The sequence below is a fragment of the Mytilus edulis genome, chromosome 10, assembly GCF_963676685.1.
Source record: "Mytilus edulis chromosome 10, xbMytEdul2.2, whole genome shotgun sequence".
Classification (NCBI taxonomy): domain Eukaryota; kingdom Metazoa; phylum Mollusca; class Bivalvia; order Mytilida; family Mytilidae; genus Mytilus; species Mytilus edulis.
Genome location: NC_092353.1, coordinates 30,549,563 through 31,100,823, shown reverse-complemented (window position 1 = coordinate 31,100,823; position 551,261 = coordinate 30,549,563). Strand labels below are relative to the sequence as shown.

At 31.7% G+C, this 551,261-nt stretch overlaps 15 protein-coding genes and 2 long non-coding RNA genes across 61 annotated transcripts; 8 read left to right on the top strand and 9 right to left on the bottom strand.

Annotated features, from left to right (window-relative positions):
* The first annotated feature begins 8,748 nt into the window (after positions 1–8,748).
* Positions 8,749–27,301, top strand: LOC139490883 (myosin-2 heavy chain-like). Of its 2 annotated transcripts, XM_071278004.1 has the most exons (3): positions 8,749–8,957; positions 10,340–10,594; positions 25,981–27,301. In XM_071278004.1, exon 3 carries the CDS (start codon positions 26,018–26,020, stop codon positions 27,110–27,112), a length of 1,095 nt encoding a protein of 364 aa, XP_071134105.1. In that variant the 5' UTR covers positions 8,749–8,957; positions 10,340–10,594; positions 25,981–26,017; the 3' UTR covers positions 27,113–27,301. The 2 variants fall into 2 exon arrangements, with proteins under 2 accessions (XP_071134105.1, XP_071134106.1); XM_071278005.1 differs by lacking the exons at positions 8,749–8,957; positions 10,340–10,594 and adding an exon at positions 20,932–21,064.
* A 7,706-nt stretch (positions 27,302–35,007) lies between these two features.
* Positions 35,008–57,224, bottom strand: LOC139490882 (24-hydroxycholesterol 7-alpha-hydroxylase-like). The gene is made up of 13 exons (XM_071278003.1): positions 57,002–57,224; positions 53,836–53,971; positions 52,899–53,045; positions 50,746–50,840; positions 50,360–50,445; positions 48,863–48,950; positions 48,349–48,444; positions 47,307–47,397; positions 41,873–42,003; positions 41,153–41,248; positions 40,736–40,824; positions 36,030–36,120; positions 35,008–35,259 (listed from the first exon to the last, which is right to left on the bottom strand). The coding sequence occupies exons 1-13, from the start codon at positions 57,194–57,196 to the stop codon at positions 35,188–35,190; spliced, it is 1,413 nt and encodes a 470-aa protein (XP_071134104.1). The 5' UTR covers positions 57,197–57,224; the 3' UTR covers positions 35,008–35,187.
* A 4,834-nt stretch (positions 57,225–62,058) lies between these two features.
* LOC139490881 (protein OSCP1-like) lies at positions 62,059–91,876 on the top strand. Of its 3 annotated transcripts, none has more exons than XM_071278001.1 (11): positions 62,059–62,251; positions 66,208–66,362; positions 67,702–67,869; positions 69,773–69,853; positions 78,304–78,407; positions 82,899–83,027; positions 83,366–83,392; positions 84,143–84,206; positions 84,826–84,953; positions 86,009–86,081; positions 87,668–87,919. In XM_071278001.1, exons 1-11 carry the CDS (start codon positions 62,140–62,142, stop codon positions 87,770–87,772), a joined length of 1,146 nt encoding a protein of 381 aa, XP_071134102.1. In that variant the 5' UTR covers positions 62,059–62,139; the 3' UTR covers positions 87,773–87,919. The 3 variants fall into 3 exon arrangements, 2 of the variants coding, with proteins under 2 accessions (XP_071134102.1, XP_071134103.1); XR_011656430.1 differs by lacking the exon at positions 83,366–83,392 and adding an exon at positions 89,452–91,876 and having other exon boundaries at positions 62,060–62,251; positions 87,668–89,386; XM_071278002.1 differs by lacking the exon at positions 83,366–83,392 and having other exon boundaries at positions 62,060–62,251; positions 87,668–91,876.
* Positions 91,877–99,273: 7,397 nt separating this feature from the next.
* LOC139490880 (enoyl-[acyl-carrier-protein] reductase, mitochondrial-like) lies at positions 99,274–100,586 on the bottom strand. Its single transcript, XM_071278000.1, has one exon. It carries the CDS (start codon positions 100,546–100,548, stop codon positions 99,430–99,432), a length of 1,119 nt encoding a protein of 372 aa, XP_071134101.1. The 5' UTR covers positions 100,549–100,586; the 3' UTR covers positions 99,274–99,429.
* On the top strand, positions 100,557–148,962 carry LOC139490877 (sperm-associated antigen 17-like). Of its 31 annotated transcripts, XM_071277965.1 has the most exons (45): positions 100,637–100,803; positions 102,068–102,208; positions 102,597–102,788; positions 105,895–105,930; positions 106,576–106,747; positions 107,212–107,400; positions 107,910–107,936; positions 111,323–111,507; positions 111,955–112,105; positions 112,590–112,613; positions 113,904–114,100; positions 114,461–114,598; positions 115,115–115,391; positions 115,772–115,984; positions 116,782–116,802; positions 118,882–119,022; positions 120,333–120,521; positions 121,747–121,934; positions 122,347–122,501; positions 122,862–123,037; positions 123,498–123,682; positions 128,348–128,473; positions 128,718–128,829; positions 130,994–131,155; positions 132,058–132,225; positions 132,623–132,753; positions 133,198–133,330; positions 133,643–133,821; positions 134,665–134,800; positions 135,436–135,468; positions 136,483–136,676; positions 136,966–137,107; positions 137,419–138,298; positions 139,021–139,184; positions 139,996–140,201; positions 140,732–140,870; positions 142,184–142,285; positions 143,236–143,382; positions 144,177–144,284; positions 145,653–145,763; positions 145,923–145,954; positions 146,320–146,580; positions 147,051–147,195; positions 147,961–148,101; positions 148,565–148,962. In XM_071277965.1, the coding sequence occupies exons 1-45, from the start codon at positions 100,711–100,713 to the stop codon at positions 148,573–148,575; spliced, it is 7,053 nt and encodes a 2,350-aa protein (XP_071134066.1). In that variant the 5' UTR covers positions 100,637–100,710; the 3' UTR covers positions 148,576–148,962. The 31 variants fall into 31 exon arrangements, with proteins under 31 accessions (XP_071134076.1, XP_071134092.1, XP_071134077.1 ...); XM_071277972.1 differs by lacking the exon at positions 105,895–105,930; XM_071277968.1 differs by lacking the exon at positions 107,910–107,936.
* A 4,465-nt stretch (positions 148,963–153,427) lies between these two features.
* LOC139490876 (transmembrane protein 135-like) lies at positions 153,428–159,019 on the top strand. 2 transcript variants are annotated; one of them, XM_071277963.1, is made up of 4 exons: positions 153,428–153,887; positions 155,805–155,928; positions 156,540–157,018; positions 157,392–159,019. In XM_071277963.1, the coding sequence occupies exons 1-4, from the start codon at positions 153,649–153,651 to the stop codon at positions 157,855–157,857; spliced, it is 1,308 nt and encodes a 435-aa protein (XP_071134064.1). In that variant the 5' UTR covers positions 153,428–153,648; the 3' UTR covers positions 157,858–159,019. The 2 variants fall into 2 exon arrangements, with proteins under 2 accessions (XP_071134064.1, XP_071134065.1); XM_071277964.1 differs by having other exon boundaries at positions 153,768–153,887; positions 155,813–155,928.
* A 7,298-nt stretch (positions 159,020–166,317) lies between these two features.
* Positions 166,318–356,672, bottom strand: LOC139490884 (rho GTPase-activating protein 20-like). 6 transcript variants are annotated; one of them, XM_071278006.1, is made up of 23 exons: positions 356,204–356,672; positions 347,234–347,854; positions 285,023–285,224; positions 282,610–282,712; positions 281,148–281,238; positions 269,114–269,159; positions 262,304–262,373; positions 261,466–261,568; positions 208,188–208,298; positions 202,024–202,134; positions 195,443–195,534; positions 188,493–188,604; positions 187,237–187,301; positions 185,407–185,598; positions 183,253–183,328; positions 182,756–182,833; positions 180,519–180,588; positions 176,769–176,939; positions 173,806–173,972; positions 173,442–173,603; positions 173,029–173,138; positions 170,846–171,180; positions 166,318–170,385 (listed from the first exon to the last, which is right to left on the bottom strand). In XM_071278006.1, exons 2-23 carry the CDS (start codon positions 347,783–347,785, stop codon positions 167,471–167,473), a joined length of 5,934 nt encoding a protein of 1,977 aa, XP_071134107.1. In that variant the 5' UTR covers positions 347,786–347,854; positions 356,204–356,672; the 3' UTR covers positions 166,318–167,470. The 6 variants fall into 6 exon arrangements, with proteins under 6 accessions (XP_071134107.1, XP_071134108.1, XP_071134111.1 ...); XM_071278007.1 differs by having other exon boundaries at positions 282,610–282,709; positions 356,204–356,392; XM_071278010.1 differs by lacking the exons at positions 347,234–347,854; positions 356,204–356,672 and adding an exon at positions 347,158–347,211.
* Positions 356,673–369,905: 13,233 nt separating this feature from the next.
* LOC139490875 (2Fe-2S ferredoxin-like) lies at positions 369,906–378,141 on the bottom strand. Of its 2 annotated transcripts, none has more exons than XM_071277962.1 (4): positions 377,913–378,141; positions 373,404–373,516; positions 372,392–372,524; positions 369,906–371,994 (listed from the first exon to the last, which is right to left on the bottom strand). In XM_071277962.1, exons 1-4 carry the CDS (start codon positions 378,074–378,076, stop codon positions 371,904–371,906), a joined length of 501 nt encoding a protein of 166 aa, XP_071134063.1. In that variant the 5' UTR covers positions 378,077–378,141; the 3' UTR covers positions 369,906–371,903. The 2 variants fall into 2 exon arrangements, with proteins under 2 accessions (XP_071134063.1, XP_071134062.1); XM_071277961.1 differs by lacking the exon at positions 373,404–373,516 and adding an exon at positions 373,565–373,671 and having other exon boundaries at positions 377,913–378,114.
* Positions 378,142–388,055: 9,914 nt separating this feature from the next.
* Positions 388,056–392,468, bottom strand: LOC139490874 (diamine oxidase [copper-containing]-like). The gene is made up of 2 exons (XM_071277960.1): positions 392,120–392,468; positions 388,056–391,297 (listed from the first exon to the last, which is right to left on the bottom strand). Exon 2 carries the CDS (start codon positions 391,273–391,275, stop codon positions 388,711–388,713), a length of 2,565 nt encoding a protein of 854 aa, XP_071134061.1. The 5' UTR covers positions 391,276–391,297; positions 392,120–392,468; the 3' UTR covers positions 388,056–388,710.
* A 3,609-nt stretch (positions 392,469–396,077) lies between these two features.
* On the top strand, positions 396,078–404,458 carry LOC139490873 (radial spoke head protein 3 homolog B-like). 3 transcript variants are annotated; one of them, XM_071277956.1, is made up of 8 exons: positions 396,078–396,170; positions 397,519–397,683; positions 398,443–398,536; positions 398,773–399,060; positions 399,436–399,639; positions 399,924–400,086; positions 400,780–401,021; positions 403,510–404,458. In XM_071277956.1, exons 2-8 carry the CDS (start codon positions 397,568–397,570, stop codon positions 403,612–403,614), a joined length of 1,212 nt encoding a protein of 403 aa, XP_071134057.1. In that variant the 5' UTR covers positions 396,078–396,170; positions 397,519–397,567; the 3' UTR covers positions 403,615–404,458. The 3 variants fall into 3 exon arrangements, with proteins under 3 accessions (XP_071134057.1, XP_071134059.1, XP_071134060.1); XM_071277958.1 differs by having other exon boundaries at positions 396,079–396,170; positions 397,516–397,683; positions 403,510–403,841; XM_071277959.1 differs by having other exon boundaries at positions 396,081–396,129; positions 403,510–403,841.
* A 9,124-nt stretch (positions 404,459–413,582) lies between these two features.
* On the top strand, positions 413,583–421,014 carry LOC139492701 (histone-lysine N-methyltransferase PRDM9-like). Its single transcript, XM_071280852.1, has 3 exons — positions 413,583–413,753; positions 417,953–418,193; positions 420,051–421,014. The coding sequence occupies exons 1-3, from the start codon at positions 413,583–413,585 to the stop codon at positions 420,980–420,982; spliced, it is 1,344 nt and encodes a 447-aa protein (XP_071136953.1). The 3' UTR covers positions 420,983–421,014.
* A 487-nt stretch (positions 421,015–421,501) lies between these two features.
* Positions 421,502–429,491, bottom strand: LOC139490870 (uncharacterized). Of its 2 annotated transcripts, none has more exons than XM_071277953.1 (4): positions 429,425–429,491; positions 423,946–425,670; positions 422,985–423,110; positions 421,502–422,272 (listed from the first exon to the last, which is right to left on the bottom strand). In XM_071277953.1, the coding sequence occupies exons 2-4, from the start codon at positions 425,372–425,374 to the stop codon at positions 421,542–421,544; spliced, it is 2,286 nt and encodes a 761-aa protein (XP_071134054.1). In that variant the 5' UTR covers positions 425,375–425,670; positions 429,425–429,491; the 3' UTR covers positions 421,502–421,541. The 2 variants fall into 2 exon arrangements, with proteins under 2 accessions (XP_071134054.1, XP_071134053.1); XM_071277952.1 differs by having other exon boundaries at positions 429,376–429,486.
* A 15,003-nt stretch (positions 429,492–444,494) lies between these two features.
* LOC139490872 (uncharacterized) lies at positions 444,495–453,853 on the top strand. Its single transcript, XR_011656429.1, has 3 exons — positions 444,495–444,581; positions 450,508–450,538; positions 453,582–453,853. It is a non-coding gene; the product is annotated as an uncharacterized lncRNA (long non-coding RNA).
* On the bottom strand, positions 446,036–479,091 carry LOC139490871 (uncharacterized). Of its 2 annotated transcripts, none has more exons than XM_071277954.1 (2): positions 478,258–479,091; positions 446,036–448,291 (listed from the first exon to the last, which is right to left on the bottom strand). In XM_071277954.1, exons 1-2 carry the CDS (start codon positions 478,716–478,718, stop codon positions 447,133–447,135), a joined length of 1,620 nt encoding a protein of 539 aa, XP_071134055.1. In that variant the 5' UTR covers positions 478,719–479,091; the 3' UTR covers positions 446,036–447,132. The 2 variants fall into 2 exon arrangements, with proteins under 2 accessions (XP_071134055.1, XP_071134056.1); XM_071277955.1 differs by lacking the exon at positions 478,258–479,091 and adding an exon at positions 460,968–461,380.
* Positions 479,092–491,227: 12,136 nt separating this feature from the next.
* Positions 491,228–500,021, top strand: LOC139490869 (ADP-ribose glycohydrolase OARD1-like). The gene is made up of 4 exons (XM_071277951.1): positions 491,228–491,278; positions 493,229–493,274; positions 494,718–494,871; positions 498,894–500,021. Exons 2-4 carry the CDS (start codon positions 493,251–493,253, stop codon positions 499,169–499,171), a joined length of 456 nt encoding a protein of 151 aa, XP_071134052.1. The 5' UTR covers positions 491,228–491,278; positions 493,229–493,250; the 3' UTR covers positions 499,172–500,021.
* Positions 500,022–515,941: 15,920 nt separating this feature from the next.
* Positions 515,942–525,300, bottom strand: LOC139492398 (bombyxin F-1-like). The gene is made up of 4 exons (XM_071280602.1): positions 525,203–525,300; positions 520,653–520,814; positions 519,018–519,202; positions 515,942–517,511 (listed from the first exon to the last, which is right to left on the bottom strand). The coding sequence occupies exons 2-4, from the start codon at positions 520,801–520,803 to the stop codon at positions 517,335–517,337; spliced, it is 513 nt and encodes a 170-aa protein (XP_071136703.1). The 5' UTR covers positions 520,804–520,814; positions 525,203–525,300; the 3' UTR covers positions 515,942–517,334.
* Positions 525,301–531,965: 6,665 nt separating this feature from the next.
* On the bottom strand, positions 531,966–533,638 carry LOC139492397 (uncharacterized). Its single transcript, XR_011656815.1, has 2 exons — positions 533,321–533,638; positions 531,966–532,039 (listed from the first exon to the last, which is right to left on the bottom strand). It is a non-coding gene; the product is annotated as an uncharacterized lncRNA (long non-coding RNA).
* Positions 533,639–551,261: the final 17,623 nt, after the last annotated feature.

The following is a 551,261-nucleotide window of genomic DNA, read 5'->3' as shown; positions in this document are numbered from 1 at the left end:
TCCTGGAGTGTCCAATTTTATCAAATACTAGAATTACATACTATCAACCAATCAAGACATATGTTACTCAACATATAACAGCTGAAGTCTGGCACAGTGTCTTTCAATCTAAATCAAATATCATCAGGCTAATTATAGACTGTAGGCATTTCTCACAAACGCTAAGAGACGACAAGATAATGAATATGATAGAAACCAAAACAAGGGAGATGTGTTATAAACTGTATATCAAACGCTTAAAGTTGCTTGAGGCAATGGATGGTTGACGGTCTGAAACAAACAGTTTTTATTCCGTATAAGTTGTGTTTTAACGTTTATAAAAGACACTCGGATTTTATGTGTAAATAGAAAGAGTTTTCTTTTACTGTGTATTATACTGGTGGATATTAACTTTTAAAATATATATAACATACATATATTTTAATGTGTAAATAGTACTTTTACTTGGAGATAATCCTTGGTGTTCCTTATAAAGGAAGCTTATACGGAGAGAAGAAGAAGAAGTATTAGCCGCCTTTAAGTAGGAGCACCTCCAAATGGAGTATATACCCTTAATGCCTTATTAAAAAAATTTAAACACATTATAAATATGTACAGCACATGCATATAAAAGAAAGAAAGTTTTGTTTTTTTACATGGCATATATACAGGGACTTTGGTGTTGTTTTTAAAACTATCTTATCATCAGCATACAAGATCTTGCAAAATCACTGGGATATGGTAACCAAATAGATGTCATACTTTTAGATTTTTCCAAAGCTTTTGATAAAGTCCCCCATCAAAGATTAGCCCAGAAATTAGAATTTTATGGTATTAGAAATCAAAACTTAAATTGGATAAATGACTTTTTAGCTGACAGGCAACAGCAAGTACTATTAAATGGTGTTAAATCTTCAAAATTAGCTGTTGACTCTGGTGTGCCTCAGGGAACAGTTTTAGGCCCAACATTATTTTTACTCTTTATTAATTACCTACCCGAACATGTAACTTGCAAGGCAAGACTTTTTGCAGATGACTGTGTATTGTATAGAAATGTAAATAATAGTTCTGATGCACAATTACTTCAAAAAGATTTATCTAGTTTAGTAAAATGGGAAGAGGACTGGCAAATGAATTTTAATCCTGAGAAGTGTTATGTAATTCATATTTCTAAAAAAAAGTAAACCTTCCTCTTTTGATTATATATTGCACAATCATGTTTTATAAGCAGTAAAAGACAATAAATATTTAGGCGTAACTATAAGCCATGATCTTGATTGGGGAACACATATAAACAATATTACTTGTAAGGCAAATAAAACCTTAGGTTTTCTTCGTAGGAACCTGAAAAACTGCACACGTAAGGTTAAAAACCTCACGTACACATCACTTGTCCGTCCAGTCGTTGAATACTCTTCCCCTGTCTGGGATCCGTACAAAAAACAACACATCACTCAGGTTGAGCAGGTACAGCGTAAGGCAGCCAGGTTTGTCTTCAATGATTATAAAGACAGATCACCTGGTGCAGTTTCAAACTTAATTAAATCTTTGGAATGGGAAAATTTAGAAATAAGAAGGAAAAAAGCTAGATTAACTATGCTGTATAAAATAAATTGGGGGTTAGTTGAAGTTCCTAAGGACAATTTAACAATATCTGATAGACGTACTAGGGGGAAATATAAATGTAGGCAAATATCTACAAATAAAGATTTCTATAAATTTTCATTCTATCCTCGCACTATTTCGGACTGGAACTCACTACCTGAAGCAATAGGTATGTCTGACACCCTGGAATCCTTCAAAAGTGGCATATCCACTCTAACACTTGAAGGATCCACAACAACTTATTAAACTACTAAGCCACTGTACATAATGTATATATGTTATTCTTAACTATTTTTCTTTATCATTACATATTATTTTTAAATTAAGTCCATATGTACATAGCACACAAGTTCCGGGAATTTTTACACTCCTACCTAGGTGTCTACTCCCGTATTCGGAAGAAGAAGAAGAAGAAGAAGAAGAAGAAGTAGAAGAAGAAGAAGAAGAAGAAGAAGAAGAAGAAGAAGAAGAAAAAAGAAGAAGAAGAAGAAGAAGAAGAAGAAGAAGAAGAAGAAGAAGAAGAAGAAGATATCATCTCATGTATATGCTTTATACACGTCTAGAATAAAAGTAAACCAGTTTTTGTTAAGAGATAATAAAAACAAGTAAAATATGATCAGATGTGATAAAAACGGGTTTTAATCCGCTATAATATGTTAAGTGAGCCACGTTAAGTAGCAATTTCATAATAATGTAAAGTACATAATGGATTTGGTAAATCTTACATTTATATAGAACTTATAAGAGTAAATTAGTACACTTTGAAATAATAAAAACTAGAGGCTCTAAAGAGCATGTGTCGTTCACCTAAGATTATGTGAGTATTTAAGAAAGGAAGCAGATGGATTCATGACAAAATTGTGTTTTGGTGATGGTGATGTGTTTTTACATCTTACTTTACTGAACATTCATGCAATTTACAATTATCTCTATTCATAATGAACTTGGCCCAGTAGTTTCCGTGGAAAATGTTAGTAAAAATTTACAAATTTTATGAAAATTGTTAAAAATTGTTAAAAATTGACTATAAAAGACAATAACTCCTTAGGGGGTCAATTGACCATTTCGGTCATGTTGATTTATTTGTAAATCTTACTTTGCTGAACATTAGAATGAAATTCAAAACAGTGTGGCTGTGACCATTGATTGACACATTAAATTCATCCATTGACTGGGACAATTTACGTGAACGTTTGTCTGTAACGACCACTGTTCACGCCGTACCTACGATAGACATGGTTTCTTAACGCCTTTAATTATAAAATAATTCGAAAAATTAATCAGGAATAACCTTTATGTTTTGATTTATATAATTGATATAAATCAAAACATCGTGTTATTTCTGATTAATTTTTCGAATTACTTTATTAAGGTGTTGAGAACCTTTGGTGACCCCATAGTTTAAGTGTCTTTAAAAAGTACATAGTGAGCAGTGGTCGTTACATACAAACGTTCACCTAAATTTTCCCAGTCAATGGATGAGTTTAATGTGTCAATCAATGACCACAGCCACACTGTTTTGAATTTCATTCTATTGCTGTTTACAGTTTATCTCTATCTATAATAATATTCAAGATAATAACCAAAAACATCAAAATTTCCTTAAAATTACTAATTCAGGGGCAGCAACCCAACAACAGGTTGTCCGATTCATCTGAAAATTACAGGGCAGATAGATCTTGACCTGATAAACAATTTTACCCCCATGTCAGGATTGCATTAAATGCTTTGGTTTTTGAGTTATAAGCCAAAAACTGCATTCTTTCCCCTATGTTCTATTTTTAGCCGTAGCGGCCATCTTGATTGGATGGCGGGGTCACCGGACACATTTTTTAAACTAGATACCCCAAAGATGATTGTTGCCAAGTTTGGAGTAATTAAGCCCAGTAGTTTCAGAGGAGAAGATTTTTGTAAAAGATTACTAAGATTTACGTAAAATGATGGTTAAAAATGGACTATAAAGGACAATAACTCCTAAAGGGGTCAACTGACCATTTCGGTCATGTTGACTTATTTGTAAATCTTACTTTGCTGAACATTATTGCTGTTTACAGTTTATCTCTATCTATAATAATATTCAAGATAACCAAAAAACAGTGAAATTTCCTTAAAATTACCAATTTAGGGACAGCAACCAAACAACGGAATGTCCGATTCATCTGAAAATTTCAGGGCAGATAGATCTTGACCTGATAAACAATTTTACTTCCTGTCAGATTTTCTCTAAATGCTTTGGTTTTTGAGTTATAAGCCAAAAACTGCATTTTACCCCTATGTTCTATTTTTAGCCATGGTGGCCATCTTGGTAGGTTGGCGAGGTCACCGGACACATTTTTTAAACTAGATACCCCAATGATGATTGTGGCCAAGTTTGGTTAAATTTGGCCCAGTAGTTTCAGAGGAGAAGATTTTTGTAAAAGCTAACGACGGACGACGGACGACAAGTGATGAGAAAATCTCACTTGGCCCTTTGGGCCAGGTGAGCTAAAATAGAAATCTTTTAAAATAAGGTGGTTTTGGATGTTACCTGTGAAGATTCTTTTATTTCTTTCCTTTTACATATTTAGATTTTATATTCACTTTACTTGATTATTGCATTAATTATAAAATAATTTGGCATCAGTAGTGAGTTTTAAATGAGATTAAAATAGATTTAAAAATATAGAAATATATGTACTTAATTTTGTTTCTTTTTCTTTTCTTTGTTTGCACATTATGTACATTTATATATGTTATGCTTTGTATACTTTATATTTCATATTTCAGACTCGCAAATCTTACAAAACCTTTAAACAGACTTATTAAGAAGGGATATAGTTACGATACTGTTGTCAGATCATTAAAGATTGCATATTTTGGCTTTAATATTGATTCACTGATAGAGTCTTTGCATCGGAACTAAACACATTTATTTAAAAAAAAAACCCAGTTGTTGGCATGACACGGGTTATGTTCTTCTCATATATTTTATGATAGTATATGATACTAAACCCCTAACGGGAGGGATTGTGCCTGATATTCATATGATGACATAATCTTTCAATCAGTTTAATTGAGGTCTGGAGCTGGCATGTCAGTTAACTGCTAGTAGTCTGTTGTTCTTTATGTATTATTGTCATTTTGTTTATTTTCTTTTGTTGCATCTTCTGACATCGGACTCGGACTTCTCTTGAACTGAATTTTGATGTGCGTATTGTTATGCGTTTAATTTTCTACATTGGCTAGATGTATAGGGGAAGGGTTGATATCTCATAAACATGTTTAACCCCGCCGCAATTTTGCGCCTGTCCCAAGTCAGGACTTAATTTTAGTTTCTTGTGTATAATTCGGCGTTTAGTACGATGTCCATAATCCATTATCACTGAACTAGTATACATATTTTTTAAGGGGCCAGCTGAAGGATGCCTCCGGGTGCGGGATTTTCTCGCTACATTGAAGACCCATTGGTGGCCTTCGGCTGTTGTCTGCTCTATGGTCGGATTGTTGTCGCTTTGACACATTCCCCATTTCCCTTCTCAATTTTAATCTAGATCTGTACGTTGAATTATCATTGGAATTTCTAACAAACTTAAACTTGATAAATGTAAGAATGAGCCTGTAAGCATATTTATTAAAATAAGGCCCCTGATATAGAAAAATATGCCGTTTATAATAAAAAAAAACGTGTGGACTAGAGCAGAAGCAACAACAGGGACTCGGTTAGCAGATTAAAATTTAATTATCAATGTTCAGTTTTCAAATCTTTTACTATCTTATCGGGCAGTTTCAGTATTCGGATATGAATAGTAAACTGCACATTGCTAGGAAAACAAAGAAATATTTATTCCAACGTTTACGTTTATAATAATGAAATACAAATATACAGGGAATACGAAAAAAGAATTGAAAAACATTGATAAACAAACTTCTAATCTAATCCCTGTGACCAATACCTGCGTCGCTGCATGTAATTGATTCGTTGAAAGACGTAACGCACGTTATTGCGTCAATACTGTGTATTCAACAAGTCCATACTAATAAACAGCTTTTCTATAAAATCATAACAGTTAAGATATATAAAACTTATATCCATAGACTAGACAGGTAAATACTATTTCGAAAAAAAGTGAAAATTGTTTTATCATACTTTACTATAGTCTAAAATAAGGACAACATATTGACAAAACGTCAAAAATATGCGTGTCAGACGTAACAGACTATACGCATAATAACTTTAGAAGGGGTGTTTGTGTTCTTCAAAACAGTGTTATATCCACGAAAATTCGAATGAATGATATGCTTTATATATAAAGTATTACAATATTACTGAATATGCGTTCCTGTAACGATCAACGCTATTTTTTGTTAAAAACAAATAGTGGTCATTATGGTCAGATTTTGGAAAATGTTAAGATATCAAAATTAATAGGTTTTAAAATATAAGATAATATGATATTTCGTTTGTGTAAATTATGTTCACAAAAGTACATACATAGACCTTGTCAGAATCGAATTTTTGTAGCACTCACACTTCATATAAAAATGCAACGGCGTCTGGCAAATGTCTTGCAAGATGTCCAATGTCGGATTTTGCCGCTTTTTACAAATAAATTGGCATTTGCGACGCTATTCATTGAAAAATTAGACTAGTTGCATGCTACATAGTGCTTTTCCGTAATTGTGCTTTAACTTTGCAAAACAGCTACATGGTTATTAATAATTTGCGTAGTCAAAACGACTTCGTTTTCAAAGAAATGAAATGTCTTGCAAGTTTGTCCACTGGACGATTTTCATACGTTTTCAACGTTGTCTATTCGGGGTACGCTATTTATGGTGGATCATCTTGTATATTTCCTCAGACAGAATTTTCTTGATGGTCAGATACTATCAATAAGACCACAAAGTATTAAAAAAAAAATCCGATGACTGGGGTTGTTCGTTTAGATGAGGTTCTTAAGTTGTGAAAAAGTTAGTATCATGAGAGGATAAAAAAATCCTCTTTTTCAAAAAGCGTAAAACTTCGATTTTTTTTTATTTCTCTGCAATAAGATTCATATGTATATAACTTGAAAGTAAAAATGAAATTGGGCCTAAAGCGTGCCAGTGGCTATATACACCTCTCCACATCATACAGAGCTTGTGAATATATGAGATGAATTATAATTAACCTTTTATTTCTGACAATCGTTTCATTTCTTAATCTGATTGTACCGCTATTAGTAAATTGAATTTTATAAGCAAGACCCGTTTAACTTGTAATTCCCGACAAACTTTTTATAGTAAAGCAAAATATATATCTTCCTCCTTTTCGGAACTAAATGGGGAAACAATGCATTTTATTACGTTTTATGTCAATTGGTCTCTGGTAGAGAGTTGTCTTATTGGCACTCATCATACCGAATATATCTCATAGTCTCATTTCATATAGATTTATGCATTACCCAAATACGATATATTTTGTTGTTTTTTGCTTACGTTACTTTCAGTGGGAAATATTTCATGCATATTCAGTACAACTAATCATTAAGAAGTATCCATATTGATATGCAAAACAAAAATTACAAGCGAAATAAAAAAAACTCATCCCAAATAATCATTAATCGCCGTAAAACGTAAGAAATTGACGTTACCATTTGAGACGCAATATCGAACCCATAGCTTTCACAATGAATAACAACCCGTTTGAAGATAAACTTGAAAATGTCACCATCCAGACCTCAGTTTCGATCAGAGTGCCCTTCAGAAACTTGGGTAAGAGTTTATATACAGATGGGTCAGACCCAAATGCCACAACAAACGGAGGGGCTGGTATATAGTATCAAGTACCTCAATGAAGATCAACAATCAGAGGCAATATCAATTAGCAGGCCTACATTGTTCAAACTACAAAGCTGAAGAAGAAGCTATACCCATGCTGCAAACTCCATCAAAAACGAAATTGATAACACAACTCAAGTAGTATTCCTGACTGATGCCCTCTCTGTGCTTCAAGCTTTGAAGAACGACAAGCTACCTCAACCCCAACAAGCTTCATACAACACCAAAAGTCTGACAACAGTACTTCAGTGGATCCATGCACACTGCGGAGTATTGGGTAATGAACAAGCAGATAAACTAGCAAAGTATGATGCTGAACAACAACAGGAAGAAAATCCAGTCTGCTACACAGAGATGAAGACTATCATCAAATCTTTGTTCAACACTTCACAGCAACAAGGCAGTTACCATCAGCTAACAAGATCTGAACTATCCACCATCTTTAGACTGAGGACTGGACACAACAGACCCCACCAACATCTACAACATGAAGTGGCTACATGGCAGATGTAAGTATTGCTTACCTACTACAACTCCATTCTCAAGTCGAGACCAAACATCAAATCATTCCAAGATTACTTTGACGAAAGCTTTATTTTCGGATAGACGGTCGGCGTCGAATTCTCGAAGACATGAATTCACGTCAATTGATGTGACGGGAACCTGTATCGACTTCGATGATAAAAAAAAATAACACAAAAGACCTCTACGGTGACCTATAGTTGCTTAAATCCCATGCTATATCATTTGTACCCTGCTTTGTAGCTGTCTCATTGAAAATCATAGTTACATCTCCTGATTTTATACTGAAAAAATCAATAAACACTAAGATTATCGAACATCTACCACTTCAATCTAATTAAAAACCGATCTCTTGGACGTGACATATCAGAAAACGACAGCGATGAGAGATTGGGTTTTATTTAGATTGACGATTTTACTGACAACGGACATGCATTTTACTTATTTATTTACTGTACAATCATTGGTTTAGATGATATTATTTTCTAGTGCAGTACAGTGCCACTGAAAAAAATAATAACAGGAATTATCATTCTATTAGGACGAAACAATATCCATTTATACCCAAACTTTAGTACATGTTTTTTTTAAATACGGATGTTGTTAAGGGCATCGTACTTTTTTCTTCTCTTTTAATCAGTATATTTTTGCGCTTTCTTTCTAAACGTTCTCTAACCTTTTAACTAGAAGTTCAACGGAAACGTTTACTTTATTTTATTTCAAAATCAAATCCATCATATGCTTTTGTTATACAATACACGTAGGATGAACTGATTGCGTGATGTGATATTGTATTTTGTAGTATAGATTTCCTCTTGTACTGAGTGTGCCGAATAAGATATCTGCGTTTCAATTCCCAAAAGTATATCAGAATACATGTACGAAATTCAATGATGACGAAAAGAAAATGCGAGGTGTGCATTAGAATATAAATAGTGTGAACGCGTTGTCACGATGATAAAACTACTAGTAGCTGAAAATGATAAGTTCAATAGATTTAGCTATCTGCAACAATTATCAGTGGAACCGAGAATAGATAACGCAGATTTATACAGGTACTAGTATAGTTTAATCTTTTATTAAAGAATGATGTAGATTTGCACGAATTATACTATAAAGGAATATAATAACATATAAGTTTACCAAACACGCATTTCTGGATAACCATTATCAGGTTTGTTTGAAATCAAAACTACAGGAAGTAAAAATGAGCAAATATCTCGCTGGCAGCATTAAAGAGTCGGAAAAGAAAATAAATGAAATCCATCATTTACAATATACCTCAATTATTAATTTTGTTTTAAGATTCATTATTTATTGGTGTTTGATATCGCTTTTAATACTATTGATTATATATATAGTGGCGGTCGGTTTGTTTTTTATTGGTGAAGAAAGCCGGAAAGCCAGGAGAAAAACCATCCGAACTTCCAGTCGGCCACCGATACCCCGAAAATGACAAACTATTTGAAGTGACAACAAAATTAATAAAAAGGAAGGCAAAATGTCATAAATATTTGGAATTTGGGGATATTTAATTCAAAACCCATGAAATATCTATATTCTTGGATATGTTTTTCTATTAAAGATAGGCTTTTTAAATTAAAATAAGGTTAAGAATGGCAGCACTACTATATCTTTTATACTACCCATTCACTTCGTTTTGTTGCAAATCACTGATTACATTGTTGTAGACCTTCAGGGTGACGGCTGTGTCACTGTTGGTCTTCTTTCGATCGACAGGAAAACTGATGGGGATCGGTTTGCGGGTTGTGAGGGAAGTATGAGTACGTTAAATCCGATTCCTCGGATGACGGGAGTGCCACGCTTTCTGCATGTCTAGAACCCTTGCGCCAACTGTTTGAGAAATTTGAAATACCTGCCCTACTCAATATATTCTCATTCTCCGATTGTATGCCAAATTGCCCTTCCGTTATCCCTACCCGCCCTCTATTGCAGAAAATACCTAATTTATTTTTGGTAACGCCTTGTCCCCTGAACATGCAGGAAATTTTTGCCACTGGAGGCTTAGCAATCATCAATCAATCTACATCTTATTGATTCGATAATGATTCAAAGAGGAGTGACATGCTTCGTGAAATTATTGCTTTTTATTGGTGGGGAAATCGTGGAATTTTATTGCAGACAATGATATAAACGTTTTTCTTAGGCATGTAATGAAAATGAATACCGCTACATATTTTTCGCGAATGTTTTGGTCAATTAAACCTTATTATAGTGTAGTTGCTGCTTGGATAATATGAATTATGCGAGTTATAAATGCATTTAAGGTGATGTTGTAACACAACACTTTTCAAGACATACAGATCATAAACAATATATTCAGTATGATTACATACAGTGTCATTTAATTTATCCTTCTACACTTTAAAAAGACAATTGAAAGAGTATATAAATGTAATTTGTATTTACTTAACAGAGCGAACCTCTTAGAAGATTAAAGGTAAATCATCGATACAATGTTTCTAAAACAGATGATCTTGATATGTTACCCCGTAACAATAGCCCCCACCAGAGATCCAACATGGCTATATGTGCATTTCAGTTTCTTATCTTGATAGGATATAAGCTAGCTGTGTAAAAACATGTCATGTTGACAGTCCAACTGACAAAACAGGATTATTCTTGATAAATATTTAGAAGAAGCTGTCATTCAAATCTTCTGTGGAAAATGGTAAGTTTATTTTCTCTCAATTTATTTGAATTATCCTATAAATAAATGAAATAATTATGTTGGATGGAAATGAACGAGATGCCGTCCCAGCAGCACCAAGTTATCTCTATATAATAAACATAAGTGCGCTAAGAATAAAACAAGAATGTGTCCATAGTGCACGGATGCCCCACTCGCACTATCATTTTCTATGTTCAGTAGACCGTGAAATTGGGGTCAAAACTTTAATTTTGAATTAAAATTAGAAATCTCATATCATAGGAAACATGTGTACTAAGTTTCAAGTTGATTGGACTTTAACTTAATCAAAAACTACCTTGACCAAAAACTTTAACCTGAACTTCACACTATCATTTTCTATGTTCAGTGGACCATAAAATTGGGGTCAAAACTATAATTTGGCATTAAAATTAGAAAGATCATATCATGGGGAACATGTGTACTAAGTTTCAAGTTGATTGGACTTCAACTTCTTTAAAAACTACCTTGACCAAAAACTTTAACCTGAAGCGAACGGACGCACGGACGCACAGACGGACGAACGGAGGCACAGACCAGAAAACATAATGCCCCTCTACTATCGTAGGTGGGGCATAAAAAAAACAACATCTAAAACAAAGATTTTATAGTCCGAAAAATTAATAAAACTTGGTAAAGAAAATCCCTATAGTCATTATGTTATTTTGTCTCTAGTGGAAAGTTGACCAAAGACAAATTCACATCACATCTTTTATATATCAAGACGGTTGGGAGATATATTAAAACCTCTTTCTCAATTATTAATATAAATTCTATCATCCTCTGAAACTGACATTATCAAGATGCTTGATTTCTTGATCGACAACATATTTGTTTCGTTTGAAGGACGTGTTAAAAAAAAACCCACACTATCGGCATTTCCATGGGAACCAACTGTGCCCCTCTTGTCGACTTGTTCCTTTATTCTTTTAAGGCTGACTTCATGCAAGAACTAGAAACCAAAGAAGTTAGTATTATCATTTGAATTAATTTCCGCTTTATATATATAGATGATGCCCTCCCACAAAATTTAGTGACTATGTTGAACGCATCTATCCCATCAGACTAGAGATAAAGGATACAACAGATACAGCTAAGTCTGCCTCATATCTTGACTTACATCTATATATAGAAATTGACAATTAGAGTCGGTCGAAAACAAAACTTTACGACAAAAGAGATGATTTGAGCTTCCCAAATGTGAACTTTTCATTTCTATGTAGCAACATTCCAGCAGCGCCTGCAAACGGACTACATATCTCACAATTGAATCGATATTCCCGGACTTGTATTCCTATCATTATTTCCTTGATAGAGGGTTGCTGCTCGCAAGGAAACATTGTGCAGTTGAAATCATCCCTTCGTAAGTTTTACGGACGTCTTCACGGGTTGGTTGACCGTTATGGATTTTCCGTTTCACAGATGATATCGGATATGTTTCTGATGTGGTAATTACAATCCCGTTCCCTTTTCACGAATGTGAACTACCAAATAAGACTATTTACCGGGTTTGTAATACCATAAACAACACGAAGGGTGCCACATGTCGATCAGGATCTGCCACCCTTCCGGAACACCTGAGATCACCCCCAGACTTTGGTGGGGTTCGTGTTGCTTAGTCTTTATTTTTCTATGTTGTGTTTTGTGTACTATTGTTCGTCTTTTTGTCTTTACTTTTGTAGCCATGGCTTTGTCAGTTAATTTTTGATTTATGAGTTTGGATGTCCCTCTGGGATCTTTCGCCAATCTTTTTGAAGGCAGCAAGTCCCAGCATGTATGATTTATTTAGTTTTGATCCAATCTTGTTTTATAATATAGTTTTTCAAACATACATTTTTTTCTTAAAAAATCCTGCACTAAGTCAAGGATATGGCAATTGTTATCAAATAGTCAGTTTCTATGTATGCTGGCGTTTGTTTTTGTTGCGGTTCAGTGTTTCTGGTGTTCCATTGTTTTTCTCTTAAAGTTGATGTCAGGTTCCCATCGGTTTTAATTTGTAACCCGGGTTTGTTTTCACTTTATCGATTTACGACTATTGAACAGCGGTATACTACTGTTTTACTGCCTTTATTTTCACCAACGAAAATAGAATTTTTACATTGTCTTATCGGGGCCTTTTATAGCTGACTATGCGCATTGGGTATGGGCTTTGCTCATTGTTGAAGGCCGTACGGTGACCTATAGGTGTTAATGTCTGTGTCATTTTGGTTTTTTGTAGATAGTTGTCTCATTGGCAATCATACCACATCTTCTTTTTTATATGATACACAATCAAATTAACGATGCTATCACAAACAAATATATGTTTATTGATTCAAATCATTGTTAGAAAATTAGGAAACTTAAATCGGTTCTTCATTCCTTAAACAATGTATGACGAATTTTGTCTTTTTTGTTATTTGAATTTGTGCTTTATAGTATCGATTTGATGAGTAAACTCCTCTCTTACTGGTTTTAACAGTTTGTTCTATTGTTGTGTTTTAAACAACTTCATATGTTAGCCGTAGAGTGGCGGTCACAAACATGTTTAACATCGCCATATTCTTAATATGGGTTCTGATCTGTCCCAAGTCCACAAGAGGGACGAAAGATACCAGAGGGACAGTCAAACTCATAAATCGAAAAAAAAACTGACAACGCCATGGCTAAAAATGAAAAAGACAAACAGACAAACAATAGTACACATGACACAACATAGAAAACTAAAGAGTCAACAACACGAACCCCACTATAAACTAGGGGTGATCTCAGGTGATCCGGAAGGGTAAGCAGATCCTGCTCCACATGTGGCACCCGTCGTGTTGCTTATGTGATAACAAATCCGGTAAATAGTATACTTCGGTAGGTCACATTCATGAAAGGGAAGGGAATTGTAGTTACAACGTCAGGAACATATCCGATGTCATTTGTGAAATGGTTATTCCATAACGGTCAAGCGACTCGTGATGGCGTCCGTAAAATTTACGAAGTGATGATTTCAACTTCCCCATTTGGAACTCTTGGTTTAATAGCTTCCTTGTGAGCAGCAACCCTCTATCAAGAAAATCATGATATGAAATGCAAGCACGGGAATATCGTATCAATTGGGAGATATATACACCGTATGCAGGTGCTGCTGGAATGTTGCTACTTAGAAATAGAAAGTTCACAATTAGAAAGCTGAAATCATCTCTTTTGTCGTAAAGTTTTGTTTTCAACCGACCCTCATTGTCAATTTCTAGATGTGAGTCAAGATATGAGGCCGACTTAACTGTATCTGGTGTATCCTTTATCTCTAGTTCGATGGGATAGATGCGTGAAACATAGTCACCAAATTTTGTATTATTTAGTGAAAGAACATCATTTATATAGCGGAGAGTTAAAGGATATTGCTAACTCCTTATATTTCATCCTAAGAAGTTCCTGTATGAAGTCAGCCTCATAATAATAAAGAAACAAGTCGGCAAGAAGAGGGGCACAATTTGTTCCCATTGGAATGCCGACAGTCTGTAGAAAAACTCGTTCTCCGAACGTAACAAATATGTTGTCAATCAAGAAATCAAGCATCTTGATAATGTCAGTTTCAGAGAATTTTTTGTTTGAATAAGATCCTTTACAAGGTAGGATGTATCCCTCCCTAAGACAAGATACTTGTATCTACGTTGGCCATTCTTTTTTATGAAACAAAGCAATACCAAATCTTTCAATTTGTCTTTTAGTTTTGAATGTGGAATACTATACATTTCTTTCCCGTGTCTGAGGGAGATATGAAGATTTGTTCACCCAAGAATATTCATATATCACGAGGGCTCTGCCAGAGGGAATGATATGATTTTCGAGGTTGAACAAATCTTCATATCTCCCGATGCCAAGGGAAATGAATGTTTTATTCCACTGCCTATGTTTTGTTTACTTTTTGAATATCAAATATTAGTTTGAATACATTGTTTTTTCTTATCCGCTTGTTTTTATTACTAAACACGACATACCGTCATTGATAAACAGTACGGATAAAAAGTTAATTATTCGCCTTTTTTTTTATAAACGTCTGAATAAATCTGTACAAGAAAATTATATTTGCTATGTCTATTTAGAAAATAAGAAGTTTAAGACGTTATGTACAGCGCGCAACGTCGCATGATTTAGTACCGACATTTCAGAGGGGGATATTATGGAACGCCATGACTGCCTTATATTAATGATCAGCATTATATGCAGTGCTCACACCATTATATTAAGTGCTCACAACATTATATTAAGTGCTCACAACATTATATTAAGTGCTCACACCATTATATGCAGTGCTCACACCATTATATTAAGTGCTCACAACATTATATTAAGTGCTCACACCATTATATGCAGTGCTCACACCATTATATTAAGTGCTCACAACATTATATTAAGTGCTCACAACATTATATGCAGTGCTCACACCATTATATTAAGTGCTCACAACATTATATTAAGGGCTCACAACATTATATTAAGTGCTCACACCATTATATGCAGTGCTCACATCATTATATTAAGTGCTCACAACATTATATTAAGTGCTCACAACATTATATTATGTGCTCACAACATTATATTAAGTGCTCCCAACATTATATGCAGTGGTCAAAGCATTATATGAAGTGGTCAAAACATTATATGCAGTGGTCACAACATTATATGAAGTGATCACAACATTATATGAAGTGATCACAACATTATATGAAGTGCTCACAACATTATACGTTTTTTGTTGTATGATGAGATTGTTGTATGATGAGATTGATGTATGATGAGATCATTCGGTAAACATCGTTTTTTAGCAGAAATTACCGAATCCATAATTTGTAAATTACGGTAATGCCCAGCAAACAAATTTAAACAGTTATTAAAGTCATGTGATCATAAGGCAGTATACAATATTTAAAACTGATTGAAATAAGTAAGGAAAAGATGAAACTAAGAAGTGAATGATTAAAGTAGTTCTGTTCGTCGTAAGAAATACGGATGGCAAAATGTAAGTGAAATAATAAAAAGCTTATTTAATGAAATATCGAAGGGAAATTTGTATGACATATTCCTCGAGCTCATTTGCTACTGAAGAACTTTAGCAAGGGGCCACTTTATAGTCCGTACTCAGTTTAAAAAAAGCTTAATTACATTTTAAATAAAACAGTCAGCTTTCTATAACACATAAGCGTTATATTACGCTAGCTTATATATATGTCATGATTGAGTCATTTTTGGCATCCATTTTCAGAATTTGTTATTTCACATGAATAAGTATCTAACAGATATGGAAAATGCAGTTTAAAGCATTTCATTGTAGGTGTTTAACATAACTTTAGGCAGCAACCATTTATTTTTTTTTTGGGGGGGGGGGGCTATTGATTTTTATTTTTTTTCGCGACAAGTCGAAAATATCTTTTTTAATTCAATTTTAGCATTACATATATTGGCAGCTAGGGGTGAATCAACCAAATGTTTTTTCTCAGAATCAAAAACAAGTTATTTTTTTCTCCAAAAACTGGAAACACACTTTTTTTCAAAAAAATCCATAAATTTTACCCTTTCAAGACCCAGTTTTACATTATTTTCATTTAAAGTTATCATCTCTTATGAAAACTGAGTTTGTGGGGATGAAAAACGTTTACTACGTTTGTTCGTCATTTTGCACGGTTAATATATATTAAAAAAGTGGTATGCTTGATAATGAAACAACTTTCCACAAGAGACAAAATGACATCACAGAAATTAACAACTAAACGGCCACAGTACGGCCTTCAACAATGAGCAAAGCCCATACTGCATAGTCATGCAGCTATAGAAGGCCCCGAAATGATAAACGTAAAATATTCCTAATTTATGTACATACAAACGATCGAAAAACTAACATGTATATAACACATTAACAAACGACAACCACTGAAATAAAGGCACCTCCTGACTTGGGACAGCCACATATACAGAATGTGCGGCGGGTTTTAACATGTTAGCGGGATACCAACCCTCCGTCTAACCTGGGACAGTGGCGTAACAGAACAACATAAGAACGAACTATGAAAATCAGTTGTAAAAGGCTTAACTCATCAGATGGGTACAAATATAAATCCATCTACCAGAAAATAGAGTAGACGTGGGCGGGTACTTCTATATCCCAACAACAAAAAGACACTATAAGTACTGATCTGAGAGTACTCGCAATTACTGACAGCTAGTTCAAAGCCACTAACAACTAATAAAAAAACATGCATCTAAGTTTTGCATTTAGGTAAAGATTGAAACAAACTGTGAGTAAAATAGAATGATTTACTATTATTGGATAGTAACGATTGTCCATGAAAAAGGAGTCATTTTCAATTTTCTTAAACTTTGTACTTGTTTGGATATATAAATATTTTGATATGAGCGTCACTGGTGAGTCTTATGTAGACGAAACAAGCATTTGGCGTACTAAATTATAATCCTGGTACCTTTGATAACTACTTGACCTAAATTAATTCTGGTTAAGGTAAATTAAGATACAAAATATAATCAACTACAAGTCATAGAAGAATAATATCTTTTAGATCGCACTTCTTTGATAACAATGGACCTCGAAAAAAGATTCAAATTTGTGTTTAGGTCCAGATGATAGCAACAACACAAAAAAGAGCAATGCTATTTGTTGCTGAGCACTTCTTTGATTTTATTTAAAGTCCACACAATTTGTTTTGTAACGGAAGCACAAAAAAAGATACTCATTATTATGTCAATATATAATTGTAATATAATTATATTAATGGAGAACTTTTAGCATTGTTTTACTGTGAATTCTTCTCGTTGTTGTGATTGGCGTTCTAATTCTTCTCACATACAAGCTTGTCTATAGTCTGAGGATTTCTGTTATTTTTGCTACCAATTTTTTTCCATATCCCATGTTAGGATCAATCTCAAAGGTTGAAAATTTCATATCTGAATATTTTTTTCGTTATCTGGAAAGTTACTTTTGACGGCGGATCTTGATTGTTTCTGTGGGGCTTCTTTCTCATGGATAGGGATCACTCACGGGGGAAAAAATGGAAAATTGTCGAAACTAATTTGACTTTTATGTATAGCATAAAATCGAGAATGGAAATGGGGAATGTATCAAAGAGACCACAACCCGACTCCATAGAAAAAACAACGGCAGAAGGTCACCAACAGTTCTTCAATGTAAAGAGAAATTCCCGAACCCGGAGGCGTCCTTCAGCTGGCCCATAAACGAATATATATTAGTTCAGTGATAATGAACGCCATACTAATTTCCAAATTGTACACAAGAAACTAAAATTATAATAATATAAGAAAAACAAAGACCAGAGGCTCCTGACTTGGGACAGGCGCAAAAATGCGGCGTAGTCCGAATTATATTCTTAAAAGAATTTAAATTCACAAACTAGTTATTTTGCACCAAACATTAATAACTGTTTAAATTTGTTTGCTGGGAATTACCGTAATTTACAAATTATGGATTCGGTAATTTCCGCAAAAAACGATGTTTACCGAATGATCTCATCATACATCAATCTCATCATACAACAATCTCATCATACAACAAAAAACGTATAATGTTGTGAGCACTTCATATAATGGTGTGAGCACTTAATATAATGTTGTGAGCCCTTAATATAATGTTGTGAGCACTTAATATAATGGTGTGAGCACTGCATATAATGTTGTGAGCACTTAATATAATGTTGTGAGCACTTAATATAATGGTGTGAGCACTGCATATAATGTTGTGAGCACTTAATATAATGTTGTGAGCACTTAATATAATGGTGTGAGCACTTAATATAATGGTATGAGCACTGCATATAATGTTGTGAGCACTTAATATAATGTTGTGAGCCCTTAATATAATGTTGTGAGCACTTAATATAATGGTGTGAGCACTGCATATAATGTTGTGAGCACTTAATATAATGTTGTGAGCACTTAATATAATGGTGTGAGCACTGCATATAATGGTGTGAGCACTTAATATAATGTTGTGAGCACTTAATATAATGGTGTGAGCACTGCATATAATGGTGTGAGCACTTAATATAATGTTGTGAGCACTTAATATAATGCTGTGAGCACTTAATATAATGGTGTGAGCACTGCATATAATGCTGACCATTAACATAAGGCAGTCATGGCGTTCCATAGGATATGATACTGAGCGAGGAATATGAAGATTTGTTCAACGATACGTGGGACAGTCTCAACCAATCAAATACTGTTTAAACTATCAATATGTATAAACAGTGGAATAAAATGGAATGTGTAATTCAATAGTATTCGTTGGCCGTTTGAGTTTTGTCATATTGTTTAGGCCGTTGATTTTTGTCATAATTAATTGTCCCACATTTTGTCATAATTAATTGTCCCACATTTTGTCATACCAATTTCTTATGAATTCTGATTTTTTTTAAATGCAGTTCGTTGTCATCTATAATCTGTTACGGTCCTTTGGTCTGTGTGGATAGTCATCTCAATGACAACCAAACATGTATAATTTTGAAATATATTTGTCCAACCTTGTCATATCGAAAACCTCTTTCGTTCCTTATACATGTTTTTTTTTTATCATTTAAGAAAAATACTTTTTCATAAAGCTCAGAGGGGCAAATATTATAAATTGAGATGTCATATATATTACTAAGCGTCCAGTGGTGAATATGTCATTCATATCCAGAACAGTAAAATATTGCTCACAAACACTTTTAACCGATTTCCTTTAACCATTTCAAATAAAGTTGTTAAGCATTTGTTTGTACAGATATTTTAGTTTATTTATTTAAATCATTGTTGATATCTTTTATATTTTATCATTAAGTATTTTAAGAATTAAAGGTACATTGAAACTAACGATATTTTGAAAAAGTAAGCTATTCCTGAAGAAAAAAATATTACGATACCATACATTTTTATCTAAACCAATTGTTTAAAACAGAGAGATTTACAATGTCTGAGAAGATTATTATAACTTATTTTCAAATTTAATGTTCCTTAAACGGTAAAAATATCTTCAAAACTTTACTCGACATTTACAAATAAATTTATTATTCTGAAGCAATTGTATTATCGAGGACTGTTACTCCATGCACCAGCAGCGATACCGATTTAGTGGTGGTAAACAATTGTATTATCGAGGACTGATATACTCCACCAGCAGCGATACCGATTTAGTGGTGGTAAAAACATATAAAATGATATTCGCGTAGGTCATACATACAGTCCTTTATATGAACCACGTACTATACGCTAGACGTATGTTTCGTCTACATAAGACCCTTAGGTGACACTATAAATAAAACAGGCAAACTCAATATAACGACATTAAAGAAAATGAAAAGTTTCTTTTAAAAAAAAATGTGCTTAATTTTGCTTACACTATATCTATGTCCAGTGTGTGTGTAATACTAATAAAATATGTTTCTGGAAAAGTCCACGTACCTACCTACCCGCCGTCGAGACCCGCGGTAGCCCGCTATCAGGTCGACCACGTACCTTTACCCGTGGTAGCCCGCTTTCAGGTCGACCACGTACCTTTCACCTACCATTAGTACGCTGGTAATCAAAACATTTGAAAGCAAACATAAAATGTTTTGCCTTATACAAAAATAATTTCAAATATAAGAACTCAAATGGGTGTTTCGAGCAACCGAGAGGACATTTAAATTAAAATGTTTTCGCTCATGTAACTATTAGTAACAGTATTTGCACATCATTTTTAACAGAATTGTTTTATCAAGATATTCAAACGAAAAACTATATAATTGATATGACCTTCATACACTACAATAGAATTTATAACCAGCCCTCGGATATCTCGAATCTAATTCAATATTAAGTAAACTTTTCGAGTATCTTGTTCCTTTATTGCCGTGCTTAATAGTAAAACTATATATATATTTTTTTTATGAGTGTTCTTCTCGACATAGCGATGTTGGCTGAAGAAAACGACCCTTTTTGGTTAAAACATAAAAAAGATGTGCAAGTTTTTCACGGGGCGTTGCATGAGATTGCACGCGACCAACATTTGGTTAGATATGGGTATAAATTTTGATTTATAAATGATATGCATTTAGTAACGCTTCAACAGTGTGATTATTTTTCTAAATATTGACCTTTGTATTTTACAAGAAACGTATCAGCTATCTATTTAATTATAATTAATACAAATCCGTACCAAGGAATTAAAATTTGATATCATCGCTGAATACGAAACAATGTAAAGGTTATTACAATGGGTCTATCGAATTGTTTCGATCAAACCTCAGCGTGCTTCAACGCGATATCAAAATCCTGTAATTTGATTCTCTACTGTTTAACTACTTGTAACTTGTCAAATATATTCTTAAGTTCCCAGTAGGGTATGTTATTCATGTAAAATTAGAACAAACTTAAACAGTGGACATATATAACTACACCGGTTGCATGCATACAGGAATATCTATAGAGCTTAAGGTACGATGTCTTTTTATTTTTATTTTCGATCATTTTCACTTAATATTTATTTTTTAGGGGGTTGATGTTCATTCTGCATTTTAGTTGCACTGTGTTTACCTTGCAAGATGCACAGGAATATCAAATTGAATTTTGAAAATTCCTTCGTTGTCGTAAAAAAAGCAACGACATCAAAAATAATACTTTCTCTGTGTAGCCTAATTTTAAAGTATCATCAACTTCAATTGGTTTAGATACAAGAAGATGTGGTATGAGTGCCAATGAGACATCTCCCCATCTATTTGTTTAGAATCATGATCAATCATAGATCACAACTTGAATAATGCACGAAGGACAAAGACTCTAGGTTTGTGAATCGCAAAATCATTAAAAGCGCAAATGACGTTATTATTTATGGAGGAAGCCGGTGTTATATAGCCATTCTTCCCCCATGCCAGTTTTTCCCCCGGGGGAAAGACTGGCATGAGCCAATGTTTCCCCCGGGGGAATTTTGGATCATTGTCATTCTTCCCCTGCGGAAAGTTGACAATACGTATACATATAGTAACTTTTCCCCCATGCCAATCTTTCCCCCCATAATATAGATTTCACTATATTTATACGCAAGTCTGGAAATTAAACCGAACAGTGTTACTAATTAATTAATTAAAATATTAATTTTATTATATATACATTTTTGTTTATTTACATTTACACAAGTCTGTCTACAGGTTTATCAGTCTGTCTATGTGTCAACTAGTCTGTCTTTCTGTGTACTAGTTTTTCTATGTATCCCCTAGTCTTTTTTTCATTTTTAACTGTCTGTCTATATATATGTTCAGACGTCTGTGTACATATTCACCAGCCTGTTTACATGTTTACCATTAATTAATGTCCACAAGTACGACTAGACTACATTTTCACTGGCTTTGGAACTTTTCAGTATAAACAGCGAATACTTTTTACTTTTATTTCGGTGCTTTGTGTCTACTGATTTTATGTAAGTGATTATTGTGCAGCGTACCAACATTTTAGTGAAGTCAATTGCAACTAATATTTTACAGTTTATTCTTGCGGTGTTCTGTCTTATGTTGGGTTGGGGAGGGTTTAGTTTAAGGCCGCCACATTCTTTATGTGCCATTCTAAAGCCAGGAACAGTGGTTGTTGTTTCATCTCGGTCATGTTTTTTTCGTAAGTTATTTTGTTATAAATAACTCCGTAGATTTGTTTGATTTTTTTTCATATTTTTATGTTCGGGGCATTTTATAGCCGACTAAATGAGGGTTTCTCGTAAGTGCTGGATGGTGTACCCTATGCACCTGTAGGACATGTGGGATTTTTTTTGTAGATCTTGTAAAGCTATAATATGGGTAGTTCCTGTACTTCCATGTCTCCCGTGCTGGTTGGTTAGAAGGGGTTTTCATATCTCCTTTAGGTTGGATGAAGTTTCATCCGTATCGGACTTCTTCTCATGATGAAAGCTTTAAGTCGACGAGTATTCCTCTCTATCCGTGCTTTCGAATTCGGCGAGTTCTTTTACTTAATTATACTTTGCATGATTTATCATGTAGAGTCATTTCATCATATTACTTTGTAGACATCATAGCCCGTCTGTCCAAGCCTAGGATTGACTAGAATTTGTTAAAGAAATTGTATTCATTTAGTCACTGATACCGAGGGTTCACGAGAGAATAGATGTGATCATCACATCAGAATATGCTTCGTCTGTATAAATATAACATGTTTATATCTATAAATACATTTCAAATGTATATTCATACGATGAAGCTTTAGTAACTATAAACTTATAAGAGGAAAATTACTATTCTTTTTTTTCATAAAAAATCTTACCGTGACGTCGCCGACGTTATATTACAAGGCGGAAAAACTAGCTTCTCACGCTACAGCGGGGGAAAAATTGGCCTGATCCTGGTTTTCCCCCATAACGCTGAGGGGGAAAAGTGGGATCATGCCAATTTTTCCGGGGGGAAATATTGGATCGATCCAGTCTTTCCCCCCGGAAAATTTGGCATGGGGGAAGAATGGCTATAGGACACCGGAATGGTAAAAGAGAACCACCGTCCATCGGCAGGAAAACTGGCAATCATTATAGTCAATTAAGATTGGATCAGAACGCAGGGCTCGAACTGGTAAAATCAGTCACGGTTGACAGGATAGTGGTACAGTAGTTGAATTTTAAAATTGGGAATGGAAATGGGGAATGTGTCAAAGAGACAACCACTCGACCAAAGAGAAGAAAACAGCAGAAGGCCACCAATGGGTCTTCAATGACATCAAGAAATCCCGCACCCGGAGGCTTTTTTTTTTTTTACTTTTTTTTCTTTCCTGACAAGTTGAACTACTACGACCACTCGACCATCGAGGTCCCCAAGGACATTTAAGATAAATAAATGACTGTTTAAGGGAATTAGCTTATCTTTGAAACACTGAATAACAGACCAATAAAAATAAAATTAATTGATGGCGTTGAACACAAAAAAAAAACACAATCAATTACCTATTGGTCATGTAGCTCCGGAAGTATTTTTTAAAACATTCTTTGGTTTTCGTCATTCCTGCATAATGCAAATAAATTTTAAAAAGAGCTCTGGACGCATTAAATTTTTAGAGTTATTTTTTCATTTTATTTCAATTTAAAAAATGACACAAACATCTTCCCAATCTTTGCTATTATTTCCTTCCATCATCACGAAAGGACTTTCGGTCACAGTTCTTTTGTAGAGAATTCCACTCTATGCAGCATCAACTTATTTTTAACTAATGTTATAACCATGCTTAGACAGAACATAAGGTGCCTGATTCGTTCCACGGCAAATTTTTCTTTGGATTCTAATTGGTTGACAAATGTTTTATTGCGCTCCAATTAATGTGTTTTCTGGCAGTCAAAAACGGTCAAATCAAAAACAGCTTGTAGAAACTCGTTCAATATTATAGTACAAATGCATTATTTTTTTATTGTCAAATCACAGATACTTGTCTCAGAAAAAAAATCCTATATACGGAAAAGATTTTTTTTTTCTGAGACTAGTGCCTGTGTATCAAATGATAAATTTAGAACCAATGATGTCAATTCTGGTTTGAATATGATTTCAATCAGCATTCTAAATTTTGGCACCTCGATAAATCAGCGTGCGACCGCTGGTTGCAATTTGGCCGCTCCGGTTCCAGGGTAGAATTCTTGAACAAGTCAAAATATGAAAAAAAAACAAGAGGATGTCAAATAGACAGCAAACCGGATTTTCCTGCAAGAAAATGATCATTTGGAAATCTGAACCCCCCAAACAGGATCAAGTAATGAAAATAAATTAACTTTTGTCGTTTACGGAAATGAAAAGGTAAAACTGATCTATTTATTACAAGTGATATAATATTGGAATTTGAGAAGGTATATAAGTGCACACAAACACATTTGTTCAGCTGGGATGGGTAAGACTAAGAAGTCATGTAGTCAATGATTAAAGAAATATGTTAATGAGATTATAACCTTATTTGATATAAAACCAGAGAATCTTGTGGTAACTCCGATAAATTTCCAGAAACAAACTTTCAAACGGCAACTCAACAACGATAAAAGCAAAATTTGAATTTGAAAAGAGTTCGTCAAAGCGTTATCTAGACATAAGTGATTGCACGGACAACGCTATAAATAAGTCTCGCTTTTGAAAGGTCTACAATTCAACAACGATAAAAACTTAAAATCGGGAAAAATCGGGCATGCCCTTCATGTATTCACATGAAACAACATATCTTAATTTGAACAGATTTCGTCAAAGCGATTTGATGTTACTGGACGGACACTGTTTGGCAGTCGCCCGCCTCAGCCGTTCGCCCACCGTACATTCCCAAATCAATAACCGATTTTACCTTTGAAAATTAAATGCAAAGACGTTTTGGAAATCACATCTTAAACATGACACTAATCATGTACTATATATAATGCCAATGTAAGGACATTTTTTTTAAGAGCGATTTAAATGCTTTGTGGTAGATGCTATCGGCATTCATCAAGTTGTGTTTAAACCAATGACAATATATCACCATTATCTATATAATAAGTATAGATTTATATTGCCAGGGTGGAATCCGAGGATTGTGATTTGTTTCTTCATGTGTTTTGTTTAAGTATAGATTGCATGATAAGATAGGAGAGATAACAAGATCTTACATCTATCAAATCTCATTGTCCAGATCATTAAAAAATATCTATCCCAATAACAGTCCGATTTATATAAACCTAACGATGTATAAATAATAAATGTATTTGAAAATTCATTTGGACATTTTTTTTAAAGAAATAAACTTGAGAATTTAAGATTACTTAGTTTGTAATTTGGATAAGTTCGTTAGAGGTAAGTATTTTTGACACGTTTTCTTCCTCATTCTGAGTTTGTATAGCCTTTAGTTTATCGATATGTTTTACGTAAACAATCTTCCCTTAGTACAGCATACAAAAAAATAAAAACAACGCAAACGGCTTCAGGCTAATGCTGACTAGTCACGATCAATGACTGGTACAGTCAAAACCAAAATGGATCGTTCGACTGTAAAAAAACATTAATTTAAACTAAAGTTATCGAGATAAAAACATTTCGATGTCATTTTTCGAGAAAATTATGACCATGACAATCATTTTATCATTTACTGTAATTCAAGATATTGAAATGTTTAATATTCAACCAAGTTGTTAATTTTTACAAAACTTTTATACAACATATCTTCAGCGTTGTGTCTTACTCCTTAGGCGCGCTAAACTTCATATCTTCAGACATTGAATGCGCCACTAACCCAAAATGTAAAATAGAACTTTGTTTGTTCTAGTCCAACTTGTAAAACCTGTAAAATCAGGAGAATATAATATTTTGAAAAATTACTATTTAAAAAACATATTGATTCAATTAAATGTTTTCCTCTTGCAGGCTTTCAACGAAGATAATTCTCGGGGAAGACATCGAGATGAACAGTGAGCTTGTCAAACTGAACAAAACCGCTAAAAAGAGAAGTCAAATAGAGCAGCTTCTTATGGTAGATCATAGTGATATCTATTTTGAAAATGAAAAACTTGGAGATAGACTAAATCGTTATTTGCACGCACTTCGCAAAGATCATCTCAAAAATGTTATTCTAAGAGACACTGAAATAAAACAATTAAATAGGGAACTCGAGACTTTATCAGCTATTTTAAGGACTTCGGAAATAGGTAGAAAAATACGGGAGAGAGCTGAGGCTGATGAAGAGGAGGAAGCTAAACTAAACAAATATCAAGCTGAACCGACTGAATCTGAGCGAGTCAGTATTTTAAAACGACGTTTAAGGGCACTGACGCCTGATCTCTCTGACTTCAAATCTTATGAAGAGCGACATAACAAAGTAAGAATAAAAAGTAGCTTAGAAATTTTTCAAGAAGAACCACGTATTCCGAAGACGAGAACTCCGTCACCAGATAGCGAAAAGGAAAACGAAAAAAGAACAACTATCCAACCTCATCCTCCGCACACAGTCCGATCTCACTCAGACTTATCAGGATTAAACCGACATCGAAAATTAAAGGAACGAATTGATACATCAGACTTCCCAGAAGAGTGGTTCACTACAGTTGTTCCTGCGTCTGACGCCGTGATTGCACGTGTCCGCCGTCATAAATCAGCTCCGCTTCACCAACAGTTGAAAATGTTAAGAGCGAAAAAGAAACCGGAGGAAACGAACGAGGAAGAAGAGTCTGAAATTAAAGAAGACGAAGACACAAATGAAGAAGTTCAAGGACTTAAAGTCATATGTGATACACCGGTTAGGCCGGTTGTCATGTCGTTAAGGCAACTGAAGGAAATTGCAAATATAGACAACCTTGCTGAAAAAGTGCCAAATAAGTTTGAAGATTTAAAGATAAAGCGTCTAGAGAGAGCAAAAGTTCATTTTGACAAATTGGAATCACGGTGTAGGAGATTTGTTCAAGATATAATGAGACAAAATGAAAAAGATATGGAGGATCTTAAAAAGCCGGTTCCTCCAAAATCTCCTAAAAGGAAACCATCAATATTGCCACCATCTTGATTATTACAGTATAAACTGTTTCATGTGTTCGAATTTTTGGTGGTGGGATTTAAAATTTATGGTCTGTTAAGTACCGTAGATATGGTAACTAATGGACTGATTCGTTTAAAAAATACCCATAATATTTCATTTTGATCAGAATGTTGTTTTTATACTTCTCATACAAAATAATCAAATAATTTTCAATCAGTCACTTCTTTTTGAGAATGTTGAAACGGCCTTTTGTCAAGTTTCAAAACGACAATCTCGCGTTTAATAACCCTTGCAACAACTCTCTGATGGCTATGAAAGTAATGAGTTTTTGATCCTTTCCAACATGTCCTGTCTTTTCTGTGGCATCACAAACATCCCAAAATTCTTCCCGTTGAACATTCCATTTGTAGTAACGATTTTGTAGTCCCAGGAATATACATGACATATTTTCCTACGGACGTTTAGCATTGCCACTTGCCTACTATTCGCCTCGTTATTCCAAAATATTTAGCCCGCACTAAACAGCTGTCACATCATAGAGGTATGAAGAATTTTTTCGAGCTGTTTGTACTTTAAAAAAATGCTTTTTTACCCCTGTTTCATTGCTTTGTACTTACGATCAACGTTTACGGAACACAAGTCCGCCACATTCACTTTTGTGGCAAAAGTATCTCATTGATTACTTATGCTGAGTTCACACGTAATTCGAATTCGATTCGCATTAACTAATTTGAATTAGTTTAATACGCATTCGAAACGTTTTACGTCCTAACGTCAATTCTAATTCGAATTGCAATTCGCTTTACTGTCCAATAAAATTAACGGTACCAATTTTCTTGCACCAGATGCGCATTACGACAATACATGTCTCTTCAGTGATGCTCGTGGCCAAAATATTTGAAATCCAAAGCTTATATAAAAGATGAAGAGCTATAATCCAAAAGGTCCAGAAAGTATAGCCAAATCCGTGAAAGGAATCAGAGCTTTGCATGAGGGAGATACATTCCCTAATTTATAATGATTTCTATCATTTTGTAACAGTAAATTTTAATAACACAAAATATCCGTATTTTCATGCCAGTACCGAAGTACTGGCTACTGGGGTGGTGATACCCTCGGGGACTAATAGTCCACCAGCAGAGGCATCGACCCAGTGGTAGTAATAAAATTAACGGTACCAATTTTCTTGCACTAGAAGCGCATTTCGACAATACATGTCTCTTCAGTGATGCTCGTGGCCAAAATATTTGAAATCCAAAACTTATATAAAAGATGAAGAGCTATAATCCAAAAGGTCCAAAAAGTATAGCCAAATCCGTGAAAGGAATCAGAGCTTTGCATGAGGGAGATACATTCCCTAGTTTATAATGATTTCTATCATTTTGTAACAGTAAATTTTAATAACACAAAATATCCGTATTTTCATGCCAGTACCGAAGTACTGGCTACTGGGGTGGTGATACCCTCTGGGACTAATAGTCCACCAACAGAGGCATCGACCAAACGACGTTTGAAACTTTTAATTCGAATTAACAAAAGCGTATTTCTTATGCGAACTGGATAATTTGAATTAGCCAATTCGAATCAATTCGAATTAAAAAAAAAATAGAGTGTGTGAACGCAATTAGCGTCGATTCGAATTCAATTCGAATTGACTGCTCGTGTGAACGAGGCATAAGGCTAAATATTTTCTTTTGTTCAGTACTTTCTGTGGTGCAAAGTAAACTAAACCTATGGATGAAAATTGCCAGATTTACTTCATATGCACAGTTTTTTTCAGGGGTATGAGTAAATATCATATGATTCACATCAACGACTAGTAGTATAGTACTTGAACAACTCCAGCGCATCCCCCAAAAAAAAATTTGATCCCCAAAAAATTACCCTCATTTCAAGTAAAAGAGCCCTAAATTTTCATAAAAAAAGCAAAAAACACCCAAAAAACACCAAATTTTCTTACTCCCCAAAAAAAACGTTATTAAAAACACCCAAAAAACAACAAAAAAAATAAAAAAAACAAAAATTAAAAAAAACCGGGAGAACAGGCAGAGAAAAAATTCTGTGGGATTTAAGAGAAACTACGACTCAAGGTCGAATCTACTTCACAGTCATGATTGGTTCAGTCTTTTGAGGTGTGTAACGAAATATCAAACGATTTCTTCGGCCAAAATCACTTATTTAGTTCAGTATTTAGAGGTGTTATGTAAACCCTAAATGAATGAATAAGGCCAAATGTGATATGCAAATATCCCATAAAAGACCATGGCCAAAACTACTTTGTTTGCACCTGTCTCTTCAGAGGTGTAACGTAATTTTCCCATGAATGACATCTTTTGGTTCTATCTTTTTAAAGATAAAAGATAAATATCAAATGAATGACCTATGCCAAATCTACTTCATTAAGTCGAGTCTTATCAGAGGTAAAACATAAATATCCAATGAACTACCAAAAGGTAGAATTTACTTCATTTTGTTCAGTCTTTTCAGATATTTAATGTAATCATCCTATGATAGCTTAAGGAAGAATCTACTTCATTTGGTTCAGTCTCTTCGGGGTTCACGTTAATTTATATATATATAAAGGCAACAGTAGTATACCGCTGTTCGAAATTCATATATCGATAGAGAGAAAAAATCCGAGTTACAAACTAAAACTGAGGGAAACGCATCAAATATAAGAGAACTACGACACAACAGAAACCCAACATTAAAATGTAACTATAACGTATTCATCAAATGAAAGCCTTATGTAAATAAAGGCAACAGTAAAATTGAGAATGGAAATGGGGAATGTGTCAAAGAGACAACAACCCGACCAAATAAAAAACAACAGCAGAGGGTCACCAACAGGTCTTCAATGTAGCGAGAAATTCCCGCACCCGGAGGCGTCCTTCAGCTGGCCCATAAACAAATATATACTAGTCAGTATACCGCTGTTCAAAAATTATAAATCGATCAAGAGAAAACCAATCTAGGCTAGAAACTAAAAAGGAAACACACCAACTATAAGAGGAAAACAACGGACCAATAAAATCAAACGCCAACATGCATAGAAATGGACTATTTGATAAATAAAGAACAGTAGTGTACCGGTGTTCAAAAGTCGAGGAAACAAATCCGGGTTACAATCCTAAAACAGACGGAAAAATATCAACTATAAGAGGAAAACATTGAAGAGCAACAAAAACAAACGCCAACTGCCATATCCCTGACTTGGTATAGGTTATTTTAAACAAGAGTGCAAATGCTTAAATGTCGTTCCTGCTTTACTAACCATTGATTTTATGTTAAGTATATAAGAAAAAGGGTAAACTAAAATTGTGATAGAAACTCAGGTCAGATAATTGCTGTTAGACAGACAAATAACTCAGGTCAGATAATTGCTGTCAGACAGACAAATACACCATACAATTTTTTAGACACAAAATATATTTGACATATTACCTATGATAATTGAAAAACACACCAAAACAAAAACTTATCATTTGCCAATGAAAATGAGGTCAAGGTCAGATGATACCTGCTAGCCAGAAATATTCACCTTTAAACCATTCCATTCATCGCATATAGTTGAACTATTGCATAAAGTACTTGCAAAACTGACCAAAACACAAAACAATTACATTAATCAATGAACCATGAAAATGAGATCAAGGTCAGATGAAACATGAAAGACTAACATGTACCAATGACAATCATTCCATACACAACATATAGTTGACTAGCTGCTTAAAAAAAGCAGTCGCTGGACCATACAAAATAAGGTCAAGGTCATATGACAGACGAAAACTTCGTAACACAAGGTATCAGTATACAAGATAAAGCCATCCAGATCTTCTGCCTTCTGAAGTATAAATCTTTCAACAAATATTTTACGCTGTCGGATAGTAAAACCTATATCTCGTCTTCTGCAAATTTCGTCGCAGGTGAGACAAAAATAGTGAGCTGATGGCCAACCAAACCTCCCGCTTATATGGTAATATTAAGAGATACCGTTTAAGTGATAGGAATACAATACAATCAAACGCAAGAATACTCAGCATAGAGAAAAACACAAAATTAATAAGTAATATAACAGTACTTAACAAACATGTAAACCGCAAAATAACAACGGACAATTTCCAATGAATTAACGGCAGGACAGGACACCACAAACTACGCGTCACAGCAATGAATCAACATCACCCAAATGTGACGTATAATTTATAAAATCTTGGCGGTTTGGTAATCTCTTCAGAGGTGAAACGTAAATATCGAATGAAAGCCTAAGATCATATCTTCTTCATTTGGTTCAATCTCGTCATGGATATACAGTTATCATTCAATGAAAGCATAAGATAAAATTTGGTTCAGTCTCTTCCGAGTTGCAATTTAAATTCCCCATGAATGACCAAGGAAAAATCTACCTCATTGGTTGAACATTTTCAACCATGTAACGTAAATATCACATGGAAAGACATAGAACGTAAATATCCAAAGAATTGTCATGGCCAAAACTACTTCAGTAGGCTAAGTCTTTTAGAGATGTAACATATATCAAATGAAAGCTCAAGGCAAATTCTACTTCATTTGGTCAGTCTCTTAACATGTGCAACATAAATTTCCAATGATTAACCAAGACAAAATCTACCTTTTTGGTTGAATATTTCAGAGATGTAAATGTAAATATCACGTGGACAACTTAGGTAAAATCTTCTTCATCTTTCGGGAGATAAAACGTAACTATCCAATGAAAGCCTAATGTAAAATCTCCTCGATTTGGTTCAATCTCTTCAGAGATGCAACTTAATTATCCAATAAATGAGGTTGAAAAATCTACCTCATTGGTTGAATATTTTCAACCATGTAACGTAAATATCACATGGAATGACATAGAACGTAAATATCAAAAGAATTGTCATGGCCAAAACTACTTCAGTAGGCTGAGTCTTTTAGAGATGTAACATATATCAAATGAAAGCTCAAGGCAAAATCTACTTCATTTGGTCAGTCTCTTAACATGTGCAACATAAATTTCCAATGATTAACCAAGACAAAATCTACCCTTTTGGTTGAATATTTCAGAGATATAAATGTAAATATCACGTGGACAACTTAGGTAAAATCTTCTTCATCTTTCGGGAGATAAAACGTAACTATCCAATGAAAGCCTAATGTAAAATCTCCTCCATTTGGTTCAATCTCTTCAGAGATGCAACTTAATTAGGTTAAGATTTTTCAGACGTGACGTCAATACATGGTATACGATTACAGTCGGAAATTCCACATTTGGTCCAGAATTGCCAGAGGCATTACCTTTTCAGAGTTATTACCTTTCAGATATGCAAGTTAACTTCCATGGATGGCTATGTCTAAAGTTACCTCACAGATTCAGAGGTGCAAAAGTCCTGAATGACTGACCAAACTTACTTTATTGGTTCAACATTTTCAGGCGTGTGACCTACCCCCTGGATGACTATAAATGCCAAATCTACTTCATTCACATTGGTTCAATATTTTCAGAGAAGTCATGTAAATATCCCATGAATGACCAGGGAAATATCTCCTACACAGATTTAGTATTTTCAGAGGTGAAATGTAAATATCTCATGAGTGACACTCGCCAAAACTTCACTGATTCGGTTTTTTCATGGATGTAACATAAATATTCCATGGAAGTAATGGGTTATTAAAGTCAAATTTACTTCAACAGTTCAGTATAGGATTGCAAAGTAAAAGTCCACTGGACTACTGGGGCCTAAATTAACTAATTTGTTTCATTTTTTTCAGGGTTTAATAAAACATCTAATCTTATGATCTCCACTCTTCTGAAACTAGATGTTTTAGGAGTAGATCCACCAAATAATAGTATGTCACATCCGGTTGCAAACAAAAAAGGGTTGAAATAAATCATTCCCTTGGAGTACTGGGTCATAAACATATGTCTTGGGTGTTTCGAAGCACCATTATATTTTTTATTTGGTGTTTCCATAGAATATTTTTGGAAACTTGAGGTTACATGGTTACTAAAGCGTGTACATAGGAAAAAAGATGACATTTGATTGGTTAACTTCCAGTACTGGTTAATTTTTTTATATGCAATGAAATGGTATATGATATTTGGTCTATGGTACTGGATAGGATAAAAGTTTACTCATACCAAGTATTAAAACATTTTTTTGAAAAGTGCGACTAAAAGGAGGACATCAATGGTGGTATTACACCTAGAACCAAGTCGTAATAAAGTAGTAAAAGAGTATGGAGACATTTGTTGCAGGGTTTACAACCTTTAACTAGAACTACTGTTGTGCACCAATCCATCCTCGTCTTCAAAGGTTGTGAACAGATTACCAATATCTGCCACGACACCAAAAGGACAAAAATTAGGACATCCACTGATGATTTTTTTTTAATAGCTACAATAGTACAATACCAGTAGCTGTAGTTTTAACAAAATTTCTCGAACAGCAATCCACATTTTCATACAACAAAAGACATCAGAATTGAACAATGGCTTATGTACTTTACGAAGTATAATACATGTATATCTTTTTTAGACATATTAGATTGAAATTACAAAACAAAACATTGTTCTTTTGATTTCTGTTTTATGATTTACATCAGTGAGACTTATACCTTGCTTCTAGAAAATTATGTCTCATTACTCTTATAAACTATCATGAAAAAGATTTCATTATGTTTTACAATATAAAACAAAAATTTACTTTTCTCACACTGATTCAATCGCTATTATTGACTTCCTTATATTGCACATTAAAATTGCTTTGCCTAATAATCAATTTAAACAATTCCAACTAAGCTATGTCAAAAAAGCACCGAGGGCGTCTTATTTCAAAATTGTATTTAATAGCACAGATTTGCTCCTGCTCCCCTCTCCCCTCTATGGATTTCACAAACCCTTTTTGGATCCATAGGGGGTGGTCAGTGAATGTATAATCAGTACAGGTTTTCTTTCTGTCAAGTTTGTTTTGTATAAAAATAAACAAGGCAGTACAATAACAGTAACAGATGAAGTCACTATTAATAGTAGAATTGACATCATGAACCCAATAAAAAATCTGCTGACTTCATACAGATCCATAGGAACCCACCATTTAACTATGTTAAACCAATCATAACGACATTAATTTACCCCAGGTCTGATAATATTATTGATAACTAAGGTATTCAATATAAGGTTAAGAAAAATATAAAACAACACTTTTAATAATTTATTGCGTTCGAAGCGCTTTTCTGGATTTACCTTCATCAGGAACGCTCAAAGCCAAACATTTGAAATCAGAAGATGTATAAGTACCGAAAATCGTTGAAGAGCTATATGTTAAAAATACCTAAAATAAATAGCCAAATTCATCTAAAGCCAACTTTGCCTGAGGGAGTTGAAACCTTAGTTTCATGATAATTTCAAAATTTATAAACGGACAATTTTAGTAAAGTTTGTTTAAGCCAGGAAGGTAACTAAACTTAGTATACTTCTCTTGAATTTTATTGAGTCTCTTTTGGTTAACAACTTAGTTTTTTCTGATAATTGAATTCATCCGAGGTGTTGATGAGTAGACATTTTTAGACAAAGGACAAGGTCCATTTAGGGCTTTATGAATTGGCCCTGTTATTAATCCAAAAATGAAACATTTCCTGATGTCCTCATTTATCACATTTTGAAGGATCAAGAGAACCATTTAGCAATAAAAAATGGTTCCATATTTTGGATTTGTCTGATTATCGTACTTATCTGTGGTTTTGATGTATGAAAAAAAATAAGTCACTAGCAATAATAAATTAATGATGGAAAGAAGGTCTAATAGACTGAAGGACAGAACAAAAAAAACATTATACTCTCTGCGACTTGATTGCACGGAATATAATAATGCCTCTTAACACATTGAATAAAGATGAAAACTATATTTATGAATCATTAAATAAAAACATGAGTATTTTTATTAATATCATTCATTGCATCATTTATAACAATTCTAATAAAAAATGTTATTTCACTATAATATTTTCACTGCTAAATTTCAAATATCTCCACAAAATTACAATAGCTCCTATTACTAATTTCCCCTGAGTAATTTATTTTAATCTAATAATGACTATAGCTCCTATTTCCTTAATCTATATTCCACAGGACAGGGCTCTGCTGGTTGTTGTGTTCCAACTAAATGTTTCTTGCTCTGAAATGATATATAAAAAAATAATTAACAGAGTTAGATGAGCTTTATATTTATAATACACTGCTTTGATATTGATCAAGGAAAATACTATTAAATTGAAATATTTTTCAATTCATTTATCAACAAAAAATATTTTGTTTTGTTTCAACAGATGCCCACCTTGTAGGTATACCGCAAATTCATAATTTTTTTCCCATTTATAAAGGGACATAACTCAAGAACAGTCAAAGTGATACCACCAAAATCAAATTGATCTGTGTTTGGTGGTAATTAGCATTGCATGTACATTTTATAATGTTTGGTAGTGGCAAACTTAAGTAAGGGAACAATTTCAGGACATACAGATTGACAAGGTTAAAACATAATGCCCCATTCTCCTAGAATCTTGGGTATAACATAAAAAATGATTATATATATTTTCTTTCTGGTTTTGTTTTTATAAGGAAGGTACCCCATCTGAATCAGTCCCTGTATTTCTAAACTGTATACTATTAACTCAGGGTAAACTCTTTATCACACAAAATATCTTTCGGAAGTCCTTAATTTGACTGAAAGAGACTATGTAGATATTACACATAAATCAATCCTTTTTTTCATTAATTAACTTATTCCAAAGTTTCACTAAAGCTTAACATTGGCATAAATATAAACAATCAGGAAATTGCTTGAAAAAATATAAAATAAGGCAACTGACTGTTTATATACTATGCACTGTCTCCTTACTGCAGGGTGATTTTATTTATTAATGTATTATTTTACTTAGAACTTACAGGTTCTGGAATTGAATTAATAAGGAGTTTACAATCAAACATCTGTAAAAACATAGCAACATACATCTGAATTTCTAAAATAGCATACCACCTAAAATAGAACAGAAAAACATAAATATAGATAGCACACAACCTAAATTACTTAAAAGGAAATTCCGTAATTTTTTACTTATCATCTAATTATGTTCATCTTAACATAAAAAACACATTTGCAAAGTTTTAAATTTATATTCCTTCTAATAACGGAGAAAATCAAGTATTTGTAACTTTTTTGGTTGACCTTCTTGAGTGGGTTGTGACGTTTTAGCCCGATGTGTTGAATTCTGGGAAAAAATAAAATCTGTTAAACTCTTATAGCTTATCGACAATTTACGTAAATAAAAGTGCACAGATGACGGATGGTCGTAGTTATTAACCACAATATAAGAATGAACGAAAATAAATATGCGTGTACTGTTTTGTATTGATTGAAAAAAACTTCATATATGAAATTATTGAAAAAAACTTCATATATGAAATTATCTAAATGTAAATATTTTCGAATTAATTTCATAAATTTTTGTTGAGATTTCTTCATAAAATATCTTTTGAACATTTTTACTGATATTGAACTGAAAATATTTTGTTTTATTTACCGTTTTTATTTTGATAACAATTTCAATGCAAATTATGTGTGAGCAGAGACTCTGAGTGTGTTTATTATTTTGTAATGTCGTATATTTCTCGGTTTGAGGTCAATTCGTTTACCTTGGAGCAATATAGCCACAGGTGTGAGTTCAAGCATACACTGGTATAAATGTTGTTATTTGGAAAGGATAAATAGAAAGAGTACGCCATATTTAATATACTAAGATTAAATACACAATGAGAATAAAGATACAATGATTAAATTAAGTAAATTGATTGAAAATAAAATTCAGATTCTTAATTCCGAAAGTGTATAAAACTAAAATGACACAATTTTTGATTACTTACTTTGCGGCAAATGGCGTAAAGATTCAAATATGAAGTAAAAAATTGTACTTTTAATCTTTAATTAAAAATAAATGTTATATTTCCCAATTTGATAGGGAGATATCATTGTACATCTGTTTAATATACTTTACCGGAATTTCTTAACTTGTATTTTAATCTGGTGATGTTTAAATGCTAACAATCGTAGTTTTAAAGTTTTTGATTGAAAAAAAATACAACATACAACACACATGATTTTTTTAAGTTCTTTTTAACATTTCATTCTTACATAATTGAATTCATTTGACAATCATTTACACGAATTATTTCTGAAAAGAATACCAGTTATCGTTTATTTCATTAATGGATATACATATATACAATATAAATCTAAGCTAATACATGATTTTGTTTGAGGATTTTTTAACAAGTTTTTTTTTTCTATGATAATATTTTTGCAATGGTGAACAGGATAGCCGCCATTAATCCAAATTAGTAATACAATAGGTGTAATAAAATGCATATCTTAGGTATGTTTAACTTCTATTGACGATTTTAGAATAGTTCATCCCTACATCGTTGTTCTTGCCTCAAACAATCTTTACTAGTATACAAGTAAGTTTCCTGACGTATAAGCGCCATTGAGGATGAGCTCCAGAGAAAGCAGAGTAGTAGCGTTTCGTTAGTTTGTTTGTTTGGAAAAAAGAGGATGTGCAACCACTTGTACAGATAAACGGCGGAATCACCATACAAGCTTTTATAGTCAACACTATCAGAAAGAGTTCCCATTGTTGGACCGAAAATATGAAGGCTTCAAAGAATAAACAAGTGACATGTCTGCCTCTGAACAGTTAGTAAACGGACTTAACAATGATCTATAAGACATCAACCGCTTGTTCTTGATATTTTAAACTGCATGCATATATACGTTTAAGAGAGTGACAATTTCTTGTGTCTGACGAAAACTAAATGCCTGCATAGTTATATCTTGCTATACCTATATATTGGTTTGGTAGGTGATCACTCAAAATCGTTATTTAAAAATCCTGTTTGTGAGATGAAGATTCACTTCAACACCGAATTTCGTCTATATAATTCACAAGTGTATACCACGGTGAAGCTCCGACGGTACATTACTCCCATTTTGTTTGGGTGTACACCATCGATGTTTACAGCAATATTAAAGAATAAGATGATGATGGTAGAAAGAACTATGAGCGTCATGTGGCAAATATTACATGTATATTGGACCATGAGTTGTCAATCTGTATGAAAATATTTGCAATACAACCATATGGAGAAGGAATGTTTACATGCTATACTCTAGCTCGGTAAACGGACAGAATGTCACAGGACATAAAGTCACAAATTTGTGTCATTATACTTGAAAAATGAAGATTTATTTAATTATGCAAAAGATATATTTCTTGGCACCATAAACTCATGATAAAGCCATTTAAGTGTCAAGTCACTTTGTTTTTTTAACAGTTATTTGATCATCTTTGATATTTTTTTGATATACTTTGTTTACAAAGTTGGTTTATATACAATAGTTCAAGAAAAATACAAAAATATTTTTGTAGAAATAAGCAGTTTTTATTCTAAGAAAATAATCTGAAAAAATGAATTGTGACTTTTTGTCCTGTGACTTTCTGTCCTACATTCTCTAGCTCGTACTAGTATTACAGGGTTCTTGTGTCGTTTAACTCAGACACACATCTTTTTACCAACGATGTTTAAAAAAAAGACAGAACCAATTTTAATGTCATCTTTCCCTATTTTTGAATATAACTATAAGTCTGTTAATATTAACTGGCAAGAATACCCCTAAAGGGGACAAGCAGTTTATTCTTTCTGTTATTGAATACCAAGAAAGAAAATAAATCCCGAAATTAATTTTAAACTTTGATTTTCCTGGAAAATATTCACATCCCTTGGGAATAATTAGTGTCCGCCCAGTGGCATATATATAACATGCATGTCGGAAAAGGAAATTTGGCATAAAGTGCTTTCAGAACCATGTTCACATTATTATTTACATTATACCCAACAATTGTGATGATGACGAATTTCTTCCTTTGTTCGAGAACAATCTTATTGAAATATAAATCTGTGATTTTACTAATTCCATTACTCCGATAAACCAAAACAAGTTGATATCAACCTGTATTTAATTCAAATTGGTTCTCTTTTTCTTCGTCTTCTTTTGGTATACAATAGTCCATCGACATCCGATGATAACATACTGTTGGCATACGTATAGACTAGTCTATTTACAAAACTTTTACCCCAAATTAAAGAAAATGTATGTTACGTATAAACGAGTGGTCGACAAGTGCGTACTTTTTTGTTAAATCAATATTTCTGGTATGTTTCAAAATGTCCTTCACTATCAATGACTATTGACAACGAGTTTAATTTTACTTACATTTCCCCAAATTTACCCTTGGAAAAAATGTGTAAATAGATCTTTATTTTACCAAATCTTTTTTGGGGAATTACTTAGATTTTAATAAATAATATTCTTAACACCAGACAAGCTAATGACTAGTATATCACTATCGGACACGCAAGACAGGGATGTATATTATACACCTGATAGTTCAAAATGCAAATTCTTTTATGGTTGACAGTAGGGTATTGGTTTTGCTCATTATTGAAGGCTGTATGATGACTTATATAGTTGCTTAAATTCATGTCATGTGAACTCTGTTGGATATTTGTCTTATTGGTTACCCTACTAGGTCAAGGAGTATAAAGGGGAGAAATCTCTCATAAAGTTGAGGACAGGGCAAATCAGTATTTATTTTACTTTTCAGTTAAAATTGAAAAAAAAATATAATACAATATCATTTGCTTTTAAAATTCCCTAAGTGAAAGATATCTTTTAGCAACAGTTTACCTACATAAGTTATGTGTTTTCAATTACTATTCATTGACATACATCTAGATCTATTTCATTCATGATAAAAAATCAAAGAGCAGAATGCTCTGAGGGATACGATTGAGTTTCAAATTAATCAATGAAGCGGGGAATCCAGAGAAACCACTCAATCTGATACCCCTTGAAATCAAGAAAACTATACGCATGCGCATTAATACATAAACAAACCAGCGACTTGCGATTTGGAACAAAAACGTTTATTAAATGATATGATGAATGGTTCTCCATTTCTTTATGAGAGTACAGTATCAAATATCAGTTTCATAACAGTAAAATATAGAAAAACTCCACTTCAGTTCTTATATGACAGAAATAGAATTATCGGAATTCAGAGAACTCTCGCATTTATCAAAACTGGGGATTTCCCTCTGACGTGTTTCTAAATAGACAATCATAAGAATCTGAGATGTTGCTGAATGTTTAGAATAAAACGGTTGACGTGAGGGAATGCAGCCCTGAGTCAACGGTAAAAGTCTACAGATTGCTTAAAAGCAATCGTATCCGACAAAAATTGCCTACCCATTTTTCCCTCCTTTGAAGCAAGTGTTTTCTGCTTACACACAAACCAAAGCTACAAATATATAACAACAGGTAGAGCATGTTCTGCTTGTCACTTGCTATAAATTTGAAAAAACAGCAATAAAAGCAGCATGTTTTTACTTTGGGTTGCCTACATGTAGGGATTTTGTCATGAATTGACACACTTTCCTCTCATTCTGACACTAACAGTATAAGAGTAAATCATAGCTACAAATTGTTTACCTTCAAAAACAAAAATGTTGTACATACACTGTTATGTGTTACCTACCTCCCTGGACATTGATATCTGCCCCCACCAAAGGCTACAAATCCATCTAAAAATACATTCTTATCTATGTCTGCTTCCTTCCATCTTTCCTAGAAAATGAAAATGATTTTTTTGTTTAAAAATAGATAAAAAAATATTTCGTCAGATTAAATTGATCGATTGATTGATCTATGATTAACACCAAATGGCATTTTGAGAATACTTATTCTTTCATAAACTAATCCTCATCTCTTTAGTTTGTGACAAATTTGTCAAATATTACATATGATTGAAATTTTGATAATTGAAATTGACAGGTTTCAAATCGTTTTTGTTTGTAAATATGTATTTTTTTCACATTAAATATATGCTATGCACACATTTTCACTACAATGCTGATAAGTCATGATGGCATAATTTCAATAGCTTTATACTCACTGGTTTGTACATCGAGGGATCTGGGAAATATTTTTCATTTCTATGTGCCCAAAATGGAGATAACATTAACATGTCTCCCTCTGGGATCTCCATATCCTACAAGGTAAAAGTAAGTAATGGTAATATTAGAAGTGGCATATCAATATATATCATGCTTTACAAAATAGTAATATTCAAGAGTTTTCAGCTGCACATAAGGTAATGACATTTATAAGGAAGTTAACTTGCAAACATGTTTTCTTTGTAAGCTTGATTATTCTGTCATGGTTTTAATGTCAAAATAACAATATTGTACTATGTATATTTTTATATTGTAACATGCAGAAATCAAAAGTGCAAAATAGTAAAAACAAGTGTGCAATATAGAAAGATTTTAATATAGAGATTACAAAGTGTACAATATAGAGATTACAAGGATTACAAAGTGTACAATATAGAGATTACAAAGTGTACAATATAGAGATTACAAAGTGTACAATACAGAGATCATAAAGTGTTCAATATAGAGATTATAAATTGCAATAAAGAGATTACAAAGTGTACAATGTTAATTTTACAAAGTGTACAAAATAAAGTAGTTATCAAAGGTACCAGGATTACAAAATAAAGAATACAAAGTGTACAAAATTAATATTACAAAGTGTACAGCATAGTGATTACAAAGCTGTGTCTCCATTTCTAGTACCAGATAATATTATCAACAGATCATGTATTACTCACCCTTATCGTAAAGGATTTTATAACCCTTCTTGTGATGATACCAGTAGGTCTCAGTCTAATGGACTCTAATACACACCATTTTAGATATTGTAATTTTTTCAGACCTTCTTCTGTTATAGTTGGACACTGACCTAAAGAGATGAATATAAAAATGCCATGATTATATAAATCTGTAATCCTTTAAATATCAATATCTAACTTAATTATCTTTTTCACACTATTGTATACAGGAGCAATTCTTTGGGGTTTCATTTTTCATTCAATATGAAGTTGTGATTTAAGTTAATCAACTGAAAATAAATTTTGGTAAATCACTAAGTAAAATGTACATTTAAAAAGAAATTTATCACTTATAATTTAACAATATGTCAATATTGAATGATTGTTCTCACCATGTAAAAAGATTTTTTTTGTTTAGCAATTTCAACAGTTTCATAAACTCAGTCACATGAAAGGCCCAATATTTCTGTTGTTCTTTTGGATAAGAGAGATGGGGAGGGGCAAGTGTGAATACAATGCAAACCGAGTTCTATTTCTTCTCTTAATCAATATGAACTGCCTGATGTACAGTTTAAGGTAGCAATACACAGTTAGAAGTTTAGTTTCGCATTATGGCCCCTGTGAATTTTTTAAATATGAAAGTTTTTGTACAATAAAATTGATTTTTAGATAATTGAAGAATAATATAGCCTTCTTAGTGGGTTTATATGAACATTAAGATTGTTTTTAACATGTTTTATAGGCCATTTATATGATTGACAGTCCGTATTTTCCTATCCGTACCGTTCATAGGTCCATACATTATTGTAGTGTTTATCAACAAAGATTTTGCGCTCGATCTTTTCAATTCAATTTTATGGAAAAACGAGCAGATAAGCATATGATTTTTTTGGGACCACTTGATAGATATAAACCTATGGATTCAGGAAAGGTATTACTGTAATTGATTGAAATTTTCCTTTAGACCAAATTTTGGAGACTTTTGTGACATGTTCACCCCCCTTTTTTGCCATATTTTGATCTAAGAAATGCAGATTGTTGCCATGGTTACACCCAAGAGGGATTATATTTCACCCTTATGACCATTAGAAATCAAATCTATGGAAGATTCTCTTTCTATAAGTATATACATGCATAACACACATATAAAGCCTTCTTTGTTAGACAGGAGGGGAAAGAGGGTGTTTAAAAATTATGAGTGTCAATTTTAAGTTTTTTTCCTAACTGTGTATTGCTACCTTAAGGTTGAAATACCTGGGAGCATTAACACACCACTAGAAATTATAAATCTAAGCATTTATATAAAACTAATTTGTATTCTCTTCTTTCAAGGTACTAAACATTTAAAGAATTTAAGATTTCTAGCCAATGTAGTGTTTTCTCCATCAATCTAACTATTCAGAACCATACAAATTTTGTAATTACATGTATAATATTAAGTATAAACTATTTACGAAGAAGCCAGGATCGAAGATGACTTATTGAATACTCAGGATGTATGAGGAAGGTGCTAGTCTAGCGTAGTAAAACTTCTATTAGTGAAAGGTGATCAATGAAGCTAATTGCATAACTGATGGTTCATTCTTAAAGGGAAACTTCGCAAAAAAATTAAAAATTGATATTATGTTCATTCTGTATAAAAATGTTCAAATTCATAGATATTAAAGTTTTATTCCGCTACATAAGCGATCACCATCGATTTTAAATTTAGAGTATCAATTCTCCGAGATCCGCCATCTTGTCTTCTTTCCCGATGAATAAAAACGATATGTCTATAAACCACAAAGAAACAAAACTACAGTAACCGATGTAGTCGATATCTTGTCAATCGTACGGTTGTTTAATACGACTAACTAACTTGATACGGAAAATATTCTTACTTTTTTTAAATTACCATGGTCTGTTGTTTTTAAACTGTTGATATTGGAATTAGGTGAAAAGTCAAAGGTGAAATCATAAATAAGTGTTCCGTGAAAATTGTTTTCGAAAATCTAATTTGTTCATAATTCTTTAAAGTAATAAACTTTTTTCAAATATATTTTGATCTTCCCTTATCTGATCACCAGCATGGCTAAAGGTATTACTTCCAAAGGTATTGTGAGGGGTGTGAGGTGACACGTCCAGGTATTCAAGCGATTTCCTGTCGGGCTTGCAAGTTCATGCATCGTTTCACTTCTGCAGGTATTGATCAGTGTACACGGCTGATAACTTATAACTTATAACTTTCCATTTTGAACTATCAGATGTATAATATACAACTCTGTCTTACTTGTCATTACTAAACTCAAACGCTTGTTTATAAATAACATTTCTGGTGTAAAGAATATAATTCATAATATATAAATAATACCCAAAAAATAAGATTTGATGAAATTAAAATCTATTTAAATATTTTTTCCAAGGGTGAATTTGGGAAAATGTAATATATAGTCATTGTCAATAGTGAAGGACAGATTGGAACAGACCAGAAATATTGATTTAAAAAAATGTACGCACTTGCCGACGATTCGTTTATACGACTGGATATAAAGTTACGGAACTATAGCGCAATTTAAAATATATACGTGTATACATTGAACATAAGAAAAAAACATATATTTTGAATAAATAGGGGTAAAAGTGTTGTAAATAGACTAGCCAACGTATGCCAACAGTATGTAATCATCGAATGTCGATAGACTACAGTTGTATATCAAAAGAAGAAGAGAACCAATTTGATTTAAATACAGGTCGATGTATAACTTTTGCTTTGGTTCATTGAAGCTGTGGACCTAGGAAAATCACAGATTTATATTTCAATAAGATTGTTCTCAAACAAAGGAAGGAATTCGTCATCACAATTGTTATATATGCCACTGGACGAACACTAATTATCCCCAGGGGATGTGAATATTTTGCTGGGAAACTTTTGAGTATCAAAGTTTCAAATTAATTTCGGGATTTATTTTCTTTCTTGGTATTCAATAACCGAAAAAAGAATAAATTACTTGTTCGCTAAATAGGGATATTCTTGTCAGATAAAAGAATTTTAGTTATATTTAAAAAATAGGGAAATATGACATTAAATTGGTTCTGTCTTTTGTTAAACATCGTTAAAACGATGTGTGTCTAAGGTGAACGCCACAAGAACCCTGTAATACTAGTACGAGAGTATAGCATGTAAACATTCCTTCTCAATAATATGGTTGTATTGGAAAACTTTTCATACAGATTGACAACTCATTGTCCGATATGCATGTAATATTTGCCACATGACGCCCATAGTTCTTTCTACCATCTTCACCTTATTCCTTGATATTGCTGTAAACATCGATGGTTCACACCCAAACAAAATGGGAGTAATGAACCTTCAGAGCTTCTCCGTGTTATACACTTGTGAAATATATAGACGAAATTTCTGTATTGAAATGAATCTACATCTCACAAACAGGATTTTCAAATAACGATTTTGAGTAATCACCTTACAAACCAATATAAACGTATGGCAAGATATAACCATGAAGGAATTTAGTTTTTGTCAGAACTCATCACTATATCATAAACGTATACGTATATATATGCATACAGTTTCAAATATCAAGAACAAGCGTTCGATGTCGATAGTCTGTTCTCTAACTGTTCAGAGTTAGACATGTCACTTGTTCATTCTTGGAAGCCTTCATATTCCCCGTCTAACGATGGGAACTCTTTCTGATTGTGTTGACTATAAATGCTTGTATGGTAATTCTGTCGTTTATCTGTACAAGCGGTTGCATTTCCTCTCCTTTCCCAACAAACAAACGAACGAAACGCAACTAGTCTGATTTCTCTGGAGCTCATCCTCAATGGCTCTTATACGTCAGGAAACTTACATGTAAACTAATAATGATTGTTTCATGAACAACGATGTATGAACGAACTATTATAAATTCGTCAATATCTGTAATGCATGACTAAAGTATAACTTTTATTACAACTACTGTATTACTTATTTGGATTAATGACGGCTATCATGTTCAACATTGCACAACTATTATCATAGAATTTAAAAAAAAAATCCTCAAAAATCCTCAAAAGATATAATGCCTTAGCTTAGATAATTAGTATTCTTTTCACAAAAAGTTCGTGTAAATGATTGTCAAATGAATTTAATTATGTAAGAATAAAATGTTAAAAAGAAACTAAAAAAAAATTATGCATGTTGTATGTTGTATTTTTTTGTCAATTAAAAACTTTAAAATTGCAATAGTTTTATTAGCATTTAAACACAGCCAGATTTGAATACAAGTTAAGAAATTCCGGTAAAGTCAATGATATCAAACAGATGTACAATGGTATATCAAATTGGGTAATATTGCATTTAGTTTTTATTAAAGATTAAAACTACTATTTTTTGCTTCATATTTGAATCTTTACGCCAATTGCCGCTAAGAAAGTAATCAAAAATTGTTTCCTTTTATTTTTATACACTTTCGGAATTACGAATCTGAATTTTATTTTCAATTAATTTACACAATTTAATTATTGTATCTTTATTCTCATCGTGTATTTAATCTTAGTGTATTAACATCATGACAGCATATACTCTAATCCTTTCTATTTATCCTTTCCAAATAACAACATTTATACCTGTGTACGCTTGAACTCACACCTGCGGCTAAATAGCTACAAGGTAAACGAATTGACCTCAAGCCGAGAAATATACAGTGACCTTTACAAAATAATATACACACTCTGCTCACACATTAGTTGCATTGAAATGATTATCAAAACAATAACGGTAAATAGAACTGAAATATTTTCAGTTCAATATCAGTAAAAATGTTCAATAAATATTTTATGAAAAAAATCTCAACAATAATTAATTAAATTTATTCAAAAACATTTACTAGAGATAATTTTATAGGAGTTTAATTCAATCAATACAAAACGGTATATATATGCATATTCACTTTCGTTCATTCTTATATTGTGGTTTATAACTTCGACCATTCGTCAGCTGTGCGCTTTTAATTACGTATATTGTCGATAAGCTTTAAGAGTTAAACAGATTTTATTTTTTCCCAGAATTCAATAAATCGGGCTAATACGTCACGACCCACTCGAGAATTCAACCAAAAAAGTTACAAATACTTGATTTTCTCCGTTATTAGAAGGAATATAAATTTAAAACTTTGCAAATGTGTTTTTTATGTTAAGATGAACATAATTAGATGATAAGTAAAAAATCGCGGAATTTCCCTTTAAATCATTTATTAGTCTCAATTACTTGCTACTGTTAAATGTCTAGCCTATTTAGGTGCTAAAATGCAAGCCACACATTTTTAAAAAGTGATTGAAATGCATTATAAGTGATTATAAGCAGATAGAAAAGCCTGCAAGTATCAAAAGAAACTCAAATGTGCTTGTAACAAAAGACTTTGATAGAACATTATGAATTTGTTCCTTGTCCTACCATTTTGTCCAAATACATTAGTCAATTCTGTTTTCACTTTTTGTAGTACTTTTTCATCATGCAAAATAAATGCTAGTGTCCAAAATGTTATCTGTTAAAATATGTGAAAAATATATATGATGATGGCGATCTTGATAGATCTGCTGGTGTTTGAATTGTAGTAAATCTATTGGTAAAATGTTACTGTGAAAGTATGTTAAATTGTGGAAACCAGATTTTGTGACTTGTGAAAAAAAGAATAAAATCTACAAAAATACTGAACTCCTAGGAAAATTTAAAACCGAAAGTCCCTAATCAAATGATGAAACACATCAAATGAATGGACAACAACTGTCATATTCCTGACTTGGTACAGGCATCATCAAATGTAGAAAATGGTGGATTGAACCTGGTTTTATAGCGCTAAACCTCTCACTTGTAAGACAGTCACATCAAATTTCGTTATTTTTATAACGAATTTCGCTACTTCAAGGATGATTTTTAAATTCATACTAAAACACTGCACATTAGAAATGCATTGAGTATATAGATTTCACTGGGTAGTATTTTTTGTTTTAATAAATTTCCTGCATGAAAACTGGTAACAAAAGAATAAATCTTCTTTCATAGTGAAATTTAAGGTATACAATAAATACTTGACTAGTATTAATTTGATTCTGTAAGGCCAATAAGTTGACAAAGCAAATAAATTTTAAGATTAAAATAAGTTACTTACAATATTAGAAATTATAATATGTTATGGGTATATTCTATGTGCAGAAACAAAAAAATAAATGCATTTCATAAAAGTATAGTTGTAACCTAAAATAAATAAATAAATAGTGCTATTTTTGCTAGCAACATTTCATATATGTATGAATAAACCAGATAATTTTAAATGAAAAGAAGACACCACTGTAATCTAGAACAAATCTACAAATACATTATTTACTGGGTTTATTTTTGTGGTTCTCTGTGAGAATTGGCTTATTTAAGTTTCAAATCAAACCCATAAATTAAAGATACATAGACACAATGTGTTTTGGCAGCATGTCATACTTACTGGTATAGCATTGGCCAGAGATGCCCATAATAACAACAGGCTATAGTTAGGTTTATACTGGTCCTGGACTAAGTTTAACAGAGAATGTAGCAAAGTCTGAAAAATAGATCAGGATACTGAACAGAAAGTCATTTGAATAAATGGACAAAAAAATATATTTTTCGATGAAAATTTCTAAGAATGATGCAAGAACAGAAACCCTGTTTGTGTGTGATGTTGTAGTGAACACCTTACCTAATCACAATTTTTATAGACTAGGGACAATTTAGAGCTTGACATATCATAAACTGTAAACCGACTTATTTTCATTGATACTTTATATGGCTTTTCACCATTTGTAGCCCATTTTGTCATATTTTTCTACTGGCATAAGTCTGTAAATTAGTTGGTTTACAGTAGTCACTTTTCTTTTGTTGTAGATTAATGTTGAAATCCAGATGTCATTTGGTTATTGTGTCGTTGGGTTGCTGTCTTGGTGACATGTAAATAAGATATCTTTCTATTAATACTTTACCTCATCATCATCTGACTTCTTATTTATTGTCTTTGGAACAACTTTACTGAACAGGTCTATCAAATACTTCTTAGCTGATGACCAATCTCTGAAAAATTGATTTGCTGCATAAATTATCAATAATATATAAGTGCATAACTCATGATAAAGCTCAGAGTTCACGAAAAGTGTCAGTCCTCAGGTTTTACCACCAAAATTTTGCATAGGACTGACACAATTTCAGTATTTTTCAATAGATTAATAGTGAGGACAAGCAGATTTTCTTCAAGGACCACCAGGGGAAAAAAAGATTTTGCGAACTCTGAAAGCTCCTGAAATATATATATTTTTCAAGGCTTTTAAAAAAGCAGAGAGAACTGCAACGCTTGCCAAGCCTGTTCTACCTATATCTATGTAGGAACAATACAATATATATCCAAGGCCTGGCAATGTACAGTTCTTCCTTTCAAATTGTAATTTTCATTAGAAAGTAAAATGAAATGGACACCAATAAATTTTTTAATTAAAAAAATAATTTTTTTAATTTCCTGTATATAGGTTCAACTACTTACTTTTAAAAATTTACAAACAATTGAAACTTATTAAACCTCATTGTTAACATTGATTTAAGAAATAACAAGAATGTGTCCCCAGTACACGGATGCCTCATCCGCACTATCATTTTCTATGTTCAGTGGACCGTGAAAATGGGAAAAAATCTCTAATTTGGCATTAAAATTAGAAAGATCATATCATAGGGAACATGTATAATAAGTTTCAAGTTGATTGGACTTCAACTTCATCAAAAACTACCTCTACCAAAAACTTTAACCTGAAGCGGGACAGACAGATGGACGAACAAACGGACGAAAGAACGAATGGACGCACAGAACAGAAAACATAATGCCCATAGATAAGGCTTAATAAATGGAGCATAAAAACAATATTGCCATCAGCATTTTTATTTTCCGCAATGTATTTATTAATATTGGGAACATGTTTTTATGTTTACAAAAATATTTAAATTATTTTAGCATAACAATAAGTCACCTTAACAAAGTTAAGAGTTTAAAGTTCTTTGTATGATAGCACGGACTGGTAATTCGCGGTAAAAGTTAACATTGAAAATACATTTTCATAGCTTGACCATTAGAAGCTCAGTCTTAGTGCAGTGAAGTCCCCCCTCCCCCCTTGTGTACATGTTTTGTATAAGTTTTTAATATTGTAAACGCATTATATTTTTTCTGCAGATGTTAAAAAGAACATTATGAAAGTATGTTTTTGTGATATGAAAGCTTCTATTTCATTATTTTTCATTGTAGATATGTTTGTAAGACTTGTATGCTGCAGCGGTCTTAGTGTGCTGGCAAAGTGATTTGAGGACAGTTGAATTATTTGATAATAAACTTTGCTGCACTCGTCTAGGCGAGCTGTTCCCATGGATATGTGTTTGAGTTTTTGTTCATAAATACTTTATTTGCGTTTGAGGGCACGAAGTTAAACACATATCATACTTACTTCAGAAAAACAGATGGAATTCTGGCTCCATATTCAAACTGTTCATCAAACATAACAAACATTTCTTCTAGTTTCTCAAATTCTTTCTAGAAAATAGTGAAAATCAAATTTATGATCAAATTAGTGATGTTAAACTCAACAGATTACAATGGAATTATTCTTATATGATTTGTAAATATTTGAATGTTAAGGGAACACAGCTTAATCCATGAAAATTATAAGCTAGCTGTGTGTGCTCCAAAACTAGAGGTATCGACATGGAGAAGAAGAAGTTTGCAAGTAATCAATTATTTGCAAGAAAGTATTGCACGCTTTAATTTCTATTTATAATCTGAGATTTATAACTTTTTTAATTTATGTTAATCACAACTATAAGCAATAAATACCTCAGAATTAACTGGTAAAACATTTTTACCAAATAGGTTATTGATAACTGCAGCATACATAGACTTCCTCACCAAGTGATGCAAGTCTCCCTTACCTGTAAGATTAAACATAACCAGTATTGAAAACTACACGTGTTGTGGATTAATTAAATTTCATCAGTACCAATTTTCATGGATTAGGGAAAAATTGAACTTAACATCTCATTATTAGGAAATTGTGTGCTACTTAACTAAGTAAACTTTCTTATCACATTAGAAATGCATTAATATAGAGTAGAGTTCATACTTAATAGATATAGGAAGATGTGGTATGAGTGCCAATGAGCCCACTGATAATCTTCACTACAAAGGTATCCTTATTAGTGAATGGAATCCATTTTAATGTACCAATTATTGTCACTTGGATTGTGATTAAATAGTTGACACAACATAGGTTTCTGACACAGAATGAATGTGGTCTAAGAACTTAAACTTAAAAACTTAAAAATTTTAAATTGGACATTTACCTATTATGGTCCAATATCCAAAATCTAAATACATGGTTAGATTCAGCATATCAAAGAACCCCAAGAATTCAATTTTTGATGAAATCAAATAAAGTTCAATTTTGGACCCTTTAGACCTCAATGTGGACCAATTTGATAACCGGGCCCAAATATAAAAAATCTAAATACATGGTTAGATTCAGCATATATCAAAGAACCTCATATATTCAATTTTTGTTGATATCAAACAAAGTTTAATTTTGGACCACGATTTGGACCAACTTGAAAACTGGCCCCATAAGCAAAAATCTTAATACATGTTTAGATTCAGCATATCAAAGAACCCCAAGGATTCAATTTTTGTTGAAATCAAACAAAGTTTAATTTTGGACCCCCATTTAGACCAACTTGAAAACTGGGCCCATAATAAAAAATATAAGTACATGTTTAGAATCAGCATATCAAAGAACCCCAAGAATTCAATTTTTGTTAAAATCAAACTAAGTTTAAGTTTGGACCCTTTGGACCTTAATGTAGACCAATTTGAAAACAGGACCAAAAATTAAGTATCTACAAACACAGTTAGATTTGGCATATCAAAGAACCCCAATTATTCAATTTTTGATGAAATCAAACAAAGTTTAATCTTGGACCCTTTGGGCCCCTAATTCCTAAACTCTTGGGACCAAAACTCCCAAAATCAATCCCAATCTTCCTTTTATGGTCATAAACCTTGTGTTTAAATTACATAGATTTCTATTTACTTATACTAAAGTTATGGTACGAAAACCAAGAAAAATGCTGATTTGGGCCCCTTTTTGGCCCCTTATTCCTAAACTGTTGGGACCAAAACTCCCAAAATCAATCCCAACCTTCCTTTTGTGTTCATAAACCTTGTGTTTAAATTTCATAGATTTCTATTTACTTATACTGAAGTTATTGTGCGAAAAACCAAGAAAAATGCTTATTTGGGCCCTTTTTTGGCCCCTTATTCCTAAACTGTTGGGACCAAAACTTCCAAAATCAACCCCAACCTTCCTTTTGTGGTCATAAACCTTGTATTTAAATTTCATAGATTTCTATTTACTTTAACTAAAGTTATAGTGCGAAAACCAATGGGTCTTCGGACGACGATGACGTCGACAACGTCATACCAATATACGACCGCAAAATTTTTTTTTGCTGTCGTATAATAAGTAGGGTTGGTAGGTCGGCAAGTTTTTTTTGTTTTTTGTAGATTTTTACTTTGGATTATCAAAAAGATTCCAGTATTATACACGCCCCTACCGGAAGTTTGCCATTTTCACATGTGTTTGGTTGTAAAATAATCAGTCATGTTAGGTTTTTAGTTGATTTCGTTGCATTCTGTTATGTATTGTTGCATTTTAGCCATAACAGATACATCTGATGGAAATTCAGATGACAGAAATCTATGAATTTAATTATTGAATTCACAATCCTCAAGATTTGATCGTTTGAAAATTTATTTTTCAGAAATGAAAAAAAAAGTTCTAGGGTCGGTAGGGTATTAACTGGAACCATACATATTTTTTTTATTTGGCCTAATTGAAATTAAGACTAATATCTCCACAAAGTGTTTTTAATTAAAAATAAATGTTTAAATATAGGTAACATATTGTGACTTTCAAGTTAATGACAACCGATTACCTTGCTTTCCAAGCTGTGTTAACTGGTCCCTGAATTCATCACATAGTTTGTCAGAAAAGTAAATTAACCTGGATGAAGCAAGACTTCCTTTAACCATGTCATGAATCTTTGTGTGGTACTTGAAAAATGATGTTTTACTAACAGATGCTGAAATTTATAAAAAAATCATTATCTTTAAATACATCTGCAATATATAATCAGGAAAATCACACGTTTTCTCCAGTCTGATCATTATTTACACTATGTATCCAGAAATTCACATGAACAGGATGGAATTTTTTTTTATCAATTTAAGACCATTGTAGTTCAAATTAGACTAAATAAGTCAGCAGAAATAGGATTAATTTTTGTAGTCTCAGTTTTTTTTTGCAAGCAAGTTCTAGTTGTTCAGTGTCTTAAAAGTTTCCTACTTTAGTATTTCATTGCATTCAATGTTAAATTCACCAAGTTCTGACATTCATAGCCATTTTATCTTAAGTTTCCATAAAGTGACAATTAATTCCTATCAAAGCAATAACTTATATGGAAGTATGCTGGAAAATTCAAGACCTTTTTTTTGTATATAAGGGCACATTGAATCTTGAAAATCAGGAAGTAGAAAAACTAGGTTCTACTTAATTGTTTTATAATAATAACTAGACATGAACTATATGGTCTTGTATTCTTATTAGTTTGCTCACTTTTTGTCTTACCTTGATTTTATATGGAGATATTCTCAATTTTGTCACTTTTCTACCTAAATTGCCAAATGCAAAACCTAATGGTGGGCATTTAAGGCATGAACAATATCGCAGATAGGGTAAACCTAAACACAAGTTGATTAATTGGCCTTACTATATACAATTGTTTATACTTCACTTCAGGTGGCCTATATTTTTGTGTTAAAATTTGGATTTCTATATGACTCTGTGCTATTGCTTCTGCAAGTTATACATACCAACATTTAACACAGGGTCTTGAACAGCCTTCTGAAAGTCAACAAATGGTGATTGAAAGAAATGTTGGAAATCTTCTGCATCAGTAATAAAAGTCAGACGTTCCCCTGCTACATACAGAGTGAAGATTCTCCCAAGCTGCAACAAATACAGATTTTAAATTTTTTAAAAACACTATTGAATGTATGCAGTTGTCTTTATATGTTTTTATTATTTGTGTAATAAATTGCTACATGTTCATTGTGTCCTTTTCTGCAAAAGAAGCAGATTGGCAAATTTTGATTATGATCATTTTATCATGGTTTGATCAAAATAGGCTAGAAAAATTTCAACCTTGTTTTATTTCTGTTCTTTATATACTTTTAAAACATAATTATATTGGAACAAGGATTACTATACAAATCCTTGATTGGAACAAGCATTCTGTAAGTATTGCATGGAAATATATAGTCCTTTATTGGTTGAAAATTCAATGTAATGGAATGAAATTCTAACTTGATCTATAACTTGTCAAATCTTTAAAAAAAATTGTTATTCCCCTTGGAACAGAAATCTAGTAATTAATAAGTATTTCATAAAAAAAATAATTCTAGGGAAAGGGCTTTAACTGAACAAGGAGAAAAGCTAAAATTAAGAAAATTGACCTTGACCTGTAACTTCCCATGATAAAACAATACACCAAATATCAAATCAATATCTTCAAGCATGAAGAAAATGTCGTCCAAATAATTATGATGTCTGGCAAGGCTATTTTAATTTTTTTCTGGGATGCCGTAGGAAGGCGTCCCAGAAAAAAAATTTGCCTTGCCAGACTTCATAATTATTTGGACTAGAAAAAGTCTGGAAAAATGATTTGCCAGATTGACGGATGGACAGACAGACGAACAGAGTGCAAACCTAAAGGCCCCTTTGGTAGGGAACTAATAATGAATTCTTTATCAAACTGCATGTCAATGGTATTTCTTTTTAGTTTCACAGATGCACCATTTTTATAATAGCCACTAGTGTGATGCCCAAGACTAGTAAAATTTATTCAGATTAACAACTAGTCCAAATAATTACATGAACTATGACGTCTTGAAAGGCTATTTTTTTTTTTCTGGGACACTTTTATGTTCTAGGAAGCTGTCCTAGATATTAAATTAAATAGCCTTTCAAGACATCGTAATTATTTGGACTGATTATCAACATGATCAAGTATTTGCAATTCTGTTGAAAGATATACCTTTGATAAGTTCCAAACTAACTTGGTTGAATGTGATATATAAGGGGACGACCATTTGATATTCTGGGGGAGGGGGGGCGGGCAGGAGGATTTGTTTTTGATCAGTTATTTATTTTTGTAAGCTAAGAGGATAGATTATCTATTTTCTGCACTATTGAAGCAAGATTTTTCATTTTTATTAAACCAAGGGACTGATTATTTATTTTCACAACTCAGTACATATATTTATACTATTCGAAAACATACAAATTTAACTATTTGCTTTTTATAAAGATTCATGTATAGTCATGCACCAAGTCATAATGTACCATTTAATCAGAATTAATCATCATCCTCTGTAGAAAGGAATCTTCTATATGCCCAACTGCATATACAAGTATTGCATATATACACAGTTTTAAAGTTTGGTTGTAACTAAGCTCTTTTAATAGTTGTGGCAAACATGTTTAACCAAGCGTTGCAAGGCAAATTTTTTTTGAAGGGTTTAGGAACCGCTAAAGGCCCAAGAAGCTATAGAACTAATGATGCAAAATCATGCTTTCTGGGTATTCCCCAGACTCTTAATCTGAAAATGCAAGTTCTGTTTTAATAATATTTTGACAATATTCTGATCTCAAAGCAAATTGTATAGCTTCAGTGTAAGACTTCTAAGTAATTTCAGTGTAAGTTTCTATGACAACATCAAAAGACTAATATGCATGATGAAGCAAAAATGTAATTCACATAGTTAAGTCTGTGGCTTCTGGTTTTTTTTTTAAACTCATGATCAAGTTAACCCTTACCATGCGGTGACCTTCATATGACGGGCGTACCCAATTAACCGTTATTTGGCTCCAATGGCGTTCCATACTTTTAGAAGTCCACTTTATGATACTTATTTTAAAAGTTATGGATGTTCCGTCAGTCTGAGGCTATCCATATTCACGTTTCTCATGTATAAGTAGCATTTCGAGCACAAATACGGACTTGGAAAATTGAAATTGGCTAAAACTCGGTTTTCTGGAGGGGTGGGCTTCACACCTGTATCTTACACAGGAAGTTCAGAGGCATAAAACTTGCAAAAATAGTGCAAACCCACGGCCATATAACTACTGATCGTTATTATTATTGAAATACGCATAGGAAACAACTACTTCCGGTTTTGGGTCCATTTGGAGTCAAAAATCGGCAAAAATCGTGAAATTCAGTATTTTTGGTCCAAATGACCTTCTGTAGACTGCTGAACCAAGATCAGATTCACTCCGACCTAACAACTGCTGGGGTCAATTCGTTAACTAGGGTCCACTCTACATGCAGGCTACAGCTGGATACCTTTACCAGCATCCCTGGGTCTTCTTGGTCAAGAGAAAGAACGAAAAATAGGCAAAATTGACGCTTTTTGCACCTGATGACCCACTTTCGGGCAAAGGCACTCACGGTGAACACAATTTGATATGGATACAAGGGTTTGGTTTTGAAATTTCCTACATGAGGCAAATGCCTCAATGTAGTTACGGCCCTGTATTAATAAAAGTGAGGTAAATGTTCCTGAGACAATATATCTCAAGTTAAATGAAACCAATTTTCAAACATTTCAAGTTATTTAAATAATAATTATACTTTTATTATTAAAAGATTTGGGAAGTATTTCCCGATTTTTTTGTGGAAAAAAGATGAATTAACGAAGAATTTGGTGCCATCTCAAACTTTCGATTAGACCTGCTGAGTTTTTTATTTTCAATACATTGCAAGTCAGGTAATTTATTTTCAAACTACCACAGAACAAACCATTTATTTTTTTTATTATCAAGGCGGCGTTATTTATTTTCAAAATCCTCCTGCCCCCCACCCCCCATCCCACCCTCAGAATATCAAATGGTCGTCCCCTAAGTGATAGCTGGTTTTTTTTTTAGATTTAAGTGAAAGCTGGTCTTTTTAAAAATGTTTCGTATTTAGGAATATACCTCCTTCTTTTGGGCTATGAAATCAAGAGGATTTTTCCCGAATTCAAATGCACATCCCAACCATGGAAACCAGCCTTTATAAGCTGGTGGCAGAGATTTTGATTTTGAGCGGCTGACATGGTATAAATAGTATAAGATAGGCATGATCGTTGACAAAATAAGTCCAACAGTCAGACCATTCAGCTCCATAACCATTTTCACTCTTAAAGAATAGGACAACTCTAGAGAAGTTCCAAATGTCATAAAGATAAACAATTGTGAAGTGTTGATTTTATTTTCAACTATTCGAGTTCACCTGAACACGAAAGTACAAAATTCCATTATAATTTTCAAGGTTTTGGGCAAATAAATTAACTTGTAAAATTACTGTTCAAGTTCGTTTTGTTTTTGTCGTTTGATGACGTTTGCCACATACTACTTTTTATTTTCCCCTATTATATGTGAAGACAGGTACCCATTGTCCCCTTTGAATGAACTGAGAAGATTGGCAAGTATCGAAATATGTCTTGCTTCAGATCAGTTTATAATAAATTGGTTTTATCATTCTCTATCTCTCTGTTAGATTCTTTTCTCCCATCCAGTCATTTTTAGACGTGGGTTCCAACCCATGGCAAAAAAGGAGGTTCTTGAAACATTTGTACCTATTCAAAAGCATTGATCATAAAAAAGAAAGGGTTCCACAGACACACAACCCCCTTTTGGATCCGCTGCTCATCACGATAAACGTACAGAAACCGGATGTATCAATACTACGAAACGGTTGACGACAGCCATACAAATGTGAAAAGTCAGGAATATGCCGCTGTTGTTTCAGTTCGTTTGTGTTTAATGTGTTTGAGTTGTTTTTGATGTGAACTGGAAGTCTCATCATTAAAGGACCCCACTGGGCATCCTCCCTTTTCGTGGTAAAAATTTGATATTTGGAATGACTAAAGCATGACTGTAGCCCTCCATAAAGGTCAATCAGCCTCCCCTTTTAAGAAAAGTTTTGGATCCGCCTCTGCAAATTATGTATAATGCCAATTTTGAGCCATTTCTAGTTTAGTGTACTCAGTATCTGTCAAATTCATGAGTATATTGAATAATTATATATACGCATTTGAAAGGGCCGTCTTTCCGCTAATTTTTCTTTTAAAACTCTATTTTGTGTTGAAGAATATTTGGATCTTAAAGATTTTTAGATTAAAGCAATCAATCTGTAAGATTAGAATTAGCGCTCATTCATATACGTTTATGAATTTTTTTTTTTTTTTTTAGAAAAATGATGATTTAAAGCTGAGACTACTATAACACATATATATATATATATATATAGGACTCTAAAGTGCGATGGTACTCTAAAGTGCGATGGTCACGCTAAAGTGCGATGGTCTACGCTAAAGTACGATGTTGTCTCACGCTAAAGTGCGATGGTTGTTTGTTTGCTAAAGTACGATGATATATCACGCTAAAGTGCGATGGACCAATATGATAAGATCGACGGTTTAAAACATTTAAATACATGGATTTAAAAAAAAAAAAAAAATAGTCTATTTGCAAAAGCTAGAATGCTAAGGTATAACAAATGTGATAGGCTTTATGATTTATCGGTAAGCTTATATAGTGATAGTTTCTAAATTTATAAGACCGACCACATTGTCTGAATACATTAAGTAACATTTATTTGTACAAGGTGTTTAGCTTTATTCTTAAATGCGAGGAAAAGCGATATTCGTCGAGCTTTCTCTTTTCCGTAAAAAAGACATGTTATATTTTCCTGCACTGTACAAACTATGTTTTAGCCGACAATTTATAATTTACGCTGAAAAACATGAACCTTTATTTTCCTGACGTTACTTTTCAATAAAATCGAGAATATTTTAACGGGGACCGCAATGTAAACGGAATTGTAAACAATAATTTCAGTGCATCCGTTCGCTGCCAATAGAAGCAGGATCTACGATACCTATGCGTATACTATTTTCAACCTATTTAGCATCTATAAAGTAAAATGGTCGACTGCAGGACACAAGTCCTTCTTCCAGCATCCGAAATAAATCAACACAGTTGCTTCAGCCGACGAAGCACGGTTAGGTCTGAAATTAAATCATGGACATTTGGTTTAAAAGTTGTGAATCAAATGTTCTTAATTTATGTTCCGGCATATACATTTTTGGTTTGTATAAACGACTGTTAACGTCATAATCCAGGTACAGTTCTTTCGTCTATACTTTCGCGGACCATCGCACTTTAGCGTATGGAGGAATCGTGCTTTAGCGTAGACCATGGCACTTTAGCGTGACCATCGTACTTTAGCGTCCCCATCGCACTTTAGAGTCCTACATATATAAACGCCTAAAAAGTGTACATAACAACACCAATGATATAAAAAGGAACTATAAATGTAATTATTTATAAATATTTCGGATAACAGATATCCTTCGTCAGTCAGATTCTGATGTTAAATGAATCATCTTTAAGTCTTCTTAATAGATTAAACTTTTACTAAATCTTGAAATTTATACAATAAAAAAGGCAAACCGAACATCAGTTAAGACGCTTGCACCATTCTAAAAATTTGTTGAATATGACATAGGTTATATGACTAATTACATCAGAGAGTTCACATATATGCTTTAAATAATGACCACCCTACAGAGAAAATATCAGAATTTATTGACTTTCATCTCCGACCACACGTAGAAAATTTACCATCATATATACAAGACACAACACATTATCTTAAAAAAATGGAATCTTTGAACCCTCTCCCACCTGAAACGATCCTTGTCTCGCTTGATGTTACCTCCCTCTATACTAATATCCCCCATGATGATGGTATTGAAGCCTGTAGGGAAGTCTGGAACTCTCGTAACACCTTACATCCACCAACTGAATGTCTCATCCAGCTTCTAACTTTGGTTTTAAAATGCAATAACTTCACATTCAATGGTGAACACTTTCTCCAAGTTAATGGAACAGCAATGGGAACAAAGATGGCCCCGTCTTATGCCAATATTTTTATGGGGAAATTAGAACAGAGAATTCTCAATTCTTTTCTTTATCAACCCCTCTCTTGGTTCCGATTTATTGACGATATTGACATGAAGTGGGATAATACTGAACAAGAACTAGATTTGTTTATTCAACATGCCAACGATGCCCATCCCTCAATAAAATTCACATATGAAATCTCTGACTCTAAGATCACATTTCTTGACACTACAACGCAAGTGAGGGATGGAAACATATTTACAGATCTGTATTGCAAGCCCACAGACAAACACCAATATCTGTCTCCTTCAAGTTGTCACCCTAAACATTGCACCAAGAGCATTCCCTACAGCCAGGCCATACGAATAAAAAGGATTTGCTCCACCAACGATGTTGCCAAAAAACGACTACAAGAACTTCGCGGTCACCCAAAACATCGAGGCTACAAAAGGAAAGACATTGATAAAGGTTTTTCTCGTGCTAGCAACATCAGCCGAGATGAACTTTTACAATATAAAGTCAAAAAGGTCAACAGGAGGGTGCCTTTTGTGTTGACTTACAATCCAAAATTTGACAACTTGTCTCACCTTATCCGCGAAAGTTGGAAAGATATCGAAAAACATCCTAAACTATCCAAGATCTTTCCCGAGCCACCTGTACTGGCTTTCCGCAGGCCAAAAGCCTTAAAGACTTGCTGGTGAGAGCTGAGTTATCCTCTCAAGCAGGCTCTTCGTCAGTGGGCTCTTGTAAGGGTTGTGGAAACAAACGATGTCTGACTTGCAAACAAATACTGGATACCCAGACTTTTAACAGTCACTCCACTGGTACAGAATACACCATATTTTGCAATGTTAATTGCAAGACTACAAATGTTGTGTATCTCCTACAGTGTAAATGTGGTAAACAGTATGTAGGCGAGTCAGAACAGCCGTTTCACAAACGAATGAACGGTCATCGTAGCGACTACCAATGCAAGCCAGACCTCCCTCTTAGTCGACATTTGAGATCCCCTGGCCACACTAAGGCATATCTCAATCGACTGACCATTACTATCATTGACCACAACTCTGCTTGGTCTAGGGAGGATAGACTTACTCGGGAAAGATTTTGGATTAGAAAATTAACAACTTTGGCACCAAATGGGATAAATGAAAAGATGTAGTTCGACACCATGCAGTGCTTCACATCTGGGTTATATTACTTATTATTACAGTCTCCGTTTCTATTTCTTTACCTTACTCATCTCTAAAATAAATCTGTTGAATATAACAATTTAAATTGCTTAATTTTTTGAGGGATGTATAAGTACCAAGCCACGTCCAACTATTTTACTTTAGTCAAAATTTGTTATTATATTTTAACGGCCGTTTGTTTTAAACATCGCAGACTCTAATGTAACTACACTACAGTTGTCAAATCTGAAATATTTAGAAATTTAGACCGTTCAGTGCTGTTTATTTGGAATTCTTATTGACGCAATCTTTCTTGTAACATCATAATATCGACACCGTTAAAGCTTTAAAATTGTGCTAGTTCACTTCGCACATTATTATTTTTATTTAAAGCATATATGTGAACTCTCTGATGTAATTAGTCATATAACCTATGTCATATTCAACAAATTTTTAGAATGGTGCAAGCGTCTTAACTGATGTTCGGTTTGCCTTTTTTATTGTATAAATTTCAAGATTTAGTAAAAGTTTAATCTATTAAGAAGACTTAAAGATGATTCATTTAACATCAGAATCTGACTGACGAAGGATATCTGTTATCCGAAATATTTATAAATAATTACATTTATAGTTCCTTTTTATATCATTGGTGTTGTTATGTACACTTTTAGGCGTTTATATAATTTATTTTATTGTGTACATGTATCGTTACTTGTAACGATCCAGCTCCCACGTGGGGAAAATCGTTGACTATTATTCAGACGTTTGATATATATATATGATACAGTATTCTCAGTTTAAAGTAAAATGTATCTAAACTATACTTCTTTGGTGAAGTGTTCATTTCTAAGTAACGCGGAAATCCTGTCCGAGCTTACGGTGTTGTTTTGACTTTTAGTCATTGTAAACTTCCGAACGTCTTGACAATAACCTTGACCTTCTAATAAACGAGCACTGACAGATTCGATCTGGTTCTTGACACTATCCAGAAAAATGTCGTGTAAAACATTACCATTATTGTTCATAAATCTGGGAGGAGAAATGATTTACATCCTCGACCAGCGTCTTAGAGCACAAAATATAGCTGACGAGAAAGCGAAGAAAGGTAAGACGCTTTAAAGTTTAAGTTTTTAACACACTTTGTCTGGTGCACTGTCACAATTTTGTCCAGTCCGACATTACTCTGGCGTCCAACGGCTCTTTTGCCAGTCAAGCTGTTTCTGTGGGACATCAGAGCTCGTCCCATTTAGAAAAAAAAAAAGATATTTGCCCACCCAAAATAGATGCGCTGCTTCGTCGCTTCTGGTGCCGACTGGCGGCCTTGGAATTAAATAAATCGGGCATCAATCTGTTCATTTTTTCATTTATCTCTTCATTTATAGAAGTTTTACCTACCTGCCACCCTTTATTTTCTCATATTTAGACATATTTCACAGTGACCCATCGATTCAGACATTTTTCTTTTATTTTCAAATGGACTTCAAGTTATGAGGGATTTTGCAACCTCGAGACTCAAATATGCAAATGATTATACTTTTATCATCTCCTTTATAGGAGATCGATATTTAACATTTAGTAAGTAACCACAAATTTTCACCTCCTTTACAGGAGATCGCTATTAAGCATTTAGTGCCAACCACGATAACAATCGAAAGCTCTCTGAGATTTAAATTAGATTACTTGCATCGTAAATGAACGAAGTGTTAGAATATGGTCATTGCCATAAATCATCACTTGTTTTCTTGTGGTCACGTGATAATTTGAAATCAAAATCAAAATGCAGAATTCGATGGGTGTCTGTGAAAACTGGTAAAATATGGAAAAATAAAGTTTGGCAGGTAGGTGAAACTTACATAAATGAAGAGATAAATGAAAAATGAACAGATTGAACCCCGATTTATATAATTCCAAGGCCAGTCGGCACTAGAAGCGACGAAGCAGCGCATCTATTTTGGGTGGGCAAATATCCACTTTTTGATATGGGACGAGCTCTGACGTCCCACGGACTGAATTTTGTCAAGACCCAATAGTGGGAGAGGGGGTCTGTACGTGCACCTAAGTCATGGCATAATAATTAACTTGTTGATTGTGCCTATTATCAGGCAGAAGCAGAAGTAGATAAAGTCATTGAAGGCAATATTTATGCTAAAAAAGGTGTCCAGTTTATCATGTTTATTGCTATTTGTTTAAATTTAAAAAAAAGAATAGTACCATAGATGTTTAACAGTAATTGTTGTGTACATTAAGAAATTATCAACTGCACATTGACAAGATGTTAATAAAAAAAATGTATCTCCTGTTCGGTTCGGAACAACCTTTCAAATCCATGAATCAGGGGTACATTTCCAGTGATAAAAAATAGATTTATGTAAAACCCACATCTGAGTTCAAAAGAGCACATATTCATTATAATAAGAGGCAGGTATAACCTGTGAATGGGGACGAAGTCTGTATGCATTATTTTTTTTTAATTCAAACATATTGATAAAAGAAACGGAAATATTGTAACGTTCCCGATTTTGGTTCTGTTGTTAGGGATTTAGCTAGCTGTGACGTTCTTTAAGTTATGACGTCATATTCAATGTAATCAAAAGAAATGCTTTCATCAGGTAATGTTTTTTTCATATCAAACAATTATTAAAAAAAACAAATTTGTATTGATCACGCGAGTTCCAATCTTATATTTTACTAGACTGATAAATATATATTTTATTCAAAGTCTCATGCAAACAAGACCAGAAAAGGAAGTAGATTTCTGCGCGAATGCGGGGAAAACCGGAACAGGAAGTAGATCTGAAGAAAAAAAAGTTAACGATTTTGAGTCATTAGAAGAATGAAAAATTCAGGAAATATTCCCGATTTTTTTTTTTTTTTTTTTTTTGATTTTTCTACCATAATTGGGTAAAAAACACTGCAACAAATCATTGAGGGGCGTGTTGGTGGTTTGTTTCAAGGAAAAATTAAAATTATGTCCATATCTAATGTACATGAACCTTGTTTGAGTGGTAGTCCAAATTTCCCTGAATACAATAGGTGCATACATGTAGAAGGTATTGCAAAATATGACTTTTTCGAGTGCACCTATTGTGTTTATTGTTAATCTGTTCTTGTCCTGAAAATGCATGTTATATTTGTCAAAAGATGAAAGTGAAACATAAAGATCCTAGATTTCAGTGTTGGCGTGGTGTCAACATTAATGTAGAGTCTGTGGTTAAAGTTTATTTTAGACATCAATAACTTTGTCAAACCTTCATGGAATTAAGGAAATTGGACAGAAGCTTATATATGATTAAAAGACAGTATCAAGATCTAGAGCAAAATTTTAAAAATATTTATTTTTTATTTTTCCATTCACATCAATTACTTTGTCAAATCTTTGTCAAACCTTCATCATGTTCATAGAATTTTATGAAGCTTTGGCAGAAGTTTCTTTTTTATGATTAAGAGATAAATCATAATCATATCTATTAAGATTAAGTCTTTGTTTTTTAGTCATTGATAATTTTGTTAACCTTTATGATTTTTGGGAAAGGACATGGTACACTTATGGCACAAAATGGCCTTATATATCAACTTCATCATAAATCATCAAAAAGTCACAATTTGGTTTGTAAATGGGTCTATTTCAAAAGTCAAAATGCTAAATTAATACATCAATTCTTTTCACAAAAGTACATTTTTTCCCCCAAAGTAAGCCATTTTGGACTTTTTGTCAAAATATGTTAATTTTCTGCAATTTTCAGACCTAAAAGCTTAAGAAACACCTTGGCCGCCACCTACAATCCAAAATGTGTTGTAACCAAAAGATTTCAATTTTGATATAGAATTCATCAACATAAACACTTTTTGGATCGTGGATGGAGGCCAAGGTTACACATGTAATTATGATAAAATCGTCTACTATATTTGGTATATGGAATGATTTTAAGGTGTACATGTCTAGTTGGCAGGTGTCTTCTGACCTTAACCTCATTTTCATGGTTCAGTGGTCAAAGTTAAGTTTTGGAGTTTTGGTCTTTTTTTCTAATACTATATGCCATATATAGGTCAACTATATTCAGTGTGTGGAAATATTTTATGATCTTTATGTCAGTCGCACAGGTTTTTTTTACCTTGACCTCATTTTCATGGTTCATTGAACAGTGTTAAGTTTTTGTGTTTTGGTCTCAGGCCATTCATTAGGAGGCGGTACCCGGTACTTTTACCCTCCTATACTATTGACAAGTACCACCTAAATGTAGGAATTTTTATATAAGATATTCATGGAATAAATTGAAAAGTACCACCTAGAAACATGGAAAGTACCAGTCAACATGAAAGATAATGAAACCCCTGTGGTCTGTTTTTCTTAAACTATAAGCAACAGGTCAACTATATTTGTTGTATGGAAGAATTGTTAGCTGTACATGTCTGCCTGCCAGGCATGGTTCTTCTGCCCTTACCTCATTTTGATGGTTCATTGGTCAATGTTTAGTTTTCTTGATTAATGTTAAGTTTACGTGACAGTGTAATAAAACTTTACATTTAGGACTATCAACATAATATCAATGATTAGTAAAGAAGGTGAGACATTTCAGCGTGTATACTCTTGTTATGCACCATTTATAGGCATTATCGTTTGTTTATGTAATATATACGTGTTTCTCGTTTCTCGTTTTGTTTATATAGATTAGACCGTTGGTTTTCCCGTTTGAATGGTTTTACACTAGTAAATTTGGGGCCCTTTATAGCTTGTTGTTCGGTGTGAGCCAAGGCTCCGTGTTGAAGGCCGTACTTTAACCTATAATGGTTTACTTTTTAAATTGTTATTTGTATGGAGAGATGTCTCATTGGCACTCACACCACATCTTCCTATATATATTATGTTTTCTGGTCTGAGCGTCCGTTATTATTTTATGTTTTTTTCCCTCAGCTTATTATATTTTAGAATGTTGCTTGGTTTATTATTGATGTTGTTATGCTTATGCCCTTTTGGGCCCATAATTGGAATAAAAATACCTTCTTTTTCTTCTTATAGCACTAGAGTTACCTACATGTAAAAAATCAATTATATTTTTTCAGTTCTGCACGATATTATTGCAACAATGTTTCACAAAAGATTTATGGATGAATTATTTAAGCCTCAGCCTTTATATTCCAAGAAAGCTATGAGAACAGTATTTGACAGACTAGCCCATGCTTCTATTATGAGACTTAATGCTGCCAGTATGGACAAGGTCAGTTTGAAATATAAACCTACAAATTATTTTTAACACTTAATATGCTTGCATGTAGATTGTCATATACTGTAAATTAAGAAATTATTGGGACGTTTTTATTAATGGGAATTATACGACTAGGTAAGTAACACAATAATAAGAACTCCCATTCTGATACAGTGTATCTTATACATATTTCTGTAATTAGATTTTCCCAACATCACAATTATTAATCTCACATTTTTGTCACTTCTTCAAAAATTGCAATAATAAATGCATGCAATGATTTCTGAATTTACAATATATAAGTTACTACAAGTCCCATTTTAAGAAACGGTACATTGTATTCAATATACATGTAGTTGCAATTGTGTAATAAACTTGTTATATTTATAGATTATCGATGATCATTTCAACGAGATTGATTTTCTCGCTTGGGCAGAACAATATAGATTTAGTTTTGCAATTTACAACAATATATACTCCCATGTAACCTTAAAAAGCTGGTTTGACAACTTTTGCTGAAATGAATTCAATTTATCTTTTTCAATAAAGTAACAAAGCATATACATTGTAGTAGGACCAATTTATCGCTATTTTACCTATGACGACGTTGTCAATTTCATGTCAATTTCGTTAGCAACGCCACATGCCTCCTTAGTTTCTAGCAAGAATTTTCCATCTCAAGCGAGTAGCATGATATGAAAATTATCACAAAAAAAGATCAAAGAAAAAATGCACAAAATAGCGATAATAATTATTACATGTCAGAAAACTAAATTAAACTAGACTTATAAGAAGGGAAGTTGAATACAATGTAATATCTTTTACAGAATGTTTTCTTAAGGTATTGCTTGATGTAGCTGTTAAGTGCTGATAAGAAATGAAGCCAAAATCAATGAATCAATCTACTAATGTAGTATAGGACATTAGGTGTATTTTGACATCATGGCCTGAAAATGATATTTCCAGATGTGTGCTGAAATTAGCAATTGTTAATATTTAAATGCAAAATTACAATTAATTTATAGTAATTTTCATTTGTATGAAGAAATTCATGTGATTTTATGTTATAATCACGTAGCATTATATACAATTAATAGTTACTAAGCTTGCAGTTTAGAAACAAGTCTTTAATTTCTGAAAGCAGAGAACAATATAGAATTTAGTTTTGCAATTTACAACAATTTTATAACTTTTTACTTATACTCCCATGTAACCTTAAAAAGCTGGTTTGACATCTTTTGCTGAAATGAATTCAATTTATCTTTTTCAATAAAGTAACAAAGCATATACATTGTAGTAGGACCAAATATTTTTTTACTTCAACTAATTCCAACATTGAATTTGTTTCCAGCTTTATGATTTAATGACAATGGCCTTTAAATACCAAGTATCCATGTGCCTTAAACCTAGAGATATAATATTAGTTACATTGAATCATCTGGATGCCATGAGAAATTTTGTTGGGGATGCTGCAGAAATTAGACAACAGTTAGACCATGTATATAGGTTATTAATGGAAGTAAGTATCCTTTTCCTAGAGAGTTATCTTTCCTTGAGACCATTTCCATGAAACTTATCATTTCCACATCAAATGAAACTGTATATCAATATATTGTGATGGCGACAAGTTTCCTAAAGAATTAATACCAAACCAATGACAACATTTTTTTATTTTTTTATGCCTGAGTTAGTATTTGTAAAGTATTGATAAGTAAAACTGAAAAAAATCTTTTAATAGTTAGCTACTGAAATGTTGAATTGTTAGCAACAGTACTTGCAGTAAAAAGGGATAGATTATAAGATATTTAGCAATATGAATAATAAAAATATGAATAAGAACATCTAAAAATGAATCTTTCTTCATCAATAATTAAGCTTATAGTTTGGTATGTTGGCCATTTTTGTCGAGCCTGCAACTTTTGTTGCAGAAAGCTCGACATAGGGATAGTGATCCGGCGGCGGCGTTAGCTAACTTCTTAAAAGGTTTATATTTTAGAAGGTGAAAGACCTGGATGCTTCATACTTTGTATATAAATGCCTCATGTTACGAAGTTTCCGTCAGTCACATGTCCAATAACCTTGACCTCCTTTTCATGGTTCAGTGACCAAAATTTTTGTAATGTTGAATTCTCTCTTATTATAAGTAATAGGATAACTATATTTGGTATGTGCGTACCTTGCAAGGTCCTCATGCCCGTCAGACAGTTTTCACTTGACCTCGACCTCATTTCATGGATCAGTGAACAAGGTTGAGTTTTGGTGGTCAAGTCCATATCTCAGATACTATAAGTAATAGGGCTAGTATATTTGGTGTATGGAAGGACTGGAAGGTGTATATGTCCAACTGGCAGGTGTCATCTGACCTTGACCTCATTTTCATGGTTCAGTGATTATACATTAGTTAAGTTTTTGTGTTTTGGTCTGTTTTTCTCATACTTTATGCAATAGGTGTACTATATTTGTTGTATCGAATGGTTGTAAGGTGTACATGTCTAGTGGACAGATGTCATCTGACCTTGACCTCATTTTCATGGTTCAGTGGTCAAAGTTAAGTTTTTAAGTTTTGGTCTTTTTATCTAATATTATATGCCAAAGGTCAACTATATTTGGTGTATGGAAATATATTATGATCTATATGTCAGTCCCCCAGGTTTTATTTGACCATGACCTCAATTGCACGGTTCATTGCACAGTGTTAAGTTTTTGTGTTTTGGTCTATTTTCTTAAACTATAAGTAATAGGTCAACTATATTTGTTGTATGGAAGCTTTGTTAGCTGTACATGTCTGCCTGGCATGGTTAATCTGACATTGACCTCATTTTCATGGTTCATTGGTCTTTGTTTAGCTATCTTGGTTAATGTTAAGTTTATGTGACAGTTGTAATCAAGCTTTATACTTAGGACTATCAACATAATATAAAGAAGGCGAGACATTTCAGTGTGTGCACTCTTGTTAATAATTCTGTGTTATTTAAAATGTTTAAATATAAAGACAAGAAGGGGTGGTAGGATTGCAAATGAGACAACATTCCACAAGAGGTCATCTTATGGCCTTCAACAATGAGCAAAACTCATACCTCATAGTCAGCTATAAAAGGCCATGAAATGACAAATGTAAAACAATTCAAACATGAAAACTAATGGCCAGAATTATGTTAAAAAAATGAATGAAAAACATAAAATTGAGAATGGAAATGGGGAATGTGTCAAAGAGACAACCGGACCAAAGAGCAGACAACAGAAGAAGGCCACCAATGGGTCTTCAATGTAGCGAGAAACTACAGCACCTTCATGCATGCTTCAGTTGGCCCCTAAACAAAAATGTAAACTAATTCAGTGATAATGGACATCATACTTAAACTCCGAAATATACAAAGCAGTCTTTTTTAACTGTGTGTTACATTGTGTCCTCTATATTTCAGAGTTTTGCATCATTAACTATGGGAGAATATCAATTGATTAGGCAGACATTACTTAATTTTTTCCAAGATATGCATATACGTGTAAGTACTTTATCTTGATTACAGTGTTCTGTGGATTCATTTATTTTCGTGGGTATCAAATTTCGTGGATTGAGGGAAACTTGCATGTTCGTTTATATTTTTATTTTGTGATTTTTGCCATTCTACGCATACACAGCCTATAGAAAATTTGTAATTCCTTGAACATTTTAATTCGTTGATCACTTGTACCAAGGAAACCCACGAAAATTGGTATCCAACGAATAATAATGAATCTACAGTATTAAAGTACTTTTAACTAATTACTCTACATTTTTGCTGATAGTTTCTTTACTAAGTTATGATCAGTGTCATTTGACTAATGTTGTTATTCAACAGTCTCCCATTCATGCTCACAAATTAATTAATAATTCAATAATTACGTTGTTTGAAATATTTTCTATGATTAAATGTCCCTAGAGATGTGCTACTTTGGATTTCTGATAATATTTGTATAGCAGAATTCTACCTTGAATTGATCATTAAATCATTGAAATTCAGGTAATATTCCAGAAATTTACCGGATTGATTCAATATCGAGATAACACATTGGACAAGAAAACAATTAACAATTCCTTAGCAAAAAAACAACTAAAAAAAAATAATGTTTGAAAAGAGTACATCTTAAATTGATGATGTGTACAAATGGACAATTGTAGCTATTATAATGGTAATGATTGATTTTTCCCAAAGGTACACTTGTCTTCAATTTAAATTTGTTTACTGTCTACAATTGAAAATCAATGCTGAATTGTTAAGATGATTTGTATAAAATGCTATTAAATTTCTTTTGTTGGAATGATTTTATTGTCAGATAAAAGCAAATAAATTTAGTATGATTGTCAATAAGACAACTATCCATAAATACCATATGAAAAGACCTTCAACAATTAGGAAACCCATACAGAATAGGAAAATTGTCACAGCAGAAATCTTTCATGTGTAATTCAATTTTTATATGACCACAATTTTTTTTCGTATAATGTATTGGTAACTTGTCGTTGTCCGAAGACAGTTGGTTTCCGGACATTAACTTTGATATAAGTAAAAGAAATCCAAATTTTAATTACAATCCTAATTCAGACCTGTATCAAGTGCTAATATTGTGTCCCAACTGTTCAGGGTTGGACCTCTGCGGTTTGTCCAGCTGCACTCATCGAAGCATTATTTCTATTTTATTCAAATCTTTACAGACTATTTAAAAAAATAGTTATACATGTTGAAATGAAACATTGCTTAGGTGAAGCAGGTTGTTGGAAAGTTTTAAAACTGGTATTAAGTAAAATTGTTGAACTAAGTTTTTGGCAGTCAACATTTATGTATAACTTCTTGGTTTTAATTTTTTTCTGCGTTTATCTGATAAATGAATTTGATTTATTTTTTTGCAGATAACTTTTAGATATTGTCTAAATTTTCAAATTAATCAGATATCAATAATTCTGTCAAACCTTTTCAATTTTATAACATTTTGACTGACAGAGGAACTTTTTTGGGTTACATGGTGTTTAACTTTTTCTAAAAATCAGTTTTCAAAACAAGATATGCAGTAGCTTTTTTTATACCCCCGCTTTGAAAAAGGGGGGGTGTACTGTTTTACCTCTGTCCGTCCATCCATCCGTCCGTCAGTCCGTCCATCCCATGAATATTTTTCGTCACATTTTTCTCAGGAACTACAGTACAAGGATTTCTGAAATTTAGTTTCAGGGTTTATATAAGTCTGCTATACTGTGTGATGCGTTTTCAGATTCATCACTCGACAATTTCCTGTTTACCGAACACTTGTATGATTTTACACATGAAAGCCAAGTTGAAAATTTTCTTCACATATTTCTCAGGAACTACAATACAAGGATTTCTGAAATTTGGTTTCAGGGTTTATATAAGTCAGCTATACCGTGTGATGCATTTCCAGATTCATCACTCGACAACTTCCTGTTTACCGAACACTTGTATGATTTTACACTATTAAAATTATCCAACTGCGGCGGGGGTATCATCAGTGAGCAGTAGCTCGCAGTTTCACTTGTTTTATTTATATTCAACCAGTTTGTTAAGAATGCCTATCTCCAGACATGATAAATCATTTAGATGTATTTATAATTACTTTAACTTTACATGGTGATAAAAAAACTTTCTCCAGACTTGATTATTTATTTAGATGTATTTAAAATCAATTTAACTGTAGATGGTGACAAAAATACCTTTCTCCAGACTTGATAAATCATTTAGATGTAATTAAAATCACTTTAACTTTACATGGTGATTAAAAAAAGAACTTCTCCAGACTTGATAAATTATTTAGATGTATTTAAAATCACTTAACTATACATGGTGATAAAAATATATTTCCTTCTTAAGTTGAACTCTGATGGAATAGAACAGGTACTTGGATGTGTCATATTAATTATGAATGAATCTATATCTCAATTGTTACAATTTATGATATTATTTTTTTTATATATTATATACATTTCAAAAACCCTCCCAATTGTGACTAAGTTGCTTGTTTACATTAAATTGTTGTTAAAAGGTCTTTGGTGCATTACCTCTAAGATATTGATGTAGTATAGGAAAGTTTGTGTATATATACTTGAAGTTGTATTTAGTAAATGTATAAGGAGAATGGTTAGGAATATGGATTTATTGAAGAATAGAATGGATTGCAAATTTATGATACATGGGTTCCATAGAAAGATATTAGAATGGAACTGTAGGAGTTGCATCAATTTATAGAAAAGACTGGATTGGGAAGGGTCCATATATTTACTGAGGAAAGGAACTGGGGTTTAAAGATTTATAGAATGTAAATGAACTGAGTACTTCGGTGTCCTTAAATTTTTAGAAATGAGATGAGCTTTGAGCTTTATATTTTCCAATATTTATATAAATACAGTTGTTTAGGACCTCTACATATACTTTTCATACAATCAGGTCTTTACTTTTTTACCTGTGATATAAAATATTTTTAATAACTATACTTGTCTTTTCTATTCCTTCCATTGCTCCATGTCCTTCTCTCTATTAATGAAACAAGCAATTTTGTCTCATTATATATGGCCTACCGTATATATCTCACTTTTTCCTAATTATATGGCCATATATATGTATTCCACTCTCATTTAACTATGTGATTCAAATGTTGAACAATCAGTTCAAAGTTAAGATGTTACCGTTAAAAAAAGAATTAAGATCTGGTATTGAAATAGCTGCGGAACTGTAGCTCTTAGGTACTTTTATTTATTTTTGACTATTTGGGGACCAAAGAGACAAAAAATATCATAAGAACCTAAGAGCTACAGTTCCGCAGCTAGTATTGAAATAATTACCATGCATAGATTTTTTCTTATATACTATAGCTGGGAATTTTTCCATTTGATTTATATTTTCCAGGCATGTATTCCTTATTTGCACTTATGCATGAAAAGAAATGTCAAAAAGCCATTGGTAATATAGGGTTATTGCATGAATATTGGAGAATATTGTCCCAAGTAGAATTTTATATTGCACCAGCTTGCGAGTGCAATATATGGTGTACAAGGGACAATATTCCCCAATATTCATGCAATAACCCTTTTATTGTATAGCAATATAATATTAGAAATTAAAGATTGGTTTAAACTAAGATTTTGTCGTTGATGACGTCATGAATTTTGAAGATTTATTGCACTAGTGCAATATTGTAATTTATTGCACGCTTACATTTTGGTTACTTTCTGTGGGAAATATTATATTGCTATGCAATAATATACACACTTGTATATAATAAAATAATAACTGTTGTTCTGCTCAATTTTACACGATGACAAATTTCTTTTATTCATGGATGCCCTTCCAATAAAAAGGTAAAAGACTGATCTTTAAATAGGATTTTTCATTCATGGTTTGTTATTTAGACAGGTATGAGTCATTGAAAAATCATTGCTATTAGTTCAACCAAGAAATTTGCAAAACTCAATACTTGAAGTCTTCACAGATCCAATGTATATATAGTTTTATTGTTATTTCTTTTAGTATTGGTTTCTGGGATTAAATTTGATGCTTTCACACAAAATGAAGATTAAAATGCTATCTCAAGGTCTCAACCCACTAGTCACGATTGCTAGAGTTATTTTTATGCCTAATCAGTGTCAATAATAATTGAAGGAGAAACTTTGTTTCAACGATTATTAATTTCATAGGTGTTGTTTTACAGGAAACTGATGAAATGATGTTATTAATATCAGACATTGATTTCATACAGGAAAGTACATCACCAATATTACTATCACCTGACTTGTCAATTCTTCTTTGATCCAGGAAACATGAAAGTCTATTGATTCATTGTAGAGATAATATAAATTTCAAAATGACACAATAGAAAAGAATAACTTCCATTTGATTAAGAAACAAGTTTCAAACTCAGCACATTATTTCATGACTCGATCCATACTGTTGTTAAAACGCAAGTTATAAATTTCAAAACAAGATGGCACACTAGTCCACAGTCTCACAACAATAAGGTGTACTTATGTTACTATTAAGTAATATCTATTTAAAGATCTGACAAAAGCTGCAGACTGTTGGTCCAGAAGATACAATCAAAGATATTTTTTTTGATTTCTGCAACATTAATAAGTGATTTTAAGCCTTTTATTGCACTAACTGAATGATGACTCTCTGTATAACTTTATATAGAAACTTCTTCCCAGTCTTTCAGATACAAAACTATTTTATTCCAACCTTGTAAATGTATTTTATTTTCAGTGTTAGCTGTTCATATTCGTATCAGTAATTGCCAAAATTTCACATAAAAATTATCTGAATATAATCAAATTTTAATTCTTCTGCTGTCAGATTTTCAGAAATTGAATTTAGTCTACTATGAAAGCCTAAATTGATAATTCATATTGGTATTGACAAATCTATAATTCAGTATTATTCAAACTGTAAACAATTATAGTAATTTATTATATATGTACTATTTTTGTCGAGCCTTCAACTTTAGTCGAAAAAGTGAGGCTAAGCGATCCTACATTCCGTTGGCGGCAGCGGGGGCGGCGTCCACAAATATTCACTCTGTGGTTAAAGTTTTTGAAATTTTAAAAACTTCTTAAACTATGCTTGATTTCTACCAAACTTGGACAGAAGCTTGTTTATGATCATAAGATAGTATCCAGAAGTAAATTTTGTAAAAATAAAATTCCATTTTTTCTGTATTTTACTTATAAGTGGACTTAGTTTTTCTGCTGGGAAACATAACATTCACTCTGTGGTTAAAGTTTTTAAAATTTTAATAACTTTCTTAAACTATCCTGGGTTTATACCAAACTTGGACAGATCATAAGATAGTATACAGAAGTAAATTTTGTAAAAAAAACCAAATCCATTATTTCCGTATTTTACTTTTAAATGGACTTAGTTTTTCTGCCAGGAAACAACACTTTCACTCTGGTTAAAGTTTTTAAAATTTTAATAACTTTCTTATACTATTTATACCCCCGCTTTAAAAAAGGGGGGTATACTGTTTTATTTGGATTTGTACCAAACTTAGACAGAAGCTTATTTATGATCAAAAGCTAGTATCCAGAGGAATATTTTTATTGATTTTTTTCACATTTGTTGAGCCTGTAATTAACAGCAAAAGTAGACGAGACACTGGGTTCCGCGGAACCCTTACGAATTTATATTATTAAAAGTAATGCAATATTAAAAAAAGGTCCTCTGTCTTACTATTAATTTCAGAGAGGATATTGGAGGGTAGGAATGCTCTTTACTGTGAGGCGGAAATTAACGTGATTTGCCGAAGGGCCAAGTGAGCTTTTCTCATCACTTGCCGTCCGTCGTCGTCCGTCGTCGTTAACTTTTACAAAAATCTTCTCCTCTGAAACTACTGGGCCAAATTTAACCGAACTTGGCCACAATCATCATTGGGGTATCTAGTTTAATAAATGTGTCGGGTGATCCGGCCAACCAACCAAGATGGCCGCCATGGCTAAAAATAGAACATAGGGGTAAAATGTACATTTTGGCTTATAACTCTGAAAACAAAGCATTTAGAGCAAATCTGACGAGGGGTAAAATTGTTTATCAAGTCAAGATCTATTTGACCTGAAATTTTCAGATGAATCAGACAACCTGTTGTTGGGTTGCTGCCCCTGAATTGGTAATTTTAAGGAAATTTTGCTGTTTTTTGTTATTATCTTAAATATTATTATAGATAGAGATAATCTGTCATCAGCAATAATGTTCAGCAAAATAAGATCTAAAAATAAGTCAACATGACCAAAATGGTCAGTTGACCCCTTAAGGAGTTATTGCCTTTTATAGTCATTTTTTACCAATTTTTCGTAAATTTTTGTAATCTTCTACAAAAATCTTCTCCTCTGAAACTACTGGGCCAAATTTAATCAAACTTAGCCACAATCATTATTAGGGTATTTAGTTTTAAAAATTTGTGCGATGACCCAGCCAACCAACCAAGATGGCCGCCATGGCTGAAAATAGAACATAGGGGTAAAATGTAGATTTTGGCTTATAACTCTGAAACCAAAGCATTTAGAACGGTTAAATTGTTGATCAAGTCAATATCTATCTGCCCTGAAATTTTCAGATGAATTGGACAACTGATTGTTGGTTTGCTGCCCCCCAATTTTAATGAAATTTTGCCATTTTTATGTTTTTACAAAATATTTTCCTCTGTAACAAAAGGGCAAAGTTTATTATAGATAGAGGAAATTATAAGTAGCAAGAATGTTCAGTAAAGTAAGATCTACAAACACATCACCATCACCAAAACATAATTTTGTCATGAATCCATCTGTGTAATTTGTTAAATATGCACATAGACCAAGGTGAGCGATACAGGCTCTTTAGAGCCTCTAGTTTTTATTGTCTCAAAGACTATGTACATTTTATTTTCATGCACCAAAAATTACAGTTAACATCATTTGGCTAGAATTTTCACTGAATGTATCCCAATTATGAATACATATTGGTACATGACACCATGGTTGAATGTTATCTCTAGTTCCAAGGCTAACTACATGAATCCTTGTATTGTGTTCATGGTAATAAACAAATGTTTTGTTACATATTGGATCAATTCAATGTTTTGTATAACACACAAATATTCTTCAAACGCAGTCCTTGTTGGTAGTTAGTTTTAAAATTATTTTTTTTTATAAACAGAACCAAAGGATGAACCACACGTTTTATAACATGTAAATGATTGTGGAGGTTTGAGAGAAACTTTCTTCATACTAGGTTAATTACTTAATGAATAAAAACTTGAAGGACACTTAATGAATTATCAATTGTTTCGTAATTGAAAATTCAAACTTGACTTGTATGTAATAGAATTTTAAAATTGACAAATGAAAATATCACATACTACCAAATTAGATAAAATGCTTATCTTAATGGCCTTAAATCTGTGCCACTTAAAGTACTTCTGTATATATGTTCAGATAGGATTATAGGATTTATTTCCATTTGATAGATTTAAATATTTAAAGGAAATGTATTGATCTATTTTAAATCTATTCAGAAAGTATATCAAATTCAAATTTCCATTGATTTTTGTCTGTGATATAGCACATGATTTTTTAAAGAATAAAGTATAATATTCATTCGGTGCAAAATAATTGGACGGTGGATAACACAAAAGATGATGAATCTTAAAGGAAACTAAAGTTATATTTTAAAAAATGATGCATAAAAAACCTGTTGAAGTGTAATTCTAGCTTTTGTGGCAGATATACATGAATATATGCAAAGATACAGAGACCATATTGACAAGGTTGCTTGTAGGAGGTGAATTATAGTATTCAAGTTTGCTCATCTCCAATCCATATAGAAATATAACTCAATCCATGTCTAAAAATGACTAAACTGTTCTCCTCTTGGCTGGCTCAACTCTGTTACTACAATTCTACATTATCTGTGATAGGATCTCTGCTAAATATATAAATTTGTTTCAGCACTAGGTTTCTAAAGGAATAAGAATGTTGAACATTTCAAGAAAATTTGACAGCAAGGAATAGAATAATTTTAAAAGATTGACCTTTTTCAATGTTTATATGTAAATAAAGTCTCAATTGACAGTTGTGAACTCTACTGGAGCACTGTGCTGGAATTCCCCTTTATTTTGGCATAATCTGCAATACACTTTTCTACTCCCAAACAATGATAAAAAATAAGTTAGCGAATATAGGAAAAATAGTCAATTTACTAGCATTCAGGTTTCATAAGGAAGATATAGACTAGTATTCAAATTTGCATCTGAAAATAATAACAGCTTTTTAGTTATTTTTTGTTTGTTTTCTAGGGAGAAGTGGATGGGTAGTAATTTCTCGACTTACATACAATCATTTTTACTCTGGAGTTTGTCACATAGACAAGTCTTTCCATAACACCACATTAGTCATTACCATGCAGTAGGAACATGATGGTGAAAATGATTATTTTTATTTTAGGTATCAATATTTCTTAAAGACAAAGTACAAAATAGTAATGGTAGATTTGTTTTACCGACTGCAGGAAGTTTACCTCATGGAACAGAAAATCCTGGTCTCATACGGTTTGTACAATTATGCCGTTTTCCTAAGTCTGATCAAATTTCAAAATATAATACTAATAAAACCAAAACAGGACAACTTTTTTTGCAAAAAAAAAACCCAAATAAAATCATGCTAGTATAGTTATTTGATTATTCGAATTATGCATTGAAATAATATTAACTATGGAACACATTATTACCATAAACAAATTGGTTGAGGCCAGTCTTAATATCCACATCAAATGGAGGTATAACTACTCATCAATTGACTGTGAAATGTCATTATAGTGGGGCGGCTTAGTACCGAAATTTGACAAAATCATGCAAATGGTGATACAAGTAAGGGATTTGGCATAGACGTTCATTAGGAAGTACTTTATCATATTAGAGGGGTAGCCAACATGTTTTCGATTTTTTTCACGGCGGCCATCTTGAATTCAAAATTGACATCATTTTGCTCGATCGTGGAGATTGAAAAACTGTTCTTACCATTTTCAACGCTATATAGGTCATGAAAACTATTTGAAATACAATAAAATGATATGAAAATATGTCAAACAGACAACAATTGTAAAAAAAAATCATCACTTCCGGTTTGGGTCGAAAAAGTTCGTACACTCGAGTGAAATAATAGTGGTATAGATATACGATCAAAATTTCCGTTTGATATATCGGTAATTATGTTAGACATGCTGGAGGAATGATTAGTGTAATAATCTACAATATTTTCCAATGTATTCCGTTTTAACAGCTACATGAACACAATGTTGTACAGGTCAAGCCAGCTTTGTAACACTTACAATTACCAGAACAAGTTTTCTTGCAGCCATATTTGTGTAACTCCTGGCAAGATGCAGCAATTGCTGCTAATTGTTTCCAATTAGAAATCCACATTCCATCTGCGTTCTCCTTAACCCATTCCCAATCACCAGGACTAGGTAGATGTTGATCATGTGTGACTGCCTGTCCCCATACATGGCCACCTCGGTATGTAGCTAGTTTGGTATGATCAAGCAGTGCAGCTCTAGTGGGTCGAATGGTGTCATACTGTCTTTGCTTGCGTGCAAATAGTTCAAGTCTGGATTCGTTGATGTCAAATGTTGTTGTAGTTCTGTCGTACATAACCACAACAAATGCCTCTATCAACTCCATATCAGCGTCACTGACCAATACAGGTTTCTTACTTAATCGTTCAAAAACCTCGGTTACATCATTAAATATTTCCCGTCATGGCATCTCAATATGTAATCCACCGAACGTAACAACGAATTTGTTTTCATCGTATTCATTTGGCCATTTCCATTGAATTTGCTTTGCCAAAACAAATAGCGGTTGGTCTGCTGTAATCACTGGAGTTTGACCAGGATTAAGAAACGACACAACATCCCTGAGCTTATCCATCGAATGTTTTATGGTAGCAACTGAGTGAGCCTGTTCTTGAAATAATGGCATTAAGCAGTATAAGACTCATTTCAACAGTTGGTCCGCGTCTCTGAAGAATGAAATGATGACCATGAAATATTTTCGGACGTTATATCTTCACTTGTTAACCTCACCGTATTTAACCACTCATACTCATTTTGCAAACTCATGAATAGATAATTGTGGTTAAATATATTAGTAATATAGGCAGGCAGCATGAGAGGTTCTGGTTTGGTTGTAAGATATGCAGGTTTTATATTCATATAAGCAGCAGGGAGTTCAGATACCTTTTTAGATTTTGGTTTATGTGTAGGTAATATTAACTCATCCCTTCTAACACCGATATTATCTTTAATTGGATGTTGAAAAATAGAGATTCCGGTCTCATGAAAAGATGATTTTGATGTTGTTGAGCTTGGGTTGTGATCTATGTTGTCGACTGCAGCTGTGGTAAACAGCTGCCCTTTAAGAAAGGCGGGCATACCACACCTTCATTTAAATAACGTTCAACAACAGCTTCACCTAGTTGAGTTGAAATTCCCGTACCCGATCGTAAGAGATACATAACCCATGTTGAAATAATGTATCTATAAGGTGTCATTTCCTGGTTTTTGCAAAGCGTAACAGTCCATGGTGTCATTATAATCACAGGCAAACTCTATAGCTGGTCCTATATCTTTTTCAAACATCAAAAGTACACCTCTGCCCTTTATGTGTGCTTCCAATCCTGGCATCTTTTGCAATAGCTTGTCCTTCAGTCGAGTAGAATGTACCTGTGCAGAAGAAGAACCAAGTTGTGCCAATCTTTCCTCGCACAGGTTTGCCAGGTCTGCTAATCGAAACACAACATACTCTTCAGAGTTTCTTTGAGTTTCAAAAAATGTATGTGACCAGCTCAGCTAATGCAGTTTCTTTCATTTTGTTTCCTCCTGTGTGCAATTGCTTTCGATCTCTGTTTGTCTCTTTGATCTCTCTTTGTTATATGGATACAGCTGCGAGACAAGACGGATGATACTTCATCTCTTGTGCTATAACATCACCACTACTCAGCTTTGCCAACAGTGGTTTATCCCGAAGAGCTGTTGCACAATCCACTAGTCGTTCGTTTAGTTTCATTGTCATTGCCTCTCTTAAGACAGATAAAGGTCACTCTTTATCACAAATGAAACTTTTATGCACATTTTCAACTGGATTTTGTTGTTGATCTTTAATAGAACGAGGAGTACGCCTAAAAAGTTGAAGAGACGTACCATCACTATAACTTCCGGATGGTATCGGTGACATATTGCATTTCTGGCCTCTCTCAAGTTTAGTATTATTGAACTTTATCCTACACAAATTATGGTACTTGGCATTTTCTTTTTTCTTTGTACTTTCAATACCCTCTCCGTAGTTTAATCGCAAAATATTAAGAGGGATAGGGAGGGCATTTAATTCATTAATTGATGTATTAACAACAGTATTATTATAAACTGCATGTGTTAGTAATAGGGATAGAATTCCTTCAAATCAATATCCGATCAGAATTGCAAATAAAACTTCGTAACTAAAATTATGAACGGTGGATAGATAAAGGCAACAGTAGTATACCGCTGTTCAAAACTCATAAATCCATGGACAAAAAAACAAAATCGGGGTAACAAACTAAAACTGAGGAAAACGCATTAAATATAAGAGGAGAACAACAACACAACATTAAAATGTAAAACACACACAGAGAAACGAACTAAGCATTAGACAAAATCCTATGCGAATAACTGAAATATAACATCAAAACCAAATACATGAATTTGGGATAGACAAGTACCGCGACACGTCTTATAACAATGAGAACACACACTCTCAAAAAGGTTAACTAGAATAAAATTACTCCCTCTATCGGTCCATAACCTATTGAACCTAATGTAGCAATCGAAGATTATTCGTAGATTTGTGGAATATAACGACTGACATTATTTGGGTTGTAAAACAGTCATATTCGGGATATTCATAAAACCAGGAGTGGGTTATCGACCGGTATTTGACCGAAAGTGATACTTTATCTTATATAACAATGATTTACTTCATTTTGTAACATTTTGGATACAATACAAGCAAAACGGGCCATACATATGATGTCTGTTCCCTGTGAAGACGTCATTTCGAAAATCCAAGATGGCCGCCATGATCGGATGATTTTTTTTCGTGGCTACCCCCCTAATATGATTACATACACCTAATGGCATGTTCTTACAAAGTTTCATGCTTGTATCACCATTTGCATGATTTGTGTGGTAAGCTGCTTAACTATTAGTATGCTAAGAATTGTAAAGGAGCAAAATTGATTTGGAAGGTCAAAAGTCGAATTCTTATCTCAGAACATTGTAAATAAAAGAGTGATCAGTATAGATTATCAGGTTTTCAACGCATTGATATCATAAAATATCAGCCGCGAGCCACAATGTGAAACTTTTTGGTGAGTGAGCGCAGCGAACAAGCTAAAAAGTTGCACATTATGTCGAGCGGCTGATATTTTACGATATCTATACAAAGAATACCCATTTATCTGTTTATCGTTCTATTACTGGTCTTTTCCCTCTTCCTAAGTCAGTTTTACACTTGACGAAAGTAAGCTTCATAACGTCTCCTCTCGCTTTGTGATGCGCTGATAACTTCTCCTCTCACATTGTGACGTCACTGATAATGCCTGGTCTGGTTTTGAATCCTTGATACGAGAATTGCGGAGCGACAGAGCAGGGTGATATAGGAATAGGGACAGACAATAAATTCAAATACATCAGTTTTTACTATGGATTCATTATGATATATTAGAAATCCCTTCAATTTGCCTTTTCAGAATCTAAAGGACTAAGAGTAATCTCATTGTTGGTACACCAAAATGAAAATAATTTTACGTCATTAGTTGAATTTTCATTGCTTATCACATTTGAGCCAATCCTACCATTTTGGTGTACAATTTTTAAAATATTTCCCGGAATAGCTTAGATTCTTAAACGTGGAATTATAATGAATTAAACTAACATATAAAATTAAAAAAAAAAGGTGTCCTGAGTTCACAGTTTTAAACTTGCTTAATTTGTTCTTTTTCAGTTATTATAATGAAAATGGTAATGAAATTAAAACAATACAGTTCACCCCTGGAGGATCATATACAGGGTCACAAGGTGAAGGGTCGTTTGACATGAAAGGCAGTAGAGTTACAAAATTAGGAACAAATATGTAAGTTAAAGTTGTCATGTAAGTTCGATTAAAATATACTACAAAGCTTCAAGTATAATGTATGACATGCTATTCATTTGTTTTGCCAAAGAAACAATGAAACACTATAGTCTACTTGAGCAAAAAAAATTTAACTGCAAGAATTAAAATTGAAAAAGTGTTCATCTATACGATATATAGTTATAATGGGCAAGGAAAGAGTTCTTCTGTTTCATGCACAACTTTTTTTAGGTAAAAACAGTAAATCTCAATATGAAGTTTATGTTAATTCAAGCAAATGTGCTTGAAATGTTTACAACAGAAATCTCCATTTATTAAATATAATTAATATATTCAAGGATGAGAGGTGCTTTTGATTTTAGTGAGTAAGTGTTTCAGAAAAGATACCTGATTTCTGGTTTTATTATTTATTTTATGATTATTTCAGTTCATTTTATAAGTCAACATAACAAAGCATATAGTTTGTTTCTCCAATTCTTACACATCTGGAAAAAAAATCTGTTTTATTTTGTACATTTTTTCCTCCATTGTATATTGAGCAAAGAATGTCCCTTTAATGGAAGCTTTATCCCTGTATACTGCACAGAATAGAAGCCAAATGCTTGATGACATCAGTTTTGCCAACATTTTATTGTTAAAGCAGTATATATTAATTTGATTCCATTGGAATTGCTGTCAGAATTGTTAAGAAATGTATACAAAAGGTAACCAGGTTTGGGGAAACAAACAATATTCTAATGTTGGCCACATATTGAGTTTAATTTGTTGTATTAAAATTTTTGTTTGCTGAGTTAAAATTTACAATGTTGAAAATTGTTATAACTGTTGAAACATGTTGTATGATCTTCTTTGTACTAATAGTATATATATGATCTCTCTATGTTGAAAACCAATCATTTTATACTGAATATTTGATTACTTGAATTAAGGAATGAAAAAGCCAACAAGGTTGAACAAGCGGATAACATTTAAAATACAATCCATGTCAGAAGCAATGTAAGGAAAAAAACTGATTTCAGATTATATAATAATTATTTAATGAAGTTAAAAAAAAAGTAGCAAAGAAACAAACAATTGGTATTTTGTTTTTAACCGCGCTATATTTAATTATTTAGGTATTCTGTATCACGAACAGTAGAAACGACAGGGTCAACAAGAACAACCACAAGTTCAGATATAGTGAGTAGTGTTAGAAATTACAACTGACATAGCTAAATTGCTAATTTTTTCCTATCGATTCTATTACTTTAGTTTGCCTCAACCAAATTATGAAACTGATACACAATGTTTATTACCACAAAACTTTCTATTTTGGTGGCATCACTTTTACTGTTCTAGAGTTATGTGGCTTATGCCCCTTTATAAATGGAAAAATTGCTGAATTTTTCGTTTCCATTCTTTAACTTTAGTTTGCCTCAAAACAAAATATTATGAAACATATACACAATGCTTATTACCACAAAACACATATCAAGTATGATTTTTTGTTTCGTCACTTTTACCGTTATGCCCCTCTACAAATGGAAATATTGCTGAAATTTTAGTTTCCATTCTCTAACTAAAGTTTGCCTCAACTAAATGTTGATACATATACCCAATGCTTATTACCACAGAACTCAGATCAAGTACAAATTTGGGTAGTGTTATTTTTACAGTTCTTGAGTTATGTCCCTTTATATTATTATATGCAAGTGGGACATCATCTGTTCCCCATTTATTTGTTTTCTGTATAGAATAGCTTTACATTTAAAAATATATATATATAATCCAGTAATAATTTAACTTTATTTTTTTGTAGGAATCCAGTACACCTGATCCTTTAGCCAAAGCACAATTATATTTATTATCACAACTTATAGGAAGTAAAACAGCTAGTACTAAATCAGAGATCAGATTGAATTTATTTAAAAATGACAAAGAAGAAGAGTAAGATTTAAATTGAACTGACTGAAATGAAATTTAGACAATGTTATATCATAATGTGTACTGTGGATTCATTTATTTTTCATGGGTACCAATTTTTGTGGATTGAGGAAAATTTGCATTTTTGTGGATATTTTATTTCATGGTTTTCCCAAAGTCTGTATACAATTATACATAAAAGTCTAGTGTTACATTGAAATAAGTGTGTTGATACTTGATCAGAACAAACATCTTCTTCCTTTGACCTTACTCAGTAGTTTTGCGACATTGCTTACTTGGATATGTGAAGATCATTGATTCAATTTTTGACTGAGTCAACCTAAGAATTTAAAATTGGTATTTGGTTCTTAACTACCAAGCATTTAGGAATAAGAGCAAGGATGAGGATAACTGATTCATCATTTGTAATGCATTCTCATTTTTGATATCCAAATGGACGATTATTTTTTTTATTATCTATGAAACAAGAAAATTTGAAATTGTTTGTGAATATCTCTTTAACTTGCTGACTTCCACATTAGAAAGTTCCATTTAATCTACGAAATGATACACTTTACGGAACTATGACTAAAAAGAGAAATGAACCTGTTGTAATGGGTTTTAAACACAGGTTTCGCACCAAAAAATTATTTGCACAAAATTTCAAGGTCAGTTATCGATTTGTCTATTGTTAGATGCGTAGACATACAGATTATTTTTGAAACAACACAACATTGTTATCAATTCTGTTAGTGTTTAATGCATTTCATTTTATAAAAAAGAATATTTTTATAAATCTTTCAGGGATAATGTATTTGGTAGGGTCAGCGGGAGTAAAAAAAGCATGAAATGTCAATTTATTTTTATTCTGCAAATCGGAAAAGTAGATGTTGGCAGATTTGCCAACAATTTAAAAAACCCTTGTCTCAAAGCCAAAAGTGTATATATAAAGACAAATGTGAAAAAAACATATATAGTTTTAGAAACTGTGGAAAGAGTTTGTCCAAATTTTCCATAAATTTTATGGTAAATTTTATCATATTTGAAAGTTTTAAAATATTTGTATTATTTATTTCCAGACAAGCTGAAGCAGCCTTAATGAAGCCTATAGAATTAGCTGAATCTAAAGTTGTCAAAATAGATGCTTCCAAGGTATTAATCAGAAATAGAGTGTTCAGTATAATAGGGATATTATTTACAGTATACCTCACAGGCTCATTTGATGGAATAGGGCTGTGGTTGTTGTGTTGTCTAAGTAATTTGTCATGATCTCATATATCATTCAAGTATACACAACTGTAATAGGGGTCAAGCTTGGCTTTAATCATTTTCAAAATTGAGTAACTAAACATAATCTTAGTGACAAACTTTTAAGTTTCTCACCAATTGTTGGAAGTTTATCTTGGAACTCCACTTTAATCCACAATGAAATATAAATGCATAGAAATCAAAGCTCAAATATCAAGCCAGAAATTACTTGGTTATGCATTTTTTTGCAATAAGGAATGCTTAAATGTCTAATATCATCACATATCATAAGTTTTTTGCACAAATTTACTAGGTTTTGATAAACAATTATATTTTTAGTAGAAAAGGTTTTGTGGGATATTTTGACTTGCTTTCATATATTTAAAGACTTTTATTTTTGCTTTAACTAATCATCTCTGAAGTCACAAGTTACTAAAGATGTGGTAAATAGTTGTTCTTACACTCAATGATATAGATGTGTTGCACTTTCACAATATCTGTGTATACAGAATTTGTTTTGATGAAGTTTTTTTCTGTTTGATTTTTATTTATTTCATATTCTTGTTCCTCTTATCACAGAGCATGATATATAAGCATGTATCTGCTTAAATAACTAGTCTGACTTTTGCATTTGTAAACTGTTGACTAATGGGAAAAAAATCTTTTGAAATATTATACTTCATGCACATTTAATTCATAAATACCATGTATGAAAATTGCATTAATATCATTACAGTTTGATGACTTTTTCGATGTCCTGTTCCCTAGGTCATGGTCCAGCAACTTTCAATAGACAATTTTCAATGTTATTTTTTCTGCATCAGCCAATTTGATAGGAACTTTCTTTTGATAGATTTATGATATTTTCTGCAAAGTCATAAGACATAGTCCAGTGACTTACATTAAATTATCAGTTTCCAATGTTATGTTTTTACCTTAAGCTAGTTTGATAGTACCAACTTATTGTAGACAATGCTATATTTTATAAAATTGCATTACTATCAATATATCTCAGTTTTACAACAATTTGACGATCATTTTGACGATTTGCCTTCTATGTCATGGTCCAGTAACTTTGAGTTAATTAGCGATGTTGCTGTATATCGGATAATCAGATTGTCTTTTTTAAATTTTCTGCTCACAGGCAAGTCATATTTCTGTGTCAACAGTTTCTTTTGTATAAGAAGTACTATTCCATGTATCATTTTCAGCATTTGACATCAACTTCCAAGTTCACTGTCAAATCACTAACTATGTCCTTTTCTTAAATCTAGGAGGAAATTTTGTCAACTTCATAGTTAAAATTAAGCCATAAAACTAATATTGGTTCTTAGGAATATATAGATGAGATGAAAAGTTGTAAAATGATTTTTTCAATTCTTTTCTGGTAAAGGTAATTATGGTCCTTATTCACTGTAGATTTTGACATTTTTGCTAGATCCAAACTTTTAGTTGGTTCATATTTAATGCAATATTTTTTTACATTTCAGAAACAAAAGAATGACGAATTAAGTAGAATTATGGGAGAATTAGCAGTAAATGAAGGATCCTCTAATGACAATGATGATTTATTAGATTTGATGGATAAAGCCTAGCTGATGTTTGTATTATGGAATATTTTGAATGTGAGAGAGAGATGGTATGAATGTAGAGTTAATGAATGGCAATGATTTGAGAGATCAAGAGACAAATCATTACTGATACAGCCCAATATGTTTTTGATCTATAAGAAATTGTCATGAATGTAAATGTGTGATTTCTTAAGCTATGTTAATGTTAATTTTGTGTCAAATTTATAAGAGATTGTTTGACCTGAAGGATATATGAAAAACTACATAGACCTGATGGACCAAAGCTTGTAGCTTGGATTACATATCAAATATATATATACATGAAATGTTTACGGTATGTATTTAAAATACTGTGGGTTCATATTAATATGTGGAATACCAATTTTTGAGGGATTTTATAAATAAAGATGACCAATGAATTCGATAGCATAATATCACTATTTGGATTCAGAATATTTAGAATCCTTCCTAAATTGATTTTCCTGTTTGAAAAATTATGACTCTGGAAAAATAATACCAAAATGGCATCTTTTGTTACAGGTAAGAACCACCTTATATATAAAACAGTTTTATAATTGTTTTGATGATTTTCTGTCATTTCAAGTTATAAAAGATATTTGGAAAAAACAATATGCTAAGTGGTGCCTTAAAGAGTTATTGAGTCATACATAGAGTTGATTTCTAAGTTGTTTATGAGAAATGACACTTGAAGATTTAAGCAAAAGTTCTTGATATATATGAAGTTATGTTATTTGTTTGAATAATTTATTAAAAAGAGTTTTCAAAGACAGTGCTATAACTTGTGCCACTCTCCAGTATTTTTCAAATGTTATGAGATATATGATACAGAGTAAAACATGTAAAAATGGAATCTTACTTTTGAGTGTTTAGAATTTTATGTTACAAGTAGATTGAATAACCAGAAGAATTTATTTTTATCTCACGTGGCCCAAAGGGCCAATTGAGCTTTTCTCATCACTTGGTGTCCGGCGTAGTCTGTCATCGTCGTCCGTCATCGTTAACTTTTATAAAAATCTTCTCCTCTGAAACTACTAAGCCAAATTTAACCAAACTTGGCCACAATCATCATTGGGGTATCTAGATAAAAAAAATGTGTCCAGTGACCTGGCCATCCAACCAAGATGGCCGCCATGGCTAAAAATAGAACATAGGGTTAAAATGCAGTTATTGGCTTATAATTCAAAAATCAAAGCATTTAGAGCAAATCTGACAGGGTAAAATTGTTTATCAGGTCAAGATCTATCTGCCCTGAAATTTTCAGATGAATCGGACAACCCGTTGTTGGGTTGCTGCCCCTGAATTGGTAATTTTAAGGAAATTTTGCTGTTTTTGGTTATTATCTTGAATATTATTATAGATAGAGATAAACTGTAAACAGCAATAATGTACAGCAAAGTAAGACCTAAAAATAAGTCAACATGACCAAATGGTCAATTGACCCCCTAAGGAGTTATTGCCCTTTATAGTCAATTTTTAACAATTTTCACTAACATTTTCCACTGAAACTACTGGGCCAAGTTCATTATAGATGTAAGATCTGCAAACACATCACCATCACCAAAACACAATTTTGTCATGAATCCATCTGTGTCCTTTGTTTAATTCACATAGACCAAGGTGAGCAACACAGGCTCTTTAGAGCGAATCCATCTGTGTCCTTTGTTTAATTCACATAGACCAAGGTCAGCAACACAGGCTCTTTAGAGCCTCTAGTTGTTTTGTTTTAAGTGATTTCAATCTGAAGAAAGTTCAGATTACTCAGGTTTCAGTTTGATCTGGTTTCACTGTACTTTTGTTACTGTTAAGGAAATTGTTATGCATGATATCATAACTTAAATTATTATGATAAATGGCAATTTTATTACAAACAACTAAATGGCAGCAATTAAGGTGAGACATATCCAACATGAAATTTCCCAACGAGAAACTATTTGTCATGACACCAATCAAGATGCCATCATGCTTATACAGTTTTTAATATAATGCTTAATTATGTTGGACTTTGAATTATAATGCGTTAAACTGTTCATACAAGAAATGTTTTTGTAATTTGGGAACGGTAAAGAAACTGGAACAATTATTTTCAGATTTCATTGAATTTTTTTTTTCTTATGAACACAGTAGAATCAGGTGGCTTAAAAAATTCTTGATTGTGCTAGAGAAACGTCTCTTTATTTTTCAACCTTGTTTTTAAGAACCTTTTTTTTAATGTAATTTTATTTATTTAAAGAAGAAGAGAAACCACGGACTAAACATAAAAATGAATAAATCATGAAATGAAATATTGTTTGTGCAGACTTGTGTGTTATTTAAAAGTATCTCTGTTTGTTTGTATGTAAGTTCCAAGAATCCGTCCTTGTATTTTTGTGATTGTTCAAGCATATCATTATATACATCACTATTTTTTATATGTATTTTTCAAATGTGATGAGCCTTTGATATGTTTATAATTATTTTTTTATTTGTTAGATGTTTTGTTCTTTTGAAGGAAAAGAAATTTATTTAATACATTGTTCATAGGATACAAGTTAAAACACTGATTTAAAAACACAGCTGAACTATCATCTAAATAACTACTACTTTATACTAAGTTATGGGAAGTATTTGGCTTAACACAATAAACAATAAACAAAAATTACATTTATTCAAAGATTCAAGTACAATTTATTTGCACAAACAGTGAAACTAATGGCTTTTCATATTTTCAACATCAATCAATATTATTTCAACTGTGTGTGGGTCTAAAGCAGCAGTCACATGACTTTATTTTTTTTGTTTGTTAATTAGATGACAATGTTCCATGTCATATCATTATTACAATAAAGGAGATTGACTTCTTCTTTAAATCCAAAGTTTTTCTGATTGTCAGCTTTTTATTGTGTGTTGATATAATCTATTATTATTCAGGTTTTAACTAATGGTAGTTAGAAAAAAAACCTTTGAAAATTATTTTTGTACGTATCATAGTATCATAAACATTTTTTCTATTTGCTTGTTTTATAAAAAATAGTATGAATCTCAGTTCATTTAACATATTTTATGGAGTTGTTTGGTTACATTCATGAAATATTACTGACTTGACAAGTTGCAAGAAAATAAGCTGAATTGTTTTTGTTTTTGATCTTTTGCTTTGGTATGTCTGTATATTAATTTTTGTCTTTTATTTTATGACATTTTTCAACAGATAATGCTACTTTTATGTATACGTTCTTGTGCCAAACTTTTATAATGCTCTTTTTAGCTTTATACAATTAAGTGTGTCTACCGGTAAATCAAACTACCAGTATTCAGTAACACAATTTAACAACTCTGGTGTGTGTTATAAACTTTAATGTACATGTAATAAGCTTTTGTAAGAAATCATCATTTAGTGGGACACGGATGTTAGATTGCATTGCTTAGACTCCCAAAATTTTATTTTGGTAGGAAAATTTTGGTATGTGGTATTTAAATGTGATATTTGTAAATTATTTGTTAATTAATAGATGATAATGAAAATGTGTTCTCAAAACATTATCTGTGCAATTAAACTACAACAGAGTATAGAATAGGTTTCTTAAGTAGTTGGATATAACCGTGGATTCATTTATTTTTGTGGATAGAGGAAAACTTACATCTTCGTTGGTTTATATTTCATGGTTTTGCCAATCTCTGAATACAAGAAAAATTTTGTAATTCATTGAACATTTGAATTTGGGGTTCATCTCCACCCACGAAACCCACAAAAATTGGTATCCAATAAATAACAATGAATCTACAGTACTTGTGTCCATGGAAAATCTATGAGGTCTGATACTGATGTCTAATTTAAACTGTACTCTATAGCTATGTGATATAGGTACATCATAATTTATGATTAGAAAAGATGGTTAAGCCAGATAATTGAATATGAAAATTTCAATCTGACATGTTTCTTCCATATAGTAGAAATTTTAAGTGCTCTGTATAGTTCAAAATTTTCTCTATCTTGTTCTATTACTTGTAGAAAATAAATGTGATCAAGATACATGTCATGACACTAGTTTGTTATACATATATATTTGGGTCATGTTTGAAAAAGAACAGTTGATTGATCTGGAGTATTTTTAATAAAATAAACTACATAAATGTGTGCTTGTTTTTTAATTGTACATGTTGTATACAAAAGGATTATAGACATTCATCTTCCAGATTTGTAATATCTGTAGAAATGTAAGGGGACAATAACTCTGGAATAAACAGTTAACACTGCATGTATTCGATAATATATATCAGAATTTCGTGTGTGTTTAAGTCTAGACGCCATCTAATTAACTTTCGAGATGACCTCTGGAGACTGCTGATTGTAATATAACCTGATATGAACATAAACATAGATATAAATACATAGCGACCTGGTGCAATTGGATTTTTCTAGATTCGTTTGATTTTATGTTATAGGACATAGTTTAAATAATTAATTGTATTTTTACCTGTATACGGTAAGAATGATTTTTTTTTGTAGATCGAATCAGTCAAAGAATTTGTTCACCTTTGTTTCACTTTCAATGTTGACATTCTTTTCCTTTAATGGGGTGACCACGATTAATCAGGAGTAATCTATCGTAAGCTATTAGGTTAAATTAAAGGTCACATAAATTTGGATTCAATGAGGTCGAGTTATTCACTTGCAAGTGAATAATTCATCAGCAATGTTTCTTTGCCCATTTTGACAAAATTGAACGGAATTGATGAAAAATCGAATTATAAGTTTCATCATTTCACTTATCATGCTTATATTAATGATTGAACCAAACAAAATCATATTCCATTTTTTTCAGAGTGACAACTCTACAACAGATTTATCCATCAAATCTTCAAAAACCTTATTCAGTTGATATTCACTCTAAAAACTACAGCTAACACTAGGGTCATCTCTTGAAGTCTAGCTATGGTTTTACGAGGTTTTTTTAATACCACCTAATGGTTTCAAATGTGAACTCTTTACAAGAGACTATAAGACAGAAATTAACAACTATAGGTCATGGTACAACCTCCAACAATGAGCTAAACCCAAACTGCATAGCTATAAAAGGCACTGAGAAAATATTGCTTCCATATAATAACAGACTTTTTAATGTCACATATTGATAACACTCATATCATAGGTTAGAATGGATCTACCCTGTACAATGCCTCCAATTTGACTCCATTGAAACGAGATGTGTCAATGGAAATATATCAGAAAAATTATCAAATATTGATTTAACAACATGTCTTAGTGTTACTGTACCTCCTGGACGTGAGATGAGATTATGACAATTTAGTCACACCATATGTTCATGAAACCTTTTCAGTAATATAAAAATAAGGAGATGCAGTATGATTGCCACTGAGACAACTCTCCACAAAGAGACCAAATGACACACAAATAAACAACTATAGATCACTGTAAGGCCTTCTAATTCCATAACAAATAGTTGGCTATAAAAGGCTCAGAAATGACATAAAACAATCTAAACAAAAAACTACCAGCATGATTTATGTATAGAATAATGAATATAAAACAAATATGATATACAGCATCAAAAGACAACCACTGGATTACAGGCTTCTGACTTAGGACATGCACATACAGAATGCAGCAGGGTTAAAATAAATTGAATTGGTAAAATACATGTAGCTGTAGTTAATAAATTCTGATCTCTGGAAATGTTTGTTGTTCAAGACAAATGGCTCCATGCTTTTATTTGTTTCATTGTGTTGCTTTGTTGCATTCAAATTGCCATATACCTTATTATCTACCATTATTTATAAGCATGAACAATTCCTGCAGATCTTGAGCTTCTTTTTGGAACATTAGTGTTTGATGATGACTTTCAATCCCTTTTCCCTGAATGAGACCTACGGAATTAGACATATCATTCAGTTAGTACATGTTGTTGCATTAGCAACACACAGATGCAACATGTGGAGCAGATCAGCTTACCATTCAGGAGCACCTCAGATCACGCCAAGTTTTTAATGGTGTTTGTGTTGCTCAGTCTTAAGTTTTCTATGTTGTGTTTTGTGTACTGTTACTCTTTTTCCTTTTTAGCATTGGCTTTGTCAGTCTTTTTGACTTCTGAGTTTGAATTTCCATTTGTTATCTTTTCCCTCTTAAGTGTAAAGACAGGTGGTGTTTGCATTTATACCAATTCACTGAATTTAAATGGAATTACAGCTGCTGTGAGAATAAAAGAAATGTTTTCAGATCTGAGAATGATTATCACTACTTACATTACATTGATTATAAAATACAGATTGAGTTTGCATTTTTGTTCCAGTTGACAAAATATTCAAAAAAATTTGCCTATAAACATAATTTTTTTTTATGAAATCAGCCATCCAGATTAATTGGTATACATGGTATCTTGAAGATTATTTTGGTCAATAAAGTGTATTCGGTTTAGTTCTGGTATTGTAGTAATTCATATTTTCTTTCCATTTTTCCAAAGAGAATGGATCGCTACTGAAATTATGAATGCAAGTTTTTATTATTGTAAACCTAAAACTCACGGTGGGTATGGTTGTCCTGCGAGAGAATGTTCTGTGCTGGTGATTCGGTCCTGACGGGTGCTGGTGATCAATGAAAAAATGTAAACAAAGACGAAAATGATGATTTTTGACGTTTTCACTCATAAAAAATTGAAAAAAACAGTTGAGATTTTTCAATTTTGTTTCTTATGGGTTCATATGTAAAGCATTAAAAAGTTGACCCTCTAAATTGTTTCAGTAAGCGTAACACAAAAATGCTCATTTTCAGAAAATCTCGAACTGAAAAAATAAAACAAAAATGCTCATAGAGTCCGCTTTCTATACCGCAATCCACACGACAAAACTATTTTGTGAAAAAACATTGCAATTTATTAAAATTTAGCATTTTTTCAATTTATTCATGTCCTGATACTGTGCTGGTGGGTCCTGTCATTGTGCTGGTGGGTCCTGATACGGTGCTGGTGATTTTGGATAAGAAGTTGCTCATATTTGAAACAAATGTTACAAAATCAATAAAATTGGGCAGATAATTATTGTCAATAGGATCTATGACTCCTATTTTAGCTCTTGTGCATCCATTTGGCTGTTTAATATGTGTTTTCAAATGATCGTTACTTATATTACACAATTACATAACAGGGCAACCTCTTTCGTCCAATATCAGATAACAATATATACTATCTGAAATAAAAATAGTTTTATTATGATATTAAATGCCCCTTACATTGATGCTTCAACAATGATCAAAGCCCATGCTGCATAGACATGTTTGTTAGCGCTCCGCATACCCCTCCCCACTTACTCAACCCCCCCCCCCCCCCCTTCCCATTTCCTCCTTCATTGTTACAGTGGTGTAGAAACACAACAATTTATCACAACAATAATAACACAAAGACACACATTATTGAACAACAAATGCTCACAGGTACTGAAAGTTAGTTCAAAGCCGCATTTTCAACTAATAGATAAAACATGTTCTCATATGCAAAAATCACAATCGTGTCGATTAAAAAAGTCTCAAAACTTAAGTTCCCATTTTAATGTTTGATTAAGCAGAACTTTAATTAAAAGTGTGCAGTGAATCTTGTGCTCACAAAAGTTATTGTCATAATTATGTTTACATAAGACTTATAAAGGAATTAAGAAAGTACCAAGAAATATTTTACAGTTCAATTTAATGATCATGAATGGAAGGAACTGGTACGGAAGTTTACATAGGACAAAAAGAAATTGATAGTATTTCTTGGCGAAAGACTTAAACGCTTCTTTGCATTATATAGTAAAACTCTTCTTTAAAAGCATGCAAAAAATAACTGTGATTGACTTGCTTGCTATGTTTGCTCCAAGGATATTTTCAAACAATAGGTAGGCGGAGTTTCAATACATACTGGGATTTGATTGGACAAATACAAACTGACAGGAATTGAAGTTAATGTTTATTGTCCAAACAAATTCTAGTATATAGTAAACATACTACTTACCTGTCGTTTACAACCATCCAAACAATCATAGCAAGCAATTTAAACAAGGTTTGCTTTGCATGTATTTATAGAAGAGCTGTAAATTCTAAAAAAAAAAAATCTTGTTGTCGTAGATGGTTAAATCCTCAACAAAATATCATTAACTTTGTTGGAACGAATAAAGGTTTTAAATCAAATTTTCGTGGACTTTTTAGCTTCCACCCTGACGAGGCATGTTAGCTGTTCGTATGCTGTTGCACCTGACGCACCGAAACTTTCACATTTCCTTCTTCTTTTCTGAAATATTTTACCCAGCTCATACTTGACAGGATTGTTATTCTAGTAAAAGGTGTAACCAATGAATTGAACACAAGTTAAAAATTCCACAATACTATATAATTCATTTTATGTGTCAATTTGTTCGAAAAAAATCGAAAAGAAGAGAGTTTATTAATGACATGGTTATCTGTCGCTATCTAGATATATGTTTCATAGGCGGATCCAGGGGCCCGGCCCCCCCCCCCCTTTCGTGGGAAAAATTTGGTTGATTATATATGGGAATCATTGAAGTATGACTGGAGCGCCCCCCCCCCCTTAGGTCAGTCAGCGGTCCCCCCCTTAGGAAAAGTTCTGGATCCGCCACTGTGCTTAGCATTTATTTCAGATGACATGGACTCCTCACCCAGTGCTGCCTTTCATATCTTTATCCGTATACAATTATTTTAAAATAGATAACCAAAGGCTGCAACTCGTATTTTTGTATTTGAATGATTCGTTGTAACGAGAATATTTGTGGTGAATGGAAACTTTGAGGGTCAAAATCTTAAATTGCTTATAAATGTTGCTGGACCCAGTTTCGTTATCTGATCTGAATTTTCTAAAATGTGCAAGGTAGATAGACATTTTGATTTTTTTTTACTCGGTAAGTTTGCCCCTATCGCTTGAACTTTTGCAATATTACAGCCAATTTCAATGAGTGTGTAGACAAAGGGATTACTTTGGTTATCTTGCTTGCTGAACAGAAAAGTCATTGTAAGTTATGTAAACTACCCTACTTTAAGAGTAGACTAGTCCGACAAATGACACATCTTTCTGTCTGTAGGACCAGGCTACTTCGAAAGGAGGGTACTTTACCTTACCTAAAAATGACCTCACGGTTTAGCTAACAAGCTATTTTGGAATTTTGAAATGAAAAAGCTAAGAAATCTTAGTTTTGTTAGAGTGTACTAGGTTTTCGAAAAAAAATACCTGATAACCCTTCAGACAAAAAAAAAATGTTGAAAATATCTTACAGATACAGCAAGTGATTCTTAATAGCTATAAGATACATTTTTGTCGAGCCTTCGACTTTAGTCGAAAAATCGAGACTAAGCGATCCTACATTCCGTCGTCGTTGGCGTCGTCGTCGTCGTCGTCGTCGGCGGCGTCCACAAATATTCACTCTGTGGTTAAAGTTTTTGAAATTTTAATAACTTTCTTAAACTATACTGAATTTCTACCAAACTTGGACAGAAGCTTGTTTATGATCATAAGAAAGTATCCAGAAGTAAATTTTGTAAAAATAAAAATTCCATTTTTTCCGTATTTTACTTATAAATGGACTTAGTTTTTCTGCGAGGAAACATTACATTCACTCTGTGATTAAAGTTTTAAAAATTTTAATAACTTTCATAAACTATCCTTGATTTGTACCAAACTTGGACAGAAGCTTGTTTATGATCATAAGATAGTATCAAGAAGAATATTTTGTAAAAATAAATTTCCACTTTTCCGTATTTTACTTATAAATGAACTTAGTTTTTCTGCGAGGAAACATTACATTCACTCTGTGGTTAAAGTTTTTGAAATTTTAATAACTTTCTTAAACTCAATCTTATTAAAATAAGTTCTCATCACTTGCTCCTCGATTTTTTATATGTCGCCGTGTGAGTTAAAGTTTTTAAAATTTTTATAATGTTCTTAAACTATCCTGGATTTCTACCAAACTTAGACAGAAGCTTGTTTCTGATCATAAGATATTATTCAGAAGTAAATTTTGTAAAAAAAAAAATTCACTTTTTCCGTATTTTACTTACCAATGGACTTTTTTCTTCCAGTTAACATTAAATACAGTCTGCAGTTAAAGTTTATAAAACATTTATTACATTCATAAACTATCCTGGATTTTTTTACCAAACTTGGAAGCTTCTTTCAATCAAAAGACAGTATCGAGAGGGAAATTTTTATTGATGTTTTTCCTCATTTTGTTGAGTCTGCGATTAACAGCAAAAGTAGGCGAGACACTGGGTTCCGCGGAACCCTTACGAATTTTTCTTTTAAAATACAACTTTTAAATCTTACGGGAAACTATTCCAACCTTAAAACTTTCACTGTAATCTCGCTTTAACTTATCCCCCACCCCACCCCCCGAAAAAAAACCCAAAACAAGCAAACCCGCAATACTATTGTCTTTCTTATAGTCAGCACTCAATTGTTCACAAACAAATGTGTTTAAAGCTGCTAAAGACATATGATTCAAACGCTCAGTAAGTCCTTTGTTCTATATTTTTGCTCTCCATTTTTATGCAAAACCTTTTACATTTTTATTTTATCGGTTATTGTTGAAGGTCGTACGATGACGTATGGTTGTTAACACATACTTTCTTTGGTATCTTACGGAAATTTTTCCATTGACAACAAACATACCACATCATCTGCATTATATAAGTATTGTATAAATTACAACGTATTTTGGTAATCTTGCAAAATGATCGTAATCCCGAAAAGGGACAAGAAGGGTTCCATCAACAGGCCAATAAATAAAATTACAGTTAATTTTAAAAAAAAATTAAAAAAAAATAGGTGTATTTTTTCTCTCATAATAACAGTAAACAGATTCACAACAATGTCAATTTCAAGAAAGCAGACAACAGTTAATTAGTCAATAACAATGCAGCATCAATGATCTTGAATATATGCTTCTTTTAACTAAAATATAAAGGCACAGAACCAGGACATTGGAGCACAGTACCAGGACCGTTTTTCTTATCACCAGCACAGCGTCAGGACAATTCCGTTTAACGAACTTGTACGACTTTTGCAATATAATATTGTTGTAATATACTTTGCATAGTACTTATGACGCATCAGAGAAAAATTAAGCAACAAAACAGTCGTTTTATTGCCGTTCTGATACAATGTAAACAAACCCACCAGCACAGAATCAGGACCCACCAGCACCTGACAGGACCAAATCACCAGCACAGTACGTTCTCTCGCAGGACAACCATACCCACCGTGAAAACTGTCACATTTTAGCTTCAACAAAAACATTGCAATAATTCTAAATTTTCAGATTATTATAACACAGATTTGTTTATACATGTTATCATTAGCTTTTTTATTCTTCAAGTGTGGTTGACATGTTTCTTTAGAGTGATTAAGTTGTTTTATCATGTAAACCTGAATAAGACTTAAAAGAATACATTGTTCATTACTGCAGACAGTGCATGAGTACATGTATATGCTTAAAATACCAAAGAGAATAGATGGATGGATAGCTACAAGAACTATTACACAGTACATTTTAATAGTCGTACAAAAATGTTGCAAAGTTTTAAATGCATGAAATAGATACAATATATTAAAACCAAAAGCTAAGCAATCCAAATTAAAGATACCATTGTGTTTTCCTTGTTTATATTGAATATTTATAAGCGATGATAATCACTCCTGCATTACAAGAACTTTTTTCTGGTTTTGAAAACCTTCTAATGATTTATCAACTGCCACTTGATAGTTTGTAAAGGGTATCAATTCGCTAGGAGAAGGTATAAGTTTACAATCTCTTATTAAATTGCATAGGTTTTTATACATATCTTTCTTCTCATTACTATCTCTGTGTTCAAAATTCCATTGTGTATTCCAATATCCCACTATTTTCACTTCTTTAAAAATCAATGCACCAGTTGGAATTGTCAGTGGTTTCTTAGACATTCCACCATAAGTAACTATAGTACCTTTTTCTTTTAGAAATCGTACAAGTTCAGTAGCACTTTTTCCACCAACACAATTTAAAGCAAGCTTTGGCTTTTGGTTATAGGAGTTGATAAGTTCTTTCATTTCTGGTGTACGAACAAACTCCTCTGTTACAACGTGAGTTGCTCCAAGTTGATTCAAATGGCTCTTTAGACTTTCCAAATCTGGCCTGTCTCGAATTATATTTATTGTTTCAATACCCCATTCTTTAGCTAGCTGTATAACACACTGACCAACAGCACTATTTGCTCCATTCTGAATAACTAAATCACCAGCTTCTAGCATTACATAATCTTTGAGCATACGGTAAGCAGTGCACGGATTAACCATTATGGTTGCTGCACTCAACAAAGGTATATCATTGTCAATTTTGAGCAACATATTTTCCTTTGTCACCGCATGCTGTCTCCATGTGCCCCATGCAGCTTCAGCAGGAATCACCCAGTCACCAGGTTTCATGTTTTTCACCTTTTTTCCTATCTCAACAACTTCTCCTACACCTTCATTACCAACAATAGCAGGGAGTTTTGGTCTGATATGGTATGTCCCTTCAATCATGTTAATATCAGACGGATTTATTGGTGCCATCAACATTTTAACCAAGACTTCATCATCAGAGGGATGATGTACTAAGATTTTTTCTAATGATAAAACTTTTCTAGGATCACCAAAGTCCTTTAGCATAACTGCTTCAGTTTCTTTACTTGTTCCAATATTCCGTAAAGAGATTGTCTTCCCAAAAAAAGAATTCTTTAATTGGTGTTTCTTTAATACATTTGTAATCCTTTGAAAAATCCGACCTGACATTTTTTCAGATAACTTCCAAAATATGGATAAATCGAGAGAATAACGAATGAACGGAAAGAAAGGTAACCGGAAGTATGAGTTGCGCATAAGCAGATTCTTAGCAACCTCCAAACAGATATGGCGGAAAGCATCTTTATTTTCTGATTTTCAAAATAAAACAGAATGTCTAAGGCTGGGAAGAGAGTTAAAAGTGGAGGAGGTCAAGGAGGTCCAGCTAAATGGGAAGCAGGATTACTTGCAGCTGTTTTTGAAGAGGTTTATCTATATTTAAAACCGAAGGGTCGCTTCTTTATCAGTGTTTATAACGTTAAATTGACATATAAATATAAGGGCTTAAAATATATACATAGAGAAACATAGAGTCACTGTCATCTTTGCATACATTGCTCATCCATAATCTTATCCAACAATGAAACATGAAAAATAACACATTTAAAAGATAATGTTGAACTGTTAGATGCACTTAACTTGCACCACTGTCCCAGCTTAGGGAAGGGCTGAATACTCACAAAATTGTTTAACCACGCCACATTCTTCATGTGCCTGTCCCAAGTTAGGAGTCTGTAGGTCAGTATTTGTTGTTTGTTGATTCTATTAGGCAACTTCACGGTTAGTTTACACAGCTGGTTTACATATTGAATAGGGGGCAGATGATCATGTTTTTAAAAGCGGTAGGAATATAAGACGGGATATTCCAAATTCCACATTCTGGCACCGTACCAGGAAGAAGAAGAAGAAATGCAAAATGTAGTATGATAGTACGGGAAATCCAATGCATGTTTCCAAGTATCTGCTCTGTTTTAATGATGTTCCTGTATTTTTCAGACATTTTTACCTCCATTATGAAAATATGCCCCCTATTCAATATGACCAAACTAATACACCTTATCACCATTCCCGCTTTACCTGAGAATCTGTACCGCTTGAACTTTTGACATCATACAACAATCACTTTTTCATTGTGGCATCAGATATTTTCTATTATGACGTCAAAATTTTACGGGAAAACTGTTTGATGTCCAGTAATGGCGGACAAATAGCGATAAGATGTATTGTGAAGGGGTCTATTGAAAAGAAGTGATGATGCCCCTAAACCCACGAATGATGTTCACTAAAACCACAGTTTTTGACGGAAATGCATGGAACTCAAAAGTTGTCTATTGTTTCATATTTTTTAAGTTGGGGCTTTAATAGCCAATACGGTATTGGTTTTTCTCATTGTCGAAGGCTGTGTTATATCCTATAATTGCTTTCATCATTCAGATACATCCACTACATCTGAACTTGTGTTGATATATATATGTGTAGTTGTCTCATTTGCAATCATACCAATACCAAAGTCCATATCTTCTTATTTTTACATAATGTGCATCACATTAACTGGATAAAATAACTAACAAATCTTCAGTGAAATATTTTATCAGTTACTTTCCTGGATTTTTTGGAGCTACTTAAAGCATTTATACTTTGAGTTCTATAGTATGCCTTGATAACCATTTTCTCATCTACTACATTTTAGGATAACTGGAAGCCAAATGTAACATTTGTAGTAGGAAACAAAGTAGAGGATTATTCCTGGATTAAAATTTTAGGAGAAACAGTAGCAGCTGGTTCCAGGAAATTGTTCAGTGTTCTCTCCAGAGAAACATTGGAAAATGAGGTAAGGATACATGTATTGTACATACTGTAAATTCAGAAATTATTGCGTGCATTTATTATTGTGATTTTTGTCATTTGAGACTAAAAAATGTGATTTTAAATTTTGCGATATTGAGAGAAACCCTTCGTAATTCATATAAAAAATTTCAAAATGCGAGTTTAAATTATTGTTATTATAACTCTGTCCCATTTTGTGCAATAATAAAAACATAGCAATGATTTCTAAGTTAACAAGTAACTGATAGACATTTTAAACACTTCAGTCTTGCCTCATGTAAATCCAATCAACATCAATTTCTTTCATCTTTTTTTGTTAATTACAAAGAATAGTTATGGCAAATAGTTTTGTTACATTTGATTTAAAAGTTGTATTTTTTTATCCTACCTAGGTAAGAGAACTTGGCAATCCAAAAGGAAAGAAACCAAAAGAAGTACCTCAGCATTATGAAGTAACAGAATCTATAAAGACTATACTTGATAACAATGAAGAAATCCCATTACCACTACTGGCCAAACTTCTCAAGTTTAAGTTATTGTGGATAAAAAGCAATGATCTTAAGAGGCGTGAACAAGAAAGGAAGGTGAGAGGAGAACCAAAGTTTTTAATACATTTTTAATGCAAAACAATGCAGTATCTAGACAAATTTATATGAAAATTTAGCCATATTTGTCTAAATACTACATAAAATTCTGATAACAAATCAGTTATATATATGCAGGGCTCACGCTACCAAGCGACTTGGGCAAAGAAGTCGCCTCCCGACCGTCACTTCGCTTTCCCCGACCCCCAAAAGCGAAAACAAGTCGCCCTGTTCCTGATGAAAGTCGCTTTCAGTCGCTTCCGTCATCGGACATTTTCAATTTTTACCAAGTTGATGAAACATCAATTTTTTAATGATAATTAAAGAAATTCAGACATAAACTATTCATTATCTTTAGAAAAGAGGTTGAAGCATTGTCTTCGCAGTGTGTATCAGGTTATTTGATAAAAATATAACTTTTTATCACTTCATGCATTTTCGCAAGTTCCAGTGCTTGTTACTCGAAAACGTACATCAACCTAAATTTCGGCGGCAAAATAAGTTTGTTACTTCATTTAAACGTGATAAAAGTTGCCTCCAGTAAATGTTTAATCCATTTATTGCATTAAAACCGTCATGTTCCTTTCCAAATAACTTGTCAAACATCGTTTATTTTTGTAAATTTTCTTGCATTCGTCCGCCATTGACCGATTTCTAAACTACGGATCTGAACCGGACCAGCTATGACCGAAATCCGTACTTTTACAATAATTACTACGGACGCACGGATGGAACAGCTGACAGAAGAATATTGATCCCAAAGGGAAAAATTACGCATCCCACACGCATTAAGAGACTTTTGGTTACATCTAATTGATTGGTGTATATAATTCCCTATATTTTTTATGAATGTTTCAAACTATTGATTAAAGTTGCTTAACTCTGAGACTATTATACTAATATCAATATATTATGGCCCAGCTTAATAACTTTTATATTTTTTTTATGAGAAACACTGAATTTCATACACAAGATAATTTTTAATTAAATTGTAATTGATATGATTTCTTTACATTTTTTAAAATAAATTTTTTTTTTTTAGTGCTAGATATTTAGTTGGTAGTTTCTCACAAGAACCTTAGTAAAACTTAAACAACTTTTAATTTCAAATGTTACTTTAATTGTAATTTTTTACTCATATGAATTGAACAACATAAAAAGAACATTATTTACATATGGCCCTTTATACTATTGTAAAATCCAAACATTGTAGCGCACCCGCGCGAATGAGCACTTCTCTTTCAAATCTCACCACTTCTCCCTACAATTCTGAAGTAGTGTGAGCCCTGATATGATTAAAACAGAAGCTAGTAAATGATATTAACATGATGTAGGTACAAAATGTAATACCCCAAACACTATAAAAACATGAAAGATTATTTAAGATATGTATGATCTAAGATGATAGGCAAATATCCATACATTATGCCAAGCTATATATTAATCTAACTGTAGGCAAGTTGTGGGCAAAGTTTGCCGGAATATTTTTTTCTCACACTGAGAGATATTTATTTTCATCATTCTCATTCAAGTGTTTAGCAAATTTCTTGCAACTGGTCAACTTTGTCAAAATTATCATAAAAGATTTTTTTTAATTTAAATACATGTTGAAATATCTGTTTCAAAAGAAACATTAACTTTGCTTATTCTATGTGAAACATTGTCATCTTTCATTCATGGCTCCACCTCCAGGTGGATTTTATAGATGAAGATGGACCTAAATCAAAGAAAAAGGTGAGATTGTTAGAATCTGTGTCATGGTAGGATTGACCCTTGAGTTATATTTTAGATTACATTATTTTTTAGGTACCAAAGAAAATTAGTTTCTCTTATTTCTGGAGGTTGTGGTTTTTTAACTTCTTACTGTTAATGATTGTGTTTTAAGTGCATGGACCGAAGTAGTACTTATACAATTTTTTATATTCAGTTGATATTTGAAATTGAACTTTTATGTGAATCTATTCTCAGTAGAAAATCTGTTGATTTTTTTTGTGTGACATAGAACTATGTAGACATTTTTTATAGTAAATGTGTAGAACAACCTATCACTTTTTGGTTACAATGTATTTGAGGACCTGATACTATTGATATTGACAGTAACAGGAATTACCAATAGTAATGGACATTAATAAAATTGAGAATGGAAATGGACAATGTGTCAAAGAGACAACAACCGGACCCCTAAACAAAAATGTATACTAGTTCAGTGATAATGGACGTCATACAGTACTAAACTCAGAAATATACACAAGAAACTAAAATAAGAAATCATACAAGACTAACAAAGGCCTGAGGCTCCTAAAGTGTTATCTTTTAAATTACCATTATTACAAGAGGGTGGTAAAGGGCTATTTTCGTGCAATGTTTTTGGCCTTTTTTTTCCCCGTATATTCGTGTTTTGATGTTTTATTTCTCGTGTCTGGCTCGATTTACGTGCTTCATGTTTCCCCTTATTTATTTTACGTGTTTCGTATCTGTGCTCTAAATATCTCGTGCATGTCCCGAATTTGATTAAAAGTTTGTGTGTTATAATACCTTCTGAAATTTGTGTAATCTAATAATAATTGATGTATGTATGTTGTTACCATTCTACTTTTGCAGTATGTATTGTATCAATGAAGTTCACCAAATTACTAATAATAATATATTTTTTTTCAAATAAGAAGCAAGTAACGGAAGCTTAAAGTTGGCCGCAAGGTCTCCATATCAGGCCATTAATAAAGGCTACATGATCTCTAAGAATGACTGAGTAACAACTTCTGGTACTTTTTTCCTTCATATTTACGATTTTATTACTCGTGCTTCATTTTTTCCGATTTTTATTTTTCGTGCGACGTGTTAGCGATTTTTATTTCACGTGTGTCTGTGTTAAGAACCCCCCTTTACCACCCTCTTACAAGGAGAAAGTGGTAAGTTATAAATGTTCATTCAGGTAAATCAAACTTGGACACAACAAAACAGAGAGACAGGGATTTTTGTTTCAACTTTAACTCAAGCTATTCCACTATTTTTAAATGTATTTATATTGAACATGTAGGCCTAGAGGAAGTTCATTGTATCAAATGCGTAGGAATACTAACTTACTTTATTATTATTATTAACAAAGGCAGAAATACTGAGAAAGCAAGAGTTAAACCTAGATGTAAGATGTTTGAAATGAATTTGGGGATGTGAAGGTTATACATCTGTTTAGACAGCTACTCTAAAACACATATATATCAACATTCACTTTGATCAACAAAACATAAAAAATATAAATTATAGGTGCATGGTTCAGGTTGCACTAAAGCCACAGATACATTTTTCAGTGGTGTTGTTATGCAACTTTTGTTGGTGCATTTATCAAGCTGCATTGCACTAGGTTTCTAGCTTTAATAAAAAAAATGGTGTACATGAAAAGTCAGTTTAATCATCTGGTACTGGTAGAAGTAATTTGTGTGTGTTTCTTGTTTGTAGAGTATATTTTACCTCAGGAAAGCACAAATTTTAAAATGCAGATCTTCAAAAATCAAAACTTATTTCTAGATTTTTCTTAAAATGATCTTGAAATAGAAGTTTTAATCAAATTAATGTTTGTTTTATCTTCATTTTATGGATTTGCATTGTCTTGTTACAATAGTTCCTAAATCAAAATGCACTTACTTAATAGAACTACTTATAAGACATTTCTCATAAACAAAGATATTACCAATAGACATTTTTATAGCAAAAGAATAATTGTGATACATTCAGGCTGCTAATAATAGACAATAGTTTCAATGGCATATAATTTGATTCCAATCTCCAGGCTGCCAATGATAAAGGAAAAGAAAAGAAAGGGTCAGCTAAAGGAAAAGATAAACCAAAGTCTGCAGGGAAAGGAGCAAAAGGAGGGAAAAAGACCCCAGAACCACCTTCAGCTAAAGAAGGGTCTAAACTGAGAAAAAGAGGAGAAGAGGATGATACAGGGAAATATATTGGTAATACATTGTACTACAAAGCTGCAGGAATAAATATCTTTTGATAGCATCAAAACATACCTTAAGAAAACACACTGCTATTGCAATTTGATAAAACTGTATAAATATTTATTTCCTAAGTAACTAATAAGGTAATACAATGTGAAATGACTACATTATTGCACAGTTACGACACATGTATGTCCTGGACAGTCTGCTACAGGTTCCACAACTTACAAGCTGTAAATCTTAAAGGAACATTATTTTGTCACTTTGCACATCTTTTACTATAATAAAGCTCATAAAAGACTTTGTTTTAAAATAAGGGTTCGATCTGAGCAATAATAATTATGTCATTAAACAAAATTAGTGAAGAATTGAAATGCAGACTAAAATTTGTACACTTAAAGTTATTATGGAGATGTAGACAGATTAAAAACTTACATACACTGCTTTGTTTAAAATAAATCTTGTTTCTTTTGCAGATGATGAACCTGATGACGGTGCCAACCATTATATCTTGGTATGTGGATACAACAACCCTCACTTGTTTAAAGAGATGGCAGAACTTGGTATCAATGTAGACTCCGTCATCAGGATAGGTTCACAGGACTATGAAAGATTTGAAAAGAAAGATGACGAACCAGCTATTGAAAAAGATGAAAAAACACTAGGTATGTTGTTCAATGGTGAACTTGAGATCTTTTAAATTTTGTTTCAATCATCTTAACTGTCAATGCTAACTGTCCATCTGATTTTGAGGTTTGGTTCTTTCAGATCAGTAACAGCTGAGTAGTTTTTATTGACCGTTATAGAACAATCCTCTTTTTATTCAAATTTTTTATTTTCAGTTTTGTCAATTGAACCAACCCCCTGAAGTGTTACTAGTATGATAAGGTGTCTTTAGGGTGGATGTTGTTTGATAACATTAAATGACAACCAGAATAGACCAGTATTGCAAGGAAATAGAGGTTCTTCACATTTCCCAGCCTACACATTTTGAGGACATCACCAGTGTCTAAATACATTAATGCATTTTCTTTTTAGAGTTTCCTTAATTATAGCTATCAACTTCTTTATAAGAATGTAGTTGATTAATTGGTTGTAAACATTATTAAAGGTTTCATACTCATCTCATTTTTTGTACACAACCATTTTGTGCAGTCATGAATGCATTTTTCAGGAAGAGGCAGGAGCAGACAACTGTTGGGTAGGTAGAGACGACACATTTTGTTCAGTTTTTTTTCAGGCATGGTTATGAAGATTTCATTATTCCATTATGGTTCATCCACTGTCTAGCATGTTTATATCATCTTATTTTCTCCTATCAATATTTCATCTTCATGAAACTGTTCCAACTCAAATGTACTCTATCATTTATTCATACCTTTCGTTGTCTTTTGTTCCCCCCGAAGATTCGTTGAAATAAGTATTCTGATTGAATTATATATATATATATAAGTACGTCTGAGTCGCAAATTTACAGATCTAACATTGTTGGGTTGATGTTTAGACGAGTTGTATATATATATATATATGAAGAGGAAATAAAACTCATTTTAACAAAAAATCTAAACATGGCAAACTTATTTTATTTCTATAACTATTTTGGTTTAGTCAAGCTAGATATTGGAGATGTTTGATGTGCATTTGTTCAAATATTGTTAAAGGTTTTATTTAAGTACATTATGTACAATTGTTTTAAATATGGTGACAAGTTATGCACAGGGAACATGTTTTATCAATGCACATTATAAAAAACAAGTTAATCACAACATTTAAAAGGAATTAGGGATACATGCCTTAGTAATTAAAAAAAACTGTTCTGTTGAGAAAAAATAAGGGCCAAAATATGTATATCTATTTCTGTCTTGGTTTAAAAAAAAATAAGGATGAAGTGATTTTATTTCTTATTATATTTTTTAAATAAAATATGGGGAAATGGTCTAGACTTTAACTGTGCTAACTAAAAATTTCCTTAATTTAGTTGGTAGGTACATGTAGGTAGATTGGAAATATTATTTAAGTTTTTATACGACCGCAAAATTTGAAAAAAATTTCGTCGTATATTGCTATCACGTTGGCGTCGTCGTCGTTCGAATACTTTTAGTTTTCGCACTCTAACTTTAGTAAAAGTGAATGGAAATCTATGAAATTTTATCACAAGGTTTATGACCACAAAAGGAAGGTTGGTATTGATTTTGGGAGTTTTGGTTCCAGCATTTTAGGAATTAGGGGCCAAAAAGGGCCCAAATAAGCATTTTCTTGGTTTTCGCACTATAACTTTAGTTTAAGTGAATAGAAATCTATGAAATTTTGACACAAGGTTTATGACCACAAAAGAACGGTTGGGATTGATTTTGGGAGTTTTGGTTTGAACAGTTTAGGAATTAGGGGCCAAAAAAGGGCCCAAATAAGCATTATTCTTGGTTTTCGCACAATAACTTTAGTTTAAGTGAATAGAAATCAATGAAATTTAAACACAATGTTAATGACTACAAAAGGAAGGTTGGTATTGATTTTGGGAGTTTAGGTCCCAACAGTTTAGGAATTAGGGGCCAAAAAGGGACCCAAATAAGCATTTTTCTTGGTTTTCGCACCATAACGTTAGTATAAGTAAATAGAAATCTATGAAATTTAAACACAAGGTTTATGACCATAAAAGGAAGGTTGGTATTGATTTTGGGAGTTTTGGTCCCAACATAATAAGGGGCCCAAAGGGTCCAAAATTAAACTTTGTTTGATTTCATCAAAATTGAATAATTGGGGTTCTTTGATATGCCGAATCTAACTGTCATGACTGTGTATGTAGATTCTTAACTTTTGGTCCCGTTTTCAAATTGGTCTACATTAAGGTCCAAATTGTCCAAAATTAAACTTAGTTTGATTTTGACAAAAAATGAATCAGTTAAGTTCTTTGATATGCTGAATCTAAAAATGTACTTAGATTCTTGATTATTGGCCAAGTTTTCAAGTTGGTCCAAATCGGGGTCCAAAATTAAACTTTGTTTGATTTCATCAAAAATTGAATAAATGGGGTTCTTTGATATACCAAATCTAACTGTGTATGTAGATTCTTCATTTTTGGTCCTGTTTTCAAATTGGTCTACACTAAAGTCCAAAGGGTCCAAAATTAAACTTAGTCTGATTTTAACAAAAATTGAAATCTTGGGGTTCTTTGATATGCTGAATCCAAAAATGTACTTAGATTTTTTATTATGGGCCCAGTTTTCAAGTTGGTCCAAATCAGGATCTAAAATTATTATAGTAAGTATTGTGCAATAGCAAGTCTTTTCAATTGCGCAATGGCAAGAAATATCTAATTGCACAATATTGTGAAATAGCAAATTTTTTTTAATTAGAGTTATCTTTCTTTGTCCAGAATAGTAAGCAAGAAATATCTAATTGCAAAATATTGTGCAATAGCAAGATTTTTTTTTAATTGGAGTTATCTTTCTTTGTCCAGAATCAACTTAAATCTTTGTTATATACAATATACAATGTATATTCACTTTTTACTACCAACTGATAAATTAGAATAATCTTTACCATTCAGTGATAACAAGCAGTTTTTTTACATCTTAATATTTTATGATGTATTTAAATGAGTAGTTATTGTTGCAAACTCCATTAGAAATTTTAATTGAGATTTGTTTGGAATAAGGGAAAGGGGGATGTGATTAAAAAAATTGTTCAATTTTTCTCATTTGAAATTTCATAAATAAAAAAGAAAATTTCTTCAAACATTTTTTTGAGAGGATTAATATTCAACAGCATAGTGAATTGCACTAAGAGAAAACAAAAATTTTAAGTTCATTAGAACACATTCATTCTGTGTCAGAAACCTATGCTGTGTCAACTATTTAATCACAATCCAAATTTAGAGCTGAATCCAGCTTGAATGTTGTGTCCATACTTGCCCCAACCGTTCAGGGTTCAACCTCTGCGGTCGTATAAAGCTACGCCCTGCGGAGCATCTGGTTATTTTTTAGGGCCTTATGAAAAATAAAATGTCACATTGAATTATTTGAAAGCTGTAGGGACGAACAAACTAATTAAGTAATTGCCATTTGTTGACGTATCGCATATATTTATTTTTTGTTTATCATTTTGTACTTAAATGATGCTGTTAGTTTTTTTCTTTTTGAATTTTTGCTCATTGTTGAAGGCTCTATGGTAACCTATAGTTGTAATCTTCTACATCATTTGGTCTCCGGTTGAATTTTTTTTGTATACTAATAAAGAGGAAACATGAAACTTATGTTATGTATGAATTAAAATATACAACTATATTTATGTATACTCTTTTTTAGTGCTATAGTTATTTCTCTTAATTGTTATTTTTATTTTTCAATGACATCAAAAGCAATACACACCATACCTTAGGGTCTGGATTGGGTTTATACAATAGATAATAATGGGCTAGAAAACAGAATAAAGATGAATAGGCAAAAAAAAGAATAAAAAGTAAAGAAAAACCACCTCAAATAGATATATGAAACCTGTTATCCAATCTGGCTTACTTGTTATCAACCACCTTCTATTTTCATATCAGGCACTGAAATTTAAATAACTAATTATTTTTTTCAACTGTAGCTCTTGAAGAAGAGGAAAGAAAACAGAAGAAGAAATTTAAGAAGGAGTTGAAAACTTTCTGGAAAGATGTTATACTACTTTTACAGAAACCTCCAGATGATTCCAAACTTCATGATATTTCAAGAATGGAATATGAAGTCAAGTCTCTGATCATCCCAGAAAACTTGGAAGATCCAGAACAAAAGGTATGTATACTCTAGTTAATGAGAAGTTTTACAACAAAGATTTAAAAACTTGGCACATTTGCCAACAGATATAGGATAATAGAACAGAAATAGACTGATAGAAAGAAGCATACAAAACTTTTAAAAAATCAATATCTTAGATACTGTGATACCATCAGAGAACAACAATGTGGTTTTACTACTTCAAGGGATCACAGTTACTTTTAGATTGCTCTATATAATTCATTTTTACTTTTCTATCGCTGGCATGTAACAATGTTGCTGTATGATATACTTTGTTCATGATTGGTGTTGCTTTTGCTAATTGTACTAACTTTTATTTCATGAATTCTTTATTTAAAATTGCAGTATTGAGATATTTTTATTCTATTTTTAGGCTTTATTTAGTTCAGCTGTGTTTGAAGATATTGCCTGTATGATTTATGACTTGAGTGTTTCTATTTTTAGGCTTTATTTGGATCAGCTGTGTTTGAAGATATTGCCTGTATGATTTATGACTTGATTGATTCTAGGAGGCAGTACAAAAATTATTTACAGAATCTGAAATTAATTCATGTTCCAGTATTTGGACAGCCATCACCTCCCTCACCTGGTGCAGGTAATTACTTTGACTTGACTGTTGCTCTCCATCTTTTGCAACTTGTTCAAACTTCTGATCAAATTGCAATTTGTTTTATAAAACCAAACTGGTCATAAATTTGAACAAACCGCTGAAGAAATCCACAGTCAAGTTGTGAAAGTGCTAGATGATAATACAAAGCATATACTTACAATCCTATAAGACTTTAGCTATTAACTGAATGTTTATACTAAATTTCTGCACGAAATGAACAAAATATTCTATCAGTAACTTAACTGCATTATAAGATTTAACAGTTGATACTTGTATTGGTGTTTACGTTGCCCTTTTCCATATATTCCAATAGAAATACATAAAGTTTAATTTTGGAGTGAAATGTATCCCGGTTAAAATAACAGTTCATATTTTTTCCAGTGGATTCACTTTTGTTCTATTTTACACTAATATATATGATTTTAAAAATTAAATTCAAATGTTTTGATTAAATACCTATGTATTATAGGAATTTCTTTAAACAGTGTGGATGGTAAAGGATCTAGAATAGTTACCAGTTTATTGTTATTATTGTTTATTGTTTGTTACTTGTGCTTATTGTTTTTATTAGCCTTAACTTCATGGTGTGTAAAGTCTTGCAAAGCATTTTAGGACCAAAAAAAAAACACAAATATATATTATTTATATGTGTATTGATAAATTACCTCAGTAGATTTATATGTAGATCAACACAGTCGAAACTGATTTAATTACAAAGACTTTAATAGATTATCAAACAAACATATTGTGCTTCAGGAAAATGCATGACAATTAGGAAGGCTAATTTTTGTTTTTATTAGATAGAAAAATACTAAGTATATGGTAATTATGCAAGTACAAAAAAGTTCCTTGTTACCTTCAATATTTTTTCTCAACAATAACTTCAATGCATATGTATGCAGCATTCTTTTGATATACCAAATATTTATAATTCCTTGAATTAAAGTGTTTCTGATATGACGGAATATGCACTATGATTTCTTAAAGTTGCAGTCATTCATTGAATAAATATATCTTGTAAGAAAATTGAAGGCCACACCAATTTGATTTCTTGATCTTTGGACTATACAGGAACACACATCCATGTTTGCCAATGAACTCCATGTTAAAATGTGCTTAACTTCATAACACACAAAGCATCCCAACCTTTCTCTACCATGAATATTATCATTTAATTGATGTTGTTAAAATTTATAGTTATTTTCTGAGATATATCAAAATGTCAGTGATGGTCATGAAGTAGCTAAGCATTTTATAGTATTTCTTGGCTATACAACTGTTTACACATTCAAAAAGGTGTGACTTTTGTTTCTAAGTCCGTATTTAGATAAAATACAAACACTATTTCTTTTTTATTCTAACCATTTAGAGATCATAATGACATTTTTTATAATTTTAAAAGTTTCTCTCATTCCCATATTTTGTATCATTCCTTGTTCCTGAAGTTTTCTGTATTTTAACATAGTTTGTGTTTGCCCATTTCAAAATTATCTGAAGTTTGTCAAATTTTTTCGAGTTACAATTATCATCTCCAATTTTTCGATAACATTCTAGGCGATTAGACAATTATAATGCACCGTAACAACAGGCTACATTTGAGAAAAATGACTGAAAAGATTTTTACCTATTTCTTCCGTCGCCATGTTGGGATCGTCGTAATTCCAGTTACGATTATCAGTTTAACACCAGTGAATGTTCAAAGTCTGCAGTAATAAATACAAACAAATATTTTTGACTTAATTGTAAACTAGTAAAGATTCATGTGATGATATTATTTCTTCAGATGATGGGAAACCAGTTTCTGGTGCTCCAACACCAGCTGCTGACAAAGACAAAGGTGCCCCACCTCCTGCAACATCAGTTGTTCCTGACCAAGATTTTGTCACTCAAACTGATATGAGATATTACAATGATCTGATGAACTGTGTACCACAGGAATCTGTCAGTGTACCTTTAGTCATGCATAGCATGCTAGAACAGGTAACAAATGTTGTTTTCCTTTTGTACAAATGTCCTTAAAGTCATAATTCATTTTAGTATTTTTATGATAAATTTACTGTCAATGAAACTTTTTAATCAATCAAAACATTGAGATTTCTTAACTTCAGCAGTATCAGATGGCCTTAGTTTAATATGGTACAATTTTATGAATTTTTGAACATCACTATTTTATAAAAATGAAAAATGAGCCTAGCGTACACAGCTATAAACATGAAACAAATGAGCTGTGGATAAAGTTGTTTTCAAGATCTTTTGAAAACATCAGAATTTGTAATATGTATGTTAAAACTTTTTATTTATATTCTTATGTAATAACATTTGTTCTTTTCTGAAATTAAGATTGTGGCGACAGAAGAAAGTAAAGAGCCTCCTAGTGAACAAGTGCCACCAAGACGTAAAGATGGACTCAACTCAGAACTTGCCAAATATATCAGTGGAATGGCATTCAAACTTGCCCTTACTGAGGAGGAACATAATGTGAGTTGTCTCCCCTTAACTCTGAAAAACTTACTCAAAAGGAATAACGTACTATCTGTTTAAGTAAATAGAAAGAGATAGTGAACTATTTGCAGAAATAAAAATACCATTTACTTCAGATTTTTATTTTTTATTTTTGCATAATAGATTCTTTGAAACCTTGTATTAAATAATGAGGGAGATGATTTCTTATTATACTGTGTATTATGTAATCGTTTTTTCAACCTATAAAAATTCAAATATATAGAGAGTATCTGAATGTTCACTTTTTTCCTTTCTATTTTAGATTCTAACTCTTGAAATAAATAGAAAGATATTGGTCTATTTAGCTTAACAAAAAAAACCATGATATTGTTTTATTCAGCGTTTTTTTTTTAATAATTTTTTCATATTGAAACCATGTCTAAGATAGTGAGGTAGATCATGTCCTTAAAACATAAGGTATTTTTTTTTAAACCTGAGAAATATAAATTTATAGAGAGTATCTTAATGTTCACCTTTTCCTTTCTATTTCAGATTCTCTCTGATGTTTTTGATCTCCCAGACCGACCACCAGAGAAGCCATCAGGACCACTTTTGATGAATGCTAATGACAAAATATCACAAAATTGTCAGAATTTAAAAACAATATATGGCTTTAACCCAGAACAAGTCGAAAAAGAGATGTTAGAACGTCTTCCATTCTCAGCTATGCTGGACTTACCACGTCCTACATCTGAAGTGGCTAAAGAAAGAGCTGCTAGACTGCAGGAATTGGTACACTTCTGTGCCACAGGTGGACTGTCCCAGTCAGGTAACAAGCTCATGTCTAACACATCAAGAAATTGAAGTGGTAATGGTTATCTGACTTATTATAATCATTACCATAGAAAAGTCATGTATATTCAGTATTTGCCTATAACCTACACAGTCTTGGTACCCATTGGAATTCTTAAAACGAACTTTTTTCATTCACTTAGAGAACTCATATTTAGTTTTTTTAACAGAAATTGAAAATCACATGTATCACTTTGTTCAGGGATTCTGTAGCAATTATTCTTTAAAATTGCAGAAATACAGTGTATTCATATCAGGAAATTTGGGTTTGATGCACAATCTATAAAGCATAAAACTAGTAAAATCACATTTTATAGAATGATGATAAGTACATGTAATGATTATTCTTCTTTTCAGAAATTGATAGAGCTTTCAAACAGTTTGTCTTTGAGTGTATGGATTGGTCAACTACCGATCCTAATGGATTCATTATGACAAAAGAAGGTGAAGGAGTGGTGCACACTGTGATCCCATGGGATGACCCTTATCCTTTCTTTAAAGGAATGATCCCACATCACTTAAAGTCTGCACTGAGAGATCCCATGTCAACACCATCCGAGGAGCGATCAGGTAATTAAGGCTTCTATTTCAATGGTGTGATTTGGTTGAAGTTTTGTTCCACTATTAACACTTTGTGTGGGGTTTCATTTCAGCTTACGGTAAGGGTCATTTCATGTAAATCTATAACAAAGGTTAACATGATGATGGTAAAAAATCTTTCACTGGTAAAACATTTTTTGAATGTACAGAAATTGCCATCAACATAGTAGTATATTTAGAACGAAGAAACTTTGTTTCATGGTGTCCAAAATGTTTAGGATTTATGAATAAAAGTATTGATCATTTTAGTTTTTAGCAATATTGAAATATTGCATGGGAAATGTATTCCTATAAATCATTTGTTTCTTTGTTAGTTTGATATTAGATAATTTACAATAGGCAATGAATGATAGATGAAATTTTACAACTTGAGCATGAAAAAAACACATAATTGCATGCAAACTTGTATTATTGGATATTACTACTATAACAAGATTAAAAACCCACCGTCAATAAAATAGACTTACAAATATATCATGTATAAATGGTTGCTGTGTTGTTAATATGGATTACAGTTTTAATTTTTGCTTTATTTAATGTGTTTGCAATAAATGTTGTACACATTTGAATGTGTAAAGCACACACTATATATACATTAAAAATAAAGTATTGTGTGTTGATATTTGATTTAAGCACAATTTCAGTATATTTGTTCTAGCAATTCTCTTACGACTCCCTGTTTGCTAACTGGTAATGGTATCACTAGAGTGTTTTAATGGTTAAATGCATATCACACAAGTGTTTCAATTGTTGCTTTATTTGTACAGTGCGAATTGATCCTGTACCGAGTAAGTCGTTCACCATATTGTACTAGCATAATTTCTATCATAGACAGTCAACTAAAATTACTCCTACCTTCTGCCATTGTAACTACTTTTATAGATTTGTTTTCGTGATTAAATAACAGAAACATGTACTGTATTGTATAATATAAAATGTAAGGTTACCCTTTTAAAAACTTTCCAAAGATTTTAGTTTTCATCTATAAAAAGTAAATACTGTAATTTAAGCTGGCTTAAAAAAAAAATGAAATGTTAAGAAAATGGTATGATTACAATAATGTTTACATGGTAATCATACAATAATGTTTTGACAATATGTTTCAAACTATTAAGACAATAAAAAAGAAAACATATAAAACAGGAATTTGAAATGTATATACATTTGTACTGGTATAAATTTTGAAGATTTTGATCAGATTCTTTAAGAAATGATTGTTGGCAACCATTACTTTATTTAAGATTTTTACATTGGTAATTTTTAGATATAAAATGGTTATCCATTTTAAAATTTAGAGTAGACATACTACTGTTGAGACATTGTTTTAAATTCTTTTACTACAAGTACTTGTAAAAAAACAAAAAATATGATAAATTTGCCAATGAATCCAAATTTTCTTTTTCTGTCAAACTAAAGACCTACAACAATTGTATTCCCCATTTTCAGTTGACCTTGAATCCAGTCATTTGTAAATAGATATAAGTCATTGAGATTTTCATAAATGTTTGATTTCATATAGAAGTAGTTTAAATTGATTTATAATAGAATAAAATGAACCTAATTTTTTAAGGATAAATGATATCTAACCAAGTGGACAGAAATATTTGGACGTAACATTATTAAAACTATCAAGACTTCATGGTTTTAGTTGACTGTCATGCTTATCACAAAATAACATATCTCATTGGACCATTTTCATGGCTTTTTTTAAGATTATTAGAAAATAACTAAATACACATTTTTAAAGGCACTTTTTGCAATTTCTCTTCACATTTCTTTATTAAAAATATCAGTTTTCAATATTGAAGAAAATTCAATGTTTTTTTTTTTTCAGAAACAAGATTATTAATTTTATTTAGTTAAATACCAAGATGATCTTTTTGGTAGTTTTGTACAAGTGAAAAAAAAAAATAACATTGTTTTGTTAATAAAATGTTACCAGCAAACTGATATTTAATAAGTTGGGAATTAACAACTTAATTTTCAAATTATATTTTGACAATCTATTTAAAAAGCATCAAAATCAAACCAATAATAATACATTGTACCATGAAATAGATCCTTCAATCAAATGCATGATAAATATATTTATAATTTATTACAGTGGTCTTTCTAACTCTCTACCTTTTCCTGTGCACACCAAGCTTTTTTCTTATTACATTGGCTTACATTTATATAATTTTGTAAGCTTTTATTTTATTTTTATTTATTTTTTTCACATGTTAGACTTTTTTTAAATTACAATTCTTTAATTTTATTTTTAATTATTCATTAGAACAATTAGCAGATTTATATGATCCATAAATTGGTTTGTGTTTGTTGAATTCACATTAGATATTTTTTTTACCTGCAATAATAATATAGACAAATTTTATTTTTTTTAATTTTAATTTATTGCTTCAGTTATATGTAATGTCAATGACATGGATCAGTTATTTTATCAGATGACATTTTCAGAAAGCTTGATGCTTATGACCAAAAGGAGAAAAACAAAGATTTCAAAATTACAGGATTTAAAACCCAAGTCTCACATTTTTATGAATTTGAACCAAAACTGATACTCTTACTGAAATAGAACAGTAGGAGAAAGACAGCTTATGCATAGAATGATATACACCCATTTTATTTAGCTCATATAAAGTTCCTCAAATGAGGGAATTTTCTTTATGTATCAAACCTTTTAAGGTGTGTTCATCGGTTTATGTACCTTTTTTAAAGACTAGAGGTAGTTTTCTGTACAATCTGCGCATTTAATGCAGTTCTAATAATCCAGTGTTGCACAGATTAAATTACTTGATGATTGGGTTACCATTGCAGAAGTGAAGAATATTGTAGATTACTGATTATTATTGATATTTTTTACACAGGAATAGATTCTGATTTAATTGATTACTCCATATCTGGCACGTCTTCTGATGTTACACCTATTGTGTCGCCAGTACCACCACCTCCTCACCAGCATGCAGATACCAAAAAACGACCTTCAAGGTCAAAGAAGAAACCTAAACGTAAATGCATCGTGATTTGCTTAATGTAACATTAGTCCCTACTGGCATGTTACATGTAGTCTCTTGCTTTTATTTTATACATGTAGTACAAAAATGTATCGTGTGTTTTGCTATTTTTTAGTATTTTCAGGATTATGAGAAGACAATATCATACAATGCAGATTCTGTTTCTATATCAACAGATTGTATTCATTCTTACTGCTGCTTTTATAGTTATGAATGACATTAGATAGATTATATTTTACAGTTTTTCTGTTTTAGCATAGGTTTCTAGATGCTATATTTGAATTTAACGATATAAAAATGAATTGATTAATAGTCTAAATGCTAGAAAAGTACTAATTTACTGTATCCTATTAGTGCTACATAAAATGATAAGTTACTACAATTTCCTGACAATGATAATAATATTTTTTTCAAAATTAACTTCTTTATGATTCCAATATTCCTAACATAAAGGAAAATAATTTTGACAAACAATGATTCCGAACTTTACGTTTTGAGTTTTTCCTCAGTCAGAGTTTGATATTTTTGTTATTTTACTTTTAATTGACAACAACCAGTTTTACTTTTTACTGACAACAACCAGTTTGACTAAATGCTAATGTCAGATTGATATCTTGTTAAAAAAGGACAATTAGTTATTCCTATTTGAACCAAATTTATTATAGTTCTAGTAGAGATATTATTTAGCCTGATCCATTTGTATTTAGGCTCCCAAAGTCACCCTGTATAGTCCAGTGTAGATTTTTAAGGCTTCTGTTTGGATTTAAAGTCTTTCAATAAATTAGTTTATAAATGCTTTAAATAAATATATCAGTTCACATATACCTTTTGAAATATAATTTTTTACCAATAAATGTCTTTTTTTTCTCTGTTTTTAAGCTAATTTTATACTAGTTATTGATCATAAATGATATTAACAGTTTAAAGAGGAAATTTTCAGTTGTTATATACAAATTTTTATATTCTTGAATTTAGAAATATTTGCCCAAGATTTTTTTTAATTTTAAAAGAACTGTATTTTTTAAAATAGTGAGGTGGTTTACTTAAAACTATTTTAGGAATGTATATAGTGTTGTTTAATGAAACTGCTTTATGGTTCAATTAGATATGAATAAGCTATCTGCAAAGAATTGATCCTTCAAAAGGCATTGAATTAGCATGAAATAATAAAACTTTAGCACATAGATAATTTAATCTTTCAGAAGACAACATGTTGCATAAGAATATACTTTTATTTACACAGAAAAAAAGGAATTGATTGATTGTTGAAATAGTTTGTAAGTTAAATTTGAACAATTTTGTAGGAGCCGCCTCCCCTACACCATTAGAGGAGATGGGATTGGTCCACAGAAAGAGTGATGTAGCCATACAGAATGATAGATCACGTCCTGGGTCATCTGATAGTGGCAGTCTAGCAAGTAGTAAGAAGGGAATTCTTAGACCATCATCAAGGTCCAGTACTCCAGAAAAGAGGAGGTCCAGGAGTAATTCAGGTGAGTGATCAACCCTGATAACGTTGGAATAGGAATTTGTAGATAGATATAGGAAGATGTGGTATGAATGCCAATGAGACAACTCTCAATCAAAGTCACAATTTGTAAAAGTTAACAATTATAGATCAGAGTACGGTCTTCAACACAGATCACCAAACAGCAAGCTATAAATGTTCCCAAAAATGACTAGTGTTAAGGTGGTACCTAACACTACAGGGAGATAACTCTGTAAAGTCAGCTAAACGTTTTAATTACATTGTGTTGTAAACGGAATGTTAAGCTTCTCAATGATCAAAATTGGTGTTTGTCAAACTGCTATATAACCAGTGTAATTTTTCTGACAAAACGGTTGGTTCAAAATTTTTGAAATTTTTATATTTTTGTTAGAGGGTCAAAGTAAATACATTGTCCAAATTTTATGAAAATTAAACGAGCCAAATTAATTTTAGTGAAAGTGTTGGGTACCACCTTAAGGCCTTTATAAAAAAATTTAAACACATGATAGTAAGGGATGGACTTTTCAATCCCTTCTTATTGAAAATACAATTGACAGGAGTAGATCTAGTAGTAATTTAGTAAATAGAAATAGTAGCATGGGACTTTCTGTGTCATCTTAAAGGTCCTATTCACCAGAAAAGTGAATAATGTACTCTGATAACAGGCAACTGACATTTAAATGGAAGTTGAGTCAAAATTCTTTAACAATCCTGGATATCTCAGCTTTCTAGAGAGAAATAAATTGATAAGCTGTATATGTCCTAGTAAAGGTAGATGGAAAGGAAATCATAAAGTAAAAAAGTTGAATATTTAAGCTTGCTTCAGTAACTAAGTTGACAAAAATGAATACATGCATGTACAATCAATGAATGTGCAAATTCAGAAATTATTGTGTTAATTTATTATTGCCATTTTGTAATTTTAGATCTAAAAATGCTATTTTATTTTTTTTGCGATTTTGAGAAAAATCTTATAAAAAAAATAAAAAATGGGAGTTTTAAACAATTGCTATTATAACTATGTCACATTTTTCCTAATAATAAAAGAAATCACAATAATTTCTGAATTTACAGTAGTCAAATATTACCATTTTTTATAATTTTTATGTTTGTCATATCTAGATCTGTTTTGTAATTAATTTGCCTTTCTGTTTTGTAGTTGTTCACTTTGTTTTATATTTTTCATGTCTACAGCTGTTTTGTGATTAATGTGTCTTTCTGTTTTATAGTTGTTCACTTTGAGAAAGATGACACTGGTAAACCAGTCAGACATGTAGAAATGGAAACAGAGGAAGTCATTGAACCTGAACCATATAAAAGTCCAGAAGAAAGTATGCATGAAATTGTTGATGCACAGAAACGTAAACTGGATCAGTGGTGTTTTGCTGAACATTACGAGAAACCAACTCTACTTCAGGTTAGAGGTCATAAAGTCAAATCTGATAATAAACTCTCTGAAAAAGTTAATTTAGGTTTTATAGTAAAAAGTAAAATTTATAATTTCACTTTTTTTTTTATCATTTTGCAAGCAACTGGTACATGTTTTAGGGATTAAAAAATTTCCGCATTTTAAATTTAAAACAAAATTAAAGTTTCATTCTGTTATTAACTCACTTTGAGCAAATAAAATCTAATAGATAAAAAGGATGCACATTATGTTTTGTAATGGTTGCCTTTTATAGCTGACTTTACAGTATTGATTTTGTTCATTGTGGAAGTCCATGCAGTGAGGTAAATCTACAATATTTGGACTTTTGTTTTATAGTTGTCACAATCATAACACAACTCCTGAAGTTATACTTATTGTTTAATTTTTTTGTTATATCTAGATCCTAAAAGAAGCCATTTACTATTTACCATTTGTGGACACCTACTATAACAAGAGAGACCACTCCATGATGGTTGTTCTACACAATCCACACTCCTTTGAACTTCAGAACCATGTGGACTGGCATACAGAACTCCACAGCAATCTAGGATTAAGGTTGGCATTGGGTTTTAACATGCAATTTTTTACATTATCAAACAATGTACATTAATAATTTATTTGATTAAGTGTTGCTTTTATTTTTACAATCCATTGTAGACATTGATGAATTTAAATCATCACAAATGATGTTAAGTTGGTACCCAACACCTGCACTATAATTAACCATTTGCTCTTTTAATTTTTATAAAATTTTGTCAAAATATTTACTTTGTCCCTTGGACAAAAATATAAAAAAAAATAAAAACTTGAACCACAGACTTTATTGAAACATTTTCATTGCACATACCAGTATAGCAGAGTGACTAACCCAAATTTTGATCATTGAGAAACTTAATATTTCCGATTATTTTCTAGAAATTACAAGGAATATGTAGAGGAATCAATAGCCGACTGGACCAAGGAAGAGGAGGCTAAGTACCAGGCTGGACTTCTGTCGCAGGAACTGGATAAAATGAGGAACGATGAAGAGGAAGCAGCCAAGGCAGAAGCTAAAGCTACAAAAAGAGGGAAATCACCAGGGAAATCACCCAGTAAGTTGAAACATGGTAGCACTGCAATTTACGTTTAAGTACAAAAAGTGTATAAACCAAATTTTATAAATAAATAATTCAAGAACTATGACAATATTAGAAGATGTAGGGCACAAATATAAAAGACAGCAACCCAACAACACAAAAAAAGCTCATCTAGAGATCAACAACCAGCTTTCAACAATATATACATGCCTATACAACATGTCAAGCTCTAAACAGCCGCAATTCTAGACAAGTAGGTAGATATATTTAACAGAACATTCAACAAAGAACTGTCATAAATTACAATTTTCTTAAAGGACCAAAAAGTTAAGATAAACTCAAAGACAACCCCTTAGGTCCTAACAAGGTTTCTGGTGATGGATGATTTATCTGCTAATGTTGTTTAAAATGTATTTGATATAAAAATGAAAAACGCTTTTCATAAAACTTCATTATTGACCTTTTTATATAATAGGTAGGTCCAAGAGTCCAAAATCCAGATCAAGCAGCCAAGAAAGGTCTTCATCTGCCAATAGTAATATCTTTGTAAGAAATAATTCATTGAAAGCGTGGAAAGAGGAGCAGGACAGAATTAAGGCAGAGGAAGATGACAAAGAGAGAGCAAAGAGTGCTAAAAGATCAAAATCTCCTGGCAAAAAGGTCAGTATCTAAATCTCCTGGCAAAAAGGTCAGTATCTAAATCTCCTGGCAAAAAGGTCAGTATCTAAATCTCCTGGCAAAAAGGTCAGTAACTAAATCTCCTGGCAAAAAGGTCAGTATCTAAAAATCTCCCCACAAAAAGGTCAGTAACTAAATCTCCTGTCAAAAAGGTCAGTATCTAAATCTCCTGGCAAAAAGGTCAGTATCCAAATCTCCTGGCAAAAAGGTCAGTATCTAAATCTGGCAAAAAGGTCAGTATCTAAATCACCTGGCAAAAAGGTCAATAACTAAATCTGGCAAAAAGGTCAGTATCAAGGGTCCGGAAACGGTCATATATGCCAGTCTTGACCTAAACTGAAAGTAGTTTGTCCTAAATGAGTATTTTTTTACAGAAATAATTTCGGTCATTCAATGTCATTTCGTTGAGATCGAGTTTCTAACATTGTCTAAATCGCCATTTTGAACTTATTTTTTGTTGTTATCCTTTTCCTGTAATAAAACTGCCACTCCAGTAAAGTGTTATAATCCTGAGGGCCCTCCTAATAACTATAGTAATGCCTCGGGGAAATATTGGCTAATGATCGCTAATCTCTTTACCTGTGTTTTTAATTAATTTTTTTTATTGATCACGAGCTCAGAACTATAAATAGTTTAAAGAAATTAAAAGTTCATAACAACTGTCTGCATTATTTAATTACTTTCTCAGCTTAGACAATTGTCAATTCTGATTTAAAATTAAATTAAAATTAAATTAATTTACGTAGAACAAAATATTGTTTCACTACAAACACACGTGCTTTGTTTACTAATACGCATGCTTGAAATTCTCTTCCGCAAATTAGACACTAAATCGTAAATTAAAAATGTATTCATGCTAAATTAAACAAGTCCAACTATTATAATTAATATTCAAACACTACTAAAGGTAAAACAGTTAAAAAGCCGACGATTTCCTGTGAATTTGATAAACAAAACTAATCCCGGAAATGAGTCCGGAATTGGTCGTTTTACTATTGTCGTAAAACATCCGGTTATAATATTTAATTTTGTCTTCAAAATCGAAAGAAACGTAAGCGAAGTTTGAGAAGTTTATCGTTTTGAGTCATTAAAATCATTTCATTTTTAAACTGGTGCCTTTCTTTTATTGCTCAAGATCGATTTTAAGGAACATGGTAGGGAAATTTCTGAAGTAAATGCGATGCAACAGTTAAACAAGTTCGTTGATGATACGCGTATGACTGTACATGTATGAGTATACACACAATCTTTGTTTAAAAGGGCACCAACTTTTAAGTTATCCCCAAATGACCGAAATTAGGTGAAAAAATTTCCGGATCCTTGGTCAGTATCTAAAAATCTCCTGGCAAAAAGGTCAGTAACTAAATCTCCTGGCAAAAAGGTCAGTATCTAAATCTCCTGGCAAAAAGGTCAGTATCTAAATCTCCTGGCAAAAACGTCAGTAACTAAATCTCCTGGCAAAAAGGGCAGTATCTAAAATTCTCCTGGCAAAAAGGTCAGTAACTAAATCTCCTGGCAAAAAGGTCAGTATCTAAATCTCCTGGCAAAAAGGTCAGTATCTTATTAGTTATATATAGTTTAATGTTTTAAATATCATTATAAAAAGAAATAAAAACATTTCATTTTGAAGTATTTTTAGTGGAAGAAGACGTCAAGTCTTCTGAAGACTTAAGGGGCTGACCATTGGCATTGAGTCTCCGTATGCCGCATTCATTTCGTGTATTACAATTTCAAAACAACTTAAGATTCCTGACACCGATTTTTACACATGATTAGGCATCTGAATCATTTAATTTGTAAATTATGATTGTAAAACAATCACTATCGTAAATATGACCCTTTTATTTATGTAAATTATTAGATTTCATCTAATCCACATGAACGTTATTTGTTTACTTGTAACAGGATGTTTTAACTGTAGATATTTGTATTACGCATGCGTGAATTTGGTATCGGGACAACTCGCCCTGTTTACAAGTTCGCCCTTGAAGTTACGAATTTGCAATCCTGCAGACAAGAAGATTTTGTTTTTATATAAATAAAAAGGATATATAAAGTGTTGTCTTTATTCATGGTTTTCCTTTGTCATGTGAATTAGATGCCCTTCGTAACATACATGTGAACCTCCGGACGGGAGCACAAAACTCCCGTTTTCAGGGGTCTCCTCCCGTTCTCCCGTTTAGGAGAAAAAACTGCCGTGTATGAAATATTTCATGAATGAATATTTTCAGACGCCATATTTGACCATTTCTTACTACTGTACGGGTGTAATTGACACCTGTGTTAAATTTTACCTGAACATCAAAGAAGATGTATAATTATATGGCTTCACTTGACAGCTTGGGTGTCAAACATACTGGTAATCAACGATGTTTACCTCCGGCTAACTGCCGTTGTGTTATCAAAACGATGTGTATTGGGAATATTGAAATACTTTTTTGTTACTTCCCTTTGTTTTATCCTGTTTTCAGTTATTTTGCTTTTAAAAATGTAAATTGTAAAAAGACTATAAATGATTAATATTTTAATCAAATAATCATAAAAAGATGTTGATTAAATGAATTTAAATGATTTTGGACAAATAAAAAAATTAAAATTTATAAATTATTTTAGCAATCTAGACCTCCTTTCAAGGATTAAATTGAAGTTTATATCATAAATTTGTTTATTAATGATTTGAAGCCAACATATAATATGTGCAACTAGACTAATAAAAGGTCTAGTAGTTAGATTAATTCCTTGTAAAATCTTCAAATTTAAATTTGTAAATGTTAGTATATATTAGATTTTATTGTGTAAGCTAAGAAATAGCAAGACATTTTACACTGTTTTTAAGTCTTTTTAAGCTTTCTACAAATATGACTTTCATAATGCTTAAAAGCCATGCAGTACTAGTGTTAGTGTATGTTATTTTTTTAATTAATTTACGATGTTGCAAATATACATGTGGAGCTTATTTCTTTCTTATTTGTCTATACATTTACAAATGATAAGGAGATGGAGACATGAACAAAAATATATACAGATAAGATATATAAATATAATGATTCATTTGCAAGCAGTGAACAATCATTTGTCAAAAACAAAACAAAACAAAACAAGAAACAGATTCTTCTTATTATTTTATTTTATTCAAATAGAGAGGCAATAAGGGAACTATAAACATTACAATTTGATGGAAATTTGAAGAAAAAACACAATTTCTACATCATTTGGTTACATTTACGACAAAATTTATGTCGATAAAAAAACATGATGTTTTGACCATTCAGTACTTAATAGATGCATAGTTCTTGGGGAAAAGTTTCATCAAATAATATGAATATAAATGACTTTTTTTGTGCTCATTTTTTACAGTGGGTTGTGATGATCTTCCAGTTAGGTTACCCTCATTTGGAGTGTTGTTCCCAACCTGTTAAAGGTCCATCTTTGTGCATAATGCAAAATTGGAAATTTCAACAAACATCTAATATTCTTAATCTGGAAAATAAACCCTGGTCTGCTAGCTTCATGTATATTTTTTCTACCGATTTAATATATAACTAGAATCATGCAAACAGACTTAAGGAAAAGGCATGTAAGTTCATCATACAAATATGACACTTTTTCTAGACAATCCAGATCTTGCAAAATACGTCGCTAAAAATTGTAACCTTTAAAATTGTTGTTGTGCAGTAAAAACCCATATGGGAACTTTCAAAAGTTGGCGGGTATGTAACAAGTCTTACTATTTTTATGCTCCATTTATGGGCAATATGTTTTCTAGTCTGTCCGTCCGTCCTGCTTCTGGTTATAAAGTTTATGGTCCAGGTAGTTTTTGATGAAGTTGAAATCCAATCAACTTGAAACTTAGTACACATGTGTTCCTCTTGATATGATCTTCTTAATTTTACTGCCAAATTAAAGATTTTACCTAATTTTCATAGTCAACTGAACATAGAAAATGATTGTACGGATGGGAAATCCATGTACTTATGACCTTTTCTTGTTTGAAGAAAAAAAATACATTTTAACGATAATGGAACAAAGCAGTCTGGGTAAGTGGGGCTGCTTCTATGGTAATTCAAGTTACCTTTTATTCACCTTCTTCCACCTCAGAGCTATCAGCTCTTTGATTTAATTTTTTCACAGTTTATGTGATTCAAAGAGGCACTAGCTAGCTTCTGTCAAAATCATCATTTCATGTGTATTTTAGTCTATACTCATATATATATATATATATAATTAACCATTGAGGTGACCCTACAAAGACTGGATATATAAACCAATATAAACATAGATATTAATAGATACAAACTCATGCAATTAGAGTTATTTTAGGTCAATAAGCGTTTTTACCTTTATGAGAATAAGTTTTTGTAGATCCATTCAGTCAACCAAATGGTTAACCCTTGTTTCACTTTCTTTTCCTTTTACTAGCTGAACACACCTAGTTCATGGTCCTCTTTATATCTCGTAGCTTGTGCCCCTTTAAAGGAGATTTATAAAGAACTTTTATTTCTGTATACTTATTTTTTTTTGTCAACAGATATAACATTTTGTAGAATAAGGAAATGCACAACAACTTTTACCCCCCAAAAATAATCATTTGTTAGTGAATTTAAAGTGAATTATTTCATAGTTATACCTATTTATTGCATATTTTAGGGGGACGACAAAGACAAAAAGAGACCAGGATCCAGAGGAAGTGCCAAATCTAAAGGTTCCCAGGACAAACAGGAACCAGTAGAGTTTGTGCAGCCATCTACACCAGTGCAAGAGGAATTCTGGCCTGTAAGTGTTAAATACCATACATTATTTTTACAGCAAGAGGTTTAATGTTTCCAGAAGTTAGACAGGAATTAATCAATACATCTTTAATAGATCTTAAATTTGTAAGACCAAAACAACTTTTCTGCTCATAATCCTTATACATTTGTAGATATTAAAAAGGTATAATAAACTTTTATTTTGTTAAAAGATTAGTCTAATGTGTTTTTGGATATAACATAAGCATTGATATTTTTCTTCATTTAAGTTTACTGGTTATGATGTTGGTAACAAATTGATACATGTATCTGGTATTACAACAACTCTGTTTCCATCTGATGGAGGACAAATCAGAACAGAAAGAACAGATTTTGTACAAGGTTTGTATCTTCCATATAACAGTTCCCTAATTATCTTTGAATCCAGATTTTAGATCAGTGTTCTCCCCAGGCCGTTTTAGCATCGCGGTACCGCGACGCTATATTTTTTCACCGTGATGCTATAATAATTCCCGCGACGCTATAATTATTCCCGCGACGCTATAATTATTTTGAAGATGCTATTTTACTTGTCCTCAATTTTGAACTTTCATCTATTATCGATTATGACCATAGAAATTACATCACCTTTAATTGTAATCCCTTTAAGTCGGACACTAAAAGCAATTAAGAGATTAAATAGCTAGGTGTTAATTGCCCTCAGGGTGATAACTGTTTGGATGCGAATATCCCAAGCTGACACTTGTGACATGACTAATACCACGTGTCTGCAATCACCAATTTCAACATGGAAAAATGCAATCACAAAACAATTCGAAATCTACGTTTTGTATGACGAAATTTCAAAGATTGAAACGATTTTTTTTTTTAAAGGTCGTTTATTTGTGCATCTCTCCAAAAATTACTTTCTTTCTCTTCCGGTAATACGAGAGCGAGAATTTTGGTTTAGAGCTAAACTAAGTTTAATACTTCTTTAACAAGTTATCATAATTGACTTAAGTTTATGTTTAATCCATTTAATGCATTAAAAGCGTCTTATTCATGCTCAATCTTTTGTCAAACAATGTTTATTCTCGGACTCATTTTCGTAAATTTTTCAACGGCCGCCATTGCACATTTTTGTGCAAACTGCGTAACGGAACCGGACCAGATATGACAAAAATCCGCATTTTCACGATAATGACAACGGATGGACAGTAGATCCCAGTAGACAGAAAAAATATACCAAGAGAGAAAACTACGCATTAAAAGACTATTTGTTAGATAACTTTGTTATCAAAAAAGTTTTTAAATTGATTTTTTTTTTTGCTACTTTTGCTACTTTATCTTTACTTGATATAATATAAAAAATAGTTAATTTTGTGTACTAGATATTTAGTTTTGTATATAAACAGGTTGATCTATAATGAACCATTCATTCATTTGACTTATTGTTGGGTAACTGAAACCACATATTTATTTTTATTTGGCACAAGAGGAAAAAAATAATTCTGTAACTATAAATGAACAAAGAAAACATAAACTGAAACAACTGTTTTTGTGGTTATAGTTTAATTGTATTCTCAGTTATGAATTGAACAATCTAAACTAAAACATATAAAGGAAATAGAGTATCAACGCGACGCGACAAACGACATTAAAAAAAATACAGTTATTTTTTTTACGCATAATGTGATGCTATCCAAAATTTCTGGGGAGAACACTGTAGATATGTTAAAGGGGCACTAGATGTCAAATTCATGTTTACCGATTTTAATCAAATTCTCATATTTGATTTATGACAATGTAAAACATTTATCCAAACTATTAAAACTATAAAATAAACAATAAACAGGGCACTGGCATGAAAATACCTTTCTTTTGTGTGTAATTTAGTCAAGACGCCATCTAATTAACTACAAGTTGACCTCTAAAGTCATCTGATGACCATATAAGCAATGTAAACATAAATATAGATATAAATAGGTTAAGCAAACTAGTGCTGTTGGATTTTTCTAGGTCGATTTAACTTTATATTATACATGAAAAATAAATGTTTATCATTGTTTTTACCTTATAAGAATGATTTTTTTTTGTGGATCAAACCAGTCAATCAAATGATTTACATTTGTTTCAGTTTCAATGTTGACATATACAATTCACGTGTTATCCATATCAAGCTTAGGGGTTAAATTGAAGTTCAAATGAATACAGATTCAATGGGGTCGAATTAAACACTTGCAAGTGAATAATTCATAATCAATGTTTTTTAGCTTATTTTGACAAAATTGAACCATAAATGGCACCTAAAAGCGAAAATTATTTTACTGTTTGCATTTCATTAATGATTGAGCAAAAAAAAAAATATATTAGATTTTTTATATATATCTGGTAGCTAGTGCCCCTTTAAGGATACTTTCATTTTTAAAGAAAATAAAAGTTAATCAATAGTGTTTGTTTTAGATTATATTTTGGCGTTCTTTATTTATATAACTTTGACCTTTTTTTTAACCTAAAACACTGATTGAAAACAATTGAGTGACAGTGTTTTGAATTATTTTTTCAGGAACATCTTGTGTGAAAGCAACAGTATTAAAAGATGGACACATTTTCTCTGTTCACATCCTCGACCCAAAAGAAAACTCTAATGGAAGTGAGGATGAAGATGATACTGATTCAAAGAAAGATGAAAAAGAAAAATCAGAATATGAAAAATCTGAAAAAGATGGTGAGATTTATCATTTAACTTTTTTAGCAAACAGTATTCAAACAAGAATTTTGCTACATCATGTTGTAAGATTCTCATCAATATTGGTCGAACTCAGCTTCTTTTGTATTTGGTATGGACTAAAAATAAAATTTAGTATCATTCACAAACATACTTATATTATAAATAAACTATTTGAAGGATTTCCAACATTTAAATAATGTTACAACAATATATGAATATATGAATAACAGAATTTTTTCTCTAAAAATAATGCACTTGAATTTTATAGATAACTAGCTTATTTGTGACAATATATTTTTGAACAATTACGATTTCATTTTAAATTTCAAAAAGAAACATTTGCAGTTAAATTCTAATGATTTGATCAAACCATTTACTTTTGTATTACTGTCAACTAACTTATTTTCACGGATACTTTATTTAGTGTTTTATTCTTTCTAGTACATTTAGCTGCTATTTAATTTTGCATTTTTTCTTATTAACTTGATGTACTATTGTTAAGGAAAGATCTTAGTTTTACATAATTGTTATTTTTCTACTTGCAAAAGTCATGAAAATAAATCCCCCCAAAAAATAAGTTGGTTTACAGTACAACAGAAAAAAAGGACATTAACAAAAATGTATGCTTCTTCCGGAGGCAGATTGTGAGCTTAAATGAACGGTGACCCCATTTTTTTTTATTTCATTTTTCTTTTAAGTATATGATAAAGTTCATTTATAAAAAAATATAGCGAAATCCTATATTAGAAAAAATATTTGATTTATACCCAGGAGTACTGTAATTGTTTTGGTTATTTCCCTTGATTTTTTTGTAATATTAATAATGACAATAAATTGGAATATACAAAATTATTTCATATGTGTGCATTCATTGATCAATAATATATTTTTTACTGCAGATAAATCTGTTAAAGATACAGAGAGTGTTGGTGTTAAGACAAACATGTCTGTTAAATCAGAAGATAAAAAGACAGCAGTGAGTGCATTTGGTTCTATAACAGCACAGCTGATGGATGGCATGACCATGTCACTAAGTCAGTTTGGAGAAAGTGGAACTTGTGAAGAAGGTATGTAATGATAAGTTTTATATTGTAAAGATAATTAGTAAAATAATTGATTGCTTTTGAAATTATACAAATAAATTTGAAAATGAAATGTCATATAGTGGTATATATGACAACTATTCACTGAAGTCCTTATAATTATGAACTGGATTTATGTAGCTATAGGTTGCTTTACCAACTTCAACAATGAGAAAAACCCATAGCATAAAGCCATAAAGTACAGTAAAGGAATATGTTACACATTTGTTGGTTTGTGTTTAATGTATGTATACGTATCTGTGTGTGTGCAGTCTAATCTTATATCATTTCATAATTATATAACATATTACATTATTAACTGATATTATCAACAAAAGTCTTTGACTTCAAGTTATTATTAATGAACATTATTTTATTACAGCTAAAAAGTATGAGCCAAAAGATTATGTAGCCCCACCAACTACACCCAGTCCTGCCCCACCCCCATCACCAGCAAAGAGTAAGAAGGGAGATAAGAAAGGATCAACACCTGAACCACCACCTCAGGTTCCAGTAAGTCACCTAGAAATAGAATTATCCTTTTGCTGTATTCAAATAAACAATAAATGAATTAATATAATAATCCAATAAAAAGAGTGCTGTCCTGCTGTCATTTATTTTTTTGACTTGTTTGTGACAAATACACCAAAGCTAGTCATGGATTTTACTTATATATTGTTAATTTAGATATAGAAAAGATTTTTTTGTAATTTTGATGCAAAGCAGGTGAGACATGGCTCTGTGTCAACACTTTCTGTCTCAATATTTCATAAATTAGATCTAGTGCATCTTTTTACAAGGAAAACACTTTTTTTCAAAATGAACAAGTGATCAAAAGACTCCTAATTTGGAATTAAATTTTACATGACATTTTCAAAATTGTATCGACTTTAAATGGTTTTACCAAAATTTTACCAAAATCCTTCGCAAATTATTGATAACTTGTTGTTTTTGTAGGCACCAGATGAGGGAGAAAAGATTGACGAAGAGAAAAAAGATGAAGAAAAACCAATTGTACAACCCTTCCAACAGTTGTATGTTACATGCCCTGATGGTCTGAATGTTAAATATATATTGGAAAGTTCTGTAGGTTAGTAGTTCTCAGGAGTTAAAAATAGATAAGTCAATATTGTTGAATATTTACTGGAAAAAAGAAGCAAAAACACATAATTTACTATAATGTAATTGAAATCCTTTCTTTTGACAAAATATTTTTTACATTTTCTTTGGTGTTTGTCAAAACTGAAAAAAATATTTTTTATATTGAATAATCACATTGAATATTTAAATAACGCTGTTTACGTTCTACAAAATCACAAAATCTTCATATCCAAATCATTTACTTTCATTTACTAAAATCTTCCTTGGTTTTGTAGACTATAATGATTATCTATTTCACCAGGAATGAAACCGATGACTGAGGATGACAGAAGGTTACTGGTAAAACAGAGTTATCCATTTAAGACACGATGTGAGCAGGAGTGTGAGGCTCCAAGGAAGAAATATATCCAGTCTGAAGTGTCTAGAATTATTACATCCGAGGGCACGGTCATTAAAAACATGGTGGATGGTAATGTCGAAGTGAGTAGAAATCAAAAGTTTCATGAAAAATAATTACCGGGTATATTTAGATTCTACCACTGCATCAAGTGTAATAGGATATTTATCCACTCGAGACAGTTAAATATTTAAGATTTAAAGTAACTACTGAGAGAGGATAAATATCGTATTACACAAGATTTGGTGGTGGAATCAGTTTCTCTTATGATATATATAAATAATATGCAGGTAAACTTATCCCTTCTTTTCAAATAATCTGCAAAAAGATGTGTGCTTTCTATGTGGCGTCATCAGACATGGTTTGCCTTTTTCCATGCATGCCGTCACAATAGAAAATTAAGAGGATTGCAAGAAAATTCAACCTCATAATTGAATTTTAACCACTGAAGAACTGAGATCAAATGAACAACATGTTGATTAAATAAAAATAATCAACATGTCAAGAAAAAGTTAAATCGTGTAAGAATTAGAGAAATTTAGGTAAATAATCATGATGAAGCTCAATGGAAGTAGCAATTTGCATTCAAGGCTAAATGTATAAATAAAACTTTCAAATACGGGATGGTTGCCATATTTAGATGTAAATATATTTTTAATTAAAACCTGGACTATTTTGTACTAAGTACATGTTAAATATGCCTGCAACAAAACTTTGTAAATAACATATATAATTTTAACAGTTGCGTTGTGAAAAAAAATGTATTTGGTTGGCTTAACATTCAAAAAATCTTTGCTACAAAATTTAAATATTTACTGTAGGTACAGCCTTCAAATCACACAACAGTTTGTTATGAATATTAATGGATGGAATTATAGCTTGATTAGTCTCTTAAGCTGAAATTAAATTTCCTTTTATCATTTCAGGTCTTGTATGCTGATGGTACTATTAGTGTCCACACAGGTCACTGGCCTCTTCCTGTCCGTAGTCCAAGTCCTACTCCAAGGCGCGCTGGAAGTGCCATGAGCCAGCCAGAGAGAGCTGAAACACCAACAAAGAAAAGTTTGTATTGGTCTTAACAAATTATGATACTAACCATAAAGGCTGACTGTTTATTTATTTTGCTATAATGTGGAGAGATTTTACATTGTTGTTATATTTATTCCTAAGATGAAACTAATTTTCATCATTCACAAGCAGTCAGGCTTTATGAAATGTATGATTTTTTTTTTGCTGATTTATTATTAAAATTAAAATTAACAGTGTTTATAATTTTTGAATAAGAAGACACAAAAGCACTGTGCATGTATGCATTAAAAAGCTGTGGATTTTTTTAACAAATTTATTCACAGAAGTTTGTTTGCCTTAAAGAGATATGGTTTTAATTGTTAAAATCAGCTTTTAATAATACATATTAACTTAATTTTAATTTTTGTGTATTTTGCTTAAAATATAATTTATTTTGTCAATAAAACAGATTTCTGTGTATTAGCTATGAACTGAATGAATGTGTACTTGCTACATTTTGATATGCAGATATTAGAATTTTAGATTCATAGTTTGTCAAAAAATGCAACCAGTTCACTTACACTGAATCAAATCAGTACTTACAATAACATTCAGTTTATTGATATTCACTAGTTTTCACATCATAGTTTTGACTTTTGAAATGCAAAAAATAATCTTTTTCAAAACAGCGTCAGGTGAAATAGAAAGTATCCCTGGCAGTGGTATGTATAACAACAAATGCATGTATTTTGAGTTATTCCCCCTTTGTTTACTTCCTTAATCTTTTATTTATAATGACTGAATTGAAATGTGTGCTTCATTTTGTTAAATTTATTTTGTTGTTGCTTATCAGCTTGAGTACTTAATAATAAAATATACTTTTTTTAAGGAAACAGATGTTTTTTTATATAAATGTAATTTGTGTGGTACAAGCAAGTGTAAATAATTTGTCCTTATGTTTTTTTTAAATTGAAAAATATAGGGAATCTTTGTTTTACATCTAATGTAACCATTTGAGAAACGGTTATGTCAGAATATATTTTGAAACTTTATTGTATTGCCTTGGTATTTTTGTTTTACAATGAACTTGCTCTGTTTTTTTAAAAGTCAGTTCATTTCACCTTAGTATAAGAATTTTCATTCATGCGATCAATATATTCTGACATTAAAGTTTATCGATTTTAAATAAACTTGATTAATTTTCCCATCCTTCCCATGTTTTTAAATCCATCCTAAACTGTGAACTAACTATTTTCAAATTTTCTATTAATTACAGGTTAAGTATTGAGATCTGGTATTGGTCATGGAATGAAATCATAATATTTTACCTCAGTTATGTTATATGTTTATAGATATATGAAGTTAGAACAAGCAACTGAAGCTTGCTACATAGACTTCAATAATTAATGGAAATGCATAAATAAACTTGTTTAAAGTTGGTTGCCAAAGATCGTAAATACAAGGTGCTATGTCTGCCCAACACCAAATGTTAAAACAATAAGGCTACTATCATTATGAAGGTATAAAAAATAGGACAAAAAGAACAATGCTTTTGAAAGCAACAATTGGATATTGCTTATCATCTTTAGATGTATATATTGCCAATCAAAATTACACAAAACCTTAACTTGTATGCAAATTAATTGCAATCTAAAAATGAAGGTTTAAAATTATTGTCTATTTATTTAACTCTTTAAGAATTCTATAAGACAAATCATATTTGTATATTTTTGCAGCAGCAGGAAAACCAGCTAAGGGAGGTAAACCTGTCCCGGAGAAAGCTGAAGAGGAACCACCAGAACAGGAGAAGAAAGGTGTGTGGACCACAACATATCCTAGTGGAGAGAAAATACAATATAAAGAAAATGTGGAGACGGAAGACTTAAAACCTGTCATGATCTGTGTGGCAACGGATCCAGAAACTAATCAAGTTAGTATCAATTATTGTACGATTGATTGCAAATGAAAAGAAAATCTACTCTGTTTGAACAAAACAAATTTAATTATAGTTAACTACAGAATTGTTTGTTATATGTTTTATACAGTTTTATACTTATTTGGTTATTTTCATGTAAAAATGCTGTGATTTTTTTTTATTTGATTCCAGTCATTTCTTATTGTGATGTTTTAGTGAAACAGATGTAAAATTCATGGCTGATGCTAGTAAAAATTTTAACAGGAGTAAATCAAGTATTTTATTTTTTCTCCCTTGTTTGTAGACCATGGCAACAAGAGATGATCATGTGATGACAATTAGTTATCCAGATGGCACCACTATAGTGGAGCATGCTGATGGTACCCGTATTACAACATATTACAGAGAAAATCAGATAACTCGCAGTGGAGAGGAATCTTATGAAGGTAAAAACATAACATTTGTTGATACCTTGAGTTAGTTAAAGATCATTTGCATGTCAACTTTTGGCTTATGGGTCTATTATATTCTTTTCAAAATGTATAAAACAATACTCTTAATAAAAATAAGATATGGATTGATTACCAATAAGACAAATCTCCACCAGAGACTAAAGGACTTAGAAGTTAACAACTATAGTTCACTGCATGGCCTTTAACAATGAGCAAAACCTATACTGTTTAGTCAGCTATTCATTATTTCTTGAATTAAGTAACTCTTGTAAGATGATGCTGATTTTATGTTTCTCTATACACAGGTGAAGAAAAGGAAATAGAAGTCCAGACCATTAAGTTTGTAAAGGTTGAGTGTCCAGCCTATGCCACAGTAGAATTTAACAGTGTCACCAGTGAAAATCTGACCATATTTGGTAATGGTACAACAATCAATGTGTTTCCAGATGGCTATTACATGCTTCATCATTACGACAGCGGTCGGTTAGAAGTAGATACTGAGGGAACTGTAACTTATTACCCTCGACCAAACAAAATCACAGAACAAATGTTACCAGAGAGAGATTTACAATATGTGTTACGTCATAATGCAGACATTGTTATTGAAAGTGTTGACCTTGAAGGTAATGTGTTTAATGTCAAATCTAATGGGGACTATGCTGTAATGACTGCCAATGAAGATGACTTGTCAGATACCAGTCAGGATGAAAGTCGAGCAGACAAGAGAATGGCTTCTTTTAAAGAACATGCTCCTCGCTTTTTCATATGTCACGCTGACGGAAGTGGCACTGAACTGATGCGATACCAGGACGTGGCAGAATATATAAACAATGCTGAACAAAGTCAAGCCACAGCTGTTTTACGTGATGATTTACCAGATTATCCTGGAGTTCAAGGAATTACAATTCTAAAACCATACGTGGGTGGTCTGTCAGATGTCTGGTTTAAAAAGTATGACCAGGAATCTATTATTCCTCAAGGTATTAGGAGCAGAGATCTTACAACACTTCCTCCTAAAGAATTCAAAACTCCTGGACCTAAATATGGAACAACTCTTGGTCAAGGATTAAATGTTGGAACTGTAACTAAACAAGCAGCTAGGATACCAATTCTTAAATGTCCCAACAAGTTAGAACTTAGACAAATAATACAGTATAAACCTGTGTCTAACCAGCTTAGAGATCAGTAAGTAGTTAAATAACACAGTATAGCACAGCTTACAGAGGCTGAGATCAGTTTGTAATAAAAACAAATTATAGCCCAAATATTGCACATGGTGAAATTTAGAATTAACTATGAGTCATAAATAGTGAGGAACTCATTAATACATGTATAGAGCATTAGTTTAATAGAACATCTGATAAACATATGTCTCAGTATTTTCTTATATTTTGAGTCAGTTTGTAGCAAAGGCTCACACTCAAATTTTTCAAGAAAATTCATGTGGAATTGCTTTATACAAAAATAAAACGATGTAATATGATTGCCACTGAGACAGCTCTCCACAAGAGACCAAATGACACAGAAATTAATAACTATAGGTCACTGTACAGCCTTCAACAATTATAAAAAAAAAAAACATTCACCAATTCTCAACTAAAATACAAAAATACAAAAATATCCATAAAAATATACTGAAGTTAGTTACTGAGGATTTATTATTATATATATCTCTCTGACTTTGTAGGTAAAGGTAGACCATCAATTCAAATTTTCGAAAAAGTTTAAATTTTCTATAGTCTTATATGCAGGATTTTGCATATCCACAAAAATCCAATTTTCACTCAATCATGAGAACTGTTACTCTCTTAAATAAATTACGACAGTAATGAGGAAATTTTCAATTTCAATTATGAAAGCTGCAGTTTTTTGATAATTTAAACTAATTTGAATGTCTTGAATTACAGATTACAGGCTGGATTAAAGGATTATGCTGAGTATGTTATTAATAGAAACAAAACATCAGAATTCATGCAGCCAGTAGATCCTCGAACTGATGAGGAGAAAATCCACGCTGCTGATTTACAGGAAATGGGTCTCCACTCGGCCACCAATCCACAATTTCCACCAGGTAAATTGAATTTTTGAAAGAATAAACAAAATATTCTCTTAAGCTTATGAAATAGAATGTTAACAAAGTATGAAAGGGTTATAGTTAGCAAAAGGTCCAGGTATTCAATTTATATTTATCTCTGGTGGGTTGTAAGCTTACTGGTAATTTATTCAACAACCAAGATAAATGCTCAATTCTGATTTATGTAAGTCACATAAATAGATTAGGTTTGGAATTCACCACTTCTTCAAAACCTGCGCAAAAAGTGGTATTTGAAACCAACTGAAAAGTATAGATTATCTGGTTTTCTACAAATTGATATCATAAAATATCAGCCATAATGTGAATCTTTTAAGCGAGTGAAAGCAGGGAATGAGAAGCTGATATTTCAAATATCTAGATTATAGTTCTGTTACTGGTCTTTTCCCCCTTTACATTTGCTTGATAACATCTCCTGATAATGCCTGTTGTCGTCTCAAAGCTGTGATACGAGAATTACAGAGTGACTAAGCAGGGTGATATAGGGAAGGACACTAAGCAGTACTATTGATTGGCAAAATTTCATATGATAGACTGCTCACCCTTCTTTTTAAACAGATATAGTTGGAATTTAGAATAACTTAAATCAAGGATTTGTAGAGTTAAAGCATATTAAAAATCAGAATAAATTAAAATTACAGTATAAACGGCTGTAAATTCACTAGCACTTGAAACTGAACATAATCACAAAAGCTATTTCTACAACTCTATTTACATTTATACCAATTTGTTTTAAGAATTATTAATCAGATTTAGTTTATCTATGTAATATGTTTTTTGTTTGTTGCAGAGGTTGTTAAAGATATATATGAAAAAGCAATGACTCCTCCTGCTCCGAGTCCTCCACCAACACCAACCCCAAAAAGGACAAAGGCAGATTGGGAGAGAGACCAAAGAGAACTGGCAGAGGAGCAAGAAGGGAGAAATGCTCTCAGAAATAAGAAAATACCAGTCTATTTTGACAGTGAATTTGGAAAGGCTTTCTTATTGTCACAGGTAACATCTTGTTTTCTCCAGGCATCCAGCTTTTTCCACCTATAAAACTGACCACTATGAAACAGCCCAAAAACAACAACAATCAATCAATCAATCTTGTACCTAAAAAAAATGTTTTGTGACCATCACAATTAAAATCACGTTCTTTATAGAATTCCGATGGAAATATATGTACTTGGATTTAAACTCTCTTAGGTTTAAGACAAATTGTTAGTTTATGACATTTTGAATTATGACATCTTATTTCAATTTTTATTGTGTGTGGACCTAATTTTCCAGTATGATTTGTTACAGATATAGTTCAAGGCCACTTGTATCAAGTCTGTATAATTTCCTAGCTAGGAAGGCCAAGTGAATTTCTGAATATCTTTTCCTATAATAAATTATTACTTACCTCTATTTTAATATTTAAAGTAAAAGTTATGTAGTACAATGTGTTTTAATTGGATTGTTATTCCAGACCATGTAAGAGTGCATTTGACCAAATCCTTCCATTTTATGATTCATATTATATATACTCTTTATTTCAGGCTAAAGATGTTGATGAGATTTTACAACAACTGTCAGAAGATCCAAGGAAAGATGGAACCCAGGCTGTCAGGGGAAACTCCTTTAGTCATAGTAATAAAGACCAAGTCAGCCCAGCTACCAGTGCTCATCCTGCTAGATGTAAGTACTTAGTAAACTCTTCTAGTCATAATAATAAAGACCAAGTCAGTCCAGCTACCAGTGCTCATCCTACTAGGTGTAATTGGGGCAATATGCGCAATAGATTCTCCATAGGCGGTAATGTTAACGTTTTCTTCTGTTGCTCAGGCCATATCGTAAACTTGGATATGTATGATAGCTCGTTTTGAAGCTGAGACACTTGGACATATGTGGTGCGATTTTCGGGGTGGCAAGTGTGATTCGTTTTCCCGTCAAGTGCCCAACCCCGAAAGATAGTGAAAAATGTCACTCTCCACAGGAAATAATCCCAAAATTCTGACCATAATAATCATTAAAAAATATGTCCTTTGTAATTTTTTGATCAGGTTTATTTTTGTATACTTTTTTTCACATCACATCAGCTCTATAAAACACCAGTCCTAGTTCTTTTTTGTCAATTTTTAAAATCACAGCTCCCACATATGCATGGCGGACTAATTTTTTAATGAGAGTAAAAAATCAGTGTTCCTCATCTCAAGGTCCTTTAGGGGTATTGTCCCAATTACTTAAACTCCTCTAGTCATATTAATAAAGACCAAGTCAGCCCAGCTACCAGTGCTCATCCTGCTAGATGTAAGTACTTAGTAAACTCCTCTAGTCATAGTAATAAAGACCAAGTCAGCCCAGCTACCAGTGCTCATCCTGCTAGATGTAAGTACTTAGTAAACTCCTCTAGTCATAGTAATAAAGACCAAGTCAGCCCAGCTACCAGTGCTCATCCTACTAGGTGTAAGTACTTAAACTCCTCTAGTCATAGTAATAAAGACCAAGTCAGCCCAGCTACCAGTGCTCATCCTGTTAGATGTAAGTTTCATCTGCATCCTATGGAAATATTTCATGGATACTGAAGAGGTTTAATTAGTATTAACCTTTGTGGCTTGTGAAGACGTCATTTATTATTATATTGAAATTGAATTAATCAAGATGATATCAAACAATCTTCAATTCTCACACATTTCTGCGAATATTGAAAAATTTGGAGATGATTGTCATTTCTTTATAAATTGTCCTATTTTCATTATAAGTAGAATTTATTTGTACTGATTATCCTTCATAAGGAGTTAATGTAAGAACTGCCAAAGATATATGTTTTGTAAAACATCTGTTAAAAAGAAAGGCAATTAGGGTTTATAATTCTTTATTTCACAGAAAATTCACATGCAAATATATTTATACCTTAGCAGTTAGCACTCTGTGTGTCATTTTTTTATACGTCTATTAAGGTATAGGTTGCATTGGTGTTTGTTGCACACAAATATTATTTTGGTTTTTAGCACTAGAAGCTGTGAAGTCAGGTCAGAGTGATCGATCAAGTGCATCCCCAGGAGAGACTCTCACACATAAACCAGGTCCTGGTACCCCAATGTCATATTCAGGTACATTCTTTATACCGTATAGTTTATTTTAGATGCATTTTCACTTTAAAGGTTCACGTTTTAGCAAAATATAACAGCTTAATACATTTTGTTGCTCAGTTTTCTTTAAATGCTTTATTTTATTATTATATAATCTATATATATAGCTTATTCTTTTGTCTTTTTAAAAATACCAAATTGAAAATTTTATAAATGCAGTATATACATATTATTGTATAGCAATATAATATTTCCCACTGAAAGTAACCAAAAGTTAGCGTGCAATAAATTCTAATATTGCACTAGTGCAATAAATCTTCAAAATTCATGACGTCATGAACGACAAAACCTTAGTTTAAACCAATTTTTACTTTTAAATATTATATTGCTATACAATAAATGGGTTATTGCATGAATATTGGGGAATATTGTCCCTCGTAGAACATATATTGCACTCGCAAGCTCGTGCAATATAAAGTTCTACTTGGGACAATATTCCCCAATATTCATGCAATAACCCTATATTATTGCATAGCAATATAATATTTCACACAGAAAGTAACCAAAAGTTAACGTGCAATAAATTCTAATATTGCACTAGTGCAATAAATCATCAAAATTCATGACGTCATCAACAACAAAATCTTAATTTAAACCAATTTTTACTTTCAAATATTATATTGCTATACAATATAAGGGTTATTGCATGAATATTGAGAAATATTGTCCCTCGTAGAACATATATTGCACTCGCAAGCTCGTGCAATATAAAATTCTACTCGGGACAATATTCCCCAATATTCATGCAATAACCCTATATTATTATGAATGACAACTACAGAGTATTTCTACAGAAAAAAAAATGTATACCGGTAACTGCTCAAAAATTTAAAACCATTCCAATTTCAACTTTACCTGAAAATTCTGTTAAACAGAATATCCCTGTAAAATGTTCAAACATGACTTTGTAGTTTACCCAGAGACAGTGCCCTCTAGAGGAGGAATACGCCCAGGTAACCCAACCCCTGCACATGCAGCAGGTCAAGGGTCACCAGCACCAATCAGACCAGACAATCCAACACCAGTTCATGCAGGAAAAACTTTGGGTGGTCGCCCAAGTAAGTCAAGAAAATAATAAGTTTCCCATTTATTGAATAAGAACCTAATTCCTGAGTTAAACTTCACAGTAAAAATATATAAAAGCTTTTGCCACTGCACATTGCACTATAATTTCACTTGGTACAGGAATAGATTTTCACACATATATATCTATATATATTATAGTAGTCTTGAGAATTCTTTCCTATTGATTGTCAATATTGTTAGTATGCATTTTGATAGATTTATTACTTTTAGTGCTGTTGATTCCTTATTAATCGTTGGATACCAATGTTTGTGGTTTTCGTGGGTACTGACGAACCAAGAATCCAAATGTTCAACTCATTACACATTTTCTACAGGATGTGTATGCAGAGATTAGTAAAACCATGAAATCAAATACCCCCGAAAATGCAAGTTTTCCTCAATCCGCAAAAATTGATACCCACTGATATAAATAAATCCATGTAGTATATATAATCTAAAAGAGGAGCTAAAGGTACGGGAGGGACATTTAAACTCATAAATCAAAAATAAACACACCTCTGTGGCAAAAGATGAAAAAGACCAAAAGACAAACAGTATACAAAACACAACATAGAAAAGTAAAGTCTGAGCAACATGAACCCCACCAAAAACTCAGGGGCTCCTGAAGGGTGGATTGATTCTGCTCCACATGTGACACCCATCTCAGATTCCACAAACTGAATACAGCACAAAACATTAACTCTTGATTTATAGATGAATAAAATAAACTTATTAATTTCAATTTGATGAACTACTTTGTCAATTGTTACCATTTTGTATATTACAGCAAACCCAACCCCAAAGCAGGCAGGTGGATTAGATTCACCTTCAGATCTACCATCCCAAGTTGACTTCCCTGCAGTAATAATGGAACATCCCACACTTGAAGAGGGCTGTAAGTGTAACATCCATGTTTATTGAATAATACACTTTGACTTAAAAACAGACAAGTCATTGTATGTTTAGTTTTACAAGTATACTTGAACATTCAACAATTTTGATGTGAGAAATGTATTTTGGATATGTTAGCTAGTGTAGAGTAGATGTTTTTATTCTCCAATCCTTAATAGTAGTTGGGCTATATATTTTGTGGTATGTTGGTTCAAAATCCTGTTCATTTGTCTGGCCTGTATCAGGTTAAAAAAATTTGGTGAAGTTAAATTACCATAAAGTTGAAGTCGCATCAACTTGAAACATAGTACACATGTTTATTATGATGTAAACTTTTAAAACTTATGCCAAATTATGGTTTTGACACAAAATTCACAGTTCACTTAAAAAGGAAAATGAAAGTGCAAGCAAACATGATGTCCTTTTGACATCTTTTTCATTTATTATTCACCAACTTTATCTGCCATAAAATTAAAGAAAGCATTTTTTTTATGCCCCATTTATAGGCATTATGTTTTCTGGTCTGTGTGTCCGTTCTTTTGTTCGTCCATCCGTCCGTTCGTTCGTCCGTCTGTTTCTCCCACTTCAGGTTAAAGTTTTTGGTCGAGGTAGTTTTTGATAAAGTTGAAGTCCAATCAACTTGAAACTTAGTACACATGTTTCTTATGATATACTCTGTCTAATTTTTAAAATTAGAGATTTCCCCCCATTTTCACAGTCCATTGAACATAGAAAATGATAGTGCGAATGGGGCATCCATTTACTATGGACACATTCTTGTTTTTTATACTTTTACAAAATCAAAGCATTAAACACTTTGTCACAGACTAAAATATTTGTTATGCAAATGCCATAAAGTCAACAATCTCAAAGTTCAGTTCAGTGGTAGTAATGTCAAGCAACTTGAAATTGGTATATTTTTGTTAAATATTTACTCATCCTTTGTCTGGTTTGAACTCTAAATACTGTTGATTAAGGTCCTCCAGAAAAGTATTTCAAACTTTAAGGAAATTGGTATGTTTCCCATTGGTTTAATAGTACATTTACTTTCTTTACCTTGTATTTCTGAAGAGTATATTATACTATGGGATCACTATTATTCGTGGGATACCAATGTTCAAGAATTTCATGGGTATGTGTCAACCACAAATTTAAATGTTCAATGCAGAGCATATTTTCTTGTGCTATAGAAAAAAACAACACACATATTTAAGTATCCAATTTTTCCTTCAGCCACAAAAAATGTTATCCACAAAGTTATATGAATCCCCAGTAGATGATTTATTTGGTAGCACACTTTAAAATAAAAATGGTTCCTTGTGAGATTTATATACTTTTTAATTAGAACCAACATGTATAACCTACATTACAGATACTCAAGATGAGATTGGAAATGGAGAGAGAGAGGCATATATGATTAGAAGTCTCAAAATGGATGTGACAGGAAAACCTCGTAGAAATCCTGTACCAGTACCTCCTAAAGGTGGAAAACCAGGGGCTATTCCTAATAATAAGGTAGGATTTAATCTCTTAAAGGTGAAAAACCAGGGGCTATCCCTAATAATAAGGTAGGATTTAATCTCTTAAAGGTGAAAAACCAAGGGCTATTCCTAATAATAAGGTAGGATTTAATCTCTTAAAGGTGGAAAACCAGGGGCTATCCCTAATAATAAGGTAGGATTTAATCTCTTAAAGGTGAAAAACCAGGGGCTATCCCTAATAATAAGGTAGGATTTAATCTCTTAAAGGTGAAAAACCAGGGGCTATTCCTAATTATAAGGTTAGATTCAACCTCCTAAAAATGGAAATGAGGGGGAGGGGCTCTCCTTAATAAAAGATAAAATTCTAGACACTATGCTCTTAACATTATTTCAAATAATGTAATATTTACATGAAAAGACTTTTTTGCATCATTTTATTTATTTTGACCTGTGTTTTAATAACTTTAATCAATGACAGCTAGCCTTATTTTTTATGAAGGCTTCCAGTATTCTATGCTCCTATATTAAAGTACTAATTATAACAAATTGTTTTTACAGTTTCAGATGGTAGAGGACCCTGTGAAAAGGAAAGTGAAGAATTCTTTAACAGTAGGGTCTTCTGTAAGAGGACAGATGGAGTTAAATCAGATGAAAGGACTAATTCTGTTACCACAGGAAGTTGACTTTGGGGTTCTTAAGGAAGGAAATACATACAGTTATACTATTCATTTGAAAAATACTGGTGTAGACTCTGGTCGATTTAAATTAAAACAACCACCACCGTCAACAGGCCTCAGAGTGGTCTACAAGCCAGGCCCAGTGAGTTTTCATATGTACCAAAGCTAGCTATACTTTTGTTAACATGATATAAGATACTGAAATATAGCCAAAATATATTCAGTTAATTTGTTTTATATATATTTGCATCTTTTAAAAATATGAATATTCTCAAATTTTCATTCTGAAAAAAAAGTACTAAGTTATGATATTGTGGAAAATTGTATATTACTTCAATTCAGTAGATAATAAGATATACTATAATGTTTTATGTGTAAATGTTAATCGAACAATCCAAGCTTGGAGGGTGCAGTGATCTAGAGGTATAGGGTATCACATCTATATTCATAAAAGGAAATGGGGGGAATACACCAATGAGTAAGCAACTTAAATAACATCCAAAATACTGAAAGGTCAAAGAACTAAAAACAAGAATCAGATGTTGTTAAAATTCGAAAAGCTGTGAAAGGCTAAAAATGATGTCAGCTGTTAATAATTTATATTTTCTACAGATTGCAGCGGGAATGAAAACAGAACTGAACCTAGAGATTTATGCCATAGCTGTTGGTGTGGAAGGAGAGTCTGGGGTCGGGTCAATAAGTCATGAACTTGAGATCGTCACAGAAACAGATGTTTTATTTCTACCTATATCAGCAAATATCCTTTTGAAATAGTGATACATATATGTACCACTTTACAGTGTACAAACTGTATCACATTTGTCCAGGCTTCATCTTTTTACTATTTCATTAGTATTAAATTTCTTCATATATGTTTTTGAATTTTTTTAGTTAGGTTTGAACAATAAAGCTTCCAACATGAAGAAAAATTTAACACAGATTTCTTTCTTACTCAATGTAAACAAATATGCAAAAGATTATATTGTAGAGGCCTTTATAGTTTTTACTGAACAATACATGTTGTGCTCTTTGTTGAAGGCTTTGATTTGACCTGAAGTTGTTCACATCCATGTTCTATGTTCTATTATTGAAAGTTGTCTAACTGACAATAATAGCTGATTATTTTTGCGGCTTTCTTGAGAAGATAATTAACAGGATTAAAGATTGTCGCAAAAATCTAAAACTTGGATCTTTCCTTGAAAGGGGTAAACACGAAATAAAGTTTCCAACAAAATATGTTCGTTTACAGTATATGTTATAGATTCCTGAGAAAAAAGGCAACTTTTAAGAGTAAATGTTGTAGTTTCTACCCGAGTAAATTGAGATTTCAAACAGAATATTGACATTACTTTATTGGACAGTTTAGTTAATGTCAGCTATTTAAAAATGTATACTGAAAATATAAATGTTTTTTTTATTAGAAATGTAAAAGCCTTTATTTACTGGTTTTGTTTAGAATTTTAATAAAAACCAATAAATGCCTCTAGATTTTTGTGATATGATTCTCCTTAACCCATATTACCTATTTTAACTGCATATGAATTTGAGAACAGAGAGCCAAACAGTCCTAAGGGAGGTAAATCTCCAGGAACAAAACTGGTTTCCCTAAAACCACCTGCATCATCTGGTATTATACGTCCCAGAAGGGATCAACTAATTTCAGGTACCGTTACATAAAATTTAGTGATTATGATAATCTCAAGGCAAAAGAATTTACAAAAAAGTTGTGTATCAGTTTAAACTTTTATTTATGGAAATAGCAAAATATCAACAATTTTCTTCCAATTAGCAATTGTCTTGTGAACACAAAAGATGATAAGGATAAGAAAGTATGCAGGACCAAGTTATTTCAACTCAGACCATCTGTTCACCAGTCTAATTTTTTTTTAAAGCAAAACCTTCAAAAGTATGGGTAGTACCAAAGGTTAAATTAGAATTGTGAGGACATGATGGCTATTTTGTACAGTGCATTCTATGTTACCGGCTATTAAAGAAAGAATAATATTGTTATACAATCTTTATTTATATCCTTAATAATTGAAATATACAGTGTTGTTTTGAACCTTCTAGTATACATTTTTTTCTGCCTGAAGTAAAAGTATATATTATATTTTTTGTTATTTTAGGTACTATCTAGACAACAATCAAAGTTATCCAAATTCCGTCCAGTGTTTGTGATTTTAACAGTAATATTCCATCCTGCCTCTAAAGATCAGAATTTTATATGTAACTTAATTTATGACTGTATGATATCATGGATCTAATGCCTCTCTTCATTTTATCAAGAAAAACTGTTTTTTTGTTGATTTTTAATGATACTGAAGAGAAAAGTTGACTACTATGTGCTGTGATAGAAACTTTTATATTTTATAAACAATTTATTTACATGAAATGTTATTTATTGAGATAAGAATTTGAGTAAATTTCCACTTTTTTTGCTTGTGAATAGAGTTATGAGTAAGAGCATTTCATGAATGGAAATTTATATCATATTTGTGATATATTTAATAAATGTATTATGTCACTTTTGATTTGTCTTTGATTGACTTTAATAATTTTAATGGATCATTGATCAATATTTAGGTTTTATTTGTAAAGGCTGTATTTCAAGAACTATAATTAATAGGTGTATAGAATCATTGGGAATTGAATAAAAGATTTGGAGTATATATGTCAATGAAGCAACAATGATCCTCCTCCTTTCCCCCCTAAAACAACAGACTTCTAGAGGTTAATGGCCTTCAACAATGAAAAAAGGGTGTCTATATAAAAATAAGGAGATGAGGTATGATTGCTGATGAGACAACAATCCACTTTAGATGTAAGCGATTGTACGTCACCCGATGTCCTTCAACAGTAGGAAAAACCTATACCTCATAGGCTGCTATAAAATGCCTCAACTTGAAAAATGTGAAACAATCCTGACTTAAGACAAACACAAAAGTAATGTTTCATGGTTATACATATATACAATATGTCATACTTTTAACCACACCTAGTTTAGTAAGTTGTTAATTTTTAACAAATACTATCAGAGATTGAGATCTGTTGTTAACAACAAATTCTCCAAAGGAAAAAAGAGCCACAGAATAGATTTCAGGTTGTTGTCTCTTTTGCACATTCCCCATTTCCATTCTCAATTTTATTCAACTTGGGACAGGTACATTAACATGTGTTGTTGGGTTAAATTAGTTTTTGTCTTGCCTGAGTTGAAAGCCACAGAAAGCTAGACATAGGGATGCTATTAAATCAGGTGGTTTTGAAGTTAAGCATTAGATAACGGCTTAAAATTTCAAAAGGTAGAAGACCTTGATGTATCATACCTTGTAAATAAGACCCCCCATGTTACAAAGTTTCTGTTCCTGTTTCATTTAATTGACTAATGATCAAGGTTAGTTTTCTCATGCATGTCTCCATCTGATACTAAAGATGGATAATTTAATTAACCAATCATGGTGCCAAAACTTTGAGCTATACAATCAAATGAATTACAAAATAAAGCATAATAAACAATAGGTCTTCTGTATTTTGTGTATGGAATGATGGTAATGTGTACATGTCTGTCTGGCAAGTTTGATATGACCTTGACATCATTTTCATGTTTCATTAGTCAATGTTGAGTTACCTTGGTTTTGCTTATTTCTCAAATCAAATTTATATCCAAAGCATACAATAGGTTATCCAGTATTTCTGGTGCTATCATTTTAATATTTTAATTTTGGATGTAACATGACTTCTGATTGGCTGACTGCGTTGTCTTTCAGCTCATAGACATAATTTTGTCATGTGACTATGACGCCATCAATGTTTTTCATGATTTTTTCTGGCTTGAAATGGAATTAAGAATTAAACAAGAAGTAATTGTAACAGGATGATGTTACGAAGTCTCCCAAACAAAGCTCCCATAACTCGCCATTCATATGGTCCCATGTTCATTTGATTTGATTTTTGTCCCATACAAGAATGTATATGGCTTACGGGTGGAAATCTCCACCATTTACAAGTATTCAAACAGGAGGGGGTGGTAGTGACCCCCAGGGAATTTACCTACATTTCATTTGATTTGTTTTATTGTCCCATACAAGAATATATATGGTTTAGGGGTGGGGATGTTGATTGTTTACAAGTTTTCAAACAAGAAGGGGTGGGGTGAGCCCCTCGGGACTTCCCTTTTATATCATTTCATTTGTTTTATTGTCCCCTACAAGAATGTATATGGTTTAGGGGTGGGGATCTGGACCGTTTACAAGATAATAGCAAATTCTCAAATTGATCAGGGTGGGGGCAACCCCCTGGAACTTCCCTTTAATTACATTTGATTAGCCTTAGTGTCCCATACAAGAATATATATGGTTTAGGGGTGGGGATGTTGACCGTTTACAAGTTTTCAAACAAGAGGGGGTGGGGTGACCCCCTCGGAACTTCGCTTTTATTTCATTTCATTTGTTTTACTGTCCCCTACAAGAATATAGATTTAGGGATGGGGATCTGGACCGTTTACAAGATAATAGTACATTCTCAAATAGAACGGGGTGGGGGTGACCCCCAGGAACTTCCATTTAATTTCATTTGATTAGTTTTATTGTCCCATAGCAGAATATATATGGTTTAGGGGTGGGGATCTGAACCGTTTAAAAGATAAAAACTAGAGGGGGTGGGGTGACCCCCTTGGGATTTTGCTTTTATTTCATTTCATTTGTTTTATTGTCCCCTGAAAGAATATATATGGTTTATGGTTGGGATCTTGAACGTTTACAAGATAATAGCACATTCTCAAATTGAACGGGGTGGGGATGACCCCCGGGGACTTCTCTTTAATTTCATTTGATTTGTTTTATCGTCCCATTCAAGAATATATATGGTTTAGGGGTGGGGATCTGGATTGTTACAAGATAAAAGCATATTCTCAAATTGAAGGGAGTGGGGATGACCCACCAGGGACTCCCCCTATATTTCATGTAATTTGTTTTATTGTCCTATAATCATTTCTGAAGACTGCATGTATCTATCACTTACAGTTTTCAAGTTATATTCATTTGAAAATTTTAGAAAATAAAATCCCATAGGGTTCTATAGTACACCCCTCCCTTCTTTCTGCCCCCCCCCCCCCCCCCCCCCCCAAATACCTCTTAATAGACCCCAATGCACAAACGAAAGTTTGATGGCTCACCTAGACACATTAGTCTAGCATTCTATGAAACCCTAAGTTAATCTGACGAGGGGTTTTGGAGAGACGCTGCGGACAAGTTCATTTTAATGTGGCGGACGAAAAAGAAAAAGATAAAGATAAAGAAAAAGCAAAAAAAGAATAAGAAAAATAAGAAAAACTGAGCAAAAACAATAAGTCTCCAAACTTTGTTTGGGAGACTTAATTATAAGGAATTACTAAAAAAAATTCTGTCTATTCGAATAAACATAAAAAATCTAGTGCACACCTGCAAGATGAACTACTGAACTTGAACCTTACTATAGGTGTTCACTTGACAGAATACACAGAATTTGAACCTTGCCATAGGTGTAATTTTGACAGAAAACACAGAACTTTCATCTTACCATAGATGTACTACTGATAGAATCCACATAACTTGAAACTTACCATAAGTGCACTACCGACAGAACATACAGAACTTTAACCTTACCATAGATGTACACTGACAGAATACACAGAATTTGAACCTTACCATATGTGCACTTCTGAGGGAATACAAAGAACTTGCACCTTTCCAAAGATGTACTACTGACAGAATACATAGAATCTGAACCTAACCACAGGTGTACTACTGACAGAAAACACAAAACCTGAACCTTACTATAGGTGCACACATGACAAAATACACAAAACATGAACCTTACTATATATCTAATAATGAAAAAATACACAAAACATGAACCCTACCATAGATGTTCTACTGATATATTACCAAGAACTTAAACCTTACCATAACAGTACTACTGACAGAATACACAGAACTTGAACCTTACCATAGATGTACAACTGACAGAAAACACAGAACTTGAACCTTACCACAGCAATACTACTGACAGAATACACAGAACTTGAACCTTACCACAGATGTACAACTGACAGAAAACACACAGAACTTGAAACTTACCATAGCAGTACTACTGACAGAATGCACAGAACTTGAACCTTACCATAGCAATACTACTGACAGAATACACAGAACCTGAACCTTACCACAGATGTACAACTGACATAAAATACACAGAACTTGAAACTTACCATAGCAGTACTACTGACAGAATACACAGAACTTGAACCTTACCATAGCAATACTACTGACAGAATACACAGAACTTGAACCTTACCACAGCAGTACTACTGACAGAATACACAGAACCTGAACCTTACCACAGTAGTACTACTGACAGAATACACAGAACCTGAACCTTACCATAGCAATACTACTGACAGAATACACAGAACTTGAACCTTACCACAGCAATACTACTGACAGAATACACAGAACCTGAACCTTACCACAGATGTACAACTGACATAAAATACACAGAACTTGAAACTTACCATAGCAGTACTACTGACAGAATACACAGAACTTGAACCTTACCATAGCAATACTACTGACAGAATACACAGAACCTGAACCTTACCACAGATGTACAACTGACATAAAATACACAGAACTTGAAACTTACCATAGCAGTACTACTGACAGAATACACAGAACTTGAACCTTACCATAGCAATACTACTGACAGAATACACAGAACCTGAACCTAACCATAGCAGTACTACTGACAGAATACACAGAACTTGAACATTACCATAGATGTTCTACTGATAGAGTACACCGAATGTTAACCTTAACATAAATGTACTTCTGCCATAAATGATAGTAAGCTAATGTAAACACCTAGTTATTGTACTCTTCCAGTAAACTATGTAAGTATGTACTATTTTTATGATAACAGAAACTCTGTAGGCATCTACATTTACGAAGACATGTAAAATGTATCCACGTCATCGTGTCCGGGTCTAACATGGGATCTAACCGGTTTCAGTGTCTGTCCCTCAGGGGTTAAAATAATCATGTATATATCATGATTTGTATAGATCTATATTTTATGGATAATATTTTCACGTGATAAGCGTTATCAGGGATTTCTGTTTGACGATAGATAAAAAGTATGACCATTTTAATCATTTATTTACAAACTAACAACAAAAATGGACGGCGATGAACCTCAAGAAACCAGACAACAGAAAAAGGCACGTCAACTGACGACACAAATCGTCAAACGAAAAATGGACGGCGATGAACCTCAAGAAACCAGACAACAGAAAAAGGCACGTCAACTGACGACACAAATCGTCAAACGATTCTGTAAAGGTTTTGGTAGTGGAGTTGTTCTTTATGCTGGTGTCAAAGTTGTGTCGGCATTATTACGGAATCCTTTTAGGGAGAGGTTAGTAAAAATAGCATATAGTTCCGCTTGCTAAAATGGTCCATATATAGTTATTCAGGTAACCAGGCAACTGTTTTGCTCTTCTAGCCTTTACTCTTTTTTTTTAATTGCATTCCAAATAACATACTAGTATGCTCTTCATCTTTGTCAGAGATATATGAATACTATATATGTCTCAGTCTTTGTCAACTAACTTTCGTATATATTTATTAGTTCATTTTTGTCACGCACCTGCATGAAATATTTGCCATTGAATGTTAATCAACTAAGCAAGCAACCATTCATCAGAGCAGAGGATAAACGTCAATTTAACGTTACTAAAAGCGAGTTAAGGGCCAACACATTGTCCTTTCGATATACATATAGTATAGACATATTTTATTAATTAAATTCAAGTTAAATAATGTACACAATTTGTCATTTATATATTTATAATACTATTGAATAATTAATAGGATCTGGAAACAAGCTGTTAACTTATAGCTGGGAACAGGATATCAATATATATGTTCTTGCTTATATTAATCTGTTTTCTAACTTACATGTTATATTAATCCGTTTCCGTTTTCGATACATAAATAGAAGATAGCGTACAGTATTTCAATCACCAACTCGGTTGCTTAGAGTCTACACTAAATCAGAATACAACTGAGACTTGAAAAGACATGTCATCACCACAAATTTAAAAAACAAAAAAGCACAACCAACGTCTCTATAGGTTCCTGGTTTGGGACTGGCACTTCTATATCATTGAGGCGTTCGACTAGTTTGCCAGTATTTATAAACGTCTCATTTCAAAGTTATCGACAACATCGATACAAAAACGCTTACTAGTATGCTAGTATCTTAGTATAATTCGCATGAGGGAGAGAGTTGAAACGCCGATATTCCCCCGATTAAGGGAAGAAATGGTATCAAGGCCTCGGCTTGTCAATTGAGGAGGGATTATTTTAAGAAGTAAGGCGATGGGTAATCTTGATGTGCCGACCACTCACCAAAAAAAAAACCTAGATTTACGTTAAAAAACAAGACAGTGAATACTAAATAAAAAGTATCAAAGTAATTGATCATTTTATATAAAATAGTTAGTTATGTATACATGTTATATCGCTATTTTAGAATTATTTGTTTACTGGTAACAACCATAAGAACTTTAGAACCTCGTTGATGTTATTCCTTAGTGTAGGAATTCATCTACTACAAACATTGTAAAAACAACCGCTTAAAGGGGTACTAGCTGTCAAAGTCGTATTTACCGAATTGACCCAAATTCTCATAATTGATTTATAACCATGTAAAACATTTACTCAAATTATAAAAGGTCTAAAATAAACAATTTACAAGGTATGAGCTCGATTAAATGTAGCTTCGTTTTGTGTGTATTTTAGTCTGGACGGCATCTAATTAACTATCGAGTTGACCTTGATTTGTACCGTAAACAAATGGTATAGAAATAATACCAATAGTGATCTTCCATGTTTGAATATAATTTTCCATGTTTGAATATAATATTTTAAAGAGATTTGACATAGACAAACTTTCCAAATGCTGAAAATGTAACGATGTAACTAAAAGTCTGTAGTACTATTTCAAGAACAAATCAAGTACTATAAAATACAGGTTCCTAAATATTACCATAATTTTGGAGTAACAAAATATTACTGAATTTTAAAAGTAGAATTCCTGTACTACAGAAATAGCACCTATGCAAAAGTAGTTGTGTATACAGTACTTAGAAATATAATAAACAGATTATGCACCTATAAAACGTCCTTAAGCAATTATGCGTTGTTTACTATTCATTGTCGTACAAGAGTATGTGTCTGAGGTTTTATTTTATAAAACATCCTAAAGCAATTATACATTGTTTACTATCCATTGTCGTACAAGAGTATGTGTCTAAGGTTTTATTTTCAGAATTCCAGGAGTTCTAAAAGAGATAGCATCAACTGATTGTCTTCGTCTTGCTGGATTCTTTGGACTGTATCCAAGTGTGTATGAACTTGTCAGAGAGGTGCTACAAAATATTCGTGACAAAAAGGTAATAGTTTCGACTGAACTTGAAATAATTTAAAACAAGAATGTGTCCATAGTACACGGATGCCCCACTCGCACTATCATTTTACATGTTCACTGGACCGTGAAATTGGGGTCAATACTTTAATTTGGCATTAAAATTAGAAAGATCATATCATAGGGAACATGTGTACTAAGTTTCAAATTGATTGGACTTCAACTTCATCAAAAACTACCTCGACCAAAAACTTTAACCTGAAGCGGGACGAACGAACGGACGAACGGACGAACGGAGGCACAGACCAGAAAACATAATGCCCCTCTACTATCGTAGGTGGGGCATAAAAAACATTATTGAAACTAGTCAAAACGATCTATGATGTGCAAGTATAGCTGGTGTTTAAATAATTTTGAGTACTCCCTTTCAAAGTTATCGGAGTTTTAGTTAAATTAAAAGTACAGAAACATCTATTGTAGTTTCTAAATACATTGTCTCTCTGTGTTGAAGACCCATTGATGGCCTTCGGTTGTTGTCCGCTCTTTGGTCGGGTTATTGTCTCTTTGACACATTCCCCTTTTCCATACTCAGTTTTATTAGATAGAGGTTTATATTTATCATATATATTTTACTTCCAGGATGGTTGGAACAACTGTATAGCAGGAGGTTTAGCAGGATTAACCATTATCATAGAGGATCCTACCAGACGACAAGTTGTAACCTTGTTTGCCATTGCACGAGCATTTGGCGCCTTGATATCTACACTCGTTGTTCGCGGCAAAATTCCACACATTGAATACAGTGAAACGCTGCTTTTCTGTCTATGCTGTGGATTCCTCGTGTATGCAGTGGCTTTAAATCCAAGACTTTTATTTACAGGGTATTACTACTCAGTTTTGAAATGGTCTCGGGACTATACGGACCAGAAATTGAACACTCTTTTCCGCAACCCAGGAGAAAAATTTCTGACATGCAGTGAGGTTGGACTACACAAAGACTCTTGTACAAAGCATGCCATAAAAGATTTCTTTCACAGCATTCCAGCATTTGCAAAATTATATTTCCCCATCCACTTAACGCCAGTGGTGATATTTAGAAGAAAACTGTTACTGGAAAGGTATATTAGGTTTCCTTAGTTTTTAATATTTTAAGCTACCAAAAGTAAGAAATTGTCTCACCATTATTTTGTCAGACGGTTTGCCGAGTTGTTCTACGAAGCTACCTAAATTAATCTTCATTTACGTATCAAGCGTATCTGACAAACCTATAAAGGGTTTACAGTGTAGATGATCTGAGAACAACATACTTTTTTGTTTTATATATACGAAAGCTGTTATTTAATATGAACTTATATCATTTCAAAGAAATGCTACCTACGTTCGTTAATAAACATTGCACTTTCAATTTAAGTAAAATCCTCATTTAGTTATGATATAGTACACTTGGTGAATGGCTTGACGTATTTTCATTACTTTTCTTTATCATTTCAGACCAAAAAGAGTGTTGAAGTCTTTGTTGAAGAATACGGTGTTCTCGACTGCTTTCCTAGCAGCTATGGTGATGCTGGCAAAGTATGTTATATGTCTTATACGAAACTTCCATCAGCGACCGCCACCATTACAGACCCACGTGCCTGTTGTTGCTGGTCTGGTCTGTGGACTAAGTGTACTACTTGAGAGAGCCAATAGAAGGAAAGAGCTATCACTGTTTCTGATTCCCCATACGTTGTATGCTTTATATCAGTGGGGTGTGCAAAGGAAACTCATAAAACATGTACGTTACAGTTCCGTTGCACTTTTCAGTTTGTCCATGATTTCCGTTATGCATGCGTACGAGCGAGAGCAAGACTCTCTGTCGATGCTTTTTAATGGACTTCTTAAATATTTCGTTGGTGAAAGGAACAATCTTATAGAAAGGCCGAAAAGAACAAGAAAATTCAGTGAAATGTTTGGTTAATTTTGCATGTCGATATCTTAACTTAAGAAAAATTAGAAAGTAACACCGATATGTCTTGAAAATAGAATTTAACAAATTAGTAACTATAGTTATGCCACTAACTAAATTAGGAAGTGGATCTAAGAGAATAGTGAAATGTGATAGAGCTGATTTTTTTGTATTTTACATTTTGCATTAATTAAGAGTTTATGCTATTCTAATGTATAGATATACATAAATTAATCATCGGAAAGTGATGATTCTATCCATTCTATCCAACATATTAGATGTTGGGTAGAATGAGCTAGGCAGCACTCTCGAAACACATATAATTACCATATTGGTATTGAACGTCTCTGTTGACTGCTGTTTTGAATATAATTTAAAAAAAAAATCACAATTAATATTTTATTGAGAGTCAGACAACCGGATAACTTTTAATCAAATGTGACCGAAGTAGTATACTTACATGACTTCATAAGAAGAAAATATTTGCCAACAGACTCATCTCCTATTTTCAACTGACCACTTTACTAGCTTTCTATTTGAAAGACAAGACAATTTTTAAAGGTATGATAACGAATGACAAGGTATTATATCATGTTTTTATTTTTTGTCTGTTAAATTACCATATTCCGTCTATATTAGAATGAACAGGCACACTAGACCATACTATTTTGCATACTAAACTCGCCTTGGATTGCTTGTCAACAGCAATTGTTCGATTTTCATTTTTCTCTCTTCTCAAACTTCAAAAGTTTTACGAGTAGGAATTATAAACAAATGATCCCACATTTGGTAGCGTTGGCATGGGTAGGGATATTGAGAAACATAGATGTATACTGATGTAGCAGGCAGTGGCCTTAACTTGGTGTCATCAGAGACATATAATACATGTCTCTGGTATCATGTACCGAGTCTTGTTTTTTATCAAATTATCAGAGTTACTTTTCTTTGAGTGTTAAAATTACTTTGTGGTTGTCTAAATCGTTAAGCTGGGATATTTCACTTTTTCCGGCGTTTCAAATATATAATATGTATCATAATATTGATGTATTAACAAAAGTGAGTTTTCAGTGACAGTAAAATGGAGATCGATAATTGTTTACTGTTTATATTAAATGAAACGAGAATTATCATGTGCAATATTTTACGTCTAAATAAAAATACTCAGAGCTTCCAATCATTTCGTTGTATTTTCATATTTCCTAACTTATGTACTTTTGAGTTTCTTTATTTTCACATATACTGCCCGCACCTATATCCTCTTGGATGTAATATCGAATTTCCTGTGTTAACAGCAGCTAAACGACACACATAACCAACATACATTTTGGGGTATATAAATCTTCTGTGAATTCATTATTATTCCTTGGATACCAATTTTCGTGGGTTTCGTGTGTACATATGAACCACAAATTCAAATGTTCAACGAATAGCATATTTTTAATAGGCTTTGTATACAGAGATTGGCAAAACCACGAATTCAAATATCCACGAATATGCAAGTATTCAGCAATCCACGAAAAATGATACCCACGTAAATAAATGAATCCACCGTAATACCAATAAAAGCATCATTAGTGAAGCCAGTATTATATATTTTTGTTAACTTAACTACATGTATTCTTTCTATAATATTTTGAGTGGATGTCTAAATATAGGTATCACTTTTGTCAATGTCAAGGCTGTCTTGTGTATCAAAGTAATATCAATAAGTCAACAGTTTATGTTCTCTTGATCATATTAAATTCCCAATACACAAAATAGTCATAACTGCATAAAGATATAAGAAGATGTGGTATGAGTGCCAATGAGACAAATCTCCATCCAAGTCACAATTTAAAGTCTGTTTCCTTCAATAAAGATAAAAGTATTTGTTATGGTGAGTTTGATATAATTTATGGGGGAAATATGCTATTAAAAAATGCCTAGTGTATACAAGGAAGTTCAAACCAGGCTTTTTGTGGGAAATTACTCTGACAAATAAAACCATGAAATATGCGAAAAAAGCAATCAGACGAACCAAATACTTTCAAGTTGGTATTTTTGGCTTCTTCTCCACCTAGCGTGGAGCATTAATGTGTCCAAGAATGTTCGAGTTTTTGGTATCACTCTGAATCACCACGAAATTTGAGGCCGGAAAATCACTTTGAAAAACTTGTATCACTGACAAATAAACAATGCATGACATTAGTGATCATTAGTGGTAAAGGCAATCTAACAATACAAAGATTTTCAAGTTTGCATGTTTTGCTACTTCTTGACCTAGCGTGTTGCTTTTAGTTGTCCAATGTGTTCAATTTGTAGGGAAAGAACTCTGACAAACCACGTTTGTGGGGACATTTATTTGATAAACCATGACAATCACTATAACAAATTAAAACATGAAATTTATGGGAAAAGCTTTCCGACAAACCAAAGACTTTCAAGTTTGTATGTTTTTGCTACTTCTCCTGCTTATCTAGCGTGCAGCATTTCATGAGGAGTAAGGACTTTGATTCAGGTTACTGTGACCAGGAAGGTGACATGTAGTTTAGTTGTGAACTGTTACAACATTAGCAAAAATCCCACGTACTTGTTGTATGTTAATCTAGGGCCGATATGCCATTACCATTTTATCTATATGAATATGCATGTAATACTTGCCGATGTACATTTAAGTCACATGTTTTCACATAAGGCCTGATCGAATAATCACATTCACATCTTTGAACAGGTTTGGTCCTTAGAAAAGTTCTGGTCAACAACATCAAAACTTTAAAATTTTGGGCAAATGCAACCTTCATTTCTGATCATTTGCATGCTTTCCTACGCAGGGTGGACCCACTCACAGTCTAAACTCTTTCCTATGCACGATGGGCCCACTTGCAGGTTTTCACGTACATAAGATGGGCCCACAGATAGGTTTCCATACGCACGATGGACAAATTTACAGGCTTTCCTGAGCACGATAATCCCACTTGGAGACTTCCCTACACAGATGTATACCCACTATATCACGGCCGACACTCGGCTAACCGAGAGATTGGTCGGTTAATCTATATTGAGTATGCGGCTATATCGGCAGTGGGTCTGTTAATCGGGTTGGCTATACGTCTGTTAAGAGTAAAACGCACAATTTAATGTTAAACTCGATCAAATATACAGATTTTTGGCATATTATAAGAATTAAATCAAAAAAAGAAAAGTGTCTGACAAAATGATATCTATCAAAGAACATTTTCCACCTTTAAAAACATTTCATAGTCTGCGCAGTTTTCAGTAAAAGTAAAAGGCGTCGCGCAAGTATGTAGTATTTATGATTACACGCATAGCAATTTTTTAATAAAAGGCGAAACAAACAATTTTAGATATCATTTAAAAGACACAAAATACTACTTTGGTTCTTAAATATAAATTGACATTAGTAAATATTTCATAATTGTAATATAACGTGAGTAATACCACGTTTTAGTGAAAATTATGTGAATAAAGTCTGTTAATGGGTTGGACAATTGAAATTGTGTCAGTTAAGAGTTATTTAGCCACGAAAATAGTTGTGCTACCTTTATATTTTCCCATTGAAAATGTTAAAAATGAGATGTTCTTGAGTAAAAAAAAAAATATTGTAAGGGTTCCGCGGAACCCAGTGTCTCGCCTACTTTTGTTGTAAATCGCAGGCTCAACAAAAATGAAGAAAAAAATCAATAAAATTATTCCTCTTGATACTATCTAATGATTGTAAGAAGCTTCTGTCCAAGTTTAGTAAAAATTTAGGATAGTGAATGAATCTAATAAATGTTTTGAAAACTTTAACTGCAGACTGTATGTAATGTAAACTGGAAGAAAATCTAAGTCCATTTAAAAGTAAAATACAGAATAAATGGAGTTATCTTTTTACAATATTTACTTCTGGATACTATCTTATGATCATAAATAAGCTTCTGTCCAAGTTTGGTACAAACCCAGGATAGTTTAAGAAAGTTATTAAATTTTTAAAAACTTTAACCACAGAGTGAATGTAATGTTTCCCCGCAGAAAAACTAAGTCCATTCAAAAGTAAAATACGGAAAAAAATGAATTTACTTAATTACAAAATTTACTTCTCGATACTATCTTATGATCATAAACAAACTTCTGTCCATGTTTGGTACAAACTAAGGATAGTTTAAGAAAGTTATTAAAACTTTTAAAACTTTAACCACAGAGTGAATGTAATGTTTCCCCGCAGAACAAACTAAGTCCATGATTTATAAGTAAAATACGGAAAAAATGGCATTTTATTTTTACAAAATTTACTTCTGGATACTATCTTAATATGATCATAAACAGGCTTCTGTCCAAGGTTGTTAGAAATCCAGTATAGTTCAAGAAAGTTATTAAAATTTCAAAAACTTTAACTACAGAGTGAATATTTGTGGACGCCGCCGACGACGACGACACCGACGACGACGACACCGACGACGACGGAATGTAGGATCGCTTAGTCTCGCTTTTTCGACTAAAGTCGAAGGCTCGACAAAAAATAATAATACGATGCAACACTATCCTTCCAGTAAAAGCATTTTTATTTTGACTTTCTTTGCATTTTACTCAAGAGTGTGTCACTTCAATATAGCGTGATCTGGGTTGGTCGCTGGAATATGCATGAATTTATTATTAACGATTTCAATCAGCCTTAATTTTTGTGTCTGCTCAAAGTAGCATGTTCTCAAATCCGATTGAACGTGTCTTTCTAATACAACACAGGGTACATATATAACGTGTTGTCGTTTTCATATGCACATGACATTTGTCACTGGACGTTTAGGTGGTACCCAACACTACAGGGAGATAACTCTGTAAAGTCAGTGATACGTTTTAATTACGTTGTGTTGTAAAGGGAATAATAAGCTTCTCGAAGATCAAAATTGGTGTTTGTCAAACTGCTATATATAATAACCAGTTAATTTGTTAATTTTTCTGACAAAACGGTTGGTTCAAATTTTTTGAAATTTTTATATTTCTGTTAAAGGTTCAAATTAAATACTTTGTCAAAATTTTATCCAAATTAAACGAACCACATTGATTTTAGTGAAAGTGTTCGGTACCACCTTAATCCTAATTCCTCAGCATCATCCAATTGTTTTTTTTTTCTTGTATTACTTAATCATCTGTTGTTTACAAATCATTCTAAAGAAGTAAATGGAAAGGAGCGAATGCAGCTACATTTGGTTGTATTAAAATTTAATTCATTTTATTCCGTTTAGTTCCTTTTCTACATATGTGCAGAGGAGAACTGCAGGTGTCCACATGTAAACGTCAAGCATTTGTCACCAATATGAGTACATCGCAATCCGTTACTGTTTCAACACCCAGGGGGTTTCATGTCTTTATTCTTAAACAATTTGTTTTCTTCTTTTTTTAGCAATGCATCACTCTCTACTGTCCTTATCTTTTATTTTGTATTCTGTATCTCCATCCAGATTCTCGTATATACCATGAGGGTACGGATTGGGGGGGGGGGGGGGGATGTTGTTTATTTCTATATTCTTTAAATGGTTATGTTACTTTTCTCTACATTTTATTTATCTTACCCATTATTCTTTCTCTATTCTTTATATTTAGGCATCCCAATATACTGATGTTTAGTTACATTACGACGTTAATCTCTGATTTATATACTGGTTACCAATGTAGATGACAAATTGGTGTCATTCATGACAATTAAACAGAATGCGACCATTCTCGGATAAAATCAATTTTACTTTAATTTAACACTTTTTGAAACCATTTTTATCAATTTTCAATATCCATTGCCTACATTGTTATTGTTCGTGTGTTTTGTTCCGTATATTTTACATTCCATTGCTCATGTTTTGTTTCCGTATATATTTTATGTTCCATTGCTCAAGTGTTGTTTCCGTATATTTTAGCCGCTCGTCTTGAGCCTACCAAATGAACACACCATAAAGTAATAAAATTATACTTTTATTGTCATTCATAACTCTTAACAGACTAATTAACAGACCGGGTTTTATACATCCGACCCATTAACAGACCAGGTTTTTAATAAAGATTGATTTATGTCACCAAAATACAGATTTTTGTGTAGATTTTTCACAAAATGATATCAATTTGGTTAACACTCATAATGCCTGTCTTTTTTCGATGTTCAAAATAGTGCATGCAAGTAAATTCAACCCAAGTGTCATTTTGTGTACATTTTATGTGTGTAAAATGTGTATAAATTTACTGATGAGTTATTTGCCTTTTCATTTTATAGATCGTACATAGAAGCTAGAAAAATAATAATTACACCACTGGATTCAGTACATTGAATAGTTTTGTCAGACATAAATATTTTTTATGATAAACATATATTTAAAAGGTTATACAATGAAACATTCTGAGTTTTCAATGATTTTCTCGATAACACCTTATTAACAGACTTTAGCCAACCCGATTAACAGACCCACTGCCGATATAGCCGCATACTCAATATAGATTAACCGACCAATCTCTCGGTTAGCCGAGTGTCGGCCGTGTATATATATGTATACAGTTTTAACACTGCTTTGACTGGATCCTCTACATCTTCGTATCATACACATTACTCGAAATTATTGAACTTCCTAGAATTTATGACATTTCTTTATTGGTTAGTGCACCTTTTTTCACAGCCACTTTGGTTGGTTGGTAAAAAGGACATTGCTTGGGTTTTTTTTTGGTAACTATATTGTTTTTCCATATTTTTTTTTATGTGTGTTCTTGTGTGTGTAATGATATTTATTGTTTCTCAACTGACCGAGGAAATATGGGTTGTGTTGGTAGTCATTTGTTATGTGTTCCAGCAAGGTCTGTGGAGATTTAATTACGTCAATGTCATTATTTTGGTCAATTCAGGATTTGGTGCTGATGTCAGATTTTACATGTGTTGAATCATGGATATTTAAAAATTATAATATGGTATGGACTCATATTTGCTATTCTAGAAAGCACGTTGACCTCTAGATCACTGATCAGTGATTTGTTGGTGCTGTCTAATGGGTTTACCATTCTTTTATTTAGAAAACACATGTCCCATTTTCGGTCAGGTTTTTAGTCTTATCGGAACAAAATGATCTCATTTGTTCCTTCAATAACAACACATGCGAATGTTGATGCTCCTTAGTGCTTAAGTTGTTCTACAGAAGACTACAAGTTCGTTGAACATCAAAACACAGCAATATTCCTATCAAATCACATGGCTAAAATAGGAAAGAGGTATAATTGACAATAAGACAGCTACCCAATAGCAACGAAAAATAGCAACTACAGATCACCCTTTGACCCTTAATTAATAAATAAAAGTGTATGGTAACCTATAAAAGGCCTGGAGATAACAAAATATAAAACAATTCAAAACAGAATGCAATCAGACTTATTTTTATGAAAATAACAAACTAAAAACAACTTTGGCAGATATAAACCAACCACTTCTAGACTATAGTCTCTTGCCTTTGGAAAAGAACACAAGTAATGTGGTAGGGTTAAACATGTTTTGTAAGTGTAAAAATCAGCTGAAATGACAAAAAAATACCATTCTAAGAATTAGTATTACTGAAAGCTACTTCAATGAATAAATAGACCATGTTTTATCAGTACACCTGTCAGATGTAGTGTAAAGGCATCATAACGAAGTTTGGGAAAGCATGAACTTTTGCAGTTCCAAAATACAAGTCGCAACTGGTTGCAGGACCATTTTTACCGACACTGTGAGCAAGAACTAGTGGAGATAAGATTATCATATCTTTAATTGTGTTATTGAAACAAGTTGAAATGTGAGCTATTGCTTGCTAATGATACCTCCTAAATTTATTTAGTTTCTGAGTGATGGATGTGGAAGCTCATCACATAGAACAGAATGCTTACATGAAACCAGACACCAAATGTCAGGAACCTCTAATTCCTAGCTCATGATTAAAGTTCAGCACACTATATAGAATGCTTACATGAAACTGGAAGCTCTTGTTCATAGTTCCAGAAAAAAGTGCATGCTCGCATCATCGTGAAATGCAGATTTCTGGATGTTCTGATTTGTATTACATAAGAAAAATGTGACAACCATGTCATGGGAAAAACAAATGTAAACCACTATACTTCTTCCTTTGAGCAAGAGAATAATTATAGGTAATCCTTTAACCATGCCCGAAGGTATCATACTACTAAATATAATTTTCCATCGTTAGTCGATTGCTTTACTTCATACTGACAATCTTTCAAGTTATTAAATAGTTTTTTGTGCTTGCTGTTTTTTCTGTTAAAATAACCCTACAGTCTGGTTTCTTTTTTTTCTTTGTCCTTCTGTGGTTGACTTTTTGTTGTTTTATATTTGATTTATTGTATATGAATGTTGTAACTTTCCAACTTTTTGATGGGTTTTATGCTGTTATTCTGATCTATCTATATGTAAGAATTGTCACCGCTGTCTATTCAAATAAAAACAGTTGTAATCACAACAGACATAAAAACATCAAATCTTTTCATATTATTTTTTATTTTGATCAAGTTATGGTTTTCATGATGACATTTTGATACAAAATGTTCAGTGTATCAAAAGTAACAAATAAAATCTACACTTTACAGTAACAAATATCATCACATATAAAACCATTGCATCGTTTATATAATTGCATAGTAAATCATAGAAAATAGAATACATTTTCCATTATTTGCTTAATAGGTAACATATAAAAATACTATTGAAGTTCGATAAAAAATTTCCTTTGTATAAATTATATAGTAAGGACATTAATAATACGGGTATATAAAAATGTTGCTATTCAGAAAAATCTCCATGACAACTTTGAAATTTCTTAGTCAGTGCATGTTTTGTGATAAAAATATAAATAAATAATAGCACTTTCACAATTTAATATAAACATGCCATAATTTTTTCTTTATACTGTCTGTGTATAAAATTGTAATAAATCGTTATTTGTCCACCTTATATACTTGGCACTTGGAATATAAGAAATGCTACAAATTATACTACTTTTAAAATATGGCATCCCTTTCTCAATTACTACCAAATACAATTTGGGCAAGATTTGATTAATTTATTCACCTATTTACAATACACGTCAAAATCCCATCTGGGAGAAAAGATGTGAAGACTTTACAAGATTTCGACTTAAAAATGTACAAAACTACAAACAGAGCACTGTACACATTGATACTGTACAGTATACCACATTTTGACAGATATACATATATACAAATTACAAATGTACAATTTGAGTATTATTCTGTATTTATACATAAAATAGATATACAAATATTTTAGAGTATATCAACCATTTATATGAGGTAAAATCTGAGGTATTGCCATTAACCTTCTTAGTATGTTAACAATTACTGCATTACTTCCCTTTAATTTAACCCCCTGCCAAAGAAAAAACTTTTTTCTATTGTCTGAAACTTGTATTTAAAAAAAAAATCCTTAAGAACTTGTGATTTTTCAAGCATCTCTTTGATATATTTAGTTTTTAAAAATTTCCACTATTAATATGTTTTTTGTTTAACAAATTGAACTCCATCATACAAAACAAGTATACCGAGAAGAACATACAAAATTGTTTATGAATATTAATGGCATGATAGAACATAACAATTACATATATCACAGGCATTACACAAACGTCACTTCCGTATCAAGGTATGTCCACGATTCCTGATCTGATGAATTGTTAGTAGAATTTCTACGAAGTCCTGAGCTACGACTAGAAGTATCAGAATCATCACTGAAACTGTCATGGGCTTGTGGCCCACCTAAACGTCTATGTGACAGAGATGATTTAGTCTGTGGAATGTTTGCACTATTGTCTGTATTAGAACTACTACAACTACTATTACTCGAGGAACTCATTCGAGCATTGTCACGACGAAATGGAGGAGGAGGTTGGTAAGGAGGAGGCGGAGGTCGTGATTCACTTGAACTACTCACTGATGACTGTCCGGAACTGTTTGAGTTTACAAACACAGAACGCAAGTTTTTAACACTCCACGGTAAATCTGCAGAAGAGTCTCTCTTTGGTGTAGTTACGGGTTCTCTTTTTGATTTCCATTGAATTGAATTTTTAGATTCAACTTTAGTTGTCACATTAGCACCTGCAATTTTACTAGGAGATTGTTCCTGACTTTTACTACTTTCTCTAGCACCAGTGAAAAATCGTGGTTTAGCAGAGTCTCTTATCACACTTGTTTCTTTTTGTTCTACATCTCTAGAGTATAGATTTGAACGGTCCTGAGATCGTGAGAAGTCTCTAGATTTATATGAGTACCTTGTCTCCACTGATGATTCCCTACTTTGAATTTGTTCAGTTGAGCTTCGTTGTTGAGTTTGAGCACTACGGTTTTGAGCAAAATTGTCTGAAGCTTTTGGAAAATAGTGACGACTAACTACAGGACTTGAATCTGATCTATCACGTCGATACGGTGGAATTTGTTGACTCTCTGTGACAGTATCTGAGGAGCTATTGGATACACTAGAAGATGAGTAGTTCAACTGAGCATTTGGTGAGGAATTGCGACTAACCTCATGTATTCTCCTGTCAGTAGCTAGAGGAGACTTTTCACGTGTAGGACTCCTCCTGCTTAGTGTTCCAGCTTTATCTGATGAGTCACTTGCACTACGATGTAATGCAACAGGGGATAAAAGGCTACTATCCGGAATCAATGATTTTTTGGCTGAAGAAGTATCTAGTGAACTACTTTTGATTTGCTCATAAGCTTTCATAGATTCTTCCCAAATTTTCTTTGGGTCTTTCTTCATCAATGTAGTTTCCTCTTCTTTTCCCTCAGAGGAATCACTTTCACCCTCCTCCTGTTCTATTATTACCTCCTCTTTTCTTGAAATTTCCTTGCGGTCAATATTTTGAACACTTGGGCTATTTAAATGCTCCTCCATATATTTGCGTAGGGATTCTTCATACAATTGCTTTGCAAGTAAACTTGCTTCCTTTTGTTTCTGGCTATCTTGTTCAGAAATCTCTAATGGAATTCCATGTTTGAGCATAAAAGTTCTCTGACAAGCCTCATCATAAGATGGAGGCCTATCTGGTCGATTTGGTGAGTTTGATAAAGTTCTATTGATATCACTATCACTGTCACTTTTCACAAGAGGGTATGGAGGTGTGCTTAACTTTCCAATATTAAGTTCTGAATGATGAAATTCATGTTCCCTCTTTTGATCACTTCCTGAGCTATCGGTGCTATTTCTACGTACTTGTGAAATTATGGCACTGTCATGACTTGCACGCATTGGTGTATTGTCACGTTTTTGCTGTTTCTGGTGTAATTTCAATACTACACCAGGTGGCGGTGATGTTCCTAGTCCATATTTAGTGAAAGCCTTTAAAGGCAAATTCTGTCGAACATCATTTGCAGAAGCACTAGAACCATATTTTGTTTGTAAAATCGGGGACAAATGATCGTTTTCTTTGTGTTCATTAAATTCATAAGTAGAAAGCTCAAATCTTGGTTTGATAATGTCTTCAGCTTCCTTGTAACTATGTGACCCAGATCCTTTAGTCGGATTGGAAAGTTCTAAAGGAAATGATCTCCTCACTGAAACACTTTCCTTAGAGTTTGAATTGAACACTTTACGGGAATTTTTCGGTGAGATAGGTGGCGATATCAGAGAGTTCACATATTTTTTAGAGGGACTTGTCCTCCTAGCACTAGAATACTGACTGTTTAATGAATTATCATCCTGACTCTGTCGTAATCGATCACTACTTGAGCTACATTCTGAATAATGTGAATCACTTTCATGTGACATTTGTCCTTGTATAAATGAAGAACAAGATAATGAATGGGGAATTCCACTATCAAAAGAACTTCCACATGACAGTCTAGATGTAGGTGACATAGGAGGATTACTTTCAGTAACTGAAGCTTGTCGTGTCAATTTCCCATTTCCTCCTTGTGGAGAGCGTTGAGTTTGAATTTCAATCTCTGATACATAGCGTAAGTTATTATTGCTTGATTCCCTATTATTTTCATCTAGAAATAAATGAGCACCACTTGATGATTTGATTAATGTTCCGTAGTCTGATTGACGTAAAAATTCATATGGAGTTACCCGTTGATTATCGTGATCTTCTAACGACTGTAAAGACTCTGCTGAGGCTCGTTTGTATTTTTGATAGCCTTCGGCACTATAACTTTGATGCATTGTATTTTTAACACCTTTGGTCACTTGGTCCTTTTCAATTGAGTATTCACGCTTTTTATGTTTCCTGGGAGGAGGTTTAGGATTTTCATAAGTTTCATAGCTACGACTCACATTTTCAGAATGTTTTGATTTGTCAGAATCACGATCCATATATTGCGATATACTCCTATTATAATTTTTTCTGTCTGTTAAATTCTCCATGCTACCATCATCATCGTATAACTGAGCGTCACTTAAAGTAAGTCCTGAATCTCTGCTTAGATTTGAAGGTGATAAATGACTTTTGACAAGATTTGGACTTGAATCAAATTCTCCATATAGATCATGTTCTAGGCTATCCATAGAAGAATTATCCGGACGCATTCCACCTGTGGACAAAAAGAATAATGTTATTGAAATTTATTACGATACAGCAAAATACTCTAAAGCATTCAATTATCAATAATAATTTTTCTTACATATAAATACATTGCACAGCTTTCATTGTTGTTTTTTTTTATAATTTCACATTAGTTTTGTTGTTGACTATCTTCAAGTGTTAAAGTTCAGCTGCTTTAAACTAAATTACCCTAATCATTTTAAATCAGGAGTTATTTCTTTAATTCAAGGCTACATTGCAGGTCTTTCTTTTAGTAGAACTGTCTCATTGTATTGACTTATCTCCCTTGACAGTAATCTTTTTGTTCTGTTTAAGACTAAACTATGTTGTATAGCTTTTTTCGAACTGTATTATTAATTTTATGTCTTTTTTTGTGAAATTTCTTTTACTGTGATCTTATAAATAATATATCATTTGCAAAGTCTTTAAATAAAAGATAAATATCTTACTTCCAGAATCTTGTGTACTAAGATAGCTGTGTACGCTATCTGAATCGGTACTTGAGTCTTGTCTGATTTTCTGTTCATCCCCGAACAGACTTAGCGTTTCCAAGCCAAAAATGGAACCACAATTATCAATCAGGTACATTATTGCCTTATGTGGTGATTGTGTGGCCATTGGGTCTTTGATTTGCTCCTTAGACCATAGTATACTAGGTGTGATACACACAGCTAAATTATACGAGGTCATCATGTTTTCACTGTGTTTTTCCTGAACATGGTGTAAAACACAGATTAAATGTCGTAGAAGGTCAAAGTGTGAAGGTGGTAACTTGAACAGCAATCTGAAAATACAATTAAAATAGAGTTACTTCCCTTGATGCATAAAAAGCATAGTCTATTCATATTCAAAGTTACTTCATGAGCTTTACCAAGGATTTGTATAGTAAAATTCTTGGTTTAACTAATTTTTCATAAATTAAACAGTCTTTTTTCAGTTTTCAAAACTTTTAATTAAAATTGTTGTGTAGAGATTTTTTACTTTGATTACCTTAGTCTTTCTTTTTAAATTCTATTTTATATGGTTGTAAAATTGCTTATCCATTTTATTACAGAATAAAATGTCTTTGAGATTATATTTTTTGACTTTGTTGTTTTTTACACACCTTTGCTATAATTACGTGTAATTATTTGATAATTACAATCCTCCTTTTGAGATCAAGTAACATTTATAGATCCTGTTGATCAAATCTTTTGTCACTTTGTTTACATAAAAGAACAGATTTTTATGATAACAAAAAATATCCATTTGTCAAAAGTAATAGCTGAGGGCAAACTTTTAAAAAGCAAAAAAACATTTTTCATCTTATTTTGTTTATGAGAGTTTTAATGTAAAGTTTATTTAAAATCTTGTAATGTACTGTAATGTTACCTATATAATTATCTTTAATTTTCTACTATACCCGAAGTAAAAGGGAGGATTTAAAAACTTGTATTATTTGATAATTTTGGTATTTATCTTCTTTTGAACGTCATTTTAAAACTATTGCCTTTTAAACTTACTTAAATCAAATGGCAACAATAAAATTAAGTTTGTTAGGTATGAAATTTGTCATATTAACTTTAAAGTTTTCAAACATTTCTACATAAATGACACTTTTTGAAATACAATAAGGGTGTAGCTTTTAACATTGGTGACATTTGGAAGGTCTCAGCATTATTCTGTGTATTTATTATGAATCTTATAAAAAGAACACTTCTTCAAATTCAGATTTAACAAAAGCAAATTGACAATATCAAAATACAGTTAATTTGCATATGATTATTCATTTACCATGACCTTTTATAACAATAATATAAAGATGTATCAACTTCATGATTTTTTTGTTTTTGAAATGTATGACAAATTGTCGCACATGGTTAAAAGTTGGTTGTTTTTTTTTATCAAAAAATGAAAGTCAAATTTTTTTCTATACTATTACAATATTGCAAATCTGACTTTTAAATTAAAGCTGAACAATTTATTTATGACTATTCATATGCTCTAAGGATTGTGGTTTTGATTATTTATTATGTTACTCCTACAAACTAAGGTTAGCGGAAGTAGCTAGGTCCTCCAGGCGGTCGTCAATGATATTGATCAGTATACCCTTATCCAATGATCCATGTTTAGCGTAATTAAATTAAAACCAAATTTTGAAATTCACTCCCTTTAATTACCTAATTTAAACCTAGTGACCTGCTGAACAGGTATGGGTAAGGTCAGTTGGGTCAAATGATTTTATCGACATTGACAAATGTCAACAACTTGACATACCTGAAATTGACACCCCATTTTAACACCAATTTTCGTGTTTACTTTTTGTAAAAATGTACAATTTTTAACATTAAATGAAGCAGAATAAATTTAATAATTGCTAACGCTATGTAAAATTACAACAACTAGATTTTTAATATAATTGAAGGTCACTGGTAGTAATGTTTTTAATATACATTTTGCATGTCCAATCTCATTTTGAAACGTTTTATAACGGGGGAAAGTTTCCCCATAAGTTTCAATCTTTACAAAACTTAAAAGAATTTTATACCAATTTCCAAAATATCAATTTATTTATAAGCCAAATTATTTCCATTTTTTTCAACTGTCCCTCCCCCTTTTTACCAATTTTGTGTTTAAGTACTGCTGTACTTACTGTTTAACTTTGTTCATTTTTGCCGAGGAGTCATCCTGCTCACTAAGGGCTACCCATTCATTATAATGGTCTTCCAATAACAGACAACGAGGTAGATTCCTTAAATAATCCTGAAAAAAAATATACATTCATCAATTCAATACTCTCTTCATTGATAATTGTAAGATGACCATCCGATTATTAAAGTTTAAAATACAAGTGATTCCCTTATCAACCTTATACTTGTTTTTTTTTAATGAAAAGCTCTTATTTACAAAGTTGTAAATTAAGTTTTCATATGTGCATTCAATATTTTTAGATTTTTTAAAAATAAATTCTTCTTTCGAAACAGTTCCCTTTCTAGATGATTCTATTGACATTTTTTAAATATTTACACTGAACTCCTTATTTTTATAATATTTAACTGACTATACCTTGAGTACTGCACCAACAACTAGAGTTTGTATATTGTCATCCAGACATTCTTCTCCTTCGTCCAGTTTGTCGTGGATTTCCTTACATTTTACAGAGTTTGCTGATTTCCTTAATATTCCTTTTGTGTATGGACCATCACGGTACATTATCCTGAGCAGGCACTAAAAATTACAATCAGAAAATATAAAATACTGACAATCATTTTTTGAGAATTTCTTCTTTGTTTTTTTTTAACCTTCTGCAAATAATACATTTCTTTGTTTTGAATCAATTTCTGTAATGGATTGAGATAAATTTTCTTAAGTTTTTCTTTTTCTCTTCCCGTAAAAAATTCTTTAATATAATCCGGTAAGTTTTCCTTACCATAACAGCTTTAGGTAGACCTCCATCTATGACCAAGTCATCTATAGGTCTTCCAAACAGTTTTCCAGTAGGAGAAGAATTATTATTTTTGTCATCTTTACCACGACGAAAAATACTAAATGGTGAACGTCTTGGTTTCTTCATACTCTTTCCTGAGGAGTTTTCATCTGAAAACATATATATAGGATAATTAGTTTAGAACAATTTTACCCAAAAAATATAATTTAAACAATGTTAAAATCACAAATTAAACATAACTTTATCATACTCTGTAACACTATGTATCAATAGCAACTTACCCAATTTCCTGAAATCCAAGTCACCCAAACTTTTGCTTTTATGAAGTAACTTTGATCTCATCTTTTTTAACGAAAAAAGTTACTCTCTCGAAAAGTTTAAATTCCAAAACACAAAAATTTAAATCATCCAAACTCTATTGACGAAACGCAGGAAACAATTTCCTGCCTTTTGCACCACAACACATCATACACAAAATGAGTAAACGGGGTAGGTAAAATGTCCGTGAATCATATTTATGTATTGGTCCTTGTAAGGGGTGATTAATTGTGTTTGGTTTGTACGGTTTACCGATATCAATCAATCTAAGGAAGTCAATTTTTACCTTTAAGGTATATATACACCTACGTAACTACAGGTAAATTTGACGACCCTTTTGATGTTTAGTTTCTATGAAGAGGTATCAACTATAATTTGTGTAAATAAGTCAATTACATCATTATTATAGTAACTTTACCCCCATGTGACTGACATTGTCAAAGTCATGAATGAAACTCTTACCATGGCAAATCCATTCACAGAAAAATAAGTGTTAATTACGTCCAAGTAAAAAAACTTACAATTTGTTTGAACACTTTTGTTAGGATAGTTTTGTCAATATCTTATAATTAGATCAAAATCACGAAATCTTTTAAAAAAATAATTAATTTGCATGTTTAAAACCCTAAGCTACATATATTTATACATGATGGTTAATATGCATGTACATGTACCTTGATCAAGTTCTATTTTTATGTTAGCATGACAAAACAGATTTTGACATCTATGCACAATAAATATTACATATTATAACATGCTTTGGACATGCAACTTGTCACAAATGTATTTGACAAATCACCTTTCATTCAATTTGCTGTCAATCTTTATGCATTGTCATAAATAAATCAAGAAATTTTTTGTGGAAAATATAATAAATTTTACTTGTTTTCAATAGAACTGCATGTACTTTTAATATTAATCATTATGAATATTTGAGTGGCAAAATTTTAATTTTGTACATAAAACTTTTGATCTCAATAGGGAGTACAAACATTCACAGAATTAACGTCATACTGTGTTTTTGTTGCGCTATATGAATATATTTGCATATTAATTTCCTTTGATATTTTAATTGATAGCAATTACAATTGACATTAATTACTTCATTCCAGGTATATTATAAAGGTGTAAAGAATACATGTACTAATTAGTTGAAAGTTGTTTATCAATAACAGAATTTACTTTCTAATTCCTTTCACTGAATGTCATCCTGGCTTTTTATTTAAATAATCCTTTATCTATCCATTGTGTGTAAATCTTTTAAGATTTTAAGGAGATTAACAGCTTCAAAGGTCTAAATTTTTAGGATTAGAACATATCAGTCCATAGTACAATTATTCTGTTATTTTCTTATTCAAGGGTCATTTGTAATTGTAGGTGTTATAAGCTAGATGAATCCATTCATATGAAATTGTAACCATGTACTGGCATCAGTAATGATGTCTAAATCTTAATGCCAAGACAAAATACAAAATTGCCAGACCACAAAAAACATAAAAAAATATACATGTAGCTCTTCATACTTACTTCATAATTTGACACATTTTTATTATTGGAAAGGTTATTATCAAAAAGTGCAATGAAAGCAAAAATACCATCTGATGCCATTTTCATTAAAAATTGTAAAAAACGGCTTTAAGAATTTAATTTATGTAAATAAGATTTCTGAAACTATAAAAATACTAATTGATATCCCTTAGACACTTATTCCAAAAAGCCTTCAAATATGATGACAATATCTTGGATACTTTTATTATAAGTCAAATTTTGTTGGTTGTTAACTAGCATATTTTTGCTGTTTATATACCTGCTTTATCATGCTTAAGACAAGAGGCTTTAACAATGATCTTTCACATAATATGATAAAGAGATTTTAGATTATCTTTGAGTAAATATTTCCAATTTTACATAAATATATATATTGTTTGTTTTTCTGTTAAAATCAAAGAACTAAATACTTATCTTGTTATCGCTATTTAATTTTTGACTTATCTAGACAAATTCAATACAATGTGATTTAGTCTAAACATAGAAAAGACAAAGATTTAAGCATGTTATGTAAATTTACGTCAGTGCTAAAAGATAGATCACATTTCTCACTTTCTATAGACTTTCTATATGGAAAATTCTTCTTTTAAAATTTACCGAGGCATTAAATTGGAAAAATTAATCAAAGATAATAAAATCGGCAACTCAAACAAAAGAAGTAGAAAGGCAAATCGTAGCACTACCCAACACTGTGAAGGACGGTGATTAAAGTCAAAGATTAAAAGATATTTTTGTCGAAATTTACTTCATGACTTTGTAGAAATTAAGTCGTTAAGGTGTTAATTAAGACAATAGGATTACAATATAAATTATAAAATGACCATTTAATTTTTGACAATTTTACACACCTGACTGGCATTTTTATAATATTTAACCAAGTTAGATTGTTATCTTTGAATACTGGTTGTGGAATATTATGTTGAATTTTACTACGATTGATACAATGTTTTAATTAAAGGCACATTTAAATATTTATTGGCACAATTAAGTAAACAGTATTTAAAAAAATATTAACCCAAATATGGCAGCAACTCTACCACATCCCTTCATACATGTATGTGAAAGTTAAAATTATCTACCTAAATTTGTCTTTTTTGTGGATTTCCTGTGCTTTAGAATATATTCAACATTGCTTCCCGCAGAATTCAGGTCAAGAATTTCTCCGTTTGATGGCAGGGAAACGTCTCCGTTCTTTGACTGGTAACTATCTCTCAACTGACTCATTTTAATACTGTATGGTAATTCATGACCTACAAATAAATAAGACAATAAATGAAAAAAAACCAATTTTGATTTCTCTCCTAATTGAAAAATCTCTACAATAGCACATGTTATTAAACTTCTTAATCAAAAACAAGTTTTTTTTTCTTTTTCTATAAAATTTTATTCTAATTATTAATGCATTAGTGTATGAATTATCATTTCTGAAAATTTAAACCTATACATGTATGACATGAGATGACCACAGGCTAAATGGCAGACATTTTACTTACCTTCATTCAAGAAAAGTAACATATTGTCATTTGAAATGAAATCCAAAGAATTGTCACAAGTGAAAATTAGCATGTCATTAAAACTTCACAAAAATCCATTTTCCTGCAGGTAGCTTTTTAATTTGAAACTTTCACTGTTGATTAAATTCTCTTATCAATATGATATATTTCCCAGTAAATAGATACTTGTGATGTTTACACACAATTTAACCCAACTACCTACTTTACAACCAAAAATTGTCAACCTGTGTTGACCTGAAATTTACATGTAGGTGGAGCAAAAAGTATTTCAACCAATCAAAAGACAGAAATACCTGTCGCTCAAATCCAACTATTCAGGTAACAAACAAGTGATTATGTATTACACAATTTTGTGAACCTATTATGTTTTTATCAAAATATTTTCACCCTTAGAATTTTTGGACATTTCAAATAATAATAGGTTACTCCTTTTGTTTTGTTAGAAAAGAATGTTGTTGAAATGCCCACATAAGGTCAACTAAAGTTTCAATTAAACTACAAACTGTTTGTCAACATATTGTGAATTTCGGTATTCTGTTACAAAATTATTATTTTATTTTGCATAAAACATATTCAATTTCAGGTTATTTAGTACTAATTGGCTTCACATCAGAATTTCTTCCTACAACTCATTTGCATAAATTATATTAAGGAGTATTTTTTCATTCTTTAAAAAGTAGACCACAATTGTTCGAATATCATTAATTAAGATCCATAAATAAACTAAAATTAATGTTTTAAGATATAATGAGAACCCATTTGATGGAATACACCTGGTTTGATAACCTAAACCAAATATGTACAAACCTTCCTGAAATAGTTGAGGTTGGTTCTGATGGCCACAGGGTCCAATTTTGTTTGTAAACAATTAGTTCATATGTAACATAAACTTGCTCAGAAGGATTTTCTAATTTTTAGCTTTCATTTGGAAAGGACCCAAGTTGCATATGAGTTATAATTTCAAATAAAATAGGAATAGATAGACCATAAACAGAAATTATTCAAAGACTACTTATATTCTTTAAAATTTAAGATATATGCCTCATGAACAAAATTCTTGAAATCATACCAATATTTTATGAGGGAATAAACTAAAATCCTTTAAGGACATATACATGGTTTAGCATAAATTCCTTTTAAATAACAGATATTATCTGCTACATCAACAAAATGTTGTTTTCATATTTATGATGAATGCCATTTAATTCTTATTTACAAATTTCTTAACTAAAAAAAATACCTTGCCACTTTATATTTTCAATCCGCAATAAATAACAAAGTCAAGCCCTAAACTGTCATTATCCAAATATTAAATAGTAAATTTCAGCCATTTATCAAGGTGATTTCAAATAAATGCGACCTATTTCACAGGTATATTTGATTTATACAGATGATTTCATACCTTTTGTACAGCAATCAGGTAAAAGGACAGGTATCTAATTAATTTCACTCATACCAAAATACTGAGTAACCATCTTACTTTAATGAAACCACAGATTAGGCTCTAAAATCATTTACAATTCACAACAAAGATAAAATTCTCTTTCTAAGTTGTCTAGGACTAAGATGGACATTAGCCTTCGTCTGTTATTGGTTTATAAAGATAAATAATCGGAAAGGAGTGCTCAAACAAACAAAAGTTTTTTTGTAAATGTTTTTTTTTCAATGAACAAAAATTTGATTGACAAAATATTTTGCAATATCCCCTAAGTGATCAAACACATTATGTTCTGTTGCACTTTCACTATAAGTTGTGTAAATATTGAAAAATCTTTAAAAATTATTTCATGTTATTCTTATGCTTAAGTTTTATTCATATTGTGCACTGAAAAATCCATGTTCTTCAATACTATCTCATATATATATGTTTAAAGTATTGTCTTTCAATTGTCCGATTGCCAAAAAAGTATGAATATATAAAGACGACACTTAATCCTAAAACACTTCTATATGCTTGTAGCTAAAACTTTTGGACCTTTAACAATACAATGATACTATCATAACAACAACACTTTGTGAATGACAGGACATCAAACCATAGACAACGCTTTTGAAAATTACAGGACATCAAACCATAGACAACGCTTTTGAAAATTACAGGACATCAAACCATAGACAACGCTTTTGAAAATTACAGGACATCAAACCTAGAAATTGTTTATAGTTACAAATAGAAAGACTACTGACAGGCACAAAATTTGAAACTTTTAATTTCCTGACATTTGTAAACATGTCGAGTGTCCAGTTCTTCATTTCTCAAGCACCTGATCAAACTTTCACTCTATTTACAATGTATAGTTTATTTCAAGAAGATACACATAATTCAAGGTATAACAATTTCAATTCTTCAACTGACCATCAAATTTATCCGCATGAACAAGCTTTGTTATGTTAAAATGAACGGTAGAGTTTTACTACAATGTATCAAATATTGCTGACAGATTTTCTTTTATTTACGTTTATTATCCAAAATAAAATGGAATCCTTGAAATGACAATAAAGCCTAAGAAGTGAAGGACATGTGTCAACTACTTCAATGTGACCAAATACACATTCATTTTTAAGAATAAAGCATTGGACAATGAAGTATGAATAAACATGATTGACAGACATTAAATAAATCAAAGAGTCAATGTTGATTATCACTGATACAGTATTGATACAACTTTCTAGCCATTGATACATCTTAAATTGTCTCCCTTACGAAAAAAGAACACACTCTGAGAATTAAAGATGAAGTTACAGAGTACTTATCTGTAACTTTGCTTTAACTTGCATTTCAAGGTAAAAAAAAAGTTAACAGAGCATGTGCCCTTTTCTGATGAAACTTTTTAAAACCTTTCAAACATTTTTAGAACTTATAATTCCAGAATGGAGTGTGAGTAAAGGCTTTCCACTTTTGAGATCGCTTATCATAACAAAAGTTCAAAAGGAAAGGAAATGATTACTGGATAATGCTTGCTTTGAACAAACAAATATGTATCCTGTCAAATACTTGGAAAAGATGTTTTTATTGAAAAAATTACGAAGGTACTATAATAAAATACTGGGTTTCCAAAAATAAAAGTTTGTCATTTTTGGTGGGGATGTATTTCAATCCTGTGGTAATTTTTTGTAACATATCAAAGCTAAATTATTTGTAATCACACCTTGAACCCTTAAAACAGAAAGTACTGGTTTCAGCAAGAGGAAATAACGTTGTCAATGGTTAAAAGTGAAAGTATTATATTTTATATTGACATAAAATATACCTACCATATAACCCAACCTTAAACAATATTATACCCCCATGAAGATAGGGACTGTCTTACTCACCAATAAGTGGATAGGGACTGTCTTCTTTACCATATCTCACCCACATCTGGTAATCCTTGGGATCGGAATCCTGTGGGGAGCAAAAACAACATGTTAAACATAGTCCGTCTGGTTCTCCGTTCACTACATATTTACCTCGTCTATGCATCACTGACCCATAAATACACACAGGAATGGTGAAATTTGAGGATTTGTAAGATATACACAATAGTTCGTATTCAGAAGAAATTGTGTAATTCGATGTAATGAAAGATATCAACATTGAATATGATAAAACGTCACATACTTTCTTTTCTGAAAATAATGACATAGGATTGTGTTCAGCGGCCAAAAATAGATTGGTGTTTTTTTACTCCTGATGACACAAAAACAAACAGATAGTAACTTCCAATTATTCTAAAAAAAAGTTCCTGTTCACAATTTTTTTACAGAAATTTCACTGCGATTAATATTTCCTTTTATCCTAGTTTCCTTATGATATAACACACAAGTTTTCTTATATCCGTCTACAGGTGTGCATTCTTAACTTGAGTCACAAAGACAAACTAACTGCATTATAGCCTCAACACAATTTGCCCAAGAGTTGTAAACATTAAAAAATATATCCAAATTTTGGCAAAGGTTGTAAATTTGATTTCTCTTTATAACTGATAACAGTATTTTTAATTACGATAAACGATAGGGCAAATTATAAATCTGACGACGAGATAAATAGTTTATCACTCTGAGATGATACTTGTACATATAACCATGATGTAATCGAATTCATTATCCCGTAATTGGTCATCAACGTCCAGATTAGAAGGTTGTGTACCTGTACCACATTGATAACAGTTTCTGCACAAATAATCAAATTTGACTTTTATCTTACGATGTCTGAAGTCACAAAGTATAAACTGTCCTTAATTCAGGTGTTACTGATTGACTGTGTCTTTGTCATATAGATTAAGTGGAGAAGTACAAAGTTCTTAGCTGTCTTAACTTGACATATACTAGTCAGATTCATACTCATAAAAATAAATGTAGAAAATATATGAGGTCAACATCGTATTTCTCAGGTACTTCTTACAAATAACACCACAATGTTGGTTATAAATTTTTCACCAGTGAAGAAAGTTTTTTTGTGCATTGTATTATGAAGTGTCAGAAGTTATTCTAAAATATCTTAAAATATACAGGACACTTTGCTAAATGCTGAAGAAAGAAAAAAGGAAATAGGACCTTATTTAAGTGTACAAGTGTACACTTTTCATATAATTTGATTTTAGCATTCATCATTTACATCATAATGAAAAAGTATGAAATAGTTGCCACTGGACATTGTACAAACAACAACCAATCAATCATTATTTACATGATGAGAAAACTTGTGCCATATAGAATTTTCTCAATCATTGAATGACATCCAATAGAAATTAAATACCTAAATTCTGAAATCACATAAATTTCCCATTCTAAGAAGAGACCAAAAACAAAATTTGTTTCTATTTAGAATAGCAAATTACAGTACCCTCAGTCAAGAAAGCTAAATTTTAACAGTACAATTTTGTATCTGTCCATTATCATTAATCGTTATCTTTGTCATCTGATTTCAATATCTATCCAAGTATATTTATGTTAAATGCAGCAACTATTTATATAGGGGATTTGAGGGGGAAAAAAATTACTAAAACATTTCAAATTTGTACATTTCATCCATATTAAAATCACATAAAATTGTATAAAGTGCGATTTAAAATATAACACAGCGTACACATCTTGTCTTCAATGTAATCTGTGAAACATCTGACAGTTACAAACCCACAGGGCCTCAATAATAATTGATCACTAACAATTGTGATGGCCATCACCGATATTTAAGGCAATACACAGATAAATTCAGTGTTTGTTTGTATACATAAATAGCCGCTAACATTATAGGTCATATTTTGATGGAAATTTTATGTAAATTTTGACAAAAAGCCAGAAAATCTCACAACCTGGTCACTTTATCAGTGAAACTTGATATGTGTATCCTTAAAATCAAAACATACATAATGGGTCAGTGGACTGAAATAGTCTCTAAACCATCTTGTCCAATGGTATTTCAATACCTGACCACTAAACGAACATAATTTACATATTTTATATTGTACCTACTCAAGGAATATATGTTACAATATTTGCTTTAAAGCAGTGGGTTTGAAAACATTTAAATTTTATAGTGAGGTAAATTAATGCCAATATGGTCTACTTACAGATAAATGGGAATGGGCCATGCATTCCTTTAGGACTTTTTGAGCATCCATATTAGTATCTACGTCAACCGTGCATGGCTAAAATAAGAAAACAACTCTTACAATACAATGATTACATCAACTAAAACATATATAAAAAAAAATATTTCCTTCACAAAATCTTAATGGTATTTTGAAGAATTAATTTTAACAATGAAGATATAAAACACTTACTTTTACCTTCCTGTTTAAAAGACTATGCATTGCACACAAATTATTCCAACTGAAATATTCACTCACTTATCCACATGTTTGAATCCAAATCATAATCACGTAAAATTAACAATATTTTACTTTAATATATTTTTAAAAGTGCAAAACAATACACATATTCTTAAATATCTGGCTAATTAGTATTAATTAAGTTAACATATGTCAATCTTCAAAGGTGCATAACTACCTTAATTGCTAATTTGTGTGTGATGTGTTTCACCTGTACAGGTAATTATATAACTCACCTCACTTATTTCTCTACTGACAACTTTTAACTTGATCACCCTTGGTTGTTCTTTCAATCTTTCATTTTCAATTTGTCTGAAAGAATAAAAATTCAAACATATCAATCTTTATTAGAGAGACCACTTCACACATTTCAGGGAGAAAAAAAATTATTTTTTGTAAAAACAACACATCAATCTATCTTTTATTCATTAATGTTTTATGTCAAAAGAAAAGATTGTCACTTTTCTTTATTCTAAACAAACAAGTATACAATATCATCATTTATAAAAACAAATCACAGGATGTAAATTATCCATCATAGCTATTTGTTTGTACTTATATCTATTTCTGCAAACCAAGAGGCCACAAGGAGTCATGCAGAAATGCTTGCCTGGGTATGTTTAATGGCCTACTGTGTACTATTGTAACAAACTGCACTAAAACTAATGTAACATTAAGGAATTTTAACCATGAACAATGTTAAGCCAGACTTTATTTTCTACCCTCCCCCATTTTCAATTATGTCTGTGCCTTTTCCGTCAATAGAGAGGAAGGTTCAAAGGGAAAATCTTTCAATTTGTACTTTGGAAGTTCATATTTGACAACAGCCTAAAATTATGTAAGCAACTCAGACTGGTCAGGTGTGCTATTTTTATCTGTCATGCATTACACCTGTTTCGGAAGCTTGGGGTCAGGTGAGCTACTTTTATCTGTAATGCAGAACACCTGTTGTGGAAAATCTTTATAGATGTTTTAATATCAGAAATGCATAAATTACATAAAGTACATTTCCATATCATTAAGATTTGCATTTAATCAACATGTAAACAGGACCAAAAGACAGATGGTTTGTTAAGATAGAAAAGTTAGTACTCTTACTGAACCTGTGGATTGCTCAGCAGAACTCTATTATTAACTGAACCAGTGTGAATCAAGGGTTCAAGGAAAAGTCTGGTGTAAATATGTAAAGTTTTAAAACTTGTGGTGAAAGTAGTGTGGCATCCTTTTAGGTTATTTTTTTATTTTTTGATCAGTGACAATGTACCCTTTTTATCCCCCACTCTAAGATAGTTCTTATTTGCCAGCTGAACAAAAAAAAAACAACATCTTACTGTGGATTCATTTATTTTCGGGGGTACCAATTTTTTCGTGGATTTAGGAAAACTTAACATATTCATGGATATCAAAATTCATGGTTTTGGCAATATTTGCATACTTTCCATAAGAAAATCTGTTTTTCGTTGAACATTTTAATACAAGGTTCCCCTGTACCCACAAAATCAACAAAAATTGGTATCCAACGAATATTAATGAATCCACAGTACTTTATACATTTATAGAATTCAAGTTTCCCAAGCAAAGTACATCTTATTTACAATTACAGAGAAGAAGAAAAATCTCAATCAAAATGACTTCTTACTCTGTACAAATTTTCTTAAAGAAAGTTTTAAAAAATCTTGAAAGCCATATAGACAAGGATTAAAAAGAAATCTCATATTTTTTTTCCATAAGTTTATAGGTTGAGATTATTTTTTGTTTTTGTTTCAAATAAAAAATCTAGACTCCCGGATGTTTTTAACAAAATAAAAATAAGTTAAGTATAGTGCCAAAAAAAGTTCAAACTTGTAATTCACCCAACAAACAAAATAGATTTCAATCCTGGACATTTATTTCTCCTCATTATTGTTTTTTGTTCCTTACAGAAGATCTGGTGGTTGACATTTATTAAGGTTTAAATGTTTTGTTACCAAATTAAGTCTGTATTTTGACATTGCGAAGCATATTGAGGAACTATGATTCATTATTACATGTTCTGAATCTGTATTTCCTTGTTTGTTTGTGTCCGTAATTTGTCTTTCTTATTCATAAGCATGATATAGCAAGGTCTCCAAAGATATTATTGAACTTGTTATTTTTCTTTCTTATTTCCTCTTCTTTATGCTTCCATATTGAAAACAGTTTTGTTTTTGTTTTATAAAGCAACCAAAGTTACATACAATGATTACACAAAATTTTTACACTCAGTCTTTTTAAGCCATCCTATTTTTCTGAATTACAGCTACCCCCTAAAATATATTTAATAAATATACACAAGTTTGCAGGAACACCTCTCTTGGCATCTGCTGATCATATGTACAAAGATCAAAATAAACTATGTATAACAAACTTACTCAGTTAGTTTAGTCAGCCATTGCTGTTTTAGATCAAGTGTTTTGAATGTGGCAACACAATTACACAATGGCCATCCCATAACAAACGACAGCTCTGTGGACCTCGTCAATTCTGTAACATCATTTATGCATTCAGATAACCAGATTTCACAGACTCTTACTCTCTGCTTCAACTTGAATGTTGTTGATGTTCTAAAAATCAGAAAAAAACATTAAATTGGAAAACTTCAAAATTTCAAAATAATATTGATATTGTTCAGAATGTATCAAGGTTTTCTGAATTTCGTTTTGGGTACCAGGTAAATTTTCGTGTGTGATTTGGTCAGTTAAATATAAAGAAGATGATGTGTTGGGTTCATTTTGTATGGTTTTTTTTTCATTGACCATGGGATGGTCTTAATCTGACAGATGAGAATGCCAGAAAATAGGTACACAGAGAATCCTACAAAATTTGGAAGACTTGTCATAATTGTAGAAAATCTATACTGTAAAATTGAGAATGGAAATGGGGAATGTGTCAAAGAGACAACAACCCGACCATAGAAAAAACAACAGCAGAAGGCCACCAACAGGTCTTCAATGTAGCGAGACATTCCCGCACCCGGAGGCGTCCTTCAGCTGGCCCCTAAACAAATATATACTAGTTCAGTGATAATGAACGCCATACTAATTTCCGAATTGTACACAAGAAACTAAAATTAAAATGTAGTTTTTTTGTAGTAAAAAATGTAGTTTGTATCATCTACCTTCCATACAGTTAATGTTCTTGTGACTTAAAACAGCATAAAGGTATTTAGGTTGCCAAAGGAGTCAACACGCCCATTAACAAATGCCTGGAATAAGACTCTGACATGTCATATATATGGTATCTGCCATTATTAGAACACAGTTAACATCAAAACAGAAAGTGAGTATGATAATATTGTGAGATTTATCTATAAGATAAGTTATCATCAATAATATTGACAAAACAGAGGGTACATTGATAATAGAGGCAGGCACGGGTACAGTCATCTATCTCTACAGGTCAAACTTTCATAAGTTAACCAATTCATTTGTTTAGATATTATTTACCTATGGATGACACCAATTCAAGACAAGTACTTTACTATCCATTAAACATTTTTTCCCCAGTTTGTTTAAAATGGATAGTTTCATTTGTCTATAGTGGTTATGTTTACCTTGGTCTGTTAAATTGTGGGGTGCTTCATATTAAGTATCAAATATAACATATTGGTAATGATCTCTTAACATTTACAGATTGAACCATAGAAACAATATGTTCTTTATTCAAAATGAATTTGATGGATAAAGGCAAGTAAGTTTTTGTAATGTGGTTGACCTTTGTAGGAGTGACATTAATCAAACTTAAGTTTTGTGGCAGACGTAAAACCAAAATAGTGCAATTAGTTGCTGCATAATAATTAACATCATGAAAGATGATATCTTATGAATTTTTTCCATTCAGAATTTGGAGTTGATGTTTGACCTTTGTCATATTTGCTGAATTGGAAAGCAAATTCCATCATTCCAATTGTTCATACACCAAACTGAAAATAACCTTACAGCATTAGTTAGGAAATATCATGGCACTATCTAGTGGTTCATGTTAAAATTATTACCAAGAATGCATTTAATAAGATTCTGAAGACATGAATAAATTCACAACTTGTTTTGACATGGGATTTTTTAGATCTTGCCTTGTTTATGGATGTTTGATCACCTTGGTTGATGCCATTGTGACATATTCATATCTATATTAGGTAGCTTATTTTGTCTGGATTCCATTTTGCAACATGTTTGTCAAAATATCAAGATGCTGATACTCACTTTTGTTTAGCTACCAGTAGAAGGTCATTGAATAGGAACATATATCTATCTTGTATCTGTACACCCTGAAAAATCATAACATTCTAAATAAATAATATAAAAGAAGGAAGATATGGTATGATTGCCAATGCGACAACTCTCCACAGAAGACTAAATGACACAGTAATTAACAACTTTAGGTCACTCTATGACCTTCAACAATGAACAAAGCCCATACCATCAGTAAATCCTCTAAATTTTTCACCAACAAGATATGATGAGATCGCTAAACAATACATTTTTTTCTTCATTCATATTTTGCAAATAAAGCAGATTTTTTTTTATCTGATCTATCTGAGTGTTCTTTCTTTTGATAATCATTTAAAGACTAAAATGATTAACACAATTTTGACCTTTGTTGATAAGAATGCCATTTTAGAAATCCCATGTGAATAATCTATTTGTTATTTGACATTATTACAAAATCATTTGATACCAAATCGTCTATGATTTATCTATCGTTAAAAATGATCATTCAACTTTAATTCCCATAATCTGCAATTTAAACAAAAACAAGTAAAAAAACAACAAATATGAAAATCAATCACTGGAAATGATGTATGTAGCACAATGAACCATTCAGGAAAATATATGCGTCTCACGTCATCCGTATAAGCACAGAATTATAATATTGTAATCTTAACTCTGTCGGTTTGTTGGGATTACTATCGAAATGGCCAATGGGACAAAAGTTCGGGAATCATCGGACACCCATAAATCATGGTTAATTAGGTCAAAAGCCGAGTCCTTTATTCAGAGGCATTCATTTATAAACATTTTTTCTAAAGATTAGAACTGATATGACTGCTTTAAGATAATTAACACATCTTTTCGTGATACATATCACAGAAGATAAATTATGGACATATTTTTAGGCGTACCTGTGGTTTTCAACCTAGGAGTTTGGTTTTTATTTTTTTGTTTCAAGGTGTGTTTCACAACTTGTTCTTTGTTTTACTATGCAAATGACAATAAAATGTTTGTGACATATTGTTTTATCTGGTTTGTCGTAATGAAGATGAATTCCTGTAATAAAACTTTTTGAGTTGGTATTTGAACTTACGATCCTGTCATGTTTGTATTGTGACATTATAACACTTTAAGGTCATATAATCTTTGGTAGTCTTGTAGGTATTCAGTCACTTCTTTTCGATTTAGATTTTATGCTAGCTATTGTTTAACATCAAATTTATTTACAAACTTTATTGTGAACTTACTGTAGCGAACTGAACTTGACCTTCCATTACAAACTGACGATTTTCTTGATTTGGCAGTCTGGATGCAGGACTCGCCAAATCTGTTTCTTTTTTTCCCATGCTTGCACCAGCCCTGAAAAAAAAATAAGAGTTTATAAATTACAAAATTACATTTTGATAAATGTCAGCATTAATATGAACATTATCAATTGTCTATCACAGCATTGCAAATGTTACAGTGTTGTGTTTAGTTGCCCTAATGTTCCATGTGTTTAGTATACATTATTCTTAGTGTTTAGTTTCCTTTATCAAAGGTGCTTTATAAACATTATCCCAGATTCTTGCTTGTCATAATCACAAATTATGTTGACCATGATAGCCTTTTGTTACTTCTAAAGGAAATAAAATCAGGATAAGAAAAATAATGTCTGCTACCTCAGATATTTTTTGAAAGCCCTGCATTATCACAAGTATAAAAGGCTCCAAATGCAATCTAAGAAAATTGATCAATTTTAAAACAATTCATTTACTTTTAGGGAAAAGATACTGTTAAAATATATAACGCTCATTTTATTAACTAGGAGTATAAGCTCAGATCACTCACTAGATATGCTGTTGAAATATACATGTATTTCATAAATATCTTTTGTTTTTTGAAAAATAAAAAAAAACATCAAAATTCTTTCAGCACACTACTAAAACAGGAAAAGGTGCATTTTGATTCCTAATGTGATTCTCAATGGACTAGGAAACCTTGATATTTGTATTGATGCATTATGTGGTCTAGGATATTTATAACATAGCAAACCACATGAGCAAAACATCAATGTCACTTGGAATGACTGATCAATTTGATGGAGTGAAATCTTGTACTTCTAACGATTCTAAAACAAACGAGAATGTTGACCCATGTTTGTTTCATACTTTAGTAAATTTCATTCATTAAATTCTTTTACAATTGAGTAGGAGTAATCCTACAATTGCTGTGAATTTCATTCATAAGACGTTCCCCACTCTGTTAGAAAAATATTTTGAATGGATAATCACTTTAAAAGCATGTTATGTAAACAATGTAATTCTTTTGTTATTAGTCAAAAATTTAGGCCAAATATCTAGACAATTTTAATGGAATAATATACTTAGAAAAATTAATTGAATATATTTTCAATGACAGAAAAAAAATAATCTCACTATAAGGTATGAAACAGCTGTTACAAATTTTACTTGTTTTAAATGAGTAACACCATTACAAGGTTACACAGAAAGATTTAAAAAAAAAATCAAAAGACAAGATAGCCAACGTAGATTTTTCCTAGCAGGTAAACGAGAAAGAAGATGACCCTAATTAAGCCATTATCACAATATTTTTTTAAAGAATAAAATACACTTCAAAGGTACAAATCGTTTTGGTTCCAGAATGACGGCTATCTAAAATCAAATCTGGTAATTATCCTCACTTTAATTTTATAATTAGAAAAATTAATCTATTTCTGGTTTTAAATCTCATATTTGTTTAACCTTCTTATAAAAGATTAAATAAATAAGGTCAATATTGTAAGATACCAGTTAGAGCTCTGCATTCTAGTATATACCAGATTGTATTGTTTGTGTCAACAATAATTCCGACTTGTAGTAGTATCAGCAGCTGATAATTCAATTGCCAGGATAAAATCAGTATAAGTATCTTACAACATGAAAACCTGGTTTAAGGACAGTAAGCAGCACTGGAAGAAAGTTTTAAAAAAATACATGCTTTTACTATGAGTAATTCAGGTTTTTTTTAACCAGTTTAGTGCTGAAAGGCCTGATTATTCAAGGTGTAAGATGTAAAAATGTAGAAAGGCGCTGTTCAACTGAAAACTATTTTTGGTTTATGGTACGATCACAATGTCTTTACATTCTTAGGTGCATATGTCACCCCTTTATAAGAAAACAAAATAATTAAAAGAAATAGGTAAATATTAAGTTACAGTACAGGAAGATTTTACTTTAAAATTTATATTGCATGTTACTGTGATGTCTGGATTTTAATTGTTAAATGTCATAAAGAAATTAGAAAGCTTTTGTCAGACTGAATAGGTTTGAACTGCATCTTCAGTATGTGTATTTAATTTCCTAGCAGTCAGTTGAGTGGAGAAAGAACCAAAAAAAAATTTCACTTATAAATGATTCAATTACATAGTATAAAACATTTTTTGCTGGTTAAGAAGAGTTAAAATTTTACAGATTTCTTGGACCAATCTGTTCGCAAAGTTCACCGACCTTCTCCCCTCTGAAAATTTCCCAATCAAACAGTATTGGTTGACAAAAAGCACCCTCTCATCTTTTTGTAAAATATCAAAATCATTATAAACACTGAAGTAAGCGGTGGTTAAGTCTTCTGTACTGGTAGATATCACCAACTACCTTCACTGAACATCCGGTTCTATAATCGGTCATTTAATTTGACCTTGTAAACTTTATCAAAACTTGATAATTCTGCTCAAATATGAGAATAATCTACTAAAATAATCTGTACTTCTTTTCTGTATGGTTGGTACATCATTTAAAAGATAATGTTCAGATATATTTTAAATATTAACTTTAAACTCATACAGAAATGACTTTTATACTTTTACACTCAAAATACTTAAGGGTAGGACTATAATTGTACACTAATCATGATTTAATAAAAAATATATTATTATATCCTAGTTGATTTATGATTTTATATCTATTGATAACTTGAGCTACTGAGGACAATATTAAGGATTTTATAAATTTAAAGCCACTTATATAATCAGCTATCAAAATCTAATATTACTTGATGCCCAAAACCCTGTGCTTATTTGATACTTTATAATCCAGTACATTGTACAAAATTTTATTGAAAAATTATATAATGGACAAAATTACTGTAAAATATCAGTAATGGACTGACAATTTTATATTTTCCTTTTCCTCTGGTATCATTTGTGTCTGGCACAGAATAATCATATAACGTTCGATATATGTGGTGAACGCTCGGTAGATATGGTGATCATACCCATTGAATATACTTAGAGAAAAAAATCAGATCAACAAATCAGATAAAGATCTTTATTTCTTTATTTGTTTATGTCGCAATTATACTTTCATGTTAGTTCATTTTAAGTAGATATATTCAACAAAGTAGCAATTTTTACTTTGGGACGGGTGAAAGCTTTGTTTTAATACATCTTTAAGAACATATATGTCAATACGAACATAAACTTTCTTCTACGTCTCAAACAGACTTGAATCATACCGTCAAAATAAAGAAAAAATATATTGCAATCTAAAATAAAAAGGGGCTATGGCAATCTGCTAAATATAAGGACAAAAAAAGTGTGTAAATTATAAAAGTGCTTTTTAGATATATAGTCAATTACAAGAGGCAGCAACAGCCTTTGTATCTTGAAGGATCTCATTAGACTTGTAACTGACATAATTAATACAAAGCTAAGGTCAAACAATGGATTGACCAAAAACTTTACTCACATGTAAGATGTCATTCTGATGTCTGACCTCAGGTTGATGTCAGATCTTGATAGTCTGTTATTTAATGTAACCTTAAAAACTTTTTAGGGGATGATATATAAAGAAGATGTGGTATGATTGGCAATAAAACTGGCCAACAAGATGCAGACGTAAACAACAAAATGTTTTGTAAAGACATCTGATTATTGTTGGGTTTCTGTCTAATTTACATATACCCCACATCTCTTTTTGTTCATAATTCTTTCAATTTTTATGAATGAGTATAAACTATGTCTATATCTGTTGAAATATTATTTAACTTTTAACAATGGAAATCTTTGGTATAGATCAACCTTGTATTAATCTTTAAATGAACTAATCCAATTATAGATGAAGCCCAAGTTATGTTCATTTGACATCAATTAAATCAAATTATAGTAAATATTAATTTACCTCAATAAAACAGCACCAAGACAAAGGCATAGAAATATAAGTAGTCCAAAGGTCTTATTATCAAACGGAATAAATTGAAATTTAACACACGATCTTGATCACTGACTGATATTTACAAACCTGACGGGACCATGTTTGAAGTTCCTTGCATTATGTCAAATATTATTTCAATATTTAATGTACTAATTTTTCTTTATTTGCCTTTCAAATGTACTTCTTTATAATATGAACTTACACTTATGTATTTGACTTATAAATGTATTGGAATTTTTATTTGCAGAGTAATTTCACATAAACATCGTACATAAATTGTTTTTGTTGTCATTTTGTTGAGTACATTACAATAGTACCGTACTTCGTCTGATCTTTAGAAATGACCATCTATATTAGTATCAGGACTTAATTTGACTTGATATTTGGTCCAGAATTTTAGTCATAAATTCATAGGTATAATATTGTAGTACAATGTAAACAAATAACTCTATGACTGATGTTATACGATGGCTAGACAGATCCCTTACAAACAGACAACAGTGATTACTTTTTGGTTCATGTGTCCAGTGGCAAATAGTTCATACAATTTAGGACATGAAAATACATATAAATACATTTATTGATAGGGTCAGTTTTTAACAGAGCATTAAATCAGACTTTTTGCCTCATGGAATATCCCCCAACCAATGCTGCCAGATGCAAGGAGTTCATGTAGCTTTATCTATACCCTAACAACCATTGAAAAAAAAATTGTTTTAACCAAATCATAATGATTTTTTTGGGGACAGCCATAATTCTTAACCTGCTTTCATCAAACTTTATTATTTGAAAAATTATCTGGGTACATAGGAAACTTTGAGAATAGTATAATTCACCTTCTACAATACCCTTGAATTGAAACTTGCAACCTTGACCTTAAAAGAGAGGAAATAGCAACTACTCGAACTAAATTATTGGCGATTGAGACACGTTTCTGAACTTTAAAACATGTCAACTCATTTGTTGACTTTTCAAATAAACCTCTTTAAGAAAGTTCATTTTGTTTATTATATGTAAGAAATGCAGGTTTTTGAACTTTTGAATTCAAACTTAACCCATTGTCCTACTTCACTATACACACACATGAAGGTTTAAACATCATGTTGCCAAGAGGAATCCTAAATATCCAATGAAAGTTTTGAATTGTACGATATTTTTTTGTTATTATTTTTACAACACTACGTCAACAAAATATGGAAATAGTTCAATTGTTATGATGCAATGATTTGTCATAAAAACATTTTGTTATGAAACCTTTGTCACTGCCATTTCCTTATACAATATGAACATGTCATAAATCTGTTTGAGAAATCATCATAAAATCATTGCTACGTCTTCTTGTCAAAATTTAAAGCTTTAAAAATTAGGTCGAGGATTATTTAGAAATAATTCAGATAAGAAGAAAGATGATATTACAACCATTTATAGATCATAAAATGAGATGAAAATTGATATCCCCCCTTGAAAATATAGTTTCTGAAAAGGAAAAATTCTCCAGGCTGTAGAATTAACTTACATTTTATGTTGAATTTTAACAGCATATATTTATATATCACTACAAGTTAATTTTTTCCAAAAGTGTTCTGATATATCATGTATATAGAAGCTTACCTAACAGAAAGGGGAGATAATTTTAATAATTTCAGTTGAAAAAGTTACAGTTTTGAGACAGACATATTAAAATGTGAAAAGGTAAAATACTTCTTTTTAAGTACTTAAGTACTAAGCTAACCCCTCTCTATCTTAATCTTCGCCTGTCATCAAACAACAAAATGCATATGCAGTAAAAGTACAACATTATAACATATTAGGCATAAAATTTAGCATTTAATACATTCTTTCTTTATATATCACAGTGACTGCTCTATCCATGCACCATTTGTAAATTTTTGCGTCAACTATAAATAAGTTCTACGTAAAAGTTTATATATAATGTGGGATTGCAGCAACATCTGTATATACCAATGACTAGATAAACGTCACTCTGGATGTGGTTTTAAGAACAACAACCGATAATGACAGGAATTTGGAAGTGAAGGAGACATGCCATAATGAGACGATATAATTACAAAGTAGATTAAGGATCGCAGATGTTCAAATGATATTGACTATATATAGTAATCTTAGGGATAGATATGTTTATCTCTACAAAGCTGAGGATGTGTAAAATTCCATCGCTTTGTAGCAACTTTGCTTGAACACCCACCATTGGAAAGTTAGAGATTAATCTTTACGAGTATTTCATTAAGTTTGGGAAGATCATCACAGGTTTAACGGTTTTCTTTACATCTTTTTGATGAGGAGATTTACAGATTACAAGTAAACGATGAAAGTTTGTTTACAAACTTTGGTTATTATGATAATATTTTGTGTAAACTTTTACCAGGCATTTTCTTTGAACATCTTCTAATGGTTATTTTATGATGATGGATTGTATCCCCACTTATACGGTGTTAAACTTTCTGTTCTTACAAAGCGCAATGACTTATATGTACAAATGCTTTTAGGTTTATTAGTATTCAAAATCTTCCCTAGCTCACCTTACTTAACTATTTATGAAATGTACTAACATATTTGTTTATTATGTTAATAAACGTTTTTTGCCATAATTGAAATGTTTTAAAATTTTAAAATTTAATGTTTTAGTTTACAATATTTAGACTGGTACATACACATACAATTTTGACAATTTTGATGGACGGTTCAATAAGTCTATTTATAATAAATAAATTAAACATAACAGGATTCCAAAATTTAGACTCATTTTTAAGAAGAACTATATTTGGTTTCTCAAAAATCTACCAAGAGATAAAGGATAAGCTTCTAACATATGCAATTTTAGACTTTTGCTAAACATGGATTATTTAACATCTATCTGGTGGTACAAGATTTGATAAGTTTGTTTCACGAGTATAGGCCTTTAGATAGACAAGGAATTAATCGAAAGCCTTATATTGCCACTTTACTCTCAACCTGAAAAAGACTAAAACTTGACTTCCCTTACTTACCACAAATTACTGGAACTTTTAGATTTCCCGATACTTTTAAGTAGAATAGCTCCTGGTGCAGACTTTCTTCTTTTCGTTGAAGAAGTTCGCTTCTGAAAGAAAGAAAAAAATAAAATATTACATTCAGAACTTTTATCACATTAATCCTGATCTTCATATATTTCGTTTTGATAAAATTTCAGATTTTATAATCTCAACCTTAAAAATGTGAATGTGCATGCAAAATTTCTAACTTTTAACCTGCTCCATCTCATCATCAACCTTAAAATATGAATATTTGTTATGTCAAAAACATCATAAAATGTTGTCTTAAAAATAAGATATAGGTTACCATAATCCATCTTATTATCATCACTTTCCTTTGAAATCAAAATAAATCTCAACAATTACGAAATCTTCCATTGAAATATTTTATTTTAAATATGTCTAAACACCTACTGTGAAACCGTTCAACTTCCTTTCTATTAAAATCTCCTTTAACAATCTATAGTTTTAAAATCTTTTAACCTTTTTTTGTTTTTTTCGATACACCACCGCCTCCTTAGTTTTTAATCTCCTCTTTCAGCGGAATGCCTTTGGTTATAGAAGCCTTTTGAAATATTTATCGGTTCATGCTCCATATGTTTAATTTTTTTGTTTATGTATCTTAAAAGATGTTACAAACACCAAAGCCTGGATCACAGGTATTCTTTACAAATTTTAACGTTGCATTGTTTTATTTAGTAACACTAAGATGACTATAAATAAAATCCAAAGTTTAAAATTTCAAACTTTTTGTGTAAAATTGATTATATAACATGTTTGGAATTTTCTTATTGTTAAAAAGATATGAAGGTATATTTCCATTTGTAAGCCTTTGTAAACAGAAACTACAAACCTTTACTGAACAGGGAAACAAAAATGTAAATTATTGAAAAATTTAAAAACTAATGATGACATGGATTGAAAAATAGATATTATACTAATTTTTAAACCAGGAACATTAAAATTAAAAATTGTCAAAGAGTCTAGAGACAACAACACAACTAAAAAGCAGACAACAGCTGAAGGCCACCAATGGGTCTGCAACGCAGCCAGAAAATCTATCACCTTGAGGTAATCCTCAGCCGGACATCATATTTTTGTACTGTTTTTTTTTTTATATCAAGCATCACACTATACCTTAAATTTACTGAAAAAAGTTGACAATCCTATTTTATCCTTGGCCAACACATATGCTGCAAGATCTTCTTGATTTTGAATTGTTAAACCCATTATTCATATCAAAAACACAGTTACTTTCAAAAATATCTTTCCATATCTTAGAACTATTAAAAGTAACCCCAGCTTCCCACTACTCGATGAACATTTCTATTACAAATCGTGACGTCAAAATTTCCCTATCTGAGAACTGTTAAATGTGTAACCCTCAGCTTCCCACTACTCAATGAATATTTCTTTTACAAATGCTGACGTCAAAAATTTTGTGTGTCATGAGAAACATGTTAGTTTTTACTTATTTTAAAGAATTGAAATATCTCTGCAACCATTCAAATACTAGGTACATCGTTTATCACACTTTCTCATATTTAATGCTTGTATACAGAAGATGAACACTTAATCCAACATATTTTATTTGCTTAAGTCAACACTTTAATGCTATGATTACTTACAGCTAAATCTACACTTTAAGAAACAGACATTTGAAGGTATTAAGACAATGACGTAAATAGATGCAAAGACACAAGGACAGTGGTTACAACATTTTTGTGGTTGATTAAAAATATAAGAAAGTCATGTTTCTATCATGTCTTTAGTACATGATTAACAACGGACCACCCTTTTTCCTGATATGGTGTAAAAAACCTGTTTGTAGGATTTTTTGAAAACAACTTTAACTTCAGAAAATGAAAGTCATGGTTATTAAGATGCAGTAAATAATAAATGACTTATGTTATTTCTGATAATTTGAAAACAATTGTACTGCCTGAGACTACTATAACACTGTCTTAAAGTAGTCTCAGCTACTGCCGATGGTTATTTTGTGTTGTTGAGTTGCTGTCTCATTTCTGTTTATATACATCTCATTTAATTTGAATTAAAACATGTGTATTTTAAATGCTTGAATCACTATGATAATGTTTATAATATCAGTGGACCAGTACAACTGCAAAATGAATTGGCAGTTATGAGGGTACTCCATTCCCAAATGTCTGAGCATTGGTACTCAAGCATGATTTACAAGAAAAATTTTGACTATGAAATTATTCAAATATACTGCAGCGAAACTAACTTTGAAACTACCTAACACCAGAGCAGTCAAGTCTCGCACATTTTTACGCTTAATTTGCTGCATTTTCCTTCAATCTATTGCGGGCTTTTTTGGCAAAATCTCGACCATTTACTTCATAAATACTCAGTCATGATACACCTGAAACATTTGGCTGGTTTTTTTTTTTTTAAATGTTTCTTCATTTCATATGATATGTTTCTGTACAATATTGTCAACTGGGGGGTATCATTCTGATATACTAATTCCTAGGATGACAGCAGTTATGTCTGTGAGGTTGATGATTCAATAATTTAAACATATGTAACAATGTAGAGGATGCTTGTTATAAAATAGGCCACTTACTGCTTTATAATGTCTACTAAATAAGGTAGAACGACTTGTATTGAACTGGTGAAAAAAGCATTCTATGCATGTGTTAATAGATATAAGAAGATGTGGTATATGGGTGCCATCCGAGTCACAATTTTAAAAGTAAACCATTATAGGTCAAAGTACGGTCTCCAGCACAGAGCCTTGGCTTACACTGAACAGAAAGCTATACAGGGCAGCAAAAAATGACTTGTGTAAAACCATTCATATGACTTATTAGTGTATTGGATATGATCAAGAGAGCATAAACTGTTTACTTATTAATACCACTTTAAATTTCACAGAAGGCCTTACATAGGCGGATCCAGGGGAGGCCTGAGGGCCCGGGCCCCCCTTTCGTGGGAAAAATTTGGTTGATTATATAGGGAATCATTGAAGCATGACAGGAGCGGACCCCACCCCCTTAGGTCAGTCAGCGGGCCCCTCTTAGGAAAAGTTCTGGATCCGCTACGGGCTTAACATTGACAAAAGTGATACCTATAATCAGACATCCATTAAAAATATTTTAGAAAGTATATATGTCTATGTAGTTAAGTTACCAGAAAAAATACTGCCTTCACTAATGACACTTAATTATTAGTATTAATTTGGGTGAGTTTCAAAACTAAAAAAAATAGATCAAATTCCAAGCGAGCTGGAGTGATTGTCCTGAATATCATTCAACCGACTTTTATTGCTGTACTAGGAATAGGTGCAGGTTAATATGCAGCAATATAATCAGAAACCTTCCTGTCAGACAAGACTTTTATGACTAGATGCATAATATAGGCCAGACTATTATATGTTATAAAATGCAGATTCTGTCCTTTTAGTCATTAATTCTCTAACATATTTCCCATTACGAAATGCAGTCAACAAGTAATTAGTAGGAAGTCCATAATAATCCATCAAAACCATGTTTTTGAAAGAAAAATATAAACAAAAGCTATGACACTCACCTTAGCACGTAAATATCTCCTAAAAATATCTCCCGTAAATATCTCCCGTTATATCGGTTAACACATTCTATGTCCAAAAAAATGAGCAAATTTTCACTGTCGCATTTTTAAAGTTTGTGCAATTTATCTTTATACTGTCATACATTTCTAAAACGGTCCAAACAATGTATGAATATTGGTTTGACCTCTTGACTAAAACTGCCAAGACAATAATGTTTACAATGTAACAATAACATTCAAAATAGATCTAACATTTAACAAAAAGTTCAACGTTAAATTGTAGATACCATGCAAAGATTGATAAATATCGGTATGTCTTAAATCTAAAATAAGCACTTAATCATAATGTATAGGGTAATATGAAGTGTCAATTTTATCCTTCGGAATTCAATACGTTTCACTAGAAGATGTCAACATAAGATTTGTCCACGACAATAAGAAGGCTTTACACATTTACTCCTTGAATAAGTCTATATAGCTATATAATTTAAACAAAATGAAGCCTTTGCATTTATTCATAACGTCATTTGCTCCAGACTTCAAAGAAGCTTGCCAACTTTTCACAGGACTCGTCAATTGCTTCCTTTATTAGCATGCTGCCTGACTGAACTCCATTATATTACAATAACGACTGCATTTCCTTAGGTCACATATTAAATTTAATCCCGCAAATAATAATTTTGAATTCAAATAGATTAAAATTTCAATACTTCTTGGTCTAAACCTCATATAGGTGTAATAAATAAAACAAAACAATAATTCAACAAACTAAACTAATTGCCTTACGGTAGCACTTTCATGGTATAAATTTTGATTGATTAATTTAAGCTATTGGAATTTAAATTGAATGAATTAACACAATATTATTGGAAGTATTTCCGCCTTTTAGCAACTGAAAAGTAAGCTTACATTGAACATAAGCGAAACATTCTTTCTGATAGTATTCATAAGTATATTAGAAATTCAAGCCTTAAGGTGAACAGTGTTGATATAAACCATAAAATGGCCATATGTATTCTATAGGGAGAAAATTCTTAAAATTATATTATATAAATTATGGAATATGTGAATATGTGAATTATAAAGTCAACAACAAAAAGAATTTGTTTGCAATGTCCTTTTAAAAAACTCATTTATAAGACATTGATGGAAAATTACATACTCATACTCAAAATTCAAAGTATCTACGCAATCACTAATATCTAGTTCATTACTCAATATTATAAAGTTTTCCTGATAATATTCCAAATCATTCCTTTATACAGAAGTTGAGAAACATTTGACGAAAAATCTATGACTACTTAATATAGTAAAAATTAAAAGTTTGGTCAATAAGGAAGTAACAGCCTGGCAAATCTGAAATATGCTTACTCACATCAACTGATCATTACAAAGGTCCAGACCAAATATCTAATCATTCTTTAATACTTCTTATTAGAGTAATAATTTAATAATATAGTAATAATTTAATAATATAGTAATAATATGTAACAGAAAGTGACTTCAGAGGCGGATCCAGAAATATTTTTAAGTGGGGGGCCCATCTTCTGCCTTAAGAGGGCGCTCCAGTCATGCTTCAGTGATTTTCTGTATAATCAACCAAATTTTTCCAAAAAAAAAGGGGGCCCAGGCACCCTGAAAACCCCTCTAAATCCACCTCTTGACTGTACAACAGCTATGAAAGAGTGGTCTCCCATATGATTTCCTAAGCTTATATCTGTTACAGTACTTTAGAATAATTAATCAAAAATTGTTTTTCTTACCACAAAAAGCTTGCATGGTTTCAGATTTTCTAGAGGCAATTTGATTACAATTGTATATTCCAAACAATACCATATACAAAAATTATCAAACAACTAAGACCAATCATTTATAAATGTCTGTCACAGTCATACTAGTACAAAATCTACTATTTATTACTATAAATATCTTATTGATGATAAACTAAATCGGATCAAAACATTAACTTTCCTGAGAACCGTTCAATACTATACAAATGGATCATAGTAAACTAATGAGTGGAAAGAAATATTCTAAAGAGCAAACCATCAAAGTAAGAAGACTCAGTTCCCATTCTATGATGGAAAACAATTACAGGAAAATTTTGCCTATAAACTTCATTATTTTTTATCTAGTCAAAAAAAAGGACAACAATGATGAAACAATGTACAAAAACAGGATAATGTCACCCTTCCAGAGAATGTCTGATCTTATATTTTAATTGATTCATATAATACATTATCCTAGTTTGACATATTCACATCAACTTCTATTGTCACTACTTTTCAACTCAAAAAATTATAAACCATGTATATAAGTTGCTCAGGAAATTGTTGCAGAATTTCTTCCAGATTCTCCTTCTTTTGACAATAGAACTGTTATTTACTGAAGGTTCTCTTTAAAAAATTGGTAATGTTAGCTCCACACACAAAATACTACGCACTTTTTAAAATTAAAAAAAAACTTTTAGGAAATGTCAAGATAAAGAGCTTGTTAATTGCCCATATAAAAAAACTATACTATTAAAGAGAAAGCACATGAATGTTAATTTTTTTTGGCATCTAAAATTTATGATCATTACAGTATTTGGTTCTAGAAACTCATAAACTGTAACTGACAGCCTGCTTGCATAAATACAAAATACAATAAGGTTTTATAATCTTGTGCTTAAATCATGTTGTATAGACCTACTCCTTTCTGAGGGAACATAGAAAAATAGGAAGAAGAAACAAAAATAAGCCATACAAAAATCTTACACATAACTAAGACTAAAAAGAAAATTAACAAAAAGACACAAAAGTCCACAAAACAATATTAAGAAATACAAAAGATGGAGCGACACCAACGTCAACAAAAAAGTAATCAAAGAATCTGCAATCCCCACTATGAGGCAACCTGTTTAACATTGATAAATGTATCCATCCTCAACTTTATCGTTCCTAAGCTTATTTCACACCAGACTTTAACTACTTTTTTGAAATAATCTCCATGGTAACACTTACCTGTTGATTATCATCAAGTTGTAAGTTATCATTTGGGAATCGTAGCTGAATACTATCCATTTTTGTTTGATTCTCTGACGTTCCAAGTTCATCCTCATGCTCCTTTACCATCTGGAGAAAAAAAATACGGGAAACTGTTCACAGATTTTCCAAATATTTAAATCATACAATTCTGATTCGAGCTTCCTTTTCAATACAAACTCTTTTATATAAGATGCAAATAAGTGTGAAAAGAGAAGTAAACATTACTTAACCAAAATACATCTCTAATTGTCCAAATTTGTAATGGGTTCCGCTAAAAATTTATGTTGCATAAATCATAATAACTTTAGAGGTCACCTGTGTCATTGTAAGTTATTTTTCATAAATAAGAAATAAAAACTTGCAAGGAAACATATTTTATGGCGATGTTTTAAAAACACTAAAAATGCGTTCTTGCATTTATTGCTATTGATTTATGAAATAAAACTATAAATAGGTTGCTAGAAAGATTTGATCTGTGGACCAGAAATAAGGTAGTTGTCAGTAACATAAAAGGCCTACATGATAATACTCAATTTTTTATGGCTTTCATGCAGTGTGATTAAAAAAAACCAGTGTTTAACCAGCTATTTTTATCTTGGGAAATTGAATGCTATTTCTCACAATAAAATATGATTGTCTCTGAATCCTACATGTATCTAATTTCAGAGTAAGATATAAATACAGGTAAATATAATTGATATAATTGTGCATGTACATGATATAGGCCATACCATTGGACCAAATTACCAAATTCACAGTAATGTTTATAATAAATAAAGACATGGGATGAAGTCAGACAGAAACCTAACAAACAATAAATAAATTCAATGGAATGCAAAGGTCAAAAGTCAGTTAGTAAAGCATTGGGATGACAGACAAAAAAAATTGCCCATCTGATGCCGCAATAAATCATTACCTCTAAAAAAGAGATCAGAGTTAAATTAGACCTGTAACTGATTTCAATCTATCATGTATCATTTCCTTTTGATTAATATTTGTTGCTTGCAGAACATCCATTGGCAAATATTTCATAAATATTTTAGAATGAGAACAACCAATTAAAGATAAGTACAAAAGGTAAGCGGAGCAATGAGAATGAAGGCTGCATTATTATCATGCCACTGGAAAATAAAGGGATGTTCAATAGTGCTAGAAACTTTGCCTTTGAAGCAGCCCACAAGCTATAAACCCACAAAGTTCTTGCAAGGATATTTCAAAGGTGACAGATGGACATATATATTAAACTTCTAATGGCAAACATGCATACCAAATATCATTGACCTATCATGAATAGTTTTGAATAATTTATGATAGCACTGGAATATGAAAAGGATGTCAAGATCAAATCACAATGAATGAGTGACAAGGTCTTATCAGGAAAAACATGAGGACCATTCCAATTTGTGTTCCGCAAGGTGAAATCAATGAAGTAAGGTACTTTGCAAATTGTTTATGCTGTCATCTCTATGTATAGTTGCCCGCATAGACTTTGTTACAGGCAAGATGAAATCTTTATGAATTAAAAAAGTAAAAATTTTAGAAGTTCTGTGTAAAATTGACAATCTGACCAAGTTGTTATTCAAAAAGGTTTTCGAGGAGTTCTGAGTAAAATTGACAATCTGACCAAGTTGTTATTCAAAAAAGGTTTTCGATGAGTTCAGAGTTAAATTGACAATCTGACCAAGTTGTTTTACAAAAGTATTGGTCTGAGTTATAGTGAAAACTGATCAGTGTTATAATATAACAGAAAGATAACAGATATTTATCAACAAACTGTGACTCTGCTAAAAACTTCCTAAAGTGATACTGTATTGTTGACCTTGTGAGACACACTTCAGATTGGACAAGTATCAACTAACCATGACTCGGCACATTAAGGTCTGGTGATGTAAAATGAATGGGATTTGATCACTTATTATGACAGCCTTGTGTTTTACTAATCTGTTAAATATTAGTATGTAAGACTTTAATCTGTTAAGTATAGTGCTGATCAGGATTAACTGGTATGATGTGACAATCACCCGTCAAAATATTGCCACACTTGGGGATTTATTTGGAAGAATCTAAATAAGACCACCCTTTTGCTAATATTAATATAATTTGCCAAACTTTATATGTATATGTATTGTTTATCAATAGAAATATTAAGAACAAGCTTGAAGTTCCATCAGTAGACTAGTTTGGAGGCTGCCCAGAAGTTGGTAACTTTTATTTGAATTTCCAACAGCCATTTTAAAACTTGTATATTTCACACCAAAGGCATAGACACAAACCCTTAGCTTGCTGTCAGTCTGAATTCAACTAACAAACATATTATAAATGTATCTTAATTTTTATTTTAATGTTGACCTTGTAGGTGTCAACATTCAAAAGAAATTTATGGCCATCTTCTAATGGTGGATAAATCATACTAAGTATCTTTAATATCTTTAAGGACATTCAAATGTTTTCATCTAGATATAAATGTACATTTGGATATGGGTTATGTTAGTTGAATGAAGTTTGTGACCTTGACACTGCAGTTGGAAGATTAACCTTTTTGGGATACACTAGCTCTGATTGTGAAGGTTGAGATCCTGACATTTTAGAAAGAAACTCCAAACACTATTTTACAGTGACAGTAGGCAAATATAATAAAAGGAATCATCACTTTTCAAGGCAGTCAAAATTCAAATTAGATATGAATATAGTTTGTCACCTTGACCTTGACCTTGCAAAGCAATATTCTGTTTATTGTGTTTTATAAATTGATATCCTTCCCAGAAAATTCTTGGTTGGAAGACTAAGTACTAGGAGACCCCTCTAAAAAAGTTGATAAAAAATAAACAAATCAAAACTTCAGATTCATCTTCTTAAATGCAATAAAAATGACTATTTTGTATAATCCATTTACACTAGTAATTATTGCAGTAAGTAGATGTATAGTTTATATTAAAGTATCCATTACATAAGCTAAACTTTCTGATAATATTTCAATAAATCAGGGGAAAAGGTCATCAATCTTATTTCATTGACATTATAAATAAGACCACCCCATGTCGACAACATAAAATTTTTTTTATATTTATAAGACTTATATTATAACAATTCTACAGCTTAAGATCATTAAAATCTGTTTTGAAGTCAATATAAGGTGTATCATGACACCAAAAGAGATTTTTTATGAATACTTTATGAATAGATCAATAAATATCATACCCTGCCTTTCAAAATCATGTGACCATGACATCCATATGAATATGTTCAACACGGACGATTTTAGTGATGCTTGCCGATAGTTACAGAATTGTAATTCGGTGATTCAGCGACGTTATTGTTTTATATATATTACCCCCTTGGAGAGCTCATTGATATGACCTACTATGTAGAATATTATATTGTGCATGCCAAATTATTATATTAATAATATCTTCCTTTAATTAATTTGTATTTAATTGACTGAATATGGATATGTCATATAAGCATATTTGTATACACATTAAAGGTACATTTTAGTGTACATAGATACCAGAGTATATCCTGAACCTAATATTTCAAACATGAGAATTTAAATATGGATTAAGTTTTTCTCTCGCAATTATTGACCTCCTTCTTCAGGGATTAAAGTTCCAAGAGTATTAATGAAATAGGGACAAGCCTGATCAAGGACAACACAATTTATAATCTTTTTATTTTACACGTGACTTGTTTTTTAAAGTTTTATAATGAACTAAAGCTTTGCCCTTTTAGTGTCTCCGTAGGTAAATACAATAGAAGATATAAATGACCATAATCTTTATGAACTTTCCTTTTTAGACCAATGACTGAAGATAGAAGTGCAGTAAACTTGAAGTGTGACAAACAAGACCGAAAAATAAAAAACGTGATAATTTTAAACGTGTCTTCAAGATGAGCTGTCCATTTCATCATATCAAGATTTTCATTACGGCATTCATGATTACAGAAATATTCGGTAAAAGTTAAAATTCAAGATAAATTGTTATCTTAAAATTGAATAGATTTAAAGAAATATAAGGGAATATGTATAAAAATTTATGTAAGTTATAAGACATATGCATGTAAATAGAGTTATAAATTTTGTTATTCAATGAATAAATAGTCTAAAATAGGCCACATCTATCAGATTCCAAGCCTGTGTAACAATGGGGTGTTTCTATCAGATTCAAGTCAGTGGCAGTTCCAGGGAGCGTTCCAGGGGTTGGAACTCTTTTTGGACGATAAATGCATTTGAATGAGGACATATTGATGGAATCCACCTTTATCCTGGGTTGGGAAGTCCCTTTTTTAAATGGCTGGATCCGCCGCTGAAAGCAATTTGTTAAGATGAATCAAAGGTAACAGGAATAACCAGATCAGCAACCATGATGCATAAAAACTGAATCACATTAGAGCATATTAGGTCATAATAAACAGAGAGGAAATATCAGAGGTACTAACTACCCCGACCAGCAACCGTGGTGCCTTAACAGAATCACTGTATAGCTTAACAGGTCATAATAAACAGAGAGGAAATATCAGAGGTACTACCCCGACCAGCAACCGTGGTGCCTTAACTGAATCACTGTACAGCATATTAGGTCATAATAAACAGAGGAAATATCAGAGATACTAACTACCCTGACTAGCAACCGTGGTGCCTTAACTGAATCACTGTAAAGAATATTAGGTCATAATAAACAGAGGAAATATCAGAGGTACTAACTACCCTGACCAGCAACCGTGGTGCCTTAACTGAATCACTGTAGAGCATATTAGGTCATAATAAACAGAGGAAATATCAGAGGTACTAACTACACCAACCAGCAACCGTGGTGCCTTAACTGAATCACTGTAGAGCATATTAGGTCATAATAAACAGAGGAAATATCAGAGGTACTAACTACCCCGACCAGCAACCGTGGTGCCTTAACTGAATCACTGTAGAGCATATTAGGTCATAATGAACAGAGGAAATATCAGAGGTACTAACTACCCCGACCAGCAACCGTGGTGCCTTAACTGAATCACTGTAGAGCATATTAGGTCATAATAAACAGAGGAAATATCAGAGGTACTAACTACCCCGACCAGCAACCGTGGTGCCTTAACTGAATCACTGTACAGCATATTAGGTCATAATAAACAGAGGAAATATCAGAGGTACTAACTACCCCAACCAGCAACCGTGGTGCCTTAACTGAATCACTGTACAGCATATTAGGTCATAATAAACAGAGGAAATATCAGAGGTACTAACTACCCTGACTAGCAACCGTGGTGCCTTAACTGAATCACTGTAAAGAATATTAGGTCATAATGAACAAAGGCTTCTTGTGTACAAAAATCAATTTACAAAAAATATTTGATTGTTCCGTGAGGAAATGAATAAACTTCTGACTATTTATGGTCATAATGACCCTACTTGAATGTCTTTAATAGATTTCTTATATAGTAAACAGAAATATAACAGGCTGTAACAGCTGTGTGGTAAATGTTTCCCAAATTGGTAAAATGAGAACTTATAACAAAGAAACCGACTTGTATTACACAAAACTTTACTAAATATCTTTTACTTTTGTATATTAAATATATAGGGTAACCAGTATGAAAGACAGTATTGTATGATAGAGAAAAAGAATGTTAATTGAAAAATAGACATTGGCTCATTTGCATAATATAATTATCAGGAGATAGCTTTGGAGACATAATAATAAAATTATGTAGAGGATCAAAACAATAAAGACTTGTACTGAGTCAACTCCAATAAAACATCCTGGTCTAACCTAAGGGGGTGGATTAAAAAAGGTTTCACCATGTCTAGCTTATAAACCAAATTGGTGACACAAATTATTTTTTAAAAATTCAATGCACAATAATTTAACATTACAGTATACAATATCATATTATGTGTTTGAAATGAGGAGTTTTCAGAAACAAAGTCCCAATAAAAGGGATTTACAGTTTACTATACAGCCAAAATTAATGTCAGAATATTAATTGAATAAAAAATACCACTCATGGAACCAATAATACTGTATCAGATATGCATTTCTACAATCAATGTCTCTGTAGTGATGCCTGCGGACAAATCTTTGAATATCCAAAACATTGTTCAAACATTTTGGTTGATAAAAATATACATGTTAGTGAATAAAACTTACATTTTGGACTCTTGAGGTAGCTCGGCTGAGTTCCTCATAGTCCTGATGGTTTGGATCTGTTTCATCGAGAAGATCGTTTAAGTACTTGTCATACTCAGGTATCCTCTGAACCTGAAATGATACAAAACACAAACATATAAAGACCGTTGATTTTTTTGTCACTTAGCAAACAGTTTTACAGCAAACACTCTTGGGAAAATGAATACATGTATTTTCTATATGCTGATATATTTTGACTCTACTATAATCCAGAAAGCAAATGCATCTGTATAAAAAAACACAGCTAACTTCTAAATTCATTACGAGTCACTTTCGTCTTTCAAAGAATTTAGTCTCAATATGGAAAAGTTTAACAGTACTTAAAAGTAAGTACCGAACCAGACTCTGTCCTGTGTCAAATTCTTATCACCAACTCTATTACTCTGCTCTAATGTACCCTAAACAAACTTTTCTTTTACAATTAAACATGCCTACAGGAATTTTCAATTAGGCTCTGGGATACAAGTATAAAAAACAACCATGAAGTTACTGTCGGTCAACAATTACATCCCTTAGTTCCGGGAAAATCTATCTGATAAAATGTTTTTTATCTAATCAAAATAGGACGGGTTAAAATGTCAACAAATAATGCTGGACTTACCAGGTAAATTGTGATTAATTTTTGTAATTTGTTTACAAATTTCCGACCTCCTATATTGAAGAGTGATGTATGGGATGAGTGAACGTGTAAAGATATGTCTTAGGATTGGTATGGCGTGACAATCTGGGTGAATCAAACTCTAATTTCACCTGTATTTTTTACTATAAGATATGTTAAAATAATTTAATCAAGGAATTTTTCTAATTTAAAAACCATTGTAACATTACTATGAAAGTATCTTTTTTTACAAACTCGTAAATGGATTTTGTATAACAAATGTATATAATGGTAGGTGTCTCCTATAAACCATCCTTGACATAGTCTTGATAAGTTCGTGAGAAAATATTTAAACAGATTAAACACAAAAACCATGTTTTTATTAAGTGGCCCTCAATATTTCAAGAAAAGTACTGTCAACAAAGGTTAGAACAATACAGTTTATTTAATTCCAATGTTCAAATCATCTCTCTCTTTATTAATCTTTTAAGATTACGATCTTTCCATAAAGTTTGATTAAACATTACATTATATTTGGAAGTTACATGGGCTCAATTCAAGAAGTTTCCTCCCCCTGTGAAAGTTTAATATAACTTTCCCAGGCTAGGAACATAATACAATTCTATGGACTTTGTTCTACATGCAAGGATTTACACACTTTAATATAATGCTATATATAAATATATTTTCCAAAGTCAAGAAATAATTGCTTTGTATAATACAAATCCTTGTTCTTAACTAAAGTCCACAAACTAAAAATATCAACCAGTGGCAAAAATCCCAATGACATTTTTTGTTATGCACAACAGGAAAGTGCAAAACTTTTTCACAATTAAACAGAATTAAATGTTACGCAACAATTACTGAGAATTCTTTTTTTCTCTCTTAATGCAATATAACCATGAACGTCAGGTCAGTTTTCTAGTAGCTAGGGACGAATCATTCTATATATCAACATTAACGGGCTCATCAATGAAGATTATTAACCGATTTTTCTTTCATCAAATATAAGAGGACAATCATGGCTGATATGAAGTACCTATGTCTATTGTCCATTAATGGTTGGTAGATAGACAGGATAATAAGATTACATGTTTTACGATTTCTATAAGTCTGATATGATAGAACTATTGACGTCATGAAAAATATTGGCAAAGTAAATATACACTGAGGACTATTGATAGATGTCCTAGGACGGTAAAATATAAAGTTATCCATGATTTACTGTAAAGAAGTCCAGCTAGCAATCTTGGTGAAAATGTACCCCAGAATGAACTTTTAAACCCAATTACTGATTGATCTTAATTGTACTGGATGTTTATTCTTTTTTTTCTTTTTCTTTTGTTTACAGGCCTCCCTGTTAGTTTAAGAATTAACTATATGGTATAGGTTACTGTAAGAGCTCATCAAGTTAAATTTGAATGTTTTCTTTCAAATCTTGTAATACGTTCTGTTGGCTGATTGCTGTCTCAATGACCAATACACTACCATGAGAACTGTGGGCTCCTTATTTTAATGCACCAATGAAAGGCTAAAAACGCTTACTTATATGAATTTCAAGGTCAATTTAAAGACACATAAAGACTTTTATCTTTGGAATGATTTTTATAGGCAGCTGAGATCTTTTAGTGGCTGCAATCACTGAATGTGATTGATATGAAAATTGACAAAATTAATTAAGAGAAAGACTGTTTGCTTAAAATCCAGTGGCAAATAAGTACCGGTAAATGAATGTTTACAGACAACAGAAGACTTCTAGAGAGTTGTTCTCTCTATATAAAGGTATATACTGTATATCCCAGTTCTAAATAAACAGTGACTTGTATATAATTGAATCTTGCACTAAGATAGCACGAATTCAGCAATTATCATGAGTACAAAAAGTATTTACAAAGTGGGTGTGCATTTCAGCATAAAACATTTCTGAACTAAATTGTAAGAGTATTTTATGATGTTGAGATATCGAAAGAGACATCCTAATATTGACTGTACTTTAAAGGGTTTTACAAAACTCATTAAGACAAAGATTAATATGTAAAAGCACTTGTGTTAAATCTATAGACAAACTTATATAATCTTTATTCATAAATAGGACGGGAACGTGGAGTTCACAATTATATCAACATTCTAATGCAAACTGTTCCAATGGACTTGTCAGTGAACTTTAGAATAAGATGAGTTGTACGTCATAGGAAAGTACTGGATTAGAAAAAGCACTTAGCTCTATAATATTCTTATTACAGAGGGAATAAAATATTATTAATGAAATGCAAATTTAATTTTGTATAAAAATGCTTGCAGTAAATGAGGTTTACTATTCAAAGTACTTTATCTGTTGATATAAAAACTGTGTGTTATAGATATGTCTCAGTTTGGAATCAGTGGGGGCCCACTGACTGCCTAAGAGGGGGCCCGCTCCGGTCATGATTCAGTGATTTCCTATATAAGAAAACAAAATTTTCCCAAAAAAGGGGGGCTGGGGCCCTGGGTCACCCCCCCCCCCCCCTAAATCTGCCTCTGGGAATCAGTTGAAAAAGATGGTAAATGTTCCAATCTACTCAGCCGTGCTAACTTAGGTTGAGTGAACACAATCTACTCAGCCGTGCTAACTTAGGTTGAGTGAACTCAATCTACTCAGCCTTGCTAACTTAGGTTGAGTGAACACAATCTACTCAGCCATGCTAACTTAGGTTGAGTGAACACAATCTACTCAGCCTTGCTAACTTAGGTTGAGTGAACACAATCTACTCAGCCGTGCTAACTTAGGTTGAGTGAACACAATCTACTCAGCCGTGCTAACTTAGGTTGAGTGAACACAATCTACTCAGCCTTGCTAACTTAGGTTGAGTCAATAGTTGGACTTAATTCTGTATTTTATAGTCCATAAGCAGATCGGGGGGGGGGGGGGGGGGGGGGGGGGGGGGGGGGGGGGGGGGGCAGGGCCGCTTTCGTGAGAAAAATTTTGTTGAAAGGGAATCATGACTGGAGCCCCCCCCCTTTTAGGTCAGTCAGTGGGCCCCCCATAGGATTAGTTCTGGATCCGCCACTGTAGTCAATGAAATGAATATCTATTGGACATTAATTATAATTGTATCCAATCCCCATTGTCAATTTTCTTCCAATGTGAATATTATTATTAAGCAGTAAGATTGAAAGATACCACATCACGTTTTCTTTAGAAATAAACAGAAACCACTTGACAATCCGTCTTCTATTTTACCTTTTATCCCTTATTTTCTTTCAGGATTGTGAAATTTGAAGATGTATATTAACAAATTTAATGCTTATCTTTCATGACCACAATTATTCAAACTATCTGATTTTAAATGTCATAAAGATGTGACCCAATACCCATCCTAAATAATCGTAAAATTGATGACCTACTTCTGTGACAGGTAACATTACCTGCCATCTGGGTTGGTTGTCAAAAAGTGGTCATTCATTCAGAATCATGAGTATTTTGTCATTTTGCCATAACATGTCATAAACCACAAACATAATTTCTCATAATCTTAATGTTTCCTTTGTATTTCGGTTAAGAACAGGAAAGACAACTCTCAATCAAAAAGTTGGATTTTGACCATACATAATCCATTAGCACTTATTCTAAAACAGACCAAAAAGTTGGGTTTTTTTGAAAAATTTTTGTAACTTTATCACTGTGTCAGACATAAAATAATGGAAGTTAAAATAGAACATTTTCCATAAAAACAGATGACCAACCATGTTCCACCTTGATCAAGGTCATTTAATACCCCTATAGTTCAAAAAGGCTTCCATTAAGATTCTATTTGGAGTTGTTAAAACCAGATATAGTTGCAGATTTGGTATAATAATTCTGGTAAAACTTGTAAAACTGTCACAAGAATGAGTTTGACTTGTGTATTCTGTCATAATTATGTCAATAATCTGAACCTTATTGTAATTAATAACATATATATGTTCGACATGTCATAAAATTGTCACTAAATTTCCCATCAAACTGACCATTAGCCACAATTTGTCTGCAGTGTGTACTTGAATCTATTAGTGGTTGGTTATTACATGTCTAGTGACACATGTGTAGTGGTCAGCTATCACATATGTGTTCATGTCACTATCTTTACTAATTACTGACCATGCAAGGGCTGTATAGCCAGTGAAGGTTGTAAAACACTTCCATCATCACCACTTAACTTTCTGCAATAGAAATTGCAGGCTTGACAAAAAATGGCATTCTTTTTTTTAATTGTATAAAGTTCAGCATATGCATGTTAACATAGCTCTGACAGCTGTGGACTCATAACTTCACATATTATAAGTACCTGTACCAGAATAAGAAGTCTGTGTACTTCAAATGCATCATGAAAGTTTACGGAATCATGACTTAACATACTAACAGAAGGTTTTGTGTACCTTACAAGTACCTTAAATACAAAGTCTGCACTACCATTACATGTACCTATGTCTAACATTTGTGAAACCTAGGCCAAGGTTTTTTAATTTGTTGGTTTACGAATTTTCTCCATGAAAAAGTCGGGTCGGTCGGTCGAGAAAAAAAAGAAAAAAAAAGATCATTCAAGACATAAAACTGATACATGTATGCAAAATAAATATATATATTTCACCTTTCTAATAATAAATACTATTTTGTCATCATTCTTAAATTTTAGTTCGATGAAATATTATTGCTCAGCTGTAATTAACATCGCATGACATTGTCTAATAATTTCCCGTAAAAAAAGGGGTGCACGGACAAAGACGAAATTAAATCGTCATTTCACTGATAAGAAAAAGAGATTCACATCAGTAGCTCTTATTTAAAACTTGTTGGTGAATAATAATAAGCACGAAAACTAATAAAGGCAAAAATGTAAAAACGTCGTACGAAAATAAGATTCAACACACGTGTCAAAAACGTAATAGACCCGTCCACTGGAAAAACGAGAATATCGGGTTAAATAATCGTTGTCATGCATTCCCGTTTTTTTATCAAAATTGACGATATTTTTTTATCATATATGAAAACAAGAAAACTTCAAATGATTTGTTAAAATTCAGTACTTTAATAACTCGATGTCTTGAACTTCCACCTGTCCACATTTGGACAAGTCTATTTCTATGAGAACAGGTACCTTACAGACTGGTGACAAATAAAGGAAACAAACTTATTGTGAAACTGGTTTTAAACACAGGTTTCGTTCCGCAAAATTATTTGCGCAAACGACATTTCAAGGTCATTAATAATTGATTTGTCTATTTTTAGAAACGTAACCTGAAAGATTCATTTTTCACAACAGAAAGTGTCATCACTTCTGTAAGTGATTAATGCATTTCATTTCATAAAAAAAGGATATTTTAATTATTTTTCAGGGATAATGCATTTGTTATGGTCGGTGGGAATAAAAAAGCATGAAAAGTCAATTTTATTTTTATTCTGGAAACCTGCAAAATCGGGTCGGCGGATCCGTAAACCAACAAATTAAAAAATCCTGGCCCTAGCTGACATAGGCTTATTCTTTAATTTCATTTATATAGTCCGAGATTTAGTATCTGTACAGTTCGATTCTGAAATATCCTTTTCTTGAGTGGGAAGGCTGATTTTAAATATATAAGTCTTACTTTAAAATTATAATTCTACTTATAATTATAATGATCATTATTATTAATCATATCTTTAATTTTTTTAAAGTAAATTTTCTAGGAACTTCACTTAATTTCCATAAAAGTGCTTATCAATATTAAAGTCATGTTCCCAACACATTTTAAAAGTAAATTATTGGTAGATCATATCAGCCAAATGATTGAGTCCAGTAGGAAATCTTAAAAATAGGAGCTTCTCGTCAAAACATGGAATAAATTTTCACATAAAACCCAAAATTCATGAATATTGAAACTTAAAAATATAGCGCTGTAAAATTAATGCTGCTTAACATGGAAATACCAGTTAAGGTGGGTCGTTATATTATAAAAACATAAGGACCATAATCATAATTGCAAATTTGTGACTAGACATTTATTAATGAAGTTAATTAAAATGGATTTATTACATGAATTTTAAGTTGCACTTCAAAATGCAAAAGGTGCAATTAATGTGTCTACAATCATAATTATAATAATGAGTAGGTAATAGAAATATTGACAGAAATTGACATCAGTTATAGATATAGATATGGTAATAAAATTATCAAATATTTACATAAAATTTATATACCTTTGAAACCTGGCCAGAGATAAAAGGAAGAGTTTGTTAGTCTATCTTTACCTACATATAATGAGATTTTAAAGTTAACAGGTAACAATTAGATAAGCATAATTACAGGTGTCCTTAGTTGAAAGCAGTCAAAAATTTTGTTTTGAAAAGTAGTAGCATAATAGTCTAATGTTTATAGTTTTTATCTCGAAAATTGTTTGAATTTGATCTATTTTTTTGCAACTAATCTTTTAAGAAGATAAAATATAACATTTCTACAATTTATTGTCCAATATCCATGGTCATGGGTATGCAGTCATAGATTTGACACCGTTTTAAATTCTTTTCATCCTATCTTGTCTTATACATAACTGTTTTTAATACTTTCAGAACAAATATTCAAACCATTTAAAATTTCAATGCATTTATAAGCTTGTAAGTTTTTCTGATGATTATCAAATTGTACATCTTATAAAAGAAAATTTGGATTGGACATCAAAGCAGCTAGCAATTGATCAATGCATACACTTCACAGATAAAGTTTTTCTTTAAATCTTACCAAACTAATCATCAATTTACACATTTTCGGTGTGGGATCAACTTTCTGTATTTGGTGCATTGCAAATCTTCAACAAAGGCCTGGCAATAACCAAAATGAAATTTTAAATGGAATTCGATATGAAGAACATTCTAATGTCCATTCAAATGCTTTTTTCACAATAAAAACATGCCACTTTCTTATGCTAATTGATAAAATACATATTCCACTTACATGAAATCATAACATATCCGTAAAAAAAATCCAATGAAATATTGTATATGTCTGAGTTAAAATGCAGCAAACATTGCAAAATAAGTCACATGAAAAAAGTTGGTGTCCTGTCAGTAATTAGAATTCAAGAAAGTTACAATGCCCATTCAAAGTTAACATTCATATGATGCTAAATACTCCTGATTTCTAACATTAACATGCAGGACCAATCTCAAAAACAACAGTAAAATAGTCATCATTGAGAAAAAGTGTCCAATCAGACGAACTGCTAAACACTTGTGAAGGTTCTCTAATAGTGCAGCAATGTTTATGCATAAGGAATCCTTAGTTACACATACTGCACATGCATACAAATCAGTTCTCACATCAATGATCAAATGTTGAAGTATTCCTATGATTTGATTTATTTAATATTAAAACACTTTTTTCTATATCCCTTTTCTTTCATAAAAAAAACTTGGCAATAAATGAAACCATTATCAAAGACCTCCACAACCGTTTCTTGAATAACATCACACATTTAACGACTTTGGCATAAATTTACAAAAATTTGCATAAATTACTAAGACCAATTAAAGCTGTTAACCAAATTTATTAATTGTACAGTTTACATGCAAGACGAACACTTTTCAAAATTAATAGTACAAAAAACTTTTATTCATCAAGCAAAACGATTGATATATCAGACTTGTTATGAATGGAGACAAATTCCACAGGTGTTTTATAAATGGTCCATTTGTCTAAATAACATCCTTAAAATACCATAACCAATAAACTAACATCAAAGACACCTTCTAATATAGGTTAAATATGCATAATATTGTTCAATATTTGCAGTCATTGGTCCTATGGAAAATATTGTTCATGAATTGATCATATAACATGAGAACATTGAATTTATTTTTAGTCTATGATTCGATATCGATCTCATATTCTGGTGTTCTTAAGATCCTTAACATCATGAGCATGAAAATTATGGTTTTGATAGTTGATAGATAAAAACGGGGGGATTAATAAGTACAGCTGAATGCATTGTTAATTCCCAGAACTTTCTAATGAACCAATCTTCCTAAAAATAAAAGATTTTTAAAAAGCGTCTACAGTGTGACACTGAGACTTCTTTTTTAGTATTGCTGTATATATATCAATATAAAAAAGGAATTCTAATGCAACAACTTTTGTAACGTTCATTTTGATTGGATAAAGTCACTTATTTACATGGCATCAATTGATAATTGATGCTATGGAACGTAGGCGCAAGCGCAGACGGCATATGACAGATTGAAAATACATGTTTTAATGTTGGTGTATGTCAGTTTCATTAGAATGGAGATAACAATATTGTAGTTTAAGCTCCGACGGCATCAATTGGGGATTTGATGGTCGCAAATACCTGTTTACTGTATCCGCGATCGCGTTGCCAGTAAACTGAATTTGCGACCATCAAATCCCCAATTGATGCTGTCGGAGCTTAAAATACAATACAGTTATCTCCTAAATGGTTAGACATTGATTGCCAGTGTCAGTAAGACCATAATTTTATGATATCTGCCATCTGGGAAGGAGGTGTTTGTTCTAAAGAAGTGCTCACTCAATATGTTAAAATTTAAAAAGTCATTATACCAAATAAAAATTGACTAAGACAGACCAATGTCTGTTACTTCAGTTTAATATACAAATATTACCAGTTTTTAATCAATATAAACTGAAACAAATTACACCTAAATTGAGTCAATCAATTGTACATGTTAGTTAATTGACAATTTACAGGTATATACAGTTATTTGTGTAAATCCTAAAATAAAGGTGTCAATTTTATTAAAAACGATTTAAAATGTTATTTATTAATTCATTTAAAGAGTTGAACAAAAATGTCTCACTTCTATTGCTTGAACTGTTTAACCGATTTTCTTTTTTTAACCTGCCATCGTTTCTGAACTTGATTAAATAAGGTGTATGAGAAATAACAAATACCAGAGAGGAATTTGACATTTAGTCCACCCCTCCCTGTCTATTATATAAGTAAACTGAATTATATAGGTCTTTAAAGCTTTCACAAAATGTACTTTGAAAAGGTATAGTGTGCCAACTTATTTCATCAGTCTTAAATGCAACACCTTATCCTTCAACCAGGGTAGATCCAGGATTTTCAACAGGTGGAGGGAGGGGGTAACAAAATTCCAGAAAACATAATAGAAACTGCTGATCATTTTGTAGGATGATTTTATACGTAGAGATCACATAAATCATGAGAAACATGTGATTATTTTGGGGCCTTCTGTGACCTGTCCGTCCTGGATCCACCATGGTCCTGGTTTTCTTCTGGGTCCTTTAAGGTCAACAGAATTACTATCTTCCTTTAAATTGATTAAAGGGAGATAACTTCCTAATGTTTATCATTTAATTCTATAATAATAAGCCATCATTGTTTTAATGAAAAAACTTTTTTCGTCCAATATTTTTTCTGATTTATAAGGGTCTTAGATTTAAAATCTGAGTTTGTTAATTATGGAAAAAATTCTGCGTAGGAAGATTTAAAACAATCCTGCAATTTCACCTCCCTCAATTGTCACACCTCTGACAGGTATTTTTTTTAAAAGATGTGTACTTGATTTCGAGTTATAAAACACAATTGTTCAGACATAAATATCCTTCATAGGCTATAAATAAACCAAATCTAATCATTCTTTGTTATTCATATCAAATACAATTGTTGATACCTATTTAGATTGTAACGTTATATAATAATGCATGTCGAGAGCATTCAGTACAGGGACATTAGTACCACATTATAACATTGAAAATTTGATGTCACACTGATTAAGTTATTCTATCCTTGTCACTCTTCAGGCAAAATATAATACAAAATGTTCAGATTTTGCAGATTTTGTCATATATATAAATTGATAAAGAGTGCATCATGATATAAACGAGTACAGGTACATTTCTGATCCGTCTATTTTCTACTTAAAAAGGTGAATTTCAATTGCTTTACTTTTAATGAGTACTTTACTCATTTGATGAAGAAAGTAGTCCAATTTCAAAAACTTTTGTGATTCATATATGATTGTTTGGTTTATACTGAGAGTGTTGCACAATAAATTATTAAGCAAGATAAAATTAATTATATCACCAAATTTAAATCAGTGGTTTCTGAAAACATTATATAAGTCACATATACAGGAAACTTAAAAAAATAAAAAATACAGTTGGACAAATAACCCAAACCAAACCGTATCCTTACAGGTCACAATAAATAATCTTCATTCAAATCCTTATATAAAAAAAACCACAAAAGAATAAGATTTTTACAAAATGATTATGTCATTTAAAAAAAAATGTCCATATTTCTAATCTTGCATAGATATATATGATGCTTGTTCTTATAAAAAAATATACTTCTTTTGAAAATATGATCCTTCTTTTCAAATTTTATCCCCAAATGAAGCATATCAATATATCAAAATTATAAAAGTTTTATCTATTAGCTACAGAAAACACAGAAAAGATTTCTAGAACTTACTGTAACTTTCTGTATAGCATGCCCCATTATTTAGTCTCTACACCAGAACATACATCCATTTTTTTCTTGATATCTATGTTTATAGTTTACTACCCGTTATAAACATTTAAACAATACTTGTAACTGAGACATTTAAAAACTTTCGCCGATCTGATGTGTCCTCATGTCTCATCACGTCACATTACCACTGTTTCTTCAACATCTACTTAAATTGACTGTTTGTTTTAACACCTAATTAAGACTTGTATCTTTTTCACTGTTTGCTGTCCACATATATCCAAACACTGTCAAATACTTATGTACATGCTTCAATATCAAAAATCAACATCACTTTTTATTTTCACACCTAATTAAGAATTAACACTGTCAGGTATATTTGTTTATAACATATCCTTTCTGTAAGTACCATAAGTAATCTGTTGTGTGATTAAAAGTAAACGAAGTCTTCATTTTAGGTTTAATTTTTTCACACTTTTTACGGCTTACTTATATCAAGACATTGCAATATCCTTCTATATCTGTAGACATGTATGCGTGAGTACCGGGGTACTTGTTTTAGATATACATATATATTCCAGGCAATTTAAACACGGTCAAAGTAAAGAAAGAAAGTTACGCAAACACACATGTATAATAAAAGGGCAGGTTCTCAAGCTCAAGAATTGTGAATAACGGTAAAGTTTTATTTATTGATGATTTAAATAGTCAGTCGAAAGTGATCAATTCATAACCGCTATATTTTATACTGTGTCAATAAATATATTATATATAATTCTGCTGTGGCTATCAATCTTATAGCAAAGAAGACCTCCTAAGGTTATATAGGGATAATTTAAATGATATTTAACCCATATATACCTCAAAATCTAAACTGACTATAAAAAATGTACCATTTGGTCACAGTTTCTTCAGCGACATATAAAAATTTCAATGAATTTTAAAAATAGGTCCTACTTTTTAAAATTCACAACCATAAAACTAAATTTTAAATGGATACTAAAATTATGGTGTAATGGATGTGACCTAAACCATTTTTCCGTTAAATTGTCAAAGTGACATATGACACCATTAATTTTTCGGCAATTACCCTCAAAGTATTAGAAATCGCTGCTTGATGCAGGAATACATTAACCATTTTAAAAAAATGTATGAAAGATGATAGTGCATCGGTACTTTGTTAAAATTTGTGTTTGTACTTTTATAAGATTGACTATATATATGTAAAAACACTAATTACATATCAAAGTGTCAATTGAAAATAACTTGTAGGGATTAAATCATATTAAAATATTGAATAATGCTCATAATGAAATCATTAATTCTTAAGCCAACTAAAACGTCAGTTCCCATCATTCATGGTTTTCCTATAAGTTATGTAACATTTAATGTAATTTTTTGGACTTTAAGACATCATATGAATCTAATTGCATTTAAAGTGTCTGTAATTGTCAATGCATATTGTTTCTTTCGATTTTAATTCACCTTGTACAACAAAATTTAATTTCAACTAATTCTAGTAAACAATTTATTGATCATAGACCTTCTAAAGTACAATACATTGATAATGATGCCAATATCAATAACAAAAAAACCAACAAAAACAAATAAAAACAACATCAGCAAAACAAATCAAAGAAATTGATAGGTACCAAATCCAAACTGTGAAGAAATATTTACACTGGACACAAATGTCAAAGCAGAAAATCATTACTGTAAAAGTCAAACACTAGTGGTAAACAAAAACAACTTATAGGAATAGTATTTTACATGTAGTAGCCATACATTTACCATCCAATTACATACAATCGCACAGATTATAGAACTAAGACAAATTGAACTTTACGTAGGCCGTATCTGAATAACCATGAGAAAAAAAAAGTATTTGACATACAAAATCCAGAAATAACTGTTCATTTAGATTCTATCAATGATTCGATTGATTTCATTTCCGTTAAATGTTATCCGTCTTTGTCACACCTCCATCTGGCAATTGTTTTTTTTTTTATCCCAAAAATTAGCATATACTTACAAAGGGATCCAAATAGAGGTCTTCTTCATGATAATAGTTCCTTAAAAATGAATCCATTCTCTCTAATACCTCACATTTCCTTAATATTTGTAATAAATCCAGTAAACAAAAAAAGAAAACTATCTGTCAATTTCACAAATAACCTGTATGAAACGAGAGAACACCCAATTTCATCAAAAGTACGAGTGAACACAAACTTCGAAAAAACATAAATCAATGTAATATTTGACGTAATGTGAATGTCATTTTATGTAAAATGATTGATCACGCTACAAGTATTTTAGGATAAAGTCTTAAAATCACCAAAAACTGTACTAGGTTTTCTGTAGTTCAGGTCTTTTTATTTCATTTGACAAGTGAAAGTTTGATGCAATATGTCACAATGTCCAAAATACTGACCACAAATTCATAGTAGTGAACCACAGCTCATGTTATAATCTATTATGTTTAAAAAAAACATTCCCATTAAAATCATAGTTACAAATACCGCACATCTTAGAGTAAATAGTACAACTGCATCCATACCTAGCAGAATCTTCCTTACCATTAAAAAAACAGTCGAATATATGGTAGAATTGAAAACTTCAGCACTAGAATTTAATGGAATTTTGGAACTTCACTCACACTAAGAAAACCAAGTATTTCATTCATTGAAAATGTGTCACTTGTAGATCTGATCACTTCTCATTAGGCCCAGAACATGAACTTTACTGAATACTGAAATATTCTTAAATGAGTCTAAACATTTTAATTATATTTTTTTTATCCATGTATAATTTCACTTGTTCAATACCCGTCTGTTGTTATTCGCAACGTCTGATTTGCTTTGTAAACATACGATTATACTTTAGACTATCGGTAGCAAGGTACATGTATTTAACACCAAGTATAAATATCATCCCTCTAGCCAGATTTAACAAAACATTATTGTAAACTGACCACTGTTCAGTATTAAAACTGATCGGTCCACTAACACCAGTCTATTTATCTATCAGGTCATCTGTCAGCGGGACAAAGTCTCTAGACTGGACGATAATCAGTTTCATATTTGATACAGGGTTTTTTTCTAGGTTGAAGGCAGCTTAGGTTTTTTGAATGAAATGTAATACATAACAATGACCAAGCTTTTTACATATTACATAAAAGGTTTTACATCAAATGTGGTGCAATTCACACATGTTCCTCATTAAAACCATTAGACCAACATGAAACAGCACAACAACATTGCTTTAAATGAACCAAGTCTGCCACTAGGGACATTGCATTAAAACTACATGTATAAGCTTAATTGAAGTAGCACCCATGCACTGTGATAAAACTCTGATACAAATGCTTCTTCAATACACATTATGTCATATACTAAATGAAACAATTTTTTTCACATAAATAACTGAAAGATGGTTGTTTCATAATATGATTGAAGTATCAATGACAATTTGTATTAAAAAAAGCAGGTCCCATTTAATGATTGTAATCAGAAAACATCTGAACAGGCAACAAGATATTGTACAAGGTTTGGTATATATTACAGTTATATGAGAAAAGTATGTTAGGCAGTAACTTGAGTTCATCTAAACTTGTTGCTGCATTTGTCTTGATAACTATTCATATATTCATCATAAACTAAAAATTTTGTAATAAGACACGTATCACTTAGGCTAGAATTCTTCCTTAGGGCTCAAAAAAATTTCACGAGTTTACGAACAAGAAAATCTTCTCTAGTTGTCCTAAATTCTTCAGCAAGTTAAAGCCACTTTAATAATAATCCTTGAAAAACTAGGTGAAAAAAAGAAACCTGATTTAGCATACTATTATTATAATTGTTAGGTCAATTAAATCTTTATGTTAACTTTAAATACTCATCCAAACAGTTTAAGTTTTATAACACAGATACTTTTACATACAGTCTACTGGACTTTTTTACACTAAATTTTCATGTCAATTTCAAAGCGGAAAACTGCTAATTCAGGAGAAGACGACATGGAAAGACTATATTTGAAGTCGGTAGAGAAAAGTAATTTTTATATAAATCAAAAGGATAAAATGTTGGTCGTCCAATTTTGATTTTAAGCCAAGCTACAATTAGGTCACATCAAAATACATAGGTCACATGCAATTGACCACTATATTTTCTAGACTTAATCCAAAAATATAGAAAGTTACAATCTGCAAGTAAGACAGTTCATCTGGTAACTAGTTTTTTTTTAAGATTGAGGTGTAATGCATGTGGATGTGATTTTCAAGTCTAGAAGAAGAAAATACACAGCAGTAACCTTTACTAAATGAAACAAATATAAATTATTGTAAGTTTGTGATGTTATTACCTACACTTATGCCCTATTTCTAATTTTCCCACTGATAAATTGGACCAAGTACATAGAATTTGATATGGGGAGGTACATGACTGTTCACCATATTGAAATTAAACCGACAGGGAACAAGATCATTTCAATAAAACACCTATGTAACTCAGAATGTTCGAGGTGTATAACATGACAATTTCTGACCTCTGCAGCTTTTTTTAGAATCAAAATAATTGTTTACATTTTATGCACTTGCAGCTCTGTACTTGGTGACTTGTGTCCTTAATGTCAATATCAAAATCTAAGTTCAAAGACATGAATAAATTTTAATTACACAAACAATTAGCTGAATTGAAAAACAATGATTATAAAAAACCAATTAACATAATATTTAATCAAATTGTACTTAAAACCTGTCTGTGACTGAATTTGATTATGATGTAATTATTATACATGGTGACAACAACAGCATGGTACTTTTTAAGTACAGAATATCATCAACTGACAAGCAATCTCTACCTCCCTTCGTATTGACATCAATATCAGACTACACCTAAGTTACAAGAAAGCCTAAGCAGCCTAAGAAATCTCAGAATTTAAGGATTTTCATTGTTGAAATTTTCGCTCAAGCTCAAGACAAAGAACCAAAAATATATAAAAGTCACAACAGTATGAGTACAAAGCCGGTCTCCAAATATAGTATTCCTCATTAAGAAAAGTACCAAGTAATGTAGAAGAAACTTCTAGTCACATATTGGCAACTACCAACTCAGGTCACAGATTGCCTTCAAATAACATATTTTCAACTATCAACTGGTCACATATTACTTTTACATAACATGTTGGCAACTACCAACTGGTCACAAATTAGCTTCAAATAACATGTTGGCAACTACCAACTCTTCAGATTGCCTTCAAATAGCATGTTGGCAACTACCAACTCTTCAGATTGCCTTAAAATAACATGTTGGCAACTACCAACTGGTCACAGATTAGTTTCAAATAACATGTTCACAACCATCAACTATCCATTTATAACATTTCATCATAATGGACAAATGTGAAAAAATCCAGAAATTTCTAATGTCCTTATTAATAATTCAAAAATAATTTTAATATATACCACCTTCAGGATTTTACCTAAGAAATTTCCCCGACATATTAATAAATCAGTGCCTGGTACACCAAGTAAATGATGTCCATATGAGGCTTAAAAAGATAGGGTATAAGCTGACACAGAGACTTTCATCTAGGACTCATTGTGATGTTTACAATATCAAAGCTTAAAATTTAATATTTTACAACCTTTCTTTTCAATACTGTAATATTTTTATGATAATTAGAAAAAATAAATTAGTGACTCTATTTTCTACCTGAATTTTGAAGATTTATGAATTACATTAGAATCATATGAATGTTTAAATGCATATCCTTTAGTATTCATGAGGTAGAAATATTTGTGGTCTCGTTAATGATGTTTTGAAAAATAGGCAGAGATGTTTACTAAAAAAATTGTGGTAAAGTTCATCTACCTAACATGAATGAAAAATGTTACCGAGATATTCCCTTTTTTTCCAAAAGCTTGTATGGTTTACGAGAAACTTGAATCAAAAAGAGACTCATTTTATATCATTAGCATTCAAATCATAACAGTTTTTTAACATACTTTTATGATAAAATAGTAAAAGGTAATTAATGTTAAATGCTGGATTGTCTATTTCACTATAATATATGTGAATAACTTTACTTTAATACGGACAATATAATCTTTCTATCCTTTTTTGTAATTATTAATTAGATCAGGAACATCACTATTCACAAGTGAATGTCTTGGATAATGTAAAACTACAATGGTTTCACCCCTGTTAAAATGCAACCATGGTTGATCATGGTTACCATTGCTTACCATTGGTAACCATGGTCAAACCATTGATAACCATGGTCAAACCATGGTTGGATGTGCTGCACACTATGGTTTTCTACCTTTGTGACCATGGTGGACAATGGTTGACCAAGCTCAAATCTCAAGTGATTGACCATCATGTCCTTTTGTCAACCATCCAACAGAACATTATGTCAGGTCTTAAGGCTGTTGGCATCAGAATCTAACAACAGAACATTATGTCAGGACTTAAGGCTGTTGGCATCAGAATCTAACAACATTTTCAACAAAATTTCCAGACCAAACAATAAGACACTTGAAGATATATACTAACTATACAATATATAATTTGGTTCTGTGGTCTAGATATTGACAGACATACTACTTAAAAGTTCATCAAAGTTTTGAACTTCTTATAAAAATATTTACTAATTGTAGACGTAAAGAAGTGATGGGTGTGGTTATATATGAACTGTTGATTACCTGATCAAAAAGGGTCATTATATAGTATGTGGTCCATATCATGTGACACAAAAAAACATGCAGGCAACTATTTAAAAATTTAATCGTGTAAGTAATTGAATTTGTTCTATGTATGTTTATCAAAGAGAACTTGTCTGGCAACGAATGGCACAGACATTGACACCAGAGACCTATATTCAATATGTAAGATCTGAAACAGTCCAGTCCTATGTCACATCTTCATGCAGCATTGGCCAATATGACTTCTTTTTTCAAGAAGTTTTAGCTAATTTATCACAAAAAATACATCCTACAGATTTTGCAGTGGCAGATCCAGGGGGATGGGGGCCGTGGGTTGGAACCCCCCTCCCCCGCCCTCCGCCTTTTTTTTAGACCGATCATTGCATTTAAATGGGGACATATAGTTGGAACCCCCCTTTTTAAAATGGCTGGATCCACCCCTGTGTTGACCAATGCCTTGCTATCAGATTTCTTTGAATAACATTAAGACAAAATCAGGTTGCAATATATAACTATTCAAAATATCCTAAATTCTTTTACAATTTGACTATTCAAACTAGCTCAACAAAATCAAATAGAAAGTGACATCAAATTTACATAATTTCTCAATTAAAACTTTATGGGGTTTAAAAAAGGAATTTGGGAAGAAAGTCTTTTTAAAAGACTTGAAATACTATTAAAGGCATTTGATCTATATGTTACAGTAAATAGGTGAAATTAGGAATTACATGTAATTACTAAAATTTAGGAATTACAGGTAATTCCCGATGCACTTAGTTAATACAAGTAATTCCTTAAACGGCCCAGTTATTACCAGTAATTACTAAATTTAAAATGAATTTTTACACCTATTTACTGACTGCTAAAACAACCATAACTTTTGATCACCTGACCATAATACAACATTGTTTTAGCTGTGTAATACTAACTAGAAGATCAGTTAGTACTCTTAAAATTTTGAATGGTTGATATGTATAAAAAATATCTTGAATAAATATGGACTTTCAAATATTTGGTTAAATCAGAGTAACTTTAGTTTTAATCCAAAATGGTTTAAGTTGAGCATTATAATACAGATAATTTTTGACCAACTTCAGCAGACATGGAAATCAGAAATGGAAAATTCTCCCAAAGCATTATGTCTTAACTTTTTAAAGAACTCTTTGAATTTGAAGAATATTTAGACTTATTACCTTATAAAGATAAGATAACGTTATGTAGATTAAGAACTGGAATGAACTGTTATGTGCATTAGCTTCGAGATATATAAAAAAAATATCTTTTTTTGTTGTTAAATCATTTATAAAAATGATATAGTAAAATTATAATTCACTGTTAGCAGCCATTCTGGTTTTATTTTGTTAAATTAGCTGAGAAACAAGGTTGATGAGTTGTGCACTTGCAAGTGAATATTTGGACCTCATTGAATACGTATTCATGTGATCTTCAAATCAACCCCTAGCTGGAGATGGGTTATCGATGTATTAAGCTATTAAAATTGTAAGGGTTTTGTAGAACAAATAGTCTCGGCTACTTTTGCTGTTAATCGCAGGCTCAACAAAATTGAGGAAAAAATATTAAAATTTTCCTCTAGATACTATCTTTTGACTAGTACTGTAAGAAGCTTCAGTCAAAATTGGGTAAAAATGCAGGATGGTTTATAAAATCTAATTTTTTAAAAACTTTAACTACAGAGTGTATGTAATGTTAACTGGGAAAAAACTAGTCCATTTATAAGTAATATACGAAAAAAAGGAATTTTTTTTTCAAACTTTACTTTTGGATATTATTTTATGATCATAAACATTTAGCTTCTATCCAAGTTTGGTAGAAATCTTGGATATTTGGAGAAAGTTTTTTTAAAGTTTTGAACCACAGTGCATGATGGAGATTTTAGTTTGATTTTGGATAGATATCCTTTTCTTGCATACATATATTTACGGAGTTTCAAAACCTATAAAACAACCATTTTCCAGTTTCAATTCACAAACACTAAAGAGTATGCACTTTGGATGTGCATTATATTCCTACATCCTTAAGTTAGCGCCCTTAAAATCCCTACCCCTTTACTTTCTTATTTGGTATCTTGAATTATGTTTTTAATTTTAAAACAAAAAACATCAAGTTAGTAAATAGCTGTAAAAATGACAAAAAAAATCAGTGATTACCAGTAATCACTGAAAAAACTAGTAAATACATGTAATTACTAAATTGGCTAGTAATTACAGGTATTTACTGAAGTGTTTAGTAATTACGTGTAATTCCTCATTTCACCTATTTACTGTAACATATATATAACATCTTATAAAAGCTTAAAAGAATTTTAGTTCTGAGTATAAATAGGGCAAATGAACATATGAGAAACAAAACAGCATTATAATACAATAATATATTAATTGACAGTTATAAAAGGGAACTACCAACGAAAGAATAAACAAAAAATTAAGAAAAAGCAACCCTTAGTGTCCCGCATGCCATTGCTGATGACAGTTTTAATTAAAGCATTGACTGCCATATAAGGGAAGTCTTTTTTTAAGTAATTCAAAAAAATTTCTACAGATATGCTTTTTCTTGATCTTAAGAAAGCTCTGTCTGATTTTCATAACATTCCATTAAGGTTTAACAAAGTTATTGACGAGTTAAAGACTCAAGCCTTAGACGGAGTCTCAATATTAACTAAAAATATAATGGTAAATAAAAAAAAATATGTTCAAATTTTGCCAATTGATTATATATCAGATTCTGCCCAAGTTTAATAAAATACCATGAAAGTTTAACAAAGTCATTGATGTTTAAATTTCTTTTTATCTACAGACTGAATCTTAATTTGAAAGCTGCTGATAACAGAATGAAAGATGATATGTCTGCCATGGCTTCTGAAACCAAATGTTGAATGCTAGACAAAATGAAAAATCTTTTCAATTTTATAGTAACATGTACTTTATTATGTAATTTAATTTCTTACCTTAAATCTGACAACTAACAATAACATATTAAATACATAAATAATTATTTGTATATATGAATAAGAAAGATGACAAAAAAATGTCCTTTGTGCATGACTATTTATGACTCAAAAACAACAGCACAAAAATCATCTTGAGATCAAAATAAGAGGTTACAAAATATGTCATGCTGAAAATGCTCTTCAGCGTTATGAAAAGTTGGGAATAAATTCACCAGAGACTAACAAAAGTTTGTAATCAATATCAAATTTACAAAATAACTAAAAAGAAAAGACCCCGATTAGGAATTGAATGGTTGCTTACTTGAGACAGGCATGTAATTATGTAATCAGACCTCAACCTCCTTTTCAACTGGATCAGTGGAATAACAAAAGGCATATAAAAGAACAGAAAAATAAAAATCCGTACAGAAAAAAAGCACATTTAAATCTTCAAAATACCAATAGAAAGAAAACAAAAACACAAGTACAAAGCATTATGCCTACAACAACAACTGTCTCATGTTAGTAAACTCATAGACACAAATGTTTTACCTTGCATTCAATTCAATACAGCTTCTTCTTTTGAGAGTTTTTTATATTTAAACATATCTTTAAAAAGCCGTTTACAAGTCTGCCTAGCTCAAATACAGCTCATATCTAGATGCATAAATCTTGTGCTCCTATAGAAAGATGGAGAGAAATCGTAGACATCTTGAAATCTGACCTTGAAATCTGACCTCTCTGTAACCAAGCACAGTATACCCTTATAGACATCTTCTTACAGGTGAAAAACTTCAGAGAATTTGTCCCATTACTTACATACTGATGAGTTTATAATATGTCCAAACACAAAAACAAGGGATTCATTTAAATGCTGCTTTTTATCATTCAATGCCAAACATAGAGAAACAAAATACTTAGAAATGTGGTAAACAATTTATAAGTTTGCACAAAAACAAAAGAAACATGCATTTCTGTACACCATATTACATGTAAATAGCTGGAGAGAAATTTAATCTGATGGGATAGTTTACACCGTTTCACAAGGGTGGCGAGAAAAAGGTTAAAATTTCATTCATCGGAAAGTGTCAGAAAGTGTGAATGTAGCAAGATCTTGGCTGTTTCTTGGTGGCAGAGATATCTACAATGTTTCACAAAGGATATTGTTTCATCAGCGTTTTTGTAAAAGGGAAGTTAAACCACATAGCAAAGATGGTATATCCTCTTAAAGCTTTCCTTGTCAAATAAACCAGAAAAAGAGATCAAGTTATGTAACAGGTTTAAACAGGTCCACAAACAAAATATTTTAGGATGCGACATAGTAATATAAGAAGTGAAAAGCTGTTGCTAAAATTTATTCATTTTTGGATACGTCTCAAACAATGAATATGAAATGTGTCCTTTAAAATTTTCTACATTAAAAGAGACGCAAAAGGCGGAGGTAAAAAACTTTAGTCCAAATAAACCCAATTTAAAGAAGACATCTTGTGAATTAAGTCACAGTAATTGAATACAGATCACTTGCTCAAACTGTTCTTTCTTCATACATCAGGGTGTGTAAAATATCGTAAGAAAACTTTAAGAAATGTTTTGAACATGCGATCAATATTGAAAGCTTATAAATCATACATATCAGGTCTATGTAAACATAACGTAATAACTAGATTACAACCGCTGGGGGTTATATCTACAAACTATATAACCCGATCAAGGCCTTTGTATACAATATCTGCCACTGAAGCACGTAGAAGGAAGAAAACAGGCATCAGTCCAAATCATCATAATTCATGATCCTTTTGCATTTATCAAAATGTTTGTTTTTAACCACAGTTTTACTGAAACTCTTGAAAAATAACAAACTAAAAGTTTTTAATAGGCTTATTGGAAAATAGATGCTGAACTGTAACTCTTACCGGTATATTCTTTTATAATATGTTTTCTGACCAATTGATCTGTAAATTGAAAATTTCAAAAGGACCTATGTATGAACTACAGTTCTGCAACTAATTGAAAAAGGAATATTGTGTACTATTTCAAGAATCAAACAGATATAAGATGTGGTATGAGTGCCAATGAGAGAACTCTCCATCCAAGTCACAATTTGTAAAAGTATTATTATTAGGTCAAAGTACGGTCTTCAACACGGAGCCTTGGCTCACATCAAACAGCAAGCTATAACTTAGGGTCTAGATGAATAGCAGCTATTCAATGATCTAGATAAACCTGAGCAGCCTATCAATAAGTTTAAATTACTTTCCAATGATGTGAGAACAATTTTTATAGGCAAACAATATACAGCATTCAAATATCCTTACAGCAATTTTTCAGGCAAACAACGGCAATTCCAATGTCACCTTATAGCAATTTTCTTGGGCAATAACAGCAACGCTCTTCAAGCTGAAGCAGTATTATGGATAAATGAACTTCAAGCAGTTTTCTGGATGAATAACAATATTTTGATGCACTTTGTTTAAGATGATCATTTGAATAAATATAAAGAAACAAATTAAAAATTGAGACATTGTACTGTTAGAAGGATAGGATTGACCTAAAATTATTCTAAAGATATTGGTAATTATAGGGCAAGGGCAAAAAATGGGTAAAACGAGAAATACAATTATTTTTTAACCTTATGATTTAGATTTTTTTTTTTAATTACAGCAATCAGTAAATCTTCATTCATATTACTGACGACAAAGATTTAGGATTGACTATATAATATCTATAGAAAACTGTCACCAGAGACGAGTAAGATTTGTATTGAAATAATTGGTAGTTGTAAATTTGTTAATCGATCCTAAATATTGGCTTTAATCTTTGTGAGGTAAATGAATATCCAAATGTGATTTTAAAAATTAGATTTAAACTGGCCTTGATTTTTTCTTATTTCATTAGATATGTGCCAAGTGGGGGTGGTATTTGTGAATACTCTGTTAGCTTTGCCTTGTGTCAATAAATACCTAGTGCGTTAGGAGTGAGAAACACGGCCAACGTTTAAGAAAATAAATTATAATGGAAGGCAGTTCATATCAAAAGAAAACATACAATTTAATTTTAGTGAATGAAAAAAGATATACAGCAGTTATATTTGTTTTGGTGTTTGTACTGTGACTCGACAGTTACAATATTATGCAAGATCATGTTGACAATTGTAAAATAATACATTTCAATGTCACTGATATTTACATTTCATTTCCGTAATTTGAACATGATTTTTGTAAGTTTTATATAGGATTTTGTGAAAGCCCTCCTCAACTTATGGAATGCATATTTTAACATCTCTCCTACAGAGGTAGACATGTTATTAAATCCATTGGGCAATTGAGTGAAAATGTACAATGATTTAGTGCTAAAGAATAACCTATTTTCTAGTGCCAGAAATTACAAAGTTTAGAATGGATTTAATTGGTGCTAAATTGGGCTATAAAGCTAAAATGTCCACTAGAAGAACCCAATTTTTGGTTCAAATCTTCTGCGTTGCTCTCTTTCTATTCAAAAGGACACAAGAATAAAATGTCAATGTTAAATGTCATTCATTTTAACAACAATAATAAATTCATATGTTTTCTGTACTCTGAAGGTGAACTTCAAATGTTTTCAACTTTCAGTCAAAGTTATGAAATATGTTATATTACACTGTTTGATTTATTTCGACAAAAATCAACATTTACCAAAATTTTCTTTTTATAACTTTTTTTGACAGATTATGCCATCAATAACAGTTTTTTGTTATTTTCCAGTTTTTTTACAAATTATGACAATTTCATAAAAATCAATCACCTTGATCAACAAGACCTGTCAAGATTATAATTATCCCTCTTTGTCAAACACAGGTGTCCATAATAAGGACATTACCCTTAAGGTTACAATCCTGTCACCTAAGTAGTTATTATATTCCATCAAATTATGACAGCCTAGGATATAAAACTGTTATGAATTAGAGTTATCTCCCTTACACCATATGTTACCATTTCCCTAACTTGTGTACACTTGAATGATGATTTTGTTTTTTCAGCTTCTTTATTCCATAATTTACCTAGTGCAACAATTCTCTGCAATGATGATACTAATGACACAAAGAGATAGTTTCTAATCAAAAGTTACAGGATTTCTACCAAAATCACACAAAGAAATGACTTTAATAAAAGTCTTAAATCAAATTTTAATAGTCTGAGGCAAAATATAAATCTATTTCAGCAAGTAATAATCAGGTAATTGTTTCCTCCAATGTATAAATGTGCATTTTGAGTGATGGAACCTGCTGTCATGAACGCCATAAACATGATGGAGAGTACCGACTAATTTCAACATTTGCAGCTTCTTTGATTGCAATTGTATTTATTGCAAATCTTATATAGATTTCATTCCTTTATATTGGTCCTGTAATACATTTTTAAGGGTTATCTATCAAATCTTCAGCAAACCTTAACAAGTTCTTTGCACCAAAGCATATTATGTCTGTTGTCAAGTTAAACACAGAGCATCAAGAATGGACCAATGGATCCAAAATTGTAAATATATACTGGATATTTATGGTATTGATCATTTTTGCATAGGGTACTTGTATCTCATTTCAGGGTGTTATCATTTGCTTCTATCAAAGTTACCAATATTTAATATTTTGAAATTTGTGGGATTCTTCTTCAAACAAAAGTATCAAAAGGACATCCCTGGAATAGAATCCGGGTCCGTCTGCCCTGATTCTGGTTCGCCCTAGTTTCTGTTCGCCCTAATACCTGTTTGCCCTGAGTCCGTTCGCCCTGATTTTATTTTTAAGTATAGTATTGCGTTGTGTGTATATAATTAAATGTGTTGAAGTCGGTCTACTACAATTTCGCCGAATGTTTACGAAGACGATGTATCATGTTAAATTGTCTAAAGCTAGCTGCTTTATGTGCTATACTAGGTTATAAGTTTCAGGACTATAAGTTTTTGAGGACTCAATTTGTATCTGTATGTAATTACGTTACAAGGAAATATAAGTTTCTGTAAATTTCAGCACCACATTGTATTTTTAAATGTAAAACAACTGAAGACTAAATTATTTGTATGTAATTGAATATGTTGAAGTTTACTTTCACCGAATATTTATTTATGATGTGTTCTGTGGTACTGCTATTAGGAAATAAGTTTCTCGGAATTTCAGCACTACATTGTATTTTTAAATGTGAAACAACTGAAGACTAAGTTGTTGTCTTGCTTCTACGAGGATAAGTTTCTGACTTATACCTGACATAAAACAACTAAAGACTAACATGACTAAGTTATTTATATATTTAACTCTATTGATACATTTTAACAATTTAAAAATATTCAGTAACAGTTATAACAAGATCAATTCCGAACTGTACGTCGCACACATTTATTTCCTAAACAAATATTTAAAAGCACTAAATAGAATATTACTATTAGTGAAACAAATACCAAAAACACAGTCACACTGCTGTACATTGATCACTTGACATCAGTGTTTTTAACTTTTTACCCATCCTTTTTTTTTATTTATTTTTTTATTTCAAACTGAATTTTACCCATCCAAGCTGACTATTTTATTTGAGAAAAATGTTATTCTCATTATTAATCCATCAAAGACAATTTATATAACAATCAGTGATATCAATGGTTTCAAATGACACCTACTCAGCAATCAAATTCCATCAACAGTAATATTAAAAGTAATTATAAAATAAAGTGTAACAATGCAGCCAAGACTTTTATTTAATTAATATAAATTTGGCCAATATTCTGTATTTAACTTTTAATAGATATACATAAATTTTAATAAATTTTAAGATATATATATTTCGTTCATTGATGTAACATATACATATCATAAATGAATATAGGGCGAATGAACCCAGGGCGAACGGACTATCAGGGCGAATAAACTCAGTGCGAACGAACCTAGGGCGAACATGTAATCAGGGCGAACGATCCCGATACCCCTGGAATATCAATGAATCCACAATAAAATAAGATACAGAGTAATAGTGAGACTAAACCTCAAACATGTTCACCAAGAATAGATGACTAATGCAATCTTATTCCATCTCAACTTTCAATAAAACTGACCACATTATTATGCAGCCAAATTAAAATGCCTTAAGTAAAGACTAACAACTGGTTTCCTATAGTATCCTGCAACAACTAAAACACTCAAGTCTGAAGACAAAATTTGCTTAAATTTATCAGTTAAAACTTTGACATTGAACTTAAAAAAAACAATGATACTTACAGACAGATTTAATGAAGATAGGAATTTAATTAACATTTTTATCCACAAAAAATCTCCTTGGTCATTGTCCAGTTAAAGAGAATAATAATGATAATATCATAATACAAAGTAATCTATCCTATTGGGAGAGTAATCCATCTTTTTGACAAATTTGGGGGAATCAAGGGGTCATGAACTTTTTATTTCTAACTAAGAAAAGCATTTTTCCTCAGTTAGAAAATATAATATTTAACTCTTTATATGCAAATTTTATTTTCCACAAATCTTAAATTTGTTCTTATTCAAAGTATAATATACCTAAATAAATACTTGAAAAACAATGAAGCAATATTTGAGACCCTTCTTTGGCCCCTATAATTATTACAACAAATTGATTTTTATTGTTAAATAGTTAGGTAACAATACAAAATCTAATGCCTTCCAGTCAAAAAAGGTAGAAATTTGTCAAGTAATAAAATATCAATAATACTAAAACTTTTTACTTCTGTTCTTCCTTTGATTATGAGATGATAAAAAAAAACAAGGTTCAATGACATAATTCTGTTTAAGTTTTAATTGATTTACATGGGTATTAACTGATTTCAATTGTCACTCTTTATAATACCTTGTATGATTGTATATATATAACTAATATTTTTAAATCAGTAACTGCAGAATATAAATTAAAAAAATAATTCAAATCAATGATATATGTAACAACTTATTATACAGGTCTAATTTGTTCTTTCAAAATAATTGTTACAGCAAAACATTTTTTTAAAATAATTTCACATGCTTATATCAAATAGCATATAATGGGAGATAACTCAATTATATTTAAATTCTATTTGAAAAATTCATATTGACCTTAACTTCCCCTCAATAAAAATTCAAGATTAATTGCCCATTTATTTCAATTTCAATTTAAATTACATGATGAATGACATATGAAGCCTTGGTTCACAGGTAAATTACAATAAGTATGATAAGAGACATTGTCTAACCCCTGAAATAGTCAAACTAGAAAATTTTCAAATTTATGTGCTATCTATTAAAAGCATATCACTCTCATCTCCAATAGTTTTATATCCTGTTCTGGACAATGGTAATATTGGTCACTTTAAACCTCTGGACTATTAAAACTTGGTGATGGATCTACAAATGACCTGTTATCAGTGTATTTAGATCAATGTAACAGTGGATGGATCACTTGTTTTCTATGTTATCTGATTTCACAATTCAACTCCTTCTCTATTTCATTTCGTTTCACAGTAGATTTTTCTAAATATAAACATTTTATTACAGTCTTTTTGATAAGATTTAGTATGGTTCCCTATCATTCTATCATATTTTTGAGTGTCATGACTATAAAATGTTAAAAATAATGCATTCCGTTTTATGGCCAACTATTATACAACATTTTCAGGACTGAATATTAATTTTATTCTGTTCAATATAAAACTTTACATTTAAACTGTACATTACCTAATTTTCTATTTTTCTAGCTGTTTTAGCATTGTATAAATTTCAACTTGAATGACCTCAACATTCATAATCACAAAGTAAACTCATTACAGAGCATGTCATAACATCATCAACATACAAAAATACATTTTAGTATTCAGCTCAGGTTAAAAAGCCATGACAAATTATATGATAATATACTCAAATTTTAACTTGACACCATGAATCTATCCCTCCTATAGAAATTTTCTCGGTCAAAGACAGTAACATTATACTTGTGAACCATATACCATTTGTGTTTAAGAATTCGGTAGCTCTCTTAAATACAAATTGACATATTTTCTTTCCTGCTGACATTGAAGTTTTTTCTTTTTTAAACATTTGCAATAAATAAAAAACCACTGTAAATGTCAAGAAGGAAATGAAATTTTTTTTTTACTCCTTTCCATGTTCATGTGTTTGGACTATGTCCAAAATTTTGTGATAATTTCTGAATCTAAACACAAACAAAATTATTCCTACATTACTTTATCTATATAAAATTACATTTAATTGAAAAATAGTGAATTTTAATACATTACCTAAATCATGAAGAGTTGCAACAGTTGAAGATGTACCTTTAAAGGCTTACATGGCCTATGCATGTGCTTCATTTAAGGGCCCCAATTAATTTCTTCAACCTTACTATACCATTATAATTGAGTTTATTTATTCCAATTCATAAAAGAAAAAAAGAAATTTCAAACTGATTGTACTCTTTACATCTCTATAATTTCCCCCCTTTTCACTTCAAATAAGATATACAATAGAAATTGAATAATTCATTTATCATTTCAATATAAAATGCATGTTACATTTAATCCCAATGTGATTATATAATGTTTAATATTATGCAGCAGATGTATTGTCCCTCAGAATTAAAACTTATACCTTTTGAAGTATTGTTTTATAACCTTTCCCAGGGATTATGTACACCTCTATATTTTAATATTAGGACTTGGATAGTCAAAACCATCCTTAATCTTTGAGAAATTAATCTAGTTACTTACTACAAGGTTATATTTCTGACAAAAGCTTTATAGTTTGTGTGCAAAACCCTGTTCATAATATGACTGCCTTGGTGGCCTTGAGGTGAGTTTTGAAAATTCACACAAGTTCTAGTCTTTGGCAGCAATGTTAATACATCCATTCTCTCATTTGATTATTTTAACCTGTCCAATCGGAAATAATGCATTTTATTTGTTACATAATTTTATGGTCATACAGAACTATGAAATTCAAAAAAATTATTACCACAAGAACCGGAATGCTTTAAAAGTACGAAAACATGTGTAATATCATGTGGTGCAGAGACCCTAGGTTTTGATATCAAAGTCACTGACATTGGTAGAATTTGTAACTTAAGAGTTAGAGCCAGAATGTCTCATAAGATGTATAAAGCTGAATCAAATTTTTAATTAACTAAGTATCATGATTACAACAATAATGAATTCAATATAACAGGTTTTTTGTTACAGAATACAATATCTTTATTTATTAGAAATCTTTTCAATATGACATATCTTCTTGACAGTTGACAATAAACTCCTCGATCTCTTCTCCGACATATAATCATTTACACAGTGGGAATAAACAAACTTGGAGGAAACAATACCCAGTCAACTACAAAAGTACCGGAGGAAACAATACCCAGTCAACTACAAAAGTACCAGAGAAAACAAAATCCAGTCAACTACAAAAGTACCGTCATGAATAATTTAGCTTTTGGAAAAAGAAAACAATAAAAGAGGGATGCGTTAACGGTCAGCTAGAGGTGACGTAACCCAATATGACCAAAGACTGAAATTAATGCCATGTAAACATTCAACGCCTATTTCCAGAGTGTTTATTACCCATATTTGATTTTGTGATATTTGACAGCTGACTACTGGACATAATAATGTCCAACATCATAAGGTATCACACAGTAGGGTTATTAGTCTCATGGTGATCATTTATTTCTACGTAAAATAAAATGTGACAATTATTTGACAACTATTTGTTCAGTCCATATAAAGGTTCAGTAATCAGACCCAAATTATAGGGTTTCACTATCTTTCAGACATACTTGGCATTTGTATAAACACCCCAACATGAGATGAGACGATATCAAAACAATCCAAGGCAACAACCCAAAGAAATCATAGCAGCCTCCTTTTTTCATAACATAAAGAATGATAATCAATTTAAGTCAAAATGTCATGGTTGTATCCTTAAAATAGTATCCATGAATTGTGAATGGTGTTGTAATTAGGTTCCAATTCAGTACAATTTGCTAGTGGTTTTCAGTCGTATAGTTAATAATGAATAATACACTTACAAGAAAGCTTCTCAGCTAATAATTGAATACCTTATATAAGCATATGTACCTATGAACAAACCCTTGAAATTCCTTACTGCTATGTTGACAATTGCTATTTCTCTGTAGGGACAGTAGGGGGTTTCAAGTTGAAGGGTTTTTATAGTTTCTCAATCTCCCCTTATTATCATAAATTTTTGAAAAATGATTATCAGAATTTCTTAAAAATCTTAAAATTTTAGCTGGATTTTATGTTGCTACAAAATCATTTTTCTGTCAGATTTTAGTGTAAATAAACTCATCATAGATACCAGGACTAAATTTAGTAGCGTGTAATAGTGACGTTATATTTAGATTATTTGCATGTTTTATTGTTCTGTACATACTTTTCCAAATTTAGTGAAAAGTTCATGAGTGTTAATGAATGTTTTTCAGGTTTTGTTTAAAACATCCATGGAAACACAAGATCATGTACATGTAGTAATACTTCTACAATCATTGACACAGATACAAAATCATAACGGTTTAGGCCATGATATTGTTAATGAGAGACTAAAAAGAAGAAGAAGAATTTTAGACGGGAAATCTACAGCAATTGGCTGACCAGATCAAACTGCCAAGTTTCTAGAAATAATATCTTGTTTCTTTGCTTGAAATATAAACACTATTAATGGACAAATTCAATCTGATAATAAAGTTAATTGATTTTTGGGATGAAATTGGTTTACACAACTGAGTAAATATTTTTGATAGCTGCAACAATAGCTTTGATTGTGTTTGTGATGTTTTCTGGAATCTCAAGGACAAGTGAAGGACTCAACTGTAAGATGTGAATGACATGCTTAACAATTAAACATTCTTATAAAACTCATTTAACAGTCAATGACCAATATTTTTAATTGATATCAGTAATTAAGTTGTTAATTTCATTTTATCAATGACTAATGTAATTTTCATTACCCTCCCTAGCAAATTATTGCGGTTTCTTTTCTATTGTAAAAGCATATTATAAAAATATGTGCACCATTAAAATTGAAGATTAAATATACCATTTTAATATTTTTTTCAAATTCTAAAATTTAATATCTTCCATTGATAAGGATATTATTAAAATTATGAATGAAATGAATGTGTCATGAAAATTTAATAGTGATCATAAACTATTTCAGATTATAATCTACATCATCAAATACTTATTAATCCAGGATGGTTCTTGAAAAATAGATCTTCCAATATTTACGTTGTATGTCAGGGAAAAAAAATTACCACAAAATTTGTCAATAAAAAGTAACTATTGCATAGACTCTCTTCAAATAATAACTTCAAGACATAAATAACTAGCTGAAAGCCAAAAGTATAACATCAGCAACAGACCACTCTGAAGCTGTCAGGTCTTTTAATTAATGACAGAAACCAAACAATACAAAACACACAAAAGACATCCACAAAAACCTTCACAATAGACATGTATATTAAAATTATGAGATGGTGTATGGTTGGCAACTATCCACAAAGACCAAAAGACAAAGATATGAACAAATGCAGGTCAATGTATGAATGGTACAAAACAATACAAATAAAGCTACTATATCAATCTTGCAGAGTCTGGAAAATGATATTCTTGCCCTTTTAACAGGATAGTTTCTTAGCTCTTGTTCTTGGCATACCAAAAAGCTATTATGCCATTTATGTCCATTTTTGTTACTTTGATGAATACCCACATCTCTTATAAGTTATGCAGAGTTAAAAATTCACAAGAAAGTTAGATAAAATATATGCTGAAGAGGGTTGAACGAACAGTCAAGGACAGTTTACCATAAAATGTATTAAAAGTTAAAATGATACCTGCCTTGTTTTCATGGGGCGGACAGATTTTGTAATGACATTTTTTGACTGATTTTTTAATCTCAACAGTAATTTGTCTCCACACTAACACCTTCTCCTAACCAGGCTGTGAACTGTATTATTTGGTGATATAAATCTAGATTTAGGAGATATCATCATACCATTTAGATCTTATCCACATCTACTCAATACATTGATGGATCGGTGTGTCAAAACAGGTATTGTGGATTCAGAGAAAAAAGGTTTATATTCATGTCGCTAAAATATTTAAAAGACCAATAACAGATTCATTATTAGCTAAACAATCAAAAATAGTGGGATCTATCAGTACAAGGACACAAGGGGTACCCTTTGGTACAACTACATGTCTTTACTCATAAAAATATGCCAAAAAAATATTCAGTCACGTAAACAAGATTCCTTACTGTCCAAAATTATCATGCTCACAGATGTTAATTCTATGTTCCTCCTTACCTCCAAACCCAAACACATGCATGAACCTTATTTTAGAATCCTGACATTAGCCCTCAATGGTATGGTTATTGAAAATTTTACTAATAAGCAAGGAGGTCTGAATTGCTATACATGTTAATAAGTCAATTTTTTACTTCGATGCCACAACCGAGAAGGTTACACAGCTGTATAGTGAAAATGGACTACCAATTCTAGGTTTGTCATAACAAAATATAGCTATTCTTACAACATGTAATAATAATAGCAATTCTTAACATGTAATGGTAAAGGATAAACTCTCCCTTATTGGGCGTTGGTCCAGTGAGTGTATCTTTTCACTATATGCATGCTTATTTTCCTACATTTTTCCATTATAAATCATAAATTTTGTTCAGTGACAGCTCAAATATTTGCATTCAAAGAAACCAGGAATAAAAAGCTAAAATTACGTAATTATAAAAAGTCAAGAATCTTAATGTAAAGTGTAGGTGTTTTAGTATCACCTGTATCCATCATAAATATTACGTCAAAACTAATGGCTACACAATTCAATGCATTACTTGGTCAATTTTAATAAACCAAGAATCTTTTATTTTAAGTACGAAAGCACTTCCAGGAAGAAATAAGTTTATACCGTAACATATATACTGTATGTATAAGGTTAAGTTACCAAATCCAGTTAATTACATAGTAAAAAAAGATATAAACTTAAAGTGTTCAGGGAAAAAAATATAAATTTGTGTAAGATTTATGCTTTATTTACTCAGAAAGCAATATCATTGATGTTCTTAAACATATAAACTTTGAGCTCATTTTATTTTCCAAATAACTTCTTGTGGGTTATTTAACTTCCTTAAAAAGCGACTGTTCTTTATTTAGTATTTCATCTATTTATACCTTCTTTATCTACTGATAACCCACACATATAAGTAGTCCAAATATGGTACTAAATCTTGGAGTGAATATGAGTTTTACAATGATAGAATAGTTATAATTTTTTTTTTTAATTTCTATCTTATCAATAAAAAGAAGAATGTACATAAACATGATCTAAATCTTAATTTTATTTTTACATCCACTTTAAAAAAAAGAAGATTAGAATGCATAGCTAGACTAAGAAGATTAATGTCAGGTTATAAAAAAAATGTCATTTCGGAACAGTTGAAGTCCTACATTCATCACATTAAGTACATATACCATGGATTATATATATAACTCCATCATATACATTTATCATTGAGAAATATGACTTACAAAGATGGTATTTGTCATAGTAAAATTAATATCTCTAACATAGTTTACATAGTTATGATACAGATTATATAGCGTCTTAATTTATATTCTTACTTCTATATATCAAACAGAGAAAACTGGTGCAAAATCCACAATAATAGAGGCACATATAACTAGAGGCTCTAAAGAGCCTGTGTCGCTCACCTTGGTCAACAAAGGACACAGATGGATTCATGACAAAGTTGTGTTTTGGTGATGGTGATGTGTTTTTAGATCTTACTTTACTAAACATTCTTGCTGCTTTCAATTATCTCTATCTAAAATGAACTAGGCCCAGTAGTTTCAGTGGAAAATGTTAATGAAAATCTACAAATTTTATGAAAATTGTAAAAAATTGACTATGAAGGGCAATAACTCCTTACGGGGTCAATTGACCATTTTGGTCGTGTTGACTTATTTTTAGGTCTTACTTTGCTTAACATTATTGCTGTTTACAGTTTTTCTCTATCTATTATAGTATTCAAGGTAATCATGGTAATAACCAAAAACAGCAAAATTTCCTTAAAATTACCAATATAGGGGCAGCAACCAACAATTGGTTATCCGATTCATCTGAAAATTCCAGGGCAGATAGATCTTTTCCTGATTAAAATTTCATAACCTGTCAGATTTGCTCTAAATGCTTTGGTCTTTGAGTTATAAGCCAAAAACTGCATTTTACCTCTATGTTCTATTTTTAGCAATGGCGGCCATCTTAGTTGGTTGGCCAAGTTACTGGACACATTTTTTTAAACTAGAAACCCCAATAATGATTATGGCCAAGTTTGGATTAATTCGGCCAATTAGTTTCAGAGGAGAAGATTTTTCTAAAAGATTACTTTAGATTTATGAAAAATGGTTAAAAATTGACTATAAAGGGCAATAACTCCTAAAAGGGGTCAACTGACCATTTTGGTCGTGTTCACTTATTTGTAAATCTTACTTTGCTGAACATTATTGCTGTTTACAGTTTATCTCTATCTATAATAATATTCAAGATAATAACCAAAAACAGCAAAATTTCCTTAAAATTACCAATTCAGGGGCAGCAACCTAACAACGGGTTGTCCGATTCATCTGAAAATTTCAGGGCAGATAGATAGATAGATAGATAGATAGATCTTGACCTGATAAACAAATTTACCCAATGTCAGATTTGCTCTAAATGCGTTGGTTTTTGAGATATATGCCAAAAACTGAATTTTACCCCAATGTTCTATTTTTAGCCATGGCGGCCATCTTGATTGGTTGGCCAGGTCACTGGACACATTTTTTAAACTAGATACCCCAATGATGATTGTGGCCAAGTTTGGTTAAATTTGGCCCAGTAGTTTTAGAGGATAAGATTTTTGTAAAAGTTAACGACGACGGAAGATGACAGACGCCGGACGCCAAGTGATGAGAAAAGCTCACGGGCCAGGTGAGCTAAAAAGATGATGAACAACTAATCAACTGACACTGACATTTTTTTTATAAAAAAATAAAGGTGTTTGTGATTTGAGAAGTGTAATTTTTAATTTATGTATGAACCCTTTTATGATTTTCCTCTAACAACTGATAATTAATTTGTTAATTTATTAAGCTGTAAATTTACTGCTGTTTCAAACTCACATCAGCTATTTTTTGTGTGTGTCAAGTGTTAGTATGATAATGGTGGAACACATACAGCATTTTTAGAATATTGCAATAATTTTACAATAAATCTTAAAAAAAAATATATACTTGTTAGTCATGAACATTTCAGGGTAATCTTGCAATCAATTTTTATCGTAAGATTTTTTGGTGAAAAAAACGCCCATTAGCTAGAACTGGCTTAAGCGCCCATTAGCTAGAACTGGATTATACTTTAAAGATGCACCATGACTTTGTTACTTAATTAAGGATTTCACAATCTGAACAGGATTCTGCTTTCTCTTGGGTCAAATAAACAGACACTGAGAAACCACAACAGAAAAAACCCAACCAAACATTTATTGCGTTCAAAAAAACAAAGCATTTTAATTCATGATTGTAACATAAAAGAATATTAAATATGAAATATGTACTGTGTAACTTTATGTTCAAAGGAATTGAAGTTCATTATTTTCAACTTATTAACATTAATTTGCATTTTAATTAACATCTTTGAAACTCCAAATATAAATACGGTCACTTGCGTGACGTTTTGGACGATTCAGTGTTGTTTATAGAAATAATCTGTTGTAATTTACAAACAAATGTATTGATTGTACAAAAAATTATGTCATTTATGCAAAAATAAATAATAGTTGCACAATTTTTATCCAATTTTCAATACATTTTAGGTCATTAAAAAAATGATTAAAATTTGTAATTTCCTTCCAAACATTCATTTACTATTAGATTTTTTGCTCCTTTATAACAGTAAAATTCTGCTTTATTTACATGCTTTTAACAACCAATGACCTATGTTTCATACTTCCTTAAATGACACAGTTTCTTAAATTAAGTAATTCATCGTTTAATAATTCCTTTATCCGATGATAACACATCAATATAAGTAGTCCAAACAGGGTTCTAAATCTCCAGTTGAATATAAGACTTCACAATAATGCTAAGTAATTTTGAAGTTTTGAGTCCCCAATATCTTAGTTATTTGACAGGTTCTTTGAAAACAGGTGCTTCCTCCTAATTTTGATATGTTTTTACTGATCATGTAACAAACTAACGCCTAACAAATACCCTGTGGTTTCCGTGTTGTCAATACTTTCCCATACTTAATTGGTGTAATGTGTAGTTATTAATGACAATACACGGTAAATATAAGATCATTACATATATATATGGTCAATCTTTGCACAATAAATTGTCTAGTTACAATATATATGGTCAATCTTTGCACAATGAATTGTCTAGTTACAATATATATGGTCAATCTTTGCACAATGAATTTTCTAGAGTACCACAGAGCAAGATTATACTACTATCGACATAACCTAAATAGATAAAGAAGATGTGGTATGAGTGCCACTGAGACAACTCTCCATCCAAGTCAAAATGTGTAAAAGTAAACCATTATAGGTAAAAATACAGTCTTCAACACGGAGCCTTGGCTCACACCAAACAGCAAGCTATAAAATGACTAGCCAAAAAATTACTAGTGTAAAACCATTAAAACGAGGAAAACCAAGTCTAATCTATGTAAAAAAAAAAACAACCACTGAACATCAGGACATGTGCAAATAAATACAGAGTCTAATTTTTAAAAGGTACCAACCTTCACCCTTACCTGAAACAATAGTGTACTAACATTATGTCAAATATAGGTGTTTGTTTAAAGGCAAAAACTTATGACAGATATTATTATAATTGATGTTACTGTGTGAAAGGTAACCATGCTAGACACTGGCATTCTAATAACTAATATTACGTTCCGACAACTATCCTATTCCATAACAGATTGATCCCTTGAAGTTGTACTATTTTTTGCAGGACAATTTTTCAGGCCTTTTGACTATCTTACATTAGAAAAACAAAAACTTCATTTAAAAACAAAAATATCAGCGAGGACACTATACCTTCAGTGAAAGATATTCAAAAGAGAGGAACCTAATACCATGTCAGACGTGTCTCCCACTTTGACTCTTGATGACATAAATGATTATTACTTGTAAATGGCCATAATAAATCTGAAATCCTATTTTGAAACCTTTGTAAAACATTCAATCCAAAGTTCAGTATATAATTCCTAAAACAACATTTCCATTATAACCCAGTACTTAGCATTTAGATGAAGATTAAGATAGGTTTAAAACATAATGGTTAGGTATAGAATAAATTAAATTACGAAGAATTTCACAACTATTATTGAAGTGTTTGCACTGGTCACTAATTCAGACTTTCTCAGAACATGTTTACATTTTTGTTCAATTCAAAACAACTTTCCTGCAACCTTTGGTACAAGAATGATAGAATACAATAAGACTGAAGTTCAAGGACATTTCAAGAACAATTTTTTTTTCTGTTTAAAGTTTTTGTATGAAAAAAGCTGATATATGTTTCTAAATATTTCACACTGTCCCCTATACGTGTGTTGAATTCTTCAGACCTCTTAAAAAAAAAAAAATCCAAGTACAGACTTCATTTCAAAATTTCTCATATATTTGAAAATAAATTTTAGAAATAAGTTTTTAAGAAAACATTAAACTTCAGACTGTGCTTTTGTCCTTAATTGTATAACAATCCCACGCTTTTTAAACAACACTACATTTCAAATTTTCTTATACTGAAACCTTTTAAAAGCATAGTGTAGTATTTGTTGCACACCCATTACATAATTTATGCACAATACATTCATTAAGTATAAAATGAATAACTGTGAACATATGTGTCCTGATGGATTAGGCTTGCAGCAGTGAGTTTGACAGGAAAAAATATTAATGGAATTTTACATAAATGCATTGAATGGAAAAGACCTTCGTTTACCATTATGTCTGAAAACCTAACAATGTTGATTAAACATTAATGAGAAAGAGACCCAACATCATAAAAAACAACAGATATAGGGATCAACAAATAGTCAGCAACACAAACCAGGTGTCTTAAAACTCATACTTAAAATGGTACTGCCTACCTCAAAATCATATTCTTCATGTAAATCTGGTGATAGATAACAGAACACAACATCTTCTGGATCAAGCTCCTCAAATGACTGATTCAAAAGTTTCTTTTTTCCTTTTCTCTTTGAACCCTGAGTGTCCCTACGATTAAGTTTGGGTGAATGTAATGACAGTATCATGGCTGCCTTCATACGGAATCGTTGTGACGAGGACAGACGAGGAGATATATCTTCTGGTGAATGTACATTTATTAATGGAGCATCATAGCTCGATATCGGCCTTCTCCTCTTTTCTATATCCTCCTCAATTCTAGATAACCTTCTTTCTAAATAGAAATCATCTTGTGTTTGACGATTAGAATGTTCAGGTTCTTTGATAGATACATGAACCGGTGGTAGAGGTGCTCGACGTTTCTTCCCATAGTTAACAGAGGTATTGGGTAATCGTGGGGAGTCACCAGAAGCTGACATGGGCGACATGTCAGACAGATCCTGACTATCTGACGTTGATATCTGTCGTAACCTACGATTTCCAGATACATTGATGTCGTTCAAACATTCGTATGATGAACAGAGAGAATCTTCATCACTAAGCTGCAAATACCTTTTTTTATATACCCCTGGGAGGCTGCGTGTTGACAGGGTGGGGCTATCCACCACCCCCAGAGATTCTGACGAAGCATACAATCTGTATGCCATGTTTACTAACCTATAGTCATTCTATTCTGTAATTAAATTCCATCACAAAACTAACACATATATATATCAATCCATCAAGTCACATGTTTCCTGCTATTTATAAATATCCAAAAATCCATTGAAATGTACATAAAAGTTGTAAAATTCCTGAGTCCTTTACTAATACAATGGTTAAAAGTTTTAGTATTAAAGTCAATTATGTTGATTGTGATTACAACTCACCTGGTCATTATCATAGGTAAGAAATAAACAACTTTTTACAGGTACAAAATTAACACCTCCAGGTAAAAAACCCAATATTGTCATCCAAGTGAAGAAATCATGAAAACTTATTTACCAGTCTAATTTGAAGTCTATGTAAATGTCAGGTTATCCATATACACTACAATGAATTTACATTAAGTTACCAAATTAGTCAAAAAATGGTGTCTCAGAAAAGTAAGAAATCTGACATTATATACTATTTCACATGGTTATGGTAATTGATTTACCTATGGTTATTATCCAGTCACTAAAATATCCTCAAATTTGAAATTAATATTGCACTTTGAAGAAATTGCATAATTACGTATGAAAGTTAAAGCTGATCTTTATCTAGGAAGTTCATCGCATACAATATGAAACTCTTTTATGAATGTACAAAATTACATCTATATATGGACAAAACTAGGTTCAGTCAACCAAAAACATCTAGTATGTCAGAAAAAAATCCTCGATTATTTACTGTTTTCACACATACATAACTCTCCTTAAGAAGTCTAAGCTTAATAAAATTATGCACAGCACTTATAATCTCACTACCGATCAAATATCTCAACCCTGACTTTTTAGGTCTTCTACCTCTGTGACATTGTACAAACTTTCTGGACTGAAATTAACACCACGTTTTAACCAAATCAGCTGACCGTGTCGTCCATGAAATTAAAACACTGCCCAGCTGGTTGTCCAGATAATCTATTTGGAATGTTATATGTACCTATTGTATTTTATGTTTACCTAAACAAATCCTAAATACTATATTACTGTATAATTGTAGTATTACAAAAACAAACTTGTTCATCCCACATGTCCAAAATTGTCACACTATTGTCATTTAAATACTTGTATATCTATAAATTCCCTCTTGTTATAAATGTAAATAAATTTTATCGGGAATGAAGTCCCACTTATGGTTTTCGTTCATAACTTCTGTATATATCATTTACTTGTTTAAACATTGATTCTATCAGCAATGGTTTCACAATTCAGCTCGCAGAACAAGCACAAAGTCTCCACGTCTAGACATCACTTTTGCATTAATTTGTTTTGTTTAGAGTCAATATCATGTATCATTTTAAGATCTTTTAACTCCAATTGTAATTCTGCATCCAATGAATTAGTTGTCTTATTCCGTCATCTTTGTCACTTATGAATGGACTCCCATTTATCTTATCAAATATCTTTAATAAACGTGGTCACGGTAAAAGACAGTCCTGACTATTTCATCCCGGCAGATAGAACATGTAATAATTTCTCTTGTTTAAAGTTTTCATCGTTTATCAGAAATGATAATACCAACTTTATTTTAATCTCAATATAAACATTAGATACATAACTTTTTAATATTAAAACTTAGTAATTAAATGTAAATAATTTATGATCATGATACCGTATACATATCTGATAGTGATAAGAAAACTTGTACAATGGTCTTTACTCATTACATGCGTATACATATCTGATAGTGATAAGAAAACTTGTACAATGGTCTTTACTCATTACATGCGCTCACACCACATTTATAAAGTCAATCATATTTCCATTAGGCTCCAGAAAAGTGCACAAAAGGTCAAAATCTGTATATTCTTCCTACATAAAGTGAATGATATCATACGGTTCTTAAATGCACATCAAGTTCATAACTTTATCTCCCAACTCAAGAAATATTGTCAAACATTACATTTAGAATCAATAGAATTAAGTATGTAACAGATCTTTTACAATGTTTATGTATTCAATAGAATTTATAATCGGTTGATTTACATATATGCTATTTTCAGCATTGCAGGGATTTACGTGTAACGAAAATTAAGTTTGAGTTTGACAAGATTATAAAAGTGTCTTGTTAATAACATTGACTGAATTCTCCGTCACTTCACGCTACCCCTGCCATTCATCAAAAAATATTATCTTATTCAAGTGTGCTATTGGGATATCTCATTACTTCTTATGGTGAAAAAATTATATATTTCATGTTTGTTATATGTGCTGTAAACACCAGCTCTATTTTGAGAAATGTAGCATTCAAGAAAAGGGAGATATACAATCCCCTTGATAACATCTATTTATTAGGGAGATATCAGGTACTTCATCAATGAGACAGCAACCCAATGACAAACTAGATGTGTCAAAGCGACACGAATGGCCCCGTCCCAAAAAGTTGAAAAATCTGCAATTTCACTATAAACACATGTAGACACAAACATGATGGTAGTCTCACATATCAAATATCATCTCAAAATCTGGAGGCCTATAGAAAAAAATCTGTATAACTGTGATTTTCAATAATTTATCAAAGTCCAAAGCCCATAATTTCAGCAAATATTAGTGGAGTGAAACAAAACTTAACTTGATCTGTAACTCATCATATTTAACTCACATACCAAAAATCAGCCCAATATCTGAAGGTGTTTAGAAAAAAAGTCTGTATAACTGTGATTTTCAAAAATTTCTCAAAGTCCAAAGCCTGTAATTTCATCAAAAATTAGTGGAGCAGAATGAAACTTAAACTTGATCTGTAACTCATCATGGTTAACTAACATACCAAAAATCAGCCCAATATCTGAAGGTGTTTAGAAAAAAAGTCTGAAAAACTGTGATTTTCAACAATTTCTCATAGTCCAAAGCCCGTAATTTTGACAAAAATTAGTGGAGCGGAACGAAACTTAAACTTGATCTGTAACTCATCATGGTTAACTCTACTACTAAAAATCATCCCAATTCCTGAACGTGTTTAGAAAAAAACTCTGTATAATGGTTTGTTGCGGAATTACAGAATTACGGAATTACGGAATTACAGAATTTCAGAATTTCGGAATATCGGAATATCGGACAAGGGTAAAACTATATGGTACCAACAACTTCGTAGCAGGGCCATAAAAAACAAATCAACAGAGATGTCTGATTGATTGAATGATTATTGGTGCTTAATGCCACTTTTGTTGGTAATCTTGTGACAGCCAGATTTTAAAGGTAGAGGAAGCCAGAGTGTACAAATAGAACCAATGACTAGGCAGAAAACTAGAAATCCTAGTCAATTAAGAACTCCATAGATAAAACATCTGTATTGACAGGCGACTGATTGCTGCATATGAAGTATTTGGACCACTCAGATACCAAGACCCCCTGAAATGTTTGTATATATGTACACAAATAAATGTTATTTCACAAATAAGAAGCATTTCAAATTAAATAACCATCTAATAAATTAATCTGAACATAAGACGTCAACTGGTCTAGAATCTTGTCATATCTTATTCTATTAGACATTTATTTAATTACACACTGGACGATTTTTATATACGAATATCACTGAGAAATTTTCCTTTATCAATAAGACTCTGTTGGACATATAAAATCCACCAAAAAAAATTTGGAAACAAAATTTATTTTCAATGAGAGTATACACCATTATATTGGCCATTTATTATAGTTCTCCCCTCTCCATGAAGCCTGCAAAAGGAATAACAAAAAAGACACTGCTGTGGTTGATTATACTTTGACCAAATAACAGCACCATGAATGACCCAAGATCCCTGATCTAATTATTCAAAACTTCAGTATATTTCTAAAAGTTTTACAATCTTTAGTGATCTACATAGATGATACATTGTAGTTACATTTTCCACTTTCATTAAATAAAAAACAAAATGCAAAAAGATGAATATATTAATTATTAAATTATCATTAAGTATTTTTGTTTAAGAAATTTTACCGTCTGCCTCCTGGTACCTTTCCTCAGAAGACTTTCAAATGTAAGAAAAAAATGTCTTGGGAGGCCCTATTGATATCTCTAATGCACACTAGTGTTCTAATGGTGACAAAATAACACAAATCAGATTGAAGTTCGACTTTAAATATTAAAGAACAAATCTGCCAAATATAAATGTAAATCTATTTGTATTCTCTTTATATTATTATAAGATAATAACTAGTACAAATATACTACAGGTTACAAATCATTGAGTAACTGTTCCACTTTTAACTTTGTACTCATCTATTATCAAACAATTTACTTATAATCACATTCTCACGAACCTATTATTGTATTCATGTCATATCTACAGTTTTGATCAAGAGAATGAACTATTGTCAATTAATCATGAACCAATTTTCCAGATCATTGTGTCTTTGTTTTCATTAAAACTCTTTTTGACAGTCAAGAAGTTGCATCCTTATTCCCCCATTCCCCCACAAAAAAAAAAAATATTATTAGTATTTTAGGGGATTTCAATTTAAACCCAATATAAGATGCATGCACTCGTGTGTGGGGGTAGAAAAGGAAAGGTGGTGGGGAAAGGGATTACACCATTGCGTCATTCAGGGTCTGCTCAGTGCTGCTTCTGTAGTAAATATAAAATATAAAAAAGAAGATGTGGTATGATTGCCAATGAGACAACTATCCACAAAAGATCAAAATAACACAGACATTAACAACTATAGGTCACCGTACGGCCTAAACACCGCATAGTGAGCTATAAAAGGCCCCGATAAGACAATGTAAAACAATTCAAACAAGAAAACTAACGGCCTTATTTATGTAAAAAAATGAATGTCAATATGATTATCACTTAGATGACTTGATTAGGACATTTAGTATATATAGGGCATTACAGGATTACATTTTTCACTATACCAGAAATAGAGACTTTTCTTTTATATTATACAGACCTAAACTTCATAAGGAATGGTCTATTTGCTTATAAGTTTAACTACCGCTAATTTTTGTGTGCTTTACAGAACTTTTATTGACCTCAGAAAAGGGGAGATAATTAACTTCTTAACCTCCTGCTATTATTCATTATTTAAGTAAGCACTTAGTCGAGTTTTAAATTTTATTTTTTAATTTAAAACATATTTTATTATATATCTTTGGACATCCAATTCAATCACCTGTATTACCCAACAGATTGAATTCCATATGTCATGAACAACTGTGCTTTCATAACCTTGAGGTTAAAATTCTAATGTTCAGTTAATTGTTTTTTACTTCTGCTTCAAATGGTACCAATTTCACATTGGTACGTTCCTGCTTTATTTATTTTCCATACAAATTGTACCAGCTCTCTGGTTTATTTTATATTTATCTGTTTATTAAACCTCTGGCTCTTTAATAAATAAATTCTTGAACACAGATGTTGATATGGGACGACCATGGAATTATTTTGATATATTCACAAATATTTTGGTTGATAAATAAACTATTTACCTATTATAATGACCTTATTTACCATTCAAAACCTATGGATACTTGACAATCTTCTCCTGTATCATTTATTTACTTATCTTGTCAAGACATCTAATGTCTCATTAATTTGGTGACTATAATTCTAGTTCCCCTCCCTTTACACAAATTTCCACCCTCACTTTATCATTAAAATTTCTGAAACTGTTAGACTTTCAAGATTTGTTAATGATTATTTTTTTTCTGAAAACATCAACTAGAGGTTAAAAACTACTTCTGTACCAGTACATATTCATTTCCCAGTAATAATTATAGAAATCCATGAATTTAACATTTAAAATTTTTGTTTAAAGTAAGACTGCATTAACCTTGTATAGGAACTTAAAAGGTAATGGATGACCTGGAAAGATATTGTGTTATTATAAATCCACAAATTATACAATGCTTTTAAAAAGAATGATGACTAACTTATTTCACTCTTCCATAATAAATAAACCACACAGATGTGAATCTTTCAATGTACTGCGACTAAAATAGGAATCGGAAGTCGATTTGTAAATTCAGGCATCTCAAGAAAACAGGTACACAATTTTTTGCACTCTCAGTTATACCTTGTTTATATAGGTGAAGGAATTGGATGAGGGGGATACTTGGAGAGAACCAGAGACTTACAGCAGGACTCAATGCTGACAAACCTTAGTTAACCTCTGAGATGGGATACTTGGAGAGAACCAGAGACTTACAGCAGGACTCAATGCTGACAAACCTTAGTTAACCTCTGAGATGGGATACTTGGAGAGAACCAGAGACTTACAGCAGGACTCAATGCTGACAAACCTTAGTTAACCTCTGAGATGGGATACTTGGAGAGAACCAGAGACTAATACAGCAGGACTCAATGCTGACAAACCTTAGTTAACCTCTGAGATGGGATACTTGGAGAGAACCAGAGACTTACAGCAGGACTCAATGCTGACAAACCTTAGTTAACCTCTGAGATGGGATACTTGGAGAGAACCAGAGACTTACAGCAGGACTCAATGCTGACAAACCTTAGTTAACCTCTGAGATGGGATACTTGGAGAGAACCAGAGACTTACAGCAGGACTCAATGCTGACAAACCTTAGTTAACCTCTGAGATGGGATACTTGGAGAGAACCAGAGACTTACAGCAGGACTCAATGCTGACAAACCTTAGTTAACCTCTGAGATGGGATACTTGGAGAGAACCAGAGACTTACAGCAGGACTCAATGCTGACAAACCTTAGTTAACCTCTGAGATGGGATACTTGGAGAGAACCAGAGACTTACAGCAGGACTCAATGCTGACAAACCTTAGTTAACCTCTGAGATGGGATACTTGGAGAGAACCAGAGACTTACAGCAGGACTCAATGCTGACAAACCTTAGTTAATCTCTGAGATCAGAGTTAAACAACCCTTTCTTAAAAAGGGTTTAATTCACAATCTTACTGTTGACAGGCTACTGATCATTGCAGACTCAGACTACTGGCCCACTGAGGCCCAATGACTAAAATGAACAAGATGTTACATGGTCCACTGAGGCCCATTGACTAAAATGAACAAGATGTTACATGGCACACTGAGGCCCAATGACTAAAATGAACAAGATATTACATGGTCCACTGAGGCCAAATGACTAAAATGAACAAGATGTTACATGGCCAACTCAGGCCCAATGACTAAAATGAACAAGATGTTACATGGCACACTGAGGCCCAATGACTAAAATGAACAAGATATAACATGGCCCACTGAGGCCAATTGACTAAAATGAACAAGATGTTACATGGCACACTGAGGCCAATTGACTAAAATGAACAAGATGTTACATGGCACACTGAGGCCCAATGACTAAAATGAACAAGATATTACATGGCCCACTGAGGCCAATTGACTAAAATAAACATGATGTTATGTACCATATGATGAAAAAAATAGTCAAAAGATGTGCAAAGGCCAAAATATAGTCTTAACAAATGACAGGTGCCTATGCAATAGTCAAGCTCAGATTTGTCCCTAGTCTAAAAAGATGTGAAAAAATTAATCATGGACTATTAAAAAACTTCTAGATAGGACAGTTAAAGATGTGACAAACTCTTTTTAATCATAATGTCAGATATGAACTTTATTAGTTGTGTTGTAGTTCATACTAAAACTACAGCTTCATTTTTCATAGTAGAATTTTATTTCAGAATCAAATTATGATATACATATCTGATTACAATCATACAAAATTACAAATATTACAATAGTTTTCTTATAACTTGCAACATTCCTGCATTTCTTTAAATAAATATCTCTTTTATACTGTATATCTAATTTAAATCTATTAAATAAAGCTTAAATTTTCAATTTAAAGAATTTTATATTTAAACAAGAGGCTTATCTGTGTTTTCATCTTTACATATAGTTCTATGCATATGGTTGAAATGAAAAGCTATGATAAACTTGAAAGCAAAAAATTGTACTAATATTGATATTTAGTACTGTAAATATTGACATTATTACGTGCATTCATTATTGTTGCGATTTTGTCATTTTAGAATTAAAACCCATTCAAATTTTTTACGATTTTGAGAACAATCCTGTATACTGTAAATTCAGAAATTAAATGTGAGGTTTTTATTATGGGAAAAATGCAACAGAGTTGTAAACGCAATAATTTAAACTCCCATTTTGAAATATTCTATATGAATTAAACAGGATTTTCTCAAAATCGTAAAAATTAGAATTGTATTTAAGTCTTAACTGACGAAATCACAATAATAAATGCACCCAATAATTTCTGAATTTACAGTAATTCATATAAAATATTTCAAAATGTTTAATAATTGCGTTTACAACTCTATCGCATTTTTCGCAATGATAAAAACCTAGCAATAATTTATGAATTATAAAATTACAGTAATCACTAAAATTGTACAACAATATTAAAGATAATACTATTTTGTACAATTATATTTTTGCTCAAGACATTTGGGATTTATTTTCTCTGACATGTTTTGTTTTAATGGTATTCAAAATCTTGAAATTATAATGTTCTACAAATTATAACTAGAATATTGATATATATGAATAATAAATTAAAAAAAAACATACCAGAAGGGATCCAGATTTTTTCAAATTCCTTAAAAAACTCCAGAAATTCATCAGCAAAAATTATAATACACCTATTCTGTAGAACAAGAATATTAATGAATGTTGACCCCACAATGACCTGAAACTGACACTATACCCTAGAATTGACTAGAGGGTACATTTTTAACTTTTAACTTTAATTATAGTATGATATAAGAAGTAGTTATTGTAACATTTCATGGTTTATTAAGTCATCCAAGTGAGAAATTGATGAACTCATTTGACCAAAATTTAATTGACTCTTGTATAAGGACAACATTGGTAGATTATAGATGAAGTAATACGTAAGTATACTTTAATATGTGGTCATAGGCACTGTATGTTTATATTTAAAAATTGCACATAACATGTAAATACTTTGCTTTTTAATGAAATATTTGATAATAACTGTGCATCATTTCTGAAGTAAAAAAGAAATCTTACTGAGGTTTAAAGTAGTAGGGCTTATTTTGGTGTTATGAGTTTAAGTTAATGTATCTTTCATAATAAGATAAATTAAGAAGGTGTGGTATGAGTGCTAATGAGACAACCCATCCTTCAACACAGAACATTGGCTTACATTGAACAGTCTAGAAATTAAGATTGCAGCATGTTATATTTATTCGGTAAATAATTCTTAAAATAGATCAAACATAATACAAGGAAAAAATTATCTCTATCCAACAGGATTTTCAAACCTCTCAAAAAGTTTACCACATTTATCTGTGTAACAACATCAACCAAAAATATCAGGGGAGTATAATACCAACATTAACTGGTACCCTACCCTTTATACTGGAGTCCTGCTCTATCAACAAAGTGGCACTGTCAATGATCATATTGCTGATAACAATTAATAATTAATCTATATTTCATGATGTCCCTGGGTGTGTTTGATTACTCCCTATTGTTTTGTTTATCTTAATTTTTCTAATCATAGATATTATGACACTACTTATATAGATAAAACAAATTCAAGTGTTTATCCAAATAGTATATCAACAGGTACTTGATATTACAAAAATATTTCTATACAATTGTGTGAATTCAGAGATAAAACAAGGGATTTTCATAAAGGTATTTATAAGACAAAGATCTGTCCAAATATTGGTGGACTCAGAGACGATTGAGCAGACTTTGTAATGTTACTTTGACCTAATCTGATGTCGGGGATTGTCCACAGATACAAATTCTCTACATCGGAATCTATGTGAAGCTGAAGGAAAAATTCATACTTTGAACTGCAGATTTCTATCACCAGGCATAGTGGTAATCTTATCTATCTCATGTTATCAAACATGTATATCTACTATTGAAAAAAAATGTCCTCAATTGAAACCTTGCCACTTTGATATGAAACCATAAGAATTTGGCAAGCAAGTAAACAAAACAATAAATATTAAAGTCAATAACAACAAAAGTACTTCACAATTCGGCCAAATATGTAGTTCACAGATAAGGACTATCTTAATAACATTCACCGAGAAATAGCATGACCAGGACAACTCTGTATCTATAATCAAATAAACAGGGTTAATTTAAAAACAATAAATTATAACAAGAGGCTGTCACAACGACAGCAAACCAGATTTATTAATATTTATTTGTGTCCTGGCAATATCACAAGAACCATTACTGATGAATGGTGAAAGTGAAAATCGTCAATATCAAATTTGACCTCCATTTTGTCATCAGTATCAACATATTAAAATTTGAAAAGCTTAGATTGAATGGTTCATGAGTAAATGCAACAACGTGAATGGAAACGCCATTTTACAATCTTTCAAGAACCATAACTCCTGAACGGTAAAAGTCAAAATCGTCATTATTGATCTTGACCTCTATTTTGCCATCAGTAACAACATATAAAAATTTCAAAAGCTTTGGTTGAATGGTTCATGAGAACATGCACCGACACGACTGGAAACACCATTTTTCAATCTTTCAAGAACCATAACTCCTGAACGGTAAAAGTCAAAATCGTCATTATTGAACTTGACCTCCATTTTGTTATCAGTAACAACATATTAAAATTTGGGAAGATTTGGTAGAACAGTTCATGCGTAAATGCACGGACATGACTGGAAACTTCATTTTTCCAATCTTTCAAGAACCATAACTCCTGAACGGTAAAAGTCAAAATCGACATTATTGAACTTGACCTTCATTTAGTTGTCAGTAACAACATATTAAAATTTTAGAAGCTTTGGTTGAACGGTTCATGAGTTAATGCACGGACAACATTTGATTGCCGCCCGCCCACCCGCCCGCCCGACTGCCCGACCGCCCGCCCGCCGTACATCCCCAAATCAATAACCGACATTTTTGTAACAAAAATCCGGTTTATAATGAAAATTCAGTAATTTTTGAGAGATTTTATTTTATTAGTGGGAATAATGGGACTGAGTGAGTACCACAATAAAAAGAACATGCATTCTGATAATCAATACATATCTATATCTGTCTGCACATTTTTCTTAAAATCACAATAATTCAAATCTCACTATTTGTCTTTTCTTCAAAAATTGCAATAATAAATGAACACAATAATTTCTGAATTTACAAGTGTCCAAGGAAAACTGGAATTTTCAAACTACCACAACACAAAAATATATATATTTACTAACTAATTATAAGATAAGTAATGTGAAACTTCAAAGATACTCTTTCGTAGTTCTGAAATTACTGACTAATAGTATTAAATAAGTATATAACATAACATAGCTGACCCAGAAAGCAATGACTGAAAAGGGGGATGTAAAGAAGGATAAAGTATTTCCATATTATATATATCTTATCTCTTAACAGAAAATAAGACTACTTCCTTAAAACATCAGGTCATTCAATATAAAAAAAAAAAACAAATATCTATTTATCCTATATGATTGAAATTCATCTTTTTTGATAAAACTAAACTTGAAAAATTCAAATAAATTTGGAGTGTATATTTATAAAGATAAAATTTAAATTTGTCTTATATTTATCAGTCATATCTACTTTCCTTTTATCTTAGTAACTTGAGCTTTAGATATATGACTTTTTACAAGAACAAGGTTTAAAACTACTTCAAACTAAATAAAGTCCTCCTAGAAATATTTGGTGTAAATTTTGATTACTTTCGTCATTACCAAATGGGATAACCTGAATACCATTCAAATTTCATCATAGATATTAAATATTTTTTTTACCTACAGTTGTTTTCAGATATTTAAGACAAGATATCAACAATTAGTTTCAGTATATATATTGCGAAGGAGTTTTGTTCTGTACATTTGTAAATAAAAATATTAATCTTATGGACTAAAACGAAATCAACAAAATTCCCATAAATTTCTCAGCAGGTTGCACTTTTAAATCCTGTTTTGGATGATTTACTCAGCATTCTTTTCTTTATGTATAAGATAACTACGTCATGATGCAAACATTTAATTATTTCAAATGTGTGATATAATATTTCTTCTTCTTATTAAATATTGTGAGACGTGTCAATTTGGTTTCTCAGCTTGTTAATTTTTTCATGTTAAATATTTCATTCTTTGAGTCTATTTTCAAAAATGTTCTACTCACAAAGCAAAGTATGGAAATGAGTCAACAAATGAGCTGCATTGGATAGAAATAGACCTTATGCAAGTGTACGTAAATATGTACATGTATAGGACTCTGATTGATTTTGGAACATTCATATACTAAATACAATGTAATAAAAGATGAAAAACGTTCCGTTTTGTAGCATTCAATTAATAATTCACAGGCAAACAATCCCAAATTTTCATTTTTTTTTTTCAAAACTGAAATATGTTAACAGATGTATCGATGTTGATTTGGATAAGGTCGATTTCTATCCTACACAGCTCAAATGTCTTATTTACATGCCACATAACTGTAACTTATGATTTATACCAAAAGGTACCTTAGATATCTATCTAGGGATTAAATCACTTTTTCTTTGAGACGAAAGTCAGATTTTTGTTTCCCTAATTCTATTGAAATATGACTGTCCTGAAGCCCATCATTTCATTTTTTTCATGAAACCTATTGTGTTACCTTTTTCACTTTATTCATGCTTCAACCTTACATAAGAAATCCATTTTACAAACTAATTCTATCTTCGTATCATAACCACAAAGATCACAAAAACATGAAACACTATTCATAAAAAATATTTTTTTAAGGTCAAAAATTAAAATCTATGATCACCACTTTTTTTCATAAATCATCAAATTTGACATCATGTAATGTAAACAGTGAGCAGATACAAAATATTTTCATCATAAAACTTACAATAAAACTGTCACCCGACTGGACGTACTCGGACCACACATTAGTTAATAGAAACTCTGTTATCCTAAATGTACCGAGATCTCCATATATTTACAATCAAAATACCCTTGAGCAGAAATTTAACTAAGCAGAAAATTTTATTTGTGTTTTAGAAATATTATTCATGAAAATTTGATACATGATAATAAAGTATTGCTTTTCCCTATTATTATATAAAGTTGGCTGACAGAGCATGAAATTCCGTAAGTACATTATATTTTTTTTAATAACAACTGTATCAAGAAAGATAACTCTATCTCATCTTCTTTTCTAGCAGTTGGAAGGCAATTCTAAAGAAGGGTGATGATTATTTATGAAAGAAAACCTGCACTATCATAGGAAATGATCAATAAAAATTGAACACATTGCAGTATGCAAGGGGGGGAAATAAATTGTTCCTTAGGTCTTTGATTTAAAGCTTTAATTAACTCTTATTTCAGCTTGCCATGAAATAAAAAGTTTTTTCCTAATATAAGTTCCAAATAGAAAAAATATTTTGTCAACAACAAATATTACATAATTTGTTCCGTACAGATAAGGATTTTGATTTTTTTTATTCCTACAGGAATAACTTTTATAGCAATGTTTTTTCCAAGATTTCCAGGAGGACTTCTGTTAGACGGAACGACATATATGTTGACAAGTGAAAGATTTGACATAAAAAATTGAAACCTTCTACACCAAAGCAGTGTTTTATTCCCCTTGATATTACAGGTGTGCAGTGAGCAACAGAGTGAGATGATCAAATAAAATAATGTACTCACAGGTAGATGCAACAAGGTTTGTAAGTTATAAGTTGTCTGCCCTTTACGAAGATTACAAAATTCTAGAAACGATTGATCTTCTGTACATCTGTCTTCTAGTAATCTGTAGGGATAATTTAGAGAATGAAACAGTTATATTACATGTACATTAAAGCATTAAGACTTTTAAAAACCATATAAATCATGTGAAAAGCACTGTTTTGTTGTCAGGTTAATATCTATTTGATGTACACCCCACATCTCCCTGGTTTCATCCTTACCTTAACCTTAATTCTCTCCCACCAGAAGTCAAATAAGGCCTCCACACTGTTATTCCACCCTTTTCTATCTCTGGATTCATACAAAATTAAAATTCTAATGTCTGCTTGATATTTTAAAACTCTTATTTACCTGCTATGTTTTCATTCCCTTTTTACAAGAGTAGTTATTTATACATAATCTAATAGTTGTATGCTACTGTCAAAACAAGATTACAATTACTAAAATAAACTTTGTTATTGTTGCATCTCATGAAATAAGCAGCGCATTCAACTTTTGTTTGGTGGGTGCATCTATCTTTTATATGTGTAAATTTTCACTATTTTGAAGGTTTTTTTTTCTTTTTTTTTAATATAATATTTATAAAATCTTCCAAAAATTTAAAAATTATAAAATAATTTCATCTTTTGAATTTTTATCATGGGAAAGTCTTCTTTAGTTTTTTAGTGCTGTTTGTTCACTTTATTTAACTTTACACATAAATGTTCTCAGCAATGTCTGATTCCGTGACCTGATTTATTGTTTAAATCAAGTAGTTTTATAAACTGATTTCATATTTTAATACTTATTGTATACTTACTTTCTTGCTTTAGAATAGTTCTTCAGATAATCTTCATACAGATTCCAAAATTTACTGGAAAAAAGATTCCCTGTAAAACAAGAAAATATGTAAATTTCTCATATAAACACAATTATAAATATTACAATAACAGTTATTTTATTGATTAATTGACTGATAGTTGATATTTAATGCCACTTTCTACTTTAACTATATCATGACCACATGTTTTAATTGGTGAAGAAATCAGGAGTACCAAGATAGAGCCACCAACCTCTGGTAAAGAAACAGGCAATCCTAGTCAATTAAGATTGGAGTAAAATGCAACATTCCAGGCGAGGTGTTCAAACAGGCAACACAGGTTAAGAAGCTTGTGATAGAGCAGAAAACTACTTTTGCTACAGTGAAGAATAGTTGTCAACTTCCTAGTCATTTTGTGGAGAGTTGTCTCACTGTCATTGATTACCACATCTTCTTATTTTCTACTTAGACCACTTGGTCTCTAAAGTCATTTGTAGTTTCCTATTTTTATCTGTAACTGTTTGAAAAAAAAATTAACAAAAAAGATATGTCCCAAGTTAGGAGCCTCTGGCCTTTGAAAGTCTTGTATGTTTCTTAATTTTAGTTCATTTATATGTTTTGGAGTTTAGCGTGACGTCCATTCTCACTGAACTAGTACACAATTTTATTTAGGGGCCTGCTGATGACCACCTTTGGGTGGGGGATTTTCTCACTGCGTTGAGGACCAATTGGTGTCCTTTGTTTGTTATCTGTTCTTCGGAAGGGTATAATAGTAGTCTCTTTGAAAATATTCCCAATTTCCATTCTCAATTTTATAACAGCTAAACACTCTTCTTGATAATTAAATCACAAAATAGATATGTAAAACACTCTCCAGTTGTTAGGCTTAATACTGTCCTTTACTACAAGCATGTAAGTGTTATGTCAATATTGTACTTCCAAGCTACAAGAGAGTATTTTGACAATAAAACAGCATTTTCATTAAACAACTGAATTTTAAATAGTTTATTATATAACTCACATATATTTCAGGGTACAAAGACATTTTTAATTAAATAAAAACAGACCTGCTTTGGCACCATAACAAGAAAGTCATTTATTCATAAATTCAATTATTTGCATTCTAATCGGTAAAGTAAATTACCTTATGATCGAGTAAGATCGTCCTATCCTTTGGACAATAGCCGCCATATCTTGACTTATCACCTTAAAGTTCACATATTTATCAAAAGAATGGTTAAGTAATGGACGTTTATTGATAATTGATTTCCAATCGAACTATGTCCATTTATAGAAATGTATGCCTGGGGTGATACATTTTAACAATCAGAGAAATTATATGGGGCTTATCAGAAAGTGTATTGGTTGATGGTATTAGTAATGAATAGTCTATATAGCTGGCATTAAATTTTAAATACATTTAGATGTTAAAGGGAGAATTTAATGGCTAGGGAATGATAGCAATTGTATGGCCTTGTCAGGTCAAGTGTTTCACTGTAATGCCCATTTACGGTGAAACAATCCTTTGAATTAATTTGAATGAAAAAGGTGAGGAAACATATTAACATTGTCCTTTACCAATTTACATACTGTCTAGAAACATATCACCATTGTTCTTTACCAATTTATTCCATCTTTGTTTGAATTGTAAATTTATATTACTCTTTAATTTTCTATTCCCTGAAAAGTTTCAGCATTAAAGATTAACAAAACCTCGATTTATGTTGTTCATTTGTCTACTAAGTTTTCATTTCTTATGAATCAACCTGTCTGGTATAAGCAATGGAAGACAGCCCTCTGTCCCACTGAGACACCATCCATAAACCTCAACAACAACAAAACAAAAACCAAAGACTCCACAGCAAAAATATGAAGAGCAAGAATGTGGAGGTCCTTAAAAAAAGTTTGTATAATTGTTTGTTGTGGTATGAATGATGAGGGTAACACTATATTGCCCATACTGTAGTCAACAGGGCCATACAAATCAACGGGGCCATACAAATCATCTCGATACCTAAAAGTATGGGGAAAAAAGGTCTTGGCATTTGTTGGATTTAGACAAGATGGAAGGACAAAAAGACATGACCACTGACAGACCAACACTGTATACTATGACATAGTCACTGATTAATGGACCAACACTGCATATCATGACATAATCATGGATGGACTAACACTTTATGTCATGACATAATAACTGATGGACTATCACTGTATACCATGACATAGTAATTGATTAATGGACCAACACTGCATGTCATGACATAATCATGGATGATATAACACTTTATGTCATGACAATCACTGATGGACTGACACTTTATGTCATGACATATTGATCCCTGACCAACTAAAGCTATATACCATGACATAATCATGGATGGACTGACACTTTATGTCATGATATAATCACTGATGGACTGACACTGTATGCCATGACATAATCACTGATGGACTGACACTGTATACCATGACATAATCACTGATGTACTGACACTGTATGCCATGACATAGTAATTGATTAATGGACCAACACTGCATGTCATGACATAATCATGGATGAACTTACACTTTATGTCATGACAATCACTGATGGACTGACACTTTATGTCATGATATAATCACTGATGGACTGACACTTTTTGTCATGACATAATCACTGATGGACTGACATTGTATGCCATGACATAATCACTGATGGACTGACACTGTATACCATGACATAATCACTGATGGACTGACACTTTTTGTCATGACATAATCACTGATGGACTGACACTGTATGCCATGACATAATCACTGATGGACTGACACTGCATACCATGACATAATCACTGATGGTTTGACACTGTATGTCATGACATAATCACTGATGGACTGACACTGTATGCCATTACATAATCATTAATGGACTGACACTGTATGCCATGACATAGACACTAATTATGTGACCAAAACTGTATGATGTGACATTATGATGGAAAGACCAACACTTTTTTCCATGATATAAGAAAGTAGGAATGCTCTTTCACGTCTGCATCAAACGGTCATTTACAGCTACCATTAGCATCCAATTGGTTAAAATGTTACCATTTTTCATCAAAATATCCTTGTTACCATTATTTTTGAGAAAAAATTAAAGTGATAAGTCAAAATCAGTTAATTTTTTTTGATCGTCCAAAAGAAAGTGTACATTTTATTGTCATGCACTAAAAATGACTGTAAATGTCATTTTGCAAGAATTTTACCGTTATTTGTCATGATGGTACCCCCATTTCCACCCCATATTATCCCATGACATAATCACCACTGAGTGGAACTGAATGAATCCTGCACTTTGTTTACTCATTTTGCAATAAGAATATTCATAAACATGTTTCAAGTAGTTATAAGCAAATACATTTTGATAGCTAAGTCTCGTTTTTCAAAACACACCCTACAAGGCAGGTGCAATAAGGTAACACAAATCCAGATTTGCTGTACCCAATAGCCAAAACAAAAGTTTATATAGCAAATTGAGAACACAGTAATAGGGTGCGGTAAATCTAAGGTTGCAGTCCAAAATTTATTGCTGCAACAAATATCAATGTATTCAATATAATATGAACTGCCAAAATTTTAATATATTTACAAATTTAAGATATGCGAGCAGTTTTCAAACATTTATAATTTATTCAAAAATTTCAGCCCAATATTGTGAATGAGATAATATTACATATATATCATAAATTATGCCAATTATATGTTAATTTCATATATTTTTAAAGAGATGACCTTGATATTTCTGAATACAATTTTACTTTCTAAAATATTTTATGAAATATTCCATTTATTATGTAAAAATAGCATCTTTGATTTAAAAATGCTCACATATAAAAACTTTTTCAAGGTGGTCTTTTCTTCTTGCGCATTCTTTAAAAAGAAATAAACCTAAATTTTCTTTGTAAAATACATTTTTGCTAGCAGCTGGAAACACAGCAATAGGTGATATAAAATAGTTTTCCATGTCAATAACTTTATTATATAATTAGATGTATTGATATTAGGCCTATGTTGTCATGGTCCAGTGATAAATTACACTTTAAGGTCAAACTCATAACACTTTAGGTCAATTTGAAAAAAAATCTTATTATGAAAAACTGATCATATTTTACCAACTCAAAGATAAAAATCTATATTCTATATGACTCAATTATCTGATTTTTGATAAGTATGAAATATTAAAAGGACTTCAAATAGTGTTGTCCCAACTTTTCCTTGACTGATTTTTCTTAACATAACCATAAACCAAACTTGACACAACCATAAACCTAATTTTATTGAAGATATTCCTGCTTTAATGAACCATAATGTGGAAGATTATTTTCAGGGATGAAGAAACTTGAATGATTCAAGGGACATAACTCTTAAAAAAACCATGAAAATTAACCATAATAAATCAATGATGTAAATATTGTAAACTGTAAACAAATGTTAAAACTGCATGTGTTGCAGACATAGTTAATTGTTTACGATCAATGATTTTGAAAATTAAAAGGATTTACAATGCACCACTTGAAAGTGTTCATAAGAAATTAATGTCTTTCTCAAAAGACTAAATGACAGGACGAATAAGATAGATAAACAATGAATATGATATAAATCTATCTGATAACAAGAGGCTCTCAAGAGCCTGAATCGCTCACCTTAATTTTTTTGGTTAAATCTCTCATCAATGATTATTTTGGCTTTTCAATTTATTTAAATGTTCTTTGAATCGTCCTATTTTCTTCAAAAGCAAAAAAAAATATCATTTTCTCCTATGTTCTATTTTAGCCATAGGAGCTATGTTTCTGACATACAAGGAAATGAAATATAAAATTTATACTAGATACTCTGAAACTCATTTTTAGCCTAAGTTTGGCTGAAATTGATACAGCAGTTTCAAAGGAGAAGATTTTTAAAAGTAAGTCAACATGATGAACAAATTGTGAAAAAAGTCTTTAAAGGACAATAACCCCTTAAGGGGTCAACTGACAATTTTGGTCATATTAACTTATTTGTAGATCTTACTTTGCTGATCATTTTTGCTGTTTACAGTTTATCTTTATCTATAATAATATTCAAGATAATGACCAAAAACTGCAAAATTTCCTTAAAATTACCAATTAAGTGGCAGCAACCCAACAATGGTTTGTTTGATTCATCTGAAAATTTCATGGCTGATAGATCTTCACCTAATGAACATTTTTACCCCGTCAGATTTGCTCTAAATGCTTTCGTTTTTGAGATATAAGCCAAAAACTGCATTTGACCCCTATGTTCTATTTTAAGTAACGGCCGCCATGTTTTTTGACGGATCAAAAATCGAAGCACACACTTTGTGCAGGATAATCTAAGGAACAATCATGCTAAGTTTCATCCAAATCCATTCAGCAGTTTCAGAGGAGAAGATGTTTGAAAAATTGTTAACGAAGACAGACGACGACGACGACGACAACGGACGCAAGGTGATGAGAAAAGCTCACATGGCCTTTTAGGCCAGGTGAGCTAAAAAAATGCAGTCACCAGATTTTCTTCAGCTGACAGAACATTATTTTCAAGTTACTTTTCAACAAGAATATGTGTTAATGGGACACCATGCCCTGCTTGCACTATCAAACTTCAAAGCTCAGTGAGCAGCCAATTCTGAGTCAAAACCATAATTCTACATATCTTTTTTTTAACTTTACACAATCCAGTCAAGTCTCAGTCATTACAGCTGAACGGACGTGCTGGGCCAGCTCTCCTTTACCCGCTATCTTCGATGAGGGATTACAGTTAGATATCAACGACTTACTACTTAAGATGACAGAAACCAATCCATGCCGTACAGATAGACGTAGTAGTTGGCGTACCCGCGTTAACATGCACTCCAAAACCATTGTATCATGGGGAGTGTTATGCCGATTAACGTCCGACGGCTGTATCCTAGGCTGTTGGGTGATACGACCTTCATTTCACTGCCTCACGGCTTTGGTCCTGATAATGCTTCCTGTCATCTTTCGAACTACGTCCGAGATCATCTATCAGTACTCCATCATCGAGGCTAGCGGGCTGCCAAGCTGACCAAACTGGCCCTGAAAGCAGCCGTTGTGAAGTAAACCAACATCAAAATAGTCAACAAACCAAAAACAACTCACCAAAACCAAGATGGCGGCCTACATATTGCGACCTCCACTACTTGTTCCTGACCCATGGCATCAAAATATGATAAAGCTCACCAAACGCCTTCGGGCACCGAGCCGACAGTGCGAGGGCTGAATAGCCAGTCAAGGTCGTTAAACACCACCATATATATATATATTAACTTTACATCATGCACTAGGTTTTAAGTTGCTTTTCATCATAAAAAATCATAAACCAAAAGTCTAACTGGATATAGGTGAGACAAATAAAAAATACTAGTACAGACAGACACTCATGACTTACAGGTCAGGACATACTCATAGACAAGACTGTCGAGAATATGTGAATAAAGTAAGAAAAACGTTGCATGTTCTAATATATGTGTAATCGATCTATAGCAGCCCAAGTATACAAATGACATGTCACCAAGTCCGGATGTTACAATATAAGACCTAAGTGACGTTCCTGCATTGTGTTCGCGCCGTATTTACAACAAAGACCAAAAACATGATAACATCAACCAGCCCTCCCCTGCCTTACTTTTATAAGTTGGGCAACATAGTCTGCAAACATTATTCATTTTGCAAGCCTGTAAAATTGTTAACAGAATACCCAATCTCCACAAGACTGACTTCTAGCATACATATTATATCTGTTGCTTACCTATCTGTGAAGCAGAACTGTCCCAGGTTTTTAAAACATCTTCAAACTGAAAAAGAAAAAAAAACACCGTTAAATGTATGTGTTTAATTTACCAAAGAAGCAAAATCGTCAAAAGGAGGAAATGCTTTCATGATTATATTAAACCATTGTGCATGAAAAGACAATCGTAAATTGTGTACTCTGATGCCAAACCTGCTTCAAAGCGAATGAGTTGATTGGTATCAAAACAGGTCAAATACCTACAATCTTTTATGATATAACTAAAGTATATATAAATATAGAAAGCATTAGAAAAAATGTTATGGACCAAAATAATATCATAATGGATTACTAATACTGAAAAAACGTTTTACATTAAGATAGCTGGGACGAAGACCCATCAAAACACAGATCCAAATGCAAATATTTCTCTTATACTCTCAAACTTTGATACTCTGTCCTAAAAGTTAAAATGATTTATAAATTTTTAAAATAAGACAGTTATTATGAGTTACACGAATCATTAAGTTTAACAAGACAATAACCAGTCTTCTCATATAACACAACTGATATTTTTTAATGGTTTACTTTTCTGGTTAAAAGGGTTTTATAAATACTAAACTAGGTTAATCAGCTTTGATAAAGCCATTTAAATTCAAATTGAGAAATTAAAGATACATATTTTCTACTGGTAGAATGTCTTTCTGTGATCCAGGGTTAAATCCTTACTTGTCTCAAATGTCACGATAGACCTTAAGAAGTAAACTGCAGATAAAAATATCTACTTAATTTTATAAAAAGCATGCTTGTCAAATTTGGAAAAAAAGCACTTGAATGATTTGTTTCTTCTTTTTCTTTTTAATAGGCAAATGGTACATGCATTATTCAGGACAAAAAAAAATTAAAATGTTATGAATGTATGATCTGTTTCTGCATTGTTGCAGAGCTGTTTTTACTACAGAAAGATGTGCTTTATTATCGGTACATCAAACAGTTTGTTGCCCTCGGAGAGTTCAAGTGAACTATTCTATGAAGAGGACCCCGTTCACACTTAGACATTATACTCTTTGTCATACAAAACAGGCTTTATCCAGAAGAAAGGGTGTAACATTGTAAAAATAAAACTTACAATACATCCATAATTAAGGTTATAAAATAGAAAATAACAATTTCTTAAATTTCTAACACTTATATCTTGTCAGAATAATTTCAAGTAGTTAGGTTCGATGTAGCATAGAACAATCTTTTATGGGACAATACTAGGAGACAATTATCATGTTCAAGGTTTGATGACATAAATCTATACCTTGTCTATATCTGATACGGTGTAATTAGACAGCACAACATTGCTTTCTTTCTTTCTTTATCATAGTTAATTCCAGACAAATCTACCCAATTATCTTATGGAAACCCATCTTAGGTCCTTCACTAAGATGAGGTACTGGGTACTTTCCCCATTGTTAACAAGTCATTGGTACACCTGAGTAAAGGCCTTCCATTCATGAGGTTGAAAAAATACTAAAATAAATGGGGAATGTGTCCATGGGACACAGATGATGTCCATGCTTGCACATCATATAAAATATAAGGGGGCATAACTCTAAAACAGCTAAGATGCGGCCACCAAAATTCAAACTTGATCTATATTTTGTGGTAATAAGCATTGTGTATTAGTTTCATAACAATGGGTTGAGGCAAACTAGTTAGTAAAAAGTTAAAGAATGGAAACCATTTTTGGGATGACGCCACAGACTGACAGATGTACAGACAGACAAGGGTAAAACTTAATGCCCCCTATAAATAATAGAAATAGAAATTGTATAATAGCCCCCTTTCATTTAGACATTCCCCTAGTAAACAAAAGATAAGTAAGTTTAAAACATTAATGATACAGCAATTGAACCATACAACATAGAAAATGTATATTGTATTTCTGGAAAAGAAGAAGACAGAACCTTCATTTTATTCTGCTATTTAAGTTTTACTATTGAAATATGTTTAATGTATACAACAGCTTTGTTATCTTGAAACAGAGTAGCATAAACTTCCTTCAATAATGAGACTGCAAAATTTTGTGATACCTTCTTAATTTGTAATATATCCTTTTTGCAGACTAATAAAAAAAATATTTGATTTCAGAGATCAAAATAATGAGCTCCAGCTCAACATTCCCCATTCTTCGTTTTCATTTAAATGTTGCAAAACAATTAAACTGCATAGTAATCCTCTCTGTCATAACATCTTAAGCTTGAGAAAAACGTCTTTTATGGAAGTAAAAGGATATTTCAGCCATAAACCTTGGAAATCTATCCTGTCATAAACTTTGACAATAAATTATAAAATGATATAACAACTATTTACACACCTGCATCAGGTATATGCATTAAAGTTTTACAAATCTGACAATCAATGCATGTCACCATGTGTATACAATTGATTTCTTTTCTAAACTTTTAATGCTAAGGGAAAAAATGAGGATATTGGGTAATTACTCATCATAAAATATTATATAAAATACTTTTGTTAAAATCCTAAAGAAAAGAAAAATACATAATAAGGATTTGAATAAGCAGGAAGTCTCTGCAAATTTTTAAAACATAGATAGAACAAATAATTACCACATAAAATTGAGAATGGAAATGGGGAATGTGTCAAAGAGATAACAACATATGACCAGAGAGCAGAAAACAGTGGAATCTATCCTGTCAGCATAGATTAAGAAATGCTGAGAAAATAAAGAGGAGACAACTTTAGACAGACCAATACAGATGCATACATTGCATGCATAACAACAAAAGTTAAATGAGAACAATAAATATCAAAGTATAAACCCCCCGAAAAACCCTAGCTTCTGAAGTGTTAGCATATCACCCTTACACTTTTCGATCTCTCTGATTTGTTCAAGCTTTTAGTTTGTTTCATCATCATCAAAGATGATGTTGGGTGACTGTTACAATTCAACAGCTAATTAAAGACATGCTAAGCCATATTTTTAACATGCTTATCCAAAAGGTAATACCCATAGCAAAGACATGAGCAAGTTTGATAGAAATGGACCTTAAGCAAATATCAATTCATCAGTATCAGTTAACCTATTACAAATTGAAAAAATGTACGAAAGTCTGTAACCACATGGAAATTGAGTTGTTGTAACAACCAACAAAGAGGAACAACAAAATAAAACCAAACAACAAGGAGGAACAGCAAAACAAAACTAAAACCACTGATGTAGAACCAAACATCAAGGAACAGCAAAATAAAACTAAACCATGTAAAACCAAAAAAGGAACAGCAAAACAAAACCATACCATGTAAAACCAAAAAAGGAACAGCAAAACAAAACAAAATCATGTAAAACCAAAAAAGGAAGAGCAAAACAAAACAAAATCATGTAAAACCAAAAAAGGAACAGCAAAACAAAACAAAATCATGTAAAACCAAAAAAGGAACAGCAAAACAAAACCAAACCATGTAAAACCAAACAAGGATCAGCAAAACAAAACAAAACCATGTAGCACCAAACAAGGAACAGCAAAACAAAACAAAATCATGTAAAACCAAAAAAGGAACAGCAAAACAAAACAAAATCATGTAAAACCAAAAAAGGAACAGCAAAACAAAACCAAACAAGGATCAGCAAAACAAAACAAAACCATGTAGCACCAAACAAGGAACAGCAAAACAAAACAAAATCATGTAAAACCAAAAAAGAAACAGCAAAACAAAACCATACCATGTAAAACCAAAAAAAGGAACAGCAAAACAAAACCATACCATGTAAAACCAAACAAGGAACAGCAAAACAAAACAAAACCATGTAAAACCAAAAAAGGAACAGCAAAACAAACAAAATCATGTAAAACCAAACAAGGAACAGCAAAATCAAAACAAAACTATGTAAAACCAAAAAAGGAACAGCAAAACAAAACAAAACAAATCCTGTAGCCCAAACAAGGAACAGCAAATCAAAACAAAATCATTTAGCACAAAACTACAAGGAACAGCAAAACAAACAAAATCATGTAGAGTAAAACAACAAGGAACAGCTAAACCAAACCAAATCATGCAGATCTGTCCAAACAAGAAGGGAACAGCCAAACAAAACAAAACCATGTAAAACCAAACAACAATACTTCATTTAAAGGGGTGACACTGGGGTTCTGTTGCCCCACTCTTTTCATATAATTTAGATTTTAAAAATGTATACCTTTTCATATATTTTGTAGGTAAAAAAGTGTTTAGCTTAAGATGGCCCAGAAGAGAGTGATAATAGGGTGCATTGTCACTAAATAGAGTAAATAAGGTAGCTAGTTAGAAGTGTGTGTTTTTGTTTTGGCCCTGTACCTTAAGCTTGTAAGGTCTAATTCTTTGACCCCAAAAAATATCATTCTCTTTCTCTCTAAGCTGTTAGTTGTGACAATTAGACCAACAATCATCTGGCTAAGATATAGGCTATTTGTGCTGATGGGGCGTAGAGGATACAACATTCAAACAATCAGAAAATAACAATTCCTACAGTTCATTTTCTATTCATTCATCTGACATTAAAATTTCCTTGTTTTAAAAGTTTTACATGCTTATAGCAATGAGTAGTTTAGGATTTGCTGATAATAACCAATGTGCCGTATGTTACTATCATATTTGTTTTCTTTCAATATTTTGTACATAAATTAGGTTCTTTAGTTTTCTAGATTGAATTGTTTTAAATTTGTCATTTAGGAGCCTTTTATAGCTGACTTTATGGTATAGGTTTTACTCATTGTTGAAGGAGTAGTATAGTTGTCATACCACATCTTCTTATTTTTATATGTTTTATATTTTGTCGCTTGAGCATGAAAGACCAAAAAATAACCAATGTGTTTTTGGTTATAAACTGTTTTATATTTCTAATTGAAAGAAAGAGTATAACATTTCTTTTTATTTATAAATACAAGTTTTAAAACTTAAATCAATGGAGTTCTTAAAATCATATTGACAAAACCTTATAGACATTTATGTTAGTGCACAGTAACTGCATAATATATTTTACCCTCAAGCAATATAAAAGAAAATTAATTTTATTTTCAGTGTTATATTTTCATTTATATATCAAAATCATATTATCATAGTATACATTCCTACCTTGAAATATCAAGAATGAAAAATCCACAAATTCAAAATTAATGATAAATATGACTTGATTTTATGATCGCTGTTTCAACACATTAAAGTAAACTACTACGGTGCGAGTTACAATGAAAATCATCAGTACCGCTGTGTATTATATCTGCTTTACCAAACACACTGCTCCAAATCACATGACCAAATACTGATTGTGAATAAACTGAGAAGTGGTCAACTTTTTAAATGCAAGGTGTGAAAATCTGTCTTTTATCAATATATCGGTTACTATTAAAATGTAATCAATCGATCTGATTAAATTGAAAATAAGTAAAATGAGTCATTCCATCAAATGCAATTAATAAATTCCTTCTAGTTGTGAATTAAAGTTCTCCGACAGGAAAAGTATTCAACAAACAAAATTTGGGTTTTGTATTGTGACAGCGGGACAATGGCCATCTCAACACCCGCGACAGATAAAACGACAAAAATACCACTATATCTACTTTATCTTGCATTCAATTTGAGAATTAAAGCAAAAAATCTTTGGTTAAATAAAATTGTGTGTATTCCATTGAAAATGGACCAGCTTTTAATCTATTCAGATTAAATTGTCCTTTGGAATTTAATGATATATTTGTCTAATTTCTTAGGCTATTGTGACATTGTCAAATAAAATGGTCACTTGTCTGAGGGCTACAGATTTCTTCTTACGATATATCAAAGTACTGCAATTTATGCAAGTGCACATTTTTTTGCAAAAAAGAATTTTTTAATTGATGACATTTTCCTGACAAGTTTCCTTGATATGTCATGATAAATTTAATACTTCTGTTTGAAAAATATAGATTATGACATCCAAAATGAAGCAATTTATAAAAGTGTACTATGAGTGGTATTGTCAAACTTGTAACTGTCTCAAAAAGACATGGGGCATTGAGAGCTTTTATTTTGGTCCAAAATATTATTAAATATAACCATATAAATATGGAACAATATGACAAGTTCCAAATCAATACCAAGCCTATAAAATATTCAAATATCTGTCATTCTATCTCTAACTGGTCCTTATTCTCGAAAATAGCAAAAAACCCTAAATATTGTTGAGTTTATTGTTGAATGATTAAACCAGTTTTTGGAGGTCTCAACTTCCACCCCCAACCATTTTTAACCTTTGTCTGTTTTAATTTTTTGATGAGATTAACACCACTTTCAGCAACCTTTGCCATCAGAATTGTTTTTATGGAAAAGGCTAGAGTACCAAGAGAAACTCAAAATGGCATAAAGATATATTAAACTGATAATAATTTTTCAATCAAAAACAGTTGAACACAACTGGCTATGAGAAGCTTGAGCTTGAATTACTAACACCACTTGGCCAAAGATACCCCTTTAATCTTGATCAGTAGAGCAACAAAATGTACATTAAATAACATACCACAGTACAGAAAAGGCACTAAATGTGTAAAATAGGTAAAAAAGGTAACAAATATGAAAAATAAAGAAAATAAGATACCAATTGCAAGAGAGGATGGCCTTGTTAAGAGATGATTTTGTTGTTGACAGAACTTTAGATTAATTACTAACCATATAAACTTATTGTACCTTGAGGAAACTCCTTCCTAAAGGTCTTCAATTTGGCCTTGTAGTAAAATATATAAATATTGTCACTATGGGTTCTTACAACGATTTTATACAATTGCTACTCTAGCTTTCAGTATTTTATCAATGCTTTGTGGCTGTTGTCATTTTGGTATTTTTATTTGTTTAAAGTATTGATTTGATAACTCCAGCTCTACCCAATTAGTTTTTTACAGGTTTTAGAGCTCATTGTTGAAGGCAGTACACCAGATATTGATTTGTCAGATCCTAGTCAATTGATCTTCATGGCTTGTTGTCTCATCCTCACTCATATTACATTTCCTCATTCCCATACTTAAATGAGAGTTATTAATATTCCATACAATTGACCAATGACTATACCTAAGTGACTATTGTGGCTATATTTGATGTCAGTATGGTTTACTACAGTGGAGAGGGCTTTATAGATTTGATTTTTATTCTGGACCGGGGGGTTAACACTACTTTTGGGCTTTTTCGTGGTGGCCAGTTTTTATTGGTGGAGGAAGTCCCAGTGCCTGGAAAAAACCACCAACCTTTAATATGAAAACTGACAATCTTAGTCAATTAAGATTGGAGAAGAGTGAGTGCACACCCATTAGTGGGGTTCCAACTCACAACCTCAGTGTTGACTTAGACCACTCTGCCACCAATGCCCCTTATAGAAACTAACAGCATCTGTGTTTCTGTTGCAAATATAATTAAAACCTTCTGAAATGTTTCCACTGTAACTGCAGTTGTAAGGTATACCATATACAACACTTTTCTGAATGTAGTAATACATCTTCAATGAAAGTGGGTTTTACAAACTATGAATAAAACTGTCCAAAGTTTTTTTCAGCCATGCGTTTACTGTGTCCTGACTAACTTCTGTTCAGTCTTTTAAAATCGTATCAAATCTTCTGATCTTTTCAGGTACAAAGTTATGTTACATGCTGAGGTAAATATCCATGAAATTTTATGTACATATTCTTTGATATATCTGTGAATGGTCATCATATAATATCAGTATATATTAATTTTAATAAATTTTCATGGACAAATAAAATTATGACAGGACATCGGTCAAATAGAATAATTTATAGTAATAGATATTGTATCTTTTGTTCAGCGATTCTATGTTCATTTTATGGTCAGCATTATACACTTTTCACACCTGCAAGTGTCCAATTCAATGTCGGAAACTTAATCTGATTCGCATCATGACTACACCAAAAGTTGACGCTTCACGGAGAGATGTAATTTTGAATAACCACGGTAACAATTTTAATACTGTCACACTTGACACTGATAGTAATAATTAAAATTCACAAGTTTTATTGAAAAGTTTTAATTTGACAAGGGGATAAAAACTTTCCTTGACTTTCTGATGACCCTCCACCAATATTGTTGACTTTTCAAGAAATGATTAGGCAACCAAGTGTGAGTTCCATTAACATGTACAAATTTGTTATTGATAATCAAATGTCTGGACACCTGATAAAAATAATAAACTTGTTTACATAGAGGGAAGTCCAAAAATGTCCTCAATTGACCCCAGTGCCGACAGCAGTTTTGTCATAAAAACAGTAATATATGATTATATTTTTGTAAGAGGACAAGGTCCTTTAAGGTAAAGCTGTCAGAGTTAGAAATATTAGACCTGATTTGATGAATGAAATGTTTTTAACTTGCTCTTTAGTCTTATTGCTCAAATCTTTGTATGAGCTTGTAAAATATTTCTAGAATGATTTGATTTTCATGAATATGAATCTCTGTCAGAATTGCTGGATTGGAACATTTCCTCTACATAGCTGAATATAAATATGTTTGACTTTTTTTAGTTTGTTACTTGGGTGCATTCTGAAAATTTTAAATTTCGTTTTGTGTCTGAAATGAATGCGAAAACTTTTTTATTCTTTTCCTGATTTTGGACATTTATGATATTTATTTATTTAACAAGATGCTAATATTTTTTTTGTTGGGAAGTCATTTATATAAATTAGTGGATTGATTGATCGATTCGTGTTTGCTTTACACTGCCTCAGCACAAACGACTTTATACCCAATACTGCAGCAATTATAAATAAGTAAATGATGCATCAAAATATAAGATTTAGTTTAACTTGAATCAAACATATTATAATATAACTTCATAATTAAGTTTTCTGGCTACATAATATCTGATTTATAAATAAAATAAATAGCAATTCAAAGTCATATGGGGTCTTTTTTCTTTTTTTCTTTTGACTAGAGCATAATATTTTCAGCAAGTATGAAGTAAAAAAAAACATGCAATAGTATTTCCTTTTAGATAACGAAGGGGAGATAATTTAACAACATTGTATGAAAATTATATCAAATTTTGAAAGTTAAGCATTCTTAAAAAAAATACACATCAAATGTGATGCTTCTATTGGCAATCAAGTTTTCAATATTTACTGCTTGTTAGAAAATGTTAAGACAATTAAGATGAAGAAAACATGGTTATTGAAAAATTTAATAATATTTTTATTTATAAATCTGGGTAAACTGTCAACTGTTTAAAAATGCACTTTCACATATTAAAAGACTGGTAATTATGACGAATGAGGTTTGCTTTTAAATTCTTTAAATTGTGCCTTATATTTTCATTCTTTTTTATATTTTGAGTACCTGATCTAACATAAGATCAAAGCATGCTCTTATATTAAGCATTTACTTGATGAAATACTATCTAATGTTTTATGCAAAAAAACTAAATAAATATTTACAGTATAAAAAGTCCTTGTAATTTTACGAGATAATAGTGCAAACAAATCTTTCAATTATATTTGTCAGCTGACTTGATTAATGCCTGCTCACGGTAATACTAGCCTTAATGGAATTATCGTTACAACAATCGGCATAACAAAAGACCAATATTTCCGTCCATTCAAGACTTATAGGCCCCTGACCCCAAGTGGTGGTGTTGATGACCAGAGAATGTACCGAGAAATCTTCATAGTAATTGTTTAAAATTACTGACATGAATTATCTACTTCATAATTTTCGGAAATTTTACAAAAATTATTTTCTCATCTGTTATGGTGTATTAAACAAGTTGAGCGACAGCAAATATGTCAATAACCAAATAAATCACAAAATTGTTGGAGATTTGTAGGGAAAGACTACTTAAGAGTCAGCCTATACTTTGTCCAGCGATGTTTTATGGATATAATACCTTTAAATCTTATACTTCAACCCATGGTACATGGACACTAAATTACTTAAATAAATAATTACAAAAAATAATATTTGTATTTTGTGAATATTTGTAGGTTTCAAAATCATATACATGTTGTAATTGTGAACTGATTTAATAGGTCATGATTTTCTGTCGTATAATAATTCAATATAAATTAAATTCTTTTAGTTTTACCATATAATATAAGATTACTGTATTCCCCCCAAAAATGCCAGGTTTTGAACCAATTTTTCATAAAAGGTTCCATTTCACCATTAAAAACTGTATTTGTAAACAACAGTGCACCCTTATCTACAACGGAAGTGTGATGCATGGAGAAATCTTTTTCAACAAAAGTACAATTTTGTAGGAAGATTTTTGTGGTTGTCAAAATTAATGTCACAATCTGAACTTTAATTTCACTATATGATCTTTGTACTTCAGTTAATCGTTTGGTTTTCCTTTTAATAAGTCTTAATACACATGGTTTTCTTTTCGGTGACTTTTTGTCAAAAAGATTGTATCAAATAATTGTTAAAGAAAGGTTTAACTTTCAATCCCATAATGATCCTTTGTTTGAAGACTTTTCAATTTTTGTCCTGAACTCTTTTGGCGGAAATGATAGTTGTACTTTTTACCCTGAATAGGAAATTATAAACCAAAATAAATGATTAAGCATTTTCTAATATGAAAGTTTAACATTATTAGAAAACTTTCTTATTTCTGTTTAACAAATGCTTATTTGTTTCAATCAACTGAAATAAAAAATATCATATTCATATTTCAGAATAATATAATCATATCAGTGACTTAAAAAGTTATTGGACTCAGAATAAAATATTTGTTTTGAAATCAAATATACTTCACAAAACAAAAAGTATTTAAAATTCAAGTTATGAAAATTGTTTCAACAATCTGTAGTCTCAAAGCTAGGTATTTAATTGTTCAATCAATCCTATACATCTAATAAAATATGTATTGTGTCAAAACATTTGCATTACCAAAAAGTGCTATATTTTCCTTTTTACATCATCTTTTTTTAAGAAATCAAAAAAAGAAATTCAAAGTCACCAAGGATTGATTTCAAATATATAACTTTGTTAACAATAAATTTATTTGGGTTCCATGAAAAAAGTTATCATAAAATATATGTTCTATCATATCCTTGTATCAATATGATTGATGAGCGTTTATTCTTATTACTTGGTTTTTGGACATACCAAGTATTTGGAAAAAAATATTTAGGGAAATGACATTTAGTTCTCTTTTAATATTTTTAGTGACTGACTTTATTGTCTGATCTGATTAAAAACAAATTATATCATGAAAATAAAAGTGCAATAAACTGTATATGTATCAAAAATGAATATTCATGAACATTTGAATAATAGAGAGTTGAAATGTTACTAGAAAAACTCATCAATATCAGTCCTTAGGAGAACTTATCATTACAAATAATCAAATAATAGTCCATTTTGATGATAAAAATCTGAAATATTTTTAAATATCTGTTTAAATTAAGTCATTTTTTTTAAGATATGTTTAAAAATAACCTATTGAACTTTACATATTCAAAAGGTTAATATTCAAGTTCTGTTTTCTGATGTAGAAAAATAATTTATTTCACTGAGTTGTTGAAGATAAACAGCAGATGTGGGGCACCTGTCAATGAGACAGCAACCCAAAAGCACAAAAAAAATCACCTAGAAAGTTACAAGGTTTAGTTTCAGATGTTCTATCCAAAAAAAAATGTTTTGTGATTAATGATATGTTTTCAGTAAGTTACATAACAAAAGAGAGGCTGAAGATACTAAAACAGATATCCAAACACTCATAAGTCTCACATAAACTTGCAACGCAAAGGCAAAAAGGCATAAAAAGATAAAAGCAACAGTCTACAAAACTCATTGAAGCAAACTAAAGACTGACAACATGAAACCTTTCAGTAACCAAGGGTGATCTCAGGTGCTCTGGAAGGGTAAGCAGATCCTGCACCACATATTGCTATGTAAGTACACACTCAGTGATCAGTTTCAAAATGACAACTCTGAGATAGGTCACTATAGGCCAACTGTTGCAAGGCAAAATTTCTGACCTTATCCCTAAACAGTTTGATTGTTTATGTATAAAGGATGTGTGTTGTGTACTTACTTTAGAAGTTAACATGGCACTGATGGAGAGGATAGGTTCTATACCAACAAATAAAACTTTGTGATCTTCTGCTGTTAAGGAGGAAAATTTCCTACAAATACGTATGTAAACAATATAGACTAAAGAAAATCAAATCATACATACTTTGAATTTATAAAAGTTGTAGACTGGAAAAATAATAAAAATTTAAATAAATATAAAACATACAGGCTCAAAAGACATTCTGATCTCATTCATGTCGTTCCTGAATACTATCAATTTAATTCAACTTTCTCATATAATAATAGGCAGTTAATTTCTTGTTTGAACTGTTTTACATTTGTCATTTTGTGGCCTCTTATAGCTGACTATGAAGTATGAGATTTGTTCATTGTTGAAGGCTGTATGTTGACCAAAAGTTGTAAATATCAATACATGTATTATTTGGTCTCTTGTGGAGAGTTGTCTCATTGGCAATCATACCACATCTTCTTTTTATATTTAATCAAAAGCAATGCAGCTTATAGAATTTACATACAAATATGATAGCATCAGTGACTAATGACATATGTGTTTTACAATAACAAACAGTTTGAATAATGGAATCATTGGTGGAGAATGACAACAAATATATGAATAATGAAATATAAGCATATTATGATGAATTACACATCTTATCAGCTAAATAAAGGTATTTACCTCGATTGGTAATGTAATGTTATGAACAAACAATAATTGTGTAAATTTATAACAAATCACACAAGTCTATAATGAGTAAAATCCCAGTTCTTATGTTCTTATTTTGTTTTTTTATAAATTCTAGAAAAAACTTTCTACATTTATAGCATTTAAGAGGAGAAAAATAAAAGAATTCTATATTCCATGGGAGATAACTCTAAATTGTTTATAACTAGTTACAAATATATTTAATGTTTGTAAATAAGTCTCTCCTAAAACAAACCATTCAAACCTCATCTAAGTGTTAACTTACGAATTTTACATAAACAAACCCAAAACTGATCTCTTATTCAGTAAAACATATATGTTTTAAAGATAGCAGAATACACTTATAAAATAAAGAAATAATCTGTTACAAATAATAATAGAAGAAGTGTCTATGAGACAGAAATCCAATAAAGTATCAAAAAATTATCCTATAGTTTTCAACATTGAACATTTTTAATCAGTCAATTGTATATGTTCTGGCATCAAAGTAGAATATTAAAAAATTGTGATAAAATTTCACTTAAAAGCGATTGGGATTTTCATTGATGTAGCAGTATGCTATAAACTTGTACTATGGGAGATAACTCATTCTTCCCTGTGTCACATGTGAATTCTGAAGACCTACAACTTGTCAACTGAGAGACAGAAGACAATCATGTCGAGGGCAATGGTAATACCCTTATGGACAACAATCATAGGAAGTAGTGCCCTGCTAATACCAAACCCCATCAATATTTCCTAATTTATATAAAGATACCTGAGTGGTTCACCATATGTATTCAGTATACTCCTCAGCAGACGACAGTATTCCCGCTCAGTTTTCTGTAAATCATTCACCACATCATAACGTGGATCGTCTTCTAAAGAAAATGAAGAAAAAATTGGATGAACATTACTGTAAATTCAACTAAAACAATTTCCATAATTATTCAACATTATTGTATACATAAAAAGTGGTTACCCCAATTTTTCAATTTGTTTTAGATTATATTTTACCAGAAAGTGCAACTATAATCACTGGGGATTAAGGGATTTGAATCAAGGCTTCATAAAGCATAGGTCTTCTTAAATTTCATTGGTTGATAAGTTGTATGTTACTTGTATCGTTCTGAATATTCCTGAAATATTTGCTACAGACCATTATCCCTTTCCTCCATGGCATTTTTTTTTTAAATAGTTGATTCGCATAGGATTTTTTCAATAAAAAAAAAATCATCAGGTTTAAAGAATCAATGCATTGCTAAATACAAATATTTCATCAAATAAATTTTATACAGATATTTTTATGAATATCCTTTTCATATTGAATACAAATTTTATTAATGCTGTTGCAGACATTTCATAGTCATAGCATTTCAACTGAGGTACTACACAGGTGTCAAAAGGCTCATTATGGAGTAAGGGTTACTAGAAGCATCAGTCATTTTTCAATAAAATTGTCATTTTCAAGTTTTTGTGTTTTCTTTATAAATTTTCAATTTAAGGCAAACTTGAAGCAGTTTAATATAGATGTGTGATGTTCCCAGTGACAAAATTAATATCTTCTGTTTTCAATTATGAAATAACCTATTTATTTACTCATGCTTAATTTTGTAAAGACAACACAATCTATCTTTTAATCTAAAACAAATCTGAAAAATATCAAATATGTAACAAATACATTTTCTAGTCACTGATCGTCTTCTTACAGCTCATAACATCATTCATTGAAAGAAAACAGCATTACTGTATGACAGTCACAAGAAGGGGGACAACTAATCTTTGCAAATATTTTTTTAAATTGTCTTTTAACAATCATAATTTTCAATCATATATATCATAATAATATCGGAGTGCAGCGAAAAAGTTAAGAACAATGATATAAGTTTTAGGTTTTGTTTTGATTTTTTGGGGAACAAAGTCCAGCAATTTATGAGAACTAGTTCAGACTGCAAATAATGACAACCTCATGTTTTCAATGAAAAGTAAGTCAGTTGATAAAAAAAAAAATGTGGGTGTCAATAAATGCCCTTATACCCATAAAAGGTGACACTTTACATCTTAATACTTGTCTATAGTTTATACGATAAACATCAGCCTACTGGGAATATCACGTCCACAATAAAATAGAATATTTTATCGTAAAAATGATACTATAATAGTCAAATTATGCACACCCATATCTTATTTACTATTCAGTTGTTATGCAGTCAGTTAAAATAATCCTTTGTTGAAAAGTTTTTTCTGAAAAGTAAAAAACTGTAAATTAAGATTCATTCACGATAACATCAAAGATTTCTATCTATGGTATTTACTATTAAATAACTTCTTTTTACCTTATTCAATAATCCAGCTCATGGCATTCAATTAAAACAGTATATTTTACATAGAACTGTTAAAATTACAGTTCAGTAATTATTAAGATAACTTAAAATTTATGTTATTACAAAAATAAAGCAATTTTAAGTTAAGCACTTCTATATACATCTATAAAAAAAAATGTAAAAAGTTACCATAGTCAACCAAAGCTTATTTGCCAAAACATATTCCTGGGCAAAAATTTTATAATGACCTGATGGCATTGTTTTTTTCTTTTTACTTTCGATTTGATTCTTTTGGTTATGATTTCAAGTAGTACTGTAATATTGTGTTTCAAAAGGCTTTTTTTTAGTAACTTTGACCTTGACCCAAGGTGTGGTGACTTCAAAATCAAAGGCAATCTTCCTCTTACTATTATACGTGACCATATTTTATTTTGTCAAAGTATGATGTAGTATTTGATTAAGTATCTGAAAAGACATCATTTGCATACATGTACTTGTCAGCCTATTTTTAAAATTGTGACTTGACCTTGGTTGTACCGACCCCTGAAGATCAATAGGGATATTCCTCCAATAATTTATGACCATCATGTTTGGTTCAATCAGATAAAAAGTATTGGAATTAGCATAAGGAAATGAAAATAACTGACAGATTGACAGACTTAAGGACTGGTGGACTAATGGACAAATTGACCAATACTGTTTGATCAGTGCTACTTCAAGGGAAGGAAATAAAAAATAAACTGACAGTGGGTATTGATTGTAAGTTAAACAGAAATATTTTAAAGTTATGAGTATTTTCTATGTTTGCAACTCATTGCTCTTGAATTAAAAACATAACTTAAAAATTTTCCCACTCCTGCACATTACCTTCTTCTTCTTGATCGTTCTGTAAACCAAGTTCTTCAAACACATCCTCTAAATCAGGATCCACACATGGTGATCCAGAGCTACCGTCCGAGTCCAGTATGGCTCTCGTAGAGGCCATAATCAGACGATAGCTGTTGATTCTCTGGTCCATGGTGGCCTGAGTCAATAAATCTGCTATCCCAATTCCATCCTCACCACTCAACTGTAAAGAGAATAAAACACGGTCAGGGAGAGTGCTCAAACAAAGGATAGAATCATGACATGATATTGTATAGTTATTCATTAGAATAAATGATATCTACTAACTTTTGTTTATTTGAATAAGTTTACAAGATTACGCCTATATTAAAATAGAAATGGATAAATGACTATACAGAAAGGGTTTTTCTCAATGTTGAAGGTCATAATAATACAAATTGAAAAACATCAAATCAACTATCATCACGATCTACTTCATGGTTTACTGTTATCTACATGAACCAGTCTTAAGTTTTCATCCATGAACCAATTTTCAATTGCACTCCTACACCCTGTACCCTAATGATACAGATGAATGTCCTTGCTATCATCTATTACAATAATGTTATGATTGTCCACTGATAAACCAGACACAAACATCCACTGTTTGTACACTCACTGTTAGTCGGTCCTTTCCTAAGTCAATAACAGTCTCTACAAGGCTTTTAAGTCATCACATTTTTTCCTGTGTATAATACATTGTATAAATGAACGCTTTGACCACTTCTACTGCCCTGTCCAGAACATCATTATAATGATTCAAAGGTCATTCCAGATAAAACATGATAATTCTCATGATGTCCTGCCTTATTCAAGTTATTAAAAAATGTCATTATTTTACAGCATTTTGTCAAGGGTTCCCTATACAATGCTATATCTCCATATAACCCACCGTCACCCCACATTTTCCAATTTCTAGAGGACAAAATTAAAACAATTGAAATTACTGTCAGATTTAGACTGAATTATTATCTAGGCCAAAATAATGTTCACTTGTTTGTGTTAATATGACTTTTAATTGATAAGCCATTTTAATTGATATTTCATAGTGTGTCTTTCAGTGTTGTGATGTTACACTATTGTTTCTGTTAAGGGTGAAGGTTGGTACCTATTAAAACTTTTAAACCACACTGCATTTGTTGCATCTGTACTTAGTCAGGAATTTGATGTTCAGTGGTTGTTGTTTGTTGATGTTGTGCATAAGTGTTTCTCTTTTTTTAAATTTAGATCTGAGACTGTTGGTTTTCCTGTTAGAAATGTCAATTTTGGGTCCCTTTATAGCTTAATATTCGGCGTGAGCCTCGGCTCTGTGTTGAAAACCGTACTTTGACCTATAACAGTTTACTTTAACAAACTTGGAAAGGGAAGGAGAGTTGTCTAATTGCCACTCATACTATATCTTCTTATATCTATATTAAGTAAAACAATGCTTTATTTTTATGAAACAATGGTTTTGTTTTAATTATGGTAAGGTCAACATAAATTTTGGACATATAAATTATGTCCAATGAAAGTTATTTGGTGTTTTTAAAACAGCTGAATCAATATAATTAAAAAGTCGGCTGATAAATATCAAATAAAAAGCTTTATCTACAGTCGTAGATATATAAGATAGGAAAAAATATGATTAGCAGATAATTTTAACCAGAAGTAAAAATTAAATTCAGTTTGAATGGTTATTCAACTAAAGGAAGTATTGTTCTCAAAAATAAATCAAAGAGCAGATTGCTCTGAGGGATATGATCGCCATTGTTTCATTGACACATGTATGCATGTAGCTGGATAATATTATTTTCAAAACTAATTCAAATGACAAACAGACATGTAAAATAGTTACAAAATAGCCAAACCCGGATAAAAGGTGTATGAACAATGTAATTAGGTCTATTGTGTTTTATTTTTGTACTATCAATACCAAGTTTACTTTCCACAGCAGTCACTGACTGACTCAGAGTGAGAGATGTCAGAGAAGGTATTTTATTTCACTCATTGGTTATTATATTTTATTAAGACAATAGACAATAGACAATATTTTATTCGCACAAACACATTTACATTAAATGGTTATGGCATACAAAATTCAGACAATAAACTTACAATAGTTAAATTGATTACAATTATATAAGAGTGACAGTGGTATTCACAGCAAAGAAGAAAAAAGGCTATAAATTTCAACAGTTAACACATTATTAATGTTCATGAACAATTGAAAAAAGAACACAAACAAAAATTAGGTTGGCAATGCATATTAAAAGAAATACAAGTTATACAGATGTTCTTAATAAAAGACAATCATTAATATACTTTATGGTGATTTTTATAATGACTGGTAAACTCAGCTATTTAAAAGTACAGTCAAATGCTTAAGTGTTATAGTGGACTGCAATTTAATAAAATTGAAATTAAGATTTTTATTAATATTTTGTATATAGGTATCCCTTAATGATGTATAGCATGGACAGATTGAGAAGAAATGGTATTCATCCTCAATTTCTTGTCTGTTACAGGATAAGCAAATGCGTTTACTTCTTTCAATGTTGGTATAACGCCCTCTTTCAATTGCTAAGGAATGTGCACTTAGTTTAAATTTACTGAAAACTGATCGGTCAGTTTTGAATTTACATATATCAATATATGGGGGCCTTTTTCTAATTCTTTTAGTATGACAAAAGAAATTTAATTTTTCACATTTATTGATAGAACAATTTATAATTTGATAAGCCTGGTCATAGATTGTTGGATACTATTTATGTGATATTTTAAATTAAAAGTATCAAAAGTGAGATGACCATAACCTAATTTATTTAACCAGTCTTTTACAATGTTAACCCATTTACTTGTTTTCTCTACATTATTATATATTTTATGGACTAAAGTGTTAGGCGAGTTTACAATATGGTTTAGAAATTTTATAGCTGAAAGCTGAATTTTAAAGTACAAAGGGATTCTGTTTGTCTCAGTTAAACAGGCTACATTTGTTGTTTTGCACTGTACACCTAAAATTTCTTTAATAAATTTAATATGTAAATGTTCAAATGGATCTGAATCTTTGAACACTTGGCTTACACCCCAAACTTCACTTCCATAAAGAGTTATTGGAACAACTAAAGTATCAAATAATTTTTCAAGCATACTGCAGGAATTATCTAAAGAGACTGTTTTTTTAATTTTAAACCAAGCCTTTCTTCCTTTTTCCATAAGATTTTTTTTTGAATGACTTAAACTTCCTGAACAATTTATAGTTATTCCAAGGTAACAAATAGATTTAACAGTCTCAAGATGTTCTTTTTCTACCTTAAAATAATTACAGTGAGATTTTCCATTAGAATTGAATATTATAATTTTTGATTTTTGTTTGTTAACATCAAGTTTCCATAGGGAACAAAATTTAGTTAACTCATTTAGTGCATTTTGTAGCCCTTCTTGGGTTTCAGATAATAAAATAATGTCATCTGCATATAATAATGATGTTAATTTAACATCTCCTATAATAATTGGTTGAGTGTTTGCATGATCAAGGTCATTTACAAGGCCATTTATATAAATATTAAACAAAGTGGGGCTAAGTACATCCCCTTGTTTTACTCCACAATTTGATATAAATTCATGGCTCATACCATTTTGAAATTTAATTCTACATTTGTTGTCATTATACATTGATTGGATGACGTTATAATGTCTGTTAGCGATGCACCGACATATAGTCATCAATGTGCTGATGGATCGTCGTATGATATTCGTAGATGTAGATGTAGACTTCAATTCGTATCTTATCACCCTTTTTCCTACGTTAATTCTAGGAGGAACCCCATTCCTACTCTTTAACTCTTTAAATATTTAATTTCCTTTGGGTCAGTCATCATGGCTCCTTTCCGTACACATTTATCGGTTTAAATTGCATTCGTTTTTAATATAATACGATGTTTATTGACAGAACGAGCTAATACTCAACATCTTGTTCATATTCAGAATTTACTGCCAGAAGGGAGACAACTCGAAACGACAATATGGAAGACTCCATTTCGCCTGAAGGTGGCACGGTAGTATTTCCTGGCCCATAGGAATAATGATAGCCTTTTTAGAATTTTCAACACTTTCTAATTGGTCGGTTTCTGAGTGTGTTGCGTTTCGATGTTGTGTCGTTGTTCTCCTCTTATATTTAATGCGTTTCGCTCGGTTTTGGTTTGTTACCCCGATTTTGTTTTTTGTCCATGGATTTATGAGTTTTGAACAGCGGTATACTACTGTTGCCTTTATCTAACACTGCAAAACATTCTACATTCACAGTTAACTGAAGTACTTTCATTTTACTATTCAGAAATGAATTTGAATATGTATCATGACCGTTTACTTTTTTTGCTATTTTTGAAAACCTAAGGCCACTAGTACTTTTAGGTCTTTTATGGTGCAGTGAATAAAAAATTTAAAAAAATTCTCAAAAATTCATTTTCATCTGTATGTAAAATTATTTCATATTTTTCTACACCTGATTCATCCCTCAGTTTGGGAAAGTATGTTCAGTTGATACTGTATATTTTGTCCAATCACACTGTTTAGATACATTAACCTAAGTAGGGTACACAAAAGAGCAACCTAAATTCTGGAATGCAAATACTACCGTGCCACCTGAAGGGGTGTTCTACGATGTGGAATATATTTATTTTAATCTAAATGATGCATGATTTAAAATTATGCAACAACAATAACCCTCAATAGCAGACATACATAGAAAAGATCCCATGAGTTATAAATTAACTAATTGAGTGGGGAATCCAGAGCAACCATTCAATCTAAAACCCCTTAAAGTCAAGAAAACTATACGCATGCGCATAATTTCCAAATCAAACCCTGTGGCAAGATATATTCCAAATGCTTATTAAACGACCTAGATGGTTCTCAATTTCTTTATGGAAGTAACAGTTTCATAACGGTAACATATAAGAAAAACTCCACTTCAGTTCTTATATGACAGAAATAGATTTATCGGTATTCAGAGAACTCTCGCATTTTATCAAAACTGGGAATTCCCTCTGACGTGTTTCTAAATTTATAACTACACTATATATAAATACTGCTTAATTCTGATTTTCCGTGTTGTTGAAAACACGCATCTAAGTCAAGGGAATTATCAAACATGAAGATTATGAAAAGAACATTATAGGAAAGTTGTTTAAGTTCAATCCCTTTGTTTGTTTTTACCTTTTAAAGCAAGACAATCATAAGAATCTGAGATGTTTCTCAATGTTTAGAATAAAACGATTGACGTGAGGGAAATTGCTCTGAGCCACCGGTATAAGTCTACAGATTGCTTGAAAGCAATCGTATCCCAAAAATATAGAAAGCCTCTAGTATCCTTTATTAAGTACCATTACATCTTGGTATAAAATAAAATTGAGAATGGAAATGGGGAATATTTTGAAGAGATAACACCCCTATCAAAGAGTAGAAAAGAGCCAAAAGGCCATCAATGGGTCTTCATCGCAGCAAGAAAATCCTGCAACCGGAGGTGGTCTTCAGCTGGCCCCTAATTAAAAGTATGTACTAGTTCAGTGAAAATGGACGTCACAATCTTACATCTTGGTATCCACTATCTATGCCAACTTTAGAAATATTTATATTGTCCCCTGGTCAATGTATATAGGGATGAAGGAAGGCATTCCTAGATATTTTTGTCCACTAAAATAATGACCATCAGATAGTGGTCAATGTATAGGGATGATGGAAGGCATTCCTAGATATTTTGGTCCACTGAAATAATGACCATCAGCTACTGGTCATTGGGTCAATCATAATTCAGTTGACCACTCCACCCAATGTAATAAATGATAATTTTTGTCTATATCAGATAAACCTGTAGATAAAACCATTACTTACATTAAAGTATAGCTCAATAAATTTATGCAGAACCAAAGACATACATACGTCTCTAGTAAAACTTAACCAAAAATTAGCATGCAATAATATATCATATTGCGCTAATGCAAATAAAGCTTCAAATTGAAGTAGTGTCATCAGAGGCATAAATATTCTTTTAAGATTTTCAAGCCTAATGCTATACAAGACATGGGTTATTAGATGAATATTGGTGTATAGTATTTATTGCAGAATATCTAGTGCAATAAAAAAAATCTATTCTGGACAATTTTCACCAATATTCAAACAATAACCCTGTAAATCAAATAGAGGCAATTCTCATATACATTATTCTGTATCTAGTTTTTCCAAGGGACAATATTTTTATTATAAACATTATGGGGAAGATTTGCCTATTACTTTAGAATAAAACATAATACAGATTTTCCAACAAATAATTTGAAATGACAACATATTAAAGTAAATAAATAAAAAGATAATCCAACCAATAGACAGTACCTTAGTATCAGGATGGGTCATTTTGTGGACTCTCCCCTAAAGTAGCGACATTTTAAAATAAGTGGGCGGTAGAAAAAATAATTTATCAGTTTTAAATACTCTTCTTTCCTTTTAGATTTTATTTCTCACTTATTGTACTCTAAAAGTCCACACCCCTGCCTGGCAGGTTCAATTTTGGAGGGAAAAAAACACAGACTAAACAAGCCTTTATTCAGTAGCCTGATATAGAATTGTCCACGAAAAAAAAGTCACTGATTTAGAAAAGTCAGAAGTCAATTAAAATAGATTGCATACATGTATTCGTGAACATCAAACCACTTTATGGCGGACATGTTTTGAAGATACAGTGTATTGGCAAGTTGGCTTTAAATTCAAATGACAAAAAAATAATTACCGTATGTCTGCAGTTGATGGTTAAAGTCATAAGAAACCTCAAATCAAAAAAAAATAATGCATATGATTTTCATAACTCAATGGATAGTTTTCATTATAAAACTTATGTACATATACTTTTTTCTGAAGAAAATTCTTTAATTTATTCATATTTAGAAGAAGTTTACTTTATTTGAATAGCTTCCTTCCAGCAAGCAATTCCCCCGAGATATTTTCCGTATGCAAGGTGACCTCAGTGTGACCCATCTCGTAAAAATCCGGTGACCACAATACGCATGGATGTCCTTAAAATAAACTATTATCTGAATTTACATGTTAAACACGTGCTCAATTTCCATGCTTTTTTGTTTATTTTTCGTCAATTGTTGACAAACAGGTGACAATCGTTAAACTTCGGTTTCAAGACACGAACTTTAATTACCTGCCATATTTTCACAACAACACTGACCGATTGAAAAAAAAATTGACAATTATACGAAATTTACACGAAAAAAATGATAAATTCGAGCACAGAAGACTAAGTTTATGATGTTTGTATGCATTGGTTCAAGAATTGGAAGAACATTATTTTTCACCGGTCACTCGTTTCTTATGACTTTAACTCTGCAATTTTCAATTTATGAATATTCTTACCTCAATGATACAAATAGTTCCCTTAAAATCAATTTATGTGTGGGAAATTCAGTTTCTGCAAAGTTTGTCATAAGTATGTGAAAGTTCACAGTGAACAAAAATAACAAAACAAAACTTTTTATTTTTAAATTTTTAAATGAGAATGGGCTATTTTTGCATGGCGCTTCCCTATTTCCTATGCTAACAAGCCTACCTGTAATGAAGAAAGATATAAAATTCCAACTTGTGATAATCCTGTTTTAGAAAATGATATAAAAAAAGTGCCAATCACTTTCAAAAAATCTTTCAAATATCAAATTTTATTCAAAGTCCAGGAACTCACAAAACACAACAACTCATATTATATATATATTATGATTTAAACCTTTTTCACAAGTGTGAAGCACTTCAAAGATCTTGACATTCAGCAAAAGTCTAGGCCTCCTAATCTTATTAATACCTATAGTGTTAATAACTTTATAGTGGTAAATATAATCAGATTAATTATCAAAAATCTTACCTAATCACAAAAATAGGTTATAACTGATTATATCAAAATGTTTATCTTAAATTATTACAATTGTATACACTTATAGGTAGTAAGCAGGGTATCAACATTTCAGTGTGAAAATAAGGAACTTGAGTACTATGTTGAACGTAACCCCCTAGGTCCTATTGTGTTGTTATAAAATCTACTTTCTGTTTCAAAGTACTTTTCTGGGTAGAAACAGTCCAACAACATGGAACTACCAAAGCACTGACTTCTGGGCAGACAATAACCTTAGGGAGTTACAGCACAGCAACATGGAACTCAGCTAAAACTAAAACAGTGATTAAAGCAATACCATACCATAGGGGTGTAACAGTTAAGCTGCATGGCAGTAACAAAGCAGTGTGACTACTGAAAAGACCATACCATGAGGGAGTAAACTGACAAGCATCATGGCAGGAATAATAAAGCACTGGTTACTGGACAGACCATACCATAGAGGAGTAATAGCCCAGCAGCATGACCAACACCAAGCAGCAACTAGGAAACAAACATTAGCCTAGGGGAGTAACAGTCCAGCAGAATGGCAGAAATAAAGCACAAACGACTAGATAGACAATACGCTAGAGGAGAAATGGTGCAGCAGCATGGCAAACACCAAGCAGCGACCACTGGATAGACCATACCATAGAGGAGTTAAACAGTCCAGTAGCATGACATACACCAAGAAGCGACTACTGGATAAACCATACCATAGGTGACTAACAGTCCAGTAGCATGACATACACCGAGCACTGGATAGACCATACAATAGGACATTTACAGTCAAAGTCTTAGGAGCATGGCAGGAACAAATCACCTGACTACTTCAAACATTTTTTTTACAGATGACAAGAAAAAATTTAGATTCTTTTTTTAATTACTAATTTATGAACCCAAAAGCTCCCACACCTGACGGGAGCAAACTATCAGAGGTTGTTTCTGAACTGTGTCTGCCCTGTAAAGACAATAATTCATCAAACATCAAATCAATTTCTTTAATAAATGCCAAGTACAATTTGGTACTGTTGAGTTCATTTTGGTTCATTTTCATTCATTTTAATTTCTGTATTATTTTTCTATTATATTTTTAATTCCATTTCTAAATATATTATTATTTAGTTATATAACATTTTATTGTGTGTTACATTTAAATTAAATACAAATCAACTAATTTCGCCCTGATCAGGTCATCTGAACCTAGATGTCAATATCAATTTATAATTGGACATTTCTAATACCATGAAATTAGAAATAAAATGACCCACATGAGCATAAATCTCAATTAAAAACAAATAAACAATGTATTGGTTTGTACCAAAGAGTTCAATCTCTCCATTAAAATCATTGTTATCAATATCGTCAATTGTAAATTAAATGGACATAAAGCCATCATTTAGTTGTTAAGTAAGAATAGAATCAACCATGTATATGTGTATCACTTTCTCAGTTGTACCCTGGCTCAATAAAATCAGGGATTAAAAGTCAAATTATAAACAAAATGTGGGCCATAGTAAATATAGTATTCAATCTTTAATAAATAAAATAAAGGCAAATATAATAAATTACATGTTAACTTTATTATTAAGCTTTATTACCTTTTATTTTTATTTTGCTTTATTTCAGTCAAAAATTATGGTGTTTTCATGAAATTTCAGAGACAAACAATGTGGTAATGTTGTGCTAAGACAGGGGTTGATCCAGTCATTTTTAAAAGGTGTTCTCAATCCAGGAGAAAGAGTGAGGGGGTTCAACCATCATGTGTCCCCATTCAAATGCATTGATCATCCAAAATAAAGGGGTGGATCCAACCCTCGGACCCCCCCCCCCCCTTTTTTTGTGTGGATCAGCCACTGTTTATAGATTATATCATTGTCAACCTTATCAACAAAATAAATGAGATTCCAGGAAATGCTGCATACAAAACAAAAAGTGTAAGGAAACAGAATGAATTTAATTTTAATGTCATAAGCATTGTTACAAAAATTTCATTTACAGTATTGCATGAAGACAATCAGAACCATGGAAAGGGGTATGAAATTGAATGGGTATAAACATCTATAAACATCTACTTAAAATTAATAATGACATAGGCATGGCCTAATTCCACAATCTAAGGCTAATTATAATAGATATAAATACCTGTGGTTAATCCTGCTAATACTATTGTTACCCCAGTCATAATCTTTCACATCTTAACTATTTTGTTCTTATTTATTTACTTTTCCATGTAAATTTTAATAGTCATATTTCATAAACATGACTAATTATTTTTTAAATGTTTAAACAATAGAAATGAAAAATCAAACAACCTAAATTGTCACTTTTTGTAATGCAACACTTTTAAGTTTTATTATGAAACAGTTTAAATTTCACTTTCTACAAATTATTTTCATGCAGTTTCAGAGAACAATTCAAAAGTTTTAGACATTTTTCCTGAATTTCTATCACTTTGTTGACGTAATTAGTGACAGTTATTTCGATGCTACTTCAGAAAACAATAACAACTTTTAGACAATTTACCTGAATTTCAATCACTTTCTGGGTAAAATTATCTTGAGAGCTTTATTTTATGAAATTTCAGAGAAAAATTACAAAGTCTTTGACTACTTTCCTGAATTTCAATCATTTTGTGGGTAAAATTCTTGACATTCATTTATTGTAATTGCAATTTCAAAAGACAATAAAAACTTTTAGACAATTTCCCAGAATTTCTATCCCTTTCTGGGTTATGAATCTTGAGAGGTTTTTATGCAATTTCAGAGAAAAATTAAGGAGTTTTTGACTATTTCCCTGAATATCTATCATATTCTGGGTAAAAATCTTGTCAGTATTGAGCTCTATTTCCATGTGTGGAACAAAATTTTGACTCACAGATCCAGTCTCTTCAGAGAATAAGAATTAAAGTAAAAACTTACAGACTCAGATGATGACACTGTAGTGGATGATGAGATACATCTCCTCCTAAACAAATGCCTCTTAAATGGTCTCATCATAATCATTAGTTTCCACCACAATAATCCTCATAAATACCAAAATTACCAAGAGCACATATCAAAATCTAGCACCAATAATCTGACATTTTCAAAAATACACATAACTCTATATGTAAAAAAAAAACATGCTTTCAAGGTAACCTTCATTTGTTAGAATCATTAGAAATATGACCAAGTTTTATAAAATTGTTTACAAAACCCAAAATAATTTAATGAAAACAAACATATATTGCTTAAATTCCAGTCTCAGCAAGATTAACATAACAATCTGACACCATGAAAATACACAGTCCTACCCTTTATCAGTTGGCACAGAAGTATCTGTTTATTTGAATACCTGAATTCCAGGTAAAAACATCAGGTATCCTCTCAAATTTAGCACTGGATTGGAGAGTATTGACATGTTTTTTATGATGATGCAATTAAGTATCATCATTCCTATGTACTACTATATCAGGTGAAAAGGTCAGAACTAATAACCTCAGATGACCAATTTGCAACAGATTTATACATAATAGAACATAGATTTATATAACAAAACATAAGTACAGATGAATTAAGATATTTCTATCAAATCCACTGAGATATCTATGCATTATAAAGAATCACAAAAGCATAGATTTCTTCTGTTTATTAGGTCAAAAGACAACCATTATATACATAATCATCAGTTAAAATAATTACAGCAGTTCACCAAATTAATAAAGTGGTTTCAAAATAAGTTTCAACAAATCAGTTACACCAAATCTTCAAGTGGTCTCTATTACCCCTGTCAGCCAAATACTGGCAATGTCAACCTACAGGTGCAAGTCAGCCATTTAAAAAAGGGGGCTCCCAACCCAGGATAAAGGGGGATTCCACCCATATTTCTCCGTTCAAATGCATTGATCGTCCTAAAAAAGGGGGTTCCAACCCCTAGAACCCCCTGGATCCGCCACTGACCTATTCGTAAAAATTCTCCATTCAAATATATTGCAAATGGTTCACATTTTTTTAAGTTTACTATGATTTATAGAAAACCAAATCCAAAGGTTTATATAGGTTAACAAGTCAATTGATTCAATGACATAATTGCAAACTGTATTTTAATGAACATAATGATCAAGTAAAATTTATTCAAATAGATCTTCAAGTCAAATAATCAAAATTATTCAAAGACTAAGCATTAATTAATTATGTAAACAACAATCAAACTCAATGAAGACTCCATTAAAAAAATCTCTTCTCACTGTCAAATATCTTGCTTGCATAATTTATCATACCATGTTAAATCAATGATATATTGACAAACTCTGAGAGGACTTATTGCATGAAAGAATAAACAGCTGCACCATGAGCCCATGATACAACGTTGTCTTGTGTGTGAATTTTTATACAATAATCATGAATAGTTTCTGAGATACTGCGTGACACATGAAAACCCCCCCTTTTTTTTTTACAAAAAAACTCAATTACTCTAAAATAAAATTTTGAACCATCACCAAAAAGTATATAGATCTTAAGATTAATATAACTAAGAGGTGTGTAATGTTTTAGGCAATTATCATAAATCGTTTTTGAGATAAGACGTGACACGTAAAACCCTCCCCCCTTTTTTTACAATCGATAACTCTTAAATAAAATTTTGAATCATCACCAAAAGTAAAGAGATCTTTAAATTAATATAACTAAGAAGTGTGTAAAGTTTTAAGCAATAATCATAAATCATTTTTGAGATACAGTGCGATAAGTGAAAAAAACACCTTTTTTAACAAAAACCTCAACAACTCTAAAACAAAATTTTGAATCATCACCAAAAATTGTAGAGATCTTTAGATTAATATAAGTAAGAAGTGTGTAAAGTTTTAAGCAATAACCATAAATCATTTTGTAGATCAGCGCAACATGTGAAACCTCCCCCCCCCCCTTGTTTTAGTTACAAATTCCAGTAACTCAAAAAGTTTTAATCTTATTTTCACCAAAATGTGTACAGATTGTTGACCATAAGAAACAACTATGTTCAGTTTCATGAAATTTTGATAAGTTGTACTCAAGTTACTCTGCTACATGTAATACACTGGGCAGACAGACAGACGGACACCGGACATTTGTATACTATAATTAGTCCTGTCAAAAATGGGGTAAAGGTATTCTGTGATTCCCTTAGATTTTCTACACCAAATATAATACATATAGTACCGGTAACTAAGAAATTGAACCATGAAGAGAGGTCAAGGTCAGATGACTCCTGTCAGATAGACTTGACACCTTAAAACCTTTCTGTGTTTTCAATTTTTTTTGTGTTCCATTATACCAAAACTTATATAGCTTACTTACATCATCAGCAGGTCTAAAACAATTATAAGATAATCCATTTGTATCTGTAAATTTTGACATACAGCTTTTAAAGTTTTTCTTTATCAGAAACATCACATAATTCCTATTTAAAGAATCTATATTACTCCAATACTAGTTTGTCTAGAACAGAGGTAGTAAATAAAACAAATTACCAAATTATAAAATCAAATAACTGTCTCATTGGCACGTTGTCAATGATTAATTATTATACAGTACTTTTACTTATTGTTTTTGATAAACAATAGTTGATTTATCAGAGAAAATGATCCACTAAAACACAAGAGAAAGGTTCCAGATGATTTGATACGTTAAGATTATTTCCATATCGGTTCGTAATTTGTATAACTTTTATAACAAATGGTATCAGATGTCTGGACAAAGGTCTGCGTAGGACAGTTACGGTAAAACCGCTTGTTAATAAAATACAATAAAGGTTCCTATAACATAATTCTCACCTTATCGGTAGAAAATCACACATATTGTCTCCCGCCCAAATCATTAATTTTCTTTGAAATTACCGGAAACCATGATTTATCATAATTAATCCTTAGTTCTTATTGTTTTTATTTACTTTTTCCCACTGATTTTATTGTAGATTTAAAACCCTCGTCAATCTTAAGCCTAAATACCCAATTAATTTATTCAACAATATACAATAGTATTTAACTGTTCAAGCAATGCATTGTGAAGGGGTATATTTATCTGTAATGTCAGAAAGGTTCAGTTTCCATTGAAACATGTTCAGTCCTTATCATGACTGTTTCTCTTTTAACAAATATAATACTGTTTTGTTTTTATCTAAAATTAAATTCAGTAGAATGTTTTTCTTATTATAAAAGCTGTTCAGTGCAGCATCAAATTTGACAACTCTAGATAACGTCTCTACGACAATGATGCAATGGAAAACTATTGAATTGACTACTTTAGTTGAACCAGGGTCCACTTATTCACATTTGTGACTTCAATTTAGGTTAGATTTTTTAAAAATTTGCACACATCATTTTTCCCATATTTTTATTTTTGAAAAATAAAAAATCACACACATAATGCATGGAGCAAGCATAAAATTGTGATGAGTGATTGTTGTGAAGATACCTTTTATTTGTAATTTTAATTGATAAATTGTTAATGTGTACTATAATAAGACACAGCTTGCAGTGGCGGATCCAGAAATTTACATAAGTGGGGGGCCCACTGACTGACCTAAGAGGGGGCCCGCTCCAGTCACACTTCAATGATTCCCTATATAAGCAACCAAAATTTTTTCCCAAAAAGGGGGGGGGAGCCCAGGCCCCCTGGGCCCCCCCTAAATCCACCTCTTGCTTGACCGTTGATTTGTAAACACTATTATTATATTCAAAATACAGAATTACACAGTCCTTCACTTTTTTTTATTCATTCCCCATTTTTAACAACTTAATTATGGGTCAAATGAATCATATCACACATTTGTTATAGTCCTATGTAAAGAGGCAATGTCAGATTAAATTATTGTTTTCCTTTTTTAAAAGTTATAGGCCAATCTGATAATGCAACTAAAACCTCCAAGGTTAAAGTGTAGGATCAAACAATTCTAAATTAAAGCACACAAGTTTTGGCTTAAAGGTGCAAAATACCACAACATTAAAAGAGTAAAGTCTCACAATTGTTTACAATTTAATAAGAATAAGATAGTAAGGACAAGGAGGTCATCAAACCAATGTTTACACCAGAAAAACATACATCAATCTATCAATATTTTGTCATGTTTTTATTTATCATTTTCAATGTATTTAAAGAAAGTTATAATACCACAGAAATAACACTTGTTAAAATTCATATGACTATTCTTAATCTATTTGTTTATTTTTCACATCACAAAGATATAAACACAAGCTCAAGTGTACATTTTGGACATCACAAAAATAACACATGAGCTTTCGTGTACATTTTGGACATCACAAAAATACAAAAGGCTTTTATGTATACTTTAGACAACACATAGATAACATATGAGCTTTAGTGTAAATTTTTGACATCAAAAAGATAGGAAAGGAGCTATTGTGTACATTTTGGAAATCTCATAAAGAATAATTTAACACAAGCTTTAGTGTACATTTCAAACATCACAAAGACAACATCAGCTTCAGTGACGAATTTGGACACCTTAAAGATAACACATAAGCTTAAGTGCACATTTGTGATATCACTGAGATAATAAAAGCTTTAGTGTTCATTTTAGGCATCACAAAGATAAAACAAGATTGTTAGTGTTCATTTTGGACATCACAAAGGTAACACAAGATTGTTACTGTCCATTTTGGACATCACAAAGGTAACACAAAATTGTTAGTGTTCATTTTGGACATCACAAAGATAACACAAGATTGTTAGTGTACATTTTGTACATCACAAAGGTAACACAAGATTGTTAGTGTACATTTTGTACATCACAAAGGTAACACAAGATTGTTAGTGTACATTTTGTACATCACAAAGGTAACACAAGATTGTTAGTGTACATTTTGGACATCACAAAGATAACACAAGATTGTTAGTGTACATTTTGGACATCACAAAGGTAACACAAGATTGTTAGTGTACATTTTGGACATCACAAAGATAACACCAGATTGTTAGTGTTCATTTTGGACATCACAAAGGTAACACCAGATTGTTAGTGTACATTTTGGACATCACAAAGGTAACACAAGATTGTTAGTGTACATTTTGGACATCACAAAGATAAAACAAGATTGTTAGTGTTCATTTTGGACATCACAAAGGTAACACAAGATTGTTACTGTCCATTTTGGACATCACAAAGGTAACACAAAATTGTTAGTGTTCATTTTGGACATCACAAAGATAACACAAGATTGTTAGTGTACATTTTGTACATCACAAAGGTAACACAAGATTGTTAGTGTACATTTTGTACATCACAAAGGTAACACAAGATTGTTAGTGTACATTTTGTACATCACAAAGGTAACACAAGATTGTTAGTGTACATTTTGGACATCACAAAGATAACACAAGATTGTTAGTGTACATTTTGGACATCACAAAGGTAACACAAGATTGTTAGTGTACATTTTGGACATCACAAAGGTAACACAAGATTGTTAGTGTACATTTTGGACATCAAAAAGGTTACACAAGATTGTTAGTGTACATTTTGGACATCACAAAGGTAACACAAGATTGTTAGTGTACATTTTGGACATCACAAAGATAACACCAGATTGTTAGTGTACATTTTTGACATCACAAAGGTAACACAAGATTGTTAGTGTACATTTTGGACATCACAAAGATAACACCAGATTGTTAGTGTACATTTTGGAAATTACAAAGGTAACACAAGATTGTTAGTAGATATAGGAAGATGTGGTGTGAGTGCAAATGAGACAACCCTCCATCCAAATAACAATTTAAAAAGTGTACATTTTGGACATCACAAAGATAACACAAACTTTAGAGTACATTTTGGACATCACATAGATAACACAAACTTTAGAGTACATTTTGGACATCACATAGATAATATAATATAAAAAAGAAGATGAGGTATAATTGCCAATGAGACAACTGTCCACAAGAGACCAAAATGACACAGACATTAACAACTATATTGTTTCTGTTCACTTTGGGCATCACAAAGAAACCATAAGCTTTAAAATCCTAAATATGCACATACCGAATTATAAATGACAGTAGTTCAACAACAACACCATACATCTTTGTTTTATTTTGTTTGAAGCTGAGATGTCAACATGACAATCAAAATATCAAAAGACAAATTATTTCTCATATGAAAAACACATTTCTGTCATAATTTACCACTATTTTTTGTCAGGTATTTTATCTATGATTAGTCTCAGGTCATGGTGAGATGTAGTATATTTGCTTATTATTTTTTATAGAATTACTGACCATTAAATTCATTCTTTTATTACATCTATAAAAAAATTTAATTATATATAGGTTTCTAATGGCAATCATTTCACACAACACTGACAGTAAATATTATTTTTATTTGCTGTAAAACTATGTTTCTTTAACTTTTTTTAGCAAGGATTTTCATGGCCGATTTCTGTAACACTGTGAGTAAAGATGGTTTACTTATATTTAGGTTTTTATCAGTCAGCAATGATAAAAACTTTTAATGAATTGTTAATAGATTTTATTGAATTTCGAAATGGATAGCAGTATGATTTTTCCTTACATTTTCTTTTGTAAAATAATTTGCAGATAAAACCAGTAAATATCACCAGGAACAAGTATGGCCAAACAAGATGGACTTCATTCTGTATTTCCCCCCAATTGTATATATAATAAACATATTATGATAATAAAATATAGATTTATTACCAAAAACACTGATGTTTTCATCTATAACAATCATTTCTTTCACCTAAAACTGTCTATCTAACATAAACAATTATTGAGAATCATTTACTAAAAATGTCTGGAAAATATGGTGTCTCTACTCCCAAAGAATTCTGAAATGCTAAGAATTTATAGTTATTTGACTAAAACCTGCTTGTCCACTTTAAAGGTGGAACTTCAGTAACATGAGTTTGTGCATGCATTACATACAGTATGTAACAATTCAGTGTGCCATGTAGGCAAGACTTGATAAGTTCTAATGGCTACAATTGTATGCCTTGATTTTGAAACATAAACATTTAGCATATTCTCATCCATAATATCTTCTCTCATATAGATCTTTTATTTTTATCTTATTCAGTAAAAACCCAATTTTCTTGCTTTTTTTTTTACAATCTTACATATATAGTTAAAACAGGACTTAACAGGCAACTCATTAATTAAATAATTCTTTGATCTCTGAGAAACAATTAGCCGAATGTAAAACAAATTGTATATGTTTTTGCATCACTTCTCTTCCTGATCTTATAAAGAATTATAAATGTATTAAGTTTGTAGTTACATATGACATCTATGTAGTGCAGTTAACTAAGGGCTCATCCTGTGGTCTAAATGATTCACCAAAGACTCATATAGAAAACAAACATCAAATACAAATGTATAACAAATCAAAACAGAAATAAACAGATCTATTTCAAAAAACTATTTTAAGGGGCGACCACATTAAATCCATTAGGTACATACATGTACCAAACCACGAGAACAAAAGTGAGGGAATCAAATGGAGTGGGACCAGGTACTAGTCAGCAACGTTATTGTCTCCCTGATGCTGGGTTTATACTCATGAATGAATTCTTCTACACAAAACAATAGTGAAACTAAACATTATAAATCTTACACAGCCAAACCTGCATGAGCAGTGGCGGATCCAGCCATTTTCAAAAGAGGGGGGTAACAGAATCCCAACCCAGGATAAATGGGGGAGAGTTGTGTGTTCCAACCATTTATCCCAATTCAAATGGATTGATCTTCTCAAACCCCCCCCCCCCTTTTTTTCTCCCTGGATCTGCATGATTGATGAGCCTGTTATCTCTATAAAAAAAATCTTTCTTTTCAGGTCACATGTCACTTGTTGTATCCCCAATTCAGAGTCACCTCTTGTATAAAGTCAAGGTCATTTTATGGTCGAATTGCGGACCTTTTACAATTTTGAATGTAGACCTAAATGGGGGAAAAAATTGGAGCATATGGACCTGAATAAAATAGCTCCAACCTTAACAATTCCATGAAACAAATGAGTTTATAATGTACCTCCCATGAAACACAAAGGCAAATCTTTATAAATTTCATATCCTTCTGACGAAGTTTATGTTGCCTTGAATGTGACCAGTAACTTGGAACCCTCAGGTAACAATAACAAAAAATAACTTTCCTCTCATCTTTATTTTGGTACTATCAGATTATCATTCAATAATGGATTCTGTAGACTTTAAGGAATTCTGAAGATCTCTATAAATGGCCAGACTTCCCTTTACCTTGTTGAATAATTTGTGACTTTAAGCTGTGACAAAGGACCCAGTGGCGGATCCAGGGGGAGGGTTCCGGGGTTGGAACCCCCCTTTTTTTGGACGATAAATGCATTTGAATGGGGAAATATAGTTGGAACCAAACCCCCCCCCCCCCCTTTTGTCCTGGGTTGGGAACCCCCTCTTTTTAAAATGGCTGGATCCGTCCCTGGGACCAAAGCTTTTATCAGCATCTTATATCTCTTTTTAACAGTTATAGTTTCAGATTTTTAATGTTTTGATGCCTTGAAATGCTGTCTCTGCTTTGATGCAGATATGAACCAATTTAGTTAAAAGTATTAAGGTTAGGATGACATCATCACTAGGACATGTTTAAAGATGCCATCATGAATTGGTTCATTGTTACAAAAATATCTGTTTCATGTGTTCAATCTGTTGTGGTCACTTTCAAAACTCCTTTTCTCTATCAATTTACCTCTGTCATTTAAAGCACAGTTGACCAATGGGTATGGCATTTGATATTAATGTGTCATTAAAGCAACACAACTAGTACCCAATAGTATAGCGAAACTGCTTGTAACCGTTCTAAAACACCTAAATTTACAAAGATTCTTTGGAGGGGTCCTGAATTGTTTTGGGCTATTTTTAATTTTCTATTCAATTTTATATACATTTGTGTATTGTCATTCATCTTGTTATATTTTGTATGGTTCTTGATTATTTTTTTCATTTTGTGATTTATTTATATTGGTTCCTAATATATTTGTGGTTATCTAAATGAATAAAGCATCATAAACAGAATTAAGGAACTTTGTTTTTGGTTTTTTTTACACCTTGTGTGAAAGGATATAGATCCAAAAGTATGAAAAAAAATATGCCAAAAAAACACCTTACTTTAAAACATTTTGGTACTAAAAGACAGTTTCATAAGTCTAAAGTCCCCAGCATCACCCCGAGTGTTCAGCAAGAATTGATGTTCCAACAGAATTATATTTTTTGTTCTGTTGTCTCAAGTAAATATATCTTGTATCAATGAATCATAAATTGCCATAATATTTCAAGCATCCCCCTTCCAGTACCTAAACTGGAATGTCTTACTATTTACCATACTTCCTTACAAAAGTATATTATCAAGTATTGAAATTTAACACAAATCAATTACATTATACAAAAATTTACATTATAAAGACATGAAGTTTATGTCTCAAGTAATGTGTGATGTAATATATAACTGTCATACTGGTCAAATTTCAAATATTTTAATATATACTGGTAACAGCATTTATTTTAAATACGTCTTCTTATTAATTCATATATAGTTGCAAATGATCAGTTATGAATTTCAAGGACCCAAACCAAGACAGTCATTGTTTATTATCTTTTAAAAATTGGAATATAACAATGTATAACTCAATTTCTTTTTTTTCCATGAAAAAAAAAATATTTTCAACTTTCACAATTAATTTATTCTTTTGAAGATTTCAATAACTCCTTGATAAAATAAGTATTTTTTAATTATAATATATAAGATATCAATGATATTTTTAAATCAAAAGATAATAAAATAATTTTTTTTATAAAAGTTGAAAAAACAAACATAAATCAAACATAAACATTTACAACTTACCAAGAAATGAATTTATGTCCAAAATCGAAACATCAGGTAAATGATTTGAAAATAAATACAAAAAATCCAGGAAAAAACAGAATAAAAATCGGGAAATTGAAGGACAAGTAACAAATGACAATAAGCATTAAACTTTATCCATGTGGTCAGTTCAGGTATAATAAGTGATGTGTATTGCCTTTGTGATTGATAGGTTACCTGTGGGGATCACAGTGGGGTAGCTTATTAATTAGACAGAGTCACTGTATACCACAAAAGGTATTTGTAAACTTGGGAAGTGTATACACTCTTTATATAAGTATACAATGGCTTTTATCTGAGTGATGAACAAGATTAAATGTACTAATGTTGCATAATGGTAAAACTGTCTTTTAAAGATATTCTACAGTTTTAACATTGAACTTTTGATACAAAATTGTACCAACTCGTGGGATGAATCAGCTCTTTAATGTTTTATTTGAATGGATAATTCTCCTAGTCAAAATGTTTTTCCTCAAAGTGTTAAGGTTTTGTGCACTCTTTAAGGCCTAAGATAATTTTTTCTATTGGAATTTATACAAAAATACAAATCCAAAGAAAATCTTGACTTTCTATAAGACTGCACATTTATATAAAGGGGTTTTATAACTATAAGTACCTCATCATAACATTCTTATGATTGGTCACTTTGCCTAAATTTATTGACCAGTTGATGAAAACTAACCCTAACCTTTAAAAATAACAGTTTTATTGTTTGTTTTCTTAGAAACATCTAAAAAGGATGCTTAAACTGCAAAATTTAAAGTTGGCCTTCCTTTTCAACATTGGCAATAAAAACAATCACATTATGTTGACTTCACAATTTCTTTCAATCATAGGCATTCAGAGCAAAAGGGCGGTTTATTTAACAGTGTGCACCACACTTTTTATGTTATTTCGAATAGACAGAAAAAAATATTACAGTCATTTCTTATAAGTTAATTCTAAATTCTATTTTAAACTGTAGAAAACCACGAAAAACGTTGATGACGTCACGGTCACATGACTAAATTATGTCTATGGGCTGATAACAAAATAACGTCAGCCAATCAGAAGACGTGTTACATCCAAAATTAAATTATTATCTTATAGAAGTAAGACACACAAAAAGATGACTACTAGTTTAAAAGGATTAATTAGTTCAATAGTTGAACAGCTTATAAATACAGCAACAGCCATATAGGGTATGATAAACCTTGTTACAAAATGTATCAAAGAGACGGCTACCCAACATCACAAAACACCAAGAGATATTTGATCAACATACGGTTTACCAATGACAATCTATTAACACAAGGTATTAACAAACAAAACCTATTGTTTCTTTATTCAAAGATGTTTGACTGTAGCCATTTAAAAAAAAAATTATTATTATTTTGAAACTAGCATTTTGTCATGTAATTCTAGGTGGAAAACCTTCAACTTTGATAAGGACTAGGGCTTACTTCAGTTTATATAGTGGTGGATCCGGGGGGGGTTTTGGGTGTTGGAACCCATTTTTTTGGACAATCAATGCATTTGAATAGGGATATATAGTTGAACCCCCTTTTCATCCTGGGTTGAGAATCCCCTTTTAGAAAATGTCTGGTACACCTGGGGGAATCAGGGCCTGGGATGAAGGTGGTAGCTTTCAAGCCTTATTCTTGTCAGTTTTTAAGAAAGATATGTCTGGGACACCTTAGATACATTGATGAAAAACTATAGATATGCCAGGTAAAAATTTCCCAATTTCCTCCTCATTGAATAATGATAATGTGGACACTTTATATACTAATTGAATTATTTCGGTCAAGTAGAATTAAGAAAGCCAATTATTTGTTGAAAAACTTTTGTCCATAGAAAATCACTATGCTTTAATCGGATCATAGGATGCCTGGAGCAAATCATAACAGATCAAGAGCCGATTGTAACAGATCAGATATAAAATGTGTATTGGTTTGTCACACCTGAAATTATCTGTACAGGTAAAACACCTGATCATTATCATCAAAGATAACATATACATTAAATATACTTATGTGACTATATCAAAAACAATACCTATTATAGATTTGACTTGAGACAGTAATAAAGACATATCATTTTATGTATAAGACAGTCCTATTAAATTTCAATATTTTTTGTGGTAATATATCATTTAATGTTAATCATTATAATTTTTCTCTGATTAGACAACTTGTTTTAATTCAAATTGATTCTAAAAACATACCCGATGCCATTTATTTTAAAAAATGAAGGTAAAAGTGATCTAATTTTTAGTGTGGACCATAACGTCACATTAGAGATGATTAAACATGATTCATCAACAGTCAAATAGATATTCCTTTATGAATTGTAGATGCTTAGATCTCTGGACTTTAACAAAAAACACATAACCTGCTGAACATGTAAATAAATAAATGGATGGAAATTGACTTGGTGAGGAGACTATAAAAATCAGCTATCTAATCTCTAACCTATCTGTCATATTGACCTCATTTTTTTTATCTTATTTAGTTGTACTTTTAGATTCAAAGCTTTCACTTTTGAAATCTTCAGTAAGGCAGCATCATACTCCTTCCACAACTCTTTAGTAACACAAGTGTACAAGATTTTATGTTGATAGTCCTATTAAACAATAAAGCTTTACTACAAGTATCACATAATCTTGACATTGATACAACATGAGGTCAATGTCAAATAAATCAAACTGGAAACACACCAAAAAAGTCATGTACACCTTACAATTCTGTACCCCAAATACAGTTGACATATTACTAATAGTTTTTTTAGGAACAAACTTAACCATGAAAACTAAAGATTGACCAATGAACCATGGAAATGAGGTCAAGGTCAGATGAACCATGCGAGACACATATATACACCTTACAATCAATCTACACATTAAATATACTTGACATATTGCTTATAGTATCTATAAAAAACAAATGAGGTCAAGGTCAGATGAACCATGCGAGACACATATATACACCTTACAATCAATCTACACATTAAATATAGTTGACATATTGCTTATAGTATCTATAAAAAACAAACTTAACCATGAAAACTTAACATTGACCAACGACCCATAAAAATGAGGTCAAGGTCAGATGCTACCTGCCAGACAAACATATTCATCTTACAATTATTCCATACACCAAATATAGTAGACCTATTGCATATAGTATATGTGATAAGGACTTGACCATGAAAACTTAACCTTGTTCACTGATCCATGAAATAAGGTTGAGGTCATATGAAAACTTTAACTGTCTGACAGGCACATGGACATTGCAAGGTATGCACTAATTTTACTTATCTTACTACTCATAATAAGAATGAAGAGAGAAATTAACATTACAAAAAATCAACTTGTTTTCCTAGTAGTCATTGAACCAGGAAATGAGGTCAAGGACATTAGACATATGACAGATGGAAACATATTTAGGCATATTTATACAAAGTCTGAATCATCCATGTCTTCCCCCTTATATAGAGCTTTTAATTGGTGAGTGAATGCTGTCACCCCACTGTACCACTATCCTTATGTAAAGCTTTCTATGACAGAAGTTAGAGATAAATACTCAATAGGTCTACTACACATTTACCCAACATCACCTTTTATTCACACTTTTGTAACATTATGCATATGCTAAGCCATCTCCCTGTCAAATTGTTTTTCATGAAAAAATATACAAAATTGAAAATAAATCTATCAAAAGCAATCCCAAAGACAAAAGCATTCTTACCTTGAGATAAGTAATATTTTCTATGATACAGAAATGGATTTTATTTGGTATAATTTTTCAATTTTACTAATGTATTATATTTTCCATTGATTTTTCAGCAGCATATAATTTTTTCAATAGATTATTGTTCATTGAGAAAACTTACCTTTATTATCTATTTTAGAAATTAATATGTTCAATCACTTATTCATACATAATACAATGTAGCAGTAAAATGTATTTTTCCCATAAGATGTTAAATTATTAAGGCTCTATTAAGTCTAGGTGGGTGTTACAAACATGGACAGCGAAGACATTAGCAGTTAGTATAATCCCTTCATTTATTTTGAACCTCCTCTGTTGTTTTGTGGTAGCGTGTTCACCTCAAGTGTGTGAGGTCTTGGATTCAAACAAAATACTTCAAAATTGGTATTTGCTGCTTTTTGGTTTAGTCAACCCACGTTAATGAGCAAGGGCAAAGACAGGTTGGCTTGGAGTCTGTATAATGTGTCAGGAGTAGATTTCACAAAAATACTTACGACCAAGATTGATTGTACATCATGAACAAGTACTGTCAGGGCCGTAACTACATTGAGGCAAATGAGGCAAATGCCTCATGCTGGAAATTTAAAAAAAAAAAAAAAAGACTGAAAAAAAAGATTGTCTTTATATCAAATTGTTTTCACGGAAAGTGTTGTCCAAGAAGCAAGTCCTCTTCACTCCCTGATGTCGCCCCTGCATTTTTTTCGTTATCCATGTTTCTATTTTACTTTTGGTTTTCGGAGTTGATGGTCTATTGTTTGTACTTGTGTCTCGGGTTTCACGGTCTTTTGTTCTTTTATTTTCCTACTTTATGACTATAATTCTGAGTGTTGATTTTCATTTCTAATTGTGCGCAATGTTGCATGTCCACCAATGTCCAGATATTGTGCGGGAAAATATTTTAAAAATATGCTCTACGATGCTACTGGACACAGAAAAAAATGTCTTTTCTGCATCGATAATTGAACTTGATATCAAAGAATACAAAACTGCCTTTTTTGTATATTAAACCACAGGCCTTGGGCATATGATACAGATATATTTTTTTCTCGTTGATTAAGATATTCAATTTTCTATATTAATAATGCATATATATCACTTTTGTGCATGTCTCACCTAGTTTTGAGTGATCTAAACGACTCAGAGAAAATACCCAATTTTTCTTAGTATGGATTGTAAAATTGGGTATTTTCTCTGAGACATGCACAAAAGTGATACATATGTATTATAAATATAGAAAAATTGACTATTTTGATCAACAAGAACAAAAAATAAAAATATATACGTATCATATACCCAAGCGCCTGTGGACAAAACTACATAGCTGACATGGTTTAAATTAAGTAAGACCACCGATTTCCCGGTACCAAATCATTTGAAAAAAATAACAACAATGTATTGCCATATATGACCTTTTACATTGAAGGGTTAAACTTGCATTAAGTCGTGTTCAGACAGAAAATAAAGGAATATGGGGTAAACATACACGGGAACTTATCGCACACAAAGTCCATGGCCAACTATTGTCCTCAGTGTAAGCCAGTACGAGTTATCGCGCATGATTTTGATTTCTTATCCGTCTGATCAGTCTTTTCTGTGTGTGATATCTTATCAAGACAACATGCTGAGTTTCTAAAGACAATGTTGACACTCGTAAATAATTTGACTACCCTAAGTAAACAATATTATGAATATATGACACTGTAGCATGCTAGGTTCTGCGGCATGAATACGAGTTGTATAAAGATTATAAACTGACTTTATTTCCCGAATGATATACAATTCGATTTTACCGAATATCAAATCATGCATACAAAATAAAAAGTCGAAAAAGGACAAATATGAGATCATGATTACCAAACATATATATATATCTTTCGACGTAAACCCGAATATGAGACAGCGTAGAATTTGAATATACATACACAAACACAAACTCATTGCAACATTTTGCTTTTTTATTAAAAGAATAAATTCAGTCTTTATTAAAAAAATTAATTCAGTCTCTGATGTTACTCTTATTTTCAGTTACCTCCCAGAATTGTTTGTTTATCAATATTTGCTCTAACTTTTCAGCCATGATTTCTGAAAGAAAAATTGGTCTTCAACACTAAATGCAAATGTTTGACAGAATGTTCCTTCATCCAAGCATATCTTGGATGTGCAGGATGAAGGTCATTCTTAGAATATGAGCCTGAGGCTCGAAAGTAATTAATTAGCTTAACTTCTCTATGAGGGGTGAAGCTTACATGTAATATCTCTGTTTAAAGAAACAAACTATAACTATAATAGCTGGCCAGTGACCTTGACCCTAGTATATAAGCACCTGTTCCATAATAACTTGTCATAATTTAAAGCAAGTTTGTGTCGACCAAATATAAAACCCATTGGAAAAAGGGTGGGTCTAACTGAAAATCCCTAGGGTGGGAATTAATTACTTTCGAGCCTCAGGCTCATATTCTAAGAATGACCTTCATCCTGCACATCCAAGATATGCTTGGATGAAGGAACATTCTTATTCATATTTCGCCTTCGGTCTCAAGTAATAAATTAGCTTGTTTAAAGTGTAGACACAAACTAAAAACAATTTTTATAAATGCCAACATTTAATAAAGCATAGAAATCACAAGATCATCCAGTAACTACAACTGAAGAAAAGTGTTTTAGTACTGATATTATTCACTTTCCCTTTTATAGAACTATAAAAAGTTTTATCATATGTCCAGACTAAGCTGTTGCCATAATGTCTTTAATAGAACATCCTGAAGCTAAATGCACTTATGAAGAGGTTCCTCTAAATGAGTAATCCTTAAAACCTCTGCTAAAATTAGAACTATCTCTAACTATCTAAACTTTACGAAAAGACTTAGATGAATTCTCTCATATATTTTGTACACAAAACATGATAAATCATTGTCTTAACAACACAAAGTTTTGGTTTATCAAAACCCTTGATCACCTCATTAGGTAGACTAACTAACAGATCTAGTATTTTTCAAAAACTCATGTATATGAAAAAATGAAATGCCATGTCTCTGAATGAAAGACATAGAATGTAAATCTACAGCTGATAAAGAATGTACTTTGGCAGTTGTAGTCAAGGCAAATAAAGACACAAGTATAAAAGACAGTCTTCAATGTAAAATCCTCTAATGAATATAAAGAACTTAAAAAGATAGCACTAAATTCATCTCCACAGTGAACGAGTATCTTACTCTTCAATTGCAGATTCAGGCTTAAGCAACCTTTCACATATGCATGTAGTAAACAAACAAATTAAGTAACATCTACTTCTTAAAGGATCAAGTCTGTTTCAACATAAAACAAGTAAAATTCACATTAAACATGCTGAATATGAAAAGCTTGTGTTTTACAAAAAATTTCAATAATCAATAACATCCTTTTTAGATGGTGATAAGGAATTGGTTCTCTTTGAACACACCAAATAATGAAATTTCTCAAAAAATATTGATAATGCTTGATCATAGATGCATGATCTCCAAGATGAAGTGTAAATATATTTTACAAATGAATTTGAAATCTCCTGTTTATATTAAAGTGATTTCTGAATATAATACACACGTTTTTACCCTACCGCACAATCAACCCTTCAGGTGTTGGTTCACTTATATTTTTTACAATACACAGTTAAATCAAATCTCTTCCTAACGGAAAGGCATTTTTCAGTATGTAACATTGTTACTAACTTTTATGTTTAGCAGAACTTTTAACTGTCAAATAAATTAAAATTGGTCTTAGCAAAGAAAACCAACTCTGAGCAGACCAAAAGGAATAATCAAAAGAGCCTTCTGAACTTTATCACTAATGATTTTCTTTATAATTATCCCCAACAATGAAAAAGATTGGAAAGTATAAGGTCTTAAATCTGACCATGAAAAGTACAAACATCTCTGAAAGGAGCTTGTTGGTCAAAAGACAACGAATCAAATATCTACAGATTTGAAAATGAAAACGTGATAACAACAAAACAAATATATCTTCTTTCAATTGCCATCCTGTTGAATCTGTAAATTTTTTAGACATATGATAAGCATCAAAATTTTCTTACCAGGAATATAAAGAGCTGTGATAAAAATGTTCTTTCTTGAACACCAAGCCCAAATAATGAAATATTTGTAGTAAGCATGTTTTAAAAGTGACAAAGAGGTTATACCTCCTATTGCATAATAAATGCTACTGAAATTGTATTTTCTGATTGTATAACTCTCTGTGCTAAAAATTTCTCTCCAAAAGAAAAATATAGCCAACAATTCTAAGAAATCTATATGAAATGAGCGCATGTTCTTAAAGAAGCTCCATCTACCAACAGAAAAATTTTCTTCAAATTTGGATCCCAAATCCTTCTAATGAGGCATCTGGTCCAATCCAAAAACTTATTTGGATGGGTCTAAAAATCAATTCTTAATTTCTGATTTAAATTGTTAAAAATTTCACCTATAGATTGATGAAAATAAACACTGTAACAACTATACAGTGTTTCAACATTATTTCTCGCCATGTTTCTGCAACATTCCCACAGATACTGCATTAAAAGCATGTGCCACAAGACCAATATATGATGCAAATCATCTATAATACAGTTACACAATTCTATTTAAGAAGAATTTCCCAAGGGAGATAATTTTACCATTTCTCATCTGTCATAAAAAACTTAAATAGCTCAGTATCAATAATGAGACAAAGGAAAACAATGTGATTCCAAGGAATGAGTACCAACTTCTCAAAATTTATTCTGAAGCACAGCTTATCAAGCATTTGCACCACTTCTTCTGTATTCATAATACAACCATCTAAATTCTGATCCATAATAAAAGAATCATCAATGTATAAACTATAGCATGTATATACTTCAAGTGACATTATTTCATAAAAATACATAGACAGGTTTTAAAACCTTAGTAAAAACTCTTGATGCAGAAGCCAATCCAAAACAAAGAACATAAATATCATATCAATGTCCTTTCCACATGAATCAGGAAATTGTGATATAATCAAAAATGATACTTAAATATGCATCTGTGAGATCTATAGATGTTAGCTCTCTCTCTATATATATATATAGATAACCATCCCTAAGAATTACATCTAAACAAAAGATAAATGGTCCTGCTCCAAATGCTGATTAGCCACAAGCTAAGCTTGTTTGAATTATTCAAATAGGTAACAGGCCTTGAAGACCCATCTTTCTTAGAAACTAAGAAAATATATAGGAAATAAACTGATTTTCCAATGATCGATCAACCTCTTAAATAGCTCCCTTAGCTATCAATTTTTGGACTTCTGAAATTATTTCATCCTTATGAAAGGTGAAATGTATTATATTCAAATATGTGGTACATCACTAAAAATAATTTTATAACCATTTCTTATTAAATCTAATATCAATAGATCATTAGTAACATTTTCCAAATCATAGTATTTAAGTTATCTACTGTATATAGCAACTGGTTGAGAAATGTGACCTCTTTGAGATTCTCTGTTCCCTTTTTGGAAACCTCTCCCTCTCAATGAAGGGAATTGCCTACTAGTATACGCCCTGTTGACCAACAGAGCCTCCACAGTTAAAAGACTGATATTGCCTTTCCCATAACAGCTGGGAGTAAAATAATTGCTAGACCTGGAACCTCTTCCAAGGAATCTAGAATTTGCTTTAGAATCTTTGTATAATCACCAAGTTTGCTTCATGCAATCATAACTAAAAACGTAATAAATCAACTATCACATCAGAATTACAAATAAGTTTTATCATCTAGATATTTCTGAGCATCTCCTATGCGTTTAAATAGAAACCCATGGTCAAACAAACAAATAGAATTTTACAATAAAATCCTCAACAAAAGGGGTGATGATCAACCCCTTCATAAAGTATCCCTGGGTTTCCTGCATCTTTGAAACCACATAGTGGGCCTGTCTAGGCAGTGCCATTTCAATCTTGTTATTTATCCTAGACACACTAGGATTCTCACAGTTCTCAGGGTGATAGTATTACTCCTCTATGAACTTGATATTTTCCTGATTTGATATTTACTGACATGGTAGTATTATTAACAGTCACAGAAAGTCCAGAAGAAAACTTAGACACAGTTTTCTGCCTTTTTAAACAATTTTGGGATTTTCCAAGCAAAATCATGATTAAACTGTTCAACAAACAGGATGAGATAATGGACCATTAATCTCACTAAGAGAAGCCTTAAAGGCTTCTGAAAACCTTAATGCAGGATCAAAAGACGTATCAAAATTCAGTTCCGGCTGGACTATCATCAGCCATGGCACAAACTCCAAAAGGAGGTACATGAACAGTATCATTACAGTAGTTCAGATCAAAATTAGAACTAAATCTTCATAAAAGTAAGCCTCTAATGACAAAATTCGAATAAAGCAGCAGGTTTCTCTACAAACTCTGCTTGAGTTGAAGGCAGAGAAACTGTCTCAAACCTCATGATTCATACATGTTCTTTACTACATTAATAAAAATGAGTCAATGCATCAATATGTATTGTACATGCCTATCTTAAATCTCAACAGCACTATCTTGAGAAAAATTCACAAATGAAGGAGATTTTGAAGCTATACAAGTAGCACTAGATTTTAAAAACTTACTTTTGACTCGTTCTGTTGCTTTGTCAATTATTTCCAATTGCAATGCCATTATGATCTTTTATAAAACTACTAGGTTTTATAACTGTTTAAGAAGAGGATTTATTCAAAATACCTCGTTTTCCTATTAAATTTATCATCTTTAATTTCTAAAACAACTCAGAGGTGATGAAAATCATAGCCATCACCCTTGTAAGTATAAACATAATTCTAAACATCTTGCAAAAGCAATACATTTGCATAATCAAATACAGCCATTGTAATAAAATAATGTGTACCTGTGCAGGTAAAACACGTGTAAATTCTGAAGAGTACTCACAATCTTCAGGTGAATAGAAAAACTTTTAAATATCTACCTGTTTAACAAACAGGAGCAAATGTGCTGTACATCGTACTAAGGCAAATACTTATTAATGAATATATAAAATTGTCATACATCGTAGACAATAAAAATTTTAATTAATTTCCATCGACACTTGTCATACATCGTAGACAAGAATTTTTTAAATTCATTTCCATCAACACTTGTCATACATCGTAGACAATTGAGGAATTATTATTTCTAATTAACAAAATAACATTAGAACTTGTCGTACATCGTAGACAAGTTAAATGTAACTTTAGTAACTTTCCCCTAAATCTTAGATAAAAATAAAATAACTTAAAAGAATTCAAGTGAAGTGTTCACTTCACACCCTCTAGAAAAATAATGACAAGTTATTATGGAACAGGTGCTTATATACTAGGGTCAAGGTCACTGGCCAGCTATTATAGTTATAGTTTGTTTCTTTAAACAGAGATATTACATGTAAGCTTCACCCCTCATAGAGAAGTTAAGCTAATTAATTACTTGAGACCGAAGGCGAAATATGAATAAGAATAAAGATATATATATATCAAAACTAATTGGTCTTTTTAGAACATGAAAATAATATATATAAAATATGTATCTATTACTACTATGTTAATCAGATGAGCATGTTCACGGCCGACACTCGGCTAACCGAGAGATTGGTCGGTTAATCTATATTGAGTATGCGGCTATATGGGCGATTGGTCTGTTAATCGGGTTGGTTATACGTCTGTTAAGAGTAAAACGCTTAATTTAATGTTAAACTCTATTAAATATACAGATTTTTGGCATGTTATAAGAACCAAATCAAAAAAAGAAAAGTGTCTGACAAAATGATATCTATCATAGAACATTTTGCATTTGTAAAAACATTTCTTAGTCTGCGATGTTTTCAGTAAAACTAAAAGGCGTCGCGCAAGTATGTAGTATTTATGCTTATACGCATAGCAATTTTTTGAATAAAAGGCGAAACAAACAAATTTAGATATCATTTAAAGGACAAAAAATAGTACTGTGGTTCTAAAAAAATAAATTGACATTAGTAAATATTTCATAATTGTAAAATAACGTGAATAATACCACGTTTTAGTGAAAATTATGGGAATAAAGTCTGTTAATGGGTTGGACAATTGAAATTGTGTCAGTTAAGAGTTATTTAGCCACGACAAATTTAAGAATGAGATGTTCCTGAGTAAACACAAATGACAATACGGTGCCACAGTATCCTAGAAAGAGCATTTTTATTTTGACTTTCTTTGCATTTTATTGAAGGGAGTGTCACTTCAATATAGCGTGATATGCATTGGCCTCTGGAATATGCATGAATTTTTTATTGACGTTTTCAATCAGCCTTAATTTTGGTGTCTGTTTGAAGTAGCACGTTCTCAATTCCGACTGAAAGTGTCTTTCTAATACAACACAGGGTACATATAACGTGTTCTCGTTCACATATGAACATGATATTTGTCATTGGACGTTAAACCCTAATTCGTCAGCATCATCCAATTGGTTCATTTCTTCTATTGCTTAATCATATGTACAAATCACTCTAAAGAAGTAAACGGAAAGGAGCGAATGCAGCTACATTTGGTTATTTTAAGTTTCAATTAATTTTATTCCGTTTAGTTCCTTTCTACATAAGTGCAGAGGAGAACTACAGTTGTCTGTGGTGGCCGGTGAAGTCCATTTCGCGTTTTCGCGATTTTGCCTTTCATATTCTATAGGGCGAAAACGCGAAATAGCGAAAAGGCGAAATCGCAAAGTCGAAAACGCGAAGTCGAAAACGAGAAATCGGTTACGCATTTTCGCGTTTTCGACTTCGCAATTTCGCGTTTCCGCCATATAGAATATGTAAGGCGAAAACGCTAAAACGCAAAATGGCATTAACCTGCCACCATAGTTGTCCGCATGTAAACTTCTAGAATTTGTCACCAATATAAGTACATCGCAATCCGTTACTGTTTCAACAGTCATCACTGTTTCGTGTGTGTATTCTTAAACAAGTATTATTTTTCTCTCGTTTTTAGCAATGTACCACTCTCTACTGTCCTTATATATTATTCTATATTTTGCGTTTCCATCCAGATTCTCGTGTATACCATGAGGGTCCGGATTGGGGGGATTTGTTGATTTCTGTACTCTTTAAATTGTTATGTCATTTTTTTCTACATTTTGTTTATCTTACTCATTATTCTTTCTTTCTTTTCATATTTTGTCATCCCAATATATTTTACTTACTGATGTTTAGTTACATTGCGACGTTTATCTCTGATTTATATATATTGGTTACCAATGTAGATGACAAATTTGTGTCATGCATGACAATTAAGCAGAATCAACATGATATATGCGATCATTCTTGGATGAAATTAATATTACTTTAATATTACACTTTTTGAAACCATTTTTATCAATTTTCAATTTCATGTGTTGTTTCCGTATATGCTATGTTTAATTGCTCATGTGGTGTTTTCGTATATTTTAGCCGCTCGTCTTGAGCCTACTCATTTGATCCGATAACACCCCATATAGCAATAAAATTATACTTTTATTGCCATTCATAACTCTTAACAGACCAATTAACAGACCGAGTTTTATACATCCGACCCATTAACAGACCAGGTTTTAAATAAAGATTGATTTATGTCACCAAAATACAGATTTTCGTGTAGATTTTTCACACAATGATATCAATATGGTTAACAAACATAATGCCTTTCTTTTTTCGATGTTCAAAATATTGAATGCAAGTAAATTTAACCAATGTGTCATTTTGTGTACATTTTATGTGTGTAAAATGTGTATAAATTTATTGATGAGTAAACCGCCTTTTCATTTTATAGATCGTACATCAAAGCTAGAAAAATAATAATTACACCACTGAATTCAGTACATTGAATTGTTTTGTTAGACATGAATACTTTTTATGATGAAAATATATTTAGAAAGTTATACCATGAAACATGCTGAACTTTCAATGATTTTCTCGATAACACCTGATTAACAGACTTTAGCCAACCCGATTAACAGACCAACCGCCGATATAGCCGCATACTCAATATAGATTAACCGACCAATCTCTCGGTTAGCCGAGTGTCGGCCGTGATGTTTAAGTATCAAAATTGTTTAGTTACGGCCGCCTAATTATTTTAAAAAAAACTTTTAAAAAGATATGTAAGAAAATTGCAAAAAAAAAAAAATCATTTTAGATGGGATTTCAATTTTTTTAATACGCTTCACGAAAAACATCCAAAAGTCTGAGTTAATGTAGTAGTGAAAGATTTTATATTATCAAAAATAAAGAAAACTGACGGCTGGACAAAAAAAAATCTTTTAAATTAAAAGTTACACTTCTTTTACTTTATTTACTGAATTTTTAAATTCATGATATAAAACATTGTATTAAATGTATAAATATTTTATGTGCAAATAGATTAAAGTTTGTTTTGTGACTTGTGATCGAGCGAATTACTTGGTAGGACCATGGAAGTACTATATCAATATAATACTTCCATGGACTTAGAATTTTTCTCGCAATCTTCAAACAATGACAATAACTCCAGTTTTGGATAAAAAAGGCCCCGATTCATTAAATTTTCTAAAATATCAAATATATATCGTTGGAAAGATTATAAAGCAAAGAATATATATTTATGCCAATGAATTTATTTCTAAAAATAGTGAAAGATGTAATCATATATGAAAACTCCTTTGAAAACGTTTTTGATTTTGAATTGTATGAAGTAATAGGGAATTAACCACTTTTTTAAAAATGAAAAAGGCCGTAACTTCTGCTATCCCGATTCAACTATAAAATATGCCATTAGAAAGCTAAGAAAATGTATTTTCTAATGTGATGCCAATGAAAAAGATATTTATTTTTGTTTACTGTCAGCTAACCAAAATTCAATACTTCCTTTAATAATCTATAGTAAATTTATCGATATCGATTGCGATCAAATTTAGCGCATGCGCACTGCGGGTGCTGATAATAGTTGCGTATAATGCATAAAAAAATACAAATGATCAATGGTCAAAATTTTTATTCCTGTTCTTCATCTTGTTAGTTGCTGGAGGGTACTCAATAATAAAAGAATCATTGATACTGTAAAAGAAGGTCAAGATGGTCCTTAGTGTCGAATTAAGCAGTACTAGTACTTAAAGTATAATACTGCACTGTCACTATATTTAAATCTAGTCATAAAAAAAATCATCAAAGTCAGCACAATACAAGACAAGATCAGACAGACAGACCCGGTATTAATGATTATGAGAAATACGATTTTTACTTTATCCTACATATCGGTCTTTTAATATTGTCCCTAAAACCTAAAAGTCTTAAATTATAATAAATCTATGTTTTTGCATTGAAACCAGAATATTGTCGAAAAAATAGCTAAAGATTTTTTCAATGTAAGAAAGAGTCTGTGGAACGCTCAGAATGAACAATTTTGCGTTATTTTACTCAAAGCTTCTGGGGGCCTTATGCGGCCCCCAGACACTTCGCCAAAAATGTTTGCCTCGCTACGCTCGGCGAATATATTTTGCCTCATTATTAAAAGAGGCTAGTTACGGCCCTGACTGTATACTTATGATCAATATAAGTCATAAGTTGTTTTGTGAAGCTGACTCCAGGAATGGTAGCATGTCTTCATGCAGACTGTTACCCTGTGAGCTAGCACTTTAAAAATCTTTCTTAAAATGTGGGTCCTGTACAATTACTGGTAATTGATTTTTGTTGCTTAAACATCCAGTGGCAAATACTTCATGCATGCTCCGGATGAGAATAAGGTCTTGTACAAAGTAGGGTTAATCTATATATTACATTAACATGCTCTTGTACTCAATATGCATTTGATTTGCCACTGAACATTTAACAGACACCAAACATTTTGATTTAGATGGATTCCTACATGAACAAATGTAGATCAAGTTTTGTAATTATTTCATAATTATTTTTCAGGAAATGTGAATTGGTCTGAATTTATTCTCTCATTAATTGGTTTGATTTTGCTGAAATCTATAATTAACTTATCTAATAATAGTAAGAATAGAAATACAATGAAACCCATTAAAATACTCCCCCAGGAATATATTAAAGAGTGCACAAAATACTGCTCATATAATATATCATTACAGAGAAGTAATAAACAAACAATCCAGAAAAAAATATTTGGAATTTCAAGATTTTTTATACCACTAACACATTTAATGAGAAAATACATAAAATATAATAACTGTGTTGCAATGTCTAATGTGTTTCATGAAGTTTATTTGTCCAAGGTCAAAAACTGCACAAAAATTGTTTTGATTTTTTTTTTAATAAATATCTTGTTTACAAGAAATGAAGGCTTTAGATTGTTTAGACCATGATATTTTCCATATTATATCTATTTTCAAGGGGCATAACTGTTGTTTAAAGAAATGTTCAGCACTGATGTCAACTTCTAAATGTAGTCCAATTGGTTTAGATATCTTAACATTGAGAGAAATACACCAACTGAAACAACTACATGCATAATTGAACAACCTGATTTTGAAATTCACTCCTGCTGACAAAAGAAGCCATTTTGATCTTTGATCTATTGTATGAGAAGTATTCAGTGTTGTTAACATATAAAGCTATCAATTATGATGACATGTAATCAAGGGTATCTATCCTATGTTAGTTCTATCCTCGGTTCTATCTTAAGATGATTCTTGTGAAAATTGCTGAATCTTCATAAAAGAAGTAAAAGGTTTGACTTTAGGTCATTTGTGTTGATGGGTGACTGTCTCATTGAGATATTACAAACATCCATATATTTTCTGAGTAGAAAAAAAAAACAAAAATATTTATGGCGCCTAATTAGAGGGGGGAGGGAATGTAGTTATTGCCTGTTAGACTGAAGAGATTTCTGGCCTGATTGTATTAGTTATTTTACAAGATAATATTCTAGGGTTTTAGGCAGTGGAATGGACTATATTAAACTCTTATATACATTTACAACTTTCATCTGGAATAATTAGAAACAACAAGTTATCAACATCTTTTTCGAATAAAGATTAAAACCCATATATTTATTTCATACATCAGCACAATATGGGAGATAACTGCAACTGATTTTGGTGATATCACAGGGAAGTAACTCCGGGTTACTTTACTTACATCTTGCATATCTGAAGTCCTTTTTGATTATACATATAAGTTATTTGTTACCTAAAAGTCTAAGATTTATGAAGTTTTTTTTATCTTTACTCTCTAAGATTTGTAATGTCATATCTTAGACTTAATAATATGTTTATTTTTGTGTTTATTTTGTTATTGGTAATGCATTGTATATATGTCTGAGAGTTATCAAATAAATCTTTAAATCTTGCCATAAAGAAAACTGTGATAATGTTTTAATTCTGGAGTTTAAATATCTTAACACATGTTGTCATAATAATTTTTATCAAGTAAAATTACTTTATTTTATCAAAAATATTTTTCACCAAAATTTTAAAATTTAGCACAATATGGGAGATAACTCTGTTTGGTTTATGTGACATGGATAATACTTGTTCCAAGAATACAAGATCATTTCCAACTGGAAAAAGCTTAAGGTATTTAAGTATGTTCCTAAATGAATAAAATATGAATGGAAAAGGTATTAATTAGAATTGTGTTTATTGCAAAATCACCATAGGAACTTCTGTTAGTTGGAACCAATATACCTAGACATATGGACTATATCTATCAAAATATTTAATATCATATATAAATTTAAATTACCTTTTTTAAATTAAAATTGCATTGATATTATGATTTTCTTAGACCTATCACATTAAAAATAAACAAATAATAAACTGATAGCTTGACCTAACTAAATTTTAATATTAAGTTGACCAGTTTCCCTGGGGATTGGTTCAATGGAGTACTTAATAATCGCTTACATATTTCTACTGCAATTTGTTTTTTGTCAACATTTTTAATTGGCCCATTATCATATTAAAATAATTTATGTTATAATGGTAGAATAATTTCTTTTTAAATATTCCATGTTGAAACTCTGCGTTTAACCTTCATATAATAGTTTTGTGAAATTCAATATATCACATATTTATGAAAATTTCAGTGACATTATTTTGAACTTTTCACTATTTGATAAATTTCAGTTTTCACATTAAAGTGCCATACATGTTAATGTACTTAAGTTACTATATCTAATGACATGATGTATATAAGTGAATAGTCAACTCCACTTCTGAATCATATGATATGTGTTCCCATTTATTCATGCTATTATAGTAGGCTGTACAAGAGATATCTAAACTTTCAATTTCCTCCTTTAAAACAAATAAGATTCAGTCATCTATGCACTTTCAATGAACTTTTATCAACAGGAATAATTAATAAACTGTAAGCACAGAGACATGTCTGGCCTGTTGTAGAAAATTCAAAAAAAAAAAGACAATCTGATAGACAGCAACAAATCACTGTCTCAACTGGTAAAGAATACATGTACCTATGTCTCACTTTCCACCACTTAAGTTACACAGGTAAGACAAAAACTATAAAAGTGCATTTGTTTTTTTATTTCCAAGAAACAGCAACCCTAGATTTTAAGTGAACTTAAATTGACAACTTGACATCTTTCAACATGGGTTTAAACATAATACTGTAAATATATATAAGAAGATGTGGTATCAGTGCCAATGAGACAACTCTCATTGTAACCTTGTCTCATTGTAACCTTGTCTCATTGTAACCTTGTCTCATTGTAACGGTTGTCTCATTGTAACCTTGGATAAAAAATAGTGCAACATAGTAACTGTAAGACAAACTCCTATCATTACTAGATCAGTAGTAAAAAAATTTAATAATCAGTTTGTCAAAACCAAAGAATCAAACGTAAGTCAAATAGTTAAGATTTCTAAGGTTACCAGCACAACTGGAAAAAATCCTGTACCTTGGCCTGGCTTCAGCTGGCCCCAGTGAACCTGCTGAAAAGCTTTACTGACATGATTGAATTTTGAGTTTCTTAAATTGCCATAAACACCGAAAATATATAATAAAGGATGCATATAAATGAGATAAAGGTCACATGAACCCTGTTTGAAGGTCATACACAAATAAGAAAGATTTGTAAACCCGGAAAAACAATCAACCTATTTCCAATAGTAGTTAAGAAAAAAAAACTAACCAGGAAAACTTAACTTTGATTGATGAATCATGAAAATAAGGTCAAGGTCAACAATAACAATAACTTACTCATGATATTCCACCAAGCTCTGACAAACATGAAGAATCTGAAATTATCATACCCAACATAGTTATCCTATTACAGGTACTCAAAATAGCCAAGAAATTCCAATAATTGATTAGACCAAAACCAAGTCTGGACCTGAATCCCTATATCCAACTGACTTACATGAAAACTGAAGCATAAATGAAAATCCCAATCCATTATGAAACCAAATTTAACATAAACTTTCGTTGTGCTGTAAAATTTTGTACTTTTGGCAACCGATTAGTGGCTGCAAGGCAGATGTAAAAATTGCTTACAGGCTACAAATCAACATTATCAAGTTGTAGACCAAATACTAAATCATCTCCATACTTGGAAGGACTAGACAATTTAACAAGAATTTTCCTTGTACAATGAGTGTTGTAAAATTTTAAACTATCTGCAAACAAAAGTGGCTGCACAGTGGATGTAAATTTGCTTAACCTAGAACTACAACTCAACATTGTCATGCTGCAGACCAAATATACAATCATTCCCTTAAAAAGGCCAAATATCACTGGTATTAAAGAGATAATCGTAACTGCAATTACGATTATCCCAATATGGCGACGGTAGATATAGGTAAAATCTTTACACTCATTTTTCTTAATTGTAGCATGTTTTTGTCAATAGTTACTCAGCTGCAAGGTTTATCTATACCATTTCATCATATTTGAATCGTAACGGTGCACTGGAATTGTCTAAGCGCTTTGAAAATAGCCGTTGAAAAATTCGGGATGATAATCGTAACTCGGAAAAAAGATAATCGTAATTATGGTATTTAAAAATAAAAAAGATAATCGTAACTGGAAACTGTTTTATTGATATTGACACTAAAAACGTATATCTGATAGCATATTATGAAATTATGGCGATGAATTATTTACGAAACGTCCCAACATCTTATGACATTTCTTTTTATGCATATATAATTAATTGTTCTTATGAAAACAGCTACATACTAGTATATTATAAAATTGAAAGGGTGAACAAGCTTCAAGAAATTTGGAAATGGGAAAACACGAACTTTGTTAATATACAGAAATTTATTAAACTAGGTATGCCACAAAATATGTGAATGAGCGATGGAAATTATGATACATGACAATAATTGTCAGGCGACACGCATGTGTCACCTTACATCAGATTTCTGATTAAGACAGTAAACAAAAATTTTTGTTATCCTGAAGTAAATAGTAAATATAGTTAATATTGTTTAAGTTATTTTATTGTAGGTGGTTATATGTGCTATTTCTGCCCCCGGGAAGCCACTGCTGATTTAATTCTAGAACATACCCTATTATGCCATAACGAAGTAGGAAAGACATTTAGTATTCGTCAAAAACCGTTTGACGAGAAATTAGTGGCTACAGTTTTCATGTCACTTCGATCATTTTTCATGGATGATATCACAACTTAAAAGTTATGATGAACAAGAGATAACTTTGAAAAGTGTTTTACAGTGTCATTTCTTTTATAGCTGACTATGTGGTATGGGCTTTGTTCATTGTTGAAGACCGTACGGTGACCTATATTTGTTAATTTCTGAGTCATGTTGGTCTCTTGTGGAAAGTTGTCTCATTGGCAAACATACCACATCTTTTTATTCATATTAGCTACTTCATGACTGTCACTGAAATTTCAGTATCTCAGATATAAACTATAAACAACACAAATTCAATTTTGAATTATGATAATATGACATCCTTAAAACATTTAATGCTATATAAGACTAGAGAATGTTTGGCCCTAAATGGGATTCTTTGTGTATTATGAAATTAAGTAACGTGGAGTTCATTGACAAACATGGATTTGTGTTCTTTTATAGTTTGGTCAAAAGCCCGAAAATCAAAAAATAAAATTGATGTAGCTTTAAATTTTCTTACAAGAAATACGTATTCAAAGAATGACTGCAAAGATGAGAATAAAATAACGCATATTCCGCAAAATTAGAAACAAACTTATTAAAAATTCATAAATACTCGGTATATGAAAAGTATGCTGCATACATATGCATGGAAGATATTGTAGAGAAAAATATTGAAGGTACTAAACAAGGAACATTTTTGTATTTGCATACTTGCCATATAATTAGTACTTTTCTATTAAATGAAAACATAAATTAGCCTTTCCTAATTTTCATGCATTTTTCTGAAGCACAAAATATTTGTTTTAAAATCTATAAAAATCTTTGTAATTAAACCAGTTCCGACTGTGATAATCTACATGTTTGGCCCTTTGATGTAATTTATCAATATACATATTTGTGTTTTTTTTCGTCTGTCAAATGCTTCGTAAGACTATAGGTAAGGCTAATAAAAACAAAAAATAAAAGTAACAATAAACAAAAGTAACAATAAACAAAAGTAACAATAAACAAAAGTAACAAAAAACAAAAGTGACAATAAACAATAGTAACAATAAACTATTCTAGATCCTTTACCATCCACACTGTTTAAAGAAACGTCCTAAAATACATGGGAATTTGATCAAAACATTTGAATTTAATTTTTTAAATCATATATCAGTATAAAATAGAAAAAAGTGAATCCAAAGGAAAAATATGGACGGCTGAATTTATTGATAAGAACTAAATCATCAGCGTATAACAGATATGATATATCATTATCATTTAACTTGGGTGATTCACATGTTGAGTCAAAAATAGATGGTAAATCATTAATATATAAAGAAAATAATGTAGGGCTTAAAATACACCCTTGTTTTACCCCAACTGAGGAATTAAAAAAATCAGTGATACCTCCCGAGATCTTTACCAAGTACAAAACCTCTTTATACATATCTTTCATTATACTAAAAAAAGGGACCATCTATGTTGTAATAAGACAATTTGTAAAAGAGGGCATCTCTATTATTAGTATCAAATGCCTTCCTGAAATCAATGAAACAGGCATATATCTTTTTTGACATATGAAAATGTGGTATACGTGACTTTCATTTTGAGCAATGAATTGAAAGGATTGCACTTTTGGAATATGGGATATAGCTAATCCATCCTTTTTCTCATCAATTAGAGATATATAGGTAAATTTATCCTAGATATTAACCTGTAAGTTTCTTCATTTATTTTTATATGCGTTAATGTCATCGTTTTACTGGGCATTTACATTTTTAACACACAAAATACCATTGAAATGCTGAAAGACACATTTATTATGTTTCAGTTACTATTATCATATAAAGAAAATTACGATTATCAAAGAAGAAAAATACCATAGAGTTACGATTATCATCCCGAATTTTTCAACGGCTATTTTCACAGCTCTTAGACAATTCCAGTGCACCGTTACGATTCAAATATGATGTAATGGTATAGATAAACCTTGCAGCTGAGTAACTATTGACAAAAACATGCTACATTTAAGAAAAACGAGTGTAAAGATTTTACCTATATCTACCGTCGCCATATTGGGATAATCGTAATTGCAGTTACTATTATCTCTTTAATACCAGTGAAATATATTAATAAGTTGATCTCAGCAATGAGGACCCAAATGGTAAACAAGACAAAAAAATCCTGACTTAATTTCTCTAGGCTGAATCAACAAACACAATAAAAAGTTTTACATTTCATTTCAAATAAAACAATTACTGTAAAATGAATGCAACCAGTGACATAAACCATCATGGTCATTATATTCAATTCAGGAAAAGATGAAATTCATATCAACACAAAAAATAAAGATATGATACAACAACTAAATATAAAAGATAAAACACAAGATTTAATGAGTTAAATATATTTTTGATTTCTTCTATAATTTTTTGTCAAAGTGTGCCTGAAGAACCCCCCTCTGGATCCACCACTACGTCTTTTCATGTTACGTTTATCTAATATTGTAACTATGACATCACATTTGTACTTCAATCTTGTAACAACATCACAACATCTTTTGAAATCCCTATCAAAGTGGAATAACACTAGCTAAAATAAATACTTTCTTCAGTTGGGTAAATCAGAAGAAAGATATACATACAAGCGATGACATATGTTCACAACAATAGATCTAGTTCAAAAGAAAATTTATCAAAGATCTAAGACCCATGGGTAACTTCTATAACCCATACTGATATATTATCAATAATTTGCAGAATCAAAACAAAGCATTACAGAATTGATTACCCCAATTTTATGATCATTTATCATTTTATATCTGTGTTAATCTGCCCATGTAAAGTGAAAAGCTGGCGTCAAGTGTGATCAAAATAAAAAGTTCACCGATTTTTTTTAGTATCCTATCATTGCATGTCTGTCATAATAAAGAGGTAGAAGTTAAAAAGTTGGCAAGTCTCAATAAATATAAATCCATCTTATTTTCCTTGACAGATATTATCTAGCCTTATATTAAGATCTTAGAAGATACATTAATTTGATTTTTTTTATCAATGTTTCACTCTGTTCTTTGGTATGTAATTAGATAAGTTTATTTACTATGAAAATAAACCATATACCTTCATGTAGGTCTGATGCACTATCATCAAATTCAAGAAAGATAACTCTGCTATCATGAACTTATTTTCTTGTTGTTGTTTTAGGTTTTTTATTTTTTGTTTTTTTTGCTTTGAACTGAACTAAGTTAATGATATGAAATAGAAACACATTTATATATTTTTCTTTTCTTCTGACAACTATTGTTAACATGAATATGTTTTCTAGTTGTTTATTTTAAGTGATTCTAATGCACATAAACCTATTGTACAAGGTTAATACATTCATGCAAATAAACAGCTGCGCCATGAGCGCATGATACCCCCGATGTCTTGTGTGGAAGTTTTATGCAATAATCATAAATAGTTTTTGAGAAAGTTTTAAGCAATAACCATATATTGTTTTTGAGACACGGCAAGACATGTGAAACCCCCAACCCTGTTTTTTTTTTTACAAAAAACTAAATATCACTAAAATAAAATTTTGAATCAAAACCAAAAAGTATACAGATCTTTAGATTAATGTAACAAAGAAGTGTGTAAAGTTTTAAGCAATAATCATAAATTATTTTTGAGATACGGCACAACATGATGTAAAAAACCCTCCCCTGTTTAACAAAATACTCAATAACTCCAAAATAAAGTTTTGAATCATCACCAAAAAGTATACAGATCTTTAGATTAATATAACAAAGAAGTGTGTAAAGTTTTAAGCAATAATCATAAATTGTTTTTGAGATACGGCACAACATGTAAAAAAAAACCTCCCCCTTTTTTTACAAAATACTCAATAACTCAAAAATGATATTTTGAATCATCACCAAAAAGTATACAGATCTTTAGATTGATATAACAAAGACATGTGTAAAGCTTTAAGCAATAATCATAAATCGTTTTTGAGATATGGTGCGACATGTAAAAAAAACCTCCCCCTTTTTAAAAAAAATACTCAATAACTAAAAAATAAAATTTTGAATCATCACCAAAAAGTATACAGATATTAAGATTAATATAACTAAGAAGTGTTTAAAGTTTTAAGCCATAATCAAGAATCCTTTTTGAGATATGGTGCAACATGTGAAACTAGAGGCTCTAAAGAGCCTGTGTCGCTCACCTTGGTCTTGTGCATATTAAACAATGGACATGGATAAATTCATGACATAATTGTGTTTTGGTGATTAAGTGATGTGTTTGTAGATCTTACTTTACTGAACATTCTTGTTGCTACAATTATCTCTATCTATAATGAAATTGGCCCAGTAATTACAGGGGAAAATATTTTCTAAAAATTTACAAAAATTTATGAAATATGTTAAAAATTAACTATAAAGGGCAATAACTCCTTAAGGGGTCAATTGACTATTTTGGTCATGAACTTATTTGTAGATCTTATTTTGCTGAACGTTATTGCTGTTTACAGTTTATCTCTATCTATAATAATATTCAAGATAATAACAAAAACCGGCAAAATTTCCTTAAATTTACCAATTCAGGACAGTAACCTAACAACGAGTTGTCTGATCCATGTGAAAACATCAGGGCAGATAGATCTTGACCTGATAAACAATTAAACCCTATCAGATTTTCTCTTAATGCTTCGGTTTTTGAGTTATAAGCCAAAAACTGCATTTTACCCCTATGGTCTATTATTAGCCGTGGCAGCCATTTTGGTTGATTGGCCAGGTCACGCCACACATTTTTTAAACAAGTTTCCCCAATGATGATTGTGGCCAAGTTTAGTTTAATTTGGCCCAGTAGTTTCAGAGAAGAAGATTTTTGTAAAAGATTACTAAGATTTACGAAAAAATTGTTAAAAATTGACTATAAAGGGCAATAACTCCTTCAGGGGTCAACTGACCATTTTGGTCATGTTGACTTATTTGTAAATCTTATTTTGCTGAACATTATTGCTGTTTACAGTTTATCTCTATCTATAATAATATTCAAGATAATAACCAAAAACAGCAAAATTTCCTTAAAATTACCAATTCAGGGTCAGCAACCCAACAACAGGTTATCCGATTCATCTGAAAATTTCAAGACAAGATAGATGTTGACTTGATAAACACTTTTACCACATGTCAGATTTGCTCTAAATGCTTTGGTTTTTGAGTTATAAGCCAAAAACTGCATTTTACCCCTATGTTCTATTTTTAGCCATGGCGGCCATCTTGGTTGGTTGGCCGGGTCACGCCACACATTTTTTAAACTAGATATCCCAAAGATGATTGTGGCCAAGTTTGGATTAATTTGGCCCAGTAAATTCAGAGGAGAAGATTTTTGTAAAAGATTACTAAGATTTACGAAAAATGGTTAAAAATTGACTATAAAGGGCAATAACTCCTAAAGGGGTTAACTGACCATTTTGGTCATGTTGACTTATTTGTAAATCTTACTTTGCTGAACATTATTGCTGTTTACAGTTTATCTCTATCTATAATAATATTCAAGATAATAGCCAAAAACAGCAAAAATTTCCTAAAATTACCAGTTCAGGGGCAGTAACCCAATAACGGAATGTCCGATTCATCTGAAAATTTGAGGGCAGATAGATCTTGACCTGATAAACAATTTTACCCCATGTCAGATTTGCTCTAAATGCTTTGGTTTTTGAGTTATAAGCCAAAAACTGCATTTTACCCCTATGTTCTATTTTTAGCCATGGCGGCCATCTTGGTTGGTTGGCCGGGTCATGCCACACATTTTTTAAACTAGATACCCCAATGATGATTGTGGCCAAGTTTGGTTTAATTTGGGCCAGTAGTTTCAGAGGAGAAGATTTTTGTAAAAGTTAACGACGACGGACGACGACGGACGACGGACGACGACAGACGGACGCCAAGTGATGGGAAAAGCTCACTTGGCCCTTCGGGCCAGGTGAGCTAAAAAACACACCCCTGTTTTAGTTACAAAGTGCCGTAACTCAAAAAGTTTTAATCTTATTTTCACCAAAAAGTATACAGATCATTTGACCATCATAAGAAACAACTATGTTAAGTTTCATGAAATTTGGATATGTTGTTCTCAAGTTACGGTGCGACATGTTTACGCCGGACAGACATACAGACAGACAGACAGACAGACAGACAGACGGACCGACAGACAGACGGATGGACGGACGGACGGACACCGGACATTTGCATACCATAATACGTCCCGTCAAAATTTTGACGGGCGTATAAAAACAATGAGTATGCCCTTTTACATCAATATTGTGATTTCTAAAAACAATCTGCAAGGGGGATATTAAAGGTTACGCTTTGTAAATACAGCTGTTTCTAAAACAACCCCTCTTTTGGGGAGATATATAATATTCATAGATAGTTAATTTTGTTAATGTACTGGTTCCAAGTTATGATCTCTATGTTTCATCTCATAGAGACATAACTTGGAAATGTTACCAGTAAATATGCATATGCATATCAGTCATTTTGAAAACTTGGGAAATCCTATAAAGTCAAGGTAGATAATTTTAGTGTAAGTTAAAACTCTTAGAAGTTCGGGGCATATAATTAAAGCTCAAAATTAGGTTAATGCAGCCTAAATAACTTTGACCAGAGCATCCACATCATAATGAATGAACTGAAATTGATGTGATTGACCTGAACTTATCAAATCGTCTCCTTGTTTGCTGGTGAAACAAAGAAAAACACTTGTTTCTATCATGCAAAACACAAAAACGCAATCAGATAAATTTATTATCAGATTTTCATCATATTTATATTGTTAAAAGAAAGTTGCTCAACACAATATGAAGCCTTTTTGAACTTGTTGACGCTGCACACACTCAACAAAAAGCTTCATATTGTGACTCGCATCTGATATTTTACAATATCAATATGAAGACAATCTGATAATCCAAGTACATATTTACCTCATTGTGAAGAACATAAATGAATGTACAACTTTGAAAAGTAAGGTGTAGTCATGGATTAGCTTAATAATGACCCTAAACAAAATATATCATCAGACCTTGATTCATGTGGTATCACAAAGTGCATGTGACAACCTCTAAAGTTGCCAAAATGATGCTCAATATAAAGTAAAACTTAAATTTTGATTTATTCATGTATGTTTGTACAATAAATGTGTAATCAACTTCCGTTAATTTGCTAATTAAGTTCAATTTATGATGATAGGTGGGAAAATTAAGTGACAAATTTCAGATTAACTGCTTCATCCTTCTGAAATTTTACACATATGGATTCGTTTATTTACGTGGGTATCAATTCTTGTGGATTGCTGAAAACTTGCATATTCTTGGATATTGGATTTTGCGGTTATGCCAATCTCTGTATATATAAAAGCCTATTGCAAATAAGTTATTGGTTGAACTTTTGAATTCGTGGTTTAAACATATCCACAAAACCCACAAAAATTGGTATCCAATGAATGTACAACATGTATCCACATGTTTGGACCTTTTATAGCAGACTATACTGTATGGATTATAGGTTTGGGTACATATGTATTATGCATTTGAGTACATATGGATAATGAGTTTGGATAGGATTACCTATTATAGCTTATATAAAAAAGAAGATGTGGTATGATTGCCAATGAGACAACTATCCACAAAAGACCAAAATGACACAGACATTAACAACTATAGGTCACCGTACGGCTTTCAACAATGAGCGAAGCCCATACCGCATAGTCAGCTATAATAGGCCCCCGATAAGACAATGTAAAACAACTCAAACGAGAAAACTAACGGCCTTATTTAAGTAAAAAAATAAACGAAAAAACAAATATGTAACACATAAACAAACGACAACCACTGAATTACAGGCTCCTAACTTGGGACAGGCACATACATAAATAATGTGGCGGGGTTAAACATGTTAGCGGGATCCCCCTAACCTGGGACAGTGGTATAACAGTACAACATAAGAACGAACTATAAAAACATATTTACTTTGATAATAAGTTGTCTCATTGGCAATCATATCTCCCTTCCAAAGTGACACCATTCTGTAATTATCATGTAATAATTGTCAATTTTGAGAGAGTTTATAAGGTTATCTTTAAAATTAACAAATTACAAACTATATATAAATAAAAATAAAAGGGAGTAGTTTTTTAAATTTCTTTCCCTTTATAATCGGTAGATGTAAAAATTGAGGAGAATTAAACTGACAAACAAAACACATATCTTTTATTCATAAAAAAGGCTTATTTCATTTTTGCCATTCATTTTCAAAATGAAAATACAATAGCATTTATTTTTTGACATGACTGCTGTGATCCATTCACTCACTCGTTCTTTGAAAAAGATGTGTCAAAAGAAGTCAATGAAAGTAAAAAGAAAAAAAAAATGTTTTTATCATTGACTGATTTCTTATTATCATCCCAGATTATCATTCTGTGGGAGTCTGGCAGGAGATTTTAATTAACTTTGAAATCACCTGTTGTGTTTATTCTGGTCAGCACAGCTTTGTCTTATCAATTCACTTTGGTATTACAATTCTATTTAAAGACTGAACATTATAAACAGAACCACTTATTATGTAATAAACATCTAGTTTTAAGATGAAGCTTTAGAAACATTTTGCAGATGGTACTACATTTATTGCTTTGGCCAAAGGTTGATATAAATTTGCAGAAGACAAGTCCTATCCTTTGGTTTCTTTTATAACAAAATTCATTGAAGAAAGGCAAAGGATACCAAAGGAACATTCACACTAATAAGTAAAAAAAAATAAACTGTATTCTGTTTCATTTGGTCTCTTGTGGAGTGTTGTCTCAATGGCAATCATACCACATCTTCTTTTTTATATTGACAATTTCTTTTTTATATTGACTCGGATTTCTCTTGAACTGAATTTTAATGTGCGTATTGTTATGCGTTTACTTTACTACATTGGTTAGAGGTATAGGGGGAGGGTTGAGATCTCACAAACATGTTTAACCCCACCGCATTTTTGCGCCTGTCCCAAGTCAGGAGCCTCTGGCCTTTGTTAGTCTTGTATTATTTTAATTTTAGTTTCTTGTGTACAATTTGGAAATTAGTATGGCGTTCATTATCACTGGACTAGTATATATTTGTTTAGGGGCCAGCTGAAGGACGCCTCCGGGTGCAGGAATTTCTCGCTACATTGAAGACCTGTTGGTGACCCTCTGCTGTTGTTTTTTATTTGGTCGGGTTGTTGTCTCTATGACACATTCCCCATTTCCATTCTCAATTTTAATGTCATGACTAGAAAATAAAAAGACAAAAATTAAAACAAAAGTATACAAAACAACATAGAAAACCATTGACTGAGCAACACAAACCAAACCAAAAACTGGGATAATCTCAGGTTTGTTAATAATAAAAAAAATATAAATATTCAACAGAACCTTGTGTTGGTAGAATGTAGGTCAGTGTGAACAAATTATTAAGTTGTGCCATATTTCATTAGAAGACTGCAATGGTGGAATGCACTGATAATCAGAAGGTAAGTAGATTGAAAATTCACCAACACAATCAAAGAACTTACACTACCAAGGACAGAGGAACAAACAAAATGGTTAGGCAATAGGTTAAACTTAATATGTGCCCCTTTCATATTTATGTACAAGGCATAAAATTATGCTTTTATCTTTTTATGGTATTGAAACACTAATTTGTTGCCGTGTCAAAGAGAACATAAAGAAAGGTAGTCTATATTCATTACAAAATGGTTCCTTCACATAGCTGTAACTTTTGTCATTAAGTAAAATAATGGGAAAATGACAGCTTTCGAAACTAGAGGTCACTGCAGAATTCTTATTGAAAGTTCCTTTAAAAAAAAATATATGAAATTTAATAGGAGGGCCTATTTGCCTTGAACAACTGCTCAGATCAGAAGCAAGGCTGGGTTTGTAATACCAATCTTCCAGGAAAAATTAGGTGCTCTAATATGCTATTAAAGGTATGTTGAATTTTCAGCGCAAGTCAGGGTAACAGTTTTGAATTGAAATGAGTGAGACAACATGAGAGACAAGGAGCTATATAGATATAAGAAGACGTGGTTTGAGTGCCAATCAGAGACAACTCTCCATCCAAGTCACATTTTATAAAAGTAAACCATTATAGATCAAAGTACGGCCTTCAACACACTGAACAGTAAGCTATAATTTCTTAGAACCCAAAAAATTACTTGATTAAAACCGTTCAAACGGGAAAACCAATGGTCTAATCTATATAAAAAAAAAGCGAGAATCTTTATGGATGCTTAAAATTTCAGAATTTAACATAGAATGCAATTTGGGTATGCATTAGTGGTTTTATTCCTTATCACTGTTTAACTGAAGATAAAAGTAATGTCCAAATATGAATGCAATGATCTTTACAAATGAAATACCAACAAAAGATGTGTATGATTGAGTGAATTTTCAAAATAAGAGTCTTTTAAGGAAAGCAAATACCATATCTTACTTAACATCCAACCAATATCAACAACAATATTTCAGGTGTTCATGTATAAACTATAAATCACGTTAAAGGAGTTCCAATTACTGATGGTTGGTACTGATATAAGTTTTAAACAAAGATTTATAACTGTGAGTGTGAAAAGTTTTCATGAAATAGGACATCCCACCCACATGCACATCTGCACATCTATAGGTCTATCAAAGTACCGGTATAACACTTCATTATACAATTGGTACATTTGTAATATGAGATCAACTGCAGTGACTATATTGGTTGTGAACAAAATTAAAATGTCTTACTAAAAAGATGTAACTGTATATATGAGGACTGCAGAATACCTATAAAACTATTTGTTTGTTTAAAAGGTGTTGTGATATCAGTTGCTAAAATCTTTGTCATTTGTACTCTGGTGGATAGTTCTCTCATTGGCAATCATACCACAATCCTGTTTTCATAATGATTTGAACAGGGATTATTTGCAAGTTCAAATTGAAATATAATATATACTGGAATGTCTGTCCAAGATCCTTATTTGTATACTAGTACCTAATAATTAGTATATAAGTATTTATTGTCCTTCCCTACCCCTACATCCCCCCGCTCAGCCGTTTCATAATTCTAGTATCATGGCTTTGGTACGAGAGCAGGCCTTACCAGCGACGTCACAAAGTCTAAGGAGAAGTTACAAATGTGAGAGGTCAGACTTTATCAAGCTTGCTTTTGTCCATTGTAAAAGTGTCTTAAAGAGGGGGAAAAGACCAGTATTAAAATGATAAATAGATAATCTGGTTTTCTCCATATAGATATCATAAAATATCAGCTGCTCGACACAAGGTGAAGCTTTTGAGCTTGTTCACTACTTTCACTCGCCAAAATGGTCACATTGTGGCTTGCTGCTGATATTTTATGATATCAATATGTAGAAAACCGGATAATCTGTACCTAACCTTTAGTATATTAGTACCTAACAATTGGTATATTAGTACCTAACAATGTACCAACTTTCAAGTAGCTACAATAAACAATAATTTAATTTTGGATGTAACACGTCTTCTGATTGGCTGACGTTATTTTGTTATCAGCCCATAGACATAATTAGTCATGTGACCGTGACGTCATCAACGTTTTTTCATGGTTTTCTACAGTTTGAAATGGAATTTAGAATTAAATTATGAGAAATGACTGTAATGTTTTTTCTGTCTATTCGAAATAACATAAAAAATGTGGTGCACACTATTAAATAACCCGCTACACGCGTTATTCAGTGTGCACCAAATTTTTTATGTTATTTCTTCATAGACAGAAAAAATATTACAGTCATTACTTAAATAAATTAGAAGTGTGAGGAAGACAATAAAGACAGGGTAAAAATGTCCATGAATGTACAACATGATTCTGGATAAACTTACAATACCATGATTATTGATTAATAGATGTTTAAGAAACAGACAGTAGACTGATTCCTGTATCTTTGTAGGGGGTAAAGCTTTTTGATGTATCTATCAACACAATAACCTGCCAACTTCATTTTTATAAAACTAAATAGTAAAATTAGCAGTGCAACTTAGTAATGTTACATAATGACTCTCACTCACTCACAGATCCTCAATTATTTGTAAGTCTTAGAAACAAACCAATGATTGAAAGATATGGTTTGCTACTGACTACAACAGATCCATAGAGGGTTAATTCTATCCATAGAGGTGAGGCCAAAGGCTGGAGGTACAATAAATATTACTGTGAAAAAGTCAGTCAAAATATCCTGAAGTCACTTTATTGGAACCAATCATTTGCCTTTTTGAAAGGAAGATTACAACTACAGGAACAGATTCAGCCATTTATAAAGGGGGTCCATATCCAAAATGAAAAGGGGGGTTCCAACCATATAAACCTATTCAAATGCATTGATCATCAAAAAAAAGGGGGGGTTCCAACCATATATACCCATTCAATTGCATTGATTGTCCAAAAAAAATGAATCAGCAATTTTTGAGTGAAAGCAAGTCTAAATTGGATGGAGAGTTGTCTCATTGGCACTGACATCTGCTTAGATCTATCTCAATGTTTTACTACTTAAACTTACAAGTCCAATACACATTGAACAGCAATGAGACAAATTACAAAGCTTTGGCTACAATACAAACTATTATGTTCCTATCTTTAACAAAGATGTAAAAGTTTTATTTATAAACAAAGCACTTGTGATCGTGATTGGATTTCAGTATCAACAAATGGATGGTGCAATCAATCTTAATCAAGTTTATTTCAGTCTATATCAATGTTATCTACAAACTATCTCATATTTTCAGAGATTATGTCAATTTATAGAACACCTATTTCTTTTAAGTTATGTTAGTTGTAAAGCATTGAAAAATAATCAATTTTAATATATATAAAAACAACATTGTTGTATAATTTAACATAAATATTTCATAAATACAAAACAAAACAAGCAACTGTACTTTTAAAACTGAAGATTTAGAGAAAAAATGTTTTATAAGAAAAGAATCATATAGATTCACAAGGTATCCACTTGCACTGAGAATGTCTTTCTAAATACCATTCTTGTGATATGTACAAGATTATCTAAAAACAAATATATGTAAAATCCAGCAGTTTCAACCATAATAGAATCAGATGCTTTTAAATTTTGATGATAGTGACTTTGTCCAAACATTTTTGACTTCTGGTGGCTGACATGAAATACTGACCAGGAATTAGTTCATAGTGTTCACTTAAAAATTAAATGCTTCTTTTTGTAATTTTATAGTTGTGTGTTAAAGTGTAGATTGATGCACATTTTGTAAGATGCAGTCTGATGCACTACATGTTAACTACATAGCCAATCAACACTACAAACTAAATCAAATTCTGAAGTACTGAACATTGAATGAAAGCAAGTTCTTGTGGATGGTCAAAAGCACTTGTCACAGAAAAAATCCCATCTCTATACCTGAAACTGAGGTTAAAGTACAGAGATATATTTTTTTTGAGATAAGTTTGTGCGTGGATGATGAATATATAGGACGGTCATCACAATGTAAAAATGTGTGCACAAACAACGCTTTTACACCCCTGTAACATTACATAAAGAAGCATTTAATTTTTATCATAAAATTTATGTGATACATTCCATGAAATTATAAGCTATACCAAGATTCTCAATTGTTTTCACATGCATTGATGTGACATATTGTCAAGGGAAGCACATGAAGTCATGAATAATGCAATATTAATTGAGAAATAAAAATTCAATTTAGAAATTCTTTGTGATCAGCCAATCAAAAGTACAGATTCTTATGAAACAAACATGTAATGTAATTATTTGTCATTCATGTTGTTATCTAAAATATTTAAAGAAAGCTTTGGACCTAACAACTAGGGACAAAACCTTTTTTTAGTTACATAATTGATAATATACTCTTTTATCTTTTATTTCACAGACCCTTAAATATTCACTATAATCATAGTAAGTCCTTATATATTAAAACTCATTGCAAGCAAAATGACAAAAACATGTCAAAAATTGTAACAATTAAAACATTAATCAAATATTGACCAAAATTTATATTCACAAGAAGACATTAAACTTTATGACTCCTTTCTAAATTAAACAATGGTCAATAATATTTTCTTTAGAAAAGTCGTTACTTAAATAAAAATTTACTAAAGAGATCACAAGGTTGTTTTCTCTCATGTTAACTATGATTTATATTTGGCCATGCATGCTAGTTAACTACCTATGAAATTTACAGTTAAGGTTTATAAGTGGACAATTTATACATTGAATGTTTATTGTTTGAAATTGAATTAAAACTTGATGCACCAGGAAAACATAACTGAAATATTCATTTTTTCCATGTGAAACTTATAATATAATAATGTGCCAAATATTTGCCGCTAACTAGGTTCTCAGTAAAGATCAGTTGATGTAATTCCAAAGTAATGCCAACTACAAATTACTCCATAAAAACTTGTCGACAGATTTGGTAAATTTGGCAAAAAAAATTAAGATCGGTAATTTGTTATGCAAAGACGGCTATTAAGATATATAGCTCTCAATGTATGTATTCTTTGGCTTTATTTCCAGAGCATTTCAGATGTGTACATCCAAATTGTAAGTTTGGTACATTTAATTCAGATTATAGGAATATCTTATTTCTTATTTGCAGGGTAATCTGTACTGTACAGAGCTAGGTGAACAATCTTGTTCTTAGACAGAGAAGATCAGAAATCCATCCAACTCAGATAAAGGAACCACTAATGTAGTATTCTATTATTTCATTTATTGCCTCTATACTAGTCTGAAGTAACATAAAAACTGTTCCAGTAATTACATTTGTCATATCCATAAAAGGGATTGGACACTTTTATCGAGGCATTCCCTTTTTTTCTCTGTAACTAATAGAACCATTTTCATAACAGCATCATAGACCATTTCTTGGCGCTCTTAGGTTATCAATTGACCTGGTCAGATTATGTGAATACTTAACACTTTCAATCCTGAATTTAATTTTTTCTGGGGATTCCCTGGCTGAAATTTATTTGTACAAGCCATTTACCTGACAGGAATTAATTTAACATGTGCTATGGCAAAAACAACCTCGTAGTTTTGGTCATTGAACAGGATACACTCATTATGAAAGGGTTAAGCTTGTGTCTGACATATTAATATGGAAAGGGCTGTACAAGGAATGTACTTAAACTTTTTTAGTTCAAAATCACTTTGAACTGCCTCAGTAGAACTTCAGCTCATGACAATTTAGACTGCATGTTGCCTTCTACATTTCTGCAGATGTGTTTTGTAATCTTTGTTGTTGGGTTGCTGTCTGACTGATGTATATTACACAACTCCTTTGAATCAATGACGCAACTTCAGTTCAAATAAGGCCTTTCCATACATCATAACATGTCTTTTTGTAAAAATGTGACTACCGGGTACCTGGGGTGTTTATTAGCATTTACATCCAATTATTTTAACATAAAAAACATAATGTAAATTCTTAAAATATATGACTCAAAAGTTTTTAACAGCATGTTGTTCCTGTTTGTAATCTTAATATATAGAATTCAATTAACTCTCTCTCCCTTTCTGTTCAATAATTTTATCTAATATTTCCCGTACTTTTAAAGAAATCAAATAAGTGATAGAAACATATCGGTAAACTAAGGACATGACACTTCCTCAAAATTATTCAATTTAACTTGCTTTAAACCTTCGCAGAACAATTGAAAACCGTGACCTATTATTGAAAATCTTTATTGCATAACACGTTTTTAAAGTCAATCGTAATCTCAAAGATCTTATAACAATCTTTGTATATAAATAATAAAAGTCAGTTTATTCGCTCTATAAGTATTTAAGTAGGTATGCAATATTTGATGATATATCAATAACTTTATATATTGTTTTTCTTTTCGCACATGTTATCTTTGTGTTTTATGTCAAATAATATTAACTTAAAAATTGTTATATAATTCAATATATCTGTAATCTTGAACACCATACAAACACGCTTTTTCATAGACCATCCTTGAAAGTGTATGGTAATCACCATTATGATCTTCATTGAATGTTAAATAGAAATTATGCTACTTGAGTGAATATCATAAAACACATGAAAACTCAAGATAGGTTTTTGAAGCCTGCTGAATTAATTCTGTTTGAAAATTGTTTTAGCATTGAATAATCGATCTCTGAAGAGATTTGATTGCTTTTAATAATAAACTATTTCATTCTTATCTATATTGGGTAAATTTTTTTAAAAATAACAAATATTTGTGTATATACAGCCTTAGAATAGCAAGTTAAGCAGCCTTTTTTAATCAACATATGAATTTCTTTTTTTCTCTATCAATGTTATTAAATCATATTTCATCAGCCTGTTAAAGTATAGTACATGAATAAATACAAAAACTAATTGTTATATTTGTAACATATCATTTATTTTGGCTATTTAATTTTTTTTTAAAATTGCACATAGAATTTTTTCACAAATTCTGTAAAGATTGATCTTTAAAGAACAGAAAATATATAATTTTGATAATGAGTCAATATATATAGAAACACTATTAACAGTGCATAAGGACATACGACAAGGAAAGTGTCTCTGCAAGAGATATTTAACCCGTTTCTTTGCAAATTGTTCCTTAAGTTAAAAGTCTTTTTAAGAAATTTCCTTAGATTTAAGAATAAATGTTATAAAAAGTTTGTGAAATTATATAATTATTCAAATAAATAGCCATAGGCATTAACATATGCTAAAAAAAAATGTATAAAGAAATAAATTGCTTCGCTGAGCACAGCCTGATACGACCGAAAAGGTTGAACACTGAACAGTTGGACACAATATACAAGATTGATACTGTCTGAATTTGGATTGTGATCAAATTTTGACATGATATAGGTTTCTGACACCCAAAAAATGTGGTCAAAGATTTTACAAATCTATTGCACAATACTGTACATGTCATTGGAGGTTTCTTCTTTTTCTTGAAACTTTTCAAAAATTAGAAATTTGAAAATTTTGAAAAAAAATATGAAACCCTAAAAAAAAGTGCCCCGCCCCCCAAAAAAAAACTTTCTGAATACCTCCTTGGAACAATTACCCCCAAACTCAATCCAAGCCTTTGTAGTATGGAACCTTGTAGTACAATTCTAAAGAGATTCATTCACTTATTACAAGTTAGTCTGGAAACTAAAAAAAAGCTTCTTTCGGCCCTTTTTAGGCCCCTTAATTCCTGCAAACTCAATCCCAAACTTCCCTTTCGGATATTGAACCTTGTGGTATAATGTCAGAGAGATCCATACACTCACACACAAGTTATTGTCCAGAAACTACACAAATGCATGTTTTTGGCCCCTTCTTGGCCCTTAATTCCAAAACTATTGGCACCAAAACCCCCAAAATATATATATCACAACCTTCTACCTGTGGTATTCAACATTGTGTAACAATTTCAGAGCAACCTAAATACTTATACACAAGTTATTATCCTGAAACTAGAAAAATGCTTGCATTGGGACCCTTTTGGGCCCCTAACCTAAATGGTTGGGACCATCATCCCCAAAATCAATCCCAAAATTTGTTTTGTGTTATTAAACCTTTTCAAAAAATTTCAGAGATCAATTAACTTAAACTAAAGTTATTGTACAGAAACAAAATGTGTCTTCTGACGACGACACAGACACCGCTGACGACGCAGACAACATCATACGATTATACGATCCAAAAAAAAAATTTGCAGTCGTATAAAAATCTACCACTGTTTTTTATTCTTATTTCAATATAACATTTTTAAATTAAATAGTGCATGGACAATTGCGAAGAAAAATGGGGTCAAAATTAAGTGATAAAGTAGAGATTGAAAACCTAATTGCTTTTAAATGCTGGAGATGGTATTTCCCTTTTTTGGCGCTAAACTTGTTCCTAGTGTATTCTGAATGCAACAGTGTTCAGCAGCTATTCCTGTCTTCAAATGCCTAGAATTGTATACCCAGCAGTAGATTTTGGGAGTACACATACTTTCAAATTTGAAAACAATTTTGGATGCATTATTATCTGCCTTTGCTACTGTCACTTCATATCCTTAACCGGTGCACTTATTGTAATTGTGGACCTTCCCGTTTGGCAATGCCTTTCACAACTATGAGTAAGAATACTCTTCCAAACAAGTAAAAGATACAAAAACAATGCATTAAAGTTTTTATCAAGTTTGAAGAACATATATCCCTAAGGTACATATACATTAACATACAAGTATATATTGCTCAATAAATAGATAAAAGTCTATATTTGTATCCTGCTTTATTTATTTTTTTGTTTAATTTGTATTTTTGAAGTTTTAATTTGAGAATTTAAATCTATTTGTTATATAAAACTTCTAAAGAATTTATACTTGATGTGGTCTATACTGCAACAACACGATATAAAACTGTTTCAAATAAATTATCTGTTCATCTTATGAAAAATGTCACCTTTATAATTCAAAGACTTTCACTGAAAAGTGAACAAAATAAATCATCCTAATGCTTTCAACAATGCATACTTGCTTTTAATAATCCAATAAAAACTGGTGTAAATACTATGCAGTCAGTACTTCAAAATATGTTTGATTTTAAAATCCCTCAAAAGATACATGGGGATGTTTTATTGCTTCCCAACCCATGAAACCAAAGGCATTTGAATCATTTCAGACATACAATAAAACTAAGCCTGTTATATGTGTCTCTTCTTACCGGACTTACGCCAAGTTAAATAACAAATAGGCAAAATCAAAACCCTATTGTTAACATCAGCTGTAGAAAAATTCGGGAAAACAATTGTTTTGAACTATAAATTTTTACATTTCCACCACAAATCCTGTTTATTATTTTGAAATAGAATCTGAATTTAAAAAAATATTTGGGGATTTTGTTTAAAATACATAAATTTCAATAATAGTTTCCTTTGAATTTATCAATGATTTTTATTACCATATAAGTAATGTGTTTTACTTGGGTGTGTGTAAATTGTACTTAAAGACTTTCAATTATTTTCACATTTCACCATAGATTAGTAAATATTTACAAGTTAAAATTCTCTCAAAGTACTTAACTGTTTGAAAAAGATAGCATCTTTAATTTTAAATCATAAAAAATATTTAAACAACTGTATTTCAACATTTATATCGTTTGATCTTTGTCTGAATCCTTTGAAAGATGTATCAATACATGAATAGTGTTTTCTTTAGAAAGATGATTTAAAAATACTATATCTTGCAGAAGTCTTTTCTAGGTGACATATTTATGTGTGTTTACAAACAAAACATCATGCACTAAATGAATAGAGATAAAACAAAACAAATTCTTTTCAGTTAATTTTATTTAACAGTACATTAGTTTATTATTACATATTATAAATTGTAACTACAAATATTTGTGCAGTTTTAATTTTGAAAAAGAACACTGCTATTAAAGTAATGTTATCAGCTTTGTTCCTACTTTGTAACAATGATCGTTATATAATAAAGCGGACAGGCTATTGTGAGTGGAAAACAATAGTCTAGAAAAACTACAAACCATTATTAAATATGCACATAGGCATAAACAGTGGCTGATCTAGAAATCAAAAGGGTGGTCAGGGTTTGAAGAAATGTTATTTTTGATTTTACTCAATTATTGTTTTGACAGCAAACTAAATTGTGCTCTTAAATGAGTAAGAACTAATTTCATGTTTTTACAGGTATTAGATTGTTCTTGATATTTATGTAATAACATAACACCAATCTACATTCCCCCTCAAAATGCTTCCTTTATTTACTGTTACATCATGCCATCTGTTATTCATATATATTTGTATAAAAATTATTGATTTGCCAATTTTTCCCTCATTTATATGATTTTTTATTTCATCAGATAAAGTCTATTCTATAAATTCTGATCAACTGCTTTAAGACTATCTAAATTCATGGGTAGCCAGGCTTATTGTCAAACTGGTCAATCCTCTGTGGAATGTACAATTCAGTCAATGTTTATAGTGGACATCACAAAAACAATTCATGTATACCAGGTTATTTATAATAATATAAGGCAAAATCTAAACCACTATAGATTTTTACTTCAATAAATAGTTAAAATTCCAAAAAAAGTACTCAGTTTACATAATAAGTTGGTCATTGAAGAGGTCTATTTGGATATTTCAAGTTTGTTATGTGCAAGTCAAAGGGACTGAGTGATAAATTTTAATTGAAATTTCAAAAGCATAATATATAAAAGATAGCTTATACATGGGCACATACAAATTGACCTAAATGAATATTTGGAAGACAAATTTACTTCAACAGCATTCTGTGTGTATTGCCTTGCAATACATATCCCCTTCCAGTTAAAAAAAAATCTTTGTACCGGGAAATAAATTCCCAACTTGGTTTGTAATTGTCATGATAAACAATACACCACATATCAAATCAATTCCTTCAAGTATGACCCCAAAAAAGTGCTGAGAACTGATTATTTTAGTGAATTTTCTAAGTTCAAGGACAACAACTCTGCACAAAATCCTCAGACTAGAGTAAAGTCTGTAGGGGACTAATATTAACCAGCTAGTCAACTAATCAGTGTGAACGAAGTCTAAAAAGTCATAAATTTTATTAATCATATACTGCTGAACTTACTCCTAAAAATAGGGGTTTTACCTCCGTGAATGTTAAGCCTTTAATTCAGCTTATTCACATGAATGAGAGCTTAAAGTCTCTAAGACTGGTGGACAAATTACAAGTCAGAAAGAGCATATCTTTTCTAACAGTTCCAAATAATTTGATAGTATTTTACCTCCATATATATACTGTAATTGTTTGAAAAAAACATTTTAGAGTAGTCAATTTTACAGATACATGTACAAGTGATGGATAAAATCGATGGACACTTACATAAATTGGGGCATGAATGACCCCTGCATTCTCTTTTTGGTAAAATGTACTTACCAATCTTGTATCTCCACTGGTAAGGTAAACTACAGCCAGGAAATACTTACCAATCTTGTATCTCCACTGGTAAGGTAAACTACAGCCAGGAAATACTCTTTACTGTTTTTGGTAAAATGTACTTACCAATCTTGTATCTCCACTGGTAAGGTAAACTACAGCCAGGAAATATTCTTTACTGTTTTTCTTTGACTTGGATTTAGGAGATTTGAATGTGAATTTGTGTTCAGGAATATGAAGATGTGGCACTGCAATGGAGGCTCGTCTCCTGGACATGTCTGATTGTGGTCTTTCCTCCTCAGGGGAACTTTTATGTTCAACAGTAACTGTCTGTTCAACTTGAATGGATGACCTTCTTCTCCATAGTGACAAAACACTACCATGGTGATGGCTACTTTTTTCAAGTGAACAAGTAGTCTCTGTGGCAATTACGGCCACTGAAGCACGTCTTTTGGATCTATGTGTTGAAGATGGTTTAACCAAAAGATCATGGTCATCTGCATGTTTTCTCAGACGGGGATCAATTCCATCAGCAGACGACTTTCTCTTCCATTTTGATGGCAATGTAAATCCCAGATGTAGCGGACTGAATGAATCAAACGACCATTTTTTCTTGTCTTTACTATGTGGTGTTGGTGGCACAATCTCAGCCACAGAATGTCTCCTTTTATCAGTCATTGTTTTAAATGAGAATTAAGCCCATTTTCTCCATTATGGATATTGAACTATTCTCAACTTTTTCTCAAACTGAAATTAAAAAAATAAAAAAATTTAACATTTTAATTCAAATCTCCTCTATGATGAATGATTGTTTATTTAAAAGTACAATTGGTTCAGAAATTTTTGCAAGTTTTTCCAAAATTAAAACCTAGTACATTTACTAAATTTGGAAGCTTTAGTTGTACAGAATTTTGTTTTAAATCACATCAATCAATTTTGCATTTTTAATCATAGTTCATCAATTGCAGTATAAAATGCACAAGTTTTTCTGAATTTACAGAAATGATGATTAAATTGAAATTATAATGTGCACTTTAAGGATATTGCTTCAGATAAAACATTTTCCCTACTGGTTACAGGGATATGTAAAGATGACAAGTCATTGCTATAATTTTTCTCTTTTCAATAGGTTTTACTACAGATATACAAAAATCAGGGCATACATTTATCATGTATTTTAAAACAAATACTTGCTGTTCTATTTGTTGGTAAGGGAATCTTTAAAAAATCACCGTTATAACTTCAAAATAACAGGTGTAAAATTTCTTGTCATGTAGAAGAATCAGTGTGTGGTTAGTTTTATTACTGTGTTGCCGATTTATTAATTGTGACAAAGACAACAGAAGCATGTGCTCTATGTTCAAGTTCTATATTATTTTTTCAGCATATTATTTCAATATAATCTAATTTTGGATGTAACGCGTCTTCTGATTGGCTGACATTATTTTGTTATCAGGCCATAGCTTATAGACATAATTTAGTCATGTGACCGTGACGTCATCAACGTTTTTTCATGGTTTTCTACGGTTTAAAATGGAATTTAGAATTAAATTATAAGAAATGACTGTAATATTTTTTCTGTCTATTAGAAATAACATAAAAAATGTGGTGCACACTGTTAAAAAAACCGCTATGCGCCTTGTTCATTGTGCACCAAATTTTCAATGTTATTTCTTCATAGACAGAAAAAATATTACAGTCATTCCTTAAATGTTTAAGCAGCACACCAAAGATTAAAAGCAGCACTATAAACCTACTACATTTGAAATCAAGTTCTTGGGATAATGTAAAGTACCCATACAGACAAAATATATGTAGTGTAGTATGATACATGTGATAACAATGATAAGATCATATACATGTACAATGTATTGTTTTGATTTATATTTTTTTGTTGTTATAACTTTTACTTAATTTTGGGGCACTCAGACTGCATACATTTCATGTATTCAATCTGACTTATGGCCGTATTAATTAATTAATCTGGTAATGGGAATACATAATTCATTAATTCCCTAAAATTCTGTAGTTTTCATTTGTTTCCATGTACAGTACATGTACATTAATATTTGAATGGGCTATTAAATTTGTCTAGCAGTTTTGCTATCTTCATCCACATCAATTTGAAGTAATGCTCTTCCGGCTCTTGTAGCACACTTGTCTTCCAGCTCTTGCAGTTCTGGGTACACCGAGTAGCATCTAACATTGCTTCCAGCTCTTGTAGCTAACTACACCGAGTTGAGCATTACTTCCATGTGCATTATTGACATTGTTATTCTGGCTCTTGTAGCCTAAGCTGCACTGAGTAAACAACTACTTCTCTGCTCTGATAGCTTTCCAATAGCTGCTACGCTGATTTAAACTACGTCAGTAATTTAGAAAATGCTGAGTCTGCCCCAAACCCAAATCAAGTATAAGTTTTTTTGTTACTTTGTATTAAGAAGTTATGTAACATAGTATAATCTTTTTGACTGGAGTAATTTTGAGTGATTTATTGTGAATGTAAATATATTGATATTATGCATGTAAATGTAGAAATTGGTATACGAGAAGCTTCACTCCCTTACAAATATGGGGTATATGTCAATGCATACTAAGCAGAGTCTTTACAGTACTCAGTAACCTATAATGCCTTATAGTAAATTATATGGCATCATTTTTGAGCTGTGCACACACTTGATTCATCTTTATAGAGTTTTGTCTTAGGTTGTTTCTTGCTTCTAGGCATATGTATATATGCACTTGGTTTATTGTCAAACTCTACAGAGCTCACAATGAGAAGTTACTTGCAGTACACTATGAACACTAAAACATCAGGAACATCTACAACAATACATGTTTGCTGATTGATCTCAGAATTACGATACAACACTATTACTATATTTGTGTTACCATTCAAGGTGGGATAAGCAAACAGTTGAAGGATGGAACTTGGTTTTCTATTCTAATTAAGTATTTACAAAATAAAATACAGAAAATATGATTTTATTCCACCAAATTTTTGTCTATAGATTTGAGTTGAATATTTATCTTATGTGTAATGATTTATTTATTGTTGTCTTTATTTTCTTTTTGTAAGTCATGCTGTTTTCTAGGTACATGTATCTAATAATTATGATAATTCAATAATTCTGGGATTTTTTTTTTTGTTGCTACAGTTTTGTAATTGAATAACAGATTCTTAATGATATTAGTATCAAAGGGAATAAATACTCTAGAACATTATTCTCCATTCAAGCACTGCTTTCAAATCACAATTTGTAAAAGCAAACCCTTACAGGTCAAAGTGGAGCTTTGGCTCACATCGAAACAGTAAGCAATAAAGGGCTAAAAAAATTACTAGTGTAGAACCATTTAAACAGAAAACAAACTGTCTAATACATATTAAAACGAGAAACAAGAAACATTTATGAACCTCATCGACAAATCGACAAATGACAACCTCTGAAAATCAGGTTCCTGACTTGGGACAGGCGCTTTGTTTTTTTTCAAAAAGTGGGAACAAATATCTTTTGACAGCTTCACTATTTAGCAACACAATACTAGCTGTAATAAACAACAATAAAAAATTATTACTAAAGTGACAAAAGCGATAACTGTTTTAAACAGTGATATTCCTTCAGTCAAATCCAGTGGTTTGCACATTTTTCTGTTTAAATACCTCATGTCAAGTACATGTAATACATGTATCAATTTTCATATGCATGTATTATATCTATAGATAAAGGGAAAAAAATAAGGCTCAAAATGTGCACTCTCAATATTTATATTCAATATAATTAATCACATTTTTGTCAATTAACAGATTAAGGCATCAAATTATTCTAAAATTTTCTCCATAACTTCCTACCTGTTTCACTGTTTCAGAAAAATATAGATACAGAAAATCTTACAGATTGGATGTTCTTTTGGCAGTGGCGGATCCAGAACTTTTTATAAGGGGGGTCCCACTGACTCCCATAAGAAGGGGTCTGTTAGTGATGCTTCAGTGGTTCCTTATATAATAAACCAATTTTTTCATCAAAAGGGGGGTAATCAACCAAATTTTTCCACAAAAGAGGGCGGGGGGGGGGGGGGGGGGGGGGCACCAACCCTTCTTAGATCTGCCTATGCTTGGTGTCTTACCTTTTCTAGTTTTGCAATGAATTGTCTCATAATTTCCATTATTCAACCAATAAAAGTATAATATGGATATTCATTATTATGTACAAATTGTATGGTATTGCCAAAACTATTGGTTAAAACTATGCCTGGCCAGGTTTTAATTTCAAATGAGTGTAAAAAGAACAGGAGACGTTAGCTGCGCTCTGCTCTCTATCTATTAAAGGAGACTGATGTAATTGTGAATGGAAAAAAATGAGTGCCTGTATGTATCTTTACTTGGATGTTATAGTGTGCAAGCACATAGCCTTGTGATGAGCCCATAGTCCCTCCCCTTCATTGTCATAAAAACATAATTTCCTAATATTTAGCCATTTATATTTGTACCATTAATATTGAAGTACATCATTTTTTGTAACACTGAGTCAGACTGCCCTCAGGCACCAATGATATCAGGGGTGGATCCGCCAATGGATATGATATGTGCCTATAAACGAGTAATTTTGATCTTCAGTTATTAGAACAGTGTCTGATATCATGGAATCTCAGCTAGATGATGTAAGATCGATGCAGGGTCGGATCCAGCCATTTTAAAAAGGGGGGTTCCTAACCCAGGACAAAGGGGGGGTTCCAATTACATGTCCCCATTCAAATGCATTGATCGTCCAAAAAAAAGGGGGGGGTCCAACCCCCGGAACCCCCCCTCTGGATCCGCGCCTGCGATGTAAGATGACACAAGTCCTTAGTTCAGATTTATATGTCTTAAAATACATGTATTATATACATGTATGTCTCTGGTTCCATAGACAGATCCATTGGGGGAAGCCCCCCCCCCCTGTTTTTGTTGGAAACTTATGAATTTGGTAGATGATCATAGATTATATAGGAAATCACTGAAGCATGGCTGTAGCCCCCCCCCCTTTTTTTTTAGGTCAGACAGTGGGCTTCTCTTACAAAAAAATATGATACCGCCACTGGGTCCAGCCTAACTACTAATAGTGTCTGATTCACTAATAGAATTATGATCATAGGCACTTATTTTCCGTCCATGGCAAGATCTGGCTAGTGTGATCAGAGACATATCATATGGCTCTGGTGTGATTATTATACCTATATTGCGTATTGTGTTGTGAAAGGAATAATCAACAATGATCAAACCTGTGAACAGTATCTGTTCTTGCCCAAACCTCAGCTCAAACCCAGTTTGCCTTGCCAAACTTTTTAGCCGCTTGTCGTACAGGAAAAGTCTAGAAGAGTACCGAAGATACGATGTATTTTGAAGGGCCAAGATATATCAGTCAGCAGCCTTTCAAATCTGCGCAATGAATACATAGCCGTGTATATAAAATGAAAAACGGTCAATATGTGTTAAAATACAACCCATTATAATTAATCAGTGACAGGTAAAATAAAGTCGGTAAAGATCGGATAATATTAAGTTGTTTTTGGAGTGTTCGAGCACACCTTTAATTTTATTCTAAATAGTTGTCCTTTACTTTAAAATTGACGAATAAAACATATTTTGTTTTGTTTTTGAATCTTAAACATATTTAACGATTATAAAAAGGCTAAGATGGTCTTAACTTTTGTTTTGTTGCTTTTATTTACTTCTACCAAAGTATACATGGTATAGTATATATCATTGAAGGTCATCTTTTTTTAACCAAAATAACCAAAAAAGTGTGGGTTACTGGGCTTTTTTAAGCTTGTGACGAATTGTGCAAAAATCATGAGAATATTCGAAAAAAACTAATATGATATACTCAAGGATTTGTATAGTAAGATCTTACTATACAAATCCTTGATATACTTAAAGAAAGTCAAGCAGGGGCGTAGCTACCCGGAGGCACGACAGCACGTGCATCCACGTCGTTTTCACACACAAAAAACTGTTGGTGTCTTTTCCGTCTATCCCGGATATTTGTCTGACAACCTAGTTACAAGTGTTGATGAAGCTGTTCATTCAGAAAAAGATCGTAGCTCCGAAGTTGCGTGCACATTGATTCGGCATGCAAAAAAAGAAATGGCAAAATAAAAATTTATAAATTGAATGTTAAAGGAAACACCTATATTGTCACTTTTTTTAATTGATGAAATATCATTAATAACGACATTTGGTTTCAAAATTTTTATTTTTTTTGGAGATTATGACAAAATCGGAAGGTTACTTGTATCTTTTACAAGATATTTACTTTTGAATTTGTAATACTCAGTCTAAGATATGTAGTTTTGGAGCACATTTTACAGTGTACAGTTCATCAGTTTGGAATGAGATGTACCAATCGGCATTAGAATTATCAGATCCCTTCGATATCGTTGAAAATATGCCGAGGCGATGTGGTTGACAGACTATACCGGAGCCAATCACCCTGCAACCTCGCCAAAACAGTATTGGAAAGTCTCATTATTTTTTGCGTTCATAGACCATATGATAAGGCAACTGGAGAGTGGAGTCGCGTCAAGTTATCAGAAAATCGCTTCTTTGTGCTGTATCTGCTTTGCTCATCGTGTTGTAGGAATATCACAAACAAACAAATCTCAATATTGTCTGAACATACGAAACTGACCTAGCATGTAATTTTGACGAATTCAATTGGGAGGTCGCTCGATGCCGAACACGTACGCTGGTTTATAACATCTCGCGAGTGCTACCATGCCATGATGACCCTGAGATCTATCAGTCACAGTACTACGTATGTAATTGAAAAAAAAATGTACGATCAACAATAAGCAACGAAAGTTACATAGCATTACTGCATATTCATCGGGATTTCAGTGTGAATGTTGACAAAGTAATAGAGAAGTTTGTTTATGCCCATCCCCGAAGAGCAGATTTTAGACAATTTTGAGTAAATTCTGTATCACAAATATGTGTTGTTTAAGTATTACTATATTCAGAAGATTTATTAATAGTTTTACATTCATAAATTTTTATCTACATATAGCTCCTCTTTTAACCGTCCTATATGACCGAAAACCGAAAAAAAAAAATTCTGCATAATAGGGTCCCAAAATTGCTTCTATACAACAAATTGTGACATTTATCTTAAAATCATGTAAAAAATAAGTTATTAAAAAGTTGAATAAAAAATTAAAATAGTCATTATTAGTCAAGTTAAGATTTAACCGATATTTTTTTTATCCCGTTTAAATGAAAAGTATTGCAAATGAATTGTTATCCTCACTCAAAATTCGCCGTTATATTTCATTACAGAGACATATAGTTTTTTGCTATTTTTACACTATTTAAAAAGGCGAAAAGCACCCGGTCTATCTAAGACAAACATCAATCCATGAATCAATCAGTGTTTCTCCGGCTTCTCACATGTTATTACTTGAATTGACAATTTGTCATCATAGTTACATGTGTCCTGTGCACGGAAATTGGTCACGGGTGTTGTTTCCTTTTCTCATTAGTTAACTTGTACATAAATAATATAATAGCTTACTATGTCGCCACAACGGTATGAGATTTGCTTTATTGTTGAAGGCCGTACTTTATAGCTATAGCTGTTTTGATCTTTTGTTGGTTGTTTCAGTAACGATCATACCATATCTCTTGTTAATTTTTACATATAGCTGGGACTATTATACTAACGTAAAAGTCCCAGCATATAGTTATGGTTTCATAATGTTTTCTAAGAGTGTTTCAGCAAGTTGTGATACTTACAAGCTTGTTAGCCACCTTATGCCAGGTGTTATAATCGTGATACAGGCTTTTCACGCCCGGGATTAATGTTTAGAGCCTCTGTTTTTAATCTTATCTACTGAGAGGGAAATTTTTCACCAGGATCAAATACAGTCATACATAATTATCATGTATGTATAAGGAAGAATCAAATTTATATTCTTCAATTCTTCATTTCAAATCAATGATATAACTTATTCTTCCTTGTGTAGAGATAACCCTTTCAAAACTCGGGATTGAAGATTTGAAGTTAGAGATTTATTCTTTTCCCTGCCAGATACGGCATTTCCCTTTCCATCTTTCGATAATAAAAGTAATGAATTGTAATTTCATCATACTCTCAAACAAATGGTTGCATGCTACCCGGCCCCACCTCTTCGCGTGGACAGGAGGGTGCCAGATCGTAACACTTGTCCGGCGAAGATGAAATTTCATTATCTTGTCTTGGTGTAATTTTGTAATCCATGGTGTGGGTTTTAAGTCGCAGCGGAACCAGAATCATGGTTACAAAGAAAAAGTTCGTTCCAAACAAATATTAATTACGGCCTAGTTTATAACAAAGCAATTGACGAAAAACAAATATGACAAACATGAACCAACGACAACCACTGAACTACACTAAGCCGGCTCCTGACTTGGGACAGGCATGTTCTTTTATATCCAAAATTCTTTTTAAATACATGAGTCTTATTCTGTCTTGGATTTGACATCAGAAATATAAAACAACATTTTCACAAAATCCCAAATAAGAAATATATTTTTTTAAGTAAAATAAATCTTTCAGTATAAACATTTGTAACATACACTAATCCAATCACATGCATGATACACTAAATCGCGTTTATATCCGAAAATTTGTAGAATAATTTGTGTATTTATTGAAAAAATTATAAAATATTTTCATATTCGAATAACTTGTTTGTTGTTGAGCTTAAATGGTTTACTGGTTTTCAAATAATGTAAAATGTCCACAGTATTTAATTTAATTACGTTATGGTCATTTAATGGTTTCCCACTGTATAGTATGATATAATACATACGTTTTGAAATAAAATATGGTTGAAATGAAATACATTTTTTCCTATATGTAACTCTCTCTCTCTCACTCTGTCTCGTCGCAGAAAAGGAAGGGGGAGTTGACGGATGAAATTTGGCATAAAGTGTAAAATAACAACTATTATACTTCTCTATCGATTCTTTGCATCATCTAGTTTATAATCAAACTATCTGTTAAATGACGAAGAAATTTTAAACAAAAAGTTTTTGTACAATATCAAATATCATTGAAATATGTAATTAAATCTTACCTTTATATATGATCAAATCATGTAGAAAATATGACACACAAAGTCAAATTATTTGTGAATATTGATCCTGGCTTATTTCCTCCTATTGACCATGCGTTGTTTACTCAATAAATCTCTGCACTGGTTCTCAGGAATTTTTACAATAAACATAAAACACCGTCTTTATTTTTACAACAGACTACCGTAAGTGTCTGTCGAGTTTAAATTCCTACGAGTTTTAACCGCGTTCAAATTTAATAAAACTTTATTTCACATCAAATACATTATTTCTCTTAATCTCTTTGTAAAATGGAAGTTTTTATGAGTTACTGGAGTGAAAACGTGAAAAAAAGTTAATTTGACCTAAAAAGTACACCAATTCGAATAGACGTACGTTAAATAGGAAGATGTTCACCTTAATTGCTTCTTAATAGTACAGATATATAATTACCTAGGTTGGTGTAAGTATAATATGAAATAAGATAATGTCGACACAATTATGAAGTTTTTTACCTTTTATCTTTTAAAATTTGTATGAAAAGAAATTGTTGTTATTATCTATCTAAAACACGTAATTGTCAGGACATGGTATTGCGTTTCAATAATGATATATCAGTCAGTTATTAACATGATTTAAGTAAAATAAGCCATTATAGTAGTCTACAAAAGACTACCCAGGAAAGAGGACACCCTTACCTCATCCGAGACTGCTTAGTATAACACCGTGTTATAGTAGTCTACAAAAGACTACCCAGCAAAGAGGATACTCCTTACCACATCCGAGACTGCTAAGTATAACACGTGTTATAGTAGTCTACAAATGACTACTCAGCGAAGAAGATACCCTTTACCTCATCCGAGACTTAGTATAACACCGTGTTATAGTAGTCTACAAAAGACTACCCAGCAAAGAAGATACCCTTTACCTCATCCGAGACTTAGTATAACACGTGTTAAGTAGTCTACAAAAGACTACCCAGCAAAGAAGATACCCTTTACCTCATCCAAGACTGCTAAGTATAACGCGTGTTATAGTAGTCTACAAAAGACTACCCACCAAAGAAGAAACCCTTCATCTCATCTGAGACTGTTAAATATAACACGTGTTATAGTAGTCTACAAAAGACTACCCATCAAAGAAGATACACTTCATCTCATCTGAGACTGTTAAGTATAACATGTGTTAAAGTAGACAACAAAAGACTACCCAGCAAAGAAAATACCCTTGATCTCATCCGAGACATACTATAACACGTTTTATAGTAGTCTACAACAGTCTACCAAGGACAGAAGATGATTTACCTCATCCGAGATTGCTAAGTATAACACATGTTAAAGTAGTCTACAACAGTCTACCAAGGAAAGAAGATACTTTACCTCATTCGAGACTGCTAAGTATAACACGTGTTAAAGTAGTCTACAACAGTCTACCAAGGAAAGAATACACTTTACCTAATCCGAAACTGCTAAGTATAACACATGTGAAAGTAGTCTACAACAGTCTACCAAGGAAAGAATACACTTTACCTAATCCGAAACTGCTAAGTATAACACATGTGAAAGTAGTCTACAACAGTCTACCAAGGAAAGAAGATACTTAACCTCATCCAAGACTGCTAAGTATAACACGTGTTAAAGTAGCTAGGCTACACTAGACTACCAAACAAAGAAAATACCCTGCACTTCATCTGAGACTGTTAAGTATAACACATGTTAAAGTAGTCTACAACAGTCTACCAAGGGAAGAAGATACTTTACCTCATTCGAGACTGCTAAGTATAACACGTGTGAAAGTAGTCTACAGCAGTCTACCAAGGAAAGAATACACTTTACCTAATCCGAAACTGCTAAGTATAACACATGTGAAAGTAGTCTACAACAGTCTACCAAGGAAAGAAGATACTTTACCTCATCTGAGACTGCTTAAGTATAACACGTGTGAAAGTAGTCTACAACAGTCTACCCAGCAAAGAAGATACTTTACCTCATCTGAGACTGCTAAATAAAGTATAACACGTGTGAAAGTAGTCTACAACAGTTTACCAAGGGAAGAAGATACTTTACCTCATCCAAGACTGCTAAGTATAACACGGGTTAAAGAAGTCTACAACAGTCTACCAAACAAAGAAAATACCCTTTACCTAATCCGAGACTTCTAAGTATAAAACGTGTTATAGTAGACTAAAAAAGACTGCCCAACAAAGACGATACTTTACCTCATCCAAAACTGCTTAGTATAACACGTGTTATAATAGTCTACAAAAGACTATACCTTGTATACAGAAGTTACGTTACCTCATCCGAGACTGCTAAGTAAAACACGTTTTAACTTAAAGCAGGCTACAGAAGACTACGCAACAAAGAATATACCCGCATCCGAGACTGCTCAGTATAACACGTGTTATAGTTGTCTCAGTCCTCATATACCTGAAACATTTGTGACGATAATATATAATACAAACGATGAAATGTTTTTTTTTATGCATTCTGTTTGCATCGTGTGCTAGTTCACTGAATGGGATTAAAAGGGGAGTATTCAGCTCTATAAAAAAAGTTTAACACACAATCTGATTAAAGATTTGCTTAAAAGGTGAGCACAACTTTAACACACATGATGTGTTACTGTACATAATCAGATTGTTCACTCAATGAACTCTGCCAATTGTTGTCTTATGTCATATCTTGATTGTTATTTAGATAATTTGGTGTTGATTTGCAGATCTTTGAAAGTTTAACACAAATGTTAGGATGATTTAAAGCTTGAAATATATGCAATGACACTTTTCTACTGTTGCAGACTACATGTTGGTCTCTAAATGTTTTTAATTTTGACGTTTAGTTTTCTCCACTTTGGCATGGTCGGATTCGTATGGAGGCGTAGAGAGCGCACGTTCCTCATTTCAATGGAGAATAATATCATTTTAGTATATCCACGTTTTTGGCGTTTACTAGTATATTCAGTTTTCTGTGCTTGCGCTTCCTTTCAACAATTCTGGATCCGCCCCTTTATCCCATAGTTCATTCTATCAGATTTTATTTTACCACATTTCACAATGGAAAGCTTACGCAACTGTGCATTGTTGCAGCTATGGTAATAATTCGTAGCAGAGTGAAACATATGAAAGAGAAGCCCTAAAAATAAAGGTGACATTAAAACTCACTAATTAGGCAAAATACACAACACTATGACAGAAACTAATACATGTTTAACACCACCGCATTCTTGCGCCTGTCCCAAGTCAGGAGCCTCTTGTCTTTGTTAGTCTTGTATGATTTTTAATTTGAGTTTCTTGTGTATAATTCGGAGTTTAGTATGACGTCCATTATCATTGAACTAGTACATTTTTGTTTAGGTGTCTGTTGAAGAACGCATCCGGGTGCGGGAGTTTCTCGCTGCATTGAAGACCCATTGGTGGCCTTCGGCTGTTGTCTGCTCTATGATCGGGTTGTTGTCTCTTTGACACATTCCCCATCCATTCCCATTTCCATTCTCAGTTTTTCACTACGAAAAGACAAACAAAAGTCTCCAAAAGACAGCATTGAAAAATTAAAGAGCAACACGCGGCCGACCCAACTCCGTTATAGTGTTTGTGTTTTTATATGATCCCTTTTTCTTACAAAGATCACGTCTAATTATCGTTTATAAACGTGTTCACTCTGTATAGATCTATTAAATAAATAAATAAATAAATAAATAATCTTTATTTCAAGAGGATGATCCCATTAGTTAAAACTAATCTTCCTGAGAGTCCTCAAAATAATAATAACATATTTATAAGTACATAGAGTATTATAAAGTTATATTATACACAATATACAATTGTATTTAAATAATAATGAAAAAGCATATTAATTTGCACAATTGATGAAAAATTTGTAACATTTTGTTTTAAAAGATACAAGTGTATTACTCATTTTTATTTCATTTGGTAAACTGTTCCATATTTGAGAACCTGAATATGTAAATGTTTTCTTTAAAAAATTTGTTTTTGGTTTTGGAAGATTTAATAGTTTTTCATCAGCTGAACGTAAGTTATAATTTTGATTATCAGTAAAATGAAAATTTTCTTGTAAATAGTTAGGAACCATACCATTTAATGATTTAAATACAAGTATTGCCTTTTGGTATTGAATGCGTTTTTCCATATTTAACCAGTGTAAACTATTAAACAATAAACTGGATGATGTCATTATGTCAGCTTCTACTATAACCCTAGCAGATTTCTTTAATAACTTATTAAGTTTATTTATTCCACTTTCACAACAGCTTCCCCATATATTGCAACAATAATCAAATAATGGCAGAATATAAGCATTAAAATAGATAATACGTATATGCATAGGTAAATATTTTCTTATCTTTTGTAATAAATTGATTCTGTTTGATATAGTACATGACATTTTATCTATCTGCTGATTCCAACTTAGGTTTTTGTCAATATATAAACCAAGAAGTTTTTCACAATCTACATTTTCTATTTGTTCATTTGAAATATTGATATCTAAACTGTTTCCAGTTGAACAAAGCCTTTGTTTTGAACCAATAATCATTGATTTACACTTTTTGGCATTTAATTTCATACAATTTTGCGAACACCAGTTTTCAATTACATGAATATCATTTTGAAGGTTAGAAGTTAACTGAAGTAAATTATTACCTTTACAATGTAATGTAGAATCATCTGCATATAAATCTATTAATGAATGTTCTATATTAAGTGGTAAATCATTGATATATAAAATAAATAACAGAGGGCCCAGGATAGAACCTTGTGGTACCCCAGTTTTTATGCATTTAGTATTAGACATGACGTTATTGACCTTAACTTGTTGGCTTCGTTCAAACAAGTATGACTTAAACCAGTCTAGTGTACAATTTGAAACATTATAGTATTCAAGTTTTTTCAATAAAATTATGTGATTAACCAGATCAAAAGCTTTCTTTAAATCTAAAAATATAACTCCGTTTATCTCTCCATTATCTATATTTGCTAACCATTCATCTACTAATTTAGTAAGAGCAGTAGTACACGAATGTTTAGGTCTGAAACCTGACTGTGTAGTATTAAGAAGGTCATTACTATTTAAAAATATATACAAACTATTAGCTATATGTCGTTCTATAATTTTTGAGAGACAAGGCAAAACTGCTATTGGTCTATAATTATCAGGATTACAGGCATCGCCACTTTTAAAAATTGGGCAAACTCTTGCAGTTTTAAAAATACTTGGAAATTTACCACTTTTGATGCTTAGATTAAATATATATGTCAAGGCTGGTGCAATGACATCGCTGCACATACTCAAAATATTTGGTCCGACATCATCTAAACCAGTTGCTTTAGACTTGTCAAGTTTTTTTAAATACATGTTTACATCTAAAATACTCATTTCTGGTATAATGAATTTTTCACTACCCGTTTGTAACTTTGATTTTACAAATTTATGGAGTGCATCAAAACTGGCACCATCATCATTATTACATAATTTGTTATCAACTATACCTTCAGCAATATTTGTGAAATGCACATTAAATGTATTTGCTATATCAACATCATTTTGAATTACACTATTTTTATATTCTAAATGCGTGATATTATTATGGGCTTTTTTAGGGTTTAGACTTTTGACATACTTCCAAATAGTTTTACTATCTTTACAATTTGAAATAGCATTTTGGAAATATTTTTTCTTTGCCTGTTCTACTAAAAATGTAACCTTATTACGCCAAATTTTATAATTATATATATCACCAATTCTTTGAAAATAATCTCTTTGGTGTCTAGCGCTATTTATATCAGAAGTCCACCACTCTGGTTGTTGGGTGTTTTTTACCCTTTTAATTTTCTTAGGAGCATGTTTGTCTAGGGTGCTGAGAAATAAATTATACCAATAATTAGCTGCTTCATCAACATCTCCAATCGATTCAATGAGATAAAAAGGAGTATTTGTTAAATTTTCAATAAATTTATTTTTATCAAATTGTTTGAATGATCTATATTCTATGGACAAATGCTCCATTTTTGATATTTTTGGGTTAAGTTTTCTTGTTACGCAAACAGGATAATGATCACTGACAGCATAACTAGGCACCTTTACTTCTATAATATGGTCTACATCGGTCGTATATATATGGTCTATGGTAGTTGCACATTTATCTGTTACTCGTGTCGGTTTATTTACAATTTGTTGTAAACCATACAAATTAATACAGTCCTTCCATTTTTGGTTTCCGACAACTGTATGATTTATATGTGAAAAGTTTATATTAAAATCTCCTAAGAGTATAATTTCTTTATTTTCTGCAGACGCTTTATCTATTTCTTTTTCAGCTGAATCAATCCAAGATTGAAATGAACTCGGTGGACGATAAAAAATGCCTATTAAAATAGAGTTTGTGTTTGGAAATTTAATTTCAACCCATAAAGATTCAATACTACTTATTTCTAAATCGATTCTTCTCTGATGACATACACTATTTCGTATGTACGCAATGACACCTCCGCCATAATTAATAGCGTTTCTATCTTTTCTTTCTATTTTGTAACCTTCAATTTGTAATGTTTCGGTACTAATTTCATTATTTAAAAATGTTTCTACCATACCAAATATATCAAATAATTGTTCATATTTTTCAAATAATTCATATTAATTCATATAATTCATATTGTTCAAATAATTGTTCATATACTATTGCCAGTATATAGATCCGAACTTATATTTAACCCGTACATTTCATGTTAAAATTCAATTTCAGTCCAAATAATGGATCGGGGCCACTTAAACAGCTGGAAAATTTATTGTATGGATCCGTGGTAATCCGCATGATTATAGATTTGTTCAATAAAAAAAATCTAAACATGGTATGCAAAGTGAAATCAAACTACAAGTAATTTTCGTCTATTTAGTCGTATATATCCGTGTCACTTCCATTTTGCGTGTTGATAATAGAATCTTTGTATGTTGTTGAAAGATATAAAATTAAAATTTCAGTCACGTTTCAAAATATTTTTCATAAGGTTATATATATATATTTCACATCGAGACAAGACTGAATTCATGGAATATTGGTCACTGGAAGTCTAAAAAAAAAAACACCAATCAATCAACAAACAAATAACAAAAAAACCTGAAGAATTATTGCATATACATTTCACATTAATTTTTGAATATACCAAATTGTATACTAATCTTAACCGAAGATATTATATTAGTTTGAAGTATTGGCAATACAAATTCATATCTCAGTTTTTTTTAAATAAAAAAGTAAACACATACTGAAAATTAGCTGAGTATAATTAACAGAAATAACGTTTTCAGTAAACATATAAATTAGTAAGAAAGAAATAAAGGAAAGGGAGTTGTATCAAGTCTAGTTGATCTATTAAAACTGAGAAAACTAAACTGATTGTATGCGCAAATTTTTTACCTTGCTCTTTGAATGGTGCAAGCGATTCCTTTGACAATAAGGTTTTTACCCGATGAAAATCCGAATAAATTTAAACAATAAATACAAGAACGGTGAAACAACTGACATATATATGTCAAAGCAAATCTACGTATTGCTCAATCTTTAGTTTTTGTTGAAAGTTTTTTGTCTGCGACTATTTTTTCTTCTTTTGGCATGATGGAGGCATATGTTTGTTCGACTAAAAGAGTGTCTTTTGGGTTTTTTTCCTTTGTTCTAAATACATGTACAATATATGGATTGTCCAGCTTTTCGGATTTCTGAAATATTAAATTTTGCATCTCATTACAAAACATTACACGGAATTTGCATGTTAGTAGTCAAAGTAAGATCCCCTGCGGCACATCAGATTAGTGATTCTAATGCAACAACATTTGTAACGTTCATTTTGATTGGATAACGTCACTTATCTACATGGCATCAATTGGCAATTGATGCTATGGGACCTACGCGCAAGCGCAGACGGTATATGACAGATTTTAAATTCATGTTTTAACGTTGTTTTCTGTCAGTTTCATTAGAATGGAGATAACAATATTGTATTTTAAGCTCCGACGGCATCAATTGGGGATTTGATGGTCGCAAATGCCCGTTTACTGTCTCCGCTAACGCGTCGCCAGTAAACTTAATTTGCGACCATCAAATCCCCAATTGATGCCGTCGGAGCTTAAAATACAATACAGTTATCTCCTAAATATTTTGTGTGTTTACTTGCACCGTATGAATGAAATGTTTGCCACTGTACTTAACTAAAAAAAAACAAAAAAACAACCATTATGGGTTTTGCTCATTGATGAAGGCCTTACGGTGACCTAGATTTGTTAAGTTCTGAGTTTTTTGGTATCTTTTTTGGAGAGTTGTCTCTTGGCAATCATACCACATCTACGAATCAATGACATTTGAGGTAAACAACAAGGAGGCTGCAACACAACCAAAATCAAAGACATTGAGGTGTTGACCTTTGATCTACGCTTGTTCAACTCCAATGTAAAAACCATACTCTTATACGGGCTGAGACTCTGAAAACAACAAGAAAACTGCTTTAAGGAGGCTCGAGGGTATAAAAATTTCAGAAAAAAATCAAACATTTGTTTTTCATTACAAATTTTATTTATTTCCTTTTGTAATTGTTTCTTTGTCATATGGTACAAAAATCTTTCAAAACAATCAATTCGTGTTGGCCCCAGATGACTTTTAAAATGTATACATCATTGAAAAAGTTCCAAATTATCTCCCTTTGGTGGAAAAATGCCATTTTTTGGCTTTTAAATTGAAATATCTTTTTCAACTCATCGGTGACCTATCTTTTTTAATATAATTTCCATATAAGCTGTTACTTCAACTAAATTATTGTAAAATTTGAGCGATTTCTGTAATAAATTTCTTTTTTTATTTCGATATTTACCTTTATTTCTCCTATTACTTCAACAGAAAAAAACACCTTTAAAAAAATGTATGCTTCTTTCGAAGGCAGATTGTGAGCGCAAATGAACGGTGACCCCACTTTTTTATTTTATTTTTCTATTAACTATAAGATAAAGTTTATTTATAGAAAAATATAGAGAAATCCTATATAAATGATTTAGACCCGCAAACCCCCTTAAAAACTTCAAGTCTTCATCAACAACTGCTCAAGCGCATCCTACACATCAGAAGATATCAAACCAAGATCTGTGGGGAAATACCAATGCAACCAATCCCCAGTTGACGAAGAGTTGAAAAGGAGAAAGTGGCGATGAATATGGCACACATTGAGGAAGCCAAAGAACAACATTACAGGCAAGCCTTACAGTGGAACCCATATAGAAAGCGTAGTTGGACAGAACAAAATATACGTAGAGAAGGAACTTTGCAGCAGAGATGATGAAAATGGTACACGTGGCATGATCTAGAGAGGCTAGCAAAAAAACAGAACAAGGTGGGGAAATATCGTTAGTGGCCTATGCTCCACCAAGGAGCAACATGATTAAGCAAGTAAGCTACGATCTACATTCTAAGACACATGTCAAGGCTCAACGTCAATTTTGTGATTTGTATACACTATTTGACACTGGACATGAAGCAAATAACAATCAATCAATCCTAAATATATTTGTAATATTTGACACTGGTGCATTAATTACCCATCTGTCGATTAGTCGTTAATAAGTTGTATCAAATATATTTGTGGTCTACTGTCGGTAGGTTAAACAAAAATTCGAATTCACGCTGACCTGCAGCGCTGTCTAAGATATACTGTGGTCACTTGTACTCCTTTAGCATTAATAAGATTTGTAAGAGGCTAATAAGGATACTTTTCAGAAGTACTAAACACAATGTTGTTATGATAAGAGATATCTATATGTCAAATAAACATCATTTATTGCCTCTCTAGCTTGAAAAATTTTATCAGTCAATTAATGGAAATCAAATGAAAATAAAGTCTTCTTTGTAGAAGACAGTTTATCTTATTCAAGGTAAATAAAATAAGTCTTACAACACACTTATAATGGTCATTATTTGTATTTCCATACCTGAAATTCTGAGAAACATTACTACCAAACTTAGCACACAAAGCAGAATGCTTATAGATACCTCAAGGTTTTGAACAATTATTTCTACTTAGTGTATGAATTAAAGAATAGAGGCCAACATGACAATGAGGAAAAGACTAAAATATAATAATGAATAAACCAAAGGAAAAAAGCCAACAACGAAAAAAAACGATCAGGAATCATTCAAAGACATGTTTATCAAGATCAAGTACTAAACAAGCTTATCAAAGCAAATTGAGACCAAATTAAACAGACAACAAATATCAAACATTAACACCAAATCCAAACATTGAGATATAAAACTACCAAAGAAAATCAAATGACAACGTTCATGACTTTGACGGTATATTCATATGCTGTGTGCATAAACTAGTGTTATAAAATATCATAATCCTAGTTCCTCCAAGGTAAAGGAAATACAATGGTTTCCTACACATATTAATACAGATTAAAAGGATTTGTTCATCTAAATGATTTTTTATGGACGAAATATTGCTAACTCACTCCTTTAATCATGTGAGGTGAAATATTTGCCACTGGGCGTTTAGCAACTAACAATTAATTAATCAATAATACATATCAAAAGAACAAGACAAATGAAAAGCAGTTGGCATCAACATTTTGACTTCGCGTATCGCCTCAGATGACATTCTCTGACCGAATTATTCAAAATTCGGTGACTATTGTAAATTGCATTTTTTTAACTGAAAGGATACACCTAAGAGTCAATTCTGCCTCATATATTGTTCTACATCTATACAAGAACAACAAGGGTTAGATAGAACTAAATTTTACGAAAAGAGATTACAATTTCCCCACAATGAATTTTCCATTTCTGTGTAAAAACCTTAATGCAACTCCTGCATTCATATGACTTTTTTTTTTTTATTTCGTAGTTGATTCACTATTCCAGGGCTTGTGTTTCCTATCGTGATATCCTTGATAAAAGATTGCAGCTTAAAAAGGAGGTCACTGAACGTATAATATTATTATTTTATTTTTCACTTTATTCGGTCCTACACTTTTATTAGTTTTATATCCTGACTTTTTTTTACAAAAAACATCTGATGTCACCCTGCCTTTTCTTGTATAGCATCTCATGCTGTCTTTTTTTTACTCAAAACTCCTGCCCTGCCTTTTTTAAATTTCATCCTAGCCCCTCCAATGAAATTAAAATGGTAGCTCCCTTATTCAAAACATATTTTTTCTCAAAAAGTATCAATCCTCAACTTATCCTTACGTTAAGTTACTCGATGAAGCATGGCAGAAACGGGATTCTTTATTGACCTACATTTTGGGTTAATGTTATGCAAGGAAAAGTCATTTAGATGCCTAGTGAAGCATGATCTGCCTTCCCTTCTGGAGCATCTGAGATCACCCCCTCTTTCTCTCTCTCAGTTTTTGGAGTGGTTAGTTTTGCTCGGTCTTTAGTTTTTTTTTTTTGTCTTTTCCTTTTTTTTTTGCCAGGGCAGTAGGCAGTTTATTTTTGACCTATCCTTTTGTAAAGGTGGCTTTTCTTATAAATCTAGTTGATGAAGACAGCCTATTCATTTGTAACAAAATTTGACCATTAAATCCTTCAATCTTGTGTAAAATCATTGATAGATATTTATAGATTATCGTTGATCATCTCAACGAGATTGATTTTCTCGCTTGAGCTGGGACAGCGAAAGTGAGAAAAGCAATCGAGTTGAGATGACCAATGATAATCTGTTTATCGCTATTTTACCTATGACGACGTTGTCAATTTCATGTCAGTTTCGTTAGCAACGCCACGTGGCCTCCTTAGTTTCTAGCGATAATTTTTCCATCTCAAGCGAGAAGCATGATATGAAAATTATCACAAAAAAAGATCAAAGGAAAAATGCACAAAATAGCGATAATGTAGAATCTACAGTTATCATCTATTCGAGATGTCTTTGTATACTGTTTTTCATAAATCTATACAAATTCTATTTCGATTCCAACGATAGGATAGCTCTATCACTAACATCAAATTCTCTTTTATTTTTCAAATTTATTTACTTCAAAGATATTTCTTCATACACACAGAAAATATTTTCTGTGGATGTTTAAATAACTTTTTAGTGATAATTAATTATAAGCTTTCATGCTTATTCTATTACTTATAATTTAGTACACAAAGCTTATGAATGGCTTATTTGGCTCCTTTGACCTATGTATATATATGCTTGCATGACAACTTAAACCACCATTTACCATTTATTTGGCCTTTATTGAGAGAGACATAATAGAACTGTTTTCAAAGATACAAAATCTTATATTATAACTGTATATAAGACCAATTTACTAACAATTATATGCTTTGTGTTACAAGAAACAAATTATAACAGGATGGGAGTTAGTTGTCAGTAATGTACTTAATATAAATTATTCATTGAAATAAGACTCAAATCCAGCCATTTTGATCAGGAAGGTTTCAATCCCTAAACATCATAGTTACATGAATATTCTTTCGAAACTATCAAAGATGTACCAATTAAATGTTCAGAGTAAATTGGAAAAATACTAAACTGAAAGAAAAATTCAAATAGGAAAGTCCAAATAAAAAACCAAAAGCTCAAACATATTAAACCAATGGGAAAAAAACTGTCTTATTTCAGACTTGGTACAGCAGTGGTGGATCCAGAACTTTTCATAAGAGAGAGGCCACTCCAGTCATGCTTAAGTGATTCCCTATATAATCAACCAAATTTTTACCACAAAAGGGGGGTAGGGGCTGGATCCACCTATGTACAGGAATGACATGGTGGATAAAACCAGGAGTTAAAGCTAGCTAAACCGCTCACTTGTGTCCCAGGCACATTGTATTATATTGACAAGAATGTGTGAGCAAAACAAACTATATAGAAATGAGATGTGCTAATGCTTAATACAATTGCTCAACAATTACCATTGACCAACGGTCACCAACCACTACTGGTTCCCCTTAAACTGACCTAATCACATACTAATACATGAAAACTAAGCAAAAGTTTCAAGGTCCTTTGACCATGAATGAGAAGGCAGGGCCAAATAATCACCATGGTAATGAGAAGTGCCATTGCTAATACAATGCTGGAAACAGCAAACCTATGTATCACTTTTTGACTATCTAAAATGTGGGTACAGAAGATAATTCTTGATTTTTTTTTTATCATGTCTATAATGAAGCATGTGGAAGATCAATTTAGCCAGTTCTAATTCAAAATGAACAGTCCTGGACAGATAAATCTACTTGAAACGGCCATGATACTCGTAGATATATCTGTCATTTTCAGGCTTTTTTCACATTTCTCTATTGGTGTAGGAAAAATAGTTCTCATTACCAGAGAAAAATGTGTTCATGTTCTCGGCAAATGTTTGGTCAAAATTCATGACATCAAATTTTCTGGATTTTTCTTTTGTGACGTCATGAAAAGGTGATTATGCCTGATTAGGTTACATATAAAGCAACCATCTTTATGCAAATCTTTGCAAAGGAAGGATAAAATTTGTTTAAATATTGTCTAACAATCATTAGAGAAACAAATTCTGTCACAATATCTTGTGTATTATAATACTTCACTCTCAACATTTAAATTTTAGATACTTTATAAGTTTGGCACACCTTACATTTCAAATTTTAGATCAAACTGTCTGGAGGGAAGAAATATCGTAACAGACTTGATGCACTGGCAGAATCTTTAATTCTTAGAACCTGAATTCAGAAAAAAAGTGATAAAATAAAATTATTTATTGACAAAATAATAACTGTTTACATCTAATATCTGCATTATAATGTTTGTGATCACAAGACATATTTCATTTATACTTCTTCATATTATTGCAATACATAAAGTATAATAGATATATCAAATTACCCAGAATTCTTCTGCTCTAATGTTAAGTATACATGTATAAGTATATAAAACATATTTTTATTGTCTGAACAGGTATATTTTGATTTTTGAATGGCTAAAAGTATAATTGCATGATGTAATTTAAGAAACCTAAGTGACCTTCTTTGTGTAGAAGTTGCAATATAATACAATTATACAGTGAAAAAATTTCATGTACTTTGATGTGAAGGCCAAAATAATCATTTGTTACAAACACTAACTAGTAGAAGAGCAATTCAACCTAAAAAAAAAATTGGCACATTTTAAAACATGTTTGTCTCAAAGTTGGAATTGATCCTGTGTTTGCCATAGTGAACCCCAAAATTAAATAGGTGTATCAAAATGTAAGGTACTCCTCATCTCAGAAAGATTTACTAAAAGGAGCACCGATCTAAAAAAGAACCCAAAAATTAACATTTAAAGTAAAATATCATAAAATTCAGTTAAAATGTATAATTTAAAATACAGTTAAACTGACTTATATTACAACTGAATTCAAAATAAAAGAAGCTGCAGCAAATTGTTAAACTTCTTTTGGTATGGTCGAAATTGAGCAAAGGGGGACAACTTCAGTTCATTTATTAATTTTAACTTATCAGGAATTGATATTTCAAATTAACTAGTATTGCCTTCTATGTCACAGTTGACATCATGAACATACTCATGCTCATACTCGAGTTATCATAAGTAAGAATCTTACAGGATGATCTTGGTCTAAAAGTTATTCAAATGTATATGGTTATCATGTATCTATGAAAAGCAAATTTTACAAACAATAGGTCCATGAAAATGGAGATGAAGGGAACATGAACAAATTGTCCTTTGAAAATTATATAAACCCATGAAGGTCTACCACATATATAACATGATTGTCTTTCTAACCAGCAGAATAATCAGATACATGTTTTTACAATTTTTAAAAAGATTTCAGAACTGATCTCCACTAATTCAATATGAATCATAAGGGGAGACAAGACTCAATCCCAGTCAGTTTAAGTCATTTCACGCATGTTTTTTCCAGATTTTCTGCTAAACATTTAATATCTAGAAGCAGTTAGACAGTTTGCTTACATTGATTGATTGCTAGTATTTAATGTCACTTTTAGCACTCTTTGTGGCTATATTTTATTGATGGAGGAATCGGGATTCCCTGTAGAGAACACCCTACCTTCAGCAGGAAAACTTACTAACAAATAAGATAGGTGAATCCACCTGCCACTAGGGGGGTTCAAATTCACAACCTCAGTATTGACAGGCTAGTGATTTCTGCAGATGAACTAAATATACCATTTGGCTACTGGGGCCCTTTTTTTTTCTTACATGTATGAATTATACATGTTTCTCATTTCTAAAACCTAGGATCCTGTACATAAATATTAACAAAAAAAAAACAACCTTAGGAACTGGTAATTATAAAATAACTAGAGGCTCAAAGAAAGTTATTTCTTTAATTTCTCATACTTTAAGATCTCCTAAGTTTTTTGCAAAGCTACAATATTCATTAACTCAATTAAATAATTCATAATAGACATATCAAACTAGACATCTGCTAATCAGCATATAGCTAGTAAATCCCAGCCGAAAAAATTGGCACACAATGGGTCAAGAATGCCGTTAAAAAATCTTACAATGACACCGTTATAAATGAGAGAATTGATGATAAATTACATATTGATAATGATTGGACATTCAAAACAGACACGTTAATCATTGATTTTAATATGCCCTGTATAGCCTGTAGTATTATGACACACTAATGAATGCCACCTGCACATTACAATACTATAACAATATTTATTACAAATTGTTCAGTTAAAAGACCTATAGATAAGCAAGGGTCATCCTCTAGCATCAGCAACACCAGAGGGCACCTCTATCTCCCAACCATCCATTTCCTTAGTTACTATCACCTGGCAACCTAATCTTGACCTGGAAATACAAAAAAGTTGTTCTCTGTTAAATACTTAAATTTGCATTTGTAGACTGAATATAACTGATCTTTTTTAATTCATATCAACTATGTTACAAATTATCCATTAGTTTTTGCAGAGTAGATTTTTAACAAGACAAAGAGTGCAATAATGTGTACTTAAGGTTACTTTGTCGAAATCTTAGTTATGATTTTGATCATATATGTTAGCTTGTACAAATGTATATCATTATAATATATACTTTATATAAAGATTTTCCACGTTCTATTTCTCTTTAACATTTTTCATTTAATTAGCAGTGATATCTTACATAAAATTCTGATTTTTTTACCATTCCAGGAACCCCATACAACATTTTAGTATTGACCAAGTTTGTTATTTATATTATCACTTACGTATCACTTAAACCAAAAGCTAGATCCAACATATCAAGTTCTTCGTCTGTAGGTTTTTCATGGATTTGTTCGTATTGATCTGGCTTGAAGATTAAATGACAAGTTGAGCACGCCAGGGTTCCCTCACAAGCACCTGTTCATAAATTGATTTTTTCAAATAAATAATGACAAGTAAGTCTGACAAATAATACTTGTTATTGTAAATGGTGTGATTTTTCATGAAGACCTACTGTTAATAATGATGTAGTATTAAGATCATGACATTCTATTTTGAACATTAATATAATTAATTTGTCAATGAAGCGCTGTTTTTCAAACTTGTATAAAATATTCTCAGTAACCAAGTGTTTATTTGTGTGCTATAATTTCTACTCTATTTTCTTCTAATCACAAGGATAAAGATTTTGATTAGACATTGACAAGTTGTCCCTCTGAATGTCAGAAGCTGTCAAAACTCTTTGAAAGTCTAATTGACCAATGGGTCTTTAAATAGTGTTCTATTGTAGGAACCCATGTCCTACATGTCCTAGCAATACATTTTCAATTAAATGGTGGAATTTTCGAATAATTGATTAACTGATGGTGTTTAACACCAATTTCAGCACACAATTTTGAGACTATATTGTGGCGACAAGTTTTTATTTGTTAAGGAAGCCAGAATGAATGGAAAGAACAAGGACCTTCCACATTAAATAAAAGACTGAACATAATTGATAAATTCATGAAAAGATTATACAATTTTAAAATTCTCAAAGTGGTTAAATTTCATATTTAATGACAATGAATGAGTAGTTATCTATATATTTTGAGCTCAACATACTAGATTTTCTTGCTGTATTGAAGACCCATTGGTGGCCTTCTGCTATTTTATGCTCTTTGGTCGGGTTGTTGTCTCTTTAGCACATTCCCCATTTCCATTCTCAATTTTATAGTATATGTTTATGTTTTTAAACAATAAATTATTACATGTATTTGACTATGTACAACATGTATAATTAAATTATGTACAAACCGAATCCATCCACATCAATATCATTATCTATTATGATATCTAGTAGATTATCACCAACTTTGGCCGTAGCTGTATGTTCTGAACCATCAGTTAACTTGAAACATAGTGACACTCTGAAAATATAAAATTTAACCACTTATTCATACTAAATATTGTTATACCTTCTAATTCTATATCATTATCTATGGCCACATCTAGAAGGTTACTGCCCACACCAGCATTCACTGTTATACGGTCCCCATCTCTATCCATAAAGTATAAACAAATTCTGTAAAAAACAATAATGTATGGAATTATGATTCAACAACATATCTCACTAATACTTAAAAAAAAATTTAGAAAATTTTTGATGGGTACTACTAGTAGTCAACTCAAAGTGTGGTCTGGGTGGGTTCAGTTCTTAATCTTCTGAAAGTGACAAGGAAAAGCAGTAAGGATCTCCAAAGGGCAGGAGGGGTTTGGGGGGGGGGGGGGGGCGGGGTTTATGGGTTTGGAATCTCCCCTTTTTTTGCATTTGAATGGGGACATACATGTATGGGGTTGGAACCTCCCTTTCTCCTGGTTGGTTCAGTCTCTGAAAGGTAAAAAATAAACTATATATTCTATAAGTCAAAATGTACATGTAAGTCATTCTTCTCTTTAATTTTAAGCAACAAAAAAATTGCCAACTTTGTTGTGAGTTCAATCTTTTGATGAAGTTTCATGAATCTTGGATGAAACCTACAGGGGGCTGATTACACAAAATAGGTTCCACTGTTCCTTATTGTATGACTGCTTGACATTCCAAACAAAAAGTGCACGTGGTAGTTGCAGATTATATGCAGTTTGTGCAACCAGGCCCAAAATTCTTTAATTGAAAAATAAACTCTTTCAACGGCAAGGAGCCAATTTATGTTTCTTTGATATTTATATTTTTGTAAATTGGTGAACAAGATCATTTAGGGAAAATTACTTTCAATGTATGTTTGTTCCACCTTACAGAAGAACCCCTGAAATCTTTGTTATAAACAATTCTAAATTATCTGTTCATGTTGGAACAAATATTCTATATCAGTTATACCGTAAACATGGTAAAGAACAAATTCTGTAATATTTTTTCCATTTGAAATAATATAACAGAATATTTCTTCCACTTTGAATATGTTGAACTTATATTATGAAGGACCTTATATTTTGTGACAACCCTAATCAAAATAAGTCTATAACAGGGCTTCCAAAAAATATTTGAGCCAGCCAGACATTTTATATCTGATCCCAATTTTAATCCCTTAAGACTAAGTTACAAAAGGCAATTATGGTAACCAGATGGCCATTCCAGTGATTTACATTAGATTAAAAAAAAACGATATTAAACTTTACTTTGATATGAATTTGATGTTCTGACATAAACTGTTAATTGGCAGTGCATCATTCGAAGTGTACACATCAGCGTGCTCATATCTGCCTTAGACTCTTTATTTGTGCAAAATGACGTTGTCAAAAACTTTACTTTTGTTTTTAAAATCACATTTTCCTAAAATGGATGTTGACTTGACAATGGTAATAGTTATCAAAGCTACCAGGATTATAATTTAATACGCCAGACGCGCGTTTTGTCTACATAAGACTTATCAGTGACACTCAGTTCAAAATAGTTTTAAGGTGTAACACCACTAATTCGGGCCCGGCCAGAAAGCACTTACCAGAAAGTAGTACATTTTTAACACAAAATAGTTCCTACGCATGAGTGTAACTTTCAAAATATGTAGGACATTTAGGTATTTTTGGCATCAAATGAAAGCTGAAGGACTGGTGATCATTGTAGAACACTTATCGACTTTTAATTTTAAATATTAAAAAAACTGCACCAAATTTTAAAAAGAGGGTACATTTTATCTGTTTGTCAGATCTGAAGTACCTGTTTTGGTACATTCGAAGTTCTGGGAACCAGTTCTTTCTTATATGCCATTAAATGTATGTTGTTTTTTTCAGTAGAAGACACCATAAAGTGTTGCTTTGACATGCAATGATTGTCACTTTATTTGAACTTAAAACGAAAGAGGTGTGCCTGTTTGAAATGGAGGAATTTAACATAGAAAGCAATGGGACCATGAATTAGTGGTGTACTTCCATAAAGCCAAACAAGTACAAAGTTGAAGAGCATTGAGGTCCAAAAATTCCAAATAGCTGTGCCAAATACAGCTAAGGTAATCTATTCCTGGGATAAGAAAATCCTTAGTTTTTCCAATAATTCAAAGTTTTGTAACATGAAATTTATAAAAAAAACATGGACCAGAAACAGATATATATATGTAAAATCTGTGCACATTTACAAAGCATGACTGAGTGAAGAAACTCTTTCCCCGTGATTTCTTCAACAAAATACTTGAAATGAACGTTAGATACAGGTATCAATGATAATTTTAGCATTTTTGAAGAAATGTAGCACTGTAGGATGCATCATTAAATTTCCCACCTGTGCAGATGCACACACGTGTTCGCGTTCATACATTGTACAACGTAGTTCTGACGATTTTTCATATAAAACCTTTCAAAAATTTCATCAATTCATGTTTATAAATGTAATTATTATAATTTTAATCTGTTGGACTAAATCAAACCGCTGAAATGTATGAAAATAACTTTAAATAGACCGATCTATTTATACGATGTCCGGTACTGAAAATAGTTTATCTGTCACCTGAACAGGTATATTTCAGCTGTCCAACAACTAATTAGCCTTGATTAAAATTAGAAAGTATTGATAGTAATAAATGATCATGTCAGGTCAAAAATAAAATATTGTTTGTTTCCCCTCACCTGACTGACCCGGTAAAATCACCGCGACCCGAAAAAATTTATTGGCCATTTCTTGATGCTACAAATGTATGTTGGTTATTGGTGATATCTTTCCGATTCTGTAGTCAACGAGCGTTGGGTTTTGGTGATACCTTTCCGATGCTGTAGTCAACGAGCGTTTTAAATCAAGGTATTTTTGAATTGAAGCGTCTACATGATACGGAATCAAGGAAAACAAACAAAATGCTTTGCCACATGATTTGTTTGTGTGCAAGGGTGGTCTGTTTTGAAAATAAAAAAAAAACTGAAGCATCTTTCAACCCGCTGAGTGCATCTTGATTTGCTTTGTGTCTAACCTCTGTTCCTGTTTAAAGGATAAAATCTTGAAGACCTTGAGTAAAAATGGTCTGACTCGTTCTTTAAAATCTATCTACTTTGTCTTTAAACAGGTTGGGCACAAGTCAGGAAATGTGGGATACATGTACATGAATTCCCTGCTTTCAGGGAACGTCCCTGTTTTCTGGTGTAAAACAAACCCAGTTTAAATGGGGTTTCCTTTTTTAATTTATGGCATGAAAATTACAAAAGGGCACGTCATAACTGCATCAGTAGAATTTGTAAATATTTATTAAAAGTATTTTAGGAAATACAAAACATGAATATAAAGTGAAGCCTTGTGTCTTCTAGAACTGGAAAAAACATACAAATCTTTGTTTAGGAATCAATTGACCAAGCTAAATGATCCAGGTGTAACTGAACATAACTGAATTATGTTCACCTATTGAAAATTTTTATTCATTGAATTTTAATTCCTAAGTGATTAACATACATGTACATGTATCTTTTTGTCATCTCATAATTGATGATCAAGGTATGGATTGGTGAACAAAGGAATTGTTTTGTTGTGAGTTATGCATCAAATTAGACTTGAAATAAGCTTGATTTTTTAACTAAAAAAACACGTGCTATCATTAAACATTGTTATTACAAGTAGAATGTGCGCTTTTGTAGATTTCATTACATTAAATGAATAGGAAAAACAGGAGGTACCTGAATACAATAATTTGTATTTCACGTGTCACCCTTACAAAAAATTGTCGATCCCACATCACACTTAGACCACTATGAGACCCACAATGTACATATGTTACTTAGTATATTTAAACTAATAAAGTAATATGACTTATAAAACAATATTGAAGTCCACAAGGCACTAGCCACTATAGCTGCGGAACCGTAGCTCTTAGGTCGTTATGTTATTTTTTAACTATTTGCGGACCATCCGCAATTAGTCAAAAAATAATCTTAGGTCCTTATGTTATTTTTTAACTATTTGCAGACCATCTGCAATTAGACAAAAAATAACATAAGGACCTAAGGCAGCAACCATTTGATTTACTGGAGGGGCTATGGATTTTTTCCCCAGACAAACTTTTATTTTCGCCTGGCGAAAAACAATCTTTTTTTTGGGGCGACAAGGCGAAAGCATAACAGATAGTGGCAGCTGAGGGTGAAACAAACAAATTTTTTTCTCAGAGTCAAAAACAAATAAATTTTTTCTCCAAAATGGCAAAAACTGGAAACAAACTTTTTTTCTCCAAAAAACTCCATACATGTATAACTTTAAACTGACCTTGAATTTTGAACCAATGTTTTCAAAAAATTATAGAATTTTCTAAGATAGGGATTACGCAATGTCAGCGAATGAACCCCACCGGCAACTGAACTTACGTTTCTTTCTTTGGTTTAGGAACCGATGCTGAGAATTTTTGGACAGACATTATTTTCGGAACATTTCTTCTTTTCGCACATATCGGAACTGTTAATGACCGACCAATACATAAAGCAAATTTAGGAATTAAGCACACTGGCCTTCTCAACCCTGACAGTGACATCGTCGTAGGTATTATCTGGTTCTAATATCGTAACCGTGCATAGAAGATAGGGAAAACAGTAAAACGAACCAGTCGTTATGTTGATACAAATGACAGAATCCCATACAAAACGAACAATACTATCAATGTAGCTGAATTACTACAAAGTAAAATTTTAATATTATACCCACAGACATATAATTGTAACAGGTAGATATTTCATGTCTCTGTATTAACCATATGAGAAAAAATATTCAACTTGTATAGCATTTAAGAGAATGATTTGTAGCAATGTTTCTTGAATTTGTTTTTGTGGATGGTATCTAGAACATAGTGTATGATTAGGGCCTTAGTATAATAGTCCTGGGAACAGTATATCTTACATTTGTGGTTCCTGAATAGTCCCGTATGGTATGAATAATTCCATACCTTGGTCAGTTGCATATAATAATGATAAGAATTCGGCTTGCCTAAGAATTCAGGTGTTAGTCCAATTTTACACTGATTTTCAAGTATACATTATACTTCGGATTGTTGGTATTACAAGAGATATATATAGACATGTATGTGTATATATGCCTCTTGTATTTCACTCTTTCTCAAGTTGAATATAGCTATTTAAAATAAGAAAATATCAAATTTGACGTTCCGCGTATGTTTGAAAATGAAGTTCATGCTACGTTTAATGTCAAGTGTCGAAAGAATTAAGGCATAATGATTATGAAAGACTGATAAAGAAATAAGGCTTTAGTTCTTCAACCTAATATCTATCTCTGATTATTTATCCAGTCAAACATTGCGAGAGTTCTCTGAGTAGTAGCCGAATGCAATAGTTGTATTCGAGGGGACAATAAACTTAAATTAGTATATTCTACGAATTTATCATATACTATCACGTCAGTAAGTGTTTTATTTTACCGATAGAGACAACAGACAATACATGTCGGGGCTAAATCAACTATCGTAATATGAAAAACAGAAACACAAGTTAACCATACTGTTAAACATTTAAATTATTTCATATGACAAGGCTAAGTCCTGCTCGGGCGTCAACCCTAGCATGATACATTGAAATTCCACGAAATACAATAACATTTGCGGTCAAATAGTTTCGTCGAGGTCCAATAGTTTGAAACGATTGACCGGTCAATTAGTTCAACGCTTGCCGCAATTTGAAAAATAGTCAAACTATTGTGTATCTATTTCATACAGAAAAAAATATGATAATTTGTTTTATTGGCCTGTTATGAGTGGAATGGTTGTCGGGGAAAAAGACTGAGATTACGCTTCATTAAGTTTTTTCTCTAGCAACAGGTCAGCAACATTTAAACTTTACATATGAATTTTCACTCGTGAACAAGAACGTTTCAAAACAAATTTAATTTCACCACAATTAATTACTTAAAAGTTTGAATTCCTCTCCTATTTCCCTTCTTTTGAACAGTAATGAATGGGAAGTGTATGGGCAAGCCAGGAACCTAGTGGATGTTAACGTTCAGATCTATTCATTTTTCTTTACGAATTCACCATTACAGTTTAGAATTTAGAGTTATGATTTGGAAAACAGATCAGATGTATTTACCTCATCTGTTACAAACAAAGCGAGTATTGACCTTCAGAGATAATATTTACATAAATATACAAACAGTTTCCTTAAGGATGTACTTAGGTGAGGTTAGGTGAAAATTAATAAATTAAGAAGTTAAAATTGATACTATAAGCTGTTAGAGCATCAATTAAGGATAAAAATTAGCTAAAAATATTGATAGGTCATGGACCTTCTTTTCGAGATATTTGAGATTTAAAATATGGCGGGAAAAGGCTGACTCGGACTTTTACCTTATATTTGCATAGGTACTATTAGTTCTCAAAGCAAAAGAAAGAAAATTAAGAATCTTCTAAAATTTTGGTAAATGACCTTTCATAAGCTTCAAAGTCTTATATGAAAAAATAAATGGGTGTTATGGGGCAAAATATTTTACATTGTATTGTATGGAAAAACACCAAGGAGTTCGAACATTTGACACAAATTCCAAAACCTCACCAAAGTACATCCTTAAATTAAAGGGTTGTTCAACTGACATTTTTAAAGTTTTTTTTTTAAACATATTTTCACCCCTGCTGCTGACTACACATGATATTTAAATTTTCTTTGAAAGATGCAGAAAAAAGAAAATAACCACAATAATAAGTCGACAACCGTTTTGCTGTATACTAGTACATCATTTTTTTTATTTTGTTATATGGATGATTAATATAGGCAAGAGATTGTATAGCTTTTTGCATATAATTTCTACCAAAAAAGTTTTTAAACGTGCAACTTATAAACCAACATCTCAATTACAATGTATCAAAATATATCTGGAAACTGGTTTTTTTTCTAATTGTGGTTTGAACTCTTTTTATAACTAGTGTCACATGTATATTGAGTAAATTTATCAGGACGAAAACACGAAAAATATCATTGAAGTCAATATATGACACAAATGGTTGTTTTAAACATTATTTTTATGGTCAAAAATATATATAGTACAGGGGACAATCAATTTTCTTTCTGTATGCTCCCTAGAAACAAACCAAACTCTGGAATAATTTGGACTTAGCGTAGACATAATTCAGCCAATCATTAACGACAATCATTATTCCTAACTATACCATCAAACTCTGGAATAACTTGATGATATCAACAACATGCGGACATCAATAAAACAAATTATAAAGAATCTATGGAAAAATACGTACCAACAAAAACATCACTTGATAAACAGAGCCACCCTTGGATGAATACCCAAATAAGACGGTTGAGCAAACAGAAACAAAGAGCTTACCCTAAAACAAAACAAAAAAACTCACCAAAGGACTGGAAAAGGTATAAAAACATCAAAGCTGAACTTCAACGAGAGCCGAGACGAGCAGAAACAAAATGCATGCAAGATATAGTCAGTGCAGATTTATACAAGAACCCAAAAAGATTTTGGTCATACATAAAGAAACAACTGAATCTTCAGGTATAACAACCATAAAAAATAAAGATGGATACATGCACAGCGACACACCAACAAAAGCTTCTATACGAAACAGCCAATTCCATTCAGTATACACCCACGAAGACCTAAACAACCAGGCGCGTAGCTACGTTTACGTCAAAACGCCCGGGCGTACACTTGAATTTTGAAAAAAAAATCAAAAAATCTAAATAAAATAAAAATAGCAGGTTAAATGCACAATTGCCGTGTACTTCCTTCTTTAATGGCTTGTAATATTTTATGCGAATAAAAGGGACGAAATAAGCATTTTTTATCCGAAGGATATCGTATTATATATACTGTATATTTGTTCATTTTCTGTAATGCTAAAAGTCTGAATCTACTGTGAATTCTGTGTACCGATTTCGTTGTTTATTCAAAGCAATGCATTATCGGAGGGTAGCAGCTACATAGATCTACATAGGGCTACATGGATTTTTAAATCTAGATAACAGCTAGGCTAGGCACACGTTCAGTAGTAAAAAATCTACGTAGCCCTATTATATATGTAGCTGCTTCAACATTAAACGCAATCCTGATGAGATTCGATAATTTATGTGGTTTGCATTTTTGTCATATGATTTATGTCCTGCCTTTTATTAGGATATCCAGCATTTTTTGTTTACATAAATTGACATCCTGCCTTTTTTATTGGCAAGTTGCTTATCCTGCTATTCTTTACTCAAAACTCCTGTCCTGCCTTCTTTTTCAAATTTCATCAAAGCACCCCAACCCCCTCTAAATATCAAATGATAGCTCCCTTAACTTAGAAACCTGCATAGATGGTAATGTGCAGACGTCAATATTCCAGATTAAGATAAAAATATCTTTAAGTAATAACTGCTCTTTTTAACTACTGTAAAGGACTGATGAATGGATTCAATTCTTACGGCAAGAAATCCCAGCCGAGAACCAGGGTTCCACAGAACCCTGAAAATGCGAATTTTAAAATTGCACCAGAACATTTCTGAAAATTAATTATTTCAAATTCATTAACGATTTTTTTGTGTCGATAGAATGCTTGGCCCCACAGCTCCTTTTACTCATATTTGAAAGTAATTGATTTGGACGATGACCGTTGAATTCCAAATAAACACAATGAATAAATAAAATAAACAAAAACGTTTGGATTCCGTGCACAGTATGTTAATATTGAAGATTTTTTAATGACAGGAATGATATATCTGGTTCTCGATACTACCGTATTGCGGGTTATTTTCGCGGGGTGCACATTTTCGCTTATTTTCGCGGATAAAACCAAATCGCCAATTTAAAAGTGTACATGCAAAGGTGCTGATTAACGTTTTGAAGCCGCTAAAATATTTCGTATACCTTTTTCAATGAAAATCGCGAAATTTTACACCACACTTCGGGGGGTTTGCCCCCCCCCCCTCTCACTCACTTGGACCCACTTCCAGCAGGTCCTTAGACTCCTCGCCGAGGTTCGGGCGTACACGTAAAAATGACCTAGCTACGCCACTGACAACATGCCAGATACAGGGCCAAGCCCACACCCAACCATGAGACCAATAAAAAACAGTCAGAACGGTATCACTAAACCACTTAGAAGACTAAGACCGTTTACGGCAACTGCCCCAGATGACATACCAGCCTCCATCCTTATTAATACTGCTGCTGATCAACTATCACCTTACCTGACTAGACTACATCAACTGTCAATGGACCAGGGATCATTCCCAGAAGATTGGAGGACAGCCAACATAGTCCCAGTCTATAAGAGAGGGGGAAACACAACAGCAAACTACCGTCCAGTGTCCTTGACATTCATTTCATGTAAGCTGCTTGAGCACATAGTCCACAGTTCTATCATGGACCACTTTGGCCAAAATAACATACTTTGTGACGAACAACATTGGTTTAGAACCATACGGTCATGCGAGTCCCAGCTAGTAATAACTAAACATGAAATAGCTAAGAACATGTAGGACAGCGACCAGACAAACATCATTATGTTAGACATTGTCAAGGCCTTTGATAAGGTACTATATGCCAGACTACTTCATGAATAAAATGGTTTGTTATGGGGTAAGAGGTTTCCAGCTTGAATGGATAAAACAGTTTCTGTCCAACAGAACTCACTCTGTGATTCTCGAAAACCACAAGTCGGACCCTCTTGACGTGGTATCTCGAGTACCCCATTGCACTGTGATGGGTCCGTTACTCTTTCTGGCCTTTATCAACGACCTCCTGTGCAGAAGCTACAACATCAAGCGCACGACTGTTGACTGATGACTGTCTACTCTTCCGCTGCATTATAGGAAAACAGAAGATGCAGACTTGCTGCAAAAAGGCCTAAAATTGCTGGAAAATGGGAAAAGTATTGGCAAATTTGTGTTCACCCGGAAAAATGTACACTGAGTCATCCGTGTCTCAGGACGACGTCAGCTACACCAGACATCATCCCACACACTCCATGGACACACATAAGAGACAACAGAAAGCGGGAAATACCTTTGGCTCACTATCAACAAAGACCTCACCTGAATAAACCATATATCAACCAGACCATAGGGAAAGTCTCAAAGACACTTGGCTTCTTACGCGGAGCCTCGGAGTTCTTGGTAGGTGTACTCCAACAACAAAAGCCACAGCCTACTCTACGCTTGTAAGACCGACTCTGGAATATGCTTCCCTAGTTTGGGAACCTCACCAAATCACCACCATACGCGACATAGACCAGGTACAAAGACGAGCAGCTTGCATTGTCTATAGTAACTGCTACCAGGACAACTCTCATGGTTGTCTTACTAAGCTGCTGGACCAACTTCAATGGGAATCACTGCAGCACAGACGATGGAAACAGAGCCTTGTGCTGTGTTATAAGACCCAACACCAGTTGATTGCCATTGATCCAGCCAAATACTAAACAACAGGGGACAATAGGACCAGGGGCAACCACAAACTGAGACAAACTAGAGCGAAGAGGGATGTCTACTACCACTCATTCTTCCAACTATTAAAGAGTGGAATGAACTCCCCAAATATGTAGTGGAGTCCGGATCACTAGAGAACTTCAGGGCAAGAGTGAATATCATCACCTGGACCCTGCCACATCTGAAATAGACAACAGGAGAACAAGTGTACATAGATGACTCGCGGGTCTAAATCGATTTTTTAAATTTTATATAGGATATCGCTATATGTTTCTATAAATGAACCTTATATCTTATACTTAATAGAAAAATAAAATAAAAAAATATAGGTCACTTATGAGTTAAAAAAGATTTTTTAATTGTAATGCCGAAAAATGGCATTTTTGTATCTACATTTCAAAATTCATCTGGGGCCAACACGAATTGATTTTTGTTAAATTATTTTTGTACCATATGATAAAGTAACAACTACTTAAGGTAACAAATAAAATTTGTAATGAAAAATAAATGTTTATTTTCTTCTGAAACTTTTATACCCTCGAGCCTCCGTATGACAATATTTTATTGTAAATACCATCCAGTTTTTCCTGGACTTTTACTTTTGGCCAGAGGAGTGACCTCTGTCTGTTTGAGATGCGCCCGAGTCAATTACACTTGAATAGAGTTCGACTCGAAATGGGAAGAAGAAGAACTTGGACATAGTTTATACATAATTCAGCAAATCATTAACGACATTTATTACATAACTATACCACCAAGCTTCAGAACAATTTGTATTTGACATAGCATACTATTTATTAAACATCCGGGTTTTCAAAAGTTTTTGTTATTTTTTTTCTATCTTTCCCTCTGCATTGCCCTTGTGAGGCAAACCACAACAAAATACACAGAGTATAGAAAAACATAAATTGCATTTTGATGAACTGTTTTATATGATGATCAACAAAAATAAATTTAGAAGACAATGTTTTTCAAATGAGCTGAAAATGCCCATGTAATAAGACAAATTGGTTTTTTTTGATGAGCCGATCAAAATGCAGTTTGTGGTTTATACCAGCTTAAACCAGTATTTGAATTAAAATATTATAGTACATTTTATGGTGTGCATTAATGACAACTGCATATCTCATTATGCAATATGACTTTACTAGTAGAGTTTTTTACTTTCATGACATTTTTACCTAATATGTCTGTTTGTTTTGTTCACACATATATAATGGAATTTGATGCGACTGTCATACAAGTGAGAGGTCTAGCTAGCTATAAAAGCTATGTTATCCGTCGTTTGATGTGTTTGAGCTTTTGATTTTGGCAATTGATTAAGGACTTTCCGTTTTAAATTTTCCTTGGAGTTCGGTATTTTTCTGATTTTACTTTTACAATAAATCAGATGTAATTTTTTCTAATCAATTTATTTTTACAAATACTTTCACATGTTTTCTTTGTATTAAACCAGAAAAGAGCAATTCTAAAGTATTTAGTTTGTGTCCAATGCATCTGTCTTGCAGTTATGATAATTAATGGGTTTAAACTAACTAAACTGAAAACCTACGAAATGACTAACGATCCTTATAAGATGTATTCAAATGACTAATTTGAACAGAAAAGGTTAAAAATGTGCGAAGAAAAACTCGACCGAATTTTAGAAATCTGTAACAGAATGGATGTTTTTGTCAGACATACGTACTGTTATAACTAGTTTTCAGTCTGTTTCAACTGTTTTTTGATAGTTTGTTGTTTTGATTTATTGTAATACCATTGTCCATGTTTTAAATTGTGGTACCTACAGTCTCGTTCTATCGGCTATTGTCCTTGATTGTGTTAACACCGACATTTTGTTATTTGGTGTCGTGTGGAGCAAGATCTACTTACCAGTTTTAATTTGAGCAAGTATTTATATTTACGGTATGTTACTGCTGTAAAATAGAAAGCTGACAATTGAAAATAAAACTCATAAAGGGAATCATTAATTCTAGTTAGAAGTCAATATTGAGGAAAATATCAAAATATGAGGAACACCGTCTGATTTCTTAAAATGTCCTGTACAAAGTCAGGAATATGACAGTTGTTATCTAATAATTCCTTCTCTAAGAATATATTTAATTTTCAATTGTTCAAGCTTCACACCGCATAACCAATGCGTCTGAGCCAAGCCAGGAACTTAAGACTCCATGGATTGCTTTGTGTTTTTTGTTTGGTTAATAATGTTTTACCTTATATGTTTACCTAAATAAACATTGTTAAAATACTATTTTCCAAACGGTGCTGTTGGTGTTATAAGCATATCAGATGCTGTTAGTGTTATAAGCATATCAGATGCTGTTAGTGTTATAAGCATATATATTGTAAAATAAAAAAATATTAATTACTACCACTCATAGACTTCAAGAGGCTACTTTACGAAATATCATAAATACCGTAGTTGTAAATAGTTATCAAAGGTACAAGGATTATAATTTTAATCTGACAGGAACATAGTAGAATGTACATATAATTTCTTTCCTTTTGGTACAATACAGACCTAAAACGGACCAAGGTATGGTCTGCTCCTATGACAGCCTTATACAAGACAAAAAGAATATATATTCTACCTAACACTTCCATGCACTCCCTTGTGAGGTCATACCCTCTATAGATGAATGTACACCCTTGTTAATCCTAGCTGACTTCACACTGTCATTGTAGTATATCGATGTTCAAAAATCATAAAAATATTTAAAAAAATATAATTCAAGGTAACAAATGGTTATCAAAGGTACTAGGATCATAATTTGATACGCCAGACGTGCGTTTCGTCTACATAAGACCCACCAGTGACGCTCAGATCAAAATAGTTATAAAACCAAACAAATACAAAGTTGAAGAGCATTGAGGACCCAAAATTCCAAAAAGTTGTGCCATAGGTAATCTATGCCTGGGATACAAAAATCCTTAGTTTTTCAGAAAATACATAGTTGATTATACAGGAAATTTATAAAAATGACCATACAATTGATATTCATGTCAACACCGAAGTGCTGACTTACAAACACAGACGAAATCCCACGAACTGAAAATTGAGCGATTATCGGGTTTAACCCCCAACTCAATTTAACCAACCCGCTAAATTTATTTCCATCAATTCAGAGATCAAAAACAGACTCTTATACTCTATTATTGTCTAAAATACACCTTCGAATAAAATTCAGTTAAATTTTATTGTTCCACTTGGAAATTGAGGTGATATTGTTTTCAACATGTCATTTTGATCTTTAGTATCAGACATTATTTTCCCGTTTGAATGGTTTTACACTAGTAATTTTGGGGCCCTTTATAGCTTGTTGTTCGGTGTGAGCCAAGACTCCGTGTTGAAGGCCGTACATTGACCTATAATGGTTTACTTTTTTTTAAATTGTTATTTGGATGGAGAGTTGTCTCATTGACATTTTTTTAAATTTTAAAACTTTTTGATTGTTTTCTAACTACATCAAATGTATTGTTCAAAATATACTGACAGTTAATATTCACACCTGACCTGATTCATATGATATGCAATTATTTCGTTTGATCAATGCATCTACTACTCATGCATTGTATCTGTACGCGTATTTTACTGCCCACGTAATTACTTGTTATACAAGACTTTGTTCTATTTTATAAATATCTTAAACGCCATTAAGATCAAATATTCTTCTATATTCCTATTAGGGTCTTTGCAAAAATCAACTCAATCTATGCTCTTTTACCTGTGTACAGCAAAATTGTCCATTTTTCAAAATTGACGCAAACTCATTGTTCTTTTGTCAAATGAATGTTTAATAATTATAAACAGTCCTTATTTTTATTTGAAACATGATTTAATCTAGTTTTGTCCAAATCGCAGAACATTTACAATTCATTTCTCTCAATTTGAAACAAAATGTAATCATTCTATCGAATTCACACTTAGTTCTGATCCACGACTGGCCTTAAATGACTACTCTTTGTGGAATCTTAGTTGCTTATTACTTTAAACAAGCGACTTGATACATTTGTAAGAACTACTAGGTGAAACTTGAAAAAGCAGTTTAATTTCTTAATTGATAACCCGTAACATTTAAATAAAACATTAAGATTTAATGAACCTTAACAACATACATAATACTAACAAAAATGATCTGTTCATATACATCAATTACCACAAATTCATTTTAATCTATCATTGTACCAATTTGCCTAATCCATCTCTTTTTCACGTTTCAAACCTTTGACGTATTAAACGTTATTTTTTTCAATACTATTTTTCACCTGTTTGGGGTTACAGTAAAGCAACTGATAAATAAATCGCACCTTTGAAAGCCAATAAAATATATGCCAGTGATATTTTTGACAAAAATGTTTCAGCTCAAACGTTTACAAAGAGTGCTCTTTTTGTAACAAAGTACAGATTCTTATTCAGACTCCAATTTACTTAACTGAATAAATGTTTTAATGCATAGACAGGGTTGCGTGTCAGTAAACATGTTGTATGCTATACGTTTAGACTGAGATGCAGATATATGAATATAAATTTACTTTTTTATATCAACCCACAGGTAATTGAACAGAAAATGCACATTCCTTTCACTCGCTCAGCCTTAATTCTCACAGTTGGAATAAATCTGCGACTAGTTCAAAGATTGAAATGATTAAGATGCGTTTCATCGTGACTGGTGCAATCTTTATCAATGTTTTGACTTGGAGTTCATTTGATGGAGACATTACACACACCATAGACTTAATGTTGAATAGGGTACGGTTCGGAAACACACATGTCCGGTACGGGTGCATTATCATAAACAGTATTATTGAACACCGCTAAAGCTGGAATATCAAATGTCGCTGTTCTGTCAAAGAAATTAAAGGGTTTAAGTGTAAATCCTGATTCTACTTTAATTGTCATGGGAACATCTTCAGATGTAGGAATATGTAGAAAGCCAACTGATAACCAAGTCACTATATCTTCATTTGCGATAGACTCGCCATCTAACATATCTTCTAAATATAACTGTGAAGGAGATGTATCATTGAAAAGTTTATTATCCACTGGAAAGTACAGAGGCTTTAAGTATTGTTCATTGTCTTTCTGTTTAGTTATTGCACAGTGATATTTAGTAAATGAAAGTTCCTGCATTCTTGGATAATCGTCAGGAAGATTTTGTGAACTTGTTGTCATAGGGATAATTCTATAGCCGCGGTTAACACCATTTTTATTTTTCTTGTTTCTATTTATTATGGTCCAATATTTTTGGTTTTCCGTGTCTACTTTAAGTCCAGTCTCCTTCTCTACATAATCCCATTCTATATATCTAGTATGATTGTAAAAGAAATAATTCGAAGGATCGGTTTTGTTGTTTTTCATTGCGCGGTTCACATCTCCGTATTTCCAATGAATTAGCTGGAAGTCATTGTCCTTGCCAGCTACATCCATATCGACTTTAAATCCGAATGTATGATCATGTATTGGACCGATGAGAGAATTTGCAACTTTGTACCCGAACGGAGTCTGGACATCTGAAGACGGATTCCAAAAAGAGCCCTGAATAAATCCAGTCGCAGAAGCAGTAGTTTTAACTCTTCCATCGAGATAAAACTGAAAATCAATAATGTAGTCATAGTTACCAACCTGTGTAGGATACCTAGCCACTAAAAAGTTGTTATTAAGTCCTGCTTCAACATCTTGCCCTTTATGTCGCCATAAAGGATCTTGAGCATTCACTTCGAAAATACAAAATGTCGGTAAAATTGAAGCTTTTAATCCTCTTGGATTCCAACCCGAGCTGTTCAAGTAGGACGCGTAAAATGGACAGTCAACTCGAGGAATGGCCCGCTTTGCCTCACCTAACCCATACACCGAATCCAGGTATACCATGTTATCTTGTCCCGAGCCATCGGCAGAATAAACAAGTGCTATCTCGTTCAAAGAATTCTCGTATATTATTCTTTCTCCCTTAAATCTTACATCAAATATCGATGGACCTCTATGTTGGCCCGTGGAAACAGTAAACGACCAACCCATCCAATTGACAACATGGCCAGATATTGTATATCTAGGACCATGAGGTTCGTATGTACTCGTTCCCGGGTAGTGGGAGTCCGGTCTTACAGGAGAGTTAACCTGTCTAATGGGAAGAGTCTCTTGAATTATATACTCTTTGTAACCTTCTGGATATTTTATGTATTTCAGTTTTCCACTGTTATATACATTTATTAGCTCTGTTATATTTGAAAATGGACCTTGATTTAAATAAAAGAAGTCATATGTAAACCAATCAGACGTATTTTGACCGCTGTGGGACAACCTTCCAGTAAATGGTAGGATGTTTAAGAAGTCGAACTCTTTATCCCCTAAACCTCTTAATCCTATTGTAAATCGACTTACTCTTCCAGACCCGTCATTATATGGACCGTTCGGCATGATAGAAACGTCTTCATACACGTTATTAATGTCAAAACTGTCTTTGAGTAACGCCGATATTTTATCTAAATCTGCTAGAATAGAAAATATTATCTCTCCTATTTCAACATTATCATATGGTCTACTTTCATACGGCACCTCTCCGTTCTTCAATAGCTGTGTCACTTTAACATCGGGTAATTGTCCCTCCAATGGGCCAATCTTATATTGCATATAATCCTTTTGGTCAATATTACCTCTGATCACAACTGCAGTTGCATATCTGCCCGGGAATTTACCGTCATCGTCTAAATACTGCAAAGCTTCCCTTTTGTTTGGCGGATGTAAGAACATCGTTCCTATGAAGTTAGATTTGAAGGTAAGTTCTTGACCATGATCAACGTCTACTATTTTAAAGTCAACCAGAGTTCTATGAACGAGGGTCATCTCTTCGGCACTCAGAGGAGCAAATAAATTTGGTTGAGATGAAGGAAGGATCGGATTTCTCCACACACACCTTTTACATGTTTGTTCATCAGAATCTTCTGATGTTGATGTGTGTTCACTGTCCTTGTTTTTGACCTCTCCTTTGTCGTTTAATGTCTCCTTACCACGATTTATTGATGATGGAATATCATTTGTAACTGTTGTAATATCTGGTTGTTCTGATTGTTTGATTTTCAACCTTCCTGTTCCTCTTTGGTTTTGGCAGTTTTCTGTATATGCCAATTTTGATTCGTTGCCATTATACACAAATATTCCGATGCAAAGCCCTGCAGCAAATCCGATTATAAAAACTATAATACCTAATAATTGTCCACAAACAAGGATTTTTAAAGATGATGTCTTCTTTTCTTTGGGTTCGTTGGTAAACTCGTATGCACGGTTTGAATAGTTGTTTGCCATGGTACTTCTTTTCAGTGGTGCTCTAAAAAATAAAAAAAATAATAGAACTAAAACCCATAGTCTTATTAAGTAAGTAATTGGTTATTACAGATTTTAAAAAAAAGTTGTATAAACAATATGGACACATAATGAGGCAGGACTTTAAATCAGCTTTCCAATTGTTAACTTCGCATTTTTCAGCAGTAACCTACCACCTCTTCGATCGTTTGGCGTATGTATACACATCTTAAATAATACGTTACTTAGGCTCGTGAATATTCAGGTTTTACCGAATTCATTAATAGGAGTGTACGAGTTCCTGACAAAAAAAATCATTACATAGTTATGAGGAAAGTCAAAATTGGCCTATATTCGATTGTTACACTTTGACTAATTGATGATTGACATGGCGGGTGATATATGCACACAAAGAGACGCGCTTATTCTGTTGACTAACCCATTCTTGTTACCTTTTGAGTTCATGTGATTTTGTAAGTTTGTTGTATTTTTTTACCCTGACTTTTTATCGGTTTGCTGTGTTTTAGAGATTTGAAAAATGGTACACTACTGTTGCCTCTTACTTACAGTGTGTGTCTCATAAGTCCAGGTATGGAAGAAACAATAAGAGGAATGAAATAACTTGAATCGCATAAAGTCAATTACTAGTACAAGTGACATCATGAGCGTCCACGCCATCTTATCATGACACGAATTAATTGTCACCTAAGGCTTTATCTTTAAAAAAAAAATGAAGGATTTAAAAAAAACCCACACACACAGATAAATTTCAGAAAAAAACCAGCAGAGTTCAGCGATGGCAAAAAAGTGTGTTTCAATAATTGACCTGTAGTAATTGCTGACTTACCTTGTATAATATAGACAGATTTCACAGTCCAGTTTTCATTGTAGTTTCATATTTAGAAACTCATTTCAGTATCTGCATCATGTATCACTCATCTTGCTCGAGATTTTAACGATAGCAAAATATGCTTTAAAAGAAAGTCTAGGGTGAAACTCCTGAAAAATAATTTGCTTGTCTTTAACTTTACTTTATCGCCAAATCAAACTCTAAAGAATAGAAAAGATGTATCACTTTAATACTACATATATCTGTGTATTTGTCAAATGTCATTCAGTATGTTGACAAATTATTTGATCTTTGCTTGTTACAGTAATCGTTCATTTCTGTACAATGAAGTATGAAGGTTGACTGATCAACACATATATTTATTACATGATCACGTACCGCATCACAATAAATCTGTAAACAAAATTAACTTCAATGCAGAAAATAATTTGTATGTAAAATTGTCTTTTTAACTTTGATACTTCTGATTAAACTATCTGTATGCATTTGAAGACAAGCTTATTCCATACTAATCTTATCATTTTGTTTGTACGTACCATCGTAATTGACTTCCCTCAAATATAGTATATGGGAGTGCACTTGTTAATTTCAATAAACGTGACATATTAGATGTTATAGTATTTTTTCAAGTTTTGCAAAATTTCTCAGTCAATAGATAGTGTTGTGCCTTTATTGTAAAGATTTTAGTTTTCTCCTAAAATTTTAGATGTGGATTCATTTCATTTATTTGATTAACATTAAACAATATTAAGTGAAATAAAAAAAAATGATTACCTTTATTCTTATAACAAATCCATTTTGTAAGTGTTTCTTCTCATACATGTATGTGTATAGGAACTGTCCCTTTGGGGTCACTGATAGGCCAGTAAATATGTAGGCTGCTCCTGTATAAAATTGAACTCGTCAAAGATGTCAAATTTACACCCGTGTATATATTTTATACCAGATGTGAGATTTACAATCCAATACAATGCAATGAAAATTGTAGAAGGATTAGCGTTAACTTAGCTTACTTTTTGCAGTTCTATTCACGTAAAACGTTATTAAAAAGTTGAACATTTAGCTACTGCATATAATATAAAAAAGAAGAAGTGGTATGCTTACCATTGAGACAACTCTCCACCAGAGACCAAAATGACAAAGAAATTAACAACTATAGGTCACTCAGCCAACAATAAGCAAAGCCCATACCGCATAGTCCGCTATAAAAGGACCCGAAATGACAAATGTAAACCAATTCAAACGAGAAAACTAAACTGTCCATTGGTTATGTACCCCCGATTGTCAAGTGCAAGTGTTCCCTTCAAATTTTAATTATTTAATGACGTTTCAAGACATTTATACGCTACTGAATGTTTTTAAATATTCAAGTAAATGGTAATTAACAATTTGTTTAAGGTGTTCTAGCTAACAAAAATATTTAAAAAATTATCGAAACATTCCAATAATGACTGGTGTCTTGTACAGCACTTTTATGCAACTATCATACAAGTGAGAGGTTCATCTAGCTATAAAACTTGGTCTAGTCCACCATTTTCTACATACGAAAATGTTTAAATCAATTCAGGAGTATGACTTGTTATCCATTTATTTGATGTGTTTTTGATTTTGCCATTTGCTTGGGGACTTTGCGTTTGGAATTTTCATCGGATTTAGGTATTTTTGTTATTTTACTTTTTTACATCTATATGTGTCTATATCAAATATCAAAATGAAACTGAATTTCTACGTGTTTTTCTTGTGATTGCACACGTTTACCTTGATGTTAATCCTAATATTTATGAAGATCATTGAAATGTTCCTCAATGATTTACTTTTGTTTTGTATTGTGGAGCTCATTGGACAGAGAACACATGTGCATTGGTTTAGCATTATTGTATGATACATTACCGTTGGTTGAATATTTACATTAAATATTCCCTCTGAGCGATTAGGGCATACAGTAACATTATTTTGTTGATACTGTCTTATGTACATTTGAAAACCCCACTATGAACTTTCTTTTTAGATACATTATAAAAGTGTAGCTAAACATTATAAAATACACTACATTTATTCATTTAACTTACAATTCCCTACAATATGAAAATGCAAGTGTTCATTGGATGAAAGCGGTTGTATTTTTCCTGCAAATGTCACCGTACGAACAAAACATAAATTGTTACTTGCATGGATGGCGAGTTGTCTCATTTGCACTCATACGGTATCTTCCTATATCTAATTACCATTTCTACCAAATCGTGTTATTTTCAATTTATGTTGCTTTATGTCCATTGCTGGTGTGTTATAACACTGACAATTTCTCTTCTTTCGTAAAAAACATGATTTTTTTTACTGCATAAACTAAAGGATATCTCACACGGTGTTTATATATCCTTACTCGTTCGTTATACCCGTATGTGCAGTGATGTCATAGATTTTAGAACGTACTCAATGCATCACTGGTTAATTATTAAGTCTTTGATTTTGTTACTGTGGATTACTTTTACTTAATTATTTCATATATACAAAGATTTTATCAGTAAAGTTGGCTATACCTGTAGAAAATTTATTAAAAACAGCATTGCGCATCCTACATTTTACGGTAATATTGTACTAAAAGCGCGGAAATCACTATTTGATCCGTATAAACTCACCCTGAGACTACTGTTATAGTAGTCTCAGACTCACCCAACCTTTAAACAAACTTATTAGTAAAGGTTATCTGGTCAAAGTTGTTATAATATATTTGAGTATGGTTTAAATAATGGGGGGTTATAATAAAGTATAAAAGTTTCTAGTAAAACTATGTATATGTTGTGTACAAGTTGTACAAGTTATCAGTGTTTTAATGAGGTGCTTAACACAAATGAATGATGAAAGCACACAGTCTTTTGTTACTCATATTCTGCCATATTTCAGTCACAACTACATTAAACAATATAATACTGAGCATTGATACAAAAAAACATTAAAAGACCACAAAAAGACTTTTATGGATATGAAAATGGTATCGGGAGAAAAATAAAATTATAATTTAAACCATTGAGATATCCTCATCTCCAGTTTGAGGACAAGGAGATTAGCACCAAATGTTAGTTTGAAGTATATAAATTTTAATTCAAAACATTAAACAAGTACATTTTAGAAGAAAAACCCTAAATCACTTAGTGCAAGGATACATGCGTCAAAAACTTATAACTTGTACAAAAACCCTGTACAAATTATAAACTTACATCTTGTACACAACATATGTGACATTAAAATCAAATGGCCAAGGATCAAAATTTAGAAAAAAACACTTAGGCTTTAAACAACAAAAACTGGGATACCACTGCCTCCACCTTAATAACACATATGTTCAAAACAGTTAAAAACACAAAATTACAATATATATATAAGATTCATTTTATTTACTGTTAGACTAATCGTACGGACTTATCGTGTTTTCTGTAAAATACAAGTTCTCTGGGTAAGCAGCTTATTGCTTATGTTGTGTTTTTTGTGCTGTTGTTTGTCTGTTTTTCTTTAGCCATGTTGTCGTCGGGTTTATTTTCGATTTTTGAGTTTGAATGTTCCTCTGGTAAATTTTGCCCACCCCCCTTTTTTTTAATAAATAAAACATATCACTTGACTTTTGAATTTGTCTAAAAGGCTTCTTCTTTTAATCTCAGATAACAAAATAGCACTGTCAATAATCATTTCCTTTGAACAATGACGTATATTAGATGTTAGTTATAGTCCTTGCTTTGAACAAGGTAGAACATGTTATTTGAATGTTCGTTTCGCATGTTTATATTTGAAATATCTATATACCCACTTAATCGGAGAAAATAATTTCTTTTACTTTACTTTAATATTAGAGTAATATACTTAAAATTAAAAAGTAAAGTTTAAAATAATTATATGATCGTTATAAACATTTCACACAATTTTTTAATTGAAGATTTAAATAAAAATATTTGTGTAGCGATTCGGTGCGGTCCTACTGTATCATGGCAACGTCACTCTAAATATTTTGAAGGGAGGTAAGAAACCGATAGAAAAGGCTTGGTGAACGAATGCAGTGGTAAATACTTTGTTCTTTATGCAATCTGTTAATTTAATTATGCGGAAACACAAACTATGCTTGCTTATGGGTTTTCGTCTTTGATAAATATCTATACAATCAATCAGAAGTACATAATTCTCATCTTGATTCTTGTTGCCAATGTTGATACTGCACTATATTTCGCGACAATGACTGCGGGCAGTTTGATTAAAAATCCCTTTGGAATTATGTGTGCAGAGTGACTTGTGTGGAATATGTTTTGCATTGACTTTAAGTCATGACATGCACTTATTCTAATAACTATGTGACCCCCTCTCTTATTCCTTTGAAGTTGGGACTGTTCCTAAAATTTACATGTAGGGCTAGAGTTTATGTTAGGTTATAGAGTTAGCTCTAATGTCAAGGTTAATAAGCAGTCTGCACAGTTAACCACTAGTCGGATGCCCCAGACTAGTTTGATTTGGACTAGTTATAGTTTTCAAGATTTTATATAGTCATAGGGACAAGTTTTGATATTAAGTGTCCGCACTAGTAGATGAAAAAGTTTTTAGCACAGACTGAATAAGATAAAGAAAGGGTTTGTTTACTAATAGAGTTCTATTTGGGTGGTTACCTTAAAGACAAGGAAAGCCATTTATCGGTTTATATGTGTATTGGTTATTTCATCCAACTAATTATTACAAAGTATCGTTTATTTTAAGACACTTTAAAAATCATGCATTTTCCGATGTCATAATGCTATGTTATTTAAGTACACTAAGAATGATTGTTCAATGATGTTGTTTGTGCAGATTGACATCAGATCAACAGATATAATTCATTTATAAAGAACAACCTGAGATTGTTATATATATTCAGATCAGATCATCAGTACTGTTTTCAGTCTATCTCATTGGCATTATCATTGAATTTAATAAAAGACAGCACAACGATATAATTTCTAATGTTTAAGAAACGTCTATTTACAATGGTTTCAGAGTAAATTAATTATTAAGTAGATCATTATATATAGCACTACAACGTGCATCTTGACATATTTTAAAAAATGGATTTTAAACTTGAAATGTATGTTATCATATGTGACAGGCAGATACATCATGTACAATGTACATGTAGTCTTTGAACTGTAAAATTGTACCAAAAAATAATGAGAAGAAATCAAGTGATTTTGGGTTTTAACATTGTTTAAGTACATGTATTAGGATATATGCCGTTAACACATAATATTAATGATGGCTAGTATGACAGTAGAAATCTCTTTTTTCTTTCTTCAATATGGTATACATGTATTTACTATGACATTGTAATCATTATGTTTTTTTTATGTATCAAGTGTATTAATACATATTTTGTTGCTTATCACCAGGTCCAAATAAAAGATCAGAAGAATATTATATGTAAAATAAACAAACAAAATGGCAGCAGTATTACCTCAAAAACCGCAAGGGACATACACCTTCGCAAGTCAGCCAAGAGCTGTTCAACAAAGAAAGAAATACAGAGATGGCATGACAGCTCCTGCAGAACAGCAGTAAGTGATTGTCCTTTTTTGTGTCTTATATTTTTTGTGATAATTCTTCCTTTTTTACAGCTTGCAAAATGTCTGATAGATACCTGAAATTCTATAACTACATTGAATAAATAAGTGATTTCTTTTTATTTACATGTTGTGTTATATCTTAAAGGCATGTTATAATTATTAGTGTTTGTTAAAAGCTGAGGTATTAACAATACATGTTGTAATTTGTGACTTGGTTGCATATTATTTTATATAAAATCAGATGTGGTAGAATTGCAAATGAGGCAACTCTCTACCAGAGACGAATGACATGGAAGTTTACTACTATATAGGTCACCCTACTGCCTTTAAAAATGAGCAAAACCAACACGCATAGTCAGCTAATTAGCCTATAAAAGGCCCTGATATAACAAATGTAAAACAACTCAATTTAGTAAAACTAACGGTCTGAATTATGTACAAAAAAATAAAAGAAAACAAATTTGATAATATATACAAGAAATAACCACTGAATTACAGGTTCCTGACTTGGGACAAGCACATACTGAATTGTACAGGGTTAACTAGTTTGTTGTCAGCAAATACTACCCCTAACCTGTAAAATTGGCATGCCAGTACAACATAAAAGCAACATATTAAATTGTGTGGATCAACAACCTGAATAATCTTTTTCTAACTATACATTTGACAATTCTTGAATAAGATATCAGACGTTTATCATTTGATGTTGTTGAAATTAAAGTATTTTTCATCTTTTACTTTTGCTTGTAGATTAAGTGCTGAGGGTGTTCCATTGTATGGAAACATAATGTACGACAGACGTATTGTCCGTGGAAACACATATGCCCAACACACATTACCTGCAGTAAGTATTATCATAGTACAAGAAAGGGAAAGTAACTTTTATTTACAAGAAGGTGAAAATGAACCAGAGGAAATGAATCTTTTTACCAAGAAGGAAAATAAATATTTAACACATTGGACTTCATAATTTGTTTGAATAGAAAAATTTCCATTATACATGAATATGCTTTACATTGAAAAAATTAACCAGGAAATTCTTTTTGAAATCTATCATCTTACAAATTTTTCTAATTACAGCATGCACAGCCAGATCCAATTGAAATTCAGAGACAACAAGAAAACAGAAGGCGTGCTATAGCTAGAAAAAGGGCAAAAGAACAACTCCGTCCAAGATCTCCAGAGGCTGTAGAAGGTAGAAAACACATTGATGTTCAAACAGAACTTTATTTAGAAGAATTAAGTGATCGTGTAGAGGAAGCTGATGTTGAAGTGCAAACAGATGCCTTCTTAGACAGACCTCCATCACCGATGTTTGTACCCGCCAAAACTGGTGTGGACATAATGACACAGATATTAGATGGAGATGTAAGTTTGAAAACTAGACTAAAAATAAAGTTGTTTCTGTGATGTTGTTTCAACAATACATTTTAATTTGCAGCTAAAATATCGAACTTGAAGCAATTAATGTAAAATCCATTTTTGTAATTATAGGTTATTTCCCTTGATCTAATTACATGTACATGTAGATGCTATATGAGAAAACTGAAACATCTTACATTTTGATTTATAAGATCTATGGTATAAAATGTTTGTTTTAATTAATGGTCCTTCTGTATGATTTATAAGAGCAGCCAAGGAGAAAAGAAATTTTTAAGGAAATTGTTTGAGGTGACTTTGCATTGGAATTTAATTATTTATTGGAAAAGAATTCATTTAAGATTTTTATTTTTTACATTTCAGTTGTTTGATTTTGACATTGAAGTTAAACCAATATTAGAAGTGCTAGTCGGTAAAACAGTAGAACAAGCTTTATTAGAGGTGATGGAAGAGGAAGAGTTATCTAACCTACGATCGCAACAAAGAGCCTTTGAGGAATTGAGAAATGCAGAATTAGTAGAACAACAAAGATTAGAAGAGCAAGAAAGAAGACACAGAGAAGAAAAGGTTTGTTCCATAAATATTTTTGATTTAAATAATGTATAATTGTTTGAATAAGGAAGATCTGAAATAGTTTGCATTGTTAATGCTAACATTTTTGTTACGTGAAAAACTTCCCAACCATTAAGATCTGTATAATGATGGCGAAAGTTATTTTGTTACATGGGTGAATGTTGTAAGGTGATCTACAGTTGCTAAATCCTTGTCATTTGGACTCTGGTGGATTATTCTCTCTTTGACAGTTATGCCACATCGTCTTTATATATTAATAAAGCTTTGATATTTTGTAGGAAAGACGGATGCGACAGCAAAGAGAAATTGCTAAGAAAGAAAAAGAAACCTCAGATAAGATTGCTGCCCGTGCATTTGCTCAAAGCTACCTCGCAGATCTTGTGCCTACAGTATTTGGTACACTATCAGACAATGGCTATTTCTATGACCCAGTGGAAAGAGGTAAATATCATATGTTGAGAATAATTAATAAAAACATTCTAGTGTTGAATGGTCAATTTTGTTTACTTCATTGTTGTCAAAGTAATGATGTCTTTTTTCTTGTCTTAGTAAAATGATACATGTACAAAATGTATGTCAGATTAAACTGACATCAATCAAAATATAATGAGCCCATAGTAACATTAATATTGTGTCCATAAAATAATAATGATATTCTCCAAACTATATTTAGCAGACTTTCTGTATTTTGAAGAGCTGCAATAAAAGCAATCTTCCTTTGATTAACCCTTTCCTCCATAATGACGCCTTTTGGGGCCACTCTCTTTACTCCATAATGACGCCTTTTGACGCCTGTGTAGTGCCTCAGTTGAAACATTGTGACTACATACAATCTGTATCAAACTTGATTAAATTTGGAACTTATATAAAAAGGATATTCATGAGAATATCTGACTGGAATTTCATTGATGAAATGTTTGTTTTCACAATGCATTAATACTTTAAACCTTATGATTTTTTTTTTATTGAAAAAATCCTATGCGAATCAAGTATGTAAAAAAATCCATGGAGGAAACGGTTATTAACTGATTATTTAAAAAAATTTGAGCTTTAATACAGATATTTGCCTGTCTTGCTATTTTACACCTTGAAAACTGGAGAAACTTAAACAATATTTACTTTTCTATTTTTCAGATTTGGAGCAAGGTTTCATGCCATGGTTGATGGATCAAGTAACAGAACAATTGAAAAAATCAGAACTGGGCAGAATGGTGCTTGATGGCATTTTACGTGAGGTTGTTAGTAAACGAATGGACTTGTATGCCAAAATAGGTCAGAAACCAGCAGTTTCTGAACAACAGGAACAAACTTCAGAAGAAAAACCCCAAGATACAACACAAAACGCTGTGCCTCCATCAGCATCAGCCACATCAGAGGTAAGATCACCATTCATTTTCAACCAGATGTTATAATTTGGCATCAAAAGTTGGAACTAAGAAGAGGCTATTACCAGATAGATTGTCTCACTGAATAGTTAACAGTGTAAATCAACCAGATTATTCCATGATATTTTAGTGTTTATAAATTAATGAGAAAAAGCTTGCTTGTAATTATGTCATAAGGGTGTATCTTTAGGAATATATCATGCCTATGATAAGTTGTTTGTTGAAAAGAATTATTTTTTTTCTTTGGTTTATGCTTATTTTATATTGGCGGCAACATATTTGTGAATTTTTTACACTTAGTATTAACATGGTGCAGAAAGTCTTTTTTAATGGATCACAAAACACATTAAAATGATTTACTTCAATATACACATGTTGAACAAGACTGAGTATTGCAATGGAAGTTCTGGAGTATGAGAGAAGTCGTGGTAATTAAAACCACATCACTTAGTTTTGCTTGTAGCAATGAATATTTTTGATTACTCTTTAAAAAGTCATCATTGCATGTTGTAACAATTACGTTTAATGACCATAAATAAAAATAGATTGTGTTTAACATGCATGGTGCTTAATAACTCATTCATTTTTTAGATACACAAATATTTGAATCTGATTTTATTTTCGTTGTCCTATTTAAAGTAAATGTAATTTTTTTTTTTATCCTGTTGACCCTATAAAGCTAATCTGACATTTAAGTATTTTCATATGAAGTTTATTTTTTATCAACATATTTGAGGCTTCATAGATAATTGATTCATGTTTATATTTTTTTTTAAATAAACAAAAAGTCTTTTTGACATGTTTGTAAACAACATCAAAAAGTCATTTTGTGCTTTCACTAAATATATTAGATAAAATTTCAGTTTATAAATTACTACCAAGCAAAAATTAATGAAAAAAAATGGCTATTTTTTCACATGTGTACATATGCTTTGAAATATTTGGATGATTACTTGATATAAAAAAAATTAATTCTAAATTTGAATTAAAATGAAAATGTTTTATAATATGAACACGTTTACACCGCATTAGAAGATTAATAATAAATATTTAAGCACAATAAATTGTTGTTTGGGGAATTCCACCTTGATTTCTGATAAGTAGGGTATAATGAACTGATTGTTATGACTAGGGTACCTCACCTGGAACAGGTACACTTACACCTGTAATTCTGAAATAAACTCAAGTTAACAGTATTTTACCACTTACTGTATTTCATTAAGTATAATACTTTTTAGTAAATTTTGTTTTTTCAACAGCAATATAGAATTTATAAGATCTGAGAAAATTTAGGATTTTAATAAAATTGAAAGTACTGGGCCATTATAATTTTATTAGACAATTACAAATGTATTAAAAATTACAGTGGTGAAATTTGATAAAGTACAAGTGATTTGAATTGTGTCCAAGTCAACAATGAATTTATTTGGCAGGCTCAGTGGGCCGGAAAGTGATTTCAAATTGACTCTTAACATAATAAAAGAAACTGTCTCATTTTCGTGATTTAAATTCACTAATAATAATAATTTTTAGGGATAAAGAAAGTTTTCTGTTAAAAAGAGAGACATTTACCAAATAATTAATTCAGTTATATAACGGCAGGGCTATTTTATTATTAATTAACAAGCAAGGAGGAATTATGAATAGACTTGTGACTTTTATTTGTGTCTGAGACAGATCTGAATTTTCTCTCATTAAGATTAGGCACACTGTCGATACAGGAAGAAACGAGAGGTTTCTCGCTCCACCACATGACAAATTCCCATGATATATATGGTGTTTTAGATGCCATATAACTCCTTGCACACTTCCTTCACTGTTGGAAAAATAATTCTCTTTCTATGAAAGCAGGTGACAATTTTTCCACATGGGTGATTACAGCGCCTGATTCTATCATGATGATCACTTTCTTTTCTTACAAATTATAACAATACGGATTGTCAGTTTGGTCGATCAGTCTCTTTTGATTGGGAAAAAATAAATATTGAATGATCACTTCAATGATTTGTTATGGAAGTTATTAAAGATAGCCTGGAGAGCAATGATCATCTGATGAGTACAATAGTCATATGCAAAACTTAATAGGGATTTAACTGTTATAAGGTGGCTTTGACACCATGTTAATGGCACACTTAAACAGGGAACAAGTGCTTGTTTTTCATATTGACTCATCTTCCATGGCAGCTATCTGATTGGGGAATTAAAGTGACACTGTTAACAAGGCTAAAACAATTACATGCATGTCTAAGAAAAATAATGAAAACAAATAATTTATTTAAAGGTTTGTTTAAATTTTAAAATTAAAAAAGTGTCACTGTGAAAATCATTAAAAAGTTTTCTCAAAAATTGAAAAGAGTTGTCTTGTCATAAAATTGTATAGATACCATAATACATCTAAAATAATGTTGATGAATTTGATTTAAAGTGAAAGTGTATGAAGAAACAAAACATTTTATAAAAATTTATCGTTATTTTTTAGGGTGAAAAGCCAGTGGAACAAGCTGAAACAGAGCAAAAGGCAGATGAGGGAGGGGAACCAGAACAAGAACAACAAGCAGATGATGATGCAGGTGGAGACGATTAGAATGCAACAAAATTCATTCATGCAGGACAATTATTACAAACTTTTATGGAATATTTATTTCTTATCAAAACTGATTTATTTTGAGGGGAAGAAAACTCATTTTAGTGCTCAGAGCAAACCAATATTATCAGCAGGCAGTATTCTATGGTAACAAATTTTGACAGAGAAAATATTTCTCCTTTTACATTTACTTTCATGAAAGGAGAAATAATGATCTAGGAAAAATATGTTTGTTTGAGCAAGAACGGGAAAAGTAAAGATATATAAAATGTCAGCAATGTTATTTAGATGCCTTTGCAAGATAGTTAACTTTTGTAGTGAAGTACTGCCAGAAAATGTGTGATATTCAAAGTTTATATTTCATCATATTTTTACATTTCTAATTATTTATCATATCAGTGTTTTCTTGTGTTATTTACATAATAAAAGTATGGACCACAATAAGTCAATTAATAAATTATTTTATCTGGGTTTCTTTTATAAAAAAAGCTTCTTTTTTAAAAAAAAATTTGTGTTAATATTTCAAGAAATCATGTTCTATGTTCCTTTTAACCTTTCTACATCAGCAATCACTGTTATTTGTCTTAATTGTAAAAATGATGAACATATTATGAACAATGTTCTTTAGGGAAAACTGAAGAAAATCTCAAGTGATTATTACACAACAATAGTAATAAAGAAATCAAAAATAGCAAATACCAAAAGAGCACAGAAGTAACATGTTTTATAAATGCCTTGTCTTAGTCTACAGCCCAGTATCTGTGATCCATTTTGTGTATATATTGTTTAAAAAAAATGTTGTCTCTATGTTTATATACGTTGAATAAATTAGACCGTCCAATTATTTATATTTAGAATTTATAATATTTATCCTTAAATTTGCTTCGTTTTGTTATCTCCGAGCTGAGAGACAACACTGGTTTTTATTTTGTCACAAAACTATGAAAAACAACGTTTAGAAGAAGCATGTTTTATGATTTAACATTTTTAACCGGATTTTTGTGACAAAAATGTCGGTTATTGATTTGGGGATGTACGGCGGGCGGCCGGGCGGGCGGGCGGGCGGGCGGCAATCAAATGTTGTCCGTGCATTAACTCATGAACCGTTCAACCAAAGCTTTTAAAATTTTAATATGTTATTACTGACAACTATACGAAGGTCAAGTTCAATAATGGCGATTTTGACTTTTACCGTTCAGGAGTTATGGTTCTTGAAAGGCGGCAATCAAATGTTGTCCGTGCATTAACTCATGAATCGTTCAACCAAAGCTTTTAAAATTTTAATATGTTGTTACTGACAACTAAATGAAGGTCAAGTTCAATAATGGCGATTTTGACTTTTACTGTTCAGGAGTTATGGTTCTTGAAAGATTGAAAAATGGAGTTTTCAGTCGTGTCCGTGCATTTACTCATTAACTGATCTACCAAAGCTTCCCAAATTTTAATATGTTGTTACTGATGACAGAATGGAGGTCAAGTTCAATAATGACGATTTTGACTTTTACCGTTCAGGAGTTATGGTTCTTGAAAGATTGAAAAATGGAGTTTCCAGTCGTGTCTGTGCATTTATCCATGAACTGTTCTACCAAAGCTTACGAAATTATAATATGCTGTTACTGATGACAAAATGGAGGTCAAGTTCAATAATGACGATTTTGACTTTTACCGTTCAGGAGTTATGGTTCTTGAAAGATTGAAAAATGGTGTTTCCCGTCGTGTCCGTGCATTTTCTCATGAACCATTCAACCAAAGCTTTTGAAATTTTAATATGTTGTTACTGATGACAAAATAGAGGTCAAGTATTATAATGACGATTTTGACTTTTACTGTTCAGGAGTTATGGTTCTTGAAAGATTGTAAAATGACGTTTCCATTCACGTTGTTGCATTTACTCATGAACCATTCAATCTAAGCTTTTCAAATATTATTATTTCAAAATGTTGATACTGATGACAAAATGGAGGTCAAATTTGATATTGATGATTTTCACTTTCACCATTCATCAGTAATGGTTCTTGTGATATTGCCAGGACACAAATAAATGTAAATAAATCCGGTTTGCTGTCGTTGTGACAGCCTCTTGTTATATTTATATTTTAAATGTTGGTATACAATATGCTCAAACTGAAATTACCAAATAAAGTATAAAGTTTGAACTTAGTTTTCTTTTTGTGCATCTTTAATTCCTACTCTTGTTGGCTTAATATGTTTGTTGTTAATTTGTGCATTATGTTGATTGAAATTGTTCCCTACATTTTAAGGAACTTCTAGCCCTATGAGCCATGTGAGCTATAGCAATTACTTCAAGTCTGTAAATGTAGACTGTCTGTCCCGCAGCTGTAAACTTCTTTGAAACTACTTGACCAAATTTCAGTCAACATTAAACTGATGACCCTTTAGGGTTTCAAAGTTTGTGTTAGTTTTCCTTTCAAAAGAGTAACATGTTGGACATGGCTAAAAAAAGAACAAAAGGATACAATGCATTGATTTTCTAATATCTTGGAAATAATAGTGGAAGAAAAAATCTAATATGGCATAAAGCACTGAGAATGATTAAGTCTACCTGCTTCCTTCACAATTACTAGACACCTACTGATAGCAGTTAAGTGCTAAACAAAGGATCAAGCAATTCAAAAGAATTTCATTACATGGTAAATAAAAACCTGCCAACCCAACCAACCTGTTTTGAAGATACCCTCATCCAAGTTAGAAATTGTAGGTTTGTCATGTGTACATGTCTAGAATTATCTAAATGACTTTGCTAAGTTCAGAGTTAACTCCCCTTAATTAATAATTTCTAGCGCATTTCAACCAAATTACATCTTGAAATACCAGAACAGGAAATGAAAATGAATGTTATATTAGCGCACCATCATATATTCTGAAGTTAAATTAACTTGAAGTTGAGTGGGCTTTTATTTGTCATCTTTTTACTGCTGTCTGATTCTTAGCCAAAGGCGTTTGGCCCATATTATGTGATATGATTGTCATTGAGACAACAATCCATTAGAGTTCAAATAATGTGGATATAAGCAATTATGGGTCACTGTACAGCCTTCAACAATGAGAAAAACTTGTATCTTATAGTCAGCATTCTGACTATTATCCCAAAATCTAGAATAGACTGGAAGAAAAAGAAAGAGCAAACATAATCAGTTATGCAATATCTACAAAACACTAATATGAACTAACCCATCAAACACTTCTTTCATTGCCCTGAAATAAAGTTATTTGTCTCACCTTATAGGTGTCAAAAGCAAGACAAAGTACTGTGTGTTGTTTCCTGCAGCACTGTTGCCAACAACAATGTATAAGTTTGTGATAAGGTCAGTTTATTGGGAACCACTATTGGTATGTCAATGATATTTGGTATGCAGTTGTATAAGCAGTGGCACACCTCATATCCATGGAGATTATTTGACCCCACCTCTCACTCAGTCATCATCATGGTCTAATGACCTTGAAACTTTTGCATAGTTTACATGTATTAGTTTGTGATAAGGCCAGTTTATGGAGAACCACTAGTCAATGATGTTTTGTATGCAGTTGTAATAACATTGACATTTATAATTCAGTCACGGTGTATAGACTTTGAATATTTTACAGATCTTTGCATAACTTACATGCTAAAGTATTGCTATTTTAATTTCAACATTTTTAAAAATTGAGAATGGAAATGGGTATGTGTCAGAGATATTAACCCGATTAGGCCATTTTACTATCAAAATAACAAAATGGTCATGGTGAGACATATCTCTGTGTCCACAGTTTGTTTTGCATGTATTTTACGACTGTAAGCTATTAGGTTAATATTTCAGAAAGTGTAAAACCTGGATGCTTGATTTCTTGTAAAAATATTCCTCTTGTTCCGAAGATTTCGTCTGGCATAAGTATTTTGTCCTTGCCCTGATTTTCATGGTTCTGTTGAAATGATTAAATAATTTAAATTTTTTTTAGTTCGCTTTTAATGGGTAATAGGATAAATGAATTTGGTATACTATAGAATCATTGTAAGTAGAAATAAGAAGATGTGGTGTGTGCAAGGTCTACTTGTCCATCAGACAGTTTTCGCCTGATCTCTGCACCATTTCATAGATACCAGTGATCAACGTGAAGTTTTCATAGTTAAGAATGTTTCAGCCATGATTACAAAATTTCCGTGGTAAACTCCGATACTATAGACAAGTCAACTTCAATTGGTGTATTGGATGATTCTAAGATGTGCATGTCTGTCTACGGGGTTTAACTCACCTTTACCCTATTTGCATACATGTACATATAGTTCATTGTTTAACGTCATTTTTTTATGTTTAGACGTGCTTCTCAGTTAAAGTGTCAGATTCAACTTTATTTGGTGCATGGAATTATTGTAGGTTTATATGTTCACCTGGCATGGTTCATCTGACCATGAACTCATTTTCGTAGATAAGTTCTGGTATAATGTATAAACCATTTATTTTAAAGACTTTGAACATAGATGATCAGCAAAGCAGGCGAGACATTTCAGCGTGTGCATTTCTGTTTTATTGTTGTCGATTATTTTTGGAACCGTATAACAGAAAATGACGGAAACTAAAGTAGTCAAAATCATCAACATGACTTGATCTATCAATTTTAAACTTGGCCGAATCTTCAATCAACTCCTTAAATAGTTATTGCTTGTTCTCAATTTGGAATGTTCCCAGTTTGTATTCAGGCTATAAAAGTCTTCTGCAGGTTTCTGGCTGCATATTTTAAATTCAAATTAGTCTTTACTGTTGATTGTTATCTTTTCATTAATTATCTGAATGTTTGTTTTTTTTACTTTTAAAATATTTGATCTTTTTTCTCATTCACGGCAATTTTTTACTCAATTTTACAAAGAAAGAAAAAATAACTGCCTTTTTAGAATCAGTTTCCATAAGGTTTAGTTGTATTACTGTATATATAATAAGGGTGTTTTCTGTGCATTTTTCTAAACGAATGTTCAACATCGAGAGAAACATAATATAGCTGAGTCGTTCTATTTGTTTTTGTTATTCGTGCCCGGTGTTAGTGGAAAAAGACCAAAAAGGGTTGTGGTAGAGATACACAACATAGAAAATATACTAGACTAGCTTTAAGACTATGTAGACTGTGGTCTATAGGAAATCACTACGACCATTGATGTCCGTTATATATATTTAAGTTCATGCAGGTATAGAGATTGAGCTTTACTGTTTTGTGGCTTGCATTGTTGGCAAAGCTGGTAAACAATGTTACAATTAAACAAGACCTCTATTTATTCAGATGGTGTCCGTAATCCTATTTGAAAAACTGGACAATGCATAAGATGACCAACAGCTGTACCATTTATTTACTGGTTAATTGTATAAAATTATCAATTTAATATTTCAAAGGGTTCCGTTTTTATTCTATTTGATTATTTAATTTTTTTTGTGTACATCGTTAAAGAGAGATAAAGATGAAATTGGAAAATGAGAAAAAAATGATAGGTTTAACTGCAACAGTTGCTTATATTTTACTGTGAAGTAGTTAAAGTTTTTATAAACAATTAAATCTATAGAAAAAACATGAAAATCACAAGTTTTGAATTGTGAACATAAATTTAAGAGATACTAACAGTCAATTTCCAAGGTATTCAAAATGCCCTCCACATCAACGTGTAACGTTTAACGACACTTTTAAAATTATGATATAAAAATAAGTAAAATTCTTTAAAAATGTTTTCAGGATGTAGATTCTTTATTTATATAATTCAAATCCTTGTAGCATCTAAATACTTTACGATTTTGACCATTCGAATGAAAAAATTACAAGGACATTGGACCTACCTATTTGAAAGCAAAAATTAAAGCAGTCACGCCTTAGCAAAAGTTGCTATAGATACGCTTTTTCCAGTATTTTCCGTGTCTCCCTTAAATGTTACCATAGGTCCATTGTTCAAGATTTTTCAGTACCATGATAATTAGGGCGATATCTTTTTGCGCCAAAAAGTAACTCATTTGCGCCACAACTTAATTGCGCCAATACCTCTTTTGCGCCACCTAATTTTCAAAACTATAGGTATCATTTGCGCCAATAAAATAATCATCTAATTGCGCCATTTTTTGTATATTTTTATTTATATATAACAACTAAATGATTGACTAGGTACCAACAGCAAAAAACTCATCTGACATTGTACACTGAAATTTCAAATTAGCCTCGCATCCTAATAAAATTATACCGCTTTCTGGATCGTTACACAATACAAAGTCATCATCTTTGTTTGTAACAACACCAATATCATCCAATATTCTGTGAAATTCTGCTCGATTTTTAGATTAAGCCGGATGCAGTTTTCTTCTCTCTCTATACATAGGTTGACACACATATTTTAAATCTTTCTTTTCTAAATTTTCTTCTACAATTTTGAAGATCTCTGAATTTATTTTTATAGGTCGCTCTGACAACACATTGGTTGCTTTTCTTTTACACGCAGTTCTCAAAATTTGACGTTCTCATTTCTGGACACTGATAATGAAAAAATTATATTTCTTTTTACAAATGACAATATGGTATTTTATACTGCCAAAATCTGATATGAAATTTTAATAAAGCGAAAATGTATTTTATACTCGTGATAGTTGACTTGTATTTGCATTATAATTTTAAGAAAACATTGTTTTATAGTCTCTCAAAACTCTTTATAGAGTGGCTCTTGTTAACTTGTATTTTAAAAAGCTGTATATTTTATATGTAACAAGTGGCGAGACTTTAATAAAGTATTTGTCTTGTCTTGTCTTGATATAGGTAAAACATGACTTACAGGTATGATATACGGGTAAAAAATATTAACAGGTAAATGTGGCGCAATTTCATTTCATTTATTGGCGCAATTAATACCATCAAAATAAAAGAGAGTGGCGCAATTAATACCTTTTCAAAACTGCAATTGGCGCAAATTGATTCTGCCCGATAATTAAGGGTATTTTAATTTTGTGACAGACAAATGAACTATGAAAACAAATGTTACTACTGAAATGTGATTTTTTAAAGACTTATTTAAGCCTTCAGTGTCAAGGAAACGTTTAATTTTTCATCAATTTCAATCAAGTTTTCCATGTCTCCCCAAAATGTTACCACGTCCAAATTGAACGTTTTTTGCACGGAACGTCAATGTAACGTAATTTATATATTTTTTTTATCTTTTGATAAATAATACGTTTTCTATAATACAGAACCTTTCGACTTTGGAACCTAGTAACAAATATGTTTCTGCTAGTACGAATGTTTGTTGTATACACATAAAACAGTCATTTCCAGGCATCCAACAAACAGACGCATGTGAAAAATACTCATTCTATTTCAAGGACTGTAGATCACTTTTAAATTTTAAATAAAATGAGCAATTCCAAACTGCCGTTTTCTTTCCAAAAGTTGAGGATGAAATTGAAATTATAGATCAAGCAAAAAGGGGATCATTTATAGTAGCTGTGGCTACCATAGACCCGAACGAGGAATATTATTTTTCATTATAATCTTCTCGAAAGACACATATTTGGGATTTTGGTAGTACGGTTAGAAAAATCCTAACATTATTCGCTAATTGTAGTTTGAAAACTACAATTAACTACAATTGAAGGTGGGTTGATAACATTTATACTCTTAAAGCACTAAACAGCTGTGGTACTGGCTTACCTTAGATACTTGTGATGACGGAATACTGAGCATCATCGAGGACATACATTTTGCAATAATTGACATGCTTTGGCAGTGACAAATATTTGATATTTTAACTTTCAATAAGTTAAGGTTACGAGGAAATAAATAAAATTGAGAATGAAAAGTTTATAAGTCAAAAATATATAATCAGACATGTTAACAGTCTAAATTTTTAGATAAGTAGTAAAACATTAAAATGCTGCCAGCTGTATTAAAAATATTGCAAAGCTTTGACGTTTTGTACAGAACTCGGTTGAAACTACGTCGAGTAACGTTACCATTACTAAACCGAACACATGCGTAACGTCAAAAAGAAAATCAAATCTCTGAAACAAGTAATCAATTAAAGTCTTTTAAATCTAAAATATGTGATTATTGAAATTTGGGTTGGTTAAAATATAACAAAAAAGTACGCACTTTGTAATTTTAAGAAAAAAGTAATGTTTGCCCTAGAAATGAAAATTTTACAATTACTTATCGAACCTAATTTCATGAGGTGCATTTTTAAAAATGCTACTACCTACAAAATTGAAACTATGATTTATTAGAGGAACTGGTGACAAGGGACTCTTGATGAACCAATTGTTTTAAATTTTGTGTCCATGCTTTAAAGAAAATAAAGATCATTATTATTATTATTATTGTTTTTCAAAAACGTCATTTTGAACATTATTTTTTACATTTTTTCTTAATTCCCCGGTAAGCAAGAAATATAATGTACCTGTCTCATAACTGACAAAATGGTGAGAAAGTGTCGTCTGCTAAACACATGTTATTTATATGTAACAAAAATCACCCTCCACATCCCTGTCAATTTTTCCCAATTAAAGTCATATAAAATTGAAAAATCGCAAACAGGTTCTTACGGAAAATTATATGAAACCATATTTAAGTATTGCTTGTATCCATAGGACGCATGTCTCCTCGAGCTGAGCACGCGCTGAAGAAACGATTCGTGACCAATCAGCGACAGTCAACACTGAAAACAAATACTGACACGTGCGCTACACGCAATTTCTTTCTTGACTACAGTTGCTCAGTCGGGTGCTCTAATTTTTATTACAACGAAAATAAAGGACAATCTTTATATTGAAGCTAACTAGTATCGGAAATTTTAAAATCTGAATAAGATCCCGATATATATGTTTCCTTCACTTTCCGGGAGCGTTAAACAATTAGCATGGATATTATGTTTGTTTGAAAATCAATTAAAAAAAAATGGATAAGTTAACTTTTATAATTAACTTGCATTTATATAAAACAAACTAACATGTTTTTTATTGCCAATTTGGGTGTAAGTAGATGTTAATGCTATGCAAAAGCCTACATCTTAACACGTTTGCTTTTACATGTCCAGGTTTGACCATTCCTGGGGTAAGGTTAATTAAAAAAATAAGAAATATGGAGCATAATTTTTAATTCATGTATAAATAAAGGCTGAAAATAAGTGTAAATGGACATACTTCGTCAAATATTGCAACTGATAGTAAGCTATGATTTGCTGTAACAATGATTCACATATTTTGTCAGTTGGTTATCGGAACTATGATAAAAATAATTTATCTATACTTTCAAAATTGACCGACTCGTTAAACATACACATCTATTTCAAAGGACTTTGTTGCGTATACTATTTAAAAACAAAATGTAGGAACTGTTTTTTTCCGAAATCACATGCAAACTTTCTATAATAAAAATGTACAAAATCTATTTTTTAGTGTTAAGAAATATACAAATTGTTTCAGTTAAGTCTAGTAGCGGATAACAATAAAATTATTTCTTTGTTCAGATTTTTGATTTGTCACCAAATTGTTTGATTTTCAGATGAAACAGATTAATGCGGCAAAATATTCTATAGACACATTTATCATAATATTTACAATAGTTATAATTCGTTTTTTTGTATAAAAAAAAATAATCGAAAAAACTTTGAAATGAAATTTGAATAAAAAAAAATAATAAAAAAACATAGAATCAACTAAAGGAAATCTAAAAATTCATGATAATAAAAATATAAAGTATAAGATTAATTATGTTTGTAATTATTAGCATACATGCTTCTTATCGGCCAGTGATACGTTTCCAATATCAGTACGCACGCGCGTACAGCTACTTTCTATGGAATGTCGCAGCTTGAATTGTGGTAGAAAACTTTCAATTGTCATGGAAACACAAAAACGCTTTCACAGCTGTTTTAGTTCCCACTTTTCAAATACATCAATAAAATAAGAAAATACGCCTATATAAAGCAGCTTCCTCGATTATTTCCTAATTTGCTCATAATGCTTGGTAGTACTAGTCCAAAACATTCGAACGGGAACCCCAGTGATTATAATACAGGGGTTATCGCCGCAACTGATATTCCTGAAAACTGTATTGCTGGTCCACATCCCGGGGAGTTCAAATTGGGACAAAATTCTCTCGACGAACCAAATATAGATTATATCATAGAGGTATGTAAAATTAAGCTGAAATAGTATCGAAATGAATAAAACATGTATTTTTTATTATTATTAATATTAATTTATAGAATTAAAAAAGGAAAAATTATCACGTATAGATGCATACTATATCAAAAAGTATTCAACATTACTTTTTAAGAATAAGATTTTCTGGGAGACGGATTTATATAAGCTTTTCCAAACTTGTTTCCTAATCCCATATTTTGAACTTTATGTAACATTTTCATACTTTATTCGTGTAATTTTCATTAATACATACTGTTTAAACTAAGATTCTCTTTTTTAAAATGAAAAGTTGTATAAAATTCGATTGACATATTACTAAGTTTAAATGTCTCTTTTTGTCATAAGTCGGACAATTTGACAATAATTCCTTACAAAATTATATAGGAAAACGATATTTTGAAGGAAAATGAAAATTAAGATATAAAATTAAAAAGTGTTCGGCGTTTGCTTTAATAAAGCTTATTGCCTTATTTAGACTCTTAATTTTTATATTAAATAAAGGCAGAATTTCGGATAGGTTGAAAGTCATGTGACGATGAAATGTGCCTACTCTTTTATAGAACTTTACAAGACGTGAACACATTCGAATTCACACTCTAAGGGGAAACAGTCGAATACACGCTAAAAGGGAAAACAGTCGAATTCCTGCAAAACGAATAATTAGTACGTGCATACAAAAAACTCGTGTCCGAGTTTTTATACTTTGTACAGAAGGATGTGATATACTAGTAATTACATTCAAATTTACGACTACTGACGTTTTCAAAAATAATGTAAACTTAATCGAAGAAGAGATTGCTTAAATATAAAAAAAAATATATACATATCAGTCGCTTGGGTTTAGTAGTTGATGTGGAGTACATCCGTTTTATTTTCGTTAAAACATAATTTTAATTATAAATATATGCAAAATATAGACACAAGAAAAATAGGTTTTATTCTGAAATACACTAAGAGAACCTATTTAGGTATTAATTAACACTTGATATAACCTCAGCTAAAAATCTCCTTGTCGCCGGCTTTTAAAATTTATAGGATGAACATTTGTTTAAAGAGAATGTTGTTTCTTAGTATTTTTTTAAAAACTGAAAATGCTACATGCCTAAATCTGTCATAACATATCTATCAATCTTTATGATACTTAAATTATGGTAATCGAATCTTTTATTTTCACACACGAAAATATGTGACTTGTTTGGCGTTTGTAACATAATATTTACCATAAATGTGGAATTTGCAGAAATTTGCAATATAGATCTAGAGTCGATTTCACAAAACAACTTACGACTAATATTGATCGTAAGTATACTGATTTGTTCATATCTTAAGACTAATCTTAGTCTTAAGTTTTTTTTTGTGAAATCGACTCCTGGAACCCACCATATACTAGATTTGTGTCCTACACACATATATATATATGTATATATATATACTAGTATAGGCTGCAAATTGTGTAGACATATAATAAAATACTGTAACACTCTTACCAGTATGGAAAACTAGAGTTTCTCTTTATAATTATAAAGTGTGCAGTTGATGTATATATTCATACACCACAATAACAGGTACATTTGATAATAAAAAGTATTTTATCAATTTTACTGTACGGACGAATATTGATCATTGTTGAAGGTCGTACGGTGCCCTTTGGTTGTTAGGATCCTTGTTCTTTGGTCTTTTGTGGAAAGTTGTCCCAAACATCATTTTATCTTAATAAAAATCGTACAAAACTTCTTTAAGATGTTTCGTTGATGAGCTGATAAAACAAAAAAAGTAACAAATCAGTGAAGCAAAACTCGGGCACGAAAATAGAGCTATGATTGAGGGATACTAGTATATATACGATTCCTTAATTATTAAAAATGATTTACATCATATTTCAACAAACTAATATCCGTCTGTTCATGTCAGTCAGTACCGAGACCTTGTCCTATAATATAAGACTCTGCAGGTTTAATATTATAGGACTATACCGAGACCTTCACATGATAATGCCTAAAAGAAGAACATGTTCATTGTACCTATTCTTTTGTGGATATTTATCTCACTAGTTCCCATACAAAACCTCATTATATACACAAACTTATTTTAGATTCGACAAAACCATAGCACCAAAAAGTAAAGCCAAAATCGGGAAAGGACTCATAGTAACCTGGAGGGATATATACATTCCATTATAGCGAAAGTAAAAAAAAAGCACTGTCCATTATGTTCTACTCCAATCTCGCCATTATATTTGTCAAATTCTCGTTTTTAATTTGTGGTCTTTTCAACACATGTCAGAGTAAACCTTTGGTGTCTGTTATTTTGTTTAGAACTTGTTTCACTTTTTCCGTATTTCAGCTAATTGTTACATGGTTATTGGATTGTATTATATGACTTTTATCACAGCTATCTTATTTTTCATTTATCTATCTTTTTTTTCGAAATCGAAGTAGTAGAGTCTACAGTCTGTCCCATGCCCCAAGTGCCTTTAAATCATTATGCTCAAATGCTCTATAAAAAAATAAAATCACGACATAAATTAGAAGTGTGCCTCTAGCCTTTGGCATTTTCTTTACAAACAACCATAGGATTTTGCTCCAACCAATGCATAAATGCTTCTGGACTAATTGTGTTCTATGGTAAATAAGGTCGAATGTACAGTTTACTTAGTCGAGTACACCTAACGGTTAAAATGACATCACTGATTAGAGCGTTCCCGAGTTAAGTGGTTGTTATGTTTATACCTGAACGTCTGTTGTATTCACCTCTATTACCTATTTATGTTCGCTGCTTTTAAATTTTGTAGACACACTTTCTCTCAAGTTTTTTCTAGTAGCTGTTGCTGGATCAATTTGTAATGTAAATTGCTATTATCATGATCTGCACGACACTTAAACGCGAAATTTATCCGCCCACTTATTGCAATTATTTACACAAGAAACGTCAAATTATTTGCTGTATTTTCCAATTTGTCATGTTCCGTACTTAACGAGATAACAAACTCATCGTTGAAAATATGACAAGTATGTTATTAACTTTTGTCCTAAAATTAATCTTTTACCTTTACATGCGGACCTTAATTGAAGGTTACAATCAAGAGTTCAAATGTTGTTACAGCGCACGTGCTTCCTTGGAAACGACCAAGGTTAAGAAAGGTCTCGTAAATGTCAAGTTCTTTGTTAACCATTGACGTCTACTTAAATTATGAATTAAAAATTTCTAAAAGATGATTTACTATTTCAGGAATTCCACTATAGGGATGTTTCGAAATATAAAAGAAAGTCATGGTCTTTACCGAAATTGAAACTGAATTAAATAAGAAGGAAAAGAATGAAAATATAATACAATTAACGCTTACTAACTTAAATAAATAAAGATACACAAAATTGAGAAAAGAAATTGGGAATATATCAAAGAGAAAACAATGCGACCAAAGAGCAGATAATAACCGAAGGCCACAAATGGGTCTCAAATGCAGCGAGAAAATCCCGCACCCGGAGGTGGTGACCTCAGCAGTTCCCTAAGTAAAATTGTGTACTAGATCAGTGAAAATGGACGTCACAATTACCTCCAAATATATAAATGAACTAAAATTAAAAAAAATATACAAGACTAACAAAGGCCAGAGTCTCCTGACTTGCGACAGGCGCAAAAATTCGGCGTGTTAAATACTATGCTTTACTGCACCTTTTTCAATAAAAAAATAATGTTTGGACAGATGTTTAAGTTGCAACTAACGAAATGTAGAAACAGTTAATGTATAAATGGAAACAATTGTATTCGTTACGCGAAATTCAGGATAAGATACTGTTAAAATTGAAACAAATCGGCTTAGATTTCTCGATACTCTTGAAGATGATCGCTTTAGCAAATATCTGTCTGCCAACACTAGAAATGTGGCAACATCCTGGCTCCTGTTACGCCTTTAAAAGAAACTTTAAACCGTGCTTCAACGTGTAAATCGTCTTCTGTCAATAATTTTGAAGTATTTGAAAGTAAAAATGAAAGACTTTCAATTAAATAAGCAAATAAATAATTAAGAAGCGGATTTAAAATTGAAATATTTTATTTGTTACAAGATTATCATTTAGTCAAAGAATTTTTATTAGTCGCGTGCTCATTTAATACTAATTTTAAATATTTATAAGGAAAACATTAAATCACCAGTCAAACAATTATCAAAAGATTTTATTTAACAGGTGAAGCATAAAGATGGGCGGATAACTCTTGATTTTGAATCATCCAATCAGTGGATAAAATATGTCCAGCCTGCACGAGACCGACACGAGCAGAATATCGAGTTCTATAAAGACCGAACTGGTACCGTCTATCTCCGGACTACAAGAAAACTCAAGATGGGAGAACAGCTATATGCATGGTTCAGCGAACCATTAGCCAGAGAAAGTGGAGTTCCTTTTTTGTCACTCCAAAACATTATCGGTAAGATTCATATAAGATTCTTTAATATCAGAATATTTCATTTATTTATATAACTTTTTTTAACTTATTTTCAAGGCTTGTATCTTGATTTTTTTTTTGTTTCATGTACAGTAGAACAGTTAGAATTTTGGAAAATACATTAATTTTTAAACATTTTATATTTAGTTATTAAGATATTTTACATTAAACTAAAAGAAGCAAGTCGATATGTTTTTGTTATTTTTAAATGAAAACTGTTCTTGTTTCATGTAAAACAGTTGGAAGTTGACAAAAAAATATTAACGGTTCAATGAAAAGCCACACTAAACAAGGAAATCAAAAACGAAAAATAGAAACTATTTTCTTCATTCTTATTTTTATTACTTTCATTATTATTCTAATTCATATCCTTATTACGATTATTTTTAATGTTATAATTATTGTTTTAAAATACTTTTAGGGGGAAATAAATGGCATTAAAATAATCAATATTTCTACATATTTTACTTGATATAATATTTATTATGAATAAAAGTTCTCTGTTTTTTTTTCAAGTTAATCCTTCTTATGACAATGTTGCAAATATAAAAAAATAAGATTTCACGGGTATAATTGTCAATACGACAAATATCTAATGAGAGTGCAGATGACGCGCAAGTAACTATAAGGCCTTCAACAATGAGCATGTAGTAAACTATAAAAAGTCCCCGACAATAATCCAAATGAAAAAAACCAACGGCCTATTTTATAACAAGACATTAAACGAAAAACAAATATGACCGACATCACTTAACGAAAACCCATGAATGACAGACTCAATCATCACCCAGGACAGACACATAAAGAATGTGGCGGTGTTGTATTTGTTCCAATGAAGTTCCAATGTGTCGTTATGGGTTTCTTGTTTGGGATAACACTGAAGACTGTCTCCGAGATTCTCTAAGATACATATTCCTGAAAGTTAAGTAAATATTTTGCTGTAAATAGACCAAAGCCTAAACGAATTGTCTCAATTGTCAGATTCCTTGTACGGTATAGACAATTGTTTTATTCTTTCTCCGTTTTTCCAAATTTGTCAATATTCCTATTTTCATTTTAACACTTTATCAGTGTTATTGCAAGCAATTAATAGATTCCGGGTTCTAAAACTAACCGTCTAATACGATAGGAACAATATAGATACCCCTCCACACAAAGAAGCTAAATACCAGAAAAATAGGCATACATAATCATATAACATAGTTAGTCGCGGTACAGTAAGAAAACCCAGAGTTGTCTTTCTTCTTCCATTTTTATTTGCTAGTTAAACATTTAAAGTGTGCAGTAGCGATTTGTAGACTATTGACTGTTTGCTTCTTTTTGTCATAGAATGTTCTCTTTTTCCACTTCTCTTTTATGGTTTTAATGGTCCACATAGTATCTCCCTCTTTAATTATTGACTTATCGAAAATTCTTATCCTTTTTTTCTCATATATACATCAATATGGTAGTACAAGAGTAACCAGTGACTTTACAATTGTAAACAGTTTATCCTAGTAGAAAGCAAATAGCTCGCCATCGTTGCTACGTTCATATCAGCTCAAGAAAATAATGATATATAGTTACTTACAATTAACATCAATGCCATTTGGACTCTGATGCCATGGATAATTACCTAACTAGCAATCACATAAAAAAAAAAATTAAAAAAAAAAAATTAGAAAGAACTCAGTGAAAAGAATATTGTTTAAACCAAAACAAAAGAATAAATCAGGAAAACAAAACAAATATCTATAGAATGGGTTCAGTTTCCATTTAATATGTCGGCCATTTATGAATTTTCTCATCCCATCTGCAAATGTACATTACATCTCTATTTAAAATAGTTTGTATTTGCAGGCAATCAGCAATACCAATGTGATAAGTGCCAGCTCTCATATAGATATCCCAACCCCCTTAAAGCTCACATGATGTTCAGATGTAAAGCACAGGAAGAAGATATTCAACCATTGAACCCTTACGGACATCAGTGGAACCCATTTCTAACACTAGGTTGCAGTAGCTCAAGATCTTGCATACCAAACACGGACTACACACAGTACTTTCGAAATATACAAAATCATACAACTGGTTATGTGAAGGAAGACAAGTGTTTTACAAATGCTTGGATGAAACATTTGTCATCGAAGTCATCACACTCGCGTTTCGATCAAAGGTGCATGTCACAACATAGTGAATGTTTTGAACACAACGCAAGATTATCACCTCCTAAACCGATAACATTCAGTCCAGCACAATCACATTTCTTTCCTTTTCAACATTGTGCAAATCTTTATTATAATTTGATACCAACATCACCAGTATCCAATAGAGCAGAACATGATCCGGAAGCTGACTGTAAAGACAAAGACGTGAAAAGAAACAGTGTTGTCCCTTTACCTTCTGAAATGGAAGGCGAACCTTTAGACATTTTACCCAAATCACTTTTAACAAAATGTAAAAGTGGACATATTTGTATTTTCTGTGGCAAATTTTATTCCAGGAAGTATGGACTTAAAATACACCTTCGAACACATACCGGTTATAAACCATTAAAATGCAAGGTCTGCTTACGTCCTTTTGGTGATCCCAGCAACTTAAACAAACACGTGCGTCTACATGCGGAAGGAGATACCCCGTACAGATGTGAATTTTGCAATAAAGTTCTCGTGCGAAGACGGGATTTGGAAAGACATATTCATTCCCGCCACCCAAAAGAAACCAGTGCATCTGTTTTGGACAGCGACTCTATCAAAGATAATAGTGATAATGAAGAATTAATTGTTGCTTAAATATTTATTCCTGTGTTGTCTTTCTATGTGATTCACAAATAAATGAATTCTAGCAGAAATAATTCTCTTTTCCTAACTGACTTAAACTTGTCAGATCAGTTTTTTCATGGTTGCAAAACTTTTATTTCAGTGTTATTTTGGTTTCATGTCGTTAAAATCTAAAATATGTTTCTGGATTTTTTTTAAATCAGATACTATCTTCACTTGAGAAAAAATTTAGAAATTCAAATCAATAAAAACATAACAAAGAAATCAACAAATGCATGATCATTAACAGAGAACGTCGCAGAAACTTTAATTTAGTTAAACTGATAAAAAGCCTCAAACAAACATCTTGAAAAGGCCATTTTTTTAAATCATCCATCGACACTTCGAACGCAATTAAGGTTGAATAACTAGCAAACTAAACTCGGTAATTAAAATTACACAAGAACATTGTACATCTCTGCCATTGACACTCCAATTACACAAGAACATTGTACATCTCTGCCATTGTACATCTCTGCCATTGACACTCAGTCGTGTAAACGAATTTTATTTGCAAATCAATATATAACTGTCAACCAAATCTTTCATTATTATTGTCTATATCCTGTTGATTCGGTGCCTTTGGTGCACTTCTACCGAATGTAGACTGTATAAATGAAAACGGAGTATTTGCACCCGAGTGAGCCATTTGTGGGATGACATTTGCAGCATTCATCAGCACCCTTGGATCTTGAGAAAAGCAATTTGGACCAATGTATGGATATGATATTGGAACAATATATCCTAGATTTTCGGAATTGCTTTGGTGTCTTGGCATTATTTTTGTACTTCCAGTTTTGGTGCCATTTGCATTAATACTTTCGCAATTTGGATTGTTTTGACTTTTAACACTGACGGCTTCTGAGTTTATTTTGTCTGATCGTGGAAACACAACTGCTGTGTTGCCTGAGCTACCGGACATCCTTCCAACATTTTTGAATTTCTCACATGTTTTTGAAGTTTTGTCTAGTACACGTTTTGAACTTTCCGAAGTTAAATTCATCGGATTTCTACTGTCAATGTCTTTTAAGCGCTTGCCATCGTTTTCTGTCGTTTCAGCTTTCCGTTTTTCACCCGATGGTCTTCCAAGAGGCTGACTTGGTTCATTCACGGGTTTAAAGTCGGCAACTACAGACAATGGATTGCCTCCGGTTAAAGCGTCGGGAGATATTTTGATATTTAGTGTAATTGATGGAAAGGATGGGATCGACGTCGCGGTCTCTGGTTTAACATCTGATTTGGTCACTTCTTCAGTTTCTGAATCTGAAAAAAAAAATCAAATCATATTGAATGTCAAATACGCACATTTGTAACAATAACAAACACTTTTGAAAAGATGTAAAAAAGACGTTATGTTAATATGTGCGTTTTACAAAAAATGCGACATTTTCATTGCAAATTTTTTATCCCCTAACAATTTTTAACAAAAAACCTTCGGTGGTATTATATACACACACAAGTATATGTATATAGTGAATAACTTGAACAAACGGTGGACATGTTTCTTACTTTTAATGAATGTTTGCTTATATCAACGGAATTTGGTCTCTGGTAGATAGTCGTCTCATTGGCAATCATACCACATTTCCACATTTTATTAGCATGCGTATCGCCAAATAGTTTTTTTTTCATCTGACCAACATCGTCGTTTCCTATTGAAAGTCAGAGCATTAAGCAGATGATTTTTTTTCTTTCTCAAAACCGATGGAAAGATTCAATTAAAATAATGAAAGCAGTCATATTTATATAGAAGAACGTGAAACTAAATGCTAGTGCTTGCTTCTTTGATTCTGCTTAAGAATCCCATGAACACAGATTCAAGTAGGCTTAAAGAGAGGCACAGCTGGGTTTATGGAAACAAGTTACTTGCAGTATTGCGCATTCTATTCATAAGCACAGTCGAGGAGTACTTCAGCCATGTTTTAAACTTTAAACTATAAGTATAATGTAAGCAACTGTTAATGCATATATATACCTTCTAATGTGTTGATATTTAAGGTCCTGGTCCATTTTTTGAGTTCCATTCTGTCATTTTCATCCAATCGTTGCAGTAATTCTCTGACTTTTGTTTTTGCATCAATCAATGACAGCATCCTTGTACCTGCGAACAATCAAAAAGATTAAACATGGAGCTTATGGCAGTATGATTTTAAAAGACCAAGAACCACTTATTCGTTATCATTTACGTAAACAGATGCTGAATTCGACAACTTACGTCTATTCAGTGTAAGATGATCGTGCCTAAAATGTGTGAAATACAAAAAATCTAATACAAAGGATACGATTTTGACAGATACTTTGCATATAAGGTATAAAAGTCTAACTGAAAAAAATCTATCTAAACATATATTTTTATCATTATCGTCAAAGCATTATGTACTTTGGAAGATGATACCATAGAATCTTAAACACACTTTTCTTGATAAATATTTATCAAAAACAGTACGAATAAAAAGTTCGGATAGTCAGTTGAAAGATGACAAACAATTTTTTTGAACATGCCTGATATCCGCGATATCTTAAAGTGTAATTGTTGAGATAATGTTTTCTTTATATGGGATCTTGTATGAATGATATCTTTCAATGAGAAAAAAGGTAACATTCACATGATCCATTAAGTGTATGATAATTTCAAAATGTTGCTGTTCCAATATATTTTAATATTTAACTCGGAATATCAACTATGTATAAAATACCTCAAAATATAGAGGTAAAGCACAAAGGAAATCATAACGATCGATACGTATGATTCCATAGAACAAGATATAAAAAAAAAACGGGAGGCGAAATACCTGCACAATTGCTACGTTTATTTTTTTACATATTGTCAAAGGCAAGTTTTACAAGGACATATAATTTGATCAGGAACTGACATAAAAAATGTGTACAATGACAACAGGTAATTTAAAAATATTAACAAAACTTATAGTACCTACCGTATATTTCTTCAACAGTGTCCGAATCTTCAGTTTCGTCGGACAGTTGACCATTCATATCTCTACCAGTTCCCTCGCTATTCACGTCATTCTGGTAACTATCTTCGGAAAGTCGAGAACAAAGTGTCGGCCTGTCATTCATGTCCTTGTCAGATAAATCGATTTCTGTTTTCACTCTGTCCGGTACAAGCGTTGGCGAATCAAATGTCTGACAAAATATTTTGGAATGTTTAGGGTCTGTGACCTGCATGGAAGAATTAGATTGAACTTTATCTTGTTTTGAGCTGGACACCATTCCGTAACTCTCCGAGAGAATGAACTCTGTTGGGGCATTCATAGTTGCACGGGGAAGACCGGTTATGTCGCGAATCATTCGGACAAGATCGCTTAATTTGTTGACTCCCATCGCACATGTTCGATACCATGATTGCAAAGGAATAGGCTGCATACTAGTTATGCCTAGATAGAATGGAGAATTTTCATATTTCATATTTTGTGGTCTTTTCTCTTCATACAGTTTGTATATTGCAACTGGGTCTCTTTCAGGAATTTCTGGTTGTTCCCAGATACACAACCTGTTTCCATGGTGATCATATTTACTATGCGCGATAGAGTTTTGGACATCTACTGGTTCATAAATCATGTACTTCTTTCCGTTTTGGTTAGTCTTAAGTTTGATATCACCCCACAGGAGATTTTTGTGATCTATAGCTTTCCTTAATCTAAAATGAACAATAAACAAGAAACACAGTGTATTTATCACTGACATCGGAGTGTATGGACCCATTTCGTGTGCAGAAAACAAATGGTTGACCTTTTCCAAGGTTAGTCGACCGAAAGGTTCCGGTTGCTTTTTGCTGCCTTTACCAAGTTCCCTTAGTTTCTGTTGTTTGTATTTCAAAGCATTTCGTGTGCCTATGAAAACACAATCTCTGGTGACAGATTGTGGATAATTCTTCAGTTTAAGATATCGTTCTACACTGCAGAGCATTCCTCTTAAACTGGCGGGTTCGTACTCGTTGCCGTCGTGTTTTTTAACTACTGAGAAAAATGCTGACAGGTATCTATCGAGATGGACAGGTTGGACCAACTCCGGTCCCCGGAATTCGTTGATCGATCTTAGATATGTTATGAAAATACGAATATCCGTATCTGTCTTTCTTTGGGTATTTTTGTTTTCCATATTAATACCAAGGTCTTCTTCACAGTCATATACTTCGCTGTCGTTCGCTGTTGATAACCGTCTCTCCGTCGCTCGCCAAGCCTCAAAATTTTCATCCTCGTTTTCGTTGGAAAAATCATCGTCGCTGTCAATCGTAAGACTGCTGGCGTTGTCAGGAGATGCACACGTTAGATGGCTTTCACCAGATACGTTTTCAGTTTTTATAGGTGCAGCTTTTTGAACATCTGTTTCTTCATGCTCGTCCATTTCACAAGTTGTTTCGATGCAATCTGTACCACTGCGGAGTCACTGGAAACAAATGTTCTGTGTAAAGTCTGGGATATCGTTACCACTCCAACCTACCAAAATGACTCTTAACAGCCTATTGATATGGTGTTACAAACATTACTGGAGAACTGCATACAATATCTCGTCAGGTCAACATTGATAACCATATATAGCAGGATATAGCTGCCTTATCGTTATACAGTGAAATATGTTCATGTCTCATATCTCCGTTCAAAAACACATGAAACAGGTGTTATCATCCCACTACACTTTATCTGAAATTATACAAATTATGTATCAAAAGACAAAGTCAAGATTAAATGTCTTTTTACATGTTATAAAATCATATTAAGTTGAATTTTGGACCCTTGCAATGTTTTGGAGTGATATCTTTTTTGCGTCTTATTTGCGCTACAACTTATTTGCGCTAATGCTACTTCTGCACCAAACTTGATTCCATTTATTGGCGCAATTCATACCATCAGAAAATATTGAGTGGCGCAATTAATACCTTTTCAAAACTGTAATTGGCGCAAATTGATTCTTTATAATGGTAACGTAAACAGGAACGCAGGTAAATTGCCACGATAAATGTTTAATACTTTTCGACCATAATTTTATAGAAACTCGACATTTTAATTTTTCGAATGCAAAATAAACCTTATTTTTTATATAAAATAAAACATGTTGAAACTGAGAAAACTTGAAATAGATAAAATAAAAATCCTCCTGATTGAATAATATATCCATATTTGGTGTATTATAAACAGTTTATATCTATTGGTATATAGCTAAGTACTTCTTCGTTTAGTACCCCAGCTGCTCTCATATCATGAAAGATAACAAAGATATAGTGTTACGCAATACATATTCCTCACATACAATTATACTTTTCCTTCAATATTTCATATAAAATTAAACTTTTAAGATATTTTAAATATTACGAGGTAATTTCTGGTGGGATTTTTAAATAAACTTGATATACATTTTATTAAGGATGTACTTGGGTGAGGTTTTGGAATTTGTGTCAAATGTTCGAACTCCTTGGTGTTTTTCCATACAATACAATGTAAAATATTTTGCCCCATAACACCCATTTATTTTTTCATATAAGACTTAATGGCTCATTAAAGGTCATTTACCAAAATTTTAGAAGATTCCTGATTTTCTTTCTTTTGTTTTGAGACCCAAATAATACCAATGCAAATATAAGGTAAAAGTCCGAGTCAGCCTTTTCCCGCCATATTTTAAATCTCAAATATCTCGAAAAGGAGGTCCATCACCTATCAATATTTTTAGCTTATCTTTATCCTTAACATTTGATGCTCTACCAGCTTATAGTATCAATTTGAATTTCTTAATTTCTTAATTTTTACCTAACCTCACCTAAATACATCCTTAAGGTCCAATGGGTCCAAAATTAAACTTTGTTTGATTTTAACAAACATTGAATATATGGGGTTCTTTGCCATGCTGAATCTAACTATGTATTTGAGATATTTGCTACTGGACATTTACCAGACAAAAATTATTCTTTATATTAACTACAAGTTTTATACGAAATATATATATAAACAAAAAGTTGTAGGCAACGAATACTTATTGCACAACGCTGTAACTCTATAGACATGCCTGTAAACGGTCATATGATAAACCACATAGAAGAAGAATGTCAGTTCATCGCAATTATACAGTTATATTCTCTAAATAGTATACTGTATGTAGGACGACATTTTTCCACCTACACTTTTTGTAAAATTTGTGCAAGAGAGGGTAATGATATCCAATCTAAGAAAACCTGCCAAGTCATTTCGGTTTTGAGACAAATTATTATAATTCAACTGAATATTAAAAATTATAAAAACCTTTTACTAAGTTTTCGGTATACATTTTTTAAGGAGGCTCGAGGGTATAAAAATTTTAGAAAAAAAATAAACATTGTTTTTTTCCTTACACATTTTATTTATTACTTTATTAGATCTAGTTGTCTCTTTATCATATGGAAAAAAATCATTCACAAAAATCTATTCGTTTTGGCCCCAGATGACTTTTAAAATGTATATATCATTGAAAAAGCTCCAAATTATCTCACTTTGGTGCAAAAATGCCACCAAAGGGAGATAATTTTTTTGGCATTAAAAATTTAGATATCTTTTTTAACTCATCGGTGACCTATATTTTTTATTATTATTTTCTAATAAGCTGTACTTAACCTAACACTACAGGGAGATAATTCTGTAAAGTCAGCTAAACGTTTTAATTACGTTGTGTTGTAAAAGGAATATAAAGCTTCTCAATGATCAAAATTGGTGTTTGTCAAACTGCTATATAACCAGTGTAATTTTTCTGACAAAACGGTTGGTTCAAAATCTTTTATTTTTTTAAATTTTTGTTAAAGGGTCAAGGTAAATACTTTGACAAAATTATATGGAAATTAAACGAGCCAAATTAATTTTAGTGAAAGTGTTGGGTACCACCTTAAACTAAATCATTGTAAAATTTGAGACATTTCTGTAATTAAGTTCTAAAATTGATTTAAACCGGCCAGTCTCTTTAGATGATATTTTTTCATAGAGATCGACACTAAGCAAAAAAAAAAAAAAAAACACAAAAAAAAACACACACACACACAAAATTCAAAGCACCAACCTCTTTAGGGTCATGGCTTGGGATAGGCAAATAAAATAAAAGTACTGAACTACAAAATATTGGATGACCGCAAGTTCTTGTGGATTGCCACAGGCGCTTGTTTCAGAACAAATCATATCTCTTTACCTGAAAGGTAGGTTATGGTACATAATTTTTTGTTTATAATTTTTAAGACAAGTTCCTGTGAGGATGATGAATAAATGACAGAGAATTCAACCTCACCGTAATAATCATTATGTTGAAGTGATATAATCATTTGTTATCAAGTTTTGCTTTGAATTATATTAATATTTGTTTAACAGTTGTATATAGCATATCATCTTAATGACTCTATAGGCAAATCGTCTTCGAGATATTTTTTCCGCATGAATTATCACAAATTTGCTACTGATATATTATATATATATATTTCTCACGACATAAAATTTTCTTACAATCCAAATTCAGACCTGTATCAAGCGCGAATATTGTGTTCATTTTTGCTCCAAACGTTCAGGGTTGAGCATCTGCGGTCGTATCCATCTGCGCTCGGCGAAGAAATTCATTCATCCTTATTTCTATGTTTTTTTTGTTGTCAACACAGATGGGATCAGATCGTTATTCAAGTGACAGTACGTCTAACTGAACTAAACAAGGATAGTTAAGGTGGTACCTAACACTACAGGGAGGTAACTCTGTAAAATCAGATAAACGTTTTAATTACATTGCGTTGTTAAGGGAATATTAAGCTTCTCAGTGATCAAAATAAGTGCTTGTCAAATTGCTATATAACCAGTGTAATTTTTCTGACAAAACGCTTGGTTCAAAATTTTTGAAATTTTCATATTTTTGTTAAAGGGTCAAAGTAAATACTTTGACAAAATTTTGTGAAAATTAAACGAGCCAAATTAATTTTAGTTAAAGTGTTGGGTATCACCTTAAAAGAAGACTAAGCTACACAAGAGCAGAACAAAGCAAAGCTATGGGGCACTTTTGATCTACTGTTGCCTTCCTCTTCTCAATGTCTATATCCGTCACAACAGTAGACAAAGAAAGACTACAGTATATTTTAACAATTAAAGATAAGAAGATGTGGTATGATTGCCAATGAGACAACTCTCCACAAGAGATCAAAAGGCACATAAAAAGCCTTTCAAGATGTCATAACTATTTGGACAAACACATAACAAAAACACAGAGTGGACGTCATACGCATTCCCACAACAAAAAGACTGACACGTACTTAGTACAGATCTGAGAGTACTCGCAGTTACTGACAGATATAGTTCAACAAAGCCAACAAGAACTAAACCAAATAACTGCGTAAAACTGTGATACCTTAATATTCATACCTTATACACGTGTACTCTTCTTTCAAACAGAATGACACACAAAACATACCTATTTTAACATTTGAATTTCGAACGTTGCCTCCTTTCAAAATGACGTCATCACTATATTTTTTTTTTACGGGAAATCTAATGAAATTGTAAAGAACCATTCAAAGACCGAATACTTCGTTTCCATGAACGTATATTGAGAAGGTAAGGTATTCTTTCTTGCAGAATTAAAAAAAGGGAGAGACTGTATTTCAATGAATCAAATATGACTGTAAATCAATCTAATTAAAAACCGATCTCTCATCGCTCCTGTTTCTAATATGTCGCGTGGGAGATCTAACGAAACCCACTTTGAGGTCACATGTGAGTGACCTCGTAGGTGTGTCTTTTTCGACCAATGAAATTGAGTCTTCCACGGTCTTGGAAGTTTAACGTAAGGCAAAGGGATGTAACTCATTTTATTTACGACGAAATCGTCAGTCAAAATAATTCATAAACTTTTTGATTGGCTTATTAATAGGTCGTCAACTCATTTGCATATCTTTATAAATTCATAACTTTTAGTTCACTCACATGTGACCTCAAAGCCGGTTTCGTTAGATCTCCCACGCGACATATCAGAAACAGGAGCGATGAGAGATCGGTTTTTAATTAGATTGACTGTAAATTGCTTTAAAAGTTAGCGAAGGTAACATACATGTCTAACGTTAATTAAATCTAACAACAAGAAAAGGTTTTTTAAAATTATTATATATAGCGACACTAAATGTCCCTTTAGTATTTTTCGCCTCTCTTTATCATTCACAACAATAGCTTTAATTTACAACCGTGTCTTCATTTTGACCACGTGAATAAAAGTTATAAAATAAAACAAACCATATAGTTTCTGGTGAAGCAATACCCTCCGGGTGAAATAAAGCGATTGTGTGCTGAGGAGCCTGAAAACTAGCTCTAAAACTCATAATCTTAGAATCAAGACAAACACGCACATACAAAAACCTGCTTAAAAATAATGCCCATGTAAGGTAAGGTATCATATCAGGTTTTTTTTTTTACATTCATTAAGATTGTTCTTTCTGAGGTAGCTTATGCAAGTCACACAAAAAGCGCATTAAATGCGTTTTCATAAGAGGAAAAGCGTTATATGAAAATTCATGGCAAATAAACTAGTTCTTGATATACTAAAAAAAATCGAGGGTTGAGTTGAAGACAAACGCTAGTGAAGGAAGGGTGTGAGAGAAGATTGTCGTTTTTAACAGTGATAATACATAAAGTAATACATAAATAGTTATAAACACGAATTACCCAATACAAGCAACAAATCTTCTAAGCAGTCGGAGCAAAATTCTAATTTTAAAGTAATACTGATGACAATTTATTGAGCCAGTATACAACGGTAGAAATAAGTACACTAATTCTGATACGCAGACCTAGTATTGTGGGTTAACACGACAGATGTAATATACCCACGACAGGACTATCTCTTTAGTAGATAAAACTCTGTCCCGTCTAGTGCCAATATCCGAAAGTACTTAATCCTAACTGATATAGGTCATTCACTGGACTGATAATTCCGAGTTGGTCTGATAAAATCGCCTGATATTTGTTATAACGTTAAATATATACACAAACCGTTAGTAAGTGTTGTTTGTTGGTATTGAAACCTGTAATGTTCATATATTTATACAAAAGGAATACTTTTATTAATAGTATTAATTGGTTGATTGATTGATTGATTGATTGATTGATTGATTGAGAGAGAGAGAGAGAGAGAGAGAGAGAGAGAGAGAGAGAGAGAGAGAGAGAGAGAGAGAGAGAGAGAGAGAGAGAGAGAGAGAGAGAGAGAGAGAGAGAGAGAGAGAGAGAGAGAGAGAGAGAGAGAGAGAGAGAGAGAGAGAGAGAGAGAGAGAGGTTGACTCGCTCTTGACAAACGTTTAATTACATATCAACATGAAAAAAAAAATGCATGAATATAACTGAAGTAATTAGACATTGAGAATTTACGTTTAAAAAGTGGTAACAGTTCATTTTAAGTCAATTTTAAAAATACCAATCTTGTTGTGTAAGAAAATAAACTTACTATTTATTTAGAGAGTGGTCCATGACATTCTCAATTCGTGAAATAGCTCTTAGATATCGTTCATAAACATGGGCGTTTTATATAAATGTTATCACATCCTTTATGTGTTATTGCATAGCAACAAATTGTTATCGTATAGCAATGTTTGGGTTATCGTATGTATATCGTGTTAATGTATATGCCTCTGGGTTTAACTGTAAAATGATGCAGATTTGTTATTCATAAATTAGAAATGATCTATAGAGAAATGATCTATAGATAGAACTAGGAAAAATTGAAAAATTACGACATGTAAGCTTAAATTATTGAATGCTTAAATTTGCAGTCTTTTTAAGTACAACACAGTACCTATACACATTGAAACTGCCTCCTTTATATATGATAAAAGTCAATATTAAAGGTAAAAATCGTAATCTACAATGCGAAAGGTAATACACGGAAGCCAATACAGAAAGCAATCAAAAAGTCATGAAAGGACTATGTTAAAAGAAAACGAATCAGTTACGATTGCAAAGTCCTCCCATAGTTGACAACCCTCAGAATGAATTAATTTTTATCTACGTAAAATCATTTTTTTTACCTATCGTCATCGCTAGGTTACCAAAATTATTAATATACATGTAATTATTCCTGTTGAGGTAGGAATCACGGTGTAATTGCTGTATGAATATGTAATTATTACAAGGAATATTTTTAACTTTGCATTGCTTATTTTTCACTAATAAAATTTATATGTTTAATTCTACTTGAGCAGCTAAGACATCCACAGAGAATATATTTACAATGACTCTTCCAATGACAATGAGACAAATGATCTTAAAATACATGTCAGTTAGTTTCAAGTAGGATTTTTTTAAAAACTTGTTTCATGTTAAAGGATTACCTATAACTTTCAGAAAATTTGTATACGAAAAAATATGTACAAACAATACTTAATCATTGTTTTAATCAATAAGAACCAAGATTTGAAAAAACTGATAATTAATCGAAGTAGGTCATGCCACGAAGAATAAAAAGTTACGTGACCCTGAAGTCAAAACATTTTTTTCTACTTTCTGTTTGCTGTTTTTACTAGACCGCACCACTTCCAGTAAACATGATAGATGAATCATACAAAAAATAACAATGAAAACAACTTAATAATTTATTAACTAAATATTAATACAATTTTTTTTTTTTTAGTCACGAGAATCTGTTCTAGGTATCACAGACTCAGTTGTTATAAAATTCATCAATTATCGTTAAGAAAAAGAACAAATCTGAAAATACATCTTATCCAACATTTTTGAATAGCAGCGCATTACATTTCATCTCACAAGCAACATGTATTTGATAAGATGTCAGATGTTATTGACAATTCATATTATAATCGCCAATAGTTTGTCGAGATTTTACAAACAGCTAGATTGGCATTTGATTCTGACAAACAAAAAACTTTGAAAATTGAACTCGCGGCATATTTGTTTTCCTATTCCCATGTTTTCTGGTAGGGTGGATTTTTTTGGTTCTAAAGACACTCGGTGTGCTGCTCACAACAAGTTGAATTTAACGACAGTTATACCTGAAACGAATTTAATGAGCCGTGGGATTGTGGATATGACAAAATGGTAAATATTATTGCTTGTCTTGACTCGGCAATGACCACCAATATCAAGAATTCTCGTTTTAGAAATTTTTTTTGTAAGGAGAAAAAAATCATAAAAGAAAACAACTCAAGCGACTCTTTTTTGACGATCAATACTTTTGAATGGTGACATATAACCCCCTTTAGAAAAGGTCCGCTTGTTCTTTTTTTATCCAAATACTGCTGAAATGTACTACTTAAAATAAATCACTTTCGAATATTGTAATCAATTCTGAATATTTTTGTGTTATTTATATCATATGCATGAAATATCTATCATTTTGGCAAGTATTCTTCTGCATCGAATTTAATTAACCCTTTTTTTTTTTTTTAAATTTCCTATCAAATAGAGAATTTTGTTGACTTTTTCAACCCAATGCAAATAGATTATTTGTTTTAAAATGTTACAAAAGAGTAGATGGGTCAACATATTTTTCTTAACCTATCAGAGCTTTTGGAAAACCACTGTCATCAAATCGTTGATAGAATAGTCACACAATATCACTAAAAACACGTTCAATACCATGCTCTCTATGTGTTTCATTTTTGGTACCACTAATAATTTTGTAAATATAAGTAATACAGAGGACAAAATCCTACTTTAAATAAAGACAGATTTAATTTTTATCCTGAAATGGTATGAAAGATGTGTCTGTCGAGTAAATTTCACATTGCATATTTATTCGCGTTTTCACTCTGTGTTATCTCTGTCTTTTGTCGAGTCTGCAGTACGAGCGATATCAACACTATCCTTAATGATTTTCACCGGACTTGCATTAGCATTTGTATATTCAAAAACCTTTTCTTCTAGTGATGTTTTTATCTTTGCTGCATTATTCTTTTCTATCATTTCTTTAATTGGTTGTGCATTTGCAATCGCAAATTCGACAATCCTTCGGTGATAAAATTTTGGCTTCACATATTTCTCCCTCTTTTTGTCTATTTGTATTTTGCCGCTCATAACTTTGTCCATGTAGTCCTGTGACACTAAACATGCACGAAAACATCCTTTACATTTGTACGGACAGCCGGCTTTATGCTTTTTCCCATTGTCATCGGAGTACAATAAAGGTTTCCATAACGAACCACGTGACACACACTCAGAATCATTGCTATTTTCGCATTCACTGTCTGTTGTGATTTGTTTACGGTGGTATGCAGACTTTGTTTTCCAGTATAAAGGTGTAGAACTTTTGTTACTGGTATCTACTTGCGGGTTGCTTTGAACGTGTTGAATGGATGGTGGTGCCGACCCTATTCTTGTATAAAATGCATCCCTCATTTCGTGTTCTGTTTTGAAGTCACTTAATAGTCGTAAGTCTTCTTTCTTGTCCTCTATTATGTTCATAACAGATGCTGAAGGTTTATGATGGCAAAGCTCTAAAGATTTTGCACTGATAGACAATTTATCGTAAACCACTTTATCTGACCTTGTTCCGTGGCAGGTATGAGGTCTTTGAAGCAAAATCTTTGATCGCACTTCACCGGAACTATGCGTACTGGTACCACAAAATCTACCGGAGGCACTTTTAACTTTTCTGGAAGTCTGTACTATACCTGTAGTTTTCGTTTTGAGCATGCTACATCCTTGCAGAATTTCATCTCTTTTAACTTCCTGTTTTTCAATTTCATAATGTCTACGCCCTAATACAGCCGAGGCACTCTTCGCTCGCTCGTGTAATTTTGTTTGTAAGTCCTTTTTGACCGGGCTGTATGACGTTTGAAGTTTCTCTGGAGAAATGCCCATAGGAGTAAACCAAGAATTCACTGATATTCCGTTAAAAACCTTTCTTAGGCTCCCATCAGAATCGACAACAGGGTTTTTCAGTCGAAGTTTGTAGTAAACAAAGTCAAAACAGTCCTTCAGAGAGTTTGATGACTTATCGGTTATAACCATCATAAAAAAATGCGAGAAAACTATCTTGACACGAAATATATCAAAGACACTTGGCAATGAGAAGTTGGTGTACTATTACAAATAATTGAACTTAAGCACGAACAAGTCTTCACAACCACATTAAGTTCCGGATGACATTTCAGGTTTAGATTTTATCATCTTAGATTTCAGCTTTCCAATGAGTTTCGAGTAATGGCTAGCAACATGTAAATATATCACATCACCAAGGAAATCGACTCGACATAAAACAAGAAAATTGAGATAAACGAGGTACAATTTATATTTCTAAGGCTAAAAAAGCTTCTTTTCATTTAAGGAACTAATAAGCTGTTAGTTTCTAATAAGTTAATCGTCCACAGAATGAAATTCAATACAAGCATTGAGAGATTTCCACAAAGAATCAGTCAAAACTGATTAAATGTAGAATTAAATGATTAACAATAAACTAGTTTTATCAATTCCAACTTAATTTTTATTAACAAGAATACAAATGTATCTTGGGTTTGCATCAATTGCTTTTCAAGAAATCCGGAAACAGATATTCAGCGGTGAATCGACGAATTATTTAATTAGTTTATGAAATGTCTGAACAGTTAACGTATATTCTTATTTACTTTATTGCAAACTAATTTGATACTTTTCTGAATGTCGTATAGTGTTTATGACGTTGAAATCGATGAAATTGATTCTATAGACAAAAAGAACGTTAATTTGAAGTAGGAATGCAGAAACAAAATAACAAGAACCGATGCGAGTTAAAATCCAAGGATAGAACAGTTCGATACAAGACATATGCGAACGTTAACGCAGTAATTATTCTAAGACATTGGTTAGTAATTATAATGCAACAACGTTTGTAACGTTCATTTTGATTGGATAACGTCACTTTCTTACATGGCATCAATTGACAATTGATGCTATGGGACGTACGCGCAAGTGCAGATGGCATATGACAGATTTTAAATACATTTTTTAACGTTGCTTTCTGTCAGTTTCATTAGAATAGAGATAACAATATTGTATTTTAAGCTCCGACGGCATCAATTTGGGATTTGATGGTCGCAAATAACGCGTCGCCAGTAAACTTAATTTGCCACCATCAAATCCCTAATTGATGCCGTCGGAGCTTAAGATACAATACAGTTATCTCCTAAACAGGATGATTATGAACTTTTGTTCAATATGACCTAATAGGAAATAGAAGCATTCAGACAGTTGATATGGGATGTCATAAATATAAAGAAAAATGCTAATTTAAGTCATTTATAAATATATTTGAGTATATATTTCATCGTAACTTAAATACTTTAAGTAGTATCATTTGTTACATGCTTAACCATATGAAGAGTTTTGTTTTGGTCACATAGGTCTTTTTACGTGTTCATAAATATAGGAAGATGTGGTATGAGTGCAATGAGACAACTCTCCATCCAAATACCAATTTATAATTTTAAGTAAACCATTATAGGTCAATGTACGGTCTTCAACACGGAGTCTTGGCTCACACCGAACAACAAGCTATAAAGGGCCCCAAAATTACTAGTGTAAAACCATTCAAACGGGAAAACCAACTGTCTAATCTATATAAAAAAACGAGAAACGAGAAACACGTATAAATCACATAAACAAACGACAACTACTGTACATCAGATTCCTGACTTAGGACAAGTGCAAACTTATTCTGAAACAATAGCATAACATCACAATATAGAAAAACACACGATAAAATATCAATTGGAAGGCTTAACTCAATAAAAAAAACGTAAATTAACACACTATGTTGTTATACATCCATCGATTTCCATTTTTGTTGTATACAAGCGCATCTGCTGATGTTCATTCCAAAAAAGTGCTTCGGAAGAAACACACATATAAAGTGTAACCATTTCTACACTGGGTATATACCACAGCAGATGACTGTCATTCCATGTGCTCAGTGGTGGGGTATATACCACAGCAGATGACTGTCATTCCATGTGCCCAGTGGTGGGGTATATACCACAGCAGATGACTGTCATTCCATGTGCCCAGTGGTGGGGTATATACCACAGCAGATGACTGTCATTCCATGTGCTCAGTGGTGGGGTATATACCACAGCAGATGACTATCATTCCATGTGCTCAGTGGTGGGGTATATACCACAGCAGATGACTGTCATTCCATGTGCTTAGTGGTGGGGTATATACCACAGCAGATGACTGTCGTTCCATGTGCTCAGTGGTGGGGTATATACCACAGCAGATGTCTGTCGTTCCATGTGCTCAGTGGTGGGGTATATACCACAGCAGATGACTGTCATTCCATGTACTCAGTGGTGGGGTATATACCACAGCAGATGACTGTCATTCCATGTGCTCAGTGGTGGGGTATATACCACAGCAGATGACTGTCATTCCATGTGCTCAGTGGTTGGGTATATACCACAGCAGATGACTGTCATTCCATGTGCTCAGTGGTGGGGTATATACCACAGCAGATGACTGTCATTCCATGTGCTTAGTGGTGGGGTATATACCAAAGCAGATGACTGTCATTCCATGTGCTCAGTGGTGGGGTATATACCACAGCAGATGACTGTCATTCCATGTGCTCAGTGGTGGGGTATATACCACAGCAGATGACTGTCATTCCATGTGCTCAGTGGTGGGATATATACTACAGCAGATGACTGTCATTCCATGTACTCAGTGGTGGGGTATATACCACAGCAGATGACTGTCATTCCATGTGCTCAGTGGTGGGGTATATACCACAGCAGATGACTGTGGTATATACAGTATAAAATTATATAATAAATCATATCAGTACCGAAGCACTCACCACTGAGCACATGGAATGCTCAGTGGTGAGTGCTTCGGTACTGATATGATTTATTACATAATTTTGCAATTAGATTTTATGTTCATAAATTAAGGAATGATCACAAAATCTCCAACTCCCTTACCGAAGTCGAATCTAGACGTATTTTTTGAATTCTTTTAGGCCCGTTTTGATAATATAGCTCATCGCGCCTCGCATTAATAATACATAATTTACTTGGCTTTTATTTTGTTTTCGGGATATGAGCATTCCTGATAAGGGAATTCATCGTTATAAAATGTATTTTTTTTTTTAACTTTTCCAGCAATGGCTTGAAACCGCTGAAGGAGAATAAGTCGATTTCTGAGGGTTCGTCAGCTCAGTTAGCATTGTTTTTGTACTGACACTATCCGTTCATAATGGAGAAATTAGTAAAAAAACAAGAATCCAACTTCTCTAAGCAAAGTTAACCATGTATAGAGGTGGTAATTATTTTATACAGCTTTTTAAAATTAAGCCTTCATACGTTTACGTACAGAATTTTATTGGGTTTGTTTTGTGCATGAGCTTGGAAATAAATCCAGTAAAGGGCGTCATACACAAAAAAATCATAAAGTGTAATTTAATCTTTTCCAGCACTGGTTCTTTACCGCTAATAAGGACTTATTTCCCTAGGGTATAATCAGGTTGACAAATTGATTGAGTTAAAAAATAAGGTTTCATTTTCCTCAGGCATAGTTGACAATCCATGAATTTTGTTTTTTTCTGTTAGAACCCTTTTTATCATCAGACGCAAACAATTGTTGAGTTTTTTTTTTCATCTTGACAATTTATACAACATTCTATATCTCGAAAATATATACAATGATAAGTTTGTCGGTACCATGTTATGCTACTGAATTACACTAATCCAAATGTCTGTAATGTTCATGTATGAAACAATTTTCATTTGGTCAGCGCAATGTCTGGATTCGAGTCTAATGTAGACGAAATCCATGCAAGGCGAAACAAATTATAAACCTTGTATTTCTAATTAGTTTTTAAACCACTTTGTCAATGCAACTGGTCCGAGACCACAATTATTTCGTAGTGCATTTCTTTTAGAACATAAATGAAAATGTAAAAAAATCCCACCTGCGCTTTCTCAATGAATTTTTTACAGTGTGTAGACGAAACGCGCGTCTGGCGTATGTACAAAATTTAGTCCTGGTATCTATGATGAGTTTATTGTACTACTTTTGGGACAAATTACATCAAAACTATTTAAAACTTCATCGGCTCTAACTCAAAGTATGGACATTTTTATGTTTAGGGCGTTTTGAAATCTTTTGACAGCTTCCAAAGTGCTAATTTTTAACCTTTTTCAGCTGGACCAAATCACTACTTTCCTTTAAAATTCTGGACCCAAATATTTTTACAGTGTAATTTGATCCCCTTACTTGCAATTTGAGGCATTAAACATGGAGAAATAAATTTGGAAGGGGTATGAAAATTAATAGCAAGTAACCCACTGTCAACACTAGGGACAACGAAAATCAAGGGACGACAATTGTGGTCTCGGACCAACTGCTTGTATTTCATTCCCGTCAGCACTTCTGTATTGATACGAAATAACAATCATTCTGTCGTATACTTTTAGTATACTGTTTTTTTTCTTCAGTTTATCAAAATATGAATTTTTCGAAACTATAAGGTTTTTTTTACTCCCATGCATAGACGCCTTATATTTTTTTCACAACATTTCGAAGATTTTAGTTTCGAGTCTCTGTAACTTCGTATTTGATTTAGCCTTTCGTTTGGATTCGTGCGCTTTATAATGAATAACACGTAGAAAAAATGGCCAATTGCGGAACAATTCTAAGGAAAGCATCTTTAATTAGTTTGTATTACCACTGGCTCGCTTTTACTGCTATGGACGTTTAGTCAGATCGTATCAACATGCCAGTAGTAAGCACTTCTTTGGTGTCATATATGCATGAAACACCAACGGGTATTTACTGTGTATTGTATGAGATGAAGATTTTTTTTTGAAACAATAAGAATTTTCGACCCCAGTCATAGATGGACATAATTGTATTCTATATGGTATAACGTTTCAGAATTTTCATTTTCATCGCTGCTTAAATTTGTGATTTAAAGAAAAAAATGTTGATTAAAATATGCCGGAGCCAAGCAGAATTTTTGATTTTTTCTGTTTTGTGCGGGGGAAAAAAAGAATTGAGTGAATGTAAAAACTTTTTTTTAAACAAAAATATTGTTCGATTGAGAGCAAACACACTTTGAATAAGTGAAAGAAAAATTGAAATTGAAAAAATATATAAGAAAAATAAGCGCCCGAAAGTATCATTTTTTTCTTAAAATGTCCTGTACCAAGTCAGTAATATGGCAGTTGTTATCAATAGTTCGTTTCGAAGATGTTGGTGTTTGTTTTTGTTGCACTTCTGTACCTGTTGTATCATTGTTTTCTCTTAGAATTGATGTGTTTTCATCGGTTTTAGTTTGTAACCTAGATTTGTTTTCTTTTAATCGTTTTGTGATTTTTGAACACGGGTATACTAATGTTGCACTGATCCTGGAATACATCTTGCTTCCACTATCATGAGCGCAGACATATCGCATTTTACTTAGTTCTATACATATATTTGCCGATAGATTAGAAATCACACAGTCAAACTATAATTCTCTTTATCTAAACTAATATTTCAAACAAGTTTCACGCTTGTTTTTATATTCGTACGCGACGGTAAAGCCATTTCTGCTTAGTCCTTTATTGGGTATGATGTTGATAAAAAATGTCTCTAGCATATTGAAATAGAGTTACCCTTCTTTTAATAGATATTTCATTCATACTACGTATAGAGCATTAACCTCGCATGAACGGTGCAGTCCTTATATTGATGAAGGTTTATAGAAAACATCTAAAAAAAATTGTGTATTGGCACTTTTCTTTTTTTTCTAATAAATTTCGAAGAAAGAACTTTATATCCTTAGCCAAAAGAAAAATGAAGAAAATGCAAACAACAGCTCATAAACGCATCATACAAAAATAACCAACACTAACTCCAAAAAAACTTAATGAAGTAATCAATTCTGGAAGGATAATCAGTTTCTTCCCCAAATAGTTGTACTCGTCTTGTTACCCATGAAAGGTAAAATCCCTTGATCTTTTACAGATTGAGAGACACAACTTGTCTTCAACGGCCAACTTATTCCACATGCATGGCATAAGGTAGGCTATAATAGTAAGACAAAAACAACATAAACAAACATACAGTATAATTGTTGATAAATGCGATTATTCAAGTATCACCAAGGTCCACGGATGAATCCCGTTTGTGTTTTTGTATTAATTTGTATTGTGTTCCCGTCATGTAATGTGGTCATTTTAGTATATTTAACATTGCCATAAAGCGCCGAGGTTTAATTAACCACACAATCAGCTCCAACCCACCATTTTTTCTTAAAAGTTCCTGTACCTAATCAGGAATACGGCACTTGTTATTAATATAAAATTGAGAATGGAAATGGGGAATGTGTCAAAGCGACAACAACCCCGACCATAGAGCAGACAACAGCCGAAGGCCACCAATGGGTATTAAATGTAGCACTCCCGCACCCGGAGGCGTCCTTCAGATGGCTTCAACTAATAGTTTGTTTCTATGAATGTTGCATAGTTTATTTGCATTGTTGTTTGTTTTTTTGTCGCACTTCTGTGTTCTGTTATTTTGTTGTTTTCCTCTTATAGTTGATGTGTTTCCCTCGGTTCTAGTTTTTAAACCGGATTTGATTTCTCTCAAACGATTTTTTACTTTTGAACACCCGTATACAACTGTTGCCTTTATTTACCGAACTAGATTCGACCTTTTGTACTTTTTTTAACTTGTTGGATTTAATTATGAATTATATGAGTGATTTCTCTAATTGCTGTTGAATCGATTGTCCCTTTAACATGTTTACTCATTCCTTTAGCATCGACAATCGTTGATTATTTTTGTCTGCAAAATTTTGTGTATTCTTTTTTATCTTTTGACAAGGACGTATAACTAACATATACGTCCTTGTCTTTTGACAAAAAAGCAGATTGACCACTGTTTCACATTTACCCACTGCATCAAGACTTTGAAATATCTATTTGGTTTCAGACGTCACTGACAAGAAATGATTTATCAGAATGCATATATAGTACAAAACAACATAAAGTTAAATACTTTTTTAAAATGTACAAATGATTATTTTTAACATCAATCCTAAATGAATATTAAAGCTTTTCTTTCACTAAGTTTGCTTTAAAAGATGAACTATCAAACAACCATAGATGTACGGAAGGATACGTAGTCTGTCCCCCTAACACAATTATCAATTAATCAATCATTATTATTATTTTTTTGAACTCTTACTTCTAATGTCTAGAGTTATCGCTCTTTTCACAATGATTCAGACTACCTGCAACAAGACTGACAATTTCAATTGGTATTCAGTCGTCACTGACGGGAAATGAATTATTAGAATGTGCATACATTGAATCATAACTTTTTCTCTCATTTATATTGGAAATTTATTAGTGTATAAATCTAGGCAAATTTTTTTTTAAAATGAACTTTATTTAGACACGTATTTTTGAGTTTTGTTTTTATTTTAAGATGAAGATTTATGGAGTCAAATACATATACACTTTTAAAATGTTTTCAGGAAAATACTTTTTTTACCGTTTAGACTGATGGGTGTCTGATTTTGGTGTAATTTTCAGGTTTAATTTTGAAATATATATAAAGATGTTTTGTCTGATGACCAATCACCCTATCTGCTCAAAGCTCCTTTTTATTTTTATCTTTATTTCAATTGATAAAATATAACACATAATAAATACTACTGATTTGTAACCATTAATAATACATGAACTTTAAAACTTTTTCATTGGGTTTGTACTTTAAAAAAAACTTAGTTATAAATAAAGGCAACAGTAGTATACCGCTGTTCAAACTTATACATCCATGGACAAAAAACAAAATCGGGGTAACAAACTAAAACTGAGGGAAACTCATTAAATATAAGAGGAGAACAACGACACAACACTACAATGTAACACACACAGAAACGGACCAAGCATCAGACAAAATCCCACGAGAAAAACAAATATAACATCAAAACCAAATACATGAATTTGGGATAGACAAGTACCGTGACACGTCTTATCGCAATGTGAATTTACACTCAAAATTAAGAGAAAACATACGACGCAACGTTAAAATGTAACACACACAGAAACGAACTATAATATAACAATGGCCATATTCCTGACTTGGTACAGGACATTTTTAAAGAAAAAAATGGCGGGTTGAACCTGGTTTTGTGGCATGCCAAACCTCCCCTTTCATAGCCATGTGAAATATAACATTAAAATGACAACTCAACACCACAGGACTGCAATATAAATAAATTGGAGAATACAATGAATAAAATGAACATAATTGTGCAACGTAGGATAAACAGTTTATTCCCAAATAGTTACAAAGTCGTGTTGGCCATAACAGTTTTAATCCGTTGTTCAGTTGCTTATGATGATTATATGAAATGCATGAGACTTTTCGACGTTTGACAAATATTCTTTAACGTTTAAAAAAGTCTATTTCGGGTCATTTTCAATTATAAAAAATTAAACAAGAAATAACACATTCCAATCGTTTAATTTCATTAACGCGGTATTACATATTACACCGGATGTATCCAATTCATGTACCCCTATTTTTGACCTTTTGACCTATTACATCTGTTTGTTATGCTATCGCATTGTTGTCAATATAATGAAATTCTATGCGACTGACAAACACGTGAGATGTTAAGCTAGCTAAATCACCAGGTTTAATCAACCAACTTTCACACAAGGAAATGCCCGTATAATGTCGGGAAAATGACCGTGTTTTCCATACGTTTCATGTGTTGGAGCTTTTGTTTTTATAATGGGATAAATGACTTTCCATTTTGAGTTTTCCTTGAGGTGTGGTATCTTTGTTATTTTACTTTTTAATCCTCGAATAAGATTCGATCTGTTGTACTGTATCCGTTGGATTTATTAAAAAATGAAGCGACGGATTCTGCCAATAGATTTATAATACCTTGTCTTATCAGGTGCATTCCGTTTTGGTAATTGTTCTATCTTTTCTCATTATGTGTACTCACTAGATGTCTGTTTAAAAAATATGTGACTATTTATATTTGGTTAAAGGCGCACTAATGAGGGAATGCATTTAATGCGTATATGAGGCATCACATAGCTTCGGTACATGTATAACAACGATTCAGCAAAATTGGAAATAAAATATAAAAAAAACTTACGATGTTAAAGAACGCCCCCTTCAAAAAACAATGCAAACAGGAGACTATACTATAATCGTAAAGATTAAAACAATTAATCCTGGAAATAGAGTTTTTGCATGGCTTTCCATGCGTCTTTATTTAGTCAGGATGATTAAACATTTATATTAAAAGTTTTTCCATACTTAGAATCAATGTGACGTAAGTCAAAGACGCATGGAAATATTTGTCACGTGATCTTTGGAACAATTGTATTTCATGTCAATGGGGATCATTTACTTTTCAATGATCATGATATGTTTAATGAACGGTGTAAATCTGCACAATTTGCACATTACTATGTTTGTCTGATAAAAAGTAAGTATGATGATAAGCGAGACGCGTTATTAAGCATTCAATTGAAATTAAAAGTGTCATTAATAATTTACAGCTGCAACCTTGTAGAGAACTAATTGTTTAATTATTAACACGAGGCCTCCTTGAAGCTATTCAGCCTAAACTGCATGTAAGTTAGCTGTGTTTTATTTGTATATTTCTTTGATCATGTCAAGCCATTTTGAATTAGGCGGTATTGAAATTTTTGTGTCAGTATAAAAGTGATTATATCTGGTTAGATACAATTACATAATTTTCAATGAGTGAAAAATTAGAATAACATTACATAGGATATTTGAGCGAAGACTAAATGTGTTTACATTATGTAAGCGTGAAAGGCGATATTAACCAGGTCTTTTCCTTCGATTCCAATTTGCTTACTTGGTTTTTTATTTCTCAGTTTACGTCAAAGCTTGACATACTCTTATCCCTTTCAAGGCATATCCTTTATCCTGAGTAAGCATCTAGTATGATTCTTTGCATGGAAATGTTGCTGGTCTTAAAATTAAAAACTGAATATGTCGTTAGAAGAGCGCGAAGGGTAATAAATTAATATATCAGTTGATGCTTAACTGATCTGATCTCTATTTGGATTTTTCTTTTTTAAAGATATTTTGTCTTATTTGTGACTGTCTTGTATTATGCATTTTACAGCATGCAAAACCGTTTGACTTTTTTTTATCAGTTGTTTGTTGTTGTAAGTACAGATAATATTTTTGTCGCTCTGAATCGTTTCAGAGCATGTGTTTATATGAGAATGTATGCATCCTTGTATGCACTGAAGGCTTCAAGAACGCTTTAAATGATACATTTTTTTGATGTCGGTGAAATTTAGACTGAGCCCTTTATTCACGGTATCTTGACAAAGTAGGAATACCAGTGATAATCGAACATTTTATAGTAGTTATTGCCCACTAAAATATAAATAATGTGAAACATAGGTTGTTTTGTTTTTGTGTCGTTTGGCCGGTTGTCTCATTAATTGTTGATGTATACAATCCTAGATACAATCCATTTACTTTGTGAACACAGTAGGTGCTCTAGTTGTATATTTTTCATAAGTTCCTATATTTCTTTGTGTTTCCCTCGATTTTAGTTTGTAACCCGGATTTGTCTTCTCTCAATCGAGTTGAACTTTTGAACAGCGGTATACTACTGTTGCCTTTATTTATCTGGTACAATTGATCATGTTATGATAGAAGGAATAATACATTGCACTTTGTTATCCTTTGTGGCATTTGAGTGGAAAACTGACAGTTTGCATAAACTTGTAGCTTTCAGTTTGAATAAAGGATAATTTATTTATCGCGAGATCCATTATTATTTTTTTTCGAGGATCTTCAAAGTGTTTTGAATAGATCTTCCAATAATTTTTTCACGTATTTTAAAATCCCATTGTCAACCAATCAAAAATTGACACAACAAAAATACCAAACTCCAAAGAAATCCAAAATGGAAAGTCCATTATCATATGTCAAAATCAAAAGTGCAAACATATCAAACAAATAGAAAACAACTATCATATTAATATTTCAGGGTATATAATGAAATTTCAAAACGTGTCTTTGTAAAGATGAATCCTGCTAAATGAATTAGAATTTATTTCAAACATAACATTAATAAACAAAATGATAACAATTTGCATAATCACATGTGTAGGAAAATATGTTTTAACAATGCATAGACGAATAGATAAAAGCACATCAGAATAAAAAGGTAACACTTTCACCTTATTAATATACTTTTCGACCTTGCACTTTCGCTATCATGAAGATCTTGTAATCGAAAAATTCGAAGCATCAGTACAAATTTAATACAAAAAGTAAAAGATTATCATAACATCGTAAAATAGAAGTGAAACTGTTTTGTAAGCTAAATCTTCCAGAATTTGGTTTATCGACTGATAATCGCTAGTTTGTCTAGTTTGTGAGCATTAAAAACATTAAAAACACGGATCTGAAGAAACTTCTGCCATGATTACATTTTAATAATGTGCGCAGGTCCTGAAATTGAGTAGTCGCGTGAACACTTAAAACCCCTTAAAAATGAATGGACATCATTTTACATTCAGAATTTTTACATATTGTCATCTCTAACCATTTAAAAACCTATAACTTGGTCTCATTACTGTGAATACGATAGAATATGTGTTCAGTTTGGTATTAAAACAATTGTTTTTGCTATCGTGTACAGAACATTTGTGTCTTCCATTTCCATTGCCGATGCAATATACAGATTGTGCAATCATATACAGCAGATTTTCACTGAGTTTCCTTATGCAAATTTAATCTCAATTGCTGGTTAAAGGGTATGCAAATGAATTGATATAATTGAAACATTATTTTGGCTTCGAAATAATTTTTACTGAAAAAAAATCCTTTTTACTATCATTTATGTTGCCTTATTTAGTTATGCATTAAACTTGTACTCATTAAAGTATAGCAGAAGAATATATATCAAAAGTCTTGAAACAACTCACTGCATGAATTTTGATTAATCATGCTAGTTTACAAGTAACTGCTTACGTTTACATCAATTTTGGTCTCCAGAGTTATGATCCCTTATTTATCTTAGAACAGATTAAAGAGGCAAAGAAAATTACATGTAATACAGATGGCTTAAATTATGGTGCAATCAAACTTTCAGAGTGACATATAATAACAACCATATAATATATAATGCTATAAAGTTGATTCATGAGTCTGAGGTAATAAGCTATGGTACGGACAATTTTCGAAGTGACACACAGTGTCATTAGTGTGAGAAGAATGATGGTCTTCTATAGATATCAAGGTATGCACGTCATTCAGATGGTCTCTTACTTTTTTATCGGGATCAGCAGCTGATTTTATCCTTTCAACTGCTTTTTTTTTCTTTTTCCTGAATGTTTCCTGTCGTTTAAGTTTTCTACCCGGCGGATTTTGATATGATTTTATTTGATGAATAGAGTCAACTTTGATCGAGGGTAATACAATTGGACCAGTTCTGTCAGTTTTATTCGAACTTTCATCAAAGTCATCTGTCCTATTTGTTTTAGCACTTTTATTACCACTACTAATTTTTGGAAGAAATAAATGTAGTTCGGCATGCGAATCATCTACCTTAAAGTCCACTTTAAATGAGTTATCATGATCTTCCTTTTCGTCATCTTCGTCTTCACTATCTATATCGCTTACATCTTCTACTTCTGGTTCTTCACTTATTGTAGTAATATTATCCGGGAAGTCAGAAATTGTAGTATTATCTTTATTATCTATCACTTCGTCCGTAATAAAAGTTGTGTGTTTCTTCTTTTCAGTTCTAGCCGTGACATCCGGTGTTTTTGGTGTGACAGAATCAAACAATTCTGCTTTCTCTTTCACTATTTCCGGATCCGGCTTTATAAGGGAGACCACTTTCTTTTCATTTATATTGGCATTTTGTTTTAACAAAGTTTTCACTGTTTCGTGCTGAGAAATTATTTTAAGTTTTTCTGTAGCTTCGAGAAGTCGCCGAAACGTTGGCGAATGGCTTCTTTGATGAAATCCATATTTGGAAGGAAAAAGTATTTTTTCCTTTTCTTCTTTTTCATGTGTGCGTAAACGGTATTGAAGTGGCTTCACCAGTTCTGCAAAAAATCGAACGTCTTGCAAATTGTCTGTTGTATCCCCATGAATAACATGATTTTTATTTTTACGAGATATTATTGAACCGGAAGTAATATTTGACCAACTACTTCGTAATTTTCTTGAAGACTGTAAATGTTCCGAATGTTTATCCTCACGGATCACGTACTCACTGTTGTAACGTCTGAGTGTATCTTGATCTGCTGGTGGTCCTTGTAGACTTAAGCCTTGCAGTCTAAAAATGGAAGAATAAATTATTAACACAATCATCATAATATCAAGACTTAAGAAAAGTAATCATTGCGATCTCTATTAAGTCCTTTTGAATATTGGGAAATCATTTTAAAATCAATTTGACGGAAAGGGTTGAAAGAACTTTACTGAGAGTGAAGTCGTCAAATATATGCGTACATTTTTGAATCTGAAACTTCAGCTTCGTCTCGTGTCAAAAAGAGAAAACTGTTTAAAAAAATGTTGAATATGAATTGTGGCTTTTAAGAATAAAAAATCTTAAGGATTAAATGCAATTTCATGTTTCGTACAATCGTGACAGCACATTCATGGTAAAAACAAGCAGAAAAATGCGTTAGTCATATATTCATAGTATCAAACATTGTTCGCCAATCATAACGTTTTGGTTAACGCTTTTGAAAATATTACACAGAACGCATTTCCTTATGCAATTATGAACACACAAACAATGAATTAAGTAGGTTTATAAAACAAAGTGTTTACTTTTTAAAAGAAAACCTTACTCAATGATAGGACCAACAGGAACAACTTTCGTTTCCATGGTGATCTATTCAATTCTATATATCCAGTATATTAACATTACGTAAGAGCAGCTTGTTAAAAAGAAAACAAATAAACATAAGCATCGAACTTAGTTCAGTTTCCCTCTATGGATTGTTTGTGTCTGTGATATATCGAAAGACTATTAAATATCGTGAAAGAAAGACAGAACTATCTATACATCAACATTTTGATAAAAGAAGGGCGTAAGATACTAGACGGACAGTCAAGCTCAAAGATCGAAAATAAACTGACAACGTCATGGCTAAAAAAGAAGACATACAGACAAATAATAGATAACAAGACAAAACATAGAAACCTAAAAGCAACAAAAACTTGGGGTGACCTCAGGTGCTCCGATATCTGATTACTTTGTAGTTTTGAAAACGCTCATCTAGAATTCATTTCCAAATTGCTATTGCTCTGATGTGAACTCATAATGCAAAACCTTTTAAACTATAAATGTTGATATAGCAATCAAATATTCTAAAATAAAAATTATACGTACTTTTTATTTTTTATTTTGGATTATGATCAATTAGTGAAGGATAAACATTTCTTCTGTAAAAATTGTTCATTATGTTTCCGCAAATCCCCCTAAACTAGTTGACTGACATATTTTTATAGTCTTATCACAATTGTTTCTACGCATAGGTTTAACCTTGATCTTTTTAATACTTCTATCAGGTGCAAATAAGAGCTTTTAAGGACATTCAGTCAGTTCAGAACCATTTGAAACGATAAGTTTGTATAATGAGAGAGATTTATGAAACGAAAAGAGAAAACATTTTGGTTTGATTCTCAGTTCTGAAGTAACGACTTATTTGCATTTAATAGTAGGGTGATTTTGTTTTCAGAATAAGCCACTATACTTCCATTGGTCTATACAAAACAAAAGCCAACAATAACAACTTGCTAGCTTTACATATGATTTATTTCAATTTTTCATCATGAGTTTCTTCGTTTGTTGAAACCTTTCATATTTTCCTCAACACCGTGTTTTTTTTTATTAAGGGACGCAGCACCGATACAAACAGTGTATTGAAATAAGCCCTCCCTACAAACATAATATGGAATATACACGGTCTCCACACTGTTGATTTGAAACAAGAACATATGTTGTATTTTGTATTGCTATTTCTATACCAACTGTGTACTTTATGTTTTGTTTTGTTCAACATGCTATCTTTAAACATTTGATTTGGAATAATTTCACATTTTTGATAATCACCCAGAAATAATTTCGAAGACATCAATTAGGGAGACCAATAACCGGGAAAATCTACGTATTATAACTCAGAGGCAAAAGATACCAAAGGCACTTTCAAACTCATAAGTTGAAATAAACTGATAACGCCATTGCAAAAAAAGAGAGAAAAAGACCAAGAAACAGCACAAATAAAAACAATAAAGAAAACTAAAGAGCACCACGAACCAAACAAAGCAACAACTGGGGATGTTCTCATTTTAAAAGTTTTGAAATTAATCATCAGTTATTAATTGATACTGAAATGCACGTTAAAACTGCAAAAGATATTAACAATTGACAGCAGTGTACGCTATTAGCAATAAAGCTGAAATAAACATATAAAGTTAAAATCTAAAACATCAATTACCGCCCATATTATTCTAACCATATTTGTTTGTCTTTTTTTTTAGACCGGACTTAACTTTAAAAGGCAATTCCAAGGTACTGTATGAAATAAGACACCATTGATTTACTTTTGTTGTAGTGCCAACAAAGTTAAATCCTGTTTTTATAATAGTGCATGAAGCCAACATAAGTGTCTTCAAATAAAGTGATCAATAAAAAAGAATAGTTTTGCATCATATTGTCATGTAACTATTTTACTTGTAAAGATCAACATTATTAACCAGTATTTAATGTCTGATGATACATTGTACCAATGTTTGTAAAATTTTATCCTTAACAATATCATCTTCCCAAAAAAGACACCAACGAAACACCCCTATATCGAGAGAAAACATTCTTAAATATTTTACATTTGCAGTTATGTCTGGTAGTGAAGTTATTGTTATATGGGTCTATGTCTCTGCTGGTGAACTGTAAGTCCCCAAGGGTATCACCAGCCCAGAAGCCAGTACTTCGGTACTGGCATGAAAATACGGATTTTTTGTGTTATTAAAATTTGCTGTTACAAAATGTTAGAAATTATTATAAATTAAGGAATGCATCTCCCTCATGCAAAGCTCTGATTCCTTTCACGGATTTGGCTATACTTTTTGGACCTTTTGGATTATAGCTCTTCATCTTTTATATACGTTTGATTCTTCCCTGACGATTGACGGTTGTGAAAAGCACAACACAAAAACATATTTTCAAAAATAGTTAAAAAGGATTTTAATCATTAGATTGGTAGTAGTGACATAACGAGAATAAGCACAGTTTCGATATAAAAGTTCTTCGCAGTTAACGACGGGTAATATGAAATTAAAGAAATTTTTCAATAAAAGCATGAAGTATCATTGGCGTCTCTGACTTTCTTTTATTTTTTTGTAATAATCAAGTAGATCAAACTATTAAACTTAATATAAAGAGCAATGGTTCTTCTCAAACAAATGATTTTAACCTTGTTTCATATAAATAAATAAATATTTGTAGCAATAATATAAACTACAAAAAAAAATATACTTGTAATATAGTTATCATAAAAATAATAAAAATAATAAAAATAAAAGCTTTTTTATGAGTTTTTGAGTCACATATATACCAATTTAAAAATGTAAAAGTTAATGAATTCGGTAAAACAATTTCTGTGTGGGAAAAATATAACTGTAAGATTGCATTTGACCTCTCTTACCTCGAGAGTGTATCTTCCATCGTGGACATAATCCTAAAAGTAAAGTCTCTCCCGTGCAGACCTGGGCTTATCTTGAATTATTTAAAATATTTGACGGGTTAATCGTCAGCTTATTCTGCCTTTACTACTCAGTTATCTATAATTGTGATCAATACTATTTCGATTCAACTTCAACAAAGATGTTTTCAAACCATAGAAAAATCCACCCGACATTGTTACGAGGATTAGCGGAAACAATTCTTGATTCTTTCCTTCCAATTATATATTTAAGTAATTAAGTTGGTGACGTTTAGAAAGAATCACTACAGATTAAAGTTACATGTAATGGATTGAAAGTACAAACAAATTTAAGTCTTTTGTTTACGAGTTAAGATAAGGGTTTTTAAATAAAAATCAATTAGTTTGACATTCTGTATACACATTGAAAATCAGTTGGTTGTTTAGATCCACTACCCATGAGATGAATTGTGGACCTTCATTTAGAGCGAATACATCGGTTGTTTAAATATGTAATAAACCTACCAACAGACTCAGGGGATTTGTGAAATCCATTCAGAATTTTTAATTACGAGTGAAATTAATTTTTCAGTTGTTCACATTTGACCAATTTGACGGCTGTATAAATGAAATGTATTCAAATGTACGCTGTCACGAATAAATACTCTAACAATGTTGAGGTCAGCAACAACAAATTTGTAATAAAGTTGGTGCAAACTCATTAAAATAGTTGCGAACAAAGGTCACTGTATTCAAAACAATGAGAATACTATGACTGAAAAACAGATTCTTAATTTACAATTGTTAAATAAGTTTTGATTTTTAAATATATAAGAGTTGAGCATTAATGAATAGACATTTATTATTGAAATGTATATCTGATGCAGTTACATTTATGCCGTTTGTACTATTACAACAAGGACACACTTTACTATCATGATATTGGTACAACGCATACTATCGTTTCAGACTTTGTGAAAGTCCAATTTCCCGAATAAGTTTATCGATCACTTATTTACTGATACCGGTTTTTCGTTGCACTTAATGTTTCTGTTGTTGCGTTGTTTTTCTATTATAGTCGATGTGATTCCTTCGGTTATAGTTTGTAACCCATATTTTTTCTCTCTCAATAGATTTATGAATTTTGAACAGCAGTATACTACTGTTACATTTATTTATATTGACGATCGCATTTGTTATATCCTCTATGATTCCTATCGTAATTCTCATATGTAGAAGAAAGAATTGTTTTCCTTAAAGGGAAATCAGATCTCATTACATAATACCTTGGATGGTATACAATATAGTTGTGGTCTCTAGAAATAAATGATTCATGAAGTGGTACCTATGCCACGATTTATATTGCAAACAAGTTATTCGTTAAAACAATTGTTGAAATACTGCATGCCTTTTAGATTAAACTGAATACAAAATTTCACTATCGTCCTGGGCATATCAGGGACGCATGTATTGCAAACAGTCCTCTGTGGTATATCACCACGTATAATACTAACATGTATAATGCCAGAAGCACAAGAAGGATACATATTGCCAGATATATATTACTAACATACAAAAGTCCATAAGCTAATTAAGGACGCATATTAAAAAAGCACTTTAGAGGCACACATTCTTTTAAAAGAAGAATACAGTTACACATACTGTCAGAACACACTTTTGGCTTTATTAAGATAAGATAAAAACGAAAACAGCTATACGATATAAAGCAAATAAAGGTTACAAACCTTAATTTTTCTGGAACTGCAATCGTGAAATTCCTTGTCGGCTTTTAAAATTATAACCCAACGTTACGAATATACATTGCTTTAAAGACAATAAAATATGTTCCTACCTATTAATCAACTTCACCTATTTAACACGTTATACACTTTTGACTTATCTTTATTGTTTCAGAAGTATCAATGCAGTACTTAAAAGAGAAATGGCGTTGCTGGTTAATATGAAAGTAAGAGACTTCTCCTTTGTCAACAAGCTCACAATGACATGTCTAGCAAATAAAACAGACCTGACCACTTAATAAGTCATCAACAGTTACTACAGAAACAGTAATACCATATATAAAAGAGCACTCAAAAAGACGTACTGTTTCTACAGAAATAAATAAATATGTAAAATAAGTATTTGTTTTGTTCACACACAATACAATTAATTGCTAATATTGATGAGAGGTTGTAAAAGGTTGTATAAGGTTTGACATAAATCGATCAACAATCGTGCACTTTTAGTACATTTAAGCTCTTGGCGGGATACTGTAAAACAGTGTTTAACAATACTTGGTGGGGTATTTAGGAATGTGTTCACAATAGATTAATAACTTTAATCCCATTAAATACAGAATGCAAACATGTAAATGCTTTTGAAAATAAATATGAACGTCATGATCAAAAGGCATAGAATACCATAGTTATCTCTTAAAATGTGATATTCATTCATTTATCATGACCGACAAGTACAATTTCGATCATCTGTCAATATGGTCAATATATAAAAGGTAGACTTGCGAAAAACTGCCATGTGAGTGCTAACATTGTTTTAGGCTACCAAGGGAACTTGATAAAAACTTCACATTAAATAAGCACACCGAAGTAAAACAATAAACAAACTGACCTTTAATTCAAACAAATATTTCCTCAAGTGTCCCTTTCGCTGCTTATTAAATATATAAAGTTCAAGATTTAAAACGGAAGAACAATGCTTTAGTTTAGAAATTATATTTAAATCAAATGCCACTGTTCTGCCATATGTGTCATTCGGTTTAATGAGAATTAACAAGCACTTTATTATGATTAATATAATTTCAAGGTACTTTGACATAAATCGGTTTAAAACGACAAATTTCATATAAATAATTAAAGTATTACCAGTGTAAAAACAGAATTATACATGCAAGAAATGAAATGAGTATACCTTGTCAGTCATTTTCATTTGAATAAAACGAGTTCTTTAAAATTAATTTTCACACTTCAAGAAAATTGAAACAAAGAATCATAATACTGTGATGCCTCTAACCCCAACATTAAAGTAAAACTATTTTAAAATACCAACGTTTAAATTACCCAAAGACCACTGACGTAACATTTATTAATAAGAAAACTAAGGTCATGAAAACTTCGATCGGATACTTTGAGAAACAATATGACATACAGTCATGTAACCAATACTCAGTTAATGTGTTTAGATATAGAATAACTGCTGACACAGAAAATGCATAAGCTGCTTTCTCAGTCAGAACGAACATAATATGTATTGTATTTTGTAAGTTAACGACAACTGAGGTTTTCAGATCAATCACAGAGAACAAATTTGATATCGGTCGAAAAAGCTGTAGCAGAGAAATAGATATATTTTAATGAGTCGTGTATTTCAGATAGCTGTTTATAAACATTACAACAACGCAAAATCCATCGGTTGAAGCAAGGTCAATTATTTTTCATCAAGACTACAAAATAAGGAACATTTACATTTTTCAAAAATATAAATTAGAGATAAGTATACGCAAAAGAGATAAAAACCAAATACAACAAAAAAACATTAAAAAAAAAATATCTCTTACCAGTCTATTTTCTAAATCCACCTTTTAATGGAAATATAGGATCCAACATTAATATGGAATGAATTTCACTCCAATAACGACTCTTTATTTCCTTTTTTTTTTTTTACTATATGACAAAATTTATAAAGACACAACTGTGCCGACCTTTAACTAGAATGACATGAATATAAAAGGAAATGGCAAAAAAACAAACTATCAACCTCTATAATTTGTTTCTATTAAAGTAAATAATGCTGTTGTTTTGATTTTTTAGAACTGAGTAGAAAGTCTCTTTTGATATATCTTACAACAAATAACTTCTGTAGAACTCGAAATTGACAATAAGTTCATAAATTCAGAGACAATAAAAAGCTTCGGAGATATTAGACTATTCCTTTACAATTGGGAGAAGTTTTACATTGAAAATGATTCTATTTAGTTTTATGTATTCAAGATATGTGTTTATACGTCGGTCATGAACTCATGCTATGTTAAATACAGCTCTTTCTTTTAATGACGTGAAGAATATTAAATTTTGTTTGTCCAAAGCGCTTCTCAAGAAAGGGAAGTACTGAAGAGGCTATATTCAAATGAACAGTCAAAATGCATGCAGATAAATGACTAACAATAAATAATAATATTTTTAAGAGACAATGTTTATCACAATTCACATCTTCTGCTTGAAACATTATAACATTCGGTTTTGTAACTAAAATATCACAAAAGCCCGTACTGACAGCATCAGACGTCAGACAGAAAGGACCCAAAGCACCATTAGGTATTAAAAAACAACTTACAATTTCTTATACGTTAAAGCATACATGTTGCTTTCATCCAAAAAGTCCATATAGGTGTTATCCAATGTTGGTTAAAAATCTAAATGCCTAGATAGTAATTTCATTGTTTAATAATATTAATGAGATTTTAAAATGCCATAGCTACGGACCAGTACAGTAGAAGTCTGTGCTTTCAATTTTGAATATTCTTATAAAATATTCAATATGCAATTTATCAGATGTATTAAGTTTCCCAACGTGAATCATATCATCATTCATATTTTTCAAATGGAAATCAATTTCACACTCTAATGCTTTGTAACAAGATACTGGAATAGAGGTATGATGTATAGCAATGTTTATGATAAAAGTAAAACTCTAAAAGTGTCTCTGAAAATATGGAGATAACGATTTGAAATGAAAGGCAGTACTTGTTGAACCATTGCATGTGCGTATGCATTAAATATATATTCTTATCGAACTTTTATTTATATAGTTTTATACATAGCATTTGAAAGAAAATATAGAAGATTTCTGTTTAAATATACAGTTCTTTGTTTATTGTATATCTGAGTTGGGTTTCGTTGTTGATGCGTTTGTTAGTTTCTGTTAATTCTATTCTTTTTACAGACTCAGTTCAATAAAACCTTTTCAAAGAGTAATGATACATGTTATCTAAGGAAGGTTGACCTCTGAATGCCTTTTATGATTATCGATGGGCTTGCTATTGATGTATACCCCACATATTGTATTTATAGTCAAGACAGAAAAAAGCAACCTGAACAGATAAAGACTTAGAAAGAATGGAATACATTTCCATTTAATTTAAGATAAAACAGGATCGACAAAATTTGATTAAACAGCGTTCACACATTTGTAATAGTGTAATTAGGTACAACTTTTTAAAAAGAAGCCGAATTTGTCTTTTGTCCTCTTTGAAGATCACAAAGACATTTGTATTTACTCAATTACTGATGTTTTCAAATCTAATTAATTTCATGTTAATGGAATATAGACCTTTGGTTTTGATTGCTTTTTGATATACAGTATAAGAATAGGGAGATGGGGTATGATTGTAATTGAGACAACTTTCAACTAAAAACTTAGTGAAGTTTATATAAGCACCTTTATATAGGTCATTATACGGTATTCAACTTTGAGCAAAACTCATACCATTGAGTAAGATATTAAAAACCAGACATAACAAAATGCAGGATATATTCACTTTTTAATTAGTACATTTATAATACTGATGTGTAAATATCAATTCATGTATGAACACGGACGTACTAAATGGCAACCTACTATTATTTTCAGCTTGCTGAATGAACTCATACATAAATATTCTTCTATTCACACATATTGTGATTATACATTATACACGAACACACTATGAGCAGGCATATTGTCAGAATCATATCACAGTCACATAAAATGCAAGAAGCACCGTACACTATATTTAAGCACAATATGGTCATATGAATATTGCTTTAAAATTTTTCAAAACTTTGCTATGAATAATATAAAAATAATAACAAAAATACCCAAATCCAAGGTATTCACTAAAAGGGGAAGTCTATAAGAGTGACACATTCAACCGTTGTCAACCAACGGAATGGAACGTCAGTCAGCAGTGAAATCGACCAAGTGGTTGTAGAACTCATTTAAGATACCAGGCGTATTATTTATTACGCAAAACGCGTTTGTTTCTACACCAGAATTATCAGTGACGTTCGTTTCGTAACAGTTGAAAGTCTAAATAAAGATTCTCATTAAATCTTACTTTACATTTCTGGAAAATTACGATAGAGAACAAAGGCAAATGTTTCGTGCATTGTATTTTCTGAATTAAGTCTATGAACACAGTTACAACCTACGTGTTTAGATCAATCGTAGAAAAAATGTTGTTTCGGTCGAGAAGGCAGTTGTTAGATAGTTAAGAAATAAATCACTGATCTGTGCATTCCAGATAGCTGTTTATAAAAATAAACTTTGCAAAATCCATACTTTGAAATGATGTCAATTATTGTATTAAAGACTGCAGATTTAGGAATTGCTAACACATTATTTTCCCCATAGATATAATATATAAAAAAAGAAGATGTGGTATGATTGCCAATGAGAAAATTCTCCACAAGAGACCAAAATGACACAGACATTAACTATAGGTCATCGTACGGCCGTCAACAATGAGCAAAGCCCATACCGCATAGTCAGCTTTAAAAGGCCCCGAAATGACAATGTAAAACAATTCAAACGAGAAAACTAACGGCCTTATTTATGTACTAAAATGAACGAAAAACAAATATGTAACACATTAACAAACGACAACCACTGAATTTCAGGCTCCAGACTTTTGACAGGCACATATAATAATATACAGCAGAAGATAGAATAGGGAACAATATACATAGCATACCTTTCAATTCTCTATTCCAATCTCTTTAAAGGGTTTGAGAGCAAACATTATATCCAAAATTAAGTTATCTGAAACTGGTACAAGTACAACTCGACACTACTGTTCAAACATGAAATGATCGGAATGCCAATGACCAGTCACCCTGTATAATTTGCTTTTGATAAATTAAAGAGTATTTTTTAATTTGGAACTGAGTAGAAAATTTTTCTCTACCAACAATTAAGCGCTATAAAGAACTCAAATTTAACAGTAAATGAAACGATCATATATATTGTTGTTTTTGAAATGAAAGGATATTGGATTAAACCTCTTGCAATGGGTTGAAGTCTAAATAAGCTAACTTACGGTTGAATATCAAACATTTTCAGAGATCTAAATTAATTCATCGTTTAATGTAATCAAAATATGGTAGGAATTACCATTTTCCTTTTTGGACATATTTGTTTACATCATCTCATAGATGTGGTATGAGTGCCAAGGGTACAACTACCCATCCAAGTCACAATTAGCAAAAGGTAAACCATTATATGTCATAGGCCATGTCCGTTTCCAATAAGGTAATAAAAAATGAATGTATTACAACAACAAAAAACAACGTTCATTCTGATTTCTGAATATTTTAACTCTCAACATCGTTTGGAGGGACATCATTTGTCAAATAGCAAATCTGATGCATTCAAAACGGTATCATATTAATCTTAAATATAAGACTTCACAAATCCAGGATAGAAATACCGATAGAAAGATAAATAAAACTTACAATTTCTGATACATGAAAGCATACATCTTGCTTTAATCCAAATTGTCTATGCAGTTATTATCCATTGTTGGTAACAAATTATTTTCATATCTAGGTAGAAATTTCATTGTTTTTTTCTGATTTTTATTCTGATTTTCTAATGTCATGGCTACGGACCCCTCCAGTATTAGAAAGTTTTCAGTATTGTAATTTATTATTATAAATTATTTAACATCCATTGCATATTATGTAGTAGGATTCTGAACATTAATCATATTTCAAGTCAAAATCAATTTTTCACTCGTACGCTTGAAATAAGATACCGGAATGAAATTTCATACAATCAACCTGTTTATTTAAAAAAAAAAAAAAATCAAGAAACAAAAGTCATGATAATAACATTTATATTATAAGAAACATGAACGTTTCTGACAGGCTGAAAGTTTTTAAATATTAAAATATGATATTATGCATTGTTATAAAATGTATGCATCACCGATACTACATCAATTAAAATATGTATACATAAAATTGCGAATGGAAATGGGGAATGTGTCAAAGAGACAACAACCCGACCAAATAAAAAACAACAGCAGAGGGTCACCAACAGGTCTTCAATGTAGCGGGAAATTCCCGCACCCGGAGGCGTCCTTCAGTTGGTCCCTAAACAAATGCTTTTAACTTGTTCATTTATATAGTTTATGACTTGCCATTGTGTAATATTTAAATTTGTTTTTATACAAAACATTCGAAGATAGAAAAAGCATCATTATCAGATAAGAAGAACTTTGAACAATTAAGATACGTTTAGAAAAATTGAAGTTAAGATTATCAATACTGATTAAATTAAATCAAACCGCATTCATATGTTTGTAATAGTCTAAATATCATGCAATTGTATTTTTTAATCAGTTGACTTGGTCAATTGTTCTATTTGAAGATTACAAAAATATTTGTTAACTCTTTACATGACGAATCCGTGTAAATGGAACGTAGAACTATTGTTGTAACTGATTTTTGATATCTATCTATATTATTATTAGATTATTCAATAACAATTCCCTTAAAAGTTATTCTTTTCACTAAAAAAGATTGAAGATGTAAGCTACAAATGTACTCTTTATTCACGAAATGAATGAAAAGTCGGTAACTTAAGGAGTTATTTCAATATCAACACATAAAACAGAAGATTGAATAATAAAAGTATTTACTAAATTAATAAGACAATTATGACTTCGAACCAGGGGTGTCGCTTTGATACATCTACAAGTTCTCACCCACCTTCAATCTCTCAGCCCGGTTGCATATGTTCTGATTTAAATTGTAAACACTCTGTATGATAGGATTGTCATCTGACTATATATATATATATATACCTATATACATTTTCTAGAATTTTTGTTTTAAACTTTACGCAATGGAACTTCAGAGGTATCTGTTGTTTAGAGTATCATTTTACCGTAGATATGTCGAGTACAAATCTCAGAGATCTTAATTAGTAGCATTATGAAATCATACAGTATAGTTTGTCATCATGTATTTTCGTAGCTACAAAAAGGTATTTTTCATAGAAATGTTTATCTATATCCCTAGAAAGTCATACATCATGCTTAAATCTGCATTATTATTAATAAAATGTCTACTAGACTCTAGCAAATTGGTAGCTGTGATACTTGAAATCAATTTGGCCAAAGGAAATATATATTTTTGTAATCAAGATTACCCTTAAATGTCCAGTCAATGTAGGAACATTGTGTAAAAAGTTTTTTCTGAAAGAAAGTATCACTGCTTATCATTCATTTTATAGGCATACCTTGCAAGTCTCCGAGGCGGAAACCGACCAAATGTTGGATTTATTCTCTTGTGTAATTTGTAATCACGATGAGTAAATAATAATTCGTGTATGAGCACAGACATACTGAATGGCCGTCGCAATACTTTTGAATCATTCCGAACGTTATTTTCATGAAATCGCACTGCCATCATATTTCTATTCCTTCGAATGAACACAAACTAAAATATTCAAGTTATCATTTTATATCCTCTTAATTTCCACAAAACAGCTTTAACGAAATTTACAATACATTATTATAGACCGCATTGTAGAAAAGAAACTAGTAAACTATTAGTAAACTTGTTCATGGTGTTACTAACATACTGAATTTATGAAGTGTGTCAATTTTGCCTCGTTATGCCAACATTTTTACTTTGTTGTAACCATTAGAACATTTGATCTTATATTAATTCACAACAATAGATCCAATAATAGTTTTTAAATGTGAAATTCAATATATTCACATTTTGAAAATGGATCTGTTTTGAAGGTTAGGTTGGACTGATTACGACGTACATATGTACATGGACGCATTCTTTCATTAAACATTTATCATACCGAGATGGTAACTATGCTTAATTTGCTTTGTCAAATTAATATATTAGTGCCAACATAATATTTAGTAAAGCAGCATTGTATAAAAGGTTCATTTAAGGTAAAATATGATTAATCATAGAATCGTTAGGGTTTCAGTTTTCCTGATGATGGTGGATTCAAGTTTATTAGTATAATGCTATTCACATAATTATTGGAAGATGACAAAGACACTATCTGTTCTAGCCGAATGTTCTTTATATAGTCAAAAAACTAAAGACAGTAGTCAAAATATAAGATGTCATAATATCAATTATCAATGATTTATGTTTAAATGTCAGTTTTGTAAGACCAGATTTAGAAATATTTGTGATGTCAATATCAATGATAAGTGATAATATTGAGTTCTCGCGTCTGGTGTGAAATTTGTTAAGCCTAGTATCTATGATGAGTTTAATAGTAAAGTTAAGTTAAGAAAAGTATACATAAACTTATGATAGTATACTCTAATAGATGACTATGAACAAAAGAGTATATCGACACATCTTCAATATAGAGAACATTTGAATTATACTCCTGGTGTCTTTGATTAATGTTTATTTTAATCATAGTAAGAGATGTTCGGGAGCATGTTGTTTGATTCATACACAATTCACTTCACTAGTTGAGTTACAAGATTTAAAAAAAAATGGATGTATAAACATTATTGTTCCAACTTCATGTATATGTATATAAAACATTTTTTCTATGTTTAACATTGTATTATGAATTCATATGGGCAAACCCATGGACTACAAACACCTCTTAGTTTGATAGACTCTATTTGGTCTGATTAGAATTTTATTAAGTACGGTCTGTATAAAATTAACTGTATGCCAAATTGTTGTAATTTAGGTATTAAAGAAAGTCTTCATGAGAAACTTTTAAAATGATTAAGACATTATAAAGACAATGTCTATAGAATAACAACAAATGTATACTTCTTTTCTGTAGCTATATTTAGGCATATAACTGTAAATAGATCATTTTTAGAAAGCTTTTTCAATAGTTGATTGACCTCTTTTAAAAAAAACATCATATATTTAGTTCACTGAAAATTACGTTTACTAGTCTCGATTTGAAATGTTTACTTAATGTCAAACAAAAATGAAAAAGAAAGGAGACCACGTCCGAACATATTTATCTGTAAATATATTTACCTGTCAAATGTACAAAACTTTAATTTTTTCAAAATATTAAGGATTTTCTTTCTCAATGGCTCTTCAAATTCTTCGTTTATTTTGCCTTTTAACGTTTTTTTGTATTCGAGTGTCACTAATGAGTCAGTAATAAAAAGTAAAATCACAAAAATACAGAACTCGGAGGGAAATTCAAAACGCAAGTCCTTTAATCAAATGGCAAAATCAAAAGCTCAAACACATCAAACGAATGGATAACAACTGTCATATTCCTGACTTGCTAAAGAAATTTTCTGATGAAACGTGCGTATGACGTTCAAACATTTTAACAAGGTAACTATTATGGGTTCATTACCGAAAAAATAAACAATCAAAGTAAAAAAAATATTGAAACCATGTCCATCAAATATGGGTTCAAACGCAAATGTCAGGTAAATTCCATTCGAAAGTAAAAGAAAATAAAATCTTATCGAAAACTAGCATAACTTTTTATTGGTCAAGACAGAAAACAAAAAAAAACCATCTGAATATCTGTGTTAAACCCATTTCAAGAAGATGATAGCTTTAAGCATCAAACGAAATATTCAAATGAAAGCTGTATGATTATCTGAATTTTACGTTAGACTGTTTAAATTTCGCTGAAAATAACAAATTCTCCTACAAGTGATATAATAAACAAAAACGTTTTAACATTTAAATCAACATTTACTACAATAAAAAAGTTCCTGTAGCTAGTCAGGAACATGACATTTGTTATCCATTCGTTTGATTTGTTTGAGCTTTTGATATTGCCATTTGATAAAGGACTTTACATTTTTAATTTTCTTCGGAGTTCAGTATTTTTGTGATTTTATTTTTTGATGCATATTCACAAGAATATCAATGTTATAACTTAACAGCTTCATTTTTCATAACAAATAGATAACATTGGATTTTCAAAATAAAGATTTAAAAGAAAAAGTGCTAATACAAAGGATTACATCAGGATAATGACAGAACGACTTTTACCTTGCATTTGATGGCCCTTCCAAATGTATTCCAGTAAATTCTAATGAAATATTTGGCCGCTTATGGTAATGATAATTACCATAACCGGATTTTTGTGATAGACTCATCTTAATATTAATCTAGGTATTTCAAACATCTGCCTATTTATTTTAATAAGCTTTTATACTAACTATATTTTAATACTATGTTTTATATTATGGACATTTCTGTCTTTCATAATACAAAAGGTAGTTAAACTGTTTACATACTAAAATGACCTTCAGTGCAATAAACATTCAAAATAGGTTCGTAAATTATAAATGTAATTACTTATTCATTTTAAAGGCCACGTTTTGTTTAAGATGGGTCTTAAATAAAGTACACAATTTAAAATTTCACACAACGAATTTTCTTATAGTGATCTATGTAATTACAACCTATTTTTAGTATTACAAAAAATGCTAAATTCTCAACTGTAACATGACAAACGGGAAAGTTTGATGAAGAATGAAATATGCAACGTACTAACTACGTTAAATGTAGTGCTGTAAATGTTAATATAGACAGATTCCTCCTGGGAAAACATACAATACAGTATATAGGAATATATCGAATCTGAGTAATTTTAGAAATATTTATTACATCTGCCACTGTATTTAAACCAATCAGCGTTCTTAAAGTCAGGTCGGATGAAATCATAGTCCGAAAGACACACACAAAAAAAAACCACAAAAAAAAAACCAAGGACATAAGAAAACTACTGTCATATGAAGTAAACATGAAAACACCTTTATATATATATAAATGTATATGAAGATCAATTTTGTTACATCTTTGGATCAATTTATTTGGCAATCGACAATGGCAGTCAGCAGGGTTAAAGAACATCAGTTGTTCGACCTGTTAGTTAAATGCGTTTTGTTTAAATATACTTTTTCACTTTTTTTGGTCTTTTGTAAAATTTTGTTTGTGCTGTATTTAGACCCTTCTACAACGAAATTTGTTTTACATGCACACGTATAAAAATTGCGATTTTTTCCAACACAATCATAGGTTTGAACATAGTTTTCAATTTAGACTTAAATATATGTAATTAGAATAATGATAAAAGAACCATTGACATTGTCATATGCATTTAAAAAATATTTACCGTGTGAAATTCCACACAACTTTCACGTCATTGTTCAAAGATTTTGGTGGTTAATTGGCCTTTTAACTATGAGAAAATACTGTCAACAGATCATTTCTTTGAGGATATAGATTTTTTTGTTAAAGATGACAATATTAAGTGGGAAAGTATGAAAGATCTGCACTTCAATCTGAATGCATCTAAAAGCAATATCTAGAATCATTGTGAAATTGATAATTTTTCTTCGAACGAACTTCGGCATACAATACAATATAGATTATATTTTGAAACTTTTTGCTCATTTTAATCATGCTAATTGCTTAAAAAACATTTCATTCAATACATTTTCTCCTCATTATTATGTAACAAAAAAGAAACCTTTTCAATCCCAATGTAAAATGCGGAAATTATATCTGGTTTACAAGATGTATAAGTATTGAAACCCTCTACTAGGACAATTTACTAGCTGATACATAATCGATCTTAGAATAATTCGGTTATAACAAATCCAGAAACATTGTACAACACTGTATACGTGTATTTGTCGGAAGTGCTTGCTTTGCCAATGCGAAAATTGTCCATCATATTTTATCTGCAAATGTATCATAGAAAACGCTATTCGTTTTTACGGTATTTTCTATACAATGTTAAGAAATTAAAGCCACATTACGGAGAGTAAAAGTACAGTGCCCATAAATTAAAGTTTAATACACCTCTTCATCGAAGGTTAACAATCACTCAAAGATAGTGGTATACCAATGGTAATTTTGATCTTCTTATCACCTGAAAAATTAATCGATGGTTCTTGTTGAAAGTTTATGTTACTTTCAGATATTTTCTTGCTATAAATACTAATTATTTTTTTTACTAGCTGGCAATTCAGTACTGCTTAGTACTTTTTCAGAAAATAACATATTTTTTTTTTATTTACACAGGTAAATCATAACTACTGAACATAGACTGAACGGATCTGTATTGACTGCAAGCGAATTGTCAGAAGAGTACTGAATGTATCGCACTGGACCCTAACATATTGTAGTACAAACCATGACATTATGCTTTATTTTCCAATTATTTAGGAGCTGTTCAGATCAAAACGCCAGTTTTCTTAGTGTGCGTATTATATATACATCCGATGATTGTATCTTTTAACTTGTTTGCTGTGTCTGGTTTTATAACTAAAACTGATATGTTGTTTTCAAAACTTTCAAGCCTTTATCATTTGATGTTAAGGCAACAATACGCAGTCAATGTAAAAAATACAGCACACTTGTATTTGTGGGCATGTTGAATGTTTCATAATGAAATTAAAATAACAGAACATTTATTTTGATACTTTTTGAAATCAAAACCCTCAATAGATTGATAATTTAGAAAATATCCATTCACAAAAAGAATGTCTCGACTCAATTAGTTTCGCTTTAAGGCATATCGGTGTATTTCACAATTCATCTGGAAATGTTTTATAATTCAATATGTCTTTGCGACACCGTTAAAATTATTTACCCACGGGTGATATAGTTTTACATGATGTAATGATATATGTAAGATATACATATTGTCTTAAGTACACATGTTTTGCACACATATCTATACCTAATAAAGGCAACAGTAGTATACCACTGTTAAAAAGTCATTTTCATTTCATCAATTTTAGTATTTCGATTAATTTTCAAGTCCTTCAAAATATGTTACGAGCTCTATTAATTACTGTGGTCATCGCTAAAAATTGAAATGTGACATTCAATACGTGAAAGATTACTACAGGCACAACCAATCTTTCAAACCAAATATATGTATCTATCAAATAATTTATTCAAGAGTTTTAGTTATTTATTGTAACGAAAATCATGACTAAATAAGTAACCAATTGTACAAGGATCACAATAATTAAAATCTAAAACGTGACTATAGACATGGACATGGTGAACAATTTAAAAAAGTACACATACCATAAGAAAGGACTACTGTAGAAAAAGGGAAAATTTACAATTGGGAATGAACAATCGTAAGATTTATTGAAAAGTACCCTGTTAATTTCTGGAATATGATTAGAGAACAATTAATCATTTAAAACAAAAGATGGATCATGATACAGGATAAATCTGCTATTACAGTTAAACTGCTAATAGAAAATTACAGTACGAAGATGAAAAAAAAACTTGCCAGGAGTAAATCTATGAAATCGCAATTCATGAAAGAATTTTTCTACTAAACCATAAATGTCGTAAGTATTAAACTTCTGGAAATTATGACTGTTGATATGATCGGATTTTGATAAACCGTAACTGACGTCATTTATCTTAATTAAAGTACTTTACTGCTTAATTTTGTTAACTTCTGAGAAAATTGACATACCATTGTGAAACATGGCTATAAAAAGTGTCATCAAATACAACAAGCCATGAAATATAAATTAATAATCCTATTTCGACAATATGTTAGTTTTCTATTTATATGAAATCAATCTCTGCAAATTTCAATAAAATATCATCTGTAAAAGGCCTTTTGTTACAAAATCGTTGTGGTAACATATATAAGTGTCATTATACAGAAAGGTCTTTCATCAACAAAGCAATAAGAGGTAATTTCAGATCTGACTGAAAGCTTGATTGGAAGAAAAAAAATGACAAATTCATTCAAAAATGTAGATTAACTTTTCTTACCTGACAATGTTAAGCATGATAAATGAATTGAATTATGACACAAGTTTTAAATTATACATTAAATCGATTAAGGCTATACCAAATTAGATTTTAGTTCTTTAAAATCACTTGCACCAATTTATGACAGATTAAAAGTTTGTATGTCATACTAATAAAATATCGTTGCACTCAGTAACCAAATGCATTGATTTTTCGTACATTTGATTAGTTGAAAATAATGTAATCACGCACTTCTATTAAGATAAGATTGAGATTTATTCATTGACTGAAATGCAGATTGAACAAACAAAAAAAACACAATTAAATTTGTTCTGCATCTTATGTTTTCATTCACTTCTTACTGTAACTGCCCGAATAGAAAATATCAAAAACTTCCCAAGTTTTCACCTTCAAACCAAAGAATTAAAAATTGATTAGGTGTGGCCTAAGAACCTTGTTTTGTGATAGTATGAAACCATCAAATTCACAGCCATGAATGTGACAGTCGTAAACATGCATAGTATACCTGTAATAGAATTTTTTTACGTCACTGTAAAAGTATTATTGTGTTAAACCGATAAAACAGTATCTATGATCTTTGAACTAAAAGCATATGTTTTTACGGTATGATACACAACTTGGACAAGTACTTGACATGGTTCCTGCGATCAAACATTCTCAGATTAGTTTAATCCGGTGCAAAGACATTGGCGCAACAGAGTGAATGCTTTACAATAATCTTTTACTTTAAGCACCAGGGCGGATTAACGTTGAATGCATTTTAAAATTCTATTACGTGACAGGATATTGGTCTCGCACCAAGTTCCTGCGAATAATTCACTCCAACTGAAATGTCAATTACATCACAAATTGCGTGACGAAATAACATAACCGTCGATCGGAAGAAGACATCGAGTTTTTGCTCCGACAAAAGGAAAATACAAACGTAATATTAGATACCACACGTTAGAGTAACCGTTGAAGTATTTCATCCATACTAAAAACTATCGTCTTTATAACAGATATATCAAATGTATATCACATGTATTTACCAACTTATTAAATTAACATGTTCAACATAATGGCATGTTAAAAAGTCATAAAACGTTATTCAATTTATATGGTGTAATTTAAAGCATGTATTTCTGTCTTTCGTGTAAAAGTTAAAGTTATTATTTCTTTCTTTCATGTAAATGTTAAAGTTAGAGTTGAATAACTTGCATATAATGCAGGTAGTTTAAGAAAGAAATTGCAAGAAAATGATTCAAACAAAACTTAGACTACATTAAGGATCGGAGACAAATGATATACTCTCTCTCTTTCTGGGTAGAAAGTTAATGAACTGGGGGGTATGTCAAAGAACGTTTTATATTTTTTTTCTAAAGAGTTCATCGGAAGGTACCAAGAACTTGATGATACATATTCCATATTAACTTAGCAAATAAAACACGATGGTCTTGCAATATAGATTCTGTTTATCATCTTAATAACGTGTTATAGTATTCTTTTATTTGTCTTTATGAATATTACTTTTACTGTTTAGTTTGTTTTAGTGATATCCATTTGACGTCGCCATGTACTTATACATCCCATCATTGTGTTATTGTGAAAGGTAAGTATATGTGTTCTTGTCTTTTATTTTTGCTAGTTAGCGTTGTCTATATCATGCGCCTTTATCATTTTTCTTTGTTACATACTTGTTTGTTTTTAAAGTGATTAAGATTATAACACAATGTTGACTGCTTTACCTTTAATTTTGACATTTTCAAGGTATTTTCCCTACGTGAGGAAATACCTTATTGTTTTTCTAATTACCTATCATGTCTGTTTGTTATGTTTACACGTCGTTGTCAATATTATGGAATTTGATGCGACTGTTATACAAGTGAGAGATTTAGCTAGCCATAAACCAGATTTTATCCATCATTTTCTCCATAAAAAATGACTGTACTAAGTCGAAATATGACAGTTTTGATCCATTCGCTTGATGTGTTTGAGCTTTAAGTTTTGCCATTTGATAACGGACTTTTCGTTTTGATTTTTTCTTGGAGTTCGATATTAATCTTCATCAGGAACACCTCGGTGCAAAAAGCTGAGATTGGCCAAGTAGGATAAATATATTGGAAGCTATATAGGACAAATAAATAAGGACAATTTATTTTAGAAAAAAGCTATCTCGGGATTAATTCCCTAGATAAAAAAAACCAGACATTAAGCAGTGGTCACAAAGATTTCGACAAATGGGGAAATTTAATACTTGGTTAATTTAAAGTAAAAAAGTATCATCTATTATACCTTGAAACCAATTGGATCTTTTGCTTTTTTAATTTTAGATCCAAATGCACTCCTGGTTATTCATAAGCCATCCGAAACGAAGGAATTAACGACATTTTGGTATTCAATTTGAAGATGAATTTCAATATGTATTTGTTTACTCATAAAACTAACATTTCAAATGATTCGCTTCTTTAAATCGTCTGATGGATCTAATTTCAATTCTTGTTATTCAAATTATAATAAATTGGAAACATTTAAAATTTCTATCTTTTTCTAAATATGTTTCATTCAAAATGTCTTATCTTCAATAGATCAATTTCCCCCTAGTCACGTATAATTACACAGTTAAAAATTATACCCCATTTATAATACTTAAGAAAAGATATTGAACATTCTCATTATACTATATAAGTAAAATTTAAATGCATTAATACTACGCATTTTCTACTTTTAAACCATTGAAGTGTTTCTTAATAAATATTTGTACAGAATTGAAAGTGATTAAAAACGACTGGAACATAATTTAGAAAATACCCCCACCCCCAAAAAAAATATGATAAAAAAATAAACGGTAAATGATTTGTGTTGTTTTCAAAAACTTTGAATTTGGTGTCACCCACTACTAAATCAATGGTCTATGATATGGTAAGTAACATTATTATTCTAAATCTTCTCGAGGTTGTTTGGTGAACTTGAAAAGATTACAAGAACGAAAATGAGATGCATTGAAGAACATTCGACGTACACATCCGTGCGAATGTTCTTTTCAATTCCTTATGCATAACATCAAGTTAAAAGTGGGTTTCCTACTTCGTCTGTACCATTGCTTTAAAGACAAATATAGGAATTATCCTGAAGATATACAGAAAATCAGCAGGAAAGAAAAGCAGTCCACTCTGTCAGATAATTCTAATGTTAGGGTCCTTTAAAGGTAAAAGATCTTTTCTAAAGTGGAAATTATATACTTGAAACTTTTCACTTTCGAAAAATATCGAAACTATGCAGCTTATTAAAATATCTCTGGATCTTTGGTTCATTACAAATAATTTCATATGCATTCTCGATAGTCGATAATCTCATTTTTATGATTCTTTGTACCCTAAGCGACATTTTTATGATTTTTTGTACCCTAAGCGACATTTAGATGTTAAATGATACTTAAATTTGAATATAGAATTCCATGCTCGTGAATTGATTCGTCTTTGTTAAGTTTAGCAATTCTGTATTCAATCCTTATCTTTTGATCTCAAGATTGGTAACATATTAATACTGAATAAATATTCTCCAATATGGTTAATCTAAACTGTTCTTAATTCAATAGATCAATTTTCTCCAAAGTTACGTATAATTACAGAGAATTAGGACCCACGTATAATTACACAGAATTAGGACTCTATTTATCTGTTATGAAATTCAATGAAGAACCGATATTGAAAATAAAATCACATTACAATGCACAAGTGAACTTTAAATATATACAGTTAAATTACATTACGCACTTTCTTCCAAAACTCGTTTAAATGAATTGAAAAAAAATAATATGTTGAAATTTGATGAGATAGAAAACAGACCTTTATAATAAAGATACAATCTATGTATATGTAACATTCAATTTTGAAAGGGGTAAAACATTTTATGACTCAAATCCCGAATGTGTCATACCATATATATTACAACAATAGTCTCACTGACGTTGAATTTGATAATTGAATATAAAGGAGATGAGAATCGAATAAAGGAAAATAGAATTTTTGAAATAAACGTCAACATTTGATTTGATATCAAAAGTTGGTACTGATTTGATCATATGTATTTTACTTGCTAGATTTCCTGCTAATTGTAAGATGCATGGACTGTTGTTGATTACCTCCCAATCAAATTGATAATGAAATTGAGAATGGAAATAAGGAATGCGTCAAAGAGATATCAGACAAAGTGCAGAAAACAACCGAAGAGCGCCAATGGGTCTTCAACACAGCGAGAATATTCCCCATCCAGAGGCAGGCATCAGCTCGTCCCTAAACAAAAATGTGTACTAGTTCAGTGAAAATGAACGGCATACTAAACTGCGAAAAATATAAATGGACTAAAGACATACAAAACTAACAAAGGGCAGAGGCTACTGACTTTGGACAGTCGCAAACATGAGGCGTGGTTAAACATGTTTAGTGACATCTCAACCTTCTCCTCTACCTTTAGACAATGTAGAAAAAGCGGGTCAAGAATTTAAACAGTATGGCTTTAGATGAATGAAACATGAGACAACCAAAAGTTGATTTTAGAATACCTAGAGATATTGTCAAGAACGAACTAAATAAATTATTATTTAAGAGGAAACAGTTCAGATTGATTGATTGTGATTACAAAAAGGGGAAATATGGCACGATCGTCAACTATCTACCAGCCCGAATGAAGTGGAATGTAAGCAACTTTTCGTTATTTGCTCTACGCCAAAAGGCAAGTAGTGTATGCATTTTCAAGACGAGAACAAATGAATGACAAATTCAATAGGAATGTTCTGCAATATTTGATCGTATACAATTGTACTTAATATAAATACTAAGAAGATGTTGTATGATTGCCAAGGAATCAACTCTCCACCAGAGACCAAATAACGTGGACGTTAACAACCAGCAATGAGCAAAAGTATAGTGTTAGTTAGATGGTCTTCTCATTGTGAATTGCATGCAGTGCATATAAATTATGTCATGAATGCAAGGTTATCGTATAGCCTTAAGTAATGCGCAAAACAATACTGTTAGTCAGACGGTCTTTTCATTGTAAAATGCATGAGGTGAGGGTTGTTCATTCTTATGGTTCTGTAAAGTTCACAACAGATCTTTACATATGCATCAGGTTTAACGTGTCAGCGTATTTATACATCCCGCACAGCTTAACGGACACCCCATTATAGATTGGGTTTACTGCCAAAGGATTTTTTTTTAAGTTAAACTATAATTACCATATTTCTAAAACTAAGTCAACCCTTGGGTTAATTTACTGAGACAAATTTTTCTTTACCATTTTATTTAATAAAATTTAACTTACAAATTATATTTATTTTATATATAATATGTGTGAAGAAGGGACTCCATCAGCGATCAAAACTTGTTTACCAAGCAATGTGATTATGTTCAAGTTTGTTTATCTACTCGTGGACATAAAACTAAGATAAAATCATCAATATTAAGAGCTGTTATTGTAGACATGGATTAATGAATGACTTTATAATTACAAAGAAATAATGAAAGCGGTCTTGGAATCGAAGCCAACATCATTATTTACTGAACGCATTACCAAAAATAAGACCCCTCCGAAGTGCGCGTTTTGTAAAAACAAGTATACAGGACATGTTTATGACTTTCCTTACCTGTTTTTGATGATCTAGGTGTTTATAAATACTTATACGATGTCAATGATACTTCAACAGTTTTCAATGCGCTATTGAATAATAATTTGTGTTTATTCATTCGCATAAAATTTACGACATACACATGCATATAAGTCTGAAAATAGCCTGTTAAGTTATTATAAATAAAAGACACGTGGCGATAACGTAAGTACTGCTACCCAAGTAATATGCAATTCGGTTAGCATTCAAAACACATGTTTAAAAGAACTGAATCTCTCTAATGCTTGACAAGTTGTTAATGTATTTATAAGAAACAATCAAAGTTTCGATATCACTTGTCAAAATGCCAAATAAAGGCAACAGTAGTATACCGCTGTTCAAAACTCATAAATCCAGGGACAAAAAACAAAATCGGGGTAACAAACTAAAACCGAGGGAAACGCATTAAATATAAGAGGAGAACAACGACATAACACCGAAACGTAACACACACAGAAACGGACCAAGCATCAGACAAAACACCACGAGAATAACAAATATAACAAGAAAACCAAATACATGAATTTGGGATAGACAAGTACCGTGCCACGTCTGATCTCAATATCTCAAAAATAAGAGAAAACACACACGACTCAACGTTAAAATGCAACACACACAGAAACGAAAAATTCGGCAAGACAAACAAACAGCTCGAGTTTTCTAAGAGACACATGCACACATATCGTAAAGTTAAGACTGCTTGAGATAGCTATATCAGCTTTCCTACTGAAATGTCTAGCTATGGACTAGTCAGAAATGCACAATTGAATATCAGTTTATATAAAAGGATCTTATTTTAAAACAAACACGCAACTAAAACATATCGACGTTTATATATAACGTTAAAGCTGGTTGGATTGTTGTAAGTGATGTTTAAGGGTTACTAGAGTAATGACAGCCATGCAGTCCTTTTGTACATATATAGAAAATACCCACTGTGCTTTTTCTATTTATCTAGATAGGACCAGTGAGTTGAACGGGATAACCCTGACAATAACCAACGAAAACTTCATTTCAAATTCCAATTCTTTATTAGCTTATCATGTTGTAATATTGACCCTTTAATTAAAATCATTTTGAATCAATGAATGCCTGGAAACGACATACAGTTTTATTTACCTAATTATAATATTTAAATATACGAATTTTAAACGGCATGTCAAGATCATTTCTGATAAAAAATGAATTAGAATGTAGAGTAGTATGTGTTCCTTCCTCGTCTCATTTTTTTTGGAATTATAAATGAAGTTGCCAAAATGTTTTATTTTAAAAGTAACTCAATACAATTAAAACTTAAAAGTTATAGCTACTAGTAAGATAAAACCAACTAAATGGCTTCATCAGTTGTTCACTCTAAAATATGACAAATGTTATGTTCATCACATTAAATATTATTTACAGAACCAGGAAAAATTAGGGATTGACGGTATCAACCTTATTTGATCGATATAAAATATGGACATTGTGTTCCCAGTATATTTGCGAATGAGACGTCTACCAGAGTGGAGTATGAACAACGGTATGTCACAGTTCTGCATCAAACAATGACCAAAACCATAGCGTATGGTTAAGCTATAAAAGGTTCCCACATAACAATGATTAGAAATAAATAATGTCCAGTAGTCAAACGGACTGATACTAGTATGATAAATAATTCTAGTATGATAATCTTGACATTAAGAAAATCAAACATGCAAATAGTAATTGCTGAACATTACATTATTTTACAGTGACCTTTCTGTGATTGTATAACTGTTTGTTTGTATTTCTTTATCTGTTACTGTTGTGATTGAAATCTTAAAGAGATAACGAATTGTTGCATGCAGAAAACTATTGTCTATTACGATAATAATTTCAAACTCCACTTTTTTAAATGTAGTAGTCAAAATTAACTCTGAGGGTCCTTCTGATCTGCTGATATGAAATGATTTTACTTGAAAATATAGTGTAGACATTACACTTTGCTATTTTCCACATTGTCAATGTGTATAATTGTTTTTCCAGAATGTTGGCTGTTTTCTAAGGGACATAACTCTAGAACATAGCGGAAATGTATTAATTTTAAACGTATCTTGTGTTTATCGATGTCATTGCTTATGGTTAAATAAGTCAAAATCAAATACGACATGTGTTTAAATTTTCAAATTTATAAGCTATTTTAATTCAAATCTGATCTTTTAACTCTCCATATTTATTTTGATTGAGGTAGAGAAGGTGGTGGAGAAACAACGAGACCAATCCTCTTTTGTACTTAATATGATTCTTAGTACACTTATATTTTGTTCAGTTTTGTTGAACGTTGACACTAAGAGTCGTTGTAATCTTTAATAGGATATACAGTCTAGTAGAGAGATTTAAAGACATACTAATAACAATTACTAATTTCATATCGATTAATATGGATTAATTTATATAGTACATTTAGATTACACAGAGTCGGGTCAGTTAGAGGACAGAAAATGTATCAGGTGTTAGCCTTAATACGTAAACCTCTAGATTAAGAAACACTCGCCCCCAGCATCAATTTCTGATTCATAGAAATACATTTTAAGGAAGTTTGCTACTCAGTTTAAAAATAACAAGCTTTTCACAACACTAGAATATATTTAAAGGGGACAAATAAAGGACCAAAAAAAGCAAAAAAAAACCATATAGGTCAATGTGCTTGTTTTCGCGAGATATTAGCCTTTGAAATTTTTGCGGGAAAATGTTCTCTCTTGATTTTTCTTAGCTTTATCATTGACAAGTTTACGTACTCAAAAACTATTCAAAAATAGCAAAGATTTTATAAGACTTTTACAGATGGCTTATTATAATTCATGTAAAAGATTTATAAAAAGAAAAATGGGTGTCAATGGGCAAATTTTTTTAAGGCATTCAAATGGATAAAACCAAAGGATTCCGAAAATCTGACAAAAATCCCAAAACATGACAAGCGAACATCCTTAAACATCTTACAAGATGTTATAAGCAAAACGACACACATTTTAAGAAATCAATGTTGTTTTGCGTCTCATCGAACTCAGTGAGCGAGTCAACATGTAACAAATACTTTACGTTATCCACATAACCGCCCTAGTATATATTTCGAGGAAACAATTAAGATTTTAGAAGGAATCAACTTGTATTTTTTTATTTATACGACCAGAAGGACTCGCTTGAAGTTGTTTAACAATGATATATTTGTAGCAACTTCAATATATCCATATATGTTCCTTACGTCATGATGCTAATAGGAGACTGCAGTAAATGTCAACGAGACAAACTGACTACCAAAGCTGAAGGTGATGTGTGCATTCTTTGCTGCGTTGGAAAATATATCACTTTATTTAATGAGATGTACCTGCACCCATTTTGAAAACTTTAATTAATTCCCCTCGAAGGTTAAATAAATTGTAGACAGTGTTGAAAGATCGTTGATATTAGTTTGATATGATAACTAATAAGTAAATACTATCTTTCAATCTAACCTTTGAATCTGCCCTATAATTTAGTTCTAAACAAATTTTAAACTACCTACAATTTAGATTTGATTGTTTATTGGACGCGCTAATGATCTATTTGAAAAACTTTAATCAACTTGTCTCTGTATACGTCTTGGATAATTTTGTTGGTAAAATTTCAAACATGAATGAATTGGTAGAGGACACATCTTCAATATAGGCAAATTACAATATCATATAATGTTCAGCTGGTTTTAATCGTAAATTCTGAAGTTCAGACTCATACTTCTTACAAAAACAATTAGAATGTACATCTACGGAATGCATGCTATCCATATGAAGTTTATAATTTTCTTTTATATGTCCAAGACAATTATCATACTTCTTTAAAATAAAATAAAAAATCACATTTACGTCCATTAGCTTCAAAAAGTAAAATGAAGTAAATTTGATCTTTGACTATGAAAATAGTTGAATACTTCTCTAAAAAAAAAGGCTTGCAAAAGGGTAAGAGTAAGATGTGCATGTGTCTATCCTAAGTGGACAACTCCGCCAGTGATACTAGCTGTCTTAATATATCTCCATAATTTGATACAGAAATTATTAAACCGTCTGTCTGAAGTACCATATTTCTCTCCCTTACTTGTGTCTTCCTTAGAGATATTCCCATCATTGCGTATATTAATTAATGAAAGTGCGTTCTGTTGCTTGCATACAATGTATATAACAACATCGTTTCAGATTACTAGTATATGTGTCCGATAATAATTTTATTCGCAACTTCTTACTTCTGAGTCGTGACACAAAAGATAGCAAGTCTTAATTGTGAGCTATCTGAAGCAAATATACTAGTGTCATATAGAAAGCGATTTAAATGCTTAGATATGTAAAAGACAGCTGTCAGTCTAGAATAATGGATAAAGACCAATTTTACACGATACACAAAGAGTCCTTGGAAACCAAAACGAAACAGCTCGTAGACTCATAACACTTATGATAAAACAGATAATGCGGACTACTGTGAACTACTGTATTGTGATGAAGGTCCATCAACCTTCACCTACAAAATATGTCAAACAAGATCACAAAAACACAGATAAGCAACCTTCACCTACTACATATGTCAAACAGAATCACAAAATACAGTCAAGCATCCTTCATCTACAAAATATTTCAAACAGGATCACAAAATACAGTCAGGCAACCGTCACCTTCAACATCTGTCTAACAGAATCACAAAACACAGCTAAGTAACCTTGACCTATATATACAAAATATGTCAAAAAGGATCCAAAAACACAGTCAATCAAACTTCACCTAAACCTATTTCTAACGGGATCACAAACCACAGTCAAGCAACCTTCATCTACAAAATATTTCAAACAGGATCACAAAATACAGTCAAGCAACCGTCACCTACAACATCTGTCTAACAGAATCACAAAACACAGCTAAGTAACCTTGACCTATACAAAATATGTCAAAAAGGATCCAAAAACACAGTCTAGCAAACTTCACCTACACCATATGTCTAACGGGATCACAAATCACAGTCAAGCAACCTTCATCTACATCGTATGTCAAACAGGATGACAAAACTAGTCGAGCAACCTTAACCTAAAACCTCTCTTTGAGTTCTAACACTAAGATATTTAAGTTTACTTCTGCCTTATACAAGTACTTACTTTTTAGATTTGTGTTTAAAGTATATATCTGTTTGCTGTCTAGTAGGTCCTAATATTGGAAATTTGTGTCCTTCCTTCTTCTCTAATTCATAAGCTGACACCTCTGACATAGGTCGACTCAGATTCGAAGGAGAGTTTTCGTGTACACTTTTTGGTTTTGTTGTCGACTTCTTGTCTGGAATGACACTCCAGACATCGAAGTCTGTTGTTCTATGGCGGACAATTTTCATATTGTCGAAACCTTTCCCACTGAACATAATAGGGTTAATAGTTGTGTTTTGTCTTTCTAAAGCTAAATCCATGTTCATCTGAGTTTTTGTGCGTTTCATTGCCTTTCCTTGTGCTGCAGAATCCAAAGTTGTCATCTGACGTTGAACTGGCGCGTGCATATCACTTTCGGGTAATGTCGTCTGCAGGTTTTCTGAAAAGTTTCTAAAGCCTTGTCTAAACTCCAAGATCATCGCTGAATCGAGGTCATGTCACATTTTCCATTATTAAACTTTACAGATTTTTAATTTGATTTAACTTCATTTATCAATAAATCATTTCTAAACACACAATAATCCATGTATATAAAATGTGTTGACAATGTTATAAATTCTTAATATTTAGATACCCAAGAAAGCTAATATTATCTTTGGCGACATAGTTATCCTCTGTGAAAGGTAACAATGCCTTATTTCCTTCTGTTAGCCATGACAGTGTGTGAACTGGTGAGGGGTAACATTTTTTAACACCAGATGACACAATAGCCTAATAATCCTTATGATCTTTCAATTGAATGAACCTGTTCGTACAGAAACCCCACACTGATGATAATACGCTAGCATTTAAATGGTATTCGGCCTATATTAATATTCTTTAAATTATTTTTTCATTGAATATTTATTGTAGTGTACACAACAACGAGAGCTTATAATACTGTATTATACCCGTACAAGTGAACAGGGTTGTTTCGAAGGGATTATGGACTTTTAAAAGTTGTTTTTATTTGGAAATAATAACATCTTTATGACATACAAATCATATCTTTTGACTTGATCCAGCCTTATTTATTTTACATTCATGTCATTTAATTTAAATATTGAGACTTGAGAGAATTAGTATATTTTAATGAACTTCCATGATATTATCTCCAAAATGTCGTGTCATAGATTTTATTACGTATTTTGTATCATATAGATATCAAGTGTGCAGGTTTTATTAAAACTCTGCAATAAAATGTTCAAAAGATCATCGATGAGATTGGAAACTATATTAAAATACAAAAGATGTGATGATATAACTTTTCAGTACGTGGCTCTTCCCAGGAATATTCATATCAAGGGAGTAGTTTTTACCGTTCCACGCAAAACGGCATTCTTGACATACAGCTGTTTATGAGATGAATAAAACACCAGAATTTATGCAAAAAAATATGTAATAAGCTCCAGTAAATTTTCGCAGCGTGTTCTTTTGTTTGAAACTTAACCTTGACTTATTTTTCCTCCCCTCTGTTTGGAGAGTTTAATAGACCTCATGTTTTTGACATGGAGTCGCGGGAGAAAGCGTCGCTTGTAGATCACAAAATAGAGATGGCTAATCATTCGGTAATATTTGCGCTTACACAATAGATCATCTCTCAATATGAAAATCATGGATGTTGTTTTTATAGCTATGTAGGAAACTCGAACTTTCCTTGTAGAATCAAGGCCAATCTATTTCCAACACAGATCTTTTGTTTACGCGTCGTTTGTATATCACAACTCATTGATTTCGAAAGTGGAACAATCAGCATCGGTCTGTTTTTGTGTTGTTATTGATCTCACAAAATGGAAAGTTTTTAGTATTTTACTTCAGCATACAATAGTTTAGTTTTTTTCCCACAGACAGTCGGATTTTCAATCACAACAGGTTTTTCTGAAAATCATACATAATTATTCAATTAACGTAACTGTGTTGTTATGTTTCTTTTTTAAATCTTGACACCATATATCAGCCAAAGAAAGGTCTTATTAATTTTGCTTGTACATGTGCTGCCATGTTAAGAAATTTATTCATGAATGTTTTGCACAGCTTTATTTGTCATCATCTAAGAACAAAGGACTGGATTTCATTGATTCTATTCATAAATTACGTAATCTCTATGTGACAATTTTGACAATAATCAAAAGTACATATTGGCTGCAGTGGACACTAATTGCTCTCTTTGACTATTTTATTCTTTTTTGCATGTGTTTATTATTTAATCCTTTAATTGCTAATACTTAATTATAACATATTGTTGTAATTGAAACGTTACATACATGACAGTCAGTTTCGAGTTTGTTGTTCGGTCTTGGCGGACTGCTGAAAAGGAGCGAAATATTTCTTGAATTTATATACCTTCCTGTTGAATTTAAAAACGACACATACAAGACATAGTTAAATACTATGAGTTTTTTTTCATTGTCATTAACTGCTGTCAATCAAGTAATTATTTCCTCAGTGTTGTTCGTTTGTATATGTTTAACTAGAACACACCCGTGATATCGCGGGTCCGTGACTGAATTAAAGTATATAACTATGCGCAAGCCTTATCTTAGTATTAGTACTGTCATCTGATAAAGTCATGCCGATTATAAGATACACAATTTTTTCTGCTTTCAAATCTCTCTGTTTGAACCCGTCGAACTGGAACTTATCAATTATTGGTAATATTAAATATTTAGAAAACAAAAGGTCCTGGAATGGAGTATTTTTTAATCAACAGCATTGTCCTATATTTGTTATAAATAAAGTTGAATTCTTTGATTCGCGGTTTTACGTCATGCCCGCTAACAAATTGAAACTTATTTTAGTCCAGATTTTTAGTATTCGTATTGTTATCTTAGAAAGTCTTACGGATTAAAATACTACGATAGGTATCAATTTGACTATATTTGACAATTTAGTAGTGTCAACCCTGTGATTATGACCCGTTTATATAGCATATTAATCCTGAATACACCGTTTGGTGGTGCGCCTGTCAGATGCGGAACGTACAGATAAGGTAATAGGTAACAGGTGATTATACTATTGGTATCGGTATCGGACTCAACCCGGAACTTCCTAATTATTGGCGATATTAATTACGTGGAAAACAAAAGGGCCTGGAGTGGTGTACTTTTTAATCTACACCTTTGTACTATATTAGTTGTGTATAAAGTTGAATTCTTTGATTCGTCGTTTTTACGTAATGACGGCTGACAAATTGGACCTCGTAATTTTAGTATTATAGATACTTGTAATGTTATGATCTAATATTGCCCGTTGTGGAACTTTTAATTTGGAATAAATATAAAAAAAAAAGATGTAGTGAAACTGCCAATGACACAACTTTTCTCATAAAACCAAAGGACACAGAAGTTAACAACTATAGGTCACCATACGGCTTTTAACAACGAGCAAGTCCCATTCCGCATAGTCAGCTATAAAAGTCATCGAAATGACAGATGTAAAACAATTCAAACGAGAAAACTGACGGCCTTATTTATGTACAAAAATATTAACGATGAAACAAATGTGTAACACAGCAACAAACGTCGACCACTGAATTGCAGGCTCCTGACTTGGGACAGTCACATGCATACAGAATGTGGCGGGGTTAAACATGTTAGCGAGATTCCAACCCTCCCTTAAACCTGTTACAGTGCCGCCTCTAACCCGTGACATTGCCTCCCCTAACCTGTAACAGTACAATTTACATGTTAGAATAAACTAGACAAATCAGTAAAAAAAGGCTTAACTCATCGATGGACAAATTAGAAATACATCTAACAAAAAAAAAAAAAAAACCAACGTGGCCGGGTACTTGTACATCACAACAACAAAATGACACCAAGTACAGGTTTAAGAGTACTCGCAGTTATTGGCAGCTAGTTTAAAGCCACTAACATCAATTATCAATTCTAATATGACGTCCTTTTTACGCTTTGTAAACAAAGCCGTGTTCTTGTTAGCAAAAATATGTTTGACACATGCGCTTAAACTTATTGTTTATATTCTCGTTATTGTCATTGTTATCCAAATGAAATATATGAATTTTAGCAGCTTACATAAACTTTTATTGTATATTATTTATCAAACAATCTATGTTTACCATGTTTTTATTTTTTAAACTTAGATTATTAAAATGCAGTGTACAGACTCTACAGGTTGGAAACGGGAACAGCCAAATATTTTCAAGACATTTCCGTACGCTTGCTATACACGTACTGAATTTCCTTCATGTCATGCTCTATGCTCATTTTAATATGGGTAGGCATTATATTTGACCTTGTTTTACATCTTGCTAACTCTCAGTGTAAAATTTGACAAATATAATGCTTAACCACGTTAAAATGAGCATAGAGCATGACGTTAAGGAATTATTTCTTAATCAGTACATATCCAACACCAATGAATTTAGCATCAAGACGTCAGAAACAGTTGAAAATTCCACAAATATACAAAGATAATAAAACAGTCATAGTGAGACGAGAAAGATTCAAAACGCGCACATGTGGAGTAGGACCTGCTCTGGTTGTCAGAGAAAAACATGACATGGTGCAATGTCAAGTTAAAGTATATTATATTCTATAGTCCGAAAGCTATTTTGCCCGGCTATAGTATCGTTTTGCTTGAAAATTCCACAAATATTCAGAGATAATATAACAGTCATAGAGAGACGAGAAAGATTCAAAACGCGCACATGTGGAGAAGGACCTGCTCAACTTTCCGGATCACATTATATTAACCCGGTTAGTGTTGCTCAGACTAGTTTCTAGGTTGTGTGTTGTACACTCGTGTCTGTCTTTTGGTTCGTTTCTTTTTATGCCATGTTGCTATCAGTTTGTTTTCGACTTATGAGTTTGAATTTCTTTTTGATATCGTTCGCGTTTCTTTTTATGTGTTGTGTCCGAATGTCATTTCTTCTTGTTGATGTATTGTACGAGACGTTTATTCCGAGCGTCAGGTTATCGATTGATTTGAGTTTTGTACTCGACTGGTTATATTGACTAAGTTAGTATTTCAACACAAATTCAGAATGAAAAGTATAGAACATAAACAAAACTTATTATAAGAAAAAGAGAAGCAAAGGATACAAGAGGGACATTCAAACTCATATATTTAAAAAATAAACAAACAACGCCATGGCTAAAAAAATGGCCTATTGACAAAAAATAGTACGACAAACACAACATAGAAAACTAAAGCTTGAGCAACACGAACCCCTGCAAAAACTAGTGGTGATCTCAGGTGCTCTACATGTTGAATCCGTCGTGTTGCTCATATTAGTACAAACCCGGTATTAAGTCTAATTCGGTGCACGTTCGAAAAAGGGTACGGGCTTGTAGTGACGACATAATGAACATATTTGTTATCATCTATCAAGGAAATAATGATAGGGAAAACAAGCCCCGGAATATGGTATCAACAGGGAGATATTCACTCCATATGCAGGCTCATCTGAAATGATGCTACATAGAAATGGAAAGTTCATAATTGAGAAGCATGGTATCAACTGGGAGATATTCACTCCATATGCAGGCTCATCTGAAATGATGCTGCATAGAAGTGGAAAGTTCATAATTGGGAAGCATGGTATCAACTGGGAGATATTCACTCCATATGCAGGCTCATCTGAAATGATGCTACATAGAAATGGAAAGTTCATAATTGGGAAGCATGGTATCAACTGGGAGATATTCACTCCATATGCAGGCTCATCTGAAATGATGCTACATAGAAATGGAAAGTTCATAATTGGGAAGCTGAAATGATCTCTTTTGACGTTATGTTTTTTTTTAACTGCATGACCCTCATTTTTAATTTGGAAATGTATGTCAAGATATGACGGCTATCAAATGATTAATCCGAAAGACACAAAAAAAAATTTCTTTCAATAAACTAAAGGGATTTTATGTAAATTAATCATTCGAAAACTATCGTAACAGACTCGAGACGTTTTAAATTTCCAAAACTGCATAGATACCTGATTATTGTTTAGACTTTCTAGATGTCTCTTCATTATATTTTTCTTAGGAATGCTGTCTCAATGATGGATGCCTCAAAACCCATTTAATTCATATAATAAAACTTGTCATGTATTGTGAATTGTTTTTTTTTAAGAAAGCAGCAGTATGATTATAATATTTGATTTAGAGAGAGCTTTAAAGTAATAAGAAAAGTTAGACATGGAAGTTAAAGATTGAAATACAAAAGTGTTGATAATTCCATTTTTATAATAAAACTGATTTAATTAAGTGTTAAAATTTACATGCTTCCTAATCTCGAGGTCAGACGAGATACAGTATGGCAATAATAGATCATGAGCTCAAACATTAATTTTGTTCAAAATATCTTTTCAAACTTTTAACTTTTTATCAAGGCAAAATCAATCTAGACATAAAACTTCAATTATACTCTTATGCTGACTTCAACAGTTTTGATACGTAATTTTCCGATATTTAATGTGTGGCGAGACTAAGACACCACTTTTTTAAAATATGTAATGAATTGCATTAAAGTGACAATTTAAAAATTAACTACTTTTATAGAAATTTGCTCATATATAGAAAACGCTATGTCCAGTCCAAAATGTGTTTATATCTATTTACTGCAGGTTTTGTTGCTCGTGCTGTGTGGATGCATGAGAAAGTGCTCCCGTGCTTCGGTGTATGTCCTTATATTTTTCAATTATGGTTTGTTTGCCTGTGAGAGAGCTTTCACATGTATATTATGACTTGGATGAAGAGTTGACACATTGGAACTCATACCACGTCTTCTTATATATCTACAAAGTCAGATTGACGTTTATTATATTATGTATCATGTTGTTTTTGTGTAAACTAATTGATTCCTTGTATCTTTGTCATTTAAAAGTAAAAACATAATAAATTACAATAAGACAAGCGATGACATTATCTTACCATGGAAGTATTATATTGACAATATAATACTTCCATGATCTTACATACTAGTATACATTTACACTGAATTATAGTACACATTTTTTTAACGGGTTATCTAAGACGGCCTCCGGGCATGTTTTTTCCGCTGTGTTGAAGACCCGTTAGTGGCCATAGACTGTTTTCTGCTCTTAGGTCGGGTTGTTGTCTCTTTGTCATATTCCCTGTTTATTTTTAATTTTAAATGCAGCATGTTTAACCCCGATACATTCTGTATGTATGTGTCTGTCCAAAGTCAGGGGCCTGTGATATAATGGTTGCCGTTTGTTGCTATGTTACATATTTGTTTCTCGTCTAATTTTTGTACATACATTAGGCCGTTAGTTTTCTTGTTTGATTTGTTTTACATTTGTCATTCTGGGGCCTTTCAAAGCTGACTATGCGGTATGGGCTTTGCTCATTGTTGAAGACCGTACGGTGACCTTGTGGAGAGTTGTCTCATTGGCAATCATACTACATCTTCTTTTTTATATCAATATTTTGGTTAAAGAATATCATAATCTTGATCTATGTTGTCATATTATTTCATATTTATATAAATAACTGACATGTGAATTTACGACAATAAGGCATCAACCCAACGACAACCATAACCGGAAGACATCTAATATATATTTGACGCAATATGCATGTAATATATATAGACAACACGTTTAGTTATGTTGTAAAACAATTCAAAAGAGAAAACTAACGGCATGATCTAAGCACATTTACAATCAAAAGGAAAATAATATATATGTTCCTGATTAAAGGGAGAAAATCCAACTATATCGACAACATAACAATTTATTTAAAATTCTGTTGAAACGACATAATTTCCTTAGTTGATGGTATTTTTGTTCTGTAGAAAGAACAGATACACCAATGTTAATTTCTTTGACACACATACAAGGACATAGATGATAATAAAACCATTTTTCGAATAACCAATTATTATGTATTGTACTTAATTGTCTTTCAAATAACTAAAATATCGACAGAAATATATTTTGAAGCTAGTTCTTATAGTTGTAACATCGGTATATCTTTTTGACAGCACAGTCGCGAAGTCTAGATCATCAATGGCAGTGATTGTCACTGTTTGATCAGTCAAACAAGTAAACTTAAAATTAGAATTTAATAATTCAAATTTATTCTGTGAACATAAATGATAGGAATATCGTCATGATAAGAAACCTAACTCGTACAGCTGGAGCTTCATTGACATAAAATTAAGCTATGTAATTCTTTATGTGATTTGATTAATAAGGATTAACTGTAACACCACTAATTCAGATCTGATCAAAGAACACACAGAAAGAAGTACAACAATGTACATATTTAAAACAACAGAGTACCTACGCATATAGGTGTATAGTTTTCAGTACAAGACAGGAAAAGATAGTGCTTTGACATGAAATCATATGTACTAAGTGAACTTTATTTTAACTTTAAGACAAAACTGCTTTGAATGCTTGAATTTAAAGAGAAATTTGCATAGAAAGCAATTGAACAAATACTTAGTGCTATGCTTGCTTAAGGAATCCACACAAAGCTCTGATGATAGTGAAGTTTTCGCAGTTGATGTTGAAAACACGAGCATGCTTTTGGAAGACAAAGATCAGATGGTTTCTTAAATAATATGTCAGCTTGGAATCACGTTTTACAATTAAGAATTAAAACATAATTAACAAATCGACGGTCGTTAAAACAAATACTTTGAAGAGCTATATTAACGATTTAAATTCACGTTATTGGTGTGAAGATTAGAGTATTTCATCCATAGATTTAACATAGAAGTCCTCTTTGTTCTTTTTTGAGTGATTTTTTTGTACTTCATTCATTTTCATGTCACACCCTCATCTTTTTTTTATTTATCCTAACTTTTGTAAGAACACTGAAGCCATCTGTGCTATAATTCAGACCAAACATTTCTGAGCTAGTCTAGGATTATTTGAGTGTAATTTTTTACTTGTATTTAACTTATAAAAGGCAAAATGGACCTGTCGTGAGGTAAACTAATCAACACGCACTACAAAAAAAATCATAGCATCACATGTTGCAACAGTAATTATAATTACTTTAAAAACTCAAAATTCCAAAAGAGAAAAAAATATGCCAAATACGCCCGGAGTAAAATTTTATTGTTTCGAATAAGTCAACATTTTGTATACAGCTAGAAAATGAACATACGAATGATATTATATGTTAACACAAAAGTACTGACTTATAGGCAGGTGATACCCAAGAGGACGGAAACGTTCACGTCATGCTTGGAATGCATGTAATCCAATCTGATTAATGGTTCGTCCGTCACAATGGATTTGTTTAACACACCCGCTACTATTACGACATTGAATTTGACATTCCAATGATCTACTTCACAAGATCAGTTTGTATTATTCTGATATCATATGATAGAACATTTTTCTGGCTTCAGTTAAAATATTTATAACTCAAGAAATGAAGAAACCATAATTCTCTTTCTTATTGCATTAAAAAAAAAATTTGAATTTATTCAGAGTCATATATATATACTACCTCTTATTTGTTATATTTACAAGAAATCTACCCGGAAATTTGTGTTTAATTATAGTCAATTGTGTAAAGATGTTAATATCAGTGAAAACACACCTACTTCATGTAATTGCAGTAATTCCGAATATATTTATGGACCCATTTCCCATGTTATAACAGGAGATCTTAACATCGTTCAAGACCGAGAGTTAAAATCATTCCTCAGTAAAGGACCTAAATATCGTCCCCCGTCAATTATTAATTGGAATGAGTGTCGTAATATCATCCACGACTCACTCCATACTTACTGTATGAAATGGATAAAACGGGAAAAAGCTGACAAAAAATCTTTGGACTCTTTTTTTAATTCAGTAATGAAGATAGTTGATATACGTATTCAACATTTTAAAGAACATTTTACTATAAACAATAACCACAATAAACCTATTTCTCGTATCAAACATAAACTAAAAGAACTAGCCAAGGAATTTGTTTTTGTCCCGGCCGACAGCTGCTAATAATATTAGTATTGTTTGACGTAAATTTTACATTGAGGTTCTGAAAAAGGAAATCACCAATTCACCAACATTCCAACTAACTCCATTTTCAGAAAACGAAATCTGTAACAAACATAAACTTTTAGCCACCGCTTTACAAGCAGAGCCAAATACAATGAAAGTCCCAACTATGTATTGGCTTCCGAAGCTACACAAAACCCCTTACAAATATAGATTTATTTCGTCTTCAAGCCATTGTTCAACTACTAAATTGTCTATTCTTCTTACCAGCACACTTGGTACAATTAAAAACCTGATAATAAATTGTTCAAATAAGGCCTTCGAAAATAGTGGAATAAATTACTTTTGGAGTGTCAAGAACTCGTTGGAAGTACTTGATAAATTGCATGCTTATATTGGTGATTTTGAATCTGTTCAAAGTTTTGATTTTTCTACCCTGTATACCACATTGTCTCACATTCTCATTAAGAAAAAATTCACACACCTAATTAAATGGGCATTCAAAAAATCAGAATGTGAATATATATGTTCAAACTCTTTTAGGTCATTTTTTAGTAGCTATAAACAAAAAAACTATGTTAATTGGACATGCTTTGATACTATATATGCCCTTGAATTTTTACTAGATAACATTTTTGTTCGCTTTGGGGATTCCGTATATCGTCAGATTATCGGAATTCCAATGGGGACTAACTGTGCACCACTTATTGCGGACCTGTTTTTGTATTGTTATGAGTTACAATTTATGACAAAAGTAAGCAAAGATCCATCGAAACAACATCTGATAAACAAATTTAATAATACTTTTAGATATTTGGATGTTATTTTGGCTCTCAATAATGACGACTTCAGTATGTATATTAATGAAATTTATCCTGTTGAACTTACTTTAAATAAAGCTAATACTAACAATGACCACTGCCCTTTTCTCGATCTTGATATCTATATCCCTTATGGAAAGCTGAATACTAAAATTTATGATAAAAGGGATGATTTTTCATTTCCTATCGTTAATTATCCGTTTTTAGATGGTGACGTTCCCTTGTCACCATCTTACGGTGTTTATATATCTCAACTTGTACGATTCGCTCGTGTATGTAACAATGTTTTAGATTTTAACGAGAGAAATTTATGTATTACTGAAAAATTATTACACCAGGGTTTTCGATATCAAAAACTAGTCAAAACATTTACTAAATTTTATCATCGGTATAAAGACATCATTCGTAAATATAGCTCAACATGCAGACTTCTAATACGTTCAGGTATATCACATCCAATTTTTTATGGAAATATTCTTTATAAAGCACAAAGGTGTCAGTATTCACCTCAGAAACTTACAAAACCTTTGAATAGACTTATTAAGAAGGGATATAATTACGATACTGTTGACAAGTCATTAAAGATTGCATATTTTGGCGTTAATATTGAGTCACTGATAAGGTCTTTGCATCGGAACTAAACACATTTATTCTAAAAACAGTTATTGGCATGACACGGGTTATGTTCTTCTCATTTATGTTATGATGGTATGATACTAAACCCCTAACGGGAAGGATTGTGCCTGATGTTCATATGATGAAATCATAATCTTTCAGTCAGTTTAATTGAAGTCTGGAGCTGGAATGTCAGTTAACTGCTAGTAGTCTGTTGTTATTTATGTATTATTGTCATTTTGTTTATTTTCTTTGGTTACATCTTCTGACATCAGACTCGGACTTCTCTTGAACTGAATTTTAATGTGCGTATTGTTATACGTTTACTTTTCTACATTGGTTAGAGGTATAGGGGGAGGGTTGAGATCTCACAAACATGTTTAACCCCGCCGCATTTTGCGCCTGTCCCAAGTCAGGAGCCTCTGGCCTTTGTTAGTCTTGTATTATTTTAATTTTAGTTTCTTGTGTACAATTTGGAAATTAGTATGGCGTTCATTATCACTGTACTAGTATATATTTGTTTAGGGGCCAGCTGAGGGACGCCTCCGGGTGCGGGAATTTCTCGCTACATTGAAGACCTGTTGGTGACCCTCTTCTGTTGTTTTTTATTTGGTCGGGTTGTTGTCTCTTTGACATATTCCCCATTTCCATTCTCAATTTTATATAAAAGAAAATGTGGTATGATTTCCAATGAGACAACTATCCACAAAAGACCAAAATGACAAAGACATTTTAACAACTATAGGTCACTGTACGGCCTTCAACAATGAGCAAAGCCCATACCGCATAGTCAGCTATAAAAAGCCCCGATAAGACAATGTAAAACAATTCACACGAGAAAAGTAACGGCCTTATTAATGTAAAAAAAAATGATCGAAAAACAAATGTGTAACACATAAACAAACGACAACCACTGAATTACAGGCTCCTGACTTGGGACAGGCACATAATACATAAATAATGTGGCGGGGTTAAACATGTTAGCGGAATCCCAACCCTCCCCGGCGGTAACCTGGGACAGTGGTATAACAGTACAACATAAGAACGAACTATAAAAAATCAGTTGAAAAAGGCTTAACTCATCAGATGGACAAACATACAAGTGGACGTGGCCGGGTACTTATACATCCAACTCAAAAAGACACAATGAACAGATCTGAGAGTACTCGCAGTTATCTGACAGCTAGTTCAAAGCCACTAACAACTTATAAAAAAAATCATGCATCTAAGACTATTAAAGTGCCTATGCCTCTGTATTATTATAGAAACTAAATTTAAAACAAAGCAATTTGGATATCAAACATAAACTGCATATAATTTGTTAACTGGTATATAACTTTTTTCGACTGGCGGTCCTACTGTCATAATGTAACCCCCCTCCCCCTCCCCCCATATTTTCAATTTGCAACCTCTGAAAAGAATTCTTCATTTATAGTTATTATAATAAACACCATGTATTTTCTATATAACAAACAGAGCTCGAGGCTGGTTCAAAAGTATTGTGCGGAAGTTACTCTTTACGACTTTATCGTAAAATTGAATCTCTCTTTTATTCAAACGATTGCAATACCGGATGTAATAACTTCCACAATATTCATGCTACTTTCATTTTCATATTCAGGTCAGTACAATGTTTACGTTTTATTTGCAAGAAAATATGCATCAATCGAGGCTAATTTATTAAAATGTGTTTGTTATTTCTGTTCAAAACTGCATTTAGCTACAGAATATCTCGTGGCAATTATTTTCTTTTTCATTACTGTTTTATAATAAATATATGTTGCCTTGCTGGCATTTGTTTGGGAACTTTTCCTACGAAACCAGTTTGTATAAATGATTTATTCAGCTAGTCACGAAAACACAGTTTAGCATTGTTTAGTGCTTGGTGTTAGCTATTTACAGTTTAATATAACTTGTTCAAAATTGTCAACACACTTATGTCTTTATCGATCATCATAACCATTTGGCAAAAATCGCGGCAATAACAGTTCAACTACAAAATTAAGGTTCACCATATCAATATCGTGCCTTTCATGGCCAAAATTGTTTTCTCCGAGTACGGATAAACTTGAATAGTTTTAAGACAAGTCATGACTGGAATAAAACTGGCGATAAATTCAATTGTATTGTTTGTTTCAGCAAAAAAATAAAGAATTCTAGAATGTTAAAATTTCTTATTTTGTTGCGAGTCGTTCTCAAATCATCATGATAATGTACAATAAACATGTAAAGTAAATAGGGAAAAATGAATGAGATTTTTCCTTGCTGTACTAGTAGTGATTTGTTTTGAATGGCAGGGGTAATAGTGAGATATATAAATCTACACATCAATAGTTATAAGTTAAACAGTTATAAATGAAATGGAATTCAGTCTTTGTTTATTTTATATTCCATCTTCTGAATGTTCCGCAAGTTTAAAAAAAGGGAATATCAAAATACAAAAAAAAGGTTATCCAGTGGACACTCCGGTCTCATTGGCAATCATATCCAACCCCTTATTTTTATATGTATACAACTTTTATACACATGTATCTACGTTATTTGTGTGCATATGTACATAGCTTCAACTTTTGTAGATGGTCATAGGTTTGTCAGTATTTTGGTATTAACGTGGTCCAGCTAATTTTGAGATATTGCAGTATCTAAACGTATGCGCAACGTTTGATACCTATAGAAATTGAGGCAGTATTAGATGAACCTATTTCCTATTTAGTAAGTTTATGCAATTATATTCTTAGTACTGTAGGCTTATACGCAAATGAATTTATAAATGATTGCTTCATCGTTACATTTAATTGTAATAGCCGGCATTTTTTTTTTTCACGGAGGCATTGACGGAGAAGAATATATGAACGTGTTTACACTTGTCATTATTTTTGATCGATGTCAAATTAGATTTCAAAATTGCCGAGTCGTGTAAATATTTTCTAAAATAACAACGATCTCGATCGATCTTTTAACTTTTCGTGATCTTTTCAACTCTGTGCGGTTACACTGCAACATTACAAGAACTGGACAAGTGTGGTAATTATGTTCTTAAACAAAATGAAAAACTCAACCTGTGAATTGAACATAGAAAACAGGTGAAAATAGTTGCATGGGTTATTGATTTTAACGTGTGCATGTCACAGGACTGTTTCTTTCTACAACGATAGCCCTCTTCAAGGCCTCTTGTCACATTTATTTTTCAGCCGACATACCAATCTAATTAGATTGCCGACATACCTGAACTTATTTTTTGATCACTTTCAAAAGGGTCGAACGTGTTCGATCTCAGCATTTACTCTGGAAGAAAGATCGATTAAAAATTGCAAGCTGAGACCTTTTCTAATAAACTTTTCGGTAAAGACGACCCGACACCCTGCTTATAATCTTTACCGGCAACTAAAGCTTTTAAAGAATAAATCTGCCATCATAATCAGAGTAAAGACACAGTAGGGCTTATGCTGTAACACGATAATCTGAAAAATATTCAGTAGTTAGAAAACTTGGAATGAAAAAAGGCCCCTCAATATCTGGTAAACTGCAGGATTTAAGAAGTTTCTTTAGTTTGAATGTGTGTTTCTTTCAGAGGAAGTGTATTAAAACTATCAATGGCAGAAGGCGGAGGAGATGTTGTAAGTTGATTATTTTTATGCAAATGTATTTAAAACTTGATTTACATAACACAACCTTGCACAATATTAGAAGAACAAGAAGCAAATATTAATTATTTATATACACACCCATGTCGTTTTTAAGGAGGGTTTGAGTATCAAGAAGATCGACCATTGAAAGTAGAGGTCGATCGAGGTTTTCCGCCATCTTGTAACAGTGTGATATAAACAGCAGAGCCATACCCGGTCACAAGTAAAATAACAAAAATACCAAACTCCGAGGAAAATTCAAAACGGAAAGTCCCTTATCAAATAGCAAAACCAAATGCTGAAACACATCAAACGAATGGATAACAACTGTCATATTCCTGACTTGGTACAGGCCTTTTCTTATGTAGAAAATAGTGGATTAAACCTGCTTTTATAGCTAGCTAAGCATTTTACTTGTAAGCCGGATCTTCAATATATACCCCACACCTCCTTCTATACAAATGCGAAACTCTAGAGTTGGCGTCAAATCCCCATGAGCACAATCCACACAAAGGACAGCCATAGAGTTTCAACAAAATGCAGATTAGGCTCAATAGCTATACCTTTCAATTATACGATAGCGATTTTCTCCGGCAAGCCTTTCCTGCGTATTGAGCTACGATAAAGAATTTGGCTAGTCACAAACATTAAATATTGTTCCCCCCCTGTATATGTGCAACACATGTCAAATATCTGAGTTATAAGTTATTAAATAACATTTAATGAAAATACACTTAAAGGCAGTGGTACATATTTATCAGGCAATACATTAACAGATGACAATCATCTGAAAATAAATGATCCGACGGAAAAAATATTACATATGATATGGTAAGATGTTTTCCTGAGGAAATTATTTCACTGTGAGAAATTGATCATTGACAAGAAGATCAAATAGAATTATGTCAAACCTACTCGAAACTAAAACAAGTTTAGTGACAACAAATGCGTTCTCAATGAAAACGAAGGATCATAGACAAGATCGTTACCCATAAAAATGTCAAAGACATTGACAAGTGTACCACAGAAAGTTAAAGGAAAAGAACACGACCCTCTAACGCAGAAGTGAACTTAGTTTCTATGAAAGAGTGAACCTTTCCTCCTTTACTAAAGTTGCACCCTTGATGACACTTAAAAATTTGGTGCTTATAATCGCATTTTATAGTGTCATAAACAAGGTGAGTCGAATTTTACAGACAAATCAGTAGGAGTTTAGTGTTTCAAGAGGAACATTAAAAGCAAAGAAAAATTTATAAGATGGTGTAGGAAATAATTTAATACACTTGAAAGAACATTGAAACAGAAACGAAAATTTCTTGAAAAACAAAGCACACTTCTGAAAGAGAAAATCGTTGTAGTTTTAAATCATGTTTAATAGCAAGTTTTAAATCGTTCATTTGATTTTCAAACTATTCGGTGTAAATAATTTTACAGGGTTTCAGTTTTGAAGAAAAGAAGGGTGATTTATTTGATTGTCCGGAAACTGACGCTTTAGCTCATTGCGTCAGTGAAGATCTCAGAATGGGCAAAGGGATTGCTGTCTTATTTAAAAAGAAATTTGGTGGAGTTGGAGAGCTTATGTCACAAGGTAAAACAATCACTTTTTGTTCCAAACATCTTTTGAATGATATGATAAACTTAGTACTGCTATAAATGCACCCCGTTTAGTGGTCTATTTACCGGTATTTGACGTGTATATTGCCATTTATGCTTTATAATTAAGCAAATTTGTGTTTACATATGTTTATATACTCTATTGCTTATTATAATGATAGTTACCATGAACACAAAGTCATACATACAATTTTTGTGGCCAAGGTTAAAGCAACAACAGAAATTGTAAACAAAAACATGATTCATCATCAAGGAATCACATAAATTGAATACCGATTAGTGTAATGATTATTTTTTTTATGCAAGAATAATAGTACTCTAGATATGGGCTGTGCACTCCTATTCAAGTAATTATATTTGGAACTGCTTACACTAATTCTACACAACCAGCGCTAACAAACAAGATAATAACATTGCACTTTTAATTGCATTGTGGGTACATTTTGACATTACATAGAAATAGTTGTTAGAAGGTTAACAATTACTATTATAACTCTCTGACAATGACAATATCTTAATTCCCATAATCATTACAGATAAAGAGAAGATGCACAATATTTACAGAAATACGCATATATTTGCAAATATTTATATATCAGACATACAGTGGTTTCAAAACACTATATAGATTTTATTTTATTAATGTGTCACATTCTTATTTAACATTATTCAATTTAAAATATACATTAAAACAATCATTACCCAGCTATCCAGCCATAATGTTGGCTGATCAGACAGATATTTACAAAACATTTCACATTTAGATAATTGTTAATATATCATATTTAAAGTTCCCGATAAATGATGGCATTTTAATGTTGAAAAAATATGAAAATTACCACGATTGAGCAACACGACAGGTACCACATGTGGATGAGGATCTGCAAACCCTTTCGGAACACCCGAAATCAACCATGGTTCTTAGTGGGGTTTGTGTTGATCAGTTTGTAGTTTTCTATGTTGTGTTGTGTTTTTGTCGAGCCAGCAACTTTTGTTGCAGAAAGCTCGACATAGGGATAGTGATCCGGCGGCGGCGGCGGCGTAAGCTCACTTCTTAAAAGCTTTATATTTTAGAAGGTTGAAGACCTGGATGCTTCATACTTTGTATATAGATGCTTCATGTTACGAAGTTTCCGTCAGTCACATGTCCAATGTCCTTCACCTCATTTTCATGGTTCAGCGACCACTTGAAAAAAAAATTTTTTGTAATGTTGAATTCTCTCTTATTATAAGTAATATGATATTATATATGTGCATACCTTGCAAGGTCCTCATGTCTGTCAGACAGTTTTCACTTGACCTCGACCTCATTTCATGGATCAGTGAACAAGGTTAAGTTTTAGTGGTCAAGTCCATATCTCAGATACTATAAGCAATAGGGCTAGTATATTCGGTGTATGGAAGGACTATAAGGTGTACATGTCCACTGGCAGGTGTCATCTGACCTTGACCTCATTTTCATGGTTCAGTGGTTATAGTTAAATTTTTGTGTTTTGGTCTGTTTTTCTCATACTATATGTAATAGGTCTACTATATTTGTTGTATGGAATGATTGTAAGGTGTGCATGTCTAGCGGGCAGATGCCATGTGACAAGTTGACCTCATTTTAAGGTTCAGTGGTCAAAGTTAAGTTTTTGAGTTTTGGTCTTTTTATCTAATAGTATATGCCATAGGTCAACTATATTTGGTGTATGGAAATATTTTATGATCTTTATGTCAGTCGCGCAGGTTTTATTTGACCGTGACCTCATTTTCACGGTTCATTGCACAGTGTTAAGTTATTGTGTTGGGTCTATTTTTCTTAAACTATAAGTAATGGGTCAATTATATATGTTGTATAGAAGCATTGTTAGCTGTACATGTCTGCCTTGCATGGTTTATCTGACCTTGACCTCATTTTCAGGGTTCATTGGTCTTTGTTTAGTTATCTTGGTTAATGTTAGGTTTATGTGACAGTTGTAATAAAGCTTAGCTTTATACTTAGGACTATCAACATAATATCAAATGATTAGTATAGAAGGCGAGACATTTCAGCGTGAGCACTCTTGTGTATACTATTGTTTGTATTTAGGTGTTTTATTATGCCATGATATTGCCAGTATATTTTTGACTTACGAGTTTGAATGTCTTATTGTGGGTGTTTTATTATGCCATGACATTGCCAGTATATTTTTGACTTACGAGTTTGAATGTCTTATTGTGGGTGTTTTATTATGCCATGACATTGCCAGTATATTTTTGACTTACGAGTTTGAATGTCTTATTGTGAGTGTTTTATTATGCCATGACATTGCCAGTATATTTTTGACTTACGAGTTTGAATGTCTTATTGTCGGTGTTTTATTATACCATGACATTGCCAGTATATTTTTTACTTACGAGTTTGAATGTCTTATTGTGGGTGTTTTATTATGCCATGACATTGCCAGTATATTTTTGACTTACGAGTTTGAATGTCTTATTGTGGGTGTTTTATTATGCCATGACATTGCCAGTATATTTTTGACTTACGAGTTTGAATGTCTTATTGTGGGTGTTTTATTATGCCATGACATTGCCAGTATATTTTTGGCTTACGAGTTTGAATGTCTTATTGTGGGTGTTTTATTATGCCATGACATTGCCAGTATAGTTTTGACTTACGAGTTTGAATGTCTTATTGTGAGTGTTTTATTATGCCATGACATTGCCAGTAAATTTTTTACTTACGAGTTTGAATGTCTTATTGTGGGTGTTTTATTATGCCATGACATTGCCAGTATATTATTGACTTGTGAGTTTTTAAAATGTCTAATTGGTATCATTCGCCACCTCTCCCATGTCGAATAAATGGTATGAATCACAGTACATTAGAATAAATAGATACAAAATAGACAAACACATGAAGACCACAACTGAACTGAACTATAGACTTAGGCTTGTCAAAAGTTGTGTATATCCTTTTTCAGCAATTATAGTCTCCAAATAACAATCACTTTAGCCAGTGCAATGTTTATAAAACCCTTGATAATCATTCCTTATCAATCAAATCTTTGTCTATATATTTATTGAACCTTCTGCAATATGCTAGCTATTAACAAAAACATGACTTTATTTCGTGAGTTGAATAACACCTGGGGTTGAAGTCATAAAACTTTGCTTAGTGCTTGGAGCACAAAAATCATGCTCGAAACACCAAATCCTGTATTTTGATTGGTTGATTCTCGAGTCCGAGTACAAAAAGCTTGCTCAAAAGTTTTATGACCGTAGGGCCTGTCGTTTTCAGTTTCGATGTTTGCGCTATTTGCGTTTCAACAGTTAATGCATATACTGGAATAATTATTTTGTAAACTGGATCCATAGGTTTTATTTGATGCTGTTTTATGAGGGAAACATATTTTTGAAATACGTTTGGTTAGTTAAAGATCATCTTTGCTAGCCAACGGTTACGATCCACTCCCGTTCTATTCACCCTTGGCGGATTGAGATAAAATTTCAGAGACACAAGGTAAGGATTTTTATTGGTTGCAGTCGAAACTCGCTGCATCCAATCAAAAAGCACCTATAACATGATCACGTGCAAATCATGTAGAAAGTGTTTGTAAACAATTGCCACATGTTTATTGAGCAACAAGTCTTTACATCCCTAAACATACGACTATATTTTGTGACAACTTGAATGTTTTTAATCAACTAAAAGAAGTTCCTGTGTATATTTCATGCACAAATGCATGAATTTTGACGTATATTTTCGTTTCCGGCTTTACGAAGTGTGTATAATCTAGACACTACCATGTTTTTACCTCGAAATTAAAGAGTCCAAGTGCTACCATTGGTCAAGAATAATATATTCGGAATGGGCGTGATTGTAATCTTCCGATTGATGGCGCAACATCTTTATCACAAATGTTGACTTAATCTGCCTAGGGTGAAGAGAACAAGAGTGGATCGTAACCCTTGGCTAGCGAAGATGGTTAAAGATGTAATCATGACTAGTCTTTATAATTATGTTCATAGGTAAGAAGACTGGAAAAGTAGCAGTCAAGATAAAGAAAAATAGGTTTATCTTTTACCTCATCACCAAGCCCAAAGGTCCAGGGAAACCTTCTTATGCTAGTATGGGTTCTTGTCTGAAAGATCTGAAGAAACAGTGTATTGAGAATAACATACACAATTTATCCATGCCCAAAATAGGTTGTGGCCTTGATCGTTTAGATTGGGATAAAGTCACCGATATGATCTATGAAATTTTCTCGGATACTAATATACACATTACTGCGTACTATTTAAAATGAAACACAAGAATTTACATTTGACATTTGCTAATTAAAATTTTAGTTATAAGACTGTTAAAACAGGAGTTTTATCAGAAAATCATAAAAAAACTGTAAGACTACTGTCTGAAGAAAGATAGTTGCTTGCTTACTTAAGTTGGTGATGTTGTATAAACTTGATAAGTTGAATGAGATAAACATGAATATGTTATTCAGGGAAGAAGACAGGAGAGGTTGCTGTATTGAAAAAGCAGAAGCGTTTTGTGTATTACTTGATTACTAAGGTAAAGGCTACCGGAAAACCTACATATGACACTCTCAGGGCGAGTCTGAAGGAACTAAAAGTGCATTGTGTAAAAAATAAAGTACATAGATTGGCAATGCCTAAAATAGGATGTGGACTTGACAGACTGGAATGGGAAGAGGTTTCTACAATGATTTGTGAAATATTTTCGGACATATATATACATATCACAGTGTATACTCTTTGACAGTATTATTTGTGTGACTTTTAAATGAAGATAATTTAAGATTGCTCGTAGAAACTATGTGATCGATGGGATGGCTATTTGAATGAGGAAATTGCAGTCATTTTACAAAAACCAAATATTTCAAATCTTTAACCGTAATATTTCGTTAGTATAAAACAATTTGCCATGAAATTGAAGACAAAAAATAGGATCACAAAGGGAAATTTTAATTGTCTTTTTGCTTAGTTATTTGTTGACTGTGATAAACCGGCATCAGGTCAGAGATACCTGATATATTGTTTATGCTATGCCATATAAACAGCAGGAAGTGTTATACTGATTGAGTTGTATACATATATGTTATCTTACAGTTGTGTTTGAAAATAAAGGGGTTATTTCATGTCTTAGATTTACTGTCCATATATTTATATTAGAATATAAGAGGGTGATGCACTGACATACCCGTTTGAATTGTATTATGGATATTTATCTCATATATATATAAAGACGCAATTACGTGTTTATTTAAAATCGAAACAGTTTTAAAATTCTTACCAAATTCGACATGCTTTCGTATTGAAAAAAGTTTTCGATGACACATACTACAAAAATTGTAATTGGTACATTTTTAAATCGGAAACATAGCATTCAGATATACTATATATCTAGATGCACGCTCAATGTTAAGTATAACATTGAAACGAAAGTGAATTAGACTATAAGACTTAACAATATCGATAACACCATGACAGAAATCAAATCAAAACGAAACCGAAAACACAAAGTCACAGAAAACTTGATTGACTATCAGAAACGCCATCAGGTACGGTTTGAATTCAAATGTTGGTAAACTTTAAAAAGTTCTAAACTCTTGGCTAATTTGATCTTTAGTTGTCTAGTAGCATATTTAGGGAAATAACTTTAACAAGAAATCTAAGGTGACAACTATTGACAAACCAGTATGATTGCTCAGCTATTTAAAGATCTTGGAGTTTCATCAGCTTAGACAGCACAAAAAGAAAGGCACTAAAATAAAAACGAAGTTTCGAAAGGGACCAATATTGCTTTCTGACATTCATGGAGGTGTTGTACACTTTTATTCTTTTCTAAAATATGGTTGCAGTCAAGCTGTGCTTCCACTTTCACTTAATACAATGAAATAAAAAAATACTTTGTTTATGCGAAGGACTGATAAATACCAAACATTGTATCGCCGATATCACTATGTCCTTTCAAAAATGGTCCCGATAGCAGATAATAGGTGCTTCATCGAAGTCTTGACCAGAATAATCTGACTTATAGAGAGAAAAAAATAACTGGACACTGTGGTGAACAGACCGGTGCACGGTTACCTTTAATTATTTAAATCAATGTCCTTTTTGGCATTGACTCGACTCACAGTCAATCATACGATACAAGTAACTACTGTCCAACAATCAAATAGAAAACGTCTAATAGACGTGAATTTATATGTATTTTCGTTATATTCGATGCCTTATTATTATACTGTATATACAAACATTGATTTTCCCGAACCATTTAGGTCACAGAATTCCCAAATATGACATCAGTAAGGAGAGTTGTACAGAAAATGTGAATACACAGAACCCCGATCCAATTTATCTTTTGCTAAACGTATTCATCATTTTCTGTTTTGTATGTACTAACAACATTCCATTTTTCTATAATTTCGATTAAACTTTTCTAAAACCTGTAGTTAAAATAGGTTACATGCCCCAAATAAACTCTTCCCGATTGGTGTTTCTACTGTGGCCTCGATGTAAAGCAGTAAAGAACACGCTCCCCAAGAGTACGGAGAGTTGTACAAGTAATATGAATACACAGAACCCCGATCCAATTCATCTTTTGCTAAAAGTGTTTATCATTTTCGGTTTTGTATCTACTGACAATATTTCATTTTTCTATAATTCCGTTTTAAATATGCAAAACCTGCAGTAAAAAAGAGGTTTGTCCCAACATAATATTCCCCGATTGGTTGAATTGCTTCGGCCTCGGAGTAAAGCAACGCAAGCCTGAATGCAAAGCACACACTAAATTTTCAGTGACTTGACTGTTAGCGTTGCTATTCACCAATTGCAACTCATTCAAAATTTTGACCCAATTGCAATTTGTTTTATTAAATCAAATTGTTCAACTGGTCAAAAATTTGAACAAACTGTTCAGCCAAAATGTGAAAGTGCAAAGTGATAAAATAAATCATACTTTCAATCCTATAAGTCTGTAACTCCACTGTATTGATGTAATTCCTAAATCAGTCTATCAATCTGTATAGTTATATTACAGCCATATTACCATACTAAAGGTGAACTGTTTTATTTTGAATTGCTATAAAAATGTCAAAACTAAGCTTTTATAGAGTTTTTCTTTCGAAAAGTATTCTATATTTATAAGAATCACACATTATGTGAATAAAAAAATTTCATATTCAGTAAAATATTTGAAATTGCAATATGTTTGTAGGAAGGGGAGATAATCGCTTTTTGGTTTCAAAAAGTCTTTATTCAAAAGAATAGTATTTTAGGTTATCTCCCCAAGGAACGCGAGTTATTCAGTGTGCACCAAATTTGTTATGTTATTTCTTCATAGACAGAAAAAATATTACAGTCATTCCTTAAATATATGAACTGTATCAAATAACTATTTATTGGTAGTATGGTTCAAGAGTAAATGTATAACATAAGACATAAGACATAAGACATTTTATTTCACTAAAGCCCCCACATGGGGTATGTTAGTACAACATTTTTTAACAAACTATAAAAGTATGAACATATTTACATATTTACATTAAAACATGGTTAACAAAGGTGCAATAATAGTATATATAATTAATACAGATATTTGACAGGAAGTACAAAATATAGTAACATGATTAAGCACATGTATTAAAAGGTTTTAATAACACTTTTACAAAATTTTGCTATTCCAGTAAGTGTGAATAAATCTGATGTATTCATCAATTCTTTAAATTTTAAAACATTTGGGTTTTTACATATATCTAAAGGTAAAAATTTAGCTCTAACATTGTTGAAAAAGGTACATTTGAATAAGTAATGGAACTCATCACCAAGTTCATTAGCATTACAAAGATTACAATGTCTTTCAGATCTATCAATATTAGAAAATCTCCCCGTTTCAATGGGCAATTTATTACTAAGGCAACGGAATTTACATAAATACATTCTTAGATCAGATGGTAACACAGTTAAATATTTCTCAAAACAAAAATCAGACTTGTATATTCTGTAATTAAGACATTTTGCAGAATTCATAACATTATTATTCCAGTTCAACATAAATTTATTACTTAAACATTTCTTGACATTCTTACTAATATTATCAGATTTAGCAATTATTTGATTATCCCACATCAAATTAAATCCACATTCATATAAAATATTTTTAATTTCTAACAACCATTTAGAGTGGTAGATACCCCTTTTACTAAGCTGATACAATATAGAATACAGTGTATATGAATTTTTTTCTCTTTTACCACACATGATACGTTGCCAGAAACCAACCATTCTAGCTCTAATAAGAATATGTAATGGTATTCTACCCAATTCTCCATAAATCATACAATGAGCAGTACTTTTTTTAACACTCAAAATTATTTTACAAAATTGCATATGCAAGTTTTCTATAACAGATTTTTCAATTACTGATTTCCAGACTGGTAATATAAAAAAAGGAGAATGACATTTTAATTGGGCAATTATACCACCGCTTTTATTACCATATGACGTTTAGAAAAAAGCGTGTTTTTTTTTTGGTCAGAGATCTAGAGTTTTGCCCCAATTTTATTGTATTAAAAAACAATAAATTCTTTAATTCATGTCGGCTTTATAAAAATTAACTTTCAATAGAAAGGTTTTAAATCTCTTAGTCAGTTGTTAGTTGCCATGTACCAGTTATAAGTAGACGCTGCTTTGTTCTATGTAAGCAATACTCAACGATTGACTAAACACAACAATTTACATTTTTTTTCGAAGATGTAAGGTTTAACACATTTTTAACTTCAATTTTCGCTATATATGATGTTCTCGCACTAAATAGTATTATTTTATTTGTCTTTATTAATATTACTTGTACTGTTAAGTCAGTTTTTTGAGATATTCGTTTGAAGTGACTCTGTGGTTATGTAAAACATCATATTTTGAACGACAAAATTATTTCATTTATTAATATTACTTTTACTTATGGATCTTGACTAATATGGAGGCCCTGGCTACGGTTACATGGAAATGTAACAATAATAAAAATATTATTGTTACATTGGAGACTAAATGCCGGAATGCATGGTTGGGTAAAGACCGGTTAAATTACGAATGTAACAATAATTATTGAGGCTACGGTTACATTGCGTTATTGTTACATGAAAAAAAGCAATGTACGATGGGACTAGTAATATGTACTAAATAATAACAGTTGAGGACATTTATTACATACATTAATAAAATACAATTTATTTACTGTAATTTTTTTTTACAATGACAATTTCTACAAATCCAGTAAGTTGTTTTTAAAGTCCGACTCATTTTTGATGAACGAAATTACGTCCTCCATGGATACGTGTACATACAGAATTTCTTATTATTTAAGTTACAGTTAGCAAACTTTGCTTTTGATTATCAATTTGCGTCAAGTTATAAAGCTGTATGAAATGTATGTCTTGATATTGTTTCAGCATCCCAAGTTTTATTTTTTCACCATAAACAAAATTAGTCCAAAGTAAAATGACAGTAACAAGAGTAGGTGTGCAGTTAAATACTTTAAAAAAGTGAAACCATTGAACTATATTTTTCGCCTTTGACAGTCACACTCCTAATCTTGAGTAGTATCTTTAAGAACATCAAAACCAATAATACGTAGTAAAACTATTCAAGTTGTACACCATTTGTTGAATAATAATATTTTATTATTTATCAGTATTAAATTACAAGTATTGTTTAGTACATATGAAAGAATGAAGCAATACAACTATAGAAGATTTAAGTTTAATCAATCTAGCGTACATTGCTGTTTTTCATGTAATAATAACGTAATGTAACCGTAGCCTCAGTAATTATTGTTACATTTGTAATTATTCGGTTCCTCACCCAACTTTGCATTCCGGCAATTAGTCTCCAATGTAACAATAATATTTTTATACGACCGCAAAAATTTTAATTTTTTGGTCGTATATTGCTATCACGTTGGCGTCGTCGTCGTCGTCGTCCGAATACTTTTTCGCACTCTAACTTTAGTAAAAAAGAATAGAAATCAATGAAATTTTAACACAAGGTTTATGACCACAAAAGGAAGGTTGGGATTGATTTTGGGAGTTTTGGTCCCAACATTTTAGGAATTAGGGGCCAAAAAGGGCCCAAATAAGCATTTTCTTGGTTTTCGCACTATAACTTTAGATTAAGTGAATAGAAATCTATGAAATTTTGACACAAGGTTTATGACCACAAAAGGACGGTTGGGATTGATTTTGGGAGTTTTGGTTCAAGCAGTTTAGGAATTAAGGGCCAAAAAAGGGCCCAAATAAGCATTATTCTTGGTTTTCGCACAATAACTTTAGTATAAGTAAATAGAAATCAATGAAATTTAAACACAAGGTTTATGACCACAAAAGAAAGGTTGGGATTGATTTTTGGAGTTGAGGTCATAACAGTTTATGAATTAGGGGCCAAAAAGGGGCCCAAATAAGCATTATTTTTTTTTTTGCACCATAACCTTAGTATAAGTAAATAGAAATCTATGAAATTTAAACACAAGGTTTATGACCATAAAAGGAAGGTTGGGTTTGATTTTGGGAGTTTTGGTCATAACAGTTTAGGAATAAGGGGCCCAAAGGGTCCAAAATTGAACTTTGTGTGATTTCATCAAAAATTGAATAATTGGGGTTCTTTGATATGCCGAATCTAACTATGTATGTAGATTCTTAATTTTTGGTCCAGTTTTCAAATTGGTCTACATTAAGGTCCAAAGGGTCCAAAATTAAACTTAGTTTGATTTTAACAAAAATTTAATCCTTGGGGTTCTTTGATATGCTGAATTTTTAAATGTACTTAGATTTTTAATTATTGGCCTAGTTTTCAAGTTGGTCCAAATGAGGGTCCAAAATTAAACTTTGTTTGATTTCATCAAAAATTGAATAAATGGGTTCTTTGATATGCCAAATCTAACTGTGTATGTAGATTCTTAATTTTTGGTCCAGTTTTCAAATTGGTCTACATTAAGGTCCAAAGGGTCCAAAATTAAACTAAGTTTGATTTTAACAAAAATTAAATTCTTGGGCTTATTTGATATGCTTTATCTAAACATGTACTTTGATTTTTGATTATGGGCCCAGTTTTCAAGTTGGTCCAAATCAGGATTCCATATCAAGTATTGTGCAATAGCAAGAAATTTTCAATTGCACAGTATTGCACAATAGCAAGAAATATCTAATTGCACAATATTGTGCAATAGCAATTAATTTTCAATTGGAGTTATCTTTCTTTGTATAGAATAGTAGTTGATAATATATGTTGGGAATTTGCCAGACATGACTATGATGTCATTTTCTATTTTTATTTGCCAATAACTTTATGTAAATAACTTCATTGGAAATTTGCCAATATAAAATGTTGCTGATGAAGCTTGTTTTCCTTATCTTATCTAAAATGTTTTTAGAATAATGTATGTTGGACATTTGCCAGACATGACTATGATGTCATTTTCTATTTTTATTTGCCAATAACTTTATGTAAATAACTTCATTGGAAATTTGCCAATATAAAGTGTTGCTGATGAAGTTTTTTTTATTGTTTTATACAATAAACAATGTATATTCACTTTTACATGTACTACCAACCAATCTTTACCATTCAGTGATAACAAGCACTTTATTTTACATTTTAATATTTTATGATGTATGTAAAAGAGTAGTTATTGTTGCAAACTCCATTAGAAATTTGAATTGATATCAGTTTTGGAAAAAAGGGAAACGGGGATGTGAAAAAAATGGGGAGGGGGGTTAAATTTTTCTCATTTCAGATTTCATAAATAAAAAGAAAATTTCTTCAAACATTTTTTTGAGAGGATTAATATTCAACAGCATAGTGAATTGCTCAAAGGCAAAAAAAAAAATTTGAAGTTCATTAGACCACATTCATTCTGTGTCAGAAACCTATGCTGTGTCAACTATTTAATTTTAGATTTAAATAAGTTTGAAGAAGAAATCTTTAATTGATTTGTAAAATCTTGACATTTGTTTTGTGTAAAAAACCATATTAAAATGCCATGTCTTTAATTTGACAAAAAACTACTTATATTTAATTGCAAAGATTTTTACTGTTACTTTGGAACAAATTTCCCTTTTTAAAAAGGTTATCAAGGATTGCTATGGAAATTCTATTATCATGATTATATTAAATTTTTGGTTTAAAAGAATAAAACAAAAGTCTTTTTTTTTTTTTAAATTTATTAGGTTGTTTAATATACTATTTTATTTATAATTGATAAAAAAAAAATATTTACTGCATTTTTAACAAATCTCAACAGACACCATAAATCTATACTAGGCTTAAGTTAATGGAGAAAATAGTCCAGTTAACATAAAATACTTCTGAATTTTTATTTTATTTGAATAACTTTGAAATATTAGTCACAATTCATTTTTGAGATTATTGTATCAGCTTGTTTTATTTATATTTTAAATGTTGATCTATATAATTATGTTATTGTCGAGGAATATTGTGGTGAAGTTATATTATGATTGATTATTGTGAAATTTTAATTTCAATACTATATTGAATGCATATTTAATTTCAAGTTGTTCAAATTTCATTTTTTTAAAAACATTTCCTTAATTGATATAATTCAGTTAATAGATATTAAATACAAAGAATAGGTCTAGGATGTTTAAGACTTGGTCGGGAATGGTTCAGACTAGGTCTGGTATGGTTCAGACTAGGTCTGGTATGGTTCAAACAAGGTCGAGCATGGTTAAGACTCGTATAAAATGGTTAAGAACTGGTATAGTACAAGTTCAGACTATTAAGTATTGTTCAGACTACATTCGAGTATTATCAAGTAAATTTCAGATTTGTAAACACTCCTTAAAACACTTCATCGAAATGTGCAAACACTACCTAAACACTATGTTGATTACAATTGCGCAGGAAGGGCATTCCATCTTCCACTATGTTTTAATTTTCAGTTATATTTAATAAAACCGCGTATACAAAATATGGGCTTAAATTAAAAGGCATTCGCCGGATTTGTTATTGAAAAGCGCATGTTAAAACAGTTTTCATTACACAATTGAACGAGAATAAACTTTGTTACATGTCTTTTCATTCAGAAAACCAAATTTTTACTTAATATACCTTGTTTGTTCCTTAAAGTCCTTCTATTACCTCTATTTTTCGAATATCGTTAATCTTTTTCTGCCGACATTGTTAACATTATCTACCCGAAAAAAGTTAAATGATCCCTATTTGCAGAATGAGTTTATTGGGCAACTGCAAAGTCTTAACGAGAAGACAGCATTCAGACTTATGTCGTTTTACTTGTAGCTAAAAATGATGAAAAATTCCCCTGGCCTATGGTAAATCTATTTCTATTTTTGACATATAAATGTTGAAACCTCGGGAATGATTTAGCTTATATTGCAATTCAATCATTTTGGAAAGTTTTTTTTTCAAGAAATACACTATTTTGTTAATATTGCGCAATCAGTATTTAAAACTTCCATTGGATTTGGACTGCTGATATTTTATTTTCTAAGGTTCAGATATTTTTAGTAAAAAAAAAATCGTTTTGACATTTGACCTTGATTTATTGAAAATTGCACTGTACGAGTTTTTGACGACGGGGCAAATCAGAAAGTACAGTTAATAAGCTTTCGAATGATATATGACATAGCCGTATGTTAGGTGGGTGCATTTAAGTCGTTAACTAAGCGTCTTTATGAAAACTGTCACTCGCCTATGATAATATGTATTTAATATATAATTACTGTCGTAAGTTTTAGATATAATACTGTGTAATTCATCAACTAGGATACTAAGTAATGTAATCTTTAGAAATGAATGTATACATCAATCAATTATTACTGAATTTCGTAGTTTAATGCGCAGTGCTCGTTAACTTCTTAATGAATTAAGCCTTCTGACTGTTTTAAATCAAGCTTTACCTACAAACAAGACATGCGTCAATGTACTTTATCTGGGGATCTTTAATGGGTTTAACTAACACTTGGTCTATGACACTTTGAGATTTGTCTTTGAGGGTATCACCTTTCAAGAAGTCAGCAGTTTATGTTTTTCTTTCGATGCTTAGATGGCATTAGCCTAATTTAGCACAATCTTTTGGTTTCAATCTTTAAAAAATTTAAAAAGAAGATTGTATATTTTACACATCGATGAGATCTTTTGTTGTAGTTTAGCCTTTGATTCTGTGTAAACTATATTTTGTACATAAAAACTTGGTCATCGGTGGCAAATATTAAATGCATAAGCAGGACGAGATCAAAATAACAATGAATCAAATAACCAAGGTCTGTGACTTGAAACAACCGGGATAGAGTTCCGTCTTTTTAAACGCCTATGTAAAAGAATAGTTTATTGGATTGTGGGCAGACATTGTGCTTTTGTCATATTGCATAGGAAAAGCTGGTCCGATACTTAAGTTCTAATAGAATTAAGAACATGTTCTTTCTTACCCAGGTAACAGACTAAGGGGATCAATTTACTGACTAAGGGGAAACAATTTACTGATGGATTAGATTATTTGCTATTACATAAACACACAATTTTAATTTAAAGCTAAGCATGCTTAATGTTAACTATGAATACGCGAAAATTACATTGATTAAAAAACACCTTAGCATGTTTAATTCTATAAAATAGAATAAACTCATCGTAGTTACCAGGCTTAAATTGTTTTATGCCAGACGTCAATGTTATTATCTTATTGACTACCCCACATCTCATAGTAATATTTACTTTTTCCATTCCTGATATTTATGGTAAATATTTTCAAAGTACCGCTCATATAAGGATGTATAAAAATATCGACCCAATGCTTAAAATAAACGAAAATGATATCATATATTTAAAATAAAAATTGGAGAGTACAACAAACCAAACCACGAATATTCGGCTCAACACAAAAAAGTACAAATAAAGTCAAGCAAAAACTAGCGACATAGGAGGTAATAGTTATGGCTCGTTGAAATAGTTTTACGTGCGCAATAACCTCCATCTGTCACGCAATATAGAACCTGCACAGTCTACTTCCAACAAGATGACCAGTGTTTTGAATAATAGAATAAATGATGATAAGAAGCTAGCTATGGCCTCACCAGATATTGGTTGAATACACCGCATAAGAACACAAAAAAATCAAGACAACACTCCCAACAGGTTTCATGAAGTCTTAATATCAAATACAATTAAAATCAAAAGTATTTGTATGAGGATAGATAGTAAAGTTTTATTTTAGAATTCATATGAAGTACGGTGACCGAGTAAGGGAAAGTCAGCCGGCAAGGTAACTACTGTAAAATTAACAGAATATGTGTTGATTTGTATATAAAACAAGCGTTTCATAAACGTAAATTTTCAGAATAAATCGACTTCTTCTTGCTTTTTTTTTTTTTTTACATTTTCGAGATTATTAATTGCTTAATGATTTGAAAAATGTCTGTATGTGGAATTAAACCTAAATTGTTGGATATATTTTCAAATTTTGAAAATATGGAGAAAAAAAATAATAACAGAATTTGATCTTTGACCTTATTTTATGCAAAACTGTTACCACATTTCTTTTTGACGACATCGATATTCCAAAAGTACTCATTTTTCATAATCCAACGATATATAATATAGCCATATAGAATGTTTGTCGATTAAATCTAAAAAAATATTGTGTCTGGTCACCGTACTATGGCGTGTGTTTAAGTATAAGCTGTTAAATAAGCACAATTTAAATGTCAACAGTATCAATTTTAATGTCATAAATTGCATGATAATTTTTCAAAGAAAAAGAGCAGACTATTCCTGTTCGTTTGTCCTTATACAAGATCAAAGATTACATCAGTGCGTCATTCTGTTTTACATGATATTGGTTTACATGTACTCGTTAACATTGTTCCTTATATATTACCTAATTATAAATAAATGCTAATGTGTCCTCATTTACTGAATCCAGCTATCTAATTGCTTGTGCATTTTTCCCCTTGACGAAAAATATCTTGTTTTCTTACCTAACCATCTGGATACAAAACTATATGGTAAAATGTTTTTTATCGCATATTAATAAACATGAATAAAAAATAATTCCAATACACGTAGAGGCAGCGTACATCGGCCTAGAAAATAGAAGTCACTGACTTATACATGTTATAAACAAGAGTACATTCAATCAGTAGTTTGTCGTACTGTCGCCACCTTTTAATATTTAAATACAAACAAATATATTGTTATTTCTTAAACTATACAAGTTTTTGTTGCAAATTTAGTGGTATAACACTTAAACCGAACGTATATTTTAACCCAGATTGCCTAATCTGAACAAAACAAAAGTCCCAAAAGACATTGGTCACTATATCTATAAAGAAAACAACCGTTAGTATGCCGACTGAATACTTCGTACTCAAAAGGTAAATGACGTAGAAATGTGTATAAATTCTAGTCGCAACAAGATTTCAGCGATTGCTTGGTACATACCAGAATCTTATTAATGTGTGGCTATTACTGTTCCTGGAAAACGGTACGTAATAGTGAAAGAGACTCATCCAAAATACTAATATCATGTTGGAAGAAATGAATGAAACACATGCCCATATTGAAACAAACCATTTGTTTGATGGGTTTGAGCTTTTTATTTTGCCATTTGAGTTCAGTATTTTTGTGATTTTTACTTTTTAATAGGATGATCCAGAAATAAATTGAGATATAAATATAAAGTTCAAACCCATTTATTTCTATATGGATATTGTATTAATAAAATGAAATATTAAATTGAAAAATATCTTAAACTTGATGTAAAGGGACACTAGCTACGAAATACATAAAAAGTATATTTGTTTGTTCAATCAGTAATGAAAGTGAAATAGTGAAATAATAATTCGCTTTAAGCAGCCAGTATGGTTCAATTTTGTCAAAATAAGCTAAGAAACATTGATGATGTATTATTCACTTTTAAGTGAATAATTCGACCTCATTTAATCCGTATTCATGTGAACTTTAATTTAATACCTTAGCTAGAGAATGATAAGGCATGAATTGTGCGTGTTAAATTATTTAAAAGAAAATAATGTCAACATTGAAAGTAAAGCAAAGGTAAATCAATTCATTTCTTAATTTGGCGTATAAATATTCGCATACGCTTAAATCAGTAATTCGGTTTTCACACATATATATCCAGATTTCGCGCCTTTTCTCTTGTCGAGAAACACTTACTGATCAGATTGACACGTATATTTTGCATTTATGATATGTAATTGCAGTTATCTCTTTTTTTGATTTAACATTTTTATATTTGTAGATTTCCTACCATTTTTCGGAGATCCAGAGACCATGATTTACATGACCAGAGTTGTCACAATTTATTTTTATTAAACTGATCAGTACAATTTCTCATCCCAAATTGCTTTTTGTTTTATTTATGTATTATTAAGACAATTTTTATGTTCGTATGAGTATAGCGAAGAAGAACATAATTTAATTTACTGATTCTATCCACACAAAAAATCATTCTCATGCGATGAATAACATATATTTTAATCTATAATATGAAAATAAACAGACCTAGAAAAACCCATTTACTCCAGTTCACTTTCTATTCATATCTATATTTATGTTTATATCGCTTAATATATGACAATCAGAGGTATTCGGAGGTCAAATCGATAGTTAACGAGGCCCGATCTAGAACGCGTTTTTGAATATTGCGCAACTCGGTCAGTTTTCGGTAGTTGGTTTAACGGTTTTCATATAAGACATAAAATAAATGTAGACAAACATTTTCTGATTACTTTAGGCACCAAAATGATAAAATAAAACAATTTTTGATCGTAGTCATATTTTATTGACATTTATACTGTTATTATTGTTTACGACATAGTTTCGCGCCATTTACGGCAATGTAAACAATATCCAGACGACATGCCTAGCCGAAAGAAGAACGGTCGGTTTTTTGAAAAACTGTCAGGCAGAGACTTTCAAGAACAGATTAGACAACATTTCTAGACCCGATTTAGCAACAACTGATTTTAATACGTTTTTTACACCCAATTTTGATACTACTTTTACACCCGATTTAGATACATCTTTTACACCAGGTTCTTTCCAACATGATCGCACGTATCAATCTATCTTCTACGTCTTTTGAAGATATAAATGATTTATTTTTTTCTTGAAAATTGAAGCCAATTGGTTATACCAGACATGTTATTGATATTAAGACCTTTTTTGATAACATGAGATGTTCTTGATGTGACATTACATTGAAGTTAAAAGATGGAATTGGAATTTTGCCTGCTGGTTTATGTGGTCACCTGATTGTTCGTTGTTATAACTGTAATGACTTTGTATGTGTTGCCATGGACAAAACCCACAATTCATCTAATGGGCCAAGGATATTTGATGTCAACACCATACTTGCAACTGGTAAGTGCAAAAATAATATCTACACACCCTGTATATTTATACTTCATATTCTCGTGTAGCATGTTTACCTGGTACCAATTCTCCGACTGCAAATAATTATGATGTCTTGAAAGGCTAAGATGAGGCCTTTTCAGGCTTTAGTTTGTTGTTTTTTAATTTTTGTTCTGTCTGGCAAGAATGTAAGAAATACAAAATCAAATTTACAGAACCAAAATCTGACATCATCCAGTGAAAAGGTTGTTAACACAGTAGAATAAAATGCTTCACTGCGCGCAAATCAAACCCTGAACAATTGGGTCAATATTGAACACAATATTCCAGCTTGATACTGTCTGAATTGGGATTGGGATTAAATTTTTTGACATAATTATAATATAGCTTTCAGGGCCTTTTGAAGCTAACTATGCGGAATTGGCTTTGCTCACTGTTGAAGGCTGTACACCAGTGACCTCTAGTTGTTAATTTCTGTGTCATGTAGGTGTCTTGTGGACAGTTGTCTCATTGGCAATCATACCTCATCTTCTTTTTTTATATTCTGTACTGTACATGTACATTCTAAATTTATTCGGTTCTATGCACCAAATACTCTCATGACAAAACCTTCAACATCATGTGCCGAAATGTGGTTCAACCCAAAATCAGTGAAAATTTGGTGTCAGAATGAGGCCACACTTAGAAATATTTTTGTTTGCCCAAACCCTACCCAACATTGAGACAGTGGGGGCATTTGTAGCTAGGTAGGCTATTTCTTTTCATTTCTTTTGGCAAAGAGAAATTTAAGTGTCAATCTTTATTAGTCTTCATGTCTATCTGAATAAAAATAAATATTTTCACATCAGGACAATAAAAGATTTTGAGTAGGCAGTATTTTCAAGGTAGGTAGCGTTAGGGCAAACAAACCTATTCTGTTTTATAACCTTCATGATTATTCTTTTATGTAAGTCAAGACGAACGGCAGTCTAACTGTATCTGCTGTATCATTTATTTTATGTTCGATGGCAAAATGTAAAGTGGAAGAATATTTCAACCAATTAGAAAAGAAGCATTGTTATGGTATTTCCCAATGTAAATATTCAGATAAAAGAGAGACTATAGATATTAGAAATTATGTAAATATTTTTATGATGTGTTAGCTTGTTTGTTTTGCTTATGTATCTGAACGGTTTTTTTATGATGAGAATATAAAAATCGCAAATGCAAACGTATATAATAAGGTTGAAGGAACTTCGGTTTTTCGAATGATACAAACAATTAAGTATGGAGGTTGATTTATGCTTGCATTGCAAGTGATTCTAACTGATTCGATCTCACTCGGAACATTTGCGCCAAATGCATTTCACTCCGGTTTTGCTTTTTACTCTGATTTGTATGCTTTTTATGTATAAAATGCTTTTTTCACACCAAAGAAACTCATGTTGCTTGCTTTTGTAAAAGTCAAATCAAACTCAAATATATCACAAATATCTCAAAAATACGAAATGCCGTGCAATTAATGTGGAAGGTTTGAATAATGTTTAAAGGAAAGATATGTTTTAATTACAGATGACATAAACAACGAAAATGCTACAGTGCAGTTCAAATTTGTACTGTTTTTAGCCATAGAATTCAATGACATATATCATTTTATTAACAAACTAAGTAAATTATTTCCAAAAATGACTGGTTATTAAGAATAACATATTTTCTGTAATGGCCCTATTTTTTATTCTGTAATGGCCCTGTTTTTCTGTAATGGCCGTGTTATTTCTGTAATGGCCCTGTTTTTCTGTAATGGACCTGTATTTATGTCCAGCTTGTCTGTATTAAGCCCAGTTAGGGTTTTTAATAAAGTTTATAAAATTAAGCTGTAAAAAGTATAATTCCTTTTTGTATTTTATTTAATTTAGTAACCAGCAATAAACATTAAAGAACCATATAAAGGGATCACTGTCCATCCTGTTTTCAACACATAACTTCTTTCAACTTAATATCTTATATATTTGGTATATTTAAAGCTTGATCATGGTGAAGTACAATTTTTTTTTTCAAACTAAACTGTCATTAAAAGAGTAAAAGAGTACATCAAGTTGGCAACAATACACTTTTTTTTTTCAGTTGGTTAATAAATGTATTAAGAAATGGGTGTTTTTATAATGGCCCTGTTATATGTCCTTGGTCAGTAATAATGGCTGCCATTACAGACTTCCTCGACCATTATTACAGACCTTGGACCTAGAACAGGGCCATTATAGAAATACCCATTCATTAATACTATAATATAGTAAACCTGAGAATATAATTATAATCTATTAAATATAAGGGGTGCACACCTTCAACTTAATTCGATGACTGTTCCATGTTTGAATAATGTTGAAGGACAAACTGTTGGATGACAAAACCTATGAACCTTACATTGACAAAATGGAAAAATGGCGAAGAAATCTTTTCGGATAACACAAATTTGCAAACGTTTATGTGTTTTTGGTCGGAAAGACGGAATGTTAGACGTAAAATAGCATATATATTAGACCTTCCGTAGAGTGTGGCGACAATGATAAAACAAACTATAAAATAGAAAACTGCAAAAGTGCAAACAATAGTCATATCACAGTAATTAGGCTTTAAAATATTTTCATCGAGTGTATCCTCTCGAATAAAATAACAACCTTTGATTTTAATTGAGCTTTAGTTGGAAACAATTATCATATTTTCGAATAAAACTATTAACATTTATCATAACCACCATGTCCTGTTTGACAAAATTCAATTATTATATTAGAACTATCATTTGTTTTTTGAAAGAACACACGTTTTCCCCTTTATATTGTGCCACATCTGGATCCAAGTAAGTCTTTATGTGATTGGTATGAACAGAGAAAGATTGTGGTAAAATCATATATTGATGGTCTAATTGTCATTTCATTTCAGTACAAAAACAGTTATTTACTGAAATTAAAATACACTCTTAAATAAACTCATCATAGATACCAGCATTAAAATTGGATACGCCAGACTCTTGTTTTGTCTACAAAAGTTTCATTTGTGATGATCGTATAAAATGTAAAATTAAACACCAAAGAATGGAGCTTTAGCTATTAAAATTCTGTTAAGTAATCAGGTCAAATAACAAGGTAGTCCACCTCAATGTGAGCATTTTAAGGGAATCAGTTCTAAAAATAAAGTTATAACTGAAATAAAAAAATAAATGTTAAAAATACAACATCTTTTTTCCAGCAAAAATTAAAGCAAAATTGATTGTACTCATAAAAACACAAAAACTTCATTTAAACGTTCGTCTTTTTTAATTTGACGTTGATTATTTATTTGTCATTCTTTTGTGTGTTGTTTGCTGTGCATAACATTTTGTGTTATGGATAGGTACCCCACACTTTTATCTTTACAATTTATGTAATTCTCCTTTTTAAATCATTTCTGATAGAGCTATTTACATTTTATTTGATTTCATCGTTTCTCCAGTAAAAAGTCAGCATTATTACATATCATTCTTGTACTTCTATAATATGTTGGTTTAGTGTTTTTTTTTATTGCGTCGTTTATCTTTAGTTCTCTAATGCTATACAGGTATATGCACTAAATCGTAGGTCCACAAACATATGTATGAAAAATGCCTTTTTTGATTCTGATTAAAATCTAATGAGTCTTATCCAGAATAAAACATGCGCCAAGCAAACACAATTATAAGCTTGGTTTCTTTGATGAGTTTCACAGGCTTGTACCTGGGTATATCATGTCATTGGCATTGTTACTGCATTTGAATACACATCATATTGTTTTGTCATCACTGGGAAAGTTAAGGGAACAATCCCCAATTTCATTGTTAGCCCAAAACTTGTTAAATACCATTCTTATGAAATATTTGCATACGAGACATAGAGACACATTTCTAAACCTTTTTGGAAATGTTTTGTCAAACTCAAAAACAAAATTTATAAATTAAAAATACACACTACAACCATTGGCGTCTACATTTATATAATAAACAAAAAACAATACCAACAATATGAATATGACATATATTTTTGAGACAAAGTATATTGAAAGTTAGTAGGGATAATGAGGATGACGAGTTGGGTTGCGTCCTAAAGCATAAAGAAAAAACCATCTTGATCTCTGTCGCGACCTAATCCTTGATGTTGTTGTCTCTGGAATCATTAATAATGTTGTAGATACAGTGGTTGTTGTTGTTGATATTCTATCCGTTTGTTTTTGTTCTTCTTTCTAAAAAGGGAACCAAATTCTAAAATGTTTCAATTATTTTATCATTTGAATATTTCTCGACTATGATATTTTGTCAACATGAATTTAAAAAAAATAATTTTAAAGTAAATTTTTGACTTAACAAGAATAAACAAAACGTTCGTCCCTCGAAAGGACACTTCATTTATAGGCAATAAAGTTAGATCTAGATCCTGAAAATCTAGACACACATGAGAAGATTAGCTTTCACACTGTGAGTGATTTCATTTTTTTCATTTGAATAATGATTAAGAATCTGAATTATTTCATCTTTTATTGAAAACCATCTTAAATTAATACTTGCAATTGATCAAATTATATTCTGGGTAAAAAAAGATCTCCGTTATACTAGTTTTGGCAATAATCATTTTAAACGACCTTGGACTGGCTTTACAGCCCTCGCACGGTCGGTAGTTTTGGTAAGTTTTGGTTAAAATTTATAAGCAGTTTGAAAATGAATAATTTGTCTTATAAAAGCTACGCACCTTTGAAATAAGGAAAAAACTACCAGCCTTCCGATGGGATTATCCTATGATTAATTTCTGGAATATTTGTTCGTTAACTTCGTTTTCAAAATTTCAATAAAATACTTTAATTTATGCTTTTTACTGATATAAGGAATTGACTTTTTTAATTTTTAATTTCACATTCCGCAAAAGATAAATTAAGTAAATTACACGCAAGCTTTCATTTATACGTTTAATCCATTCAAATATTTATTAGAATGTGAGATCTAAAGAATTATACATAACACAAGTAGAACTTAAATATGGGATGGTTGAACCGAACCTCTAATTGTTTTATATCTTTTATGCACTAGCGTAAACGAATTATGTAGGAGGATAATGGTACGAAATACAACTTGGTATACTACTTAAGAAAATGCCTGTACCAAGTTAGGAATATAACAGACGTTATCCATTCGTTAGATGTGTTTGAGTTTTTTATTTTAAAATTTGATTAGGATCTTTCCATTTTGAATTTTCCTCAGAGTTCAGTATTTTTTAGATTTCACTTTAAACTTTGTGATATAATAACGGGATTAGGATCATTCCATCTGAATTCAATTTACTCGAGAAGTCATTTTTCGAAAGGAATATGACAGTTGTTATCCATTCGTTTGATGTGTTTGAGCTTTTGATTTTTCCTTTTGATTAAGAATTTTCTATTTTGAAGTTGTCTCGGAGTTCATTTTGTTTGTGATTATACTTTACTTGGTGAACCGATAACGAGGTTATGCTTATTTCATCTGAAGTCAATTTTCACGAGCAACTATTTCTCCAAAATAAACAAATCTTTTCTAAGAGTCACATAATCTATCTAAGCTTATGAATTAATGCGTCAACATTGAAGTCGTGTAAACAACATATTATTTAAGATTCCTGATGTAAAAAAAATTATATCCAATACTTTGAAATGGTTTGTGAATAAAAACTTTCATAGCGCTAAAGGGCATTAAACTATCTTTCGAAAAAAATGAAAACTTACACTGTTCTGTGTTTCTGCTTGAGGATGAAGACAATAAGACTGTAAAGTTTCAAATGTGCAACTTCTAACACAACACTCATCCACTACACCACCTCGTTTCTGTATATTAATAGATTTCAATTCTGCTTTTAGAATCTCAGGTGATTTCATTTTATTGTCATTTATAGAAAAAAGGTGCGACGAACCTGAAAAACAGTACAGTATAGCATTTCTATTTTCATTATAAACACTAATTTTCCCTTCCATATGTTTTTCCCTATTTTAGAAATATGTTAATTATTCCTAGTAGAAGTAGATTTCAATCTTTTAATGAATATTCAGGCGATTATGTTTTTATTTTATATTAAACCTTATGCGAGCTTATACTTAACTTTCATTGAAACGTTTAAGCACTATATATAAATTCTTCATGTATAAGCCAACTTAAATAAAAAGTTACATGTGCATGTACCCTGTATTGAGTATTAAAAATGATTTTTTTTTATTATTAACTTTTCAATATTTTAAAAACTAAAACAGATTACAATTTGTTCTACTATACGCTACTTTGTTTTATTATGGGTAGTTATCTTATATTTTAACATTGATACTGATTCATATCTGACCAATGAATTTTAACATTTACTGAAAACACCAAATAAGGCGACACTTCTATTCATTGACAAAACATTCTGGTAAATTCAGCAATCATATGTGGAGGAAATTTATATTTTAAAAATCTTTTTATGCAGATTTTTAAAATCTTAATTGCATTTAAGATGTGATGTGAGTGCCAATGTATAAAAAGTTAACAATTATTCAAATATATCGTAATATATCAATTATGAACACTTCTTGTCCTGCATCTTTTCTATTTTTCTATTTTTTCATTGCACTACGTAATTTTTTTTATCAGAAGTCTTTATGTAAGATGACCCTAAAGATGTGAACTGATTGATAAGTTAATGCGGGAGACATTATATGTATATTAGTTTTTTATAACTTTGAACTAGCTTTTAGTGTCTCTGGTACTCTTAGATATTAAAATAAGATCAAAAGGTTTTCTCGTTTGGATTGTTTTACCTTTCATTTGGTCTTTTATAGCTCATATGATTTATGTTTTGCGTATATTTGAAGGCCGTAAGGTGACCTAAAGTTGCTATCATCTGCGTCATATTGTGCATAGTTGTTCCATTGGATATCATATAACATGACCTTATTTTAACAAAAAATGATATATAGTTGTTCACCGATTGGAAATAAAAAGAAGTGTGCTCCTATTTCAAAATATGTAATGAGTAAAACGACTGAAATCGACAAATATAAAGTTGGCAGTCACCATAACGTATTGGAAGACCGCTAAAATGTATATGTATCTCACCTCAATAGCGGGCTTTGATGATTAGTCTATACGTACGTCTAGTTCAAGGGGTCATTATGTAAATAAAAGTGTGCTGGTGTTTATAATTTCTGAACGCACAACTGCCTCTTGACACCACAATTTATCATAAATGGTTTAATCAACTATACTTCAATTCGAATTATACCCCTACCTTTATAAAATGTAGTTGAACAATGATAAAAATTTATAATCAAAAAGTTATCAGCCAGATACTGACCAACAAAACTAGTCTATCGATTTTGACACGAACTTACGTTTTGAATGACTAGCACTTTCAAAGTATTGTCCTCCACATACTAATTCTAACATAAGTGTTAATTCACTTCCACATAAATGGTCTCCACTTTGACTATTCGTTAATGCTGGTATTGATAAAATAACCATAAAAATAGGAAAATTTTGCATTTTTTAAAATCCTACAAAATAAAGAAATAAAACATTAGTTAAGTGATTTATGAAACTGCAGTTACATAATGCAGTGAAAAAGTCACAGAAGATGAATACATTTTGATATAAGTGACCCCATATAGCAAAAATGTAGAAATTGGCTTAATAATATCATAGGTACCAGGATTATAATTTAGTACGCCAGACGCGCGTTTCGTCTACATAAGACTCATCAGTGATAAAAGTATGTTCATTCTGTCATTCGCCAGTCGTTCTAAATTTGTCAGATCATATTTACCACAAAGTGGACCTTACAAATATCCAATCCAAAGCAATCCCCCTTTTTCATATATTTATTTGAATGTATTTCTTAAAATTTCTTAAATTGATTTTGATATGGAGCAGGATCTGCTTACCCTTCCGGTGCACCCGAGACCAACCCCGATTTTTGATGGCGTTCGTGTTACTCAGCCTTTAGGTACAATGTTGTGTTTTGTGTACTGTTTTGTGTTGGTTTTTTTTTTAATTTATGCCATGCCGTTGTCAGTTTATTTTCCGCTAATGAGTTTGAATGCCCTGGTATCTGTCGCCTTTTTTCTATTCTTACCATGTAGATATTTCAAAATTACAGTTATATTTTTCATCGGCTTCTGTTCTATAAACTTTACAAGTAATAACTGTTCAAAAGCATATCGTATTTGACCATTTAGTGGGAACATTAGGCACACACTACATGTTCCTGTCCATATAACTGCACTTTAACACTTAATGATACTATAATTATGCAAAAATCTTAACATATTAGTCTTATACAGCTATACAATTGTTAACTATTGATTGGATAGTTTAGGAGATAATTGAAGGTTAGTTTGACTGTCCCTTTGGTATCTTTCGTCCCTCTTTTGATGCATGTAACAGGTTACAAATGACCAATCCTTTTATTAATTATAAAACCAGTTAAAACCCTGGATTATGATGATGATCATTGGCATAATAATTATACTTTCAGCAAAACAAGAATTGTTTACATTTCTGTGGTGGATATTTCACGCTGGGTTGTATTAAAATGGCTAAAAATTGTTTGAGGAATTAATTCAACTGAAAAGTGAACCGGTGAACAACGCACTGTTAACTTTAATAACATTTCCGCAATACACATACCCATATATGGTTATTTTGATTATTGAATTTTGATCCATTCTCTTGAAATTCATAGAAAAAACAATGTTTGTTTGTTTTATAAATTCAAGAGCAAGGATTCAATTTAAAATGTTCTAATTAAGTATTCCACTACTTTAAGAATATTTAAAAATAGTCGGAATTCAGAAAAACTGACAAGAATCAATCACAAAAATTGGTTTATGGGCATGTGCAGAATGGTTTATTGAATGAAAAGTCATACATCATGAAATTGAAAGCGCCAGGCAAAACTTCTTTTATGTATTCCATAGTAAATACCTTCCCATTAACTAAAAGAGAGGAGAAAGATACAAAAGGGACAGTCAAAAATAAACTGACAACGTCATGGCAAAAGAAAAGACAAAGACCAACATACAACAGTACATAAAACACAACATTTAAAACTAAAGACTGAGCAAATAAAACTACAATAAAAACTAGGCTCCGAAATGGTTGGGTTAACTAAAATATAGAAGCCTCTGGCCTTTACTAGTCTTGTATAGTTTTTTTTTTTTTTTTATTTTAGTTCATTTTAAGAATTTGAAGTTTAGTGGGACGGCATTTTTACTGTACTCAGACAGTTTTGTTGACTGGCTAGTTGAAGACCGCCTCCGGATGCGGAATTTTCTTGCTGTGTTGGTGGCCATTGGTGGCCATCGGCTGTTTTCTGCTCTTTTGTCAGGTTGTTGTTTCTTTGACACGTTCACCATTTTCATTCTTAACTTAAACATAAAAGAATGCAAATAAAAGTGGCAACTTAAAGCTAAAGACTTCTGAGTACATGCAAAGGTCTTCAGCTTCGTGTTTGTTTTACTCATTCAATCTTATTTTCTTCGATTTTTATTTAGACGAAACGAGCATCTGGCGTATGCAAAACAAATTATAACGTTAGTATCATTGATGAGTCTTTACTATTAAATCTTCTGTTTATTTCATTCATGACTTGTTCTATTATTGGTGATAGGATTTTGAAATGGATTTAGAGGTTAGTGACAGATTAAATATGTTGTTCCCAGTATCGAAAATTTTATCCTAGATCAGTATGGGATCAATATACTAAACCAATTCAGCTGACATCTATTTTGAAGTAATGTTACGTGATTGATATCCGTACACAGAGCCATAGTTCATTTTAGGTTTATAAGTTTTCAAAACTTTTAAATAAAGTTTATATCGAAGTGTTTCTTTTTTTTTATTAGTATTATAAACGAACACTAGAAAGATTTTTTTTTTATTTTGGAAGAAACAAATACCCATTTCGTCTTATAGTAAAATGTATAAACAGGGTAAATAGTAACTGAAGTGTACAAAAATTGTTTAATGATTATGTTAGTTATTTTGTTACTTAAATTAGATGTAGTTTGAATATCAAAAGTTGTCACAATTGGTAATATCACATAATAGGTAAATAGACAGATATTGATGTATTTTCAACACCTTTGATATAAAGTATTCACTTTTATGAAGCCTTCCTTGACTTGACTCATTTTTATACCTTGCGAGACCTGATCCGAGTACACAGTTTTTCGTTGTTTTTCGTTGGCCACGAATATAGTCCCTAGTGTGGACAGTGTGTTACTTGACAATATTTTTCGTACCCCTTCCAACTGTATTTCTTCATGTTAAATTCCTCAAATAGCAAGTAGGGGGGGGGGGGTGAAATAACACTGTAAAAAATTGGGTCATGAATTTAAAGTAAAGTAGGGATTTGGTCCCGCTGAAAAAGGTAAAAAATTAGCACTTCAGAAGCTGTCAAAAGATTTCAAGACCCCCTTAACATAGAATTGACCATATTTTGAGTTAGAACCGATGAACTTTTCTATAATTTTGAAATAATTTGTCCGAAAAGTAGTACAACACACTGTAAACATATTATTGAGAAAGCGCAGGTGGGATTTTTTTTTATTTTCATTTATTGTCTGGAAGAAATGCACTACGAAATAACTGTGTACTCGGACCACCTTTCAATATTTCTCTGCCCTCTTAGTAGACGGGATTATGAAAAGTCATTTTACTGACTACAAAAGCAAAAACGGCGCATAGAAAGGAGACTACGTTTTGCAAATATAAAAATAAATATATTTGGATACATATATAATTGTTTATAATCATGGAATTTTATACAAATGTATCATTTTATATACATGGAGCTGTGGGTAGCTCAATATTATTTGTTTTAGTCATGAATGAATAAAACCACATATTTATCTAAACAAAATACACTTATGATTTTTAGTCATATTCGTAGTGAAAAAAAATACCATATTTAATTATGCATCCAACATTTTACCATATTCAATTATAATACATTAAACATTTTACCATAATCATAGTTTTTAAAAACAAAGGACATTTAGCAAAGTGGATTTCAATTTTCAAAATTTCAGATAGTAAGCTGTTACATTCAAAATCTAATTCATATAAAGGAAAACCTCTTATACGTTACTAATATTGAAAATGATGGTTTTGTACAAGGTATTCACGATATCTCATCGCAACCAACGTTAACGTTATACTGATTTCAATTGGGTACTTTTCTGTAAGACTTCATCGGATACAAGGCGAGTCAAAAGTGTCAATATTTGAAGATTTTAAAAGTATATATATAAGGTGAATGAATGATAATATTGGGCTTTTGAAAAAAACAAAACATTAAAAATGTGTCGACACCTTGGCACTACTGATTTAACATGATTGGTCAAGTTAAATAGTTTTAGACAAATTTTTCAAATATTTTTTCCAATGTAACAAGTTACTAAATGCCTTGGACGCACTAAAATTCAATTGTATTCCACTACTTAAACGATAATCACATAAATATTTTAGAAAGAATATAGTAAGGGTATAATAGCACATACGAAAAAATATTCAGTTTTTCCTTTTAGTGAACACAATTGCACGAAGAAGCTATTCAATGGTTTGAATAGACCTGATAGTCAATGAGTTCATCAAATTCGTTCCTTTAGAACTTTAAAATCACTAGAGGTTTTCTGAATAATATTGATGAATAATTCAGGAATGATTGAATCAGTTTCTGTTTTTTTGGTATAAACCAATATTACATGTAAGTAATATGAGTTTACAAGCAGTTAATCAGTTTAAGATTTTACCGATATGAACCAATATTAGATGTAATTAATATAAGTTTACAAGCAGTTCTTGTAAATGCAAACAGTATAATATAGAAAAAATATATATGTATTGGTATAAATAATAAATAAAAAAAATAATTTCTTACCAGTTTAAATTCTTCATAACATTGGTTATCTTCCCAAAAAGTAAACTAAAAACAAATTAAGCAAATGATGTTTATTCATTTATTGACATGCAAACTATGAGCAAAATAAGCCGATGTCATCATATTTAATACGATATGGTCAGTTTCTAATTAGTTAGTGACGTCACTGTTAGGTATTTTCCTCAATTAATGTGACCACAGCCCTGATCCTTTTTCGATTGGTGTTTATCGCGACAGATGTTTTGAATCCGATGTAAATATCGAAACTTTGTTTTCACAGTTTTGTTACGGATTTAATTAAATGTATGTCTCGACATAAAAGGATGTATACCTGTAATATGTGTATTTAAGAATGATTTGTCACTGAAAATGTATTAATTTGTTAAACAATCGCGATTCCCTATTTTCTCTAAAATATATTAGTTGACATTATGTGTGCATTTTCCGTCAAGCACAATACGGTGGACATTGCTAAATAAACAACTGTACAGGTTTCATAAAGTATAAAAACAATATCAAACTCCTTTGTAAATTGAAACGAGGAAGTCCATAGAAACTGTCAAATTCAAACTTTAAGGGATTAATGGGTGAAAATTGCAAAATAAATGTAAAAAAAAAAAGAATAAAGAAAAATAGACCAAGAAACTAAAGACAAATAATGGGGCGTTGCAATATAAATAGTAGATAATAAAGGTAAACACAAATGAAAAAATTGGTCAAAAATTTATCGAATAAGGAAAGAAAGGACTCCTATCTTGACCCTCATAGTATAGGCAAAAGAAGCAACGATGAGGTAAAAGAGCATTTTTTGACCATTAAAATTGAAACAAATACCTATAAAATAAGCTCAATCATGCAAAATTGTGTCGATTTTATTGATAAATAAAAAAAGTTTATATAATTTATACACTAAAAGTGCAAAGATGTCACTTGTGCTGTCATTATGACGTCATAACAGAATGAAATTTACGTATTCGACATAAAATTGTGATTTTGCGTATTATTTCATATCAAAATATATATGTGAAAGAAAAAAAATCCCAAGTAGATGTGTAAACAAACATTAATATTAAAACACATTCTGTAGCAAAACATCTTTTTAGGTAAGGCCGTTTGCTTATATCTAAAAATGTCTAATAAGGTATCAAAATGAGGCTTTTTTACCAGTTTTTGCTGATTTGCACAACACGTAAGAACCTTGAAGCCCTTGTACCAATATGTAAACCAACATTCAAAAATATTACTAGTCATGATCGACAGACTAAATGTCTTATCAATTCCAAAAAATGCTATCTAGGAGATTTATGATACATTTTGATTTTCGAATTCAAGGGGTCTAAAAAGTGAAATTATATATGTGTGACTGTTTTATGTTATACAAGTGGTCAGACTTAAATTAATTTGATAAAATATTAAATATTCAATCTAGAAACTAATAAAAATGAAACGTATCATTTTAAAAAATACACATAAAACCTTTTACCTTGCAATTATTTTCCAATGCGTCTCTACAAATTTCTTTTTTTCTATTTTATTTTCTAGATGGAGTTTATCATTTTTTCTGAAAATGAAGATCTTTTCTGGATAATACATACACAATGTGTATTTTTTCAGTCTGTCGCACAAAAACAAGCTCGGTGACCTGTCAGTTTTTAAAAATTTTAACATATCCAGAGACCTGTATTACTAATTTATTAACTGTATTTATATGTCTCTGACATATCACAATATATATTACAATTTAGAAAAGTATGAAATGTTCCACAATTTTTGTTTTATACGCCAATACTACTGTAATTTATAATGTATGACATCATTCTATTTTGATATGGAAATAGTGTGCATACATGTTTTCTTTTAATTTAGTAGTAAAGCAAGATTCAAAAGACCAAGAATTTAACAAAAAGTTGATATCCTGCAGCCAGCTGTATACCATTATTTAATAATAAAAAAATGAAATTTGTCCTCTCAATCTTTCTGTTTGACCATTTATAGCACAGTATTAGGACAGCTCGGTTGCATACCAGATGATTAATTACAAATGTACTTGACTATTTGGCAACAATTTCACAGATACAAAGATATAAATGGATTCAAATATACCGTCAAACAAGGCTAGTTGTTACTGCTTGGCCGCATACCAGTATATTTATAACAAATGTACTTGAGGTTGCTAACAGTAACAACTAACCTTGTTTGACGGTATATTTGTGTCCATTTATATCTTTGTATCTGTGAACTTGTCGCCAATATGTTAAACCATCATCCTTGTATCAGCCTAACTACCATAAGAACATACGTTCAATGAACTAATAATATATCGAACTTATTTTTATATGTACCTCCTATTTTAAACAGTGGCATTAGGTTTTAAATGCATGTTCATTGATTTAACTCGAATTCTCATGTGTTATCTAAAATATTTTTGAACGAATATCAAAATTGCAAAAAGTCCAAAAGAAACAATTAACAATGCATGTGCTCGCTATGATATTCACACAGTTCGTACGTATTTTAGATCAAATACCATTGTGGGCCAGATGAGTCATGGAAATGGCTGCCAGTTCACTTATTTCACTTTTCAAAGTTGACATTTTTTTCTTTTCAATTAATGAGCAACAGAAACATATTTTGAATAAAGCACGTGCAGTCATGAATACTTTGAGACACAATCATAATAACCAATTAATCGAATGTGTGCTTTATTAAAGGATTATTGACAATAATTATATACATGTAACAAGTATAGTCTTTGGATGAGGTCGATACGAGCAGATATCGTCATAAAGAAATTTATCGACAGTAGACTTCATCTTTGGTGTACTTCTTCTTTCATGTCGATAGATACATAGAGAATAATACATGGCAAAATCCGTATCATATGTCGTATCATCCCGAGACATTAATATCAGCCCAAGGGCCTTTAGGCCCGAGGGATGATATTGGTCGAGGGTGATACGGCATTTGATACGGATTTTGCCATGTATTATACGCTTTATCATATATTTCAACAGAAGAGTATTATATTATATGAACTGTTTTCTGATCCATAGCACTGGGTTACCTTCAGTTCTACTTTTGTCTTGTTTCAAGGGCCTTAAAAGAACTGCTCAATTACTTATCCGAAGCACCTGGGTTACCTTACAATTTGCGTGCTGTTGTTTTAAAAATATTTTGTTTATTATTGTATTTATTTGTGTGTTTTGTATTTTTTATAGTTGCATTTAGTGTGCCAAAAAATATGAAAACTTAAGTCTTGACGTTCGTGAAGTCACGGCATACAATATGAAAACTTGACGTGTGTGACGTCACATGTATACCAAAAAATGACGTCATTAAAAAAATTGACCTATTTTGGGGAAAATTTTTCTTAAGCTAAAAAAACAAAAAAAACTGACTTTATGTATAAAAAAAAAAAAAAAAAAAAAGTAGGGGTGTGATAAAGGGTAGAGGTGTGATAAAGGGTATGCGATAAAGGGTAGGGGTGTGATAAAGGGTATGCGATAAATCCATGTAATGACCACATACAAAGGCTATTATTGTGTTACTGTATTTTGACTTATACAAAAAACTTTTGTGAGCACGATCACATAACCTTTCCTGAGATTATGCTCATCTACATATTATGTCCTTATTATCTACAAAGTTTATGAAATTATGTTGTGTGGTTTCAAATGAGTTACGATGACATGAACAGGACTAACGGACTGCAGTATAATATTGGGGCCACTAAATTCAAAGGCGCATAACAAAAATTGATTCATAATTTCTTGTCGATATGCACATCTACATAGAATATATTTGTTGATCAACGCAAAAATATGTACTCAATGAAATTTGCTATATTCTCCTTGAAGTAATTGCAACAGAAGAAGCTTTAATCTTTAGCATTATACCCCAAAATGAATATATATAGAAAAAAGTCCAACAAAATATATCTTGCGGAAAACTAAAAAATCTCGATTTTAAAATACCTATGGAAATTTGCATTGAAATGGGAGATAACTCTGCAAAAAAGGCAGAACTATCAATAATAATTGTCAGATACAAAATTATATTATCTTTACCGCTTCTTTTCAACAGAATGAATTGATTCATGGTAGTTTAGCCATCTTTAGAGTATAACAAACAACTCTAAAGGTGTTTTTATATCTTTTATCAAGCTACAACCTAGATTTCATAATTCATTAGTTGAGCGTTTATTAGATTTTTCAACATGCCAAGGTAAAGAACCTCAAATTTATTAAAATGATTAAGCATCTATTCTTCTTTTTATGGTTTGAAGTATCTTGAAACAAGGTAGATGCTGAACAAATATAATTTTAAATATAAACAATACCAAATATTCACATTATTTTTTCAAAATGGTCACAAAGTCATAATTTTTTGCAATATCTTTAATTAAAAATGTGCAGAAAAAAATATTAAAAAATATCCACAACACTTCGGTTTTGTACATTTCATGAGCAGAAAAATTATATTATGTAGTCAAATACGAACTTATAACCCCATTAAAGTATCATATTTTACATGAATTTTAAGAAACAACCAAACAATGACTAAAAGAAACCTCAATTTTGCAGAGATATCGCCTTTTCCAATAAAAAAAATTGGTTTTGGGTTTTCTTCAAGTTAGATTTTTTGGGACTTTTTTCTGTGTATATTTGGGGTTAAATGCTTTATTTAGATTAGAGCTAACACATTTTCTGTTGCAATTAGTATGAAGTTAAACTTATTTGACTGGACTACTTCACAAACTCTTCATTTAAACGAATGTTTTGTTTGTTTATTATCTAATTAAAGATTGGCGTCGGTGTTTTTATCGCTGCCATCTTGTTAACATTAGTAACGAAAGGAAGTTCGATCAACGTCGTTTATAGTCTCGATAACCCAGACGCATATTCATATATAACGTCTGGGGTGATTAACCGGACTGGTCAGATATTTATAGGGGGCGTAACAAATAATTAAATATAGAACATATCTATAAATAGCACTTCCGTTATCCCCATTATATCAAGTTAAAAACAATAAAATACAAACGGTAAATAGTGTAACGTTACATGTATAAAAGTTATGTGATTATTAAAACTGACATTTTGTGGTTGACCCTATTCTGCCCAACTTGCAGATGGGCAATTTTAAAAGAACGACCAAAAAAATTATTAGCGGTGGTCTTTTTCCTGAATTTTGTGACACATGTAAAAAAAATAATTAAGAATTAAGACTGGATTTTTTTTCGTGGGAAAAACTTGGTGGATTATCTAGGGAAACAATGTAGCATGACTGTAGAGTGCCCTCCTTGTATAACAAGGTCTGGATCAGCCACTGTTTGTGTACATAGGGGATACCACGCTCCGCTGTGCGCTATTTTTTTTTAGAGAGCCCATGGATCCGTACAGTTGGACCGTTGTACATAAAGCCATACAATATACCCTTATTTTCTGGTGAGTTACAGTTTCTCCGACATGTAACACAGTATCCCGAACGGCCTATAATCTAGGACCTCATCTTTATATGTATTGTCGTTTTTCCGTCCTGAACATTAACATTATTTACCACAAGACGATAACCAAGCAACCCAAAAACAATCTATTTGTATATTATAACACACCACGTTTAATATTCTCTTATCTTAATGCTATAAAATGCCATTTTTCTATATTTTTGTATTTTAGCATTTTCTCTCTATTCTATGAAATATTTGCCACTTGACGTTAAGCATTCAACAGTCGGTATATTGGTCTATATTGAACCCACATTAGTCTGTATTCTTTATTTTTTCCCTTTTTTCATAGTTTTGTCTCGTTATTCTTATTTCTGTAAATCCTTGTTATAATTTATGCTTTCCTTTTTATATAATCTTTCAGATATCTGACGCACTTACCTTACTCGAAAAGCACACATCACGTTACGTTTATGGAAAGAAAAAACAACTCATACAAATACTTAGATTTCAATGTAGAAAATCCTCCATAACAACTTATTACTGGCAGATCAGCTAAATCATACAATGAGCCAACTCAATTTTTATTTACAAAATTAACTGATCTTAAAATTGCAAACAACAGAATAGTCTAAATGTTTCACAATAATCTATATCGCCTAATCCTTTTGGGAAAAAAACATTTCGGGACCAATCTTCACACAATACCACTTTGCCAGTCTCCGTGTCCCTGAAGAAATACATAAGTTAACCAGCTATTCATGAAACCCAATTTAATACTCTTTGAATTCATGTTTGAATCAATCACATGGACAAGATGGAATGGGATTTATCAAATGCTGCATGATAACTTGTAAAGAAAAACCCTGAAAAGTGTATTCTCCTACTACAAACTATTATGCTGAGTTCACACGTAATACGAATTCGATTCCAATATCCATCGTGTATTAAAGGGCATAAAAATTCTCCTGTACATGTGAACCTTTATATAAAATAAGGAGATTGGTATGATTGCAGTTGAGGCAACAACCTAGCAGAGTTCAAATGACATGGATGGTTGCAAATATAATCACTGCTCGGCCTTCAATATTAAGAAAACTCCACACCATATAAATAACTGAGAAGGGTCAGACATGTAAATGAGATACAATGCCAACGTGAATGTCTGTGTACCTTTTTTCGCTTTATGGTTGCTGTCAAGAATAATGTTTATATACTGTGATAATAATGATTGCTGGCAGCTTCAGTAATTAAAAACAAATCTTTGAATCTTTTTTTTTATAAAATTGGAGCTGTTTATGATACAATGAAAATTCAAGTATTATAGATTTTTTTTTAATTCTTCACATTTTACATATAATATCTGTGTCCAGAAATCTTCATTGGTTTGTCTACAAAAGAAAGTAAATGTTAAAATCATATTAATTTTTTATCACCACCATAGCATATATGAACAAAATGTTAGGAAAAAATATTATATGTAAATATACATTTTAAAATGTCTTGGTGCAAGCTGAATCCCGCTACGACATACGAGATTATTTCGCTGTGTTGATGACACAAACCATTGGTGGCATGTGGTTGTTTCCTGTTCTTTTGTCAGGTTGATGTCTTTTTGACACATTCCCTGTTTGTATTCTCTATCAAAATCATGCATCAATTTTTATCATTATTGAAGGCCATACAGTTGCCTATAATTGCTCACATCTACCTAGTTTGTGCTTGGGGTGGATAACTGTCTCATTGGTATTATCTTCTTATTATTTGTATAATGTTGACCTTTTGGTACTTTTATTCTCAATTTTTGTTTTAGTCTACATTATGACCTCTTAATCATGTAGATGTCTACTTTGGGTAATGTATGTCACTGGGATCACCGGTTGTTGCCTCATTGACACTTCCTTTCATTGATGCTGGATCTATTGTTTTGCATAAAATCGAATTTTCAGTGTTTTCCTCATGCCATGGTTTTATTTCAAGGTTAAGAAAGCCAATTGGTATATATTCACCGACAACATTGCATGTATTCTATTATGATTTTTTATGAGTGTGGAAAAAATGCCTTTTAAAATTGCAAAAAAAGTATTGTCCAGTTGACCAGTCCAGACTTTGTTTACAAACAGTATATTTCAATTACTTTTTATAACAACGTGTCCCACTTCTTATATGTTTGTAAAAGCTAAATGCCTTTGTTTTATAAAAATATCGAGCATAAATCATTTTGACCATTTGGTGTATGTTCAAATTGGCATCTTCTAGATATACTTTGTTTGGTTTTCTTCTACTAATGGGTTTGGATTGCGTTCCCTCCTTTAAATGTGTACAACATTGCGCATTATTCCTCCCCCTTTTTTCACATATCAAAATGCGAACTCCATTATACACTGCAGACAGATACAACAAACTTATCCTGGATGAAGTTCACATTTCATAGCACTTTTCAATAAAGTATTTATAAAGTTAAAGATACTACTAATCAACCACAAAATGTATTTATAGCGTATACGACTGTTCGAGTGGTCCCAGTTAATACAAAAATTGCCATTTATTGTATATAAGTATTAACTTGTTTGCGTAGCACGGACATGCATGAAAGAATATAACTACTCGATGTTTCAGGTTGTACTAGTATTAAAATTTATGTAACAGTTTGTGTTGTTATATCATCTTACCAAAGTTTGATGTGCTGTTATTTTCCTTCGCGGTGATGGAAGCCATGCTGTCTGGTGTTTTCCACGACTTGTATGTCGTCACAAAAAAAATATAAATAGCTTTTAACAACAATCGGTACACTCGGGCTTTTCAATAGTATTATCGTAATATAATTTCTTCCGAAGTCAATAACCAACTTCTTGGTTATTCGTCTTGGACATTATCTTTAAATACAGGCTAAAAAATCCGATACTATTCCGAATGTCATAAATTACCATTTTTATATCACATGTCATCCAGACGCTCTACTTTGAAAAATAAAGCGGCTGGATGATCGAGACTACGTCGTTTATCGAAAAATAAACAACCGTCAACATCAACTACCGGAAGTTCTCTCTATTTAATTGCATGGGGCATACTTTTGTAAAGAACGGTATTTGAATATATAGGTGTAATACCACCAAATCATATTTCGCTACATCCGGTTGCATACGAAAAAGGACTATTCCCTTTGAATTTGACAGTTGTAGGAAATTAATCCTAAATTTTATATCAGTAAAAATATTCCATGTCAAAAACATATATCATAGGTGTTTCAAAGCACCATTATCTTTTTATTTGGTACTTCAATACAATATTTTGGAAACTTGAGGTTACATGGGTACTAAAGCTTGTACTTTTTGAAAATAGGGGTGAACATTCGATTGGTTAACTTCAAGTGATGGAAAATCAATGGTGGTATTACACTTATACAAACAGTGCTGAATATAAAATTTCAAACAGTGGTTTGTTTTCTGTCTCGCCGATGTCTAACTTTATCATGACTAGCCGTTCTATAAATATATATATTCTATTTGTGTAGATTTAAGAGCTCTGGTATAACATCATGATTTAATGATTTTTTTCTTCAGAATATGAAAAATATTTCCACTACAAATAATTATCAGACTGGTGTGTTTTTAATTAAAACGCGTAGATATAATAAAGTTTTAATATAGATCGTGACTTAAGGAGACAGCAATTTTTACATATATAACAAATACACCTCTTTGACATCGTGGCAACATCGCTTGCAGGAAATAAAGTATATTGCGGTCTAATAGCTCCCTCACGTAATCCAGTACTCATAGATCCTTGACTTTTAGTAGTGGGGGTTTTGGGCATTTCTGAAAAAAGGTACTGTGCTCAGTGCCTTAGACCCCTCGACAAATATACAGTTTACAATTATTGCTTTCTATAGTAGAGTGCATGAGGTGCCGTCGCAATGTCACAGGACCATGTGTTCAAAATCCAGCTAATATATATGCCGTTTACTGCAAATGTGTATATCCTCCTTTGTTGTTATAAATTTCATATTATAATGTAAACCAACTTATTTTCGCGGATTCTTTCTTTCGCCATAAGCCCTTGCTAGCCAATTTTGTGGCGATTTAATTTCGCGATTCTCATATTTGCATGATGCTGTTTAACATAGAGAAATCCAAGTTTTACATAGTTACGACGATTTATATAATTTCTACTCCATAGATTGTTCACAATTAAATTTCTTTTTTAATGATATAAAATAATCATATGGTCACCGACTTCGTTTTTCATCTAATAATCATTGTGTTACCTTGTTGGTAGCCTTGCAACTTAACCCATGATACTGTAAGCGTTTAGCCATCAGTGATTCAGGACCCAAGGCTACCTTGTTGAAAGTGAAAAACTTGCACTAGTATTGTACATAATGAAATTAAATCTAAAAAGGAAAAAAATGAAATTTGAAACTAGAAATAGGAGACCCCAATATAGCCTTTGATTGTATGCATTCCTCTTTAAATAGATAAAGAACAATATACAGTATACAGTTTTTATAACTCGGTTTTTAAAGAAATTTAGATATTCCTTCAAACAGAAAAAAAAAGAAAAAGTTCTAATTTGAAAAAATCGAGGCAGGACCTTACGAAAAGACAAACACCTATCTACAAAGAACTACACCGAATACCAAAGGCTATGCATCACGAACGTATAATAATATCACCGATCAAGGACTCATAATCAGGTAAAGCATCGGACTGTGGGGCTTACTATTATGTCTAACGATTGATTATTTTTTGTTGCTTAAGCCCAATGGTATGACTACTGTTCCCTTTATTTAATGTTTCATGCTGTTAAGGAACACATTAACAATAAATACAATAGGTATGTCCAGTAATAGAGAATGTCCGGTACGGAGGTTGGGGGGAGTTGGACTTGCACAGGATAACTATGGTGTATTGGACAGAGACAAACATTTTGCCTTGAAACGACTAATCAGTGAACCACACAAAGAGTAAGGTCTTACTTCAGGTTGGGAGAAGACAAAAGTTGTAATATTTCTATTCTTTAGTCACCCTTGGGAGTAAATACTAACGGGTTTGTGATGTAGAGGAATCCTTTTGTATACAATCAGATGATATATTTACAAGTAATTAATATTCGGTCATATTTTGATTTTGTTTCCTATTTTTTTTTATACAACGGGAATACACGTTTAAAACGGTGCCAACCTTCACCCTAATCTGAATTTAGTGTAACATCAAAACATCAAAAGACAAACTTCAAAATATAAATTGAAATGGCTTAACTCAATCAAAAACAATGCAGTAAGAATAATGAAGATATTAATCTTTTTGAATTACGTTAGCTATCAACTTAAACAAAATTCTTCTTTCGAGCCGAATTTAAAAATTTTTGTTAAACTCAAAGAACTCTAACCTTCTAACCTTTTATTTCATTCATAAAACAAATATTTTTATTTCATTCATAAAACAAATATTTTATTTCATTCATTAAACAGTTTTTTTTTATTTCATTCACAAAGCAGTTTTTAATTCATGTATAAAACATTCATAAACAGATAAGATTGACGTTTGACAAAAATAGATTTATACGGAAACTCTTAAATTGCAATTTCCAATCACTTTAAAAATTATTATTTTGCTGTTATTTTTTTTCTCTGTTTTGATTGGACAACAATATATCAATAATCATGCAAACACACCATACTCATCAACCACTTTTTGTCAATCTTAGCTACTTTTTATGATAGCATACTAGTACTCATTTGACATCATCTCAGAAAAATGTAAACTATGTATAGTATGAATAATCAAGATATGAAACACATGCTGCAGTTGTAATACATCAGGTGCCTCTTTTCAGATTTTTTTTATACCCCCGCTTTAAAAAAAGGGGGTATACTGTTTTACCTCTCGACAACTTCCTATTTACCGAACACTTGTATCATTTTACACATAATGGCCAAGTTAAAAATTTCGTCGTATTTTTCTGAGGAACTACTTGACAAGGAATTCTGAAATTTTGTTTCATGGTTTATATAAGTCAGTTATACCGTCTGATGCGTTTTCAGATTCATCACTCGACAACTTCCTGTTTACGGAACACTTGTATCATTTTACACATAATGGCCAAGTTAAAAATTTCGTCGCATTTTTCTGAGGAACTACTTGACAAGGAATTCTGAAATTTGGTTTCAGGGTTTATATAAGTCAGTTATACCGTGTGATGCGTTTTCAGATACATCACTTGACAACTTCCTGTTTACGGAACACTTGTATCATTTTACATATAATGGCCAAGTTGAAAATTTTCGTCACATTTTTCTTAGGAACTACTTGACAAGGAATTCTGAAATTTTGTTTCAGGGTTTATATAAGTCAGTTATACCGTGTGATGCATTTTCGGATTCATCACTCAACAATTTTCTGTTTACCGAAATATTTCAGCGGGGGTATCATCAGTGAGCAGTAGCTCTCAGTTTTAGTTGTTATTCATGAGAAACTCTATTAACACTCTAGAAGAGAACCATTTTTGAGAACAAGACAACTCAATTAAATAGAAAATGAAACTAAATTTTTATCACAACTTCGTCATCTTTTATCATGTTTATAGTTGTTACGAATTTACAGTTTATATATTATACTTTTTCTAGTTGAAAACGGCATCGAAAATCATCCCTTTATCCTTGGTTGCTATAAGACGCGTTATCTGTACAGTTGTTGCTAGGGTGCTCTATTCGAGGTCCGCGTTCCTAGCATAAATACTGGGTAGCTTCTCAGTAATGTTGTCCAATCCAATCCAAATTCACGTCTCAGTCATTACAGCTGAACGGACGTGCTGGGCCAGCTCTTCTTTACCCGCTATCTTCGATGAGGGTTTATTGTTAGATGATCAACGACTTACTACTTAAGATGAAAGAAACCAATCCATGCCGTACAGATAGACGTAGTAGTTGGCGTACCCGCGTTAACATGCACTCCAAAACCATTGTATCATGGGGAGTGTTATGCCGATTAACGTCCGAGGGCTGTATCCTAGGCTGTTGGGTGATACGACCTTCATTTCACTGCCTCACGGCTTTGGTCCTGATAACGCTTCCTGTCATCTTTAGAACTACGTCCACGATACATCTACCAGTACTCCATCATCGAGGCTAGCGGGCTGCCAAGCTGACCAAAATGGCCCTGAAAGCAGCCGTTAGTGAAGAAATAACACCAAAATAGTAAACAAACAAAATCAACTCAACAAAACCAAGATGGCGGCCTCCATTCGGCGCCCTTTGCTACCTGTTCCTGACCCACCACGGCACAAAATATTTAAACGCTCACCAATCGCCTTCGGGCACCGAGCCGACCGTGCGAGGGCTGTATAGCCAGTCAAGGTCGTTAAACACTGCCATATATATATGTAATGTTGTCATATTGTACCGAACACTGCATACAGTAAACATTGGAAAGGTAGGAAGGCAAATAGTTCAAAACGAGTAGCAGAAGTAGTTAACTAAACAAAGTAAAGTGTTTGAAACCTGTTGACATAATATATATAGACAGTTGGTTCGCTACAAGTTGTCCAAACAGGCATGGTGCTAAGGTTATTTGTGTTACGTCCCTCACTATTGAATATTGCAGTGGGTGTTTGCTAATAAACCATGTCTAATTGCTATCCTGTTGTTCCGACAGTTGTATCACCAGCCCAGTAGCCAGTACTTCGGTACTGGCATGAAAATAAGGATTTTTTGTGTTATTAAAATTTGCTGTTACAAAATATTAGAAATCATTATAAATTAAGGAATGTATCTCCCTCATGCAAAGCTCTGATTCCTTTCACGGATTTGGCTATACTTTTTTTGACCTTTTGCATTATCACTCTTCATCTTTTATATATATAAGCTTTGGATTTCAAAAATTTTGGCCACGATCATCACTGAAGAGACATGTATTGTCGAAATGCGCATCTGGTGCAAGAAAATTGGTACCGTTCATTTTATTACTACCACTGGGTCGATGCCTCTGCTGGTGGACTATTAGTCCCCGAGGGTATCACCAGCCCAGTAGCCAGTACTTCGGTACTGGCATGAAAATAAGGATTTTTTGTGTTATTAAAATTTGCTGTTACAAAATATTAGAAATCATTATAAATTAAGGAATGTTTCTCCCTCATGCAAAGCTCTGATTCCTTTCACGGATTTGGCTATACTTTTTTGACCTTTTGCATTATCGCTCTTCATCTTTTATATAAGCTTTGGATTTCAAAAATTTTGGCCACGAGCATCACTGAAGAGACATGTATTGTCGAAATGCGCATCTGGTGCAAGAAAATTGGTACCGTTCATTTTATTGTAGATATAGGTTTTTAAAAAGATGTGATACGAATTTGTTTCATACATAACTTTTGTAATAGGTTCCATATATTTAGGTTTCAGCCCAGTTCCATACATTAAGGTTTTAGCCAATTCCATACCTTTAGGTTTCAACCCAGTTTCATACATTTTAAGGGTTCAGCAAATAGCTTCAAATTAAACATTAGCTTTTTATAAATATCAACATGAAAGGGGTTTAAACAGTTTTAATTTACCAGGTTCGGGTTGGTGTTGAAATAAAAAACAAATTGTAGTATTTGTTTTATATTTGGTAGTTGACACCTTATCGCTAATCCCGGCTGATCCGGCCGCTTGAACTTTTGACGCATACAACAATCAATTTTCCCATTGTGGCGTCAGATATTTTGTTTTATGAAGTCAAATGTTTTAGGGAACCTCTGTGATATCCAGTAATGGCGGACAAATAGCGATAAGGTGTATAGAGTAAACTGTTTGACTTTAGAAATTTTGCATTGCTTCCAGATCCCATGAAACTGATACAAACCCGGGGATAAATTTACCAAGACGTAACCGCCGTGGTGGCAGTAGTGGGATTTGTCGACCATTTCTGTATAGTATTTTGTCTATACCTGTCCGTCTGTCGGATGAGGACGTTAAATCTGAGGTCCCGTGTTCAGGTTGTACCACGCCCAATGCATGTCAAAGAACCCTCGCGACAACTCTTATTGAAGGGTTCTTAAGTGGCCTGTTGTGAGGAAAAATTGTTTTAATGCGGTTTAATGTTACACAATTTTTCAAGTGGTATTAAAATAGAATATTTGAAATTGATATCTGGTCGAAATTTAACTTAAGCTCAGTATTCAGTTGCTGTTACAAATGTGGGGATAAAAATATCAAAATTTTCCCGCTCGTTTACACGTTACACTGTTAATACATGCCTGATATTATCTAAAAATGTATGTAACTCTTTGAACGCAACATAGGACAGCTGGCATTTGAGTAAGTACTGCAGTACTCATTAATACAGTACGGGTCACCAGACAACGTGTACAACTTGTAATAATTAATATAACGAATACCATCCTCCATGCGCTCATTAGAAAATTAGAAAAGAAAAGACCTCAGGGTAGAAACTGATCCAAGGCCACCAATGGGGTTTCAATGCAGCGACATTTGCAAACGTCAGACGAAGACTGCCTATCAATCTATATTTTCTTTTGTGAATTTTAGTTGGTTACTAATACCTCCTTGTTTGTATGTATATATATTTAAAATTAAAATAACAATACTTAATAATTAAGATCCGTTTTGTTACATCTGGTGATCGATCCGTTTATTTGGCAATCGCGTTGGCAGTTGGTAGGGGTTCAGATCAACCTTTTTTCGACCTGTTAGTCAAATAAGTTTTGTAAATATATTTTTTTCTCACTTTGTTGGTCTTTCTGTTGTCTGTGCTATATTAAGACCCCTATACCAAGAAATTTGTTTTTCATGCACACATATATACGATTTATCAAACGCAATCATAGGTTTGAATGTTGTTTCGAATTTAAACTTGTTTTAAACTAAAGCGATACATGTAAACAATTATATCATTGTGCAATCAAATGGTGAAGAAGTCAAACTCTAATATTGAGAGTGTTATATAATGCAATCATTTTAATTCTGTACAATGAATATATAAAACCCGAGATCACGAAGGCTTTTAACACGTCAAATTAAAACTCCGTATCTAGGGCAGATAAAAAATAAACATCTTAAGGTTTGCCCGCATCATCCCATCATACATACTAATTATCCTAAATCAGTTAAAATATTTGAAATGGTATTATATTTAATTGTTTTATAAGCACGCAATGTTACCGTTACTGTAACGCTTTGCCTCATATTTTTTTTTAAAAAGGATTCAAATAATTCTATTGTTAAACCAAATCACGAGTTTAGACTAGTAGAACAAAAGTTATCGAAACAGACTTATATAAACTTTGCCTAATATATTTTTCTATTTAACGTGTTCGTATGGTCTTGAGAAAAGACAGTTAGAATTTAGTTTCAAATAATAATAGCCAGCTTTTAAAAAAAACACTCAGACAAATTCAGTGCCTAGTCATTCAGAATGAAGTTTTAGACTCGCTGAAAAACATGTGATCTCTAACAGCACATAAATTTCTTAATATATATAACTTTCATTATCGCTCCAGACTACAGACAGGTATTTTATGTTTGCATTGATTCTACAAAAAACTTCAGCACGGCAATAAAGTTGTCATGTTATGTGTGCATCGTAAAAATAAGTGCAGACAACGAATTCATACTTGCTAACCCCCTTGTACCAGATTAGTATTTACGTTTGCTATTAATTTATTTGTTTTCGAACATAGATTTCTGGTTAACCAAACTTACTTTCCTTCATGAACTGAATAAACTGGAACATATTTATATCAAATCCTCATTTTCATAATTAATCAGGGTACCACTAAACCAGGATGAGAATTCTTACTTTTTAACACCATGCACAGAGAATGTTTACCAGAAGTTGAAATATTCACTAAGATTTTAGTTTTATTTTATTCTGAATAAAATGCTTCATATTTACATTTGAAAAAGTTGTCCAAACTAGTTTCTTAGTGTAAATCACATTCTTAAATAGGGCTTAAATTCAAACTGATAATTACTAAATTGTGCAATATTTGTGTTGTAACGTGGGTTTTGGTCCATACTTCACAATTGATAAAAGATAACTTTGGCCAAAACCCTTGATCTAGATAGTTTTAATGTCTAGAGATTCAATAAACAACTGAACACATTTTTGTGTCAAAGTTTTTTTTATTGAAGATTGTGGACAAGGATTTTGTAAACCATTTTGGTATGAAACATACACAAAATCATGTATTTATGTGTAACTTTGTACAGTCGGAAACCCGGTTGAAATAGAACAAAAGAGTCGAAGCTCTTTGCTAGAGAAGGCGACAAATGCTTACTGTAATGTTTACTATAGTGACAAAAAATTTAAAAGTTAATAGAAACAAACAAAATTACAATTTTCTTCTCAATTACAAAGTGTTTTATTTTAAAAACATCATTTGCATAAGTTTTCAATTTATCTAGTACATTAAAGCAAAACAATTAGATATCAAGTCGACGACATGGGTATCTTTCAAGTTGGATGTAGAAAATGCATAACCTCCGATTTTTTTTTTTTTTTACCAAGGACGGAAAACATATCAATCTATTAGTTCAGTAATTTTCGTGTCTGCCCTTCCATTATGTGACTCAAGAAAAAATTCAAAAAAATGGGTAACAATTGTTTCGAAAAGAGTGAATCGAGTGCACCTTTTTATGTTAGGGCGTGTTTGAGTTGAATATTTTGTCTTGATATCGTACAAAGCAAGACTATTTCATACATCGTTTCGCTTCAGATTCTATCATTTTTATATATCAAAGCTACAGGTTGACTTTAGAACATAAAACAATCACAGTACTAAAAGATGAAATATATGGGTCAAGTGAAATACCTATCTAATGAATCACAAAAACAGAGAAGGTGTGTTCGAATAGCTATTTTTTTGACTGAAAGTACTTGATGACAGTCTTTCAAGTTGGATGATGAAAATGCATATCTTCGAAAAATTATATTTTTTTGTGTGATAACCAGGGTTTATAGTCTTCAACCACTAAAGAAATCTAGACTGCCCTTCCACGAAATATTTAATTAGATTTTTTTTTAAATGTTTATGAATTTTCGAAAATCCCACCTGACAACCGGTCAGACAATAGTTTTAAGTTAAATCAATGCAGACAAGATCATTAACTAATTCTCATTAGCTAGTTGATACATTTGTCTTTTAAAATACAACTGACATATAAGGATCGTAATGGTGCAATGTGGATAAATTTATCGGTTTCCGAGAGCAAAATTGGCAGCGCGTCATCCCTACAATGGCTTCCATTTCTACGATTGTGAAAATGAACTGGCGTAATGGGGAGATAATTTTAACGCAGTAGAATCCTGACTGTGTAAGTTAACTAAAAAGACACCATTCTTCAAAATAGAAACACTACATGAACATAATTATACTCAATTTAACGGCTAGCATATTTAATTTGTGCAAACATGAATCGCCAACTATTCCCCAACTAGCAACATCATTCGTATGTGTTCCGGTTTTTTTAATGCTTTGGTTAGACCTTACTAATAAATATCAGTTTAAACCAAGTTGAGATCAACTTCGATGATGAAAATATTTAAGCATACATCGATACTATATGTTTTATTACTAAGGGTGTATTACATATCAAGCCATCTTTATTATATCGCTGATACAAAATACAGATGTGTTTGTGCATTACGTGTTCGCATTGGTTTAGTATTCTTAGCATGGTACATTGAAGGTTATAGTTGTTTTTATAGTCAATTTGTGGACAAAAAATCAATCATTGAACGATATAATGTAATTGACACCAGCATGATTATCACATGTACTTTTTAGAGTGGCTCTTTTATAAATTGTTAATATTATATTGTGTTGTATATCAAATGTTTTAAAGAGTTGAGACTCTAATAAATTATTTGTTTGTTTGTTTGTTTGTTTGTAAAGGTATAAACTAACAAACCGTGGAGTAAAACCATCGAATGGTAATTAAATCAGTCAGATCGGTTCCTTTAAAGAGATAAGCACCTACTGAACATGCCTTTCCTGTCGTCAAAAGCATTTTAAGAAGCAAAGTCAGAGCCTTGACAAAACTCAAATGGGCAATTATGAAATTGTGTAATTCACTAGAATGACAATGAAAAGAATGAAACAATGAAACTCGATATGGAAACCGATGAACTAATAAAGTGTTAATGTCAGTCGATCTACTTCAACACCTTGTTGGTAATAAAAACATACTTCAGCATAGTGTATCAATGAGATCCGAAAACGTCTAATCTTGTGGTAGATGGTGTTTCACAATTCAACAATGGAAATTTGGCAATATGAAACTTTGATTTGCGAGTCTATCATAAACGTTTGTTTTGAGAAATCCATCAGTTTGTTTTCACATGTAGTATAAAGAAGAGACTGAAAATAACAAAGGATCCTTCAAAATCTATAAGTGATAGACAAACTGACAACTTCTACGCAAACCACGAAAGAAGACAAAAAGACAAAAAAGGCAATATAAAACTACAGACCAAAACAAAAGACGAAAAGTTAATAAAAAAAACTACTTAAAAAACTGAGCAAGACGAACCTTATCACAATCCGAGGATGATATCATGTTCTCTGGAAGGGGAACGGTGTGTATATCCTGTTCCACTAATCACACCCATTGTATATTAATGATTAGCTGACAGTGTTTTTTCCATCAGCTCATGTACATGATTTTGTCATATGACCGTGACGTCATCAACGTTTTTTCATGATTTACTCCGGCTTAAGGGCATACGATACAGTTTTGAACCTGTATTTACAAGTTGATGAAAATTTGCATAAAGGCTATTTTTTACCTCATGAAATCAAATATGTAATAAAAAATATACCTTCATGTGCTACTTTTTGAGTAAAATGAGTTCGAAATTTTGTATATTTGCTCAAAATTCAGAGTTGTGTCCGTATTTTCTTTTTCGAAAGAAAGACATAACTTTTTTGTTTTACAAGATAAACACAAAATGGTTTTAGTTAAATAATCGATAATTTCTGTATTTTATAAGTATCATTAAAAATTATGCAATTTTTATTCCGAAATAACTCTATATTTATCAAACGTTCATGAATAGAGGAAAAAACGTCATTTTCTGCTACATGTTTATCAAAATTAAAAAATTGCGCTATTTACAGTTTTATAAAATTTGGGTCACATAATCTCCTTGCAAAATGAAACAAATTGCTGTTTTAAAAAATAGGGGTCCATGCACTCGTTTTCAAATTAAATCAGTTTGAATGATAAAAATCAGTCGAAAAATGCATCTTTTCCCGATATGTCAGAGTTTGACGTCGCGAAAATAACATTTTACGTTAGCAACGTCATTACCTTCCCTGTAACTGTATCGTATGCCCTTAAAAGGGAATTTAGAATTAAACTTTAAGAAATGACTGTAATATTTTTTCTGTCTTTTCGAAATAACATAAAAATGTGGTGCACAGTTTAAAATAACGCGCTATGGGGTTATTCGGTTTGCAACACCTTTTTTTTAACTTTTTTTTCATAGACAGAAAAAATATTAGTCGATTCTTAAAAAAAAAGTAAGTACAAATTCGTTTATAAAAGAGGGACGAAAGATACCAAAGGGACAGTCAAACTCATAAATCTAAAACAAACTGACAACGCCATGGCTAAAAATGAAAAAGACAAACAAAAAAACAATAGTACACATGACACAACATAGAAAACTAAAGAATAAACAACACGAACCCCATAAGTATAAATATAAATCTCCTTCAATATTTTCATAATCAAAGAAAATAAGTAAAAATGCGGTTATGACAGGTTGTATCTAAATAAAGAATGGCAACAATAGTAAACCGCTGTTCAAAAGTCAAAAATCGATTGAGAGAATAAAAATCCGTGTTACAAACTGAAACCGAGAGAAACACATCAACTATCAGAGGAAAACACACATTGAAGTAATAAACCGTTTTTCAAATTTGATTCGAAACAGGGTTACAATGCGGAAACATAGAAACTTTTCGTAAGATTTGTCCTGGATGACACGGATCCAACAGGCTGAATTATAACACAATATAAAGATAATAACAGATTTAATGTAAATAGCATTTTACTTAATGTTTTCCATAGAAAATATATTTGTAAAATGTAAGAAAAAAACCCTCAGACATTTCGACAATTATACATTCTTTAACATCCAGAATATCACATGTTGTTCGCTTATCACAAGGCCTTGTTCAAAATTTATAACTATAGGTACAGATTCATGACACCTTATATTAAATGATCGTGATCATTAATGCAAAAAACTTTATCTATGACACAGACCAAGTAAAATTGTTTTAAAAATTATACAATGGTTTAATAATGATGAAACATTTCCTTCAATTACATTTGTTTAGGGGTAGAAGCTAGTTGCGTTGTCATGTAGTATTCAATATTAAAACATAATTAACAATCACCGGTATAGTTTAATACAATTGATGTTTCATAAATATCACAAATATAGCTACTGATAATATCCCATAACATAGGTTCTTTGTTTGTCAACATGGACATTCGCCGCTTTTGATTTTTACCTGTTCTTTCTTATTAATTTGTTAAAGTTTGTAATTTCTTTCGTGAACATATTATATATTCATTTTCTTTAAAGCTTTCATGTGTTATATAGTCCCAGTTTCATTTGACTCTTCAATACTATACGAGAAAATGAAAAATGCAAAATAGAATTTTACCTTTTACCTAAAACTTATAGCGAAAGTCTATTATCTAAAATTTAGAGATAAACAAATGATGTCTTTTGTCGTTTGCACAATAAATTCATATGACGCACCTCAGTTTAGTGCAAAAATCCAATTAAATAATAATGTTGATAATTTTCATATGTTTTGTCAAAATATTTTACTTCCTCAGAGAAATTAAAAATTTTACATGTCAAACAGAGCTCAATATATTTACACATGATAAGAAATATTTATAACAGAAGAACAAAAACAATAAAAAAAGTGTTTTGCTTTTCAGTAAACAATATTGCAGCACCGGTTTCACCCCTAACGAAAAATACCTATCATTCATTTTTTTTACATTCCGTCTTGCGTTTCAACCGCTATAAAAAGCTGGATGGTACATTGTACCATTGGTAGTAATAGTAGGGCGATGGTCAGCACGGGTTTCTACAATTTATTGATCCCGGTTGTTTTTGGAATTTTCGGATACAAGTTAGTATAGAAAACTGAAGATGAATAAAGAAGAATCATTCATGACTGGGGTAATGGAAACAAAAACCTTGTTTCTCTTATTTATTTGCTATTTTCAAATTTCCTGACCGATGTGAGAATTATAGAATAACTAATCGAAGAATTAGAATAAAGAAAAATATTCAACGAGTGACCGAATTACACATTAATTCACGAATGCGCGTAGCTCATGAGTTAATTATCAGTGATGTTCGGTCACGAGTTGAATATTTTTCGATATTTAAATTCTTCAATTAGTTATTCTTTTTATTACATTGATAAAATGGCTTTTTGTTTTTAAAGAAATTAATGTTAAAAATGTAAGGAACTATATATTTTTTCTACGCATTCACAATTTGTTTGATACGCCGTTATCAACGTCTTGACAATGCTTTTTTTTTTGTATGACGTCAGAGGAGTGAAATAACCACGTTTATTTCACATGTGATATTATCGGTTTTTATTTAACTGGGAAATCAATGTAATTCATTGAAACCAATGTAATAAAAAAAATTATTCTCACTGGTGAAAAATCTGTCCTCTGCAAATTATTGGTTGGAATTTAATTGTGACGTTAAATTTTCTTGTTTTCTTCTAAATTTTCTTATTGTGACGTCATGAAAAAAGGCGACCATGCCTGATGACGTTACATCAAAAGTACACAACTTTCCTCAACTCTTTGATAAGGAAGGATAAAAATCATAAGAGAAACAGATTTCACCACTGTAACTAATGTAATACGATATTTCTTCACTCTCAACAGTTAAATGTTATTATTTAAAAAACTCAGCAAGCCTCGCGCTTTAAATATTTAAATTTAACTGTCTCGAGTGGAGAAATATCGTAATACACTTAATGCAGTTGTGGAATCTATATCTTTTAGACTAATTTAACAAACTGATAATGTTAAAGCCAAAAACATATAAATAAATGATAGCGTTGTAAACAAAATAGTTCGATTTTAACAGAATTTATATAAAAAAAAACTTTCAAGCCATACTTAATGGTTTCGTTAGTTGTACATCAATGTTGTAGGTATGAACAAAATTAAAATTTAAGATTTTCAAGTAATTAAAAGAAATAATGTAAGAAAAAATAAAAGAATAGAAGACCATTAAAGTTATTTCCAAACACTAAGATATAAGCAGATACGAGCAAAAAAAATCGACTTTCATTCGTTGGCAGTTTCCACAAATGGCAGCCAGATGTTTTTTTCTTCTATCTTTTCTCCTACAAAACACCAAAATTTGTTCCCAACAATTCAACAATTCCATAGCTTCCATATAATAAACTTCAAAACAGAAATAACAAAACAGAACAAATTGGCTCGGAAATAACAGAAACATCAACAGTTGAGGACTGATTGTCAATGTTGACTTCTTTTTACAGTGTCTAGATGCTTGGCGTTGGATATGGTAGACGAGTAGGATGCAGGCCAGGACCTCTAATATAAAACAATGTTTTAAATCCTTTTCTGCCTTTGTTGCGAGACTTTACACTTTCTGGTGTTGTAGTGGTTGGTCTCAACGTTGAAATCAATGTAGTTGCCGTTGTAGTTTCCCTCTCAGGTTCGTGAGTATTCTAGGTGATAATGATAAGTAAAATCAAAACAAATGCGATATCAAAAATACATGAAAAAGACGCGATTAATTTTGAAAAAAAAAAAGTAAATTCAAAAAGGTAGAAGGACTTCTTTTACTATATTTCAAAATCCATCACAACATAATAATTTCACTCCTCTGACGTCATACAACAACAAAAATACAGTAAAAAGACGCAATTAATGTAGAAATAAAAAAAAGTAAATCAAAAAAGGTAGAAGTATTTCTTTAACTGTATTTCTAAATCTATCATAGTATAATCATATTCAATTTTCCAAGTTTAATAGGAGATTTGATCCGATTTCTGTAGTCAAAGTTATTATTGATTTAGACTATTATTCGGGATTTTTTTGTATACTGCTTGCTTACTTCTGCTTCTACGTAAAATTTCTATCCTAAGTCAGGAATATGACTGTTATTTTCTATCCATTTCATTTGTTGATATAGTGGAACGTTTAATTATGTCAGGTTTTCATTTACCTTCAAAGGAGTAGGTCCGGTAAGGACCGATTTTGGCCTCAAGTTTCAGGTTCATCTGACGAAAGATTTTGACCACTTTTTGAACACTTAAGTGTCTATTTTATTTTAATTAATTAGTTTATGAGAAAGATTTTAACTGATTAAGTCATTAAAAACGATCTGATTCAAGCTCAAACATGAAAAATCTACCTAATATGCCGAAAAATGTCACTTTTCATATGGTTTTTGGTAAAAATGAAAGTGGCCGCATCCGTGTTCATCCTCAACCTTTATATATGTTATGTATTATCATAAAATACAACTTACATTTCAATATTAAGGATGAACACGAATGCGGCCACTTTCGTTTTACACGAAAACCGTCTAAAAGGAGTAGGTCCGGTAAGGACCGTTTTTGGCCCCAAATTTCAGGTTCATTAGACGAAAGATTTTGACCTCGTTTTAAACACTTAAGTGTCTATTTTATTTGAATCAATTAGTTTCTGAGAAAGATTTTAACTGATTTAGTCATTAAAAACGATCCGATTCAAGCTCAAATATGAAAAATCTACCAAATATGTCGAAAAATGTCACTTTTCAGATTGTTTTTGTCAAAAATGAAAGTGGCCGCATCCGTGTTCATCCAAAACCTTTATATATGTTATGTATTATCATAAAATACAACTCACAATTCAATATCAAGGATGAACACGAATTCGGCCACTTTCGTTTTACACGAAAACCGTCTAAAATTTAACTAAAATGATGGAATTGTGAAGATTTCAGTAATTTAACGTGACTTAACGGTGCTAGTACTCGATATATGTGCATTGTATTGCCAAAAACAACCCATATTTATGTAGCAGAAGCATTTTACTGTCCAATAAATAACTAAAAGTTTAAATTTTAACAATTTTGTAAAACTGTTATATTTTGGGGTCAAAAAGGGGCCTTACCGGACCTACTCCTTTAACTAAAATGCTAGAATTATGAGGATTTCAGTAATTTAGCATGACTTAATGGTGCTAGTACCGGATATATGTGCATTGTATTGTCAAAAACAGCCCATATTTATGTAGCAGAAGCATTCTACTGTCCAATAAATAACTAAAAGTTTACATTTTAACAATTTTGTAAAACTGCTATATTTTGGGGCCAAAAAGGGGTCTTACTGAACCTACTCCTTTGGTATTTTCGTTAGTACTTCCACGTTTGGTTTGACCAATATACATAGTGCGATGATATCCTTACTGAATGATTAAATGGTTTTTGAATGGTTAAAATGTAAGATGTCAACATCGCAGTATCATTTGAACATCGATATTGGTGACTTATAATAACAGCCATCTCAATTTGCCATTCACGGGAAAAATAAAAACAAAACTTACTTGTATTATAATACCATAATTTGTCCCAGAGGTCCTCATTTTATGATGGGAATAACCATCATTAGCTAATTCTGCCAACGAGGATAACAGAAATAGTATGGATATTATTCGGTTAATAAACAAGTCTTATTTATTTGTTTGTTAATAATTTTCGTATTCCCCTGTTTATTTCTTTATACTTGTCATTAAATTGAATCATTATTGATTACTTACGATTTCTATTATTTTTTCTGTAGTCTGTGGGTGTAGGCAGTAACTTTGCAATGTTTCGAAAGAACAAATTGCATAGCAACACTCGTCAATGATCCCACTATGTTGTTGTGAACGTAGAACTAAATTGTCATGAAGATAACTAGGTTGTGCTGATCCTGAAATTAAAAGCAGTAATTGAAAATAATTGTGACTGAATAAGGTTGTATGGTTGTTGTTCAAACCGATATTAATAGACTTTTTATGTCAGAATAAAACTTACAGCAAAGGATATCAATATATTATAGGATTATTTTACATGAATAAAATATAATAAAAGTAAGAGACTAAAAACGAATCTAGTTGTGAACGTGCAGTCTCAAACTTTCCATAAAATGTCTTCATTATTTTTTTTTTTAAAGGATATAAAAATGTTAAAGCTTATGATTATAATACTTAAGTAACCAACCAGAAAATACTATGTTTAATTTTATCAGTGACATCGCAAACATTGAATGTTTAAATGGAAATATATATTAATAAATCCAAATACTATACTATAAACATCCTCATTAACATGAAATATTTTGCACTAGACGTAATGCTATCGACAATCAACCAATATATTATATAAACACATGATTGTACATATTATTTCCTTATATTAAACTCAATTGATAAACATAAGAATTACATAACAGTAGTATGTTGGTTTGTGTACTGTTACTTGCCTGTTTGGTTTTTAGCCATTACGTTGTCACTTTATATTTTTGACTTATGAGTTTGAATGTCCA

Coding starts and splice junctions, on each gene's coding strand:
- LOC139490883 (XM_071278004.1), top strand. CDS start 26,018: ATGAACAGTGAGCTTGTCAAACTGAACAAAACCGCTAAAAAGAGAAGT.
- LOC139490882 (XM_071278003.1), bottom strand. CDS start 57,196: ATGGTTATGGAGCTGAATGGTCTGACTGTTGGACTTATTTTGTCAACG. Junction 53,972..57,001: donor TCATAGCCCAAAAGAAGGAG/GTATATTCCTAA, acceptor TATTTGTTGCAG/CTTGGGAGAATCTTCACTCT. Junction 42,004..47,306: donor TAATGTATTTGGACAAAATG/GTAGGACAAGGA, acceptor TCATCTCTTTAG/GTCAGTGTCCAACTATAACA.
- LOC139490881 (XM_071278001.1), top strand. CDS start 62,140: ATGTCGTGTAAAACATTACCATTATTGTTCATAAATCTGGGAGGAGAA. Junction 62,252..66,207: donor TGACGAGAAAGCGAAGAAAG/GTAAGACGCTTT, acceptor ATATTTTTTCAG/TTCTGCACGATATTATTGCA. Junction 66,363..67,701: donor ATGCTGCCAGTATGGACAAG/GTCAGTTTGAAA, acceptor ATTTGTTTCCAG/CTTTATGATTTAATGACAAT.
- LOC139490880 (XM_071278000.1), bottom strand. CDS start 100,548: ATGTCAGGTCGGATTTTTCAAAGGATTACAAATGTATTAAAGAAACAC.
- LOC139490877 (XM_071277965.1), top strand. CDS start 100,711: ATGTCTAAGGCTGGGAAGAGAGTTAAAAGTGGAGGAGGTCAAGGAGGT. Junction 136,677..136,965: donor CGGATCCAGAAACTAATCAA/GTTAGTATCAAT, acceptor CCTTGTTTGTAG/ACCATGGCAACAAGAGATGA. Junction 147,196..147,960: donor ATTTCTACCTATATCAGCAA/ATATCCTTTTGA, acceptor AACCCATATTAC/CTATTTTAACTGCATATGAA.
- LOC139490876 (XM_071277963.1), top strand. CDS start 153,649: ATGGACGGCGATGAACCTCAAGAAACCAGACAACAGAAAAAGGCACGT. Junction 153,888..155,804: donor CGGAATCCTTTTAGGGAGAG/GTTAGTAAAAAT, acceptor TTTTATTTTCAG/AATTCCAGGAGTTCTAAAAG. Junction 157,019..157,391: donor AGAAAACTGTTACTGGAAAG/GTATATTAGGTT, acceptor TTATCATTTCAG/ACCAAAAAGAGTGTTGAAGT.
- LOC139490884 (XM_071278006.1), bottom strand. CDS start 347,785: ATGACTGATAAAAGGAGACATTCTGTGGCTGAGATTGTGCCACCAACA. Junction 262,374..269,113: donor CAGTTCTGCTTCACAGATAG/GTAAGCAACAGA, acceptor CTTGTTTTACAG/GGAATCTTTTTTCCAGTAAA. Junction 182,834..183,252: donor TCAGTAGAGAAATAAGTGAG/GTGAGTTATATA, acceptor TTCTTATTTTAG/CCATGCACGGTTGACGTAGA.
- LOC139490875 (XM_071277962.1), bottom strand. CDS start 378,076: ATGTCACTGTCAGGGTTGAGAAGGCCAGTGTGCTTAATTCCTAAATTT. Junction 373,517..377,912: donor CCTAAACCAAAGAAAGAAAC/GTAAGTTCAGTT, acceptor TTATATTTTCAG/AGTGTCACTATGTTTCAAGT. Junction 371,995..372,391: donor GCTTTTGGTTTAAGTGATAC/GTAAGTGATAAT, acceptor TTGTATTTCCAG/GTCAAGATTAGGTTGCCAGG.
- LOC139490874 (XM_071277960.1), bottom strand. CDS start 391,275: ATGGCAAACAACTATTCAAACCGTGCATACGAGTTTACCAACGAACCC.
- LOC139490873 (XM_071277956.1), top strand. CDS start 397,568: ATGGCAGCAGTATTACCTCAAAAACCGCAAGGGACATACACCTTCGCA. Junction 399,640..399,923: donor GAAGACACAGAGAAGAAAAG/GTTTGTTCCATA, acceptor GATATTTTGTAG/GAAAGACGGATGCGACAGCA. Junction 400,087..400,779: donor CTATGACCCAGTGGAAAGAG/GTAAATATCATA, acceptor TCTATTTTTCAG/ATTTGGAGCAAGGTTTCATG.
- LOC139492701 (XM_071280852.1), top strand. CDS start 413,583: ATGCTTGGTAGTACTAGTCCAAAACATTCGAACGGGAACCCCAGTGAT. Junction 413,754..417,952: donor ATATAGATTATATCATAGAG/GTATGTAAAATT, acceptor TTTATTTAACAG/GTGAAGCATAAAGATGGGCG. Junction 418,194..420,050: donor GTCACTCCAAAACATTATCG/GTAAGATTCATA, acceptor TTGTATTTGCAG/GCAATCAGCAATACCAATGT.
- LOC139490870 (XM_071277953.1), bottom strand. CDS start 425,374: ATGGACGAGCATGAAGAAACAGATGTTCAAAAAGCTGCACCTATAAAA. Junction 423,111..423,945: donor CACTGTTGAAGAAATATACG/GTAGGTACTATA, acceptor GATTGTTCGCAG/GTACAAGGATGCTGTCATTG. Junction 422,273..422,984: donor AAATATCAACACATTAGAAG/GTATATATATGC, acceptor TTTTTTTTTCAG/ATTCAGAAACTGAAGAAGTG.
- LOC139490871 (XM_071277954.1), bottom strand. CDS start 478,718: ATGATCTTGGAGTTTAGACAAGGCTTTAGAAACTTTTCAGAAAACCTG. Junction 448,292..478,257: donor TTTAAACACAAATCTAAAAA/GTAAGTACTTGT, acceptor TTCCATTTTTAG/ACTGCAAGGCTTAAGTCTAC.
- LOC139490869 (XM_071277951.1), top strand. CDS start 493,251: ATGGCAGAAGGCGGAGGAGATGTT. Junction 493,275..494,717: donor CAGAAGGCGGAGGAGATGTT/GTAAGTTGATTA, acceptor ATAATTTTACAG/GGTTTCAGTTTTGAAGAAAA. Junction 494,872..498,893: donor TGGAGAGCTTATGTCACAAG/GTAAAACAATCA, acceptor TTATGTTCATAG/GTAAGAAGACTGGAAAAGTA.
- LOC139492398 (XM_071280602.1), bottom strand. CDS start 520,803: ATGCAAAATTTTCCTATTTTTATGGTTATTTTATCAATACCAGCATTA. Junction 519,203..520,652: donor AAGTGCTAGTCATTCAAAAC/GTAAGTTCGTGT, acceptor ACTGTTTTTCAG/GTTCGTCGCACCTTTTTTCT. Junction 517,512..519,017: donor AAGCAGAAACACAGAACAGT/GTAAGTTTTCAT, acceptor TTCCCTTTTTAG/AAAGAAGAACAAAAACAAAC.